At 38.8% G+C, this 513,477-nt stretch overlaps 12 protein-coding genes across 16 annotated transcripts; 7 read left to right on the top strand and 5 right to left on the bottom strand.

Annotated features, from left to right (window-relative positions):
• Positions 1-5,689: 5,689 nt before the first annotated feature.
• On the top strand, positions 5,690-29,863 carry ston2 (stonin 2). Of its 5 annotated transcripts, XM_079459453.1 has the most exons (9): positions 8,270-8,330; positions 8,421-8,467; positions 8,986-9,062; positions 11,153-11,313; positions 11,871-12,032; positions 15,252-15,434; positions 23,519-25,357; positions 26,493-26,695; positions 27,668-29,853. In XM_079459453.1, exons 4-9 carry the CDS (start codon positions 11,235-11,237, stop codon positions 27,743-27,745), a joined length of 2,544 nt encoding a protein of 847 aa, XP_079315579.1. In that variant the 5' UTR covers positions 8,270-8,330; positions 8,421-8,467; positions 8,986-9,062; positions 11,153-11,234; the 3' UTR covers positions 27,746-29,853. The 5 variants fall into 5 exon arrangements, with proteins under 5 accessions (XP_079315578.1, XP_079315580.1, XP_079315581.1 ...); XM_079459452.1 differs by lacking the exons at positions 8,270-8,330; positions 8,421-8,467; positions 8,986-9,062 and adding an exon at positions 5,690-5,788 and having other exon boundaries at positions 27,668-29,863; XM_079459455.1 differs by lacking the exons at positions 8,270-8,330; positions 8,421-8,467; positions 8,986-9,062 and adding an exon at positions 5,703-5,788 and having other exon boundaries at positions 11,871-12,025.
• Positions 29,864-48,840: 18,977 nt separating this feature from the next.
• Positions 48,841-52,242, top strand: dio2 (iodothyronine deiodinase 2). Its single transcript, XM_079458783.1, has 2 exons — positions 48,841-49,410; positions 50,490-52,242. The coding sequence occupies exons 1-2, from the start codon at positions 49,192-49,194 to the stop codon at positions 51,042-51,044; spliced, it is 774 nt and encodes a 257-aa protein (XP_079314909.1). The 5' UTR covers positions 48,841-49,191; the 3' UTR covers positions 51,045-52,242.
• A 9,064-nt stretch (positions 52,243-61,306) lies between these two features.
• On the bottom strand, positions 61,307-233,891 carry nrxn3a (neurexin 3a; the record flags this gene model as incomplete). The annotated part of the gene is made up of 16 exons (XM_079458793.1): positions 233,762-233,891; positions 227,107-227,545; positions 225,396-225,779; positions 212,110-212,313; positions 209,665-209,691; positions 206,154-206,273; positions 205,180-205,561; positions 204,154-204,344; positions 203,894-204,067; positions 198,954-199,073; positions 121,865-122,046; positions 102,450-102,621; positions 92,597-92,686; positions 91,256-91,560; positions 71,174-71,249; positions 61,307-62,226 (listed from the first exon to the last, which is right to left on the bottom strand). The coding sequence occupies exons 1-16, from the start codon at positions 233,861-233,863 to the stop codon at positions 61,307-61,309; spliced, it is 3,888 nt and encodes a 1,295-aa protein (XP_079314919.1). The 5' UTR covers positions 233,864-233,891.
• An 881-nt stretch (positions 233,892-234,772) lies between these two features.
• On the bottom strand, positions 234,773-288,078 carry LOC306895824 (neurexin-3a-like; the record flags this gene model as incomplete). The annotated part of the gene is made up of 8 exons (XM_079459364.1): positions 287,901-288,078; positions 282,435-283,613; positions 277,188-277,205; positions 277,027-277,056; positions 276,538-276,549; positions 236,007-236,308; positions 234,979-235,002; positions 234,773-234,793 (listed from the first exon to the last, which is right to left on the bottom strand). The coding sequence occupies exons 2-8, from the start codon at positions 283,129-283,131 to the stop codon at positions 234,773-234,775; spliced, it is 1,104 nt and encodes a 367-aa protein (XP_079315490.1). The 5' UTR covers positions 283,132-283,613; positions 287,901-288,078.
• A 13,539-nt stretch (positions 288,079-301,617) lies between these two features.
• On the bottom strand, positions 301,618-386,283 carry adck1 (aarF domain containing kinase 1). Its single transcript, XM_079457909.1, has 11 exons — positions 386,197-386,283; positions 385,248-385,387; positions 385,012-385,095; positions 359,418-359,621; positions 340,967-341,125; positions 340,505-340,663; positions 337,961-338,077; positions 324,055-324,204; positions 323,076-323,273; positions 308,644-308,837; positions 301,618-303,050 (listed from the first exon to the last, which is right to left on the bottom strand). The coding sequence occupies exons 2-11, from the start codon at positions 385,377-385,379 to the stop codon at positions 302,882-302,884; spliced, it is 1,566 nt and encodes a 521-aa protein (XP_079314035.1). The 5' UTR covers positions 385,380-385,387; positions 386,197-386,283; the 3' UTR covers positions 301,618-302,881.
• A 103-nt stretch (positions 386,284-386,386) lies between these two features.
• Positions 386,387-388,047, bottom strand: slirp (SRA stem-loop interacting RNA binding protein). The gene is made up of 4 exons (XM_079458560.1): positions 387,933-388,047; positions 387,629-387,687; positions 387,442-387,549; positions 386,387-387,242 (listed from the first exon to the last, which is right to left on the bottom strand). Exons 1-4 carry the CDS (start codon positions 388,009-388,011, stop codon positions 387,174-387,176), a joined length of 315 nt encoding a protein of 104 aa, XP_079314686.1. The 5' UTR covers positions 388,012-388,047; the 3' UTR covers positions 386,387-387,173.
• A 181-nt stretch (positions 388,048-388,228) lies between these two features.
• alkbh1 (alkB homolog 1, histone H2A dioxygenase) lies at positions 388,229-393,441 on the top strand. The gene is made up of 6 exons (XM_079459406.1): positions 388,229-388,373; positions 388,792-388,900; positions 389,250-389,412; positions 389,967-390,057; positions 391,251-391,444; positions 391,707-393,441. Exons 1-6 carry the CDS (start codon positions 388,233-388,235, stop codon positions 392,140-392,142), a joined length of 1,134 nt encoding a protein of 377 aa, XP_079315532.1. The 5' UTR covers positions 388,229-388,232; the 3' UTR covers positions 392,143-393,441.
• An 11,095-nt stretch (positions 393,442-404,536) lies between these two features.
• sptlc2a (serine palmitoyltransferase, long chain base subunit 2a) lies at positions 404,537-423,244 on the top strand. Its single transcript, XM_079458024.1, has 13 exons — positions 404,537-404,807; positions 404,879-405,007; positions 406,740-406,931; positions 407,359-407,513; positions 408,059-408,207; positions 408,600-408,724; positions 409,470-409,563; positions 411,112-411,217; positions 411,427-411,646; positions 411,719-411,845; positions 419,248-419,383; positions 419,895-420,024; positions 421,519-423,244. Exons 2-13 carry the CDS (start codon positions 404,885-404,887, stop codon positions 421,636-421,638), a joined length of 1,677 nt encoding a protein of 558 aa, XP_079314150.1. The 5' UTR covers positions 404,537-404,807; positions 404,879-404,884; the 3' UTR covers positions 421,639-423,244.
• An 884-nt stretch (positions 423,245-424,128) lies between these two features.
• On the top strand, positions 424,129-444,230 carry ism2a (isthmin 2a). Its single transcript, XM_079457951.1, has 6 exons — positions 424,129-424,790; positions 431,472-431,714; positions 434,684-434,969; positions 438,421-438,558; positions 440,116-440,181; positions 441,020-444,230. The coding sequence occupies exons 1-6, from the start codon at positions 424,656-424,658 to the stop codon at positions 441,535-441,537; spliced, it is 1,386 nt and encodes a 461-aa protein (XP_079314077.1). The 5' UTR covers positions 424,129-424,655; the 3' UTR covers positions 441,538-444,230.
• A 9,563-nt stretch (positions 444,231-453,793) lies between these two features.
• On the bottom strand, positions 453,794-458,716 carry hhipl1 (HHIP-like 1). The gene is made up of 9 exons (XM_079458712.1): positions 458,097-458,716; positions 456,907-457,553; positions 456,424-456,567; positions 456,004-456,332; positions 455,784-455,910; positions 455,547-455,692; positions 455,235-455,316; positions 454,783-454,865; positions 453,794-454,619 (listed from the first exon to the last, which is right to left on the bottom strand). The coding sequence occupies exons 1-9, from the start codon at positions 458,394-458,396 to the stop codon at positions 454,063-454,065; spliced, it is 2,415 nt and encodes an 804-aa protein (XP_079314838.1). The 5' UTR covers positions 458,397-458,716; the 3' UTR covers positions 453,794-454,062.
• Positions 458,717-460,190: 1,474 nt separating this feature from the next.
• ccdc85ca (coiled-coil domain containing 85C, a) lies at positions 460,191-489,082 on the top strand. The gene is made up of 6 exons (XM_079458711.1): positions 460,191-461,474; positions 479,927-480,006; positions 482,324-482,428; positions 485,419-485,514; positions 485,717-485,815; positions 486,818-489,082. The coding sequence occupies exons 1-6, from the start codon at positions 460,769-460,771 to the stop codon at positions 486,905-486,907; spliced, it is 1,176 nt and encodes a 391-aa protein (XP_079314837.1). The 5' UTR covers positions 460,191-460,768; the 3' UTR covers positions 486,908-489,082.
• A 919-nt stretch (positions 489,083-490,001) lies between these two features.
• setd3 (SET domain containing 3, actin histidine methyltransferase) lies at positions 490,002-511,988 on the top strand. The gene is made up of 13 exons (XM_079458853.1): positions 490,002-490,097; positions 491,407-491,528; positions 492,400-492,492; positions 494,531-494,679; positions 496,578-496,650; positions 497,110-497,366; positions 502,818-502,873; positions 504,484-504,598; positions 505,322-505,396; positions 506,246-506,412; positions 507,655-507,740; positions 508,638-508,798; positions 509,242-511,988. Exons 2-13 carry the CDS (start codon positions 491,432-491,434, stop codon positions 509,731-509,733), a joined length of 1,821 nt encoding a protein of 606 aa, XP_079314979.1. The 5' UTR covers positions 490,002-490,097; positions 491,407-491,431; the 3' UTR covers positions 509,734-511,988.
• Positions 511,989-513,477: the final 1,489 nt, after the last annotated feature.

Here is a 513,477-nt window from a genome sequence, read left to right as displayed (position 1 = left end):
AATACAAAAAACTAACCCTCTCTCTTTCGCTCAACAGGTATTATTCTGGCTTTTGTTGGAACTTGTAACTTGGTATTAGCAACTATTGTATTATCGCTCCTGTATGACATATCGCTTTATTGCTCCCTGAACTCTCTGTAAGTCGCTTTGGATAAAAGCGTCTTCTAAATGTCTAAATGTAAATGTAAATAATATACTGTATAGTAATTTATTTAAATTGATCTTCCATTGTAAGATACAGTACCTGTCATGTAAACAATAACAGAATGTTACTAAGCAACAAAAATCACAGGCGCCTATAGGTGCCATACAGCGATACTTATAGTAGCAAGGTGAAGAGGTCATCGCTGTTTATTTTATCTGTTGCAAATAAACCACAACAATCGACCAATCAGCATGAAGAACCATCACCATACATTTTACAATCATAATCACAGAGCGAGCATCAGGGAATCACACACAGCCGCCTCCCTGCTCCCTGTCACCACACCCATGCTCGCCTGCGTTGCTATGCAACTGCAGAAAAAGAGAGGCGGCAAATTTACAAGCATGTTGCTTCACACACGCAGGGTTCATCTGTTTTGCAAGGGTTACTTAAAGGTTACTCAGCTACGGTAACAAGTGCTTCACTTTATGCCAACCGAGGAAATTCAATTTGATTACAAAACGCTTGACAAATGTCATTATTTCATTTGGCTTCACGTAGATGTTTTTGTAGAGTTTGGCAAGCCGGCGACCCCATCATATGATCCCTATACAAACATTACACTGGCATTCACAAGACGTTTGGTTTACTATGTAAATCTGTCTTTGCGTTCCTCTGAAATCTCCCTTGAGAGCCGGCACGCAGCCCCAAAACACGCTTCCGAAAGACATATTGCATGTGTTTGTTGCCAAGGAAACAAAGCGATGGGCATTCCAGCACATCTGAAAGTCTTTTCTATCGGCACCTCATATGAAAAAAACTCCCTCGTTCATAACCCCTTATACACCTAAAAAGCTGAAGTTTGGTTTCGTGAAGGACCCACCTACCAGAAGACTTGCCACCTGCAGCTATTTCAATATTTATTCTCGTTTCCAAGGTAGCAGGAAACGGAGGGGCTTGTTGGCTACACGAATCGATAACTGAACTCCCTTTGATTTAGTACAAAAGCCATTCAAATCTGCCACACAGGGGCATCAGTCTTATGGCCTTTCTAAGTCGGACGCAAATATGGAAGCATTACAGCAAATCTGTGGCATTACGGGGGAATATTTAAATAGCATTTGCGAGTCTATACATCTCGTCCTAATCTGTCTGATTTGCATGAGGGCACAGTCTAGGGATTTGAGGAGAAATTGGAAGCTCTGATGTGACGGCTGCCGAAACGTGCCAGGACATTTTATCAGTGTGGGCATTTGTCTGAGCTCTACATGGCCCCCTGTGAAATAGTGAGGGTTCGATTTGACCGAATCAAATAGACGATTTTTCACAGTTATATCTGCCAATGCTGATAGTATGTTGGTTAAATGAACTTGCATAGACTAAACTCTGAAGATCAGACCAGATCATCCCGTTTTTACTTTGTCGGACGATGATTATTGGCTGAAATATCAGTGCATACCTAGCATAACAATCATCAGTGTTAGCTCCTTAATGTTTAGAACGTATTCATGTTTTAACAATAAAAAATATAACAGCTTTTAATGTCTGTGGTTCCAGTCAAGAACATATTTTTTAAACTCAAGAACTTTTTTATTGCTAAAAGGTCAAAATTTCATAGCTCATGAGATTTGATGAAGCTCTCAGCTGTGTTTCATTGCTGTAAGCTTGAACTCAGTTTCAGATGTTTCTCCAAAATTTCTTAGGAGAAATAACGTATCGCTGATGTCCTTCTGTAATTTTGTATTTCCAGTAAAAGTCATTTTTTTTTATTTGGCGGTCAATCATTATTATTAGTCACCCTTTATGTTTGTTACTTGCTTTTGTAAATATCCAACTGATAAAATGTATTAAAATTAGCTTGTCAACAAAACGGTATTCAATCATTTAAAGAGTATAGTTTTTCTTCATTTCCTGAAAAACAGCGAATTTGGGCATCTGAGGTTTTGGAAGGATGGCAATATTAATGTTGGTGACTTTGGTGACAAATCTGAGCTCAGTTAGTATTATTAAGATCTCTTCTGAAACTCTAATGGAGACATTTGTGAGATTTCTGAGTGTTTTTCTCCGGAGAAATGTGAGACGGGTGAGACTTAAGCAAAAATATCCATTCGTCTCCTTTCTCTCTAATTGATGTGTTTGAGAAAAAAATTTGATATTAAAGAGATCATATGTCTTCCGTGTGGGATGGAAGAGAAAGAGATAATCCGGCATGCAGAAACAGTAAGAATCATGAGGTAAAACAAGCGAAAAAGAACAAGAAAAGAAAGAGAGATCAGGTAATGAATCTGACATTTCCATGGAGGCTATGCTGACAAAGCAGGTGGAAATGCCAGCTTGCTCTCCACACCACACTTTGGATGTATTTTCAACCTTAGCTGCTGCATTTGGGCTAGAGCCTCTGCTCTCTCTCTCTCTCTCTCTCTCTCTCTCTCTCTCTGTCACACTCTTTCTTTTTATCAATTTTACACACAAACGCACACTCACTCTCTTCGTAACAAATGAGCCTGCGGTAAAATTAATGTTCTGTAACCATCCTGCTAACTGCAGGTACGCTATTTCTGCACCGAGGGCAGCTCATGCCCTTGATCTTTCATTAGGAGTCCACCTAAAGGACCTGAGGGAAAGCAGGATCCAGTGGAGCAAAAGAGGAGATAGATTGCACGTCTATGTTCAACCAAGTCTGTCCATACTGCCTGTCTTCAAAAAAGAGTCAAATAAGATGCCTTTCCCATTTCTGTATGATTTCTCTGGCGTACTGCATCACATAATAAAGCAGAAATTCAATGATTTGCCAAGGGAAAAAAATTATGTGCACGAAAATAAACTTTATTTAATCACACTTAGTACAATTCCACATATTGTGCTCTATTTTCACAAGTTTGTATTTATTATACTAAAAATGAGATCTTTATATTCATGATGTCTCAAAATAGCAATTGAGCACACTTCGATCTTTTTAAAAAGTACAAATTTTTTGTATATTAAGTGCAAAATTAGTGTGTGAAAATAGAGCACTTTAGGTACATTTGAGTGTATCTTCGTGGACTTTTTTCACTTAAGTGACTAAAGCACCAAATGGTTTTTCCTAAACAAACCAATCGCCACCCTTCCGTCTTCCATTGGTAGGTCAAACAGGTGGTCTCACACCATATCCAAACCATTTGGTTGTGCATACAAAAACAGTGTTGTTTTAAATGTGTTAACACACAATGTACAAATGTCTTTTTTACCTCTTCTCTGTACTGTACGAGGAAAAGTATTGTGCAATTTGCTCAATTAAACATTAAGAAACTGCAACTGATTCCATTTGGATTGACAGCCAAATCTCCTTTAATTCCTATGTGGTTTGTTGTGTATCCAATAACTTGCTCCGACAGTAAAATTAAACAAATCGAAAGGAGCAGTTTAAAATTTGCGAGAGGCTGAGGTGAAGTCGAAGGTACATGGTCCATTGGATAAGTACTTGGCACTATCGATTTTCCACCGAGCGACCACCTGCAGACAGAAGACGGCCCATTGATTCACTGCGAGTTCATTGAGAACTTATTTAGAGAATGAATGTGTTGGTCAATGGTTGCGTCTGCGCCGATCGGGGCTGGCATTATAAAATTAGGAATTGACTTGAATCTAGATGCAGATCTGCTCCTCCAATCTCATTTAACCAGACAGGTTCATTCGTCCGCGGAGAACTGCTGCATAAATCACATTTGAAAGACATTTGAAGTCTGGACTGCTGTGGATCGGAAACGGATGTGAGATTTATTAGATCGACGTTTTAAATTAAACTTCCCAAGAAATGTGGCGTAAAATCTTTCTGTTGTCCTCTGCCAGCTTGGGGATAGGGTTATTGACTTACGTTTGCATGCGACATCCTGGTAAGCAGATATAAATATGAAAGAAAGGCCACGGTGCATCCCAGATTCACGCAAATTGGATGTAATGTCATATGAGATTTACAGCTTGGTGCTTCCGTTAAGACTAAAATTGGATCATTGCTTTGGCAAATCTGTGATGTCCGTTTCCTCAGACAAGAGAAGCTATTGAACTTGAATGGTATTGTAAGTGTGTGTGTGTGTGTGTGAGAGAGAGAGAGAGAGAGAGAGAGAGAGAGGGGAAAAGACAATGAAGAAAATAGTACCGCACTGAAGCAGTTTAATTGTGATGAAAGTAGGTTAACCAGAGGGGATAAATTACTAGCATGTGGAATGGATGAGAGACTATAGAACCCATGTGTGTTCCTCTCTCTCACCTTGACTCCTAATGAGACACATGCCGGAGAGCAGCAAGCTTCCTCTGGGTCTCCTCTTATAAGACGTCTCATCCAGGACTTTTGAAGAAAGTTTAAACGTCCAACGTCGTTTGAAAGGTATAAAAGAGAATAACATTTATGAAGACAGTAATGAGATTAAATGGATGCTCTTGAGAACATCGTAGTGACTGTTGTACGGGAGGGCAGACGGCTGCTGTCCCTGGCAACAGCGAGAGATGGCACAGGCGTCACTGGTAGTTATGCAATGTGATAAAGCAGACAGTCGAGACAGTGAGCGGTTTCATTAAGGCCTCAGAGAGCTCAGCAGGGGTCTGTGCCATTTCACGTATCACCCGCTGCGGTCGCTAAAAATAAAGCTTTCCTTTCACTCACGGATGTGTTGGCGACTCTATCAGAGTTCCTTGGAAAGGTCCCTGGCTTTTTCGAAGCATGACGGGTTGACGTGAGCTTGCTATCTTTAACACACATCTGTCTGAAACCTCAGTGATCACTGATCTGTTATGTAGATTGAGCTGTTGGGGCAACAAAGAATCGGATAACTGGTTTTGATGTAAGAGTAAGATAAAATACAGAAGCTAAAACTTGCCGTGTTTAAAGAGAAATTAAAATACAGGGTCATGTGCAAATGTTGAGGGGCAAAATTGATGACGTTATTAATGACGTTAACCAAACTTTAGTTATGTAAACCATTACGGTCAATCCTCCTTGAAAACATTTAAAACACTTTCATGTGTGGTGTGGTCATGTTGCTCTTAAATGTGTTGATAATCAAGAGGAGGTGTTACAAGACACTTGGCGCCCCCTGCAGGACATATGGTTGTTTTACAAAAATCTGTATTGTTCTTCACACGCCGCATCAAGAGTTATCAAAGTTGGATCGTTTTTCCTTTATTTGAGACATTTTGTATTAGCAAATACATTTTTAGAAAACACCCGATCCAAAACACAAAAATACACACCAAAACCACGTTACATCCAACATATGGCGCAACATGTGTGCGATAAAAGTTAATTGCATAATGTATGTAAATTCATGATCCCCTTTTTTTAGCCCTGACTAAGTTCTGCAGTGAAAAGTATGTAAAGAAGTCTGTCAGGTTTAATGCCCTGTTATTTATATCCATTTATCAGTCGAAACGCGTTATTCTCAGGTTAAGCGATTTTTTCCTCCGATGCCCTACCTCATTCGTGTGTGATTGGACAGTTGAAGCTGCGTTGCTTTTCTGTCCAATCAGAAGCGACTTAGGTGGAGCGTCGTAAAGCGCTGCTTCGGTCGTCCAATCGAGTGCGAGCAAGGTGTGACACGGGAGCAGTTTCACCGGGAGCGAGTGAGAGCCACAACAATCTGCTTATCCTCAAACAACACGATATCGGTACGTAAATATTCCCACGCACTTGTTTTCTCTATGCTCGCGCAGGTTTTATGGAGTAATGTCGTGTTAGTTGGCTTAAGTTATATTTAGACGTATATGTATTGAGACTTTAACGTTTAAGTTACGTAAGTTGTGAAGCAACAGGTTGTTGTTGGAAGCGCGCGTGTGCTTTGTTTACGTTGATAGCAGGGTTCGCCGTATACGCGGCAAAACATTTACAAAGTTATTCACGTGTTAGATTACTGACGTGCGTTGTGTTTTTTTGGGTGATTTCTAGTCGTTTGAGTGTAAATGCTTTATTCGATATTGAGCAACAAATCAAAGTGAATATAATCATATTTAGTTTAGAGACAAGAGTCTCATTTTCATAATACTGGGTCTGAAGTATAAAATAAATCTGTACACAAACTACACTTGACTCACCTTCTCGGACACTTGCTGCAGGAAGCTCTCGTTGTTTTGTATATTCAAACTTTAACCTTTTAAACTTCGGAGGTGAAAATTGAAACCACAATTTTGACTGTGCCTATAATCTGTTTCCTTATTATTGTAGTTACTACTGTACTTTTGCAGAAACTGTGGTTAATATAGTACAAAACGAGGTTTTTAAAGGTGCCAAGCTGCTGTCAACCACAGGAACCTGAAACTATGGATGTGGTGATAGATTATTGTTGTTTTGTATTGGCTTGTGGATAACATGGATTTTCTATTGCTGAGTCGCTGCCAGAACTGGGCTGTTACAGTTTGCTCTATTTTGATACTCATGTGTGTTTGCGTATATGTATGTATATATATATATATATATATATATATATATATATGAACAAAGATTGCAAACACTTCCACCCTTCCCTGGAAACATATCTTTATTTACTTAAAGTGGTGATGTTCATAAGGTAAAGGTTTGCATTTGGCAAACCTGCCTGTGCATTTGAATTGAACTTTTTTCATACAAACATGTGTGAAGTAAAAGAGGATTCTGAGCACAATCGCTGACCTGTCAACATTTGGGTCAACACTGTTGATGTTCAGATCTAGCGGCAGATTCTCCAAACGCCACGGTACAGGCCTCCAGGAGGAATTGTCCCTCGTGTATTCAGTTACAGATACTTCTTTTACTTGCTCTACTTGTTTTGCATCTGGTGGGTCTTTCTTTAAAGATTGAGCTCAGTGGGGTTTTCTGGTGGAGCGTCTTGAGATTATGGTGTTATGCGTGTGAGCTTCGCTCCTCTGTAAACAGTGTTTCTGTGAACTGTGAAGCAGAGTATGTTTGAGAGGGAGGGGGTGTAGGCTTTTTTATTAAAACTGGAATAGTCTTTGTTGGGTGGAGGTTTTGAGACACTCCCTCAATAGCCCAGCAAGCCCCCTCCGTGAGATGAAGCCGTAGGGTGAGGTTCCTCCTGCTGGGTACATTCCAAACTCTGGACCGATGCAGATCAGAGTAAAAGACCACCTGCCAGGGTACCAGGGCAGGTGGCAGAGCTGTGTCCAGTTTGGCTTCACACTGGTTCCTTAAAGCTCCTGGTCTTTAAATAGGAAAGGCTACTTTCATTATTATAGCACCAACACCTTTCTCAGTCAGTGTTTTAAAACAGCAACAACTTGGTGTGAATAAGACTGATTCAGTATAATACTTTTTTTCAGTGCATTGATCCTTCAGGTTAACACCCAGTTTCGGTTTGCTGTTTTGCAAAGCTAGTTTAACGCCTTTATTTGATTTGATTAAATATTGTCATATGCAAGTTAATTTCTGTGATGTCATTTAAACAATGTCTTCTAATAAGACTCTTCCAGTGACATTGATATTTAAGGTTGTAACGATACACTCAACCCATGAATCAATACAGTAAATGATGTTGGTTGTTACCTCAAATTGTATATGTTTTGGAAATAAATCAGTTTTGTGAATGTAAGTTTCATCAACATTTTTGTTCTAAATATTGTTATACTATTGTATTGTGATATTGTAAACAACATAAAAATAAACAATAAAATAACTTAATTTCCAAAACATTACCTTTTATTTGTTATAGAATTGACAGCCTTCAAGGTGTAATTGAAACTTATATGCAAAATAATTCAAATTCAATAGGCCTTTCACTAAAACAAATAATCTGGTGAATTGTAATAATTCATGTTAGGAAATGAACCAAGAAAGCTTAGAAAGAACTTCTGAAATCAGTAAAAGCACAAAACAAAACATTAAAACATGCTATGTCATACATTATGACTTCTTTACACTGTTGAACGTGCCGGCTTCTCATTCTTAACAAGGTCAACTTGTTAAAAAACGAGTGGGACGTATGACGCTGTATTTCTGTGCTTGCTATTGTCCCCCAGCACTCCAACTTGTTTCGGAAAGTTTTTTATTAGTCTGGATCCCTTTTTCATATTCCTTTTATTGGGCAATTTTCCCGGAAAAGCACGCCCACGGCAAGGTGAAAGAAATAGCGCCAACGTAGGAAAACCCGCTTATCGAGAATGGCTGCGCTGTGGGGTTGCAGCTGAAGCTCTTAATCTTGCGATAGGGAGAATAGTTGAGGTGTGTTTGTTTGTTCATGGCATTTCAGTGATTGATGTTGTACAAACGGTTGATATAATGCTTGATTTGGTGATCGTTTGAAACTGATAGATGACGTGGCCCCAGTGCTAAAAGATGCCGGACATGAACTGCACGCGGTAAGTCTAACTAAGTCACATGTCTGTGTTTTGTTGGCAATCGGTGTGTACTTGCATAATGTAAACAACGCGAAGGGATAATGCGATGATGTATTGTGTGCTTGTGCTGTAGTTCCGTCCCCCCTGCTTGTCAAGCTAAATCATATTTGAAGATACGACGTATGCAAAACCACTGTATACTCTAGTCTAGATTAATATGAGATTGTCAGAAACTGTGTTGGTTATCCCGTCTTTGAATATCATCACTGACGAAATATAGTGATACAAGGTTTCAGAAGGACAGCACAGGTCATGTTGGCAGCTCAACCAATGGCCTTTAAAGAATTTAAAAAGTCACTATAACTATGTATAATTTTTTTTGTATTGCGATATATTGTGCAACGCTACATCTTTACAACTCTACAGGTCTTAATAGCTTAAATTCAAACAATTAAGAGAGCTGTTTTTCATGGTTTGTCATGCCTGTTATAAATCTTTGACTGTGTGGACCGTTACCAACACATGTTCTTGTGGTCCAGATGTGATATAGCCGAACTGCACAGGAGATGATAACCGTCTCTGCACTTCTGGACCTGGATGCACAACCCGACACATGGTGATGTGTGTTTAATTCTAGCCACCTGTTTTGGTTTGTAAAACATACACACAGGCACTGTGTAAGACTAACTGTGAGCACCGACAGCAGCAAATGATGTACTGTCTGAATGCACGGCCGTATGGCCATCTCTACTTTATCATGAGCTTGTGAGAGAGAGGTTTGAGACAGTGGGAGAGTTCCACACACCAGCTCTGCCAAAGAGTGCCTACTGATATCGTAGACATGTGTTGTGGACGCCTGCTAGCACGGCTGACAGAGTGCTGAAGCCCGAGTCTGTTGGAGTCTGAAATGGAAGAGAGCTTTTCTGAAAGAGTTTGCAGCTGAAAACATTGGTGGTGCTTTGAATTTCAAAGTTGGAGGTTTTGAATCTGAACGCAGGGCTCAAGACTCTGAGTACATGACTAAACTCTTTGGTCACATTGCATTGAAATGAGCATATTGCACTGATATCCAAACCATTGAGTTGTTAAATAAGCAATGGGTGTCCTGTGAATGCTGAATGAATTGGCCTGTTGGAGGGAGGTGATAGCTTTGTTTGGTGAGGAAAAGGGGCCCGAGGAAGGGAAACGCTAGATTGTGAATGCAAAAGAGAGATTCACCAGAACAAAAGCACGTTACGGAATTGGCCCCAATTTACCAGATCACCCAGCACGTCTGAGTGTGTTTCCTTTACACAAGTGTGTTTCCTGCAGGGTCTTGATTTAGGCCACGTTTACATGTTTTTCGCACCTTTGCGTTTTTGAAAAGTGTCACGTACACATGACAGCGTTATCAAAGCGGTACGCATTTACACGGATCCAGGAAAACGGATAAAAACGCTGTAGTATGCCCGACGGGCCAGTGGATGGCGTTGCTGTTGTGTAAAGCAACAGGACGTGCCCTGGCAACCACACATGCACAGTTAGAAGCCAAAAGTAATTTTTAATACTGTTGGTTGATATATATGTGTTTAAAGTCTGGCGAATGCAAATAGTGCGTCTACGCTGGTCTTATTGGTGCAGCAAATCAACATTTTGGTGGGGAAATGTTAATGCATAGTATGGGAAGCCGCCATATTGTTTTGGCTATACTCGCGCAACTGAGCGTTTAAAACGCAATGCGCGTGACATCATTGTTTTCAGAAAGTTCCATCTGGCAGTTTACGTGGAAACGAAAACGGCTGCGTTTTTAACCCGTTTTCAAAAGTTTGCGTTTTCAGTCCCCTAAAACGCCGTTTCCATGTAAACGGACTCCCAAAACGCATACATTTGGAAAATAGTTATCACATTGGTTTCCCAGCTTTTGTCATTGTTGTTTTCTCATCTGTGACATTTGAAGGGTGTCAGTCTATGTCAGGTATTGTTTGTCACATTGACATTTATAAAAGATTTAGAGTGCTTCCAGCTTTTAGTGTCTTTGCATTGCACTGCGTTTAGGGTTTTGTATATGTTGGAACTGTGTATGATGTTGGAAGTAGCCAAAGGCTCCTGTACTGTTATAAATGGTTTTCCATTGTCAGACATTTACCAGAGGGCCTTCCTGTGGTTTGAAGGGCTCTGTTGGGGCATGTTGTTTCTGAAAAGGCAGTCGATACTGTGTTTACTCTTGTCAGATGAATAGGTCCCATTTGTTTAAGTAATATAAGCTGTTTTCATCATTGGGCTTCTTTCTTTTGTTTTATTCATGTAGCTGTTCATTTTTTCCTGCGAAACACAAAAGAAGATATTTTAAGAATTGTGATTTTTGTGTCCATACGATGGAAGTCAATGGGGGCCAGTGTTGTTTGGTTACTAAAAATGATTTAAAATATCTTCCTTTGTGTTCTGCAGGAGAAAGTAAGACTTGAAATGACACACAGGATTAAATAGATCATACGATGTATTTGCAATATTGATTTTATCAGGTAAACAGCAATTGCTTTACCACGTTGCTTCTTGCTTTAAATATATATAAAAAATATATAAATGTCTCTTTGAAGATTTCCTTTAAGCTATTTAGACCAAATCACATATTCCAAATATATGTAATATACTGAAAGAAATCAAGATATAATTTGGTTATATATTTCAGGCTTAATAAGGATGTAATTATTTGTTTATGTTTCTTAGGATTTCTAGGTGGACATGGCGTCCAGGGTTTTGGGGGAGTGAGACCAATTCCTCAAGTTGAGGACACAGGACACATCCTCTCATGGCTGCTACAACTGGTAGCGTATCTGGAACTCCAAGACAAGGCTGGGTGGCTTTTTCAGATGAAGACTCACAGGCAGGTATGTACCAACAGGCAGATGAAAGCTGTCCTCACTCATAGGTTATCTTATTTTCAAACACATGCCAGGTTTCCTTCTATACCCAGGTCAGACAGAACATCTATTATATTCCTGTAGCTGGAAGAAAATAGTGCTAACAACATCAAGGTCATGGTTTCAGTTCCCAGGGAACAAAATCGATACATGGATAAAGTATACAGATTACATTTACTGTACGCTTTAAATAAATAACATATTAAACAAATAACCATGAATATAAAGCATTTTTTTCTGTCTGAAAAAGTTCAAGCATTTTGCTCATCATTATTAATTAATCAGATGGAAATTGAAGCTGGTTTAGTTGAATATCAGTTCATTCTGCTGTCTGGGTTTGCCGTTTGAGTGTGCGTTTAGATCTTTCTCTGAGATTCTTGGTTCCTGAGATCATAGCTCCATAGCGATCACAGCGGGAACAGTCCACACATCTCGCACCCTGCTAGATTTAACATTTAGCTGTGACCTTTTTGTACTGAGAAGAGACTGTATTTCTCAAACTTTGTGTTACTTGCGGCCCCTAGATGAGGACAGCCTCCAGCCCTCCTTTGACCAGTCTGTGATGGACTCCTCTTGGGTGGAAGGACCTTTTGTGTCAGCTCAGGAGCCAGAGAATTTGACTTCCTGGGTCCAGTTTGATGACAAACCGTGGTCACCATCTCCTCCTCCGTCGACACAGGTAAAAGGTACGAGGATTGCATAAGTATGTTTCTTTCAAGTGACATGAAACGTGGAGTTGCCATGGAGTTGAAGAAATACTGTATATCAAGTTCACACGTTTATTCGTTTACATGATGAAAAACTGAAAAAAAATATTTGGGTTTCACATAGACGCGAAAACGTTATCAAAAGGATCTACATTCACATGGATCCATTTCATGCTCGCAATGTCAGCTTTTTCAGAAAGTTGCATCTTACCGATTTCACAGAGACCATAGAAACGTTTTCAAAACCTTGCACTTTGAGACCTGTTTTTAGTCCCCCAAAATGACGTAGTTGTGTAAATGAACGGCCAAAAACGCATAAAACGTTTTAAGTTTCAGTTGAAATCGAGGTCGTGTAAACAGCCTTCTTATCTGTTTTTGTATAGTAAAAAAGATTTCAACTTCATAATTGAATTGATTAATAAAGACTCATTCTCTCTGTGATAATAAACATTATGCCGTAAATACTGATAGGAAGTAATTGAATCTGTAAAGTAAAGTAAACTGTTGACCTCTTTATATTTTTGTTGTTACTTAAATTGTTTCATAATAATAGTCATGATAATTCCACCATTTCATAATAAGATGTAGTGCAAACCTGTAATAATGATGACAGATTCTGTCTCAACCACTGAGTAAGTAGTAATTTACGTACAGTAGGGCTACACTTATTACCAGACAGTCCGCCTGGAGAAATCCAGAGCAGTGCTTTAAGAGCAAAATGGTGTTAGCTCCGTGTGGGACTCAAACATACAACCTTGTGTTTACAGACACAGCGGTTTAACCATTACAAAACACCCATTTCGACAAGGAGACAGTCGGGTTGGGCTGATTGGAACTGGGTCATTTCCTTCATGCCCTGATGCTTGGTCTCGTCTTGTCTTTCTGTCTATTTTATCTCTTTCTGTCTATTTTATCACGCACACACACGCTGAATCAACCCCCTCCACTCATGTCAAACCCGGTGGTTTTGTTAGTAACGCTTTCCCAGGAAATATCTTATGAGAGACTCAAATTCAGCGGCCAATGACCAAACCCTTCTAATCGAAGCCATAAGCCATTTTCCTTTTATCTGTTGCTGTCCTGCAGTCAGGGTGCAGTCAGTCTGTCATTCCTTCGTAAGAGATCAGCACTGGGTTTTAGTACCATTTGTTTTCTCCTATTACAGATGCTGTCTAACATATGATTACAGCTTTAGTGGGCGTGTGGTCTAGATGGAGAATAATCTGCTGTGTCAGAAAATGGGATTATGTTCAATTATTATTTTTTTTATTTTTTTTAACTTAGAATCAGCACGAAAACAGTGGTCAGTCTTTAATGGAAATGTTTCCATCATGCGTTTTATTTAAAAAATTATCAAAGCATCAAGCCATCTGAAGTTGTGTGTGGTGAGGTCACTGGTTTGGGAAGCTTTTAGGATAAGGTGGAGTAATCCAAGATGAATATTTTAGTTTTTTCTCAAAGTTTTAGAGTACTCTTTAAAAATCAGTTAGAGTTCTCTTTACTTGAAACACTGATGTATGAAAATAGGCGCATTGAATGAAAAAAAAACATTTTGGTTACAGAAGTATTTTAGGTCAAAAAATGGTAACTTCCGAAGAAACCGAATCTTAAAGGGACAGTCCACTCAAAAATGAAAATTCTGTCATCATTTACTCACCCTCAAATCTGTATACATTTATTTGTTCTGTTAAACACAGAGAAAGATTTTTGGAAGAATTGAAAAAAGTTACAAACAGTTTGAAACAATACAGTGGTTGTCAAAAGTGCCTAGAACGGTTTGCTTTCTAACATTCTTCAACATATCTGCTTTTGTGTTCAACAGAACAAAGACATTTATAAAAGCAAATTTTTCCTACTATTATGGTAGTCAATGGTGGCCAAGAACTGTCACAAGCATTTGTTCAAAGATCTTTCTCTGTATTCATCAGAACAAAGAAATGTATACAGATATGCAAAACTTGAGAGTATGTAAAGTTAGACAGAATGTTTTATTTTTGGGTGAACTGTCCCCTAAACAAAGAGTGAAAAGCATCTAAGCTTTTTTTTACATTTTACATAAATTCTTCAGGGTTAAAATAATGTTATTGTTGAGAAATCATGAATTTCTCATCTTCAATTGTGGTTAGCAGAACACAAATTTCATCATCAGTTTCCACCATTAAGTGTAATGTGCCTTTATTTTGACAGTACATCCGCTCTGTACTGTTCACAGCTGCGTCTCTTGTGTGTCTTCTTATGATGTTCAGTCACAAGTCTGTTCAGACACAGATATGAGCAACCCAAAAGTTTTAATCTATTCACTGTCTTCCTCCAGAACTGCTCCCATCCGTCTTGCGGTCTTGTGGACCCAAGTTTTACTCTACACACAAAAAATATTTTAAAAGCATTTGTTGTTCCAAGCCTGTGTTGATTTATTGTTTCAGGGCTGAACTTGTTGGGTGGCGTGTCAGTTGTGACAAGACTTTATGGTATTGTGAAAGCCGCCATTTACTTCGGCCACTGTTACTATGGTTACAGGCATTATTCATGTGCTATTTCAAGAGTAAAGAGTGGTATTACAGTAAATGCATTCCTGTACGCTGTTGTATGAGCAAGACAATGAGAACTCGGTTTGAACTCGGCCAAAGAGAACATGTATTTACTTGCAACATTTCACTCAGTTTTAGTTCCCTTATAAGATAGGTCAGACTTTCTCATAACATCTACTCTGATAAATACTTTGTTTTTTAAGCCCCTGTAAAAATATTCTGCCCATGTGTTTCTTAAGAACGTTCAATGTGTCATCTGCTTGTACGTTTTTCATGAACCTGAATCACAAAATCAGCTGTTTGGTATTACAGCATGCTCTCCACATTGGTCTTCTCAAAGTAAATCATAATCCGAGTAATCCGTCCTCTGATTGCAGTTATAACGGTGCTAATGAAAATCATGGAGTCGGTTGATTTGATTGTTAGAGGAGGCCGATACACATCAGTATGCAGAGTTATCGCTCCTCATCCTTGATGTTTAATCCTTTTACTAACGCACTTTTCCCCAGTGTGAATATTCAATGGTGTTTTGTTGTAATTCAATGATAACACCTGTTCATTAGTGACACGTGTTTATTCGTGAGCTCGCAGACACACGTTCAACGTGACTCGGGTTGGGCAGAGTGGGACAATAAATGGATGTCACTGAGGAGATTTTATTTCATTGCAGGCCCCAGACACAGCATTTGCTCTTCAGCTAGCTTCTGGAGCAACGTCCCTCCGTCAGAAAGCAGCTGGACCACCCAATCAGAGGAGCAAAGCTCCATAAGCATGGGGGCGTCTTCCTGTGACCTGCCCTCTCTTAACACAGAAGAGCCAGCCTGTCAAACACCTTCTTGTCCTCACTCTCCTGGTAAGCGCCACACATACCCTGTTTTCCCCTGGTATTAAAATTCATCAGAGGTGATTTAGTCAAAGGTGAACAGCGGTCAATACAGGTTTAAATGGAGTCCAAACGTTTTTGATTTGATCACCCACCGCATCTGATCAAAATACTCAACTGCATTGGTGCTGTAGCACCGACGCCTTGCATGTCCATCACCAAAATGTGTTCGTCACAGATGATCTAAAGCTCATCCCGGAATGGAATCAGTGCTTAAACAAGAAATTATGTCAAATAAATCTTGATGTTGGGATTAAACCTATATTCCCCTTTAATATCTTTCACACAATCTCAGAGGACTCAAGAGTTTTTAGTAACCAGGAGGACATTTATTTCTAACATGTATGACTTTTGTTCTTCTAGAGAACAACAAAGAAAATATTTGGAAGAACGTTGGTAACCAAACAACACTGATCCCCATTGACTTTCATTGTATGACACAATACCACTGAGACATTGTGTTCTGCAGAAAAAAGAGAGTTTTAGAGATTTCAGACGACACAACATAAAATACAATTTGTTGGGTGAACTATCTAGAGTTCTTCACGGGTGTACTTAGATCCGAAAACCCGAGGTCCGGCCCGAGACCCGAGCGGGTTCGGGTCTAAAAGATTCAAGGGAGCTTCGGACACGGGCCGGGTATATTATTAGTGTCTTCGGGTCTCGGGTAATATAAAGTAAAAAATTGTTTTGCTTAATTGGCCCGAGGAAGACCCGAACTATCCTGTACAATAACAGCGCGTCGCTTGTGTGTGTGCGTGTAGTTACCAACTCTCCTCCAACCCTCAGCCGATCGGTTGAAAGCCACGCAAATCTTCCGAAAATCGCGGTGATCTGAAATCACCTTAGAATTGAAATCCCGAAGTTTCCAACGCTGCAGGGGTTTGCACTCGATGTAGTTACCATCGTATTCAGGAAAAACAAACTTCCACCAGGCGACCAGAAGTAGATATTAAAAGACGCACACATTTCAGTACTACGCGGTTTGGGACACATTGTTGAGACAGAATGTGAGACAGCGAGTGGTTGCCATGTTGTCACTTATTTAGATTTGATTCAGCTAAAACTGTCACAACCTATTTAGCCTCAGTTTGCGCAATTTGCCAGAGCAAAACAAGAGGATCAACGTGTTCATTTCCATATCAATTTCATTAATACACGTCGGTTTACATTCAGGTCTAGTCGGGTTTAAAAAATATATACGATGGGTCGGACTCGGGTCTAACGTTATCGGGTCTGTCTCGGGTCGGGGCTTTAAAATAAAAACGTTATCGGGTCTGTCTCGGGTTCGGGTAAAAAGTGATTCGGGTCATTTCAGGTCGGGTAAAGATCTTTGGACCCGAGAAGACCTCTAGAACTATCCCTTTATTACCAAAGGTAAGGACCAGAAACTCATCCCGCTAGTTTATAAACCGGTTACTCTTTTAATCTGAACATCTGTAAGAGAGAGTTTATATCCATCCAATTCCTCAAACAGTAATTTAAGTCTGTCCCCTCGTGAGTAGACAGGAGGAAGTGTGAGTCGCACAGGAAATGTTTCACGCACTGAATTATCCATCAATCCTTCCGTTGCTCAACACATCCTCCGGGGGTCGCATGAAGGAACGTAGGCCGAATGAAAAGACGGCAGGTTTAGGAATAAATGATGGAGAAATCGGGAAGGATCAATTCAGGCGCCCGGTGACAGCTGCTGCACAGACGATGCTCTGCGTTGGGCGATGGTGAGACGCAGTGCTGATTTGAGGCAGAACGCTCTCTCTCACGCAGGTAATTTGCGGCGGAGCGGTTAGCGCTCCTACACGATCCATCTTGGGCCTCTCGCCTCAGCCCTTTAGCAATAGCTCACTCAGACCAGGGTTTCTATGGTGACAGGGGGGGTGAGGTGCTTAAGATGGGTTTATTTATTAAAATGCGGCATGCTTCTATTCTCCTGAGGGAAGATGAAGTCACTGCAACAGAATTTTTTACTAGAAGGAAATGCAAATAGAAATTATTAGTCACAACAGATGTTTTACCAAACAAGTCAAATGATTTGTAATCATGGCAGACTTCTCAGGTTCTCACTTGTCTGTTAAAATGTTTATAGTTTCTGACTACGGTGCGTTGGTGTGGGGTTAAAATCTAGGGTTCAAACCCATCAAGAGGACATACTATTAGAAAGACATCTATGTTACTCCAGATGGAGAGTCCCTGTTACAAAAGTACTGTGACTTTGGATAAAAGCATCAGACAATGAATAATTCGTAGTAAGCAGATTTGACATCCTCTGAACAAAATGTATGTGATGCTTGCCAGTGCAAAATGCTAGGGGTTCCTGAGCGGTTGCCATGGCATTGCTGTGTGGTTGCTAGGATATTGCTAAATGACATTTTATTGTCTAAAGTCGAACCTCCAAATCTATATTTCAGTCCTTAGATCAGCCAAGGAGCGTTCTATACTGAACGTCTATTGGATTTTTTGTTTCAACCTTTTTAATGCATGAATCATCAATCTCAGTCAGAATTTGTCTTCGATGTGTTCATACTGGTCTTAGGGCATGAATAACGCAATGTTTTTTAACACATATTTTTCACTTTTCCACTTGAGTGGACGTCTGAAAAGGTGACGATATATAGGATAATGCACTAGTGTCCCCTATGGTGGTTAATGTGAAACTTTGCCATCAAAATTTTTTTTACTGTAGTAACCTCTATAAGTGAAAGAGTTAAGGTCCAAGGTGAAAATTAAAGGCTGGTGAAAGAAACATCACATTTGTCATCGAGACACGGGATTTGAGAAATCATTCATGACCAAAACACACTGCAGGTGCAATTACATGTCAAGGTGTCGATGGTTTCATCGGACGCACACGTCTGACCCGAAGTTAACTTCCGGCCTGTGTTTGCTTTTAATATAAAAATTTATTTTAAATGTAATTTATATTAACATGAATTTGTTTTCATATTATATTGTATATTGATTTTATGTGAAATTATAATAGACTTCATGAATACAGTACATATTTACTTTATTTACCTTTATTACTTAAGTACATTAAGTATCCAGTACAAATTAATCTCTTACTTTTCTTTTTGCTCAACATTTTTTATTTAAGATTTTTAATTTACTGAAGTATTAAAAAAAAAAAATAATACTTATAAAAAGTAGTAGAGTAAAAAGCATGATATTATGGTTTAAGTAAATTTACAGAGACTGTATGTACTTAAGTAAAAATACTTCACTACTGTGCACCTCTGATAATTATAATAGTTACAAAATAAATACATTATTTTATTGATGCATTTACAGGGCCTTCACAATATTCCCATACAGAATTATGCCTTTTTAACCAAAGGAAGCAGAAAACAGTCTGGAAAAAAGGCCAGTGGGTTGGTTGCGTGTTGGTTTGTACTTTGCTTAAACTTGGCAGCAGGGTGTCGCACTGTTTGTTTTGGGCCCATCATGTGACCCGTGGATGTTGAAATGCAATTGTTTTTTATGACTGTGTGTAAATGTTTGAGCAATTACTGATAATATGTACACGTGGTCATTCTTTAGACAGCTTGTCCATATTGCACATACCACATTGTTCCCTGTGAATCTTCTTTGTTTACGGTATTTCAAATATTTTCATTATAAGCGTTTTGTGAATGGGTTTTAAGCTTATATTTATGAATGAAGCGCATGCGCTACTGTTTCACATGAATGTGTCACTGTAAGAAGAGACTTCTGTGAATACAGGGTGTTTATACAGCTGTATATTGTAAAGTGCTGGAGAATAGACTGTTTATGGAAGCTTTGTGTCAGGCTCATTTACAGGCACAGATGGTAAATGCTGTTTTTTTTATCCGGATGTGCAGTGCATTTGATATACAATGCTCATTTTCATTTCCGTCTTATAGAGCGTTCACACCAAACGCGATGCTTGAACATTTAGTGTTTACTCGCTTCATTCGCGAGTGAAATTTGCTTCATTTGCACGTGAAATTCGCTTCATGGGAGGGATATCTGCCAGACGGCTCCAGTCTCGTTGCAAAATGGCTGACATGGATTTTGTTGAGAGGGTAGCTGCGCTTTATGTGTTATGGAAGGCTGAAAAACATCATAGACTCGTTCGGTGCCGTGTGTGGGCCCATCCGAGGCACAGTCCTCCATTGTTGTTTCGGATTTCTGCCTCCGCTCGATACGTCATAATCACGCCAATACTAGTGCAAGCTCCTGATTGGCGCGAATATCCGCCAAAGTTCAAATTTTACAAGGTACATGTGTCAAATTCGTTCAATTCATGCTGCCCAATACGCGCAAAGCACATCGCATGTAACATGTAAATCACTTGCGCTTAACGCTTTATTCACGTCTGGTGTGAACGCAGTTATTCCGGTGATGTCGAAGAATGCTGCCACCCATAGAGATGCAATGTCTGTGTTTAATAAGAGGAAGAGGGAGTGCGTGTGAATGTGGTGTTGTCATATTCAGGGGAACCGGCACATTGTCGTCGGTTTGCAAATCTCTGCGGAGGACAACACGCACATACTGTAATCTCTGATCGACTGAGGTCAGAGAGCAGAGCAACCGCTTGTTTAAGAGACATCCTGGCGGGCTTCTCGTATCCTTCATTACCTCTCACGACCTCTGACCCCTACAAATGTTCTCGTGAAAACACTCACCACACCTGCAGCTGTCACTCTGTTTCAGGTTGTAGGCTCTGCCTGTGAGAGATGACACATCCGATCTGTCTTCTCACCAACATCTGTGGAATTTAATGGGAACTTATCGCTGAAAACAGGATTGTTAAATAAGAAGTCCAGCCAAACCGCTAAATCATTCAGAAATCGGAGCGGTTATCACAAGTGAATTTTATAAATGATCCATCGGCATGTTGAATCATGTCATTTCAAAGAAAAAAGCCGGCCTTTGGATAATGTTTTGTTGGATACTGAGAATGTATTGCTTTATGCAACAATTATATAATATCAAGGTAACTATTAAATAATTGACATTTCCGTACGTAGTAGAGATAATCCTGGATGAATCCCCATTTAATGCTTTAGTTTTGTTTAGAAAGACATCAGGAAAATAAAGGTCAGCTGTAGAAAAGGATTGAGAGATCTCAAAGCAGATCAGTGCAATGTAAACGCAACATGTCAACCATTTGTTTCTACTCTTGGCTTTAATTCACATAGATGAAGTCTGGTTCGAGCAAAATTGTTGCATGTGATATCTTCTCTTTTTCATGATGATTAATAATATGGATCCAAAAATATGAATCACTGGTTTTACGGTCTAGACAAAGCCCTATTTTGCATAGCATGTGGAGAGATGTGTGAGGGCAGGCAACATTCTGACCTTGTTTTCCACCAATCGTATTTCAAAGAATGTCTTTCTGTCTTTGATGGTGTTGAGGTGTGGCAGAGTTTCTGTAAGGACTGCTAGATGTCAAAGAGTTTGCTTTTGACGGGAAACAGGCAGACCAACAGGCATCTACATGTCTGTGCTTAGTTCCCACTTCACAGCCTGAAGGGGTCATGTGACCAGCTGCTTAACGTGGGGGGCTGTAATGAAGCCTTGCAATTGCCGTCCCATCTGTTTCTTAGCACCTGGACCTTGAGTCTGTAGTACTGGTGAGTCTTTCTGTCTGCTTTAGACTTTAAACCGCTTCAGATTTTATTTTTTAGTTCTTAGTTTTGTAAAGACATGGAGACTGACAGTGTGTTTTGGTTTTCATGTAGCCAGACTTGCTTCCTCTTTATTGAATACATGACCTGATTGCGCATCTTTAAATGCTGATTTAGCATGAAACGCATCTTTCAATTCTTAGTTTCAATTCAGTTTCTTTTGAAACAGGCAAGTTGTGTCTTTAGGGTCTATTGCACTGGCCTCTAGGGAGCTAAGAAAGAGAGGGAGGTGAGAACATTTTGTCGGAGTCCCACTTGGAATTTCTTATTTAGCGTGAGGATGAGTTCTAGTGCTGCGTCTATGCCATGTTTTCCTTCGGAGCTGGAAGACTGACCAAATACCTGTAAGTTGATGCTTAGCAACTGGTTCTTTCTTTTCTTTTACAGATTTGTAATAGACAAAAATGTGTGTATTTGCTTTTATTAGTATGTGGTCTTGTTTAGCAATGTTTATCTAAACATCTTTATCACATCTAAACCTAAAATGACTAAAAAGGCTAAATTGTGCAGGATAAATGAGTATTTTTTAAATTCTTTGTTTTTCATGCTTTAATCATTAACATCATTACATTTTCTCAACCGAACTTAAAAGACATACGTCAATTCTCGTATGCTGATTTATTAAAATTTTTATGTAAATTTAACTTGAACTTGGCACAATACCTTGCGACCTTGATATTTTTTGCTGAGGGTTAACTTAACATCACCCTCTGGTCGATTTGATGTAGCCCGCTTGTAAAAACACAAACAAACTTGTTTCAGAGTTACACAGAAGTTCGAAGGCATTCACGTTCAAGACGTAGCATTTTTTTTACTCCATAAGCTGCATTAAAGTGTCTCTTTATGTTTGCTTATGTGTATGCGGGTATCTTCTGGGCACTTTGCAGGCGTGTATTGTAGTCTTTAATAAGATTCTGTCATAGTAACTGTTTTGGCTTCGATTTTTAATGGGCCAAACCCTGTTAAACTAATATGAGGATTCAGTTTGCACAAAGATTACATGTAATACTAAGTTTTTTATTGCTTTATGCAAGTATTAATTATTAGCCCGTTGCGTTTCATTTGGGTTTTTGATATGGTCTTTAATTTTTAATTCTAAAAGTGGTTGTTTAGTTTTCAGCATGTGAGAAAGACCACTCGCTGCTTTGTTGCATTGGCAGAAAAAGTAGGTCTGAGGTGGGGAATGCTGGTGCCTAGCAACAGGTAAAGGCTGTCTGTCTCATTTGGCTGTCGAGAGCTGGAACGGCCAAGAGTTTCAGCTCGGTTTCAAAGTTGTTTGAAAGCAAAAAGATTCATTAGTTTAAACAGATAAACAACGTTGTTGCTTTTTTATTCTCATTCTTCTTCAGTCTGAGGTATATTCGGATAGCCACTTGCTGATGAAATGTACAAGACCAAACTGTTTTTGTCAGCAAACTGTTTGTCCTTGTTTGTTGTGATTAAAAAGGTCCCTTGAAATGAATAAAATGTGTGTCGTCTTAGAAAATATTATCTTGCCACCGCCTTCTGTTGGCACGCTGTGACGTAAAGATACAATTGGTCAGCTATCGTCTTTTTCCTGAAACTAGATCCTTTTTGCCCAAATGCAAATATTACGTAACTCTCTGACTAAACAAAACAACACTCATGTGGTCACACCTCATCTCAGTGCATTGATATACAGTATATCTGTATTGAATAAATGTACTGCCATAGTACATGTTAAGTGTTAAGGTCTCAAATCTGATTGGATGAGTCACACAGAGTATCCAAAATACTTGTGACCTCACAATAGTTATTATTCTAGTTAGTTCTGTTCCTTATATTGTCTTATATTCATTTGGCACATTGCTTGGTAACTGTAAACAGCCTTCATTTAGGGTAATGTACTACATTGCTTGATGTAGAAAATGTTTATTGTGAATAATATCATTAATAATACATGTAGCAGCTGTTTGTGTTGTACATTAGTGTGTTTTATTTTATTGCTGTTTCCACCGATTTATGAAGCAACAAGATTCACTTTGTGCGTAATATGCATGACCACGATCAAATCACAGTGCATCATGGCCTCTAGTGACTCATTTTTTTATTTTAGTGCATGGAAGGACTGTAAATGTACAATATTCATGGTTATGAAATGTGAGTGATTGGAATCTGCCTTCTTCCTGTTAATAGAAATGTCTGTCAGTTGTCAAAAGACAGTCCGACCATCGTGACTCTCATTACATTTTTGTTAAAAATAAACTCTATGGATAAAGGAGATCTATTTTCTTGTTTGAGAGGAAACACAAGACATTTACATTAGGCCTAACAAGTCTGTCTATATTCTGGTAATATCATAATACTTCTGTTAGAAAGTATCGTAATGACGTGCAGAAGACCTAAAATTTAGCAATTGTCTTGTTCTTTTATTAATAGATTCCTCTGTGGGCCAAGAAGATGAAGGAATGAACATGGAGCCTTTTAACTGGACAGTCAACAACCAACACACTAACGGCCAATCATATGTCACCACCAACCGCTTTGCCAATTGGGTCACTTTCGATGACGATCAGGATTCTGCGTTCCAGCCTTCGGAGAGAGCGTCAACAATAAAGCTAGACAACCTCAACAGTTCTTCACTACAGGATGCCAACAGCAACCTGATTCCCTCGTCCTTTTCCAGTCAGGTGACAGAAAGACACATCCTGGACTTGACCCCTGATGGCACCAGTTCTGCTTTCTCTTTTGATAACGCACTTTTGAACAACAGCGGCCCGTACGACAAGAAGAATCCTTTCCTGGATGATGACTTTTTAAACCTGCAACCCTCTTCTATTAACCCTTTCAGTGCCTTCTTTGACACAACAGAGCAGCCTGCACCCCAGGTCATTGGTCTGTCCTCGGAGTCACCTGATGTCTCCGCATTTAGTTCGCCGCTGTTTGCGTTTCAGGATTGTGATATCAAAAGAGAATCTAATTTGCTTGCGAACAAGGGAATAGATACTGAAGATGGTCTAGATCAACTAAGGAAAATATACATCTCTGACCCCGACCGGAATGGCAGTCCTACCCTACCGGACGATTCTGTGGATGCGGAGGATTCAGTTGACTCCACCTACGAACCCGACCACATGATTTCTCAGGAAGGCTGGCCCATGCTTCTGCGCATCCCTGAGAAGAAAAACATCATGTCATCACGTCACTGGGGACCCATTTTTGTCAGATTGACGAACAGCGGCCAGCTGCAACTTTTCTACGAGAAAGGCCTGGAAAAGCCCTTCAAAGAGTTCCAGCTGAAATCCCAGCATGAGATATCCGAACCCAAGCTCCAAAACTATGACGACAACGGCCGTGTTCATACGCTTAGCGTAGACCACGTGGCTTACAAGGAGAAAAGGAAGATCCAGCCCAAGGTCAGCGTGGTTCATATGCCAGTGAGAGAGCAAGTCGCAAAGCTTGGGACAACAAACTACCGTGACTTCTTGAGCTTCCGTCATGCCCTCCAGGAGACGCTTGTAAGCCTCTCTGTGGATAAAGAAGGACTGAGCTGGCCTTCAACATACACTGAGGAGGAGATCTGTATGGAGGTGAGAGATAACTTCTATGGAGTTCTGGCCAAAGGTGACAATCATATCCTGGAACAGCTTGTTTTGACCCGTGTCAACATGTTAGCCTTCCTCAACGGCTCTCCACCTTGCAGTATCGGTCTCAATGATGTCCAGGTCAAAGGTAAAGAAGTTGTTTCACGGCACGACATCATTCCTAACACAACGTCACGTTGGATTCAACTGCGGGATTGTCGACTTCATGAATGCGCGGGCCACTCCGAATTCGCAGAGTGTCGAGCCATTACGTTTAACCCCCCTACCGGCCGTCGCTTTGAGCTTCTGCGCTTCCGCACTGCGTTTGCAGAAAAAACCCTCCCGTTCACTCTCAGAACTGTTGCTAGCATCAGGGGTGCCGAGGTTGAGGTTCAGTCCTGGTTGGTGATGTCGACGGGTTTCTCATCCAATCGGGATCCTTTAACATTGATACCGTGTGAGAATGTCGCTATCCGTTACCCCATACCTGAAATTTGGGCGAAGAACTTTAGACGGGAGAGCGTGACGGGTGAGAAGTCACTGAAGGCTCGCTTCAATAAAGGAGCCAGCTTTGGTTCCACCAGTGCTTCAGGGGCGGAACCGGCTATGAGGGTCACCCTCGGCACGGCGAAATACGAGCAAGCCTTCAAGTCTGTGGTGTGGAGGATTAGTCGACTACCAGACAAGAACTCAGGTGAGACACTAGTGCTTGATGATTAATGAAGTTAATGATGACAGAATTTTCATTTTTGGGTGAACTGTATTTAATAGATTTAATATTTAAAAGTTTTAAAAATTACAGTTTTTTGTATTATTTTTAATATTTTTATATTTATTTATAGTAGTTTATTTTAAATGTTTATATTGAGCAAGACAACAACATTGAAACAACCAATTGTGTCATTTGAAGGCATGACTGCCTGTTGATCTAACAAATGGCGGACAAGTGGGGAATTGGGACAAACATTATTAGGTGTCAATATTTAAAAATGGCGTCTCTTTTTCATGTTTTTGTAAGATTTGCGCCGCTAGAAGATTTTGACTTGACATGCATGTTTTGTTGTCAATAATCTTATTCTCACATTTAAACATCCCTTCAATCACAATGCATTGAAAACAAGCTGTTTATAATGCAGTATTGAAACACAAATAAAGTGCACCGGGGTAGAAATAATCTTTTATTATGTTTGATGGTTTGCAGTTGTCATAGCATCGGCTTGTTCACGTGACCAATGCTGTTTTTTATGTGTAAATGTTCAGTGCTTTAGGGTGTCAGTTGTCAGTGTCAGTCCATCAGCAGGGTTTCTGTCTCCCTGCATAAGTCTGATTGGTTAGACAAAGCTCTGGCTGTCATGATCTGTTAATTCACAGGCTGTCCGTCTGACACACACTTTATGGCTCATTACAACGTCCCTTTCCTCAAGCGAGCACATTTTTTTTAACATTCTGATGTCACAGTTGAAGCTGCAATATCTTGTAATGTTGAAATTGCAATATTAATAAATTATTGTTGGACAATAAGCTAGTTCTGTTCCTAAATTCACACAACTGGTTGAGCCAATGGGGTTGCTCAAACACACAATGAAAAGTGAAAGTGCCAAAGAGTCACAATAAATGTTTATCTGATTCATTTAATCCACTCATAAGATTAAGTTACCTCTGCACAATAAGACGAGAAGGCTTAAAAATGATTTATGTTATCAATCATATACTGTATCATACCCTGATTCATGGTCTGTTGTCAATTTAATTGGAAAGTTGTTTGTATTTACTTTTAAATGAATAAACGAATGAACACATGACCCAACTTTTAAACGTTTTTTTTGTAGCACTTGGGAATCCTCATACTTTCTTCTGCCGGTTGGAACTGGGATCAGACTGGGAGGTTCCACCTAAATTTGAATGTCTGGTGGAGGTTGAGTTTGAAATGCCTTCTGCTTCGGCATCTAAAGCCACCGTGCGCTCTCTGTCTGTGGGAGACAAGACTGACTTGAAGAAATGGATCACTTACAAATCCAATTTTTTCTATCAGGTATATTCCTATACAGTATTTTCTATACATTGCTTTTTTCCCCTCTCACTCTCAGCTATTGAAGGCGGACGCAAACAGGGGTTTAATTAAACAGATGCGGACAAAAAAGTACTGCGACACGTGAAGACTTCTGTGGTTACTCTGCTTAAGCGCAGTTGAATGTCAATGACGTTATACATTTTCTATAAATCACCTTTAGACCAGCTGCTTTAATGTAATGAAAAATGCATACAATTTCTTCGCAGAGTATGATTAGTGCACTAACATCCAGACATTTCTAGGTGTGAATTAGATGTTCTGCAATGGCCGCTGTGTGGTATGTTTATAACACCTGTCCTAATTTACATAATTGCATAGTGTCCATAAAAACACGCAAAGAAAACCCTCAAAATTGCACTTTATAAACAAGCCAAATTTAATTCAGTTAGTATCGGGGGATTCGGTGCCCTCCAGGATGGGTCCTCGACCGCTAAATGTCACGTACCCTGTGACAAAGCCCCCGAAAGACATGTTGTAACCCTGAAGCAACCCGCTGCGTCAGCTGCCTGAATTCGTTTTCCCTACTGCATTCCAAACATGTCATTAAGGTGGCTGGAGCTGTATTCTACAAACATCTGTTCCCATTACTGTTCAGCAGCCACAGGGAATGATTCATCACCGTACAGAGGTGTACAACAAACAGCAGGGCAGCAAAGACAAGATGTAAAACTGCCTGTAGACTCTGTACGACAGAGAATCTGGCTGTAACAGCATTTTGCTGCATATGATAAATGTACTGTAGCTGTGGGGTAGGTGGCAGGCAGCAGGTGAGGTCAGTCACTCCGGCATGGGCGGGATGAGCCCCCTGAAAATGGCGACACCAGAGATTAGATTGTTTGGTGGTATGTCTGTTTTGTTAGGATTGACTGCCTCCTTTTGGGGCTTGTTTGCTACAACTTCTACTCACTTGCACTTGCTTCTCTTGTCCTGTAGGTGGCAGTGGATTATAAGAATGAGAGCGTTTCGGACAGCCATCAGGACGAGACACCCGGGGAGTGTACTCAACAGTGAGCAATAGTCTTTATTTTAAGAGGGCTTACAAGTTGCACTTTGATGACCGAGAGAAAGTTCAGTACTGCGCTGAACCGTTTACATTTCTTTCCCATTTTGACTTTTTTTTGTAAAGATGTTAAAATTGAAATTGAGACTTGAGAATGTACAATGGAAAAACAACAACACCTAAAATAGATTATTATTTCAAATACGTAACACGATTACTGAAACTACTTCAGCAAGTCCTTATCAGACATTTTATTTTAGAGACTTGGAAATATTGCTCTTCTCACAGTCATGCAGGGAAAAATGACTCTATTCATCTTTGTCTATTTTGATGCTGTTTAAATTCTTTCTGTATATTTTGGACTATGGTATGAAGAGTAATTTCTGTAGGGTTGCCAGATTCCTTGTTATTTAACTTTGTACAGAGGATAAGGAGGTACTCCTAACAAATACATTTCAGAGCTTGTTTTAGCTGAATTAGAAGACACTAACAAGTAAATCTCTTTTGGTCACTAATTTATACTCTAATTATAAATACTTGTGTGACAAAAAGGTTGTTGTCATGCAGATTGCTTGTATTTGCGTTGTTGTGTTTGATTTCTTTTTTAATTCCATATGCAGACATTTTAGAGCAACACAAACTTAAAATGTAAATTTCATTTGCATTCAGTTTTTCTAACACACACTTACTCATCAGATTTTTAGGATTGCAGATGAGAGGAGATTGAAATGGATTTGATAAAGGTTTCATTAGGAGTATATGATGAATGACAGAAAGCTTGTACTTTGCACGTTTTAACTTTAATGTTATATTTCATCCAAGGTAATTCAATGTGCTTTTCCTAAAATGAGTGATTAAGGACAAATTGAATACATTATGCATAAGACATCTTTAAAAAGCAGATGATTTAAAATAACAAATTGATTTAAAATGTGTGTATGTATAAAAAGAATAAAATCAAAAGAAATTAGAAATAAAATTGCAATCTACTGTAATCGTCTTTATGCTTTATGTGATTTGAACAGTTTTCATATAATTATCAGGTTTTGTGTACTGCTGAATTTATACAGCTGTGAATTTGTTTTGTTTTCCAGTTAAAATGTCTTACATCCTCAAATTTAATTTAAAATAAGATGCATGAATCAATGCAATGTGTTCTTGTCTTAAAATATCCGTTTAGCTTTAGTTAATCTTAATTTCAGGATGTTAAGATATTGTTACCAGAACATTACATAATGTTTTTTTTTGCAGTGTAACTGATTGATGTCAGGATTTTACTGATGTCATCAGGTTTCCCAGCTTTATGAAACAAAACCAGCCCTAATGGTTGATCAAAACTAGCCTAGCGTGCACAGTCGCCAAAACAAAACAATAAATCATGTTCTACTGTAAAAATAATGCCTAGATGTCATAGATGTCAAATATATTTTTGTATTGGTTGTACTGGTTTATTTTATCCATTAACAGTATAGATTAGGAGCAATTAAAATAATTAAATGTATTTCTTTAAGATCGCGTAGGCCTCATCAGAAGAAATACTGAAAATCTACATTAATGGCATTTGTTTGTTCCTGACACATAAATGGCATGATAAAAGAAAGTCGTGTTTCTGATGGTATGACAGTCAAAAAATAGAAACACTAAAAACAAAACGTTTTGCCTCGGTTTCATGTGTCTATTTATTATATCTGGGTTTGCTCCGGGATGTGTTTTATCCATGTTTTCTTTTGTTTGTTTAACGTGTTTCATGTTTAACATAGATGACAACAGATTTTATATTGTTAGATATGCTTACTCCTTATTTTATTTTTGTAAATTTCTTTCAATCTTTTTCACCATCCTGCTTCAATCTCCTATTCAAAGATCTGGACGGCACACATACAATGAAGTATGTTTGTTTGATGAAGTCATGTTACTTCTATTGTACGTCTATGGCTATTTATATGTGTTTGTCCTCACCTATATGTATGTTTTTGTGGTTATTTCTTTTTATATACTTTGGCGCTGTACGACTGTGCCACATGCTGTCAACCAATTCATACCTTTCTGTCTCTAAGGAAGTGCTTCGTAAGGACTAATTTTTTGGGTGTATTCCACTACATTTCATTAAAGACGCATTTTATCCATTGTTTTGAAGACATAATTGAGGTTTGCTGATATATCTTGATAGATAATAGAAAGGAGAGCCATCATCTTTTTTTGTTTCTTGGCTGCTGAGAGATTAAGCTATCGTAATAGAGCTTATTAATATCGACAATGATCATTTTAACGGAGCAGGCAGAGGCTTGACAATGATCTTAAGTCATTTTTTGTCATTTTCACGTTCATTCCATTTTGTGTGGTATTTTCTATACATTCATGTCTCTTTATAGAAGCTTTGTTGACTCTATAATTTATGGATGTGAGATTTCTTTATGATTCCTTATGTTGTTTGTGTCTGTTTCAATTCTGAGGCTCCTCGTGATGTTCAAAATGTTCAATTCTTCAGTCTTTAGAAAACAATCTCTATATAATGAATGTAAAAATGCAGAATAATGCATACAAGCTTTTGTAAATTTTTAATAATGAATCCCCTTTATGCCCCTGAAACAGGTTCACAGGTTTTTTGTTTTTATGTCTTGGCTTGAATGAGTTAATGTGCTTCAGAAAATAAAGTGGAAACATAAGAAAAATACATATGCATAATGTTGCAGACACAGGCATCAAGGATGGCCGTCGTATAATCTGCTCATCTACAGTATAGCTAGCTCCGCTATCTGCTCACCAAAGAGTAACAGTGCTCTGTGCCCAGAAAGTGAGTTAAATTAGGTTGTAGGGTGCCTTGACACCTCATGTTTGGCACCAGAATAATGCAGGGCATCTTCTAGAACTGGGGCACCTTCTTCAACTCAGTGAAAGGGAAAACAGATGTTAAAGAGCTCCGTAGAGCTGGCTGGCACATTTCCTCAGCACCTGCGGCAGTTTCCATTGCTTTCACAGAGTAGAAGTGAAAAGCTGAGGTTAAGGGCGAGTGAAGGGGCCCGTGGTACTGACTGTACACCTAGCACCTTTATAACCAAGTTGTGGACTGATCTGCTTTTATTTGAAGAAGTTGTGCAGCTCCTGACCTCTGTAAGTTTTGAGTGATCAGGTCTTTCTGTCTTTCCTAAATTCTGAGTAGTAAATAGTGTTACCCAGCAGAGGGCGCCAACTACATACTTAAAAATTGACACAAATTTAGAAACGGCTGCAGTATGCATACGGTGCAGTCCACACATGGACAGAGATGCTTTTCTTGGCCTGTGTTTTTTATTCATCTGTTCTACGCCATTAGCTTAGGATATAATATTTCGAACGTTTCAATAAGGTCCTTTTCATCTTTATTTGCCTCTGCTTTTCATAGGCCATTGCTCCTATAGAAAATGAAAAACACAGAAAAGACTCAAAAGGTTCTTTCTGGATAGTTTTCAACTCTTCAGTTTATGCCTGACTAGCGTGGCATGTGACAAATCAATGGTTTTGATGTCTTCCGGATGGTTAAGGGTGCCACTGATGTGGTTGGCAGCATGCGCTGCCAGGGTGGTTGGCAACGCCATCTGGCCCGCACATCCGAGCGCACTGTAGCGGATCTTAGCGTGTTCAGATGTCCTATCAAGCCGTCTGTGTGTTTGTTTATCCATTTTTTATTTGTCAATTTGCTTTCTGTCTCGGACCAGAAGAAGGTCATGGAAGACTGCCAAACCTTAGTCCAGAGTGAGGGTTATTGACCAATAGAGCGCCGGAAAAAAACTGTCCATGGATCAAAGGTTACATGCCCATTACGATGTCACGGTCTTCACGCAATATCTAGCATTTAGAGCAGTGACAGAAAGGCAAATATCGTTTCGAACTATATGCAAAAAGCAGTTCTGTTTACGTCAATTTACGTCAAACGCTTTGAATCAATTCCACATCAAATACAAAGGTGCTTTTAAAAGCATGAAATATCACTATAGAGACATTTTTTACCCTTATGTTTGAAATGTCTTCGGCATTTTTCCACATTCCATGTTATTTTTGCCCCGGGCCCTTGTTAATTTCAGATCTTGCTTTAAACCCACATAAATCTTCAAAGACATCCTTCACTTTCACAGGGAGTTAATCTCAAGGAGCCCCTGAAGGCATGTTAATATCACGACAGATCTCTGCTGCACACGACACGAGGAAGTGGTCTACCCTTTTGAATAAGAAACAAAGAATCAGGTATCAATCCTATCATTAGTCTTTTAATTTGGCTTCAAGCCCGTGGCCGACGCCCCTTGCCATAATCTCATACATGCCCCACCCCCCACAGTGACTTCCATCTGATTGGCCCCTGTGCTCGGCATGGAGCTCATGCTGGCCGCTATATGTATTTTCATCCTTAACACATCATTTCTTCAAGCACGTTATAGGGTTTTATTTATCTCGGGGTGCGTGGCCGGCACAGACGATCCGCCAGACACATCATTCAATTTCCGCAACCGTTCAGTGTTTGTCTCAGAGCTCGATGTGGTCGAAATCAACCGAGTGTTACCCTCAATTCTAAACCTTTACTCATCTGTGATCGTGATCGAAAAGTGCATCGCTTCTTTTGCCTCCAATGTAAATATAATGTTGGCTGGTTTTAGATGGCCTGTTGATTTTGGCCCTCCGTCTCTGCGGCCCTGTGCTTGTTGTGATAACTCTGATGCAATAGGATTGTTTCAATGGCTCCGCTGTTTGTCTTCGCCGCTCTGTCTTCTTAAAGCTGATGACCCCACATTGGCCGGATAGGCTGCTTTAATCCAGAAAACCTCATGTTTTTGACGGTCACCTGCAAAGTACTCAAGCTATCCTACAGAATGTGATTGTCTCTTCGGAACAGACCAGTCGTATTTGCTGCTGTTAAGCTCCATAGTTCACACTGTAGTGCAGTGGCTATTGTAGAAAGGTCACTGTGGCGCTCGCTCTCTCTCCAGGCGCTACGGACCGACAAAAGCTTTTTTGATTGAGTTTTGGTGCAGGGCTAGGTAATCTAACTGGCTTTAGAACCTTTCTGAAGAGGTCCGGATTTATCTTTTCCGTGAAATGTATGGAGAGAAAAATATTCTATTTAAATCTATTTTCACAGGTTAAGTTAAGGAGGCATTGAATGGAGTCATATGTGTCGCTTTCTTAGAAACGGTGATCTAAATAAGTGGTCGTTTTCTAATGAAAACGCAAAAGAATTATGCGTTTAACACAGAAACAGCGTTTTAGGGGTCTTAAAAATGCTTTTGATTTTTTTGAAAATGCAAGACGGAACTTTCTGAAAACGATGATGTCACTTACACGCTCGGCATATTACACGCTTGGTGATATAGCCAAAACAATATGGCGGCTTCCCAATTGCTGCACCAATAAGACCAGTGTAGATGCACGATTTACATTCCCCAGACTTTAAACACTCATATACGTCGACCAACAATATTAAAATGCACTTTTGGCTTATAACTGTGCATGTGTGTGTGCCAGGGCATGTTCTGTTTCTTTACACACCAACATCGCCATCCACTGACCTGGCGTGCATACTACAGTGTTTTATCCCTTTTCCTGGATCTGTGTAAATACAGAACGTTTTGATAACGCTGTCACGTGTACGTGAAACTTTTCAAAAACGCAAAGGAAAAACGTTTTCAATTTTCAATGAGGTTTACTGAGACTGGCTGGATTGAGATTATGAAGAAAATAAGATTGATATGATATAAACAATGACACTATTTGTTAAAGGGAAAGTTCATCCAAAAATTTGTCTCCATTTTATCACCCACATGTTGTTTTTTATTTCTTTGTTCCAATGAACACAGAGAAAGATATTTGGAAGAATGTTAGCCATTTTCAGTTCTGGGACATCATCCTGTACCATAGTAGAACAAAATATAACATTTCTTTGTTCTGTTGAACACGAAATTCGATATTTTGAAGAATTTAGGGCACCTTTGACTTCCATTTAATTATTCCTACTAGGGTAGTCAATAATGTTTCAGAACTGAAAATTACTAGCATTCTTCCAAATTTCAGTTCTCTGTGTTCATCGAAACAAAGTAATTTATACAGGTATGAAATTAGCGTAAGTCTTTAAACTTTTGTTGATGTTTGTCTGCAGTTTAACTATTTTCAAAGTCAACCATGCTAAGCATGAAAGATTTCATTTTATTTTAATGGTTGTTATTAAAGGTACAATGTAGCATCAATACTAAATAGACCAATTTTTTTAAAAATACAAATATATCAAATAAAAGATCAGAGCCTCTTCTTTATAACCAAAAAACTTTTAATTAGTTTTTATCATATCTCAAAAGGTTTCTTTAGAAAATACCACGGGGATAATTACATTTTTGTAAATGTTTTTTTTTCAGATCAGATTTAGAACGGTGATACAGATCAAACATACACAGAGTATTTACTGCTTTTGAATCCATTTATGCTGTATTGTTTTAGAAGGTAGATAACAGCGCACCTACTGCACAATAGCGGAATTGCCGTAAAATCTCATCTTTGGCTGGGAAATGCTGTCTCTTAATTGATGGGATAACTAACCATTGGCGCGAAAGGAGTTCATGAGCATGAGGAAATTATTAAATTATGAAGATTTCTGTATTTCCTTCTCTTTCCAAGAGTACCTTCACCTCATTCTAAGGGTGCTGCTGAACCTGTTGCACCGCGGCTGCACTTGACAGCGTTTTAGCCTCTGTGAATCTCTCAAGCCGTTTGTCTGTGAACATGGAGGTTTATGGTCATTTTAGTGTCCAATAATTTCTCGTTTTTTGGATGTACAACTTCCTTCCAGTCCTATTGGCTCTTGGCTCTTGGCTCCCTCTTCTAATTTTGTCCCCTCTGCTCTCTTGACTCGACTCGAACCGTGATCCTTTTCCTCTTCTCTGGCCCTATAAGGGTGATATTGATGTTGGCTGTTGGGTAAATGCCCATAGTGATGTGACCTTTTTTGTTCCTTTCTGAACTTTTAAAAATGTATTTTTTATGCATATTTTTACAGCCATTTATGCTCTTAATATTTTTTTCTGTGTTGTTTTTAGCTGTAATCTTTAAGTCTTCACAATATTAAATGACCCTTTTTGGGTCTGAATAGAAACTTAAAGGGGTCATTTGACACGGCTAAAATTAATATTATAATTTCTTTCAGATGTAATGCAGTGTGTATACACGCTTTAAGGTTAAAAACGTTGTATTTTCCACATACCTTGCATGATTGTATCTCCTTTTTGCCCCGCCTCTCTGAAACACACCGATCTTTTACAAAGCTCATCGCTCTGAAAAGCAAGGTGTGCTATTATTGACCAGTTAACCAGTGAGTAATGATTGGTCGAATACTGCAAGCGCATGGTGGAAATGAATCGCCTCTTACCATATTTGGAACATCAGGTTCCAAAGCAATTGTACTGATAGGTACGCCCACCTTACTTGCATATACATTTTGATCTTAGTCAAATCATACCATGAGGTGACATAGATTTGTTGGGGTGTCGTTTCATGAGGCATTTCAGGCAGGTCTGTGTGAGCATTTGCTTTTAGATAAAATGCATCTTTTGTTCAGACACATTTGCAATGGTATGTGTCTAATACATTCATGGGCAATTTATAACACACCAAAGACATAGAAAAACTCGTATTCGCGTCATATGACCCCTTTCATTTTGAATGCATTTCAGGCATTTGGTAATGTAGTCTTTCAGGATTATTGCTTTGCATTTAAATGTTCAGTCTCAGCGCTACAGATATTGACTTTTTAATAACTTGTGTCTGAACCGCAGAATTACTGTTCAGACTTCATGTTTTTAATACCTTACCTGTAATGCAACATTTTGCTGTCTTAATTCTTGCTTGGTACTAGGGAAATATTACACTGACTCGACAGAAGTGTTTAAATCTCATAGTGATAATTATATAATTGGGAAATACGATTTTTAAATGTTTAAATAACAAAGCAAAGTATATGCAATTTGAAAATCCATATGTCATATACCCATAAAACCGTTATTTCATAGCCAATCATATTCGTCATCATGCTCTAGCTCTGGACACTCCACATGATACTCTAAAGGGTACAGCAATTCATTCCTATTAGCAAAATGACTGAAAATGGGACTTATCAAATGCATTATTTTCACTATGGGCGCCGTGGTTCAATGCACGTGGCCCTTAGTTATGATAGTTACTATTCATCTCAGACTTAAACTTTCAAGCATTTATGTAATTTGACATAATCCATCCTCTGAGGCCCTCTCTTTTTTATGTCAGTTTTGAAAAGCTTTTACAAATTTTAAGTACAATTTTCTAGTAGCCACAGGTAATCGCTCGAGTACATCTAAGAAAAAAATATCATAACCTTGGAAGAGTCAAACAGGAGTGAATGCATAGAGTGCATTGTATTCAGAAAGAGAAAAACTTGGTCTAAGAAAATACATTTTCAGTTTTCAACCAGAAGAAATAGAAAAATGTGGATTATAAATAAAGTTGCAATTAAAATTCCAAAAGTGGTTTACAGTTTGATGGGATAATTTCTATACAGTTAGTGTTTTATTCACATTTTTTTTTCAAAAATAAATGATCCATGAAGAATAATGTTACTATTAAGGAACAGATTATTGGTTTGGTGTTGATAAACACTTGCGCCTTGTAGATTAGGTCTGGGAGTATTGCTAGGTATAAATGGACAAAAATGTTTTATGACACAAAGAGGGCTCTTTGAGAGCCCAAAAAGGCCATTCATTGACCTTTATTTTTTAATAATGTCCCCTTAACCCACCAATAAGACTGCATGACTGCAATCGTCACCATACAGAGACAATTCACCGTTGGTTTTTGATGTAAATCTGTGCATTCTGTTCCTGCAACAGCTGTCTGGTCGAGATCTGCATTAGATTGGCTTCGGCCCAACACTCCTAACCAGCCATTTCTCTCAAGCTGGGTGGCTGCAACTTTACAGCCAAAAGTTATTATGGATTAATCTCTTGATTCCTGCATTTGGCAAAGCAGCACACATTCTCATGTCTCATGAACAGCTGTGATAGAGAACTCGCTATTAAAAACATAAAAATTGGCTGGAATTCCCCATATAGTACTTAATTTAGTAATGCAATTTATATCGGCACGTGCATGAAAAGCTTGGTGGAAGAGTTATGAGCCTTTATTATCCACACATTTCTCATATTTTATCTAATGTACAAGGCAATGACTCTCAGCTACACGCCTAGTGATCAGTTAATTTAGTAACTTTATTTCCTTCGATATTCTCGATGCTTTAAATGGCATTTAGCTGCTGAGAAACAATAGAACTATACCCAAAACAATAGCAAATCTACTTGTTTTAAAGGTAATAATAGAAATGGAATTGGTTTTAAAGTAAACTGTAAATGTGTCTATTACGAGATGAATTCTATTGGTAGGATGTTAAATCCTATTGGAATAATGCCCAAAAAACACTACGAAAAAGGAATTTTGTAATTGTTGTATTAGAAAAAGCTTATGGTTCATAATGGTATTTTAATGGTTTCAATAGGTTTTTTCCTGAAGGGCTATAATGCTCTTTACATCTCTATAGGTATATGTTAAATTTGTTTGAAAACAGGAAGACAAAGTTTTCCAATAGTTATGACTGTCAATTAATGTTATTTATTAATAATATTACTATTACTATGCATCTCTATTTTTTAAGACGCTGAGTCAAATTATAAATAGCTGACTTTTCAAAGCATGCACGTCTGGAGACTTATACATTGAGTTCTGTTCTGTTATCTAGCTGTCTTCAAACCCAAGAACACGTTCTGTGTGCTGTCTGCTCCTAGTAAGCGTGATTCATCTCAAATACAACAACTGAGGCTGCAAAGAGCATACACAGGGTCCAGTTTAAGACCATCTACTATAAAAAGCTTTTATTTTGATTTTTTTATTTACAGATGTTTTCCTTATATTGTCAGCATAAGCGGAATGTTTTATTGGTAATCCCTTTGACAGCATATATGCAAGCTGGCATGGACTTCACAAGTCGGTGCAAAACCTGTTTGCCTCCTTGTACAAATGTACTTGATTGGTGACCTAGAAAAATGTTAGAGCCAAAACTTGAATACTCTTGAACTTTTCTTTAAATCCCAGATTTTTAATGTGGTCTTAGACCCCACTCAAAGTCCTGTATATAAACATCCAATTTATGTCTATGAAACTGCTATAGATAGTCTACATAAGGGGTGTACATAGAATTCATCATATTTAAAGATTCCCATGATATTTTTAAGGCCTGTGGTTGAACCTCTCACATTTACTCCCACAATGCACCGGTTGTTTTCTCTGTACACCAGAGCAGATCTCAGGGCCGGTGCCGTCACATAATGTGAAAAACAGAGCTCACACACTAATGCACGAGAGAAGCTTTAGCATGAGAAAACTCTGTTTAAACCATGAACAACCAAAAAAATTATAATTTTCTTGTAAATAAATCATCACAATCTCGTAAGTATTTTAGGTGTTTGATGGGAAAAGTGTTAGCTCTGTGCCATTAATGAAACTTTTTTCTAAACAGGTCTCCCAAACTCACCCCAGTCAGCAGCGGATTGGCCCAAGCAGATAGTCCGCCCCCCCAAACTCACGCCACTCGCCAAAGTTTTGCCACTGTTACCCACCTCTAAAGAGATCAGACATTAAACCGGTCAATATCAAATGAGGTCAGACATTTGGCCAGTCTTATCAGATGAAATGTTAGGAAATAGTTAAGGGCGATGCTGCAGTATCAGTTTTGTAGAGAAATAAACAAGTTTCACACCACCATCAGCATATGATCTACTTGTTTGAAGAGTCTGCTGCATTCTAGGCAAACTGAACCTCTGACCCCAGGGCGTCAGGCGTGCCAGTCAGCGAGCTACTGGCCGACCCTTCTGCTTGTTAGTCTGAGGGCCATTTGATGCCCTGGGGAGATGCGTCTACCACAACAGCCTATAGTACATTCAGTAATTGACAAACTAGTTTCACTTCATTAAACCACTTTCTTTTCTTAAAATCTGCCTCCATCCAGGCCACAGTATTATTTTGACAGGCTTTATTGTGTACCAGTAAAAATTGGGTCGACACTATATCCGAGAGAACATCAGACGTGGATGCAGTCACTGAGCAATTGACTGGATTTCCATCGATTTATCAGAAAAGACTGAAAAAGCAGATACGAGATGTTTATGTTTTATTTTATGATTCTTTAATGAGAATATATCCATGCCTTAATATGAAACTGTAAAGCAATGCTCGTGAACAAATGCTTATTTTATTTATTGTGTCGGGTGGGGCTTTTTAATCTGTCAAGAATTGCATGTGAAAAGTGAGTGTTACATGCCAGAATGATGCTGGGAGTGGTAGAAAAAAATCAAAGGGATTGTGACGTTAGCCGAAACGGAATGTTGTTTTAAAGGCGGAACAAGTTATTAGTTTGATAAAGGAAAAAAATGTTTTATTGGAAGAATGTACACAGACAAATCAAGCATTAACATGGAGACAGGGAATGAAGAATAAAAGGGACAGTTCACTCAAAAATTTAAATGACTTTATTATGTACTCACCAAATCTTGCATGACTTACTTTCTTGTGTAGAACACAAAAGGAGATATTTAAAGAAAGCTGGTATAACCAAACAACATCGACCCCCGTTGACTTCTGTTGTATGGACATTTCACAAAATATCTTTTGTGTCCCACTGAAGTAAATAATCATTAAGATTTGGTTCTAAACCTGTATACATTTCTTTGTTTTGCTAAACACAAGACGTCCATTTACTGCCATAGTAGGGACAATAAATTCTGGGCAATGGGGGTTAAGATCTGTTTGGGAATCTGAGGGTGAGTAAATGATGAGGGAATTTTTTGGGGGTAAACTATCCCTTTAAGAGCGACCATAGAACTCCATCTTTGCCATACAAAGGTTTTATAGAAAGAATATTTTTGCAGGTTGGGTAATATCTAAAGGTAAATTTACTTTAAACGGTCAAATGGGCCAGTTGAGTTACGGTATGTTGGTAAAACACTTCATGGAGCTCATTTGGTGCATGTGTGTTACGGGATCCGAATGAATAAACCTTGCAAAAATAAATGCAACGTACGTCGGACACGTTCGCCCTCAGTGACCTTCCAGAGGTTTTGTTTCCTTTGGACCAGCATGCAGGTGTAACGTATACTTGTAATCCTCGGAATAAATCATACAATCGCAGTGGGCAGAGCTGGTCGATTTAAACACGAAACTCGTTCTGCTGTGTCCTTCCCGGCACAGAAAGTTCTGTTCATTGTAATAAGGCTGTGGCCATAATCGAGAACAAAGCCTTTTGTAGAAAAGAATGAAACTGTTTTCTAAATCGTAAAGAGCGGGCATGCGTTCCATCGGCATGTGGGTCAACGGTGATGAAAGTAGAGGGTTATATTACTAAAGATAGATAATCCATAAACCTGGCATGTGTGCGGACTGTCTGGGGAAGATCTGATCTCTGGACGGAGGCAGAGGGGAGACATTGTTCTAGTTCTGGTCCCGGTGCCAGTTCATTACTATAGCACGCCAGTTCATGAGTTCATGGGTTCTGTGAGAGGTGGAGGATCATCTTGATAACTGAGAAATTAAAGCAACCAATCAATGATTTCTTGGAAGTATGGGGGGCGGGGGGCAGATCTCTGTTGCATTATGTCTGCAAGTAAAATATAAGGGAAAAGTCAAATGTTTCATTAGTGGTCTGATCGTATTTCTTTTTTCTTGAGCTGTTTCTTATTATTATGTAAGGCTTTGTCTCCCTCCGCTTTGGTGCCGTGCTCCCTGCCAAAGACTTTTGTAAGTTATGCAAAGTTATGTAAGGCCTGTGACTGTATCTGTGTCCTGTTGATTCATCTCGTAAGGTTCACAGCAGCGAACGTTGCTACGCTCATGTAATGCAACTTGGAAGCAATGCATGGCCTTTTTTTATTGAAGTTTTATTGATTCAAAGCAAATGCCAAATAAATGAACCGTCAATATTTTTTTTCTTGTGGGGTCAAAATGTTGTGTGAATCGCAATTAGGTTTTATGATTTGTTATGTATTTTTTCACAATGTTGCATCCCATTTCCGCCGCTTAATCGTCCTTTTAAGCACTATTTAATGCATACAATTCTTTTTGATCTGATATAAATAACAAGCATGAACCTGCCACGTGTCTTGCTTTGAATTACATGCCCCTCTTAACATGACAGGACACAGACAGACGTGTAATTCTGAGAACTCTTGGCAACGCTGACTTCAAATCTCCACCAGCAAACAGAGTTAGTGCCGCCCACTCGACACGTTTTCATGCCTCAGACAGGAGGCTTTTGCCAGCTCATTCAATACATTTTGTGTGTCCAGTTTCAAAACTGACTTTACCTAAAGCATCAGAGTCTGTGTTAGTGTAGTGGGCCATTTTTTGTTTGCTGAGTAAACAGCGTGAAGTGAACACTCCTGTTAAACTTAAATCTGTTCACAGAAGCCGTCGAGTTCCCTTGAAATGTTATAATATAATGAAAATAAAAGCGCAGATTCCTGGAAAGCGCAGATTATTTTGATGCATTGAGTTTTAAAAACATCCAGTGTGGCACTTTGATCTGAAAAATACTATGGGATGGAGTAGCGTCATGAAGACCGCCCACGACATTATAGCTTTGTACCGTAGCTTTTGCAAATGTGTTTTGCAAGATAAGCATCAGTTTTACTACTAACAGTTTTCGCTAGAACAATTTTGCAACCAATTATTAACGCCCTAGAAACCACTGAGAGTAACATAGCATCATTGTATGGTGAGTTTTGTCTGGGTGAGCACCACTTAACACAACGCCGACATGTAAATATAAATGATTATACATGAACTATAGTATTACATTTAGATTAGCCTGTACTTTAATCAATTTCTTTATATAATAAGGCAAAACAATAAATAGAAATGCTAAAGATGCCTAAACAAAATAAAAGTCAAATGCATGACTGTGCATAGACGCTGTATGCCAACTTTTTCTAATTTACTTTTAAATTGTTTAACACTAATTCATGCATACTGTGGTTGATAGCAAAAATGTGGTAAATAGAATTAGAAATATATAGAATTATTCTGAAGGTTGAGGGAAAGTGCTGCATATTGAATTATGCATGTTGTCTATTGGTCTCTTTTGCTGAATTGAAGTCCTGTTAATATTGAATGGAAGGTACAGGACATTTTTGGTTGAAGAGCAAGGGAATGGGATTCAAACCCGAGTCGCCCTAAAGTATGCACACTACCTCCCAGGTCATAAATCAAACAACGTTTCGCACAATGTGGTTAATTTTCAGTTGTACAGTTTTTCCAGGGAAAAATAACCAGAAATGTATAGGAAAACTATATAAACACACCCTAAATGCAATATAATATATAGATAAATAAACACATTTAACTAAATCTACCCACCATATTAGGTTGTGTATTAGTTTTGAAGCATATACCAGATCAATACTTCTAGAAAATCCATTTCCGAATTTCAGTTGATCAGTCAATACTACGTTCGGTCTTTTAATACAAAAATGCTGGGACATAAATCAGTAATTCATAAACCCCCAGTAACATTGAATGACTTTCATGCATGTCCTGTGCTGTTTGTAGATCTGTTCTAACCGATTACTACATACGTATTACCTACGACCAGTTCTTTCTAAATCTTCAGTAACATGAATCAAAATAATTTTCCCGAGCTGCCTTCATCCTTCTCTGCATTTGAGATTATATGCGTGCTACTTAATTTTAAATGGAGACAGATAACATGCATAACAGTTAAGATAACAAGGGGCGGAGGCAATAAATGCTGATGTTTGAGTATTTGTGGTCACCCTCCCTGGACAAATCGTCCAGATGCGTTATTTGGATACACACTATTCCACCCCAGCTGTCTCTCACCCCTATAAACCCCGCCCACCCCCCAAAGGCGGCCAATAGAGAATGTGTCACACCGTGTTGCATGCTGGGTTTCGCGGCCATATTTGTAGGTGGTAGCGGCTCTTTTCTGCTAGTGAGTTCAGTTCAATGTTGTTCCATTTGACTAAGAAGACATAAACACGGCGGGTGGCTTGTGCTGTGTTATAAACTGCAAGTCGCACAGTCATGTAGGACCAGAAACCAGAATAGTGTTTTTTTGTTTTCCGACTTGTAAACAACATGAAGGAAATCACATCGTGGATCATGTATCATTTGCTAGTAAACAACCTCCGAAGATGGCGGCGCCGCCCCAGCATGCAACGCGTCATGACGTCGATTGACAAGCTCTATACAGGAAACAGTCAATGATGTTTATAAATGAGACTATGTTTCCCTTACTCAGACTTACTCAATTTTTGTCTCTGTGCTTCAAGACCTGTACAAAAGCCTGTATTCCCTGCCTGCATTCGGCTCTTGTGTTTTCTTTCATGACTTCTTGTTACAGACATTTTTGAACCAAGCACAAATTAAAGTGGTATATATCCAGTGAGGGGCAGTGTCTAAAGTGTTATTGTGCTGCACAATTTGTATTCCTTTTGAAGATTTGAATGGGTTTAAGCGATGTTAACCGGGTTAAAGTTTTCTGTGATCCAATTGGTTCAATTTAAATTACGGTCGCATAAAAAACACAATGTATCCCAAGGACGGAATTATCACACAATTGGTCTTTTTCTCTGTTTCTATATTCAAAGCTTTTGGAGGATTTCGATGCCTCAAAACATCTGCAGCAACATTTCTGCACCTGCCAACCTTGCTAGAGTAATTAATCACGTCCACAAGATAGTGACTGAGACTTTAATCACGATAAATGAACATAAAATGAGAGAGGGAAGTGGTTATTGTAATTACATGTATCGTACCACAAATCTTCCAGATGCATTATTATTAGTTAAATATTCTGTTATGTGTTCTATTAGGACAAATGATAGTTCTTATCTCAATCGGTATTACTTTACATTAAGGTCTTTATTTAAAATGATATTATATAAAAATGTACATCATTTATTAACAAGAGTTAATGCAGTAGGTAAAAGGAACAAACAATAAACAAAATATTTGTAGCATTTTATATTCAATATATATTTCGTGATAACTTTATCTTTGTTTATGCTAAAACCAATAAAGTTGTTCATTGATCATATTAGTTCATTGGAAATTAACTTCTTACATTTTATGTAAGCAATTATTTATAGTTAATAACTAATGTAAAAAAATATTGTAATGCGTTAACTGTTTGACTACTAGTCAGGTCAAATTTCATGTTTCATGGTTGAATTAAAACGAAATTTTGAATAAAATATTTTGGACAAAGGATAAGAACATTTTTACTTTAATAATGTATACGTGAACACATACGTGAATAAAGTACAACAGTGATTTAAGAGGGACAAATAAACAAAATAAAACAACAACTTTTTACAAACAACAATAAGCAGGAGAGATCAACAATCATTGAGTTAGAGAGTTGACATACAAAAAGTAGTAAAGTAAGTAAAGCTATTGCCGAATTGTTTTCTCTGAATTAAACAAACGGAACAAAATCAATTTTCTTGATTCACTATGGCGTCACAAAGAGCTACAGAGATTATGGAGATTTGTGTTAGTTTCCATTATTAATCCTATTATCCTGTTTCCTGTGGTTTCTGACTTTAAATAATGATTAAATTACCTTAAGTACTAATAAAGCTAATGCGCAAGAGGTACGTAAAGCAATAGATAAGATCAGGCGAGTGTGCTTGTGTGCTGCAAAACTTGCCTTTGTTCCATTGTCTTTACGTCAATGACCTTTAATGGTAATTGATAATACATTTGTTGATGTTAAGGGTCTTGTGTACAGAAGTTGGAGGCATAGCTTCCAAAAGGGCAACCTCATCGTCAGGTCTGATACAACAGGTGAAGATATCACCTTCCACGGCAGCTACTGTATTCTTGGTATTTGTACGGAAGCAATGTGACGAATCTAGTTTTACAATACATGAGTCAGGTTTGCCAGAACTCCTGGATGTGTTTATAACTTTGCAATGACCCAATTCTTAGCCTAATCCATTATCCCGTTTTAGAACATAGTCCTCTGCCAACCATCTTTAAAGTTGTTCCCTCTGTGGAGAAAAGTTAATCAAGTTATAATCATCCTCTAATTGTAATTTCCCATCAAACATATACTCGGAAAGCCAGTTTTAGACACCAAATGAGACATTCTGCCAAGCTCATGTTCAGACCTCATGTTTACTCAGACTGTCTAGCCAATAGCACAATTGGCTCTCTCATGATAAACAAAACCAAATACCGATGAGCGTAGCAAACCTCCTTGCCAGCATTTCAAGGAAATTGGAAGAATGGAGCCACCCTGGGCTTGTGGTGTGCCAAAGTTCTTGACTTTCCACAGCTGAGAGGGTGTTTTTAGCACTCAAGGAATGGGATGAATTTTCCTTGACTAAGCGTTGAACTATCCTCACTTTTTCCTCTATTAAGGGACAGTTCACCCAAAGATGAACATTTAGTCATCATTTACTCATCCATCCCCAACGTGTTAGAATTTCTTTCTCCTGTGGAACAGAACATTGGTAACCAAACAACTTTGGAACCCATTGACTTCAGTTGTAAGTACATAAAACCACCAACACATTTCATAAAATATCTTCTTTTGTGTTCCACAGAAGAAAGAGTCATATATATGTTTGAATGACATAAAGATGAATATATGCTGACAGAGTCATTATTTTAGTTTGAACTATCCCTTCGGAAGATATAGAAAAATTGGTTAAAAAACGGTTAATACGCTCCAGTAAGGTCATAACGACACAATTTGGAAACAAAAGCGTCCTTTTCCAATGACCTTTTCACACCATATCCAACACCATTTATTCGAGTTTATGCGATCTACCAAACAGTATTACTGGTATATGGGTATAAAGGGGAAGGTTGTTTTGAAGTTTTTTGGAGAATAGTGATGAGATTCACAGCAGCATAGTGATCATGTTTCTGATTATCTTTATTTGCAGCATTGCTGACAAGCATCTGAGATGAACTGCTCATTGATTGAGAATGCCCTAAGTGCTGTCATCAAGGCAAAGGGTGGGTGTATTTTGACATCATGCTGACATTTTTCATCCCTACATAATAACAGAATGAAGGATGACCTTCCATGGTGAATAACATTCATAATCATTCATACTATGGTATATAACAAAGAACTATTACCACCTGATTTTTTGGAAATATATATTACAAAACAAAGTGTCATATAATCTAAAAAGATGTAAGCCATACAACACTTCATTTGTAATTCAGCATTTTGTTGGCTTAAACTCTGAATTGTTCAGAAATGCAACCAAGGATTGCCTTCAGATACAGCTGGGCAAGTGTGTAGAGAGCCCATAAGCTTTAGATCTAATCTATGTAAATTTAATTAACTGTTCACTCAGCGAAACCCACTGCTGACCGATTCGACACGTCTGTATTACATTTTCATTCAAAACATGTAGTCCAGGTCGCATTGTATGTGCTTATTATAAACTGAAATAAATGTTATAAACATGCGCGTGTGAGAGTGAGACGGCTTATCCTATTTTGTGTATCAGGATGAGCCGGGTGAAAGTAAGTTCAACCTTTCACAAGCAACTAAATATATAATCAGAAAGAAAATACATATGCGAGTCATTTTGAGTGGTTGCCGGTGAGAGTGCCCAAAACATCATGCTTAAAATGATTGGAAAGTTTGTGCGGTAAATGCATATTGATAGCAACCTATGCTCAGTAGTTCACAGTCTGGATGCACTTCTTGAAAATGCTCAAACCACTTTTTAGTCCAAGAAAGACCGATGTAGGCCAAAAAGAGTTCATTTAGAACGAGCCACCAGCTCCGCGTTTACACTCATCGCAGAGGTAGTAATTGCATTTTTGGCAATATTCCTGTTATACATTGTGGTGGATAAAGACGTCGCAAGCCAAGTTTGCATTCTCATTGTCCGTTGGTTTAATTCCTGCTTGTACACACTGCGCAGATGGGAATAAATATTTGCAAGGAACATATAAAACAGATGAGGCCGTTTACAATTCTGAGCCACAACAATAAAACAAGCAATCCATTCACTTTGACTCACTGAATGACTAAAACAAATGATGATGATGTCAACAAGTGTAGCGTGGAGATCATAGCATGTGCATTTTACGGTTCCTGCGGAAAGAAATACGCCAGTAGTTTATATAACATTTCTAGGCTGATTCAACGGGACAGAATGTAACATTCGACTCAAATATGTTTCTATATCTGCCAAAACAATCTGAAATCTGAGGGCATGAATATAACTTTCTGGAATTCTTCTGGATGCTACACTGATGTTGTATCAAAGGGGGCTGCTTTATTAAACGGGTGATAAACAGAGATCTGCTTTTGGATATTGTAGAGTTTGCAATGGTTTTGGCAACCGGAAAGAATGCAGCCACACCTTTGGAATATATTTAGAATATTGTCTATTACTAAAGAACCTTCAAGTCAAAGTTTGAATTGATGTGTTTGAAAGATATTAGGAAGGAAGCAACTTGTTTACACCATCGGAAAAAATATTGTTATGATGTACCTTATGATGTTCTAATGTGTAGCTTTAGGCTTAGAAAAGAGATCAAAATATTTTTCATTGTGTGTTAACTAATAGAACCTTATTGTAAAGGGTAAGGCGTGACAGTGTTTTTGGCGTGGAAGGCTTAATCGTTCCTATGTGAAATCATGTGATACATTGTAACAGTGATAAAAGCTCTACAAACAAGGCTTAAGCGGGATATAATTGATTTGCTGAATAAATAAAAACTGCTGTCTGAAAATAATCTTCAAAAGTGAATCATTATTCTGCTCTGGCAAGGATCTTTTGCCAATATACATATTTATATCACTGTAAACATAAACGGCATAGCATATTATAGACTTTATGGCTCTGCATATTTTTATAATATCCTGTTGCCTGAAGTTCAAGACTTCATTTCCAAAAACAACACTGCATCGTACCACATGAATTAGATTGAGCTGAAAAACATAATTGCAACACTTTCAGGCCCTGCGCTAGAGCTCCAGCAAGGTCAGTTTTGAGTAAGAATGATGTTGGACTGGAGAACCAAACAATATGGACTGGACACCCAAACAAGTTCAGGCTTGGTGTGCGCGTAAAGACGAACCCATCGACCCATCGCATGCAAGTCTGTATGTTGAGTGTCAAGAGAGACCCATCGAGCTGGTCATGAAACTAGGCTGAAAGGGAGAACGATATTCCCCACCCTGCTCAATCCTGCTATTGTTACGGCACTATTCATGTGGGAATGGCTGATGTATAAGATAAACAGATTTTCATAATTTCCCCATCCCCTGCTATTCTCCATGTTTTCTTTTGGACAAAGATCTAAGGTGAAAACCACTATAAGCAGCCTCTCATGTAAACACTGTGTACACAAGTAGAGATGGATATGTGTGTTTGAGATGCAAATGACCACAGGACAAAGGAATCTTTGTTTTGCTGACCTTAATTGGCTTGGATGAAGTTTCTGGGTCAGTGGGATAAGAGACGATGTTGCCGTGGCCACTCTTCCGCATATATGGAATCACGCTGGGGGGTACCACCCGGAGATTCGAGCGCTTTGATCTCCACCAGATGAACTTGGTCATTAAACATAAAAAATCGTATGCCTTATAGAACCAAACCAGTTTAGCGGGATATCAGGAAGCTCTGTGATAAACAAGAGCAAACACGGTTAAAGGCGACATCACGTTGTCAATCGTACTGGAGAAATATTTGTGGGCGAGGCTATATGGCTCTCCACGCACTTTGAATGGATGGAAGAGTATTGCGTTAAGCTTTGTGTGTTAATGCTTACCCGACCACAAAAATCTAATCAGATAAGTAGATAAATAGTCTCCTTTTTTGCTCAATTCATTTTATGCGAAATCTTTCTATCTGTCAGTTTATCTATCCCTCCCTAAAATGTATATTTAAAGAAGGCTAATCATGTCTCCAATTACGCAGGTTCACGTAATCGATAACCAGTTTCCACCGTTATATTGCGCGTCATGTCTAAGAGAAAGCCCCTTGTTGTGACGTCAGGGTCCCACCACGGGCTTTATTTTAAAAGCCCGGAATGATTTGCGGTCTAAAAACACACGGGGCGATACGGGAACCTGCCCTGCGGAAAACCTTTAGTTAACTGCAAAGAGAAAAGGAGGGGAGAAGTTTGGCACCGGCGCTACTCAGTGCGTCTTAACGCCCGATGCTTGGCGAAGCGCAGAATCGGGTTCACCGTGCGCATACGCCCACATCCTCAAGACGGCTCTTCTTTCTTTAGGTAGATGAAAGTTTGCTAGGAGGGGGGATGGCAGACAAGATGATATCTGACCAAGATGAGTCGGAAAGGTGAACTTGAATAGGAAATAGTGCGCGTCAAACCACCTGTTACAAATCTGCGAGAAATGGGCATGCTTAGCGTGGACCTCCTAGTAACTTTGCAGATCTTGCCAGGTTTCTTCTCCAACTGCCTGTTTTTCGTGCTGTATGATTCGGTAGTGCTGGTAAAGCGTGTGGTATCACTCCTGAGCTGCTCGGGCTCGACGGGTGAGTGGCAACGCATGTTGACCACAGCCGGTGTGCGCTCCATATGGAACAGCTTTCTACTAGATGCCTACAAACAGGTAAGGATGAGCGTCTCCGAGTGTGTCTGCTTACAGAGTTAAATGTTTTCGTTATAATCATTGGTCAGTGCTGTGTTAACGTAAGCACAATAATGCAAAATTTGGTGACACTTTCAATTACAGTGTTTATAATAACGAATAGTTCAAAGTTAACAAACACGTTGATCAAAGTGCAAGTATGTTAAGCACTATATTTTCCAGTATTACTAGAAGTCAACCATAACCCATGTTGAGTACATCTAGTAACCTTTAGCCTATTTTAAGTTGTAAATGATTGTAAATGAAACCAATTCCTGTTTATGTTTTTTATATATGAAATATATAATATTGAATGCATCCTGTTATATATTGTAATGGCACGCATCCTATAGAGTTTGAATATATTTGTTCATGCCACACAAATTATGCCATTCGGTGCAGTTCTATTCCTTTTGAAAGTGTGTGAACTTTGGCCTCCAGACAGTCAGTGACCTCACCAGATATTCAATAAATGTCTGCATCCCCGTTCCTGTTACTTTTTAACTGAAAATCAATCAAACATCATCCAGTGGGGTAAAATATGCCAGCTTAATGGGCATTTATTGTCCTGCTCAGTCTTATGTCATCATTTGGTTGCATAGCCTTGCCTGAGGCACTCATTTTGTGGCTTAATAAAATTTTTGATTAGCTATGGGATGAGAGTAATTTAGCAATAATTGAGTAAAAAAAACAAATGCACTCGCTGTCAAAGAATGGCATTATTGTAAAATGTATTTTGTGGCTCAAAGGGATCATGTGCTTATTATTAAGATTAGCTTAAAGATGCTTTAAATTTATTTTCCCAAAAATGTGTTACCTAAAACAAGCTCAAAACATTATATCAACTTAGAACGGTGACAAAGCTTAGAAGAATTTGTGAGTCTTATGCATCTGTAACTGTGAGATTCAAGGATCACATCACTTTTGGTTCCTTAACTGCAAATGCTGTTGTTAAACCAGTTGTTAAATAAAACAATCGAACTCCTCCACCGAAATAAGCACTTTGCGTGATGCAATCTCTGTAGTAAACTGTTATTTGAATGCGTAACTGTTTTGTTTAGGTGAAGCTGGGAGAGCCTGCTCCAAACTCCAAGGTTGTGAAGGTTCCTGGCATAAACAGATGCTGGAGCTTCGGTGGAAAGAGCCCTAGCAAGTGCCACCTCCTGGACTTTGAGTCTCCTGACCGCCCGTTAGTGGTCAACTTCGGCTCGGCCACTTGACCCCCCTTTATAAGCCAGCTGCCGTTCTTCCGGCGGATGGTTGAGGAATTTTCCGACGTGGCAGATTTCCTGCTCGTCTACATCGATGAGGCTCATCCCTCCGACGGCTGGGTAGCTCCTCCCATGGAGCCCTATTCGTTCGAAGTGAGGAAACACCGTAATCTGGAGGAGAGGATGTTGGCAGCCCATAAACTTCTGGATGTTTTCTCCTTGCCCCCTCAGTGCCAACTGGTGGCGGACTGCATGGACAATAATGCCAATGTAGCCTACGGTGTGTCCTACGAGAGGGTGTGCATCGTACAGAAAAACAAAATCGCTTACCTCGGGGGTAAGGGTCCATTTTTCTACAACCTTAAAGATGTTCGCCATTGGCTCGAAAAGAGTTACGGGAAGTGAATGTTTCTCGAAAAGTCAAATAGCCTTTTCTGTGAATGTTAGAAGAATTTATATTTGTAAAATGGAGGATAAGGTGCTTTCAGACACGGTTTAAAGGTGGCTCCAGTGGAAACACTTGGGCTGCGCTCCAAGTCATTTTTTTCTTGAATTGTTTAAAATGATCAGCAGGTGTCCTGGGTGGAGTTCAACATTACTAACCACTTTAAAATTAAATTAATATAGACACTAAATACTGACATGTGGTTTGCACTTCCATTTTGAGATTGCTGCCAGAAATACGATTCGTAGATGCACTATTAATACCTTGTTCCTTCGCGAAATAATGTAGAGTTTGAATGTGCAATATTTGTATGCGATGTAACGGATCTCGCTTATGAACGTAAACCAAATTGCTGAAAAGAAGAGGAAGCACAAGCACCCAATCTTTTATAAAAAAAGAGAATAATTTATTTTTATTGACATTCAATGTCTTATTTTTAATACGTGGCCTGTTTATGCGGTTGTAATGTTTTTCCTTCCCCTGTTGTAAAATGACAATCATTCATGTTCCATTAGGTAACGTCCACATTACATCTCTGATAGGCTGTCCAGTACGTTTCACCAACAATCACGGATAAAGCACTCATTATTGTACAAAGAAAACTATTTCATTTCACTGCTCTTGGTTAAGAACTGTAACTTTTCATTAATCCAGTAGTCCCAGCTATCTAGTTTGGACACTTTGCTTTTACTGCAGTGTACAGGAAAACTGATGTAAAGTGGCTGTTTTACTCCCGAACGTTAGAGAAGTGTTTTTGAATGTTTGACTAGAACTGACTCTGACAGATTTACAGTCATTCGCTTGGATCGATACAGTTTGGGTGTGAGCATGAAAATCACAGACGAAATGGTCGCCTGTCCTGTCTGTGGTTGGATGAGAGACCACACCTCTCTGCTCTGATCCAAACGACTATGACTGTTCAACATGCTGAAAGAATCACTCTGAATCTTTTTGAGAAAGACTGTTTCCATGTAGTACAACTGATTTCTTTCTTTTAATAAATAAAAGGCAAGAAACACTGCTGAGCTCCTGCTCGAATGATTCCTTTCCCTTTTTTGTCTTTAATTCTTGGAAATTTCAATGAGGGGTGATCGGGCAAGGAGTTCACAGGAAAACTCCAGATGGTGGAAAACCTTTTTCTTCGAGTGCATGATAATTAAAAAGAAAAAAGAAAGAAAACGCGACAGGCGTAAGGGGTCGTGGAGTACACGCGATTTAAAAATGTGTCCGTAGCAATGCATAGAGAGATGAGTCTGAACATGTGCACCACAATCAGACCATGTGACGCACAGAGGTCTCTGGCTGAACTTGTGCTTCTTTAAGGCTGCCAATAACTAAACAGCAAAAGCTTAGGGAGAACATGTCCCAGGGAAGTCCCATGAAACAGAACCCCTTGTTGTGGCCGGGCATCGCTTATCCGAGCGGAACTAGTCCATTTGGACCGCTAAAATGTTATTCACAAACTGTCCCGGTCTTGGAAAGCACCATGCTGCACGGTAGAGCGGGACAAGTTGCCAACGTTAAAGCAGGAGGCACCAGAAAAAGAAAGTTAAACAACGGGCCCGAACACAAGCCCCACTCTAGGAAATGGTCCCATGGTGTGCCTGCTAAGGATTGTGTCTGGTAAACAGGTACTGAACAGAATTCTAAGCAGCGTGTGAAGTGCTCATTTATAGGCCACGGCGAGGATGCAGAACTGAGTTTCCGTTTTTTCGCGTGGAGTCGAGGCGCGACGCCTTACGAAACCGTATCTTTGCCAAGTAGGCCTGTATAAATTAAAGTGAAATGTTTATAAAATTATTTAAATGTATGTGTCTGCAGTTCAAAGATAAGGCATTTATGCTCATCCTTCGAAAACGGACTGTTTGGTTTGGATGGGAACGGACCGGTCTCTCTAAAAAAATTTTCCTAATATCAATATATTCAGGAAATCGGCTCAGCGCCTGACCTGAGGAATGCCAGACATTTTATTTATATTTAATACAAATTTCCCCCCACAAGTATAAATGAAAGAAAGAGTATGTCTTGACATAACAATTTAAGTCATAAGTAATTCTTGGAAGCCATTAGGAAAGCCCTCTGAGAATCGAATCTCTCGGTCATCACTCTCTTCTAACAGTATGTTGATGATGAGAATACAGCTGTCTGCTACCTTCCAACATTTCATATCCTGTCATCTCTTCTGTGTTGACACAGAGCTGCAGGAGTCCAGGTTCGGAAACATGAACACTACTTGAATTGTGAATGAGGAGAGGGAAACTGGTTTAATTTTAAGCTGACATATTCACCTCCATAAAACCATAGTGTCATGTCTTGTATTTTTTATCTTTCCCCATGACCCCTGTAACACAGCTTTTAGTGATGCACACAGCAAATTATGGATATAAGGCATAACCATGCTTTTATCGAAGTCTCGTAAAAGTTCATATTGGAGGGCCAAGTATCTGCTCTTAAAATAAAACTCCAATTACCTTGATGACAAACCAAAGCACACAAACTTTTAAAATGTTAGATTGAAAACTTGGCATTCTTAATCCATTATTTGCCACCTCCTTTAAATTTGTCCATATTTATATGACCACATAACTTTATGAAACATGATATTGCGGGTTCGGAAAGTGGTAAAATATTATAATGAACACATTTAACATCTCACATTTACTAACAGAGTGTAAATGTTTTATGTTAACCAATTCATAGGCATCATTTATAGATAAAGTTGGATTTAAATTGTAAATTAAATCAAAGCTTTCTGTACTTGTTTTTCCCCTAATGTTAAAACCGTTGAATGAAAATAATAATAATAAAAACTCTCAACTTCTCCTAGAGGTATGAATTTATTTTGAATATATTTGGCAATAAGATGAACCATTAGGAATGTTGATCAGATTAGAGCAATGGTAACATCTGCTTGCATCCTGCTCGCTAGGACCAAGTTTCATTTATTTGATTAAAGACTGGTATCAAACAGAATGTTTTCTTAAAGGTCCAGTGTATCAATTTTAGCGGCATCTAGCGGTGCGACGGCGAATTGCATAAAAGTTAAGGATGACTAATCCTTTATGGGGCCACAAATATTTGGTTTTAGTTTGCACTAGGGGTTTGCAGCAGAAAATGTAAGGTGAGGTGTAGTTCCTCTTTTGGCTATAAGAGCAGTTACACTGTGAGCTGGCATTAGCCAAACATACATTATACTTTGTGAAATAACGTTAATCATTTCAGTGCAACATAAACATTTCGCTAAAAACATCTGTTGGTTGATTCATTTGTGAGTGTTGTGCCAAAGGGATGAGATGACACCAAAATTACCCATTCAGATTTACAATACGCAATGAAATTTTCCAGTCTGACATCCTATGTTTTTCATCACTCTTCTAAAGGTAACATCTAAAATGATGTCGTGAAAAAATTAACTTTTAATTACGATGTCGTCTCTGGAAAGATTTACTGCAGACAGCAGCGGCTTTTCCAGAATGACAGTATCTCAGGTGGGTTCTCCTAAAAGCCATTGGTTAAGCTGTGTTTATTGCGCCAGCGAGACCAGCTCGGCTCATTACTCCGACAAAACATTTCAATCTTCTGACAGCTGCCCCGGGATGGGGTCTATATTTCCAGACATTTATTTACAGTAGGCCTATGTCTCCACAAAAGCATCTCTTGTTTTCCAGAATAATAGCAGGGGAAACGGTTATTCACACTTTCGTGAATGTTATTTTGTTTTGCCGACACACCTCCATAGTAACAACGTCTGAACTCCTCCTCGTTCTCCACAAAGGCTGGGTTACAGAAGCCTAATATTTATGTTGGCTTGTCAACCCAATGTAAATGTGCTCATTTCTCCGATCAGATCTCATCACTCGCCATTTTCTCATGGACTTTAACTGACGTGTGAAGTATTTCTTCAGCTTCTTTCATGTCTGAAGACACTAAATTTAGTGGGATTCACCTTCGAGCTGTTCGCAGTCAGATCTTTCTCACCACACGACCCTTTGATGTCAAAAGTTTTAAGAAATTCCTCTCAAGAGTATTAAGCTGTATTAAGTATTGCGTACTAAGCTTTCAAACCTAACGTTTTTAACAACAAAAAAGTAGTTAAGTAACTTAATGCATATTATGCAGTTGGCAGCCATCCATTATTCTGTAATTATAAGCAAGAATAATGCTTAAAGTATCTTTACGGTTTTATTATTATGTTTCTCTGTACCATTGACTACTTAGCACACCACTAGTAACTCTTTAACCAAGTAAGTTAAGCCTCCATAAATTTGGTTTATTTTGTATTAACACCCTATTCCATAACCTATTAAAATGATTCAAATTGCTCTGCAAATTTGGGTTGACACAAATGAATAGTGTCAGTTCAGTTTTAATATGACGAATAACCAAAATTCCAAGTCCTCATACACTTGTGAATATGTCTCAGCAAAAATGTGGAAACTGGGCTATTGGAGCTGCGGAGGAAATCCTATTAATGTTTTCAAACTCAAAAGTTCTTTTAGAGTTGAGTTAGGAAAGGACTTTCTTTCTTTCCTTTGACAAAAGAGAGGAAGTCTTTACAAGAACCATACTGTTCAGTGACCGAGATTTTGCTCCATTTACACCAAGCAGGGGAATGTTTGGGAAAACTGTGGCATTGTCTTCAGACAATACAGCATTGGTACATCATGCTGTCTTTGTCAAGCCGGCCAGCACAGACAGCACATTTCACCACAGACTCGTTTTCTGTCCTCCGGCTGCTCAGAATCCTCCTCCCGTGTTCACAAACATGCACCTGCGCTTAACTGACAGCTCTGTAGAGGGCGCTGTGCATTCAGTAACAACGAACACACTTGCATGTTACATTATCTGTTCAGTAAATGAGGCATCTGTAAGTTTAATGCATTATGAAAACGAATGATTAATAGGTTACTCAGTGCTAGCAAACTAAATCAACAACGTCTGCTTAATATTCTTATATTATCAAATTTCTTATCTTACAAATATAGAGGGCTCCAGACTTATGAGACTTGTAAAGTGAAAATGCTAGAATGTATTATTTCTTTACATTATCAACATAAGAAATTCGAGTAAAAAGTGGAAAATACATTGTGAAATTAATTAATTAAATTATTGTTGTCAATATTTTGCTTTCCTGTAGCTCAGTGGTAAGAGCATTGCGTTACAAACGCAAGGTTTTGGGTTTGATCCCAGGGGATTTCAGTTACCTATGTAAAATGTATAGGATAATGCAATGTAAGTCGCTTTTGATAAAAGCGTCTGCCAAATGCCTAAATGTAAATTTTGCTTTAATTATATTTTTGTGTGAAATGTTTCAATGTCTCAGACATTTAGACTGTATATACAATAACATTATTTCCTGTGAGTGAATGTGCTGTATGTGAGCCTGCTGATATTATTTAAATGTAAAATGTTATTTAAAAAAAATCACTAACCCTCTTCTCTCATCAGGTAGTGGTCTGGCTTTTGTTGAAACTAGTAACTTTGTTTTAGCCCCTATTGTACTATTTCTCTTCTATGACATATAGCTTATTGCTCCCCGAACTCTTTCTAAGTCGCTTTGGATAAAAGCGTCTGCTAAATGACTAAATGTAAATGTAAAGGATCAGTCTGTTGTCACCAGTAACCATTAAACTGTATATTTCCAGAAATGTAATCCGTCATTTTATTTATAACTCTCAGCTATTGAAAGTTACACGTTTAATCATTAAACATGTACATAAAAACCACACTGAAGAGAGTAAGATAACGATTTTATTGAGTTTTACTATGTTGGAATATGGAATGTGAAAAGCGATGCATCCATCAGCAATGGAGTATGTTTCGCACAAACGAACTGTATATCCTCATCAGTCCAACACAGCAATGTCCTAGATGGGTGTGTTTGTATTCCTGTAAAGCAATGGCTGATCTCCAGTGCTCTGCAGCTTAGATTAATAATGAATCAAGGCTTTAACCACATGCTCTCTCTCTCCATCTCTCTCTCTCTTTCTCCATCTTCTCTTTATCTCTTGCCCTCTGAGGATCAGGTTCCTGCTGCATTTTTGGATTGGCATGGTTTTGATGATTCTCCATTCATTTGAGAGACAATAGGCAGATTTTGAACAGTGAAAAAACACTGCCTGTAAATGTAGAATTGGAGGGGACCACGATTTATCCAGGAATCAGGGTCATAGGAGTCTGTGCCACAATGTGCTAAAACGTGTACATCAATTGCAATTTCTTTATTTTTACTGACAACAAGATTAAAATGCAAAATAGTAAAGCGGTTAGATCTTTCCAACAGAACAAATGACTTATTCCTAGCAGAGAAAAGGTCTGTTTTGATGAATTGTCCCAATCAACAGAACTTATCTGGAACTTGTGGGGGATTATTGAATTTTAAGCCTTTGTAGGATTTTAATTAACTTTCTGCCCAGAAAAGGCTTCCCATAGTCAGTGCAGTTCAATAATCCAGCCACCCATGTAATAAGATGTTCATTACGAAATTGTACATTTCACGCTCCGCTTTTATTTTCATGCCTGTGAGAGTAAGACTCGAAGCTTAAGAGAATATCAAATCTACCTGGGCTAAGTAAAAAAAAACTATGTGAAATCCACTGCAAGACACTTGTAGTCTTACACGGATCAATACAATCTTTTCACAGATTTGGATGGAAATGCTGAAACAGCACTTAGTATTTTTAGACCATGTCTAAAAGTATATGACCATTTACATAATGCAAATATAACATCTATACTGAATGTACTTACCTCTGTATCCATTCTTCTCTCCTTCGTTTCTGGACATTTAGACATGGCCTGTGTCGTTCATTCATTCATTCGTTCATTCGTTCGTTCACATCTGTGATATTTTGAACTGACGTTAACGTTTAATTTCACCTGAATTGTTGACAATAAACCAGCATTATTCATTAAATTGATATTGAAAGCTAACTAGCTTCAAAGCTCACCTCTGACATTTAAATTGTTTTTTTATTTCTATCCCTTTAAACTTTTCTTAACGAACACAATGCATCATATTTTCAATATAACAGTCAGCCATCTGTTACATTTAAATAACACATGGAAGTACACAACGTTTAATTTTAAAACTGTTTAGTGTAAAAGTTATTTTTATTGAGGCCTAGTCTCCCTTGGCTTCTCTAATGGACTGCCGTTGGCGAGCATACGTCTTATTCTGTAGCTGGAGAAACTGCGTCTAAGGACTTATTATTGTGAACAAAGTAACTGAATAAAAACCCATAGACATCGTTTTAAACCTTGAGATAAAAGAACAACTACTGGATTTAGCTTGATTTCTCATCACAAATGACTGCATGATACGTTTTATGCATGATTATTGTAAATCAAATTCCAAACAGTCACATAAATCTTCTTAGTTTTTGCATAAATTGGTGATGTCATAGAATCAAGTCTGTCTAGCTGAAATTGTGCTTGTATTGTATATAACACAAGATGCTTTCAAAGACCACGGGGATTGTCAGTCAAACGATTAATTGTTTCTGGTCATGATGTAGGTTTTAAACTTCCCGACATAAAGAAAAACACACAATCTCTGAATTCTCTCAGTTACTTCTCGTAGACAGCAATCAGATGCAGAATCAATCGAGCCGGTCTCCTGTCTTTTTTCTCCAGAGAGAAGGGAAGTAATCTCCCATCTCCTTGTGAGTTCCAGAAGAAATATAGCGTCTCAAACTTTGCTCAGATTTACCAAGACACCAAACATTCAAACATTGTCATCAAGTACTTCAAAGACCATATTATCTGATCTGTGTCATTCACATTATTTTACAACTCTGTGAAATAACTGTTTTCTATGTCTGTCATTTTCAACAGGCATGTTATTATAAAACAAAAAATACATGTGAGACATGAAACATAACCGAGAACCTTTGAGATATTAAAGAGAAACCTATGCGAACTAAATTTTCTCGTCTGGGTTTGCATCTAGCAATACATAATAGTTATAATTTTCTCTACCGTACATCATAATTTAATCACTGTAATTAATGACGCAAATCAATTCTAAGATATTAAAATTGTACATTTGTGTTCCCTTGGTAACAATTTTTTTGCAATAGTTGTTTTGTGCTATATGTGCAAGGACTATGGTCTTCTTAAACAGTTTCTTCTGTACGGTAGGCATACGGAAACACTATTTTTACTTTCAGTTGGCAAAACTGTTGGATGTTGATTTACTGGTACTGTCTTCACCAGTTATTGAACGAAAGTACTTGCTGCAACTGCAGACTGCATCCTTTCCTATTCTAAAACAGAAAATAAGTCTTTACATCCGTTTAAAGTCCCATGTCTCCGAAACACATTTACATGATCATGACGGAAAATTTGATGATTTATGCTATTCAGAATGATAAATAACTACATATACTGAAAAAGCAGATGAGTCTAGATATAAGTGCACATTAAGACAACTGAAATATCAACCTCCACCACGGAATGTTTTATTATAGACCTTCATCAATGTTTTTTTTTTTGTTGAAGCGAAGCTACATGACTAAGATGTCATAAATGAAAATCAAAAATTGCACATGAAGTTGAATAAAAAACAATTAAACCAAAAAAAGAAACATGGCCACATTTCCACATTATATGTATGGGTACACTGGTCAACAAATATATAAAAATGGCAACAAAAAATTCAACATACATGATATGGAACTGAAATGCAAAAAGTGCTTTGATGCAACAGGGTTTACTGCAGTCCAGGCCACTTTAATTAAGACATCAAGGTAAGAGAATCACACAGCGTAAATTACGTGAGCTGCATGTGCGTATCCATGTTCATCCGTCTTTATTACATATTTCTTTGATTCTTCTTTAAATAAAACAACTGATACAATTAAGAAGTGTGTCTTGTATTTGATTGACAGCTTCAAGTAGTCAAATATCCATGCGACTTAGAAACATCTGCGAGAAAGATTAGACCTCTAATCTAACAATATTCTCTGCTTTTCCTTACAAAACGTCTGTATATTTTTCGCTCGTTCACATGAACAGACAGCGTCTGATTTTCTTCATGAAGGACACTGATAAATCAAATGATCTCTCTGTACAGTAGAATTACTCAAAAAAATACAACTTAGGTTTGTATGTACATCATCTACCTACAAAGTACAACCGCTATCATGTAATAAAATATGTAAACAAATTTGTCGTTTGACACAGTCGACTGTGACAACAGATAGTAGAATTCTTCACACTTTTCACATTAAATTTATTTTCGTATAGACATCCTTTAACAGTATTAGAGCACTGTGCCAGTCTGCACCAGACAGCATTATAAAAAAGAGACGAGAGCATAAGGACCAACATACATACGATTGAAAAAGTCCCAATCATCGACTTGCTGCAACGAAAAGAAAGAAATTCTGGAACGTTGTCCCTTGTTGGCGCCGTAAGGGATGAGAGAGGTCTATCTGATGATGGGATTGGCCCGGTGGACGTGTTCAAGCATCTTTCGTTGAACATGAAAGCAAGGGATGGCATGCACTACAATCAGTCGCTTTACTGAGACAAGGTAACTTCACTGTCTTTCTGGCAACTCACAAGTTATTACAGTTGGTTGTACAATTCAAACGATCATTTTTGATTGTAAATCATAACAGTGCTGTGCTGGCAGAGTCTTAGCGACATGTCACTTTAGCAGATATGACAGTTTCTTTTTTCTTTTTGCAGACAGCAAAAATCATAAGACACCACATGTTATGTATAAACAATACAAATCTCTCTCTCATATATATATATATATATATATATTTATATATATGTGTTTTTGTTGGCAGGAGTCCTTTTCCGCTCATGACAAACATTTTTTCGGCCCACTTGTCCGTCTCTTACATGCTCAATACGGCCGATATAGCTTTCTCTTCTTTTTACAAAATGACCAAATAAAAAAGAAAGAGAAACCAAAGAAACGATATTTACTCCAAGGATCACGTACCTCTAAAAGTCACTTAGGATTATGATGTCGCTGTGGAATTTTCTACACGGATAACGTCTCCGACCGGATAGAAGAGTAAGGTCACTAATGTCGCTATTTATCTTCTTGGTAGTAAGTGTGCTTTATGGTACAGTTCGTGTGAGAGTTTACCGCAGTCTCAGCGCCAGGCGTCTGTGGCCTCCTCTCGGCGCAGCTAGCAATAGTTCATTGTTCTCTGTGTACGTGTCTGTTGGTCTCTCTCTGCTTGCGACACGTTCGCGCTCACACGTAGTACTCCTTGTCCTTGTTTTTCTGCTTCTTGTTGCCGCCTTTTAAACTCTGCTGCTTGTCCTTCATGACTGCTCCATTGCTCTGTGCCGAGTTGGTTATGTAATTCCTTGTCTCGTCTACTTGGTAGGATCCCTCGTCCCTGTTTCTGTACTTATACATGGCGTACAGGAGAATTAGGATGCATAAAGCGGCAGCAGCCACTATCCCGACGACCATTCCGGTGGTGCTGCTAGATTCACGGACCACCTCGGAGGCCCCCGGAACCCGCCTGATGCCCGGCTCCGTGGGGATTGCTGTGGGTACATTACGGAACATGGGGGAGGTTATTAATGGGCTCTTCAGCTTTGTGTTGTCTACCTCATAGGAAGTGGGCAATGGAAGCAAGACTATGTCGGGCTGGGGCTTTAGCTCCCTGTGATTCATTTTGCCCGCAGGCGGTTTGGGTGGCGTGGAAGAGGAGCGGCTCAGCTTGGGGGAAAAAGATGTGGTAGTGGATGTCCTACCAGAATCGGAGACTTTGTTAGGTCTAAAGTCCTTGGATCCCCACTTAGGCGCGTGAGCTTTGTAGCCACCTTCAAAGGCCGACGAAGACAAGGTCTTATCTGTTACCAAGGAGAAGGTGGTGTAAAAATCTTCGTCATCGGTAGGGGGCAGGTTAGAGTTGTATGCTTCCCCAGAGCCATACCCAGATATCACCAAGCCATCATCATCATCATCACAATCATCGCTGCCTCGGTCCGACAAGCAAGGTACCCCCGCCTCAGTGGCCATGGACAGGGACTCTTTGGTGGTCTCAATAATGGTGAGGTGGGGGCGGAGGGTTGGGGGAAAGGGGATGGAGGGTGTACGAGTGGCTACGGAAGGGAGCTCTAAGGGGTCCTTTACAAGTACTGGGATAACTAATTCACCTCCTACAATTGAACACAGACACGGAGGGCATGTTAGCGAACGTAGGCGAGACCACACCACAACACATTCATAAGGCAAGACTGGAAACAAGGCAGAACAGACTTTAACAAAGGAAACCAAAGGAAACCAAAAGACAAAAGCCAAACCATATTCAATAGCAGAGAACGCAAACCAAAATAAATTTGCATCAAAAGGACTCGAGAGGGCTTTGTGGGTGAGCCAGGGCCTTTTTTTAAATAAACTGTTCGATGTTTTACGTAATTGTTTGAATTTGAATTTACATAACTAACAAATGTCAGTGTCCGAAATATGGGAGGCAGTATGCGGAGGTACAGTAGAAAACAATAAGCTATACACAAATCCAATGTTTGCATAAAAGTGCAAGTGATTTCCTATGAAGCATGATGCTTGGCATACAGTTAAAAGAATCCTCTTTTTTTTCTATATGCGATTTCATTAGTCCTAAAAATGTGTAAGTTATCTGCAGCTTATTTGAATTTGTTTTAGGTCTTTAGGTAGGATGTACCTTCTTAAACAAACAAAAAGAAACCTGCATATTGAGTCATTGACTGACATTCAGACGTTGTGTTGAGTTGCTTCAGGTTTCGGAAAAAGACATTGTGTGTGAAAAGTGTAACGGCTTACTGTACATGTGCATTTAGATGCATGGTCTAGTGTTTTAAAAATAAATAACACAGAGAAACAATCCACAAAAAGTTCCTTCATTTACATAAAATATGAGGTGACGACTCATCTCACTTAATGAAAATTGTATCTCAGTGTTTGTTCACCTGAGAAAAAACTCCTGTGCTCTCTGTGAGTGTGTGTGAATATATGCATACATGTATCTTATTATAATATATACATTATATTTAGAATGAAAGATCTGGCTCCCCAGCAGCACACTAACTCTTGCCTTTTGAATGGTTTTAGAAAGCCTTTATAATGGCAGGTACTGTTCTCTAATGTGCAACGACAGCTGAAAGATCTCTTACGCTATTGCCAAATGAATATAGTTAGTTTTTTATAGGCCTGGAACTAAAACAGATCTTAAAGTAATAGGAAATTCAGTAAAACATTCTTTGTAATCAACACAATACATTGCAATGCACTTTAGGTGTTATATTCATTATGCAATTATACTGTCAAAGTTAAGGTATTTTTATAATATCAGGCCTTATACCCACTGAGATGACAACCAAAAATATCTATTAGCTTTGCTCTACAGCTTTAGTGTTATGAGTGAACAATTTTAATTTAATATAAAATGTTTACTATTTTCTACCAGCTAGATATTCAGACTGTCATTGCAACTGATAAAACTGCCATTAGCCACAGATTAAACACAGTTCCAAAGGACTTGCAAAAAACCCAGAAAATTCAAAATTATAGTTACTTTAAAAATAAAAGTGCATACTTCAATCATAACAAAAATAAAGCCAATGCCACACTGTAAGTTACCATAGCAAACGGTACGATACTCAATGACAAACAGGCAATATAAAAATCGACATAATTTTTAAGAAAACTTCTGATCTAATAATATACACATTTCAACAAGCAATTTATATTTAGACTATCAACATTGAAGACATAAAAGCATACCAAGTTTTTGTCAACTTACATCAACAAATTGCTCGCATGATTTTGGCATGAAGAAAAAAACGTACAAAAGAAAGTTGTGTAAGAATGTTCTTGGACATGTTTTTTGTGAAAACAAAACAGTTATCGTGTTTCTGCTTAGATATATATATATAGTTATACTTTTGTTCCCACGTGAGAGAATACAGGGAGGCAACAACACATACATCCACACCACGTAACATGAAAAATAAACTTCACCATTATTCTGTTTTCTCGTTACTTTGATAAATAATCCAGTTTTCTTACAAAAACTGTACATAGTTGAGCCATTGATTTATATAGCATTTTTTCCATTAAATAAATATCTACATTCTAGTAATTAAACTTTTTGCTTAGATTGGTTTTAATCTTCAGGTTTGAGTGAATGGATGACTGTACATATTTGACCATAGCTAGAGGGGGAGGGAAGGGGGGGGGGAGTCGTGAGAGGGGTATCGGACCTATGAACATACTACATAGGAGATGATAATGATGGGGGTGATTGTGTAAGTCAGTTGCCATGTCCATGTATAGGCAGTACGAAGCGGTCGGGCAGCATTAACGTTTTTGGCTGTAAGGAAGGGATGGGGATACAAACAATGAGCATATACATGCCCATCTACGAAAAAGAACAAAACTCTAACACTGACAATCTGACAAACCCTAAACTGCAACTTCTTCGCCATGCAGTTTTAAAACATTCTTTAAACGTCAATTGTTTATCAAGATCACTGGCAGAATTTGAAAAAACAAGAACTATATCAAGATCTGGAACCTTTTCACTGACGATCATGTGCTTGTGAAATACTCTGATTCGGTTTGGATCGCTCTAGCGCGCGAGTTAACGTGAAATTGGTTTTGTTTAGATTCTAACAGTACTTTTTGTCAAGTGATTTAGAATTTGTCAGTTGAAGCACATGGAATTCTCACTGAATTTGTTCCAAATCTTAAAAAGAAGACCAAAAAATCAAAGCATGTTATCAAATTAATGATAATCGTGGTTTGATATTCACATCTAGGCAAAATTCCACCACTAATTTTGAACCCAAAAAATTCAGCTTGTCCAAAAATGGTAACCAACAAAAAATGAAATTGATTTGAGTGTATATAAAGTAAAAAGACAAAATTCCCAGAGAAGAAAGAACAAAGCAATTCTAATTTTCACACACTACAACCAGATGCACAAACTATAAAACAGACACAATCGAGAGGGACAGTTTAACAGACAACTGGATCCTCTGTCATGTGACCAAGAGACAAATATATCTGTAACTGTTAGTTTTAAACATGTAACAGGCGTGCAGTCTGGATGTATGTCAAGAGAGAGGAAAATTGGCTGAAAATGGGTTAATTTTCTTTTTTACTGCAAGATGTTGACGCATGCGTAAAGTAAGTTGCATTTAGGGAAAGTAGACGAACAATACAGCAAGCTGGGGGTCAAATAACACATCAAAAGTTAAACTGGGGTCAGAAAAGCCTTATCACCAGCGCCTGTAGGTCACAGAGGCTTGTCTGTGCGCTTTCACCACACTGCTGTTGTAAGATATATGTTTTTCTACCAGTAATCTAAAGTCATTATACCTCAGTTAACAGTTATATAATAAAAACGAAACGTCTGTAATTGTGTTTGCTACTGTACCTACAGACATTGGTTCAAAAGCAGCAGAGAATTGACTGAGGAATTCCACAAGAGGGTTGAGAATAAAAACAAACTTTTAGGACTTTTTAATGTAAACAATCCTGATTTATGAGCCATTTAAATCATCTTTAATCGAATCATTTTGTTTGTAATAGCGCTAATAAAAATATGCCTAATAGCAATATGCTCCACTCATTGGTCTATATTTGAAGACAAAAATGCAATTCAATTAATACCATTTAAAGGAATAGTTTACCCAAAAATGAAAATTGTGTCATCAATTACTCACCCTCTTGTCATTTCGAACCTGTTTGAATTTCTTTCTTCTGCAGAACACAAAATAAGATATTTTGAAAAATTTTGATAACCAACCAGCGGTGGCACCCATTGACTTCTATTGAATGGACACAAAACCAGTGCACGTGAATGGCTGCCATCACTGTTTGTTTGCTTTTGTGTACTGCCAAAGAAAGAAGGTCATACAGGTTTGGAATGACTAGAGGGTGAGTAATAATGACACAATCTTCATTTTTGGGTGAATTATCACTTGAATATGATTGTGCTTCTGAAAAAAGACACTGTAGGTTTATATAAAGTTCTCCCTTTCTGTCGCTTTACGAACCAGACTTTTCATTAAAACAAAATGTGTCAAAATACACAGTGCCTGAACTCCCCAAAGATTCAAGGATCAAACAAAACCATTCTGCAATATGTGGGTTTCTTGTTATGTTATCCAACATTATATACTAGAATATTGCATGCTGGGAAATCTCGACGTTCCCATACAGGCAGGGGACTGATTAAACAAGAGTCAATGTTCAATCATCAGTGTGAACAGCACAGTTTGTTCTAAATAAAATTGTACGGCTACGTGACCATCAAGCCTTGTTTACTTGAGCTATGACAACTCCGATAGTTTCATTTTTTTTCTTTGTGCACAATTGGACTGACTAAATTAAACCTACTTGTTCCAAGACAAATCAGCATAAACAAATGTTATTGAAGTCTAACTTCTATGCAAATAAAAACAATGTGCTGTGGTAAAGTATTTGCTTGATAAGCATTTATTAATATCTATTTTATAAGCACATTTCTGCAAGATGTTTAAACGTATAAAAGTGCACTTTCTTTCACACTACAGACTCAGTGAGATCCATATCTACGCTTTTCCTGGTTTGATTGGTGTGAGAAAATTTTTAAGGAAGCACTGGGGTCCATGTGAACTTCGGTATGGTATGAAAGCAATCATTTTCATTATTGAGCCATTGGGGCGCTGTTTGCATAGAAATGAACAACCTAACAAACTGTGAACATCTGAGTTAAAGACAAAGTTCACCCAAAAATACATTTTCTGTGTTTATCGGACGAATACTTTTTACTGATTTCGAACAACTCGAGGGTGAGTAAATGCTGACATATTTTTAATTTTGGGGTAAATTTATACCTTAAAAGTATATTTCGCTGCTATCAAAATGTCCACATGTTTTATTCACCCTCAAGGTATCCTATCTGAATATTGTATTCTTCAGGAAGAATAATCCAGTTCGAGCTACAATTCCACGTATCATTTTGCTTTCAAGCAGTAGAATGGAAGTGAATGGGTGTTGATTTTTTGAAGCTCCAAAAGGTGCATCCATCGATCAAAGAACTGCTCGACACGACTCCGTGGTCTTAACAAACGTCTTCTGAAGTCAATTGATGTGTTTGTTTAAGATAAATATCCATATTGACAGTGCTATTAACGTTGATGACTCGCTACCGTCATCTCTTGAATGAGCGTGAACCAGAGGCTTGTTCTTGCGGCAAATGGCAGTGACGAAATCTCCCGCCAGAGAAGACGCTATCCTATTGCCTGAAAACGAAAAATGCAGTGTTCGTCACCGGAATTTACGACACGCCTGCATCATCTGCCTGAAGAGCAAGCCTCTGGTTCACGCTCATTCGAGAGATGACGGAAGCTAGACATCAATGTTAATAGCGCTGTCCAAATGAATAATTCTCTTAAACAAATGCATCGAATCGCTTCAGAATACCTTGTTTAAGACCACAGAGCCGTGTCAAGCAGTTCTTTGATCCATGGATGCACTTTTCAACACCCGTTCACTCTCAATTTGAGATGTCTTTTGTGTTCTTATCTCTGGTCCCACTATAGTAATTGAAAAGTAGCTCAAATGTTGAACATCCACCTGTTGGGTCATGATAAATGCATCCCCCATCGTTGGCACCGAATAGGGCCGAGCAAAAGTAGCTCTTTAATCTAGACCATTATTCCCATTGTTCTACAATTGTTCCCCAATTTCATGCATTCTGACAGAATCTAATTGCTTTGAGTCTAAAGATTCTCACCTCTGCGGAATCATCGTGGCACAAGCTAGACTTTAGAAACCATGGGCCGGTTGCATAAACTGCTTTGACTATTATTACAAGTTAGTCATCCATTTTTATTTCTTCAAGACTGGTCACAACTTCTTTAAGTCAGTCACATAAAAAGGTAGATTGGGCTAAATAAAATCTAAAAAGTAAGACTCATTAGTTCTTACTAATTGCTAGTTAGTGGGACCAGTTGTTAAGACACAGTCTTAGCTTGGCGGCTATGTTTATGCAACAGGCCCCATGTGTCCCAATTTGGTGTGTAGTATATAATGCCATCTGCTGTTCATATAGGGAAAACTGATGCATCAGTTACAATCAGTACATTAGTATACAGGCATCGCTAAAGCACAACATCCGGTCCATTTCTATGAAAAATCTTATCTTTCTTAAGAATGAAATGAAAATTCTGTCATTATTTACACACCCTCTTGTCATTTCAAACCTGTATGATTTTCTTAATCTGCGGAACAGGGTTGCTGAGGGTTTTAATGACAGCAAAGTATCATGGGACTGAAAAGGTAAAGTTATATTAATTAGAATAATTTAATCATACGCCTCAATATGAAATGGAAGATAAGCCTGAACAAATCATACGGGTGCAGACATGTTTAACATTTAGATCTGATTAATATTACACTACACGCTGACATGGGTTTGCGAAACAACTTTTGAGTCAATACGTTGTACAAACTCTACCGTAAACTGGAAGAGTAGGAGATGCATCAGTCACCCAGATAATGAAGTCACTGGAGGCATCTTGCCCTCAATTCCAAATTCACTTCACCTTTCCTCTTGTTCAAAGAGAAATTCTTAAATACGTATTCATTTCAAACACTCTGAAACGAGAGCCATTTAGCAACAAATACAAATTTGAGGAGTTTGTTTACCGCTTTCTAAAAATATACCACTTAACCAGATAGAATCATTCTTTAGGCGGTTTTGTATGGAGACGTGAACTTTTACATAGTGAGATTTGTAAGCAAAGAAAGTTTGGAGAAAGTTAAAATAGATTTGGTATATCGTAAGCCCTCCTATGGAATTCCTGATAAAAAGGGAAAATCGAACGATCTTGCAGACAGAGAACAGAATCACATGACAACACATCAACACGCGGACAGATTGATTGACAGAAACACAGGACTACAGGAGATGCAGCGGAAATCTTTGCAACCACAAGCTTGAGCGATGATGCCTAAACATACAGCACTACAGGTTAGTCCGATGGTAAAGATATGCACAGAATAATGATGCCATGCACTGAATAATGAGGCAGAATTTGAGAAAATGGTTCTGACTAGAAGTTACCGGATTACATGCCACAAATGACTGTTTATGAAAGCATGACATTGGGAAGTGAACAGTTTGTGGCAATAAAACTCTTTCTGTCCCATCTGCATTCAAAAATGACTGGGTATGCAGAGCGGCTTTGTTAAAGAGGCTCATTCTTTTTACACAACTTTCTTAAGATTACTACTTTACAAAAGTACAAAAATACTTTTGATGGCAAGAAAAGATTTTAGTTGCCTATTATTTGCGTTGTTAGTTAAAAATGGCAGAGGTCAAGGACAGGTCAAGCCCGATGCCACAGATGCTTGAGAAAAATCAAGAATTTTTTTTTATTTCAACACCAAAATATCATGCGGAACAAGATGAGGCGAGATGACAGGAATGTTGCCGACTTTATTGAAAGACAACAAACAAGCTTGTGAAACTAAGAGGACAAGTACTCCACACATGCGCGACAGAATACTCTCCAGATATGAGGACGGACCCCTGCAGCGATAATGTTTCATGCGGCTTCACATCACCTGATGTAGAGGTTAGAATGGCATGAATTTCTGTGTAAACGTGACTGGATGATTGGGACCCTGTCAATAGCTTTCTTTATGAGTACATAAAGATTTAAGAAAGATGGATATTACTCTCAAACCACTAACCTGATGACTGTCATTCAGGAGAAATTGGGACTGACATTTGAGAGAATTGCGGAGGGTCAGAGAGGGTTTAAAAGCAGTTCTAGCCTGTCATGTCTGTGTGAAAACATAACCGTATACAATTTCAGCGCATGGGACACTATAAACATGTTGTACGTTTCTGTGTCCACCTTATAGACCAATAGATAAAACTAACAGGCCATGAAATGGCTTCGGGCTGAGAGTATGATTTGATATTCTTGTTATGTGCCGGGCCATTTTCAGAAAGGAGAAAATGCAGAATCTGACAAAACTATGAACTCTTTTGAACCGGTGGATTTGGAAAAAACAAGAACCATAGTAAGAATCATAAAATGTATATATAAATAGAATTTCTGGGTGTAAAACGTATTACAGTGTATTTAAAGAAAATGTTGGACTTTTACTAAAATTATTATTAAAATATTAACATGGACTGGAATCGAAGTTTGTAAAAGTATTACTATAACTGCAATCATACATTTTCATTTTTCACAGAGACATGACTATTTTCTAATAAAATGCTATCATTATGGTAAAAAAGCCAAAACCCAGCTTCTCCCAAATCTCGCTCTCTCTTCTTTCTCACTACGGGTATCTCTCTCTCTTTGTCTAATTACTGAATTATATTTTTCATATTTGGGTTGGAAAGAAAATTAGCAGAACGACTTGCTCACACTGAGGCAAAACGATATTGTTAAAAAGTAAGCATAACGACACAAAACAAACATTTCTACACAGAAATTCCATGATATCTGTTCTCTTTTAAAAGAAAAGTTAACTAAGATCAAGCCTCTTGAAATGAGGAAACGAAAAGGAATAGAAAGGACTGCTCCATAAGCAATTCATCTGAGAGATATCAATCTACTTGGCTGAAAGCAAAGTTCAAGAGAAATCTCAAAATGTATCATATACAAAAACACGGTCCACTATCACATGACAAACTTCGGTATGATACATTTTGAAGCATCAATGCAGAGAACATGTCACTTTGCTGTACTAATTTTGAGCATATGCTCTCACTATAGGCACTGGGAACAAAATTAGTAGTCAGTGTGACCATGTTAACCACTTCGGAAAACCCCATGGCCAAGTGTAGCTCTTAATAAAAGTTTGGGAGTGGGGATGGTTAGTTCGGATTCTGTGCTATTAAATGGACTAAGAATTAGAAATGCATACCTATTTAGATTACCTATTCCTAAAGGTATCGGAATATATCACTGTATTGGTGCACATGGGTTGGATTTGGAAGTTACACTTTTTCTATCCATGGGGGGAGGCGATGCTTTGAGGATCTGATCCTCAGTTGCAAATCAAACGTCACCACAGAAAGGCAAGCAAAATTCAACTGACCTAGCCCACCTGCATGTCCTTCGCACTCAGCAAAGTCCTCATCGTCACTGGAACATTCCGCCGATGAGACCATTTCATCTGTAGTCTGTGGGACACACAAACAAGACCACAGACAAACAACAAAAGATACTTAATGCAGATTAAGGCACTTTTGACAATCTCAGTGTTTCTCAACGTTTTACAATGGCGTACCCCATAAGTCAAGTCAAGTCAAGTCAGCTTTATTTATATAGCGCTTTTTACAATTTTCATTGTTACAAAGCAGCTGTACAAGAAAAAATGACTATAAGTAAAACATAAAAGGTTATGGAATTCAAAACACAGGTCAAATATCAGACACACAATAAATTACTATATGCAGAGTTAATTAAATAAGACTATCAAATTCTAGCAGCCCCCCCGGCCAGGCAAAACAGTGCAAAACAGGATGCAAACGGTGGCGAGGAACCCAAAACTCCATTGGAGGAGAAAAAAAACCTCGGAGGGAAACCAGGCCTAACCAGGGGATTCCAGTTCCCCTCTGGCAAAAACTGCAGCCTCTGCACAAGCTCAACAGTGCTTGCACAACAAGGCGAAAATAAAAAAAAATTTGATTTAAAATTATCATTAATAATCTAATAGTGGCTGAAGTTTTGTAGGGACGTCACTTCCTTCGTCCAGCATTTGTCAGGTCTAGGAATGGATTGCGCCCTGCCCGCTCCGCTCTTGTAACCTTGGAACAATGAGACAAGACTGGCTGAGAGTAGAGTACTGTTCTGCACTCTTTGATGCAACAAATGCATCAGTTGTTATTGGAAGTGTCCCTGGTTCCGGTTGATCTAACTAGTGCAGCCTAGATCTTTGAAATACATATATTATGATAATCTAGTCACACAAAGTGCAGTTCATTTTTTCAAATCCTGCACCACTTCGAAACAATCTCTCTATATCAAACAAAAGTAATACCATTTTTAATAAAAGGTTTACTTATAAGATGGCTGTGTAAAGAGACTTGTGCAACAGCATTCTTTGCATTCGAGAGTTTTAGTCTTATATTAGTTTGTGTCTGTGTTTGTTTGATCTACTTTTATAAAGGTATTTAGTTGCAAACGCCAATAATGTATTTCAAGTTTTACATCAGAATACTCTGTAGGCTGCCTGTAGACAAAAACAGTCATTTCCACTTGCGCATTTTCAGTATGGCTTTATGTGGTATAATAACTGAGCATAACGCTCTCAAGGTGGATCGTGGGATTGATAGCGATACAGACAACAGCCAATGCATTGGAAGCGGAATTGGCCGTTTTTTTTTAATCACAAGCACGGTGTGCCAGAAAATGTAGTTGGATGTAAATCTGCACACCCCGCAGTTGACTGCAAAAGATATACAGACTAGTTCTGGGTAATATGATTGTACCATTGATATCACTTTAACACGGCTGTGATGTTTGTACACTAGAGGGTGCACACATTAAACATCAGATCTTGATGCAAAAACATCAAAATTAATTACATTTCTGATCTCTGTTCTGCTCTGCTGTCACTTCTCATTCACATCATGACCGAATGGTCCGCGGGCGCATATTCCGCACGGAGCTGCTCATATGCAATACTTCATTATTTTATTGTCAATAATAATAATCTCTGTTTATAGATATTGGGTTTGCTGTGCTCATCTCAATTCCAAACGGAGAAAATACAACTTGTATTTTGAAAGACTGCTTAATGTGAGTCACCTCCATCTCTTGCAAGTCAGCATGGATTTCCCATCACTGTATATCACAGCCGTTGAGAGAGGAAAGGACCAAACACACAGCGGCAGTCCGAGATTATCTGTGTGTCTCCGATGTCTACTACTCTGATTTATCCACACTGCTCTCCCTTACTCATGCCAAACGCCGCAGTGAGCCCGTTTTTCACATCTTGGGCTTGGCATGTCTTTATTAGAAGCAGATTAGAATGTGGAGCAAAATACGTACTGTCGTTGACCGAGTTTATGAACTTTTTAAATAACGGAGGGAGCATAAGAAAGCGTAGGTGAAAGCACGGGGCGTAAATATGATTAGGTTTGACAGCATTATAAAATATTTGCCTCTATATTCTTGTTGGACTAAGCCAGTGAAGAGTTTATTATATTTTTTATCCAAGTTTTGGAATGAGGATATAAAACTATTGTTTGCTGAAATGCATTTGAATGCACATTGGACCAGGCAAGGCCGGCACTCCGCACGGAAGCGGTGTGGAATATCGGTTTGCGTATATAAAATTATTCATTGGATTTATATTTAGAGTGGCAAACAACTCATCTTTATGGCTAAAAGGGGTGACGGATATCAGACAGCAATGAGAAGCGTAATTGACTGATTGCAGAGAAAATGGAAAATTATCCCGGGCTTTCCCTTTTGAGTGAGGGCAAAATGCAGCATTTAAATGTTATAAGCCACTCGTATTAAATGCGACTGACACAATGGGCGTAAATATGTACTGTATGTCTTTGCATGCATGCACATCTAAAGCTTTCTGCTGATTGATACAGAAAATGTGCATTTACACCTTTAGGAATCTCTTAGCACGGAATATGTTAAAAGCATCGAATATCTCGAAGGCCATCCTCCATATCTTTTTTCACAATTGCACAAGCTCAGCACCGGTACACACCAACAATGCACTGGAGAGCTGCCGCATCGTATTTATACTCATTTATTGACGCTTTTGTGGGAAATGAGAAAATAGCCTTATCCATATAGTAACAGTGTGAAAATGTGTTTCCATGGTATATAAGCTTTCAGCATTCATCTTTGCAGATGAATCCCCCCTCAGCCTGACAGTGATGGGAATTTTTATTGTTTTATTCCTGGAAGATTATCTTATTTTTTCACTCTTCACAAATCATGATGTCCAACAGCAAATCTACCAAAATCCATTCAATTTATTTTCAGTCTTATAGAAAATAGCATATTTAAAAAACAATACTTGGCGTGATAAAAAGTGTTTATTGAATTTTAAAACATAATTCAAGAGGGCTGGATAGAAATTTCCAGTGGCTTGGAAGTTCATAACGTTAAATGATTTTCTACAGTACATTCCAAATGAATTATTTTCTGTCGTGACTAACTATGGAACGACTTCCATGATGTCAAAATGATGTTTATGTACATAAAAAGCCTTCGAAAGTCTCTCACATCTAATTTTCATGAGCCCAAAATTTGTGAAAAGACATTTTCAATGTTTCATCGACATCTGTGTAAACATGTACACACGACATATTAAATGAACCGTAACTCCATCCTTCACAGCCTCCCTATCGTTTATATCAAGTTAAAAATAATAGACTGTAACTAAAGTCTATTTCTTTCTGACAGTTTATATTGAAAAATATGACTGTGTAGCTGTACAGGTTGGGGACTACATAGCTGTAGATGACAGGGCCCTGTGGACGTGCTATCCGTCTGACCGGGTGAAAATGAGCAGCTCTGCTGTGTATTGAGTTTTAGGAAGCAGTCTACTGGCCTGCTGAGGCAAAGACAGAGTGAAACCTGATTATTCTACCTTGACGTAATAAAGATCATTATGGACAGCCTTGTATTTTTCTCCTTGTACTTCAATAATACTCTGCGAGTCACAGTGGATTCACAGCAACTAAGACCCATAAAGATTTCTTTCAAAAAAGGTTTTTTACCTTGCAGGCTTTGAAATGCAGTTTTAAAAATGTCCATGAATAATTCAATAAAATAAAATAGAATGAATAAAATATATATCCATTTCATAAAATAAAATAAAATTCATTAATTAATCAAATAAAGCAACACATCTTTTGAAATAAGTTTGAATTAGCAAAAGACGGCCTCTGTGACATATCAAGGTACACAAAGGAATTTGTTTTGCTCAAAGTTTGCTGGGAGTTCTCAGTTGAGTTTCATTTAAATATAAACTTAGTCTGAAATGTTTGAGAAATGAAAACAGAAACATTAATGTATATTGCAAAATAGTAAGACATGTTTGAGTTCATATCCACTTACGTTTCCGGTACAGTATATACAGATTTTTTCCCCATCTAGTTGCAGTGCAGCAGGGTGCCGCAAGCTCTGGGGTCATACTGAGTTAAGCTCATTCACTATCACTATCCAGGCTGTATCAAAAACTAGATAGTCTGTGGGGCAAAAATCCTTTATTGTTCATATCCTGTTCAAAAATGTGAAATAGCGGTTCACCCATTTAGCGGTTTGAAACCAAAATCATACGGAATCAACTTCAGTGTAGATAGATACGTTACATTGTGAATATGTCCAACTTGTTTTAAAATAAATGGGAGACGTGAGAATGTCCAATACAGTCTCTGGTAAAGGAAATCAAACAGATTTTCTTGTCACTATAGAGAAGTTCAAAGTCATGACTCATAGCAAATATGGCATGACTTGGTTGACAACTTCCAGGACACTTTCCACAACGCAGCCAGCACACCGAGTACCTTCTTTTCCTTCTCAAAGCAGAATATCTTTGCAGCTGCAGGGAGAGATGGTATTTTGGGCCTGTGACATTGTGGAAATTGGTTAGCATTCAGCTCTTTGCCTAGAGGCCTGCTCTGACTATGCAAATCTGCTTAATCAATGCAGGATATTTACCATGGCTCTGCTCAGAGATAACTGACAGGCCGGGCCAGCCGTGCCAGTATCCTACTGGGTAGAGAAAGCAGGAGGGAACAAGAATGACAGAGAAACAGAGGCCAGCATCTCAATTAGAGCGAATTTGGTAATTCTGGAAACCCCAAGGAAGGTTACGAAAAAGAAAGATTAAGTCTTTTGGAGAGGGCCTGCTCAAAACTTTCTGATATCAAAAAAGGTCTGCAAGAATGATTCTAAACTAACTGTAAAGTCATCTTGAACAGTTATTTTTAGTGCATGATACATTGAAGTAGACAAAGTAAGTATATTTTTTGTTTATGTCACATTATGTGAATATAAAGCATTTAATTAAATGGCTAAATTGCTTATAGACGGTTTCAGTGGCAACGAAATGTTACTCGCTTTGGATAAAAGCATCTCCCAAATGCGTAAATGTAAATTAATATTAACATAAAATAAACACAGACCAGAAGTTAACTTCCGTGTTCATATATATATTTTTAGATATTGACATGTGTATTGACAATAAGAGGTGTGTTCATGAAAAAGATAGCAGACAGATGTATCTCAATGGCTGGATTTCTAGTCAGCCATCTTTGCATGTGGGCCCGATGCTCCAAATGCAGTTTTTTAGGCTTATTACATTTTATTTTCTATGAATAAAACTTTAAAATGGCCATCAATGGACAAATTAAGCCCTAATAGTGTTTTGGCACCGTTTTCTCATCATGCAATCACTAAAATACAATTTATCATGTTGTGAAATTATTTTTACTTATGTTGAAAAATGCTCTCTTTTACCCCAACACAAGCGAGCTCTGTGGAGAAACTAATTTTCTTAAAGCTCATTGCATTGGTAAGATTTGTCATCACCTTAAATTATTCAGTTGATAGTCCTGCATAAAATCAGTGACTTAACATGAATCCGTTTCTGTTAGTATAAACATTTCTGAGGCTTAATAGTAAAGGCCTAATAGTTTCAGTGCTTGATAAAAAGCTACACAATTTTTTTGCGGCTGACCTGTATACCCTGGCATTAACTATTTCTATTGAATCATTTCCTTCCATTTGGCTTGTCTAGCAGGGTGAATTAATTGAGGTCAGAAAGGCCTTGTGAACAACAGAAAACATTTCGTTTCTAGCATGGAAATAAGCACAATATGAACACTCAGAAAGACTACATTAACACAGAAACCCTATAATGAAGTAACAGACAGCTCCGCTACACCTGCGGTTTCTAACACAGTACTTATTCACACAAAAGAGATAAACAATTATTTTCGCTCCGTGCTTAAAAGGAAGACTGGGAATGTGAAACTACTTCTGAATATGTCAAATGTAAATCTTTTTTTTCCTTGAATGTTTACAATCAGATTTTGTAAAAGCCAAGCTAAGATGAACTGCACACACTACTAGATCAGCATATCCTCTGCTGTAAGACTGCGAATGTAAATCCTGTTGATATAGGAGCAAGCGAGTGATTTATAATCCATAGAGAAACCAGAGCGTTCATTTCACAGGAGCCCCCGACTCCTAATCGATTATAGCACCAGAGAAAGTGCTGACACTAGAATAATCTCTGAGATTTAGGAAGTTCCTGTCATGTTTTTTATGCCCTTTTTGATCACATTTGAACATGAAGATGCGGTTTGTTTTGAAGATCATCATCATCATCATGGTCACATTTACCACTGAGCTAAAGGAAACGTTTGTTATAAATGTACAACTTTGTTGGAAAATAACTTTTCTTTAGGAGGAAATATAAACTTTGCAGTCTTTACAGCTCTCAAGTTTACAGCAAATGACGCATTTGTGGTTAATCGAATGCATGAGACTTAATCAGACAGGTCTAATTAAATGAACTTTTCAATGAAAAAATTGACTACAATAAAGTGCTGAAGAAGAAGACAATAATTACTCTGATAAAAACTGGATTCAAAAATAAGTTGCAATTTCAAATCTCACCTTTTCACGTTTGTGGGAGGTGTGGCATTTATCACCTATATAAACAATATTGTACATGTCTGTTATTCTACAGTAGCTTGTGACTAAAATATGTCCTGATTAGTATATAGATTAGTATCCTGATAGTATGCAAACAATCATATTTAAACATGGACAAATTGAGCTTTGAACTTGTTGCAATACAAATCTTGTGGATTTAAAATGTAAAACGTCTCGGTTATGTATGTAACCTCTGTTGCCTGATGGAGGGAATGAGACGTTGTGTCGAACCGACAGATGGGGCTCGCCCTTGAGAACCAATCATCTTCTGACTATTTTGAAAAGGCCAATGAAATTGGCCAATGAAATTTGCATGCCGGGCTCCGCCCGCGGATATCCGGGTATAAAATGTGAGCCGGCGTGCTCATTCATTCACCTTTTGTGCTGAGGAGCCTGAGAGCATCTCGTGACTGCTGCAGCGGACGGCTTTTGTTGTGGCATGAAGGCCTCAATCAGGGAACAGAGTTTACATACGTAACCGAGACGTTCCCTTTCTGTCGGTCTCTCGACGTTGTGTCGAACCGACAGATGGGGTTCCTATTGAAAACGCCACAGCACTAGCCGCGTCACAATCTATCGCGAAGCGACGTTGACCGGCCTAGGCGAGTCAGACGTAAGCACTGTCGTGAGATTGTAACCTTCCAGTAGGTAGGCAGGGGTCCCAGGGCTTTAGAAAAGATGAGTAGCCCCTGCCCTCGCCCATCTCAGACGGCTCCATTGGCGAGAGCCGTCCGGTACCGTAGGACCCCTGGGTAAGCTCTATTCCCTCAATGGGGATGTGCGCTACGGAGACCACTTCCCACCCTCGGGGGGGAATACAGTGGAAACATCAACATGGTCTTACTGGCAGGGAAGAGCTCATGGGAGGTATGTGCGGGATGCCGCAAGGTGGATGTCCACCTGGGGAAGGTCATGTGTTTCAGAAGTGGAACTAACTCATGACGGAATCTCAGACGGAACCACCCTGAGGTCGGTTAGAGCTACATGAGGGTAACTCAGCTTGGGCCCGCCAAAGGTGGCAGGCTGCTCCGCTCAGCCCATTGCCTTGAGTGCTTAGTGATGGATGGACTGCCTATTCTTCGCCCAAGGGGAAAGAAGGGAGGCAGATGATAGCGCACTGACCCACCTAAAGAGGGGGATGGCGCTCTTCGCAGGCGTACGCCCTACCGGCCGCCGGTCTCACCTGGTGTTACCCTGTAAGACTCGAGCTGACACCGGTTTAGGCAATCCGTGGACACGGAAAATGCTTGCAGATCTAGGTGCCGGAGCACCATATCCCTGTGCGTATACAACAGATCTCGCCGAGATAGTTGAGTACCCGCACACCTCTCTCCCTGAGGGGAGTGAGGGCGGCTTCCACGACCTTCGTAAAGGCTCGTGGGGACAGGGACAGACCGAATGGGAGGACCCTGTACTGATATGCCCGAGAGAATCGAGACATGAAAGTACGCGTCCTTCAGGTCGATAGCCACGAACCAATCCTGACACCTGATGGATGTCAAGATGCGCCTCTGCGAGAGCATCCTGAACGGCAGCTTTTGAAGGTGCTTGTTCAGGGTACGCAGATCCAGAATGGGGCGCAACTCTCCACCTTTCTTGGGGACGATGAAGTACGGGCTGTAAAACCCGCTGGACATCTCGGCTGAGGGGACGGGCTTGATCGCCCTTCGCCAGAAGGGTGGCCACCTCCTGCCGTAGCACGGGAGCACCTTCGCCTCTGACTGAGGTGAAGAGGATGCCCCGAAACTTGGGCGGAGGTCTGGCGAATTTGACCGCGTAGCCGAGACGGATCGTATTCTCCAGCCACCTTGACGGTCTCGTGAGTGCTAACCAGGCACTCAAGACTGCGACAGGGGCACTAGCGGAACGATCTGCTTCACCGACCCCACGGAGGGTGGTTCGCTGGCTAGCGGTGCCGGCCGCACCTCGGGGGTGGGCTGGCTCCGCTGACTTACCTGCGTGGTGGTGGCGCAGCTCAACGCACCTGTCCTTGTCTCTTGCAACACCTCCTGTCCAATCAGATTAAAGGACTAAGGGCAGTATAAAAAAGCTAACTGATGTCATACTCTCAAAGGATTCTGTGTTGCTTTAAAACAGGAGCTAGAAAAAAGTAGACATGAAAACAAAAGTTTGATGACTGATCCTCAGATAATCATCTTCATTCATTCCTCCTGTGGGTCTCTCTGGCCTTGATTTTATCACATCTATCTCCACTTTGGCAGTACAAGGAGTGAACAGCTTGTATTACAAACTGAATCAATAAGAAGGAAGAAGATCGCTTTCAGAAAGACAGCCATTCGACATCTTATCGCTTATTTTGTTTTCTCCAAGAAAAAGAATGGACCAACAGCTGTGTCTGTGTAAGATTTTCAGAAGAAATAGTGCACCAGAAAATATTGTTTTTGAGATTGAATCGCAATTTTCTAATAATTTAAAGTCAATACTGAATATATTATTTAAAAATCGTGTGGACAATGTGAAGATGACATCACGCCTTATGCTGTATGTTGCAGTGGAGATGCCATCTTGGGAGGATCATACTCCACTGCTATTATTGTTTTTATATGCAACGTTACTTGTTTTGTTTGATGTATGGAGAAATCGAAAGTGAAAGGACAAGGGGCTTTTCCTGAACGACTCTGCTATTGCAGTTTTTAACTGACTTTGAAATTACTAAAGTAATACTGAATTGAATCTGTAAATATAAAACACCACAATTATGGTAATGTTCACTGTAATCTCACAGTATAAAGTTCACTGTAAAAAAGTATGTTAAAAACATGAATTTAAGAGCTGCTTTAAAGGTCCAGTGGATGAATTTTAGGGTCTTCTAGTGGCAAGGTTGCTAATTGTAACCAACTGCTCACTTCACCTCTCCTTTTCGAAGCACTATGGTGGCTGACACAGAATGTCGTCATGTTTTCGCTTCATTGCTAGAAGAGATAAATTGTTTACTAAACGCCCTCTAAGGTTTGTACATTTAGGGCTACTGTAGAAACAACATGGTTGTTATATGTGTTATATATAGATTGAACTAGCTCAGTCTAAGGTAATTAAAACATAACTCTTCATTAATTATGGTCTTTATACAGCTCTTGAAGACATAGATATATGTTATATGGCATTTCTGTCAATAGATCCTCCAGAAATGATACACTGGACGTTTACATGTTTAAATTTAATTTAATTGAAAATATTAAATTGTATTCAAATTACTTACAGTGGGCATATCTCAGACAGTTTTTTTCACATCTCATGTTAATCTTGAGTACTTACAGAATAGTATCGTACCCTTCAAATATCAATAGAGTCTGATCACATTTATAAAAGACAGATACAGCTGTATGACTATTTCCGAAAACATATGACGCGTGCGGGGGGAGGCGGAACTAAAGCATGTGCGCACCTATTACCAACAAAACACAGGCATATGACTCAGCTTCACTTACCGCATACAGTTCATGTCTGGCATCTTTTAGCTGGGACAGCTCTATCTATCAGTTTAACACAATCTCCAAATCCAGCATTATATCCACCATTTATAGAACATTCATCACCCAAATGCAGTGAACAAACAGACCCAGCTGAACTGCTTGATCGTAATGCTCTCTCTCTCCTGCACACAGGTGAAAGTGACGCGTACGCGTACGCATGCTCCTTCTCCCACTCTCCCTGGTTGTTGCGTGGACCTATTAAAGCCACAATATGGAAGATTTTTTTTTTAAATATCCAAAAATCACCTGCAAAGTGTGAATCTATTTCATGCAGTTGTGTACTTACATTATCCCGAATGTTCCCAAGAATGTGCAAATCCAGAGAAATTACTATTTAAAATAATGGCCCGTCCCATGTCTCCCTTGTATTTGTCGCATATCAGTGACTTAATATTCGGTGCTCCGTAATACCCTCAGTTTCCGGTTGGAGAAACTAAAGTACCACGTAAATGCGGAAGTGGTTATACAGCATCTGTAAGTGCGCCACATGTCCCATAATTCCACTCTCCTACATAACGTCATTTAGCTTAGGTTTTCTTTTTGGAAAGTGCGCCATTTAGCTGTTCAAATTTACATATTGTGGCTTTAAACAAAACGTTTTAAGTAGTTTTTAAAGTGATAGCAGACAGTAGCTATGTGATGAAATGTGATTTTGACGTGAATGTTTTAGACCATTATGTTCTGTTTTGTTGACATTGACGTTACTCTATGTGGTTAGTTGGTATCTACACCAGTGTCAAAGGGTGGATGTTACATTCAGTCAATTCTTTCTTCATTTCTACTTTAGCCCTTGTAGCTCACCTTGCTATTGACGTATACATCTTAGTGAGCCCACTTTACCAGCCACCTTTCATCAATATGGCCCGCGGCTACGATTCCATCCACAACACTTCATTCTGTTATGTACTCATAACTTCTTTTGTGCTGCACGGCGAAGTGCAATTGTCATGAGGCGACGCTAGAGCTTTCAAAAAGCCGTCGTTCATCTTCCTGTTTACACAGGAACGGTCCCACGCCTTATCTTTAATCACTTTCAAGCTGAGGAGGGCAAGGTCGCCCGGGACCTTATGACAAACTAGTTTGCCGAGCACTCCGCTTTGTGTCCCGGCTAAAATTAGAAAGCAATACACAGTTTGTTTCAATTATAGATTCAAATCTAAAGTGGCGTCTTTTATTATGCCGCGCCTGTTTAATTTGAAGAGGGGATGAAAATGGCCTTGGGGGACGAGAGGTGTTTGAGGATGAGTGGAAGACGGAGATGCTCGAGACAGGAGACAGAGCATGAGACATTGAGTTCAGACAGCATCTATGAGTCTGACTTCATTACCTGGACAGATTGATATCAGAATATGAGAAATTTGTCCTCATGAGAAGATACATTTATGAAGTTTGGGACATTAATAAGAAAGTAGTGATATGTGATCTGTTTATGGAGTTGACTACAGCCACAATATGTAAATTTGAACTGCTAGATGGCGCACTTTCAAAACGACAACAAAGGGCTATGTAGTTATGTAGGAGAGTGAAATTATGTAATTTTTCACCATCCAGAGGCGTATGGAGATTGCCCATCATGTTCACGGACGAGGTAATGGATGAATTTTATTTTATGAGATCATAAAGAATTAGCTTGCAAGAAAATTGTAATGAAATGCTACGTTAGCCCTCGAATGATATCGGACTTTGTCATTTGATTTGGTAGCGTAATGCTACACAGTTTTACGTGTTTAAACAGTCACACAGACGTTTAAAAAGTAAACTATGTTTACACTTTTTTGGGGTTTCCTTTATTTGCCAAAGAGTAATCGTGATCCATAACAAAAGAACAACAGATGCTGCGTCCCAGATGCTGTCACTTCCGAATTTGCATGTTGCCATAGTTTCTCCAACCGGAAACTGAAGATATTGCAGAGCAAGGGATATTACGCCACTGATATGCGACAAATACAAATGAGACAAGGGACGGGCCATTATTTTAAATTGGATTTGCACATTCTTGGGAACATTCGGGATAATATAAGTACACAACTGCATGAAATAGATCACACTTTGCAAGTGATTTTTGGATATTTCACAACAAAAAGTGGAAGATGACATACACAGCCTCCTAAGGTTGCTCCTTATTTTGGCAACAATACATCCTTTGTGAAAGCAATCCCATAATGCATCGCAACAAGTTCAATTAAGTTTTATTTAACCCTTAAATGTATCAATAAAATGTAGTTCAGTGTACTTAAATATAGATAATGCTTTATTTTATTATAGTAATTTTATTTGTATTAATGCCATTCAAACTTCTCAATCAACATTGCACATCTAAAGCTTCTCATGAGTTTTCATGATGTTTAAGCAGCGGGCAGCAAAGATTTTAAAACCGAACGCACATGTTGGTTAGATGTCTCTATTAGTTAGTGGTTTAATTCATCAGTTATATATTTAGCCTGTGCAAGTAACATGATGCAATGTCTCATGTTCAAAACATCATCCTTTTATCATTTGGATAAAGATGAGAGTTGCTGTGATCCTGTAAATCAATGAAAGGGTTTCTAAGCATCTCTGACCAAGTGACGGATGGGATACGAGCGCAATGTGCAACTGCAGCTTAAATATTTCTGTCATTGTAATGCAAACCTGTCCTTCCTTAATAGCTCACCCCTTGTCTGTCGCTTTATAAGAAGCATTGTTCGTCAGGAGGAAAATAAACTAGAGCGAATTGTAACTCGATTCAAATTTCAATACACCAGTATTGCCTGGAGATTGGACTGGCGTCTTCTGTGAAGCACCCTGAACGTGTCTCCTATATCTCTGGCACTTTTAACTGTGATTTCAATAAATCGAAGCGGCCGTCTCATAGGGATAGCGGCCGTCTCTTGCCCACGCGTAATATCCTGCTCCCACGTGGCTTGTCAGCACCTACTGAAACGTATCAGTCCTCCGCACCGCAGCCACTGTCGGCTGCCCCCATCCTCCGTATAATTGGATTCTAAACACAACTCTGGAGAAATATTTGTCTTTATTGTGGTACCGCAGTACCACCCCTCGCTGACAATTTTTTGTCTGTCTCACTGGATTGTGCGGTTAACCCCTGAACTGTCTCGCCAGCTCTCACGCAGAAGAAAACAATATGACTTCAAACTTTTTTTGGTTGCACCTCAGCACAAACTCAGGTTTTGTCTTTTTTTAAACATGACAGGAGAAATCGTAGGGTTTAATAAAGTACCGCAGGAAAGACGTATTTTTGTAAGCAAAACCCAAAGCGGGTTAGCATTGTAGTACTTCCGGTCCAGAAGTTATTGGTTTCCTGAATATGGTTTTGGTGAAATGCCTCAAACAAAAGCTCTAAATATTTTCACGTTCTATTTTCCAAAATAAAACACACGAGTTATTACCTGCTCGCAAGTTTTTAAAGCTTTTACGTATGTTAAAAATGGTTGCCAGCAAGTTGCTAAAAGCCAATATTTTCTTTGGTGGGAATTTAAACGTCATTACGCACAAAAAGCTCACAAATATTGTCGCTAATCTCCGAAAACGTGAATTGGGATTAATTCACTGAAAAATTCATTAACAGAGAACGTGATTTTGATAAAGTTTGAGAACGTTGTCGGAGGCTTGGTCATCTATCATTTTTTGCGATCTTCCAAGTCTAGGGTAAAAATCGATAGGCTTTTGGTTGAGGTAACCAATGCGTTGCTAGCTTCCGGGTTGGCCTACAAAAATATGTCATAGACTTGGTTGGCATTTTTGGGAACGCTCACAAAAACGTCATATCCGTTTGTGTCGTGGGGGAAAACAATCCATTACCATCCATAATGCGTGTGGACCTCGTGCTTGATCTTAAGTCTTTGTAATGACTACGACAGAATTTTTTTTTTGGTACAGTGTCGAAAATTTGCTGCTATGTGGTGTTCTGAATCTCTTATAAGTTAAAAACCCTCATCAGTGTAGTCCCACGCCCCGCACAGCAAGTCAGGGACTTTCTAAAAAGTTTAACATGAAAAACACTAATTCATTCAGTGATTATGTGATTTGGTAAATTGTACCCCGAGTTTGGGATTGTTTGTGTGACTAGTTAGTTTCGTAGTTATAATCGTGAGAACACTAAATCATAAATTATTTAATGTCGCCAATGTAAAATATATATGCTTATATATGGGTTTTAATTGCTATAATGAACCTTTATTTGATTAAAATAACCCTTACACATACTTTTATTCTCCCCATAGGTTTCCATTATAAGAAAGCAGCTTCGTGGCTTAAAACCAAAACAATCACCACGTATAACCAAATAATTAAATACATTTCTTTACCACTGATATCAAACAAAAAAACAAAATAACAGAGCATTCAGTGTTCTTAGTTAATCGCTGCCTTGAGCCACGTTAAGCTGTTTCCTTATAATGGACTTCTCTGTGGGAAACCGTTGCGTGCTACAGTCAAAACTGTGCATAAATGCATTCATTTCACATGCTAAGACAAACTAGTCTTTAATGATCATGGGTTAAAAATATAGACTGATGAAAGACCCTGGGATACTGATATTACAGTCGTCTCCTAGCTGGAGACTCAATCAGGTACAAGTCCCGCCTTTCTGTTAAAGGAGGCATTGCTTATTTGCTTACTTCAGAACGTGCATGCAAATCACATTGGACCAACCTGAAAAACTAATATTAAACAAAAAACAGCTGCCAAGGTGTGCTACACTGATGGGCTTCCCGTGACTCGACACTGACAGACATTGAAAAAGCAACTCAGCAAGCATATATACTACAATTATTTATTTGCTTATTACTGATTTAAATTATTTTAACATGCCTGCTTAAGTACGGTCAGTTGTGATAATTGCTGTTTCAGACCCCGCAGTCACAAAACTGCTAAATCTACAAGTAATCCGTGAGAAAGCTATTAATAAAAGAAATCCATTTGTTTTTTCCATGCTGGACAATTGTAATGGTCCCAGAGCGGCAGCTTAATTAAATGCAACGAAAACCCGTTGTTACCTTGAGGTAGATCGCAGCGTTTAAGTAATTTGTTTGTTTCTCGACATGTCCTCCTAACCACAACACAGCCAGAGACAGATGATGCTGTGAACAGCGGATGCAAGGTGACAAACAACAATCCCTGAAATTGGCCACATACGTGCCTTACATAGGTTCAGTGTTTTACAACTTCAAAACAAGAGCATAACATGACCAAATCATCTGCATTAACGGCACGAAATAAGAGATTTTGCATCTTTCTTTAAAAAGTTGTCTAAAATAAGACCACAAGAATGTACATTTAGTTCAAGTAAACATTTAGTTCATTACATTAAGATTATATAGTGAGTGACTTTTATAGATCAGAGTCAACATTTTTCAGCTAAGCCCCTGCTTTTATTGCTTTAAACATTTACGCTATAATCTTGTAAACATCTGTTAAAGGTTGCATCAGACTAAACCCTGTCTGACTCTGTCAGGCATTGATATACAAGTTAGAACATTAACAAAATCAACTTTGCCTTCATATGCATTATCCTTTCTAATGCCCGGTACATTAAATCGGTCTGTCTGGTGTCCCATTTCAAGCAATTAAAGCGGTTATGACAACATATCTGAAAGTGGGCTAATTTGAGGAGAAACCTTGTGTGATGTCTCACTACGGGTTTGATCCCCTCTGGCACTCGGCCCTTTAATGTAATATATTTCAGCAGTTTAGCAAACGGGAAGGATTTGGTGATTTCGAGATGGCACTACCATTAAGGGCTTGAAAGTCTCGCTATTAGAAGCCTAAAGGATATATGAGACCGGGTGCAGGTCCCTCTGCTGTCTGCAATCATAATTGAAACGGTTGCCATGAAAGGCAAATCATCATCTCACACCTCTGAAATGAAAATATGTGCGGCTCAATTAACCTGCCGTACATCAATAATTCAGACGCCCAGAGGAAAACATTCCTCCATCGCACCTCTCAAATGTAAGGTTTACCTTCCTCCCAGTCTGCCCGATGATCTCAAATACATTAATGGAATAATGGAGAGACCGCAAGCTAAAGAAATAGTAAATTTTCCTAACTTCTAGCACACTAACTGTGCAGTTAATGTGTTGAATATTCTTCTGAACATATTTAAAGTTCTCTATATTCTCTGTAGAAAACATTACAATTCACTCAAAAATAATATAATTAATAAAATATTTATGGTCACCATGAAATGTGAATGTATGAATAATGCTAAATAATGCATACATTTATGTAAAATCATTACATCATTAAAATTTCCAGGTAAATGATTCCTGTTGCTCCATTAGTAGGAGATTGTGTTGGGTTCGATGCTGTCCTTCTAAAACTTTGTATCTCCACATTTCGTGATTTTTTTTTTTCAATAAACATTATTATTAGTCACCCTTTATGTTTGTCACTTGGTTTTGCAAATATCTAACCAAACAAAGTATTAAAACGTACCTGTCAACCCATTTCCTGAAAAACAGCAAATTTGAACATATGCTAAATAATAACTGCCTTCTCGTAAATTTACCTCCTGTCATTCCAAGAAAAGAAATTAAGTACATTTTTTCTCTAAGTTTCTAAAGCCCCAAAACAGAAAAAACGTTCCTCTGATCTTCCTCTCAAGACTTTTTCCACGATAATTTCTTTGAAGAAGCACTGAGTACGTAACCTCGAAAGAGTTCTGCGCTGCGATCCATACACTCCTCTCACCGCAATATCTCCTCTCTGTCTCCACAGCCCGTATCTTAATTAAGCTTAATAAAATGAGCAGGCCCTGTTCCAGTTTCGACACAAATGCAAATGGATCAAAAATAGAAGCCGCATCCTGACAGCATACATGCAAGGGGATTGCGGTTCATAAATAAATCGCTTTCCCTACTGTAACAGACTACTTGTTTACTGATCCTGTTTGCACAAATTAGGATGAGAAAGCAAACATGACAACATCAGCCTGTTGACCTACTAGACTGATTGGAATTAATGAGAATTCTCCAGCCGATTGCATTGAAGTACCCACAATCCTCTATTCTTCCTGAGAAGATGAGAAAAGAAGGAGCTTGCCGTCTCTCTAATTTCAAGCTCATTTCAATCACTAATTTCTACCCAGTCCCTGATTATATATAAAGCCTATTCGTTTCTATGCGGTTATTGGATGATATCACGCTATTTTTTAATGCAAGTGACAAAAAGGTGGATTATGAGGCAAAGAAAGGAAAATACACCGGAATGGAGAATTCAATGCATTCTTAAATGATGAATACTAACAGAAATAATAGGTGCCTGAATCTAAAGATGGGCCAGCGTGCGTGGGACAGGATTTAAAAAATGAACACACAAATATAAACATATATAAACAAATATAAACAAATCATTTTTAGTGACGCCTGCGAAATAAAAGTAAGCCTCTCAGACACAACTGTGAATGTTCTTCAATGCATCACGATCTACTATTGTGTATTCCTTAACATCTTATTTGCCACAAAAAGGCAGACAAGACCTACAGCAGAGCTGCTCGGGAGTACGTCAGAGAGAGATGTTTTATTCTCTGGTGCGCTGCAGGCGGACGCATGCTTCATCGATACCGCAATGTTTGCATGTGTTTTGCCTGTTTGTGCTCAGATTGAACGCGGTCTGATGCTTGGCTGAGCATCTACTGTTTCCAGATAAAGTCAAATATGGTCAACTTCAGCCTTCAGTGTAAATGGAAATTTCCATCTCCGCGGTTCACGGGCCCTGTGCCGTCACGCTGTGCACACTCTAGCATTGGGGGGTTCTTGCAGACCGCAGTTGGGGCAGAAGTAGGTTGTGTTTAGGCTGTGCCCTCTTTCTTAACGGAGCAATGCACTATCCATGTATCTTGACCCGAAGGCTAAGAGGAGCTGTCATCTAACATCTGCTACCTATCTGTCAGCCTAAGCAGTTCGGTAAAAGCATATCGGTCTCGCATAAAATGTTCACAAACACTGACAGCAATGACACCGTATTTGATTTGTTCCATCAATTTATATCATATTATGAACAACTGCAACAATTCCATGTATTAGAGTACCACATAATGTGTGTCTTATTTCTTTTTTTGTTTATCTATTTCTCTTTACTACAGTAACCAATACCCAATTGTATGTCACAAATGCATCTGTGAATTAAACTGCATAAAACATTAGTATTTGTAACATCTTTGAAGGGCCAATGTACAACCAATCTTTGATTTATTACAACGCTTAAAGGAATAGTTCACCTGCAAAATGAAAATTCTGTCATAATTTACTCACCCTGTCATCATTTTAAACCTGTGTGATTTTCATTCTTCTGCAAAACACAAAAGAAGATATTTTGAAAGATTTTGGTAACCAAAAACCATCGGTCCCCATTGACTTCTACTTAATGGACACAAAACCAATAGGGACCAACAGTTTTCTGTTTCAACATTTTTCTAAATGTCTTCTTTTGTGTTCTGCAGAAGAAAGTCATGTCATACAGGTTTGAAATGACAAGAGGGCGTGTAAATAATGTCAGAATTTCTTTTTTGAAGGTGAACTATTCCTTTCAATAATAATCTATGTAAAACAATTATACATTTACTAAAAGAAAGACATTCAAGGCATTAAATTAATTGTGCAGCTCTCATTAAGCTAAAGCTATAAAAAAACTAAGAATACAAAATTAAATACAAATAATGATCCAATTAGTAAACTTTAAACTACAGAAATGTGCTGAGCAGCGAAAATAAATTTGTAGCACTGATTCTTTTAGCAATAGTCTAACACAAACTTTGTTTGTGCGGTCAACTGTGGAGCTTCATGGATATAAATGTGTCTTGCCAAACTTTGTCAGAGACAAGAGAGACTGATGGCTTTAATATCACCTCCACCAGCTCAATTTGTACCAGGATGCCTATGAAATGGCCAGTCTAATCACATCTCACCAAATCACAGTGTTTTATTGGCTCCCGGTCAAACTTTATGTGGGCGGCGCTCTGCGAGGTTGTCAAGTGCGAGGGAATGGCTTTATCTAAAGGACGCGGGGAATTACAAACAAACTGAAGCCGCATAAGCAGTTTCGAAAAACATAAAAACAAAAACGTGCGAGAGAGGCGCTTGACCTTATTAAAATACAGTCGTGGCCATCTCTGAGAGAGGCTTGAACTCACTTTAAATGGAGCGAGTGGTTTGCATATTGTTTGAAAATCATTCAAACGCACCTGCATGAGTGACTTCTCGTAAAAAAGAAACAAAGCCTCTCTTTTGCATATTTATGGTTTGACACAAGCACAGAGCAGAGTATGTTGTTATATGTTAGGCTGCAGTTGACTGTTTTTTAGTTCAATACTACAATAAACAATCAGTTCTACAATCTAAAAAACAAAAAACGGAGAAAATACAAAAACAAATCATTTTGGCAATTAAGACTGTGAAGAAGGACAGCTTTGTGGTAGTCCTCCTAAAAAAGCCCAATGTTGTGTTGCAACAAAGTTTTGTCCTTATTTATGTGAATTGCAAATCTGGGCCATGAATTTTGTGGTTTAGTGCAAGCTGGCCCACATCAGAAATGATTAAAACCCTAAGGCAGCTTCACGCATTTACACCTGCTTAGAGTCACCCGCTGTTGTTTTCCAACACGTTTACAATTTTTTCAAATGCGTCATTGAACAAAATGCTAATTACAATTTTCGCTGTTGATTAACTAAATCTCATCTGTATAATGTTATATAGATTTTCTTCTTCTTTTTTTTTAATCCAAAACTATATCTGTTTACATGAATTAATACACAGCAAACTAACATGAACAATTTTCTTTTCAATAAATTTGAATTATTTTACTAACAAAGATCAACAAATGCTGAATTTTTTTATTGTTAGTTCATGTTAGCTAATGCAAATAATATAAAAAATACAGCCTTATTGTATTTCCAGTATGGCGAACTGGACATTTGGCCACATAGGTACTAAGTACAGGTACGAAAACTATATTTTTGTCTGGACATCTCTTTGTATTAAGAGCACATGTACCTGTATTGTGGGTGGAGTGCGGTGTTTTCTCGTGGTGGTCGTGGACATGGTAGTGGTGGTCTCGATAAAGGTGGTGGACATCTCTGGGGGCAGGGCGGTGGTTCGGGCCGAACCCGCCGAGGGAATCTCTCCCACCAGGCGCACGCTTCCGTTGATTCTGATGTTGGGGTTGCCCTGAGCAGCCATGTTGAGCACTTTCAGGCCGTTGTAGTAGAGACCCGAGAGCTGGCCCTGAAACGGACGCTTGCGATCCGCACCACCGATTCTTATCGTAGCCTGGGTGTTGAATATCGTTAGCTGCCGCCCTGAGGACGCAAAGAAACATTAAGAATATTCATTGGTTTGGCTTCAGAGAAAACATCTCCTTCAGTAACATAATTAATAGCAGTCTTGTACAATTAACAAACTCAACCGCAAGACAATGGCTGCGTTGGCTTACTCTAGCCTAATTTGCTATCTGAAATACTTAGAGTTATACTACCATGAGACGTGTCGTAAACATTCGCAGGGCCAGACAATAAACCAGACCCATTACATCTCGCTGAATGAGTCCATCTACAAACCCATGATGGCTGCAGTAACTTTCACTGTAATTGTTTCTATAAGAGAAACTTGATTTCTCAGGGACATGAAATTGCTAAGATATAGGTTTGATTCAGATTTAAACGGTAGTGCTTTGTTACAGTTAAGAGGCTAATAAAAAACTCTACACCATTGATTGGACTGCAATGTTATCTATGGGAGACGAAATTAAATGTGCAATTTCACTAGGTTTGGAAAACAATGCAGCAAGGCAGATATCACGGAAGCTAAGTACATAAACAATTTCATTCTTGTTAAATGAGTGCAAAAATCATTCCAACTACTGCTGTAATGATGACAATAAAAAACGTCCTAATTTGGTGGGTAATTCCAGTGATTATAATGAGCTGGACTCATGATGATATGCAATTAATGTCTGAAACAATTATCGTGCCGTCTTACTCATCTCAGATGATACTTCCAGTGCTGTCCTGTAACAGCAGCTCTTGTGTTTTGCATTTGTGTTCTATTTAAATTTATGACGCAATTAATTTGTTTTAACATTTACATTTAAAAACATTCATAAAACCTTTACTAGGCCAATACATAATCATTGAACAATAACAATTTATTGTTTTAGTCTGACTTTAATAACAAGACAAATAGTTACGAAACCCTTTCTTAGAAAAGGCAAAAGAAAGAGTTATAAAGACGATTCAAATGAATGCAAACGAATGCAAAAAAATGACATAAATGTTAATAAAAAGAAATGTAAATGATAACAAAAGAAAAAAAGAGAAAAAAACAGGGAGGTGTTACCTTTCTCCTGAAGCCACTCCTCTACGGGCCGGGCATATTTGAAAGGAATTTTCTTATTTGCCATTTGTATTCTCTCATTATCGCTGTTACCTTTGAAGTTTAAAAGACAGCAATTTGGACAATATTTAACAAGTTGTTTAAACACTTTTAGAGATATTTAGTCATGTAAATTTATGTGCTATTTCAAAAATGTTCATTTTCATAGTCAAACAGAAGTTAATTTTATTTTTCCTCTAGTAATCAAATGCTATTTAAACTGAGAAGCTACTCAATCTTCTCTTGTAATTAAATCAGCCATTACCAGAGTTGACAAAAACATATTTATAATTAACAATACGGGTTTGTCTGCAAAAGAGATGTAATGAAAGAAAGCAGATTAGCTGCCTGAGGTCAATCCATCTATCCATCAAAAGATGACAGTACGTACTCTTTCATGCTTCACATAATTACATACACATTTCTCCGCTGATTGCTAATGATGTCGGTCGAAATGTTGCATTTTTCATACAGTAAATCACATCAACAGTCATAATCATATGGAAAAACAGCCAATCATGGATAAACAAGAACTAGACAGCAGCTGCTTATGTTTCAAAAGCCACGGAAATGATACAGTCGTGAAAACATGTTTGATGAATGAGCCGGGACCGAGTTGAGAAGCATCTGTAGATGTTTGCTTCAGCGGCTGATATTCCATACCATTGGGGGTTAGCAGAGACACAACAGGAAGCATCAGGGGGGGGGGGTGTGGGTGTCATTTGAGGAAGGGAGGCTAACAATGTCGTGCTGCTTCGACAACGACATCGAGTGGCAAGGGTGTCGCAACACTGCGGGTTGTCACGAGAGCCACATTTTTGGAGGGGTATGTGGGGAGCGGGGAACCCTATAGGGGGTCCGCATAACTGGCAGGGCTGTCTTCAGACAGCGGTAGGTACAACCAATATCCTCAAAACCTACAATTTGAGTCACACAAGCCCAATGACGTGTGAGAGTTAAAGCAACACACACAGCAAAAGCAAGAAAATTGAGTGAAGAGAAAACAAGACTATTGCAAGGTGCTGCAAAAGAGAGGATGATCTCCCCCCAAAAAAAATGTTGGTCATCATTATTCACCCTCGTGATGTTAAAATCTGTATATGACTCTGTGAAACAAGTAACAACAGTAATGCAGGTTTGGATTGACATGAGGAGGAGTACATAATGAAAGAATTTCCATTTTTGGTTGAATTTATGACAAGGTCACCCCTACCCGTGGCCCAACCTGCAATCCTTATGTTACCGGCACAAACCTTAGACCATGTGCCAGTTCCTTAGACAGATGTCAGTAAGCACTACTGTTGCAGGTGGTCCATGAAGGGCCCTTGTGGGACTCCAAGAGGTGCACACAGAACAGATGGAGAGAACGACTGGGACACTTATTACCATCAAAAACAGGGAGTGAAGCAGACTGAGGCCATGACCTCTCTCAAATTCACATTCACCACACGCACATAGTTTTCCCATTCACCATCCTCTCAGTACATTTTCGAGTGCCAAATTAAATTTCACACCGATAAAAAAGTGTTTTGGGCTCTAAACATCGACTGTCATGCAGTTATTAGTAGTGCCTCCGGAGTTTAGCCTGATGATGTATTTTATTAAAGACGGTCAGTGATCCATCATCACAGATGTTCATAGCTCAGGTACGTTTATAGGAACGGTGGATACTAAAAACAAAATCTCTGACTCAAGAAAAAGAACAGCTTAAGACAGAATATTTCTTCTTTCTACACCTGCACAGCTCCTTGCTCCTTGCCAGACGATTTTCTTGTCACCTTCCTACTTTGTCACTAAATAAAACACCAAACAAAAATAAGCTACTGAGAAGTCACTTATTTTTTTCTCTTATATATGTTCACTTAATCATTACATAAACTAAATTATCATATACCGCACTGCAAGTAAAATATTTTTGGAGCTTTATTGTAGTTTTTGGGGAAGTGGGAGTAAGTATTGAGGGCTTCCTACATCACAGACATTTGTGGATTTGTGTCGCTTTGATCCAAAGGAACAGAGGCCACGACATCTTTTCTCACTCCTGAGGACATGAAAAGCTCTTTGAAAATGAAACAGCGGCACAAGGTGTTAACATGGCACAGGATCACACGCTGCGGGGGAATTTTCCTCCTACCGTGATTAACTTTCACAAACACATACAAGAATGTGTGATATCTGCACATTTTTATATCCTTTAATTCCAAATTAGCGCAGCCCTTAATGGTTTTGCAGTACCACGAGTGCACAGAAAAAAAGCGTGGTGTTACATTTAAAATGTATGAGATGTTTCATAGAAATGGTTATAATTTTGTATAATTCAATGTGATCAGCGCATCTCTCTCCATAGAAGAGACTGCTAATAACAACTCAAAATAATTCATAAGAACATCCTCGTGATTGGGAACATATTCCCGCTGTAATCCTGAAAAGCTGCGTGCACTCGTTCTCTCTGCAGAGTGATGAATTACTATGGAGCATCATCGCTGAAAACAAATATAGCTTCTTGCACAAAACACTTTCCCTTTCCAAGTATTATTAAAGCCACCAATAAATAAATAAATCACATAAAGACTATTGTGTTGTGTTGCCCAGTGACAGAACCATTGTTTCTCTCCTCTTGGCAACTATTGCCTAATTTAAAAATATATTTTTTTAAAGTTTGAGTTTAAGAGTCACAATTACATAAAAGTATTACGGTATAACCATAGTATTTGAAAACTATCAAATATGTTACAATCTTACAGTTATGTCGATTTATTAATGAAGTTAACATACTGTACATATGTCCTATGTTGTGTCATAAATCAAATTAAGCAAAAACCAACAGTATGATTTTACAACATAAAACACAACATTTACATTTATTCATTTGGCAGACGCTTTTATCCAAAGCGACTTACAAGTAGTTTTATACAGTGGCACATTACTGCATAACATAAAACACAAATAACACAAATAGCACAAGAGAGATTTATCTTCATTGTTGGTTTAAAAAAAATTGCATTCACATTATAGGACACAATTACGGCACATTTGTCAACTCCCCATATATCCAAAGAAAAGGGAAGCATCATTTCACATGGAGACCAGTATAAAGGTTGAAAGAGAATTTCTGTGGTATTCTATTCACATTAAACCTCGAGTTACTGTAAGTGAAGAACTGAATGTCTACACACTTGATACACATTAAACTCTGACAGGGAGAAATTTGGAAATTTAAAACACTCGCCTCGTGGCCCTTGAATCTCTCCAGCTAACTCTTCTTACACTTGGCTTGTGTCTCAATCGAAAGAGCCGTCTGCACATTATCTCGCTCCGAACACATTCCCAAATAAGAAATGTGACTCCAGAGGATCGTCCCTCAGTCCCGAGCAGACAATGAGAGTGGGAACGTTTATCCGGCCATCCTTGGTGGTTTCATTTAATCGTGGGATTAGAAAGACAGCTCATATTGAAAGCTTATCTCCTTCCCCCTCTGGAGAGATTTATAAGGGCAACAGATTTTGTTTTTGATACTAGTAATTGTATTTGGCTCATAGGGTGCACAAGTATCTGTTTCGCACGTAGGACACCTGTCTCAAAACTATTAAAGATTATTTTCTTTGTCAAAAACGCAATCTAGTCTTTTTGTTTTGAGAGCCTTCGTTTGGCCCGGTCAAGCATCACGAGGGTCCTTCCATCAATATTTCCACACTCAAGACTAAGGCTTCCTAATCATAATTTGCACAATTTATGATAAGGGAAGTTCTGTCCTTCTGAATGTGGACATTTTAAAGGAAGAACACGTCGATTGGATTTGATGAATTTTCGAACTTCACTGGACTGCATGAAGACACGGCGATGGGACGTTTTCTGATAAGGACTGCTAGGGGCCATGATCAAATCCTTGCAGACATTATGTTGCATCCGAGATGACTGATTAAATTTTTTCTTCTTTTAACAGAAGGTTTCTGAGGTTAAGACATGCCTACTGCCGTATGGCACAGACACTGCTGCTAAAGAAAACATTTTTGGTCATCTGCTTTGTGTCCTCAGATGAAAAAGATTGTCTCATTCATATTAAACAGCCATACAAATAAAAGCAATCTCTGTAAAACAGAAGATAATGGAGACAAGCAAAGCCATTCTGAGCAGGTGGTGCTATTTTACCGCAATTTACTGCGAGGACTTGTTTTTCACCAGAAATAAGCCATCAAAAGCTCTAAATGTTTTAACAGAACTAAGGAATCACAACCTTACAGAGGGAGGTCACAAAAACAGCCAGGACTGGGGGTCAAAATCATTATGTAAGCCCATTTAATGACATCCAAACATTAGCATTAAAGTGACGAGACGTGTAAAATGTATTTGCGGAGCATTATAAATTCTAACTGCTTTAGCGTTTCTGGAGCAGGGCCATATAGGACTCTACAGCATCATTTCTAAGGTTGCTTTAGTAACCACAGGCATGAAACAGCATGAGGTAAGCACATATGATTATACTTGTGAGCTCAAACCAATACATTTCCGCCCAACCACACGCAATAGGGGGCTGTTATTGCCTATAAAAAAACCTTAATGGCTCCGCACTTAATGCATTCAAAAAGTTACTTGTATTAAATTGCACAGAAGTTCTCTTTTAGAAAACAGGTGTTTTTTTAATTCATATAAATACACAATTGCATCAAACCATTAAAACAGAGACTAGTTGCTTTTTAGTCACACAAAGTAAGAGCATCTTAGTTAAAGAAGCAAGACGAACCTTACTCAGAAGGGTGCGCATGAAGAGACAGAAAATGAGTCTCTACCGACTGCGCTGATGGCACCAAAATGATACGCTGATTTGACTGAACTATGGCGGTCTCAACCGCTGTCAGTGCTACCGCATAACAGCAGGACCCACTGCACGTGTAATCGTCTACCATTTTCCCCACCGTCATTGGCTATTACCCAGCCTGGGTCGGAGCTGCCAAAGACGACGCAGGGACATCAAAAAGCCCCTGGACAGCCATACAGAATGAAGAACTCTCCTACTTTATGCACACGCGCACAAAGATATGTAATTATGGACACACACTGTTGAGCCATCATGTTGTGTACATGTGTGTCAGAAATGATATAACTCCCCCTGTGGTCCGTTGTATAACCCCTGTCCTATGAATACGCTGGTCTACCGAACATGGCGTCAAGTTCCCGTGTGATTGACACGCACTGAAATTTCCTGCCAAACTGAAGAGATGTGAGGGCAGTGCGGTACTGCAGACGGAGTGATACAGATTTAGTTTGATTCAATTTAGTCTGCCTTTTATAAAGATATTGATAAATATGTTTTTTTAGTTTAACAGTAAATTAAAATGTTTGTCCGTGCAAAACATGGTTGCATGTAAAGAGAATTTATATTTTTGATTTAATACTACGTGGCCACAAATATAAATCAGATTTTTCAGCTATTAAAGAGTTTTTTGAAGTTGAAAAGCAATGTAATGTTTGCAATGCCAATGATGCAGTAAACATTTTACGATAGTCTATACACCACTGTACTGTATTGTTGTTTGGACTTTTCCGGAAGTGTTAATCCTTGTAAAGGTATCCTTTTGTACAGATTAGATTTAACACAACCACTGTCGCAAATATAAATTCTCACGCGAACACAATATCCTCACGCAATTGGCATGATGGAGTGCTGAGCTCGAAATCGAGACCATTTTAGTCGCTTATGCTCCTTAAATTTATCCTGTGAGACCTCAAAATATATGAACAGCAGCAGACTGTTCCACAAGTAGTAAGTTTAGCAATTAACGTTATTTTAAATACATTCACAGGTAAACCTCTTAAAAAACTGATAATCATTCTCTTACATATGTGCAATGTTAGCATTAAACATGATGTGTTAATGTATCTTTACTGTTTTTCTGAAAACTATGAGGATTCAGTCAGTGGAGGAAGGAGGATTGACAGTGTGATATGGTCTCCACATCTGCTGACACGAACACTATACAAAAGCATAGAAAGAAATCAACCACAGCTCTTTACTAAAAGCTGCACCAGGTGAAGAAAACAAAGCATACATTTTGTGCAATTTCTGCCTGTCAGTTCAGTTTGTGACAGAACATTTAGCACTGTTAATATTTTGTTTATTATTCCAGTGAATGTAAGTGAAAATGGTTTCTTAGTTTCTATCTGCAAATCATGTTTTGTTGTAACTTGTGTAATAAAATCTAATGGTATCTCTGCTGTATTGTTTCAATGATTCATGTGAACGCTGAACCATGATCAGAGATCCCGAACAAGAGAATGGCATAAGCAGCTTTTCAAATGTCTCTATGTCTACCAACAGTGATTCTAGAGAGTTCAAAGAACAAAACTACAAATCAATCTATCCACAAAACTCACAGCTATTAGAGAAACGTGTGAGTGATGCATTTCAACAAAGGAATTAAGCCTCCATCTGTTTACTCTTTAAAATCCTCTCTAAATGCACAAACTCATTAAATCTATTATATTTTAGGGTCTTTCAATAGAGACATGGGTTCACCATACAGGAGGTTGATAAACATCTTTTATTTTCGTCTGAATTATTAACCAGGTGTATTTTTAATGCTAATTGGTAATTATAATTCTCATAACATACAAATGAAATCAGATTCAGACTAAAAACCCAATGCTAGTCACAAACATTTCCTTGCATGTAAATGTGGTTAGACTATCAGTAACAACGCAGGATAATTTGTCATAAGACTTAGCATCGGCTATGTTCTAAATATAACGTATTACGGCTTGCATTTGTTAGTTCACGCTAGAGGAAGGTACAGCTTTGAAAAGAAACTGCTTATCTGACTCTTGCAGTAAGTTAGGAAACTACATTTCCACTCTATAAGTCCATTATATGGCGAAGTGAAACGGTCGAAAGAAGATTGTGCTGATTTTCAACTCCAGATTGTAACCTAAATACAAAAATCGTCAAATTCCCCCTCAGCATTTTCTGGAAAAATCCAGGCAAAGCCAGGCACATCCGTGCCTACCACCAATAAGTCACACTAGCATGGAAGTAGCTTTTTTAATGCTTACTCATATTCATTAGCCGTTACCGGAGGGTGTGCGAATTGTATTAGCACACTTGGCTCAAGTCAGGTGAATGGACAAGCACAGCACAATATATTCTCAAAGTGACGGCTGGTGTAAAGTTCTTTGAGTATTCTGCACATGGCCTCGGGGTACGTTGTAATGACACTCATAAGCTTTAGGTGCCTGTGCTCGTGGGCCTGTAGACATCTCAGCTTGACCCCTCGGGACCCATGGGAGATAAATAGAGAGCGCGCTTGAAAGACACAATCAGCTTCCTTGGCCTCTCTATTTGTATGTGCTTAGCACAGCAAGGCTACGTTTAATTACTTGGCAAAAGCACAGCTCTGGAAACAATGCTATAAAAAACCTTCCCGTAGATCAACTGGTACAGCACGGCACTCGCAACGGCAAGGTCAGGGGTTCAAACATATGTATTGATAAAATGTAAAACCCGAATTGCTTTGAATAAAAGTGTCTGACAAATGTATAAATGTAAAACACTTCTAGTACTTCAACGGAGACCATTAAATTAATTTCAGTTATTCAGTGGTTCGAAGTTATTTCTTATTATTCTGCCAATACCATGATAACCACACCTGAAGATATTTGTCAGGTTTTTGTCCCTACAAATATGTTCTTCACATATTTGGCACATTTCAGTACAAATTTTGAAGCATGACTTTACAACTAGTATTTATGGCCTGGGCTACTTCTATGGAGTTATCCGACTAACACAGATGTGCATGTGCGACGGGAAGAGAGAGAGAGAAATAGAGAGAATGTCCTCCAAAATGTTCGGTCGGTGGCGCCAGTATATGTAAGTAAAAGAGCGTGTCTTACATAAATATTAAGCAATTAAAAAAAAAAGTAAATTAGCCACTTTCCTTGGCCAGGATCTTATTCTGGTCGTTTTGCTGTATTAGGCTGTATATCTATTAGTACTAATTTAGGTAAATTGACAAAGTGGTTATAACTATTATATGGTCAACTGCAGTATAACAAAATAAAACCCAGATGTTAGATGTGGTTCAATGCTTTACATCCCATTTACCCTTTAAATCGAATAAAAAACATTTGTGACGGTATCACAAAATATCAGTTATGAACGGAGCCTTTGTTAAACACACCCCGACAACTCAAATCTGCAGATGATATTTCTTCATCAATGTCCTGACAAGTTCAAATTGAAAAATCAAACCTTACGAAGAAGCGGGAGCCAATGCAAAGAGCAGGTTGCCATGAGGGGACATCTGTCTTCAGGCATAATCATATCCAATTCGCAGGTGGCCGTGTGCATGCATAAATATTTTATTATCATGTTGAAACTTTGGCAGAGAAAGTAAATTTTGCTGACATTTAAATAGAAGTGTTACACAACTGTGCCACCTATAAATCTCAATGATATATTTCCTCGGCTCTTATGTCTGTCTGGTGCAAATCGCCGTGCAGCCAAAAATGAAACTTTAGACCTAAAAACGCAGGCGGCCACTGACTTCTGTATAATGCATCCATGTGCATCCACAGCCACATGCTGGTTCTTCAATTTTTCATGCCTAATATCATTCATATAAATGGCATACTGATAAATAGATGAATTAGCAGAGCTGGCCTCATAAAATGGGTTTATAGAGTGCCGTGAGGAACCAAAAATCGATGCCCTGACATGCTTAACCTGAAAAAAGTTCATGTCTTTACGTAAAGACGTTAAAAAAAACATAAAGACTGGCATAATAGACAAGAAAAAATACCATGTGCCAGCTTTGCATATTTAGGCATGTTCCACAAAATGGAACAGCACTTTACAATTTTCCCTCGCATGGTGAGAAGTTTTGCAGCAATATCTCTTTAAAAAATGTAGTGCCCAAGTGCAAACTCTATAAAAACGTTATAATAGTCGGGGCGGTGATGTTAAAGGAACAGCACAGAATTGATTGGCTGATTCAATGAGTACAGTCGGGTAATGCTGTAATGTGCAGGTAATGATGTTCTCCTGCAGAAAAAGGCTGCGTTAAAGCTGCAGGTGCAGCTTTTAAAGTGTTAGTTCACCCAAAAATGAAAATTCTTTCATTATTTACTCACTCTCTTGTCATTTCAAACCCGAAAGACTTTCTGCTGCAGAACACGAATGAAGATATTTTAAAGAACCTGCATTCGCTAACCAGCATTCTTATAAATATCTTCTTTTGTGTTCTGCAGAAGAAAGAAAGTCTCACAGGTTTAAAATGACAAGATGATGAGTAGATGATGACAGAGTTTTCATTTTTGGGTAAACTATCACTTTAAGTAAATGTTTTGTGTGAGGAAGTAGTCTGCATAGTCTAATCTCTGTTTAATATTCCGGTCAATATTGTAAAAAGAGAGATAGAATGGAATAAAATAAAAAACATATTTTTTTGTGATACAAAAAGCACCAAATTGAAGAGGCTTGTAAAATAGGATGTGTTGTATCTGGTGTCCACATTGACATAACGGCCAATGGTTTCCAAAGAAACCCACATATCAGCGCTGTCATTTGGCAGCCGTGTGAGCTGACACTTTTCATTGTGAGAGTTACCCAATTAAGCGCATTGAAAAAGGGGAGGCTCTGTCCACCAGCCTACTATTTGCGACAAAGGCACACACAGGATGGTGGAAAATACACTACACGGTCACTTGGGAGACAGAACGACTTTACAAATAGCTCCCAAGCAGTTGCTGTCCAGTTCTGTGTATTGTCCATATATCTTCTTGATGTTGCAAGCCAAAGGTTGAAACGGTGGGTGAGAGGTCTTACCTGAGGGGAAGTGCTCGTTGATGGCCCAGTTGTCCACCTGAAGTGTGGCATTGCCCCCATTTCTGGTGAAGCGCACTACATGGTACTTGCCGTCATTTACTGCCATACTGCTCTCCTGCACGATGATGTCAACCGTTCCGATGTTGAATATGACTCCTATTTTGCCTTGCTCCTGGAAACACAACAAGGACGAACACAGTTTTAGTTTTGTCAACAAGATCAACATCATTTACAAAGAATTAAGTGCAGAGTATGAAGGCAGCATTGCCAAGGTCATGGGTTCTACTGCAAACATTGAGACAGATTGACATTGAGAACGTACGTTTTTATTTTATTCAGATTCGGTTTTAACATTTGCCCTTGAAATCTGCCGCCTATTGTTTTACTTTTGTTCCAGAGAGATCCTGAATAATCTATTAGCATTAGTAACCCCTGATAAACTTGTTCGCTTGATAAAAAGTATTCATCAGCCATTAGCACCCTCCCCATTTTGGGGGTGAGGAATCAGGCACATTGATTTAAATAATGCAGTGAAAGTGAACTAAATCAATAGCGTTAGCTAAAACGGAGACAGAGATAAGAATGATTAATGAACAGAAGCGTTTGCCCTCGCAGATCCGAGAGGCTACATGCAAATGTTGCGGCAAAGATTCTCACTATAAAATAATTAGCTCATCCTCCACAAGCAATGACAGAGCAGGAAACACCGGAGAAATAATATCCATAAATATAGATAAACGTGATTTATAAATGTGCAAAAATCTTGTACGTTGCACCTTAAAAATAAGTTCCACATAGACCTTTTAGAAAATGACTGGAACTTTCCAGTTCTAACAAATATACTTTTTATTGTGTGTCGTAGTAAATGCTGCATAAAAAACAAAGGTTCCAAATGATTCCTTGTCAGGCTAACCCAACAAAATAAATACACAAACAATCATTTCTGTAATCGTTTTGCGTTTCTTTTCTCCACATAAGTTTCATCCTCCACAATGCATTTTCTCTTCCCTCTCTATATCCTTCAGGGTTGTATGGATGTATGTTATGGTTAAGTTAAACCAATTCTGCCGTCGTTCTTATCTGTTGCAGCATGGAAAATGACGATAGATGATAAATTGTATCAAGGGAGATGTTTATCACCATGCAGGGCATTTATCACAACAAGATCTCTGCCATCAAAATCTGGGCCAGTCTTCTCAAGTTCATTTGGAAGACTTTTCTTAAGACTGAGATGGTCTTTCTTTATTAAAAAAGATTTCTGAGATTATTGTACATCATTCATGTGTTGAGTTCTAAACGTATAGTTAAACCCAAAAGAATGATAAATTTTAACTGGAATGAAAATAAATGTACAGATTGTAATTGCATATACATTTAACACATTTAAAAATGTATTGTGATTGTCTTTGCAACAACAATACTGACATATTTCCATTTAAAAAATACGTATAGCCATTGAAAATGAGTTTAGTTTAAACTTCATCACATCACAAACTACAGTGAAAGAAAAAAGTGACATCAGAATGTAGGATAAGATAGAGCATTCTAAGAAACACCCATTGTGTTGCTAGATTTTACATGTCTCTTTATAAATAAAGATATTGATAACCCTGACACTGTGCGGTAGGGAATTTAATGAAGTGTTTGCGTTCAATGATACTTGAAATCCTCTGAGAGTATCTTTAGAGGAAGAAGGATTGTGTGTTACTGTAACCCTGCCCGTCTTCCTGTGAGAAAAGCTGCAGAAAACATATCTCTGTCCCGTAATAAAATATGAATGAGACGAAAATGAGTCAAAACACATAAAGAACGATGTGCTAAACCTTTTCCACAGACGTGCGCAGACGCGCAGCGCTGTGAAATATCCAACCGCTCTGCCTCTTTTAGCCCGCGAAAGCTCCTGGTGTATTTCTTGTTTGATCACAGAAACACTCTTTTACATTTAGCATCAAAGACTTCGCTGTAAGTGTCTCTCTCTTCATCCATCACACCCTCTTTCCACGTTCCTTTCCAATACTGCTGTGCTTGTATCTGGGAGGGTAAAAGGACGAATAAACTCTTGCTATTTCTTGGCAAGTGATACATGAAAGGAAATAGTCTGTCGCACAGGCTATATTGAGTCGCGCCTGCACAACACACAGGGACTGTGTGCAAATAAAGCACATGCTATGTGTGATTTCTATTATAACTTTCTCAACGTGCTCATATATTTCAATAAGGTGAGATAAGCTGTGGATAGAACCATCTGGGCCAACAATGGTTTATTGGGAAAGAAACCCACCTAAATACATTTCAGTGGAGGAATCGTATAAGAAAATAGAGTAAATAAGGTACACGTTGAATGCAGTTGCTTTCTTCGGGATGGAGTTTTCATTCAAAAGTGCACATTTATGCTCTCGGCCTGTACAGCCAAATATCCAACTCAGCTGCAGGCGCAGTGTATAATGATTGGCACATCCAATTATTCATTGTGTATTTGAAATGGAATAGGGCAGAACCACTGATTGCCAGAAAGAGTTTGAAACAATGTGCCGCATAATGATTTTGTAAGCAAAAAATAAATACATACAATTAGACAGAGGTAGAGAGAAAGAGAGAGGGAGGAAAAAACTGTATAAACACTGGAGCTTGAACGAAGGCCTTATATCACAGGGTTTGTTTTTACACAATGGGGTCAATTTAATACATGTTTATTAAGTAAACCATTTTTTTAAATATACAAATGATATAAGATAAATAGTAGGCCTATATATTTAAAGGGGAAGTTACCCCAAAATGAAAATCCTGTCATCATTTGCTCACCCTCAAGTTGTTTAAAACCTGTATACATTTATTTGTTCTGCTAAACACAAAGGAACATCTTTGGAAGAATGTCATTAACCAAGCATATCTCATTCCCACATTTACTCCCAGAGTAGGGAAAAAATACCACGGCAGTCAACGGAGGATGAGATCTGTTTGGTTACTACATTGTTCCAAATATCTTGCTTTGTGTTAAGCAGATTGTAAACAGGTTGAAGACAGAATTGTTGTACTATTGAAACTATCCCTTTAAGATTCTGCAGTATTTCTAAGTTAAAAGATAAGAACATTTGTGCAAGCACTTTTACAAAAGATGTCAGACATTTGTATGATCATCATATTTTTTTGTTAAAAAGAACTAATAATTAATACAGCTTTATATTACAAATCTGTCAAAATGTATTTGACCTCATTAAACCTGCATGACTTTCTTCTGTGTCTTACAGTGGGGTCCAGGTTCTTCAAAAATCTTCCTTTGTGTTCTGCAGAAGATAGAGAGTCATACAGGTTTGGAAAGACAGGCAGGTGAGCAAATTATTTAAAAAAAATGTGGGTGAACTATCGCTTTAATATGTAAATCCTTATCTAACACATCTTTTAATGCATTGGAGCTGTATTCAGTATAATATAAATCTATAAACCTATATTAATATTATTTATGTATATAGTTATGTTTATATTGGTTGGTGTTCGTATAATATACACCACCCAATATAAATACATATATTATACTTGGCTTTGATAATAACCCACTGAAGAGCATGCCTTCAATTTATGCCGGTAATCTTCAGAACTAAACCCCAATTCATGTCTTTCATAATTGAATAACCCTGTTTTCCATTAAGCCACTTCATTTGTTTTGGTGTTAACCTCTATCAAAATATCATAATGCATCATTTCGAAATGCATTTCAGAAAAAATGAAAAACAATATCTCAAGAAATGAATGACAGCAGTGGAACACTTTCTTATTTGCATTCCTGGAGATAGTCCGACGGTTCGAGTTACTCAAGAATGCAGACTCAAATCATTACAGCCATCAATTCTGTTGCTCTTGCGTTTCTCTTGTGTGAAGGGGTATCACCTGGACAAACCGATGAGTGTTTAAAAGATGAACTCTCTCTGTCTCTCTCTGTGAGCCGTCTGTGGTGAGCTGATAAGGAGAGACGCCCCTCAATTGGTAGTAAAGAGAAAATGGAAGTGACCATTTTTTCGTGGCTGATTGGTTCATCAATATAAGAGTCGATATTTTCCGCATAGCGTGGGATGTTTTCTGTAACGACTTCATTACTTTCCATTTAATCTTCTGTTTACAGGATATGTAGGCAAAAAGATGGAAACTGGAATTATACGATAGCAGATACAATATTAACAAATAAAAGATTATCAAGTGGTAGTAAACATGACAGATAGTCACAGAATTACAATGTCAAATATATTTTAAAGGATAATACATAATGCTCATTTAGTTGTGTCATTGAAGTATTTAAGTGAGTATGCATTGTATTGAACATGAGAGAATTCAAACCTTCGGTGTAAACAATTAGAAATGAGATACAGGTGTGAAATTACTATACTGTACATAGAAGTTGTGAGTCTCTTAAAATATAAAGTGTTAACATTTTGTGAATTAAAATTACATCAGCTTATGATTTGGTGTTATGCTGATAGTTAAGTGTTCACTACTGGTTCCAAAAAAAAGACACAACATGCTTACACATACAGTAATTTTTTCCTTTCTATTTTAGCTTTGAATTTAAATATTTCAAAAATACACTGTAAACAAAACGGGTAAAACACACACATTGTCTGGTAGCTGGGGTGCCTGAAAAATATTGTAAAAATAGTTTTCATGTAAAATGACATGGTTTTATGCTCTTTTCTTATATTTGAGTGTTTTTTAATCGTATTTAAAAATGTGAAGAAAACGATCATTCTGTAAAATATTTTTTTTACAGTGTTGGTTCACTATTCCGTATTAAAATAAATACATCAAAGTATATTGTAACACACAAAACACAACTAAGCACACAGTGTATAACACGTCTTGTTTGTCACACTAGTTAGAGGATCATGAAATAACATTTCCGGAACTTGAACATAACAATTATTCAACACAGCAAAATCAAAAATCTGTCTTCAAAGAGCTAAACAATGAATATGGATTTATTCAATGGAACAGTTCAGAAACCGTTGACCCTCATCAAACAAACCTAACAAATTACTCTACAAACAGTCTTTTAATTCACTCATTGCAACTACTAACAACGAAAAGAACATTTTAGCCTTTCAATTAGGATTGCTGATGTACGCCAAATCTCAAGGGAGCCTGGTGTCCATGGGACAGCTGTGTTGAAGAGCTGCTGTGTTTCTACATGAGTTTATAGAGATATCAAACATGTTGATGAGGCAGAAAGCTCTCTTTAATTCACTGCTAGCTGCCGATTTGCCTGCCAAGGCTATCGGGCCCACAAAACACAGACAGCTGCCACACTATACTTAATCTACCCAGAACTTGCTACATCGACACTCTTACACGGCTAGCGGAGAATAACACGAGGGCAGAGCCTGTGTATAAAAGAAGTTTGCTGACGGTAAACCAAGTCAAAGTTCTTATTTGAAGCACAAATAGAGGATTGAATGGAAGAAAATGTGCGCTGCATTTGTGAGCGAGTGGCCTTCAATGGTCCTATTATTGTGTAAGTAAAGGAGGGGTTGGTTTGAAGGGCAGTACAGCAGTTTTTGTACCTTTTAAAACAAAAAGGGAAAATTGATGAAGGTCCAAAGTGTTTGAATGTAAGTCACATTCAAGTAATGATTTATGGTCTACAGGTAGCAAAGAAAAAGACTACAACGCAAAACACATCATAGCACTCCATAATACTCCAGTGCACTGCCTAATAGAATTTTTCATCTCTCCATTCATACGCACAGACCTCAGACCTTGAGTATATATATATATATATATATATATATATATATATAGGATACAAATTTCTCCCAAAATGTTGCCTATTTATGATATTGAATATAAGATCTGTCATACGAGCAGAATATGAGTAGGTACATCCGCACCGAGGTCACAAGACAAAGACATTTCTGTTTGTCTACATTTGATGCTGATCAGTCAAAACGTTATCTAAACATTCCTCTGCCACAAACTACTTCACCTTGAGCTTATGTCCATTAGACGTTATTTACGAATATAGATACATTTTGCAGAGCAAAGCAAAACTGAAAGAATGAGAGATTATGGGGAAGCAATTTTTTCTACTTTTCTAATTCGCTTTGTCAACAGAACAAAAGGGCACTTAGTGTGAAAGTGCGACATGGAATGTGCCGAAATGGCATACGGTACTACATGTTCTCTCCAGCGAGACTGAGAAAAGTGAAGGGGAAAGTCAGGCCGTCACAAAATCATCTACACTCTGATGGTTCGTTGCACTTTATTGGTAATTAGATCCCCATTACCCGGAGGGGGCAATCAGATTACGTGGGGTACGTCGCCTTAAAACACAACCCATACTTCCCAGCCGCTAATTGCAATTGAAAAAAGATGCTAATGAGATGCATGACAGACATTTAGCTTATAGTGGCTTTACTGCAAACAGACAAGAGACAAATTCGATCAGAATAAAAAAGGAATGGAAAATATTTTTCCCGAACCGAGGTGGCGAAAAAGTGTGCACCGAGCGAGGGCAATGAGACATCTTAAGAAGGTTTAAAGCGATGGAGAGCGAGGAAATTAGTCAATAGGGTTAGACGTACTGTTTTCTATCCGAGACTGTCAAGTGGCTGTGTGTATTCCATGTTCCTATGACCTGACTCTCCTCACACACAGCATCAAAGGAAAAAGGCTTGGAGACAGAGGTCTCAGCCTTTGTGAATGTTTACTGCGTAAGGTTTAGTTAGACCGTCTGGTTTTCAAACGAGATGTTGGAAAAGACAACAGCTATGCACTCTGCTCTTCTATAACCCCATCGCCCCAAAGCTGTTGTTGTCATGGTTACAGCAGCAGCCACATTCTGCAAGGAGACATCTAACACAACATCGGGTTTGATCTGATCCCTCACAGTACATCTGTCATTGTTGTGGCAACCCAACAAACATTAACACCATGAGATTTGAGCGCATAATCGAATACCGCATGACTGAACATTTAAACACGGTTTCACTTTTTGAAAGATGGCAAATGGCACCACCATAATTATGGACAGCTATACTAGTGAGTGATTTGATGGGTAAATACTTCTGAAAAGAATCGTTTCAATATCAACCTTTCGAAAATAAAACGACAACAAACGGCCTGCATAAATAGCCAAAATGAGTGAGGCTAAAAAGCAATTGGGTGATTATCTTCTTTCATGAAATGCATTAATTGTTTATTTGCATTAGACTAAAATGACAAGGAGCGGTTATGTGCATTAGATTATGTTTTAGGCTCTGAAAGAGCATGCATATTTAATAGATGCAATCACTTTTGAGTGTGTTCTGAATAAAAGTGCCCGGCTGCAGTCTATCATTTACAGAAATGACATGTTTATTGCACAGATCTGCTAAACGCTGCGGCTTGTAATTGTTTTTCAAGTGATGACAGAGGCTTATTTGTCATAAAAACGATTTCCTCTATCATTTTTCAAAATTTCAGCTTGGTATTGTGGTGTTGGTTTTGGTATGTTGTTTTTTACTTTTGATTGAATCAATTTCCTTTTATACTTGCAATGATTTCCTTATGTTTTAATGCACAGAAACAAAGATCACGCCTTGTTAAAGTCAAATTATAGACTAATCTGACTTTCACCTGTTTGTCTGTTTTAAAATAATTTAGTAGAGAGATTAAGCACCGAAGTGCAGAGTCTTTAAATCAGTGGCAAACATATGACACAGCTAACCAATCGTAAGCCAAAACCCACGATCGAATGCAATAATGCAGCAGGTAAAGCCTATAGAGCTGTCCCATAAACAGATTTGCATGCAATATTGCGAGTAGGCGTTAAAGTAATTTAAATGATTTCGAGTCCTTTACAAACAAAGATTAGTGAAGCAAATTCATTAACACTTTGATAAGACGGATGTCTCTCTCCATTCAGCAAGCCAAGAAGTTTCACACGTCCAAACAAACAAATTACACAAAGTTTTTTCTCATTAAAAGTGTAGCCGGCACGTAGTATTTTTCCGGGATTACAAAAAGCCATTTTTCTGATCTCAGAATAAATGTATAACTCGCTTGGAGTTTGACTGAGCTTCTATCAAATGCTGCAAATTTGAGAATGTAGGCACAAATTTGGGATTTGTACAAAACGAAATCTTTATAAGAGTTAGTGGCAGATGCTCACAGATGCAGCGAGCTTTAAAAGATTCTTTAAACAATGCTGCTCATTAAAAGATGTTTGTAAGCTGGAAATGCCAACTAAAATGATGGATGCTTCATGTCCAAAAGGCACTTGTTTGAAAGGTGTTCCACCGCTCCCTACTAGACTAAACAGCTTTAATCTCTCTTCGACACAGTAACTTTAAAAGATGGATTTGCAGGTCTTCAGTTGCTTCACAGAGGATGAGGAAACCTCGATCATGCATTTCGTAACGTCTGCCTGAAAAAAATCAATGATCGAGGCACTCAACACAATTTCTTGATCGCCAGCCGTTCAAGCTTCCAGCGTGAGAGAAGTCCTTGTAGAGGAATGGAAAAACTTTTCACTTCTCCACAAAGAGGTAAGTAAAACAACAAGAATCCATCAAACTGCCATGGTCAAGCCATCAAACTGTTTGGAATTCAAGGAGAAACTGGCCATCTAGTGCTTTAAAGTGAAGGTTTCTCCTTTTAGACTAATTGTTGGTCCATTTGAGTGGATAATATGAGCAAGTCATTTTTACCTGTCTGATGGCTACTAGGAACTGTTAGGTTGTTCTTGGGTTGATGACTCCCACCATGAATCCTGGGCAATTTAGTTTCCAGAACACTTAAAACTTTCTTTCCCCCACAGGTCTTAAAATCACAGCAGGGCTCAAATCACATGCATTACCTCAGAAATGAAAAGAAAAGGAACAGACGTTCAGCGGCTTCACAGCATGTTGTAAACATGACTTTTTCCTCCGAGAACACTCAGCTGTAGTTATCTCAATTTACCATTAGACAAAGCCACGCTTCAACCCTTTACAGCCCTACTTGCCAAAAGGTTTTATGAAGTTACATAGGCTTTTAGAAAATGATTTTAAGAGTGTGGAGTAGTAGCCTGGTTGATGCATGTGGGTTTGAAAATGTTTCTTTAAGAGTTTTTAAATACATTTCAATAATATTCAAATTGATTTGAAGCGTTTTTGTTTCGCATCAACTCGTCACTGACTGCACCTGTAACACATCACAGGAGAACTGGCCCTCCTGGCTGAGAGGGGTTTCTCCCAAGGATTTTTCTCCATTTATTCACCATTGGCTTATTAGGATGGTTCTCCTGTTTGTACTCTTTTGTGTTTTCTTTTTCATGTAAAGCTACTTTGAAACAAAAAAACAATTGAATGGAATCAATAAGAGAGTTATTGAATATCACATTTTACTTTAATATCATTAGATGAGTGCATTCATAATAGCACATCTTCGAGAATTACAAGATGATAACCAAATGGACAAGGAATCACTAGATATAAATATTACATTTGATTTTCAACACATACTGATGAATGAACAGGGATGAAACTTGCGGAGAAGTGTCAGGAAACACAGAAGATAATATAGATTTGATGCCTGCTGGCCACAACCGACACCAGGGAAACGGACAGGTGCACTTTACTGGAAGGCATCTATAAATCACCGCTGAATAAATCCCAGTTTAAGTGCTTTTTGTGTTTACAGCAGAAGATTCATCCATTACCCCAAAGCTCTGATTCACTTACACCACCATACAGCTTTATTAGACCTCTCTGGGATCTTGCTCGCTGAGGTAACTGTGATTAAACAAGATTATAAGAGCGAAATTCATGGTATTACTCTATATTTAGCTCATACTCTAATTTACTTGCAAAGAAAGAAACCCAAATCAACCTGATGACGAAAGTGGACACGACTATTTGCATAATTAATATAAAGAATACATACGAATCCATGGACACAAACAAAGCGGTCGCCGTGATTACTTGATCATTGTAAGCAGAGAATACCGCTTACTCGGAAAACACGGTTCCTCTCAAACCATCCGAAAGTTCGGTTTGAGGGGGAGGTCACTCTAAATGAACACATTTCCTGTCTGATTTCTGTACAGACCCCCGGTTACAGAATTGCAGGGGAGGCAGTCTGACAGTCTGCAATTTTTCCTAGAACATACAATTACCATCTCCGTGAGGGGAATGCAAAGCCACATGATGAAGCGCTTTTGAAAATAATACTTCCAGACTCGCCCTAGCCGAGTAAATGCAGAGGCTTCTTACATGGAAAGTGTAAAAATCCAATTGAAATGGCCCAAATACGCTGGACGTGTCTTTCATCCACATCTGCCTTGCTCAGATAAACATCAAAGAAATTGACCAGTTCATGGAGCATGTGCGATTCTTCATAAGTTGTGGGTGACAGCAGACGCTATGAGGAAAGTGGGTCATTGTAATGAAGGTCTGGGTTGAGTTGCAACCCTGTGACAGATTAAAACATGCAGCTGGACAAAATGAAGCTAATTTGTGCCCTAGGGCTGCCAGCTTCCTTTAATATGTGATGAGGGTTTTGGGCAGGTTTTAGAGAAAAAAGTTTTGCTACTGCTTACATTTTTCAGATCTGTTTGTTGACAATGATATTAGTTACAAGCCACTACAGGTTGCAGAACATGGGAATATTTGTATTGCTGTTAAAGTTGTTAAGCATTATTTCTAGTATTTTAAGATAATTTCAGCGTAAAAATGTGACGGCTTGTAGTATGTTAAAACAACTTTGACAATAACTTTGACATTGCACTATTTTGTTAGTGGGTGAGATAAAAGCATGCAAGAACCAATCAATCAATGTCAAGGTTAATGAGACGCCTGGAAAATGTATATACTGGGAGGTCACCGAAACTCAACCCACATGAGCAAAACCCACGAGGAAGTGTCTGTTTTCTTCTATTTATGTGTGTGAGATTTTAAAACTGAACCCAAAGGATCAATGTTCTCCGATTGGAATGACCTTCCAGGGCATCTGCATTTTTTATTCTCCATCTGCGTTCACATTATGCTCCATTTCAGACATGGCTTACATTCATCTACTTTCAACTGCTGGCCAATTTAACGCAATTTCCAGATCAAAAATACCTTGGGGGGGGATTGAGTTACATTCTCATCCGTGCCTGTAGCCACACCGGAGCCCTAGTGCACACTATCACAGTGGCAAATAGGACTTTAATTGTAAACCGATTAGCTGGAGGCTAGATTGTATGTTTGATTGTATATACATTTAATGTCCATTATAACATTTTTTGATTGTGGAAAAAGGGCTGAACCCTGAAAGACTCGCATGATGTGAAAAGGGCATCGTTTTAGTATCAACATACACTGAAATTGATTTGTATTGTATTGTATTCTGTATGGAACAAGTAAAAAAATGCATGTTTTTTATAAATAACCTTGACACCAAACTATGACAAAAATATGAGAATATTTTATGTTGTTTGACTTTAGTTTTTTTTTTTTTTTGAATAAATAATTAAATTTTTCATACAATAACGTTTGTTTTTATATTAATTGTTTATTTTGATTGTATTTAATTTTAAGGCATCAAAAACCACTTTTGTGGATAAAATGATGTCTGAAATATTAAATAATAATTGTAAATGAAATATTGTATAAATACAGCAAATTACACATGCTGCATGTCTCATTTACTGAGATTTATTTATTTTAACCAAAGCCTTAGTAATTGCAGTATACTGCTATGTGTGTATACTGTATATACAATATATTCCATGTACAGTATATGTACAGTATACATAATATATGCCTACATATTCTAATAAATATACATAGATTTTAGAATTACAGCTCATATTAAGGTTCAGTATTTTTTGAACAAGTACTCTCTCAATAATAACTGTAATATAAATATGTATATTTATGTTTGCGTCGCAGCGGCCATGTCATTTCTGATCATAAAGAATGTGATTATTTATAGAGGCGGCCAGGTGAAGGTTCAGGCTGCAGGCCTGGAGTGTTTCGATTTGCAAACAACATTAGAAGGTAATGTTAGACTCTGAAATATTGATTCATAACTCAGCAGTACGAGACATGAAAGCTAGATTCTTTTGATGAGGGTGACCATGAAAACGGAAACTCAGAACGCATTCAGAACAGCCTCTTCCCTGTCAAGTTCATTTAGCTAGCTGGACCTTCTTACCACGCTGACCGCATATACAGTGCAGAGAAGCAGCCGAAACAGCTGCGCACAAGCTCAAACCAGAACATTCTGCTAAATGTGCCAGGTAAAAAAATATATATATTTTTAAAGTACAACAAAATGAAGCAGAAATGATGTACTGCAGCTGCCTTCCTAAATTACCACTGGGATAAAGCCAGTTATGATAGTTTTGAGATTAGTTTTACAGATGGTTTACGATAATAAGGCTTTTAATGTAAGTGTTTCTGTCACAGCTTTAAATAATGAATAACTTTTCCCAGATTGTTAGTTTGTATTCGGGAAAAATCAGTTACCAAGATGTTATCAAGATGTTTAAAAGTGTAAAAGTAGTGAGACATACAATAATATGTACAAAATTACAATTATTTTAGAAGCAGTTTAACTACATTACAACATATGTTCAGCGAATGCCTGTTACGGTACACAAATTACCCAAGTTAAACACTTCTAAATCTAAATAGCATACAGAATACCTGTATAAACATATAAAACAAATTTGGAAGGAATTCAGAAGGCAATGACAATTAGCCCTTCATAAAGGGAAAGGTTCTTCATAACATTTAATAGGGGAACCAGCTACTATAAAATCAAACTATATCCATCAAAATGTTGAGCTTTTTAGCACAAAACCATCCACATAACTATTTTAAAATCTTTCTATAATTTAAAAATGAAATATGTAGAAACAACGTTTTATATAATTCTAATTTGATTATAAATAAATGTTTCATTCCTGTAGCTTAACTGGTCAATCATGCTGCTAACAAATCAAACATTTGTTCAATTGATTCAATTCCCATGAAATACGTTTTATCACAATAAAGCTTGAAGGCAACAAAAGTCACTCAAACATTAACGTCTGCCAAATGCATGAACGTAAAATGAAATTTACCAATTAGGAAGGTTTTTAGAAACACACAGGGACTACTCTTAAACAAAAGTATGAGGTGCACCAGACTTTCTTAGAACTGAATAAATTTGTTTTCCTTCGTCATTTAAAATACTCATACAGCAAAGTTGAAAAAACCCTATTCAAACATCGATCATGCAAAGAAATGTCAATCGAAAAACACTGGGTAAGAGTGATGGTTCAATATGAGAAACTAAGTTTATAAAAAAAACTATAAACGACAAAGTTTTAAACTAGACAGGAACATTCATATTTGCATGTAAAACATTCAAAAGGAGAAAATAAACCATGTGCGTACCACAAACCAAACATTGCATGTTTAGACACAGTCTTAAGATTGTCAAAATGAAGTACATGCCCTTTTTTGCTATAGAAATTGTGAACTCCAAGCGCCGAATGGAACAAGCGTTCCAAATAGTAATTGCCCTCACTTTTCTCCTGCAGACTCTTTCTGCACTTTAAGGCAGAATGGAAGTGAAGTGGGAAGCCTGTGGCAGGGGGCCATTCAGCAAAAAGAGCCTTGCAGGATTGAAAATCAACAGGCAATGTGTAGTTATGCTGCTCACTGATTAAAAGAGATCAACACCATTGATTTTCTGTACACTTAAATCATCCTCTCCTATAGGATTTCAGTCAACAGCTTTGGTGGCCAAGACTGCCGGTGTCTAAACCATTTATCCTATTGCCGCTCTGTCAATATGTGGAAAGCACCAGGCAATGTAATTCAGTTAAAATGACTGCCTCATCATTGGACCGTGTCATTTTAGGCTCCTGTCTATTCGGCCAAACAGCAAGCTTTTAAAACCAAAAGACGTAATTTAATATTATTTAAAATGGGAAATAGTATATGTGCTTTGCATCGTAGGGGGTGGAACAGACCTTTAAAGCAAATTGAAACAATCTGAGTGCTCGTGCAGCAGCGATACAACATGGGGGCACAAGCAATTTGTGCAAACGCTTCGTTTTTTATCCTAATTATACCCTTATATCCAGCTGTGCAGCTGGTGGAAGGGAAGCCATTTGCTGTTAATGAGCACCCAACATTCTTACAACTAATACGTAATACTGTGCCGACGCTACTGTTTGGGTTGGGGAAGTGAATTTAAATTGCATTTAACTTTCTTCATTTGAAACTTTCTCCATTGAGTGTTTAACTCCTGAAGACAACATAAAAGCATTCTATGACCACATATTTTGTTTCACTTTGAGGGGCTCTTTGTATTTTTTGGGATACGGTTACATCACAAGTCAAGATTTGCTACTTACTAGTTGGTTGCTTTTTGGACTGTTTAATCAGTCAAAAGAGTACAGCCAAAATAGTATATTTATGTTTGGGTACAATGTTTGGGTACACTAGAATTTAAGTGTGCGTTCATATTTCTAGTTCCGTTCTTTTGGTCGGGACCAAAAAAGAAAACAAACATTTGAGTCCCGGTTCGCTTCGCGTTCAGACTGGAATTTTAACAACGAACCTTAAGATATCGAACCTAACAGCTTGCGTGTTAAGTCGCAAGTTGGTTGGACAGCTTTTATGATTTATATTTTAAAACGGAGATCCATGCTGCATGGGTTATACATGTATTTTTAGCAAAGCCAATAAATCGCGAAGACCAAGTGAAGTGTTTGAAACAGTCAAAACGGTGCCAGGAATTCCTCTTTTTTATATTATATTGAAATCACTTGATTTTCAGGTCCTATATTTTTATCAATTCCTGTATTTTGGTTCGGTTTGATGCCTTGAGTTCATATTTCAATCGAACCGTGCCAGAGTTCGTTTGAAAGTGGGCCGAGACCCATGTTTTCACCGATCTCGGTCCACTTGTTTGGTGTGCACCAGGGTTTTAATCGAGCCAAACATGGCATATATGAACACATCCTAAGTCGCCTGAACTGCTAAGATGGACTATAGACCACTTGGATATGTTAACACTGGTCCAGCAGCACTTCTGGTTTAGTTTTTTATTTTACTTTAAGAAATCCTACATATATTATTTAATTTCAAGATATTTGTTGAATTTGGATGTAAATGTTCTGTTGGTTATATTTTGCTAGTATAACATTTGTGCCACGTTATAATTCTTCAACAGGACGTTTTTCTGGACCAGCGTTGTTTATGTCTTCCGAAGTGGTCTATAAACTCCGTGATTTTTGTCATCAAAAAACAGATACGAGATAAAAAGACATTATAATCAGCAGGAACAGCAGGAGGATTTTCATTAGTATCTCTTCTTGCCTCTTAATTCTATATCTCCCAGAAAACAAAACTAAGACATTTAGCAGATGCTCTTATCCAGTGCGACTTACAAAAGTGCATCCATGTGAGCGTACCGTGGTCAACAGATGGCAAGCATGCCGGTCTGAATGGTTTTCTGCTAGGAGTGGAGAATCAACAACTATTTAACATACACAAATAAATGCAAAAAAACATTTGTGCATGTTGCGTGTAGATAAGGATTAGTGTTGACAGAAGTCAGACTTAAAACCAGAATTGATCCTGTTTACTTTCTTTCTTTGTGCATGGATCATCAAAAAAAACTAAAAGTATTTCAAACATGTTTATAAATGTTTGCCATATTAAGGCCTGTTGGCATCAAGAATGAAAACAATAATTCAATAACTATAATTCACTTGGATTTAATTAGCTGTCAATGTTGCTCCGTTATCTCCCACAAAGCGTTCTGCTCTGTTATATTTTCTGATATCTATGCTAACTTACATGCACAAGTGGATTCCATTGAGGTACAAGTAGGGCAGTTTTCAGGGAGCGATCAGACCCGCTGTGGTACTCAAACGAGGGGGACGCGCCATGGCAGTAAGTTTTATAATTTACAAAATACATGGGGAGAAGCAGATGGCACTTCTGTATCGTCACTCCTTCAAACTGAAGAAACATCAGATGACTTCAAGAGTGAGAGATGCCAAAATGTACCCGGGACAGATGTTCCATGCTTTGAAGCACCATGTGTGGAGATGCCAAACTGCTCTATCAGAAGGAAGTTAATGTCGGCAATGTACAGTTCACATGGTGTTCAGCCCAAGAATGACTCTAGATGAAAGATGACTAATCATTCATACAGCTTTGTCATTTTTTGTCCACTGACAAAAAGTCATTTAAATTTTAGCATATTGCTGCTGTCCTTCTGAAACCTTGTATGTCCGAATTCGCTGCTTTTCAGGAAACATAGTACTTTCTAAATTAACTGTGTTGTTAAAGTTTACAAGCCCTGTTTAATATTTTTTATTGGTTAAACATTTGAAAAACCCAGTGACAAACATAAAGTGTGACTTATAATAATGATTTATGGCAAAACAAGTCACGAAATATGGAGATACAAGGTTTTAGATGGACAGAAGCTATGTATTATACAATATCGTGATTTAAATTTTTGGCCAAGAATCATTATTATCGGTCACCCTTTATGTTTTTCACTGGGTTTTACAAATATCTAACCAATTAAAAGAATAATAAAAAGGGCTTGTCAACTCAGAATTTGGTCATCCGAGGTTTTGGAAGGTCAGCAACGATTTCCAGTATTTAAAGCCATGCAACATTATATAACTTCCACCCTTATATCAAATGATACAACCTTAAAGATGTCAATCATCTTTCTGGTCTAAATATTCAGACATTTTAGTCTTCAACCCTAACCCGTCTCCTTTACATTTTATGGTTTGTCTTAAGATTACAGTGAACCTGGCAAAGTGTTTGATTTGCAGACTCCATCACCGAGGTTGCCATTCAGAGGTGGCATGTTTGAAGGGGAATGGCACTGTTAGACAGTTTCCGACAACAACTGAAATGTCAAAGTATTCTACAGTGTCACCAGCCACTTCAAGTTCTGAAGTGCGAGAGAAATTTACTGCCAAAAATTCTGTAGCTCACTCATTATCAGTGCAAAAGAACAGTGTCAGGGGAAGCATTCCAAAACCGACGTCACACTCTGCCCTCCATCACTAATATCCGAAAGGTGAACGTAAACACGTAAGAGCTTAGTTTAAGGTTACAAAGATTAAACCCTAGTGATTCAAATATAAAACTGGGCCAATCTAATAGGGGGAGTAATTCATAATTAGCACTTTATACTGTTCCCAGTGCAAAGATTAGTCCAGACCGGTGTGTGTTACTCAAAGGCAACTCCCAATCACTAGTTATGTAAGTTTTGAAAGCGATCGTAAAAAAAGGGCAGCTTAACTCCCTTTACTCTGGAGTTGTGCTCTAGATTTAGCTCATTTGGCAGAGGAGGCTCATTTCCATCAACGCTACAGTGCTATAATGGGGTGAGCGTGTATGTGTGCCATAAAGGGTAGGCGGGAGGGTGAGGGTTTAGTGAAATGCCCTTAGTTATACTGCCCATTCCTGATCCACAAGAGTCCCCGTGGACCTCCACCACAGACCAAAATAAAAGTAGTGGACAGATGCAGATAGCAAGAGATATCTTCCATATTCTGATCAAAAGGGAAACCGATCCCCATTAAACTCCAAGGTCACTTGTTTATGTGCACCCTAACAAGATTTTTTCCTGTGTTGACAGTCACTTTTATTGTACAGTTATATGCATGAGAGTTCAAATATAGGAACAGTAAAAAAGTGCATTCGAATTATTTATAAAACAGAAATGTTTTAAAAATTTTAATGGGACATTGATCTATTGGCATGAAAGACTCTGCATTGCAAGGTAAGTAGCCCATTCAAATGTATACGTTTTGTCATTTCACGCACATCCCTTACAAAAGGTACATAAAATCAACCCAAAGCCATATCAAATATCTTTATTTGAATAAAGCAAACCTTCTCAGTTTCAGCTAGACACTGCCTCTATAAGGAAACATTGTAATGAGAGAAAGAAACTAACTGGCCTTCACAAAACCCAACCTAAACCCCATCTGACATCATTGGGGTGAATTGAAATGCAGACTGTGAGCCAGGCTCATCACCCAACATCAGTGCCTGACCTCACTGATGCTCTCATGACTGAATAGGAGCGATTCTCTTCAGCCACTTCGCAACATTTAATGCAAATCCTTCCTTGAAGATCTGATGCAACTCCCTGTTAAAGTGATAGTTCACCCAAAAATGAAGTTCTGTCATCCTTTACTCACCCTCTTGTCATGACTTTCTTTTTTCTGCAGACGCAAAAGAAGATATTCAGAAGTTGGTAACCGAACAAAGGTGGTTCCCATTGACTTGAATTGGTTTTGTGTCCGTACAAAAGAAGTCAATGGGTACTGGCCTTGTTCGGTTACCAACATACTTCACAATATCTTCTTTTGTGTTCGTCAGAAGAAAGAAAGTCCTACAGGTTTGAAAGGGCATTAGATGTTCAAAAGATGCATATACATCTACACCTTATTTGGCTGGATAGTACAGATGTTTATTTATGAGCTAAAAACCTTTTAATTTGTATCATGAAAAGCAGGTTTATTTCCAAACCGCTTGTTACACGAGTGCAGATTGTTTTTACGTAATGAACACATCCAGTCAAATTGATGCTCTCGCCGTGGAAAAATGGCAAAGAACATTGTGCAGCTCTGCATAATTATCCCAATTTGAATGCAATTCACCATTGTTATGGTCAAAGAATTTTTTTTATAATGTTACAGTGAAGCGACTTATTGGAACTGACACTTTAAAATACAAAGATTAATGGAACAGTGAGGCTGACACCCAGCACGGAGCGCTGCGAGAGGCGCCATTATTCTTGAATTGATTACTTATAAAGACATGTGAAAGAAAAAGAAAGATTTGTGAAAGAAAAGCCCCTGAAGGTGTCTCCTCACAGAAGTTCTATAACACACAAAACGCAACGTATGTAAAACACGGTGTTAACATCTCTACTGCGAGCATATGTTCAGTGTGTGAGTTTGTGCTCTAATTAAACCTAAAAACTAAACTCTGCACACTTTTATCGCACTGTACAAAAGAATCAGTTCACAGAAAGTGCTGGAGGGATTTTTCCGAGAATAGACAAAAGACTGGGCCTTGATCTTTTGCATGGAATTCAGCACGTTGGAGGTTTGTTTATATACTTAAAGCTGCAGATCGTGACGTTAAAGTTGAAAACAAACAAGAATCAGTCTTCAAAATTGAAACTTACTGCAATTCGTAGCGGTGACCTTATAATAATGATTGATCATTTGAGCTGATGTCATTTAACTTGAATCCATATAAAGATAACTAAATAAGTAAACTGCAAATTTGTTTTAAACAGAGATGGGGAACGACATGCTTAAATTATCGATTGCAGCTTTTTTGTTGTTTTACAATTTCTAAACAAGAGATGTTATGCAGTCACCAGGGCCGAGCAAGAAAGTGAATGACATTTCTTAGCGGACTTACAATGTGGAGCATGAGGTAGTCTCCCAGGCCTGGGGCGCTGTCGATGCGGATGAGGACGCCATCCTTGATGGAGGTGCTGAAGCCCACAGTCAGCCTGTCCGTACGAGTGCTCGGGCGCTCGTTGGCCGGCCAGTTAAAGGTAATGAGGCCCCCTCCTTTTCCAAAGATGTACGTTGTTCCGGCTGTAAAAGAGAATAAGAAAATAAAGAATTTGTAGGACTGAATGCTTGACTCTGAACCTATTTAAAGTATGAGGAACTTTCACAAGAACCATGAAAAAGAATTATAGGGCCTCTCTATATATATAAAAGAGTCCCACAACCATGAAACTGTTAGACTTAAGAATAGAAATATATTTTAAAATTCACTTAAATGTAACTAAAAATGCCAGAGAAAAGTGTGGCGTTGCTTACAACACAACATAACACAACATTGCTGAAAGAAAAATGACAAAACCTGAATTAAAGGTCCAGTGTGCCATGACTATGTCTTCAGAGGTATATAAAGACCTTACATAATGAACACAAACTGCTCCATAGAGCGTGTTTCGTAAATACTATATCTCCTTCAGAATAAAGGCGAAAACATGATGATATCTTTGGCCTCCATATTGCTTTGAAAGGGAGGGGTGGAGTGAGCTTGTGGTTGCAATTCACAACCTCACCGCTAGATCCTGCTAAATTTAATACACTGGACCTTTAAACCAAGTTCACACATCATCACATCTACCACAGCTTCAAATACTAGTGCACGATGCAATGACATGCCATTTAAACGTCCTCTTCAAGTTTAGACAACTAGGCCAAAGACTCTGAGAAAAGTCCTGACATTTTTGAGCTGTCAGTGGCTGCTTTTACCCGCTTTCCATCCCACTAGCGATCGGATTCTAGGCATGAATAATGCCTACACCTGGGTCAGAAAAGTCATAATTCTTCAGACTCATATCCTCAGCAGAGCCTGCTGGAAATGCTGTGACCTATCCAAGTTAAATATAACTCTTTCCAGGGAATAAGAGCATGGGCCTTTGATGAATGAATTCTTCTAATATCATGTATTATACAAGGCACAAGGTAAATGCAAAATCTTCACCTGGAGAAGCGAAAGGGCGATAATTCTTCTGGATTTGACATGAGTGAATACTGAGACACGCACAACGCTGGCTTAGCAAGCAAAAGAACTGTTGGGTAAACTGCAATTTCATGGGACTATTTGTTTAGGACAACAGTTTGGACAAGAGGATCATGGGTAGACCGCTATTCGTTTGATTTTTTTCATCATGTCGAGCCCTGCTTTCAAACCTTCGCCGACAAATGGCTGCATGTGTATTCGGAAGGGGGGACAGCTGGCAGAACTGCCCTCCGCTCAAGAGGCCTGTCAAGTGGAACATCTGGCCCTGGAGCGGATCATGCACTCGCACAATATATCGCTTCCCTCCATCTCTAGCAGACGCGCTGCCACTCACTGTACCTTTACAATTCATATTTTCAATTTCAGCCTCTGACTTCTCTGAATCTTTCCATGACAGCTTGGCGAGTCATCGGTGGCGGGGTGGCGGCATTAGCATGCAATGTACAGTATATGCAAGATGTAGTTGCAAGATACGAGTTATGGAAGGATGCTGGGCGATGCATACACCATTAAGGGTGCATTTCGTCTCCAAATGAGAACTGTACATGTCATTCTCTCAAATTATGAAAAGAAATATTAAAGGTATCAATATGACTATAATATGACTAAGTTGTATTGACCAAATTGAATATGCTTGTCATTTTGTCATTTTCGAGCGTGACAGCCAGTCTTCATTCCCTTTCATTAAATGGATATGAGTGTCCAAGAAAACTCTTCAGAACGTCACCACGTGTTTAACACAGAAGAAAAAGTCACAGGGTTCCTAAATCAATTTGTCCATATGGTGACCAAAACTACTATGCTTCTTTTTCTTGTGGACATGCCAGATCCGAACCTCATTTGCACCTGCGTTTAAAGAAAATCTGAAAATGATTTCAGGGTAATGCATTTAATATCATAACCAGAGGCATGGATTCTGTTGGTATTGCATTTTACTCGGAAAGCACTTAAAGGTTATTACCCTTTATTTGGGTGACGTGGAGGTGCTCCAGACTTGCGCTGTTATGTCAGACGTAATGACTGCGAGGCTTTTAAAACAATTAAGAAGCATAAATGCGCCGTTCCTTTCAGAATTTTGATGAGCGTACCGATGTTTCCGTAATGCGTCTCAGATTAAGACGTATAAAGGAAATGAAGCAGAACATTATGGTAAAGAGGAAGTGGTGTCAACGGTTTACTCAAAAGCAGTGCCTGCCTGCAGAATGGAAGATGTTCACTTAATAAATTAGCTGCCAGCTTCAAACAACCCAGCTAATGTGAATCTTAACCTGATAAGCATTCAAATGAGGACAGCACGTTGAAAACTGAAAAAAAGAAGAAAGGGCTTATTGAGACACATACAATATATGTCTCAAAGCCTCAGGAGCCTGTATTCGGATTTAGGATCACTAATGGTTGCCTTGGTTCAAATTTTCCATTAAGAAAAAGGCGGTATATTTTTGAGAGTTTTACTGTGTCTTCAAATGAAGGGCTTTCTACCATTAATGGAAAGTCTTCCACTGGCCTAGAATACACAGGCGAATGGTGAGTCATCGATAGCAAAACCTTATCCAATCAAATTCCTTTGAGCCTTTCTCATTTACTTAAATTGCATTAAGTATCATTGCCTCTATAGCTACTGTATAAATATGTTATTTACAAACCTTTTAAGGTACCAAGGAAAGCGAAAAATGTCTGAAAAAGCAAGACATATAACAATGCTGTGCTTTACTCACAAAGTTCTGATCCTCGTTTTGATAGCATGATTGTCGTAAAACAATGCCTTTCTAAACCTATATATTTATTTTAATAGCACACATTAAAATTGAAACTGCTCTACAGTAAACACCATCGTGTTGTTCCAGATGAATACTTTGTTGAGTTGATATAAAATTCTCCCTTTAAAGACGAAAAGGACACATGTTGAAAAGTTTATCCGCTGCATGTTTCGCAGTGGAGACGGCAGCATTAAAACTGCAACAAGGCCATTACCCACATCGAGACGAGACAGACAAAAGAACTGTGCCTCAACGTGTCAGCGTGGAAGGTCGTGAGCTTAAAAAAATCCTAGAGAAAGAGAGAAGTTCAAAGACCTGTCACACGATCATCTATGTGATCATAATGTAAGTGAAAATGAAATGCCTTCACTGAATATGAGATGCGTCCGCACCTGCTCTATTGATATTCTGTAAGAGTGAAATGGAAATAACGCTGCAGTACCCGGTTCGCCCATATTTGAATGTAAGATTAAATCTTTCAGAAGCACACAATTTGATCACACACATCTCTGGTAGTTCTTTTCAGCAAGATGCTATTGCACATGTAAAAACAGCTTGGGACCACACAGACACACACACAAACACACACAAAAGGATGTGATATCTGAAATAGAGTATTTTAAGGAGTCAGACACTGTGGTAGAATGATCTCCAAAGTCAACAGCACAGAACTGCTCTTTGCAGGGAGCGTCTGGAGATTTAAAGTCTATCGGCTCAGCAATTGGTTCTGAGCTGCTTAGATAAGGGAACGATTAGAAAAGAGAGCAGGTGGGAGTCCTGTCGGCTGAAAGATTCAAATTCTGTTCCAAGAGCATTGTCAGTATCTGGTCTCTGTAAACTTCTCACTTCGTACAAAATGTCAAAAGGTATCGAGACAAACGATGTGCACTCCATCAATTCAAAAAGTTCTTTACGTTCCGATTTGTTGTTTTTATTTAACTAGCAAATGAGGAGTTATGCTTACACTATCACAGCGTGAAACCCAAAGAAGATCTCTGGGTTAAATAAACCCATTTCTGCCTGCGAGGCATCTGAGAAACCTCACGAATAAAATTCATATACCTTCGGTTTGGAGTAGGATACTGGCGTTTCTTCTACGAATATTTCCGTAAGCGCTTTAGCAATTGAGAAAGAAGACTTTTGAAGAAAGCGGGAGAAGATTTAGCGGCAACATAATATCAAAGATATCGCAGCACATTGTGGCTTCAAAAAGAGGGAATATGCTAAACTGGCATGGCTAGGATGGAAGAAAACTCAGCAATTTTACATTCACTGCACCAAAAGTTATGCAGAGCATGTTTATCTACTCAAGAGAAGTATTTTTCATTCAGTCATGAAGAGGGGTTGCTGAGGCCACATTGCTTGGCGGTCTTGTCTTTCCCAAGAGAGAGAAATTCAATAGAGGTAATCATTACTGTGAGGACCAGTACTCAAGAGTGGGACTGCCAACCAAAAACCCCATACAATAATAAAATCTGCACAACAAAAATGAATAAAAATGCAAATCATAAACACTGGGGACAATGTCAGAAATGAGAAAACCTTGCCTTCTAACATAAGCAAAATGTCATCATGTCTTAAATGGACAACAGAATTATATTTACACTCATAACTGCTAACACATATGTCCTTTCTCCCTATTAAATATTATAGTACATCAAAAAAACTGTAGCTTTCACAAAGAAAAAAATAGACTGAATGCATGAGTGTTTATGTTATTGTGTTTCCCTCATTCCTCTTCATAACTGAAAATCAGACAGATGCTTTTGGGAGATTAAGGGTCTATTTTATCAGACTAAATAAACATGGTTCAGGAACTGGGCCAATCGCTCGGTGCTTGCCACATCATAGGGCACATTGCCCTGATATATTACAGAAAATAATGAAAACAACATTTGGCATTTCAGCTTGTCATCGAGTGTTTAAACAATCATGACATCTGGAAAAAAAACCTGTATGTTTGCTTACATTTTGCTTCAGCAGAAGAATGTATACCCAAACCGTGAAGGATAACCATTATAACACATAGCATTTTGATTCTCCATCACCATCAGCAGGAGATTTGAAAACACGTTTGTATGGAGACTAAGCAGCGGCTATATGAATGACTTCCATTCTTCAAACACATGCAGCGGCAACATCTATTGTGCAAATGTCCTGTGGGCAACCGAATCAAGTTACACAATTCTAAGCTATGTAGCATTGCTAGCATGAAGTAAGACTCGCTTTTTTCTCCTGAATGATGACATCACTCAGAGCCTAGATGACTGTGAACAATTCTGCCAAAATCATGTCAGGCTGTATTTCATGGCAGGCTTTAAAGCAGAATGTGCGCGTCTCCTGCGAATAATCTCTGTGTGTTTGCAACAAGAGAGGACAATATTCCATCATCAACCGAGGATTTAGCTTTAAATGCAGTGATTTGTTGATGTTATTTTACTAAATGAAAGGATTTTCTAGTTTGAGGATGATGAGGGTGATTTTTAAGGATTTGTTTTCTAACATTCAAATCCTAAAAAGTGACATCTAAAAAAATACTGACAAAATGTTCACCTATTTCAACTTAAACACCTTAGTTCAAAAGCACCTTAAAATGTTTAAGATAAATCAAATTGGATTTACAAGCGATTTAAACTTAAATTGTATTAAATCTTGTTTAATTTCAAATTATTTCAAGTTAAAGTGATTTGATGTTGTGGCCATGGGGGAACGGCGCGAGATCTCTCACGGAGGAGCTCCGGAAGCATAAGAGAGGAGCGACAACAGGGATGGGCGAGAGAGGACCAGGCCTGGACTTTATGTATTGTGTTTGTGTTATTTTACTCTGTTTTATTGTTTGTTTATATGATTAAAAGCTGAGGAGTGGTCACTGTTCGCCGTGGGCCTGAACCTGCTGCCATCCACCATGAAGGGGAGGCGCAGGGAACTGGGGACTCTCTGCCGGCTGCCCTCAGCTGGAGCAGTCATCACTGGCCATCAGGGGGCGAAGGAGAATCGAGCCGTCCACCAAGCGCCCAGGCACCGCGAGGAAGAGCTTCTCGGCTGGCTGAGGACCGAGCGACAGTCTGTCGGGGAACCGGACCAGGATTCCCTCTCTTGCCTGAGTCGCTCCTTGTGCTTCCTTCTCCTTTTCTCTTGTTTCTGCAGTCCTACCCCCAGGCGCTGCGGCCGCCGAGAATGGCCCTGGGGGGGATGGGGATTTGAAGTAGAGCGCAGTCTCTGGAGTTTTGTTGTTTATTTTATTAAAAAACTGTTTTATGTTCGCCGGTTCCCACCTCCTTCCTTCCTTTTATTGAACCTTGTTACAGTTGTCAATTTAATGTAACTCAAAAATTTAAGTAGAATTTTTCCGACAGCGTAGTTGTGCTGGAATAAATACTTTACCAAGAGCAGATCTATGTCATATCATCAATTAATTTTATATTTAAAGCTGCAATCCATCACATATTTTGGGTTAAAAATAAACAAAGTTAGTAAGTAAGTACATTAGCAATCTGAGTTTATAACGCCCCCCTTTACCTTAAGCAGTTCAGAAATCTAATACTAGCGATTTATCACTTGTGTACAATTATTACAAGTCAGTTTGACATAATTTCGCTTCAACCCACATAAAGATAGGAGCGTAAAGTGCCTGCAATGTTAATTTTCACACAGAGTTGACAATAAAACGAGAGATGGCAGGTACCTGTCCGAGGCATGACATCACACCCACCGGCTTTGTATTTACTCACCCCACCACAATTATAAAGAAAGATTAAACGTTTCTAAATGTGTCAAAAAATCAAGCATAGCGTCTGTTCTGGCAGGTCACGTGACTCTAGCTTGCATCAGCCGATTACTTCAGGTGCAGCTCATCTACGTTAACCAATAGTCAACACATAGGCCTACTGGTGAGAGGGTGAGAGTTTGCCCAGAACAGTTTCATTCGGTACCTTAAAAATTGCTATTGTTTAAATAATTGACGACAGTGGTCCTGAGAGAAATACAAATTTGTGACCAACAGGGGATAAAACCCAAAATCTAATGAAATGAAGTTAAAGTGGGAAACTAATTGGAGAAGCAATATACGTTTGTGTGGAAAACAGCTTGGCTGGTATTCCATTGAAACTTTTTCATTTGAAAACAAAGTGGTCTCAAAGTCCACACAAAACAAAGAAAGAATGATGCTGTAAAGCCACAGCCCTGATCTCGTACCCTCACAGTTACTGCTTTCTGTGTTCCCCCAGCTGTCTGACACTGACTGCTCACTGGGATAATTGGCCATTACTTCTACTTTTGTGTTTAGAGTCACACTCTCTAAGATTTCTTAAGGTTATATTATGACAAATGATCTAATTTGCTCTACACTTTAGAAAGTGGCATTAAGCCAGCCTTGGTAATAGGTTAAAAATCGTTTATTTATTTATTTTCTCTTTGGCGTTGAAAAAGAAACTATATACATCAAGCCTACATTAAATTTTCATGCTGGTCTTGTTTATGTGAAGTATATTGGATTTGCAAAAACATAAATAACTTAATACAGCATAGGGGGTATATGTTTGGCTGTCTCATCCTCTAATGTGTCGTTTTGTACACCGTGACACATATTGCTGGCGCCTAATGGTAATATTCTCTAAAGCTTTCCTCCTTAATGTCCAATAAATTCTTATTATTCTCCCTCACTGGTCTACCGAATAAGTGTTGCCACATTGTTGTCATGACAACAACCTCTTCACTGTACACGGTGGTGGGAACATGATATAGTTATCACGGGAGAAGTTCCTGAACTTTACGATGAGCTGAAGTCTGTCTGGTCTCAGTGGAGGTGTGTGCTTCACCTCATATTCACTATTTATGACTCTTATTAAACATCTTTTCCTCTCTCTCTCTCTTGCTCTCTCTGTATCCATTTGTCCTCATTCCTTCCTTAACTCTGGTCCAAACACATAAACTTTAACTGTGCCCAGAGCTTCGTGGTTTGAGTGTGAAGTTTGGAACAGACCCCATCCACACAAAGATGTCTTTCTGCATAGTTGCTTTTAAATTGTTGTAGATGTCCAATTAAACCAAAAACATATACTCAGCAGGGCCTTTGCTTGGGGATAAACGGTCTAATGTTGGCGATAAATGCTTTGATGCCCCCTAGGAACGCACTTCCATGGCTACAGGCTTGCAGTGAAAAGCACGAAAATGAGCTTTAAATTGACAAAAACGTTTTAGACTAAACTCAGGTTTTCAAGTTAGTTGAGACATTATCACAGCCATGAAGGCCAGCGTTTCTATGGTTTTACATGCTATCTTAATCAAAATGTCAAAATGTATGCAACAGCTTTGTTCATTCCAAATGAGACTTTTTAAGTTGCATTTTTGATATTCTCTCTACAATATGTACACGAATTGGTATTTCATCTCCTAAGGAACAATTGTAATAATCTAATAAAGGGATAGCGGACCCCAAATTTTATTTTTATTGTCTGTAGTTTACTCACCTTCCTATCACTCCAAACCTGTATGACTTTCTTTATTCTGCAGAACACAGAAGATATTTTGAAAAACGTAACCATATAACACTGGCCCTCATTGACATCCATACACACAAAGGGTCATGTTCATGGACACAAAACCACTGAAACGTTTCTCAAAATATCTTTTTTTGTGTTCCAGAAGAAACAGTCACATACAGGTTTTGAATCACATGAGGTCGAAACATGCTGGCAGATTTTGTCTTTTAGGGTGAACTATCCCCTTAACGGTTATTGTTATCAATGGTTTGGTGCCGTGCTTAAAAGTGAGTAAACCCTTCCTAACTGGTTTGCTGGTCTACACTGGTCTACTGGTATCGCAACTGTTTTTTACTGGTTTATTTGGGGTAAGTGCCAAAAATCCAACAAACTAGACTAGCCTGACCAGGCTGGTAAACTAGCTATGAGTAGATGAGTAGAGAATATGAACGCATCACATTGACACTCTATCACCGCTCCACTTAAGACAAGCACACCACACTACACACAGCGTCTTTCAGGTTGTATGATCTTTATCTTGGACATCTTGTACATAAGAGAATATCTTAAATAATGATGGAGAGCCTGTTGCAGAGTCTGGCAGAACATGGCCAACATACATGATTCATGGTTCCCCAAGAGCGTTCACACTTGATAATCAAGTCAGGTCTTAGCGGCTGTATATCTGACAGAACAACACAAACATACGGAGCTGTTGTCTGAAGATATGGATCAAGAGAGACCCCATGGATTCCAGATAGCAACAGCGTGTACGAACACGCTCTGAGACTACAAGTGCAAGCAAGCAAACTTGGTGGGATTTCCAGGTGTCCTCTATCAGACGAAGTGAATAAAAGCTCAAAAAGAAACAAAGCCTCCACAGATCTCCAAAAAGCATCAAAATAAAGCTTAACGCTCCGGTTATCATCAGTGTTGCAGGTATCCGCAGTGCAGTTTATTACAGGAACTACAAAGCACCCTGGACTCCAGAGGCGCCGTCAAGCAGTTTGAGCCCAAAAAGGAATAAACACTCGGTTTTTACGGTGGCCTTTCCATCTTCCACACTTCCTTCCTTTTGTTTCTTTCTCTCTACCCGCTAGCCACACGCTTCAGCACGTGCCTCTTATCGCATTAGCTGCCTCAGAGCGAGGCAGAGAGCAGGCCAGAAAAGGCAGAACGTGGAAGCTCCTGATAGCACGTGCTTTGTTGTTCCGTCTCTCTTTCGAAGCAACAATGGCTACTGCGTTCCGATGCCAGCAGCTGCAGAAAGATGTGAGCACCTATGCGTGCACGCGCGCGCTCTTTTTCATTTCGATCAGTGCATTATTTTTTCGCACTCCTTTCTCCCTCCCTGCAAGCTGCTAAACCCGACTCCCTTTGAAGACGCACTTAGTAGAATGGGATGAAACATTACATAGCCAAAGGCTTGGCAGCTTACGACGACGGCTGCAGTCTACCCAAACACAGCACTTTCTTCAGGGCACCGATTTTTCAACCAAACACATATACACACACTTACAGAGAGCTTGACGTGGGCCCCACAAACAAACCGATACCTTGAAAGAACAGGAGACAGTCTCTTCCCGTGGGTGGACGGCTGACTCTTTGGAGACACGATTGTATTTAAATGTACACATTGCAGGATGAAAAATAAAGCTGTGCTTTTAGTTTTTACTGTCGGTACAAAGTAGTCAGGACATAAAGAACCAAGTTTTTACTGTCGGTACAAAGCAGTCAGGACATAAAGAACCCGGGGAGCAAGAATGTAGCAGTCGCAGGTGTGGCGAGGGACATGACCGCCAACTTTTACAAAGTAATAGGTCCCCAACACTTTTAATTCAACTTTTACAAATACAACACCAAAGAAGTCTGTATGACTTTTGCAGAACACAAAATATGATCATTTGAAGAATGCTGGTAACCATTTCTCAAAATATCTTTTTTTGTGTCCTACAGAATGTAGATGAATAAATAATGATAGAATTTGTATTTATTAACTATCCATTTAATGTGCTGTCCTTCTAAAACCTTGTATCTCCATATTTTGTGATTGTTATGTTTTGCCATAAATCCTTATTATTAGTCACCATTTATGCTTGTCACTGGGTTTTGCAAATATCTAACAAATAAAACAAATTAGTGCTTTTCAACTTTGACAACACAGCATTTAATCATTTAGAAAGTACATTGTTTTTCCATTTCCTTAAAAAAACTGTTAATTTGAAGGGCTTTTTAAGGAAGAAAATTTATCATTTCTCCTAGACAGCTATAAAATTAAATCAAAACATGACATGAAAAAATCTCACATGCTTCTCTAGTAGAGTTTCTATAAGATTTCAGCTAAAAACAAAATGTCCAAAATGTCCTAACACGAAAACACACTTGCATCCCCCCAAGCGCCTCTGAATGGCATCTGCAGCTCAGGCCGTGAATCTTTTGTGTAAAGTTAATAAATCAATCAATCAGGGAGGGTGACAGGGACAGCAGGACAGACTCATTAGTGTCCGCTGTGCATGTGTGACCTGCAGGATGGAGATAAATGGAAGATGCTCAGAGTTGAAGTTCGAGGGGGGTGACTGGAGAGGAATGTGCTAGGTGCGGGTCGAACGTTGGATAGAGGAAGGCTCCCAAGCATGAAGAGCTGTCACTATGCATTCAGGTGGTGGCCTTGCTGATTTTACACCTGGTTGGCCGTGTCTGCTGCACTCAGGTGCTCGAACACGGCGTCCGCGCGCTGGGATGTGGCCTGTGCTGTGATAGGTGGGCGACAGTGAGCATGTTCTCCATCGCACTGATGCAACTCACAGATTAATCACTAGGTGTGTGTTACATTACACATGAGAAAAGAAGGGCTTAGTGCAAAGAAAATAGATATAAAGGAAAGATATTTGAGGAACATTTATTCATCTTCAGTGCCCTTCATTAAAGGCCAAACTGTGAAATATATAAGGTCTCTGGAGTAGACCTGTTAATGATGATTCATGTGTAGAACCGAGCTGGGAAATGCTTTAATATGCCTTATAATATCATTTGTTTCAAATGTGATGTAAAAGGTGAAGTGTGTAAGATTCGTGCCACTTGCATCGCTAAACATAACTGCAAGATGAGTAAAAAAATCAATAAATAAACCCATATATCAACCCAGTCTTGCACCGATTTATTTTCTAAAAAATAAAACCTACAAACTTTACAGTAAAGTTCTATTTGTTAACAATGACTGCAGCTAATGCATTAGTAACAAACTAACGATATACAATAATCTACAGCATTTATTGATCTATGTTTGGGTTCATTTCAGTATACATTTCAAATCTAATGTTTTACATATAAACATTAGTTAATGCAAATGAACTAACATGAATAGTTGTATTGACATGAACTTACATTAAATAGCATTGATGCATACCGAAAAACAGGCTACTGCTCATTGTTAGTTCATGTTAGCTGATGCATTTACTATTGTTACCAAATACAACCTTATTGAAAAGTGTGACCAGTTCTTTTAAATTTTCTGTATTTTAGTACTGTGTCAGGAAACATTAACATGACCACATCAGCACTTGCAAAAGCACAGATTTAATGCTATGCGTTGAGACGATCTTTTTTTTTACATCTCTCAGTAAACCATGAACAAATCGGACGACATATGCTGCTTTTGGTAATTACAATGAATGCCTGTGAGAAAATAAGCTGAATGAATGGCTATGGCAGAAGTGCGGCAGGTAATACGTTTCCTCCTACTTCCGGCCCTGTCGAGACTTGTGAAATAGGCGAATTTTCACACTTAAGTTATGTTCACTTCACAGACTCCATTACCTGCGCTAAAATGAACGAGAACAGCAACCTTGCATGAGCTGAATCTCATGGGTCCTTTTAATAGGCCTACTCTAAAGGTTTCTCAAAACGCAGCACTGGTGTTCTCTAGAGAAGAGAAGGACCAATTTTCTAATTTCACATGTTAGTTCAGTGTTTTTGAGTGAAAATGCAGGAAAAAGTTATCAGACTGCCTACCGGGTTACATTCCCAAGAACTCATTTTTGTCAGCATATCATTCATGGTGGAAAGGTGTTTTATAGATAAAGTTGTTTTTTTTCCATTTCAAAGACTATTTTCACTTCAAGGGGTAGTTATAGAAGCCTATGGTGTGGCATGAAATCATTTAAAGACCACTTCAATGACAGTGTATGAATGGATGTAATAATATTCCACAACTCGCCAAAGTTATCGTTTCACTTAAAATTAAATTAAAGCTCTCTATAACATGAAAAGTTGGCACAGAAGTTGTCTAGTGAATTATCAAGATCAATAGCACAATACATAGAGCAGATCCCAGAGTGGTACTGGCCTTTCAGAGTTTAACATAAGTAAGTAAATATTTCAATAATACATTTTAAATTACGTACAGGAATAACGTTAGTTAAATGCCTATATATGGCTATATAAGGTTCATTTAAATATCATCATGCTAAATGAATGCTTTCTATTTACCACCACCCATCAGTAGTAGATCTATATACTAATTTGCACTATTTCAAATATGAGGATATTGTTTTATAAATATTTTTTATGCCTAGTTTACACGTACACAGGTATTTATTATAAATGAGTTTTTCCTTCTTCGTTAAAAGAAAACCACACGAAAACGCAAAAACACATAATAAAGCGCTGTCAAACGCATGCCAAACCAACAGGTGGCGATATAACTCTAACCATAGAGCAGTGTTGGCGAATCAGAAGCCTGGAATCTGACGTCAAACAAAGGAGATAGTGATACGCATTCCAACATCATTGGGAAAATCGCCGTCTACGCGATTTTTTGTTTCTAAAAATCTTCAAAGTTTTCAAAAAAGTTCAGTTTCAGTGACCGAGTACTGCGTTTGCGTGTGAAGAAACAGCCGAACCCATAGAAAAAAACGCGGTTTTAAAAACACTCATATTCGTGTGGAGAGGGCCTGATAGAACTGATAGACAGTAAAATTTTTCCAAGAAAGGGATAAATTTAACCCTGACTCTAATTTAGCTTCTGTAGACCTTATAATGAGCTAAATTGGTTTGAACTCCACATAAACCTAATTTCTCCTTTACAGTAAATAATTGCTTTTAAACTTTGCCTCATTGTGTACACGTTTCTTTTTTTTATTACTGAGCTGGTCAAGAGGTTCCAAGCCAATTAAAAGCCAAGCAGAAAATGCATAATTATAAAGCTGATGGGCCAAAAGTTTATGCATAAGAAGTAACACTTCGGCAGACATTAAAGGCAGCGCGCAGCAGACTTATGCATTTGAACCCGCATCTCTCATAATATTCTGCTCTACTTTAATGAAAGTCCCCAGCGCTTGGTTGAGCTCTCGTCTTCTTCCACTCTTAATAAGGGCTTTATTTCTTATGGAGTGCATCATTTCCCATGTGCAACTGGCTAGGATAGATGGCCAGAGATTTACCTGACAGCTACATTAATACCCGCTCTGAGTTATTAAAGCGAGGGCGATCATGTAAATGAGAAAACTGAAATTATCTGCTGCTTGTGCTCAGAATACTCAGAAAATCAATAGTGACTGATGTATCAATATGCTGATAACTCACGCTGGCTGGCAATACTGTCGCATTAGGTAAATTATGCAGCGGGTTCGGTGGTAATGTTCACAATAACGACATTGATGAACGGTCTGCAAGTTCTTTCATGTATTAATACAAACTCTATTTGTTTAGCTCGGCGTACAAATGACACAAAGATATCTGCCGGCCATCCTTTTATAATTTGTTGGTTGTTTGAGGATTCGAAGAATTTGAACTTTCAATATTAATTCAATAACCCAATTCCAATCCCATCATAACTTGTATTGTGGTTCAGCTGGATAACTGCATTTCCAAATTAAAAAGCCTATTGACAAAGTTTTATCACAAAAAAATGTATTTCTCAATGTATTCGTATAGCAGATGTATTCCGTAAAAGAGAGAAAGCAACGAGAGATATCGAGACCTGTCAGCCGTCACTCGGCATCTCTGCGCCGCCCCGTTTTCTAAGAGGACAAGCGCTGATTAAAGTAGTTCAGAAAAAAAGCCCAGGAGGCACTTTACGCTTCCATTTACAGAACTTAATTCTCTTTGATGATAAAAATCTAATGTAACCTTTATAATTTGTCAGTGTAGGAATGAGAGACGTGCCTACCCCCACCCCCTCCACAAAGCCACCCGCCCTCCAAGATTCACTCTGCATTCCCAGTGCTGCATAACTGAAGCCATGTCAAGGTGAGAAATGTGAAGCAATTCATGTCCCCCTACAGCAATGAAAGCTATTATGCAAAAACATAGCTAGAACTGTGTGTTTCGTAGTTAAAACGTGCTAGCCTGCCTATTTATTTCTTGTGCCGTATTATTTTTCCTAGGTTTGTGATGCACGTCAAAGCCCCGAGCGACCCATGCAATCTTAGACAGTTTGAGAAGCACACTAATTTCGCACTCTTTAAAAATGCAATACGCCATTTTGGGTTCGGAACCAAGTAGCATAGGAAACCTCCACTCTGACCATAAAGAAACTAATTGAGTTTCTACAAGGTTCAGTACTCTTTCTACTATAACAATTTCATAAGTTACGGAAGCAGAAAATCCTAAATTTTCAATACCTTCATACATCATACATGGAGAGTTTGCATGAAATATTTCGAGCAGCTACCAGTGTATGACATGCAGGTTGCAGAATATATTACAAAACCACACACAGTGGTGTCCAAAGTGTCCACCACTAATACAAATATTTGTATTTTGCTCATTTATAATTGAAGACATTTTCCTCATTGCAATTTTATGTGAAAAGTTGCCGTTTGCTTTAATGAAAACACTCGAGCTGGCTGGCATGGACTCAACAATGTCATCTTAGCTTGATTTGAGAACGTGCCCAAGAGCATCTTGTGTCGTTCAGTGGAAACAAAGACATCCTACCCTATAAACAGTATTTAACATAGTCACTGTCAGATTTGATAAGTGACCCAAAATTGGTTTACAATCTTAAAGCGACCATCCGCAACTTCTGCCTGTATATCCCCATCTCTGTTTGAAAATGCAGGTTACATAAAGTGATGGAAGATTCTGTAATCATTGAATCAGCCTTTTGTCATTTCAAAGTGCATGACTTTCTTTCTTCTGCAGAACACAAAATGTATTGAATGAACACATTGTGTTCAAACAATGGCGGAACCGATTTACTTCTATTGGATTGACATTAAACCATTGAAAGTCAATGATTACCTGGATGTTATTTGGTTACCAACATTCTTCAAAATATTGTCTTTTGTGTTCTGCAGAAGAGAGTGAGTAAATGATGACAGAATTTTCATTTTTGGGTGAACTATCACTTTAACTTTATGAAATCGATATATAATCACTGTTGCAAACCGTTTCGAAAACTTTAAGCACTTTAATATTTTGTTATGCTCAATAATAGATGTTTTAATGTTTAAAAAATGTTACAGACTGCAGCTTCACATTTTCTAATTAACGCAATGTGTCTTTTAAAATTAAATCATGAATCCCCCGTTTGCTGTGTTCCTAGAACTGTGCACCCGCTGTCCATGTCATTGAATACCGTATAAATCTGATAATCCCACGAGAACCTGCACATACCTTCATACTTCTGAACCAGCTCACTTCTTCTGACCTCTGTAAATGCGTAACATTTACCCAGAATGCTCTTGGACCTTTGTTCCTTCAGATTCTGAAGGACTCGCCCGCTTCTCGCTCTTTACAGAACATGCTCTTTATTTCCAGTGTCATACCCTTCTCTGATTGGCTCATGCTTAGCTGTGTGCCAAATTTCTGCCAATCCCGAACTAAACTCAGTTCAGGTGACCTTTCACAGGTTTCCCCAAAGACTCCTTTTGACTGGAGACCAGTTCGCTCTCATCCATCACTTCTCTATGGAAAATATAGAAAATAACATATTCATTGGTAGGTGTGCAATCCCAGAATGCCCACTCAGTTATGATTTCATTGAAGGCAGAATCCATATTTAGACGAAACCACATTAAAATTGAGCCTGCGTGTTATTCTGAATTGAGTTCCAAGCAAAGTGAAGTCTGCACTATCCTTGATGAAATGAAACCAGACGGTTATACATTAAGAAGTCGTTTTGCTGGGTAACAAACCGAACAAACGACAGCTTTAGCAAAAGACGACATTCAATGCTCTCCCTCAATCTGTTTCTATCATTTTATCATGGCAGCACTAGTAAATAAAATACACTGTGCATTATTAATATGTTCGTGCTTTTGTCAAGATATATTTGCATGTAATCATTTCTGTTTCGTTTGAACCCTATGTTTAAATACAACGGCAGAATCTTACCACATAAATCTAACTTAGAAGATGTGGCATTTCCGCTAGTCTTCTCAATGTAACAGAAACAAGAAAAATCAATTTCAAGTCGCTCCGCTCTTTGCGGCACCAGAGGAACTCATGAGTGGCTGTCTGTCAGGTAAAATTACAGCCATACTCAAACTTCTGCATGTAATTTATGGAAATGGAGAGACATTCCCTCATAGAAGTCGCTTCGCACTTATGCATGTGAATACATCCATTAAGCAAAATCGCAATTTCAATATGAAGAGAAAAACACAAAAAGAAATCCTGTTTAAGTGAGAGCAAAAAAATCCATTACCGTTTCATAATGAGAGGTGTTTCCATTAACATTTCACACCTTCGAAGACGGTCTGAAGGACGTACAAAGTTTGATGATGTAGTTTGTTTTAATTTTCCTCATAAGCAGCTTATCCGACTGACATACAGACGCCTGCGACAGATTTCATTCACCCCTCTGTCAGTGCTGATGCACATCTGAGAACAGTGCTGATGGCTGGGAAATAATGACCTGCACTAAAACGATCGCGATAGGAGCTCAGCTGTGCACATGTGGGAAGCCGCCCGACATTTACATGCATTTAGGTGCTTATACTGTATAGTCTATCTACTAACATTCACAATGTTTTGAAGGAAAAGGTAGAATTGAATTGAACACATCTCTGTGTCTAGTAAGGACTACCCATTTTGTGTTTTGTTTGACACACATTGACTAATAACGTGTTAAAAAACACTCTGTGTAAACATTCCATAACAAAACAAGTGTGTATTATATTTAAAGAAATATATTTAGTATCACGGTAGAGTAGGGCACAAAGAGAGCATTCGCAAAAATGCTTTTATTTTGGAGGTTTTTTGTTGCATTCAATCTATATTATAGTTATATAAAGTTATATTTTCACCCCAAAATGAAAATTCGTTCATCATTTACCCACCTTCTTTTCATTTCAAACCTGCATGACTTTCTTTCTTCTGCAGAACACAAAAGAATATAATTTGAAGAATATTTGTAACCGGACAATGACGGTACCCATTCTACAACACCAACCAATCTGTACTACACCAAATACTTATGCTCATCTAAATAAGATGTTATATTTCAATTACCTAATCTATTAAATATTGTATACGCAGTGACTAAAATAGTGAATATCAAAGCTCCAAACACTTCTTGACTTGAGAGAACAAAGAGGAGAAAGAGCGCATTCACAGTATTCTCCCGCCGTGTTCCCAGCACAAAAAGTGTGACACTGACTCCTTTTGTTGTCTTGTGAAGAGACCTGAAGGAGAAAAGGTATTTTCTGGGCTCTGAGCAGTAGCAGTCCATGTTTGGGAGGACAATGGCTTCTGGCTAAATGGAGGAAGTGATGCGGCAGACAGCAGGAGTGGGCTGAAGCATGCTGGGACTGCCAGATCGCTTCTCATCCACATGCGCCAACTGAGGAAACCACTGCCTTAGGAAAATAACATTAAGTTTCTGTTTTGCAATTGTTTCCTTTCTTAATATCTTAAAATGCGAAAAAAGCATCTGTTATTGACAGATCGAAATCAATGATGGAGAAAGTTACTCAAATTTAAGTCATAACATTACCACAAAAAAGATTATTAATTACTTAACGTTTTTACTTTTCACAGAAAATGTTTAGTTTTTGCAAAGCGATTTCACCAACATCACTCTGGTTTTAATGTGCATGGCCTACTTGACTATGTCATGAGCAAGACATTTATTTATAGTTGTGTTTCTCAGTAAAGAAGTCTCTAGAAAGCTACAGTGTTTGCACCTTTCAGGGTAAAATAAAAATAGAACAGAATATAGTTCGGTATGCATATAAAGTTGTGGAATACATATACAAATATAAACTAAAATACTGAAAGAAACTTTTTATTCTATATTCATAAAGTGACAATTTCACTGCTTTCACATTACACCCAGCATAGACCATTATTATAAACAATTCTATATGTAACCTTGCAACTCCAGGTCAATGTGAAGTACATGTTTCAGTTTCTTAAAAGAAGTATGAAATCCAATGACAAGGCATGCAATTCCTCTATATGATTCGCCTGTCTTGCAGTTGCAGAAGTACCCAAGAGGGTGAACGAGTATGAAATTAAAAGCTGTAGTCTCTCATCTGAAAATGCGTGTGTATAAAATGAGATGCCATGATTAGGTGTCTGAGCGCTCACAGGCTCCCCAGAGCAGACAGGAAGTACTACATTACGTGACGGAGACGCGCTATTGGCTGGGCGATTAATTTTCTCGGTGCACACGTGCAGGCAATCAGCAGCAGCACGTAACTCATTTAAATGCATCGCCGCATTCTCTGATGTCGGACGAATCAATGTCCGCACCTCAAACCTAAGAGCTACTCAGACTGCACTTTCCTAAATGAAGTTCAAAGCAGACAAAGGTCTTATTACCTGTCTATATAAATTGCGCAGGCTGAAAACCGCTAGAGCAATCATTTCCGAAGGCAACCTCACATTAAGCTTTTTTTTTTTTTTTTTTCAGGTGCACCCCAACGTTTCTTTAACTGTCATTTTTCGACCGGTGTGTGCAAGATGAGGTAATAAAAAGAAGGCCAATTCGGGAGCAATGGTTGGCACCTATGCCTAATAATGTTCAAAGCTGAATTAGACTAGCAGTGCCTCGTCTGCTACGGCTGTATCTGTGTGTGGCTGAACCGGCGTGATGGACGTGTGATTATGAAGCCCTGCAGTTTCTTAGATTGTAATCATAGGTCTCTATGGGATGGCTAGGAAGTGCTGCTGGTCATTACATGAGCTGTCAAGGTGAGCCCTGATAGATAAGTGCTTGTAGACTTCCAAACAAATTCATCTTGCTTAAGCATGCGTGCACTCCGATACATTTCTGATGCTACATTTCAATAGTTTAATTTACTTGTCGACTAAAATCCGCGATCAGTTATTTATATGTTCTGCCATTTAATGCAGTCTTTTGATATTTTGGCAAAAAGAAAGAGTGGAAATGAGACATCTAACCACACAGGAGTCTGGAGGGTGAGGAGGCTAACGGTACGCCGGCTACGGTGAACATTAGCAGCTCTGAAAATAGAGCAGCCATAGATTTATTGGAATTTTGTTACAAAGCCAGCAATAACCTACATAAGTGGAGCAGCTGGGGTTGTGTCTGTGACAGAGAAGAAGAGGCTATAAAGATACAAAGAAAGCCAGGGATTGGAAACTAAAGATGCTGTTTTTTGCAAGAGATGAATTTCAGACTTTGAAGCAATTTTGAACCCATTAAAAGGGTCTGTGCACCCAAAAGCCATTCAAAATTGTTATGGTTTCTTTTGTTCTTTGATACATTAAATATTACTATACAGTAAGTGTGACTTATAATGCCAAGATCCAAAAATGAATGTAATGTATCAAAAAGTAGTTTGTAGGAAACAAACTAAAATCTAAAGCTTCCGTAGTGAATTTCACAGCTTAAATGTATGGTCCCATGTTGTGTGTACTTAGGGTTTTGTTCAACGTAATTACCTGTTCAACCCTTTGTCATAATACATATGTTTTTTTGGGCTTTTATAATAGTTAATGACAAATGCCATGGTTCCTAACTATGGTTACACTGTACTTAAAAATGTAAGGCAGCAAAATACAATCAAATTGGCTTTACAAGGAATTTCAACGTACTATTTCACATGTTTCCCAGTGATGAGTTGTAATTTATAAAAATAAGTTAGTTGAAGTAATGTAATTCATTTATAGCACTGAATGTTGTCATAATGGGGGCGGTTTCCTGGACAGGGCTAAAGCCCAGTCCCAGACTGGTCTTGATTGAAAACAACTAGCACTGACATACATCATCTTAAAATAAATCGGTGTGATTGCTGATGCGCACTGTATTATTTTTATTGGTAAAGTATGTCTTAGTTCTGGATTAATCCCTTTCTGGGAAACCACCCCAATTTGTTATCATAAAGTAGCTGTACTTTGTTTAGTATACCTCCTTATAAGATAATCATTAGAATCCTCCCCACCCCCCTCCCCTCACAGGTAGGCTACAAGCATCTCATTAAAAATGTTAAAAGAATCGCGCCATAACGAAGAATCAGCACTTTCCCCCGAAACCGAGCCTGAAGTTACTCGAGGTGTCTGTCTTTGTCAAAGTACAATTGGGGGCTCGTGTGTCTTATATCGCAGCAGGAGCCCATGCTTTAGCGCTCATGCTAATAGGGAACTGCTGTGTCAGCAGGTGACTAGCCTTGGCTGCTACCAGTAGGATTAGCATTTCTCAGTGGCTCGAAGGGCTCATTAAGACAGCGAGTGTGTCAGCTTATAATTAGCACTGAATAGTTACTCATAGCGTGAGGTGTTGACACCTGCCACTTCCTGTGTGTTGAGGAAATCCTAGTACCTCAACGGGAAGCAAGGCTGGCCGATCTTGAGGTGCCTTGTGACCTTGTAAAGCAACGTGCAATTTGTTTCGTTCAACACCCTTTGGGTCTGGGAAGTGACATTCAACGCTGTGGAATGTGTTTGTTTTGTTCAACAAGGACTAATTTGATGTCATACAGCCTTGTGTTACAACAAACTGTGCATGATTGCGGCGGAGCGCCGTTAATGTTGATTGTACAGTCGTAAATATAATAAAGATGATCTTGCTCTCTCGCAAACACTGTCTGCCGCTTTCCAGGTGCATTTTTACTTTTTCAGTTGCTCACACTGCTGGAAAAAAATGGATAAAAGCAACATAAAAAATAAGACTATCCCTGACGGCCTCCAAGGTACCCAGCTCACAGATACTGACTTGGGGTATTTATCTTATTTGACAGCACTTTAAAATGGCTTCTGGGAACTCGCAGACAAACCACAGGAAAGAGGAAGCCCAAGAGTTATTTCGCCTCTCTGGGTTGTGACCACCAGGGAGTTTTCAAACTGTGCTAATATGTTATGTAGAACTTGCAAACATAAAGCCATAAAACATATCAAATCTTGACCTGGCTGAGTTTACCACCCAGGGCTCTATGTGACATTCTATAGAATAATATTCGCTTGGCATTTTTTAATCTTTCCATTTATTCCCCGACTCTGGCATTTGAATTTTCATAAAACCAACAGCTTTTATTTAATTGTTTTTTCTGTGAGATCTCGGGGAAGGAATTTGTTCATTCATAATGGGATTAATCTTCTGCAGCAAATTCCCTGGCAGTGGTTGCGGAATGAACGCTTTTGTGTGGACACAGACTAACATCCATTGTGTTGAATTTTATCTCTCTCACTGAGGGGCTTCTTCATTGCTCTGATTAAGCATTCTTCTCATTGGGGTAAACACGGTTAATTCTTTCCACCCCTGCTTATTCTCCCAAGTATTTTTGCAGGGGTCCTATGGGGCGTCTATTCTGAAAAAAGACACGATGTGAGTTGGAATGCACCAAATACCAAAAAACAACAATGACACCTCCAGAATCACAGCGTGATTTAAAAAATACTAATAGTGGATAAATCTAATTTTATTAGGCTGTTATTAAGGTTAGACAGAAATACATTGAGCTCTATAGGCATAACTTTGTTCTATGCATCTGCGTCTTACTGGATGATGGTCTTTTCATTTAAAGTGGCCCTTAGGACGAATGAACCATTTTCCTTTCAGCATTCACTGATGTTCTGGTTTACCACAGTATGTCAGATTGAATTCATCCAATCTGTGCTGAATGAACCGAGTCACTGATCCGCTGACACTGTCATACAGGTGGGAAATAAGAGCTTTAGACCGACTGCACGACCGGCTCTTAAAATCCTAAACTTTGAGGCAGACGCGCGCTGTTCCATTAGATCTCTGGTATCGTGTGACTGCCAGCATATTGTGTTTGGCTTTTTTGCTGACATACTGTATCTTAGCAGACAAATTCAAAATGCAGAAGAATATGCTAAATGCTCATACAGTTCTTCTGCAACAGAAAATACATATGGCTATTTATTTAAATGGACATTGTGCTATTGAATAATTAAAAATGTTTCAAATCTGAAACGTAATAATGACTATTATAACTGGCTTCCCATTCAATTAAAGGGAGTTCACCAAGAAAAACATTTCCTGTCATCATTTACTCACCCTCCAGTTGTTCCAAATCTGTATAGATTTCATTGTTCTGATGAACACAGAGAAAGATCTTGGAAGAATGCTTGTAACCAAACAGATCTGGGTTACCACTGAATACCATAGTAGGAAATATTACAATGGTAGTGCCCCAGAACTCTTTACTGCCCTACATTCTTCAAAATACCTTCTTTTGCATTCAACAGAACAAATAAATGTATGAAGGAATGTTTCCTACTATTGTAGTCAATGGTGGCCGAGAACTGTTTGGTGATACACCTTCTTCCAAATATATTTCCCTGTGAATGAGGAAATGTATACAGATTTGGAAAAACTTGAGGGTGAGTAAATCAAGACAACCCTTACATTTTTTGATGAACTGTTCCTTTATTTCTGACACTCCTCCAGTTTGCCATTGGTCAGTCGGGAAGATAGCCCTGCCCCAAATGTATGCCATTGGTCGAGCCAATGTTACAATCTAGGGCTGCTCTGGAAGCAAACACCAAAAAGTGTTTTCACGCTTTGTGGGGTTCTGCATATTAAAATGAGATATGAGAAGGCAAGTGCAACAAAACTACATAATTATCTCAAAAGGCTTACCCAACCAAAATGTTAAATATTTAATAATATGATAGACTGCATTAACTGAATCAGAATTTTAATAATAGCACATCAACAATATAAACCTATCTATAAAAAGCAATGCATAGACAATTTTGGCAGATACACATAGACGGTCGCATGTGAATATCGCGGCAGCTCTCATAACCCGCTTCCCAATCTCGCTCCCCTTTTCCTCCTTCCAATTCTCTCTCTCTCACACTTAAATTATCCCCCTCTCTCCAACACACTGTCTCGTCGTCACAGGCCTTGTTAAATCCTGTTATCATACACTCCTCCCCACACTTGCTGTTTCCATTAATCCCTATCCTGGGGATACAGGTCTAAACTTTCCTTTGATCCACATTTGAGTTGTTAAAGCGACACACTTGGTGTGTAGCACAGCAGCCCCCCTCCCCAGTAGACTCGGTCCCTGGGTCTTTACATAGAGCAGCTGCCTCAGTATGCACTGCCAAACCTGGCATCTCATTCCTCTGACACAACCTGCGCTGCCATAAAACGATTAACCCAATGGCAAGAGTCCTTGAATACCGGCACGACACACGAAATGGACTATTGGACGGCTATTGGATTAGCATCTTGTGCTAACCTGTTCTGTGTGTGCCGAGTTGCGTATAGAATAACGTGAAGAACAAGAACAAACCTGAGCCGTTGGTGCAGGGGTTTATGACAAATAGTTCCATTGTGAAGTGTGTTCAATCGGGCAGCTTCTGTCATTCAAGTGGAACGGCGGACATTTCATCAAAACGCACAGCGTGCAAACGACGAGAGCACTGGTTTGGAGTGATAAATGAAGACAATTTGAGGTGCCAATGGGTTTAATGCAGTCTCTTTAGATGGAAGAGCGATAAATTAATGAGAAGTCTTGGATATCGACAATAAGCGTGTTAAACATCCTCTTTTAGCAGGATTATAATGACCCGCAATTATTGCAATTACGATTCAAGGTTTCTGTCAAACATGATAAGACGAGTGAAGTAAAATTTGTCTGTGCGGGAGCAACTGGATGTTAATTAATTAAACTTCGGCAGCTAACAATGTGTTTCGAGGCATCAGAGGACATCGAGCCATACAGCCGTCATAGTAGTGTATGATTTGTTGAACCGGGGGTGGTTTTGGCATCTTTTAGAGAATGGCTCTTGGGTTAATTCATACTCATGCACACATACAAGTGAACATTCACACATTGCACATCTACACTAAATATAGTGCCACGAATATATTGGTCTGTTTTTCTTAATAACTTATCAAAGCACGCATAATAATAGAAACATGGAATCTATTTTTTTTAAAGTATGTGTAGAAAATATTTAATAGCGCCTTCACACCTGTTGGGTTAATCTGGTGTGAAAGTGGTTTTCTGAACTGCATCATAGAATAAAGTATTGCTTTTGCCAGAATAAATTGTTTTTGAAGAGCAGCACATCCTACAATGTGTAAGTGACATACAAATCGCTGCTTTTTCTGAAACCTCGTATCTCCCTATTTTTGCCACAAATCACTATTATTAGTCACCCATTATGTTTGATGCTGGGTTTTGCAAATATCTACCCAAAAAAAAGTATAAAAAAATGCTTGTCAACTTTGAGAACACAGTATTTAACCATTTCAAAAGTACAGTGTTTTCTAACCTCTTTAAAAATGTAGACTTCCGAGGTTTCGGAAGGAAAGCAACAAAATGTAAGAGGACGAATTTCAGAGCTGACATCATTACCTACCTGCCTTACGTACCCCTGCCTCACAGCCATGGTGGTAAACTGCTAAAACCCTGGCGGTACATGCTGTTGAGGTAGGGCTATGATTTAAAGTGCCTCGGTAATAACATGAATCAAAATGTAGAGATTTTCAAAAATGGTGCACTCACATAATCCACAAGTTTGAGCCGGTAATTCCTTTACACTATTAGGTAAATCCCAACTAAATCCTAGCAATGGAATTTGCTTTCATAAATATTCTTTAATGCAGGAGTAGTTTCAAGCATTCTCAAACACGTTTGATTTTAGGAACACATCACTACCACACGCACAGTCACGCTAACGGAAGAGCACACACACTATCATGATAAACAAGTGAGGGGGGGAAATCCACTCGGTTCTGCCTGTCATACTCTCATCTCATTTCGGGGCTTTGGGGGGATAGTGTGCTGGCTTAGCGGCGCTTTCTCCAAGAGTCTTCACCTAGATGCATCTTTTCCCTTCTGTCATTACAGCGCACAGCTCCTCCATACAGCATGTAACTCTCCACGTATCGAACAACAGTAAGAGTCTTCAACTCAGACCACTAGACTGCAGGCTACATGTCCAAGCAAATACAACGAATCTCTGAAGGATTCGCCAGGCCAGTGTGCAGAAAGATCTATGGATGCTTATACAATATAAATAAATAACAACAACAGCTAATGATGTAGAGACTTAATCCAGGGATTCTGCTTACACGTGTAAACAGAGGGTAGGAGAGAACGCGCAAGAGCACTTTCCATCTATATCTAACGCTGTATAGTGCCCCAGGGGCCTTCAGTGAGTGGAGGGAGAGTCTTCAAGCACAACGCTCCACCAAGATTTTCACAGACTACGAATTAAGCCAATTTTAAAAGCTCTACTGAGAGATCAGGGAAGGAAGCAGAAATGATAATGGAATAAAAAGTAAAAACAAACAATTTAAATGAGATATATATATATATATATATATATATATATATATATACACAGTATATATATATAATAAATAATACAAAAATATCATTTACAGTAATAATTATGAAAATAAGTAATATACTGTATTTAAGTATACTGAATTTATATAAAGTGTTGTATATTATAATAAGGGCTGTCAACGTTAACGCATGCAATTCTCATTTTATTATTAATCGTATTCATGTAAAGGCCTTTAAACCGTGTAAGTGCGATTTTAAAAAGCAGATTAAGACAGCTTCTAGCTGTGGGATAGGGCGCAACGCCACAGCGGTCCCGTCTGGTGAACAGCCTACAGTCACAGGCTAATGGCTGCGCCAGTGAATCTGTCAGACAGCGCACCAGTATTAAGTTCTCTTTCGTGCTTGAATAAACAAAACCACACAAGATAATGCCAGAAAGCCTGTTTTGTCTGGCATTGTCGTCAGCACAGACTTCAACGTGTTAAATAAAATCCTAAATGAATGCAAAGAGTTAAAGCATTCTTAAACCTGCTGCTGTGACTTCTGTCATTAATGTTGATCCACGACAAAATAAAAGAGGAATTCAGTGTGTTTGGTAGGTTTAATTCTGTATTTCATTTAGAATTTAGCACTAAAGACTGTAAAGTGTTTGGAAACTTCTGGATATTTCCTTCCTGTTAGACATGATAGCTCTCAATTATACAATTATACTTCAATGTTGAATGGCTATAATTAATGATAAAATAAATAAAGAATATTCATTTCAATGGAGACATCAGTTGCAGTACTAATATCAGAATGTTGGCTCTCATTCATGTATGGTATAGTATATGTATAGTATTATGCAATGTAAGTCGCTTTGGATAAAAGTGTCTGCCAAATGCATCAAATTATGTTGTAAAAGAAATGTCTTTAATTTGTAGATTAAATGTGAAATTATTAGATTGTAAAAGTATATTTAAAAACATTAATGTTTTTAATCAGATTCAAATTTATAGCCGATTTACAGCGCTAATTATAATATGTAAATTTACATTTAGTCATTTAGCAGACGCTTTTATCCAAAGCGACTTACAGAGAGTTCGGGGAGCAATAAGCGATATGTCATAAAAGAGCAATAGTACATTAGGTGCTAATATGACGTGTATAAGACAAAACAGCTGTGTTTAGCGATGTAAGCTTGAAATAATATGACTATTTTGAATAATTGTTAATATATGTTAATCTATGATTAAATAGCCTTTACATCTGGAAACACTGTCACAGATCTCCGTTATGTTTACTATTCAACATTGCCATAAGCTTGCAAGGCAAACACTCGAAAGCGAACAGCTGTGATGAAAGAACAAAATTGCATTTTGGCACATTCACCACATGATAAATACGCCTGTGATCTGTCCAACCTCATCAGCCGGAGAAAACATCATAACAACTAATTACAAAGAGGATCTGAAAATCAATACAGAATTTCCTGTTGCCCGTCATGTAAATTAACTGGAGTATAGAAACGTGTATCTATTGATTTAATTAGACCGAGGGGTTTAAAGTGCTCGTACACGCCCACACACAGCTTACAAGTGAAATCTGTCTTAAAATAAAGTGCGGAAAACACACCTCGCGAGCGGAATACCTGTCGTTTGTATGTACGAGGCTTTTGAGGGGTGAAAAAGCTTTGCTTTTAACAATAAATGAATTGCAGCAATATTTTCCCTAATGAGCAAACAGCTTCAAGGCTGAGTTAAGACTTCTATTCCCAGTTGCCATGTACCCCGGACGAGAGCAAATGTCCTCTGGAATTTGAATGGACCTGCGTGCACCTTTTGAAACTCAGCATTTCAATAATGCAAAGCAAACAATATTTGCCTCCTCATTCAGGCAAATTGACTGCAAGAGGCAAGGTAAAAAAGGGCAAGTTCTTTACATTTGGAAATGCATCACTTCAGAGACATGCATCTAGAGGCACTCTACCAAAGTTCTGCTTTAATCCAGCAACGCTTGCCATTAATCACATTAAAACACACTTGGCAACTTTTCTTTTTGTACTTGCACTTCTTTGAAAGCCTCATCTGGGCATTACTTCATTATCTTAAATACTGAAAAAGGTTTGTTGACACTGAAACACAGCAAATGAGCAATCACAGCAAAGCACAGTTTCGCTGCTAGGTTTAGCTTTTAATAGGGTGATTGCCTGTGTGCTTTGGGAGAGAGATCTCTGCTCTCTGAAACCACAAAATAGTTCAACGCTTATCAGATCCCCCCCATTCCAAAAACCCAGACTTAATATAGCCCCAGAGATGTACCATCTTTCCTGCTTTAATTAAACTTAGAGCACAGATACAAAGTCTGATAAACTCCATTGAAAGCTCTATCTGACACAAGCATCCTTCAACAAACGAAATTTTAAATACTCCCCTGTTGCACATGACTATTGGGAAAGAGAGCAAACCAAACCCCTAAAACAAAAAATCTGGACAGGACACACGAGAATGCAATCTGCAGTCCAAAGGAACAATTTAGGAGAACTGCTAAAACTCACCGTGGCCGCTTCTGAGAAACGCTGGAGAGCGGTATATGGATATAGGTGAATTGTGGCGCCGGCCACTGTGTACAGGGTGCTCGGGGTGGGTGTACGAGGAAGCCGCCCCAGGGGGTCCGGCGGCAACCACAGAATTATCCAAGTTTGACGAGCGCCCGGAAGGTGAGGAGCTCCACACGGAACCAACAATACATCCCAAGGTCAGAGACCACATCCAGGGGGTCCAACTTAACCGAGAGAGGTGCCCCTCTTGACCACCGCGAAACAACGACGCCGCTCTGCTGGGACGCATGACGCTCACCCGACTCGCTCTTAGACACTAGGCACAGAGAACCGAGAGAACAGAGTTTGCTCATGATGGAGAAAACCCCATGCTAGGAGTCACAACCTCCTTCTCCGGCACCCACAACCGGCTCCCGTGGAGAACACTCCGTGCAGAGGTGAGCCCCCTTTTGCAGCTGGTGAGCGTATGAATGAAGGAGCAACTGCAATGGGATCCTCTCGTCTCTTCTCACAGCTGCATAAGTCACACGCGGCACTGGCACTGCACGGCTCTGTCGCTCACAAGACCTGAAGAGGCGACAATTACCCAGCGGAAAAGAGGGTCATGACCCGACCCTCTGTCAATCATTCACTGTCCATCCCGCACAAAAGAGCAAGCAGAGAAAGATACTTTTTGGGGGTTTTAAAAAAATAAAAACTCGAGAATGAAACAAAATTCCTTTTTCACGCCGCAGTCCACTCCAGGGCTCCAAAGGTGTTGCAATACAAAAGCTCGAACTGAAACGCAGGTCTCTCTCGCTCACACACGCTCTCTGATTTTCTTCCTCCTGAAATTAGTGTTTCTTAGCCTGTCTGTATTTGGACAGAGGCTTGACGCACTTTCAGCTGCTCTGCAAAGCAATGAGAGTGAGTGAGTGAGTGAGGGAGAGAGAGCGCACGAGAGACACCGAGGGAAGGGAGGAGGGAGAGAGAGCAGAAGGGAGCGTGCGATAGGCAGAGAGAGCACGAGATAGAGAATGGTACAGGTGAAACAAAGCAAACAGACTGGGATGAAAGAGAATGTGTGGTTGCTGTGCGCGTGCGGTTGTGTGTGCTGGAGCGTAGTGTGGAAAAATGGGGATGCCGATACAAATCCCCACAGAAAACGGCGGAAGATGCTCTTTCAGATGGAGATGAACTTGTAGATATTATTGAGGGAAGCTGAAATGGAGAGATACAGAGAATAAAAGAAACAATGACAGACATCCACGACAAAAAAAAAAGAAGCAAAATAAGACTACATAAAACTCTGTCCAGCCAAGCTATCCGTTTCATATGTTTACAAAGCTAGATACAACAGTGTTCATGAACAGCTTCTGAAAGTGAAACATTTAAATTAATAATGTATAACATCTTCAAGACTGAGGTTAAGTTAATTCATATGCTTTTGTTGAAACCACAAATCAGTCCGATTTTAATGCGTTATATATACAGTTTTCGAAAATGCTTCATTGCTAAAATCCGTACGTTGCATTGCAACATCCTTTTTTAATCTATCATTAATATTAAGAAGCAGATAAAGTGGGTGGTTACCCTTGCGTCTTATAAAAATGTTTACATGAAGCATTATATTTTGGAATAAAATCTCCTCCCTCTCTCAAAGACAGCAAGCCAAGGTGGCATGACTGACTGGATCTGTCCCTGCCTCCTAAAATAGAGCTACGGAACTCGAATTTGCAGAGTAAAACCCGGCTTATGTAAGAGAACAGGAAAACAAAATGCGATAATTGAATGACGGAAATGTGCATATCCCTGCTTTAAAATAGACGTTAATTGGCAACACTTGCAAGTGCCCAGAATGAGATGGTGTTAATGAGATTTAGATGAAAGAAAACTGCATGTTTGCCATCACAAGATTTGCAAATGAAAAACAATTTACTATATTTTGCTACTTTTTTATTTCAAGTCTCTTTAATCTTTTTCTTCCGCGGAAAACAAAAAAAGAAGATATTTTGAAGAAAGTTGGTAACCGAACAGCGCTGGCACCCATCCACGTCTCTTAGTATAGACACAAAACCAAGTTTAGGGTGAACTATCACTTTAACATAGTATTTCCCTCTCTTTGCCACTGTACCTTTAAAGCTGTGCTTTAATATAGAAATAAACCGTTATGATTGGTTGATTAACTTGATGGTATAAATTTGACTGAACACTGAATAGCCATCAATATGCAAATGATACGTTAAATGTCTGTTAATGTACTTAGGGGTGAATTGACTTTTTGCAGTTTTACATTTGGATGAACTGGGAAGGATGTTTTTCAGGAGTATAACTACATGGTAGATTGAGCTCTTGTTTTCAAACAAAGCAAAGCCTGTTTTACATTATATGACCAAAAAATCTGAGAATGTCACTTCTAAAACAGATTAGTTTGAAACCTTGTAAAACCACTGATATTTACAGACAGCAGATATCTGCATGACTATGACACTGCAACAGCCAATCAGCTCTCCATTGATATAACCATGGCGAAAGACTCTCTTAACATTTGGGTCTTTTTAAATGAACTGTTTATTTAAATGTTCTGTGTCTATAATCGGTTCATATTCATTCCACAGATGGGAGCGTAGAAACGGCAGAAAAAAAACCTTGAAAAGGTACTCATTTATCAAAAGTACTGCTTATATGTCTGCTGTGTCTTTTTTCGTTTCATTAAACTCCAAACTCAGTCCTCAGAGCAGATTTTGCCTTGCCTGAGGCGTTTCTCGGGTGAGTGGCCTCCGCGCTTCTGATGAGAGAGGAAAATATCTGCTATTTTTACACAAGAAATTCATCATCAATAAACCTGAGCCTGTACAATTATCGTCTCTCCTCGGTTTAATCTTACTTACATCTAAGCACACATATTTCTACGTACATCTATAAACAGAACTTAATCTTTCCAACCAAAAGGACGTCGCTCAGTGTTTTGATGGGATGTGCTGTAATTTAACTCCATTTTATCCATAACTGCACGTCTCAACATCGCAATACAAGTTGCTGCCAACTCAAAGCAGGATTGTAAAAAGAGATGCGTGTTAGCACGGCAGCAGGAGATCTACTTTGGAGCCACCTGGAGGACATGCACCATCTTGGTCGACATCTTATGGATCAGCACTCAGAATCAGGCGCAGACATGTCTGTTTAGCTCGCTGTGGCATCTGCTAAGCTGCCCGGAGCTGTATTTGAGGACCTGGATCATGAGCTTGGCTGAAACATCATTATCGCACAATCTGCACACTCTACTGTATATATTTTCAGTTCCATCTATTGAATTGTCACCTCAGTCAGAGAGAAAATCTTTTGGGGTTGACAGCGTACGGCGGCGACACGATAACAATATTTTGCATATCAGACGCTATTAAATGCTGTGGCCATTTTAGCTACTTATAAAAAGTTATAGAAAAATGACACTCGGTTTTTGTGTGACAGGGTTTACATATCTTGGATTGAACACAAAGATTTTAAATATTTAAATACGCTTTGGATAAAATTGTCTGCTATAAATTACTAAATGTAATGTAAGCATTGTTCCTTAAAACAACAAAAAAAGAGCTAAACAACTCACAGAGCCCATGTGGCCTAATATCATCTAAAAATAAAGAGTATTTTGATTTTGCGCATTCTTTTTAAACATTTTCTTAAATCTGCAATCCGTACCTTTTGCCTATCTCTGTTTAAAACAAATGATTGTAAGATCCTTTACATTCTTCATCTTTTCATGTAAACTTATATTTCTATACAATCTTTTTTGTTTATATTAATCGAAAACAAAAAGGTGTAGATCAAGTCTTTAAATGTGACACAGGACGCAGCCGTGAAACCTCATAAAAGATTCTTCTTTATTTAAACAATTAAAAACCCTCTCTTATAGTAAAACACTATTCTCTTCATCATGACAAAATATTTTTACAAGTAAACATATGAAAATTTGCTCATATCTTATTTGTCATCCTGTCATTTACTATTAATTTCAAAGCCTTATACTGTATGTTTGGCCCGTTCTTAAAAGCATTTTTTCTCCGGAGCCTCTTAACCTATTTAGTACTGTAAGTGTTAAAACCTTCCAGCTCACCCCGAGGACCCTCCTTCCCCCTCACTCTGCCTCGGGTCCTTATGTACTCATGCAGCCTCTCCGCACATCACACAGATGCACACAAACATAAACATTATAGAACTGCATTAGCAAAACAAACCATCAGTAGCCACATACAAGGCCTTCTCCTCTCTCTCTCTCTCTCTCTCTCTCTCTCTCTCTCTTTTCACAGGGCTTTGAGAACATTTCTCAGTGGGTCTCATGGCAACCCTTGCAGAGCACGTAGTTAGAAACTAAATAAAGTAAACTTTGTGATGACTGTAATGACTGTTTGGTATTCCTATGCATGTTCATGCTTCAGATGGCTGGTCTTTGGTGTTTTTTAGTTGCCTCAGGGTACCGTCCTCACAGAACGCACGGTGAATTCAGTATGACCGCGTGAGGAGCCGTGTCCTTTTCTAGGGTGATTTCCCCATCCTGAAAAGGCAGACAGCCGTGGAAACACGAACACAGTGAACGCTAACCAAAAACTCACTCTGGAAAAGCTCTGAATGAAACTGATATTTGTAACTACGCAAGGAAGGTGTTTTGTTAATAAAATGTTGTTGCGTGATATTGCATCATCGGGGTCTGACACTGTCATCAAAAGCAGTGGGTCGTGATGGACAGGAAGATGCGGCTTCAGCAAACACTGGGTGACGTGACTTGGGGCTAAATTTAGTAACGCATGAAAATGTTGTAATGTGCTTATTTGTATTAATATTATTTGGAATAGTAACCCAAATGCAGCATGTAGAATATTCTTTGTAATGAAAATGTTTTAAACACAATTTTATCCTTTTTCTTAATAGAAAATTTACACAAAAAAAATGTAATCCAGAAAAGATGTTTTACAAAAGTGAAGTAATCTTGGGAATGTATGAAGTCATGACAGAACAACAAATATAAAAATATCACTTCAATAGGGGAACAGCCTTATTCGTAGTAAGGCAAATTTCGAAGAACACAACTGCAAAAAATCTGCCAATGGGGTAAGAAAAAAAATAATTTTTCTCCTCATTTTTCTTACCCCATTGGCCGATTTATTTGCTTGTTTAAGCACAAATTCACAGAAATGTCTTATTTTTTAATATTACAAGACTTATTTTCTTAGGTCGGTTTCAAGAATTCAAGAATTTTTTGACATTTTTACTGGAAAAAAAAGTATTTTTTGAGCAGAAAAGGACTAATGCACATGCCACCAGTAAATACATCCTTACTGACGTAACACGTAAAACATGGACTTAATTATTGAAGAATGACTTTGTATTGATTCTTGACATAGTTTAGAAATATAAAACTTTACTTTAATAACTTCAATGTCTTCAGAGCTGTAGAAAGACCTTAAATAATGAAGCGTCATGCTTTTTTTTAACTTAGAAGGAGCCATATCTATCTACATTCACCGCCGGTCCCCTTACATTGAATTCAGCATGTTGTTTCTACAGTAGCCTTAACGGACAAACTGCACTACAGATTGTGCATTGTAAAAACATTGTCTCATTCGGCAAAGAAGCGAAAACATGACAACATCTTAGTTCTGTGTCAGCCACCAAAGTGCTTCGAAAGGGAGGGGTTGAGTGTGCAGTTGGTTGCAATTCGCAAACTCACCACTAGATGCTGCTAAATTTCATACACAGGACCTTTAAATAGCTGAAAATTATAAAGCAAATGGCCTAAAAACATGGCTTACAAAAAAGCATTACGTGTAAGCCTATGGTGTAACAAAGGTGAGAGAGGACGTTTCCTAACAGCGCAGATCTGTTAGATTCTAATAAGTGTTTACTATCCTGGTGTGAAAGAAATGACAATCACAGTCGGTGGAAAATCTTATTATGGAGAGTGTCATTGCACTTTTAGACGGCTTCCAAGATCACCAAAACGGTTTCATTTCTATGATTCAGGCGTGTTATTCATCTCTAATAGGATGCATATAAATGAGAAAAAAAATTAGATGAAAATCTGAAAGAATTCAAAGGTGTTCATAAGTATTGTAATCCTGAAAACGGACTCCTAAAATCGACACTTTATAGGGGTTAAACTAGGGTGAATATAGCAAAAAACTCTTTTGTAATGTTCAGTTGAATAAAACAAGAAAAGCATCAATGGAATAATCAAGCCATAACCCACACCAGCACATTTGAGCTCTAATGTTGTGCCCTGAGATCTTTGTCTTTCGAAAGTTTGCACAGCGTGACTGTGTGTTACTCATCTGCTTTCCATGAATATAAACTGGAGCGATAGAGAAGAATGACAGCTCAAATGATTGTCAAACTGGAGGCAGGCCACAGTAAGGACAGATCCTGGGAGCGTTTGGCACTCAGCAGGCTAGTCCGCTAATTATGGTGCTCCCCAATATCTCACCCAGACAAAAACACGGATGGCATCACGCACAGCACCGGCCTGACAGACTGTAATTTTCTGTCATCAACCGCAACTAACTTACGCTTTTACCATCACTCACTTGCTGCATACAGACACACAAAAGATGCAAATAAATACACTGTTGCCAACCTAAGCATTAATATATAACAAACCAAGCAAGTCACTAAATTTTACAGGCATGTTATGCTATTTATACGAAAATTATATACGGGTTTGTGCGGTTTATACACTTGTTTTTTGCAACATATAGGGGTTAGTCCTGTTTTCTATGGAGGTAGCAAAATTTGACAGGGTAGCATAAATTGTGAGAACGCAGGTATGTTTAAAGATGTGTTGATGTCCGTTCCCAGAGTACCTCGTATAAATGTATTGTCTGGCTTCAGTTCAGAAGATTTGCAACGCGACTTGTTTGTAACGTGTGACAAGTGGTTAGGTCAAGGGGTTGGATTGGGGTTAGGTGCTCTTAAAATATCTTTGGATCCATAAAAATGTATTAAACCAATAATACTTTTACAACGTGTCTTTATCTGACTGCACAAATTTGCATTGGGGTCGTTTTCATAATCGCTAACCGTAGCTAGGTGCACAAATGACCTATAGAGTCGTTTTTTCTTGGAGGACAGGCTCGTTTTTTGGTACGTTATTTCTGAAACCCCAACACAAAACAAAATCAGACAGCGGCTGTATCATCTGATGAAAATAGGATGTCAAATTTCTTCTCCTTTCAACACCTCTGTAGGTGCCTAAGCCAGCAATGCTTTCTGCTTCATGCAACCATGCTTCTTTTTAATTATTTTTCCTTGCATTGTTTTGTGCCAGAAACGTCATAAACTATCTGTGGGTAAAACTTAGATTTCACTTTTAAAAGTTTCTGCCTGTTTTCAATCTATAATCTTAAAAAACTGCGGAAGAAAAAAACTTTAGGGGTTATCTAAAGTTGCACTTTCTGACTAAGTGAAATGATGTTGAGGCAAATACCAATTTTATGGTGATGTTTTGACACAAGATAGAAAATATACACGTCACGTTCAGTGGATTTGGGCAGATACATAGTCGATAAAAACTGATTTCCAGTTGGAGAGAAGCAGTTGAAAGTAATTCCATGTCATTCTTTGTCATGGAGGTTATACGGTACAATTCTAGTCACCTTGTTTTTGACAAGCTAAGATGCTAATATATCTCCACAGATGATATTCACTTGGTCTGTCAACAGAATGAAAAGTCAACGGGTGTGATCCAATTATAATTTCTAAACATGCAAAGAAGTTCCTGACTGCATGATGACTTATTAGCATTCTGTTTATGCGCTTCATCTGGCGTCTGCACAGTTTATAATTGACAAACTAAATGATCATTATTAATTTGGTTCTAATTAGAGGTTTTGCGTATTGATTTTTTCTAAATATCTCAATAACGAATGACAGCCATGCGGTTCATTTGAGAAGGTGCCAGATGCCCGGCGTACTTACGGCATCAGACATCAGTCTGTTCTGAGCAACTGTTGCGTCTAATAAGAGACACTGATGGGATGATGCAGCATGTTGTTTATAAATGTTTCAGTCTATTCGCCTAAAAACATCTTGTTGTAATGGAATTCAGCTCTATTAAATAAAAATAGACATACTGTAGACCTATGCATATGTTAAACATGAGTTACTTTAAGACACAAGACATAAATCAGATTGCCAGAGATGAAACAGCTATAGTATGATACGGTTCAGATCTTAAGATTGTTTTGATAGAGTTCACAGTTGTGTTTATTTTAAAGGGGTCGTTTACACAAAAACGAAAAATCTATCATTTAAATGTGTATACATTTCTTTGTTTTGTTGAACAAAAGAGAAGATATTTAGAATAATAAACCCAACCATTATGGGGCACCACTGACTACTATAATGGTTTCATTTCCTAATGTGGAAGTCAATTGTGCCCCAGAAATGTTCGAAACATTCTTAAATATCTTCTTTTGTGTTCAGTGGAACATAAAATGTATACAGGTTTGGAACAACTTGAGGCTGAGTAAATGACAGAACTTTCATTTTTGGGTGAACTATACCTTTATGTATCAACCAATGTTTGAGTTCATAGTTTATATTAAAATCTTTAGTCAGATTTGACTTCTTGGGAGACTTCTGATCTCAGTTTGTGACATTATTGAGATCTTCTGAAACTCTAATAGAGACATTTGTGAGATTTCCGGATCTTCTGTCTGGAGAATACCTGAGAGTTAGGAGAATGCTCTCCAATTATTCTCTTTGATGTTTTGGAAAATTGGAGACATTAATCTTGATAAATCTAATATTGGTTTATGGGTTTCAACATGAACTTTTATAAATTATGATTTATGAGTTTACCACGAAAGCTCATCTTATCATTATAATGCGGATGCAGGCTACACGAAATATTCTAAAAAATAAACCAAGGTTCGTTGAGAATTCTTGAAAGGAAACTTTTATATCTTAAAGAAATGAGTGTAAGGATCACCTAAATGAAGCATTTCTTGAAACAGCAGCTGCTGCTTTCCATATAATGGCCGCAACAGTTTGCAGACTGTAGATGATTCATGCGGCTGAGCGTGGCGAAAAACAAATCTGACAGAGCATATTAAAATACCATTTAATTTAGCCAAATCGAATTGAATGGCATGCGTTCTGAATAATGTCTAATGCTTCCTATTTCATGCAAAGTTTGTCAGAGCAGACCAGACTGAGGTCACCATAACACCCGATGTCTGCTCTCAACATGTTTCATTACCCCCTCGATGAGCTCATATCTGAGTCACTCTGCTTTACAGAGACAGGACTCGCTACCATGTCAATTGAAATCCAGCATATTGCACAAGTACAACAAAAATGAGATGCATGAGCCAAAATGAAGGACTTGAGAGTCTGAGCATGGAACGACAGCATTGCATTAGATTATATAAGTGTGGAAAATAGTCTAAAATTGGTCTAAAATCTCAGAAAGGGCAGTGGAATCGTCGGGATAAACAACAAAATTTCTGCATGCGGCAGGAGCTTTGCATTTTATTATATAAGCCGTACATTTGAGAATTAAACCCATGGCATTGCTATTGTCACAACATACCAATGCCACATTTCTGATGCATATTTCAGACATTAGATTGTTATGTTTTAAAAATATTAATATACCTGTATATGGGTCAATGATGTGTAACTGCTGCATGCTGCAGTAGTTGCAATGAAACACACAGATGCGCACCGCATGCCCTAGCAACGTCCCCGGTGGGAGCAATAATATTACGAATTATATAAAATTTTAATTTAAAAAAAATTAGACTTATGTGTAAACCACATTCTATATGTTTGAATAACTGCAATAGATATTATTAGTATTCTATCTTAGAGGCTGCCCAAAAATATATATATATATATTATAGAAATGAAGAATAGTTATAAAGACTTTATGCATCTCTATAGCCCATTGGTTTTGATTGTATTATTGCTCTTGCCTCTCAAGGAGTTAACTGGTTTATTTATATAGATCATGCTGGCTTTTCAACAATGAACTCAACAACTGTTAAGAGCAAACCGAACTGAGAGCTTAGCGGGAACACAGAACCGAACATTTTCATAACATCAACCCGCTTGCATTTCAAAATGCGAAAAACGTCAATGATATCACAGAGCATCTGTATTACACGCCGTTGTTCGGTGACTGTGCTGGAATGATATCATCCCGCTTATCGGGTTACTTTATAGCATGTTGCATTTCGCACTATGAATATATCTCTCTGCAACTTATCATGAATTATTATTATAGCTGTCAGGCAGACATTTACCACCCAGAGATTCAAATGCTGAGAGTAAAACAGAAACAACAAAATCCCAATGCGATTCTAGTTCATTTCCACTGAATACATACTAAAAATGCACTATAAATCTGCCTCTTGAAGCAAAGGGATGCAAATTATCAATGAGGCATGAGAAATTTTATTTCTCTCTTTGTTTGAAACCTTTATGCATTAGCCAAAAGGTATAAATGTTAAGGTCAGATTTAATACCTCAAAGATTAAAAATACAAGAATATATAAATTTTTTATTTCATGTCATTGATAAATTAACAATCATCTTTTATGATCTCAAATATATTTGAAACATGTTTAAACACAAAAATGAGATCTGTCCATCCATCTCGTACTGCTAAATAAAAGTGTGAAGCTTATAGTTTAAATACTTCAAGGCTTCTTAAACTTTTAGACAATGATTTAGTCAACAAGTTTGACTTGCATAGAATACAAAAAAAGTACCATGTTTTTTTTTTAACAGGCACTAAGGTAATGCTGTATCTTGAGGTACCGTGAACACACCATGGTATATGAATATGTCAATCGTTCAGCACCATCTAACATTCTCACGATCACAGACACTTCGATTTCATCTCCATTGCATCAACGTGCAACTTGAAATAACATTTATGACTTTTACACATGCACATATGAAGTATCACGACACCAATGAATCCTCATTTACACTTTGCGTCTTCACGGGACCTCTTCACAAATCACATAAATGATGTCTCGCGGAGAGCCGCGACACTCGCGATTTTCCACCTACAAATTCATTAGTATCTACACTCTGTTGAAATAAGCGAGTGCACTTTCTTCCCGGCATATTTATAGAGTCCAAGCAACCTCTGCACACCTCTGAAGCAGAGCTTAATAATTGATATTTCACAGGGATGAAAAGAGTGAAGTTTGCTAGGCAGAGAAGTGACAGCTATAACTCAAACAGGGTGATTCAAAATGCCTCTCTGTGTCTTTGACAATTCATCTGAGTGTGTTGGACAGGATCCAGCAGAATGCACCAGGAATTAAGGAAGATGGATGGTTGTGATAGCGGGCTATCAGTCGCTCGGCCCATTACGTTCCCCCTCGCATTCATCATTCGCACGGCCTGTTTGTTCAGTGCCACATTAGGCTTTCACATTTGAATCTGCTTGATCTAAATAGAAATTGATTTATAGTCGCCGAGTGACGGGCTCCCTGACTTTGGAAAAGCAGTCCGGTACCTTTCGTGCTATAGAGTATTTTTGGGGTATTTTTTGGATAATTTTCAAGCTTATTGTTACACACTTGACTCACCTCACTCGGCCGTCCAGGCGTCATTTGGTTCACAAACACAATTGCGTCATTAGAATTAACTTTTTTGAAATTGTTACTTAATTATCTCTCTGTAAATCCGAGAATCATTCAGAGTATAAAAGAAGAGCAGCAAGAGAGTTCCACAGTAATACTGACTTCATCGAGGGCCCTTTCAGCGCCCAATGAATCATTCAGAATGAGGTAAACACTTCACTTAACGTTGATGCGCTCCAATTTCAATGACACTCCTATTCACAGTCAATTCAATGGCTCTGAAATAACGTGCTTATCACCTGTGATTGCCAGTTCCAAAGGGACCGTGAGACACTGGCGTGTGGGCACCTGTGTATTGTTTTGAGGATGACATCATATTCACGTTGAGTTTTTAAAAACCGTGACTGCAAAACAATTATATTACGCCTACAGACGTGACCTCATAAGAGTTTCAAGAGAGGGTCCTGTGAATGGTGAAAGAAAGTCTTACCCATCAGATTTCTGAGCTAAGTGGCTTGTGATGTAACTTCTTGAAAAGGTAGGACAATTACTGTGGCTTTAAAATGAAAATGTTGTCATCTACGCGCTCTCGTGCCACTTTAAACCCATATTTAGAAAAATCGGAAACACGAATGCACACAATACAAATGCACGTTTGTTTTGGGTCTAATTACTTTTTTAATTGAAATAAAAAATATTATGCACAAAGCATGTCCATCACAGATCGTCATTGTACCTCAAGGTCTAGGGAGGATGGCCCAGCTCTTCAAATCTACGATCAAATAAAAACACATTCCACAACAACAAAACCTAAATCCAAAACACAACGCCCCATCGTCACCTCATTTATATGAAACAGACAATAATGCTTTTCTGTGTGACAAACTTACAAAATGGTGCATAAAAATTCAAAGTGCGTTCCACCAGCCGATTTACCTTGCTTTAGCTCCACAATGAAAGACAGGCAGACTTTTTTTCAAAAGCTTTTTCAATTAGAGTAAAATGAGTGGGGCTATTATCACAATGCGACAGGCCTCACCACTTTCCAATAGGTCCTTTGATTGCCATGGAAACCAGCTATCATTGTCATGGGCACCCCTGGTGCTACATGTAATTTTCAGTGTGTGAGGGCCACTGATAATGCACAATCAACAGCTAGGAGAGGAAGGCATCATGGCCAATCCAGGAACGTCTGGCACCAGATCCGCCAGCGAGAGAGTCTCTATGGGGGATAAATTGGACTGCCGCAGAATGAAGCGACTCTTCTCAATGCGGACTATGAACTTGCTTTCCAGCGCAATTTCACTGCGAGAACTTGGACTATCTTTCCCTTTAGACTTTAAATGATGGAAGGGATCACGGAGGGCAAGAGGGGATCTATCTGAGCTGCTCAGCAAAATTAAACGTGTCTTTCTTCCACGAGAGCCACACATGCCGGGAACAGTTTATTCTTTCTTTTTTATCTTTCTTTCTCGCTTTCTGTCAGAGATTTGCCTATTGTGTTCTTCTCTTTTAGATCCCTGAGACTACCGCATCTCCTCTGCAGCGAGGTTTCGCTTTCTAAAGCATCCTGGTTTAAGAATAAGATTTTTAAGAATAAGTCTTATTCACTCCATAAGATGCCCCATGTAATGTTCACACATATTTAATTACCTAACACTGTCGCCAGGTTTTTAACTGAAGTAAATTTGATGTATAGTGATATCACAGCTCTCTTAAACCTCTAAAAGTGAGGATGAGAGGGTGGCCCATGTAAACAGCAAAATTGTTTCCTGCACACTGGTGTTAAAGCTGTTTTTTAGCAGACCACATGAACATGTGAAATGTTGGAAATTATAAGCTTCATCTTTCGCGTAAGATCTTGCCTGCCGCATCTTTGGTGTTGAGAAAGACAAATAACCCAAAACAATAAAGAATGGGACTTGAATAAAACAGCTGCAATTCGAAATGTACTAAGCTCTAAATGTTGGCTCCATAAAAGATTGTGCTCACAGACAGCTTAAAGGTACTGTGTGTAATTTGTCTTCAGTCTAACTATGTGTTCAGAGGTGTATAAAGACCTTACATAATGCAGTGTTATGTTTTTATTACCCTAGAATTTATTTCCATCTACATAGACCGTGGGTCCATTTCCAGGAAATGTGGCATCTTGTTTCTACAATTTCTACAATGCTTTCCTGTAGCTCAGTGGTTAGAGCATGGCGCTATACACCAAGGTCATAGGTTCGATCCCAGGGATTGCACATATAAAAGATAAACGGACAAACTCTTTATCCTGTGAAAGCCACCGTAGTGCTTTGAAAGGGAGGGGTTTGGATGAGCCATTGGTTGCATCTCGCAACCTCACAGTTAGATGACGCCACATTTCACACACTGGACCTTTAACTACAGTACAAAAAATCCTTTAACCACACATTTAAACATGCTACAACGTCTTTCTAAGGAAATAACTTTCTTGATTTTAATGAATGGGATGTTTTGAACACAAAGCACCTCATTGGAGCAGTGACCCACCATAAATTAGTCTCGCCCATCTGATATTCCAGCATTCTCGTCTGAGGTAAAAACATTTCAGCCTCATTTTCCAAATGGAATATCCATTTACCTCCAGCTCATACGGAATCATCTCTAAGTGCAATTCCTCGTTTAGCTCCTCTGCACAATGAAGTCCGGAGCCCAAACAACTGCCAAGCTTTCTAAATTTCATGAGCAGTGGACAAGTTTAGGCTTTTAGGAACTGTACTCACTTATGTCCTCACACCGGCCGCTCTGATGGACTCGGGGATACTCTCCTTAAAGGACTTTACTATTATAAAAGATGACAGAAGTACTACAAATACGTCTGTTAAATAAAGCATAGAAAGAAACAGAAAAATGTCCAGTGGACAATGGCTTCTATAATAGACTCTCCTTCAAATATTTACTACATTAACAACGGGTTTTTTCTAGCACTTTTCTAGGTGACTATTTTGCTTCCAAACTGTTAATAAATCATCATGTACTTTTGCAATTCCTTCTTCGAGTCTGATCAAAAAGAAATATGTTCTGCCTTATGGCTTATTGATTTTTTTCATGTAACTAATGTCCGATGTGAATACTACACACAATAGCATATAAAGCAAATTTATATTCAGCAGCATATAAAATTACCTGGCTTTAAGACACATGGTAATATTGCATTTAGATTAAATAATAACCACCATATACCAGCAGCTGAAAAATAAATCATAATCACAGCATATACTGTATATATTCAAGGCTAGCGGGCCTATTATCACTGTATATTTCTCAGGGTAGTTTGAAGTAATTTTGTAGTCTTCGGTTTTTTTCTACAAAACACTTTTAACAGGATTTACAATTTGGTGTTTTGTACCAACATAAAAAAACACTAAAGAATACATTCAAAAACTTGCTGTAAACCCTATGAGACAACTTGCCCCGGTCTCAGTGTCTCTTCAACACAAAATCGTATTCGCATGGAAACCCGCGTACATTGCTAATACCCCAATAACAGCAAAGAAGAGGTAACATTTGTTTAAATTTGGTATCTGCTCGAACGATGCATCCCGCATTCACAGGCCACTTGGCATTCTGATAAAACTTGATAATATCTGCCTGTGTTTTGACAGAACCGAGAAGCTTCATTGCACTCTACCTGCTCCCCGAGATGAGCTTCTGGTCCGACTGCCCTATGCTTCATTTCCATCCCTATAGTAACCCTTTAGTCTAAATTAATCCCAATAGATTTTCCGTCACTATTTTCCACTTTTTTTCATATATCCCGGCTTCTTACAGTATACGGCGCTCCACTGCCCATGACCATTTCTCTTCCTGTTAGTCAACTGTAATGTGACGGGTTACGGCGGTCAAATTATCACCCAATAATTCTTAATAATTTCTATAATAACATGTAACCATTTGAATTGCCACACGGCAGTCATAAAATAACGCCCCTGGACTCAAGCAAGCTCCAATTCATTTTCTCCCTCCGTGTGGCTGACAATGATTCATTATGAGGCTTAATGCGGTACGAGAGGAAATGGAAGCCTTACGCTCTAGTTAATTGGAACCCTTGTTGGCACGATAAGGATTGCATGAAAGCATTTACGGTATATCAAAATCCTGTATCTGTAAACAACTGCTCCTCAACCGTGGCTTTAAAAGATAATGAATCATAGCAATCAAGCATTGATGGAATAAAGGGAATTTGCTTTTTGGGTTTAGAAATCTAGCGTTTGCCTTCAGATCGAGATTAAGAGGATGGCCTTTGAAGGAGTGAACTGGCACAATTTCATGCAATTCTCAGCGAGTTTTTAATAATCATGTGTAATATGTGTTTAAGCACTCACAGAGACTTAACAAGAACTTGTTTTTAGTGCTTTCATGCATATACCTACATCAACAAACATGTAGCACCCGAATGATTACGATCAGTTGTAATTGAATGTGTAATATTAATAGGAAGGATGGCAGATAGGAGAAATGGTCATATCTCCTCAAACCATGTGTGTGGTTCCAGCCACGCCTACGGGCCCAACGCATCACCAGAGCTTTCTGAGGCAATCATCAACGCTATTGTCCGGCTTCACAAACAATGAAAGCTCGGAATCTGTGAGCCCGTGTCCCTCAAGAGGAAGTGGGTAATAGACACAGAAAGAGAGAGAGGCCTTTCAGACAGGCCCGACTCTGGCACCCTCTTAGACTGAAAGAGTTGTGGACATGGTCAGAGCTGAAGCCTGGTGACCTGTAAAATCTGAGAGCACTAAAGCCCAGATTAAAACTTATCACAGCGATGACTTGCTCCTTCACTCCAAAATTCAGCATCCGAACTCGGGACTCTCAAGGACAATGGGATAGTCACGATTACCATTGCAAAACACTGTAAAAAAGGAATAACCTGCTTACACAGATACTAACAAATTACTTGGAATTTACTTTAAAAACAATAATATTCATACGAATGTTGTCTCTACCAGAATTCAACAATTGAACAATGTTGTCGATTTGATAGATCCCAGGCATGCACCGCAGCCTAAATTATGCAGCGAGGAGGAAAATCATACATATATTTTGCTGTTTGCTGACTTTTGGGATGCGGTGGTTGTTTTTGTTATCGCTGTTTGTGATTTGTCAGAAGCTTGTCATTTTACTTAACGGCGTTCATTTATTGTTACTGTTATTGTTTTTTTAATGCGCAAGGATTACACATATCTCTGCTTTTCAAGATGTTCTTTTCAGAAGCAAAGATTGTTCATTTAATACAAGATGCATATAAAAGCGATATGTCTATATATAATACAGTATGTCTAAGAATTAAATTGTATTTTTACACTAATTGTTTAACTATAAATACATTTTCTTAAAAAAGAACTGATTGGCTGTATGGGAAATCTCCCATTTAGTGGAAAAAAACATTTAAAATGATAATAAGAACAATTATTGAAATAAAAAATGAATAAAGTAGACAGTTTTATTATTATTAATATGACACTAGCCATAAAAACTGAATTTAGTTGACAGTTACCGTGGTTTTCAGATGTGATACCGTGCACCGTGCAGGAAAGTTAGACTGTTGAAAAAAACAGGTATGTTTGGAAACCTAGCATAAATATTTCATATATACGCTGTCAATAATGAATAACAAAACTGTAAATCATGAATCATGCATTTTATCCGTGTGCACTCACAACACTAAAACTGACACAATTGCTGAGCAATGTGTGTGATGAAATGAGCCATGTAGCTCACAGAAAACTGTCTGTCCCAGAGCAGCCAGGCTCACGACGCCCAGCGGGCTCCTCGTTCCTTCTGTTTTGCCCTTTGCTCACCACAAGGATCACAAAGATTAAAATGTACTGCTATATGAATATTACATTTCATGTCTATAATTCAATTCACATCGATGCCAAACAGCTGGTAGCATTGTGGGCCAATTCTAGTGAACACCCCCACAGCGATGACGCGAGGCTTTTCAGCACCCAGTGTTGGAAGTCTGTGCAGTACGCTTGCCCGAAGTGATAATCTGAAATGCTTCCAAGCAGGAGAACTTTTAAAAGCTGTGCAAACATAAACAACATGTATGTATACAATAAACATGTGCGTGTAGATTTTTTGGGGGAAAATGTAATCTCTGCATTCCTGTTGTTCTTCTTCTCGATTCTCCCCTCGGCTTTCTGGGACTGTGGGGGTAGAGGCGGCGTCTGGGCTAACCTAGCCTCTGGGCTACCCTAGAGCACTGTATAACTTTCCTCAACAGCTAAAAGCCGATCTAATGCAAAGTCAGCCTTTACTTCTGAAGGACACTTTTCACAAGATGGCTATAAAAGTTTCGACCAACAAAACGCCCGTTTTGCATATATACAGAGGAGCATATGCATGTGGAATCCCATATCGGCAAAGTTCCCTCAAAACATCTATTATATCATAAAATGATACTGTACAATCAACTCGGATCGAATAAAGCACGAAACCATTGTAAAATTTTCCAATATACACACACCTGTGACCACAAAATTGGATTCTGCATTTTGTACCATGTTGCTTAGCAACCGTAAACAGGCGGCAAAATCTAGTCTGGAAAAAATATTTATTGGGATTTTCATCAAAAAAACTTGACCACAAGTCCTTTAAGCTACCAAAACATTATTTCCCAAAGCCCTCGGCTGCTTGTGTCATTGTGCATTCGGAGTCATTTTAAGATCAAAGAAAACAGGAGTGAGAAACCACATTAAACATGTGTACGCAGCATGTGCAAAATTCCAAGTTGTTTTCTTCCTGGAGATGTTCTTAAAATATTTTTCATCTGGTTAAGGTAAAATGATCATGAGAACTTGGATCGTGAATGTGTTTTTGTTTTCTTTGTCCGAGAACTTGAACTACAGCACTTGAATGCTGAACTACATTCACATGCCACACGCTCTAAATCTGACACTTACACTAAAAATACCCAAGGACAAAAAAGTCTTATTGAATATTGCTCTCGGTAGCAGGTGGGTTGGATCCACATATTAAGCATTTCTCAGCCATCCGTAAACTGTACGTCCTACAACAGATACTTTTTTTGCAACTGGGCTGCCTCGCTAAAAGTGCCATTTTGTGCTCGGCTGAATCTGTGCCAGGACGATAAAGCCTTAGTTTGATGAAACTTCAAAGCTATTTACATTGTAGCATTATTGTTTTTCTTTATCTTCCAAAAATGTTTATTAAAATGTTGTGTAGTAGGCCTACTGCATTGTGCATTTACTACAATAATGCATTGCCTAATGGTTAATTTGCATATGAATTTGAATTTGACTGCAATAAAGGAGCAAACCCAGCATGAACGTATAATGACTTTTCCATTTATTTAAATTAAACAGATAAAATTGGTTCACTAGCTAATGAAACAGTCCCAGAGTGACTGACCTTTATCAGCCCGCTTTTCTACAAAGAAGTAGGTCAGATTATGCATGCATGTGTGTGTATTTGTGGTGTAAGAGCTTGATGAACAGATTTCAATGAAAAAACATCGATCTGTATCTTTCTGGACAAATTATTTAAAACGTGTTAAATCTTTGTGCCACAAATTGTCATTTAGAAAGAAAATAATACACATTTCCCTGAGAGTTCGTGCTATACTGTATATTGTGGTGTAAGAAAATATTGTTACCCTATAGAAAACAATAAACAAAAAATTTAATAAATAAAGAACTAGTTTCACTATTTTTATAGAAAAACAAACAAAATGTTGAGCAATTTTTTATAAAACCCTCTTTTTTGGCACTAAATGACAAATTGCATTATTTAATGACCATTTAGCAAAACGAGTGCATAACTATTAAATATGAATTATTAATCCCTAGTTCATAAACGATTCAAACAGGGTTTTACAGTATATTACAGCTATTGCATTCTTGGCAAGAGAAAATGAACACTCCATAAATCTGGCACCATGGATCTGGTACAGTACAAATAGAAAGTGACATTTCTTTTTTTGTGAATATTTTACAGAGTAGCCTATTAACACACATACATATACTGTTATTTATACTGTTTTTGAGAGTATAAGAAAAACAAAATTGTAGGATATAATAACTTCAAGTGGTTGTCTGCAGAAAAATATATGTTTCCTGTTTTACCAACAATTGGTGCAGATCTAGATTCTATATCGACCCTCTCACAAACAGCCATAAGGTTAGAAATACTGCACAAAAAGTCTTGGTCGTCTTTAGCTGTTATTTGCCAGCAGCATTCCTAACTTTTCCATTATTTACAAGGGTTGAGTTGCTTTACTTGTCTGGTAGAAACGTACAAAGCCAGAAAACAACTCACAAGCGCTAATGCCCTGAATGCACTTCACCTTTCTTTCCTTTAATCTAAGGGTCCGATCTTTAATCCACAGATCAGAAATATAGTGATACAACCTAATTTCCCAAGCATTTTCTACTTGTTTGGTTCCGCGTGTCCTTCCTGATGTCCGGAGACGCCAAATAAATCACAGGACGTCCTCTGCAATAAAGCCAGTTAATTCCAGGGGTTTAAATCTTAAGGTCTGCTGCAGATACTAACACAACAGTTCCATTAAAGCAAAATTAAGCGCCACAAAGGCACCGTCTCAGCAGAAATATACAGCGTGGGCTGCCACATTAACATAAAGCATGGCCCTCAAAAATTATTAGCCTCTCTAATCTTGAAACTCTCAGACGCAGCATTGCACTGTTCCAATGACCTGTCCATGGTGATGCATGGCTGTTTGCCTTCCTTCCTCCCTCTCTCTCTCTCTCTCTCTCTCTCTCTCTCTCTCTCTCTCTCTCTCTCTCACTCTATTTGCCCCAGCTCTAGATTTATGCTCAGTGAAATAGAAATGCACAGATTCATTGGAGTCTGAAAAAAACATTCTTGCACATTCACCCAAACCCAAAGCAAGGTGAAGGTCAACAAACACTTTATCCATTTCTTATCAACCAAACATTAGTGGTGCCGAGACATTCTTTATATCGCTCGTGATACAGATTTCAATGGCAGCTCATCTTGAGCGTTGGGTACCTACTTTAAGTTATGAGTTGCTTATTACATTCATGCATTAAGCAGACACTTATCCAAGTGCTGCTTGTTGAAAAAGAATGGTTACAGAAAAACCAACAGAATAAAACTAGTGTTGGGTAGTAACTAACTAAAAGTAGTGATGGGACTAACTTCTCTACACCCCAACTTCCCCCACAACCCGGATCTGTGCCAAAATCAAAATGGAGTTTATACTAGAATGATTCCATGCCCACCTATCACCACCAGAAATAATGGATTAAGACACTTAGCTCTGATTAAAGATTGGATGCTGTGCATAATCGCAACGCTTTATGGCAGAGGAGAAAAATCAATCACTGTGATCTCGCTCACGGCAGGGTTGAAATAAAGCCCAGTCAAGTAGAAAATAGACTCTCTGTCACCCCACCGATAGCCAGCCGGGCTCCATCATGGCACACAATAACCTGCGAGCATCCCCTTCGTATTCAAACGGCGTCCGAGCTCCCGGGAGCTCTTTGATGGACAGAGCTTCTGGGCTGCCGCTATTGTGTTCTGACATTGCTGTGTGCGACGCCATTTGATCAGGCTGAGGGGAAACTTGAGTGAGGCGAGGGAGTGTGTCATCTCCAGTTATCAGATCGTGACACGCCCGTTCACGCCTGTCTTTCGTCTCAGGGGGGTTTTAGCTCGGCACCGGGGTCATGTTGCGCGGCTTGAATTTTCCGCCGGCCAAGAAGGCCAAAGGCTGGAGATTTGTGCGTCAAAGAGGGTCTCAGAGAATGGGTTTTTACCGCTTGTCAATGTCGACAGCTCTGGAAAGCTGGATTTAGGGGTCACTGATGAGGGTAAGCGTCATTAGTGTTAAAATATTCAGCCGTGGAGGTGCATTACACCTGGAAATAGACCGGTAAAGGATTTTTGCTTATTGAAGAGTGAAGTTACAGAATCTACCAGTTGGGGCTAAATACACCAAACCTAGACCGCTTTGTGCATCCCACATCAGTCTGCTAAGAGAGGCATTGAGAGCACAATACTGTATGACGAGAGAGAGCATTATCTGTGAAAAGGACAGGAAGAATGATAGAGGGAGAGAGATCCTATAGTGGCATTGGCTGAATGTGTAATGAAGTCATGAAAAAGTTTATAGAAAAATTAAATATTCACGTGCGTACTTAAAAGAGGCAGAGGTCAAGCGTGGCATTACTTGCACTTGTACATGAGAGAGGCTAACATCTCCCCAGACTGCACTCATTCTATATTAAGAAGTCTTAAAACCCGTACTATTTATTATCCCAGATTCCAATGGGACAATAACATCCTCATGCATAATGTATTATCTTACGGACATTACAGTATATATTGCCCATTGGAGGCGCGCCCAAACATTATAAAGAGTGAAGACTGAAGAGATTGAGTGCCTTGAGTACCTCTTGAAGTCAATATATGCAACTTTATCAATATTATTTAGATTTAACAACACTTTTGAAAAAGTTACAATCAGACTTCATTTACAACCCGATTTATCTGTGTAAAGTGATTCTCAACGAGATGTGATTTTCCAGCCAAACACGGCAACGATATTTGATTTCCAAAAATGAAATATTTGGCTCTACAAAGCTAAGAGAGAACTGAAGTATGGTCAGCAGCTTTTAGAACCACTTCAATCATTAAAAGAAGATGATATATATCCATATTTGATTGATGGATCAAATAAATAGCAACGTACTAAACATGGATACAGGAATATCAGTCAGCAAACAAGTTCTAGACATTTGGAACATTGGTCACTCTTGTCTATAAAGATTCATATTTTAAGAAAAAAATATTTAGGGGGACTACTTAAAATGTCAAACAACTCGGCAAGGAATATATATTTAGTTTCTACAAGGGCTTTAAAAAGACTGTTGTATAAAGGCCATCGCGTCACAAACATTTTAACATCCAGTGGGGTCTCAAAGTCTGAGCGAAGTCAAGTTTAAAATAAAAATAAACTTTACTTGACAAAATTAATGATAAATATTTAAGAATCAGCACTATTTCTAGTTAACTCTGTACAAAAGGAAAATTTCGGCTTTAAGTGAAGCAAACCATTACATTTCTCGAATCATGGTGGGATGAAATAAATAATCAAAGTTTTTCCCATACTTTGCTCTAACTGCATGTTATTAATAAAGTCAAACTCTTAAAAAGAGTCACATCAACTTTTCACGAACCATTATGTGGACAATAATTGCTTGTAATAAAATAAAAATGCGTTTTCTCTGCTGCCGTCAGATTTTAAAACCCCACTTCAAATTGTACTAAAACCTACCAGAGCACGAGTGAAATGAGGCACGTGGCCATAGCTGTCTGCCGAAGGAAAAAGAAAAATCTCCCTACAAAAGAATAATTAATCAAGCAAAAAGTGTCTAACATGCTGAATAATTATGCAGTGCAGTAGATAAGACTGTTCAACAAGTAGCTCACACAAGGTCCTTATAATCTCACATTTTCCATTATCACAGAATCAGATAAAACTGTCAAACCGAAGAGAACCAAGAAGCGGCCAAATCCAGCCATGGCGCTTCACTCGCTTTAAATTCACCCAGCGCTTGCTGAAGTGGGAGGTGGAGAGTTTGTAAAACACATACTCTGAATTCATAACAATGCTGTAGTTTTAATGAATCCAGAGTATGTGTTTTGATTCTGACCAAGAGCAAGTTTCAGGTTAGAACGCATAAATTAAATATACCCAGGTCACTGTATTGGAAAAAAGCTAAAGATCAGGATTTCCGAATAGAGGTTGTTAGCGGCGTCACACCTTTGGCAAACAGCCCAGTTAAAAAAATACAATAAAGAGCATAAGCTTATGAATTTCATTCCAGTTTTTAACAACTTAATTGTGTTAACATTATATTCCATATATAAGCACACATAAAAAATAATAAATACATAATATTTGATATTCAGTTTATTTTTATGAACCTTTTTCTTCCCGAAACTGACCATCAACAGTCTCTGAAGGTTAAGCATCACTTTTTACCGAACATTTGTTGAGGTTCTCAGCCTCTATTTTGTATCCTCCGCGTGTAGTAGTAGCTGTGGGGTGAGAGTTTATCGGCACCTGTAGGGCTGAGGTTACGGCCTTCATTAACACCACTGTGCCCTTCAGTAAGGTTGCTCTAAACCGCTCTATGCCACGCCCTCCTATTCAACCGGTTGTCGGTTCTTTTTTCCGTGCAAAAGACACACTCTTAGGCACGATTAGCAAAAGCGTTTATGAACTAACTTCGTTCAGTGCTTTTCTTCCGGAGAGCCTGCCGCATGTACTAGAAGCTCGAGAGCACAGAACCCGATTTGATGAAGATTAATGGTCTTAATTTAATTAGCAGCTGTAAGGAGGGAGACGTCTGTTTGTTCATGGGCGAAGCAGGTGTGGAGGAGATGAGCCAGCAGAAACCGAGGTGAGATCGAGTCGACGGGCGAGCGCCTGCACGCCCTTACGCCACCCCCAGTGCCGAAGAACCGAAGAAACTCAATCCTATTTCAGAACACGGACCCACTGAGAGAATGCAGACGCAAAGTACAATGAGTGATATTGATTGGCATTTGCTGGTCATCATAAAATGGATTAAACCAGGGACAAGGCGAAACATTTGGAGGGAGAGAGGAGGCAAACATGTCGTAACACGACCTCAAATCAAATAATAGCGCCAAGGTTGAAATGAATTTAACAGCTCACTTATTCTAATGGAACATCGATCTTCTGATGCAGGCAGCATAAAGCGCTCTACTGGAATATTGTTCCTTTGAGCAAAACAGCTAGCGTACACAAACTTAGGCTTATATTGACAATATCAAAGGCGCAGGGCGTTTTTGGAAATGCCCACAGGCATGGATTTTGGGGGACATGCCCCCCAAGGTTTGAAATCCTTTCAATGTAGCAGGAGATGCCAATAAATAAAGTGTTAACCGCTACAAGGTTATAGACAACTCATGCAGGTGATGTTGAACTTCATTCAAAAGAATATATATGGAATCAAACATCTCACTTTCACATTTTGAACACTTTATCATCTACATTGTTACATGTGTTTAGGGTAGACCAAAAGGATTTTTGCTTACGAGGTACTAATCACTTAAATTGCTGCTTTTATCTGGTAGAGAGCCACATGTAACCAAGAGATCTGCACACCAGCTATAATTCTGTGAGATGGTCTCTTTGTGAGGCACTACTGTAACTTTCACCCAAAGAGCAGAAGCAGTTTAATGCAATTTATTGATCAATACCAGCAGTACATATAGCGCTATCAACTCGAGGGCTGCCATCTAATCAAACACCTGAGTGTGAAATACATCAGCGATCTGTTAATCGTATGGCTCGGCAAATCATTATAATAGCTGACTTTAAGTGTAATTGAAACAAATGCTATCGATTGGTCAAGACACATTTGTCTCTTTGGCATGAAAACCAAGAAGGATACTGTGTTGTCAGGGCTTGTTATTCTACGTAGGTGTCTTGAAGTTTTCGAAGAACACAAACAAAAATAAGCCTTTGGTGAATTTAACTTTTCAAGCTTGTTTAACTTCACAGACCAGACATGTAATGGTAATAATACAGAAAAGGAGAGTTTGGCTCATTATGTCAGAGGATTTATCCCTTGCGGCAAACTACCTCAAAACCTCATCTTTTCAAACCTCAGGGAGCCTGGCGCGAGCCGGACCAAAACTACTATAGAAGGGGAGTCACAGAACAAACTGGCGCACTTGACGAAAATAGTTTTCAGTAACTGATAGCTGATTTAAGCAAACATCTCAAAGAACTGAATAGTATTTTGTCAGGTCATGTGACATCAACATGGCAGCAGGAATGAGAAAAGATTTCTAGTCGATTGACTACAATTGATTGATAGTACGTTTAATAAAATCTGTTTTTAAATCTTCAATGGCATCACCAAGACCAACATATTTTGAAACCCTTCATCACTTGTCGTCTCCCAATGGATGAAATCAAGTCAGACTCTTTTTTTTATATAAAGGAACCCTGTTTATATAGAAATACATCACATAATGCAAATAAACCGTGCTGCAGATATTGTTTTGTGTTAAATTTATTTTACGTTTTCATAATTTTATTGATTTTAATAAAATAATACAGTAAGAAAAGAAGAAAACACAACCTCACTGAAGTTGTATTTGTGTAAATGTCCCTATTTTTCATCATGTTCTCATGGCCTCTATTCAATCTCATTCCTGACAAGGAAAAATACTTAGCATCCCGCTAAATCCATGCTCTACATTCACAGCTTGACTATGTATGCAGTAGGGATGCGATGCCAAACCGCTTCCAGCTGAAAGGGCCGACAAACGCACACTTGGGTTGCTCTTGGATTGATACTGTAATATAATTCCTTGTCAAAGATTTGTGTTTGTCCTGGTTGGGCACACAAATGTAATTGCTCCCCAAGCCAACAGTTCATTATCTCGTGCCATGTAAGACGCGATCGAGATGAACACGTCCCTTTGGGTATGTGTGATAGTAATCTATAGTTTCCTCCAATGTGTTAGATACTGAGAGGTCGCTCTCCAAGGCATTGCTTGTTGTCTGTCTTAATAGGCTTGTGTAACGATTCATCATATGATGAGTGCATTGTTTCTGAATGTTATGGCTGACTGTTCTCCCAGCTGAGCACAAGAGAATTAACACCACAGCGTTGACTTAAGTAGGAATAATGTGCACAAGCCAACCCGCATTTCCAAGCAGCAACATGGTTACACTGTATAAACTATAACTGCTAAAGCAAACATACAACACACATACTAGGAATCCTCAGACATTTACAAATACGGATGAGAGAAAATGACAGACTGCCTGAAAATGAAAAAAATGAAAAATTATTACAATAGAGAACGTGAAGCTGACGTCACTCCCTATGCTGCAGTAGCCCTGCATTCTTGGGAAGGATAATACTCTACTGCTATTATTGTTTTGATATGTACCGTTACTTGTTATGTTTGATATATGGAGAAATCGAAAGTTAAAGAACAATTGGCTTTTCCTCAATGACTGTGTAATGCTATTGCCGTTTTTAGGGGCCAATAAACCAAAAAATATCACAAAGAAATGTAACCTGGGGTAAAATGGGTGACAACTACCCACAATGCTAAATGCTCTTTAAATCATACCCTTCATTTAAGCACAACCTATGTGATTCAACAGAAAAAGGGCCGCAGGACAGAGGACACGGAAAAGTGCTCAGAGAGGACGTGTACTTTTTAATGGGGTTGTAGTAGGATATCGCCTCTCCGATGGGCCATCTGGACCGCCTCCATTTACTTTGCGGGACTGCAAACATGAATCACTAAAGTATCTGGCACTATCAGACTCCTTTATGTGAATAGCTCTCTGGATACTTGGCCAAGGGAGAACATATTCAGTAGGAGGCCATATAACAGTGTCCGCAATTGAAGCGAAATGAAGTCGGGCATCTCATTTACGCCGTCCCTTTTACCGGAGTCATCACTCAGCGGAGACATTACGCGTCGCACCTTTAACAGTGCGAAGGAGAACATATTTACAGTACGAAAACATTCTCGCCGACTTGTGACAAACGTTTGTCCTCCGCCCGTCCTCCCCTGCTGATATTGTGGGGGACGGAGGGGCGAGAATAACCAGCTGGTCTTGGCAGGGTCTGCGGCTTTGATGTGCGGAAAGCCAGGGATTCTCGCACCGTCTGACTATTGGAATCAATTATGTATGCGGCTCGCTGTGCCTGTGAATCAGCACAATTAGGCTAAAACGACGAGGCAGAGGAGGGAAGAAACGATTCCAGGGGGCTTTAGAGAACGGGTGCGTTTGATGGGTATGCCTACACATGAGAAGGGCGAGGGTCTTAAAGGCTGCTGATAACACTGACATGTCTGCTGAGTGTGCAAAGTAACATGTGAGGGTTCTTTTTTTAGCTGTACTAGAGTCTTGTCACAAATCCTACATTTCCTGAGACACATAGATTTTTTAAAGACTTTTTCTAGACATTAAAACATTTTGAACACATTTTTGTTTAAAGAGTTTTTGTCAAATGATTCACAAGACCCAAATTTCTTAATCAGAAGAAATAATCTAATAATTGGGTTGTCTTTACAACCACACAAACATCACTTACAATTTTGTGTTTTGGATCTGTACTCATTTTGTTCATTTGTTTCATTTTTTCCCCATTTTGTTCACTTAAAAAAATATATCATAAAAATATGATTTAAATAAATGATTTGATCCTTTCATTATTAAATATAAGTAAAACAGTTTAGTGTGGTATATTAAAAAATATTGTATACGCAAATTATAATTGTGGGAATAAAATTAAGAGAATTTCAAATGTTTCACAAAAAAATGTATATACATTTTTTAAAGTGTGCCACTTATAACCAAACTATAATTTAAAATGTAAAGACAATGTGCAATTCAAAGTGTAAAAATGCAATTATAGTCTCGATTTAGGATACACAGAATGCTATAGTGTTTAAAATGTCATTTCAACCACAACCACTTTCATTACAAAAGCCATTAAACACGATCCATCATTTGATGGTGTGTTGGGGATGTCGTTATAAGACATTTATGAGATGCTCATGTGATGCATGTACTTGTATGTTTGAGTATGTTAATGAACAAGTTAAACTAGTATGAATGTCAATAGACACAGAGAGAAAGATTTCTGAGAGTTTTTCTCTTTCCTCTCCAAAGTCATTCTTGCAAAGCAGCATCATCAGCTTCCTCACAGCAAGATATAAATACACCTTCAATGAGGAACATTAATAACCCATAATTTACACTCTTGGAGGTGGGACCATTTGTCTACAGGACTGGCTGGAGCTCAGTACATAAACACTGCAAGCTCTTGAAGAAGATTCACCTTGTTTCGCCAAACGAACACACACATGTAGAGGACTTTGTGTCCCCCTCTTTGGCAGAAGCCATATTTCTCAATTACACCCAGTCTCTCTACTACAGGAAGGAGGCCAGTGGCACTTCTCGAGATGCATGCATTTATCTTTTAGATGCAGCCTCTGATAGCCGCATCTGTGGTCAGCTGTCAGCCACACCTCCTTCCCTTTGATCTGTTCTACCAAGGGAACTTGCAGCCGTAACGAATGCATGTCAGCCTCAGTGACCGGGGGACGGCATTCGGTTCCTCACCGAGCGCCAGTAACCAAACTCGACTTCAAGTTCCTGCAGGTCAGAGGTTGACATCTGAAGCTGCTGCCAATGATAAGTCAATATAAACTGTGAAATACAGGAATCCTTGCTTATAGCTAAGGAGCGGAACATATCGTCATTTATTACAAGGCCATGTGGAATACTCGATTCTGATTGGTGGATCGCATCATTCTGATATTTTCTCAATAACCGCTGCACATCCGCGGGATTAAGTGGCTCCTTTCCTGGCGCTGCTCAAATGTTTCACGTAATCAAAAAACAACCAATAAACTATTTCTTCTTAAATCAATATTTTGTGTCAGGTAGCAATGAAATAAGCAGGATCACGTACAGTCAGACAGTCGTAATAAAAAAATAAACCTAACCCAACAGAATCCTTTTAGCGTGGCTCAAGCTAGAGATGGGCTGTCATCGCCGTAAATCCGGCGATTAATTCTAATGTTTGCAGAAGAGCATATGCCCACTTATCTCACATCTGCATTACAAACACCTGCCAGCATCCTGTTTTTTTTTTACATGAGGAAAGATGCTTCACAACATATAGATGTATATAGACCATACTATAGTATCTGCTTGAGTGGTTTGATGCCTAATTGTCGAAATTTGAGGGTGCACAGATGGGAGGATGAAGCTTAAGCAATGTTCATGAGCAAACTATTTCCCTACAGACTCACAAACTTCATATTCATCATATAATCTGGACTTCTATTGAGGGATCTATGAGTTTTAATGAAGTATTTCACATGCTCCATTAAATATCGCACACATGAATTTTGAATGCTGCATTAAGGCTTTTCGACCCCTTAATACAAGTCCATATGGCCATGCAAATATGTGATAAATGTGTCAGATATGACCTACTGTCAGAGCCGGCTCAAATATGAAACCAGTACAGTGCAATGATAATATATTACAGCTCTTCGGTTATTTACAGTTTTGTGCTTGAAGGCACATTGGGGACCCAAGGAAAAAAGCTTCGCTAAGGTGCGCATCCATCATAACATCACACCTGGAAATCTGAGGATCATGACACCTTAAGAAAGACTCGAATAAAATTTTATAGCTTTTTAGGCAGACGTGAAAATTGCACAGCTGCTCGCAAAATAGAACAGCAGCCAAAAAGCTGATTTTAACCTCCAGGAAACTGCTGAATGCTGCTTATGCACGGCGTGGCCGCAAAGTCCCTGCGACCGATTAAGATAATCAAAATCTAAAGGTCGCTCAGACGATCCCCTCCCACTTGAAATGCTCTTGTTTATAGTGCAGACAAATCACACGTAAGGTCAATTATAAACTATTGGGTCATTATTGAACGCCAGGGGAAATTGTTTCCATTGGTTAAACCTGTGTAGGCCTTCACGTGAAATACGGCAAACGACAATGAGCTTTCTTAACGGGGTCACGGTTGACTACGACACCAAAGCGAAGGTGCAATAAATGTACGACAATGAGCGCGGTGAAGAGCTGAGTCATGCGAAGGGGTTAATGTTGTTTTGATGAAATATTGAGAAGCTGAGAGGTAGCGCGTGTCTCGAAGACGTGTTTTGCTGACGATCGATGAACGAATTCCTTGGTAAGCATTTTGAATACAGCTCGCGGTGCATCCCATGCACAGGTGGTGAGGTAGATGCGCTTCAAAGCTGTCAAGTATGGGTAAGAAAGAAATCCCTCACAGTCTTGTGATGCATACATTATAGCGCATTTTTTTGTGTGTATATGGATAATCTGTAGGGTTTAACAGGTTCAAGAAAAAAAACAAATTTCCACTGTTAAAAAATAAATGTTTATAGGAAAAGGAATTAAATACAAGTTTGCCTCCACAAAGTACATGCACGGAAATGTAGACTGTTATTAGACTAATTTAAGGCTGTCCAACAATTTCTTGCATGCATTATAAATGTTTGTGTTTACATAATATATGTCGGTTTACTGTACGGTTTATTCATTTCGTTTTTATAAACACATCCACATACATGCATGCATGCATATATATGTAAGAAAGAAAGAAAAAAATCAAATATAAACATTTATAAATTATTTAAATTATTAGTAAATATAAATAAATCCATCTTAATATTTCCTACATTTATATACATGTATGTGTTAGTTTATTAGTTTAAATATGCAAAATTTGTATATGCACAGTAGATAGACATATATTATGTAAATACACACTTTTATTCACGATGCGATTAATTGTGATGAATTTGACAGACTAATTATAATATAACTTAATATTATTATATAACATAATAATTCAGTTATTTCTATTCGTTCCATTTACATTTTTACATACATTTTTACCAATTCCTCAATTCTAAAAATGTATTGTTAAATTGGTTTAGGATATTTTTCATTCAGTTAAATGGCACAAGCCTAGTTTTGAAAAAACAAACAAACAAAACAAGAAAACTCAACACAATTCCGATCTGCAGTAAGGTTGAACTTCACAAGCTACTGCACAAAAGCATTTGGTTTGTTCGCTTTTTAATGCAACACACAGATCAAACAAATATGAGAATGACAATGTTGAAATAGAAAGAAACTTGTCATTGCATGAAGACATTTCTCCAGAGACATTTAAAGGCACACGTTTTTAGTGGAAAACTGTCACGTAAGGAAGCCTCAACAGAATTTGCGCAACAAGATCCAGTTGCCAACAATAATCAAAATCACCCTCGCAAGAACTTTTCAGAGGAAAGAGATGAAAGCGCAGAGAAAGAAAAAAGGGTCGAGAGCATTTTGTTGAAGAAAATGACAGAGCACACACAACTGTGATTCAGGTCATGTTGACTGACCTTCCCTCAACCTTCTATGTTCTCGTCTGTTTGCTGTAATTGCCAGCAATTGTTAACATGTCTGTTGAATGTGAATCTGTGTATCTATACGACTCCGATGGGAGGTGTCGCCCATGCCAGTAATGACGACGTAAGGGCATGGGGTTATAATCTGCTCTGAAAAGCAACAGAATGAAAAATTTGCCGTCATTTCTTGCCTGAAGTCTTTTGTCTCTTCTGCTCATCTTATTCTCTGATATGTTTGGGAACCAGGAGGAATAAAACCTCAACTCAAATCAGCTCATCATTAACAAATGTCTCGTACCATACTGAAAAAATCTCGTCGTCTGAATGACGGTCGATCCGGGGTGGCCAAGATTTATAATCGGCACGATGGCATGAGTGCACACGTCGGTTACATAAATGTGTCACAGACAACATGTCACGATTCATCTGACGGGCTTGACAGGAGTTCAGATGATATTGGGATAGGAAACGATAGCCGTGCATGTGATACAGCAGCTCTTTTTGTTTGGTTCTCAGGCTTGTTCAACCCGAGTCGTCCCGTGTTGGTTTTATTGATCTGACAGGGCTGCCATATTCTATAAACACATTACACCGGGGGAAAAAACATCACATGTGCTCAGATTACACTCCACATGATAACTAATGTGTTTCAGAAAGACAAGGTCTGGAGTTCACAAACAAATGCTGCAAAGCCTCTTAGAAGGGAAGGGAAAATGGTGGCGTATGCCAGTGGAGGTAAACAGGTCTTATTACCGAACAGAGGGGGGCGGAGGTGGATCTTAGAGAGACATTAGAGGTAAATTTAGCATGGCTCACTCCACGGTCACATTGAACCCATGGAAGGGGAGAAAAGCTTTGGCCTGCGTCCATACAGAATCCTTTTCAAAGCCCACCACTTCTGCCTCTCATTACACCTGCGGGAAAAACAGACCCACCGCCCCAAACCAAACACGGCGACGTCATGAATTATTCACAAGCGAAGGAAGAAATGCAATGCAGGTGAAGTGAGGCGAAAGTCCTAGGAACTGTCCAGGTAAAACAAAACCCTAAAGGAGCCATAGGAGCAGCCAAGTGCTATATAGGCAACTCTCTCTGGGAGATACACGACTTGCCATTTGCTCTGAGGAAGGAAAACACCAGAAACAATGAGAGAATTAGTGAGGGCTTCAGAATTTACCTCCAGTCTTTCAGAACCCTAGTGATGCTGTGCCAAAAGTAGCTCTGTGGGCTTCAAAGGCACAGGGCCGCCGCATAAAGGCAGTGTGATTTATCAAATGACCACGGGAGGACGTGGAAAGGACATTTGGAAACTGGGGTCTTTTGAGAAGCTAGACTTTGTGTAAACAGCCGAACATCTGCCACTCTGATGTGTTTTTTAAAATAATCTTAAGACCTTTACACGGCTTAAAGGGACAGTTCACCCAAAGATAAAAATTTTGTCGTCATTGACTCACCCTTCGAGTTGTTCCAAATCTGTATAATTTTTTTGTTCTTGCATTCCAACATTATTCAAAATATCATCAGTTCTCTTCAATAGAAAAATATATTCATAAAGCAATTTTTCAAACTATGGTAGACAAGGGTGGCCAAGAACTGTTTGGTTACAAGCATTCTTCCAAATATCTTTCTCTGTGTTCATCTGACCAGAGAAATTCATAAAGATTTGGAACAACTTGAGGGCAAGTAAATTATCTTTGGGCGAACTGTTCCTTTAAGAAATAAAAGAAAGGTGTTTAATGCAAAACTGATTCAAGATGTCACGTCCACACGGTCACTTTTCTAAAGTCGTGAATTGTTTGTAAATGAACTGCACTGCAGTTGTGATGTTGACGTACGTGTCAATTCGCACTCCCAAGCTGACCTTGAGCGAATGCTTAAGAAAATTGAAAATATAAAATAAAGAACAAGTCAGCTAAACCTCGTCCTTTCCCGGGAGGAAAGCCAAAGCATGAAAATTGGTCCCGGTTGACCTTTGATGTCCGTACAAATCACCCTCCAATTTCTCCATCTTTTTTCTCTCGACTCACTCTTGTTTTCATCAGTATTATCTTTTCCTCCTTATCAACCAGTGTTTGCGAAATGCTCCCCCTGGCCCAGAAATATAGTGTTTTAGTACCCAGACATTTTCCTCATGCATCTGCACCTGGAGCAGCTTGCACCTTCAAACCATAAAAATGCTGGCCTGTGTCTCACCTTTTATTTCACAATCTATTTATCACGGCACTCTGTAAAAGAAGCCATCTGTCAGGGAAGTGCTTTGGAAATTCATCTAAAACGACTGCGAAGGAACTTTATGATCCTGGGAGGGGTAAAAACGAGGATGGGCTCAGAGTGATCACCTTCAACAGTTTACAATATGGATTATGATTTGGAAATGTTCTTCTTCAAAAAATGTATCTGTGATCTAGGCTTGAAAGACAAATATGAAACAATATGAAAATGTAAGCAAAATCTGTAAATTTTTTGTCTAATGTAGGTCTATTGTGCTTCATTTCCCATCTTTTAAAGGGAATGCGATTTGCCTGTCAACCCTATTGAAAGTAGTGTACAACAGTGGTTCTCAAACACTTTCGTGGAAAGCCCCCCTTTGTGTAGGGGCATCACTTTGCGGCCCCCAAATAAAGACTTATAATCTTAAACTTCAAATGTTAATTAAATAAAAAAAAATCAGTTATACAATGCTGGAACATCAATTATTAGGCTTATTTAAGGTTTGATTGGATAAAATACATGATAAATGTCTATATTTCATAAAATACCACAAAATCTGTCGCCCCCTGTTTAAGAACCACTGCTCTACAAGACTACATTTCTTTTTTGTTACTTGTTTAAAGGGACAGTTCACCCAAAAATAGAAAATAAATTCTGTCATCATTTACTTACGCTCAATTTGTTCCAAATGTATTTGTTTTGAAGAATACGGAGAAGGATTTTGATCACCATTGACAACCATCATATAAAAACTACAATGGTAGTCAAAAATACCCTAGAAGGGTTTGCTTTCCTACATTTTTCAAAATATCTTCTTTTGTGTTCAACAGCAAGAAATTACAAATGTGTTTCCTACTATGGTAGTCAAAGGTGGTTAAGAAGTGTTTACAAGCACACATCCCAATATATTTCTCTGTGTTCATCAGAACATAAACATGTATACAGATTTAGGACAACTTCAGGGTAAGTAAATTATAAAACTTTCGAATTTTCATTTTTGGGTGAACTGTCCCTTTAAGTGTGACAGCCCAGTCCACATTCATGTTGTTTATATGAAAAGGTTTAGAGGAACCTATAGAAATGATGACAGGATTTTCATTTTAATATCAACTATAAATCATTCCAGACTCGGTTTTCAGTTCATGAGGATTCTTCAACTGCAACATCTATAGTTTTTCCCAGGTAAAGCAAAAGAAGCATAAATGTATTCAAAGCTCCTCTGCGCTTCCTCCCAACCAGAAAAATTCCAGCCTTGTTGGAGTTATCCGTCAGAATGTGCATGCACGCTGAAGACGGCGTTTCAAAAACGACTCTGCCGAATTTCCATTTTCAGTTGCGACTGACGGGGGAGGATATTAGCAAACATGACAGCCATCTAAAAACAATAAATAACTTACAAGGTTAACAGAATTGAGCTTTCTTCCTCCTCTTTAAATTATTCAGTGTACATAATCTTGCGAGGGAACTTCCTCTTTCATCTTAAGCTGTGCCTCCCTCTAAAAAAAAGCACCTGAGAGACATCAAATAAATACCTGAGCGAGGGATCTTACAGGTAACCAAAGCCAAACTGACAGCCTGGATGTGAGAACTCAAAATATGCAGCAGTATATTTAGAATCTGTTCTAGGCGTAAATATAGGAAATGCAATATGTGCCAATATCATGTCAACAGACTATTTTTTATTTTCTTACAAAGGTTGCAGTGTCTTTGGAACGCAACAGAGTAGACTTTATGCTAATTTCTAAAGCTGACTGTCTAAAACTTGATTAAATTACAGAAGAATAAATGTTAACTGGAGACATAATGTAAGGATTTTTGACTCAGAATTAGCTGTTTTAGACTCAAGAGTTGAGCACGGGCAAAGGGTCTCTCCTCTCTTGTTCTTGTGTAAGGGCTTGAGCACCTTTGTAATTTGTCACACCACCTGGACTTTTACTGGCGCTGCTCAGCGTACCTCAACTAATTATTGTGGACTCATTAGCCGGTGTTGGCTGCAAAGTTAACGGCCATTAAAACGTGCTAGTGGTAAATCAGTTCTCTGCAGGAGATCATCAACAGGCAGAAGACAGAATTTGGATTGTCAAACGTACACGGCTGCTTTTAAGATGGACTGGTCATGGACTTCTGGGGGGAGAATGACATCACATCACCTCCGACAATGACGTCCAACACAATCTCACAGCTATTATTAATGGTCCAATGTGTTGGATATATAGACACAAATGCAATATAATATACATAACTATGTCTTCAAAGGTGAATAAAGACCTTACGTAGTGAAGCGTTATGTCTTTATTACCTTAAAATTAGATATTTCTAGCACCGCAGGTCCCCTTGCGTGGAATTTGCCATGTTGTTTCTACAGTAGGCATAAACGGAACCCTCTACAGAGCAAGAAGATAAATACGTTATCTCATTCGGCAAAGAAGCGAAAACGCAAGGACATATGTGTCCTGTGAGTGCCGCTGTAGTGCTTCGAAAGGGAGGGGTGGAGTGAGCCGTTGGTTGCATTTCGCAACCTCACCGCTAGATGTCACTAAAATCTCCACATTGCTCCGTTAACTGTTTTACGAGATGGCTAATTCGTAGAACCTCATTCTTAAGTACGATTTGCTTTCGCACCACTGATGTTAGGTTTAGGGGTGGTGCTTCAATGTGGCGTTTTAAATAAAATATGTTTTTGTATGATTCACATTGCACAAATTGAAACGAAATAAAGTAGATATGAATTTCCATGAGATCAGGATGTGACGACTGAAACTGATAAAACAGTAATGACATTTTTCATATTATACATACATTTCACACAGCCATGGCAAAGCTCAAACTCTAGTTGTGCGTTCACACTGCCGCCGTCGAGAGCGTCAAAGTGGCCGGAAGTCAATCATTTTTAATGTGAGCCAGCAGCGGCGCGGCGCGGCCGTTGAGGGCATCGAGGAGAGTTGAAATCAGGTCAACATTATGGTAATGAGCTACGACGCGGTTCGTCAACAACCAATCGGAACGTGGAAGTCCACCGCTTGAGAGGTTTCCAGAGAACGAAGGCCTGTACACATTGGGTTCAGACCATTCAAGAGCATCCACAAATCTTTCTACAGTGTTTTTGGCAGGGTGGCCAAAGCGATTTTTGATGCACTCGAGGGCAGCGGTATAAAAGCACAGTAAGTAAAGCCCTGAAAAAGTTCAAAACATTTGCCATGTTATCCAAGGCAGGGATGTGATGCAACATTAAACAGAGTATTCAGAGTGGTTGGTGAGAGAGATCAATGAGATTTGTCAAATTCCTTTTGAATGTGTGCTGCAAAATACCAAAACGACACAAAGTATCTGCTTCATTGGCTTCAAAAACATTACACCAAGCAATATATATGTAATCTGAAAGGGAAGAAGCTTTACTAAGATCATTGCTACAAAGATGGACAAATTCAAAAGTATTCCATCACAAAAATTAGATCTTGAGACTAGTGATGACTTAAAACAGTCTTAAAATGCCCAGTGGTTTTACTTACAGTAGCACATTCACTTTTTAAAAAGACATGCGCAAATGAAAGAAGACAGATGAAACAACGTTACTTAGGACTCACTCAAAAGACATTGTCTCTCTGTGAACTGTCTTCCAAACCTACATGGATTTCTAGCAAAGTTTGTCTTATTGTTTGCCCACAGGCTTCAGCTAGCAGCGCTGTTTAAATTGATTTTACTATTGAATCAGATGTGTTTAGCTCATTAAAAGTCTATTAGTATTTGCACACTATTGACAAAATTAGCATCCTCTAGGGCACAGCTATTGAACTGAAGTCCTGGAGGGTCAATGTCCTGGAGGGTTTGGTGTCAACCTTAATCAAACCTGTCTGAACAAGCAAATTAAAGTATTTGGGATCGCTTGAAAATTACATGTACTTTTAATCAGAGCTGGAGAATACAGGACATTAGCCCTCCAGGTATTGAGCTGAATAGCCTTGCTCTATATGGGTATGAAACCCCCTCATACTTAACCGGATGAGGGCAAACAGTGTCAATTGCATAACACAATGCATTTCAATAAAACGTGGTGTCCAGAGTTCCACATTCCATATTTTCAGTTGAATAAGTGCTTCATCTGTATGTTTATGTGAATACACTACTCACACTATTCATCTTCTTCGCAGTCGTGGCCTTATGGTTAGAGAGTCGGACTCGTGACCAGAAAGTTGCCAGTTCGATCCTCAGGGCCGGCAGGTAACGACTGAGGTGCCCTTGAGCAAGGCACCTTACCCCTACTTGCTCCCTGGACGCTGCAGTGATAGCTGCCCACTGCTCCGGGTGTATGTGTGTTCACGACTTGCTGTGCGTGTGTTCATTACTATCTGGGTGGGTTAAATGCAGAGGTCACATTTCAGGTATGGTTCACCTTAACTGACAAATAGGTCACTTTAATGTGTGATTGTCAATGATTGTGCATGCGTGCGTGTTTGAGTGTCCGCGTGTGTGAGCATTTGTGTGTGTGTGTCTATGTGTGTTAGTACGTGTGCCTGTTGTGTGTGTGGAGTGTTTTGTATGCGAGTGTGTTTGAATCGGTTTTCACCTTTTTTGTTTTTACTTGCATAACTTTAAATGTTTTTCTTATTGTCAGTATTTTTCATGTACAGCTGCTTTGTAACAATGAAAATTGTAAAAAAGCGCTATATTAATAAAATTGACTTGACTTGACAAGATAGATTTAAGTACAGAATGAGAAAGATTTTGTTTTGGCTTTAAACAAAATATGCCAATGGGGTCTGAAAAAAACAAAACTTTCACTAAGGAATTAAGTTTATTTTTTTAACCTATAGATCAAGAAGACACAACATCTCATTCCAATAATGACTAATACAATCTTCTAAAAGAACCACAGATTAGGATTTAAAACATGCTTTTCTTTTATTAAATCCGCAAATACCAGTACAATGACAAGCGACATAAAGTTCAAGTCTGAAGAGGAAACTCCTACAAATGCATATGCAATAAGGTCAGTCACAAAAACAGCCGTGTCCACGCCTTTTCATCTCTAATTTTCACAGCGTTTCTATAGTAAATACTGAGATTCTTTTTTTAATGCAAAAATAGGCATTTGCGTTGGCGCAAGCTGTTAGTAAATTTTGCCCGTTAAAGCTGCAATCCATAACATTTGCATCTATTTTGTCATCTCTGACTGTAACATAAAATTGCAGGTAACCTTATGTGGGTTGAAGTAAAATGATGTCCAACTGAAATTATAAATTTATAGAAATATTTTAAGGCTAAAACTATTTTCAAACGAAGCGAGCTTACATTTAACATTTCTCCATCTGCCGTTATCGCAGAACATCAAGAGTGCATAAAGGTTATTTAAGTTCAATTCGAGCACGCCTTTTAGGACCTCCTTGTCCCTTGTTGTGAGGACATATAAATATGTTAAGGTCCCCAGAGCAGATCTGTCTTCATTATGTCAGTGTCCTAGTTTGGCTGCAGCTCTCATGTGCACTGGTGCGCTATGCAGAAGAACACCTCCAGTCATTCAGTGTGCAGGCAGAGAGGAGTCCTCCTCAGTTGCCTTCTGCTTTGTCTGGCATAGACAGCTCTGATTAATGGTCCCATTCTGCGGTAATTAATGCTTTCCAGAAGTCCTGCCTGTCTAACCGAGAAGAATCTTCTATGGCGTGACAGTCCCGGCGGCCAAAGATACTGAGCTAAAGAAATGACATCACACAGCAGCCTCGTATCTGTGCTGACTAATGAAGGCAGGAACCAACCTAAACATAATTTACATGATTCAAAAAATAAACCTGATTATTGGACAGCAGCGGAAAATCCATCCAATTCTTCAATAAACATATGCTGCTAAAAAAAAAAAGACAAGATTAAATAAGGATGAATGCAACGGATTGCACGGGTAAGAAAGAGCTTTTTTTAGAGACTTCTAATTGTGTTTTTGATAAGGGCCGAAGCCGATCTGGATTTCAGCGGCTGAAAAAGATGAGACTCCATTCAGGGGAGTTGTAAGTGACACATGAAGTGATCAAAGACAGTCGAGAGTTAGCGCTTCAATCAGAGCAGGATTGCGCAGATAAGAGAGGAGGAGAGAGGAGCTTTGACCACGTTCCATGTAACGATTTCTCTGGCAACATGAAAGGTTCACTTCGTGAAAAAACCCAATCCGGGTTGATTTTTTCAAATCCTGAAGAAAAATCCTGAACACACTGAGAGTTATCTAAAAATGGATGTCACGTTTTTATACCCTTTTTCAATATCTCCTTATACCTTTGACACTTATTTTTGTTATGTTAAGGTTTTTTTTGTAAATCCACGGGGTGGTATCGAGCATCTAATTTAGATGCTGCACACGTGTGAATCCCGACCAGGGGTATGTGAACTGTACCTCAGGGGGTGAGGAAGCAGAATCCAGGGGGAAAGATCTTGTTTTGTTAAACATATAAAACAGAATTAAGGTGAGGGTTTCTAAGACAAGAAAGGAAACACTGCATAAAGGCTGTTTACTGCTGTTATGCCAATTTATTCTGAACTCTTGCTTCAAGTCTGGGTTGCTTCATTCTGTCCATTCAATCAGTTGATGATAGTAAAGAAATAGAGTACTAACATACTCGCCAGTATACGGTGGGATAAGGGCTTAAAACCTTAATAATCCACCTAGTACATCACTTACAATTTGCAATGGTTTTCAGAAATATGTGATTCTCTTCAACTTATAAAACTTACATCTAATAAAAATTTAGAAAATGCTGACTCAAAATCGTCTTTCGTTATTCTTTCATCTGTAGTATATGCACACACCGCTGAACCAGAAAGTATAAAAACATTAAATTAGCTCGGAAGACAAAGTCACACTTTAAAGGAATAGTTCACCACATAAATTAATCGAAATGCAGTTATAATTGTTTCGCTCTTAACTCATGCAAAACCTGTATGTAACTCTTTCTTCTGTGACACGCAAAAGAAGATTTTGTCTCTGTGGTATAAGTCTCTGTAGATTTATGTTTATATAATTCAAGTCAATGGGGGCTAATGTGGTTTGGCTCTTCAGATTTATTTTGCGTTCTGCAAAAGGTACATAGGTTTGGAATGACAAGAGATTAAAATTTTTGGGTGAACTATTGCTTTAGCAACCATATGCAAGTAAAAAATAATGATATAACAGAAAGAAAAGTAAATGCATACGACACACACCATTGAGTTGTGCAGAGGGGGAAAGACGAGATGATTAGAAATGTGTGTGTAAAATGTGTGGCATTTGAGGCCGGGCAGAGATATTGATTGTCCACATTTATGTGCTGGTACAGGGCATAATTTGTTTTTCCTGGAAATGCGCAGTGATGGATAGCTCCACTTGAGTGACTAAGCCTTACAGCAAAGATCACTTCCCCACCCACAAGGTCACCTTGCCAGACCAAAAATTGATTTTTGCCCACTACTATTTCTTTACGAGCCATAATGAATGAAGTCACTCGCTGGAAACCACGTTTGATGGTCGTGTCGGGAGCTTCTGTTGGTGGAGCGCGGTAGCCGGCACAGATCGTCAAATAATGGTATCAGAGGACAGTATTGATTTGAGATAGATTTCAAACGTTAAACAAGGACTTCAGAGAATAAAGTGTTATTCAAGATTATTAGATTATGCAGAGATTGTGTTTTTCGTTTTCTTAGCAGAGGTGCGAGAGAGATCAAAATAATTTCGTTTTAAAAGAAACGATTCTAAATACTGAGCATACTGTATTGAGGCCTTGTGGTAAACACATAAAACAGTATCACCAACAGAACATGACTGGCCAATCGGATTAAATCAAAATATTTCTACGGAAAGAAAACGATTTACCATTACATACGCAAACAAACTGATAGTCATTACAGACCAAAGCCACCAGAAAGACAGCAAAAGCAAACAAGCAAGACTCACAGATGCATACAGTATATAACACCGGGACCGAAAGAGGACCACTAGGTCGATCGAAAGAAATGAAGGATATTAAACCTTCGCAGATCGATCCGGTTGTATTTTTTAGACAGCTCCTTCATCGTCTCGCTTCACCGTAAACTAAACTAAAATAATAAAACGCTTCCAATTCAATTGCCGGCCCGGAGCACATCACACCACACATCATGAATAAGGCGTGCCGTAATATTTCCTGCAAACGCTCCAATTTATTTCCATTGTACCGCTGGTTCTCTTTGAGGCTGTCAGATGAGGTCATTTCCCCTGTCTCACGGCTCTTTATCATGTGTCAGGGGCCATCGGAAGTGCGGGACACCTGGGTGATGAATATGGACTCACATGAGCGATTCATCTTGGCGGCACTTTGGGTTTTTCATCAACGACAGCATTTTTAACGGAGAGTCACGGAAACAGCCCCACCCAGATAGCCCTGCATGACTTATGGCATTCTACAAACCCGTCCAGAAAGGGTCTGATGACTGATGCTTATGAACTGCACAAACAAATAAGATTTTCTGCTTTCGAGTCTGACGGACTGAAAGGCAAATTTTTCTTTACCGGACAGTCATAAACCTACTGTTTACATTACTCATGGCATGAAGGCTTCTGTGTGCGTGTGTGCACATAATCAAATAGATTTATGAATATTAATAGGATGACAACATTAACCCAAAGTTCTTGCTAAAACCATCCATATTTCATCCAAACATACTTTTTCACTGCATTATTCTGTTTGAGTTATTATGATACACTATGCATTTTGTCTTGCCGTGTTTCCAAGCAACCTTTTCTGTAGGATTCTTGCATTAGAGCAGAGAAATCTATATCCAAAAGGGTTGTTGCTTTGTTAAAAATGTGAAAAAAGCTTCGGTAAACAATGAAGAATATTAGCATGAATGCTCCAGGAATAACCAGTAATTTATCGGAATACTGCAAAAAAGAAAAGATCAGTTAAGGCACCAATTGGGATTCTTAAACTGCAGAAGGGAGGATATACACATTACACATACATTTGGAGTCCCTCTCAGTTTTTATAGTATAATATGATTACTCGGATAACTGTAAACAGTCTTTAAAGTTCTCAGAAAGGGAAGGTTTCTTTTAAAAGACCTGATATATACATATTTTATAAAGTGATGTTCCTCAAAGGTTCTGCCAAACCCCAAACAGTGCCTTGAGTCTTTAGCCCTTTTACAAAAATGCACTACAGATTTAGATTTTTTAACAAAAGGTTTTTTTTCACCCGAAAATGAAAATTCTTTCATCATTTACTTAACCTCGTGTCATTTCAAACCAGTATGACTTTCTTTCTTCTGCAGAACACAGAAGATGGTATTCTGGAGAATGTTGGTAACCGAACAACCGTGTAACCTATTGACTTGGTCTTGTGTCTATAAGAAAATGGGTTCTGCCATTGTTTGAATATTCTTTTGCTCTGCATGTTTGAAATTACAAAGGGGGAAATAAGTGATGACAAAATGTTCATTTTTGGGTGAACTATCACTTTAAGCTTAAAGCTAAGCTCAAACCCATAAACCAGGGGTCTTCAACTACTTTTCATTTCCTTCTGTTATTTCCTATTTTTGTGTTACTTTTATATTGTTTTTGTTGCTGTTACTTATATTAAACCATGCACACAAATATTGCATCCATGCCTTTTCATGATATGTAATTAAAAGGGATATTGTCTTTTTAGTATTTTATATTTCTTATTGCATTAGTTTACCCAAAAATGAAATTGCTGTTAATTTACTCACCCCCAGTACATCCAAGATGTGTGTGGCATTGTTTTCAAGAAGTTATTTATGAAGATATGTAATTGAATTAATTAAAGTTAAATCAATGAAAGTAAAAATGCTAATACATTCAGCACAAAAGTGATCCCTGCCCCTTGTGACTGGCGTCTTATATAAAGCGAATCCATTGATCTGTGCAAGAAACTGAATGCTATCATCGCATCTTCGGGTGAAATCAATCGCATTTATGGGCCTCATGCACTTAGAAGCACAGATCCTTTGTAGTACGAGTTCTGGAGGGAGACAAACAGCAGTTTTTCGTGAATATAGCCATTTAAATGATACATAATGAACACAGTTTTTCCGTTATCTGAGACAACCGTTCACGTAGTGTACCCTTCTTGCAGGTACTTTCATGGCACAAGACATGTTTTGATATGCGACCCATCGTGTGCGCAAAGCGGATTGCCTGTGGTTGTGGATTGCAGGTTATAACGTTGTGAATAACCTTAAGTTTCTTGGACAGACTGATCAAATGGCATTATTGGAACGTAAGTGTATCTTTGTGAGGCGCGGGAATTACTTTTTTTTTTATTGAATGTAGCAGCGTTTTGGACTTTCAAAGATGTGGATTTTTAAAGCACACCGTTCTTTAAGTCTCTTAAATGTTAAAGTCCCCGTGAACCTGAAGTTGCGATTGCTTATTCTGACACATTTCTGAGTGAAAAGGAATTTCAAAGGAGAAAATTTGTAGGCATGGCTTGCGTTTTTCACTGCATATTGATTGGATGTGTAAAAACAGCTGTTGAATTGATTTTGCTATGAAACTGGCAGCAGACTGACAGTTGAAGGGGAGGAGCTAAAGGATGTCCGCCAAAGCAGTCTAAATTACGTCATTTGAGATGGATAGTCATTTCAGGGGGGAAGTGCGTTTTCAAATTTTAACAGAAGATTATGAGGGTACATGAATTTTAAAAAGAAAATGATCCACATTGATAAACTATTTACTATAAATGATGCAATATTTCATGAAAAAATAAGAATTGTCATTTTTTATTTCACTGGGACTTTAGGGCGCGCCAGGTAATGATGACTGCCGGGCCGCATTTGGCCCCACGGGCAACCAGTTGACTAGCCCTGCCATAAATATTCATATAACCAATATAAACAGTAAAGCACCATTCATATTGAAATAAAAAAACATTTCTGTCAAAGCCATTTGCAACACAGGAAGTCACTTTGTAATCACAGTCACATTTACACGTCTGACTATTACATTACAGAACATTTGTTCCCTAAGACAAATTACATAAGACTACACTTGGTCTTATGTTCATCTCTAATGTGTTTCCCGATCCCTGCAGAGACGTATTGTCTGGGTAACACTACATTGGACACAAGATAGCGGAAGGTGCGCCTTTGCTTTTGTTGCCATCTTAATTGATGGTGTGGCTCGGATGGGTTCTCCAGTTTCTAATGGAGTGAAGAGAACACAGATTTGATGAAGTCTCACTACCAGCAGGGGCGTGAAGTTCCTCCTCCCATTTCCCTTCCAACACTCCAGCAAAGACAAAGTACAGAGATGCTCCTTAATTACAAAGACTGTTCATGTCAGATACACATGGGTGAATACGAATGCATCCCCCGGCATGTTACTTTTGTATCCGTCTGTTCATTCATGTATTTATAAATGAATGTCGGACCTGGGGGGAATGCCTGTGGGTATCGTTTCGTATGATGCAAAGCAATATTTTACCCAGTTAATTATCGTTGAGTGGAAATACAGTTTAAAAAGCAAAGACAAGGTATGCATTCTTTACATTGTATGAAACGGCACCACAAGGAACTTTAATCTCCCCTAGGACATAAATCTCTTCAAATAAGGAGATACGAAGTCCATATCTGAAACCTTAAGTATGACGCCATGGAGACATGGCATGAGTTGGCCATCAAGGGACCTCCGCCAAGAAAATGGCAGGCACCTTCCCCGAAGCCTCAGGGAATTCATTAGCAATGGCATAGAAAAGTTCCTTCAAAAGCCATCTGTGAACGGCTCGTGGAATCTGAGTGCTTTGCCTTTCAGAACTATATGAATGCCATATGAAACAAGGCCCTTTAAATTCCAGAATAAACAGCTCAGTGTGTCTAGTAGATGCTGGTTAATTCCTTTAAGCAATATTCATTGCATCGAGGTCATTTAACAGGCAATGGAGCTGCTAACGAGTCATTTATTACGGCGACTCAATCAACGCGACTGCAGAGTGTGTCCAAATTAATAAGCAAAGCCTTCGGACGTGAGGGGCAACTGCGGTCGCAATTTGGTGTTTGTTTAGCTATAGCTGTTGACAGAGGCAACTAATGCATCTCATTCATAAACATGCTCTCGATGGAGCCCCTGCCTAATGCAATAGCACTGCACACACATTTCAACCTAATTTGGGACAGGAGGGTAAATACATCCAATACAAATACATAAGTTCAGAATGAATACAGCACAAAAACCTTTGGATAATCACAGAATAAGAGAGATACTCGGCCTGAGTAAATCATAATCTATTGGTTGTGCTTGTCATGACTTCTAGCATAATGTTTCTTCACGTATTGACTTTGACAAACATTTTACAAGGTGAGGAAATTTGTACAAAAAATACTATTAAAACCAGGGCAGAGAATTGAATCTAGAAAAGATCAACTTTGGTTCTATTTAGAAACGTCCGATTGCGATCAAAGAGATGTGCATGAATAAATGAGCTTCTGGCTGAATTGAAAAGCTATCTGTTACAGAGCTCAATTGTAACACGCAGCATGACTAATAAATAAATGATTATAGTTTTTAATATATAACAATATGATTTGACCTTTTAAAGGTTAAATGATTTCAAGGACCTAATTAGAGCACAGACTTGACATTAAATCTCAGCTGTCCTTAATATTAACTTAATGCATTTTTGCAAATAGACAACAACACAACACAAAACTAAAATCTTCAATTTATTTTAATCCATTCAGGGGTCTGTATTTCTAAAACATTATTATTATTTTATTTTTTACATTAAAAAAACAATTTCTACAGAATACTTAAAGTAATGAAATTCATGTTAATATTCCAAATTAATAGTGCTGTATAACTAATTAAAAAATATATGGAATGAATTTAGCTAAACAAATATATTTTTACTAGAGGTCTCAGGCGTTTTTATCCCATTATAGGTCAATTTAACAAGAAACTAAACACTATCTCAAAGTTCCATATTATATGGCTTAACATATAAAATGATGTCATAATTTACCAGGCATCATTTACGTTCTTCTGCAGAACACAGAAGACGATATTTCAAAGCATGTTGTTAACCGGCCCCCATTCACTTGCATTGTTTTTTTGTCCATAGAACAGAAGTGAATGGAGCCAGTGCTGTCCAGTTAGCAACTTTCTTCAAAATATCTTCTTTTCAGTACTGTAGAAGAAAGTTAGCAATAAAGATTTGCTATGACAAGACAAGAGAGTGAGTAAACGAAGACTGAATTTTGAAAGAATCTTCTCTGTATAATGCATTACTGCCACCTAGTGTTAAACATCTCACACACAACCCAAAAAGGCAGCACTCACAGTTGTTAAATAAAATTTTAATGAATATGTAAAAAAATGTCTATATATAAAACATTTCAGTTTTTATCTACCGGACCCACCAGCTTTCAAATCCCTATAAAAGAAATCCACCGTGAAAAAAAATCCACCTCTTGTACAGCAGCAAGTCAGATTTTCTCTCAGACTGACAAAGCCGACACACACACATCAATCTCCCTGCATTATTCAATTATGCCTGTCCCTATCTTCACTAACACGCTTTTGATTCACTGCTATCCTCTCACAAAATACGATGTGTCAAAGCGGCAGAGTAGCACACTATCCCGCACATCACTCGTCTATCTCTGGAAGGTCAACGGTGTTGTGCGTGCAGCAGAGGGGAGGAAGGCAATCAAAGTCATATCAGAGACTCAATGAAATGCTTTTTGCCTCTGCCGGGATTGCGTTTATCTTCACCAGCTTACAGATAACACCTTTTATTGTGGCGGTGATGTCAAACAATGACATCATTATGACTGTTCTTTTCATGGCGCAAGTACATTTGTTGTTGATCGATCGTTGTTTGCTGTTCTATTTTCCGTTTCTCTGTTGACAGACACGATGCAAAAGATAACCCGTAAAGTAGTCTATGGAACAAAAATACAAAGGGTCACCCAAACAGATAAACTGCGTGAGTCCCGAAAGGGCTACATAACCGATGCGAGACAATCCTTTTTGTGATTGTGTCTTGTTAAATCAATGTGCTGTGATCACATTTTTACTTTCAACAACCACGTTTTATAATAACAGATCTGATTAAATCCACAAAGAGTTCAGTGAAGTGATTTGAACTTGAAAGACTACGATGCTGTGCCTCTCATAAAATCTCATTTTCATCTCACGGCTTAATGACACTTCAATCAGCTTTCAACTTAAAAAAAAAAATGACTAAGATCATAAGCGATAGACTCGATGAAGATAATATCGCACACAAATGGTACCAAGGAATATTTGGATAGTTATGCCCCACTTAGAGTCAAATAAATGCCTATTGGATTGTTATATTTACCAATGAAAGAAAAGTTTTAAGTGTGGCTTAAGTGTTCAAATCCTATGTGGGACCACTGTATGATTCTTACCATACTTACTATAAGTACAGACTTAATTACAATACAAACAATGAATAGTATTTAGTGAAAATACAACAAGTTCCACCCGTATCTGACAATGTTAAAAATCACGTACCTTTGACGTCTTGCATGAAGTCTTCAGTACACAAATGCATAATGTTCGTATACGCACTTAAGTATATTTATAGGCTTTGGTCAAGCAAACATCTACTGCGTAGTTAAGTGCACGTTCAATAACTTATTTAGAACATAAATACACCTAAATACTCTAGATAAACAATGTGGGAAAACATCCAGAAGTCGCAGAGGACAAAGGGTCACTTACGGTCATTACACTGCAATCCTGTGAAGGAGGTCATGGAGCAGTCGCAGGTGTAGTTCTCCCACTGCTGGATGCAGATCCCCATGTTGCCACAGGAATCTTCTTGACATGTAGTGCTAGGACCTATGGTAGCAAAGCAGAGCAATGTAAAACTAGGGGTGAACATTCCCATCATGCCTTTAGGTGCCATGCAGGTGTGTGTATCAGTATGCATGCAGTTTGGGTTAGTAGAGGTACTCAAAACTCGAAGGCTGTCTTAGACGTCGATTTTAGTAATATACAGGGTTGAACAAAACGTCAAACTGTAGACATATTCAACACGGCTCGTTACAATAGTAAATCCATACATGTGGCCAAGCATGAACTTTCTCACATCTGCACAGAGGAAAGGTCAATGACAACGTTTAATGGCAAGATGTGTACATAGGCAAGTATGTACTGTTGTTAGACATGTTAAGCACAATAGTGTGCACACCAGCCACGTGCAAAACAGAGTTCAGTGTGTCCTAAACATCTTGTGTTTTGGCACACTTGGGTTTGTTTTATAGGGAATGCAGGGTGGACCAAAGCTCACTCAGTAGTCAGTAGCCAATTCAGAGCAAGGGAGCGAGTACGTTCCCCCTGAATTAACCATGTAAATAATACAACGGCACATAAACTGGGTTCGGGTGCAGTTTAAATGTGAAATACAACTGTTAAACCACAAACATACACTTTAGTTTAACAAAAGGAAAAAACAAAGACTGTAAGTGCATTTATTGCGCATCCCAGTGCAACTTCAGCACCATGTCATCATTTAACATAAAATGATTCACCCCTAGTATTTTCTATTAAAATCTTGAGAAGAATCAGAGAGAACCATCCCATTTAACGACTTTATGACAGTTTTCTCTCGTTTTCCATTTGCGCAACAAAATATTTTCATTGCAAAAGTCAAACATCACACTATCTAAACTGAGCCGTTTAAATTCCGTCCATCTGTCAATTCGTGTTGGCGGTACGCTTCTTACTTTTCACGTGCTTCAATATTTCGAGAGTATCGCGATTTAAAACGGGCTCTACAAAATCTTTACATCAGCGAATTAGAGTGGGCAGGGCTACCAGAGGGGGCAAGATGCAATCCATGCCCAGACCTGACAAATGCTGTGATGATAGAGCTGGACAAAGGACGTGGCGACTCTACAAAATTTCAGCCGCTACTAGATTATTAATGATATCTTAAATCAATATTTTTTATTTTGCCTTGTTGTGCAAGCTTGTGCAGAGGCTTGTGCAGAGGGGAACTGGAATCCCCTGGTTAGGCCTTAGGTTTTATTTCTCGCCCAATGGAGTTTTGGGTTCCTCGCCACCGTTTGCATACTGTATTGCACTGTTTGCCTGGCCGAGGGGGCTGCTATAATTTTATGGTTTTATTTAATTAACACTGTATATAGGACTTTTTAGTCTGTCTGATATTTGACCTTTGTTTTGACTTGCATAACCTTACAAAATTGTAAAAAGCGCTATATACATAAAGCTGACTTGAATATATAAATAAAGCACTATAAGGGGTCTGAAATGTGAGCTATGGCCTAACTTGGGAATACCTGAAGTACCCCCCTACGTGACGGCACTAATCCCATCACAGACATCTCGTACAACAGCTGACCCCCTGTATTTATTGATGTGTTTAAAAGTGTATCCTTAGCACTTTGAGACTGTGGGGGGTTTTACTTTGAGAAAGCGAATTATAGGCTAAATTAAATGCTCACAGAAACCATGGTTACGTCTCTAATAAAACTATGGTTTCTTTTTATTTTATATATTATTTTAAAGCCTGCATTAGTGCACTAACATTTCTGGTTTTATTCAAATCCTATATATATTTTTTGCCATCCATAAACCATGGTGAGATTTTAACGGATTCCTATGGACCAGCTTCAACCTCTCTCAGCTGAATGTCCTTAGCATAAAAAAGAAACAGGACAAGATACCGCAAAACAAGATGTGGGGACTTAAATATTCAGGAGGACATGTTTTATTCATGTAATTCTCAGTTGCAATCATCACTTTTCTCAGTTTGCCAATTTCAACTCTAAAAGTACATTCTTTAAGAGGAAGTGAACCATTTTATACCAAGACATTGTTACAGTGAACCAGATACTGTCCGCTTTATGTCTGGGTATTGGAAAAAGTAAGAAACAAACCGACACAAGACAAACAGCAGCTTTCAGCCCAGCTCAAAATGGAATTGAACCTTATATACCTTGTAGATCTGCTTTGGTGAAACCAACTTTGTTAAGCAAGAAACAGAAAAGCGAAAATAATCAAACAGGTAAGAATGTGGTCGATGGCTTCTGTTAATAAAGCAATCGCTTTACTAACTGGACATGCTTTACCATTCTTAGGAAGGGTTTACACTCTTGGGTTATTGCTGGAAAAACAACAAAACTGATGAGTTAATGCTGCATGGCTGGGTACTGTAAACACAGTGTTTAACGAAAGTTACAAATGCTGAGCAAATCAAAGTAAACAGAATGTTGATGGTTGCTCGTAGCACATTATCCGACTGGCCTGGAGATAGTGATGAGAGAAAAGATACTTTTAAAGACTATTTAACACAAAGTTTACTATTCTCTATAACTTTTTTATTTTACCAGCAATGTTGAAATGCTCAAACCTACTATCTCAAAAGCGCATGCGTTGTGTAAGACGCTACCTGTTGCGCGTGCGCACAAAATGCTTAATCACCAATTGCGTAACGTCATCAGTCTACAAAACATTAGCATAGCATTACAAAATGACAATATCTTTATCATAACTTATTTCATGAATTGTAGTGATAGGTCATGTTTAATAAACGTGCGATCTGGAACAATTGCCAAATCATTAAACATCTTCGCTGAAATTACTTGTAATATGTTGTTTTTTGTAGCTTGGAAAATTGAATAATTTCAAAATTAAAGACTCGTACAGGGTTCAACAGTGTTGCAGTAATTCAAATAAAAAGGCGTTCGAAATATTTTGAAACTAAAGATTCATAATGGGTCTGAATAGCTTTTTTAGGGCCTCTGTGAATGCGTCATCACCTCCCCAGGCTAACTTTACCATGAAAATAATTGTTACTTACAGTCAAGAAACATGCAGAAGCTGTTCATTTGCATATAGCATACACTAGTCAATTCCTTCATACTGTAATGGCAAAATAATGTTAAAATGACTTCCAGATGCACACATATGGAAATGATAATAAATGGTAAATGGTTTGCGTAAATCAACACGGATTGCAGTGTAACGTAAGCTTTAGTGTGGCACATAATATGGGGACATTAAATGATCTTGCATTATGAAAAGACAAATGTTCCCCTGAATGACTGCAGCATGTAATCATCGCCTTCCTAAGCAAAGGTGCATTATTGCCATCTGGTGGATGAAAAGCGTCTTTACAACAGAACGGCGCATTCGCCCAGCAACGATTCTAGCAACAATTCTGTTGCCATCATGTAGCCATTCCAAACACGCCTTACAGTTTAACTGTGCAAAGATAGTCATATTTTTCATGCTGGTCTGCGAACATAAAAACCTACTCACGTTCACTTTTGGATGCTGTGCAGGAGAGATAAATGTAAAACACACACACAAAGTTGTTCTATTCATGTATGAAATGAGAAACTGAATTTAGATGATGCTGGATATGTCTCTATCTGTGTCTGAAATAGGACAGATACATCTTAAAGCTCACTTGTGTTGAAAAACCCAAAACTGCATCATTTTGTATCAAGTCAGATCGCAATAATCAAGACAAAGTCATGAGATAATATAACAGCAGCGTTTATAGAATTATATTATAAATATTTAGCTTTTATCAAACGTGATTGTTTCGTTTATTGCCAGATTTTGAACACCGCAGTTTGTGTGTGTGCGTGGGATTTTCCAACACAGACAAATTGACACAATGACTTTCAGGCAACGCAATGTGAAAAATGATACATCAAAAGACCAAACAAATTTAGTTGATACAATTTTATTTTTAAACTTGTTCAAGAACATGTAAACATAACAGGATATTCAACATAAAAGTTAAAGAGACAACGTTGAGATGTGATGAATGAAGGAGCATTCACATGGTGATGAATAAACAAATCATACGAATGTTCATACACAAAGTTGAACTAAAACAAGACATTTCTATAATAAAATAATAAGAGAACAAAAAGTTAAACAGACAAAATAAAACTAAACATACACAACATAATGACGCATGCGTTGATCTAGCGAACATGTTTGGCATTGATCATGCAATATAAGCTTTTCTATAAGTTTTATGTTTATGACTTTTGAAATCTATTTCGCCACTCAACTTCCATTAAATAGTTACATTCATATTTAGTTCTCTGTTCAGAATAGTCAGTCACTTTTTGCAAATTTGGAAAATCCCTTGTACTGATTCACAGTCGGATTATTAAAGGAATTGAAGCATGATATGAAATCAGATGCACAGAGACTTAAATTAAGTACAAAATGCAATTTCACTCTCATTAAATTCTACATTCAAATATTATGTCTTTTCTTTTATAGTAAACTTAAATTTAAACGAAAGCTGTATTCATTTACCACCTTGTTGTTGTAGTTGTTGTATTTTATGGTTTAAGTCAAAAACACATGCACAAAACATTATGCATATTTTTGCAAGACAATACTGCAATGTAAATATTCCTCTAGGGAGGTTTGTACTAAAGCCACCAATTGATACAAACAAGGACTTGGCTGATTCTAAGCATGGCCAATGTGGCCCATAAAAATATTAAGCAGCCAGTGGCCTCAACATAGAGCTGGTTGGGTGAAAGATGTGACAAGCAAGGTGAGAAAGATGGAGTGATGGTTCAGTGAGATGGAGGTGGAGCTACTGTTTGCATTCATGAGAAAGAACGGACTCCTCGAGCTAGAGTTGTAAGACGGTGTACCTTCACATCCTCGCTCGATCTGACCGCTGCGGAATATGGCGTCGTTTATGAGGTCGGGCAGGCGACCGTTCAGATCCACGGATGCCAGACAACCCTTGAAGCCGTCCCGGGAGGCTACGAGTTTTGGCAGGTTGTTGTACATGTTGGGCCCCAGTCCAGCAATGAAGAGGTCACCTTGTCCAAGGCAAGTCAAATATGTTAAAATCACAGCGCGTCCAAATTTATCTGATTGAATGCTTAGGGATTTGTTGTTTATGTACCTTTAAGGTCCAGGTTTTTAGCTCCGTTGACGACCTGGCTCACTGCCTTGGCATCAACTTTCAGTGTGTGGACATTACTGTTGTCTCTAGTGATGACGACATTGTGCCACTGGTTGTCATGAAGAGCCCTATCACTGTTGCCCTTGATGACATTGGGACCGTTTCCGAGGTCAAACACGTAATGTATGTACCTAAAAAAACAAAAAAAGTAAAGGTCAACTCACGGCCAAGGTGCGATAAAAACATGTAAACCCATTAAGCTTGTTTTACATGGCCTTAAGTCGCAATACAATAAACCAATAAGTAATAAAGGAAAACAGCAATTCATTTTTGATATTTATTTGAAGTCTCCATAAAGTTTTCTATAAAAAGTAGTGGAAAATGTTTGTAGACCTCAGAACCAAATTTCTGTATCCAAATGAAATATGTGCAGATTATTTCAGTATGTTAAGTCATGTTACAGACCATCAAGTGTATTTTACAATTTATCCACACATTTCAAAATGTTAGATCTTTCTTTTAAAGGGATAGTTGAAAATAAAAATTATGTCATCATTTACTCATCCTCTTGTCATTTCAAACCAGTATTACGTTCTTGTACGCTTTACTAAGATACTTTTAGGTATATTGGTAGTACAAAACCCTGTTGACTTGCATTGGCTCTGTGTCCATACAATAGAAGTCAATGGGGACCAACGGTTTTTGGTTACCAACATTCTTCAAAATATCTTCTTTTCTTTTTTGCAAAATAAAGCAAAGTCATACACATTTAAAATGTCAAGAGGGCGAGTAAATGATGACAGCATTTTTATTTTTGAGGGAACTAATGCTTTAAGAAATTTTTACTCCAGCTTCACCTAGAAAACTAACAAGTTCCAGCTGTTTTGTGCACATCGCAGTCGGTAAACTCTTTGTTTGTGTTGTCTGATGGCAATATGTGAAATGTCACCTTTGTCCTAAACATACAAAAACTCAACAAAACCAATTTAGCAACAAAGTGACCATTTCCTTGCTTAACATGCTTACCCTTTGACCAGCTCTACAGCGATGAAATCGCTCCCATCCCCGCTGTTAAACAGAATGAATCCGTCCGGAGAGGTGGTCTTGAACTGAAAGAACAGGTGCATGGACGTGTAGGCCTGCAGGGTCGCCAGGCTCAGGTAACTGCCCTTGGTCTTGAACGTCACGGGGTCCGCGATGATGGAACGCATGCCGAAGCGTGCGTTGAGCTCGCAGTAATCGATGTCCCCGTTCTTGCACAGGTCGATGTAGAGCATGCCGTTAAACTTGAGGCTCTGTAGGTGACCGATGAAGCTGGAGGGGATCATGGAGACGAAACGGCGCTCCGTCATCACGCCCGTCTCGATGTTGTGGAACTCTAATCGGGTGTGGTCGCCCACCATCTGACCTACAAACCACAGCGGGTGGGTGGGGGAAAAGAAAAAGAAATGCTGCTATACTAGGCCCTCGAAGAAAAGAACACTGCACTGAACAGGCATAAGAATGCTGTGTGTCAAGACCCTTATTCGGAGATCAAGTCAAGGACTTTTCACAGAGATACTCAATACAGAAACCCCATAGTCCTGCAGTACATTATGTTCTGGTAACAATGAACAATGTTGTTAGATTATAAACTATGTGGCATTTTCATTCGATTTCTGAAAGACCTTGTACCAGCAGAACATCTCTATTTCCACAAATGTGTATTGTGTGCCAAAACTATTTTGATTCTGAATACAGTACTCAAAAGTCATGTATTCAGTCATCATTTACTCATTCTCGTGTTATTTCAAACCTCTCTTTCTATTACTGCAAACCAAAAAGAAGCAATCTAACAAAATGCCAAATTTCAGAAACTGTAAAAGTAATTGAAGCTGTAGAAAATGGATTGTCTGTATGTATCCTGTATGTATTATCGCATTACTCATCTACAGATGCTGACACTGAAGCAAGAAAGAAAAGTCTGTTTTGTCTTTCAGATTAAAGACCAAGGATAATACCTTCTGCTACGTCATCGTCAACCGTTAGCTTGTAGCTTTTGCCCCTCCGGATGACGCGCACAGTATGCCACTCATTATCATTGAGTTTTTGTCCGGCATACAGTGTCTCTGGTCCTTTGCCTGAGAACGACGGTCATGAAACGTTAATGCCAACCTGGTGCCTCTCTGACCAAACCTTTGCTTTGAATGCATAAATGTGAAAAAATATGATAAAATGTGATTCCGACTCTGTCATCGTGGGGAAATAATGTCCCCGGCCCTGTGGAACAAACTGCATCTCTGAACCACTGGGCCCTATGCTTTACAATTTGTGCAGGTCCTATTGATTCCGGCGGTCCTGTTTGCAAAATATGTGTGAATTATTTCAATAAGAGTATTTTCTTACCGACTTTATTTTGTTTGTTATTTGTAGACATTGTCTGTTCGCCTATATATCAACAAAGGCAAGATAATTCATGCAAAATAAAAAGCAGAGGTTTGGTTCAGATGATATTGAATTGTTACACGATAAAACATACAGTGAGTCTCAACAAATATCAATGGTGTTAAACTAGTACTGTGTAAACTAGAACTGTAGTACTGTGTTAAACTTAATAATAAGCTTTTACTCATAAAAGGTCCTAAATTCACTCAAGTACAGAAGCGTATTTGTGTACATTGTTAACTCTAGAAAAAAAACGTATTTTCCTTTTTTGTTTTGAATTAGATGGCTAAATCACACACATTTAAACTCATTTGCATCAGAATTCATTTGCAAGAAAGCTATACTTTTTATGATGTAATACTCACAAAGAACTGAGCAAATGTTGAGGCGAGTTACCACCATTGTGCGGTTTTAGATGCAAACTTCTCTGGAAATTGTGTCACCAACCTAACAGCATGCAGTGAGTTCAATGCCTAAAAACGTCAACTCGCACTGTATATTATTACATCTTGGTGCTATCAAATTTATATTTAGACCGACTGGCACAGCTCAGATTACCTCATTCGCACTAACAATAATTTCGCCTGCATTTATAATATCCAATACTCTCTGCCAAAATGCATTTGTAAAAAGAACAAGCTTAAAGGCCTCTGATAAGCAGATTGTTCAAATGAATGGCATTTTATTGAAACGGCATTGGCTGAAACTGCGTTTTATGGAAACGGCATTGGCGGTCCCGCTTCGATTGCGTCATGCGCTTACCTTGAGCGTACACTTTAATAAAACACGACTAAGTGCATTCGCACGACCATCAGCAAATGGGGTCGTGGGTTCCATCCCAGGGGATTGCACATACTTAGAAAACAAACTGTCTGCTTAGTCAGAAGAACTGATGAAGCAATGACATACTTGTGGATTACGTGCATATTTAGCAGAAAAAGGTTCAATCCAAAGTATCTATCAGCAAACCATTACAATAAAAGGGGATATATAATTTAGGAACAAACATCTATCAAAGAGATATACATGTTCGATAAGTTAGACAGGCATACACTTTAAATGATAATGCATTTGAAGACCCTTCAACATGACTGCTGGTTTAAAGGCTGAGCAATGCATGTTTTAAAACCAACCTGGTCTCATAGGAAATACGTACCTCTGTACACTTTTTGCAGCGCCGAAAAATACATACCATCAGGTATATATTGTATATATATATATATATATATATATATAGAAGATTCGGCTACATATGCTGTTTATCCACAAAGTGAAATTATTCTGAGCGTTCCGAGGCCAAAGAACAGACCTGAAGCGATTCGCTTTCTCAATCCGCCGGAAAACTAAGATCCGTTCCGATTGCGCCATGCGCTTACCTTTAGCGTACACTTTAATAAAACACGATTAAGTTCATTCACACGATAGTCAGCAAATAATACCTGCTGTGGTCACACAACAATAATGTACAGAAGACTCAAAATGTAATGTACAGCTTGAGAAGATTTGGTAAACATTTGAAACTTATAGTTTCACTGTGTCACTGACATGCATTCTTTAGCACAGTGGTTTTCAAACTTTTTCATTGTAAGGCCCCTTTTGTGTAGAGAGCTTCGCTTTGCGGCCCCCAAATAAAGACTTAAAATCGTAAACTTAGTATTTTCATTAAACTAAAAACATATATAGTTATACATTGCTGGAACATCAATTATTTTGCTTAATGATCAATTTCTATATTTTATAAAATACTACAAAATCTGTAGCCCACCTGGATCCATCTTGGGGCCCCCAGTTTGAGAAGCATTGCTCTGGCGGACCAATACAGTTCTGCTCTCTAGCACCCCCAGTGTACTTTAGTGTCTCAAAACTATAGCAATATATACATGTTGGTTTTGTGGCGATGCAAAAAGTGTTTTCCTATAAAACATATTTCCTATAAAAGGCATAAACATGTCTGCTAAAATAAGCAAACTTATTTTTTTACTGAGTAAGATTGCTGACATTGAGAGACACCAAGACCTATTTATGAGTAAAAGCAAAACATAGACTTGCCATAAAAATCACAGCTAAAGAACATTGTACTAGTATTGAAAAGGATATTTTATATTTCTGTTCTAGGAGTCATATACCTGAAATAAACAACTTCTGTTCTGTTCTGTTCTGTTCGGTTATGTTCTGTTCTATATTCTTTATTCTTTTTACACATAAACAATTGCTGGTTTGTTTAATCCTTTGCTTGGGTCAAATCTAGAATGGTTAATATAAATCAAACGTTGGATTTGTCCATATTTGACCAAACCATAGGTTAAAACAACCTAGAATTATAAATGTATTATGCCATACCAATCCAAAATGTACATAAAGTGTTCCTGTGCACATTTTGAAATACACATATAACAGTGCATTACTGGGATAATTCTTTAAATAACTGGTAGTGGTTTGACCTAAAAAAACAGGTAACCCAGTAAACATACAGCATATATAAACAAACAAACATAAACAAGACGAAAACATTATCATTATGTATTTTACATGCTATATATGACGGACTATATATTTGTTATTATCAAAAAGTGTTTCATATGTGGTGACTTTATAATGTGACTTAAAACCTAACTCATCAAATGTAATTATTGCACACAGAAAAAAATATTTAAATAAAATATTACACACAAATATGTATTTTAGCATGCACAAGATGTTTCAAATTTACGCACCGCACAGCATGCAGAAGATTTCTCATATTTATGCACCTGTGTTACTCCCAAATATTGCATTCCTTATAAAAATAAAGTAAATAACCAGACTAAATGTTCAGAATGTATCTCGAAGAACAAATTAAGAGCTTCGATGCTTATAGAGCAGGAAATAAATTCGCACGACAGATAAATTACAGGCTGTCAAAAGCAAGCCATGATTATTAAGTCACCACCACTTCAGAATTGGTAATCGTGAGATTAGGAGAGGTCCATCAACTGACCCTAGATGCACACTCTCCTCAACTTAACAGAGGAAGAAGTACAAGACTTAAGACATTTCTTTCAACATGAGAATCATTAAGAGCAAAATGAAACTTGAGTTTTAACTTACTGGAGTTACAGTTTATCCTGATACAGTCTAGATGGGGGAAAATAAGTGACAGATGAAATTGCATCCTTCAAGGTTACAGCTGCAGACATCCAAAAACAATAATTCCACCCTTCCGGGGACGTCCACATGCAAAGAGGCGGCCATTTTGTAATAATACAAAAGCATTACAGACTGATTTTGCTGCAGTTGTCCGTCATCTGATTTTAAAGAATATTTGACAGACATACGGTAAATAATAATAATCAATTTAATGTATTACTGATTCTGTTAAAAGTAAGCATTTTTACACATTTACAACAAATGTAAAATAACTAATATTCAAGTAAGAAACGAGATCTTAAAATGGCCGCTTGGAGCTCACCAACCACAAAGATTATGCAACCCAGAGCTTTTTTATTTTATGAATGATTTATCGGATCTATCTGCCCCATAGAAACCACACCACCTTATTAGCTAAATATGCTTTAAGCTTTTTACATTTAGCAAGAAGTTGGTGATGGGGCAATTTGAATTTACAATATACTTTATGCTGACTTTATGGTTATTGATTGACATGATACAATGTTTAAAAACTTTAAAATCGTGGTATCATGCTCTGGGTTGGGCTCTGTGTGGCTGGGTTTACCATGTGTCGTCAACCGCAACAGAAAAGTGGGAGCAAACAGCCTCGATCCAATAAGCACCAGCACCGTGCAGTGGCCGCCGTACCTCTACAACTACATCTTCCTGAGTGTGTGTGCTGTACCACTCCAATGAGAACTTAACATACTACGATATGACACACGGGCTGTCCTGGTTGTAAAAGCATAGCCATATAGAGGAACTGTGTCGTAAAATAACTTTAACAGCAAAAAAATGTGTATTTTGGAAAGTTGGACAGTCCTGTGTATTCTAATAATAAACACACACCTGTATACCATAAAGTACAGTTTAAAGATGTTAAGCTGTCAGATTTCTGTGTGTACAGTATGCAGACATTCACGTTGTCTTTTTCAGAGCTGTACTGTATGCATACAGTGTAAGAAGTATGTTGGTCTCTACGTGCAGTGAGGTGTGAGTTGTCACTTTCTTTAAGGTGTCTTTTCTAACAGTAACAGTGTTGGGTCGAGGACTGAGAGGTTCTACCAGCTGCAGGTGAAGCTGAGAGCTCTGTTCTCGGGCTGTTTGCCGACCGGGCCGCAGGCTAAAGGGCCTTTGAAGGGGTGAATACCATCTTTTGACATATCATGGAGAATGTGTGTCAGAAAATCAGGGGGAGGGAGGAATGATGGTGGTGACGTAAGAGAAGGAAAATACCAACCGATGCACAAATGGAACCAACTGAGACAGACAATTAGGTTTGTCAGAAAAGAGTTAATGAAGACATCATCGAGTTGAAAAGATGATAAGAATTAGTGTTGAGTTTGACAGAAAGTCACAACACTTGGGAAGTGTCTGTAATCATAAAAGTTAAGATCAAACAGAAAGATCTTTTAGGCAGTGACTGTCTCAAAGGACGTTTTGCCTTCACTGTGGCAATGATCATGGTTAATATATTTAAAAGATGTAACAAACGTTGAGTCAGTTAGGACTGGGCGGTATGGCGCTGCTATGTACTTTAAGATAATAGAAATGTGTAAACTTAGGCTATAGACTTCTCGACGTTTTTTCCGTAGTATATATTTGCATGGGTATTATTTTTGTCTATTTATATTGCGTACGCGCGAGAAGAATATGGAGGATATGGAGGATGTGACAGGTCAAATGAACTCTCACAGTGTATATACAATCCAAACTTTGAGAGTGTAAAAAAGGACGTCCTTAAAAGTGGCTGATCGATTCTGTATTCAGAGACGCATCTATTACGCGATATGTTTTAGTTTTACTGTCTTTTGTTGTTAACTTAATAATGTAAAGCAGCTTTCACATTTAACGGCAGACTTATTTACTAGTTGTGAAAAATCAAATTTTTTTGTGGCCACTAAATTCAATGTAAAATAATAAAATCAGATTACTTAGTAATTTATTATTTACATACTTAATTTGTCAGATTAATTTAAAACTGCATTACCATGTGGTTATTAAAACAAAACATTAGAATTTAAAGAGCCAAAAAATAACATTGTGATATATATATATATATATATATAATGTATGTATATATATGTTCCGTTATCATGTTTTAAAAATAATCACAGGGTTACTTCGGTCATACCGCCCATCCCTAATATCAATTAGTACCTGACATTTAAGTTAAATTGTATATGTTTAACATCAATATCTTTATAAAAAAAAATCTATTTGAACAAATGTCTGGTGAAGCATGCAAATAAAACAAACGATAAAACACCATCTTATTAATGAGGGCAATGTGGATGGAGTCAAGAGTGGCTGGAATGATGAACATAGAGAAAGAGAAATAGAAAGGCACTGCATCCTGAAGGAGGAGGGGGTTATATACAATACCTAAGTTGACCGTGAGTTTGACGCGACTTCCGTCCAGCTCCAGCCGAAGAGTATCGGCGGAGTCGCGGGAGGTGGTGGCCATGAGCAGGCCGTATGCCCGCTGAGACATGAAGCGCAGGGACACGTCCTCCGCTTCAGTGTGCATCACGGTTGGCATCACCACCTTCATGTACATGCTACCGTCATAGCTCAGGATGGACGCCTCTGTGTACAAAAAACATAAGAGCATCTTTAGAGGACTGAGAAAAGCAAGCTTTCGGATTCGGTCGAGAAAAAAACAAGACAAAGAAAAAGCAAATCACTTTTTTTCTATGAAACACAGTTGTGCATACGAATCACGAGCAAGACCATTTCAAGTTGACCTTAAAGGGAAGTTGACCTTAAAGGGTTAGCTCATCCTAGTATAAAAATTCTGTCATCATTTACTCACCCTCTTGTCCTTTTAGACCTATATTTTTTGAAGATATTTTGAAGTCAATATATACTGCAGTAGACAAAACATTAAAACATATCTTCATTTGTGTTCTGCACAAGAAAGTCATACAGGTTTGAAATGACAAGATGGTGAGTAAATGATGACAGGATTTACATCTTTGGGTGAACAGTCCCTTTAACACTTTTAAGGGCTCAATGGGACTATTTACTGTATTTTTAAAAAGGGTGCATATGTATTTATTTTGGTGGAATGTGACTAAAACATAGCAAATTGAGTTCACATGGCATGTTTCAGCCTCCCACAGGTTTCAGGGCACTAGCTCAACAGGTAAATTAACAGTTTTGTCCTGTCATGGAAAAAGTTGCACACTTCAGCAAGCTGCCACACACCCGCCCAGCCAGGCACATTTCTACGGGACTGACAGACGCAGCGATGCTGTCTCTCTCCATCCTGAGCCTGTAACTGTCATTCACTTTATTGAAAAGTATCACAAAAGCCAGCCAGGCATTACATGTCGGCTTTGGCTCCATGGGTTTTAGCAGGTCCGGGCGTGTTGAATGAAAACGAAAGACAATAAAGATGGAATTTGAAGCGACACGGCATTGTCTAGGGTAAGGTTTTATTGTGTAAAGCAATTCTTCACCTCTACTTTTTGCACCATATCAAACAAGGATAGTAAGATTATTACCCTAGGGTGACCATACATCCCGGATTTCAGATGTGTCCTCCGAGGTTGCGTGTGTCGACTGCATAACTCATCGAGGTTCTCACATTTCAGTTAAACCTTTTTATAAAATTAACAATTCTCTAAAGACATATAATCATTGTTTCACCTTGAAATCTAACTTGCTTTTCTGAAATAAAACCTGAAATAATAAACCTCGATGACGTATGCGGTGGACAAATGCGACCTCAGCAGGACGCGCGTCCCATGGCGTGTCCGGGAACAACGGCACGTTTGGTCACCCAGCCAAGATTATATGTTGAAAGAGAAAAAATGAGAGACCTGGATCTTAAACAGACACATTACAACAATTTTGTCACAAATAAATGTTTCAAAAATACCCTGCTGAAAAAAACAATACAAATCCAACGGGAATCATTACAGAAATTATAATGATTTCCAATAACAAAATCATTTTGAACCATGAGCATTTTCCATTAAAACCAATAAAAAAAATGTGTAGTGTGTTTTGGGCATCATCATTCCAGTAGACACCATTATAGTTTCGATTAAAACCACTACAACTCCCATTATAACCATTTAATCCAAATTTTCTATTGTGTTTTGGGCAAGGTTATATTGCTTTTTTTAAACAAACACAGCTAAAAAGGGAAAGGGAATGCATATATTCCTTTACTGTGAATGACTTACTATCGTTGCATATGAGCCGCTGACAAACTCTACAATTACACATGCACAGATCAATATGTCATTATGTGCGATTAGCTGCTTTTCAATCCCGCCTGCCTGTGGCCGTGCCAATTTAAATTTCACACGGCACCTCGAGTGGAGAACGAGAGAAAAAAATTGAGGCCACACTTGCCATTAGTATAGACAGAGAGAAAGATGATGGGACTAACCTCAAGACAGTATCTGACGATTAACTCTGAGTGAAAGCATATCAAAATGATTTTGCATCAATGTTATTGAGCAGCGTGTTGATGCGGGCGGACAGAAACATGGCACAGAGGACATGGCAGAAGTGACAGTCCACTAAAGGGAAGGAGATCTTCAGAGGGTGGCACTGTGTCACAATGGAGGGCCGATGTTACACAACATCACGCGGTCTGACATTTTGAGAGAGTGTGTGAGATTGGATACACTGCCGTTTAATCTGCCGTAAATGCGTTTCGGAACACGTGAGGGCACCCGTTGGCCGTGCCTCGCCCCGTTTCCCCCCATAAGAATGAAAGCGGTTCACAGAGCTGTATTAAAATGCCATCCGACATTTCAGCACATTAATTAAGGCCTGCTTTTGTTTTCCCATATAAATAATAAACACAGAACTTATTCAATCACATGCCCGAATAAAACAGTTCATGAAAGTCAAATGAGCTGCAAAAAAGCATTACTCAAGGAAGAGGCTAATTCAATAAATAAAGAGCTTTAACTGACGTCCCATCTTACTAATTGATGACTGAATAGATTTTTGTTCTCTTCGCAGATCTGCACTATACGTTTTTGTCGGCTGCTATAAGTGCTATTAGTAAGCATTAAGGTCTTGCATTAATACATTTGAGTATTTGTGCATGTTCAAGAGGATGAAAATGGCTTTTATTTTATTATTATGCAGACAGTTTTAAGACCTCATGCCAATTTGGAGACTGCGTGGACTACAATGTATGTACTTTTATAAAATTATATGTCATCCAGCAGGAGCAGGACTGTACTGTATAAGTTAACAAAAACTATCAAATATGACATATATAACATAAATATACGATTTATACCAGAATCGACCCACAATTTAAAAAATCTTTTATTTATATATTTGTGCATGCACAGCCTTAAATATTAACACTCACCAAGCAGCGGATGCATGTAAAATGAAGCTTTGTTTACTATCGAGTAAATAACACTCAACTTAAACCACTTTAGAAAGAAAATAAGTACTTCAAATTTAATAAATCATATTTATAGCTCATAAATGTTCTTAGTTTATCAGTCATTGGCAGATGTGGCACCAAGTTTATGAAGCCTGCATGCATCTGCAAGCACATACAGTATTATGTTTAAAGTCCCTTGCTTGAGGCATATAGGCACACGTCTGTGTCATAATGTTTCGATTAACCCGGACGGCTACGGCTCTGGAATACAAATGTATTGATTTTGTTTGTAATATTGAGCGAGCACAGGCGGCTTAATTAAGGTGTGTCTGCGATATGATCTATCATCATCATCATCTACACAGCGCAGAGGGACCGGGATGACCCGTACCCGGATCTGTCTCAATGACATAATGAGAGAAGCATCAGATATCAAAAGCCAATCAATGTTCATTAAACTGTCAGTCTTCCTGTTGTTCACCAGCAAACCAGAAGCCCAAACTGAGGATGACAAGAGCAATAATGCTGGCAGCAATCGGACCTTTTCCCCGTGAGCCCATCTGATGGGCAATTCTTCAAAACAGATGAGGCACTGCCTCTGTCTTTTGCTTTTTGATTCAGTCTCTTAGCTCCTATCATCTCCCGTGGCGCACCATGCCGCAAATTAAGATGTAAAGAGAGGTATTTTTTCCATGTCTGCCATCTAGCCAATTCAGATTTCAGGTCATTCCTGATGACACCCTGCAGCCTTGTATACTAAAACAGACTCAATACAACTCAGTTTTTAGTATTTCATCCTATCAAACACGACCCTTCCTGTTATAAGCAGACCAGTGTCTCACAATCTTTGACATAATGAGCATCAACTTTTGATAACAACCATTAATGGTTTCAATTTTATGTGAATAAATCAATGTCGTATTTTTACAAAATGTTCTTTGTATGATGCAGTCTGATTTTATAAAGAAAACAGTAAATCACAACAAAAATGACTTTACATGGGTTTTCACAGATGGGTCACAAATGTTTCTTTCAATCAAACCAAATGCAATTATATACTGTAACAACTGGTTCTATATTTCCCAAAGTGCATCAGCATGACACTGTATTTTACCCTTAAAGGGACCGTTTACCCCAAAATAACAATTCTGTCATTCACTTAACCTCGAATCGTTTCAAATCTGTGTCATTATTTTTGTTCTGAGGAACACAGAAAGATATTTGCAAGAATCCTTTTTAACAGTTCTTGGCCACCATTGACTACACTAGTAGGAAAAATTACAATGGAAGTCAAACGTGCCCCAGAACTGACAAAATCTCCCTTTTCGGGTAAATTGTGCCTTTAATATGGAATATTTTCAATTTATAAGAGAAATGTTCAAATAAGAACCATTTTAACCGACCTATATTTTACATACAAGAAAAGGATCAATTGTATCCACTGTAGTATACTGTAAGTCAAAAGAAGAGTTTACTGTCAACAACACTGTACTTAAGGCAAAAAGACGGGTAAACAATTTCTATTTCTTTCTACAGTGGAAATGTAACTGCCCTTGGGATTGAATGGGACTGTGGAAGTGACACTCCTCACCTATCACATCTATCACAGGCATCTAAATGGACAAATGAACACCGAAGAGCTCTTCACTATTATATAGAGAACGCTAGTGTATTACACTCTCTGCCTTTGTGGATTGAACAACGATGTCTTAACCGCACGCAATCATGTGTGTCCCCAACGGAAAATAAATGATTTACAATAGATATACATTGGTTAAAAACAGAGAATGCGTTGTTGTATCTCAATGACATTTTCATCTCAATAATTTGAACAATTAAATCTGATCCTTTAACTCAAAACTTCTCTTATGAATACTATGAAACTGAATAAATATGCAGGCAATTGCATCTGTCCTTAAAATGTCCTCTATCTTTCAAGCGGAGAAAAGAATCACTCAAGTGCCACTAGATGGAGGCAGATGCCGCATTATATCAATGTCCGTCATAACACTGCAGTGACGTTTGCACAATTAACTTTTAAGCAATATTAAACACTTTAAGTCAAACTTAAATAATCCTGACACCGTAAACAATCAACAATCTTAAAGAACCTCTGCAATCCATGTATAGCACCCAGGGTTAGATAATGTTCAGGTTGTGATGCAAAACCATTTCAAAGTGCAAATCAGTTCCCACGCTCCAGAACAGACTGGTGCGGGGCAAGATCGGTTTATAGTGAAACCCTGAGGGGGGTTTCGGACACCCGCGGTTGCAATAAATACAAAGTGGAATGTAGCTATACTGCAGCAACAATTTGAATAATTTAAAGCGACGCTTAAAACGAGAGTAGGCACATCCTCCTCTGCTCCTCCCTACACCGCAACAAAAGGATTTACTCCGTTCTTTTTCCGCTGCGATTGTGGAAGCTGCTTGCGGACCACTCTCCTCTGCGCTCATTTTGCTTCAGCGGCGGATTAGAAACAGTTCAACAACTCTCCTGCCACTGAAAATATCAGTCAGTTTTCACCCGTGGAGCTGCCACGCTTAAAGCAAACCCTCAAGGCCCTTCATAAACTCATCTGGCTACTTTCCTCCTTTTCTTCCAGTTCGCTTTTCTTTGGGTCTATTTTTGTTTCCTTATTGGCAGGACGTTCCTAGGGGCAAATAGGCCTACAAAGGAAGAATCACGATATATATATTATATTGCTTCTCCTAAATAGCAATGACATCAGAGACAAATGAAGATTTTCGCTTTTGTCTCTTGGGAAAAGCCCCAACCTGTTCCACTGTTTCCAACAAAGACAAACTGTGCAAAACTAATTTCTCATGAAATTCTGAAAAAAGATCAAATAACCTGATGCTTTCATCTTATACGTCACACTGTAAATAAATTCCATAATATCAACAGTGACTTACTGGCAACAAAAAGCCAGCAAACGTCGGTATTGTAACCACAGTAAAATTACAACTTACAAGGTAAAACTAATTACGATAGTTGTTTATAAATAACACTAGAGCATTAAATAAGTTCTCGTGAGAAATAGAAACAAATTAGAACATTTTTGATGTACAATAAAAGCTGATAGCAAACCTTTTCAAACTATTTTTTGGTGTGGGAAAATGAAAACCTAAAACGAATTGCGCTATAGCACAAAAATGGTTCTTGGCTGGTAAATATAGGGGAACCACTTTTATAGGAACCATATTTTGGTGCTTCAGGGGTTCTTCAGCAGTTCTTTGGGATGACTGAGGCGCTATATAGAACCGCTGAAGAACCATTCAAGGGCTTAACATGTTCTTTATGTGGAAACGGTGCTAGATAGCACCTCGGTCACCCCAAAGAACCACCGAAGAACCTCTGAAGAACCACCGTAGAACCACAGAAGAACCACTGAAGAACCTCTGAAGAACCACAGAAGAACCACAGAAGAACCACTGAAGCACAAAGAGATGGTGCTATATAGCAATAAAAGTGGTTCCCCTATGATTTCAAGCAAAGAACCACTTTTTGTGCTATATAGCACCATTTCTTTAGCCTCAAAGTGTTTTAGGCACATTTTTCCTCTATTGCACTTTTGCTTTCCACAGTTTAATGTCTTATTTTGAATTCTTAGGGGAAAATAGCAAATGATAGTGCCTGGCACATATTACTATAGAAACTGTGAGACAGGCCCGGTTTCACCTCACGAAAGCCCTTGAACAACAATAATACATGAAGGTTTTGGAGGTTGCCAACACCTACAATCTGAAAAATTCAGTCTTCTAAAAGGATGTTAGCTGGATTATCATTGGGCACTCTTGCTCCTCTAACCAGCAGTGATGGGGAGAGAGAGACCTGGCCTCCTGCACCTCCATGCATGGAAATAATAAAGAAAAAGTATTGATGTAAAAGGAGATTCTGTGGAGTGCTCTATGATGACTACTTACCATGACATATAGCCAGCCTAAATTTGTGATGTCATAATACTCTTTTGAAATGCTGATTACTATTCAGTGAATTGAAAGTATGCAGTCTCGATTGGCCAGACTTTGAGCATCAGCAGAAGTTCGGTTGACACGGCAGCAAATCCTACTACATGTGACCAACATGTGAAGTGACAAACCAAAGCATATTTCTAAAAGGTGTGGTAAACGATGTGGTTTAATTATATTTGCAACTTCTGATGGTCTCTCAAAACTCGGAATTTCTTTAAAGATTGATCTTGCAAACTAACACATGAATACACATCGATGGGATCAAGTAAATATGTTTTAATATAAAGTACCAGCATCATCAATTACACACGTGTAAAATGTGTATTTTAAAAGTCCATTCCTACATTTGTAAACCTAAGAAAACAATAAAATATAGTATGACAAATAATAATATTTTAATTCTAATAATAATTTCGTATAATAAAAAAAGAAAGATAAAATCTCAAATAAAATACAGCCGCTGAAAAACTATGAGACCATTTAAAAAAATTTTAGTTTTTGAGAATTTACTACGTGCGTTTAGGAACAATTGTCATTTTTGTTTCATTCTGTGACCAAATAACAATATTTCTCCCAAATATTAATTATTAGTTCTATTCACTTTCAGAAATGAAAATGGGAGAAACAGGTCAAAATAACAGAAAAGATCCTCTGTATGTTTTAGACCTCAAATGCTGCAAAGAAAACAAGTTCATGTATGCAATATGCATTATATGCATTAAGCAATACAACATGTATGTTTATGTGATATCCTTTTTTATTACTGTTTTCATGTGTAATGCTGTAAGTCTTTCACATTGCTGTTAGATGACTGTATGTCACTCCTGTTGAAATTCAACGGACATGGACAGGAATGACCACAGTACATATAGAAATGCTTCTTAAATGAAACTTTGGAATGGTCTCTTAACTTTCTCAAGGCTGTATATCTGAAAATCATCCTCACATTTGTGTGGCAGATGAATTGATATAACCAAGAAAAGCTTCAGCTCTTATCACCGTGGCCTGTCTGTGCTAACTCAACAAACCAATATTCTTCAGTCTGCTTGTTTCAACAATTATTCAAGTCTGCATGATAGATATGAGCACAGAGACAAACAGGAGGAAAAAACAACTGTAGCTTATTTTGCATAGAAATGTGGCTTCTCTATTTCTTCGAAAACTGAAACAAAGTCATTTGCCACAACAGAAAAATCATTATTGTCGTTTCCGTTCGTGTTTGTGCTAAATCACAGACCCGGAAATATTTCTTGTACAGTAAACAAAACACTATTATCTGTCTATAAAAGGAATGTAGAAGCTACAGGAATTCATATTACATGCCAGATGACCGATTAGAAAAATAATTTTTAGAGGAAAGAGTTTTGTTGTTCTGCCCTGTTGTTTTTAGGTTTCAAACCTAATAAGAAAAATGGTGTGTCTTCAACCAGATTACACAAGAAATATGTTTGGAATATATTTTTTGCATATTTAGAACTCTCTCTGCTGAATAATGAATCACAATGCTTTTAATCGTGATACAAAGTCATCGTAAATGTAGGATAAATATGCAAAAAATATAAAAATGTTACATTTACACGTAATTTAGTTCATTCAAATGTTCATCAATCAATAATGTTCAATGAATAAATAATATATATTCTTCAATATTCTGATCAGAATGACCTCTTCTTCCTAGACCCAAGAGGTTAAACCGTAGTGACTCTGGGTGAATAAAATCTACATTTATATTTATACATTTGGCAGACGCTTTAATCCAAAGCGACTTACATCACATTATACTATACAGTACATTATTTGAGTATGTGCAATCCCCTGGGATCGAACCCATGACCTTGACGTTGCTATCGCCATGCTCTAAGAAATTCCCTCCCTGTGTAAAAACATAACTTGAGGACAAGAAAGCCACTGAGTAGCATGCTCCCTGTGGATGACCAACACAATTTAAAATATCAAAAACTGTAGTCTAAATACATAAAAGGTGCAGTACATCCCTCAGGCGGCAGGTGAGACCGACTCTACCCTCTCCTGACGGAATGACATGTTTTGTACTCTCATGTTGAATATGTTCAATTGATGGAGTTTGATATGTCAACACACTGATGCATCTCACAAAGAAAGGAATCATTTTTACCGGGTCACCAAATGAAGAGCTACAGAAAATGCAGACACACGATTCTCTTTCACCTCCGACTGGATGTGCTTGTGTACCGGGGCCAAATGAATGCTGTTGTTAGAGGATCACTGATTGGCCATTCAGCTTGATTAGAGACTTTTCAGAGAGAGATGTGAATGATAGGGAGGGACAATCTGCAGAATATGAGCTGATTTCTTGAAGCTGTGAAATCAGGAAGATTGCTGGGGAAAGAGCGAGGGGAGGGGCATAAAACAGGGTTTCGAGACAACTATGAAATCTTATCCTGCCGTGTTTCCTCTTAACATCTGACTGAATGTGTCGATCCTCATCCTCACAAAAACAATATTTCTATCTCAACTATATGGGCATGTTTGAGCGTCTACTGTATGTGTGCGAGCGATTTGAGGGTGCGTATGTTAGTCCATACAGTGGCACTATAATAAAAAATGTTTTTAAAGAGTTTTAAGATGATGAAACCGTTCACAAGTTGTTTAAAATAAGACAAAAAGTACTGGGGCACTTTTACGAAACACATTTACGAAAATATAACAGTTCTCTCACAAATTGCCTGCATGCAAGATGTCCAGTATATGTCTTCCTTTTGTCAGTTACACATAAACAAATAATTGTATTAATATTATTATAAAATGATTAAGAAAAGTAAAGCTATTTCTTAAAAACGTGGTTCTGATATTATGCTATCAAATAATGCGAAGACCTAAGATATCATCACGTTTTCACTTCTTTGTCGAATGAGATAGTGTATTTACAAAACGCGCTCTGTAGAGCAGTTTGTCCCTTTAGGGCTACTGTAGAAACAAAATGGAGAATTCCATACAAGGGGACCCTACGGTGTATATGGATAGAAATAGCTCAATCTAAGGTATCAAAAACATAACGCTTCATTGTGTAAGGTCTTTATACACCTCTGAACACATAGTTGAATGTGGCGGGGTGAAAATGGGACAGGTTCTGAACACATAGTTACATGTATGTATATTGCATTTCTGTCAATAGATGCTCCAAAAATTACACATTGGACCTTTAAAACATAAAGCCATGATTCACACTGACAAAATAAAGAAGTATTATGTACTTTTTTATTTGACATATTCAAGAGGAAAAAGACAAATGTTTTAGCTGTTTGTTTTCTATCCTCCTAGTGGAATATTTTAAATAAAACTTTTGTGAGTGCAAATCATTGCTTTATGTATTAAGTAAATGAACAGATTTATGTACAAAAAAAGCTTTTTTGTTTAGTTTGTGTGTGTATAAGCTGTACAAATCTAAAGTTTTTTAAATTGCATGTACTGTATGTTCGTGAGTTTGGAGTCATACCCCAATCATTGGGCCTTTTACAAAGTTCCTCCTCCTCATCATGTCAAAAAAAGAGAAATGGAAGCAATCAAAAGAAAAGACAACCTGAGGAAATAGAAAAATCACTGACATAATTACCTAGATTAGGCTTGAAAGAGTAATTGCAAGATAAACCCTCACGGATGTCAACTCTACGTGCTTTTTGTGGCTTAATCAGAGACGCTACAGTATCAAATCAATGTATGCTAAAAGCCTTTGGCGCTAAAACGGGGAAGTAAAACTGGAACGTAAAAGAAAACCGTAGTGCCCTACTGAGGGACACTGTAGTCTGTGTTATCAAGTTTTACACTAATCGCTAAGGCCTCTGTGTCACATGGGCTTCATTGCGAAAAAGTTTGGAAGAAATGCAATATTGACAAAGATGGAAAAAACCAACCCTTGGAGAATGGAAGATGTGTGTAAGTAGTTATTTGTAAGTGTCGTTAAGGGAACCATAGCTGTAGGGTTCAGGGAACTCTCTGGAAAATTTAGGGTCCTGGCTGTGGGGCTCACTGAGGCCAGCCCAGCATAGATGATCTTCACACTGCCTGAATCAATAGCAATTAACTCAAACGCTACACCCAGCGGTGCTTACAAAAGAACCAACGTTCCCAGTATACCCGGCCTGCAACGTATGAACGCACCGCGTGTGGACATGTACAAGTGATATTAGCAATCCGCATGGCAAGCCATGCATTTGAGCAAAATATCTGAGCCAATTATAAACGTATCAGCTCATAGCGCTATCGTCCGATCTGGTTATTTAATTTAGCATTACTGAGGCATGACCCGCTGAGGAACTTTTGTAATGATCAGGGCCGTTCGCACGGAAATGAGGTTATGCATTTATTAACCAAACAAACTCATTTTCTACATTAATGACTGACAGGATTAATCTGCCAAATGAAATCTCAGCACTAAATTGGCAAGGCACATCAGACGATGCGGTAAAATGAATTCAATTACCATATGAAAACACATTTTACCTCTGTACACAGTATTACTATATTCTGCCGTGAGTTACATGAAGCATTGCCGGGTTGTGAAAACCACCCATATACAAACCACAATTCTGAAAAAATGGGAAAACTAAAACTAGTTTTGACCTTTCTTTTTGTCTATTTTTTGTGTTGCATTCAAATTGTGATATTCTTAAGAACGGCTTTACTATTCTCTACCCTCTAACTCTCTATCTCTATCTATTCTCTATCTAGGATATACAGTATGATGACCTTGACAAATCGTAGCTGAAAGAATTTGGACGAATTCAGTGTTCTTTAAAATATAATTGATTCCAATCAAAAACACAAAATGGACATTAGAACATATACATTTTTTTAATGTTTCAAGTATGTTCACTTCTGTATGATAAAAACGGCCTGAATAAACAGAACTAACCAATCCACGGTTAAATTCACAAACTCATTTTCTAACAGATGTGACACAAATTGAATCAAATAAGAGCTTAAACAATATCCGCATGACAAATGAATAGCTAAATCAGGTGCTATTTCCATTCTCGCGATTGACACAAATAACATCTGTAACCGCAGTGACTGACTAAAGTATCACATGCTATATGGCAACTTCTAAAACTGCCATCATGCAGTTACATTTCCACAATATGAAAAACAAGGTGTTTGTTAGTATTGAAATGCTGAGTGTGCATTAGAGAAAATCTGAGGTGTGTGTACTGACAGGACTGGAACGGGTGTGTGACAGCAGCAGGTTGTCTGGGCCGAGCAGCAGCTACAGGCTTCTATGGAGCAAATAATAGATTCGGACAAGCCGGGTGTGCACTCTTGGCATAGTGTGGGTTTAGTGTCACGAAGGTATAAAAGCAGAACTGAACTGCGGGTACGTAGTCTTGCAGGGCTATTTGACCATCGGCATAAACTCTGGGCAACATAAACATATAAACATTAGGATATTAGTGGAAATGAGCAGACCAGGTGCATGCAGTTTCACATAATGAACGACACGCACACAATAGACACACAATATCTAGAAGATCGTGTGTGTGTGTGATTGCATGTGAGTCACTGACAAGCTGAATGTTTTGCAGAAAGACAAAACTCCGGTCCGCATGTCAGTGGCGCATCTCTCTTCTCACGCTCTGTATAATACGAGGTGACACACACAGTTTGATGCCCTTGTTGATCATCATGACTGACATTCATGGTGAATGAACGTGCAGGAAGGTTGATTTAGTGGCCACCTCTCTGTCAATGGAGTGTTACATTGCAGTCTATGAGGATAGTACTTTTTTGCATTCTAATAAACACCAAACAGAGCTATACATCAGATGCACTGTAAACATTTCGATACACTTCGAAAAACTCGAACAGGCAATCCTCACAGAAACAAGCAACGCTATCCATCATTTACCAACGTTACCCTAAACCCTCGACCATTTGCAACCACAACTGCAAGCAAAAAATCCATGAGCATTCAAAACTCTCATAACAATCACCAGGAAATAATTTAACATTGAACTTGTGATTGGACGTTTTCCAACCTATGACATCATTAAAGCCAATACTCCCAAACCCCTAAGTACGTCTCCATACGGCAACGTGCCGAGATATTAATGAGCTTATAGTTGAACTGATTTTGCGAGAGCTAATCCGCTGTTTACAAACACCAGCAGATGGGATTTTACAGGTGAGAAGCTAAACATACCGGCGTGACGGTGATTGTGAAAAGACTTTTTAGTCAATGTTCCAATTGAAATTAAGACCGCCTTCCTATTCTGAGACAAAAGAAATGTGTCATGGAAATCCTGCTTTGTTAGATTACAGGGACTGGTGAAGGTTAGCACAATTCACTCACCCCTCTCGCAGGTACGTGACCAGTAGCCGGTGCCCGTACAGTCACAGATGAACCGGTTCCATCCCTCCTTGCACATGCCTTTGTTTTTGCACGGATAGCTGTCGCACTGCTTTCCTGACATCTTGTTGCAAGAAGGCTTGATTCCCGCACCGTTCTGGGCCTCGGCGATCTGCCTGATGTCCTTACTGCGGCCGTCGATGAACAGGTCCCGGATGCAGCCCACATAGCCGTAGTTCAGCATGGCGGTCCACAGCTCAGTGGGGAGAATCAGCCCGGCTCGACTGTCGGGGAGACCGCCGAGGTACATGTCCCCCTCCAGGTCCAAGATCTCGTTCTCGCCGCTGGCAGTGAACGGGCTACGACGGCTGTTGACAGAGATAGTACCTGTAGAAAAGTTTGACAAGTGAGAAAAATAAAAATAAGAGGATTTATCCTTGAAAATAGTATAACAGGTTTAATAACCGTTCAGCTGTTTGAGGTCAAGGCACTGGTGGCTTAAGCTTTATAATAATTATGAGGTTGATGATCATCATAATAATAATAAATGATGCTGAAGGTTACTCAACTGTTAATAATAAATAAATAAAGTGTTCGGTTGTTTGCAGTCATGGCACAAGTTGGCTTAAGTTATAAAAGTTATTAACAATATTAATAATAATAATACATAAAATAATATAATACATGTATAAATAAAACTGTTGAAGGTTACTCAACTGTTAAAATATACGCAATCATAAATTAAAAAAATATAACAAAAATAATACTAAATAATCAGCAATTAGAAGTCAATGGAAGGATTTTAACTTTGATTTGAGATGCACAGAGATGTCGAAAAGTCCTGAAAGGATAGGAGTAAATTGTACATCTCTCAGATCATCTGAGAGCTCAAGCATCCGAATTCTGTATGTGTTGTAATTTGAAAATTATTTAATTTGTAGGGTTGAGGCACTGTGCCATGTGTCTAAATGCAAAAGACCAGAGTATGTAAATGAGGGCAGGAAAAAGAGAAGAAAGGGGGTGTGAAGGGGGCCCGCCTGGGAATTGTTTTCTATTTATGACCTCATCAGGTGTGTGTGAATCTTCAGACGGACACACTGGTGTAAACAATGCATCGTATGTGGGAAACAGAGGATCAATGAGCATAATCTCTTTTGAAGTGACACTGGGCCAGTCACCCCCATGGTTCTGTCTAAAAGCCTGCATTATTGATATCCTACAAGACCTCCCAAGGGTCTCGTGCTATGAAGTGATATGGAGTAGTCGTCGATCGATTAAGCAACACTACCGGCGATTCAAGGGAGGAAAAGAGGAAGGAAAGCGAATGAGAAATAACAGAAAAAGAAGAACGATTAAACATTAAAGACTTTCGTTGCATTATACGAGGATGGAAATGTCAGCTTGCATTGGACTAAATCTATCTGTAGATGATGAATAACCACTGTGCTTTTTATTTAAAGCTGTTATCTTAAGGCTGCAGAGCTTAACGCTCCTGGAAAACACACAAGCTATTACAGATTCTGACTGTTTTAATAATGAAACCAAGTGGAAGTGTTTTTGTACCTAAAATTGCAATGTCTACATAATTGACCCTTTTGTACTCTCGTATAAAAAATGGATTTAAATGTTATTAAAATATTAACATTGTTTATCTAAATATTTAAATATTGTTTATCTAAAATTTTTATATGCTTTGAGGCGTTGGCACACTGACCTGATCTTCCATCTCGCTGGATGTCCACATGGTACCAGGCCCCGTCGTTCACTTTGTTCTGTGTGGCTTTTACTTTGATGGTCCCCGAGCCCATGTCCAGCAGCAGGTACAAACTTCCATCCAGAAGCTCCACCGCAAAAAAGTCCACTTTTGTATTCTTTTGGCTGCGAGCGTCCTTCCTCTCCTGCGGTTTCCCATGGGTGAAAAGAATAAGGCCGTTTGGTTCGGTAGTGCGGAAGTCGAAGGAGATGGAGCCCATGCGCTTAGTGTTCCACTTGGGTAGGCTGATGTAGGCCTCGGGGGTCTCGAAGGAAATGGGGTCCAGGGTGGCCACGTTTTCGCACTTGAACACCACATCTCCCTGGATCTTCATTTTGGGGTCCACGATTCCTGCGAGGCGGGATAATTCCAGCCTGATGTCATTGTTTTTGTAAATAACCTGCGTGGATGTAAAGGCAGAATCAGCGACTGATGATGATATATGAGATTTGTTTATCTGGCTTTAGACATAATGAATGTGAATATGCAAATGAGGCTTTTAGGCAGGATTCTAAATGGAGAGAGCAGGAAAGGTGACTTTATTCAAATATGACTCGTGATAATACCAATAGGCCAAGCCACTGCCAGAAAATGACTGTCTCTTAATGGTAATTGACTCTGGCTGCGTTGGCACGGGCATGTGGGTCTGGTTTTCTTGATAACTATGGTAATGGGTCGACAAAGCTAGTACAGCGCTCTCTAACACAAAAGCTCTGAGAAGCAAGGCCTACCCCTGCCTGCCTCCAAAATCATCCGCAGGGTCCTAATGACAGTCAAATGTTTACAGAAAAAAAATGTTTTTTACATAATAAAGATGAAAGAGTCAGAGACATTCTCTCAGGTGTGTCTGCTTTACCTAATTGAGAGAGATCTATTTATGTAAACGTTTTTTCTAGATTCTGTTTAGGAATATATGTAATTGACAAAAAAAAACGCTTTCTATCCCTTACAGCTAATCCTGAAGGTGGCGGCCATAAATCAGACCTCCTCTCAGGTGGCAAAATGGCAGAGAGGAATAGGTGTTGTGTTCCTGCAAAAAAGCCACCGAGATATCCAGGCTTTTCTCCTCTGTGGTGTTGCTTATCAGATAGATCATAAATATCATCCTCCCGGAGGGGCATCCATTTCTCAGACGGAGCCTACGTTGGTTCAGATCTCACACAAGCACCATTACTTTTCTCTAGAAGACTAAAACTTGCTGCAGTCTCCTATTGCTCTTTCAGAAAATATTTTTTTTCATGCTTTCTGTAAAACCTCATAGTCCTGTCAGGTGGATTGACACCCTGCCTGTGTTCAAGTCTGAGATCTTGAAGGTAAGATTTCTTTGCCTGCTTTGAAACTAAGGCATAACCGTGAGCCACCATGTCAAATTCTGTACTGTATATAGGCTGTTAAAGGGATAGTTCCAACACAGTCTCGTCTCACAAACAAATAATTGACATTGCAACAAACTGTAATCTATTCATTCCTGTTTACTGACACGATTTCCCCCATTTTTCGTGTCACACAGCACAACTTTTAATCTAACGTATTTTAAAACGCGGTTTCATATGTTTAAATATATATTGCCGGCAAGTGTCAGAGAAAGACGGGGCGCCTGTACCGATCGGTAACTTTGGTGTACTTTAAAGCTGCGGTGTGACAGTATTTAGCTAATTTGTAAGTTTAAAAAATTGTTTTAATCGTTGTTCATTTTTGGTATAATGGAATGTTAAATGTTCGTTGTTGTGTCTTGAAAAGTAAGACATAATAGAAAAACACATACATTCAGTTTATGCAGTTGTGAAAAAAAATGGAAAAACTGCCTTTGGCCAAGGGTTTCAATCAGTGCTTCCCTAAAAGAGTCATATAGACTTTAAATGACACAAAGGTAAGTTAAAATGTTTTGTTAACTATACCCTTAACTTGTATAGTTCATCATCGATCAGCTTTAATATTGTTAGTTAAGTTAAAGATCAAGCAACATTACAAAATATTGCACATTTCTCATAACACAAAGAGCTTTGCTGTTGTGTGCACTAAGCGAAGCCTACACTTTTTCGTTTTTCATAAACAAACGAAAGCACTTAAAGACCCAATGAAATTATTTGACAGATGCAGTTTATTTAAGATCATGAAACGCTGTTTGGTATTTTTATTCTATTTCTATATCCATATTTATTCTACCAGAGAAAGACAGGGATATTTTATTTTGTGCACAAAATCCTTACACTCCTTCACAGGTACAAATTTGACCTTGAGGACTTAAACATGACTGAAAACTGGCAGATATTGATTAGGCGGTGATTGCTGTTATGTGTAACATTATCAGCTCTATTTATCCTGCGAATGCCTGTCTGGTGCATTTCTCATTATCTAAATCAAGTTTCATCTTGCAAATTGTCCACAACACCAGGGGCAGCTATTGTCTCTGACACACAAATTGATACTCTGCAATCCGGGCTGCTCTATGGCATTGTCATTTTGATGCGCTCAGACGGCCCATGAAATGTCAGCCGGTTAATTTGGCTGATGAGATGCCCGGCACTGTGAAATATCCCGAACGGTGATTCTGTAACCAAGCATCAGAAATCACATTCTAGTTGTCCAAACTGTTCAACCTCAAAAAGTCTTTATGCCATTAATTGACTTTTGTTGTGTGATGCAAACCAGACCAAAAAAGCAACAAATGTCACACCTGCAAAATAAACATTTCAGGTGAAGACGGTTATTTGTTCTCCTGGGAGAAAAAGGCTGGCAAGATGCGACTGCTTCAATGGAAGGCCTGTAGAAATGTGACATTTGAATATAATGCCAAGGCTTTATCTAACAACACCTGGTATGAGATGCGATGCAGAGAGGCAGGCAGGTGTAACTGAGTCTTAATCTACAGATAGACATGAGGGGACTTACACCGTGAATCTGTCTACATAGAGCTATCTCGGCTTTATGGGTTCGGCCAAGGGAACTAAAGGATTGACTGGTTGCAGACTCAGAAAGAAATTAGTTTGAACGGACTAAAATTTCATCAGGTTGTTATCTTGACTTGCAGACATTTTCTGAAATCAACTAGAAAAAGTAGAAACTTAAAAAAGAGAGTGTCTTAAAGGGATAGTTCACCCCAAAATGAAGATCCTTTTATCATTTATTAACCTTCATGTCATTCCAAACCTGTGTGACTTTTTTTTAAAGATATTCTGAAGATTGTTGGTTTCTTAATACTGGAACCCCATTGACTTCCATTGTATGGACACAAAACCATTTATGAAATTATCTTCTTTTGCGTTATGCAGAGGAAAGAGTGATATGCATATACATATACAAATACAGGTTTAGGATGACATGAAGGTGAAAAATGATCCAAACCCAGCATTTGATAAATTTCCATTCCATAATAGACTTGATTAAGAATAGACGCCATAGCTCTGCTATAAAAGCCAGACAGCACGTTGGGGTATCAGGGTTCTACACATCTAGCTTTGGCCAAATTCGAAAACAGTGTTGCATTGTATATAATTCAATCCCAGAGTGCATTGCAACAAATTTCATGACAAATTATATCCAAGCATCTAGTTAGAATGGCCGAAACTTTAAATGCTGAAATGCATTGGTAGGTTTCAATATAATGAAACTTTTACTAAATGTATATGTGCTTTGTATTTGTATCCTGCCTATCTAGGTAGTAGACATCAAAACAGCTCGTTGGGTTCTGTAACACAGCCCATGTGAAATATAAAGTACAGTCTATTCAATATATTCTACTGTGATTAAATACAATTTCACAAATATATTTGTTTACTATATGACGTTCATGCTGTTGATTCGAGAACTGGAGTAGTGGCACATTGTCAGATTCCCCCAATGCCTGCGGACTTCTCTCTGTCTGTGGTGGGCCTGCAGTGGCACCCGCATTTATCATCCACAGCCGTCTGCTTCTACTATAAATCTCTGCCTACAGTGCCTACCCACCCCTTTCAAGGAATTAATAGCCCCCAGGTCGGACTGAAGCAAACTTGGAAATCGGTATAGATTATTCCCAAGTCAAGCGTACCGGGTGGCCCTTTGTGGATGTTTTGCATGGGGGCTTAGGGCAATGGGGTGCAGAAAGGTCCTTGATGACCTAGTATTATTATAGGTGAGGGGCAGCTATACAGTGGGCATCACAGTTGAGAAACGGGTCTAACCTCAACTAAAGTCAAACTTTACTATAACTTTACTAGAAAATGACAAGACAAGGCTAAATGCGAATGTGCCTTTCAATTCAAATCCAGGTGTTTTCAACGGCTGGCCAGTGTCTCCTCTAAAGAGCACGGACGGTTTCATCCAGCCAGCCCAGCACAGTACCAAATGACAGTCTCCATGCACGCATCCGTGAAGCTGATTGCGTAAACAGAGAGATCGCTTGAGTCCAGCTCAGCAGCGTCGACACAGTCATTAGTGCTGGCAGACCCCCGGTGCCACCATACGCCCCACCATACCCTGATTACTGCCCTTCACACTGAACTTGAGAGACGGATGCAAGGCTGGTCTTTGCAGGCCTGTGATTTTCAGTTACATCCAAACAACAGCCTGGCTCATTAAAAGAAACAGATTCCTTTGGTATTATTATGTGCTTCTAAAATCGAAGATTGCATAGACATTAAACAATAAAAGTAAAGCATTACTATAACAATTTTCATAGAGCATAGTTTTAATATAATGGAATGATGAAACATCACTCTCTTCATTCTCTTTTCAACAGTGCAGTAAGGATCCTATGCCACAAGGTGGTACACTCTACTTTACTACACTACAGTACAGCTCCAATAGAAATTTACTATCAAGAAAGAGTCCAATTACAATACCCAGGAGAACAGAAAATGTGTTGGGGGGAATAATAATAATAATAAAATAAAACAAGCATTTTTAGCACGGCTAAAGGTTCGTCAATGTAAATCTATCTCCTGCCATGACAATAATAGCATCAAAATGCTCTAAAATATAATATAATTAACAAGAAAGAAGGACAAAGTAATCGGGGAAATTATTGTTGGGAATGGCATACAGCATGTTAAAATATTGCTTATTGAAAAAATAAAAAATATATATATTGTATGCTATTTTAAAATAGAAAATATAGAAAATACACAATTTGGCAGACTCCACCCAGCGAAGAGCCCATAGGGTGGATAAGAAACCGGCACGCTCAAGCCATCAAGAAAAAATGGGCACATTTCCATGCCATATTACGGACTTGCATGATCTATAATGACTGCCATTTTCAACTTGTGAATCAAATGTGAGGATTTAATAGATGAGAAGTGTATATCATTTCTATTCATCCCTAAAGTCAGATTTTGAGCAATGAGAATTCGGCTTCTTTTATTATGGCCGCTTGTGATGGTTGAAGGAAATGTGAGTTCTGACTGATATCGTCTCAAGCAGATTCTATTTGCTCAGCATAATGTCAGTGAGTGTTACATAACCATATTCTCTATATCACAGTTCATAATTCATTGTAATCTGTAACACGGGTGGGACTTTTAAAAAAACTCAGCACAATAAAGTACAACTTCAATTTTAACTTCTTACGCATACGCAGATGTTTTTAGCCGTGTGATAGGCGAAATGCTCGGAGATCAAAATGGCAGCGATAGCTTGACGGAGGCAGGGTCATTAAAAGACAGCAGACGGTTGTAGCGCTTGCTGAGAAAAAGGAGGTTGTGTTGTCTGCTGTTTGTTCAGAATGAATTAATGAAGGACCTCACAACAAAGTAATTGCCTATTTCTTGCTAAATTAAAGATCAATCCAGTTACTGATAATGTTATCCAGACTTGAGGTATGAGAAGTGTGATAATGAACAGCCTATCTAAGGGAATGACATTTAACTTCTGCAAGAGGGTACATTAAAAAAAGCTTAGCTAATCTCCCAAGTGAATAAATGTATATAGTTTCTAAAATAAACATACAAAGATATAATAACCTCCATAAAAAATTATAGATATAACAACAATCAAATAACAATATATAAACTTTTATTTGAATTATTATTTTTGGCACATGCCTCAAAACGTCACTCTAGATAAAACCATCTCCAAGGTGAATGAACGTAAATTTTCAACAAAGTGATTGCACGAAAATGTTTATAAAATTGTAAAGTATTTTATATCATAGCAGTATTTTTGTCCAGCTTCTAATTTAATAGCCCTAATGACAGGCTTTATTTAATTTTATTTTTTCAGATTTTTGTGTGAAACCCATAACACCTCCAGGCTCACGCATTAGCATCTTTGTTCGCTTTTTGAGCACGATGCATGTCATTATGCAAAGTCCTATCTCATCCAATCACATTGCCTTCTCTAGAACCCTAATCAAATGATTTACCACAATTGAAAAGTCAAATTAAATATGCCTGAAACAATTTCACATAGCGGCAAAAACGTATAACTCCAGCGCATTTCATTTCAGAAACACATCACGGGTTTTGATGTCTGCCCTGTCCTTTTTGCAAGATAAGCTGTACTGAATCTATTATCCTTCTCGGATGGTCTACTCTAACTTGTTTTCACTCTCTCAACACAGACAAAAACATGGTAAGATGATGAATGTATTTAGCAGCAGGAAGAGTTCTAGTCAGTCTAGACCACAGGACCATACCTCCTTCAGGCAACCCATGAAGTTGTTGCTAACAGGGGACCCAGGCAAATCCGCTGTGCTTGGACTTCCTCCGACGTAGAAAAAATCATCCGAGCCGAGCATGGTGTAGTCCTCCTGGGTGTAGCCTGTTGTGGTTAAGATGCCGTCCACAGATATGGTTACCTGTTTGGAATGAACAACAAAAAGGGGAGGAAGAGATCCATTCATAAACGTCTTAGTAATAATAGGAATAAACTGGCAAAGTTTCGCTTCGGTTTTGTTGGATGAGGGCTGTGTCAAGCACCCGGACTTGGGGATTTTAAGCAGAGCGTGCTTGTCTTGTATTGGATCGTGGACAGGTAAAGAAAATATTCGTCGGCATATTTTCTTTATCTTTGATGGTGAAAGAAATGAGCTCTGGGACGTTTGTTGAGATTTGGTGTTATGTAACAAACTATGGACAATTTGCTTGTGCTTGTTTTAGGTCGAATTTAGTGCACATTGGGTAAGTTCACACACAGATATGCATGCATCCAAAATGAGATAGTTGTCTTATTAAAAACACCACAAATGAGCATGCAACAAATAACAACTTTTACTAATAATAGTGAGAGATGTATGTGCGAATGTGTAAAAGCGCAACTTCATCAACCCGGAGCATGCAATGTTAAGCACGACCAAACCAAAAGCCATGAGGGTAGGAGGATACATAAAGTCGTGACCTTCACCACAACACAGAGAGGACAAGACATACGAGGCAGGTGGTTGCTCGGACAAGATGTTAGGTATTAGTAACAGAGGGCAAAACAGACCGATTCAGATGTTTTAATGCATGAATGGGTCAGTGTGTCATGCGCAAACAACTGGAATCAACTGTCAGAGCTCCCATGCTGATGTTGCTTTTATTATTCATCCTTATTTCTTTTATGTTGCTGTTTGTCCACCTCTTTGTGAGTTTTTGGAGAGCTTCTGGCAGTTTTTGAAAAATAAAATAATTCTAATTATTTTGAAAACTTGGGGCGAAGAGGAAGTTTAAAGGAAAAAGATGGATAGCTGTTGAGAAAAAATGTGATGTTAGAAATAAAGGAAGAATCCCAGAAATACAAACCCCAGCTTGTCTATTTTTTATGATGCCATGTAACCCCCAAAAAAGATAAAGAAAGAGGGCTGGGAAACACACGGAAAACCCAAAAAAGGACAATAAAAATGATATCTACCAGACAATGGAGTTTGTTTACCATAGCGTATCCAATACCTGAATGCTTTGAGAAAAGGGGGAAGAAAGGAAATTAAACAATGAACAAAAGGGTTGTTAATAAAATGGAAACTCAAAAGAAGTCATGATGAGTAGTCAAGCCACTAGCATATTAGTTTAGGTTTTGGTTAGTAAAATGAAAGACTCTAGTCAATGGTACGTGAGTGGTTTGTCCAGGTTTGAACAAAATGTATCAAGAGACAAGTAAAAAATATGAGTGAGAATAAGAGAAGTTGGGGTAGCACAAAGAATAAAGCGGACTTGAGGTTTATCCAAAGCCTGTAAAATGTTTGATAGGTTGAGGATTTGTGATAAAAACTAAAATGTGAGCACATACTCACATGACAAGCCCTCCCGAATAGAGCATATTCTTTAGCAATAATTTCCTATTTGTATTATTTATTTTGTCAAAACATGTCTACCTTCTATTATCATCTCTCATTTAATGTAACATCAAATTTTTCTACCTCTTCCCTGTGATGCACATCATTTTTTACTTTCCCCGGGCGATTGTGTAAGGTGTTTGTAATGCATTGTTCAAAACAGCTATTAAACAAAGTGAAGAAAAAAATGAAGCAGTCCTAGTGGATCAGAGCTAAAATAGCTCACGTGGGCACTTGCGCCTCCCCTCACGCCCGCACAAAAGCGACATTCAATCCTGAGGGGCATAACCACCCTTAATATTTACATATTTTAAAATGCAGCGGTGGAGTGATTTAACAGTTCAACAAGGATTGGCTGTCGGTAAATAGAACGGTTGTGGTTGGTTGAAGCCTCTCCCCACTGCCCTGATAAGAGCGACTATTTGGAGAAGAGAGGTGCATATCTAGAGGAGAAAGAGAGACAGCCTCTTGAAGCCATCACACTGCTGATAGCTTCAGACAGAGGTCACTGCCTGAGGAAGCAAAACATAAAGGTAGAAGAACTCATAGGAGAAATGTTGTGTTGGCATGGAAGGCTCATTCAAATATAACACTGCCGAACACCAGCTTCCTGCCTCTTTAGCGTTACCTGTCTGAGGTTGCGTGTGACTTTCACGTCGTGCCAGGTGTTGTCGTTGAATTTTCCATTGACAGGTTCCACGATTGCTTCGAAAGCACCAGAACCCAGGTTGATGACTAACGAAACAGCCCCGTCTTTCAGAGCCAGGTTGACGTAGTCTGCGGACTTGCCGGTGTGGAGGATGAGACCATTTCTTTGCCAGGTCTTGAAGGACAATGTGATCTCATCGCTGCTGCTTTGGATGGGGTTCTGAGATAAGTCATAGCAGAAGTATTCAGATCCTCGGAACGTAGCCACATTCTCTTCTCGTGCTGTAAGAGAAAACATTTAGAGTGGAGGTGAACGTTTTGATACAAAGCTAACCTGAATATACTTGTCTTTAAGAAAAATCTGGCGTTGCAGGGATTGTCCATTAAAGAATTAATGTATAAATAACAACAGGCCACATGACACGAAATTGCAAGATGAGATAAGCCAATGTATTGTAAGCATGATGTCCTCATAGACATAGATGGAAGTACAGATAATGTGGATGTAAAGCTATACATTTGGTGAGACCATCAGAGAGAGCATTCATCTTCAATGGCATTTCTCTCTTTACACCTTTATATGTTTGGTGAGCACATCTGACTCATAAGTTGCACAGCCCCCTCCAATTTTTTAATTGTTTGGAGATGATTGATACGAGTTTTTAATGGCAATATCTGGGGAGCTTAATACAAAGTAATTATAACTAATGAGATACAAAAGGGCATAACAATTCAGAAATGAAACAATTATTTTAACAAATAATTACTCAAATCTCACTATGAAATTAAAAACACTTTACGTCAGTGCTTCCAAAACTGAAGTAACACACATGGTGATGATGGAGCTTTTAATTCATTCATTCTTTAGTTTAAAAAATAAATACAGTTTCAAATGTGGTATTTGGTACAGTACAAAGTCAAACATGCGTTACGTGTATGGAAATTACACTTGTGTCTAATTTAAAGACTTAAATACAAAAATACACAATGTTACAGAGGGTACTTTAACGTTGCTTATTTGTCAGGCTGAATACAAAAATGCCCTGTGGCCCAGGGGTTATTGGAATTCAGAGAAGATCTACATGCACACTTATGGAAATAAGTTCACTGTTGGTCCCTCTGGTCATCTAGTCCATTAATCACTAAGCTACGGACAAAAATACACATCTAACAGACAGTTCTCCAAGCCAACATTGTACATTTACATTAGGAGAAGGACTAATAGCAGGATTGATTTATCAGCACCTCACATGGGCCACTGGAAGGTCAATATATTCTCCTGCTAAATCTCACACCCAAGTCTACGCTCCACCTAAGCAGTCAGCATTAGTGAATGCTGGATTTGTTTTAAAAGACCTGCCTTAAGACATTTCTGCATTGAAACATCAGACTGGTGCTGGTGCCCAGCTGTAATATACTTCACATCGTAATATCTTCATGGGTTAAAAATGGTGGACATTGAATGATAGTGGAACATATTGGAAGCACACGGGGGCTCAAGCTGGTAGCATTGTATGTAGCCCTCCATTAGAAAGGATTTGGTCTCAAGAACATGTAACCAAATACGACAATCCAGTTCTACAGTCCAATGGAGTCCCAACAACAGAAGAGTTAAAGGGATAGTTCACCCAAAAATGTAAGTTCTGTCATCATTTACTACTCATGTTGTTTGAAACCTGTATATGACTGGAGGATATTTTGAGAAATGTCTCAGTGGTTTTGTGTCCATACAGTGGAAGTCAATGGGTTCCAATGTTGTTTGCTTACCAACATTCCTAAAAATATCTTCTTTTGCGTAAGATGCCAATGAATAACAAGAAGTGCTGTGGGAGTATGGGACATACATCTATGTGTTAAATTGTGGCAGGTAGATATACTTGGCACATCGAAGTGCAAATCCTACATTGCTGAACAGATTCCCAAGTCCATTAATATTTGGCTAAGTTGTACAGAACAAAAACAGACAGGGCTTAATGTTTAGCCAGTAAAGATTACTAGACAGGGCCATGTGGGCTTATGAAAAACGTAGTATTTTCTAAATGAATTAGGACTGCCATCTAGTCAGTTGACCTGATGATCAACCAGGCATAGATATTGCGTTGGCATTCTGTTCAAATCCGTTTATTTCAGGAAAAAAATGACACCTGCATGGAGTATAAAACAAAGAGGATATTTCACCAACGTCACCTTCTAGCACCTGCTGTATAAAACAGAACAGATAACCTTGACTATACGTAGAAAAACAAACTTGATTTCTCCCTGCTGAACAGGCTCTTACCCTACTTACACACGTTTAACTGCATGTTACATGGCAACACTGATGGCTTCTGCTGACACCTCAACAGATGCATTAGATCTCCCTCGAGTATGTCTACCGTTAGCGAGGTGTTTCTGAGAGCCAGCCCCTGAATAGCTCCTCGACACCTTATCTCCCACCTCCTGACTGTGACAACAAGGTAACCGCATAGCTGAGATCTTGCCAGACCGCTAAAGTGCCTAGAGAGAGTACGGATCAATTATGAATTAAACAGATTGTAGGTTTATTAAGACACGGCTCTGCTACCATATGTTGACCATTCATCTTGAGCTTTGAAGAGTTTATATGAATCATCCAACACTGGTCCGGTGAGCAGAATGGATGATGTGGATACACAAATGTAGGTGGGTAAATTGGTGAAAAAGGAATACAGCGATAAACAGCTGCAGAAAAAAATATATATTTTCAGTTTTTCTGAACTTTTTATGGGTATGTGTTTAGGTAAAATTATTATTTTTGTTTCATTCAGAGAAACAAATTTTTCTCCCAAATTCCAAATAAAAATATTGTTTCTATTTGCATTTATATTTTATTTATCGATTTCAAATCCTGCAAAAATAAAATGTTCTTATTCAAAAAATAATTGTTATGTGATAACCTTGAATTTCAAAAAATTTTCATGTGTCTTGTCATGGTGTGATGAAAACAAAAACAGATAATAAGCAAAGGACTCTTAAGAGACTATAACCAAAAAGACATTCTCACGCACACACACAAGAATCACAAGTCCGAATCAACACAAGGTTCATTGAATGACTCATTGAATAAATCATCTGATTCATTTGTGTTGAACTGTCCCGTTTTCACATCAGTAACGTACAATTCACTACAGAATTCAGGCACCTCACAACAAAACGTTCTGCATACGCCAAAAACGGCCGATCGTCAGCAAAAAACGATCAAAGGGCACAACCAGCATCCCAGGAAAAGCATAATTTTTAGCTGCATATCGATTCGCAAAATGCAAAAGGCCACACGGCATTGGAGAGGAGCTTGTGCAGGAAAGATAGCTAAAATCATGCTTTCTTTCAGTGGGAAAGTGTGTGGATATATTTCATTCATATTAAAAATAAAATAAAAACTGCTCTCTGTTGTAAACCAGTTTTTCATTACGTTAAGTTCAAAAAAAAAATTTATTAAACAAAGTATGATTTCTAGTTATTATTAGAACCTCCAATTTATGTTTCAAACACAGAAGAGGACAGAGACAAAAAGTGAAGCAATCCAGCTTTTAAATACAGATTTCATTTCTTTTCATTTTCCAGACTGTAATCTGAACTATCACACAGTCCAGCGATCAAACAAAAACCCCATGCACTGTAGCACATTTCCCCCAGCTCTGTCTCCCCACCACACTCCTTTCAAAACAAACCTTATCTGTATAGATTTTTAATGAAAATCCTCAGGGGGGGCAAAGGTACTTAATCTCCTCTATAATAGGGGAGCCAACAGAAAGGAGGGGTGAGGTTACGGGCTGTGCGTGAGATAGCAATTGTGCTGAATTATGAAATCTTAATGAAAACATCATTATTAGTCAAATTGGCACTGGGGACAGAGATTGTTATCAGGTCATAATTGTAATGGTTCACTAATGCCTTTTTCTTTCCGATACAGAGAGGAGGATTGCGGTGGCACAGTGGTCGAAGACGTGCTCGTGCGTAAAGGTGTCAGTGGAGAAAAGTAGTGTCGTTAGGGAAGCCATTAAATCCAGCTTGCTTTGGGGAGGACACCATTACAGAGTGAGAGCTTTCAAGCTGTCAATCACATGTGTGGATGCAGGCAACATTCTGCCCAATTGGCCTCTCAACTTCAAAAAACCAAAACTGCAGTTTGTCACTTGCTGTAGTGCCCTTCACAGATTTCTAGCCCACTGTGACAGACACATATGGACCCCTGCATAGAAGTGCATGTAAAAATGACTGCCATTATATCAATATATATATACACAGTACTTATTATTCTTATTCTTTACTAGTTATAACCAACATCTGGGTTTAAAATCAAGCCATCTTTAAAATGATCAAACAATGATCTAATTGAAATAGAGTTAATAATGAGAGCAAATCAGGCTTTCTCTCTCTTCTCATCTGTCAACTATGGGTAGTGTTAGGGCTAATCTATCCCTGCAGATCCAGAGGGAGCTTCCAGACGGGGCGGACTGAGCATCCATCATGCAGCAGAGATGGAGAGAATCAATACAGAGAGAAGCAGGGCCGGGGACCGTCTCCCTCATGCTGAACTGGAGAGGCCCTGGTGTCCATGCTGCACTCTTGTCACGGACAGCTGCTGACTCACCGGACTCTAACAATCATATAATAACCTTCAATTGTTAACTTCAACTGAACCCGCCCACTGCAATTATATGTCTATTGTACTCTGCAAGCCCAGAGTACTGATTTTGAAAAAAGTGACGCCACGGGGAGAATAGCAGTGTCACGGCTGATGTTATTGATGTGCTTGTTAACTTTATTTCCAGACATAGATTTTAGGTTGCTGTCAATTGAACCGCTAATTGCAGGTGTGTATTCGCTGATCTGAGGGCCAGAAGTGCATTAACTAATGGGTGCGTGTACACTGCATGCTAGAGTGATACACAAAAGAAAAGCATAACTACTTAAAGATCAAGTTTGTGATTCTTTGGAAATGTAGAATTTTTTTGAAATATGTAGAATAAAGACCTTACATAATGAAGCGTAATGTTTTTAGTACCATATAGCGCTATTCGGAAGGAAATTGTTTCTCATAAGGACGTGGGTAAACATAAATCTGCATGGCTCCTTGGTGATGCAACTCATGCATTGGGACAAACATAAATTCACTGTGAAGGTGATCATTCGAAGCTGTTAAGGGTTTACATTTATTGGCGAAGATCCACGATAACCACAAAACATTGTGCTTTTATCAAATAAAGCCAAAAGAATGCACTTTCCATTTTCAGAAGCGCTTCAGGTGCGCGTGTGATGCAACATTAGGCTAGTCGTGTTGTGCTTTGTATGCTGCAATTTACGGTATTTTGTGAAATGCATCAAACATAATCCCTGAACCTCCTAAAGAGCAACACTATGCGGTGCTTTTAAGTGGTCAGAACGGACATACAACACGTATTTTGGATTTAACACCTGCTATAAAATCAGAGATGTGGATTCGGATATCAGAAAACAGTAGGTAGTTCGGCGGGGGATTTTTCCGCAGGTGGTGGGAGAAAAACATAGAAATTCTAGATTCAGACGGCAAAATCACCATCTACCCCCGTGAAATATCTTACGTCCCTATGAGAAACAATTACAGTCTGAATAGGTCATTTAGAATGAGCTATTTCTATCTACATACATACACCACGGCCTCCCTTGCATGGAATTCACCATGTTGTTTCTACAGTAGCCATAAATGGACAAACTGCTACAGAGCGTGTTTCGTAAATACGTTATCTCATTCAGCAAAAATGTGACGACCTCTTAGTTCTGTGTCAGCCACCATATTGCTTCGAAGGGGAGGGGTGGAGTGATCCATTGGTTGCAATTCGTAACCTCACCGCTATATGCCGCTAAATTTCTTTAAAATAAACCATTTTTACGTTTATAACATTTCTTATCAGATAGAATTCATTAATCAGTATTTTTCTAGATCAAAAACAAGGATCTCACTTAAAGAGACAATTCACCCAAAAATGAAAACTGTTTCATCTAATAGAGATGGTAAGTGCAACATGTGGAACAAAGACGTGCTTTTCTAAACCTGAGCCGTTGTCACTACTAAATGATGTAGTTACATTAGTAGAATAGCTGTGTTTAGTTTCTGTTGATGTGTGTTTAAATCTCCCTCTCTGAGAACATTCTGGGTAAGAGTGGCCTGCCGCAGTCCATGTTCCGCTTCAATGCCTCGCTCCTCCCTATACTGCAGCTTTGGCTGCTACTATTAGCTTTCTCTCTCATTTTTCTGTCTCTCTCTCTCTCTCTCTCTCTCTCTCTCTCTCTCTCTCTCAGACTGTCTGCCTTCCGCAGCTGTCTGGGTGCCTGTCGGCTTGTTTTACACACTTGGTAGAAAAATTAAAACCTGTGTACTGAATAACACAGAAAGAGATGAAGTGATAGTATTTGATGTTCCTTGAGATGATTACAGTAGATCTGAAGATCACTTTAATGCCCTTGACCCAAGGTTGATGCACTATGGACAGAACAGTAGGTCACAACAGAGTTCTGAGAGACTATTCATACCTGATAGTCACAAAGGAGGATGTGCAGATGGTGGTGGTAGGGACGACGTAATGTTATGATTGTGGTATGAGGAGTAAGTGTGCGTGATCTTGTGTGCGTGTGTGTGACGTGACTAGCTAGAACAGGAGTGGGAGTGAAATCTGCGGGAAGTTTTGGATTCAGATCAGGTGTGAGAAGACAGGAATTCCAAATTGGACCATCTGCTGGTCTTTTTCAGGGCAAGCAAACATGACAGTCAAATAATTCAAAGTGCATTTACACTTTTTTTCTGATACAAATATAAAATATAGGTTGTATATAATGCACTGTATAGGAATGAAGAGCGCAGAAGAACTCAATTAAAATTGACTTTATAATTTGTTATATGTTCTTGTGAATAATTGGAACTACATATAATGAAATATAATAATAATTTATTCATAGACATATCTTTTCAGATTTTAACATTTTAAATACAATATTCTTTTTGAGGGTATAACCATGAAAAAGTAATTAAGATATATATAATTTCTCATCATGGTTTATATAAAATGAATACAAGATTAGAATTTTGCATATAACACATTTTTATCTATAATGTTACAAAACATGTACTAAGCAACATTCCCTGTTGTTTAAAGTCTAGTTGGATGAGTTCAAACACAGAGGGATAAGATTATCCAGATCATTTCCCAGCAAAGCCTTTTCTCACAGAACTGAGGAACGAGAAATGAAAAGATAAAAGCGTTCTCCTCCCAGTTAAAGGGTTCATCAGCCCAGCTGTCAGAGAAGAGAATAATATCTCCTCTCCTGACTCCTTTATTTACTACAGCAAACGTGAAACTACAGGCATCATACAGATCAGCATCACGGTCCCATTCCATTGAAATTGTTATTCCTTTTTTGAAAAGCTTTAGGATACTGTTGAAGCTTTTGCTTTCACAATCCAGCGAAAGCAATTTCATACCCAGCTAATTTAAATTTGCCAGCTCTTTTTGATCTCCGGCATTAAATGTATTTCATTAATTTTTCTCATATTTTCAATTACAGGTATGACGCTCTGGGATGGGGAGACCACCCGAGTAGAAGAAAACAAAACTATTAAAGCACTGTCAGTTCAACAGCAGAAAAGCTATTTTTAAGAATGAATGCAATCATTTTTCATAATGACATAAACAAAAAACACTTTTGACTGGTTATCAGCTCAGAAAAATAAAAACAGGTACGCTATTAAGGGAATGTGATTTCTAAAAACAAACTTTCTTTAATAATACAGAGTACATTTGATTTTACTAAGAGAGATCAAAAGGTGATAATATTGCAGTCATACAAGATCAGCATATAAACAAATATTTGTACAATGGACCGTTTGACAGGACACACTCCACACAGTGTTTTTTGTTTACTACACTATATTTTTTTATATAAATCAGTATTTAATGTCTTATAAACTATGTATTTGGTAAACAGATGTGAAACAAGTGTATTAACAGAGTCATCGGGTCATTATGACAAATGGATTATGCGCCTTAATACCGCATGGTTTATGGATGACTCAAAACATGAAGGTAAGCACAAGACTTCAAAATTATAATTTCACTTTACAAAATTAAAACAATGATATATTCAAGGACACCCTATAAATAACCAAATCTTTTGAGGATGCGGTACTGAAGCTGCATTTCCTGCACCATTGGAGATTGTGTTAGCTTTAGGAGTAATGATGCCGCTAATGATGTGTCACATGCATTTATTAAGTGTGGGGATTCAATAAGCACAAGAGGAAAAGCAGATTCTTCCACATGAGTTCTACACCAGCATCTACATTCCTTGAAAATGTCCCTGTATCTCTAATCCAGAGTTATTGTGACATTTCCCTCTGAAGGGCTGCCTTACTGCTGCTGTAATTTGGTGTAATGGCACTGAGCGGTGGATGTAATTCTGAAAAAGGCAAAAGAAAGGCGCGGAAAAACTAGAACAAGCACGGCATCAAAGGAAAGTGATGCTGTCATCTCGGGGGCAAGGCAGGGACGGGAAGCTAAACTACACCTCAAAATGAGACGCGACGAGCCAGAGAGGAGAAGAGAGATTCCACCAATGGAAGAGAGCCAGATAATCATCAGCAATTTCGGCACACACAGGAGAAGTCGTTTGTTAGTCCCTGTTACCAGCGGAAAGCCCGGATGTCAATGAATTTAACGTCACAAAGAAGAAACAACAGATCTTGCTCGAACAAAAGCCAGAAGCAGGCTGCCTGTCATTTTCATTACAATGAACAGCTCGTGATGTTTCCTGTTCTTTTTAATCTAATAAGAAAATGTACATAGTGACCAAATATGCTCAAAAAAATGCAGAGGCAACAACATTGACATAGCCGTGTGTTTTTGAAGCATAAATTGAGCACTAACCCACCGTTTGTGAGTCGTCCAGACAGGCTGCATTATTCACAGGACTGCTTATATACGCCCGTTCTTTGGGTCAGTTTGTATTCCAGCCCGAGGCGTGACTGCCAGTCCCACGAGCATTTCATTTACTCTCAACATAATACAGTGTTATTGGCCATTATCTCTGCTGTCAGCCGCTGTGTTGATATTTAATGAAGGGGCATCTATGTCTGGATGCCATTTTTCAGCTGCCTTGGCGTTGCCGTGGAGACGTGCCGGTGTAGGGCAGTGGAGCTTGGCCCATCATTTTCCACTTGAACCAGATAAGACAGGCATTTAGTGCCACAGCCCAAATTCAATATTTATTTTCCAACCCCCTTAATTTGCATCTCACATGTTGTTACACCCTGAGAGCAAGAGAGAAAGAGTGAGAGATAGCTGGTTTTATAACGTACAGCGGGAGGTTTCAGGAAAGATGCATTGTCCTAGACGTGGCGAGATGATACATTTCCACTGCGATGCAAAATGGCAGGGCATTAGAATCGTACATATTACATCATGTAAATGCATATCTGTCATGATTCCGCTATCATGTCATGTTTATTTTTGGTCTTGCAGCGGAGTCATGGCATAGCCTTAGGTTTTGTGTGAGAAAGACATGGCTTTGTTTTGATTCTGACATGCCATGTGCTTTCTCGTGTCTCGTCAGTGTTTCCCGCCCTTTTGTCTCGTTAGCCTTCCCATTAGTGTCTCATTACCTACACCTGCCCCTTGTTCAATTATCCTGTGTTTGTTTCCCTTTAAAGCCTCCTCTTGTCTATAGTCCTGTGCTCGTTCATTGTATTCTGTAAGTTGTTTGCCTTTCCCATGCGCTACCTGTTTGTTGGATTATTTGTATCTTGAATTATTGTTACCTTGTAAGTTAGTCTAGTCTAGTCTTGTCTTAGTATTTTATTTTGTTCAGTCTAGTTAGTCCGTGTCCTGTAGTTGTTATTATTTATCTAGTCTTGTTTTACCCCCTCGTGGGTTTTTGTTTTGTGTTTATTTAAATATTAAAATCTTTGTTAACCCCGTCATCCCTGTTTTGGCTGCCTGCATTTGGGTTCTCCATCTTTGTGATTCATGACAGAATGAACGAGCCAGAACTGAACCCAGTAGGCAGCATGATGAACAATGCAGTGTCCCGACGGTCTCTCCAAGCTCACCTGCTGTTTGGGTTCCGTCAGGGAGGGCATGGGACCCAGGAGTTCGCCAAGGCATTCTCTTCGGTGGCGCGGGAGACAGAGTTTGGTGACGCAGAATTAAAGGTCATCTTTGATGGCTGCCTCACCAACCGCCTCCGGCCATCGGAGAGGAGGTTGCTTGAGCCCCTGGGGTTTGAGGACATGGTCAGGTATGTGATCAACCGGGACGATGTCAGAGTTCCGGTCGTGGCATCTGTTCCGTTGGCTAGCGTCCCGGAGGATTGCATTCTGACTGAGTCCGCCCTGGGGGGCTCGGCGCCTTCCTGCTCGAGCTCCGGGGTTCCTGCTTTTCCTGGCGGCATCCGCGGCGGGTGGGGGAGGAGAGATTCAGGGACGGCGTCTGCAAGCCCCTCCGACGCCGATCTTACCCCTTGTTCTGCTGCGCTGGGGAATACGTCCCCCTGTGCAGGGGGTTGTGTTCGGGTCGGGGTTGTGCGCCTCTCCTCACCCTCTGCACCCTTCGAGTCCAGCCCGAAGCTCCAGCCGGAGAATAACACCGGGACTCAGCCCAAATATTTTTTGGGGGGGCGCCGTACGAGCAGGAGGGCCCGATCGTCTAGCGGGCCTCCTGAGGTCCCAAGTCCGGTGGTCCCAAGTCCGGTGGTCCCAAGTCCGGTGGTCCCAAGTCCGGTGGTCCCAAGTCCGGTGGTCCCAAGTCCGGTGGTCCCAAGTCCGGTGGTCCCAAGTCCGGTGGTCCCAAGTCCGGTGGTCCCAAGTCCGGTGGTCCCAAGTCCGGTGGTCCCAAGTCCGGTGGTCCCAAGTCCGGTGGTCCCAAGTCCGGTGGTCCCAAGTCCGGTGGTCCCAAGTCCGGTGGTCCCAAGTCCGGTGGTCCCAAGTCCGGTGGTCCCAAGTCCGGTGGTCCCAAGTCCGGTGGTCCCAAGTCCGGTGGTCCCACCTGCACTCAGTCAAGTGCCAAGTCCTGCCCAGGCGTCCACGCAAGTGCCAAGTCCTGCCCAGGCGTCCACGCAAGTGCCAAGTCCTGCCCAGGCGTCCACGCAAGTGCCAAGTCCTGCCCAGGCGTCCACGCAAGTGCCAAGTCCTGCCCAGGCGTCCACGCAAGTGCCAAGTCCTGCCCAGGCGTCCACGCAAGTGCCAAGTCCTGCCCAGGCGTCCACGCAAGTGCCAAGTCCTGCCCAGGCGTCCACGCAAGTGCCAAGTCCTGCCCAGGCGTCCACGCAAGTGCCAAGTCCTGCACCCAGTCCTGCCCTGCCGGCCTTCCAGCCGGCGTCAAGTCCTGCACCCAGTCCTGCCCTGCCGGCCTTCCAGCCGGCGTCAAGTCCTGCACCCAGTCCTGCCCTGCCGGCCTTCCAGCCGGCGTCAAGTCCTGCACCCAGTCCTGCCCTGCCGGCCTTCCAGCCGGCGTCAAGTCCTGCACCCAGTCCTGCCCTGCCGGCCTTCCAGCCGGCGTCAAGTCCTGCTCCCAGTCCTATCCAGCCGGCCTTCCAGCCGGTGGCTCAGACGGCCTTCCAGCCGGTGGCTCAGCCGGCCTTCCAGACGGCCTTCCAGCCGGTGGCTCAGCCGGCCTTCCAGCCGGTGGCTCAGCCGGCCTTCCAGCCGGTGGCTCAGCCGGCCTTCCAGCCGGTGGCTCAGCCGGCCTTCCAGCCGGTGGCTCAGCCGGCCTTCCAGCCGGTGGCTCAGCCGGCCTTCCAGCCGGTGGCTCAGCCGGCCTTCCAGCCGGTGGCTCAGCCGGCCTTCCAGCCGGTGGCTCAGCCGGCCTTCAAGCCTGTGGCTCAGCCGGCCTTCAAGCCGGGAACAAGAACAGTTCCCCCGAGGACTTCTCCCATCAAGTCCCCTGGGATTCCACGCTCGCGAGCGCCCCCGGGAACTAGGACTGTCCCACCCTATCCCTACCCTCTTGGACACCCTCCCGTGAACTTTGTTGTTCCCCCACCCCCCCTCCCATGTTTATTATTTTTATTGTCTCACCCCAACCCTGTGATTTTGCTTGCTTGTTTGCCCCTGATATTGTTTTCTTTGTTTTGCCTTGTATTGTCGTGTTCCCAGTCTGTCTTGTCTTGTTAGTCTACCCCTTGATGAACACCTGGAGGTGTTCATTTAAGGGGGGGCTTATGTCATGATTCCGCTATCATGTCATGTTTATTTTTGGTCTTGCAGCGGAGTCATGGCATAGCCTTAGGTTTTGTGTGAGAAAGACATGGCTTTGTTTTGATTCTGACATGCCATGTGCTTTCTCGTGTCTCGTCAGTGTTTCCCGCCCTTTTGTCTCGTTAGCCTTCCCATTAGTGTCTCATTACCTACACCTGCCCCTTGTTCAATTATCCTGTGTTTGTTTCCCTTTAAAGCCTCCTCTTGTCTATAGTCCTGTGCTCGTTCATTGTATTCTGTAAGTTGTTTGCCTTTCCCATGCGCTACCTGTTTGTTGGATTATTTGTATCTTGAATTATTGTTACCTTGTAAGTTAGTCTAGTCTAGTCTTGTCTTAGTATTTTATTTTGTTCAGTCTAGTTAGTCCGTGTCCTGTAGTTGTTATTATTTATCTAGTCTTGTTTTACCCCCTCGTGGGTTTTTGTTTTGTGTTTATTTAAATATTAAAATCTTTGTTAACCCCGTCATCCCTGTTTTGGCTGCCTGCATTTGGGTTCTCCATCTTTGTGATTCATGACACATATCATACAAGTACACAATATAAAGTCTTGATTTCTAGGGTAATTTTACGTTTATATTATTATAGCGGAAGATGCAATGATTTGCATTAGAATGGATCACTTATGGGATTTTATTATAATAAGATATTTAGAAGAATGCTTGTAACCAAACAAATCTTGGCCACCATCGACTACCATAGTAGAAAGAAACTATTTGCAAATGTATTTGTTTTGTTGAACGCAGAAGAACATATTTTGAAGAATGTAGGAAAGCAAACAGTTCTTGGGCAATTTTGACTGTTATTGTCATTTTTCCTACAAATGTAGTCAATGGTGGCCAAGAACTGTTTGGTTACAAACATTCTTCCAAATATCTTTATCTGTGTTCATCAGAACAAAAAATATTACTTTAAGGTGAGTAAATGATGAACGATTTTTTTGGGGGGGTGAACTGTCCCTACAAAACAGTATCTGCAGTGTTTACATCCACCGACGCAAAAGGACAAAGAGGGCACATGATGTCCCCTACAAACATATGCCAAAAAACACATTAACCCTGCTCGACATACATAAACAGTATGACCTTTACTTTCCACCGGGATATATCCATGACTTGCATCTGTCAATAGCCTCACGACCCAACAAACACCATTAAACACAAAGTAATAGGCTGTTCACTTCCAAAGAGAAAGAGCAGGGGACAGTGATAAAGGATATTGATCACCAAGGGCATCTATTCCCTTTGATATCGCTGCATTCATCCATACACCCATTCATCTGTGTGAGAAAAAGGAAAAGCCGAATCCAAACACTCCGTGTCTTTCCTCCCTGCAAATCAATGAAAGGTCGCAAAACGCTATATGAAGATGCTAGTGAATCAACTTTGACATATTATTATCCATGAATGATTAGTGATTACCGAGACTTAAAGGCTGCGGATGTGTGCGCACAGGATTCAGAAGTATTGAAGACAGCTGTCGTGTCAGATTTTCATAATTCTTCATAAGGCCCGTACTGTCTTCCAACCGTTAAAGGAAGTAATTGCGCTTTGACATGAGAAATAGCACAAGCAGAGATAAATCAAAATGTTAAACTAATTTACGTAAGCATGCAGAGTGTTTGTGATGAATTACACATATTAAAGTCAATGCTTTTTCTTGTTATGTCAGTGAATGGGAATGGGCAGAAGAAAAATGTTATGCAAGAAAAACTACCACGGCTAAGAAAAGCTCATTGCAGATTAAACTGATAGCTGACTTAATTTTACATGTCAAATGCACAATGTATAGTATTTTTGGGAGGACGGTGCAAGCCAAGAAACACATTAATACACACAAATACATTCAAATAAAATGCGAACAAAACCAGCTTTCTCTAAACTAATCCACTGTGCCCCGTGGCAGAAACAATAAACTTTTCTCCATAAAAACAACGGAAGGATTTTCTTTTTTTATCCAAGAGCTTAAAACAGGCTCCAAAAAGGGCCTCTATTTGTTCTTCCTAAATTAAACTGTTGACCTGAGTCAAAAAACAAGCCCAATTTTTTTATCTTACAGATGCAGGAAACATATGCAGATATGCAAAAACACAAAGAAACATTTTGCTGCGCCACAGGCATGTGTTCACACGCTAGCCTCTAGGAAGACATCAGGAAAAGGAAAATATAGCTTTAATCTGTATGCTTGTATGAAAAAACTGGACTGTTTTCCCCAGGGCCACATTTATGCCCTTTGGCATTGGGAAATGAGCTTCATCATTTTGGGAACATTAATTGTAATGACAATGATGGGTAATTTATACGCCTGTCTACATCAATCTTGATATTGGTCTAGCACACACACGCATGCACACACAAAACTGCCAAATGCGCATACAACATTATAAATTTGCAATGTATAAATTGCAATGCATAAATATTCCCAAACTAATGATCTATACATTGTATTTGACTTATATTAATAAAAATAATGATAAAATGAAACTGTTTGTTGCTCAAAAAACTGTACTTGAATAATTGTTTGGTTTCTTTTCAATTCAAATGCGCTATACTTTTTATTTACGTCCTGCTTTAAAATGATTATTCTTCAAGAAGCTACAGGAAACCGGCTTCTTGTCGCATTAACGACACTTTAATGAATCTGCAGATTAAACGCAGATAGTAGACACGGCTGTGAACACGTTCAATAAACTGTAAGAGACAGAAAGACAGATGCATCCGACAGCTCCACTGCTGGGGTCTTCCTCAGAGGAACCAGGCGCTAGGCCAGCAGCGACGGATGAGCCCTACGGCAAGCCAGTGTCAAACACAATGACCCTGCAAAGACTCTCAGAAGTCCATATTATCCATAGGGGGCCTGATGAAGGCCTGTTCTCTTTCCCTCCTCTCTCATATACCCCCTATCTCAGTCTATCCATACAGTCCCCCTTCCCCCAACAGGCCCCCCTGGGCTAAGTGTTTTTAACCCGTTCTCTCATGGGTACCAGACAGAAGGAGTCCCCAGGCGACCAGTAATCATCTCCTTTCAGAACACCCCCCCTCTCCACCGCCCTACCAACGTCTCTTGATGCAGTACAGTCTGACATTCCTCAGACCGCATTGCCTAAATCTGTCCCTAATTCTGTCTGACATCTCGCTTTTTGGGAATGAAGCAGCCTAAGATGTGAAGAGGTATAAATGTGGCAAAATAAAAAGGTACCTCGTTTGATAATTTTATATGTACAGTATGAGCTTCTGTTTGTATAATAATCATAATAGTTTAGTGAAACAACAGTATGCTGGCTTTGTCAAGCAAACAATAATAATAATGATAATCATCATCATCATCATCATAAAAAACTAACTGTTGTTAATCATCAAATATATAATAATAATAATAATTACATTATTATTATCATTATGACTTTTATTAATTATTATCAATAATATTAACTGATTTTGCTATTATGATTAACTGTTGGGGCTTTGGGCTACATATTTTACCCAACCATGGGTAAAGCTATCATTAATGTTTTATATAATTTAATTTCAATAAATGCGTAGTATGTTAAATCATGATATTTTACAAACATTGGCATACAAAAGGTGTAACAATCCGGATAACACAAGAAAACACAGGGCATATACAGTATAGTGTTCTGGGATGAGGTACAGGTGTGAGTGCAATCATAGGGTAATCAGGTGCAAGGGATTATGGGGAGTGTAGTCCTTGATGTTAAATGTGAACGGGAATGGTCGGGAGAAGGGGCTGATGTGGGGGGCGTGGAGTTGTTTAAACAATGTACCAGAATAACATTCTTAGTGTAAAATGTTTATATGTGTTGAATTTAAGAGGGTGTTGGGTGGTTGTGGAGTTTGAGACCTCTGCTCAGCGAAGAGGAATGATAGAAGAACCCAGGCATAAAGCGAATGATATTATTCCATGACCGGAGTCTAAATCATTCTTCTCCTTCAGTCTGGGCCAACGGCCACCAAACAAAGGATGGCTTCCACCGCAGGCTCGCTCCCGGCCAGATTTAAGCTGATGGATAAACACAGAGAGTTGGGTGAGGTAGGGCTAGTGGTGTGTGTGGGTTGTCATGTGGGCCGTTCTGGATTGGCTTGGCTCTGTCTGGAGATGGGCAGGGCGGGTAAGTGGAAGCCAGTCGTGTGTGAAGCTCCACACACCGGCTTGATTGCCTGCTTTTGCACATGTTGTTTTCAAAGAGAAGATTGACAGTGTCATTTCTGGCCGTCCCTCTTTCTTTACCGCTCTGTGCACCTGAATGGAAAACTTGTTATTTATTCTGTAGAGTTTACAATGCAAGACGATGTTTAGAGGTTTGTTTATTCTGCTAAAATCTTCCTTATGTGTTGACGTCACACACTACGGTTGGAGCAATCAAGACGGGTCTTGGTCTCAAGAATTCTTGAAGGTCATTGGTTCGTCTAGAAAAAAGAATACTCAGCATTTTATTCCAAGATCACTCAAGACCAAATCTGCAGAGATGTCGATCATTAAATTGCTGGTGCATTGAATTTAATTGTTCAACAAGAAAGGACATTCCATAACATATTGTATACTGTCACAAATGATTTCAGACTCAAAGAGCTCTGATATCTTACAGTCTAATGCAATCCCATGTTTTATAATGCAAGTTAATTAACTAGCATTTACAGCATTAAACTAAATCTCTGACTCCATGACACCAATCTAAAGTGGTACCATCAGCTTGTACGTGGCAGACAGCAGTCAAAACTAGACCTGACTAGATTCTGCAGGTCTGGTCAAATGTGGTCTGAGACTTAATTACTTGAAACAAATTTTGCATAACAATCACTTCAGAGCATAAAAAGTAGAGACAGGAACGGCGGCCATGTTTGTTCAGTGCTTTGGCGAACCAGACTGTAACAGCCTCGGTGAGATGAGATGAAAGGACGGTTTATCTACTCAGAGTATCTGCAGAGTGCTTGTAGGGCTTCTGTCCTGACCTTTTCTAGTCAAAGGCTGCACAAGCTATGCATCAGATAGTAGAAATCACGGCTCGCTCAGTATTGGTATCTGTACATTTACACTAATCTACATTTAAGGACAGTCTGTGGAAAGCCTAGTTTCATATCTCTTTATTTAGTGGATATATTCACTTCAATGTGACATAACATGGCCTATGTTAAAAAAAAGGCCAAGATTTTATATTAAATTTTGTCATTGTTTATTCACCATGAGGTCATTCCAAAAAAACATTTCCTCTGAGGAAGAAGGTTAAGATGTCATCCAATCCAGTCTCAAGGCAGTTCATGGCATAGTCACGATATTTCTTTTGATTCGTGTTCATCGACATGCATTTTCCCATTTTATCGTGTCTATTAGCATGACTTTTAATACACAGACCGCGGTGTATGTACATTTATATATTTCTAAGCTGATATTAAAATAAGTTGTTTATATTTGAGGTGGAGGCTAAGCAACTCCGTACCTCACCCCAAACCCTAAAATCACAGCCGCAAAGGGAAATTTTGCTAAAAACGTGAGTTTCACAAGGTGGCAAAGTAATGATAAATGGCTACTCTAACCCCGCCCCTAAACCTCACGTCACAGGGCAAATCAAATCACAAAAAAACATACTTATGAGATTGTAGGAAATAGGAATTCACAGAAATGAGCCACCGAATTCCCCATCAGAGTGCGTCTATATATATATAAATTTATATATTTATAAATCCTAAAATCCAAAAATCGGACTTTCATGTGTAATCTCCATTATCAAAAGTGTGTGATGTCTAAATTCTTCAGCCGTTAGATGTAGAAAATCCTGAGGCCGCACCGTTTGCCAGAACCCTCAAAAGGAAAGAAAAAATCAGTTGGGATTGGAATCTCCCTGCGGAGCTCCAGTCAAAGTCGCAATGAAGTGCATACGCAGCCCTTTTGTTTATCTGAATCCGCTGGGCTGTCAAAGATATAAAGGGACAGTTTCAGCACAAAGTGACAAGCACAAATAGAGGAAAACAAAAGAAAAGTTATCCTCTTTCTTCCCCTTTCCTTTCCTCACCTCCCATTACAAAGCGACCCAAAATGAAACAAAACTGGAAAATCTACGCTTTGTTGTTTGTTTACTTGTATTGGGTTATAAGGATGAGGTTATAGAAATTAAAATCGATACTTTAATCATTTTTATTTACACGTATTAATATCACACTAAACGGTCATAAATATTGTAAGTATATCGTCCTTCTCCAGTTGTAATGAAGAAAAAGATACTTCAAACTCTGTGTCATCCCTAAGAAGAAAAACAGCAAGAAACTGTCTGTCAGCCATTTGTTTGAATGCGGTTAAAAAAGGCAGGGTCACTTTGATTTCAAAGTTACAGTAATCTTTCTTTCAAAAGTCATCGCTGTTTTTCCTGATCAAACTCGATGAGCTAAATTCCTGCAAGGCACGGGCATCGAAGAAATCTAATATTAGCTAATCAACAAAACTTGCAGTGACTCCACTCATTAGCCCCACGAGGCATCACTCTCTCCTCCTTCCTGTTTCAGGCTTCAAAGACAATCTCCTGGAGAACGCAGTCAACAGAAGAAAGAACACAAGACATTTAGTGTAATGTGTTTTTGAAATTTTCTGTTAATATGTTAATCTCTAAACGAGAGTGTGTGCGTGTTTTGCGTGTTGCAGTGGTAGGAAAAATAACTGAAAATATCACCGAATACATTAAGGGCAAAAACAGAAGCTATGAACCATAACTACACAGATACAGACAGACACATTTCTGACACAGCTAATATAGAACAAGCAGACAGCATCTTTTCCAAAGTACATAAACACGTAGTAATACTCTACTAGTAGTGAATTCTATATTGTTTTCTATTTCCGTCTTTTATCTATAATTTGTTGTGAACATGACAAAATTTACATGAAATATTTATTAAAATGAACTATAATATATAAAAAGACCTAAACCTTATGTATAAAACCTAAACCTAATGCATAAAAAATGTCTAAACAAGATAAACTGCTGATGCCATAAATAATGAATATAATAAAACAAAAATTATATTTATTTATTGTTGTTTATTTGTTTACTTATTTATTTATATATTTATTTGTAATGCCATTCCAGCATTCACGGCTATATTCGTGGTCCACTGAATAGTAAACGAAAAACTGATGTTTTACTAATAGATTTTGAAAAAGTATACAACACGGCAGACATACATCTCACAATGTTAGGGCATATTAGGAAATATTGATGTAATATTTATATATACATGCATTTATTATTATTTACATTTATTCAAATTATTTGATAAAATAGATCTATTCACAGATGTAATGTTTTAGTAGACAACATTGTTATCCCAATATAAGACCAAAAACAGACCAAACAGACAAGATACAGACTGTTTCCTTTGTCATTTTTGTTCATGACTGGAGGGAGCACATTGTGCTGTCTGGACCTGATTACAGTAATTGACTGTAGCTTTATATGACGTCTTAGACCCCAAAAAATGGCAGGGGCCTCTTCCGCCCTCAATTTCAAAGTACTGAACACGGCCCTACAATTACTCTCGTCTGAATGGTAGCAGGGTACTGATTAGGGCGCATAATTGGGTTAATTTTGTCTCAGTACATGTGCTTGAATTGACATGCTTTATATAAACAGCCTGAGTCGGATTGTACAGCTGACTGGACTCATGTGTGGAGCAACATCTGAACATCTACATGCTAACAATGTATGCATACGGTATGTATGTGTTTATATATAAAATGAATATTAAAATTTGCACCCATGCATCATCAACATGAATTGAATTGAGAGGACACCATTTTGTGTGAGTGGGCATACGGTAGGGGGTCAGACAAAAGAAGATTACCCCAAACCAATTCAATGAAATCATCGAAATCATCCCCCGTGAAATCACATGAGACTCGGCCTGTGCAATCAGTGGAAGCCCCATCATTTCAGGAAAATTAAGAGAAAGAATAAAGAGGGCCAGCTAATCTGTCCTTGGGGCACCAGCCACTCTACTACAGCACCATTGTTCTTGACTTCAGCACAGCGGAGAGCTCCCTCGACCAATCAGGAGACAGACAGAATGCCACATCACTTGCCAACCAGGGAGAGCTCCCTCAACCAATCAGGAGACAGACAGAATGCCACATCACTTGCTCACCGATCACAACCAGTGTATCATTAATTCAAATAATTATTATTGTGCGTTTTTGCTTTGTAAAGGTAAACCTGCATTTCCTTTGTGAGATTATTTGTTTACGTTGTTATTTCAGATATTACCTGGATAGTGGCAGGACGCTGGGAATGTAATGATATGTAATATGATGGAGAATATATGCACTGTATACTATACATTTTTTATTTGACAATCAAATGATGCATTTGACCTCAAATAAAATAATTTTGGGTTCCGTTGAAATCAACCGTTATGTAAAAGTTCTGTAATTAGCTATACATAATTTGATGGTGGCTTAGAAAGGAGCATTCTGTTCTGGCAGGAACTCAGATGGAACGCTGTGCATTTGGACCATCTCCCAGCCTCCCAATCATTCCAAAATCACTTGCTCAGATCGGAGCAATAATCGTCACCCCAAACAAATCTTACGGTCAGTCAAAAACAGACCAGTTTGGAACAATCTGAAAACTGTGGTACATGGTAAAAGCAAAATAGGGTAACATCATGCAAACTAATATTGGATTTAATGATACAGCTTGTATCCCATTTGCCCACTCACTGGACACACAGATGTATCTCCCTGTGTGTGTGTGTGTGTGTGCGTGCGTGCGTGTGTGCCAATAAAATCGACTATTTTCTATGGCAAATATCTTTGAGACAGTTATAGGACTGATATAATGTATATTCATATTTGTGGACAACAAGCTCACATAATAAATAGATTGATATTGCCAAATATCTTTAGGTGGACATTAAAGACGCATCATAGAAATAGAACTTGGATGCACAGAACAGTTTTATTTCAGTGCTGGGATATTGCTTCTTTTTGTTAAAGCAGAGCTGGAAAGAAATGTTTTCCCCTGGGGAAGCTCTTCCACTGTGGAGAATCGGGCAAAAAAAGATGTTTCTCCAATCAGTGTGACTGAAGGAAATGGAGGTGGCCTAAGATGAGCCATTTTGTTTGGCAAACCTGATTGAAAGCCAGCGGCAGAGCTGAAGCTGCTGGTACACTTCTCCAAAAAAATAAAAACATTTCACCAGAATACCCCCTTGTTGATACAAGACATGAATATTAATGATAACAGTATCAAATTCGAACACCTTTACCCTTTTCAAGAACATGAGGGCAAAAGGCGTCAGAGGATCAAGATCAGTGCACAAACAATGGTGCAGGGCAAACTACCATCAGTGTGGTGTATTCCAGAGAAAAAAACAAGTTTGCTTTGCTTTTAGCAAAATATAACTTTCTCTACTTTAAATTAATGTCAATAAAATAATATTAAGTAATCTTAACAACAGATCCCATAACACTATAATGGCATAAATACTTCAAGCATGAAAAGCACATTATTTCAAATAATAATAATGTTCATGTATTTAAATAAATATAGACAACGTTTTATAGGTTTTCTTCAGGCGTGCATTTGACATCAAGTTTGCCTCTGTATCAGATTATCAATGGATCTTGCCAGTTCCCTGAAGGGGTGATAATTTTCCCAGAATGCACTGCAACCCAATCTCAGACTCAATCTGATTGCGCTTCCAGGAGAAGGGACAGATGAAGGACACACTTTGTGACAGAAGTCAACACACATACACCTGCTCACACATATCTACCAGCCATGTATAGTAAAGAAAGTAATGTTGCCATGCTGGACAAGATCTACAACCCATTATGCAACGCATGAACTGTGTATACCAGTAAGCACAGATAACCTTCAGTATGAGCCAGTCAGGGATACCACATATCAAAGTCTCACCATTTGATAACTTTAAACATGATAAAATAAGAAGGCAAAACTGCTAGAAACCCAAACTAGTACCATCCTTAAAAAAAATTTACACGTAAAAGAAATTGATAAACTACAAAAGACAGATGCAAAGCTACAGTAGACTATGGAGGCACGTTCAGCTGCAGGAGGGCGCGGGTGCTTGTGGCCCAGACCCAGGCGCAAGAAAGATGAATGATGGGCCCTAAATGAAATGTCACTCCTAGTAATGGGAAAAGTTGAAGCCGGAAAGCAGGTCACTTAAATTGCAAAAGATACACTTAAGTGCTTTTGCCACAGGCGCAGCAGAGTTGACAAAACTGTTAATATTAGCCCGCTGCCAAAAATAGAAATGAGGAGAAATAAACACACTGGCACTGTTAGTGCCTTGAACCAATGGAACATCAGAGCTGGTGTCAGCTCAATGCCTATGAAGATACACAATCTGTCTCGGACTAAACGATAGTTTGAGATTATATAATATAATGCCAGAGAGAAATTTCATTAATTCAGCATTTCTAGATGTATTGTTCCAGTCCAGTGTGTTAAATTTCTATAAAAAATCAAACCTCAGGAGGGACATAAAGTCATCCAACAGCAATGTGAAAGACTGACAGCATGACAGTCAAACCAAAAATGATCCAGACACCAGATATAATTTTTGATTTTATAAATAGTGGGTGCAGGACACTGTAGTTTATTTATGTAGGTGAGGATAGCAAAATAAAGAAAACAGTGACATTGTTATTCCCCAGAAATCTTACAGTGGACTACCAGTAAAATGTATTAAAAATTATTCAGCCACTTTGATCAGACCATGTTTTGTTCTTATATTGCTAATGTGACCTTTTTACACCACATACTGAGCAAAAGCAATGCTTGGTAATTGTTTGCATTAAATTGCTATTTTCAAATTGTGAATTTAAAACGATTCAACCTAATCCTGATCTACTAAACTAATCAAGATAAATTTGTTCTGACACAGTTTGACTCTGAGTTATTGTATTACCATTTTCTAAACAATAGCCAATAAACTGTGATAATGTGAGAAATGTTAAAGGTGTCTAAATAATTTTTGTTTTGACTGTATGTGAGGGAGCACCTCTTCGCCATCTTTGAGTTAATTTCTCATAGAATTTAAGCAACATCTGGAAAGACGCTTGTGACACAAGGGTGGGTTATTTGTCATGGTTTCTGTCCAATGCTCATTGACAGAGATGAGGGCTGACACCTTCAATTCTCCAAATGTTAGAAGAATGTGGAAATAACACCTCTGCAGGATTCATTATTTTAAGCTTCAAAACAGGCTGTCATTATTCACTAACACTAGCGTAACAAACCAATGTTTTTATGATGTGTCGCATCTGCTGTAAGTGCCACATCAGAATGTCAGCTAGTGCTAATGTGCCAGAAACAAAACTTAAAAACGTCTTTCTTTAGAAGGAAAACTCTAGGCACAATTAACCACCAAATGCTGAAAATCTAACCGCAGAGGATTTTAAATCATGCCAAAATATAAGCAGGGTTCTGAGTTTTGGAATTTATGACTTGAACCCGGAACTCCGTGAGGGCATCAAGTCTCATTCATGCCGCAAGCGATAAGTGCAGTTCAACAATTTACAAATAATTTATGAATATTAAGTATTTAACTGGTAGGAAAACGATTCCTAAGTAAAGTGGATTGTCATGTGTTTACCCTAATAAACACTGGTTTATTTTCAATGCAGAATTTGGGTCAAAAAAGGACAAACCCAACCGTTGGGTTGTAAATGACCATCTGCTGGATTGTTTCAACACAAAATGTTGGGCTGTTTAACCAATTGTTGGGTCAAATAAAAATATTTAACTGATTGGTTGGATTTGTACTTTTTTGACCCCAGGTTGACTAGTACACGACTTCTAGTACACAGTGCTAGACTTTCTTCAAGACAATAAACTCTCAAGATCTATTTATAGTTTCTGGTACTATCTGTTAACAACAAACTAAGGATACTTTAAGAGACTTGGCTAAAAGATCTCAATCTAAACACAAAAGATACATTAAATGTGGTTGAAAATTCCTAAAAGCCATTTAAAATAAAATAAACAAAACTTATTTTCTTAAACCAACATGATAAACTCATACACCTCATCTGCCATCAGAACAGATTTCAAGACAGTTTCTTTCATAGCAGATCCAGAGCCAAACTGAAATATCTGAACATTTTATCCAAAACAGTCCAGCTCCTTAAAATAGCAAACAGTCTCATACCAATGTTAAATTCATAAGCCATGTCGGATGCATGTGGGTGTAAACAGAGGAAGTCCTCGTTCAGCGTAACGCTCCTGGCACAGACGAGCAAGACTTGCAAAACGCTGGCAGCAATCTTGACACATGAACACATGATGACATCCAAACAACAGCTTGTGATTAGCCCAGAAGCAAGAATGTCTGGTGGTCTCCCTCTCAGCCACGTTACACATCACTCCCAGAGCTCATCCGCGAGAGAAAGTGACGGGGGAAATGGTAACCAAAGCAGTGACCCCTTGACAGCGAGTCCACACCTTCAGCATGAATCTGGCAGCTTTTCTCCACAAGCCGCATCAAGGACAAAGTTTCTGTGTCATATGATGTATTTCCGACTAGAGCTGGTCCCTATATTTAATTGTTATATTCGTGCATATACATACAAAATATTAAATATGATTTATATTCATGTAATACAAACAAGCCCGGAAAACAATAAATCCTTAGGTGTAGAATGTAGACTTTTTATCAAATAAACATATCAAATTAATCAATGTCCTTTGAGGTACTACAAGAAAAGATCACAATAGACAGAAAGACACACCATAGCATCAAACAGGGGCAGTTCTAGGGTCAGTGGATACACATATGTATAACATCATAACAACCGCTATACATTTGTATAATTGATATCTTATCATCGAAGAGTTTTCGATTCAAATGAACGACATTTTTCCAATGTTGCTTGTTAAAACGAAAACAAGTCGCACTGACCTGGGTATAAACTAATCTGAATGCTTTTCGAATCAAGTTCCTGCTTTATTCCACCACAATATGCATCATCTGCAAACATCTAGTCAAATAATACAAGACATTGAAGATATTAAACCGATCCTGTACAAGTGCACATCTATGGGTGTACCCAACTGAAAGTCTTCTTGCATTCTTAGACCAGTCCTTTTCAAGCTTCTATGCTATATTTCGGCAGTACAGCAAAAGCACGTGAGCCCCACAATGAAACCTTTGTGTGCAAAGAATTATGGATAATTAGTAGGGATGCACCGATACCATTTTTTAAAGACAGAGTAAGAGTACCGATATTGTTTTTCTGGTCCTTGCCGATAACTATAACCGATGCCTGAATAATGTACAATTATGTTAATAAACCAGTATCTGACTGGTACATTTTCTCATTTACTTAAATTTAAGTACTATTTTTTTACACATTTACTTCTGTTTACTACAGTAAACAATATACTCTGTGGTCGAATTATAAAAAACTTCAAGGGGGGCGGTGTGGTGTATTATAACTTGTTCAAGTAATCCCCGGACTTTTATTTTGACGGGATGCCGCAAAGAGCGTTAGGAATTTGTTAGGAAATACTACATTTGCAAGATTCCGTGCCATTCCGTGTTGTACAGCTAATTAGGGTTTCGAGCCCGAAGGGCTGAAAACCTATTGTATTTGTAAGGATTTTTAGGGTTTCGAGCCCGAAGGGCTGAAAACCTATTGTTTTTGTAAGGATTTTTATTCTTCTTCTTCTTCTTCTTCTTATTATTATTATTCCGCCATAAAACGCATCGCCCAGCCCAAACCGTAAGTCGTAGAAACTCGACACTTGGTCAGATGGTAGTAGTCTTGCACGCTACTCGGATACTCGGAGCCAGCCATGTCGGCCCATAGGTGGCGCTATAGCGATAGCCAATGCGTTTGAGCTCAATGCTCGTAAGCCGGATGTCGCACAACAAAATGTTTGGTGTCATTGGAATCCTTGGCTCCAAACTTAAAAAATGGCTATCTCCGATTTCATTTCCGGTATGCAAATTTTTCCGCTAATTAGCATTTTATAAAAAAAAAAAAAAATGAACTAGTCCCTGGATTTTTGCCCGATCGGAACCAAACCAACGCGGATGAATTCTGTGGAGTGTGAATATGAATAATCATAAAAAGAAGTTGAAATTTCGATTCAGGGTCGCTAGGGGGCATCAAAACGTATGAACCGGAAGTAGCCTGTTTCACTAAAATGACCATAACTTATGAACCGTTTGAGCAATCTTCACGGGGCTTAGACCGTATGTGTAGACCCTCAGTCCGGGGTCACAGTAAAAAAGACTCGGTGTTTGGCCACTTGGTGGCGCTATAATAGCAAAGAACTCGAAAAGGGCTATAACTACCCAACCGTTTGCCCGATTGACTGATTATTTGGTATGGTGTGTCTTTGTGTCATGCTCCGTGACTGTATAAAAGGACTTTTGCGTTTCTCAAAAAACATGGCCGCTATCGGCCAATGAATTTTGAGCACTCATTAAACATGGTTAACAGGGGCCGATCGAAACGACACTCGCTGGGCTTGTTCGACTCGTGGTCCTGAAGGTCTGTAAGAAATATGAACTCATTCGGCCACCGGGGGGCGAAGTAACAGTTTAAGAGTGCATAAACAATTGTGTATCACGTGACATTTGACACATACTCAAACTATTTACATCATATGATAGCTCTTCTCATTCTGAACAACTTTGCCTCTGGACACGCTTCTGTCGATCAAACGGATCGTGAGTAATCGCTGATAATGTCACAAACCTACTTTCGCGAACTAGTCCTTGGTTTTTCAACCGATCGGAACCAAACCAATGCAGATGACTTCTGTGGAGTGTGAATGTAAATAATCATTGAAAAAAAGTTGAAATTTGTATTCATACACGGTAGGGGGGGCCAAAAACTGAACTGGGCGGAGCCTATCACATTAAAATGGCCATAAATTCAGAACGGATTAACACATCATCATGGGGCTTGGAACATATGTGTAGACCATCACTCCGAGGTCACCTACAAAAGAAGGTGGCGTTTGGACACTAGGTGGCGCTAGACCAGTAGAAATGGCTAAATTGACGCGTATTTCATTACTTAAACAATTGTGTATCATGTGACATTTGACAAACACACAAACTATTGATATCATATGATAGCTCTTCTCATTCTGAACAAATTTGCCTCTTGATCCATTGATGTCAATCAAACGGTTCAGGAGTTATTGCTGATGATGTTAAAAACTTACTTTTGCAAACTAGTTCTTTGATTTTACAAGCAATTTCAAAATTTCCACCATAGTACAATTCTCTGGACTCTCTAGGTCAATAATGATCAAAAACATGTTGATTTTTTTTGTTGTGTGACCATTACAGGGTCCTTTATTATATTAACGTGAAAAATGTACGTTAAAGGTTGCTACTCCTTAATAAATAATACAACTGACTTGCAATTAAGTAGTATTATACATATTATGACTCAAAACAAGCATGCTCATCAGAAGAGGCAAGCCTTCATAAAAGTCCAAAAGGTGAAATATTCATTCAAATGGGCTTTTCATACATGTCTTTGTAAGCATGTGTAGTCTGCATAGACCGTTACTGATCACCTAAGTCAAAATTCTGGGTCTAAAGGCCTATCATTCATTGAGGATGTGTGTTAGGGCAATTTCTGAAATGGATTTGACTAATTTATCCTGATAACGTGAGTCTCGCTACTGAATTGTCCGAATGACTTGATATGAGAAAATGTAATCTATGTCCTATATGTGCATGTGTGTGTGAGCATGCCTGGGTCTGTATGAGCTAATGCTGACCCTTTGACTCATTTTTCTGGGTGTGGGATTGTATTGTCGATTGTGGACATGTTAGTTTGCCATCCCTGAGACTGGTCGACGTTTACTTACCTAAACTTCTCGAAACCCGATAATTGCTGCTTGCAGCTATATTTATTCTTCTTCTTCTTATTATTATTCTTCCGCCATAAAACGCGTCGCCCAGCCCAAACCGTAAGTCGTAGAAACTCGAGACTTTGTCGGATGGTAGTAGTCTTGCTCGCTACTCAGATACTTGGAGCCAGCCATGTCGGTCCATAGGTGGCGCTATAGCGATGGCCAATGCGTTTGGGCTCAATGCTCGTAAACCGGATGTCGCACAACAAAGTGATTGGTGTCATTGGAATCCTTGGCTCCAAACTTAAAAAATGGCTATCTCCGATTTCATTTCCGGTATGCAAATTTCTCCGCTAATTTGCATTTTATGAAAAAAAAAAAAAATGAACTAGTCCCTGGATTTTTGCCCGATCGGAACCAAACCAACGCTGATGAATTCTGTGGAGTGTGAATGTAAATATTCATTGAAAAAAAGTTGAAATTTCGATTCACCGTTGCTAGGGGGCGCCAAAACGTCTGAACCGGAAGTAGCCTATTTCACTAAAATGACCATAACTCGTGAACCGTTTGAGCTATCTTCACGGGGCTTAGACCGTACATGTAGACCCTCAGTCCAGGGTCACAATAAAAAATACTCGGTGTTTGGCCACTAGGAGGCGCTATAATAGCAAAGAACTCGAAAAGGGCTATAACTACGCAACCGTTTGCCCGATCGACTTATTATTTAGTATGGTGTGTCTTTGTGTCATGCACCGTGACTGTATAAAAGGACTTTGGTGTTTCTCAAAAAACATGGCCGCCATCGGCCAATGAATTTTGAGCACTCATTAGACAGGGTTAACGGGAGCCGATCGAATCGACACTCGCTGAGCTTGTTCGACTCGTGGTCCTGAAGGTCTGTAAGAAATATGAACTTATTCGGCCACTGGGGGCGAAAAAACGTTTTTGCAGTGCTTAAACAATTGTGTATGACGTGACATTTGACACATACTCAAACTATTTACATCATATGATAGCTCTTCTCATTCTGAACAACTTTGCCTCTGGACACGCTTCTGTCGATCGACGGTTCGTGAGTTATCGCTGATGATGTCAAAAACCTACTTTTGCGAACTAGTCCCTGGTTTTTCGACCGATCGGAACCAAACCAATGCAGATGACTTTTGTGGAGTGTGAATGTAAATAATCATTGAAAAAAAGTTGAAATTTGTATTCATACACGGTAGGGGGGGGCCAAAAACTGAACTGGGCGGAGCCTATCACATTAAAATGGCCATAAATCCAGAACGGATTAACACAACATCATGGGGCTTGGAACATATGTGTAGACCATCACTCCGAGGTCACCTACAAAAGAAGGTGGCGTTTGGACACTAGGTGGCGCTAGACGAGTAGAAATGGCAAAATTGACGCGTATTTCAATACTTAAACAATTGTGTGTCACGTGACATTTGACAAACACACAAACTATTTACATCATATGATATCTCTTCTCATTCTGAACAACTTTGCCTCTGGACACGCTTCTGTCGATCGAGCGGTTCGTGAGTTATCGCTGATGATGTCAAAAACCTACTTTCGCGAACTAGTACTTGCTTTTTCAACCGATCGGAACTAAACCAATGCAGATGACTTCTCTGGAGTGTGAATGTAAATAATCATTGAAAAAAGTTGAAATTTATATTCATACACGGTAGGGGGGGCAAAAACGGAACTAAGCGGAGCCTATGACACTTAAACGGACGTTGTTAGAGAAGGGTTTGAGATAGCTTCACGGGGCTTTACACATATGTGTAGACCATCGCTCTGAGCTCACTGTAAAAATAACACGGTGATTGGACACTAGGTGGCGCTATAACATGAACAATGGCACTAAATACTGTAAATATGCAACGGTTATCGTCTCGGCCCAGGAACTTCAGACTTCTTGAGTTTGAAAGCACCTTCTCTTCAATTTAAAAGCCAACAACAATGAAAATCGGATACTCATTAACGAATTGTCCAAATGATTTGACAGTCAGAAAATAACATTCTTGTAGTATACGTGCATGTTTCTGTAAGAATGCATAGTTTCTATGAGTTCATACCTGTCATTTTTCTGTGTGTGTGTGTGTGTGTTGGACTTTGATCCTTCACGCGTGTGTTGAGGTGTGACCCCCTAACCTGTTCATGAATGCACGACTGCTTTTGACTGCCTTAAACCTCGAAACCCGCTAAATGCTGCTTGCAGCTTTAATTCTTCTTTATGTTGGATTCCTCGATTCCGTCCGTGTTTTCCGCAATGCTGAAATCATAGGCCTCTATGTATGTCACGTGAGGTATCTGTCTTTCGTATCGGCGTGTCAGTAGGAGTACGAGTACATGAGCTTGGTACAGGGCCGATACTGGTATTGGTACCGGTGCATCCCTACATTTAGGCCACAGTAGGCTGTGTAATTTGAATTCATGTAGCTGGGTATACCCAGCTGTGTCAAGACCTCACACACCCCAATATGGCCCTGCACATCATCATGGATATCCCCGTCTGTAGTAAACCCACTCCTGCAGTCATTGCATGTTTAACTGGGCGACATGAAAGGGTAAAATGCTGCCTTTGAAGTCTTTCATTTCATTAATCGAGCTTTCCGGAAGAGACGAGCACTCACAATGTTTATTAAAAAGGAATAGGTTCTCGCTATGCTTTTAAACCTGTGGATCTGAAGACCTTAAAACATAACCGCTCCCTCAAAGGAATGGCGGTCCTTTGGATTCCTGTTAAACACTGCAAAGAGTGGCCTTACATTTCCGATTAGAGTAAAACATTCAATGATTGTTTTTGTATCTGTAAGTGTTTCTCAACAGGAAGGAAATCCCATTTACTTACTCAAGAAGGAAGCAACAATATTCGCCTTCAAACTCTTTGAGTTGAATATTTATTAAATCATTTTTATATTTTCTCAGCTCTACTAGAGAAAGTAACGCTGTATTTGTCCGATTCTGCATTGATACAGACACTTATTTGATCGACTTATTTCACATTAGCATTGAAAATTATTACCATATTTTTTATAATCACAAACTAAAATGTGTATTAATAGTGAATGCTTATACAGACAATTAAGAATTGTAAGTGGATCTCGTGGTGTCTGCTTTCACAGTATGTTTTCTAAACACAACAGATGTGTGCACCAGATAAATTATTGTCTGGCCTCTGCTGACTTTGCCTGAGGTAAAACTGTCCTTTGGGCCAACGGGATTTCTCAACTGATTTACGGAAACTACTGATAATATCACAACACTATTAAAAGAACAGAACCTGATTTCTGTTGGCATACGCATCTGCTGACATACTTCAGGCAACTAGAATAGTTGGGTAAAATCTGTGATAAATATGAAACTAACACCGACATAGTGTTGAAAATGTGTTTTCCAATTTAAATTAGCGTTAGACACGGTAAAGAATACAGAGGACAGATGACATGTTAAATGAAAACACTACAGGTCAAAAGTTTAGGATTACTTGGGAAAAAATGTCTCATGATCTTCAAAATCTTTGAACCTAAAGGTGTATGTTTCAATGTTTGAAATTACTTTTGTAGATGAAAATATAATTCCGCAAACCTATTCATTTCTTTCATTAGAAAACAAAATTATTTAAAAACATATTTTTTTAAATGGTTGACTTGGACCAAGTAATGAATAAAAAGCAGCCAATAGGAGTCCATTATTGATGGAAAATCCTTCAATACTGTTAAAAAGCTTTGTAGGTTTAGACCTTAAGAAGCTGGACTTATTCCGTATACTTTTATCACAGTATATAATTAATGTAGTTATAATGGGGTATAATTGGGTATAATGGACTTTTTATTATTCTAAAATGTGGAAAAAATATAAATAAATAAGGAGTCATTGATCCTAAATTTTTGACCATAGCGCATATGTTTTTTTCAACCTACACTACCTAAAAAATAGAAAAAATAACCATCCTGCAGAAATAAGTAAACACACAATGTCTCGCAAAAAATCATCCTAGGGCCCAATTTAAAAGTGAGTTAAAACATATCTTTGCACTTAGTAACACAGCCCTCTAGTGACATACTGTTTGCCTTTAAGAACTGAGTCCATCATCCATCATTATTGTTGTTTTGCCTGGCTCTTGTTGGAAAGGCACGTCACCTGACTTGAGATGCTCTCACAGTGAGTCCAGATCAGGTGACTATATCAGGCTTCCAAAAACACTGAGGGTGTGTTACTGAAACCTTAAAGTAGCACAACACTTATACCAGTTACTTTCAGTGTGTGTGTGTGTGTGTGTGTTTCAGGTAAGAGAAGATGTGTAGCATTTAACCAAAAGCACAGGTCAGAGTGTGCACAATGTCCCGGGGATCCTGTCTCACAAGAGTACAATTAAAGTGTTATCCATTAAAATTAGAAAGGGAACATTTACAGGTGGTTGCCAAGCCAAAGGATATGCCAGATAAAATGTTACAAAATGTATGGAATGGTGACTCTTGCATGCATACATGTTTTATGAAAGCATGAGGTGGAACATGGATAAGTCATTAGTAATAATTTGACAAATATAAGTGATGCACTGCGATAGAGTACCTGAACCATATAAGGAAAACTAAGAGAACATGAAAAAAATCACCTCTTTTCTATTCAGGCCTGACATAAGCTGTATCTGTTACTGTGAGTACTAAAAATGCCTGCTGCTCAACATGTGCTAGGTGAAATCCAGGGTGTATGTTTGTGTGTGTATGTGTGTAAACCTAACAGGTTCTCAAGTCCAGGCCAGGACTGACCTGCTTCCACATGGCTATTTGCCCAGGCAAGACTCATGCATTTTTCACAAGGCACACAATTGAAACGCCGCACAGAGCACACACACAAACACGGCTGGTTAGCCAGACAATAGGAAAATGTGGGTCAGAATCTACCATCCACCCAAAGATTACTACATTAGTCATCAGAATCAAGCGTTGTGTAAAATATGAGTCATTTTATTTTCTGGTCTGTATTTTGAAAGTGAAAAATATACATCTGTATATTTTGTAGCCATTGCGTGTAACATTTAAAAAAAAAATATCACATAATTTTTCCAGTTTTTGACAGGTGTAAGTATTCAACCAAAAAGCTTATGACTCAAGCATCAGTACGTCTCTCTATCTGGATTGTTTGTATTTGTGTCATACATATACTTGTATAGAATTGTTCATGCTGATCTGATTGGCTTACATTGCTCATTCAGTACAAAGTAGCTATTTGTATTCTGTAAATGCATCCACGCAGTGGGAGATGCCCACATGACAAATGCTAAAGTCTTTATGATATTTATGAAAGTTTGAGTCAGAAATCTGTCACACTTTTATCTTACATTTGGATCAGATTGAAAAATGGAGCTGCATGAGCTGGTCCATTGTTTCATGACTAATTCAAAGCACATTTTATTGATGCACACAATCGTCCACTTAGATACGATGATCTTTCCAAAAGCAAAGCAAACCAGGCCAAACAATATGCTTACACATCACATCGCCTCAAACCGTTTGGTAAAGGTGACCATGGCAGCCATGTTCCGCTTAGGTGTCAATTACTGGCAGGTGTATTGTTTGTCTCTCATATTACAGTACAGTACATCCAAATAAAGACTTTCCACAGACTTGCATCATTATCCTATAAATAACCATAAACCATACCCAAATCCTTAAAGAAAACCTTCTCTTTTAATTATCTGTTTTTGTAGATGTCCCATAATGTTTCCAACGTCAGAGGTTGTCCTGTTCAGGTTATTTCAACCTTAAAGTGACAATAAGAATCATAAGAACAAAATCTTTAAAGAAAACGTAAAAAAATGTATCACTATTGGCATAGCATATATATAAAATAATGGAGAAATACATTGGGGGCTCTCAATTTGTAACGTTTTCTGTCATGCCTTTTGTCGGTTTTACCTGAACCGGGCATCCCTGAATTAAGCTGAAAACCAAATTACTACATTAGTGGCAATATATAAATATTTAATAATATATCCTATAATGATTTAGATCATTTAAATGAACAGTACATAAAGATGCCCTGTATGTACACAAGGCTCAATATGCAAACAAGTCTGATTCAACAACCGTTAACAGTGCCTAAATATGTTCAATTTTACATGGCACACTGAAAGAGCGGTTGTGGGAAATAAAGTCCTCTGTTGTCTCCAGGTACGCAGAGTAATGAGGATCAATAGGTGTGTCTCTGGACACCAGATGCTCAACTCTGCCCACGTTTAGCAACCCAATTACAGCTCGGCCACAAGTGCTGTGTGACCTCAGAACCAGACGGACACAGACATACACAATACTCTGCTCAGACATAAAACTGCCAACAAACATAATATTTGGAAAATTTCTGGAAACATATTTAAGTGAAATTAAATAATTTAAATGCAATTAAAATGGATCATTATAGAGGTTGGACAGAGGCGAAGTAAAATACGATTATTTTTACATATTCAAAGTGTTGTATAAACAGCCGGGAGTTCCACTGCCGCGGTCTTATTTTTTTCAAATGTCACCGAGACAGGCTGTGTCATTTCTGAATCAATTTCCATTACTGAAACATGACATTTCGGAACGACAAATATAAGAGCGATACCATTCATCATATGAAGAAAATATTTCTATTATTGTTTGAAGTAAAACATTTTCAGAAAGATGTAACTGATTGAGATGTTTCAAACAACACTGAGACAGAACCAAGTGCATGGTTTACTTTTAAAAAAAGAGAAAGAAAAAGCAGAAAAAGGAAAGGAGATGGCAACTATTCGAGGTCATTTGTCAAAATAAATTAAAACAGTTGATCCGTACACATCTCTCTCAGCAGAATGCAGTAGAGTTAAAGCTTGCTAATTGAAGTGGTTTAAAATAAGCAGTCCTTTTCGAAAATGCACCTCCTACTTGAGCATGTCTAATGAGACGGCCAAAAATATCCTCCGTATAGCTCTGAAAACATACAGACAGGCAAATGAATTAAAGCAATTAACCACTCGAGGACATTTGTTACAGATATTTGACCATGGGTCAGGGGGGTTCATGTGCACAAATTGCATTCTAAAATTATATAAATTTGACATAAGGACACATTCAATCAGATCCAGAGTTAGAATTGTGTTTTATTTTTCCATTCATTTCTGCACTCTTGGTTGTTTCAACCTATCAATGGATAAATATGGAAAATGGGTCAAATATAGACATTTTATTAGTTCATTTAAAAAACAATTCACCCAACCATGGTTTTCCCATTCCCGATTAACAAATTTTTCCCCTCTCCCTATTTATTTTTAAGTAAAGAGCTAACAACAAACGCCGTGTGCTGAAACACATTTCATATGAAAAAGAAATGTTTTTTACCCATACATTTCTGTGTATCTGATTTCTTCCTCGCTGCTCATTTCTGTCACGATTGCCTATTCCAACGGATAATTAACATCTTTTTGTTCACACGGCAGCATCCGGGCCGGTCCGTCAGAATCAAAGTGATCGCCCCGTTCTCTTGTTTTGTCAGGGACAAAAGACCGCCACAAGCCAGTTGGAGGAGAGGACAATAATCACATTCAGCCATAATCAAATGGCACTTGTTTCCTCTGGGGACCAGAAGGAAAATCGTTGTGTACAGTAGCTTAATGTGTCAGGTGTGACTCAGAAAAATTGGAGGCAATTATGGGCATAACTGCATTCTGATGAGTGGAAGGGGGGAGTAAGGCCGCATGTTTGTTTGTGTGTGTGTATGGGTTGTGATTGATGTTCTTTTCAGTGTTATGCTCAAAGGGCCTCTGGGAGTTGGGAATAGAGGGCCGTGAGGAGGGGTTCTGTTGTCTCGGTTACAGTGTGTGGAGAGGGGGGAGATCACATGGGGGAGGTGATGAGGCCATTCTGTTGGACGCCCTGTGTGGCTGCTCCTGATTACACAAGAGAGGTCGAAGCTCTCTGATCAGTACACAGCATGCAAGGTGTTTCAATCAGGCTTTTCTAAGAGCTCTTCCTGCACTGATGGGGTCTGAGTAGTCTTCAATGTATGACATTTGGGGGGAAAATGGAAACTATGAAACAACAATATGGAGTATCATGACTGGACAATTTTAGTAAATCTTTTTTACTTGCTTAAAGCAACACTACATATCATTCAATATGTTTTTTAATGTTGCATTTCAGAATAAAACACAATATTCAATGGGAAGTTATAGTTATACTTGTCTCTAATTGAAACCATCAGAATTGTATTTGAGTAGTGGGCTGTGATTTTTAATCAGATAATAATAAAAATAATAATTGCGTTCTGGAGAGGAAAGAACGTTTGGAATGTTATGGAATATTCTGGCGTCTTTGTATGAATAACAAATTATCTTTACTAAATATGTAACTGTGTATTTTAATTTTATGTTGTCTTCAAAAGTTGTGTTACATTAAATTAGTTTAAATCGTGGATCAACAGAATTCTGGTTAGGCAGGTTTGTTAAGTAAATGAATAGCGGAGGGATTAGTTGAGCAAATGGAATTACAGGCTTCCCAAACATGTGATAAAGATTTCATTATCTGCCTGTTACACGCGCCATGTGTCACGCCTCACTGTCAGGGAGACCTGCTTTCAGATGTGTGGTAACACTGTTCTAAATCTGTTCTATGAAAACGACCCACTCTGAGAAACCCTAATCCCAGACTTCCCATGAGCTTCTTATACTTACAGAAAGTAAGTGGAAACAAACAAACAACGCTTTATTTTAAATAAAAAACATTTACACAGTGCTGTGACCTATCAGATAGCAAATGTTTCCTAAAACGTTGAGCTGTGTGGCACAAATTGCGAATTCGAATTGATCTTGCGTCATTTCCTGTTTTCTCTCTCTTTCTGTTCATTGATAAAAGTAGCATGCAAATGCAAAGGGAACAAAGAGAGCTTGCATAAAATCCTCCACTTTTTGTAACCCATTGTGTTTCAGAAAGAAAAAAAAGAAAAAAGAGAAGAAAGAAGGATAAGGAGTGAGCTGATCAGACTCTGATCATCAGTGCCTCCTCAAGGTTAGGAAGCTGGGTACATCCTTAATGGAATCAAATCTGATTAGATAATTAGCATACTATTTGCATAATAGCACCGCAATTCATTACCTTGCATGTGAGTTCATCAGCACAGCGCGAGCTACAGTGTTTCCATTCCCCTCTGTCCTGTAACAAAGCTCTGCCCCTCTCTTGCCATCCGGAAAGGTCAACTCATTTACTGGCTCCTGTACCAACTAATATCAATCAAAGTCCGGCACACTTGCTGAATTCCATCGGAAATCTCTGGACAAGAGGTCTGGACTGGTGCCACATGCACTAAAGTCTCAGCACTGGTTAATGCATACAATTCGCAGTCTTGTTTTGATTAAACTTTATTAAAATGGACCTCGAACATCTCTACAAAGGCTCAGAAAAAGCAAAGAGAGGTAAATTTTCGATATCTTTAGGCATTTGTTTCTTGGCCCCCATTGACTTACTTTGTATGGACACAAAACCCCCAAGACATTACTCAAAAATCTTCTTTGGTGTTCCACAGAAGTCGTAAGAAACACTGTCCCTTTAAGAATGACACATTTCAGATTTCATCATTGCTTCTGTTTGTACTAAGAAATAATTACATTCACGCATTGGCAGGTGCTTTTATCCAAAGCAACTTCCCATTGAAAGTACATTTGTATGTGTATTCCGTGGGAATCAAACCCATAAATTTCGGCTCTTAACCCAATCCTCATCCAACAGAGCTACAAAATCCTGAAGAAATATAAAAAACAAACACGACTACCTGAGGTAACGGACTCGACTCCATTGAGTCTCATGACATTTTTCCTTCAACGTAAATTAAAAAATGGTTACATCACACTATTAAAGGGATAGTCCACCCAATGAATGAAAATTCTGTCTGCAAATGTTCTCACCCACTTGTCATTTCTAACCTGTCTGACTTTCTTTCTTCCACAGAACACAAAAGAAGATATTTTGAAGAAAGCTGATCGACCAAACGGCTCCGGCACACAATAACTTCTATTGTATGCATGTACACAAAACTAATGCATGCGAATGGGTGCCGATCATTCTTCAAAATATCAAAAATCATTTTTGGGTTTAAAGAAAGACTGAAGAGAGAGGACTGAACCGTAACCATGGAAAGAACGAAAGTCCCCGGAGACCCGTTTTTGTCATCGTCATCTTTGTCCTGTGACCTGCCACTGTTAGCTGACATATGCCTGTGCCATTGTGAAGAGCGACGTGCTGACTGATATGATTGACTTCAGAGGGGCTCGGAGGAACAGCGTCTGAGAGCACTGAGGCACGTAGATACCAGCGTCGAGCCCTGGGCAACCCGAACCAGCTGCTGCCTCTCATATCCTTCGTCTTTAGTCCCACGGACACATCACTGTCTAACATTACAAAGCACTACAATTAAACCCTTACAGAGGTTTTACTTGATGTGACTGAATTTAAGAGAGTAGGATTGCAAGATCTATATGCTGTACAAACTTGTGCAGTGATGACAGGTCGGGATGAGATGCGGCGACAGAAACAAAAGCAGATAAACATTCGTAGTATCGTTCCACACAGCGGAAATGCAAATAGGCTACTAAATGTTAACGTCTTAACTTGGGCGTACAGCCAGGCTGATTTGTAATAATGTCCTCCCGTCTTGCAGTAGGATTAAACACAGGGCGATAGAGAGAGAGACAGACGGTGGAGGAAACTGCGTTACAATGTGACAGAGCTTCTGATGCAACGCAAGCAAATATGTGCTAATGCATCTGACTGGATATACTTTATTGTCGGCCTGCCAGGCTCTTGCTGACTGGGCTCTGACTTAGCACTTAAAATGGGCTGAGGGAAGAAACCAGGCTGACTAGAGGAATTGAAACATATGCCTGTATTCAGTTCAGTCTGATTCAGAATTCTTGCAGGCTATATTGAATATTTCAAAACCACACCATTTATACTGTACTATGCATATATTTTCACAAATAAATATACTGTATGTGCATCTTGTCTCTTTTTATTGGCCTCTTTTAGGCAAACACTGTTAAGGCATGTTAACACCAAGGACAATGACCGTGAAAATAAAGTTTAAAATGTTTTCAAAATTTGAGATCCATTTGAGTCCACACCAAAACTATAATGATAACTATACAGAAGCACTCACAAACAAACAGATTCCATTTGAATTCAAAGGTCTTGTGCATTTCATTTGTAGAACTGTTCCGCAAACTCAGAAAAAAGACAACATACTGTCCTTTGTTATAGTTAACATTCTTGGTGTAAAGAGGCCTTTAGTGTTATCACCTGGATGACATTTCTGAGTGTGTACTAGGGATGTCACAACACACCAGTATTGACAATAACTGTGATATTAAAATCCACGATTATCGATATTTTGTTAATTCTACACATATCGTAATATTAAAAACTATTCAGCACCCATTTAAAATGTTGCCTTAATAATTACAATCTTGCTCTGCATCCCTGCACTTCTATTCTAAGTGTAATTAATTCACCAAATAACAGACAGAGCACGATATTAAAGATGAATTTGACTGATAGCATCATTTATTTCGCTTTAAAAAACATATTGATAAATACCAGGATAGATATCTTTATTGTAAATTTGTTTGGCCACTACAACCGTGTCGTGAAAATCTGATTTGTAAATCTCAATCTAATTATAAGTAAATGATTAACCCTTAATTTCACTATGATTTCAATAACTGACATGGCATTACTATATACATACATATATACTATATTTAAGATATTTAGGTTATGTTCTTTACATTGTGTAGGATGATTTTAATGCTGAAAATAGTAAATCACAAAATAATGACTCAGGGTCAGATATCATGACAGGTTTGACTTATTCGCAGATTTTCTTCAACAACACAAACCAGACTTCAATGCTAAATTATGTTAATTCTGCACACACAGTTGTAGCATCACTTTTCAGACGTATGCATCCCAACAGAAGCCAGGAATAAATCAGGCCTATTTTACTTTATTTCTCTCTCAAAACAGATATATTTCGACAAAGAGCAAGGCTTCAAAAAACACTCCGATAAACAGCACATGCAAGACCCAAAACTTCAACAAATACATGAAAAATAAAGCGTTAATCACTAAGCTAATCTATCAAGGGACACAATGGCACTGTGGGATTATGGTATTTTTATAAATTGACACAAATGTCCATTGGGTATATGACCACCAGGGTGGCCGACACCATTCAGAATAGCCATTGTGTGTGTACGCCCTCATTTAGCTCTCATTTTTAATACTCTTGATCCAGGCACCCACAGCGAGCAGCTATTGTCGAAAAGTGTGCTAAAAACAAGTATGTCAACACACAGCACAATAAGCAATCAAAAGGTTCTGTACCTTTTCCCTTGGCTTTAGGAAAGAGACGAAAGTTGACAGAGAAATGAGCATCCGCAGAAGGCAAGCATGAGGAAATATAAAGAAGCTGTTAAAGCACATCTATGCATTCAAAGTTCAGAATGTCAGATGCTGTAGAGTTTACAGTTTATTTCATTCACGGCACACCAATTCGGTAAATTCAGGTAGGGATGCACCGATACCTATCGGTATCGGGTCTGATACTAAGCTCATGTACTAATACTCGTAAAATTGCCCCGATACCAATGACCGCTACCTAATGTGACATTACTGACAGAACTGAGTTTATTGTAAATATGAAGTTATTCTATTTCTATTAGCTTCACTTTGTTGTGAAAAGGTATAGGCATCGGTATAGGCGAGTACCAGAAAAAAATATCGGTCTATAAAAAATGGTATCGGTGCATCCCTTAATTCAGGCATGCGGTATATAATCAATAAGAGCAGAGTGACACAAGGGGCATGGCATACCTTGATCTGCCATCATCATGTGTGCGAAACCTTTGATTTATACGGAAAGGAACAGCGCGAGAAAAGCTTTATTAGAACATACTGTACATATGGGCACCCATATATTGTACTATATACAAAAGGCAAGAATTATAAAAAGGTAAAGAATATCATCAACTCACCTGGGATGCTGTTGGCCTCTGGTTGTGTTGCAGCAAAGGACACAGAGGGGGGAAAGGAGAGAGACATTGCAGCCATTAGAGCCCACTCACATGACCTTTGCATGAATGCTACCATGCAAACTTTGACACACGTGATAGCATGCACCAAGCAGACATCTGCCCTGTGCATGTACAAAGAAACACTTTAATACCCCTCTCAAACCATCCATCTACCCCCTCTTCTCACAGGGAAGCAGAGCGGGTTGATCGGATCTGTGGTGTTTGACCCACCACGCCACACCAGCATCTACCATAAGAGGTCTAGTTCATCTTCCATGTCTTACACACTTTCCCAAAGCCCATATCCACGCCTGGATCATAAATTCAAACAGGCAACAGAACCTGTTCCCTTTAGAGAGGGTTGTGGATTTATGAGACGCTGATGTTTGTCTAGAGCACCGTTCCATACTCGGAGCCGGGTATAGTGTTCCCTCTCATTGTAGACACACTCCCTCTCTCATTTTGTTTGTCACCAGGTCGCCTTTGGCCCTGTCGCATTGGGTTTAACTTGCAAACTAACCTATTTCATTAATGCACTCCTGTCCTGAGCCAAAGGGTGAAAAACGGCATTGCAGAACAGCCTATCTTCCCTTTTTCTAATCTATTCTGGCACACATTCAATCTGAGATCATCCAGATATAGTTATTTTATCGGGTAAACCTAAAAGATTACAGTTTTTAGTAGAGGCGCTGACAGGCAAAAGAACCGATTTATCTGTTGCCAATGCACAACTGCGTCTAATACAGGAAATTAAGGGGGACCTGATGGGGTCTGATCCATGAAACGCTTTTAGTGCAAAGTAATTACGGCTGCATTTAGACATTAATTTAGTGCTGTATGTGCTGCTGTCCAGACCGGCTGAAAACGCAATATGTTGTCCCTCATGGTCACTCATTTTCAGGACACGTTCCAGTGTGTAAGTGTGTGTCTGTCTAAGTGTTAAAGTCTGGTACAGAACATTAAGGTCCTCTGATGAGATGCATTAACCTGCTGGGGAAAATATTAGGACATGATTGGAGAGAGAAGAACGCTGAGTTACTCTCGGGATGTGAGTGCTATGGTGAATTGATTGATGTGCTGAGCTCTTGAGATGACCCGTACTGGAGTTCTGATGTCTGACTAGAAAATTATGATCTGTATGTACTACCACGTCCTCCACAATGACCCATCAGATAGGGTGGTGAAAATGAAATTAATTTCTACTTCTCTGCAATGATTTAGAAAAGTTCAGGCACTTCTCTCCTAAGAATATAACTCACATTTTTAAAAGCAACTGTACAGGCTTCTGATGCTCTTGAGGTGCTTTTCAATTTCATTTTGCTCACATTTAAAACATGCGAGGAGATTTGTAAACAGTGGCAGGCTTAACCATAAATCTCAGCACACCAATTCAAACAGCATCCACATGGGAAAACAGATTGAGTATTTGTTTAGCTGCCAAATGTTTATTATACTAATCCGCCAAAAGATTACGCGCTTTCACAAATGATGTAGCGTCATGGCTAGCGCGCTGGCCACGGAGCGAGGAACATACGCCACAGCGACGAAAAACTCTTCTGAGGCTATTTTAGCCATCTGGCCGTCGAGAGAAGTGTCAAATTGTTGCCGCCGCTACTATAGCAATTGGATTCAGTCAAACGTAGGTAGAAGGCTAATGCTTTACACTTCAAATCAGCTTGCCATATGGCTCTGACCCGATATTTATTATCTATGTACAGATGTTTAAAAACCTTGCAGACAGTCAAGATTAAAGGGATACTTCACCCAAAAATGTATAATAATTTACTTACCTTCGAGTTATACATTTCTTTGTTCTGATGAACACAGCGAAAGATATTTGAAGAAGGCTTATAACTAGACAGATTTTGTCCCCCGTTGACTACCATAGTAGGGAAACATAATTCATGGTTGTCAAAAGTGCCCCAGAACAGTTTGCTATCCTATATTCTTCAAAATGTCTTCTTTTGTGTTCAACAGAACAATAAAAATGATCAAGTCATTTTTCCTACTATGGGAGTCAATGGGGGGCAAAATCTGTCTGGTTATAAGCATTCTTCCAAATATCTTTCTCTGTGTTCATCAGAACAAAGACATTTAAACAGATCTAGAACAACTCGAAGGTGGGTAAATGATGACAGAATCTAAATTTTTGGGTGAAATATCCCTTTAAGATGACATTTTCTGTATATTGTTGACAGACATTAAAAGGATAGTTCACCCAATATTTTCTTTTTTTGTGATTACAAATTTGTGAGACTTTCTTTCTTCCTTCACAAAAGTAGATATTTTGAACAATTTTGGTAACCGAACTACGGCGGTCTACCCATTGATTTGCAGATATTTGGAAGCATCAGTGTAACCAAACAGTTCTTGGCCACCATTGACTACCATAGTAGGAAACATTACAATTGTAGTGAAAAGTGCCACGTTTGCTTTCCCACATTCTTCAAAATATCTTCTTTTGTGTTCAACAGAACAATGAAATGTATGAAGCAATTTTCCTACTATGATGGTCAATGGTGGCCAAGAACTGTTTGGTTACAAGCATTCTTCCAAATATCTTTCTCTTTGTTCATCAGAACAAATACATTTATACAGATTTGGAACAACTTGAGTGTGATTAAATAAAGACAGAATATTCATTTTTTGGGTGAACTGTTCCTTTAAAGCACTGCGTTTTGATTTCATAATATCAGTTTTGATCGACTTTTGGCTTGCTTAAGCCTTTGGGTTAGAAGCCACACATACTGCACGGCATGCCAAAATACCCCCTGAAAAGGTTTATTTATTCTTTCATGATTGGCTGAACCGATTCCCAGCATTCAAAGCCATCAAAGCTGCTTTTACTGTACGTCTGGCTTTAGCTCCTATCAGTTGACTGCAGGACCTAGTCAGCCAAACAAGATGGAGAGGAACAACAGCCATAAATCAAGCCCAAAACTCTGTGCTCTTTACAGCCTATAAATCTAAACCTAGTGCCTGGTCTTCTGCTGATGGCCGGCTATACAGTACATTCCACATTTCCTCATTCTCTCCCTATCTCAAAGAATCTTTGTCAATTAAAGTACGAAGAGTGTATATATGATTAGATTTTCTCAGGATGTTTCTGTTGTTTAGATAATGGAGAAGTCTGTTGTTAAGAATGATACAGAACTGTTTAAATAGGTTTCTGTTTACACATATTCCACGGTAATTATTAGGGATGAATGTCTCTCCGCTTTTATGGTTTGGGGTGATGAGACCTTGGTTCTAGATCTAAGGAAATATTTAATTTTTAATTCTTCTTGTTTGGTTTTGCGTTTGTGGATTTTAGGTTAGATAATGTTGCAAATATTGTAAATATTTGGTTAATCCTGTCTACTGCTAAATTTACACCTTCGTTATTGCGTGGGAATGTTTTATCTAGGAATTTATTTAGCAGGTCTTTAATTTTTGGTTCACCAATTACGCTTTGGTATTTATCTTCACTATTTTGTTTCCATCTGTATGTCTGTTTTAGGGTATGGTGGTGAGTTTGTTTGGATGCCTCTGTTTTCGATTTGGATCTAACAGGTAAAGTAGAGAGTACTAATTTTCCTATCGTCTGATGATGGGGTTGATGGGCTGACCGTGAATGCTCTGAGAGAGTTTGGATTTAGATAGGTGATGAAATAGTCTACTGTGCTGTTACCCAGCTTTGAACTATAACTGTACCTACCGTATGAATCTCCTTGCAGTCTGCCATTGATCATGTACAAACCCAGTGTACGACAAAGATGGATAAGTTGTAATCCATTTTGGTTTGTTGGGTTATCATAGTTTAGTCTTTGTGTGTGGAGGGGGAGTACATCTCCTCCTGGAATGTGTTTGTCTCCCTGGGAGTGACGTGTGCCATTCTTCACCTGTCCTGGCATTTAGGTCTCTCCCTCTCTCTCTCTCTCTCTCTCTCTCTCTCTCTCTCTCTCACACGCACACACATACTGCTGTACATACTTTTAAAGTAAATGCATACAGACTTTATTTCAGTGCACCCTGGTATTGTGTACACAGACGTTTTAATCACATTGTATAAATAAGGAGAGGATCAAGGGAGCGGTTGTGTCTTCAATGAGGGTAACAACTCATGGGCTCAGAGCACTGATCGCCGATCAATCACCCAGCTTAAGCACTCCAATCACAAGGGAAGAAAAGTTTAGACCTAATCAAGACAGGATATACAGCCGTTCTCTTGTCTGGATCCTTTCTCAATAAAATGTAATATTCATTTAATCAGATAAAGATAGTTCAGACTCGTCTTTCCACAATGTAAAGCATTGTTCGGTAAGGATATTAAAAACTTAAAAATAAAGAATTGAATCATAGAGCACTGGTAATGCAACAGAAGAGTATGAAAAAACAAACATGTACATCATGTACCTTTCATTACCAGGACCATCAACCAGGATGTAAAATATCTTTCATGGGGAAGAACTCAAAGATGTAAATTCCTTCTGTACAACAATGCAAAATTTGTCAATTAAATAACATGCATAAACCGAAGCATTTAAGTAGATGCATTTAGAAAGGTCATGAAATCCTCACCAGGAACAACACTACAAAGAATTTTAATTGACAGTGTTGTGCTGAATTTTCATTCAGTGTTGAAGAGGTGCAACAAGAAACACCAGAGCTGTGAAATGGCCTCCTCAAATCCCCAGAGAAAATAAAATGGCCACTTCAGAAAAAAAAACATCCAAAGGATCTGAAAAGGCACCTTAACATTGTAGTATCACCCCACCCCTCAGCCTGGCTCGATTAACACAAAAAGTTCACACGAGACAAACGGTTCAAAATAATTCAGACTTTGCTGGTAGTGCATTTCAATGACATTCATTTTCAATGGACCGTGAGAAGCGATGGGGGATAGAGGAAGGTCTTATCGAGGCTGAACGAGGAATTCCTAGCACGAAATACCTGCCATTGCACAGAACAGAGACAAGGGGCAGCGTTCTGTAGACAGGCTAAGAGATGCCATTAACCTCGACCCCAGAGTCACACCCAGACTCCTAAGACTTCCAAGAAACAGTCGAAGAAAAAAAAAATCTAGGAAACATTGTTTACATTTCACCAACTAAGACTTAATGAAAGTGGGGGCAATATGTTTTGCACAAATGAGCATTAAACCATTTAATATGTATGCTTCGATCATTTTTGCTTATGCATAATCAATGCTAAATGAAATATTTTTACCTTCGTTGCAGAATCGGCCAACATATTCCGTCTTAGAACAATCACAAATCGGTTCCACGTCGACAATGGAGCACGTCCCTCCGTTCTCGCACGGGTTCTCCATGCAGATTCCCTCTATGTCCATGCGGACTGATTGGCTGCTTAGCAGATTAGGTTCCTTGTTACTGTACCTCAGTTCCCTGATAATTCCCTTAAATGGCGGAAGATCCTTCACTGTTGGGAGAGTGAGAGCAGAAATGCGAATATCTTGAGGGACTCCGCCCAGGAAGAGGTCGCTTACGATCTTCATGTACTGCCTCTGTGGCCGCACCTCGACCGATTTGCTCGCTCCGTCCAGCCCCAGAACAGTTCTCAGGTTGTACCTGCTCAAAGTGGCGGAATGCCAGCTGCTGTCATTGACTCGCTTGTCCGATACGACAGTTGCCTCAGCGCAGTCGATGCTAAACTGCAACTGGAGCTTCCCTTCAACCACCATGAGTTGCAGGAAGTCGCAGTAGCCGCCATCGTCAAAGTACAGGATTAAGGCAGTGGACACGTCTGTTTTGAACTGGAAGCTGAGGTCACTTCTGGTGCTGGCGTCCCAGCGGAGATAGCGCGCCCACTGGCCCTGCGACCCTGTAAACTCCAAGCCCGAGCAGAACCCGAGCACAGTACTCATCAGCAGCTGCAACTGGACTGGGAATCTGTAGAAATTCATTTTCAAAGTGCTTGAGATAGGGGTTATAATCCTGAACAGGAGGAAATCATTGAATTTGCTTTGGTTGAAAGGTCCGTATATCCAAAGTACATCCCACAGTATGCCCAGAGATAGAAGTAGAAGAGGTGAGATCGTCAACGCAGAGACAAAAAAAATATCCTAAAAGGGGAGAGGGTATTAAGAGGGAGAACAGTCTTAAGTAACAGTCGTAAAGCCAATTACATTGCACAAGAATTCAAATCTCTCAAAGGTTCTCTTTCTTTGTTTCCTGGAATGAATTAGCTTGAGAAGACCAGTGGATGAGGTGCTGCGTGTCTGAGAGGTGCTGTTTTCCTTCAGGTATCTCCTCAGATTTAACACACTTTGTTGACCATCCAAACAAGTCCTCCAGGTTGGACTCTTTTGATATTTTGGGAAACCAGCACAGTCTTCATGATGCCTTGTGGGTAATGTAGTACTCACGGTTTATCTGCCCTGTTTATCTGTCAAAACAGAAAATAATCAAATTACAAATTAATTTATGGACGTGTCAGTCTACTTAGTTTGCATTTTTTAATATAAGAATAAAAAAGAATTAAAAACAAAATAATTCTTCTGTTCAACATCCCAAATAATATTTCTTAATATACATCACTCAGTGATAAATTGTAAGATAACACTTGATAAAGCCTAATTAAAAGTTTCATTATTTCAAGCTATTTACCCATGAGATTCTTCAAGTGTTATCGGTCATCTAATGTGTAAATTACCAGCATAATTCACATGGCAGCTCCAGCTATTGGTCACTTGCACAGGGCTTGCGTTTATCTGATGATGTTGAAAATTAAAAGTCATTCTGCGGGATGCACAATGCATAAAAAGATTGATATGCATGTCTACATATTTCCATGACATATACTCCACATTACCAGCATTTTAGCAGCCAAAGATGACATCCCTAACAAATCCTGCATCTTAGAAAATATAACATAATTATTAAAGGCGTGGCTATACACTTTGAAAAAAAATAAAAATAGAACCAATACATAAAGACAGTCTTTAAAATAAAATGCAAAATATGTCTGTATTTAATGTTTATATAATAGCTTTTGCTGGATTCCTCCATCAGTAGAGCATAAAAGAAAAAAAGGCGATGCAGTTTTTTGTGAAATAAAATGCTATCCTTAAAAAAGACGATTATTTTAGAAACACAAACTGCTAAATGCCCAACCAAAATATCCCTCTATAAATATGACAGAATACTTGCATGCTGAGCTCATGATTGGCCCACAACCAACACAGATTAGTAAGACTTCTGTGAAAGCAAAACGCTGCATCGGCTCCTCTTAACATGTGTCATCTATGTGCATAAATGAATAGGCTCCAATTACATGGCAACATGCACGCTGTAACCCAATAGACATCTAATATTGCCTGTGTCTTTGCCAGAAGCGTAGGCAGCAGGTACAGCAGGACAATAGTGCTACCATCCTACGCAATTCAGCCAAGCCGAAACACAATGCATGCCGTCAAAGGCAGATGCCTGCTCTACCTTCCGCAGCTGAAGAGGGAAAAGAGCCAGAGACTGTGCGCTTGTAACAGATACTCCACGTTGGCTCGCGCCCACACCTCAAAATATGCATGTGTGCTTTTTCTTTTTTTGTCAAGCAAGGGCTGGCGAAAAGGAGGAGAGGTAAAAAGGCTAAACTCAGCACATCATTGTCCTCATTGATGCATGATTGACACACCCCACTGGGAACAACACACAACACCACAAAATAAAGTGCTTGCATTTGAATCCCATTTTAAAAGGCAGCAAATAGGAGAGGGAGGTGTAGTGGTGGAAGGGGGCGGGGAGGGACGGTAATGATAGCAGGCCCCACCATTCATCAGACACACAAAGCTGGGTTTTACCACAGGTGCCTCAATTATGGTCTGCCATTACACCAGAAAAGCTGCGACAAAATGTCCTCCAGTGCGCCCCGATGATATCATGGAGAAGATGGCTTTGAGAGGCGTAACGCAGAGCTCGGCTGTGCGCGTGACACGGTTGCCGTCGAGCTTCTGCGTGGTGAAGGTGTGGGGGCGAGGAAAGCTGGGCCAAAATGGATGACATCAGCGTCCGCTCTCCACTCTCCTTCTGGGCTGCCAGCCGGTGAGTGGGGGCACAAGGCTTCTACCTGGCCTCAGCCAGCTACCCCTCTGTTACCCAGGGTGGGCACGGGTACCACGAGCCACTCTGGGGCAAACCAGATATCAGTTATTTACAACATTTCCCTATGCCATATAACACAATATACTTCTTGTGGTATTCACTATACTCCATCATAATCATTACCACACGATTAGTTTGATTATTTCTCAGCATGTATCACTGTAACATGGGTGTGGACTGGCTGTGTTATGTAGGGTTCTGATCAAGATGGAAAAATCACGTCACACTGCGGCGTACTGGGAAAGCAGCACACATTCGAGGAGTGTTTTGGAGACCGAAGATTATACAACGCCAACAGGAAAAAAACGAATTTCTGCGACACACAAAAAAGGGATTTTTGGCATAATTTTAAAACACGACCAAAACGATATTCGTTATTAAATGCAATAAAACAGCATATTCAGACTACTTTTTTTCTAAAGAGACAATATTTTTTATACAAAAAAATACCAATGTATATGTTTCGAGAATAAGTCAAATAAATAAGCATTTTGATTTATTTTTCATTTTAAGAAAAAATGCCTCAGCCTATGTTGTGATATTTTGGTTGTCTTGGCTTGATATGTAAAATAAGATTATAGGAACCGTGAGAAAAAAACGACACAAACACCCAGATGTAAGCAAACGATATCGTTATGTGTTTCAAAACGACACAATATACATTTCAAATCTCGTATTTTTATATAAACCAATTGTATGTGTTAGATCGTATAATATAGATAATGAAAAAGACCCTTATTATAATAATGACCATGTATACTGTAAGTAAAAATTCGTTAATACGGGTTAAAAATGACTGGGCCTTTTTGTCACAGAACATCTGGCTATATTGCAGCAGTTTCAAATATCAGATTTTGACGATATATAAATGCCTTAAAATGTCAAATAAAATAATATAATGAAACTCTAAATAAAAAGGCAACATCTGAATTTGTCTGATAGACAAATTAATATATTCTAGCGCAAATAAATGACCTAACACATGCAATTTCTGTCGTGCATATATAATACACATGTATCCACACACACTATAGTATAAGAGTTTTAGTTTTGGTTATAGCACATAGCATAATATTTTAACCGAGGTCACACATAACACAGGACAAAATATATCGTATATAATTTAGGGCTAAATAAACGGCGCTCGAAAATTTTGTTTTTCATTATTTTAATACATAATAATGCGTTCTTTTTTTTCTGTAAGCATTTGTGAAATAATTCGTCGAAGGAAAAATTAAAGACAGGCCGCGGTATAAAATATGATTTTCTTGATTTAACATCAATGTCTATGTGGTTCTTTAAAATGTGCAAAACAAAATTCACATGCAAATACAGTGTGTATAATTTCCACGAAGACGTGAAATTTATTAAAAAGGTCGAAGCCTTGAATAGCATGTATTTAAAAGGAATGTGTAAGGGTGTGCTGAATAAACGCCTTTGTGTGATTGCGGATTATTACCAAATCCATTTAATTCCGGAAGATCTAAAATTACCCACTACAAATTGATGAGAGTGTATTAAGATATTCTATAATGTGCTGCACACTTGACCGCTTCAACAAAAGGAAGACACACGAGCTGAATATCCCTATGAAGTGAGGAAATCCGTTTTAAAATTTCCCTCAGATTTGGATAAGCAAACGTCACAATTATTTATATCTAATAATTTAGAAGATTTAAAAAATATTCGGCTTTGGATAACGATTTTTTAAAACATAAAATATTTTGTTTTATTGTATTCATGGTAACTACACTAGATGTGGCAAGGGAATACAATTTATGCAACCAAGTAAAATAAGGTTATTTATAAGATATTTTGATCTAAAAAGTGATATAAATGAATAGAATACTGGACCTGCAGATTTATTCGTTTTACCAGCCTATAGGTGCAGTCAAAAAGGATAAACCGAGGATGGGGCTGCAGTGGGCATGCGTGGTGTTTTTCTAGAGTGGCATTTGAACATGATGCTGCCTGGACTCTACAGACACCTGAGAACTCGTATTTATAATTCACAGCTACTTTTACAGATTAAGAAAAGCACAGCTCTCCTGGGGCCAAATTTTTTGTTTTATGTTCAATGGTTTTTTCCTCTCCGTGAATACAACCAAAACACGGGCGTGTGTTGTCTAATTCACATATAAAAGAAACGAAATATACCGTACTAATATTTAAAGGCAGCGAATACATAGCATCATAATTTTCCTTCAAGACTCGCTCTTAGTGTTGTGCACACCGGTCAACTATGACTGGAATTTCCCACTTTATCCACATAGAGGTGTATCCTGGTTTGTATGTTGAATGTAGAAAAGCCTTAAAGAAAAATATATAGGCTAAACGTATTTTATAGCCTGACAGCGTGTGTAACACATGCATACAGTGTTTTTAATATTAATACCACGCTTCTCCGCGAAACAATGTCAACGTCACATCAATAAAGTAAAACGATCTACAACGCCACCAAAAACAGTCAACTTAGCAACTTAACAAGCAAGTCATTGATAAGTTCGTGCGATGAACTTATAATATCCCAGCGACGTGTCATTGATTCCGTCCCCAAAAAAATAAACATACTAACCTCAGTTTTCGTTAAAAAATATCCCAACGCGTAATAATCCACATTACATTCCAAACAGGGTTTTATTTGGTCCACGTTACTTAAAATAACGTTTGTCGGCGGTCTTTTGGTACCCGCGTACACTTTCCTCGTTCTGTGCTCGAGTGCAGTTACGGAGAGCGGCGCGCTCAGTGAGTCTGATGGGCGATCACGAGATTTTCACACGCGCGCCCCGCCTTCCTCCTACCGCGAGCCTCGCGCCATTTAAAGGTGTAGTAAAATCTGAGAGGGAAAACTTCAACATAAACAAACGAGTTCCTGTTTGATACCATATTTCCGACATTTACAGATATACCAAAAACGTAATACGCAAGGTTCGCAAACGCCGATTTAAAGCGTTCCCTTATAGAACCGCGTCATGTTTTCTTTAAATTGTTGACATTATCAATTCTAAAGACAGATCACCAAAATAAATACAGTGTGAATGGAACGCAATGCATGTGGCTCGACTACAAAAAAAAGAAAAGCTTTTCATGTGGGCTTTACGCGGCCGCTGTCCTTGGTGCTGAACTTTTGCGTGCCCATCAACTCTTGCGCAATACACTGTAATCGACCGAGGGTTGTGCATTTCAAAACATCTTTGAAAGAGTATAAAGCTATTTTCCAGATAGTTTGCTACTTTTAAGTGACCTGAGTGAAATCTACACGCTTGAAAAACTAACACTGCGATCGATAGGCGTTGACCATGTCATTGATTTGTAGCCCAAATGATCCATCATAGATCCTACAGAATATTGAGCCCCTCTCGGTGCTGAATGGATCGAACCGCTCCATGTTGCATCTAAAACTGGATGATAAGTGTTTTGACGCCGAGCTAGATCTCAAAGCCAGAGTTATGTTGCAATAAAGGGATTCCTTCAATAGATCTTTATAACTTGTAGCAATTGTGTCTGAGAAGATTATATTCTAGGCTCATTCTCGCAAGGAGTATGTGATTTTTTCAAGGGCTTACTATTTCTTGAGATTAAGCTAATTTCAGGATGACAATTTATCCACTATACTATTTGAAGACCTGAGCAAATACAGACTACTGGAACATCTGCCACAGGCTGTTACTCTGTATATGCAAAAATACTGACATTGTTTAAAATAAAAAAGGAGATGAATGATGAAGAAGCACTCAAATCTCCTATAAGATAACATTTCAACAAATGCAGTCTAATTTTGTGCCATTAAAGAGATAACTTGTAAAGCGTTATATATAATGAGAATCTTGCCTCAAGGGAATCTATGCTAAAACATTAAAGCCTGACATCAGCCACCTGTTGTCATACCATATGGCTGTCAGATTGCATCTGATAATGCACACATTAAAGGATTCCCTGAAAACAAACAAAAAAAGGAACATAGGTCTGAATTTGCAATTACTAACAATGATGAGTACATACTGTAAAAAAATACAGTACACATGTACATCGCAAAAAAGAAACCTCTTTGCCCTCACTAGAGCTACATACACCCTGCCCGCTGTCTGAATTAACTGTACCACCATCATGTACAGAAAGAGTTTACAGGATGGCATTCTACAGATATTGATTTCTTCAGTTAATTCATAAAGGTCTCAGCCGTGCTTTTTCAATTAAACCTGGAAGCTGCCTGGGTCAAGTGGATCAATGCAGAGCCTGCAGGTATGAGTTCAGAGCAGATTTACTTAGATTGACTAAGTAAACAACATATTGACTGACACACTCTCACTCCCGAGCTTCCTGTGTCCCAACTGGTGACACAAGCTGAAAAGAGAGCGTGCAGTGAAAGACTGACAGCTCTGTTCTCATATTCTGTTTAACTTTGCTCTGATGGAGTCGTCACATCCAGGGTTTACTTTTAACTCGGTCTTTTCCTGCCGCTGTTTAATTGCAATTTTGTCTTTAATGCTGTGTGCTTGAATTTCTTTGAGCTGAGACAAAATTCTCTCTCTCGCTCACTCATACACACACACTTAAGTCAAATCCAAAGGAAATCTAGGACTAGCAACATAATGTTTTTAGTAATAGAAGTACAATGTTAAAATAGCATAAGTTTATCAAACGCATAACAGCTGGCCTTGGTGTGAAAAGACGTATGCAGAAGTTGAGCTGTTAAAAGCGAAGACTTAAGGGACAGTTCGCTCCCCCAAAAAAATCTATCTTAATTTACTCAATCTTGAGTTGTTCTAAATATGTAAAAATGTATTTGTTTTGATGAACACAGAGAAAGATATTTAGAAGAATGCTTGCAACCAGTTCTTGGCCACCATTAACTACAATAGTAGTTTTGGTTTTAGCAAGAAAAAGTGGGCAGAGGTCAAAACATCACTGTTGTGTAATATTTGTTTCAAGAGGAAGGTCTGAAAGAGTGTGTATGCGAATCTGTGATTCTGTGTATAACATTGTGCATGGGCCTGTTGTGTGTGTAAGACAGAAAAAGCAAAATGGCATGAAGAAAAAAGAGAAATGGGGTGGGAAAAGACAATTTGACAGATCGAAACAAAGCTCGAGATAGAAAAACAGAGCGAAAAGAAAGAGAGATAACATACTGAGTCACTGGAGCATCCACTGACATTTCCTCTGGGATTTCGACATTCATCATGCAAGATCTCTATATCACACATCTCTTTCTTGCTTTCTCTCACTGTGATCAACTTTCTGTGAGCATCTGCTCAAACTCTTAGTATTGATGTTTTGGCGGAGTAACATGTGCAGGATATATGCGTCTAATTTTACAGCATGCTGATTGACTTGACTCTGTTTGATTCTTTGAACTTGTTAGAAAAACCTCCAACAATACATCATCAAGCTGAAATACATAAATAATTCTTACAAATTGTCAATTATTGTCTTTTTTGTTGTTTCACCACCTATACAGACAGACTTTTATACATCTGGTAGATGCTTACAAAGCGAATAACATTGCATTATACAATACATTAGATTTTTTTAAGCATGTACAATCCCTGGGAATGAACCCATGACCTTGGCGTTGCTAGCGCCATGCTTCAACCACTGAGACACAGGAAAACTCACACACAAATGTGAGTGTGTTGAATTGAGGGATTTTGAGGACACACTTCCCTTCCACACTCACAAAACCAGCTGTTACTCATCACCATAGGAAACATTAGTCCTCCACAAACATTCCGCTCCTATCTTACCCTGAGTCAGTCCTCCTCTCATAAAGATTCCAACATGTGGTTTGCAGAATGCCATTCTCTCCCTCGTTCTGCCCTTTTCCTTCAAAAGAAGTGTGTGCATTGCCCATTTTCTGGGAATGCAGACATTATCAGAGCTTCATTTCCTCATGTCTGGGTGGCTCATTACTCGCCCTGACATCATGAGTGCATTACACTAGACACGTTCTGTCCCCGGACCGCTCCAACTTCCATTAAATTTCCCAGAGCTGATTCTATAGAGATACTCTCACTCTGGTTACTCTCGTCTCTCCGAATCTGCTATCTGACTTCCTCCTCAACGACTGCGAGAGAAAACTTCGCCATCTCATCTAAAATTTGGACGTCTTGCTACGACCTTCAGTCTGAACCATTTCTGAGAAACAGAATGAGGTAATAGATGAGAAAATGTCAAAATTAAAGGAACATAGTGCACACCTCTCCATTTGGTGCCGTTGTGCGTCTTTCATCTCGACTTCTGAGTGCGTTTGCCTCCCACATCCACTCTAATTACTGTGATTACACTGCCATCTTTTAAAGTCTTCATTGGCTTGTTCCTTAAAAACACCATTTATTTTCGAGCCAAGAAGAACTTATCTATGTCAAGCTAGCTTTAAATAGAAGAGCAGAGTCAAGCCAGCAGAATTGCGGTACAGAAAATACATTATTGCCTGCAATAACACGGCCATTTCAGCTGCGTGCCTCTTATTGCAAAAATTATTTGGATATGATGTTCTGACTGATTGAGGTGACTTGAATGTCTTTCAATAGTCTGTCCTAAACTATTTCACACTCCATTTAATTGTAAGTCGATTCCACATTGTCATTTTTATAATTGAGGGCCATCTTTTATAATTGACATCGATTTAATCTGGTTTGTGCGGGCACAGGCATGTGCTTACTGTTCTGTTGTATTACTGTATATGGGGAAGCATTCTCAATGACATGAATATCTTTCATAACACGATTCCCACTTGTAAATCTTTTATCCCTTGAAGTTTGAGAGCAGCTTGGAATATGCCACCGAACATAATGTTACTCTGACATTTGGCCCAGTAAACCTAATTCTATACAAAGAGCTTTAAAAGCACATCCCATACTCACGACCTACAGTACGTAATAAATGAAGCTGAGTGGATCAACAGAGAAAGAGCTGCCCACACAAATGCAGGTCGGGCCTTTTATTCCCGTCCACTGCGTCACGATGTTGACTTAAGAGTGGTGCGCGCCTCGACCCTGCCAGCAGCTAACAGCACAATCATGTTATAATCACATGAGCATTTAGCACAGAAATACTCCATGAAATGGAAATACACGCAGAGAATGCATTCATAGTAACTGTGAGCGTTCCTAATTGCTCACAGGAAACAGAAAATCGTTGTGTTTTTATTCAAAAGGGATCGCTTGACGTGATATCCAAATAAAATCCTTGGCTTTCGAAAAAGAAAAAGTATATCCTGCAAGACAAGAATCAGGATTCAGTCCGAAGTTAAATAAAAATAAAAAAGCAATTTAATGAATGAAAATGAGTTCAAAGCTTATGATGTTTTTAGCAAAGAGAAACAGTTAAAGCTCATTAATTGCCCTGTAGGAAATGACATACAGACGTTGAGTAAACAGCGCTTTCTATTGACTCAAGTTAAGCAGCTGCAGTACCAACAATGGGGCGGTATTATATTATTTGTAAATGTTATTTGAACAGTCAAGGTGGTGTGTGCGAGGGTAACTCCATACAGTCAAAGGTTATGACAGTTAGAAATTAAACTAAATGCTTAGTATTTTTGAGATTCCACCCAGAATGCAAGGTCTGTTCATAAGCATGCGTTTACTCTTGATTGGTTATTTTAACGCTTACAGTGATGATGGCAAAGCATGTGTTTCACTGAGGCCACGGGTCCATGTGCGTATGGAGCTGTCAGAAAGGCAGTGCTACAGGCCAGCTCTCCCCTGAGACCCCTTATCTCCCCCGTAAACTGATGATAAACGGTAACCGAGGTCACACACATAGGCTAGAAATATAGTATACACATCCACCTGCCAGTTCACCAACAAAGCCATGACCTTAGTCAGTCAATAAACAGAGAGAAAGCGAGAGAGACAGGGAAAAGGATTAAAAGAAATAGGAAAAGAACCAAAAAGAGCAAAAGCAAAGAGCAAAAGAAAGGGCAAAAGAAAGAAAGATCAATAGGAAAGGAGCGAAAGAAACAGATAAAGCAAAAAGAGCAAGAGAATGAGTGAAAGAAAGAAAAAAGGTTAAGATCCAATATTAAACAATATACAAGAACTTAAATAAAATAAATGAGTTCATCGTTTGAAAACTCACACAGAGCCTTTTTAAGGCACCAAAACAGTTCAAAATTCATTTTATAATAGTTAAAATCTATCAATATTCTAGATTTTAAAAAGTTAATAAACACCACCTTTACGTCATAACAGACCCCATGATCTTTGTTTTCATTTCTTGTAATGTAAATTACCATTTTCACATGTCCCAAAAAAACGAATCCAGCAATTGACACTGATATTTATGAATATTTAAACCCAAAGAAAGGAAGAGCGAAATAAAGAAAGGAGCGGAAAAAAAGAGTGAAAGAAAGAGCAAAAAAAGAGCAAAAGAAAGAAAGAGCGAAAGAAATGAAGAAAGAATGAGAGCAAAAGAAAGAAACATGAATAAGCTATAGATAGAAAGAAAGAGATAGAGAGAGAGAAAAAGAAAAAGCACGAAAGTAAAAAAGCTAAAGAATTAGGGAAAGAAAGAAAATGCAAAAACAAAAAACGTGAACGAAAGTCAAATACACGTACAGTTTATAGTGAGACAATGAAAGCCTTCTGTGACTTTTCTTCTTTGTCCATTGATATGAATTAGTATCCTAGGAATTCTCATGTTTTAATGGCATACGTATATTATTAAGTAAAGTCCTACATAAAGAAATCTATCTACTGGCAACAGAAGAACAGCACTATATAGACTTCTCTTCTACAATTGCACAGGTATAATGTGTCACTGTATCTTGGCCTGTGTGTTTAAGGGCAGGAATATCCACATCAATAATACATGACAATGCTTTGCAACAAGAATACCCGATGACAGCTGCTCTGTGCCAGAAATGATGAGTGAGATGTGTTGCACAACAACTGCTTTCATCATTTTAAATTCTATACTAAAGACATAATTTTTCAAAACAACAACAACTGAGATGACAAATTAAAAGCATCACACATGAATGGTAACTAGAATGGTAACTAGAATTCAAGTGAATCCTAGAAGATTCCACATTCATTGTTCTAGTTTTATCTATATAATGGCAGGTCATCTGAAAATGAAACAGTTTTAGAACATATCAGCTTGTCCGATATCATATTTTGTTATAGAATCAAAATAAACACAGATATACAGCATGCAAAAAAAATCTGAAGCTTGATGGGGGTGTATAAACGGTTCAATCACATGTCAGGTATGATGAATAAATCTGAATTGAATCTAGTTTCTAATGGGTTTCTGATAGAAAATGACGGCCATTAGTTAATCAATGTCCAACAGAAAAGCAGTCAGACACTTTGAGTTACAAAGTAAATAAAACTCTATGTCTTTTCCTTCTCCTTCGACTCTCCAAAGCAATAAAGCCCAGTGAGACAGAGATCAATGAGGAATCATTTTCCACACTTCATCATCACTGCCATTTAGTTTTCCAAGATAACCTCGAATGGCTTAGAAAAACAAACGTTTTTAATGCACTTTTGGGAATGCTTTAATGGAATAATAAACAATCCACACTTTCCCAGTAATACCGCGAATACTCAAATGGCAAAGAAAAAACACAAAAGTTCTAAAGTGTGTTTGAACTCTCTATGCCTATTTGTGAATTTTAGCACTTTCGATTCCATCGCCCAAAAGTCAATGGGTTTTTCGAATGGGTTTTTGGATAAATGCCAAAAATTAGGTCTGTGGTTAACAAAACGTTTAAATAATATTTACGTTTAATCCATGCCATTAAACAAACCAGTTTTAAACCGCTCATGATTTTTTAAAGCTTTATCATGTCTCAAAAACAGCAGTTGCTAACAAGTTGCTAAAAGCGACGCATCTTTTGGTGGGCGCATTAAATGTCATCACTCATAGAAATCTCACAAATAAAGCGACAAGAACACAAATCTCTAAAAACGTGGATGGAGATTCATTCACGGAGTAATTCTTGCCACGGAACACTTTTTTAAGTTTGAAAAAGTTATCAGAGGCCTGTTGGTGGTGACGTCGATGTTGAGCTAATCTGTAAAGATTATATTGATATGCAAAACATGCAAGTGTGAAGTTTTGTTAATCACAGAGATTATTTTTTTTCCCTCCTTCGAAAATCCCTTTGCGACTTCTCACAGTGACCTTAAGGAATGTAGAATCAGGTTGTTTTCCTCATTCAGTAACACCACTAACAACATCTGAGAGTCTCAATGTGTCATGACACCCAAGAGACAGACTTACAAACATACGCTTCACTAAACGTGTTTACTTCAATAGGCAAATTCATAGTGCTGGAATGAAGCTCTTATATTGGAGCTTTCAGAAAGGTGTGAATCATCATTCAGCTCAAACCGTCCCAGATGGATATTGGCGTGACTCGAAACACTACAGACTTCCCAGCGGACTAACACGTATCTGTGCTTTGGAGCAGTTGTATTGACAAAACAGTAATAACAGAGCCACTCTCACACTGAAGTAAGTCTTAAATGTGCTGAGCGTGACAGAATTCCCAGAGAAAAATTGATCAACAGTGAGACAGTAATATGCATCATCTGAGATATTCGATGACTTTTTAATCTGTCGAAGGACAATTCTGAAATAATTAGCTTAAAGTCAGCATGAAACTGAGTTTGGGTTGTTTTCCAAATTGTGAAGAATACCCAAATAAAACAACTTCTGAAATGAGGACTTGATTTTACGCACGACTGATTGGATTGTTAAAAGAACTAGAACGCCAGTTTGCAATTTGTCAGTCATTGCAGCCCCGGCCTCGTGCCATTCTTCGTGACCAGTAGTAAAGAGAGGTCATTTCGAGAGGGAGAATTTATACGATTAAAGATTACAAGAGCAAACAAAAAAATATTTATTGATGTGCACAGATAACTAATTTATTATAAACACTTCACCACGGTGTAAAAAAATTAGAATGATCATTTTTCATTTCAAGCCGACTTTAATCTCATGTCCGAACAATCCCAAATGTTGTATTTTGTTTTTCCATCGCTTCATTTACATAAACGGCTTCTTTTATTTTCTGTTCTTCTATATATGTTTTCATTGGATGCAAGTGCCTTGCCCGAAGTTAACTTCCAGACTGTGTTTGGTTACAATATAATTTATTTAGATTTAATTAAGTGTTTTTTGTTTACTTTTATGGAATATTTAATATATTCAATTAAATTCTACCCTACGTTAAGTTTGGGCCACATAATGCTTGTTGCCACTGAAACCGTCCATAGAAGAAAACAAAGAAAGGGTTTGAAATAACAAGGTACATAACACCAATTTCTTTGATAAGCTGACCCTTTATTGAAAATAAAATGACTTTATATTTGGATTTTCAAGTAAAAAGTCTTTAAATGATTTAGTTTGAGCACAGATTCTTTAACTTCTCTTTTTGAAGCTTTAGATCTCCAGTTTTCCTTACACAAAACACAACACAAACCGCAATCTCTATATTTGTATATGTCACCGCTCAAAGCTTTCTCATAAAAACAGTGTATCCGGAGGTTAATTCGAACAATATTTGCAATTGCTAAACCGCTGGAAAAGGGCTTTACCCTCCAGAGACCACAAATACTCTTACGTAAGACACCGTTGGCATGTTTTTGAAGCAGGGCACAATTCTTTGCTGTCTGTTTATTGAAACGGCCTGGGCTTAGTCTGAATCAGTAAGATTAGTATTGATCCTTGCGAGGCAGAGTGGCAGTTAACTAAGAGTGCTTTGACTCGCCTCAAGACTAACTGCACTTTTGTTATCGCTGGACAAATCTCAGGAGCAACACGCAGACAATGTGTTTCATCTGAGCCTAATTAATGATCGTGTGCTGCATTTACAAGCTTTGCATAAGCAAGCTCTTCTTTAACTACACCACACAATCAATGAAGGGATGCAACCTGACTGTCATGTTGTTTTCTATGTTTTGACCATCACTATTATGCATTATGTGAATACGATACAGTGGTTATTATTAGGACAGGATATTAGGACAGGATCTGAACAGTTTCAAGGACCCCCCACTCGCAGTTTATGCTCAAAATAACTTGGGATAAGATATTTGTATATAGCTACAGAAAAAAAATTCAAGACTACTGAAGTTTTAACTTTTATAAGCATATAAATTCCTGTCCAGTCTCGGTTGAATTTCAACAGAAACAAACCTCGGGAACGACAAAGTTACCCAACAGCAATGTGAAAGACTGAGAGAATGCAAACTCGCATGAAAGTTGTGAAAACAATCTGGCTCATGCCATTATATATTAATTTTCGAACACATCCCACATGTAAAAACACAAGTATTGTGTTATTTAATCAAGAATATAAACTTGTTTTCTTCACAGTATTAAAGAGATATACAAACATTGCATCTTGTTTTATATTTTGACCAGTTTGTCCCGTTTCAGTTTGCTGCAAATACTGTTAAACTTTTTTTTACCTGGAATTTGGGAGAAATGTTGTCCCTAGCTATATAATACATTTATAGATATGTAACTGGGGGGCAGTTACATATTCTGGTTGGGCAGATAAATAATCAAAGTGCAAAATCTTTACATTTTCTGTGATTAAATTGACAGATCATTCTTTTATAGATAATAGAGTATAATAAAGTATTTAATTTTTTATTATTTTCATTGTCAGCTGGATATTTTTGGAGGGGCCCAAGAAAAATCAAGTGGCTCTCTGTCAAATAAATTGCACTAGGTCTGATATTGGATTGTCATCTTATCCAATGTTACACGTATGTATATACTATAATATTTATAGATTTATGGAGTGGATTAACTTGGAAATTCTTGTGAGGCCATTGTATATAATTTGGAACTGATACTTTAGCCCATTAAAGTCCCTCATAGTTGCCAAAACAAAGCAATAAATAGATAACAAAAGAACAAAACACCCCAACACAGTATCCTATTTAACAGTCAAAAAGGTGTTGAACTGCTCACACTGTTTTCACTACCCTTCTATTTGTTTTCCTGCCAAATGAGTTTGAACTTTACACTTCAACAGGAGGTGAACACACACATGCCCACAACACACACAATAAGGTCACTCACTCTTGGTGCGTTTCCAAAGCAACTGTTAAGCCAGTTTTAGAGATAACAGAAATGAAATCTCTGAATAAATATGGTTTGGCTGTTTCATCAGAATTCGTCTTCCGGGGGAATTATGATCATCTAAGAGGACCTGCGAACGGCGTACTTTCTGTACAAAATCGTCATGTTTTCCTCTAATGGAATTTCACAGTATTAAATGAACTCATTTCCCAATGCAGCTAGAGAACGCTACGGAACTGCACACTGGATTTATTGTTCTTTGGCCGTGCACGCTTCTTTACGCTCTTTGCTAGACTTCTTTATATTCCCATTTCTTTATCCCTTCTTTTTTATTTAGTTTTCATCTATTTACCCTGTTTTCCACGAATGGTACCATTGCTCGAACAAACCCGCCAGAGAAGGTTTTGTGGTCACAGCATCTATCATCACGTTCTATATGATCATACAAGACAAAAGATGGATAGAGGAAAGGAAGTGATATTGAATACCGGAAATTTCAGATATAACATGTTGTGCTTGTTATTAAAACTTTATTATTTAAATAATAAATAAAGCCAAACTACAAAATTGGGGTAGTGAAAAGTGTGTAAAAGATATGACTGAGGGTGAGGTAGGCAGTGCTTTATTCACCAGGAGAATTGTGAAAGGATGGATTACACAAATGTCTTCCACGTTCACCCCATAAAAAGTCATCTGAAATCTTTAACAACATTTGGAGCAACACTGGATTTCCCTCTGGTGAATACACGCCCAACTGACCTGATGGAATAATAGGTTCCAGTGTAAAAAGGCTACACAAGGACAAGTGAAGATAATCCCTGCAAAAAAAAAATTCATAGGTAATCTTCAATTCAATGGTGGCTTTTACCATCCGGACAGTCAGAAGAATAGTGGCTCCATCCCAGACTGTGCTGCAACCCAGGATATTTAATATTGAACTACAGAAGTGGCAAATTGGAGAGGAAAAAATATAATGTGATTTGCCATTAGCAGATTAAAATGTCCTCCGTGACTGCCTTTCCTACTAAATCTATCTGCTTAGACCACAACATCTCAGCACAACCTCAAAATGTCAGGAAACAGCATCTGTTCCATTTTCTTTCTGCCTGAGGAAAAAGAGTTCTTATAACGTTAATGTACGTGAAACCGGAGCAGAGGACCTTTGGAGAACAGATACATGGATATCCCACTCCAATTAAAGGAATTTTCCAGGTTAACAAAAATTCAGTAATAGTTAATAATCATAAAATTATTTTACAATGACATAATGATGAGACTGGAACAATAGGAGCAGGCAACAAACAGTACAGTTAAAACATTGCTATCCATGAAAAGAAAAACAGCATAAAATAGGCCTACATAATGCTAAGAATTAAACAATAGGAGAAGGTGACAGACGATACAGTTAAAACATTGCTATCCATGAAAATTGTTAACAAAACCATCGTCTACTGTCTATAACATCTGTAAAAGTAAATATAGTTTTGAATTAAATCTAATAAAATTGTGCACTCTGTATTTTAAGCTGTTTTTCATTTAATGGACCCACTGTTTTACAGTTGCTTACATTTGCAAACCTCGCTGTCGGTAAACCGAAAGGACACGCCTGCAGCTAACTTGTACTTCCAAATCAATGCCGTGCACCTTTTGTAACCACTGGAGGCTCCAGACCCATTACCAGGGTGATTACATTTGGCAGTGCCGGCTTCAGCTTTTTGATCAAGATGGATGGATTTTTTTATTCTGGACAGACGCAGGCTTAACGCTGGCTCTGGGTTTGCCTACAGAGGTCGAGTCTAATTAAGGATGGAAAGAAAGTGATAAGGAAAAAGTGAGCATTGTCCATTTCTGACTCAGCAGAGAGAAATGGAGGGTGGAGCAGAAAAGTTTAGAAGAGAGAGACAGAGGATTACATCATCATAGTGCTCTGCATTAAAACAAAAGATAAAACTCAAATCATTCATTGGAAAGGTTATTAGTGTCACATTTCTTTCTTAAAGAAAAACCGCAACAGTTAACTAGTACAGCAACATCATATCCAACAAATAGACTTTTGGGAGGAATGTGGAGATTTTAGAGGCATCTAGCGATGAGGTTAAGAATTGCAACAAACGGCTCACTCCACCCCTCCCTTTCGAAGCACTACGGCGGCTCTCACAGGACAAAGATGTTGTCACCTTTTTTTTAACTTCTTTGCCGAAGGAGATAAGGTATTTACGAAATGTGCTCTAGAGCAGTTTGTCCGTTTAGGGCTACTGTAGAAACAACATGGCGAATCCCATGCAAGGGGCCCCACGGTGTATGTAGATAGAAATAGCTCATTCTAATGTAATAAGAACATAACGCTTCACTATGTAAGGTGTTTATACACCTCTTAAGACATAGTTATGTGTATTCTATTGTATTTCTATCCATAGATCCTCTTAAATATTACACACAGCACCTTTAACAGAAAAAAAGACAACACTTAGACGGACAGACAGTCATTGTCACTTAGCTATTGACAAACACTTACAATTTCTGAAGAAAAATGGCATATAACAGGATAACTCCACAGGTCATACAAATATCAAGACAACTGAAAAATGTAATCGTGCACTTATGCAATCGAGCACTCCACAGCCACAAGATTTCTTAATTACAAGCTTGCACGGTTTCTAGAAACACACTCGCCGTGATTCCCGCCTGACAGGATTAACTATAAACACAGTAAATGACACATTATTGTAGATGGTGAAACTGGCAGTCAGCGGTTTGGATTTTGCAGCTGAGCAGAATGTGCTGTGGAAGACACATGTTGAGCGATAACCACGTACATCATTCGGGACCTGGCAGCCAGAACCAGTTCTCCAGCCTGGAGGCGTTGGTAAGGGGGTTTTGATTCCCTAGCTGCTGGCCTGAAGGCTGGGATAAGGCGACACAACAGCCGATTTACTTTGAAGCTCCATTCCTGTGGCCTCTTTATCAGTCATACATAAAGGGGCTAACTTAAGTTGGCTCGGATATTCACTTCACCACCTGAAACAAGTCTCTGTGACAAGCTTTGATTTTGGTTGCAATGCACTCTGTATGTTAAAGTAATATACAGTAAGTACAGAGAAAATTATTTTGATTTTGCAAAACAAACTGAACCAAGCTACAATGGAATATTTAAAACAGAAAGGAACAAATGAGTTTGTTTCTTTTAACTGATTCAAAGCATATCCCACAGATTTGCTGAAATAGCTTAATTTGTATTTAACTAAAGATATTTATTCAGTTTTGTTGTTTAATATGAGGTTTTTCATTCATTTTCCCAAAATGTGATTTGATTGATTTAGACACTCTGAAATACATGGGACTGAAATCATGTTACCCATTTGTTAACAGTTACACTACTTTTACATTCATTGATCCAGCATGATAAATAAAGTAAGTTCTATTCAGAAAACCAAAAGTAAATATCATCATAATTGAATTATAACTTTAATGTTAGGCTACACCTTTTATTTATAAACTTTAATGAATACTTGATAACCTTTAAAAGTATGGAAGAGGGAAATCCAAAGCAATGCGAAAACAAGGACTAGCTGTTCACCCAAAAATGAAAATTCATTCATCATTTGTGCGCCATCATGTCTTTCTTTCATCAGCAGAAGACAAAAGATATTTTGAAAAACGTTGGTAACCAAACAACATTGGGGATCGGGATACTAAACCACATTTCTTAAAATATCATCTTTGTGTTTCACAGAAAGAAAGCCATACAGGTTTTGAACCATATGAGGGTGAACAGATTTCCAAGTAATTTCAATCAAACTTCAGTTGGGTTGTTTTGATTTACACCGTGTCTACACCGGACGCAGCACGGCACAGCACGACACGGCTTGTTCTAATGGGATTTTGGTGTCGCATCGCGCCGCACCCAGTGTGAACAAAATGTTAAATTATAATGGGTTCCAATGGGTTTTATTGCCTTTTGTCACACCACATTGCACTGTGTCCGGTGTAGACACAGTGTAAGTTATAATAACTGTATAAAAATACAGCTAACACAGAAAAGAACCACAATCAAAAACATGAATTTTTCAATTATTTTTTAAATAGACTTATTTGTTTTTGCAAATAAACTTAAAATTTGGTTGAACTATCGCTTTAAATCTGTGGAGATCCAGAGATATACACAAAGCAGCCCAATGCTGTTTCCAAAAAGGACTTCACAAGTTTGTGACTCTGTAAAACTGCATTTTCACTGTACATACAGTAACTGAGAAACAAAATAAATAACCGGAAGGTAAACATGGAGTGACCATTGGCTTTAATACATACTGATCACATGACCATTCTGTCACTTGTTCATTTACGATGAAATCTGTGCAATAATAAAACCATTTTGTTCATTTGACACTATGATCATTAAAAAGATCCACGAATAAACATGATGCGCTGTGACGTGTGCGGAGTTCAACCCTTGTGTGGCTCAGAAGAGGACTGGCTAGGGTGACATGGCATGACACCAGCATCTCAATTTGGGCACGGAAGGCAGCCGATGAGATAGTAGACCCATCTGGCCAGCACAGAGCTGCGGAGCCACAACATAAGTTCATAGAGGCCTATCTGGCACAGAGCCCAACGCTCAGACAGCGAGATCTGCAGTCGCATGCTCCTGGACTTGGTTTTACCCCTCTGGTGTCTAAGAGACAGGCACAGACAAACACAGGAAATAAGTGAAGAACATAGACATATAGCAGAGGTCAGATTACACTAGTTAACGAAAGATGGCTGTAAATTATTCACATTGTTTTGGCTTGGACCTCATAGTTTAAGTTCAACAGGGCACACTGGGTCATGTAATATTAACACAGATACAGAAACAGAGATAGAGGAGAAAGGGCTGTAGTATCTGGGATGTCCTTAGGGAAAAACAAAGACTCCAGAATGCATCTCACATTGTGTCAGAGTGAACAGCTTTGAACTGACAAACAGCAAGTGCAATGGCATTTATTTTCCTGCATGGCTCTTTAAAACAAAAGGAATTAGGCTGGGAGAAATGAGGAGAGTACGAGTGAATCGGCTTCTAATCTTGAGAGTATCTTAATTGTACAGAGATTTCTGTTCAAGCTGGAGAAGTTTGACATGTTAGACCGTATCTGCTGTTTCAGACAGGAGGTGTCAGACTGCGGACTCATTTCTACGATCCGACAGGAACAACTGACACCATGAACAGAATATTGGCTGCAAACGGAGAGAAGGGATTTATGGGAATCCAGGAATCAGTCTCGATTCGTCACCTGTCTAATGTTGCCAAAAACCTCGTGAACATATCAACGTTTACATGCTCGCCGGTGTAGACAGAGCCCAAATGAACCTTTTTCTACATTTGCCACATCCAGAAGAAATTAGAACATTTACCAGCCAAATATATTTCTTACCGCAATATTTGGAAATGTTTAACTACACGTAATTATTTGGCTGTTTTCGCTTGCAGTTTTGAGGGAAACAGTACAGGTCACAATGTCAGCATCATATCAAAGATGAGACAGTCATGTCCCATCGTAAGATGTCCTAGTCAAAGAGAGATTGTATTTGTAAGTGCTTACGTCAGACTATCACGGGTCAGACTATCATGCCCACAACCTGAACATGCAAGTATTAATTTTGGATGGTGTGTAAATATTTTATTTTTTCTTATTTTTTTTTCTTAGTAGTTGTAGCGTTGCATAACTGGCAGTCTCTTAAATTATCTATGCTGAATATTTTATTGTGAGATATAGAGGATGTCACAGAGCTGAAGGTCATGAATTATTAACCCTGCTCAGCCAGAGACCTTACAGCCTGCTGGTCCATGAGAGCTGAGGACAGACAATGACAGGTGAAGCCAGCATGCACTCGCAGACTTTCTCATTAGTCATTACACCTCGCAAACAGGCATTTAAATGTAATGTTTGTATAAGCTCTGATACTTTGCAAAGCAACAAGAGAAGATCTGCAATCCCAGAATGCACTATGATGAGCTCATGGTGCATTCAAGTCACGTCTGAAAAATTGTACAATGCCCCATAAAGTCGTAAATACGAGCATATTTCAAAACTCATTTTCCACCGTTGATTCAATTTTATTTAATATATAAAAGATGAGAGAAACACTGATAAACATATTTATGTTGTAAATACCATTATGACAAGATGCAATATGTACTAGATTATCCTAGAACACATTTTTTTATATATTATACCGATTTGATCACAAATGGTATTGATGCATGAAACGGACTGTGAATGTATGTGCACCGGGCCGAAACCTTCGTATCGCAACGTCGTTCTTAAGATCGCTACCACTCTTAAGGTATAACTTAAGAATGACATGTCGTTATGAAGGTATTGGGAAACCCAGCCCAGATCATATTTGATACTGTATATTAATAAAGTTATGGTGTAGTCTTTTAATGCCAGACTCCTGTGATCTGATAAAGTAGTCTGATGTTCTGATTAAGTTACTCAGTAAGAGAGAGAGAACTTCATACTCCAGTAATAGCTAACAAATCTTCTTTAATAGAGTTAATCACTTAATAAACTATCTAGGCTATGCATTAATATGATAGATGTTAGCGATTATGAGCATCCATGTGATCTTGTTTTGGTAAACAAATTATTCAAGACTGGATGTTGTGGTTTCTTTCGGTGCTCTGAAAAATCACTCTCAAAACTGTTCAATTGCCAAAGGAAGACTTAATATCAAAGATGCAATCAAAGACATAAAGCCGAGTTGCCTGCTGAACATCTGAACTCCGTCTGGGTGGGGAGACCTTTATAGGGGTCTTCCCATTCACACGTCAAACTGAGTTATGGAGGGTTACTATATAAATTGAAATGGATCTTTCTTTAACATGTCTCATCAATAAGGCCCTCGTGATAACAGGTGTCTTTACTATCTGGTGGGACCCCCAAATGATAACAAAGACTCTACTATGTACAACTAGAGATACACTAAGAAAAGACCTCACTATGTGAGATGAACTTATAATTGTAACATAATGGTTACATGATTCCTTTACATTTTGCTCAATAAAATCTTCAACATGGACCAGAGCAAAGCCAGTAAAAAGTCCACCACATTCGCCTTAAAGGGACACTTCACCCAAAAATGAAAATTCCGTCGACATTGACTCACCCTCAGATTGTCCCAAATCTGTATAAATGTCTTTGTTTTGCTGAACACAAAGGAAGGGATTTAGTCAGATTGACTCCCATAGTATTTGTATTCCCCCCTTAGGGAGTAAATGGGGGCGAGATCTGTGTGATTAGCAAAACGAAGAAATGTTTACAGGTTTGGAACAATCTGATGTTAAGTGAACAATGACAATTTTTGCGGTGAATTATCTCTAACGTGAGTAAAAAGAAAACCATTCAAGTCTAGCATAAAAAATATAAATTATTACACTTTTACAATAACATAGTATAATAATAAATAGTTCATCACACTGTACTGTGCTATATTCATGTTACAAGAGTTTGACATAAAAGTGTGCATGACATTAAAGACAGTTCTTGCAACTTCAAACTGTTGTCCTAACTAATAAGCTCTCCCTATTTTTCATAAACATGTACACAGTAAGTTTTAATAAAAAGTCACTTAGTGCAGCTGTGACAAGTCAGAGGAGACCTGGCCCTCCCGACTGAGGCTGGTTTCTCCCGAGGTTTTTATTTCCATTTATCTATCATTGGAGTTTGGGTTCCTCGCCAAAGAGCCGTGTTGGTTTGCTTACCGGGAGACTTCTTTTATTAGATATTAGAATGATCTTGCTTGTACTATAAACACCATGCACAGTGCTTTGTGTTACCTTTTTTATTTTTTTTTCGTCTCCTGTAAAGCTGCTTTGGAACAATGCACGATGTGAAAAGCGCTATATAAATAAAATTGTCTGCACAATGTTTGACCTCAATGTGACTTCCCAGACTGAGGACAGAAATCCAACCACTTATATCCCCCATTACAAGAAAAGATTGTCGACAGTGCACGGATTGGCTCAACGCGTGCTCCCCATCAACTTGAGCGCTTAAATGAAGGATAATTACAGAAGAGGAAAATCTAACCTCAGCTGTTTAAAAGACTGAGCTTGTGAAAGAAAATAATTTTCCCCACCATCATTAAGTGTATCTAAAAGCACACTCCAGAACTGGGATCACATGGAGTGGATTAGTCACTTGTACAGTGAGGCTGGAAAGAATACTTTGCAGTGAGAAACTACTGAAAGAATGCTAATGACACTTTCTTTTCATTGGGCATTTTACATTTACACATTTTATTTCAGACAACTATAATGATAATATTGTTTTATTTCCTGTTTGCTGAACATACGAATTTTTACTTTTGTTCCACTGAATAAAAACAACAGTCTTTTAAGAGCGAGTCAATAATGACAGAATATTCGTTTTCAGGCACAATTTCCAAAGTTCAGCTTGTGAACCGGCAACTCGCATTAATTGATGACACTGCAAACATTTCTGCTCACATCAAACTAAATCAGTGTGACGGTCCAGTTAATTCTCTCTAGGTCCATCTTACTCTTTCTGCTGCGTCTCTGAGCACGCCAATGGGTAATGGATTTTAGATTCTGCATTCCGCACTTTGCTGCCATTTGGTTTTAATAAAGATGCGTTGAGGCAGACGACATCGAGTTTCATGTATGGGTGATTCTTTCTTTCTGTACCGCTCGGAAAATCCTTTACCAGCTGATCTCAACGTCTTTCCTCTGCCAACTGTCAGTTGGCCTCCTTCAAATCCCAACGATTTTCTCCCACAATCATCATGTTCTTCATTAGAATGGTGCAAATAAATCAATAGGATCACCGCTCGCTCCTGTGGAAAGTACAATACGGTACGATACAGCGGCCTACGCTCACACATTAGCATGGAAGTCAAATGTTTGTGTGTGTGTGTGGCTGTCTCTAGAAGCATTTAAGTGTTTTGTGAGGACTCCCTGTGTCCTCTCATATGAACTGGATTTCCTGCGGTGTGTTTATGGGTTACTGGTGTGAGAGAAATGACACTGTCTATGAGCGCTGAGATGACATCAGGGAGTTAAGCTTCTAAGTAGACATGCAGAGATGAACAGACAGATGCTTTGAGAACAGGTCAGGTGCTAAAACCATGCAACATGTTTTGCATGTTTTTTACATATTTGACATCAAAATGAGTATGCCGAGTTACAAAACCGGGTTAAAGGATGGGGTGGTGAGGTGGACAAACAACATCAGCTAGATTCTATGTGTATTCATTATAGGTTTAGTTAACTGTACTACCCAAGGCCATGCTATTCTGTAATATACTGCACAGGCTATAGTATATCATACTATACCCCCTGGCTTTTCTATTCTTTAATATACTGCAATAGGCTATTCCGTGCCATACCGCACTGAACTAAACTATAGGCTACTAGACTATGCTATGCTATGCTATGCTATGCTGTACTGTACAAGACTATACTATTCCATATTATACTCCACTAAGGTATACTATTAAAACCTTACGAGTATATAATATTTTGTACTTTACTACACCAGGCTACACAATAGTGTACGATACTGCACTAGGCTACACTACGCTGTACTGTGCGTACTACAAGACACTAGGCCATACTGTACCATACCCAGCTGGAATATGTACTATACTATGAGTTGCGTAATATACTATACCTTTCCATACTGCACATACTAGAGAATTATATTATTATATATCTAGGGTTACTGTTTATTTTTATAAATATTTAAACATTTTAAAAACTGATTTTACTACAGTTAAAAAAAATGGTTACTAGTTTTTGTAAAATCATCAATATTTGGTTGTTAAGTGGTGACGTAAGGAAAACCTTTTTGGGTAAAAGCATCTTTTCATTTCAAGCTGGGCTACAGCTTAAACAGATGTTTATGAGCACAGTTTACTCGTATTGCATATTTAAGCGAAACATCTATTAATGCAAAAAAGTATTCACTACAGTCACCAGGCTCACGTAATCTCCGACATCAATATTTGAGTAAATGATGAAAAATAAATCGCTTACTGGACATTTGGGATTTCATTATGAAGATAAGGGTGAGGATCACGGTTTTCTGATAATTTTATAGCTCGCCATGAGCCTACGGTATATAAGCACTATCTGTTGTTTGCCAATAGTATCTAACTGAGTGTTAGGACCCGGAAACGGTATATGACCTTCCATATATGGTGGTGCGTGACATCAGGCTTAACCCTCCGACAGTTACTATAGTAAAACCATAGTTTTGTACCTGGCAATGGCACGTGTGCAGCAGCGGGACATGTTGATGAAGGAGCTGGAACTGGCTCGGGTCTGCAGGATGGTCTCGATGCCTCTCAGCAGGTCGTTGGTCTTCAGAAGCAGGAGCATCTGCCGGGGAACCCTGTTCAGAAGCTCACTGATTTGAGGGAGGTAAAGCGCGGCGTTCGTACGGATCTCCACATCCTGTCGAGCAAAACAAAGCCACAAGGTGAGGATTTCATTTCGGTAACAGGGCAACCAGAAGCGACAGAGTTTTAATATTAAACTGATAAAAGCACTTATTTAAACACACTTCTGTTCATGTAGTGTATGTAAACTTTATTGGATTACATTAGAGACGATGCTCAGCCTGACCCTACTAAGTGCACACCCATCAAAACAAGCCGCTAAAATATTCAGTCTTAGGGGTCAGAGTAAAGGGAAGAGCATGCAAGTGCACAAGGAGGAGGGAGAGGGGTGTGTGCAAATGGAAAACGGAGTAGCTTATTTCACAGACAACTGAGAAACTAAGTGCTTGAAACTGCGACTGTGAAGATTAGCTGTTTTGGCTCTGTCACTTCAGCAACATCAGCCCCCTGAGTTGATCCTCCCGGCAAATTTTTATTAGAAATCAGGCACGAAGACCTCCCCTTCTCCCCCCGCCCGACGGGAAAAAGATGGATTTTGTTGACGTCTCTGTGACACATGCCAAACAGAAACAATGAGAGAATCTGACCAAAAAAACGAACAGAGAGAATACTGTTAGCTCAGCTGTAGAAATCTGTTCACATTAGTTCATCAGAGGTTTGATAATCTGACCAGCAGTGACTAAAATCACAATTCACACTTAATAAATCACAAACTTTTGAAGCAAATAAATCTCCCTGAAACAGACAATGTTGTAAGAAATAATGCAGTTAAGATAGACAATGTGCGTTTCGATTAAAAACAACAATGCAAGCGTTGAAGAGGCCTTCATAACAAAATGTTACTTCGGTCAAGGAGCATTTGCAAAAATGTTGTGACTAACACAGAATTCAGATAAAATATATGTAGCATATATAAAATATTTACAGTCTAGAAAGGAAGCGTAGGCAGTTTCGCAGCGGCTAGCAATAGTAAGCCAGATTTAAAAGCATGAAAGGGACAAAGATCCCACCCTGCCCTCACAGCTTTTACCAAAGTCAACTACCTCATCATGTCTCATTCACCAGTGCATCAATATTACAAAACATAGCACATTAAATGACAATAATAATGGATGTAAACAACAGTTTTTCAATTACCTTTGAACTTTTTGAGGTTTGGTTACCCTATGGGCATGTTTTCTTTTTTCCAAACCATTTAAGTGCAAACCACGCTCCACTGCCATGACTCACGTATCTAGCGTTTTCATTGGTCAACTCCGTTAGTACTGTAATGTGTTGGATGAATGAAAACAATAGAAAGGCTTTAAGGGCTTCGAATATTCTCTGCAAATTTAAAATAGACATGTAATTTGTGTTTCTTGTTGTGTTTTCTTTATTTCGTCTGGCGGTTTTTGGTTGCCCTTCCTTAAATGTTTTATTTCCATTATTAATTCTGTGTACTGATGTCACATATGTCCAATGTTATATTTCTCCAATTTTTATGTATGTTCATTTGCAAAGAATATATAAAAAAAAAACTAAAGGCTGTTTGGTGGATACACCACTAAATCACTAACGCCGTCTACCGGTATCTGATTAGATTACAGAAAATGACGTAAAATGATCTACTCCAGTGGATTAGAGAGCGCTTTTCCACCATCGCGCCGAACCGTTCTAAGCACAGTCTGAAACGGTTACAGTTATGTTTTCACGTGAGCCTGGTTCGACGGGGCACGATGTCGAACCAGGCTGAATCGTGCAAATGAATGCGCGCAGAGACGTTGTAGGTCAGTCTCTTGTATCACCTTGTGTCTACATTCTAAAAATTTCCGTTATCAGCCCTGCGGTGGAAAATGAAACCATTGCCTATTCTCGATCTGGGTTGCTAAGTTAAAATGCCTCAAGCACAAGAAACTTGTCTGTGAAACTTGTAAATGGTTTTATGGTGAGAAACTTGTTTGTGTGGCTATAAATAAATATCTATTAAAATGTTTTATCAAATGCATCTATTTTGTTCCAAACCGTTAGAAATCTTTATCACCTTTATCAATCTTTGAAACGCCATCGACATAAAACAATGGGGTTACAGCACATATGGTCTGAGATGACACTCTTTGAACTATTTTCCGCTCTGAGCTCTCCTGGGTAGGAATTGATAAGAGCAGGTGAGGTGGATGTGATGGCAGATGGGTTTAACTTTCCATTTTAGACACGCTGTGATTCTCTCACTGTTTGAATTGAGCTGTGTTGTCTACCGCTGTAACTTGCTTAGTTTTAACATCACATTTTATAACAAAATTACGTCAAAATCCATTGGTATACTGCTGCCTGTAACTACACCGCAATATGGAAAACCAACTCTATACTTCTGAGAACTGAAGTGGGGCAGAAAGCAATCACATTTTCTCTTTAACTTATATAACCCCATTGCGCCATATGTCCACATAGCCATAATGAGTCATAAAGGATACTGAACGTCTAAATGAAATCTTCTTATGTTCACAGTCCCCCTGTATGATTCAATTATAGTGCTAAGCTAAAATAATACACCACCATAATAAGGGCCCAATTGTTTCTGTGACCTCTGGATTTGCCGTCTGGTGGCAATCGTGTGTGGTTCCTGATGCTCTCAAATGGGCACGGCTGCCATGGTCGGCATCGACCTGGTTGTGTGTGGCTCTGCTCTACCCCAGGGCTAATCTCTCCTGAGAAGGCCTAGAGCCAAGAGACATGTCTGGGGCCTGCAGAGACCCATGAAGACCCCCAGCAGCCAGGACAGGTGTAGGGCAGACTCCATGCCAAACACATGTCTCTGGTCTTTCGTTATACAGCAGCAAGATGGGACAAGAGCACCAACCAATCTTCAACACATGTTATATACGTTAGTCATTTGTAAAAGGTACAGCAGGAGAATGTTAAGTTCTAATGGTCAGAGAAAGGAAACGGATCACTTTAAGCTAAAACAATATTGTTTTTATAACTTACTTTATCAGAGGAAAATCAGAGATAAGAATGTTATAAGATGCCTTAAATGGATAGTGGAGCCAAAAATGTAAAGTTCTTCCATCATTTATTCACCCTCATGTCATTCCAAATCCAAATGACTTTCTGCAGAATGCAAAAGAAGATATTTTGAAGAACATTGGTAACCAAACAACCTTTGGTCCCCATTTGCTTGCATTGTATGGACACAAAACCACCAAGACATTTCTCAAAATATATTGTTTGTGTTATGCAGAGGAAAGAGTCCAATACAGGTTTAAAATGACATGAGGGTGAATTATGATATACCGAATATAGATGAACTATCCCTTTAAATATACTGAATAAATATTTTTAGATGAATGCCTGACATGACGGTTAAAACCTTAACAAATCCGAGTGACAAAACTGTACGACCAGCCATTTGATATAAACACCTGACAGGATTGTCGTCACTCTCTGCCAATCAACTAAGCAGCAAAGCAGGTCACGGTATCAAAATCCCTAACATTCCCTCACTCCCTAAGCCACCGGAACTCCAAGTTGGATGCTAGACCAGTTGCAAAGAGAGTTTCCTCAAAGACAATTCCCAGAGATGATCCTGGTTTCTTGGTAAGATTAAAAAAATCGGGTCATTTGGTGTACTTCAGCAGCAATACTGTGTTAATAAACTGATTGCCAGGCTGTGACTTGGACTTGAAAAACATGTGCAAGCTCCATTTTCCTGTCCATTTATCCACTAATCCTTAAATCTCCATCTCAAAAAATTTCGAGAGGGGTGGGGGGATTAGGTGCTAAATTAAGTGGATTTAAGTTTGCTATCGCTTGGGTGGGATTTACAGGCGCCGACAGCAGCAAGCGGGAACGAGGGGTTCGGATTAAAAACGGAACACTTGGTCTGTGACCTAAAGCGCTTCTGCAACATCCAGCCCGTATGCCCCCACAACTCTCTGCATATATAACCGAGCACTTGTGCCAACAATAGTACAGAGGAACGTGTGCTACATCCACGTGCAGAGCCGACCCTCCCTATGCAGGTTGTGTAGGGCCTCTGCACCACCTGGGGGCCCCCTTGAGTACCGAATCAAAAACACTATAATGTAAACAAGACGCTATTTTATAACTTGCGGATGAATACTTGATAATAATACTTCATTTCTTAATTACTTTAAACATAATAGGTCTCGGACATTCTGTAGTGCGCGGAAGGTGATGACATGCGCCGCATGTGAAGATGCATGTTTCCATATGATCATGGCTATAAAAGATCTGTCTATAGTGGACAATGCGAAGCAAAACAACAAGGCGGCATTTGTTTTTGTACTTTTTCAAGTACTTCAGTATTTATCCACTGGCATAAAGTTAGTTTGAGGTTGGACGTTCGATAGTGAGGCACATAAACGCAATTCTTTTACTCTAAAAGTAAGGCTGTGTCATCAAGCACATTATTATTATCCATTATATGCTTTTTTATTACGTCCCTTGCGTTTCAACATCCCTGCGCTTTCTCCGCATACTTTTGAAGTTAGTCGGCACTTCAAAGTTCAAGTAGGAGGCATGTCTCCGCTTTAAACACAAGAGGTAATCATGAGATGAGTCACCCACTCCGTTCATGCGGCATTTTCTCCGGATGACTTCTGGGTAAAAGGGTCGACCGCTCTGCGTGGACGTGATCGGGACAACATTGAACACAGTCTGAGTGTCATTCTACCACGCTCAGACAGCTGGAGAGAGTGGGACGGACCGATAGATAAAGCTCTGACCAGACAAGACTCTCTCACTCCGTCTCTCTCTTCAGTCCAGCAGAAGTTGAGAATGTGGTCATGTCCTCGCGGCTCCTCCTCTGGGGCTTTCGGTTAGCAGGCCTGCGAATGCACATAACAAATTGGCCAACAGACTCGCTAACCATCAAATCAGTCGGCGTGCAGGAGCATTGAGATTGATAGTCCGCTCCCTCGGCCGAATACCAAATGAAGAGAAATTCAGCTTGCCTTAGGAGGAAAAAGGAAGAGGACGTTACACTAACAATGCAACGGTCCTTCTGCATATTCAAGAGCTCTTCAAATACACATTCCATCTCCGTAAGGAGTCAAGATCACTACATAAAAGGATTAACCGCTTAGTGCTCTCTGCTCCGCAGCTTACTATATCAAAGCACTGAAGAAATGGGTCAATCTGATCAAGCTGACTAGTCTGCGGCCCATTGGGTATTTAGAAAAATGCCGGGAATGATCAGAGGTCTGTTTGAGATTATTTTAATATAAAAAAACACAAAATGCACAGGATGGAGTAGGTGAATTCCACCACAGTCCTGATAATACTGATAATACTACAGACCTTGTAATGCTACAAAATACAAACAATTGTTTTGGTTTGAAGGTAAAAAATCCCCAAAAGTTTGAAGAAAGGACAGGTGGAGGTAGTTTTCCATTTTGGAAAACGCCCTGAGGTACAACACAGCAAGCTAACTTAGCAAACGTGACACGTCTTTCTTGTGGCCAAACGCTGGTAAGTGCAAACAGACACTCTTCACTTTTAGTTTTGTGGCATTAATCAAAACAACAACTAACCTCAGGCTAAACAAACAAACCTTGAAGTGATTAGTTACGCATTAAGACGATATGCCTGACACGTTAAGCATAAATATTGAAAAGCACTCTGGGTTACAAGCTTTCACAGGCTGCCCAGACTAAAACAATGCATCTACCGGACAGAAAAAAGTCATGTCTTTTCCCCGGTGTTAATAACTTCAACATGTTCACGTCGCTCTTCAGGATTTAAGATGACCATGTTTATGATAAAAGGCTAGGACAGTATCTATTCAATTCTTTACACATCAGAAATGTCTTTAACTGCTTACTGAAAGCTTGCACGAGCTCACACAGACTATTTACAGTTCGGCTTTCTGACGGGAAGCCAAAAGATAGCTGAAGTTCTGCTGAAGTGTGTGACCCTGTCAGAAATCCTGAGGCTCAACATTGGGCACTGAAGAGCACTTCAGAAATAGAGACTCGGACTAGAGAACGCACACTTCATTTGATTTTCTCTCTCGGTTTTTCTTGACGAAGAAGGAAGGGATACAGGCCTCAGATAACAAAACTGACACAAGTTGTTTTATAAAAACACACACCTGAGTAAACAAGTGCAATAAGCCATCACATGATGACAATAAGAAAAACAAAGTACTTTTTCAGCAAAATCTAATAATTCACCAGACCGGATGGGAAAACAATTGTTTTCAAAAAATGCCAAACAAACAGAAATCGACAATGTCTACAGTATTGATAAAACAATCTATGATTTACTTACATCAGATTTACTTACTGATGTGTGTACATACGGACATACACATCTGAAAAAAATAAAAAAATGACTCGCTTCACATATTTCCCTGATGTTTTTTCCTTCCGTTTCACAAGAAAAGCTAAAGCAACTGACCACAGGCGGCTGGTCATGCTATTCTATATGGGTTTAAATGGCAGACAGTCTAAGCAGTTCCATCTCTCCGTACCCACCCCCCTATATACAGCTTCAGGGCAGTCATTATGAGACATGGTGCTGATCGGCGTGGACAGCGGTATGAACAGCCCAAAGAAAGCTCTCCCCTGAGACAAACACAAAGGCACACAGGAGGAATGCTGTTCTACAGGCCTGCCGCCACAATTCATTATTCCCATTTAGTTCTTTCCTGGCTCAGAGTTAACCGGATGGGCTAAGCAGGGGGTAGTGAGGGGTCGGTTCTTGCCAACCGGCCTTAAACATCACAGCTGCGTGTAGTTAGATTGTTAATCGAAATTTGTGTATTCTAAAAAATGAATGAAAAAGGTTAAGTTGCCAGGCAAGTAAACATTTATGCATTAATAAACATTACTTCCATAAATCAAAATTGTCCAGATGAACAGAAGCCCCGAGCTTCAGTCAGATGCTGAAGACCACAGACTTCAAAGAAACCGCATTTCTTTGTATTTTAAGATGACACTTTCTCTGCTTTTGATAACCACAAACCCGGCTTAGTCAGACAAAGACAAAACCATCCATTTGAAGAAAGTAAGAGTGTCTGAAGAAAGACAAAGCACATGTACCCTATGAGCAGTGCTGAGTGCTCAAGGAACACAATTTAAGCAGTCACATCATTTCTGAGAGGTGTGAAGAGCAGATTACATTACACTTGATGTTCTCCTTTAACATCTGAGCAGGTCAGCTTTGTCAGACACGTTTCTTTGTGCCTTATCCATCCCACCCTCATAAATAAACACAGGTAAAAACAACAACAATAAATGTTATTATTATTTTTATTATTATTCAAATTTTTATTTTAATCATCATGAGTTTAATTTAATAATTGAATTGCAAAGATTATTATTATTATTATTAAGAGTGATAATTATTAGTACAATACTACAATAGAACAATATTAGTACAATAATACAATATGATTGACGTTGTTGTTATTAATAATAATAATTATTAGTAGAAGTAGTTTATTTGTAGTATTTGACAGTTGAAATTGTAAACTGGAAGTAGATTCCCATTCAGGGCTCCAGACCCCCTCTGGGGTTTTAGTTTTCATCTAGCATTCTTTGGTTCAAAGCTCGGTTGTTGCTTTTCCATTTTAGCATAAACCCAATTTCAGATAACAGACCCAGAGCCAACAAAACCACTTTGATTAGAACTAAGGAGAAACCTCTGGAGAACAAAGATGTTTACTGAGGAGGCTTCTCCTCATCTGCTGAAGGACGTCGATTGAAAAGAGTTTCACCTCACCAAGTAAAACTGAAGGGAGTGCGAGTGCTTTCACAAGATAAACTTTGTGTTTACGTAAAGACAAACGCTTCGCTCATCACAAAGTGTATGTGTGACATGACCTTCCATGTTCTTTATGTTTGGGGGTGTCAATATATCAACCTTGAGAGATCTTTTGTTCGAGTAATAGCATCATGCTCCCAAAACTTGTGGGTTTCCTAGAGTCAGTCTTAAAGGTGCATAGGCTTCGATCGCTTCTATCGTGGATCTGCAGCATCTTGGCTCTGACGTGACACTTTCTCTCCTGTAGCTTCTCTCGTATTTGTCAAGCACGCTTTCTTCCTGACATTACTGTCATTTGGGATTGCCATAAATCTCTAATCATTGCTATTATCCGCCCCTGTGTATGATCACAGATGTATGTATTTAGGAACATTTAAGGGATCTATACACATCTCTTGTGTCTATTCAGGACGCTCCGTATAGACTTTGGAGTTGCAGCTCGATTAACAGTATTTTTCTAGTTTGTTGTCTGGTAAGAAGATGGGGTATCTGCTACATCTTCCGCTCTCACTATCTCACTCTCTTAGTTTTTTCCACCCCCTCCCCTCCAAAAGTGATTGCAGCTCTCAATTCAGTCACAAAGCGAGCGTTTCTCCGGCACAATGAATGTAAATTGCATTCATTTCAATTTCAGCACTAATGTTCTTGATGTTTGTTCCTGTTTCACGGAAAAACAAACAAAACGAAACGCTGTTCCGTTCGGTGGCTTGCAAGATTGGGATTTAGAGCATATTTTGTAGGCAAGTCGCACTGCCATCCCTGTGAGAAACTCCAGTACATTTGGCTGCTCTCCCACGGATGATTATGTTCTGCCTATTCAGGCATGTAATTAGACTAAAACATGTACAAAAAATAAATAAATAAATACAAGAAGTACCTTATAGTTTTAAACGTTGAGAACAAAAATGCACCTGAATTCCAGGAGTGTCTAGGTGAAATATAAACATTTCGAGATGGGTCTCAAAAACACAGCCGCATGGCAAATGGAGCCTCTGAAGAAAATAATCACGAATAAAATATGAATAAAAACATTGCGGTGCGTGTATTATATTAGCCTATGTTGTATACTGTGCACAGTTCCAGTTTTATTCGGGATAGATACATCCGTGTTGCTACTTGTTACGGTAAAGTTAAAGCATGTTTGCTTATGTTTGTAGAGACACTGATGCATACAAAATCAATGTGTGGATTGCAAAAAGGTTCCAACATTTCCAACCAGTCTGTGAACGTTACACAGACTAACTAACACAAACTGTAAATTCAGCAATATTATTTACAGTGATTCAGCAATAACTGCATTAAAACAGTTTTAACAAATATATTTTATCTCATTTGTCATGAATAGAAAAACATCTATGAAAAACTTCAATATTCTGTGTATATTCACTTGTCACTTGTACAGACTATTTAAACAAAGGGGTCTTTTAACTGCAATACGCAATGTTGTCTCCTAAATATAGGACTATAAGACCACTACAGCAGCGTTCAAAAGAAAGTAGGGCTACTTAATCTCTTACTCGTGACTATTTTTCCACAATTTAAAATAATAGCAAAACTACGAAATAATAAACTTCTCTTGTCATTTATTAAATAACTATCACCTTAAATCTCACCTTGAGAGATGCTCTGTAAACAATAATGCAGGAAGTCCCATTCACCCCATTCCTTATTACCTTCATTCCCTATTCCTGGCCAATAATGCAAAGCAAATACACTTTTAAATAACATATAACACCTGTAAGTTTGCAAAATTGTACTTTTGTGTGCAAACTAGTGTTATGTACGCATACGAATCCCCTTTAAAACACCTAATACCACTGAAGTGACCCACATTAGTGTACATGAAGATATACAGTGTATCAAGTATACATGCAAAAATAGAGGAAAGTTAAAGACCCAACCAAACAGAACGATCGAAAACATCAACATATTCTTTAGCATGCTGATATCAAAATGTTCAGTACACAGTCACATTTGCGCAGAAAACTAATAGTGCTGTATTTTATGGGCTCTGATAGTGCTGGCTGCAGGTAATTGCTGAGGCAGACCTGCGTCTGATGGAGAGAGAGACAGAGAGAGAAAGAGAGGCCTTTCATCTGCGGAGGTCTGGCAGACGAGGGCTGTGCTCTCTCTAATGAGGGGGCAGACCTATATTGACCAGCACTCCACTTCACTTGCAACACTAATGGTGTGTGTTTATCAAAATGTTTGAGTGCTTTTGCCTTTTCTGCACTTCAAATGCAGATACCTGCAACTACAGTTGATTGTATGTGTGTGTTTTATGTGGACTACTGGAATGAATGCTTCCGTCAAGAGGAAACCACAAGCCGAGGCTTGATAATGATCTAATTTGCTGGTCATATACACTACCAGACAAAAGTTTGAACATACTTGAACACATTTGTTTCTCACTAAAAACTTTTGATCAAAAAATCTCATTTTTACATGGTCTACAAGAAACACATTTTATTTTTAAAATCCATATCTGACCTACAAACCCTGGACAACAAAACCAGTCTTAAGGGTGACTTTTTAAAATTGAGATTTGTACATTGATGTATGGTTTGTTAGGATAGGACGATATTTGGCCAAGATACAGCTGTTTAAAATTCTGGAATCTGAGGGTGCAAAAAATCATAATACTGAGAAAATCACTTATGAAGTTGTCCATCAGAGTCGCTAAGAAGAAACAGCTTTGTTGTAAAGCTCTCTTTTGGCGTACTGCTGTAATGCGTTATTTGTAATAGATCCTACTTATGACTGGTTTATGGGTCCAATGTCACATAGAGTATCAAAATACACTAATGAAATGTGAACCTTCATTGCACTGTGAGTTGCGTTGGAAAAAAGCATCTATCAAACGCACACAGTAAATAAAATGTTTGAGGACATGCATAAAGGTAAGTGCTGAATGGAGATTTATTGCATCTCTATTCAATGGCAGAATGGATCTTCTCTGACTCTCCAGCTTGTGTCTGTAGAGACGGGTGCATTAATATTGATAGTCGTGAACAAAGCAGTCTGACTGTGAATAGGTAACATACTACACTGGACACAGTGTTTGGATACTGAGAGCCCTTCATACGGTCAAGAGGACACCTGTGATCTCAATCACACAATGAGAGTGTGTTACTAAAGCACACACGTGCCTACAAACACACCTGCTCATAGATCTCATTGACTTTTATTGCAGATAAATTAATTTTATTGCAATTACTACACGGCTTTGAATTTGGAAATTCTGATTTTGACTTTGATGAAAAATCTTTTCATAAAATAATGTGTGTTTCTAAAACCAGTCCAACACAATCCAACATAAATGTATAAAACTCTAGCATTAGGTACATAATGGTGAATCTTTACCTTAAACATCAATCCTCAGAAAATACTTTTTGTGAACAGGTATTTTTGGAGCTTTAATGGCAAAGTTTTAATAGCAATGACCCTTAAAAGCACTCCAGTCGAGTCTTAATGAAGATTGAGGTCCAGATATTTACAAATTTTCTCAGTATATTTCAGAACGCAAGTGCAGCATTGTCTATCCGGCTAAAAGCAGTGACATCGTTTCCCTTGCAACAATAGGAAAATACAAGCAATGCCTCAATCAAAAATAATAACTGTTTACCACATCGTGCCTGGATCAGAAACACTCAAAGATCATCCGAGTCACGCATTCGATTATGACTGTTTGTGCATAACGTGAACAAACGTCGATAGACAAAAGCATGCGTCTCCTAAAAAACCCTTTCGTAAGTCAGCAGAACTGAATATTTTCTACATATAGACATACAAGTAAACAAGCCTAATAATTCTGAACTTAAGCACCATAATATTGACACACTGTCCAGTCAGTGTAAGACAGAGAATCTCAGTTTATAAGCATTAGAAATAACATTTGTCTGGACGTACAACCAGTGCAAAGAGCGTGCAGTAAAACAGACTGTGAAAAACGGCTCTGTCTCTATGGCTGAAACCCTGTCCAGTAGCTGCGTAACAATGCAACTTTTCATCCTAAATAGCCTTCTGGCTGAAGAAGGACCTATACGGTTTTGAAGCCACAAATCATGAGAAAAGTGCAAGACAATAACTACATAAAAGCTTAAAAAAGAAACAAAGACATCAGAGACAAAGAAAATCTTGCATTCTGAAATAACTGGGTGCGTAAGTGGCGTCATTAGACAAGTATCGTGTATGACTCTAGTAAAACAATCCACCATCACAAACTTCTGAAACCTTTTGCGCTGAATTAGCAAATTCGGGGGAAGAAAACCATCACTCCAAAAAGTCACAATGGATGTAAATTCGGAAACAACGAGACGATATTCAATTGCGTGGATTTGCTCAAAATTCTGTAGTTAGAATCAAATAATTTATTTTCAAATACTACAAAACATACATTATAACCACTTGTTTAGTCAAAGCAAACCTATATACATGCGCCATTGCTCTATGATGTTAAGTCAATGCCATATAAACAACAGAATATAAACCTTACTATAGCTGATGTTGTGTAGGATCATACTAAAAATGAAAAAAGTGCAGTGATATGAATGATCGCGAATAAAGAATAAAAGTTTGTGTTTACATAATATATGTCTGTGCGTTTATAAATAAAAAGTTAATATGCACAGTACAAAGACATGCATGTATATACTTAAGTATAAAATATAAAAATCAATACATGCTTATATATAATTTAAACTATTTATAAATATATAAATGTAAATATTTCCTAAATTCATACAAGTATATTAAAATAAATATGCGCTTTACACAGACATTTATTATGTAAATAAAAACATTTATTCTTTATTTGCGTCATTTAACAGCCTAAATCAAAATGCATACCTTTCAAGAACTGTCACTTCGACTAAGTGTCGAAATTTATTCAAGTATTTTATGCAGATCTTTCCAATGAATTATAAATAACGCTTACTTCCGGTCCGAATTCACTACACAAATTATCACCCCGAACAAAACTCTGGATGTACAAGGTATATTCTTACACATCACAACACAAAATGAATTCTTTGTCTTCCTTTCCGGAACGTCAAAAGCATTGAACTGTTGTTGCCGTTTTTCCCGCCCATTATTCTGTGCTGGCGATACAATATGTTCTTGTCTCTCCATTCTTATGCAAATGAGGCAGCATCTCTTTCTGCAAATGTCACAGCTGTACATGTAAAATCAGCCTTTATAACCGACTGAAATTATGGAAGACCAGACTACTTCAAAACAACCTCGTAATTTGATGATGCCGGTAAGAGAAACTGCCGCTTAGATGTTTGGAGAATCAGACTCTTTTACAGTAGTACAGAGAAGGAAAGAGCAACTATGCCCTGGCAAAAAGCACATCCAACATAAGTGGTCATGGACCGGGCCATAATTATCCCTGCAAAGGCTTGTGGGTAATGAATCTATAAAGAAAAGCCACCTGCAGGAAAGAGCACTCAAATGCCACACGCTGACACGACTGACTAAATAGGCTTAAGTGGAACGGCTCCTGAAACCGATGTGAATCTGAAAACAAGCAAGCAGCGACTCAGACAACAGTCAAGTGTTTTTGACAGTGTCAAATGCTGCTGCTCCATCCTGTTTAGTTTTGTGAAATTAGTAGCAAAATAAAAGTTTGCCAGCTTCGATACAAACAACGAATGGCATCACTACACATTAAAGCATACATGTTATGTCCTGAGGAATACACTTGTACAGGCCAAACTGTTTTACGTCCTGTAAAGTGTTATGTAATACAAATATAAATAAATGTCCCTGACACCGTCCAGATGGCCAAACCACCCCACAGAGGCCAGCTCCGGCCACGGCACGACTAGCCAGACTAAGAGACCTTTGACCACCCCCGCACTGACCCAACAGCAGTTCTCTGACCACAGGGTCACCACGCCCGCCACCTGGACTGTTAGTCATGTGTAGTTTCAATGAACGCGTAGGGAAACCTTGTCTTGATATGGTTAACAGGTGCTATTTGCGACTGCTAAACAGTGAGACGCTAAAAACCATTAATTGGATAGGATAAATATGTTGCTATCTTGTTTTGCTAGGTCATTGCCGCTTTCTGTTTACTTTATATTACATAAAGAGAAAAGTTTGCATCTACAATCTAACAATCTGTAACACTAAACAAAACCATAATACACGACCAGTCAAACATTTGCAAAGACTTGACTGAATTTGTTAAACCTTTAACTTATTTATTTTATTTAATTAAAGAATTGCTTGATAAATGATTTTTGTAAAGCATTAAGGTAAAAGTACATATAATAATTTAGCGAACACAAGTTTTTTTAAACAAGAAGTTGTCAACATCATTTGACTTCAACCCACATGAAGATAAGCTTTTGAAGTAACCGGCAATTTTTTTTAACAGAGAAGGCGAGAGTCCAAAATTGTTGTGTTATTTAATTATAAAAAATACATTATTTTAGGTCAAGTTGTGTCCAAACTTTTGCTGGTAGTGTAAAAATATCCACATCTACAAGCCTCATAATGGAACACTAGAGATCATTACCTCAGATTGAGTGACAGGGGTCTGACTGATGCCATCGTTCACTGACTTCCATGAGCGTCCGGTGAGGACACACGCAAAGAGAGGGTAGAGATCCCCTGCACTTAATCGCCTGCTGTAACGCTCGATGCCCTTCATATCTCCCCTTATCAAACTCTGCCATAACTTGCAGTAGTTTAGCCTGAAGTCCTGCTTCAGCACCTTGGACAGGGACACAAATGTTTCAGCGTTAGTATTGGGCTCTTAAATAAATAAAAAGCAATTGATGTTTGAAACAAAAATGTTGTTTATTTTTCTCTTGCTTTAGCTTTAATTTCACTTGTAAACTTGGCTCGGTAAACTACAATTAATGTTCAGCTCTTTGCGAAAATGTTCTCTCGTGCTCTCTCATTTGTCGCTTTGGATAAAAGCATCTGCAAAATGAATAAATGTAAAAGTCAAGTATGTAAGTGTCTCTACAATACATAAGCTAGAACAGTAGATAACACTTTAATAATGAAAAATCTTTAATAATCCAACAATGTTAGCTGTTAAGAGTCAGATGTCTTGAACTGAATGTTTGTTTGTGTTTTTTCATTTATGTTCATTTAGCGTTTGTTGTTGTTGTTGTTGGCGTCACAGAAAGATGGGATTACTTGATAGTTGCTGAAATGATGTTTTGGGAAACACATTAATGAATTCTGCAAATGTGACAGACAGCAAATCCCTCACTGAGATAAAGAGAACTCATTGAAACATTGCTAGGACTGCACCAATTCAATCAATGACTGGCACAGAGTTTGTGTGTGTCTGCATATCTGTTTGTGGTAGGAATACTGGAAAAGTGCATTGTCTAAAACAAACCACGGCTTTAGGGACACTCAAATAAAACACTTTCAGTTTGCAATAGCGCATACAGGCTCGGCCCAGGAGCCGGCGGGTGAATAATGAGGTGTAATAAGTGATGAATCTGAGTCTGCGCCGGCCTCAGCTGATGTCTTACCTGATACAGACCGTGATCGAGTAACACAATTTCCGTCTTATTGCTCTCAGGACCTTTTCGAACCAGCACGTTACCAGGGTGAGGATCACAGTGCACAAAACCGTGGACGAATATCATCTCACTGTATATCTTGCCCAAGTTCTGGGAGATCTGATAAAAAAGGAAAACATTTAAAAGATAAAAATAATTTGAATTCAATATGAGAATGATATTATTTCAATAGAATACTACTAAACAGTAAGCAATTGAGATATACAATATAAATATAAAACCTCATGCCGGCAAAAAAGACAGTTTCTTTCCCTTTTTTATCAAAAAAGATACTTGAAATATTACCGTAGGTCAGCTCAATTCTCCACTTGTACGAGCTGACAGGTCTTGACCTCCCCAATATGGGGGACAGTTCACCCATTAATGAAAATTCTGTCATCATTTACTCACCCTCTTATCATATCACACCTGTATGACTTTCGTTCTTCTGCAGAAGATATTTTGAAGATTTTTTGTCACTGAACAACGGCGGTACCCATCCACTTCTTGTATAACCACTAAACCAATGCAAGTCAATGGGTTCTGCCGCTGCTCGGTTATTTTCTTTTTTGGGTGAACTATCCCTTTAATGTGGCATCTATGCATGTAACAGTACACTAATAAACCAAATAAATGTAGAAGCAGAAACTAAAACACAAGGCAACAAACCCTTCAAAAGCCATGAAGAATATACAACGTACATAATGACAACATGGCTGCATAGGCATTTAATTCAAGAAAATGAGGAGTCTGTTTATCATCACATACAGCGTTTGGCTGAACACTCCGAGATGAGAAAGTATTTATTATAAAATAACCCCAACGGAATAATTCCACCCACACTGGGTCTTTGAAGATAAGTTGTGATAATCATCTCCCCTCGGTGTGTTATAATGCAGACAGTCAGTGTGAAGTAGAATGAGAAATATCATTGTGTAGCAATGGAGAACAAGTGTTTATTCAAACTCATCTGTCTGGAGCTTACAGTTCAGCCCAATGAACAGAATTATGTTATTTCATTTCATTTCAATAATGCATGTATACCAGGGGCAACTAAAGCTCTTAATGGACTAGTCTATTTAAAATTGTATACACAAAAAGGGAAAGTTTTTCTTGAATCCTAAAATAGTTCAATTTCTTAAAACTGATTTGAATCAATATGGCAATTAAACGAGTAGTTCACTTAAAATAAGACCCCCTTTCCATAGTTGGAATAGAAATTACTATGGTAAGTCAATGGGGCCTTATTTTGAAGTGAACTATTGCTTTAAATAGATAATTTCTAGGTCTTCTTTTCTAGGTCCTTTGCCGTCTCATGTCTACAGCTCCGCTTACTCATATTACTATAGTACTATGGTAGTAATGCGATAAGGTGGCTCAAACCAGCAGGTTAAAATGGGAGCTGATGTGTGGAAAGCATGCATGAGCAACTGTGATTCATTATTATAATTTTTTTTTAGGTTGTCATCCTGGCGGGAGAGGTGATCTACAACTATGATGTCATCCAAAATGTGAAACAATGAAATGCTGTGTGACTCAGACACAAGACTGGCTGATCCGAGCTATCTGAAGGACCAAAGCTATGTGAATGACAAAGCACTGTAGAAAATTAAAAAGGCAAAACAAACGTTTACTTGACCAGAAGACCAGTCCAATGAAGACCATACTGATCATATCAGAGACAGACAGACTTATTTGGAGGAGTGACTTGCTTTGTTTTTGCAAAGCAACTTTTTTATGATAAAATGTGTGTGAATGTATATACATATTTACACAGCCTAAGCAAAGTATGCAGAAAGGTCATGTACTCAATAACTTACCCAAAGCTCACAATAATAATCACTACACTAAGAGCAATGCATCCTGGGATGGCAGAGGAATCCCTGAAGGCCTGATTGGGCATGCATAGACGGCGAGAGTAGGTTTAGTATGCTAATAAACACTTCGGGATGCTGCGGTTGAGAAGCTCATCAACCGTGCCCTTGGAGGGAAGACGCAGATGAATATCCCCAGGCAGTGCGCCACGCGAACGGTGTGCAAAAGGCAGATTAAAATAAGTTTATGTGGACCAAAGTGAACTTGACGCGGTGGTTAAGGGTACTTAAAAGTGATGTGAAGAGATTTTAAAGGTCAATGTTTCGTGATGTTGGACAATGATTATATACATTGTCATGAAGAATAAAAGCAAAAAGAAGAAAATTGTAACGTATATCATCTTTCGAGGAAAAAGGCAGAAAATTGTGATCCAGAAAAGGTCATCAGGATCTGTGAACCCTAACTGGTGGCAAGAGGCCATCACAACAACAAATATTTGTCATTGATTGAAGAGCGCGCCAATGAAGTGCAAAATTAGCCCGCAGTGTGGCGAATAAAGGTTCTGTCTATCTCCCAATCCCTCCTCTCTCCGTGCCGACTTTCCAGGATCTATCTCTAATCTCTTCTTCCACTGGTGGAGGAATGCATGCATGAAGAGGATAAATCATATTTTCTGTCCCATTTCACCAAACTGATGATTCGGTTTCCCTGACAACTTCACCAGTGCTGAATCCCAAAGAAGCAGGGGGAAAAGAGGAGGAGGCATTCCTGACATCAGCCGACACGCACATGCACCTCAGACGTGTGCTATTGTATTGCGGAGAGAGAGGGATGGTGCAGCCGTCACACGTACGGTGACTCAGCGCTGGACTCGTCAAATGCTGGGGTCTTTCTTTAAGAAGAACCCTGCTCTCACACGTCCGTCACATGCTAAGCAAGGGGGTGACAGGTAATAGCAAGCTAAAAACATTTTCAGATATGGTCTCGGTCTAGGTCTAAAACTAAGAATGGATTTATTATTAATATTAAATTTAAAAATACAGAAACTTTACTTGCAACTGGTTATTGGCTTCCATTGACCAACTGGGCTATTTTGATTCGGATTTATTGATGGTTACAGTTATAACCAGTGGAAAATATTTTTATTTAAAAGTCATACAATTTGTGTCATTGGGCTATCCAAAATAATGTTCCACTCGCATAGGATTTAAAGTGATAGTTCACCCAAAAATGAAAATTCTGTCATCACATACTCCCCCCACTTGTTGTTTCAGACCTTCCACAGAATACAAAAGAAGATATTTTGAAGAATGTTGTTAACCGGCACCCTTTCACTTACATTTACATTTAGTCATTTAGCAGACGTCTTTTCCAAAGCGACTTACAAAGAATTCAGGGAGCAATAAGCGATACGTCATAAAAGACAAACCTCCCAGTTTTCACACCTGGAGTTACCAAGTTTGAAATTTTTTCTCGATGTGTGTGTGTAGAATTTTACTATAGTACTATAGTACAACGCTGGAACACGAGGGGCGCTCATCCAGCCTGTGGATCAGGAACAGGACAGCTCCTTTCAAAAGCATGCTAAAAATAGACAGCGCAGACGGGAGACGAGTCAGGTACAGGCATTCATCCCTGTGCTTGCTCGGTCTTCCTTCAGAAGTCACCTTCGCATTCGTTTGAGGATGCGGCTTGTGTCACAGGACGCAGAGAAATCACATGACAGAGCGCCTTGATTTGGGCAGAGAATAAAAAATGATGAGAGCTGTGCCCGCGGGTAAGCTGGGTGAGTCAAGCCCATATTCTAGCAAACGCAACAGAAATGTGTCACATGGCCATATATTTAGAAAAAAACATTGTTTACAAATGCATGTGATTAAGACACTCACGAGAAAAGTTATGTTTTTATGCAAAATATGAATACATAGGAGAATAAATATATATATATATATATATATATATATATATATATATATATATATATATATATATATATATATATATATATGTATAATACAATACATTACCAATAAAGAAGTATTTATAGCAATAAAATTTATGTAATTTTTCAGGTATGTTTAAATGGCTACACATTTTTATAACAAGCAAGTGTTCTAAAACGTTCCAAAACGTAGCTGGGGTAAGATGTGTCATATCAGGTGTGTGTTTTTTATTCAAATATAGTAACTCGCTATTATATGCTGTTACAAAAATGTTTAATGTAGTTAAGTTGTAACGCATACTGTCTACTAGGGTGGACATCTGAAAACCTCTTTCAAAAAAGTTTAAATCTTCTTTAACATTTCATAAAACCAATAAAAACACACAAAAACAAAAGGTTGACATTAATTCATGCATGATAGGGTTAGAATATTCTCAATTATAAACCTCCTGGCTGGTTTAATGAAATACGACATTCTAGACGAAAAATAAAGTGGCACATCTTACCCCACTCTTTTCCAACGCGTCCACGTGTTACCATCATTTAAGAGGACGACGGCATGGAGGATGTCTACCTGAGCATTAGCTGAACACAGCTGGCCTGTCGCATCGCGCTAGATTGATTTTTTTCAGAAGGGACGATGCAATTACTCCTACTGGAGCTCTCCAGAATAAAAGCTCTCCATATGGCCCTCTTCTGCCAGCCGAGTGAATATCATGGCATTGTGGCACGGCACAACGACACGGGCCAAGCAGAAGAATAAAAAAACACCTCAAAATCACTCTCCTTTTCACTATCTGGAATAACCAGATGGATGTGCAGAAAAGCGGAAGCGTCACAGACGATTCACAAAAGGAAGGCTATTTTTGTCCTATGACATGTCTTAAAAACATGTAAAGCCTGCAGAGAGAATAAAAATCAGTGGGAGGAGACAACGACAACAAAAAGCTCTGGGCTGCGTTTCCCAAAAGCATCTTAACCTTAAGTTGAACCGTTTAACTTCAAACCATTGTAAGCAATTGAGCTACAATCGATGTAGGCTTACAATGCTTTTGGGAAACGCAGCCCAGATTAGGTGTGATAAAACTGTTTCCAGATCATTGGTCTATGATGCATATGATCTCAAAGACTCAAAAAACTACTCCCAAATATCTCATCCTTTCTGGATGACCAACCAACAATTCACTCTTGTGCAAAGCAACCTGACAAATACTCAATCATAGAGACGTTTCACAAAACGTTAATACAATTCAACAATCTGCGCAAAAGCATCGATCGCCTCTGCTTATCAACACTGGCGGTATAAAGTGAATGCCACTGGGTTTGCATCTAAAGCAAATGTATTTAAATCTTTCTTTTGTAATCTTGATCCTGCGTTGATCAATACCAGGCAGGACACAGAAAGAGGCTTTTAACAAAGTGAAGCACTAAATCTAATGAGCTGCTCGCAGAGGTTGGCACATGGGCGGCTGAACTGGCAGATCTCAGAAGGAGATAAGAACGTCCGCCCCAGTGGCATCTTCAATCTCTCCCTCCACAACCCTCCGACACACATTCACAATGTCTCTGACAAATGCTTTTTATAACCCGTGAGTCTAACTTCATCTCTGGTCCGAAGAAAGGAGAAAGGAGTTTTGAGAATCAAAAAAAAAGAAAAAGGTTTTGAGTTGACCGTCCAATCTTATATCACAGTAAAAAGTTTTTTACGAAGTAGTTGTATAAATTTGTATTCGTATTATTACTACAAAAAATAAATAATACATCATCACCTCTAAACTACTGTAAATCGTCACTGGTGTGAAAGAAATTGCTGTTTATGAGATTATGTTTGAAGTTATTGTTGTTTGGTTACCAATCCTCTTCAAAATTTATTCTATTGTGTTCTGCAGAAGAAAGTCATACAGATTTGGAATGACATGAGGGTGAATAAATAATGAAATAACCCTTATAGCCTATAGGGTAACTAATAGTGATATTGCCCGATCAAGACTCACCCTTCTTTACAAAACATGCCAGCCATGACGGTTCCTCTATTGAAGCCCCCTATACAATACATACTGTACCTGTTGACATCATATATGACATCATGTCTGACTGACTGAGCGTTACATGCAATGTGTGACTTTACTTCCAAGGTGGCTCTCAGTATTCAGTTAACAGCCCGGGCTGAGCGTCAGGTACTGAGAGGAGTGTTTGTTTCAATCTACAGCCATGTCATCCAGTCTAAGACAAGCTGTCTTCTTTAATATCTCACCTCCGCCGCGCTTGTCAGCAGGGATTTCCTGTTAGGACGCCTCTGTTTGACCTAAATACTGACAACCGCAACACGCGCACATGCACCGAGACGGGAAACGGCTCGTTTCCGGCACCTTGACACCTGCTGGAAAACTGGCGGAAAAAAAGGCCTGCATCCATAATATCAATTATACACTGTATCATTACCCGCAATTCCTATTCAACAGCGGGATAAGCCGGCGGAGGCTTTATTTACTGTCAGCGTCGAGCGCTGTCGACGTGTAGAAACAAGACTCGCAGTCACCTTAAACAGGGCGAGCGGTCTGACAGGCAGAGAGCCGGGAAGAAGCCCTCCATTACAAGCTGCTAATGCATAACAACACGGAGCATTACCGAGAGGCCATTTATAGTCTCACATCCCATTAATCAATGACCAATGGGAAAAAGAGCCACCAGCAATGCAAACAATTGATCTTGAAGAGACGGCGTATTTCAATTATGGTAATTAATTATGTCTTTTCTATTTGTTATCTGGTGGGTTGGACAGGGGTGATGGTAAGGAGTGTTTGCGTGAGTGTGCGCGTTTTAGAGAAGGAAGCTTTTCCTCACCGTCACACTGAAGCGTCATAGTCGAGATGTTTGATTGGATAAGGTGAAAGGACAAGAGAAAGATGGTCGTTTCTTTAGGTTGTTGATCATTCAGTGAGTAGGAAGTGATACTGTTTAATAAAGTTAAGTTTAAAAATTAAGTTTACTACACCCAAAAATGAAAATCAGTTTATCATGCCCTTGTGTCATTCCAAACCTGTATGACTTTCTTAGATATTTTGAAGAATGATGCTAACCAAACAATTTTGACCTCCATTGCATGGGCACAAAACCAGTGAGACATTTCTCAAAATGTCTTATTTTGTGTTCCACAGAAGAGCCGTGAACAGATTTTGAATGATATAAGGGTGAATAAATGATAAGTTTTTATTTTTGCCTTTAAATTAATAACAATAAAATGCTTAAATGCTTTTTTAGCCCAAACTAAAATAAAACAAGTTGCTTCTGTTAATGAGATACAGGTCAATCTATAATGTGGTAAAATACAATATTATAGAAATTACTTGCTTGCACTACTTTCTAAAAAATACTAATGTTTTTTCAAATCCAAATCAAGTTGCAGTGAATTCATGTAAGAGGCAATCTGGGAATGTGTCATTGAGGCAGTAATGATCGAGATTTCATTGGCCTGCAGGTCCTCCTGCCCAAACAACGGACAGTCATCAGTCAGTGTCAAAAAAGATTGAATCGTGTGAGAACGGCCAAAACAGAGAGAACTTAAAGAGTAAGAGAGAAACTTGAGCCCAGTCACAGATCATCTCTCTCTAAACGCCTCTCTAAACGCCTTGGCGTTAATGTTTATTGGCAGTATGTACTATGTACTTTGGTATAGTGGATAGAATCGGATTGCAATACGGTACCATAGTACAAACCATTCCATATGTCTAACATGCCTAAAAATCTGTGGTAGTACCAATTTCTTACACAGTACAGCTTAAACACTGAGGAGATCATCAAGTGATTCAAAACAAATCGGGGGTTTGTTTGGGTTGTGTGGATTATGGTATTTCACACCTTATTATTGCGTTAATGACTCTTGGAGACCCACCACATAATTTTAACAAGCCTCACAACAGAGTTTCTCAGAGGGGACTCAACTTCCCGAGGAATATAATCGAGTTTGAGCCTTTTAAAAGGCGCAACACTTGACAGCCGGCTTGACTCCAGCTCCGGCTCTGCTCTGTTTGACAGCTGTGTGTCTTCACCTCCTAATTACATACTTCATAATAATCACAAATAATATCAACACACACGCACCCTCTGCCAGACCCAGCAAGACCACAGAGAGGAGAGAACTTGTGTGAATGCACTTAATGTGACTCAGTGAAACACATTTTTATAAAATTTTAAGTCACATCCCATGCCTATATCTTTCCCTATAAATTCAAGTTATATTTTATCTACCTCTGTCAAAGGAATAGTTTACCCTAAAATACCTAAAATATAACATCTTGGATGGCATAAGGGTGAATAAATGATGACAGAAATTTCATGTGTGAACTATCACGCTAATAAATAGTACCATATAAAAAATATCAGGTAGCTTTGGGGACAACTGTTTGTCCAAACAATGGAAGACTAAGGTGTGTGGGAAATCTTTTAAAATTCCATATGGGGTGGGGGGTTTCATTCCAGAAAGGGAGGAGGTTACAAAAATATCTAAAATGGTTCTGAAGTATTCACGGAAAACAACAGAATCAGAACTGAGTATCGCTCTCAGAGCAGCATGGATGCTGTAACAGATCTAGGAGCGCCCAGAGACCTCTTAGAGTAGTGAGGGCTTCTCTCAGCAGCCTAAAGGCTCATGTGGCTATTTAAAGAGCTCTCAATTCACTGTGAAGTAGAAATCACAGCTAATAGAGTTAATTTTCTCGCACTGCCTGACCCACAAGAATTGGACCTATGGGATTTGACATAGAGGAAAGATATTCGGAAAGGGGAGGGGTGGGACAGAGTCGCGCAGCTAGAGTCGCGACCCAGTGGTGAGAGAAGAGTTGAAAATGCTCTCACCAATGGGTAGTGACTCTACCCGCACCGACTCCACCAACTCGGATAGGTCATTCAGAGCATCCTGGAGAGGTGAAGTCTCTGAATCCCAGCATCTAAGTACATGGGTACCCCAGGGCTCAGTTCTTGGACCGCTGCTCTTCTGCATATAAACAACATCCCTAGGTTCTGTTATTCTCTTATCTAATTCAAATCTCTTCTCTTGGCCTACAAAACCACAACTGGTTCGGCTGCCCCATATCTTCACTCACTAGTTGTCTTTAAGAATTGGCTAAAAACACGACTCTTCCATCAACATCTGACCCATTAGTACCATATTCTACTTCTCTACTTTCCTATACACCCCCCCCCAAAAAAAAAACGTAGCTTGTATACGGTGTTAGGCTAAATGAGACCATTTTTACTTGTTCTTTTGTTGCACAAATTGCTTCTATTAATTTCCCCTACTTTGTAAGTCGCTTTGGATAAAAACTTCTGCTAAATGGCTAAATGTAAATTGAGGGATTTAAAGGAGGGCTGCACATAAGTAACCCGCTCCCACTTATTTACATATTGTTCTACAAACAGAATATAAGAATCTATATTCATATTGTCCAACCCTGGAACTATATATACTAAGAATTCTCAAACATGAAGCCATTGTTAATGCTATTAAAAAAAATCATCAGACCTTATGAACAAATGTGCAAAACGCCTTAAAGGACCCTGATAGTAAAGAAAATAAAATGCTCGGCCATTCCAAGCACGTTAGCAGAACACAGGGAGAAAAGTCCATTCCGGCCATCATCAATCTTGTGATTACTTACACGCCAGCTCCCACACAGAAGCTCGCCGATGCCAGAGCCAGTTAATAATTCTATCCATTTCAGACGTAGACTCCATCATTTATTATGTTCTGTATCTATCTCATCAGCTGTCTAATAACTCTCATCATCATTGGCTAATGCCAACGGCAGTCTTAAGCCCTGATAAAACGCTTGGCTACACAGTTCGCGTTATTTACTTTTGTGCGCGTTGTAAAAGCTGGCCAATGTCTAAAGAGAACTGCAGGGTGGGAGCAGCCAAAATGATGCATGTGATGCTGGGTAATATTACCTCAAGTTGAATCATTTCAGATGTTTTTATAATGCACTTTTAAGAGCAAGAGCGAGAGAAATAGAGAGAGAGAGAGAGAGAGAGTGAGTGAGTGAGTGAGTGAGTGAGTGAGTGAGTGAGTGAGTGAGCGAGCGAGAGAGTGAGTGAGTGAGTGAGTGAGTGAGCGAGCGAGTGAGTGAGCGAGTGAGTGAGTGAGAGCGAAAGCAATGTGCCATATTAGTCATGATTGACAGATTAAGAAGAAGTGACAGACCTTTTTACTGTAAACTGGACATGCTAGGACATAAAAGCAAATACAATTTTTAACCATGTCATTTACTTTGATGTCACTACAAACGATGAGAGACTATGGTACACACTACAACAAAATAATTTCATTGGTTAAAGTGACATCATATTGAGGAAACAATAATGGTTCATAATCATAATTTAGAAAATAACAGGATTTTGCGTCAGCCGCTAAAATCCGCTACATATATATATATATATATATATATATATATATATATATATATATTCATTCATCATAAAAAAACCACAAAAACAAATCACTGGTCAATAAGAGAATTTCTCATTCTAACAACAGTGATCAGCATATGCTTTGGGAGTCACAAAATCCAATGACAGTATGAAATCTAACACTGATTGGAATTTCACAGAGCTAATTTCCCAAAGGCTCTTTTCCTATTTGCCAGGATTTCCTACCAACAAGCTGAAATTTAATAGAGCTTATAAAATGAGTATGAGTGCAGTTTGTTGTTTAAATGGGTTGATAAACACACATTTGGAAAACATATAGCATCCCTTTAAAAAACGATGACGTTAGCTTAATAATAATCTGCAATTTAGTTTACAAATACATTTAAAGATCAAGTAACCAATGAACTTTATGTACTGTTTGAAGAAACATCTGTAACATGGCATTTAATGTATTTTTCCACTTCTTTTAGCATAAAGTGCCACGCTTGCTTTCCATGCATAACAGTGACTGTTTGTACGCTTTAAGGCAGAAAAATATGCGCTCTCTATAGTCTTTTGGTCCCGCAGCTCAAAGGCCCTTCCAGAGAGCAGACTCATTTCCTCCCAGCAGCCCCCAGCACTTCCCCACAGGCTTTGCTAACCACCCACAGCTCTGCTATTTCAAAATAAGCAAGCGGGCTTCGCTGCCTTTTCAACCTGTTCCAATGAAGAGCGTCTCTTCAGCAAAACCCCATTGAGTGGCCACGTGGCACGCTCGCTAATACCACGATCACTTGCGTTCCCCGAACCTCTAAAACCCTCTTAAAAGTGCTCGGTCGCGCACGCAAACAGCCTCGCGCTCTGCGGCATTAAAACGAGAGGCGGAAAATATAAGAGGAAGCGTTCGCTAAATTGCTACACTCCAAATGAGTCTGATGAACCGAGCCCTTTGATTGCATTTCCAGGCCTATGCATAAAATTTCTCTTTTAAAAGCCGTCCTCATTTGCCAGGCCGCACCAGAAAACATCAGTTAATCAGCACCGCCCATAACCCAGCCTGCTATCTCCAGAAAAGACGGTTTAAAGAAAAACGCTCTGGCAGAAGAAATCCGAGCGTTGGCTGTGTGCGACACGGCGTAAAGGGAAATAAATGCCATGTGCACTCGTGTGTACCTGCGTGTGCGTGGGAGAGTGAGAGGGTGTGATAAATGCTTGATGTGCCCATCCACTCTGCGACCGATCGCTCCTCCGACTTTCAAAGGTGCGCGGTGCCCTTTAAGCACGGCTCGCTGGCTTATGAGACCAGTTTCAGGCCATGTTTACCCGTCTGCCAGGCTCACTGATGCCTGGGCGTACCACGATAAGGAAAGGTTGCCGTTTAAAGCTTTGGCAAGCGTTGGAAAACAAACACACATATTAATTCCGTCAAACAAAACAGGTTGGAGGAAATCGAATGACAGAGAGGAACAAACAATGCAGGCGCTAAAATGATCCCATTTAGTCATTTAACAAAAGACAGCGGCCCGAGGAGTCTCCCTTTCGCTTTTTAACGCTCTCGCTGTGTCTTCATATCATCACCCTGCAGTGATGCAAGTGAAAACAATATACGGTATGTGCAATATCATATGTACAGTTTAGTTAAACAGGATATTACTTTTCTTATTTAATTAATACTCACGTATTTTTGGGAAAAACTAGACTCAAAATGAAAATTCTGTCAACATTGACTCACCCTCAAGTTGTTCCAAACTTATATAAATTATTTGTTCTGTTGAACACAAAAGAAGATTTTGGAAGAATGTTAGAAATTTTTAGTTCTTGGACATCATGCAATACCATAGTAGAACCAAATATTGTATGTTTTTTTGTTCCGTTGAACACAAAATTCAATATTTGGAAGAATTAAGGAAAGCAGACAGCACCTTTGACAACCATTTACTCAAAATTGCTAATATTTTCCCAAATATCATTATTCGTGTTCAACGGAAAACAAAGTAATGTATACAGGTTTGGAACAACTTGAGTGGGAGTAAATTATGAATGAATTTTCATTTTTGTTTGAACCATCCCTGTAATGTCTTTTTTTCAATGTCTTATTTTTATGTGGAGTATTTGTATCTTGATATAGAAATGTTGATACATTCGTACGGGAAGACAAGCAAGAATTTCAGGTAACACATTACAATAAGGTTGCATTTGTTAACATTAGTATATGCATTAACTAACTAACTAACTAACTAACATGAACTAACAATAATCAGTTTTCAGCATTTATTAATCTTTGTTTATGCTAGTTAATGTCTATACAATTATTCATGTTAGTTCATGGTGCATTAACTAATGTTAACAATTACACTGTTGGATTTCAATCATTTTTTTGTAAATGCTGAAATTAATGTTAACTAAGCTTAATAAATACTGTAAAAGTATTGTTCATTGTTAGATCATGTTCAGAGTTAGTTTATTGTTAGCTTTCATGTAGCTCAGTGGTTAGAACATGGAGCTAGAAACACCAAGGTCATGGGTTCGATTCAAGGGGATTGTACATAGTCAGACAAAAATGTATAGTACAATGCAATGTACGTCGCTTTGGATAAAAGCGTCTGCCAAATGCATAAATGTAAATGTTAACTAATCCATTTACTAACTGTAATAAATAAAATCTTAGTGTAAAGTGTTACCGAATTTCATTTTTTGCAAAAAAAAAAGAATCGCTAGCTATATTATTACATCCACAATTACTGTGAATTTCGTACTTCTTTTCCAGCCGCCCAACAAAAGATAACTATCCTATCATAAAACAGAAAATGATATTGCAGTCAAAACGTTGACGTAAAATATCCTTATCGATCAAGAGACTATTAGCATCTGTTTCTCTGTGACTCTCAGGGCCCCACGAGAGCCGTCTCACCTCGCATCTCCTCGGCGCTGTCTACCTCGCTTTATCTGTCACTATCCCCTCCCCTGGCCCCGCATAACTACAGATTAGCTAACTCGGCAGAGCCTTCCCTTTATTGTGCTGGATTTTCACCAACACCTCTTACTGAAGACATTGTGTAAAAACCCAGATTCACCTTAACGAAAGTGGGAAATTAAAAAGAACCTCGATCCGCCGGCGAGTCCTCGTGATGACAAAAGCGGCGGAGTACAATAAATTGCAGCTGCGACGGAAAAACAGTCAACGACATAAATATGAAAAAGAGTCGGATTTAATTTAGTGCTCATCTGCTAAGGGCTAGAAAAATGAAATGAAATTTGAGAGGCATAATTCATCAAACCAAGCAGCCTCCATTTCGCTGGTGTCAGAGCCTTTTGGAGCAGGGCAAAGAGAAACGTCTTCAAATGCTTGCAGAACCCCCGGCATTAAACGGCGTGTTGAACGTGACTGCTTCATTAACATTCTCGAACACTTTTCCACGGTGAAATTAACATCAGCAAAGTGAAATTACTCATTAAGCGAACTCGAGCGGCGGAGTGGTGACGTGTGTGGTCTACTATCCTTTAAGTAGCACTTCTGAGTGGTTATCTCCTGAAAATGTTTACTTTAGGCTGGTCAAGCTGGCCTCCTTAACCATCCAGCTCATATATTCCCTAAACTCCACTGAATCCTGGTTAAACCAGGCTGGAGGCCAGTTCAAGATCGCCAAATCAGCTTCTGAAGAATTGAGAGGATTTTTGAGGTAGGCTATATAGAGATAAGGGGCGTTATCTTACCTCATTGACATTGATGCTATGTGTTCTCATGTATTCTCGATCGTTGACCTGACCGCCCTCAGCAAAGTCCATGGTAAGAATGCGCTTGGTGGAAAGTTCCCAGTGAATCTTTGGGATCTGCAGAAAAAAAAAATATATTAAAATCATGAGCACTCGATAGTCCATTTTATTTAAACAAATCATTGATTTATAGTTTTTACTTCAGCAACATTCGATCAACCCTGTTATCAATCTGATTTAAACACATAAAACACTATTATAAATAATAGTGAAAAAGCATTTAAAAACTATTTAAAGTTGGCATGAAACAATGTAGTTTTCGTGCAAACTGTGACGTATTTTATTAGATATCCTGTAAACACCATGCACTGTGCGGTGTTTGACCTTTTCCGTGTTTTTAATTTTTTCTTCTGTAAAGCTGCTTTGGAACAATGCACATTGTGAAAAGCACTATATAAATAAAATGTAATTGAATTGACGTATCTCACTGCGAAACGTCAGGAATAACATATAGGGCAGGGCTAAAGTTTTTGTTCTGAAACTGAAAGGATTGTTAAAAATTGGAAAACTGGCCATGGGATGGTTTTTTATTCAGCAGCACTTTTACCAAGCACCATTGCTTAAAGGAACAGTTCACTCATTTTTATTTTTGGGTGAACTGCCCCTTTAACAAAGAACAGGCCCAGAATGCTAAAACCGATTATAGACTGTGCACCGTGAGCGAGCAGCATTACTGTACCAGCCATATCGGGATTGATCGTTCTGCCCTGATGAGAGTCACTATCTGCACTTCCTGTGAGTGACATAGAGAAGATGGGTTACAGCAATAGGATTGTATATAAGGGATAATGCTCAGAATTAGCTCTAATCCGCTCATAAAGCTGTGGGACCTGGGCAGCGGTCTGTGACAGTGGAAAGCATCTTTTTGAGGAATCAGATGACCTTCCTCCTCCGCCGCACAGATTCCTGTTCCTCAACATCCCTGCTTATCAAGTGCAGCAACTTATCTAACTAATTTCAACTTTTTCACATCATGGGTTGGATTCACGGATTCTCAACTCGAAACCCAGAACCGGCTGTTGCCGCAACCTCCAGCTACACCCTTTCAGCCTACTAAATTTCCGCTGTTTATCACACGAACGTCAATGATAAAAAATCTCTGTTTCACCATGTAAACAGAGCCATTTTTCAGCAGCGCGTCTGCCTCACGGAACAGTCACGCGCTCTGAACCGCCTGTGACTCTGTCACGGCGCCCCTGTATAATCACGCTTGTTTTACAGGGCGAGAAGCTGGCGTGGAAAGCGGGGATTTATTCCTGACATGGCGGCTTGCGCTCCACTGTCAAATGTTTTGACAGAGCTAATAGTTTGCAATAGAAGCACAAATCTGTGGGTGTAAACCCAGGCAATTCTCATTACCCTGCAGGGCCAGCCGGGTCTCTTTGTTATTCATTAAAAATGAAAAGAGGACTTGTCGGGCAGCGTTTGGCAGTTGTTATGACAGATTATTTACCTAGAAAAGTCTTCTTGCGGGAAGAAATATGTGGGTATGCTGTGGCGTTGAGTCTGGATCGTGTATACAAGTGCTTTACAGACGAAAACTAGTTTTCTATGCGGGTAAAATCAGACTTTAATGGAATTTGTAGTAACTCTGTACACTTCCCAATACTTGAAAACAGACATCATCCTCAAATTACAATAAAGTGCTAACTGAAATATAATGTTTATTTTAACAGTTTGTTATCGTTCTTGGTGAGCCTTAAAGATAAAGTTCACTGAACAATAAAAATTCTGTCAATTATTTTTTACAATTTATTTTCCCTCATATCTTTCAAAACCTATTTTTTGTTGAACACAAAGAAGATATTTTTAGGAATATCTCAGTGGTTTTGTGTCCGTAAAATAGAAGTCGGTTACCACTTTTCAGATACCAAAATATCTTCTTTTGTGTTATGCAGTAGAAAGTCATACCGGTTTGGGATGACATCACTTAAAGGAGTAGTTCACCTTCGAAATGAAATGTCATCTTTTATTCACCCACTTGTCATTTCAAACCTGTATGTCTTACTAAGGACACAAAAGAAGATATTTTTGAAGAAGGTTGTTAACAGCCCCCCGTTCACTGGCATTGGTTACAATAGAAGTGAATAGGAGCTGCGCGAATTGTTACCAACATCATATTTTGTGTTCTGCAGAAGAAAGGAAGGTTTCATACAGGTTTGAAATGACAAGAAGGCGTGTAAATGATAACAGAGTTTTCATTTTGAAGGTGAACTACTCCAGTAAGCTTTTAAATGGTTCTAAAAGCATAAGACAAAGGTTGTCCTTTCGTATTCAACAAAGGTCAAGTGGCTTCGGGTCAACATAAAGTAAAATATGAAAGAAGTGGGTCAACCAGCCCCTTAACATGAATTTGACAGAATCTCAGTGCTGACTAAAACACACAGTATTTCCTACTGTATGATACATTGCTCTAAAGAATCTTGTCCTGAAGATCATTCACATCCTTTCTCACAGCAACGTATCCACATCTCTTCCACAAACCTTCAAAAAGTCGAACTGCTTCAACATATCTGCTAGTTTCTCAGCATTTCGGCCCTCCTTGAGGAAGTCCAGCTCCAGAGGCATGTTCTTCTTCGCCTCCTCCACCAGCCACATAAAAGCAAAGTCTGGAAACAACCAATGGACGATCTGCACGAGGAACTAAAATATACAGATGTGCAAGACATTAAAGCTCAGACCTCTAAACCATCAACTCCTCCTGGTGTAATAAAGCAATTATTTTTGATACAGTTGAACTCGTAGCCGAGCAGACAAACAGATATTTACAATAAAACAAAATGAATAAAACTGTAGGTTGAATGATGGATTCTATTTTTAAGCTCTAATGGGGGGTGAATAGGCCCTCAGATGTATGGAGTTACACATGGGCGCGTGACATTGATAAAGCGTGTGAATTAGCCATCAGAAGCCGGGCATCGGCAACTCCGCTCCCCCAGTAATTACCTCCATCACGATGATGTCCTTGGAGCTTTGCTGCTGGACCTTGGGATGCTGCACCTTCACTGCAACTGTTCTGCCGTCCGGAAGTACCGCTCTGTGGACCTGAGCGAGGGAGGCGGCCCCCTGGGGCTTCTCTTCAAACCGGATGAAAAGCTCACCGAGCTGTGGAGGAAGTTTTGTTTAAAGGTTAGGAAATCCCTGAATAAATGGTGAAATGCAGCATCAGGTGCTTCTTGAAAGGGACAGTTCACCCAAAATAAAAATGATGTCATCAAATAACTCTTGTTATTTTAAAACTGCATGAATTTATTGTGCAGAACACAAAAGTTGATTTGGAAGTATACAAATAGTCAAATAACTTGCTGTAGTGGTTCTCGCAGACTTCTCCAGTCCTTGGGATGATGAATATTGGATAAATATTTCTCAACGTCATTTTATAGATATTGCACCCACAGAGGGAAATTAACAGCTGAAATATCTTATTGATGTGTATGTACAGTATATTGTATTGAATTTAAAGATGTGGTAGCAAACCATCTATGCTGGTAACAAATCCGCAAGCAACAATCTATAAACACAAGTTGAGCACTTGAAAGTTGACACAATGTTCAAATCCAAACTAAAATTGTTTTTTATTTGATGGATATGCCTTTCACTAAAAACTAAAATTTTCACAAAAAAATAAAATGTTCTGTTCTGTTTGGTTAATATAAGAACAGACGACAGAGGCATTAAAAGACAGTCTAAATATATCTCTTTACAACAATTTCTGCCAAAAAACAGTGACAGTCATTTATTACGCAGGAGCATATTCTCTACACAGAAAGACGACACTCAACAAGAAAGAAATCATTTATTGCCAGTTCAGTTCTAACAGCAGGAGAGATGATGTTGAGCATGGTGTAAGCAGGGCATGTTGTAAACGCTGCTGGTGAAAAATAGCATGACTGATCCGTATGCCACTTTTTGCCTGCCATGCCAACTGCAATGAATATTCAAGACTGAAACAACAGGGGCAGTGAAAGGGATGCCAAAAAGTAAGTGACAAATCTTCCGTTTTGTGTGTGCACAAGTGGAGTAAACCATAAATAAATAACTCGAAACGAATATCAAGCTGTTCTGCTCCACAATGGCATATTGCCAATGTGTTTCAATGCTCCTGAAGAGACTAACAGGAAAAATGGTGCGATTAAAGAAAAGCAAGAGTGGACAATTCAACCTTGAGTGCTGACAAATCAAAGCTTCTTACAACATTAACGTCACCTGGTAACCAAACTCAATGAAAGTAGTGAAAGTGGTGGGTGAAGGTCAGCTGAATTTAACCCATCGTTCTCAACAATGACACCAAAATAGTATGTATACTTTTAGTATATCTAGGTGTGGTAGTTACTTACCTAAACAACTTTTTAGGCACGCACCCCACACAAACCTATATGCTATATATAAAAAATGTTGTCAAAACTAAGGCAACAAGCATGTTCCAGTTACAGTACATAACTGTGTGGAGTTCAACAAAGAATGTCATTCTTTATTGAAGTATTGACAGAATGGTCTTAAATGTAATGCACATTGATTCAATATTTGTATGACTTCTAAACACTAATGTTATAATTTACTGTATGTATGAGTTTAGACTCAAACGGAGATGGGAAATACATTTTAAAATATCTGTATTTTATCAGTGTTTTTACTTTTAAAAAATTTAACTGAAACTTCCTTCAATACATTTGATAAATACATGCCAAATTTGTACATTTTATACTCAAGTATACATTAAAATGTTACTAAAAATTTCAACCCGAGTTAAAAAAAACAAAGTATATTTGTAATGTAATGTAAAACACACAAACTAAATTGTTTATGAATAGTTAAAATTTATTGATATTTTTTTCATAAAGTACAGATACTAGAAATTTTTTTTTTGACACAGCCAAATACAGAAAATAAAAACAAATACGAATAATTGCTTAAAAGCCTTAAAGTTCATCTATAGCTATGATAAATAAATAAACACAGCCTTAAAAAAACAGCCTTGTGCATTCAAAACCTGTAGGTTCCAACAGCGTTCCATTCTTATCATCACGGTGCAAAGCGGTCACCATCTGTGCGGGGAAAGTTTGTCTTCAATATTAATTAAGAGAATGATCTTTAACTGCTTGACTGCTCATCCCCCGTTTCGTCTATGAAACGCCAGACCATTCATCTCATCTGGGGCAAGCTGAAATCTAGCTTGCTAACAATGACAAGCAAGTATTGTCAGAAACATGAGGTGTCGTGTGTGTATATATGAAAGTATGTTCAAATGAAATCTGGAATCTATAGAGACAATGTGAAGGTTCTTGAGGGACACAAATAACATATTTCTGTTGAAAAATGGCACTTCACCCTTTAGAGATACTATTTTGACCAGCAGAGTTTTAAAAGCTAATTTACACCTGGAAATAAAGATTTGACTCAGACAAAAACAGAGTTACCAGCTCTGAAGTGTCCAATGAGTCATTTGTTGGATTTTATAGGTAAGAAGGCTGGACTTCTGCCATCTGAGTCAGCTGAGTGGCACGGGGTCGGCCAGCGGAACCACCTACGACAGCGGCTTGATGCCAGCTTTTGCCATCTCAGGTGAACTCCCATTGAGAAACAGACATTTCTCACCTTATGCATCCACCCAGAAAATTCACCTGTAACCGGTGGGCCGTGGTCCAGCTTGCTGATGTCTGGAACACGCTGAGGGAAACAGGTATGTCACAGACCGCGAGCAGGGATGGGGTTCTGTAAACATCGCATACAAAGATCTGCTTCGCTGAATGTCAAACTGTTTTAGTCTGACAACAGGATAAAAATAGAGCTGCTCTGGGATATGATTCAGGTATAAAGGTCTGGCCAGAGTTTCTCAAGAAGACTATAAATACTATATATATATATATATACTGTATATCTCACCACATGCATGTCAATGCCTTTAGGAATTCCCCTGTAGGACAATATCATTCTTAAAATGCAGCTTATTGTAATTAATCAAATATAGATGGTCTTATAGTATTTTGGCAGTCTGACGCAGCAGTCTTGGGCGGCAAACAAATACACAGCTGAAATAAATAGAGTAAGAGCTGCGACTAAACTGTATGTCCATTAGATTATACACTACAGGGTTTCGTACAGTTATCAACTGACTATTAGTCAGTAGGTGGACAGGGCTGCTGTCGTCTGTCCACACTCAACACGGTGGTTTTACATCAGAGATGGACTCAGTCTCTGACATACACGGGCATCCTGTCCGATTAGGCTAATGTATAGCTTGCTGCTCACAGGGACCTTCTAGCACACCTGAGGCAACTTCCCACAAGACCAACACTTACCACCATGCAGGTTACGCAACCGTGTTACTGCGAAACCTGTCATTACACTGTTGACGTGCAGATATTTACAATATTTAGACTTTTAGAAAGATATGAAAACATTTTTAAGTGTTCTTAATATATGCACAAATGTCTCGATTGTGTTGAGCCATCTCTTATTACATGGCTGGAATACTGGAAGATTTTGATAGGTCAGAAGTAATATTTTGAGGTTATTTCCTGGCAACAACCGACAGAAATGATTTAACAGAATTATCTTGGCCGGTGTGGTTTCACACAACACTTTAAATATAAATGCACAAATGAATAAACCAAACTGCATGTTATTCTTGTATGAATTTCAGGTCTCACCTTATTTCACCCGATGTCAAACCTGTATGACTTTCTTTATCTGCAGAACACAAACAAGGTACTTCGAAGAATGTTGGTAACCGAACAACATTCGCCCCTATTGACTTTGATTGTATAGACAAAAAACGAGACATTTCTCAAAATAGACTTGAAGACTTGAACAGAAGCTGTACCACAAGCTCCATGCCGAGTCATATTTCTCTCATCTGTCAATCAAGCCAAAAAGGGACCGGGCTTAGCTAAGCCCCTCCCACCCCAAGCTCCATTCTTAACTCAGTGGGACAAGAATAATGGAAGCAATTAGCAACAGCAGAGGTCAAGGAGGAATCCCTAGAGAGGTGTAGTCATTAGACTAGCCTGTCTCTTGTCACACGCAATATGTTCACCCCACCGCGATGCCATACTACAACAATGTTCCCTACTGCATCGCAGGGAAATAATTCCCTCCACGGTTGCGTTTCAATACCGTTGTCGAACAGTGAGAACACTTTCGCACGGGTCTGGCATTTGCTCTTTTGTCCCGTTCTGCTTTGTTGCCCCTTCTCGTTTTTTGTCATTTCGTTTTTCGCTGGAACGTTCAACGCAGCTGACCCGGTTTGTCCTTTCAGAAATGATCAGATAATCAGAGTTTGGTCATCTTTTTTTTCCGTCTAGGCTTATCTAAAGCCACAGATGACTGGGAGCGCAGATCAGCCGGCGCCTGCGATGGCCTGATAGCTCAGCGCGACCTCTGACCTCCTGCTGAGCAGCTGGAGCCATTATTGTGTCTCACTGTAATCACAGTCAGCCGGGACCACCACATAGGGGCACGCAGAAAGCAAACTGATGCCCGTGTGAGCGGCCCTTAAGAACAAATAAAGCATCATGCTGATTACAGAATGAGGAAAAGCCGCACAATTTTGCTATCACTGCATGGTTTTAACAACATTGACGGAGGACAACATTTAACAAACAGGTTTATGTATATTATTGTATATTTATATACAGTATAAACATTCCTATTTAATGTTCATATAATATTTAATTGATAATTCATATCCATATCATTGTATTTGTATATTTAGATATGGGTAGTTGACAAATTAATGTATATGTGTGTTCTATGATTTGACCCGCAAAAATGGCGACAAAAACTGGCATAAGAAATTTATCTTCATTGTTATTTTATATTATAAAATAAATATTAATAATTTAAATGTATATGTTATTATCAGTTCGTTTTCAAAATGTTTGCTATGACACACCATAGGACAACGCGTACGGTTTATTTGTCAACTACCCATATTGCTATACATTACAAAAAGTGCTAGATATAATGTTGCTTTAATGCGTCATTTATTCATATATACACAACTTGTATATTATATATTTGTATACAGTATAATCAGAACGTTATATATACAAACATACATACATACACATATACATATATAATACGTAAATGATTAAAAGTATTACAAAATTATTGATAATTATTAATAATATTTGGGATTGGCGTAAATCCCTAACTTGTTAAATCCCAAATTTATGATCGTTTTAGCCAACAGTATCAGTACCGGAACAAGTTTCTAGTTTTTTTATTTAAAGTTTAGCTTTGATAAACTACTCACCGATCCCGCTTAAACTAATAGCACAACCAAAGAGATCAGTCAGCTACACATGTGAGAAAAACTTTAGGAAATCCTTTGAATTAATTGGATTTCTGCATGAATACTTGCTAAAGCATCAGCCACTCCTCCTCTAAATCATAATAATAAATAAACGTGTGTTTTCGGAACTGTAAACGCTTCATCTTATTTGACTCTTATTGCAAATCTTATCAAGCGACAGACACATACTGACAACGTGCACTGCATCAAGTAAAGAGTGTTATCTGCACAAAGAACTGTCTTATAATATACTGCTGATACATCCAGTTTGCCACCAAAGCCTATTAACATTTTATAGACATGTCTTCCTAATATTCCTCAAAGAAATCTTTTCATTGTGACGTATATTTCAGTCCCGACAATGGCGATCTAATCTTAATAACACAAAAATTTCAGCATCTCAAATATAAAAAGAACAGAAGTTGCTGTTTGAATGAAAACCAAATTAGTTTCCAAACTTTTTAATTTAACGATGAAAAGGATACGAAACCCAACATATTATTGATGGAAGTGAAAAAACTTTGTTAGGAAAACGGACAGAGAGCCACACTTCAGAAGTGCATTTCTAAAATTTGCTAAAATTATTATTGCATCCCTTTTTCTTGGAATCAACAAACTCTTTTAAGGGTCACTTTCCCCGGTGACCTAAAGAATACATTTCAGATCGTCACTGTGCACCATCCCATGTGCCCTTTTAAGTAAAAGATTCATTCCTCGCCCTTCAAGCATCTTGCATTTCGTACTCAAGTGACCGACACTTCAGCTTAAACCGTCCGGGAATGAATTAACCTATTAACCTCACCACTTTATCTTTAAAGTAACAGGGAGAAGTGTTAAACAAGATGCACTCGAAATCAAAGTCAACTCGATTTGTGCACACGGTGGGGTGTTTTTTCCTCCCAAAAAATCTTGTGTCACCTTCTTTTCCTCCCCTGCAAACTGCAAATAAAGACCGACACACCTCTTAAAATCTCTGCCCGCTATCGCCCTCACTTTAGTGAAATTATAGGGAAAGCAACAAAGGCAAAGAAGCTCTCACCCATGCTGAGCGCTGCTGGAGACAGGACAGCTGGAAACGTGTGTGTCATTCACTGTCGTGAAATCAGAGAATGTTCCCAGGATGGCAGACCTGCAGATTCAGCCTTTTACCCAAGATCTGCAAAGCTTGTCTTTGGGTTTAGCCATGCCACTCTGCTAGCCAGAGAAATGCTAATTTTTGTCTTTTTTCTAGCATCTACAGGTATATCTAAACATTGTCAAATCAAGATTTAACTGACAAGGAACGTCGCCTTCCTTGTCTAAGATGATCATGTTTTATGAAAGAAAGAATCAACTTGAATTAAGTTTTACCTGAAGTTTATTTTTCTTAAGTATTTAACAAAAAACATTCACCTGCTGTGACTCAACCACCAAAACCTGGAATCTCCTAGGAAATGAGTCTCCATGCAGGGTCTTGCTGGCTTTGTCAATATCTCCATCTCATTTATTCTATTCTATTCTTCGTCTTAATCTTTTTCTCATAGTGGGTCTAAGGGTTTGGTGAAGAACATCTTCAAGTGCCACTTTCAAGAGGTTTCCGTAGGAGGGGTCAAATTAAACCATATATGCAGTTGAACAAAAAGACAACAACTGATCATGACTGGAACCGCCTCTACTTCTCTTAAATCCCATTCAGTTAGTTGTGCGGCAGCGGCTCACAAAGAAAAAACATCTTGAAATTAAGGTCGAGCCAAAAGTCTTATTATTCTTCAAAGAGGAACTCGTTTCAATTTCTGTGACTAAAACGCAGCACATTGTGACTGATCGCTCCGTGCTAATTTGCCAACCCCAACACGAAAACTTCCTAAGGAAAGGTGTAACTCATTTTTTTGCCATATCGTGCATGCCGTCGTGCAAGCATGTGAATCACTCTGTGGGCTCCGACACCGCTCCTAATGTCTGACAGGTCTCTCAATCACACGCCCGTGCCACAGGCCCTCGGGAGCTCGCGTAACCCGCTCTGGGGCCAGTGACGCTCCCCAGGGGTCCGTTCAGTTTGTACATATATTAACTTATCACAACAATATCTACACTGGAAACGTCTTGAGAAAGAATGGCGATGGGACGATTAGGTTGCAAACGATTAAAACATTCAAGCATGTCTTAGAAATTCAAACCAAAGAAAAGGCTGTATAGGCAGCGAGAATCAGTCTTAGGATTCATAAAACAATTGGGAGGGCAGTGCATTTCAGCAGCCTGAGGGGCCCTTGTGATGAACGCTGACATTTTTACAAGCAGCGTTTAGGAAGCAAATGTTTCATCTGGGATGTTTAAACGGCAAATTAACTCCGATCTCTCGGCCTGGGGCAATGGGCTAATTTGATTCGGTGTAGAATCGGGATTGTTTGGGCCACTATTTATTTTGCAACTGTGTAGGAACAGCACTAGGAGGCTGTTGTTGGGGTTTACTGATACTTTTTATTGACAGCATGATGCCAAAATGTACAATTCCTCATTAAGACCATTTTAAGTTTTATATGTTGGTCAAGCACAGCTGGATCTGATGCACTGTTCACAAAGGAGTTCAACAGAAGGAAAACAGGTGCAGAAGTCTTAAAGGAACAGTTCACAATTTTGTCTAGATTTACTTACCCCCGGTGAGGAATTCTTGTAACCAAACATTTCTTGGCCACCATTGACAAACTAAGTGGGAAAAATATGTTCTTAAATGTCTTAGTTCTGTTGAACACAAAAGAAGATATTTTAAAGAATGTAGGAAAACAGTTCTGGGGCACTTGACTACCATTGTAATTTTTCCTACTACGGTTTTTTAAACAAAAATTATGTTTTTTAATGTGCCTTCCAAGTATCAATCAAACTGCACTTGGGTTGTTTGAGTACTCCCTGATGAAAACAAAAATAAACGTGTTTATGTTTAAAATGGGGGTTATCCATTTGTGTACAGTGGATGAGGGTACCACTGAGCCCCTGTTGGTCATGCTCATCTCTGGGAGGACATAAGGTTTTAATAGAAACAGATCTGAGTAGCTTGGACTTGGTCTTCAAAGCACGCCGTTCAGAATAACAGATAATTAGAGCAACTATTACCTAAAAGCAATACAGCAAAAGTGAGAACACGAGACCGTCAAACACATTTTTTCATCTGAAAACTAAATGTGTTTTCTCACATACTCAAAGAGAAAAAGAATCATCACATACCAGTACACACCATTATAGTTTCCATTAAATCCTATGCAATTCCCATTAAATCTATTTTAAAGACCCTGTTCAAAATAAACTGTAGCTCAAAGGTCAAAATCGATGACAGATGCGTTTTGGGGGAACTCTTCCTTTAAAAGCACAGATATGCAAAGCATATAACAGTATGGCATGGCATGGCGGCCTCATTTACAATTCAAAAAGTTTCAATATAGCCGTTTGTTCGTTTGTTTCTCATCTGTAAAGCTGCCTGGTCTGGTGTTGCTTGCTGTCACTTTGAAGACGGCTGGCAGGAGTAATGAAAAGGTTTCTTACACAATTGCATATGAGGAAATGTATAATCAGGGGCAACAATATCTTTGTGATGATGTGCTCCATGCTGCCGCCGTCGCTGACATTATAATGACTATGGCGAGCTCACATTTCCTCTGCGTCTCTGAAGTGTAATTAAAACATGTTGTCATCATTTTTGCATCCTTAAGAGTCGAATGCTGATACGCACCGGTGGATGCTGGTTTGTAACTAGTCTAATCTGTTTAAGCGCAGCACGGTTGCTTTTGTGAGAAACGTGGTTAGAAATGAGTAAAGCTGTAAATTGTGGTACAGTAATGAAGCATGATGGGACAACCTCTCATCTTCCAAAAAAAAATTATGTCTTTCCAAACCTGTATAAGTATTTATTCTTCAGCAAAAGATGATATTTTGAAGAACCTTGGTAATGAAACAACATTGGCACAGACTTCTATTGTATCAATAGAAACCTTTCTAAACATGTCTTCTTTTGTGTTAAAAAACAAAAAGTGTACCGAATAGATGCAGAACTTAAGATGAAAGGCCAAGTTCAACTTTATAGCATCCCTTTCAATTCTGTGGGACATTAAAACTTCCCTCACAGGGCACCACAAATCTCCATCAATGGAGTCGGTGGTGAGAAATAATGGGGCTGTGAAAAGGAAATATGGTTCACTTATCTTTTCTGTTTCTATATGGAAATATAATAAAAATAGCATGCGGGGGACCTTAGCATTGCAGTAACACGGCAAACAACTACGACAACGGAAAGACGGTTAACAACCTATAAGAGCTTCTTTACTCTCATCTTGAACGCCCATACAATGAAGTACTGGTGCACTTTCTTAAAATAGGTTTTAAATGTCATATAGGGAACATGCAAAGATCGCATATCAGCATGCAACAAGTGAAATAGCCATCGACAGAACATGATAAAGTGCCGTAATTAACAGTCACTTGTGCAGTTAAGTGCGCAACATCTTTTCAATCTACTTCAGATATGAATGCAGTGCCAGTAAATCCGCCTCCCCAGAGCGAAAAATTCAGAGTATTTCAGGAGGCAGAGCCCTTTAGCGGGGAAATGAGACGATGCCTTCGACCCGAACACAAGAAGCAGGGAAATGACAGGCGAGCTATAGAATGCTGTTATTGTTTAGGGAGTTAATTACAGTGAGAGATGCTGTAAAACAAGACCGGGCTCTGTGAATAGAGAAGCAGGCACAGCTGGGACACTTCTAATCAGAGGCAGTCGAGCTAAAAAAGAGATTAGTGCTTTACAGATTAAATATTATCTTTTCACAGCACTAAATAAATCAAGTTCTCTTGGAGCCCCTTTTCACTCCGAGAAGCGAGTCGCACATCGCTGACCGTTTTTCACATCACCTGCCTTCCGCTTTGCCTTCGTTGATGTCAACTTAAAATCATTTGGGGAAAAGTTTCGGATTGACATAACTTTGACACAATTATAACAAACTTATTCAACTAACACTCATCATGCGAGCAAATTAATGGGTTAAATTCTGAAGAAAAACACAATATGGAAACAAAACAAGTATTTACCTTGAATGTCGCTTTGTATAAAAGCGTTGCCCAAATGCATTACAGGAAAGGTTTAACTAAATTTGTGATCTGTCGGTGCAGCCTTGCATATCAGCATATCATAAAAAATATTACTTGACATATCTGCAATAAAAAATAAGCAAAATGAATAAAATTTTTGAAAACTGCTTTGAAATGGTGCAACATTGTAAAAATAAGAATTTACATAAACTAAATCGAATGCCCTTTTAGGCATTTTCTGTTTCATTCTGTTTTACAAAATGTATGGCGACACTCAAAAAATGCAATTACGATAACAAACATCAACATTTTACTTAACCGTGGTTTATATCAACGAATGCTTTAAATCGCCTTTGTGCGGGAACTATTACGGCCATTGAGGCTAATGCAAAGGAAACAGTAATGGGAAGCAACTTTCAACAGCCGACTGGTTTGGCATCAGACCAGTGTTACAAGAAAGACATGCAATCACTTTTAGCAGTGTTATGGTCCTATTCAGAGCAGAGCCAGTGCGCTGGGTGGATGAATGGCTTGCTAATGGAGCAGATATTCATGCTGAGGAGATGGAGAGATACCGTTCTGCTGCAGGGCGTATGGAAGAAAAACTCTGTGGAGTGAGATAATGCAGTGTTTATGGTAATATTTTAATCTCTTATCATGCTAGAGGAGAAACCCAGAGGGTATTTATCAGCTTTTGAACTAACGCACCACTGCTTTATTCATTTTTATCACCCTGAAAAAAAAACGATTTTCCCATCTTTGTTGTGTGCTACGAAACCAACAAGAGTTTCTTTTTTCCATATCTTTCATGTGATGGATACCGTATTTTATCATTTACGTTTTTAAAATGACAGCCAACAAAAAGTTTGGTAAATGCAAAGTTAGATTGTAAAATATAACTTCAAAAAATGTTCGACTTCAGCCAATAAAGGCAATCTTACGTAACTACAAGTCGGACTGTGTTGTTTTTGTGTTTTTACAGAGACTGAAGAAACATCTCGGAGAGGCATGTTTGAGAGCGTGGTGTAGCGCACCGCAGAGCAGTTCACTGGACCTTCACTTCAGAGATCAGTGGACAGATTGTCGAGTCATTTCTACGGCACGCTCCATATTCACACCGTAGGACCACATATGCCATCACAAATGCTACACTTCCGTTCCTTTTCCCATTTTTAAGTGGCTGCTCACTTTATGTAAGGGATAATGTACAAGCAGCCGCTTATTACACGGCTACTTGCCACATGAGAAAAAAAAAAAGTAAACGGCTTTTATTTTAAGTGAATAAACGACATTCAAACGTCACAAACAAGCAATTTGGTTTAAAAAAAATGTAATATAATGTCTACACAAACAGAAAAAGCAAATGCATACAAAGTGCATTTAAAAAACTATAATGTATGTTTATTTCCCTGTTCGGTTATAATATGAATTTCATGATTTTTCACCATTTCAGATCTCCTTGTCAGGCTCTACAGATGAGATCGAAGTGTGAGGTTCTAGATAAAAATAGCTTATCATTTGGTGCTTTGCTTCATTTTGGGAGAAAGCTTGAGAGCAAAGTTCTGGTGTTGGAGCAAAGGGTTGGCATACATGATAGTAGGTAACATGTGATTGTGGGGAACAGCCCATATGGTTACAGGAAGCTCTGGGACAGCCTGCACTCTGCGAGGGTGGTAACCACTGAAGCAGAGAGGGCTGAGTCTGTATATCTACAAGATCCAAAGCATCGCCAACGCCAAAGATCTCCAACCTCCCACATGCTCCTTTACTACCATACTTCAATGCCAAAAAAGCCCACATGCTCTTATTTCAGGTCCTCATGCTAAGTATAACTGATTTTCCAATTTGGTTCCGCATCCTGTGTGCCTTCATGGGGTGTTCTAAAGCATCCGTGCTTGTGGATGAAACATTAGCAAAATAAGCTGGTTCTAAAAGGAAACCAGGAGCAAAGATCAAAGTTATTTAAATGCCTAATGTAATTGTTATCAAGTTCAAAAAGTCTAATAACTCCAGATGAATCCATAAATCCACAGCTGATTGATCTGTGTAAAGATGTAAATAATAAACAAAAAATGAAATAAATGAATGAACTCATGAAAGTAATGTTGTACTGTATAGATGGACAGGAAGGATGTTAAGGAAGGATGGAAGGAATGGAAGAAAGGAAATAAGAAAGGGAAGGAAGGAAGGAAAAAAGAAAGAAAGAGTGAAAGAAAGATAAAAAAGGGAAAGAGAACAAAAGAAAGGAAGAGCAAAAGAGTGAAAGAAACAAAGAAAGAGAGAGAGAACGAACGAACGGAAAAAGCGAAAGAGGGCGAAAGAACGAAAAAAAGATAAAAAAAGAAAGCGCAAAAAACAAGGAAAGAGCAAAAAAGACAGAAAGAGCGAAAGAAGCAAACAAAGAGAGAGAACGAAGGAAAGAGCGAAAGAAAGTGCACAAAAAGAGACAGAGAACGAAAGAGCGAAAGAGTGAAAGAGCAAAAAAGCAAAAGAGCTAAAGAAACAACCAAAAGAAAGACAGGCAGGGTGTTTAAGTCCCAGCTGCAGACCCAGCAGGTATTTTACGTCGTCGTCGTCCTCCTGCAGCCCGTGCTTCTGTGCTGGCAAGAAGTTAACTGTGGGCTGCTGAAACACCGCACATATGAGGCCGCACATCCAGCACATCATTAGAGGAAATGATGCACATTAACATGCTCGACTGGCCGTTGTGTCATTATGAACGAGGCAGCGGCGGTGGCTCCTTCCAAAGGATCCGCCTCCTTTCCACTGCACTGATTCCCCTGCATGATCGAGCACACACGCTCACGGACTGCTGCTAGCCTGGGACTTGCCTGCCATCTGTTGTTTAATGGTCTCCTGTAATGGATCCGTGCCCCATGAGCTCAGTCTTTTCTCTAAGGGACGTCGGTACACCTACGAGCCAAAGAGCTCACGTTGCGGTTAGATGATCCAAATGAGTAAAAGGAGAGACCACATCAGACTAAACTGAGAGGATTCCCTGTGCGTCAGAATTACATCTCGTGCTCTACACGACTGATACAACACAACACAGAATATGAAATGTAAACTAGTTTTCACAATTTACACTTTTCACTGTTTACAGAACTCATCATTTTATAAATGGCCAAAATGTGAAATAAAATGAAATAAAAACTCACATCCCTTCACAACTGTCAGAAAATGACTTCTAAAAGCCAAAAACGCAAAACTCGTCCTTCTGAAGGGCATCGCTGAGCTCATACTACAAAAAGTTTGCAAAGAACATTAGGCAAGAAGGACATGAAATGGGAAAGCAATGCTGGGATCTATTTATACTGGGTTGACAGAGAGGTTGAGAACTTCTTCTCTTACCTCAGATGGCACGTTTGCTCAGCTGAGACGGGATTTGACAAGGGGCTAGGTGTCGATTAGAGATAATATTGCATGCTACAGAAAAGTGATGATGATAGCGAACAGTGACACAAAATACAATATTGTAGAATGATCTTATCACTGGACTCGACATGAACCAGTGAAAGCGACAGGTGAGGCTAATTCGTATCAATGACAGCCCAGATTAAGTAAGTAAATGACTGAAAACGATGGCTGGGTGGAGGATGTTACTGTGGATGAGTGGGTTTGGATGATAACAAATTTACCTGGCCTACTTTGTGAAGCCCACTGTCTAACTAAAGGTTAATTGAGTCTCTTTTTGTTATCGGGAAGGAAGGGCCATTCTCGGGTTAACCTCCGTATGGCAGCTCTCACCATCCCCTACTGCGATTCTGACCCCATCCTTAGCCCGGCCACGCAAGTCTTTCTATTTAAATGTGCATAGGTGTGGCCGTGCAAGTAAATCCCTCTGCGGATGTGGAGGAAAGCTTATTTTTTAAGCATGAATGCATGTACTGTATAAAGCGAGCGTTAAGACTTTGTTGATTGACCGAAAACTAAAAAGTGAACAAGTCAAAGCCATTAAGACAAACTGTAAGATTTTAGTTTAGGAACATTACAGGAATTCCGTGTGAATTTTCCCTAAGAGTAAAATGACAAGCTCCGTCAATGATTATTACAATATTATATGTATGTAACAACACCATAATATTGCAACCCTCTCCGTTTTGAGTCGTTTCGTATAAAAAGCACTCCGTTTTTAACAATAATAGCTAAAGTATAGAAGCAAGACCATCATTATATCAACATAAAAATTCCTCAGTGGCAAGTTGATGTCAAAATTAGGATTTTGGCTCAATACAATACACATCACATGTGAAACAACCATATACATGTACAAAACATCTTACCTTTTGAGATTCAAGACATCTCTTGAGGCATCTCTTCTTAACTTTAAGATGATATTTGCGACGAGAATTTGGATTCCCATTTTTCTAAATCCCTTTAAGATTTTCCGATCAATCTTGAGAAAAACATTTTTTTCGGGATTATAAACATGCCTAACTTTTTTCTTGAATTAGAATAATATTATATATTAATATTATTGAATTCTATAATATCAGAACTCTCTTAAATATAGCAGTTATAGAATTACCTTCTTACTATTTTGTAAATCCGGCCCCTAAATATGCGCGTAAAACAACAATTAGTAACCACCAAGAACACCTTCGCTACCGCTGACCAACGGCTCTCGAAGCGACCCAGAAAAATGCAGGAACGGCTTTGAAAATCTAGTTATATTATTAATGTTATACAACAACCGTAGTAAATACAACTATTTATTAAGTAAAGTCCCCTTGGGCTCATGATTAAGAGTTCTCGCTCAAATGCTCCCGTGTGCACTTTTCCCCTCACAGTGGCCTTGGGAGAAGGTGATGACTACCAATTAGCCAAATTTTTTCAACACTACGCGATAATGACTTTTGACGAAAAAAATACTTGTGTAACTGAAATGCTAAGTACCTTGCCCTTTTTCAGTCCTACTAGCACAACTCTCTGTGGGCAGGTAGTTCACAACATTTCTCAAGGTTTTAGAAAGCAGGTCTTGGTTATGTGCAGAGAGCAGCCATATAATTTATTTAAAAGGGCTTTGAAGTCGACATGAAACAACATTTACAAATCGTTTTTCTCCCATAAAGTGACATATTTCCAAGCGAAACAGGGTATACTGAGAAATATCGAATTGTAAAAAGAGGGCACTACAAACCATAACCAGGGTAACTGGTTGGAGGAACAGGAAAAAAAGGGATTGGTGACATCAGCTGGAAATAAATTTTCCGATCAAATCATTCAAAGAATGAAAACGTCCTTCCTCAAAATTTCTCTTTGTAAAATATGAAAATTCATGGTTAGAAGAATACGAAATAAAAAAAATACATTTAAAATAAAAAAGGGATTTAAGTGTATTTTTAAAATAATATAAAATTACAAAATATCAATCACATTTTATTTCACAAGACGAAAAGCTGAGCATCATGAAATTCTCATTTCCAGGAGTTTTTTGTATTTTTATATTATATGTATAATTTGTTTGTTATATATAAATGAATACTAAAGTAAGGAATATAATGAAAAATATAAACATACAAAATCAATTTGGGGTCAAACAAGCTCAGCTCCTGCCTACTAAAGTCTGTTGCATAAATCAGAGGTCTGACTCTATTAACTGGAAAGAATCTCATGAAAAAACATTTCAGCCTCTCGCAGGCGTACGAAAGAGTGAATTAAAGAGAAAGAGCAAAAGCAAGCTGAGAGCAAACCAAGACCAGTGTCTTTCTTCCTCCACACCTTTGTGATATCAATAAATCCTTATCTAAATGGATCCAGAGCCGCCTGTAACAGCTTTTTGATTTTGTGTGAGACCATGCCAAGACTCATAAATAATAATGAAAAGCGGGGCGGTATGCTGGAGTTTACCCCACAGAGAAGACGACTCTTACTAAAAGCCCTGGCAAGCGACTCTACCCCCCGTGCCGCGCCTGTTGGGCACTGCCAACCAGTCGCTACACGGCACATCGCATGCCGCAACCCAACGAACCAACGTTCATTAAAATCAATTGCGCGAACCTGACACGAGCATGCTGAGACGCATTCTTCATACACTACATTAGGAGCGTGTGCATCACCTAATCTACAATCCCGAACGCGGTAATGCAGTGAATGAAAGACAAAAGCGGAGAGCTCGATGATCGGGGGACTTTTATTGTGACATAGAGACAGACGGATTATTCACCTGCCGCACTGAGCCCATCGAACCGTGACGGGTCCATCTCCGGCTCCGACACACAGCGGTGGTGTCTCAAATGCTTCTTTGCAGCACACACACAAACACACACTTGAGGATGAAATAAAGAACCTCTGTAAACCAGACCTGGCTGGAATTACGTAACGTTGCAGCCAGAGCGGATGTCACAGGAGAGGCAGGGACAGTGTGTGTGTGTTAGAAACAGGAGGAGAGGCAGTCAGAGAAGCAGACAGTCAGACTGATCTATTATAGCTAATAATTACAATAATAAAATGGTGAAGATGCAGTCATTGCCACGGAGCTGCCGGGTACGAGACACGAGAGCAACCCTCTCAAGGTCAGACTGGACAGGGCCGCTCTAAAGAGTCACACTCCGGCTGAGTGATTACAGCTTACCATTGTCCAGTCTGCTCAAGGTCATTTCATCACCAGAACTGGGGAGTTACTGTATGTGACCTTGACTGTACTCAAAATAGAAAAAAGACAAGAATATGTGTTTGGTGCAGTGCAACACTGCATTAAACCTACAATCTGCAACTTGTTCTTGGTAAAAATTGCTCCAAAATCTGGTAGTGAGCAAGTTATTCTATTTTTATTATATGAAAATTGTGTTTTTACCTAAACTGATTCACAACAGTTGAGCTTTATGCTTTGGCTGAAAAAGTCAGTTTGACAACATTTGACTCACGTAAATCGATTAATCGCGATTACATTATGAATATATGTAAATATATACTACTCATATTTCATACACATACATGCCAAAAACACAAATGGATTTGACCGCACTAAAAGTAACCTTTTTTTCCAATTTGTTCATTTTCTAAAAAAATATATGATATTCCGGATCCTAGTTACACTTTAAATCCACTGCTATGTAAATGTACGGTCTATATTTTCCATCCATGACAAGATAGTAAAAAAACAGCCCTCACAACAAGTCACATCATTTAAAGGGATAGTTCACCCAAAAATACAAAATTGTGTCACCATTCACTCACCCTTAAGTTATCCCAAACCTGTATAAATTGTGATGCTATGCTGAGCACAAAGATATTTGGAAGAATGTTAGTAACCAACAGTTCTGGGGTACTATTGACTACAACAGTGGGGAAAAAAACTACAAAATATCTTCTTTTGTGTTTAACAGAACAAAGAAATTTACAAAGGTTTGAAACAACTTACGTGTGAGTAACTGACAGAATTTTTTAGTGTGCGAACTATGTATCACTTCAGGGTATCACGCACATTGCATGGCAAATATAAAGATTATTCAAAGCACTAATTCTACGTATCACAAACAGTAACAGTAATGTTTGCACTACTAAACAAGCAACAAACATATCCAAGTCAATGATGTTTATTTAGGGAGTGACTTGTCCCTTAGCATCGTGTGTTAATGCGTCACTAGAACATCTACTGAACACGAAAATAACGGAACGGATAGACAATCTGGACATGCTTTACCTCCTCTAAAAACTGGGAACAACTTTGAAACCTGTTAAAATATTCTTGAAATGGCACACTTCGCAAGAATCAACTCAACAAGCAAAAATGGTAACAGGAGAGGTCACAGGCTCAAAGCTCAGCCTTCATCTGCTTCTTTTTTCCTCTCATCTCACCCATAATGCATTAACCTCACTGACCCGGACAACAACTGACCCATGGGCTCCTATTTCTGACAAAGGGAGGTCTGCAATAATGACTAAGACAACATGAAATTGATCCAACAATAAACATGCCTGGACTTATTTTGCATCACATTTCTGAGTTCTGGGTAACCTTTTCATTTAAATGCATTTCGAATGTTGTTTCACATTGTCTTTAATACAGATGCTCTCCATCAGTCACATAATACCAAAGAAACAAACCTCTTTCCCCAGGTCTTCCTGAATGACCTGTTTGATCTCCTCCATAGAGCTCTGAGGTGCTTTGCTGTGAAGGACCTTCAACGTGCTGGTGTACTCCTCAGGTAACAGATAGTCCAGGGCCCCCAGGTGCTGGCCCACTTTAATGAAGGTGCCTCTGTTAGCACAACACAAGTCCCTGAGTCTCTCTGCCGAGCGCAGGTGAAGCTGGAGAAACAGAGCGCATTGACACAGGAATAATGAATTCATTGAGAGCTACAAAGAAACAACAAGATCATGCAAAGAAACAACAAACACATTAGAACAGCTTTTATAACTCTCTTCATAAAGTCATTAACTAATGAACTGTTAAGAATAAAATCAAACGATGGTGTTTGTTAGTGTACATTTATTCAGTTTACTCCAGTGTTTTTATAGACATGTTTAAATGTATTTCAGAAGCTGATCTGTTTAGTTTTATCAATGTTACTATTGTTCTTTGTTAAAAAGTATATAAAGTATTATGTAAAAAAACATAGTACATAGCAAAACATTGTATTCATTAGTATTTAACTATTTTATAAATACCACAGTTTAACTTGGTAAAAAAAGCCTTTAAAAAAACCACAGTACTTTTTATTAATTTTAATAAATATTTTTTAGAATATTCATAGTAATACTCATATATATATATATATATAATATTACTTAATAATGATTATACATATTCATGTTTTTATTACAGCTGTTCAAATGAATCATAATTGTTTAATATTAATAATAATTGTTGAAATATATGTATAGTGATACACAATGTATATTTAACATTCATAATTATGCTGTAATAATGAAAGCAAGTTATTCATGGTTATATTTATAATATTCTTTTGATACTCGTGGTCACTTATGTTATAATATTGATATTATTGTGTTACTTAAGCCACTGCAAAAGAATACCAGGATAAAAATAAACAATATTATGTTATGCCAAATTTTAAGAAAATGAAACCTACTCTTCGTACACTCAGAGGACAACACAAAAAACTCAAATGCCTGCTTATAATATATCAGTTGAATCAAGCATCATTGCTAGTAAAATGCTTTTTATTCCCTCGCAGTCATCTGATTTGTCATAAACGCTGTTTAAATGGGACGTCAGGTTTCTAGGGGGTCTTTGTGTTGTCCCACCCCAGAGCCAGCTGGTGGAGTTGATAGTACTTTTGGAGGGACGTCCCTTTGGGACCCGAGCAAATAAACTGCCGTGAAATGAGCTCTCTTAACCCTCTCACCCCGACAAAAGACAGTCTTTTGTGCTCCAAATGGGGCCGCATATGAGGCCGGTCGGCCAATTCAAATCACTCAAAAGACAGAATCCACGTTCACCTAATTACGCTGGGTGGGGAGTCCATGTGTGCCATGTGCGTGGGGGTTAAATTAAGATGGAATGCTCAGTAACGGTGTCCTGGGACCATCGAGTCAAAAAAGAAATCAGTAGCAGTTTGCTAGGGAATCCCGTTTCCTGGAGCTTTATGCAGAATTTCCATCAAGTCGTGGCATACACAGATGCAAAATATGTGCGTAGTTTGATCATAAAAGGGTTTCAACATATCATGAACACAATCACTACTGGATTTGAAAGACCACACTATGTGGGTGGAATTTGTGGTGAGCTCACCTCAGGTGCCGCACCCTCAGGTCCAAAACAATCCATTGGACTGAGGTGATTTCTAACAGAACGTCGAGGAGAAAGTAAACACATTTCTGTCAGGCCAGATTTACTGTTAATTCTCTGGTGCGGAGGGTGTGAGATCTTAAAGGTTGGCCTGTGGGCATTTTCTGTCGCACCGTTCGAGCTCACTATTGCCACCACCGGGCTGGACGGTTTGACCACAAGCACACACAAAACCCCATTATTTTCTCTGGCTAGAGAAGCCAATAGGATGTGACAGCTAGGAGGTAATTATAAGAGTGATGAGAAGACACTTTATTTCAGCGGATAGAAAACATGTGGTTCTCTCTTTTCCAGGCCAGAGCCCAAACAGGGTTTTGATGTTATGGACGTGTCGAGCACAAACACGGACCTAAAAAGAAACAAAGGAGGCGCCGACAATGTTGATGAGCTCAGTTCGCTCATGCAGCCCATTCTCAAAACCGTCTAAACTGTATCTATAGATACAATAAGGCATAGCGAAGAGAAAATCAGAACAAAAGAATATAAAGATATATGCTGTTCTATACTGTACTCATTGATACTTTTTTAGTCCTGGCACTTGAACGTGCACTACAAAAATGACGTCTCTCCTGCAGTTTCTGTAATTGCGTGGTTTGTCCAACAGGGGCAGTGTCGCAGCTTGGAGAAACGTGTCATCACACGACATGACGGCTGTTATAGGGCGTGGAGGGGAAGTTGTTGTGGGATTGGCTCATTTGCAGCTGCACGTGCGACGACCGGCCCTCTCCAATATGCAGATGGCCGACCTACAGCTTGCAAACTGAAAATCCCTTAGTACAGTATGTCCCCTAACATCCCCTTTCATGTTCTCTCATGTTATCTCAACCTGGGCTTCTTTTTCCACGCTAAATTTCAACAAAGTACAAAAAGATGAAAAGGCACGTATTACTTCAGAATAATGCGTAGAAAAGAACGGCATCACCGCAGCTTTTACTGTGAGCCAGTGAAGAGCGAAATAACACAAGAGCATTTCTCGTATCTGATGAGCCGTCAATCAGGTCCCGAGCGAGCGCGATGCTCGAGAGTCTTTTGTCACAGGGGTTGTTCTGCAAACGCGAGTGTGACAGCCAATCACGTCTTCAGAGCGGCATGAGGAGGCGCAGGAGGAGCTCTCCGCATGTTCGCAGTGTAATAAGACAAGCAAGATCAGCGGAAACAGGGGCCGTACGTGGGCAGAGGAGAGAGAGAGACGGCTCTGCATGCAGAACAGAGGTGGTTAAACAGATCACACACACAAGAAAAAAGGACTCACAGCGATTTGGCTACAAGTTAGGGCTGAACATAAAACGAAAACATTTAATTTAGCCAAGAACAACGTACCTTGATAAATCATAAGCAATAAGACCGAAGACATTTACTGAAATAAATTAAATCTTTGATTTCACGTTGCCTTTTATACATAAAATTGATGTGTGCTTGATAGGGATGTAACAATATCGGAATCTCACTGATCGATAACACCTCGGTATAAAGCCCACAGTACGGTATTTATTGCAATGTTTAAAATGACAAATGATGACTTGGAAGCACACCATAAGCATCCTTACTTTATCCTCTAATCATAACTGTTGAGGTATGAGATCTAGTCTGAGACGGGTCAAATGACCTAAAACTCCCTTTTATGAAATAAAATAATTGCACCAGACGGACCTTGACAAAGGTAACATCTATCATTCTCTATGTTAGGCCCGGACGACCCATCGTTTCATACAGTCATGTGCCCACAATAATATTGAGATAATTTTGCTATTGCGATAACCCGGTATCGATAATATGGTTACATCCCAAGTGCTTGACAGTAGCTCGACTCTTATTTGACTTCACATCAACCTCCAAATAACATCAACCTGCTCCTTCCTATCTGCTCCTCAAAAGCACCCTCTCCGCTCCAGTTCTCCCTCTCCTCTCGCTACCCTTTCATCCGCAGACAGAGCGGCACAAAGCCGGGGCTCTGACAACTCGTAATTGCCACAAACATTAATGACATAAAAATGACACAAAAATGCTTGGTAGGACCATCATCTGAACATGCTATCGCCACAGGACTAATGGGGGACAGCAAAGGTTCTTCGTATGCCACCCGTGATCCTGCACAAAACAACGAAGAATAACATCAAAAAAACAAATATGAAGTGGCAATGCGATCACAAATGCGACATGCTAATACTAAATGTTACGTGCCATGCATACACAATCATCTTTACACATACTACAAACAATCTAAAGGTTATCAGTGGAAAAAAGATGTGTATAAATATTCCAGACACTCGAGTTATGTAAAGAACAATATTTTTTGGGTCGGACCACAAAACCTTTCTTGTGTACATTTTGTAAATAAAATAAAATACATTATTTCTTTATCTTTTCATGTAAAATAGTTTTACATAAAGTAAAAGTATAACGCCATTTCTTTATTTTGTTGGCAAATAAAAATGGTACGTATTACAAAGGTTTGAACTCAAATGAGCTTCCAATTCCCACTTTTATTAAGTGTTTCATAACACGAGTACATTATTTAGTATTTCATTTCTATAAATCAATATTACAGGCTATATTGTAACTTTTTAATATTATGTTTTATCGTCTTGTATTTGGTTAATTTTAGCAACTCGAATATTTTCACACATAGTTGCAGTGTTCATGTATTGATCATTTCAAAATGGCGAAAACCTATAATTTTGAAAAAACACTTGGTATAGACCAGGACGTTACCAACACATCCAGTTTTTTTATAATAACATTTTTTTAGTTAATTTAGTTTTAGAAAGGTAAACAAATTACGTTACACATTAAATACAACAATACTAGAATGTAAATGATTATATGTGTTAAAATGTTTAAATGGATGCCAAATAATTGGGAGAAAATCCCTCATGACGAGCTATAAAACTTATCGGAAAACCGTTATCCTAACCTTTATCTTCCTTACGAAATCCCACATGGCAGTCAGCTATTACTTTTTCTTAATTTATTCAAATATTGATGCCGGAGATTCCGTGAGCCTGGTGACTGGAGTGAATACTTTGAGTTAATAGATGTTTCGCTTAAATATGCGATATGAGTAAACAGTGGTCATAAACAGCTATTTTCAAATGTTTTGTTGGTTGCATTTGTGTAGTAGGACATGCTTCTGGACCACCATTGTTTAGGCCTTGCAAATTGGTCCATAAAACAAGAGATTAAAATAGGACAAAACTGTACGGCTTGTAAAAGGGAGCAAAATGTATTCTTTGAACTATTCCTTTAAAAGCAATAAACATTTCCTTGTCATAGTAATGTCACCAGAGACAGAGAGAGTGGGACCATTTCATTGGCTTTCTTCCAACATATCGTACATGTTTTGAGGTAAAAGCGTAAATCAATGACTTCGAAAATCACACCTCCAATAGACTAGTTAACACCTTATAACACCTTTGAGCCTTACGGCCACAAACAAAAATCTTTTTTTCGTGAATACAACCAGCAGTGATTGTAATAACAGTGCAATGTATTATCCATCCATATCCCTCATTCGTTGTATTAAAGAGGCCCCATTTACAGCGCAGACGCATGTACTAGCGGTCTATACATAAAAAGCAATGTCCGGTCTGCCGTCTATTTCAAATGTAGTGAAAAGTCGCTGTGTGCATTTCCATCATTTCGCTGTGTGGCTTAGCCAGTCACTCCTTTTGTAAGCAGCGCTCATAGAAATTGCATCTACTATTGCCAGGCAATTATTGCTTTGCATTGTTACTCCATGAATAACTCCAAGGGAGCGGGCAATTTAGTAGCTGCCCAATCCGAGAAAAATTCTCAGCAGTCAATAAATGCACACTAGACCATTAAAAGCCCCTTTTATTCATCTCCTCCCCCCAGATCCAGCACCTACCACCTCCCATCACGGCTTGAAATTGTGTGGCCAGATGGAGAGATGCAGGATCTGTTTGGTTTGCTCCTGGCTCTAGTCACAAATTAACATAAAGTAATGATTCGCCCAGGCAGAACAGGGAAGCACTTAGCCATTTAACGCCAATTCCATTGAACCGACGTAAGAGTATCTCACTCATGACAAAGCTAAACACACAGAGGTACTTTGTGGAACGATTTACTCATCTGGTTCTTAAAGGATGCCGTAAAACACAATCGTGCAAGTGTAAAATGTAAAAGCTCGCCCTTAAAGGAACAGTTCACACAAAAAGGAATATTCTATTACAATACTATTATCAACATCATTAGAATTGGTGTTTGATCAACTTTGGCTACACAAAATAAAGAACTGTATAAAGATTCTTCAGAATATCTGGGTGCCATATGATCACACAAACAGGCAAAAGTCCATGGTCATGAAATTAAACCAGTCGAGAACGCCAACACATCTACAAAAAAACAGCTAGCCAGTCATTTTCATGACAACATGAGTTTCAACGGAGTTTCACGGCTAGAGCTGTAAAACTTCATTTCAAACAGTGTCTATTTATGACCAGCTTTGCTGTGATAAAACGCCAATTTGCATTTTAGAATATGAAAGAGACGATTATCACAAGCAAGAACTCAATAGCAGAATATGAAACGGAGGCTAATGCGCTGGCCACAAATTCATTACAGCGGCCATTTCATGCACTGATGGAGACCAAGCGGAGTCTAATGTGTCCTCTGTTCTAATGTGTTCTAATGTGTCCTCTCTTCTCCTCTCTGTATGGCACAGCTCTGTATATCTCAAAGCCGGGACGCCATCTTTATTCCTCATGCTCAACGTCAATATGCACTTCACTTTTAGAAACGCATGGGAACCATATAATCTGTCAATATGGATGGCTTTTCTCACCTTCAAAATGCTAGGTGGGTGCTTTTGATCAACGAATGTACTACGAATACTAAACTGTATCTGTTTAACAACAGCTGCACATAAATCGAAGTATTCACTTGTGTAAAGAAGTTATCGTAAATCCTTGTGGAAAATAAAACGTATGCATTTAGTGTATATTCAACGTTATCTCATGAGAGAGCAGAAGGTGGCAACTGCGTATGAATTTAAAGTTCCGGTGTGGAATTTTTGGGAGGATCTATTGACGGAAATACAATATGATATACATCACTGTGTCTTGAGAGGTGAATAAAAACCTTACATAATGAAGCATTACGTTTTTATTACCTTAGAATAAGCTATTTCTAGGAATACACCCAGTTGTTTCTACAGTAGCCTTAATCTGACAAACTGCTCTAAAGAGAGCGTTTTGTAAATGCATTATCTCCTTCGGCAAAGAAGCGAAACGTGACGACATCTTCGTTCTGTGTCAGCCACCATAGTGCTTCGAAAGGGAGGGGAGGAGTGAGTCGCTAGTTGCAATTCGCAACCTCACTGCTAGGGGCCACTAAATTTCAAACACTGGACCTTTAAACGATGTGAAGCAAACAACGGTATGAATATTAGAAAAAAAGCAAGCAGGAAAACAAACAAACATGAAACTGCACGCCCAGTCACTGGGGCAAAGGCTGATTATACAAAAGTGTATTAATGAGATATTATTTTTTCCTAAGTAGACACCAATTTCATAAAACATAAAATATTTACGGATCGAGATGAGATTGGTTTGAAATATGTTATCTTAGTATTATTAAATTGTATCATATAGCAATACTAGCCTATATATCTACGCACACTGTCTTGCTGCACATTACAAGTGAAAATCACATCAGAATAATTAAACAGTACAAATAGTTAAAAAATCTAAAGGCCACAACTTGATACAGCAAGAGTTGAAACAGATAGCCAAGTCAACCACATTAGATGAAAAAAAGCACATTTTGTCAAACAAAACCACATTTAATTAAAAAATATATATAAAGGACATCTGTATCTACTGCTAAATAAACATCAGTAAACAGCATTCTATTTCAGCTGACAGCCTCGGGGAATAATCTGTCAGCTTGCGTTTCATTTTTAGTAACCTTGCTGTGTCTGATAAACGTGTGAAAAACAATTTCTTCCTATTTTTGTTTGTGAATAATATCAGTCGATGCTAATAATGCACTAAAATATATATATGTCATAAGTACATAGAGCAATCCAACTGTAAATGTATGTTGGTCAAATACCCGTCCGCCTCCAGGTACATCTGAAAGCTAGATCTGGGAGAGTGGTCTGTCTCCCCCGTCATTTAGCCTAGAAATGTGCTCGGTTGATATTCTGGGCTGGTAACTAATCTGTTGTAGGTTTAAATCCCACAAGGGTTGGCCGATTGAGCAAGACAACTAAACCACGATCAATCCAGGGATGACATTAAAACAAAAGGAATTCAAGCTTCTTCGAGCTAAAACTTTTTTAAAGCGTTTCAAGTCTTCTACAGTTTCAAGCGTCGCCTTGACAGAGAATCCGAGGGTGAGAATCTGTTAATAACTATTAACAGACTTCCCAATTAAAGCTCTTCACCAACTACGCAGATGGGATTTCACTGTACATGTGCAGGAAGCAATAACACCGCACAGTAAGAAAGACAAACAACATCTTGAGCTCTAAAACCATGACTACACAATGCACTTAAAGGGAGAGCTTTATTAAGAATTATAGACGCTAAATAACCGATGTGCAGTAATGTGCAACACGGTCACTAACAGACGCATGCGGCCCTGTAAAATGTTCTTGCATATGGGCCCGGACCTGACTTGTTACGCCATTGGGTCTACCAAAAGTTAAAGGAACAGGTCCGTGTTGTTTTCCTAAATTCTTCGAAATAAACTAATGTTGTGTTCAACAGAAAAAAATATATATACCCCAAAAAATCTCTACTATGGTACATGCTAGAAAATCTGGTGTCTGCCTAAAAACATGTCAGTAAAAAAACATTTAGTGTTCCAAGTCTTTTGCCGGTCAGCACTGCACGCCTGCCGTCTGGAAACCGTAATGGACTTTTAAAAGACTTGCGTATTTTTCCGTCATGAGAAACATCCAATAATTAATGTAGAGTGAAGCTAAAAGCCAGTAACTACAAGGAGTGCTTTCTTTCTTCATTCCAGCTCATTATTTACCTCCTTTCGAAAGCTCTGAGATAATAAATTCTAAAATGGATGTGCCGACTTCTATCGCTCAGGGACTGGTAGCGTACACAAATGTTTCCACTAAAAACTCCTAGTTTTGTGTTTTGGTAAAGTAGTAACTTGGAAAAAGTCTCCAAGTAAGCAAGATACGTAATAGTACATGCTATTTACTGTGGGTCGCAAATTATAGCTGATTGCCTACTATAAGAAGCAGAAAAATAACAGAGAGAGAGAGAGAGAGAGAGAGAGAGAGAGAGAGAGAGAGAGAGAGAGAGAACAAAAGCAATTTAGTTTCAGCTACAGATAATTTTCATGTACGGTCATTTCAAGCTTCAGTAGTCCAGAGTCGTTTTGAGCCCATGCTGAGATTCCATGCTTCAAATGACCCCAGCCCTGTCCAGAAGAGCCAGATCGCCTGACAAACCCATTAAGATTGCTAAAAAAGTTAGGTAGAACTGAAGCAAGGCATCTAAAGTGCAATACAAATCTAAACCACCACAGTATCACTATCCGCCTTGAACACCAAATTGCCATGCAGGCTTATCATTAGTCCTCAAATTTGTTTTTGTCAGTCCAGGCATATGCAAGCACCGAAACAAAAAAAAACATTCCTCTAGGGCCATGCAATTACAGAAAGGACATTTTATACATAAGATAAAGAATATTAAAAAAATAATAATAATTCTTTACATACAACTTGATGGTTTTAAATCTCGGCAGTGCTTTTTAATGGCGATTTCGTTTCAGCTCGGATGCCTTTCACAGAACCAATCGGTGATAAAAGGATGTTATTTTGCTTTTTTGCTGTACACCTTTTGAATATATTTGACAGTTATTGCCAATTTGCGTTTTCTCTTTGCAATTTGCGACTAACAATGTCAGGCAAAACAGCAGTGCTGCCAAATAACACGCATACTGTAAACAAAATCAAATGCTGGCTCATTTTCAAACAAATCAGGAAGTGTTACACACAGCAAAACTCAAAACTGATAATTTACGAGCCACCCAAAGTCCATAAAACCAGAGATCATGTTGCACACCAAATAATAATGAATTTGAACATGATCAGCTGTCGTAGTAAACAGCAAAAAACAAGATCATGTGCGGAAAACAGGATTTGATTTTTTGTCCTTTTGGTTTGATTTCCTGGAAAATCGCAGAACGACTAAACAATCAATCTGGATTTTTGTTTTGACTGTTCGTTTAAGCAACAAAAGGATTTATTTTACTGCATTTATTATCGCTCGCGGACAGTGTTTTATTGTATCCCTCCTGGCTGATTTTTATTAATAGCAAGTCTGAAAAACATATTGGTTGAGCGGCCGTAAATGCCATCTGAGTGCAGTTTGCTGCTGATGAAGTACAAACCGTGTTTACAAACTGCAGTTTTGAATGCGTCAGCATAACATATACAAAATACATATATACAGAGATTGTCCAATTAGACTATTATGAGTCTCATTTAGAAGTATATTAAATGCACGATGTCTACATCTAATAGAGGGCAAAAAGCAATGTTTTGCATCATGAACTTTATATTCAAAGGAATTAAATGTATTTGCACAATAATTACACGAAGACAGGACAGGACAGAGCGGGATGTGCCCCTAAAGAAACATGTTCAAGACCCCAGGAGTGCAAGACTGATGTTAATAATGACAAACAGCAACAAAGCCCATTATTAAAATGGCCTTACCCTCTGAGCTGTGGGGACGCCCTACCAGGAGCCCATATAGAGCAGGCCTCGGGCAATGTCTTTACCTGCTTTATCTGACGTGCTTTGAGAGAACAGCTTCACAGAGTTCACAGTCAGGGCTAGTGGCCTACATTACATCATCATTACATCCATTAAACATTTAACATTGATGCTCAACTAAAAGACGAGTCACAAGAAGGCTGTGAGGGATGGAAGCATATCTATTATGTCAGAAGTGAAATTGTATTATATTGTAATGTTAAAGTTTCAATCACTGATGTTCATGTCTGGAAACACATCTTCACATAAAAATAGCATATGCTCTGCGTTCTGAATTCTTTCTTGTATGGGTGAATGTCACACGTGCCATAGCACAACCCCAAATAAAAATGAAGTAATCTGCACGTATTTAAAGCAAAAAGTGCATTAAAATTGCAAAAGAAATCTGTAAATTCCACAAATTATCACAGAACTAGAAAAAAACTAAGCATATTTATTACATGTTTTCTAAATTAAATCGTTTGTGTAAAAGAATGATAATTATTTTAAATGTGTGAATTAGGCCGGAATGTCCAATTGTTTTAAACATTGTTACATGTTATGAACCAGGGAACAAATTCCCTGTGACCTGGACATGTTTTCTCAAGACTCATACACATGTTCTATGCTTTTACCAAAACTTCACATTCTATAGTACTAAAGTTAATGACCTTAAACTGCAGGACAGCATGAGGTAATAAGAGTGAAAGGGGTCTGGGTATCATGAGGACGTCACGTTCGAGTTTGATCTGTGTGTTTCCATCCTGTCACCTCTATGAATGAACCCACCAGACCTTGAAATTTAACAGCCCTCTTCTCCACACCCAGCACTCACAAACCCTCCATCTTCTGCATCTGCCACGTCACGCTAATCGTTTACACGGTTTACTCGTATATTAACAGAGAGATTCACATGAATCACAAAAGACCTGATTATAAAGTAACATGCATGTACAAAAAGCTGTAGCATCTGCATGTGACGTCTCAGAGTGCATGTAGCTTTAGACTTTTACACGACAAAGAGAAAACAGTCTATTATAAACTCAAAAAAAAAAAACTTTCTAAGTAGACGTCATATTTAATGTAACACAAAAACCACCCTGTGAAGGACTCTGAGGGTCCATGTGATAAATAGGTTGTGCACGTTTTAAAGTCCAAAAGATATTTTTGATATAACTATATATACATATATATATATCCTGCCAACCAAATCATAACAAGTAGTCACTTGATTTTCTTTTAGAGTAAAATGCATTTTTTCCGTTATTTTATAATGTGTTTAGGGTAAATAATTGACACAAGACACACTATTCCATCATAAAGTCTTGTGATTTTTATATGGCCGTATATACAGTTATTCAAAACAAGTAAATAAATCACTTCAACACATCAGTTTTATATCACAAAAAACACTCATCATAAGACGCGGCAGAGGTATTAGATGAAATGAAGAGAGAACATGAATTTGCTAACTCTTAGTAAAACACTTCAATGTTGATCATGAGGTCCATTTATTCTCTGAAGGTAGCGGTTATGCTCTTCTGTAGCAGCGGTTTCAACATCATGCCTGCAATCCCCGAGTTCAGACGAAAAGTGTAACAAGCACGACAGAAAAGTAAGTATTTATGTGGGCTGCGTGAATTGGGGCTGTCAGCGTTCCTTCAAACTCTGGCTGAATGAATGAAAATGTTAAATGCTTCAATTTCTCCCATTACATTCCCAGAGGGATTCCGACATTTCTATTTTACCCACAATGCCACTGTCAGAAACCCTTGAAGGACTTAAGTTATGTATACCCATATTTACATATGCCCCTCAGAAGTGTTTGTTCTCTCCATACACACTTTCATCATACTGGCACAGCAAAGGAAAACTCCAGAATCCAATAAGACATGCACAGGGGGACTTGAGCTGCCATCTAGTGCCTGCCTTGTGAATTACAGCCCTTCTCATCATTACAACCACATTCTGTTCCTATAAAATATAATGCTTCTACATTCTTCGAGAATCAGATCAACAAAATGAGTATGTACGAAACATGCTAATCGATCATTCGAATCAGCTCTAATGTTACAGGGACAGTTCACCCAAAAATGAAAATTCAAGTTCTTCGAAGTTCAATTTCGTTGTTCTGATGAACATGGAGAAAGATATATGGAAGCAATGCTTGTAACCACATAGTTCTGGGGCACTTTTGACTACCATCGTAATCTTTCCTACTACGGTAGTCAATGGTGGTCAAGAATTGTTAACAAGTATTCTAAGTATTGACAGAATTGTAATTTATGGGTGAACTGTCCCTTTGACATATCAGTCTTTTATATCCAACATTTATAGCCTCAAGATACACTGTGTATTTCAAATGCATTAAGAGCTCAAATTCAATTAACGCAATGCACTTATGTTCAGTTATGCAACATCGTATTATACACTAGAATGCTCAGCACACGTACCAAGCAAAATTCTACACAGCCTTTTTAAGGCAGTAGAAATAACATTACATACATTTCTCATATTATACATTAATATCAAAACCGAAATCTACGATTTCTTAGTGTGATTTATTTATGTTCTTCGCAGAAATAGAAATGATGAAAATCTCTCAAAGTACTCCTACGTTAACAACACGTGCCATTTCAACACGCAGCCGTTTGGAAAAAAAGTCACGCCCAAGGACACAAATACTGCCCTACCCATAATGCAACAATCCAGATCTGACCAAAGAATCTTCTTCAAAGATCTCAATTACAAATATAATGGGTTACTGAAACATTTAAAAGCACTTCATTCCCAGTATTCTCAATGCACGCGCTCGCACGTCATGTTCCGGATGGAAGGTGAATTCAGGCGATCAGAATACAGCTTTAAATGTGTTTACAATCCCTCCTCCCTTAACGGCACAGCTGAGAAACTCCTAAAATCAACACAGTTTGTCTCGACCCATGGACACGTTCTACCATCGCCTGCTCATTGGCTTCGTTTTGAAAAGATGAGCACAATGCAACATCTGTGTGACTTTTGGCACGCTCTCCACCATTTCCTGACAGTGAATCACCGTCTGATGGCGGCGTTATGAAACGTGCGGCTCTCCCCCCGGCTGCACCCATCAGCTCCCACATTAACTGATACCCGGCTACATCATTTGTAGCGCCATTGAACACATCATCTGGCTGAATCTCATGCTTGTCATAGAGTACAAGGACTCCAATTTGTTACCACGTGCCCATAATGGTAATCTAGGCAGATCATTCCAAGCAGTTACTCTGTGGCTAAAGGGAAAGTTAGTGGTTGACAGGGTCCATCCGAAGTCTATCTGCTGTAAATATGGGGTTAAGAGCAAAAAAGTTATATTACTGAGGTCAAAGCAGAGTTAACGCACCCATGCTACTAAAACCGCAACCTTGAGTGATTTCTTAAAGTAGATAATGTTGTTTACAGGTAAGAGGCAAAGTGAAAGCTAACTGGCTGTCGAACACGGTCAACCCGAGACTAAATGACCGAATGAGCGATCGACCTACGTCTGAAAGAAGGTGAAATATATTTATTTATTCCGATTGCACTAAAATTATGTTGTTTTGAAAGGAAGCATTAAAATGTAATTTTGCAAGTGTTAAATTGTTTGAGTCACTGCTTGGTCACAACATCCCCTGGGGGACATGAAGACACACACAAAACAGCCCGTGTTGCTCTACGACGCAGTGAGAATATAAAAATAAATAAAACTCAAAGCACTTTGACAGAGTCTTACTTAATGGTGCAGCCATTTTAACACGAGTGTCCATCTGGTGTGCACTCGCGTTTATTGACGGCACATTTGGAGCTCCATTACAACTGATTCTGTATTTCACAGCCTACATCTGGCGCTCTGGCTGTTGTTTTCTATTTTTCCCACTTTGTCTACCTTTGATGAAGCTATTTCAGCTCGCCGTGTGATTTGCTCCACTTAGGGCTGAGTGACATTGGGAAAAACAGAGAAATGGCTTGATTTTTTTCTTGTGTCAGACATAAAGAACGCAGTGCCTTTCACAAAACTCCTAGTATATTGACTGTTGTTTAAAAGATGACAAAGCAATTTACAGAGCACTTAGTGCAGAGATAATCCAATAGTGAACTGTTCAAGGACAAACGGACATGTAGAAGCTACACGGTTTTGAAGTAAACCCTTTAAATGCGTGTAGTCACTCCTGAAATACCTTGCAATGGTTACAACGGTAAAAACAGCTACAGTTGTGCGTCTTGTGGCAGTAAAAAACAAACGCAATAAACAGCATCCACACTTTTGAACTCTGTTCTTGTTCTTAAATTTGTTTCACAACATCTATACATGACAAATAGAGCTTTAACCATTATGAAAATGGATGTTTCTATAAATTCTATGCATTATATAATAAATATTATTTATTTATTTGTGATTTAGTATAATTAAATAAGACAAAATTATACAATTGAATTATGTTAAATGATGTCATTTTCAATTATATTATTAAATCACATTATATAATAATTAAAATGAATTAAATAATAAAATATAATGATTACACAGTTTATGAATAAAACAGAAAATTGCTAATATTAACATGTTAAGTCACATATCACAGGCAGTCTGATATAAATCTTGAGTGCCTATTCAGAAGTACTGCATACGTCATATCTTCGAAGAGTATTTAGTTTGGTCATATTTATTAAAGGGAGATACAGCTGTACGATTATCTCTGGAAAAACAAGCGACTAGAGGTGAGAATAGTGGGGAGAGTGGGATGGAACTACAGCGTGAGCAAGCAACACATCATCACATTAATCCCATTGTGTTTTATACATTATGCACGTACATGCCGATTGTCAACAAAGCACAGACGTATGTCATAAAAGTTACGAGCTGCAGCGCAGCCCATCTTGACGCAGCGCAGACATCTTGATGGTTATCAGGCCTCGCTGGTCGGTGGGCACGTGGGCAGGCTATTTCTTTCTCCTTGCTGTGCTTTTCCTGGAGAATGGCCAATAAAAGGAATAGGATACCTTTGACGGGATCCAGAATTATAAAAGACATTCTTAAACAAGTTGGAGTGCTGGGGTAGTGTATCAAGTAAAGAAATACTACATCATACGTCCAACTCGTTGACCATGTTAAGCACGAGAAGCCAGCATGTTGAACAGTGTAGTCAGAATGCATGACATAGCCTGATACATTTTACATTTACATTTAGTCATTTAGCAGACGCTTTTATCCAAAGCGACTTACAGAGAGTTCGGGGAGCAATAAGCAGAGTTGCTTACCATCAAGATTGTCTGCGCTGCGTCAAGATAGGCTGCGCTGCAGCTCGTAACTTTTGCGATAGTGAAGTTTAGGTGTGTCTGTTTGTTCACGCCATTTCAGTGGAGGATGATACCCGATCTTTAAAATTTTATAAAATTAAATATTTGATTATTAAAATTCTAAACACAAAGAGTAACAACTGCATTCAACTGTGAGTTGCATACATGACCAATAATGCCATTCACACATCGTACCATGTAGGGTTTAAACCTGCAATGTTTCGATTACTAGCCACTACATCAAACCACCCTCCCAAGCTCAACATCCCAGGTCATAAACCAACTGAAACAATACTCTTTATTTCTTTTCCGCAGGCAACGAGACGCAGTCATAAAATTGCAATCGAACAGTTAACCGAGCCTGTCATCCGCTTCCTGTGGTCCGTCCTCTCTGACATTGCAACCTTCCCCTTGTCTCCTCTGGTAACTCCCGCTCTTGTCAACTTGTCCATGACGATCTGATATGCATTATTCATTAGGCCTAAGTAAGCTACATTTAATTTCCAAATCAGCTGCTCATATTCCCTTTAATGATATGCTAATAGCTAAGGAGACTCAATTCCCTCAGCTGCGGTCGCTCAGACTGGGAAAGTGTTTGGGGTTGCATAATCGCGCCACGATAAGCGTCGCATTAGCCTTTATGTTTTCCTGTCTGCTGTGTCCTGTTCCGTCTCAGTCAGCAGAGTTAGCAGAACAATTATCTCTGGGAAACATGAGGTGCGCAAGCAAACATGCGTATAGGTGCAGAGCTAAGTGCTTTTTATTAGCTTACAGGTTTAAAGCTCCAGGAAAACATTCTTTTTACAAAGTACACACTGACTATATCTTGGTTTAAAGCAAACTGAAACTTATAACACCCAGGCTATTTTACATTTCAAATAGTGGGGCTATTATTTTTCTTATACAACTTTAAAACGTTTGATCTTTTAAACTAGCCTGCTGAGAGGCCAGAATACCAATGCACAATTTTTCTTTAGTTCTTTCGTTGGTATTTGCTTCCAGCCAACTCATTATTTCTTAAACAAAAATAGCTATAAATCCGTTGAAAGATTTCACGCAAACTCAAGCAAAGAGTCGTAGAAATGACAACACGAAGTTAAAATCATCAATTCGATCTACTGTACAAATACCTGCCGTACATCTGTTCCAATAAGCAGTTTCAAAACTTACAAGTTCCTTAACTTTCTAAAGGTTGGTGGACATGACGTTCGTAAAAAAGGAGACAGGAGCCGTGGGGTTTTCATTCTGAGCTGGGGAAATTATTATATGGCTCATCCATATGTTCAGTTTTCCAGACTGCGGCAAACCTGTGAACTGATGAGCGAAGCGTTGTTCTCTCATGTGTGCAATACGCTTCTGTGCCCTTCGCTTTCTCTTTCCATTTCCCAAAAGTCATTTTATCATTTTAAATCTGGAGAATTATAAATACGACCTGTGGCACTCGCACGAAGCTTGCTGCAAATAAGCTCGAAACAAAGGCTGTCAGTCCAGTAGTATGCCATTTTGGTATTAGTGAATCCTAAATAGAATTATGTTTAAAACAGTCCACTAGGGGTGCACTGACGACATCCATCTCGAAACTATTTACGAATCTACATCCTTCATAAAGTGACATAAAAAACCTGTCCGCAATCGATACTTTTTGCATTCACATCGATCGCCATCTATGTTTACGACATAAAATTGCAGGTTACGTTACGTACTTCTTTACGTTGGCATGAGTCAAATAACGTCAAATTGTCTTCGTAAATATGACCTTTTCAGAAGAACTTGGGACAGTTTTAATTACTGGTTACCTAAAAATCTGTTACGTAAAGAGTTACAGATTACAGCTTTAACGCAAAGTCAGACTCATTCTAAAAGAGAATGAGAAAGTTAACTATTCAGTAAACCAGCAAAACACTTTGTAATTATTAAAGCACCTCTGTACTATCTCTACAGCATTTAGAATGTGCATGTTTTGGGGCTAATATTACCCACAATGGCTTGCTCTACCTCCTTTGGTGTGAATGCATGTCACAATGTGATGAAAATGTCATTTTATTTAACCTACTACTTTAGCCCAGGAAGGGTCCTTATGTCCTCGATTGAACAAGTGGACTACACCGTATACAACAATTTCAATCTAAATCATAGAGAAATTGAAAACATAATAAATGTTATGCCATCTTCGAAACCCCGGCTCATTTGCATGTGTGCAGCACCTCGCCACCCCACCTGTGATGAAAATACAGTATCGCGCAACCTAAAAAACTATGATGAATTAGACGTCTAAGAGCACGCCTTAGCTAATGATAATCCTGAAGCAAAAATCCAAGATGACCTTCAGCGAGAACCCGCACATTAATCATCAAGCGATACGGCCAGCATTTCATTACTGGCCCACGTGTGATAGGTGCTTTCCTATATGCCTGTTAAAGTGAGGTGATCCATTACATCATCGCAATTAACACGGCCGTGCATGGTGGGGGCGGAGAACTGAGGTTTAGAAGGCGGAGAAACAGGTGGTCTGAAACACGAGTCTAAAGCGCTTTTAAATGTTTAGTTAATAACGTTTGTGCTCGACATCTTGCAACTTTAAAAGAAAGAATTACTATAGGAACTCCTCGGCCGTTTTCTGTTAAAGTGCCTTTTTTCAGATTTTGTTAAAGGTCTCTGAGAGAAAAACATGCCTGGAGTGTTTGTTGGCAGAGTCTTAAGGCAAGATGCTGACTTACTTGGAACAACAACCTGTGTGAGAAGCAGATAAATCATTTAGACAAGGAAGAAGGGAACGCTTCTAGAGCGCAAGTAAAAAAACGGAAGAGGAAAAAGTGGAAAAAACACTTTCCCACATCAACAATGTTTGCCAACCCAAACTCAATCTAAATTCCATTTTTCCCACAATCAGATTACTGTCAATCCACAAGAATCAGGAACTACTTTTGTGTTCCCTGGAAGAAGTTTTTTTGGGGGTGAACCATCCCTTTAATTCAAGGAGACGCCATTTTTTATAACCCGGCAGCCCAGCCTACGACATCAACCGGATCCCCAGTGCTAGCTGGAGATCAGGTTTGATGACCAAAAGGGCCCAAACTATTGTTGTACCTTGTAAATGCAGTTTTGACAGAGCTGAATAAAACATAAGGACAACGAGGGGAAATCTCCTCGGATGTTCTTTTCTGCCTCTCTGAGCTATACTCAGAATATAACCCTGTAATCAGACTCTCAGACCCGAGTAGCACTCCGATTCAGCAGGAGGGTCATGAGGAGGACGTTTTAGCTTCTCTGGAGGAAGTCGTGTGGAATAAGCCCTCGCTGAAGTCTAATCTGCTGTGCAAATGCTACGTGAGGGCTGGTCAAGGACTCAGAGACCTCTGCAAACTATCACACTTGTAAACAAATGTCGAAATCGCAAAAACATGAGTAAGCACAAACAACAACAGATGTGTAGCATCTATCTGGAGTATAGTGTATATATCCCTTACTTTCTATAACTATATCAAAATTAGGGCTGTCAAGCGATTAATCGCATCCAGAAAAAACATGCGTTTACGAAATATGCACAATACATGGACATTTGTATTTATAAACACAAAAACATGTGTATTCATATAATATATATATATATATATATATATATATATTTAAAAGGAAATATTTTGATGTATTTCTTATATTTAACAATATTTTAAATGAAATATAAACGTTTATTAATTTTGATTAAGACTTTTAAGACAAGAAGGGTAACGTAACAAGTGAAGCACTAGGTCTACCAAAGAAAATCTGTAATTCAGCATGCCGCCTGATTCCAGATGTCTTCCTGCAGCCTATTGAATATAAATCATCCACGTTAAACGCAGTAAACAAATCTAAAATATTTCCATTCTGACCCGACATCTCTCGATAGTCTAGCAATGAATTTTGATATCATGATACACATTCCGTCTTCGGCTGTTGTGATTTTTCGCAGGGTAATCGGTCAACCACGATAAAACACAGATACCCTCCTCACCGAAAACCTCACACAAGGGAAGAGCTCATACAGCCAGACTATTTTCTGAGCAGTGGGTAGAAAAGTGCATTTCGAGTCTCTCAGCACCAGGGAAAACAGATTACACCCATTTGTGCTCCAATGCCTGGCTGACAGAGGCAAAGCCTGGTACAACTGAGAGCGCATGCATTATTCAGGAAAGCTACAGCTCAGTGTGCCACCGGTGTTGTCGTCTAAAACTGCGGGCGTCCATGTGCGGTAATCAAAGCAGGCCAGAGAGCAGCTTGTCTCACTGAGATATCCTGCAGTTTCTACATGATCGTTTCTGAGGATCTCAGAACTGAGGAGGCTCTAGTTTCCAAGATTCACTCTCGTGGTTTAGATATGCAACCTCTTCTGGTAGATCTTAACTTATAACTAAGCTGCAAAATATAGAGAAATTATGAAAATACCAATCACAATTGTCCTTAAAAAATGAATGATTTTAATACTTGGTTTCACAGACAAGGCTTAGCTTAAGTCTTTGTTAAATGAGGATATTTAAGATTTGATTTTATAAAAATGCCTCAGAAACATTACTGATGCGCATCTTGAAACAAAACAATGGCACTGAGATATTTGAAGATTCATGTCAGTTACAACAACTCAAACATTCATATTATTCTTGGACTAGCCCCAAGTCTTGTCTGTGAAACCAAGCAAAAGATAAGTGGAGTCAAAGTTTTGCATCTGGTGGATCCACAGAGACAAGCTCACAAACTTTAGTGCCTGTTTTTGCATGACAATGTTGAAGATGACAACAATAAAAAAGAAAACACGTAAACATGTATGTTGGTTATGAAAATGTCACTTTTATAAACATTCATAAACTTTTTGTAATGTCTATTAATTGATTCAAACTTCTGCATTTGTCTACATTTTTATAAATATATGTTATGGACAAATTTAACTGTAATGCATATAATAAAAATATGACAGTTCTAATAATCTGTCATATAATATACAATATTAGGCAAAACTGTGATGATATTTAGATATTCAGGAACTCCGTTTGTTTACAGAGATGTAATACATTTTTAAAACATAAAAAAAGTCCTTTGCAATATTGTCAGCATGTATTTCAACAGTACAAAAAATAATTTACTATTTGTCCATCATAAAAATATTTGTCAACTGCAACTAAATAAACAAATGTCATTTTAATGAACCATTTACAAGTATGAACTCTTCAAACTGTTCCTCTTCTAACAAGAAGTTAATTCAGAAAAAGAAAAAAATGAAGCATCTGCAACAAAAAATGATTTCCGGGTCGAAAACGGTTATGATTCAGAGACGCGGCAGGCTGGAGTTTAGGCATCACAGTTGTTCTCAGGTGGTCTTTTCAGAGGTAGATAACACATTATCTCTCATCTGGCTCTCACTGCAGCACTCCTTCTGGATTCTCTGGGGCCACAGTGACATTGCTTGAAAAAAACAATCCTCACTATTCAAAAAGCACACTATCTGGAGGCATTCAGCTACGGGTTAAAAGAAGCAAAAGCATCTATTTAGGAAACACCAACTGTGGACCTCACGCAGCAGGAATACTTTCCAAGCGGTCCATTTCGCCACCTTTGACTGTCAATTATGTACAAACTTTGAGGCAGAAGCATGAGAAATGCACAAAAACCTAACATGTAATATAAAACAGCATGTATCATAGAACTAAAAAGACAAATGCGAGGTCTTGGATTGCACATCATTCCAAACTGTGTTTCAGACATTGTGACTAAAGTCATCCTTCCTAAAGATCTCAAATTCACAAGTCACAAAAGAGTATTTAATCTATGATTTTGCGCAATACCAACGACAAAAATATGAAGCCCTCTTCTCTCTCCATGGCTTGCGTTCATTTACAAACCACTTCTTACAACCTGATCCATCCTTAACAGATAAAATCAAGTCCTGCCTTGATAAATAGCCTGTTTCACTCACAAATAATTGAGTATATTAAACATTGTATAGAGCTGTCATTTTTAAGCATTCATTAAATACAGTTTATTATTTAATATGAATTAAACCAAAAATAACAACTTGAATTCAGTGCGACAAAACTAAAAATTATATTGGGTTCTAATGTGTTCTATTGTCTTTTGTTGCCGCGACCGGGGTAGACACAATGTCAACTTATGGAGATCAGCAGACATCTTAAGCAAAATGCGTGGTGACGCCAGTGTGCACCTGAGATCTTAAACCGCTGCCCATTTAAAGGTTCCCAAACTGTTTTCGGAATCCCTGCGATCATTATATCATACAGAAGTCATGGTGATTTAACGGCTGGGAGGGAAGGCACAAAGAGCAGGTGGCCTGGCCTGCAGAGAGCGGAGGCATGCTTAACTGTGTGGAACGCCCCTCATTACACCAGTCACACGCAGTGGCCATTACAGAGCCGCAACACCTGGGAGCGTTCCCATGATCCCCTGCACTGTTCTCCGTGAGCAATCAGACATGCTTGTCCTCCTCCAAAACATGGTACATCTCTCGAAACCTCCCTTACGAAACTTTGGCGACCCAAATATGAAAAACGCTTGTACCTCAAGAATCGCTGGGGTTTGTCTGAAACCCCTTTCCAGTGCCCAATGACGTAAATTTGTATTGTATTGACCTGATTATGAAAATGATCTCGTGTAGCCTACTCTCGCTCATGCATATGACCTCAAAAAACAACCATAAAAGTCAAAACACTCCAGTGGGTTAAAAAAAAGTATTCTAAAGCTAAAACGATGGTTTATAAACAAATGGTTTGTCAGAGAAAAACATTAATATTTTGAGAAAACTGTCTGTGTTGCCAAATAACCAATTACTGCCAATTATTGTTTAATTGCAAACTAATTTCTGGTAAGAAATTTAATTACGCTTCCAACAAAAACACAATATTAAAAGGCACTAAATGTTTTGTCGCACATTTAAATGCATAACGTCACATCTTGATGTACATTAATTATGATAATCAAGGGCAATGCAATCATCATAAAGTACGGTATGTAAACACATTAACATGCTACTACATGCCAAGTTAAAAACGCAACAGTTTTATGAAGTGGGTCTCTACCGTCTCTCTATCTGACGTCAAAGGCCCTTGCAGCAAGTAAATCAAGTGAGCAGTCTATTTGAGAAAAACACTACTTGCAGTTAACCTGTGCTTGTGTCCAGCACAATGCAAAAAAAACGTAGAAGCAACGTTCAAAAAACAAACCAAGAACGGTCCGAAACAACCTATGAGCGGTGAACTAAATCGCCTAGTGAGAGAATAATTAGAAGCCGAACCTCTCCTCTATATTAAATCAGAGGCCTGCATTAATTCTAATCAGCGTGTGTAGCCAGGCTTGACTGCCGGCCCCCAGGGGCAAGGAGAGCGGCACCCTATCCTTCTCACCCGAGCTTGGCAGAGAGTGCAGCTGGCTCGGCCTCTGATCTTCAGGGTTCAGCGCTTTTCTCCGGCGACTGCCACACAACTTCACACACACAGGTGACAGACTCTAACATTTGTCCCAGCACCAGCTGCTTAACTGTACCTGACAGAGCTGTTTAAATGGCCTTTATACACAGGGGTAGAGATGGCATTATCGCCCTGGCATTTGCAGTTATGATCCTGCGAACAACGAGCCAAATGGTGTTTCAAACCACTTTTAATTTCGTGTTTGGTTTTTTGAAAGCTTGATCAATACATCAATTATGAGATGACATGTTGATGACTGATGTGTACGGTGGCCGGAAAGTGCACAGCAAAACAACATATCGCAAAACTAAAAGCAAATCTAAAAGCAAAATAAAAACCCCAAAATCAAAATGACAAATCTGAAAACACAATAGCAAATCAAAAAACTAGGGCTGTCAAATGATTAATCGTCATTAATCGCATCCAAAATAAAAGTTTGTGTTGACATAATATATGTCTGTGTACATTTTTGTATTTATAAACACAGAAACATTTTTAGGAAATATTTACTGTAGATGTATTTATCCAAATTTCCCAATCATTAAAATTTTATTTAAATGTTTATGTTTGATATTTCTCTTAAATATATGCTTGTATGTGTATGTTTTTATAAATACAAATATAATATTCACATTACACAGACAAATATTATGTAAACACAAACTTTTATTCTGGATGCGATTAATCACGATTAATCATTTGACAGCCCTACAAAAAACACAACAACAATTCGGGAAACAAAATAAAAAGTCAGAAAGCACATCGACAAGTCAGAAAACAAAACGGCAAATCAGTCAAACCGGAAAAGGTGGGTATTTTGTTGAAATGGGATAGCTACTGCTGATTGGACGAAACTCCTGTCAATCAAGATATCAGGACGCAATATGTGACTGAGAAAGGACATGCGATGTGTATGTAATAAAGTGCATATTCATTGATTAAGGTTCAAAAGCCACATTTTGTTAATAAAGTTGAAACGGGCTCATCTTGCATTAGTAGTAGATGCGTGTCTGTTTCACACTGCATGCATGCGCGGCGTGAGCCCTGAGTAGCACGCATAGTGCAGCTGAAAGGCGACGGCCTCTGTACCATCCGTGACCGTCTTCCCCTCAGAATATACATACAATATAAGCATATAACATGATATGTACTTTAATCTGTGTCCCTGTTGGTTATGGTGAGAGGTTTTCCCGCTTATAAATATTAACATAAGCCTGGAAATCTTGATTGAAAGGAGTTTCATCCAATCAGCAGTAGCTATCTCATTCCAACAAAGTACCTACCTTCCTCGTTTTGACTGATTTGTTGTTGTGTTTTCTGACGTGTTAGTTTGTTTACCAAATTGTTGTTGTGTTTTAAGATTTGCGATCGCGTTTTCAGACGTGTCATTTTGATTGACTTGTTGTTTTGTTTTGCACTTCTCGGCCATGCGCTTATATGCTGTCATGTTGGTTTAAGTAATGTGCTGACCTGGATGACATTTAATAAAATCTGATTACTTATTGGACTACATAAAATTTAAGGTTACGTGAACACCTAAAACATGGCATACTGTAAGAGTGTCAGCAAATTAATGGCACATTTTATTTTTAATGGTTAAATATTTCACAATTCACAAAAAGGACAGTTCACCAAAAAATGACAATTGTGTCATCATCTATTCACCCTCTTAACATTTTAAACCTGTATGACTTTCTTCTGTAGAGCGCAAAAGAAGATATTTTGAAGAATGTTGGTAACCGAACAATGGAGGGGACCATTCACTTCAATGTATGGACACAGCTAGTCTCAGCCTCAGACGGACAGACTGTCGGCTAAACGTCTGATGCATAAGGCACATTTTCCTGGAAACAATACAGTCATCAAATTGGTTGAATTTTACCGGATTTCCGGTAGACCGTCCGCCTGGAAACAACACGAAGCCATCTGATCGAAGATGTAAGCTGTTGTGTTTACAACAGTCGCAATAAGAATTCATCGCGATCGACTAAACGCCTAATTCTTAAAAGTATGCAAGGTTCATTGCAAAAACGTATAATCATTGTTGTCGCTGTTAACTTTTGACATGTTCGTGAATGTACACCGGTCTGTTACTGCAGGGACCTTTCCAAGCATGTAAATATGACGCGGCACAAAACGGCACGTGATTGGTTGCTTTACCTTTCATTCATAGGGCCTCTTGGGCGGCCCTTGCCCAAAGAAAGTAGCGAAAGATTCTAGACCTTCAGTAAACGCGAGACGAAACCAATGACAAGAGAGTGAGTAAATACAAGAAAAGAGAACTTAATTCAATCCAAAGCACCCGAGTGTTTCAGGAAAAAAAGATGTCCACATAGCAGATTTCCAAAAAAATAATAACTCAAAATGTTTTACCTTTGATTTGAAAACCCAGTAGTCTTCGGTGCCATACTGCACATCTCTGAGAGCCGTGAGGTAGTCATAACTGATAACAGCTGTCTGAAAATAATTATTAAAAGAAGAAATAATGACGGAATATGCACAGACAAGCTGAACTGAACATCTCAACACTGCAGGCAGAAATATGCATATATCTTGATAATATGAAGAAAGACCATTTTTAGGATGTAATAGAAAATATTGATATTTACTGTCACAGCTGCCCTCCCAAATCGGACGATGCTGAGGTCATTGAGGTCAAGATTTTTGCTGTACAGGTAGAACCCAGAGGATGCGAATACTGCAGTGGCAACAGATGATACTTTCAGTAGTCGACTAGCCATGTGAGATCCTGCAAAAAGACATTATATACTGCACTCTTAGGTTTATGCAACAAATTCAGTATTATGATTATTATATGTTTATCCAGGTCAATCCATGAGAAGCTGAGACACTAACCCCAGGCTAAGCTGTCCCTGTAATAGTTGTAGTTTTAGCACCATTTAAAGTAGTATTTCATTTTTTTTAAATCACATTTTAATAGATATTGGATTTAATTATTGTGTGTGTTTAACTATATGAGCAGTTTGCATTAAACAATTAATTTCTAGGCTAAAAACAGCCAAATCGGTTTGTATGGTTATATCTGGTCTCCACCTTTGTTTAGCTGGTCAAATTGGTCTAAGTTGGTTTTAGCTTAACAGGTTGTAAGACCAGTAAAGACCCGACAGGTAAACCATCATCAATTTTAAAGAAAAGATAAACAGCAACATCTGAGGGGCGTGATTTAAAGGCATTACGTCACCGAGCTTTGACATGTGACAGTGTTATGAAAACGAATCCGCTAACGTGAATTCTGGTTTTAACCTAAACTACATCGCGTCGAACACGATATTTGACAATGAAAAAAGTGAAACAGTACTGCACACAATTTACACAACGCACATTTTAAAACATTCTCCTATAATATCTTTATAACAGTTGTCTGTGCATTAAAGGACGCGGCCAGGTGGTCACAAACGCCATAGTATATATATATATATTAGTATTATGCAAGCGGTTGCGTAACATAAACCGAGACAAAAAAACGTTTTGATGCTTGAGATATGAGCTAACAACAGTGATTATTTCAGATCATCTTAAAAGAGCAGATTGATTTACCTTCATTGACTGTGATCCCACGCCGACATCCACCAACCGGTTTCGCTGTGACCTTTCAACTTGCGCGCAAGGCATTATGGTTGTCGTAGTTGTTTCGCTCATTTGCCAATGGCAATAAAGTGTAGTTATTTAATATCATGCTTATGTTTAGGATGAACGTTTCTCATTATTAATTTACATATATATATATGATATTTTAACTATTTGACAATAGATCTTTTAATAACGACTAAATTCCATTTTTCAGATCATTTAACACATCATTAAAGTATGATGACAACATAGAAAATGGAAAGACAATAACATATCTTCTATTTCATGATTTGCATGAGATGTCATCATTCAGTGTAACTAATGCACATCTTTCTCTTTGGGAATCGCATAATGAGTAGTTTATTTAATTGAAAGCTGTAAACCTACTGAATCAGAACGTTATAAAATACTAAAATGAATGAAGTGTCCATGAAGGATATCTAAAGTCTCAGAATCCACTTTGGAATGTGTTGAATAGTTTGACCATTTATCTCTAGGAAGGAAATTATAGAGGATTCTGATAATAGCCTTTTTTAGAGATAATGTGACCATATCGTTGGAAGAGTCATCGTGGATATTGCCTTGATGAGCTTCAATTAAATGCTGAATTTCTATATAAATTAACAATGCTGATAAATAAAGCAACACTCAAATTGTTACATACTGTTACACTTTATGCAGTGATCAATTTTGCCTAAGTTTCTGTAATGACACCATTTTTAATTTTGTAAATTGCAGATATAAACTGAAAACTGTCGGACTCAAAGGTCATAAATGAAAATTCTACATCCCATAGTCAAAAATGCTGACATTTTAATGGAAAGGTTTTACTATGATACAAATCAATGTCAAATTAAGAGACGTGAACAATAAATAGAAGTTCCACATTTTAAAGGACACAACATTTGACACTGGATCACACTCCACACAAAAATCTGTCATTTTTAGCTGTCTTCTGCTTCTTTGTTTGATCTTCTTCCAATGAATGCCTTTCTGTTCCTTTGTACCTGAAGCTGCAATAACACAAAGATTAATATTATTATTAATTTTATTATGATACAGATAGCTCCTTCACACTGTAAATCAGCTTACATGTACTACTAACAGGCATTATTTCACAAACATTAGATTCAAAACATATCAAGAGCTTTTAAGAAGAAAATTAATTCATTTTAGTGGTCTCCTTATTTGAAAAAGTATTTCCTGACTCACCTTTGCTCCTTCAATAATGTGAGGATCCTTTTGAAGTGCATTCTGCAATCCCTCTTCTGTATTGAACCCTACCCAACAAAAGCCCCTATGAAAGCCTGTCTCTTTTTCCTGTAAGACAGTCACAACTGCAACTCAGTGAGTTTATTCAGAAAAGATTCCGAAACACTACTGAACTGAACGTACTTACAAAGGGCAGGAGGCATTTCTTCACCTGACCGAACTGTCCAAAGTACTCTCTAATTTCCTCTAAAACAGAAAACATTGCAGTGCATTGCATCGCATCAGGCAATTGCACACAAATAAAACAATATTCTACTAGAGCTATTTAGGATTCGGGAATAAAACAACATTGTCAAACAGCATTTTATGATTAGCATGGATGGTAACACTTCAGCGAAAACGTACATCGCTAGGGGCTGTTAATACATTTACGCAAATACTATTCGGTTATTCAACTGTTATTTAATTAACACAAGACAATTATAACTTACTGGTTGCGATCGTCCATGGCACTTTAGACACAAAAACCTCATAGACCTTCTTGCCTGCTCCTGCTGCTGCCGCCGCCATGTTTCGTCCTTGGCGAATGGAGCTGGCGCTGACCCTGATCACGTGACAAGAAAATCGTATTCCTTAAAGAATATAAATAATAACATTACTATAAATACTTCAAAGCAACTCTAATCAAAGTGTTTACGTTTTTTATTCTTGCTTTATTCGGTATTCGTAGAAATAATTGTTTATCGCGTTGTAGATCGTTATGTTGACGTCACGAGTTGAAAGTTCACACGATGACGGCAAAGATGGCGGCCTCCATAGTGGAGCGTGGAGAGGATGCGTTTAGGAAATTGTTTAAATTTTATAAGCGGAGAAATCCCCCTCCAGACTTCAGTGAGGTTATTAATTTCTCTAAACCCCTTAATAATGACAAGGTGAGTCATTCGGACTTTTTAGTTATTTGACACCCGTTGTATGTAAAGACTTACATACAAATATATGTTATTCTTAAGATTATTTGTTATTAGTGATTAGAATATAATTTCGCAATAGCCTTTGTAGTTCATGTACATCGTTCCTTGAAAAAGAAACACTGGTAGATTTTGGATAATATTTTGATCAGCTGGAAAGTGAGAACTTAATAAACTATGTAGAATCGAGTCATTTGAATACAGTATCAGATGTGCAGAACTAACCTTGTGATAATACAGTTCTGACATCATATACATCAAATGAGTATGAGTGCTTGTTTAGTTGTAAATAAGACATGCTACTGTATGACAGAATTTTCAGGTTTGATTCACAGGTTTGCACCCTTACTTTAATATCCACCTTTGCTATCTTTGCAAATAGGTTTTTCATTGGGAACTTAACTCCAGCCATTTAAATGAGGAAGAAGTTTCCAAAGTGGGTCTTCAATCAGTAAAAGACTGGAGAGCCTTTGGTCTGCATGGATATCCAGGTGTGGTTTTGACTGGCCTGTAGCAGATTCTGTCTTTCTCAATATTAATGTTCTGACACAAGACTTTCAGTCAATATCTTTAATGTAGAATACAATTAGCTGTCATATTGCATAATCACAATAGTTTTTGTGTCAGTTCAGCTTCATAACTACTGCACTGTTGACAGTTGAATGTTTTGGATTCGTATGCATGTTATAGCGAAACAGATCGCTATTTAATGCCCTTAAGTCCTTTTCCATGAAATTTTGTTTATGGAAACCCCATATTTTTCTGTTTAATTGTTTACTCTGTTTATCAATTTACATGAACCGTTTTATAACCAACATTGTTATCAATTTTGGATCACAGGATTTATTTTTATATCCAACCCGTTCCTGCCAGGGACTCAGCAATACTGGGTAAAGCAGTGCCTAAAAAGCTATCCACAGAAACCAAACGTGTGCAACCTGGATATGCATATGTCACCTTCAGAGACAGAGAACATCTGGGAGAAAAGTATAGATGCCACTCAGTAAGGCATTTTAATTGGCTTTGTTTATCAGGGTTAAGCTTTATAATTTTATAATGATAAATGCATTTTTGTATTTGGTGGAACAAACACGCTGTGGTAAGCTCCAAATATATTATTACACATAAAAGGAACATTTATATTTTATTTTGAACAAATGGTATTCTGTTGAAAATGTAGTCAAATGTCTTGAGATGACGGTCAAAATATTGTTCCACTAAATTTATCCTACTTTACTTATATTTTAAATTTGGCTGATATTCCCCAAACTACAAAAAATAATTTTCACACTGCTGTTTATTCTGAGTCTGAGTTAAATTTACTATTATCTACTATTATCTACTATTATCTTACTATTAATTTAAATAAATTATGTACTATTAAATGTGTACTCCATACTCACTGCTGAGGTTACCTTTCCCAAAGACACTTTTTTTGTGCTGGTAATTTCACATAGATTGTAGGGCTGTGGAGGTGTGTTTATGTTAAATGTGTGTGCATCTGCACTGTTGGTGTTCCACTGTTTCTTATCTGAATGGATCTGTGAATTATTGCAGGAGGAAAGGCTCTGGGAATAGAGAGCCCAAGACTCTTCTAGAAAAGCTGCGCTGGGTGACTCTCGGTTATCACTATGATTGGAACTCCAAGGTACCTACAGTCACTTTCGATCATTGTGTTAAAATTTCACCTGCTCAACACGTTGCCAAATCTCACGTTTAATATATAACGTTCATGTACTTTGGTTTTCAGATGATTCTAAGAAGTACTACAAAACCAAGGTGCTTGTCCAAAAAGGAAACTATAAAGATTCTAATTTCATGATATGTTTTGGGACTTTTTGCTGGAAATGTTGCAGTGAGAGAAATCCCAACAATTATTTTTTGGAACCAAATATTAACGTTCTAGGAATGTTTTGGGAACCAAAAACTGTAGTTTGATAACACAATCCCCCCAATGAATGCTTAGTTATAGATTGTTTCATCTGATGCATAGCTGGTCGAAGTTAACTTCCGGTCTGTGTTTGCTTATAATATAACTATTTATTTGATATTAATATGAATTCATTGAATTTCCGGAGGTCTAACCTGAGGTCCAGAGAGCTATATAATATGATCGACATAAACTGCATCAGTTGCTTTTTGTTTGTTTTTCTTTCAACGTTGCATAGCAATAAATCTTTTTCTTCGGCTTTTGCCGTGGACCTATTGTTTTTCCCAGAGGCAGGGAGATCTCTCACTGGCCGTGATCTTATTAGCATTATTTGCTCCTTTCAGGACATTTAATCGCTAATTGTACAGGCCTCATGTCTGCCTGTCTCGTTTATATGCTAATTACATAAAAGTGTTTAGTCTTCTGTCCTATTAAATCAGTCAGGAGGTGCATACCGGATTCATTAGCTCTGATCTTAGTTTGACACCGACGAACGCCTCACGACGGCAATCAGGGAATTTTAAGCATAGACTCTTTCCTCATCTCTTTAAGTAGATCTGAAGGCTTAGGCATTTACTCCGATCAGATGGAGTACTTCAGTTCAGCTCTTTGGAGAGGCTGCGCTCATATGATTGTCTAGTTATTACAAGATACTGTGAAACCAAGGGAAATTGAACAGTTCTGTTAACACTTCAACTTCAATATAACTTTGTGTGATGCCACAGATTTTATTGATTTTTACATTTTTGTTTTTATGATGAAAGAGCATCTAGATGTTGTATAGTGATCATCATATCAATTGATATTCGTAAGGTTGTAGGTCCGAATCCCACAGGGGGATACTGTACTGTACACTATTACCATTATAGTGGAGCGGTTTATTGTTTTAACATATTTACATTCTTTTGCAGAAGTACTCTCCAGATCACTTCTCTCCCTTCCCCACTGAACTTCACTCGCTGTCCCACAATGTAGCAGCAGCCTGTGGCTTTCCTGGCTTTAATGCAGAGGCGGGCATTCTCAACTATTACCGATCAGATTCATCTCTCGGAATCCATGTTGATGAATCAGAGCTCGACCACACCCGACCTTTGCTTTCCTTCAGGTGAGGGATATTTGTTAACCAAATTAACTAAATGGATTAGCTTTCCACTATCGGTCTAATAAACACAGTACTTACTGAACCAAAACCTAAGTTTACCTAAATATGTTACATGGCCTTTATCTTTCCTTCTTGAATTTGCAAGACTCGTTTTATTCATGCCAATGGAGATTTTGTTATAGATTAATAATAAATGTATCCTGCATGTTATACTAGCAATAATATACGCAATTTTAAGTCTATTAAAGTTTGACTGTATTACCAGTTTTGGGCAGACTGCAGTTTTCCTGCTGGGCGGGGCTAATAGGGAGGACCGTCCCACGGCCATGTTCATGCACAGTGGCGACATAATGGTGATGTCAGGACCCAGCCGTCTGCTCTATCACGCAGTGCCCTGCATTGTTCCTGCCCCTGCTGGAAACCCGCTGCCAGCCTGCCTGAGCCAGACACTAAAGAGTGAGCCGCAGAATGATGACATCATTCAGAATGTGAATAGGGAGGATTGGAAGGTTTGCTCCTGGTACTTGCAGACATCACGAGTGAATGTGACAGTTAGACAAGTACTGGGATCCGGTCAGACCTTCCCCAGTACAGAGACACTGAGCAGGGCAGCATACACACCTTCGGACAGCTCTCAAAAAGATGAAGAGGGTGAAACTGGAACACATAAGAAGAGAAAAACAGAATCAGGCTATGAGTGAGACTCATAATGTCTGTTTTGTGCTTTGAGGACGATCGTACATTATTTAATTTGTTTTATTTATGCAAAAGGAACCCGATATTAAACATATGCAAATTTGATCAGTATCTGTGTTCCTTTGGAAGGCTCAGCAACAGTTCCTTGTTATGTTGCTTGTACATGTAAATGCAATATTTTGATCACTTCACGGGTAATGACTCTTCACAAGGAGCTTTCAGAGCAGGTGTAAGAATTTTGCGGTCTGTTTCGTCCTACGTCAAGTCAGTTCAACTTGAAGCTCAGTTCTTCATTTTACTCTGCCGTGACAAACTACACACAATGCTCAGTCTGGAGAACAGTGCTGACATTCAGCACAGTCTGTTGTGAGTCGTGACAATTTCCCGAGCACACGTCTGTTGATTTAAGGCCGGATGCCATGTTTGCTCACCCAGGGCTGTAACACTAAACAGACCTGACCTTCAGAGGAAAACCAGGGAGACGGCGTATAATCTTTTTAATCTGGTCAAGCGGTGTCACGACGTGTCAAAGCTGGTGTGACATTGCCTATGACAAGTTCCCTGAGGGACCCACGTTGACACGGCCATTGTGGCAGTAAGCGCTGCAGTGTGCGTTTCCATGGCAACAAAATACAGCCGTCACTACGCTTGCCTCTCTCGAAGCGCTATCTGTGGATGTCTGCATTTCAGATTTGTAATGATGATTAATGTTTCCGGTCTTTTACATACTGTTAAATCATACATGCTCTGTAGTCCTGCCCAGAGTCATTCGGGGATGTCAACCAGCTGTCACATCCAAAAGCTTTGAAAACCTGGTGGGTTATATGCTGGAATGGTTCGCCCAAAAATAATTTACTTGAGTTGTTCCAAATCTGTGTACATTTCTTTGTTCTGGTGAACAAAGAGAAAGACATTTGGAAGAATGCTTGTAATTAAACAAGTTCTTGGCCACCATTGACTACCATAGTAGGAAAAATGGCATTGTTTGTCAAAAGGGCCCCAGAACTGTTTGCTTTGGGCAAATGTATCTGGTTTTCAGATGGTTCTAAGAAGTACTACAAAACCAAGGTGCTTGTCCAAAAAGGAAAACTATAAAGATGCTAATATCACGAAATATTTTGGGACTTTTTGTTGGTAAAGATGTTGCAGTGAGAAGAAATCCAACAAACATGTTTTTCCGGAAAACCAAATATTAACGTTCTAGGATTGTTTTGGGAACCAAAAACAGTAGCTTGGTAACAGTTTTGTACACCAGTGTAATAAAAGTACATCAGTGTTTACAATTAAAACACATTGTATTCAGGATGAGCATTGCAGGTCTTTATAAAGCAAGAAACAAATATTCCTTTATTTAAAATCCTGCTGTCCTTCCAAAATCCCAGAATCTTCAGAGTATAAACACTGGATTAATTACCTCCTGTTTTTGCTTATTGTATGACCACAGGAGTCTGCATAGAGGAAAGTAATTAGTTTTGCGAAAGGTCGTTCTGCGGCCCTCTAAGTAAGCCACACAAACACCTCTCCATTAACCAAAGCAATTGTCACTTACGCACGAATATACCACTGAGACCGTTCCACCAATTGCACAATGGTGATTATCCTATTTTTGGATTGACTCGAGTTCCTCTATAATTACATCAAAAGTGAATGCATTTCAATTCTATTGTCAGGAACTCAATTATTCCCCATCTTCCCTAAAGAACTAAGCAGTACCCAAAAAGTAACATTCTCAAGTTTCCTGCAGAAGTCAAAAGGTAAATGTTATTAAACGCCCACATGCCCAGAGAAACATCAAGTATGTGGTAAGAGCTGAAGATGAGATGGCTTGCACCTACACGCACGCCAGTCGGGTTCTAGGTACCACATCCATTTCAAAGCAGGCAGAAAGGCTCTGACCTCTCAGATAAAATTATACGCTGTCAGGATGATGTATGTAGTCATATAATTTTTATTGCTGCCACTTTATCTGCTCTTCCTGCTGGCGCCGTGTTTTTGCCCTGTTGCCCTCCCGTTTTCCAGCATCCCTCACATTACCTGACGCTGGCAGGTGACGGCGACGAAGTGCGAGACCCGGCCGGCCCTTCACGTCTCTGTCTTAAATCAGCAGTAAGAACGAGCCACTGTTGCCTGATCATAACGCAAAATTTACAGCGAAGACGGTCACATCCATCAGCGAGGGGAGTCAGAGCGTCACGTTCGATTATAATGCATTCAATTTGCATGAAACCTTTTGTCCGCTGCATGAGATTTACCTGTAATATTTGTCTTACAACACGAAATATGACAGGAAAATCAATGCAGTTTTTACAGTGGTGCTTTATTCATATGCAAACTGTAGAAATATATGTTATTGTGCTGTTTAGTAATATTATTGCAGACTATTTTCAATTCACTTTGTAGCGAATTTGTATTGTTTCTATAAGCTGCACATCATTTTCTCTTATCCATCTATAGGATAAGAGCAGTGTCAATAAAGTCAAGACGACTTAAAAATGATACAAATAAGCTAAAACATTAGTAATACTGGTGTTTAGTTATTTTAAGAACTATAAATCTAGTTTTATTGTGTCGAAATTGTTAGTGGATGGCCTAATATTGTAGTGGGCAATATAGGGGGCCATAAAGGTATAAATCACCCAAAAATTAAGATTCTTTCATAATTCTCTAACACTCACGTCATTACAAACATGAAAGACTTTATTTTTCTCTTTCTTTCTGCAGATGAATGTTTTTGAAGAACGTTAGTAACCAAACAAAATTGTCCCCCATTGAGTTCCATACTATGGACTCCAAACCATATACATTTTTCAAAATATCATCTTTTGTGTTCCACAGATGAAAGTAATTTACAAAGTTTTCAACGACATGAGGGTGAATAAACAATTACGTTTTATTTTTAGTTGAACTTATGCAGTATAAATTTAAGCAGCAACTCTATAGTTACCATATTTTAAATATATATATATATATATCAGCTACACCAACGTAAGTGACTACAATGGTTTATCATCGCCACAAAGAACCAAGATGATTTTACCTTCAAAAGCCCTCATTTGGGGAGTTAATTAAAGAACATTAGCTTTGCAAACCGGGCCAAAATTGCGTTTGCTGTGTCATTTTTATAATCACTGCCATTACCAATAATTACTGCAGCAGTCACATTGAGATACAGGACAGTGGCAACACATCCGTATCCTCATTCTGTAAGCACAACGCTCCCCCTAGTGCCACCAAACATGATCACTTAACTAAAATCAACACTGTTCCTCAACATTTAGCACAGCAGTCATGCCAGTATTCCTCTGTCTATTGATTTCATAGCATTATTTCATCTGAATTATGTGTCTGTGCTTCTTATTGGCAGTGGGTATTGAAAGTGTGTATGTGTGTTTCGGGAGTATCTTACCTTTATTGTTGTCTGCTGGAACGGTTTCCACAGCATTAGGGGGCTTAGGTTGTGCCCTTGCTTTGTGGTTTAAGAGCAGACAGAGCGTTCTCTGAACAGCTTTTTGGAGTCCTGAGGTGAGCTGGTCAGAGGGAACATATTTCGTCATTGTGGTTTGTCAGGAATGACCGGAATATAGAGCGCCTGAAATGGAAGAGAGGTTTTAGATGTTTTATTTTACAGTACAAAATGCTTTGCACGTTGTTTATTCATTATCTTCATTTGAATGCTAAAGCACATATCTTTCTAACTTAAAGGCATAGTTCACCCCAAAATAGAAAATTCTTAGTCATTTACTCACCCTCGTATCATTTTAAACCTGTGTGACTTTATTCTGCCGAACACAAAAGAAGATATTTTGAAGAAAGCTGGCAACCGAACAGCGCCGGCCATTGGCCATTCGCATCAATTGTATCGACACGAAACCAATGCACGTGAAAGACTGCCAGTTAATAACAATCTTGAAATTAACTCCTTTTGTGTTCTGTGGAAGAAAGAAAGTATAACAGGTTGGAAATGACGTGAGGATGAGTGCATGATGACAATATTTTTGGGTGAACTATCACTTTGAGAGCTATAACATGTCTGTTTTTTTATTCTTTTGGTCCATAGTTTTAGGAGTGCATATGTGTGTATTTTCATTTTTCCTTTCATTTATCTAAAAATGGTCTATAGTGAAAATCTTGTTATGTGATTATGTATGTTACTAGTTATGTATTGCAGAATTTGAATCCTATAAAATTACTGTATAGGATCTGTTAGTAAAAGTATTTGACCTTAGATACAGTAAGAAAGTGATCCATTACTTCTCTGTTTTACGTTTGTCTTTAAAATGCCTCTATCTCTTTTCTATTATTTTATTCAGCTCCTAGCCTCGTGTATATCTAAGCTTTCAGACACTTCATACTCCGCAGAGTGTTTGAAATGTCACCGAGTGCTACCTTCGAACACAATTTTAAGCTTCTCAAAGGTCAGACTATTCCATGGTCCGTGCTTTTCATTTATTAGTTTTTTGTTTGGTTTGGTTGTGAGACATATGACACATCAGCCTTAGCTCGGTTTTGTGTCGTCGCACAAACTCTTTTCCTGCCACAGTGACTCTGCGATCTCTGCGGTCGTATCTGCTCAAGAGCGGATCTGATGTCTGTGGGTGGGAGACATGTTTCTCTATTTTATTTTTTGCCTTTCCAAGCAGCACTATAATGTCAAAGTAAGGACCAAAACTTAAAGTGACAGTTCACCCCAAATAATTGTGTCATCATTTACTCACCCTCGTGTCGTTTCGAACTTGTATGATTTTCTTCCGCAGAACACAGAAGAAGATATTTTGAAGAAAATTGGTAACCGAACAGCATTAGACCCCATTTACAAAACAATGCAAGTGAATGGGTTACCAGTTAACAAAATTTTTCAAAATACCTTCTTTTGTGTTTTGCAGAAGAATAAAAGGTTTGAAATGACAGGAGGGTGAGTAAATTATGCAGAATGTTCATTTTTGGGTGAACTAAGTGGCTGAGGCTGTCAATCCCATAAATACATTTTTCAAATCACAGCTTGCCACCAGTGTATTATATTTATATATCAAACCTAATATTTCTGATAAAAGACAACATGAAATTCTTCAGTCTTCAATAGAGCAGAAATGTTGCCTTTTTATCAACAATGGTTGTGATTGCAGTAGATATTGGTTTCAGGTCTCTCCCCCTCTCTCTCTCTCTCTCTCTCTCTCTCTCTCTCTCTCTCTCTCTCCGTCTCTCTCCCTCTCCCTCTCTCTCTCTCTCTCTCTCTCTCTCTCTCTCTCTCTCTCTCTCTCCGTCTCTCTCCCTCTCCCTCTCTCTCTCTCTCTCTCCCCCTCTCTCTCTCCCCCTCTCTCTCTCTCTCTCTCTCTCTCTCTCTTTTCTTCATTCTGTCATAAAATCACAGATTAGGTGAGCAAATGTTCAGACACACAGAGGAACACCAGCTGCCGTTGTTATGGTGATGTGCGCTTTCAGAAGGCAGAGCCCCTGGCCTCCCGGTGTGTTGATTATGGCCCATTATGTTATTTGCGCAGACATTGTTTTTAATCGGCCTGTGCCCGTTGCTATGGCAACGTGGATGGGGCAATGCTTTTGAGGGGCTGGGGTATTGTAGCCTGCTGCTTTTTTTTAAACACCATTTGTTTATTGATGACATATTTCAAGTTGGTCAGTAGTAAGCTGTGACTTCTTCAGGGATGCTCGGCTTGTACTTTGAAATGTGTGTGTTTATGCGGTGTGTTGTTTTCAGTCCTAAAATTGACTTAATTGAGGTATTAATCAACATCAAAGAATCCCCTGGACGCTCCCCTTTCATTTACATTTATGCAAGTGGCAAACGTTTATATCCAAAGCAACAAACTGTGAATGAGATGTACACACACACAGTCCATGCATCCCGTGAAACTCATGACTGACATCTTAACATTCAAATTGTATTTATATAAGGCTTTTCACGTGCATTGTTCCACAGCAGCTTTACATGAGAAAATAAGAAAAACACAGAAAAGGTAAAACACCGTACAGTGCATGGTGTTTGTAGAACAAGCTTAATCATTCTAATAAAGCGATGTTAACAAAATGTACCGAGCCTGTAAGCTAATCTAATATCAGCAACTCCAATGATAAATAAATTGAGAAAAACCTTATGAAAAGCCAGTCTCAGTCAGGAGGGCCAGGTCCCCTCTGACTTGTCACAGCTGCACTCAGTGACATTGATTAAAAGTTACTAAGTAAATGTTTGTGAATAACAGGGAGAGCTGATTGGTTGTAATTTGGGAATTTTCATTTGTTGAAGCTGTTTAGGTCTAATTTTGTCTCATTGTGTGACCGATATCAGACAACAGAGGAATGTTATAAGCAGGGAAAATTGTAATGTAACTGAGCGCCATAACTCCAAACTGCTGTCATATGATGTAAGTTTAGCACTATATAAGCATTGTAAATACAGTTAAGCATTAATGTGACAAGTCTTGGCTGGTGATGGACAATGTCTATGAAAAATGTCCATAACTATTATTTTGATCTCACTCAAAACAGACTTTTCACTTGTAACCATCATTTTACAATGTTTTTATGGAAACATAAACATATACTGTTGTATTTTCTGAGTATCTTGGAGTACCATGGTATATGCACATTGCAGTCATAGTACCAAGCTGTCCTTGGTAATGAAGTCATCACCATAGCGCAACCACAGTATGTTTGTAGGAGTTAGAGAAACAATTTAGAGAACCATTTTGTTTTTTTATTGAGAATTTCTCTATATAAATAAATTATTTTGAACACATATTTTACATGTAGGTTACTTCAATAAAACATTACATTTTTATGTAACATTTACATTATTATTTAAATTTTTCAAATGAATAAATAAATGGTGATATAATCATATAAATATATATATATATATATATATATATATATATATATATATATTTATATATCAAATAATCTAATAATTTCATTAGACTTCATTTCTTGTTCAGGGTGTGAAAAACGTATGATGAGGTGGATGGTTTGGGCATGTGCTACGTGTTGAAGCTAAAAAATACAATTGTTTACACTTTATATCATTGCATGTTGGGAAAGGGAAATCTTCTTTCCTTTTTTGTCTGTCTCTCTCTCCCTCGCTCTTCCTTTTGGCAGCCTATAATTTTTCTTTTTCAATCACGCTGGCTCCCATGGCAACTCTATCTGCTGAGTAGCCAGACAAGCTCTGTGAAATTGTTCCAGGGCCCCTGTAATTGGGTCCAAGTTAGATGCATAGAGTAATGTAGTGCGGCGGGAACATTATAGATGCTCGCTGTATGCAACGGACGGCAACGTTAGCTTTGATGTGAATATGTTACCTTTCACATTATTTCGCTCATAACGCACAACGGCTCTTTTGATAAAAGGCTCAGCAAAATGAAGAACAAAGGGCGTGTATTTGCACACCAACCCGTGATTGGAACCACATATTATTTATGAAATGAGAGGGTGTTTGGGATTGTCTTTTATACAAATATTTGAAGGAGAAAGTTTTGTTAGGGTGGCTTAAATGTGATAGTGTATTGACATTGATGTAAAGGAATGAGAGAATGATTGAGGCATTTATAGGATATATTGGATAAAAATGATATGATGTTAAGATGGCAAACTATTTTGGCAATTTTCTTAATTTGTTGATACAAAGGTGTGAGCTAATCACTAAATGTAAACCGCAGGAAAAACTGTAGACGTTACAAAATGTTATTGCTTTTTAAATATTTGACCTATAATCAGATTATCAGTTTTTTCAAATTGCTATAGGCCTGTCAAATAAATTGTTTTGTACAAGACAAGTAAATATTTTTTTTTATTAAAGAACTCCTTTATCAAGCAAACAGAAAGCTTTGTGGTAATAAACGATCACCAATGCCATCTGCTTTATCACTCCACTGATTTCAGAACAGTTTAGTCAGGTCTCTCATGTGCATGCTGTGGTCCATCAGCGTCACCTAAAGGACACTGAGTAAATGAAGCAGGAGATCTTATTTGACACCTCTGCTTGATTGTGCCCTGAGGACATCAAGATTAAGTCAAACATGTTTACACATGTTTAGGAATCTGATAGTGTGAGAATGCTGTGAAAGAATCAGATACGATATACTCTAAAGACATTTTAAAAGATGGTGATTTACACTATACACTGGAACTTGTTTTCTTTTAAAACTGCTCGGAGATTTTTTTGGGGGTATTTTTATTGCTCAGAGGTTGCTCTTTTATAGCTCATGAGATTTTATAAAGTTCTATATAAATTGTGTTTCATTTTTAAGGATCACCTTATATGTAGTCAATGCATATGGAGCTGAGAAATCGTAGCATGGTTGATGTCCTTCTAAAACCTCAGATGTCTATAAATGGTGTAATGGGTTTTATTATTAAAGACTGTGTATTAAAGCACTTTTTTAAACGTTTTATTGGTTTAGATATTTGCAAAACCTAGTGACAAACATAAAGGGTGAGTATGATTTATGACATAAAATTATAATCATGACATATGGAAATACAAGGTTTTAGAGGAACAGCAGCAATTGCATAATCTGGATTTGGGTAAATTTGATCAAAATAATGTTTGTGTTCAAATTGAACTTTTTATTGGAGACTTGGCAGAACGTAGCTCAGTTTCTAACATTGTTGAGATCATTTCTTATAGAGACATTTGTGAAATATGATATATACTGTACATGTGATATATATCAGGAGAAAGTTTCCATTTTCCTCCCATTTCATTGATGGGAGCAATAACTGGGATGTTAAATAGATCTCATCTGTAATTTTCTTTCGTTTGGGTAGTCCCATAATATTCCACAGCATATTATTAGTAATAGTTAACTGTTTTCTATCAAGGTACTTTGTGTTGCAATTATGAATCAAATAGCAAGAAAACAATAATCTCATTCTAAAACTGTTATGCAACTTCCCTTCAGATGAATTTCAAACCAGGCTTCATTTCTCCATTCGGAATAAATAAATCTGGATGGACATCTGCATTTGTTTTCACAAGGCCTCTTGTGTCATAATCTGATAAATGGAGCCAGGAAGAAAGAAGTTTCCTTCCAAATGTTCTAAAGCAAACAGGAAAGCCAAAGGATGCCAGGAACTTTATGTAAGAGGATCCAAAACACTTCCAGCAGTTCAGCACCAGGTCCAATGTTATGCCGGCTAAGGATATCTCAGCCTTTTCTTCCTGTAACATGAAAGAAGCATCCAATAGGATGAACTAGACCGTTGACAATCTTTATTTTCTGGCTGTTTGGTTAAGTTCATTCTCCTGGTGTAATAGTTTTTCTGTAATGTAGCCCTTTTTTCTGGTGCCACGTGGGTTGTTAATAAGAGGGACAGCGAGGAGACTGATAACAGCCTGTGTTACACGTGTACCGAATGATACATGTGACGTGTTTCTGGCTGTATCATCATGTGTAAGATTCTCTCAATGTTTACGTGACATGATTGGGTAGATAAACACTAAAATAAACCAACAGCCATCATGTTCAGGGGTCTGTATGTGGGTGTTTGCTGTTAATATACTGTTAATCAAATATTTGAGAAAATATTGCTTTCCGACTTATCTTTTTTGTGTATAGACTAGACTCCTTAAATCTCTAGGACCTGAATATTAACAAAAATAGATAAGGGTGGACACCAAGCATTACCTAGCTACTACCTAGCAACATGCCAAATGCGTCTTAGCAACCGTGTAGCAAAGCCCTTTCAACCACCCACATAACCTCAGTATCATGAGCTTTAAATACTTTTTTCATAAAATGTACATATCCAATATGAATATCCTTGTCAATGTTAAAAACAACATTAAAGTTCCATTAGCTTTCTAAAAGAGCTATTTATTTCATATTTCATACATATCAATGCAGTTAGTGCCCTGAAACATAAACCGCGCATGACACGCATCTTTTGGCGTTTATGATGTGAACGACTTTGAGAAATTACAGCGTTGGAGGGATGACCTCCAGAAATGGCACACAGCTGAATTGATGATGTCTTACCGGCACTGACAGCTGATAAAAGTGAAGTTGTTTGTAAAAATACACAAAGAAGGATATAGTCACATCACGTTTTCATCTATTCATCTGCGCCGCCACGTACGCCACTTAAAAAACGGCTACCTTTAGGCCTACTTGGTTTCCATCTCCCTCCTTTCTCTCACCCACTCACTTTCCAATTTCAATGAATTTGGAGCGTGTAGCAAACATAAATCTAAGCAGTTGGAGAGAGATATAGAGGGACTGCGAGACACTGTGGTACCCCTGCAACCCCCCTGCCCAGAAACGCTTTATTCCCATCAGCTGCGTTTTTCTTATCACTCCTTTCCAGATGCACGTCGTGCAAGAGGCTCCATAATTAGGTGGCGAGATCTCGGTCTCCGATCACTTTGGTACGTTATCAGCTCTGACACCAATCTCCTTGAGTGACATTCTACCCATAGGTTATATAAACCACAGTCCAGGTTCGGTGTGTGAGAAGTCAATACAGCGAGATGAAGTGAGGGGGAATGAGCATTAAGAGCCCCTCAAGACCCGGGGCCACGTCTTTCCTACAGTTCTCTCCTTTATAGTTTTTTAATTAAACACACAGAGCTGTTCTGTGTAAAGAGGGAGAGAAAAGATTAAGACTTGATGTGCGGAAAAGAAACAAGAAGAGAGATAAAGTGTTTGTGTGCGATGTTTTTTGGCAATGATTCTTCGGCGATGGTGTTAAAATCCTGTTTTTGCCTGGGAGGAGTAAAGTTAAGATAGCTTAGAGCATATGCAATATAAATGGATTCAGGAAACTACGAGGGTCAGCCAATAACATTTGTTAAACATCTCATGATACATAAAGGATATCTGGCCCTAAACTTTAACAAAGCTAAGATAAAAGTTACAAAATAAACGTCAAAACTGTGGCTGCATCAGGCCTTTTGAGAGGGTTTGATCGGGCTTTTGTCCTTTGCAGGATACACAGGGTGTAGTCTGCATCGTGCAATGCGCTGATTCGGGCAAAATCCCCCATAGTTCCCCACAGGGATTGCACAACCGGTGATGTAAGAGAGACACCAACTGGCCCAAATTGTTCACTCCACCCTTGCAGTTTTGTTCCATCTCCAGTTTATTTCCATAGTGTTTCTTTCCAGCACAAAACACACTAGTGTTAATCTCTAGAATTGGCTTCAGGGGCTAAATCTCACAAATATTTGTAATGGTCAAAGTAAGACTGAAGTAAAAAAGAATAAATAACTAAAACGAATTATTATTATTGTAATGTGATATATATTTACATATAGTATGTATTTTTGTATAATAATTATGTTTATAATTATTATTATTAGGTTCTGCTGTAGGCTTATAGCAGTAATAGTTCAACTGTTGTTTTTTAGATCCTCAAGATCGAACTGGAGAGTCGAATATGAGTAAAAAATGAGTATTACAAACAAAACCTAAGGTAAAACATCTGGCCACATTTCGGTAATATAAATTTGTTGGTGAAAATGCCATAAAGTTGATAAAAAAACAATTCAGCAAGATATTCCAACTTTTATTACGTTTTATATTCCTCATGTATTTTTATGTATTTAACTTCAACATTCAAATGCCAGTGATTTAAAGGGATAGTCCACCCTAAAATAAAAATTCTGTCATCATTTACTCCCCCTCAAGTTGTTCCAAACCTGTAAACATATTTTTTTGTTCTGATGAACATTATTTTTGATAAAAGGGTAACAACTGACATTCCTGAGACATCCTTGACTACCATAGTAGGAAAATGTATGTATAATTTTATCTTGAACAAAATAAATATTTTGAAGAATTTAGGAAAGCAAACTGTTCTAGGGCTCTTAATTAACATTTTCATTTTTCCTGCGTGGTAGTCAATGATGTCCCAGAAGTGTCAGTTGTTAACATTTAAAAACTAAATCTTTCTCTGTGTTCAGTAGGACATTTATATTTGGAACAACTTGAGGAGGTGGGGAGGGAGTAAATGACAGAATTTTCATTTTGGGGTGGACTATCCCTTTAAGTGATATGTATCAGCATGTTTATTATATGATTTGATAGCGGTATTGTACGTTTATGTATTATCTAATAGCATAGTGGTAATGCATTTATGTATGAATCTAATAGCCAAAGTACTTTTCCGGTTTTAAATCAAGTTTATTTAACTCCTTTGACTTCCACGCACGAGGATTCATCTTGATAAGACTTATTTATATAACGGAAAGGGTTCAATCAGGAAATGGATGCGATCTTTGATATGCCTTTATCTTAGATATAGCGGTACTTTCTCCTCCAGCCAAATCAAACAGTCGTGTTTACATAATTGACCAGCTTCGTCTAAACATGTTATATAAGCGTGTTTGCCTATCAAAGTCGAACTGATAACAGCACCAGGCTGTAAATTCGATCCGATATCAACGCAAACTAACTTCAGCATCGCACAACTACTAAAGTCGTCTCGAGAGAAACAGGTAAAGCGCACAAAGGTTACTCGAGTTCATTCGTCCTCACGCCAGCGCGCGACAGGGCCACACCCTTTTTTAGGTCGTATTGCCGCTAAGCCACGTCCAGCCAAGCTCACCCGCGATCTCATTGGTCGGCGCCGCTTGCCAGAGGCGTCGACTTCCGGTTTGCGGAGGTTGGAATTTCAGGTTTCTCTCTTGTGGGTAGCGGGGAAGCGCGTCACCCTGGTACGCCGATCACCGACTCATTTTCATCGTTTTTCGTCTTCATGCATTTGATCGCATGTGTTTTGTCTTAGATAAGCATGACTGAAAGCGCGGGGAATAAGAACGAAGATCGTCATGCGGCGAACGGGGTGAAACCGGGAAAAAATGGCTTGATGAGGAATCATCAAATCCATCATCGATATCAACAGCAGGAGAAGAAGGTGAGGCCAACATCACGCATTGAGATTTTTGAGACGAGCACGTGTGCGTGATATTTCTTATTTACATTTTGCGCACGTGATACGTGGTAACGCAACATATGTTTAAGATGTGGCTGCCTGCCTGCTTGGTACGTGACGTGCAATTTCACTGTTTATGGCTTGGTCACATGTGCAAAAGTACTCAAGGAAATGTAGACTTGATCCAGATTTTATTTTGGAGATGTGGCCATCGCAACATCAGAAATACAAGATGATGGGATGAAAAGTTGATGCGTAAAACTAGTTCAATCAAAGTCGAACTTTGACAAGTTAGGTCACCATATGGTTAACTTGTGCAGGAAGTGAATTGAAGCAACCCATGACTCTGGTTAGCACTTCATTCTGTCATGTGTCTTCTAGTGGGAGGCTGGTTTAATGAATCCAAGGATCCGTCCGTATTGTCGCCACACCTTTCTTTGTATATCTCAACACACTGGAATATTTATAAACAACATTCATCATACAGAATTGTATATTCCTAATATCAGGGTTCAGTTGTGCATTCGGTTCCCAGGGACGCACACACACGCAAACAAGTCTGCCTTAAAAACACACAAAGTAAACGTTTGTTTAACCAATGTAAATCAGCTGCTCATTTTTCCAAAAGTCTTTCCTAGAAGGAATTGTCAACACAGCAGATTAATGCAAAGTTGTCTTGCAGCTGGTCAGGGCTCACGTGCATGTCACTGTTGCTAGACCCCGGGTATTTGTTAGTGGGGCATGACTAGTCACATGTTTCTGCAAATCACAGGGTTTTGAATGCACCACTTAATCTTTGTAGTTCAATTCTTGGTGAAGCGATAATGTTACCGTTTCTAGCCTCTTGGGTTTTGCATAAGATTGGCAATGAATGGCCTAGTTTAGGTATCTGGGGGAACATACAGTGTGGTGGTGTCAAAAAGAAGTTGAACATGAATTGCTTTGCATACCAAGTTTGATTCCTTTTGAGAAAAGAGTGCACAAGCACATTTATAAAACCGTAGAAATTTTGGACAAAGTATAAGGTACAGTGTGTAATTTTTGGGAAGATCTATTGATAGAAATGCAATCTAATACACATAGTTATGTTTCAGATGTGTATAAAAGAGCTTACACAATGAAGCGTTATGTTTTTATTACCTTAGAATGAGCTATTTCTATCTACACACGTTGCATTGTCGTGTTTACATTTAGTCATTTAGCAGACGCTTTTATCCAAAGCGACTCACAAAGAGTTCGGGGAGCAATAAGCGATATGTCATACAAAGAGCAATAGTACAACAGGTGCTAATACAAAGTTACTAGTTTCAACAAAAGCTAGACCACTACCTGTTGAGAGAAGAGGGTTAGTGTTTTTTTTGTCGGTGAAGTATTCGCAGAAGAGGTGTGTTTTGAGTCATAACACAGTGATACACTTTCTATATCTAAATATGTCTCGGGCCACTTTATACAAGTCAACTTCAGCCTAACATTTGTTTTGCTTTCCAAACTTTGTAACTTTTTGAGTAAAGCTCTATTTCGCAATACACAAAGTATCTTAGGAATGCCTGTCACGGTTCCTCTGCTGAACCGTTAAGCTAACTGTAACATAGATTCTGATGTTCTGGTTGCTCAACTTAAACAATGCAGAGCAGACACTTTAAACATCTCGCAATCATTAACCACAATGTGATGCTGCCATGACTACAATGTTTTGACAATTTGTGGTTTACAGGCGTACCAAGTGTGCAATGTAGAGCTGTGCAACAGGCCATTCGGTGAATCCTTCGAGGAAACTCCCATGCTGGTTGCAGTGCTCACATACATGGGCTACGGCATCCTTACGATCTTTGGATATCTGCGGGATTTCATGAGGGAGTGGAATATAGAAAAATGCCACAATGCCAAAGAAAGGGAGGAGCAGAAGGTAAACATTGCAATGTGGATGATAAAAAAAGGGAAAAAAACGCTTTGATTGAAGAAGGAAGTTTGTTTATAATAAAATTCCCTGGCGTAGCTTGAGAAACATTCTTGTAGGTAAAAGTGCATGTCAGACAAGATGGTGTTATTTCCAGCAGTGTTCATTAACTGTAACTGACCGTAGGGCCAAAGGGAGCATTGTTGCAAAATGCTTGTTAATTTATTAGCCGAACGTGGAGAGGAAGAGAAAACTTTGTCACAGGAAGGATATCGTGCACTTTTCCATAACTCTAAAGTACACAAGGGCACTGAAAGGTTGCGTTTTGGTAAACGTTGTGCTTCCTAAAAATACTTTTCCCGGACAGACATTAAAATATGAGGAGCAGTGACACAAAAATGTCAAGCATGTAACTCCTTTTTTTCTTCTGTTCAAGGACTTTGTCCCACTATATCAAGATTTTGAGAATTTCTACACAAGGAATATATACATTAGGATTCGGGATAGCTGGAACAGACCCCTTTGCAGTGCTCCCGGTGCAAGGTTTGACTTTTTGGACCGAAATACCAACGATTACAACTGGACCTTTCAGTAAGTAGGCTATCCTAAACCAGAGCTGGAAAGTATTGGCTGTTTGACTTGTTGAGATAAGAGCCACATAATTAAAATGTGCAAATAGCTCTTATATCAACTCCACTTTTAGGGTCATGTGCAGTACATTTTGTTACGTCAAAATTAAAAGCGTTCCCTTAAAGATTTAGTTCACACAAAATTAAAATTAATTCATTATTTTCACTCTCTTAACATTGCAGAGAGCGATATATATGACTTTCTTTCCTCTGCAGAACACTGAAGAATTATTTTAAAAAGAATGTTGGTAACAGGGAACCATTGGTCCCCATTGACTTGCATTGGTTTTGAGTCCATCGATAGAATCAATGGGGACCAATGGTTTTTGGTTACCAACATTCTTCAAAATATCTTCTTTTGTGTTTTGCATAAGAAAGAAAGTCAAATGATGACATAATTTTAATTTTGAGGTGAACTACTCTTAAGTCTTTTTTGTTCACCGTGGAGGCCTAAAACCAGTTTTTTGTCTAAAATAAATCTTTCAAACACTGTACTTGCTCTTACAGATACAATGGCCGGGTGGTGAGGGATGTTATAAATCTGGGCTCGTACAATTACCTGGGCTTTGGTGAGAACACTGGTTCTTGTGCCGATGCTGCTGGAGAAGTGACGATGAAATATGGGGTGGGCGTGGCCAGCACCAGACAGGAAATTGGTGAGTTCCCATTGGTTACTCTTATTGTTTGGAAAATATTACTCATAGACAAGCAAATAGTTATCATTGCTGTTTAACTTATCCTGCACCATTACCAAAACGCATCATCAACCATGTCGGAACCACTTTGCAATGCCCTAGCAACCACCCAGAGCACCTTAGGATTCCGTTAGCAGGTTTTGCATGGTCAAGCATCGCTTGCATCTTCCTTAAGATTTCTTCTTTTGTTTGAATGTTCAACCACATGCACCACACAGTTCTTATAAGAGCCTTTTAAGGAACGAAGCCATTATCTTCCTAAGAAACATACACACGTAGAGCTTCTCCAGTTACTGTTTACAGTAAATGAGCGTTTGCTTGTAGTAGCAGATTGATTCTTATGATTTGTTTAGGTAACCTCGACATGCATGCAGAGTTGGAGGAACAGGTGGCCTCTTTCCTGGGCTCGGAGTCAGCCATGGTGTTCGGGATGGGGTTTGCTACAAACTCCATGAATATTCCTGCATTAGCTGGCAAGGTTTGAAAATGCATTCTGAGCTCCAAAAGTCTCTGTTTCGCCTCCCGTATCACATGCTGTGTTGATCCACCCAGGCAACTCCTAAAAATTGTAGCAGTTTTAGTTCAGGCGTTTCTCCTCTTGGCCTGTCAGTGCATGCTTAATAACATGCAGTAAGCCGTAGTGTGCATTTCTCATGTCTGTGTCATTCTCATGAGACATCTCGTACTGTATTTGTCATGCTCTATCAACAGTGCAGATAGAGCTGATCGCTATGGAAAGACTCCCGGATCCAACTCAAACAGTTTTAAAGCCCAGACATATAGAGGATAGTTTTGATAAGGCACAAAAAAAACCCACAGGAAACATGTGCTTAACAGCAAGAGGACCAGAGAGATTTCACAATTCCTTTAACTGTTACCGGGCAGTTAGCAACAGAAACTTCCTCTGGTAGATGGGAAAACCAAAGATTATGAAACGTGAGACAGCAGAAGCAAAAACATGGCGTGTTTTTAAAGGAACGGTCTGCTTTTTAAAAAGCGTATATTTTGCTGTTAGTTTGAGGTTAACATTTTATTTCGTTAATCGTAAAGCTGTAGGTTTTAATTTTAGGTAGCACATATATACTGATAAAATATGTTTACACAAAATGCGCTGTTTTGTTTGTTGTTATAGAATAAACCTATCCGCCAAGTGTGTTAATGTAAAATAAAACTGTTCTGGTGCAGATATCACAGAGACCTGTTTTTCCTTTCTTCACATGTAGGGATGTTTGATTCTAAGTGATGAGCTGAACCATGCCTCTTTGGTGCTGGGAGCACGGCTGTCTGGCTCCACCATCCGGGTCTTTAAGCACAATAGTGAGTTTGCACAGACACGTATCTTGTTATCAAACACCTGTTGTCATCACAAGGTGAAGGCTGAACTCTTGGTGGGGCTCCAAAACACACAACATGCTGCAAACACAAAGCATAAACCATCACTGTGAAACTGTTGGAGTGGAAGATTAACCGACTTGTTTAAAATCTTGCGTTCCTCAAAAGAATGACCATGCATGGGGTTTGCTTATTTGTAGTCTGGATGTTGCAAAGTTTGGACCGCTTTCTCCATGGCAGTTTTGGTTAATGTCCAGTTAAACACAATGAATATAGATTTTATCACCGGAAAGGTCAACTCTCCATTGCTCTTTAGCCGAGGTATTCTAAATGAATCATTTTAAATTGGCAATATCGACAGATGGCTTCCAGCAATTATTTAATGGTTTGCTAAATTGCTAAGGTCTCTCCCGAGGTGAATGCATAATGTCAGTTGAAGCCCTCGAGTCAAAACACAGAGGACTTGTGTCCGTCCTGGGAAAGTTTGCAAGGACTTTATTAATTAAATTATTGAAGTGCCCAAACCTCACCGGCGGTTTGTTATGAATTAATATGTTGTCGTTCAACACTATGGCCAAGGACTAGGGCAGAATTTTGCTATACTATATAAAAATCCATAGAAAACCACAGATGTGATTTATGAATGTGAGCCACTTTACCAGTAGCTTAAGTAAACAATAATGCAGTTATTTGTTATGAAGACAACTTGGGGAAATAACAATCACTCGTGCCCCAGGGGAAATACACATATGTGCCACACATTGTTATTGTACTCGTGGGACCTTATGGCGCATAAAAATACTTTTTTGTTTGGCTGCACGATATTGAAGAAGAGCGTGATATGCGATAACTTGCAATAATGCAATATTCTATATGATGAAAATTTGATAAAATGAAAAGGAAGGCTGTCAAATAATTAATCGCATCCAGAATAAAAGTTTGTTTTTACATTATATATGTTTGTGTACTGTGCATATAAAATTTTTATTTACATATAATTTAAAAGATAAATATGTACAAGTAACTGTTCCTAAATATGCACACATGTACGTGTTTATAAATGCAAAATGAACATGCACAGTACATATACATATTATGTTAACGCAAACTTTTATTCTAAATGCGATTAAACGTGATTATTCATTTGACAGCCCTAATTAAACTAGTTTAAGAATGGAAAATATAGTAACCAACATACAGTTTTGTACACTTTTTTTTTTTAGTTAGAAGAACGCATCACTACAACCTCTGAAAAGTTAATAGCCATGTTTTAATGTTGCAGTATAATTTTTTTGGACAATGCCGTTTAAACAGCTTGCTGTATATATTAGTTTGCTATGAGAACGTCACCGGTTGTTAATCGTCTTGCATACGTCAAAGTGCCACACTGATGAAATACATACTCCTGACTTTGGATTTAATAACAATGTGGATCATGTATCCAACTATTGCATTACCTTTTGATTGACGTGATTATACAGTTGTATTTAAAAAAACATTTTAAATCCTATCCATGCATTTTCCTCCAACTAGATATGCAGAGTTTGGAAAAGTTGCTTAGAGATGCTATAGTTCACGGCCAACCCAGGACACATCGACCCTGGAAGAAAATCCTCATTCTGGTGGAAGGCATCTACAGGTGTTTCATCTCTCTGACTTTCTAGAAATTCATCTCATTCATATAAATGTGCATACTGTATTACCATCGTGTTTTTTCAGCAATAGCATGTTTTCACTTGCATTCCCTTACACACCCATTAGAATTGGTCCTGTTGAACCATCTTAGAAGTTGCAACATTGCTCACATGATATAATGTTTTGTTTGTGTGTCCTGTATCCTGTCCACAGTATGGAGGGCTCCATCGTACGGCTACCAGATATTATAGCCCTGAAAAAGAAATACAAGGCCTACGTTTACCTGGACGAGGCTCATAGTATCGGGGCATTAGGACCCACTGGCAGAGGGGTGGTGGAGTATTTTGGACTGGACCCTAACGATGTAGACATCATGATGGGCACATTCACAAAGAGCTTTGGTGCTGCAGGTGGTTACATAGGAGGTCGAAAGGTAGTAAGCAATTTACAGTATGTTTAACCGATGTACAAAGCATTGTGAAAACATCTTGGCTTCGTTCTGCAGGATTTGATAGAGTACCTGCGGAATCACTCGCACAGCTCAATTTACGCCACCTCCATGTCGCCTCCTGTCATGGAGCAAGTCATCACTTCTATGAAGTGCATTATGGGAGCCGATGGAACGTCAATAGGTGAGTTTTGCTGACAAGTTTGTTTTTTTGGCAACCTTAATACTTCATGCTTGACAGAATCGGAGGCATTCAAATAATAATTTTCTCTGACAAGTTTTCCCAACACTTAGATTATCTCCATTGGTCAGACAGGTACATAGAAAGGCTCTGCCCGGAAACCATTCGAATGATTTTATTGGTGGAGCCAAAATTGCTACGTAGATCTGGTCAGGACCCAAACAGAAAAAGTTATTTTAGCGCAGTAAGTTGTCATGCTCTCAGAAATTCAATAATTCCCTCTTCAACCCAGAAATGATTAATGGAACGGCGCTCTGTTAATGTACATTTACATTTATGCATTTGGCAGACGCTTTTATCCAAAGCGACTTACATTGCATTGTACTATACATTTCTTTTGTATCTTGAGTAAGTGCAATCCCTGGGATCGAGAACCCATGAACTTGGCGTTACTTGCGTCACTGAGCTACAGAAAAGTTTTGTTAGTAGATACTTGTAATGTTTTAATGCTACTAAATCTTTCGTATTATTGTTTTAATGTTACCTAATACTTTTAATATTACTAAATCCAGACGTTACTTCTGGTTTGAAGTAGAAAATATCGAATTTCCGAGAGCATGTGAATGCAGCATCACAATTGAAAAATGGCGCAATGTTGAGTTTGCCACAAGGTGGCAGAATTGGACTAAAAAGAAACGATCATTGACTTTCAAGGATGCACCATGGAGGGTCTTCAGCATTTAAAAACTCATTTACATCAGATGTCTTACAGAGTTTCAAATAAGAACCGGTCGTATTACGTAAGAAACGATACCATGGCGGCAAAGATTTTTTTTAAATAAAGCACCATGTCATTTTTCTGTGCAGGTATATATCACAAAAAACATCAGTCCAGCTGTCAATCAACAGTTGTTTTGTAAACGGTCTGTGTGCTTCTCCGTACGTAATACATCGGCGTCTTTATTATGAGAAACACGTCCCTTTACTTCATCAACTTCACTGTTCTTGTCTTTGCTTATTGACTGTTCTTTCACTGCAAAAATACAATCCCGGGGTTTGTTTGCTCTTTGCGTTCTGGATAAACTTGGCCCAGGAATTGAAATAAGCATTTCTCAAGGATCGCTTTGAAGTAAGCCGTGAAAAAAAAAAAAGATCTGTCAGTTGTGAGATTTTTCTTCGTACAATTTCCCAAGCGCTCATGAAATGAGACTGATTAGTTCCACAGCTGTACACCGACTCTGTCCAGGTAAAATATTTAGCTCAAAGTTTAAACTTCAGAAATGTGTTAACAATTACCAATGTAGCTAGTGTGATTTAGACCCAACAAACTGCCTCTTTTCTCCCCCCCACTCAATCAATGTTGGCAGCTACAACAAACAGGCTCCCCCGGTCGGTCGGGTCCAGGTGAGATGCTCAATATGACTAATATGAGGATTAGTTTGCTTTGCTAAGGGCTATGTTAATCCCTGCATACGCAGGCCCCACAAAGACCGTGATTGTTCTCATTATCCTTTGAAGAGTCACCTAACAATGTCTTGCTGTCAGTCTTGTCCTTCACCCGCTGATGGATTGACTTCTTGTCTCTCACCAACATTAGATGTTTACTGACTGCTTGTTGAAACGGCAATCCATACTTTATGTACTTTTTTAACGCGGTGATGTCAAATGGACATTTCCAGCAAAGTCGTATCCGACAGCTCAAATGATAAGTGATAGTTATAAGCTTGCACTGCGACACTGGTGTTTTATGGATTAGCTTTTTTGGTTTATTTTCAACTGTACAAAACTCAGATTTCAGCTATAAAGCATTGCAGCTTCTATGTAGATGAGCTAGCTTTCTGCACTGTCCTCAGATTTGAAGTAATACGGTGTTTTTTGACAGACCTCAAGTGTTTCAAAGGGATAGTTCACCCAAAATGAAGTTATTTTATTTACTAACCTTGTCATTTCAAACCTGTTAGACTTACTTTTCCGTCAGAACACAAAAGTAGATATTTTGAAGAATGTTGGTAACCGAGCAACGGCGGTACCCATTCATTTCAATTGGATGGACACAAAACCAATACACGTCAATGGGTACCGTCGTTTGGTTACCAACATTCTTCAAAATATCTTCTTTTTCTTGAACTACACTTTGATGTTTAAGTCAACACTATTTATCGTTCCTCTTATAAACATTTTGTTTCTTTGGTTTACATTTGGTTATATAATGATCCAGCGGTGAGAAAATATGAGGCCCTTTATTTGATTTAGTTGGTGCTGGTGGAAATTTGCAGTCTAACTCTCATTATTTAGCTTGGAACTAAAAACCAGTGATTCATATTCTGTCTCATCCCAACTACAAAGAATGGATGTCACAATGGTATGAATGGAAGAGGAGCTATTAGGTGCATTCAGTAATAACAGGTTACAGATTAACCGATGACATTTATTGTAGATTAACTGATATAAGAGCATCCGAGAACAATCACTGTGTGTGTGTGTTTGTGTGTTTGATGGGGGTTGATGCACAAAGAAAACTAATCAAGCAAAGGTCAGCTGGGAGACATCCTGAGAATCCTCGTGGGAACTTAACCCTCTTCTACCCTTCGTTCTGCGGCCCACACTTGTTCGGCTTTTCGTTACCCGTAAGTCTGTCATGTTTAATTTAAAGCCGGCGTAACAGCATTGATCTGACAAGTGACTTCACTGTGAACAAATTGCCTCCAGCTCTCATTTGCTGCCAATGATTCAGTCTGTTCCATTTTATATTTCTTCACAGCTTGTCGTTTCATTTTGATTGTGTTAAATCAAACATTCCAATTCCCGTCTGATCACGGGTCACGTCTTAATATAATGTAGCGGATCTTTGTCAGCTAGAAAGCTTTAGTTTCCAGTTTCAATAATGTTGAACTGTTTTAATGGCTCTTGAAGACAATTTGACACTCACCGCAAATGAGCGTCGACATCGCCAAGTGTGCTGTAGAGCACAAAGTGCCAGCTGCAATCGGGTGCCAAGTTTGTTTTGGATGCCAGACTGGGAGGTTCAGTGTACTTCGGTCATTTTTTAAGTCGGTTTGGCCATTTTGTTATTACATCATCAACGAAGCAGTTTTAGAAAGTGGATGTTCGTTGTGCAGATATTTGTTGTGCATGAGCTCAGATCTTAGCCAGCTAAAGGGCAGCCAGCCAGATCATTTTATAATACAATGCATATATGTTATCTAATATGATATACTCGTGCATCATTTAAGTGACCTAATGACTCCTGAAGTGAAGAACAATGTATACAATTTTGAGCTCTGCGCTATTGTATCGTGACTAGTCATATGCTTGTTTCTTGAGACACGCAAGAACCAATGACGTTTGAATCTTGCGCTCTGATCTGTTCGTTTACATAGTTTAACCTTTGTAACTATATTAAATAATGTATAATAAAATAAAGTATATAAAAATATTTTCTTGCACAATGTATTGTTTTGCTACGGAGGACATTTATTAACACCATTTGGTTGCATTGTGGAGCGTCATCATTTTGAGGCTTTATATATATATATATAAATATATTTTTATTTAAGTCATTTCAATAAGAATTGAATATCTAATATACAAAAAAAATGTAAAATAATTAATATATTCAATTATTAAAATTTAGTTTTGGGATGGCATGAGGGTGAGTAAATTATGAGTTTTTAATTATGGGTAAATTATGGAAGAGTTTTTATATTTGTGTAAACTATACGTTTAAATGTTGCATCCTTGGGCTGAGGGGAAATACGGTTCTTTTTAATTGGATCTGGTTTGCCAACCATCCAAAAAACTGAGATCCAAAATATTAAACCATCCTGCTCTTGTTCGTTCACGGGTCAAATGGACTTTTAGTGATGGCATCCAAAAGTTAAGGTTTCCCTCATAAATCATGGTAGTTGACCATGTTGCCATTTTCATCTTGCCGTGGTGTGTGGTTGTGGCTTGGTTAAGTGAGAAGGGAGTGTGCAGAATCTCATTGTTTAGCCCGACTTCTACTCTGTACACACAGGCGGCTTCGACAAATATCGGGCATTCATCTTTGTCTTGAGGTGTTGACGTGCTCCGTGAGAAAGGGCAGATACATGTGTTTTGAGTGTAAGAATGTGTTTACCCACAGCCCCCTTAGAGAAGGTTAATGGATTGTTATTCCAGATGTTGTAATGAGCTTCTGTTTCATTGACACTTCTTCTGGAAAGATGCATTGTTGCGGGAGTACCTCAGACGTCTGTCAACAGCCCTTCCTATCTAGCCTTCATTGACGACTTCATTAAAGGTTATCCGAGTAGTTTGTGTTTCACCTTTGGAAACGTATCCACCAATGCTCTGACCTTTTTGACCCAACTCGTGTGGAATATCTGGCCGTCTTTCTTCTATAAACACCGCTGCCCTGGAGACGACGTCAGCATCTGCATCTGTGACGACCGCTTGTGAGAAGTCATAAAGGTGAAAGTACGGACCGCAGATGTCTGTTCTCCGGATAGGTCCTCGCGAGGGAGTGCTTTCGGCCCCCTCGACTCCACACTGGTGCTTTTACTTATCTTCTCCCTTCAGATGAAAAGGAAGTGAGGAGGAACTGGCGTTTCAAAAAAGGGAAACGGTCCCCACATCTGGAAGCTCTTTCGGTCCCTTTCTTTGCCTCTCCAGATCCTCCAGCTCTGGAAGTCTGGAAGGAGTTAGCGGGGGTGTGCTTTGGGAAACTAGCTGTTGAAAAGGTACCCCAGAAAGATTTACTTTGGAGAGCTGGATGTCCCTCCCCCAACACCCTTCGGCCCTCGCTCGCTATCGGAGCAGCCCGACGTTGGCCGGCTTGAACTTCCTTGAACGGCTATTGCTTTCAGATGTTCTTGTATGGGGGGTTGTTTACCTGAGATGTTTGTCCAGCTGATCAAGACTTTTGAGAAAAGTGCCGTCATTAATTAAGAGCACCGCAGGATGCCCAATTGTCCTCTGTCAGGGCTGTCAACCATAATAGCCATGCTTTAACAATGTCTTCCTGGAGGCAATGAGAACACGTCTCCAAATTTGGATGATTCATTCTCATCAAGCTCCTGTGATTCAGGTTTTCTGTGTGGTTATATAGAGATGGAGGAACACATGTGGGCCGGTGGCATCTGTAGTTCACTTAAGTTTACAGCTGTAGGTTAGCTGGGCGAGGAAACGTATTAAGAAACCACCATGATCGTAAAGCGAGTGAGATAGGCTGCCAGCGTTTAACGTTACTCATTGGCCAGGCTTAATTTCCTTAGGGCTGAGCTGGTGACCCGGTCATGACTCGTGGAACCTGCTTTATCTGTCAGTGACCAATTTTCATTGGGGGATTGTGGAAGGACTCCAGTTTCACAGCGAGTCAAGTCTCTTTTCACGAGGGCTCATGGGATACAAGCACACATTGTCAGTCAAAAGTTTGGAGACCCTTGACTGAAATGTTTCTATTGATATTAAAAATCTCTGCTTTAATGTTCGAAATTACTTTTGTAGACAACAATATAATTGTCTTAACATATCAGTTCCTTTCATTACACTTTCAGAGAAAAGGTTTAAAACTGTGCCTCTTCCTGTTGTCTTTTTTTGTACCTTATTGGTACATTTTTGTACCCGATTGACCTATTGTGCACCTCTGAAGGTACAGTTAAATCTTTTGTGCTCCTGATATTTAATAGGTCCTCGTTGTACACAATAGGTCCTGAGGCTAATGTACCCGAAAAGGTACAACGCTTTAGGTGTTGTATACCTGTAACGGTACAAAAAGGAACCGTCAAAGGTACAACCCATAGTGACAGGATAATGTACAGTTTTAAACCTTTCTTTTGACACTGTTGAAAACTAAAATGTTATACAAATATATTGGATGACATACCAAATAATGAAGAAAAAACAGCCAAGAAGAGACCTCAATATGAACCTTTAAAAAAGCTTCCCAGGGTTACATCTTGAGAAGCTGAATGATAAAATTGCATGAGAACGATTTAGCAAATTCTAGGTAAAGGGTAACTACTTTGAAGATGCCAAAATGCAACATAGTTTTGATTTATTTTAGATGCTATTAGTCACAGCGTAACCCACAGTTACGATTGTCATTTCCACAGTTTGATGTGTTACTGTTGTTCTAAAAGGTGGAAAAAAATAAAGAAGTTTTGTGACATATGTAATTAACATACTGTTGAAGGTCCAAAAATCCATCATAAACGTAATCCACATGACTCCAAGTAAAACATGTTTGTGAAAAAATCATATAAACGTATTGAGCAAAGACAGGTTGGAGACTTTGAACATGCATAGATGAGAAATCCACATGCGTGTCGCTGCGTTGAATCTCATTGGTTCTGAGACACGCTTATTGGTTCTTGCTAAAATGTTCAAAATTGTAATTGTTTTTACACACCAAGATACGTATATCAAGTAACTTGCAATTTTACATTTTAGAGATGGCGATAGTGAGCCAAAAGTTGTGTATTGCAGTTTAAATTGAGATTGAAATTGGCAAAACCAGACCCAAGGATAGTTTGCGTGGATAAGCGGTTCATAGACATTTCAGTGTTGGTGTCAGGCTAAAGGCACGGCAAGTATGGCCACTGTTTAGATTTTTCATCTGGATGACACTGAAGTGAGACATTGTCAAAGATCAGGAATTTCCTCTGTTTGAGCCTTTAGCATGAATGGAATGTTTGACAATACACAGCCAAGGCTCTCAGAAACCTAAAACCTTTACCGTGAATCACTGTTGGACTAAATGTTTTAGGAGTTCTGGTGATGGAACACAATCCCAACACACTGGGAGAAGCGGAACTATTAAAAACTAATTAAGTTAATAATTTTTCTGTCTTTGTCAGGATTATTGCAACCATACTGTTAGGCTGTTTGCATTACTGTTCTTCTCCCCCGGCAGCTGCGCAGACGATCATCGCAGACTCCCCGCACGCCGCTGTAACCTGTAGCGCCAGTGTTTTATTTAGCCAGCTGATCAAAATCTTTCTGGCATAGACATCAGGGCTTGTGGAACTTAAGTGTGATAAAAAGCACTTTGGAAACAGAAAGTAAACATCTGATACATCTTTCTCTGTGTAGAGGGCATGTGCGTCTATGATGTCACAGGGGGGAAATGTTAAATGCCTTGTAAAATCAGCAGGTATTAAATATTTCTCCTTTAACAGTTTCTGATCTACTGATCGCAGAGGCCACAGTTCAAGGCGCTTTTTTATTCAAAGTATAACGTTTATAGCTCAGGTGGTCGACTTTTCTTGTATCTGAAGTAATGAGATCTGTGGGTTGGTAAATTTTAATTGTCCGATCGCATGAAAGCCTGTGGAAAAAGACGCAGAGTGCCAAATGACAGAATCTCTCTTGCTTTCTCAGAAACCTTCAGCTTTTTCAGTGTTTTGTGGTTTCTTGGTTGCAGGTCTTTCGCGAATCCAGCGGTTGGCTGAAAACACTGTATATTTCCGCAGGAGAATGCTGGAGATGGGATTCATTATCTACGGCAACAATGACTCACCTGTGGTTCCCATGATGCTCTACATGCCTGCCAAAATCGGGTTAGTCTTTTGCCCTGCATTCAGTTTAAAGGGATTGTTCACACAACAAATCTAAATTCTATTATTCGTAATTGTGTATGGACACAGTTTGAGACATGTCTCTGTGGTTTTGTGTCTTTACAATGGAAATCAATGATAGGAAATGTTGTTTGGTTACCAATGTTCCTGGAATGACATGAGGTTGAATAAATGATGAAATATGTGTAATATTTTTGTCTTGTTTCTAGAGACAAAGGTTACTTATCTAATTGACCCAACTAAACCCGAATGCATACGGAAATTTCTTTATTTTGTCATTATACAATGTCTGCAGGAGCATTAAATCCAAATGTCTACAATAGGATAGGCCTAGAATTGGAAAGTGTGAATGTTAGATAACAGTTTGACCTTGGGTTAGACTCGTAACAGAGTATCATAATAGGAAATAAACAAGCTTGAGTTTACAAGCTTAGTTTGGAAATAAATACTTCAATGTTTTCTTTAAGATTGATGAAGCTTTGTGTGCTTCCAGGGCGTTTGGTCGGGAGATGTTGAAGAGAAACATTGGGGTGGTGGTGGTGGGCTTCCCAGCCACGCCCATCATCGAATCCAGAGCCCGCTTTTGCATCTCTGCGGCCCACTCCAAAGAATTGCTGGACCATGTGAGCCGTTCATTCCCTCTACACAGCAAACACATCCACTTATTTAGATGACTTCAAAGCAACATTGCACCCATTTTTACTTATGCCCTGAATTTTAATGTTTACAATGGAATATGTTGAGTTAATGGAAGCTTGTTGACATACTGATCTGTAAGTCAAAGTTGTTTAAATGCAGAACCCTATAGGGAAGACTTGTTGAAATGTGCTGGCCGCTCCTAGAGTTTAAAGAAGAAAGGACAGTAGGGGTTTCAACAGGAACGAGACCAGAAATATCTGTCACCAAGTTAAAACGGCTGTCCATCAATCTTCTGAAATGTAGCATCTCAAACTCGATACACCCACCTTGTTTGAAAATAAGCAGCGAGTAGAGAATTCCAGGCTCCTCCTGGAACTGTCCTACGCTATAAATTAACATGGGGCTCGTCTGCGGCCGCCATTGAAGGGTTTACATAAGCAGCGCCTGCCACAGGGGTCTGCGCTGGCAGTAGATCAAAGAGCATCTTAATCTGCCTCCCTAAGGACGCTTTGATTTAACCATGGTGAAAAGCACACCGGCGGTCAGCCCCCCTCCTCCCCGCGCTTAAGAAAACACTGTGCGCTTTGATGTGACCAGTTATCGCTTCAACACATTTTTCAATGTCCCTTTGACATGTTTTTTATTTAAATTGTATGGAGTTTATAAAGTAGGTTGTTTTCTGATATGGTCTCTGTTTTTGAGTAGATGAACTTCTTTTCTTTCTCCCACTGTGTGCAAGTTAGTAGTGATGTTGCTAACTTACATTTAGACATTTTATCAGTAGTGTATTTCCTGGGTATGGAACCCACAACCTTTGCGTAGTAATTGCAATGCGATACCATCTGAGCAACATGAACACGGTGTGAAAAATCATAATCATAAGTAAAAAAAATTCCTGTAAAAGCTACATTAAATCGTCTGAAAATGATTTATTTAAAAAAATGTTGTCCTCTTAAAGGGATAGTTCAGTCATTTTTTCACCTTCATGTTGTTTAAAACATGTATATGACTCTTTCTCATGTGAAAAACCAAAGAAGATATTTTGAGAAATGTCTCTAAGGCGTTGTATCCATACGATGGAAATCAATGGCGTCCAGTGTTGTGTGATAACCAACGCTCTTCAGAAGGTCTCCTTTTGAGCTCTTCAGAAGAAAAAAGTCATACAGGCTTGGAATGACACGAGGGTAACTAAATGATGCAAGAATTTTTATTTTTGGGTGAGCTATCCCTTTAAATAACGTATGTAGTCGGCAAATTATGTGTTTCATAGTGGTTTTCCAAAATGTCATTGTAACTTAATCCCAGAAAGTTATTTGAAAGAGTCACATCGGGATGTAGTCACATCATTTTTTACTTCACTAAGTATAAACTGGCAGAATTCTAAGCGTCGCATTGTAGGTGGCAGCCGGCTCCTGGCACCGACGTTATGAATTACATGTGTAACCATGAAAGTAATGGAGCGTGTTGATTGTTTTCAGGCGCTGGGTGTGATCAGTGAAGTCGGCGACCTGCTGCAGCTGAAGTACTCGCGCCGCAAAATTCTTCCTTCGTTGGATCGGCCCTTTGACGAGACCACATACGAGGAGAACGAGGAATGACACGCTTCCTGTCTGAAGTCACCAAACGTGCACTGCTCATCTTCTGTCCTCTTAAAGAATGCTGCGAACCACTTAATAAATACAACTCTTTTAAACCTAGGCATATCATCTTTATTTTAACACATAAAGCTCTGATCAGCACCACACTGACGCTTTTACAAAGAAAAACTTTGTCGCTCTCCGCTTTCCTGTTCATTTGTCATTTCAGTTCGGCTTTGACGTGCTGTTTGGAGTCTGTTCGTAACACACTGTGGCATTCGTTTCGGGAAATAAATACTTCCATGCCTGCCACAAGAGGCTGACTCTTGTGTACTTGCTAAAGCCATATGTCAGTGTAAACCTCAAAAAAAGCATCAATGCATTTTTTTCCCCTGTAAGTGAGAACAGACACAATGCATATCCCATAATTCCAAGGATCCTGGCCTATGTGAGGAGTTACTGTTTCTTTTGATTGCATTGTCAGTACATTCACTGTAATCTAAATCAAACACCAAATATCCACAACTTGGCTGTTCGGTTTATTGTTGTTTCCACATATTTTGAGTTGCTGCCAGGTCTGGTGTCTTTCTTTAATCTGGCTATCGTTTTTCTTATGTTACTGTTGTATTTATTTTTTCAACGTAATATAAATCGCAGAAGGCAACGTTGGTTATGTCCGAGTGAAATCTGTGAAGGAACGTGCATATTTATCACATTTACACCTCCTGAGAAAACTTGGCGACCGATTGCTTGCTTGAGCGGTGCAGACATTAGTTGCGTGGTAAGAAACTACAGAGGAAATATGACTGAACACTGCTTAATGCAAACTTTAATACACATTTTAAATATGGACCGTGATTGTCATGTTATAATTTCAAGTCTTAAACAAGCTTTTTAACCTCGTTCAAGAGTTAAGCTTTGTGTTCACGTTTCTGTATTCCTGTATGTTTCTTTAATGTACATATTTATTTATTATTCATGTTTCTTATCTTTGACTGTTTGGAGAAGTGTACTTTAATCATCGACGGCAGCTCTGGATTTCTTAAGCACATGCATGATGTGCATGCTCTCAGTGCTTATACTACTGATGAGTATTTTTATATCATGTTGTTATTCGTGCATGTGCGATGTAATCACTAAATCTGCTGGTTTATTATGCTTTAAAGGTGTTGTACCTGCACACCCTGTTTCGTGGCCTCTGTTGCTTTAACAAATTTGTATTGTATGGTCATACATTCACCTGTGATTTTTGTTTTTACAACCCCTTTACAATATCAAAATCCAGGGATGTTTATGCATTTCATTTAACTTCGGTTTCATTGTGTTTTTCTTTTATCCCGTGATCCTTGAAAATCCAAAAAGGTCATACAAAGTCAAATGGACAGATATTAATATAAAAACAAACACACGTTGTGTTTAATAATGAAAAAATACCATTGGTTGCAATGATTGATGGGAAAACATCCCGTTTAGATACCTGCTCATGCACTATATGTGTCCAAAAAAGATTTTGCTGCCTGTAGTCCATACTGTTTTTGTAGACCTACTTTTGAATCAACCTGGGCTTTGTAACAGTTCAGAAACTTTTTCACTCCTCTACGAAATTAAAATACAACGACTAAATATGTTTCATGTCTTCTGTTTCTATATATTAGATTTTAGTTTTGCATATTTGCTTGAATTAATGTGTATTTAAAATTGTATATTTTTAATCCAGTTTATAGTCTAGGAACTGAAATATTGTTGTGGATGGAGTGGTGTGATGTCCTCGAGACCACATCTGTCTTAAAGCTGACAGACATCGTTGTCGGTCAAGATGAAATGACACACTTTTCCCAAATCTGTGTGAAAATTGTGATGTAACGCTCAGTGATGGGAAGCAAGCGTACAGAATCGTGGAAAAACTCCAATCCATCTGTTTAAAAAGTATGATGCCAGTGCCCATTTCACAATAGTTGTTTTTGTGGATGTGTTCAAACATGTGACTGTAATGTTCCTTTAAAGGTTATTTAAAAAAAGGTTAATATGACTGTATATGTCACCCAGTCAGATGTAGGGAAAGGGGTTAACTGAACAATATTGCTAAAAACATCTAATATATTATAACGGATACATTGTTTAATGGAATTATAATGGTCTCTGGGACTCCTTGGTTAATGTGTTTGGTTCTAGGGGTAGGATGTTATCTGGCGATGGGAACCAATAGCATACCTTTAAATCCTGGAGTTTGGCCCAAAACAACAAAATAAATTACACTGTTTTAATGGTAAACAGATGACGGTTCATAATAGTAATGGAAACCACTCAAATTTGTATTCTAGTTTTTTTCAACAGGGAATGGGCATTGCATATTATACGCGGATGCAATTATCAACATTATTCATACCCCACACAGCTCTAGTTTTCACGGCTCATTCATTCATTCGGTCAGTCATGGTGTGGCCATGTGAACCCCGCCTCCCTTGACGTCACACAAGCCTAGGGAGAAGATGAATGTCCCATCCATCCAGTGGCTCACGAGATTGCCTTACTACACTACCTGTCCGATCTCAAGCACATCATTTATTTACGCGTCCATCCCGTCCAGTGCGTTTATAAGCTGCGTCCTGCGCGCTTAGCTCTCCAGTGCGCGCTGCTCTCTGCGTTGCGCGGAGGTTGAGGAGATATCCACGGCAAGAACACGTTTCAAGGCTTTTTATTCACATTTCTACGGGAGAGAGAATCTGTCACTGTGCGAGTCGCAGCACGTGGAAAATCATTTTTCGGGTGAGTATCCAGGTTTGGTGAAATGCGTTTGGAGACGTCTTGGAGGATCTGGTGGACGCGAGAACATGACGTTTGAGTTGTCCAGTTGCCCAGTGAGTTCTTGGAGAATGTCTTCTTGACTTTTGGACTATATGGATTCGTTTTTTATAAGGGACCGTATTGACAAGCGGACCGTGGAGGCGACCACGCCGCAGCGCACTTTATAGAAACTGGTAAAGAAGTTTTTAACGTCATCAGGTTAAAGCAGTCTTTATTGACAAGTTTACGAAGTCATGCTGATTCGTAGCCAAGTTGTACGGTGGGTCGTTTTCTTGACACTTCTTGACCTGACGTTGGTCAAGGGTTTCCCCACGAAAAAGCAGCGCCGAGCAAATCACATCAAAAGCAAGAGCAGCTCTTCTCCAGAGGTAAGAGACTCGCACAGAACTTCTGTCATCCTAATGATTTAAAACCCTAACGGTTTATTGACTTTCTCTATTTTAAATGAATCTCTTTTTATCATGCAAGCAACCTCTAAGAATGACACAAGTTGGTAAACATCTACTGGGAATATTTCATGATGCATTGATTGAATATGATCTTTTCCAGTATTGCATTGCTGTAAGTCTAAAACTGAGATGGGACAGCTCATGGCATCCTGTAACACTGACCCAGACTTCATGACCGCGTTGGGCAAAGTTATTTTGAGAAGTAACTTTCTTGACCTGAATTGGTTCCTCTAACAATTAGGCCAGAACTTCGTGGATATAAAGTACATCCCATGTTCTCATAAAGCAGCAGGTGTAAGGATTTATCTTTAAATGTTACGTAATGGCCTTTACAGTTCAACCGGTTAATATTTTTTTGTGGCTGGAATGGATATAGTGATTTGCCAAAGTTAAATGCTCATTGGTTACTTGCGATGTTTACTGAATTCATTCTCTTCTCATTTGATCAGTAAATGCTTGAGATGTTGTGAAAGGGTGTACGTCTGACTCTTTTGGAGGATCAGCTTTATGGAGTGTTAACATGGGTAGGAAATGCAAACCCACCCCGGTCTGGAGTTTAACAGTCGTTTCCGCTCTGAAAAGAATTCCTTTATCCCAGATATAAAACTGAAGCCCCTGTGTTGCGTGGGGACCTCATACTGTGCTTGTGTATCGATCAGTACAGCAGATACCGCGCAGTATAGTAGATCACTATACACAAACTGAGCGGGGGGTTAAGAACATATCTTTCAGAACTTGACGTGAAGTAGATGGGCACGCAGTGATACAAGAGTGTCTTTGTGCAAGGAGTGAAAACATCATGTTTTTCTCCACACCTTTTGAGCCAAGTTGGAAAGATGTTTTGATTAAAGTAGCCACTGGGATTTATACGTAGACATTGGAAGACCATTGTTTCTCGTACGCCACAGGAAGTCATCGCTTTACACAAAAACTGACACTTACTAATCAAAACAGCCAGCCGGAATCTGAGAGCTCATGCATAGAGGAACCGCTTAAGGTCTGGTATGGGTTCAACAGCCTTGGTGTTATAATTGATAAGCTCAATAATCATAGGCTTATTCCTCTGGTGGAATCAGATACCGATGCCACAAATGCCGCCAGATTCTTGAGCCCTCTCCGAAGATTACGTTGCTGTTTCTAAAGCATTGTGCTACTGGGGGATCGCAGCGTGGAAAGATCTCAAATGTCCAGCTCTTTAATTGAGGTTAAGCTGAAACTGTAAACCGTAATCTATGTTTGAAAATATATAGCGGTACACACTGCGAAACCTATATTCAGATTTTAATGAAGAAACACCAGATATTTCACCTAAACCACCAGAACACACGCGTCGAAGCTTAAATGTGGACATGGATTTAATAACTCGCCTGCATGTTGCTGAGTACAACCGTTTTTTTTAGATATCTTGGCCCCACAAAACATGTTGTGCAGTACAGAGATCTGATTATAAACATCTGAAGCTCGTAAAAGAGCAGATATGTATCCAATGCACAGTTTTTGGGTTTCAAACGTTAATGCAGTTGGTATGAACGTATGGTAATGGTGGTAAACGTTGGACGTACAGGGAATTTCTTTAACAAGAATTCTTCTTAAAGGATTAAAGGAAACTTCTTGAATTGCATTGTTTCTACCTGACAGATGCTTTCTGATGTCTCCATTTAGGCGGTCTTCCTCTGGTTTCACTTTTTGCACACAAAGATGTTTAACTGCGTAACGTACCAGCAATAAATAAAATCTTCTGAAACGGTGATTAACTCGTGGATCAATTAAAATCGTGTTTTTCTCATTTTTGGCAGGGAACAATCAAATCTATTCATTTCTCTGTTCAATTCACGTCTGTTGCTTTCTGGGTGATATAATAAGATGGCTAAGAACATTTTACTTGACCGGTTGTGTTGTGTGTCTCCAGATCTGATGGTGACACCTTGGCATTCTCCGTTCATGTGTGTGGTATCTGTTTTGGCAAGAGCATATTTGATTATTCCCAGACACTTCTTTTATTGTTTAAATGGTGCTCAGAGATTGCTCTACATACCAGTTTGACCTTTAAATGCTCATTTGTTTCATGACTATATTTCGTAAAGACATATAGAAAGAGGGACAGAGGTATTAGAAAGGGCCAAAAATTGTGTGTCTTTCTGCTGTAAAACAACCAAACAATCACCCTCTCAGAATGAAATAAGTTGATAAACAAAGTGGGACTTTTTATGATGCATTGATTGTAAAGAATCGTTTTCAATATTAAATTACTGTAGGTCCAAAACTGAGATGGAACAGCTCATGGCATCCTGTAACGGTTTCTGACCCAGACTGTATGACTGTGTTGGTCAATGTTATTCTGAGAAATCACTTTTCGTCACCAAACAACATTGGCACCCATTGACTTCCATTGTAGTATATGGACTAAGAGACATTTCTCACAATATCCGCACAGAAGAAAGATACACAGGTTTTAAATGACTCGAGTGTGAATAAATGATGACAGAATTGTTATTTTTAGGGGAACTGTCCCTTTAAAGAGATTTGCTTTCTATGGTTTCTCTTACAGAAGTGCGCCCTTCCAGATGGCGCGTCTTCTGAAACACAATAACTGTTTGTGAGGGGAGATAACACATGGCACTGATGCTGTTGAGGCATGCCAAAAGAATCAGATTGTAACATAATGGTATGCTGGAAAAAACTAAGGTAGAGAAGGAAAAACATGGAGGACAGTGATCGTGCAACCAAATCTGTCCAACCGATGTCACTGTGCTCACGTGTGGCCTTTCTGTTTTGGCTCTCTAGTTCTGTTGGCACTTTTCTAGATCTCCAGAGATTTCTGTTTAGTGTCTAAGCCTCAGGAAAGTATTCGATTAACCTGTTGCGCTCTTGCAAAATCAAAGCCGTCCTTTCCGACTCAGCTGGTGGGTAAGAAGTTTTACTGGACTGAGGCCGTTGCAAACTGCTGCGTTGAGTGAGGAGCTTATCTTGGCTCGATGTTTTCTCTGAGGTTTGATTATAAAATGATTGAGGATAAAGGTATAAAAGATCTCTGGAAAGAGCATAAAGAGAAGAAACGTTTGAAATCCCCAGTCGCATTTATTACGGACGGGCAGGAAAGACTTTGAGGATGGTAACAATTCATTAGTTTTCACACGACTGTGAAAAATGTCCGGTAGTTCCCAGCTGTTCTCCGAGTGTACAATTGCTAGAGAGTAATTTAATTTATTTTCAAAACTCTTGCTATCTGCTTCCTACATTAGCTCCTACCATAAAGCTCCACAAATAATTGACATTTGCTCTACATACTAGACAGATTCTGTGTGCTTCATTAAGTGGTCTTCAGGAGAAGTGTGGGGGAGATAAAAGCTAATATTTTAAAGGTCCAATTTGTCATCAAAATGTAGGGTCTTTGTACACCCTGTAGAAGCACAATGTTTTTATAACTTTAGAAAGACCTATTGCTATTTGTAGTTTCGTTAATACATTATCTCCTGCGCCAAAGAAGCAAAAATGTGATGACATCTTGGTTCTGTATCAGCCACCACTTCGAAAGCGAGAGGTGGAGTGAGCCGTTGGTTGCAATTCGCAACCTCAACACTAGATGCCGGTGGGAATTAAAAACATTTTAATCAGTACTTTCTAGCGTCTATTGAATTTATTATACATTTTCTTTTGTTTCTTTGAATTATAGGACGAATTATAGGTCAAGGGCTTGCACTTGCAAAGAATACTATCTAGGTAGGCTGCTCACTAGGGAGTGGAAAATAGAGAACGGTTTTCGTAGAACAAACTGACTCGTTAACATTAGCAACATCAGCATTTTTTTCAATCCAGGAGAATATTCTAAACGGGATCTTAATGAAAAAACAAACATTTGTGCCAAACTTGTACTTCTCCATCACTTAGAGTTCAGTCATGATGTTGAAATCATTAAAAGATCCCCCCCTCGCCTCCACTCCCTGTGATGATGAACTTCAGTAGAGCACCAGAGTGAAGTTTATCGTCTGGAGCAGAGGACATCTGTTTTGTGTGTGGGAGAGACACAAGCGGTGAAGTGAGACAAGGCAGGCCACGCATGATCAGTAGAGAGAGGCTTTGATCAGACACCTCCCTGCAGTTTCCCCCTTTTTCCTTCGCTGCGTCAGCTGGGAACATGGGGACCATCAAACCGGGCCTCTAGATGAGGAAGTGCAGGATCACCGCATGGTGAAATGCACCGTGGTGATCTGAATGTGTGAGGAGGTTTTGATGCAGGAAGATATGACAGTAGGGCAGAAGTTTGGTTATGTACCACACATTGGGATGAGGTGGGTCTTACAAAGTTACTTGGCTATTGCGTTGAATGACACAAGTTTATTTCGATTAGCCTAATCCCTTGGAAAGACATTTTTTTTGATATCTTTACATAAGGTATTTTGGTATTTTATTCATACAATGTCAAGAAAAGGTCTGCTAGAAAAGAACATGTGTATTTTCTTACCCAAATTTCCATTTCAATATATTTTTTTAGATTATACCTGTCTAGGTGAGACTTGGAAAGTTCTCTGGAGTTTTGATGGGAAGTGACAAGGCTGGATGTATGTAGGCATGATGAAGACGCTTGGTTTTGGACCAGATTTATGCCTGTGTATGTTGTCGTGCTTTGAAGTATATATGGCTTATGTGCCTCCGCAAGAGTCCTTTGAAGCACAGCGTGTACTAGGATGTAAAGTATCATCTGGTGTTTATTGCCGGTTTGAGAATGCTAGTTTTATTGTTTGCATTTTGTCAGTGGACATTTATTTTGTAAGTGGATGTGCGAGGACAAACTAGTTATGAAGGAAAAAATGCAGTTATAATATATATTGATTATAGACGGCTTTAATGTGACAACATAGACAGATGTTACTACGCATGCGCGCTTTCGAGGATTGCCCTTAACTTCCGGTACACATTCACAAACAATAGAGTGCCTGTAGATTATTTTTGATAACAAGCAAAAGAAACTGAGAAGAACCGTTACTTGGCTAAACTTGTCTCTCCAATATTCAGAATTTAGACTGAGATACCAAGCTCAACCGCTAGATGTCAATGTATTGCGATCAAACTACAGGACCCATTCAACAAATTGTTTACTTATACAATGAACTAAACATACAACAAAATTCAACAAATTTTGTATTTAATACAATTATTTTACAATAAATAATATAAATTCATAATAACATAAAATTTTAATAAAATATAAATATTGTTAGACACTAGCCAAACACAGACCGGAAGTGAACTTCAGTCCTGGCGTGCATGTCTGATGAAACTGTTTATTTATATGTATATATATATCTTCTGGTAATATTCTGCAAGTTTATGTTAAAACACAACGCAATGCAGTGCAAAATTTTAAATACAGGTAAAACAACTTAAACTTAATTTATAGAGTATACAATTCCCTGTTTTCAAATTTTTTGAGTATATATGTATATGTATATGTGTATGTGTATATATATATATACTCAAAAAAATTGAAAACAGGGAATTGTATACTCTATAAATATGAAGAAATGTTCCTTATAAATATATATATATAAATATTATTTTATTAGTTATTTAATAATATTGAATTAATTATTAAATAATATTATTCAATTTGTTTAAATTATTAAATAATAATATATTTAAGTAATTATACAAAATTGAAATAGCCAAAACATTTAATGGTTTTAAGTGCTGTGAAAAGGCACTTAAAAATTTGGAGAACATGATTGAACCCCCCTCACGTGTCTCATTCTTCAAGCTTAACGTCAGCAGTAAAGTGCCCTGCAATACTGTCATGCAGTCAGGACAACGGGACGCCTTTTTTTTGTTCCGCCACAGACTCTGCGTCTCCGTATTAAAGTAAACCAGATGAAAGAGATACATATCCCTTAATGTGTAATCATTTACCTGCATGCACTGTCCCGACGCCTGAGTCTTCCTCCAGGAATTCACCATCCCTCTCCATCCGCAGCATTACCCGTAATGTCAAACAGCTGTCAAGAGAGTGAGCCACGACTGTCTCACATCGAGTGAGAAAGAATGAGACGCCAGTGCCGAGCGTGCGATTCCTCTTCCTTGTTGATGTTTTGTTCCGTTGCTAACAGTAACCCAACGGAGCATCGATTGACAGATATGCGGCGTGGAAATCAAAGAAGTCGAGGAGCACTTTTCGTATAAGCAACTTTATTCTGAGTCTACAGAAAAGATCCAGAGGTCTGGGAAACAGGCTGTTAAAGCAAAAGTCTGGTCTAAAATTATTGCCGTGATTTCTCTTAATCCCGTTCCAAAATCCACCTGATACGCTGTCGTGTGTTAGTCATTTCACTCCAGATGGGTTCATTTGAAACTCGCACGTCTTTTTTTCACGTGGGCCATAAGGTCACAGCTGTATAGATTTGATATGGTGTTGAACTAAGACAGAACCTCTAACCGTCTTTATCTGCATGACGAAACTTCTTCGACGTATTTATCTTTTGGCTTTTCCAGGGGCTTTCTACTGAAAGAAACCTTGTGCTTTCATGTAAATAACTCTCGTTAGATCTCCAGATGTTGCGCTGAGGATTGTGGGATGCTAAGAGAGGTTATTGTGTTGTGCTTCAACAGGTCAGAGGTCACGGTGGTTCCAAAGATGTAAGACAGACTCTGCTGGACATTGAGCAGCAGAACCAGCTTAGGAGCGCTGAAGCTTCGCCGCGGCGTCAGAGGAGGAGATGGTCCCAGATTCGCTCGGAAGGAGTTCTTCCCAAACCCGCTCCACAGGAAGAAGAGGAACCGTTCGTTTTAGACTTGAAAAACTTCCCTGACCTTGCCAATGCACACTTGGGCTCCCAGAACCCTAATATTCAAGTAAGAGCAAGCCTGAATTCAAGTTGTTTTTATATTCACTGCCTCAAAATCACATATACCTGTTTTTAAAGAGACAGTACACTGTTTACAGATTCTACGACCTTTGCCATAAGTCTATAGAGCTTGGCATTAGTTATCTTCTAAAGTCCACTGGTAATGTTATAGGGTAGTTTGCTATTTCAAATAACGTCTCCGTATTCCCAAGATCTTGTCGTTTCTTTCCTAAGGGTGCAGTAAATCATTGTATAAGGAGTCGGGGTAATGGATTGATTTTACTTGGCAACAGTTTGTGGTGAATGTAATTAACCTATGCTCTCATTGTTTCAATGTTATTGCAAAGTGCGCTGCTGCGATTGCAACGGGGACTCAGAGTTTCCGCGCTCTCGCCGGGCACATGACAGCTGCTCCTAACCGGAGAGGCCTCTTATATTACCCCAAGCGAGACCTTTTACACCGGCTGCGCCCCTCAGACTCCTGCACAGTGTAGCAAGTGAAAATACAATCCTAAGAGAATGCGAAAGGTGAAAGGTGGCTGTATTATTTTAACAGGCACGTTTAATGCTCCCTCCAAGAGCAGATCCCAATCTTGAAATGTTTTACGGCATGGGTAAAGAAGGGATTTTTATATTTTTAGTACCGTTATGAAGTTTATGTGTGTAAGTGGATTTCAGAGGAAACAAATTTCGACTTGAGGGAAAAAATAGACAGGAGAAGTCGGTAAGAAAATTGACTTTTATAATGGGGAAAATTCCAATATCGTCCAAGTGGGAATGGTCCATCTTTTCGGAAAAAGCTATTTTGTTTTTATGCGATTCTGTTATGACTGCAGCCAAATGGGAATGTATGTCTTACTGACATGTAGCAAGTAGTGTGAGGAATATTTCAATTTTCGGGAAGTCAGTTTTAAGTCATCCAGTGCGTTTATGTTTATGGGTTTGGCGGACAGTTTTATCCAGAAGTGACGCACAGGTCATTTAAGGTACAGTATACATTTTTGTTTTCAATGTGTGTACGTGATTGAAGGCACAGGCTTTGCAATGCTTTTAGCACCTTCTTATATTTTGAGCCGAAACATGTCAGTGCTGTCCCTCTGAAACCTTGTATCTCCATATTTCAAGATTTTTGGCCATAAATCATTATTATTAGTCACCTTTTATGTTTGTCACTGGGTTTATAACAAGTTTTCAAAGTGCTTGTCAACTTTGACAACAGTATTAAATCACTTAAAAAAATACAGTGTTTTTACCATTTACTGAAAAACTGTGAATTTGGACATCCAAGGTTTTAGATGGACAGCGACGATATACAAAAATACATAATGTTTTGAATTTGTTATATAATGTATGTAATAATTGGCCGAAGGGTCAATCTGATTGAAACAAGTTTGGTTCAGCATGAATAAAAATGAGAAGGAATCGAGTGGGAGCGGGTGGAGGCCGATGGTTGTAAACAACACGGTTACAGTAGCGTAATCACCAACTCTAAACTGCCCGCGTCTTTATAAACAGCTGCCTCAGCTATCAGATTGTTACGCTGTGGAGAAAATAAACAGCCATTCCTTTGTCTAGGCCTGCTGATATGCTATCGTTTTTCTAGTCAGTGTGACTCGGGGACTACGAGCCCTAGCATGCATAGACCCAAACCTGTCACATCCAAACATCCTTCCTGAAAACCGTTGAGAAAGCCTCTTGAGATGTGCCTTTTATTTATGTTTTAACAACCGGTGGAAGTTACTTTCAGAACTTAAAGGTCCAGTGTACGAAATAAAGCGGCATCTTGCGGTGTGGTTGCAATTTGCTACCAACTGCTCACTCGACCCCTCCCACTTCCATTCGAAGCACTACGGTGGCTGACACGGACAAATATGTTGTCACGTTTTTGCTTCCTTGCCAAAGGTGATGACGTATTAATGAAATGCGCTGTGTAGAGCAGTTTATCCGACTAGGGCTGCTGTAGAACCAACATAATAAACACGTAATAAAAGCACAAAGGCCTGATCAGACAGAAAGCATCTTTTAAATTGTTTTCAGTTGGCAGGGTGCTGCATAAAAGTGCTTGGCCTCGTGCTCCTTTTTTCCCATTGTCCAATCGAATGAAAGGAGAGGTGAGCCTTCAGAAGTGGTGACAGAACTTTACAATTGCTTGAAATGTCCGGTAACTGCAATGATGACTTGTGTTGGCTTACGTGGGTAAACGCTTCATTATGTAAGGTCTATACACCTCTGAAGATGTAGCTATGTACATTATATTGCATTTCTGTCAATAAATCCTCCAAAACAATTAGACACTGGATCTTCTTGGTAGAAGGTCATTAATGGTCACCCTTGTTACGTTCCTCCCAGTCTAGGTTAGGAGAAAACGTCATTAAGAACTAAAGAAAAAGAAAAATGGCTCCTAAAATTACACCAGAGACAACAGAAATGTGTTACACAAATGTATTCATGTAACACCATTTAGGGAAGTTATAAGCCTTCAGGAGTGGGAGAACAAGCCCAAATAAAATACATTAAACAAAGAGCCTCTAACTATAGGGCCAAATTCTAATCTTACCTTATTGAAAATAAAAGGAAATAAACAACAAAGAAAATCTTCCTGACTCCCTCTCTACTTTAAACAGGAGAAAATAATTCAGGCTTTAAACCTTTTCTTGAGAAGGCGACCAACGCCAGTGGAGCTGTTTTCAATCAAGGAGATCACCTTCAGCTGACTTTACCTGCACACCAAAAAAACATGGAAAGCAAAACCCACCACTACTGCCTCCTAGTGGTCGGAAACACAGCATAGAAAAAAAGAAAATAATAATATAAAAATAAAATTACACCGTAGGACGTAACACCCTATCTAGTCATTTAAGGTGTAGTTGGACCGAAACCTGCAGAAACTGTTTTGTTATTTTCCAGCAGGGAAGGCATGTCCACAACAAGTTTCCAGAATTCTTGGTTTGAATTATCTGTGTGTGTCTCTTCTAGGTCACTATTGAGGTTGTGGACAGCCCTCAGATGGAGATCGAGATGGACCTGGTCAAGGAGGGCAGAAACGACTGGTCTTTGAGCTCTGAAGAATGGCTGGGCCATAAAAAGCTTTTCTGGCCTCTGTTTTGGGAATACCATGACTCCAGTGAGGAAGGTCCGGGACAAGGAAGTTTGGAGGAGAACGGAGAAGATCCTGGTCACGAGGGAGAGGATTTGTTTTTGAGCGGGTTGGGTGCAGATTGGAACAGGAGATGGAAGGGCTGGGACTCCATGGACAATTACGGTAAGCTGAGGAAGTCATTTCTCAGTGATCTCCAAAATAAACGTAAACTAAAATGTCAGGACCCCCGAGTTCTGTACTTTTTGTTTATCTACAGTCAAGGTTATCGTAAATATCAGCACTTGCATTAGGGTTTCTTGGAAAGCACTACATCAGGCCAATTTCCTCCCTTAAAAAAATCAGTGGGCCCCAGCCTCCTCTTTAAGTCTTGACAGTATGATTTATGATCTGAGGTTGTACATGTCATGCCCGCAGCCACTTCCATCAGCATTAAACAGTGAAAGGCGACCCAATGCTTTGTGCCCAATTGCGTGATCAAAATAATAGCTGTGGTGCACATACTATCTTACCAGACTGCTTTTTGCAGGTCATTAGCTCAAAACGTTAACAAACGAGATCAACCAACATACAATTTTTATTATGATTTTTATCTTTAAAAAGCAGAAAACACCACCATCATAGTTGTGGATTTCAGGAGGAAACTCGAGGCCAATTCAGGTTCACGTTAATGACAGCGAGCTCTCGAGCATCACATTTTTGTTTGTCCTCTTTGAAGTTGACACCAATGCTCGGAAAGTGTGGCTCTTTGAGAGTCCGGCCCCATCGCTTGCAAAAAGCAGCATGGGGCCCCTTTACTGGCTAAACAACTAATATTTGTGTTCAATTAGACAGCAGATTGAAAGAAGAGCCAGCAGGCCGGGCTTGACAAAGAAAGCGTCTGCTGTGTTTTCATCCGACGACTGGCGCTTTGCTGTGATTCACACGGCCCGGCACTTTGCGTTCGCTCTGGTATTTTAGGCAGTTCTCAGGCTTTGGAATAGAGTGGTGTGGGTTTTTTTGCATGCTTTTTATATACCGCAAACACATTCACGAACTGAGTTAATTGTGACACTTATGCATATAAGGCTAAATGAGAGGTCGCTGCACATTAAAGAGAGAAATGTTCTGTCATTTATTTACACTCATGTCATTTAAAAATGTGACTCTTTCGTCTGTGTAACTCCAAAAACATAAATGTTTGGTTAGCAACGTTCTTCAAAATATCTTTTTGATGTTTTGCAAAAGAACAAAAAGTCATTCCGGTTTGGAATGACATGAAGGTGAGTAAATGATGAAAGCATTTTTATTTCTGTTACGGTAATGATACTGTGAGGAAATGTTTTCGCTGACATTTTCACTTTTATCAACATTTTACACTTCCCCTTTAAAATGTTATTTATAATTTTAGCTCCAGATCTTACAGCAGTTTGAAACTATTTTTATAAGGTGGCTTAATCATATACATTTGTTGAAGTATGATCCGCTTTTGCGGTGACTATTAAATATAATCTTCATGAATAATTATCATATTCATATTGTTGGACTTCATACAAAATCAAACTGTTATGTTTTCAGGTTAAAAACAACACATTCTAAGTTGACCCGAAGCTTAACTTTAACTTCAAAAATAGGTTTACGCGAGTGTTTATATGTTATAGTCTTCTTGATTTTATAATCTTTTCCTCAAGTGCATTTGTTCCTCCTCAGCCTAACGTTGACTTTCACAGCGATCTTGCACCATGTCAACATCATTAGAGAGAAAGCGTGTTGACTGTGTGTGGTCAAATCCAACAAAAAAATTGCAATTGCGGCGCGCTCGCTGCGGATGTCGGTACTGGAGCTTTTGCGGATGTGGGTATGAAATCGAATCGGCGTCTTTCTGTTGCCTCAGTGAATCTGTTGCTCTCAAAAAGACCTAATGAGTGTACTTAGGGTCGGGAGTGTGTTGTGTACAAATAAGTCCGAGAGAGGGCAAATGAGGCGCATTATTAATGATGTGGTCTGCACTAGAGGCAGTGGACAGAAATGAAGAGCTTTTCTGCAATTATGGTGAGCCGCAGAATAACAGGCAGGTCGTGTACTGTACAGAGCAACGGCTTTGTTAAATGTTATAGTTCTGGGCCTTTTTTCCTTTCTTTCTCCCTTAGGAGAAATTGCTGGGGTTTTAAAAGTAACATATTAAAGTGTCTGTGGTGTTATTGATGAAACTAACAGCTGGACTTGAAGTTAAAAAAGGCATAAAAATGAACAGGTAATGTTTTTTATGTGACCCAGTTTGTGTAAACCAGGCTAAAGTCCCAAAATCTATGAGATAATGGTTGAAATCTCATTATGTTCAGTCAATTTGTCCATATTAAAGGTTCAATGTGTAATTTTTTGGAGGCTCAGTTTGACCGAAATGCAATATAATATACATAACAATGTCTTGAGAGGTGTATAAATACCTTCCATAATGGAGCGTTATGTTTTTATTACCTTATATTTATACCGTATACATTTCTATCTACATACACCGCGGGTCCCCTTACATGGAACTTACCATGTTGTTTCTATTGTATCCCTAAACAAATAAACAGATCTACAGAACGCGGTTCATAAATGCAGTACAGTATTTTCACTTCGACAATGAAGTGAAAACTTGATGACATTTTAGTCCTGTGTCAGCCCCCGTAGTGCTTCGCAATCTCACTGCTAGATGCCGCAAAATGTCATACACTGGTCCTTGCATATAGATGTTTGTCGCATCTGAGGTTGGTTAAAACTAAACAAAGATCAAGGAAGTGGATCATTGCATTTATTTGCTGCGACAGGTTGCCATTTGCATCATCAGTGAGAGCACACCTGGCCGAATGCATCAAAACAGCCAAAATGCATTAGTGAGGAAACCACAGACTTATTTCTCTTTCTTTCTTCCCATCATTACCACCATGGAGTGCTCTGTAAACTCTGCAACTTTAATCTTTTTAGCATGGAGAGCATTGTTGGAAGGAGTCTAAGCTATTAGGCCTTGCCTTCCTGCTGAAGTGTTTGTGTTGGCTGGGAACTGCAAGTGACTGACTTTGCCCCTGACATATTTATTACTCCAAAAAAATCAAGCTTGGCCTGCCAGAAGAGTCCACATTTTCTTCATTACACACATTTTATTTTACACAGGAATACACAATATTAATTTGGCTATGCATCATTAGATTCTTTGTGCAAACGCCGGAGGGATGCACTTTGCTTTTGGATGGTTTGACCTTTTTATATACTGTATGTCATTTTAAGTCATTGTTGGATGTTACAGTGAGAGTTAAAATACTAGCAGGTACTTAAAGAGTGAAACGAAAGGTGAATCACTTTAAGGGTATCCTCAGTAGGCCTACAAACACTGAAATAAAGTATTTTGTTGAATAGTTTCCTTCCATCACCTCATCATATAGAGAGTTAAATTCCCCTACTGTGGTCTGAACTCTATCGCATAACGTTACCACACGCTGTGTGAGGAATTTCTAAGCACTCACATAAATTATAGAAAAAAATCATTCTTTTTAGGAATGCTGTCACAGATTTCCCGTATTCATTCATGCATGCATGCATTCATTTATTTGGTCAGTCGCATCAGTCTCTCATGCTTTCATCAATTCATTTACAGAATATGAGGAAGAGGAGTGGAGCGACTGGTCTCCATGCAGTGTCACCTGTGGCCATGGAAACCAGAAGAGGATTCGTTCATGCGGCTACGCCTGTACTGCAACAGAGTCACGGACATGTGACCTAGAGCGTTGCTCCGGTGAATCTCCTTTCCTCAATATTACTTTTTCTAAAAAATCTACAGGTTGATCATTTTAAATCCCACAATATATTCCAGTTGTGCATAGATACCATTTCCTGAAATGCACTCGATACTGATTTTGATCTTAATATCATCCGACTTCTAATTATGATGGAAAAGTCCGCAAATACATCATTCATCTCTGTCTGACATGCGAAAGACAAACAAACACAGAAGCCATCAGACTCATGTTGGGAAAAGGGCAGTTTGGTTATGTGTGCGTACTGTATACAGTATAAAACAGCTCTTTGAGAGCAGCAGGCGTTTACTTGGCTTCAGTATAGCATCTCAATGAAAGCTTTCAGTCTTATGCCCCTGATACAGGGCGGCCCACAACCTGCCGGCACACGCGGGCACACGAGACCATACGCCTACACGAGTGCTCGAGTCAAATGGACAAGTTCACTTACAAACTAAATGCACAGGTTTCAGTTATTCAAGTTTGGATAAATGTACACGTTTTTTATTATTTGACTGTCGACGGTGGAAAATGGAAGATGGTATTTACCCAAAGTCTTTGAGATGGACCCGAAAAAGCTTCCTCTGAACATACTGAGCAACAAAGAGATCTTGAAACTGTTTGAAGCATTTTAATCAAGACTGGTTAGCTGCTAACCATCATTGGTGGTACGTGTTAACCGGTAGAGCATGGCGCTACCAATGCCAAGACTCTAGGTTTGATTCCTAGTAAAACAATTATAAGCTAAAATAAGGGTAGCGATTTACGATAAGGTTGTATTTGTTTACAGTTAGTTGATGCATTAGGTAACATGAACTAACAATGAACAATACAGCTTTTATTCATCTTAGATCATGTTCGTTTCAGCATTTACCGATACGTTTTTAAAATCAAACATTGTCACAGTTAACATCAGTTAATGCGCCATGAACTACCATGAATGAATGAATTGACATTAACTTACATTATCAAAGATGAATGAATGCTGAAAAACTTGCTCATTGTTAATTGATGTTAGTAAATGCATTTACTATTGGTAACAAATGCCCTAAGTGTTACTAAAAAAGTGTTTAATAAAACAATGTTACAACAGAAACTTAACAAAAAAACACTTAGATTAATGGAAAGAGAAAAAATAAAGATTGCTCGAAACAGACAAGACAAAACAAAGACAGGAGAGGGAGTTACACAAATAATTAAAAAGGAATTACAAATTAAATAGGTTGAAAAGCTTATAAGCAGAGCAAATTTTACAAAAGTTCTTTGTGCTTTCATGTTGGAAGAAAACATAATTGTTTAATCTCTTTTAGAAATTCTATAAAAATAAGTCTGCTGTTAGAACATTTACATTTATGTATATCAAATTTACATAGAGAAAGAATTAAGTTGATTATAAAACAAGCATTTTGGTCACCTTCAAAAAGTCTTACTAATAAAGTACTTCATGCAACGTAATTTGCTTTGGATAGATTTATTTTGCCAAATTCATGAATGTAAATGTTAATCTTGTTTTGCCTGTGTTTTTAACATGTCTTCTGTATCTCTTACATCCACAGATGACATTTATGCTGTGACCGAACCGACTCTTGTAACGGCAAACAGCACTGAGCTTTTCGGCACAGGTTGGTTGATTTTTATTTGTGTAGGTGTCGGATGTGTAGGAAATTCGTGTTCCTTCAACACAGTTTAAAATATATATATTTACATACTCTTACCTAACAAATCCATGCCATGGCAGAACTATATTACAACATGGATGACATTCTGGTATAATGCGGTACTTTTATATATAGTATAGTATTCCTATACTATATGTAAGGATATTTAAGTGCTCTTTTTATTAGTTGAAATATTTATTGATTTGTCTTAGCTTTTATTTAGCTTTATGTCTCTTTCCTAAGCATCGTTATGGAAACGGCTCCTGTGAGACTGCCATGAGAGGAACAATATTGGAGTTCTCTTAAACTGTAAAGGGTCTCTGACATTTAAAATTTTCACAAATGCTCCACAGAGAGCACCACAAAGTAACGACGGCTCTTCCAAAACCGCCACTATTTGCTTTGGAGTTTTTGTTGGTCTCTAACGTTTGGCACGGAACATTTAAAATAATAGCTCTCTTCATTTAACCGTAATAATAATGCATGTAAAAATCAACCGTATAAAGTCAACCGTTGCTCGCAGCATACATTTATTTAAAAGTTTTGGCATTAAGTGGTGATTTGTAGAGCATGTCTAACACATTGGCGGTGGAAGTAAGCGGTATAATTTGTATTAGTCTGCACATTCCACTATTCAGAAAGTTGACACGTGGGAATACGGAGTTGACATATGAGTCACTTTCGTCGATGAGGTTTTGTGGTCGTCTTAGGGCCGTAGACCTCGATGTGCTCGTGAATTCTTTAACATAGCACAGTGACCCTAGATGTCCTTTTGCATCTAAATGTATCTGTTTTTCAATAGATGTCGACAGCTGTGAGAAGTGGCTGAACTGTAAGAACGACTTCCTCCAGAAGTACCTGCACCAGGTCCTGACCGAATTACCCAACTGTCCCTGCGTCTACCCGTCTGAGGTCGTCTACAACGCCATTAACATTTTTGACAGGAAGCTGCAAAAGACCTATCGGTGGCGAGACGCCAGCGGCCCCAAAGAGAGGCTGGACATCTACAAGCCGTCGGCGAAGTTCTGCGTCCGTTCGATGCTCTCATTTGACAGCACCACGTTGGCGGCTCAGCACTGTTGCTATGACGACCATATGAAGCTCATCACACGGGGCAAAGGGGCCGGGGCTCCCAACCTCATCAGTACGGAGTTCTCCCCGGAGCTTCACTACAAAGTAGACGTGCTTCCGTGGATCCTGTGTAAAGGAGATTGGAGTCGGTTTCATTCGGTGCGACCGCCCAATAATGGTTTGCAGTGTGTTGAGAATCCACAGGAAGAAGTCTATATGAATGAACTGCAAGAGGCCAGAGAGTACTGATGTAATTCTAGGATTGTTTCAAATGGAATCAAGCGATGTTTTATATGGTATGTTACTGAACAGTATTCTTCAGTATGTTGATACCAATATTGTAGATTGCATTATTTCACATACTGTGGAAAAAAATCATCAATTATAAAAGCAACAAAAGCCTTCTGCTCCAACAGGTCTGCTCTTTAACAGATCTGAGCTATCATTGGTCGAGAAACTATTTAGCCGAGACTCAATATTGAGTTGGAGAGAAGTTCATCTGGAGATTTACTTAAAGTAACATCTGGATTGGGACTAAGCCTACGATACTGTCACAAGCGGTTACGTACAGCTGAACTGCAATAACACTGGTTAAACACGTTGGTCCAGAGCCCGGATCGGAAGACCCTGATGCAATCTTCCGCATTTTTTTCTTCTCTGTGACGATACGCACTGCACAGCCTGACAAGGTTCAGTGAAGGTTCCAAAATGGCACATTGGCTGTATTTTCATTGGATTTCCATTTGTTTGTCTTCAGTTTCCTCAAAGACTCCGATGTGCCATTAAAGGAATTCCAGTAAAGCTGCTAAAATTGCGACATATTCAAAGATGCAACAGAATGCCGATTTTGTTGACTTAAGACCCGAAGCTCCATCTTGGACCCGCTCCAGTCCTGGCGAGATCAGTCCAAACTAATCAAACACAATCCTCGCACACAGTTCTAAATATTTCTGAGAATAGTTCATCTTGTGTATTGTTGTTTCTAATATACACAGACTTTGTGTCATGAGATGGTATATTTATGCGGAGCAATGTGACCTTTTGGCAGAGAACCGTACTAGACCGCAATTAGGGAACATGAGAAGCAATAGGGAACCTTTTCTTGAACTTAGCAACGGGGGGCATGTTTTCTAAAATCATAGGTATAATTGGATCCCATTTTCTTTTCTTTTTACCTTTCAACACAAGTCGGCTTTGTACCGAATGCAATACGAGACACTCACTTGACGCCGACGCAGGGGTTAGTCCAAGCTTGGTTGACGGATTGAAGGTTTCCTCTGGAGGCGAAGGTAAACGTACATCACGCTAAATACAAAGGCTCTTTCAACATTTTAGATCATCCTTGAGCCTCAGTCAGAGCTCGGAGGCATACATGAGATGGCATACGTGTGCTGCCCTTTTAGCACACCTGTTTGTCACAATGTGTCTTGGTGAAATGTTATAACATCTTGCAGGCGTTTACACAAAAGTGAAAATGTTGTCAGCATTTTCTCATCATCTTGTCATTTCAAACCTGAATGACTTAAATTCTTCTGCAAAACAAAAAAGATGTTTTGAAAAAATGTTCTTAACTGGCACCGCACCCATTCACTTGCATTGGATTTGTGTCCATACAATAGAAGTGAATGGGTGGCGACTTTCTTCAGAATATCTTCTTTTGTGTTCTGCAGAAGAACTCATACAGGTTTGATTTTTGAGTATTCATGATCGTAACAGCATTAAAACTTAGTTCAAGTGGTTTTAGTTCTGGCTTGGACTGCCTCTGGTCCTCCTTTTGTAGCTCTAGACATATTTATTTGATGTCAAACTCCGATTATCAACGCATTTGCCCAAAAGCTTGGAAAATTGCCTTTCACTTTGAACCTTTTGCCTTTCATGCTTTTAGATCATTATTTTATAAGGTCTTTCATCTCCTAAACTGTGTTTAGTCCTACTTCTTGAGCTGCAAAATCTCTAAATAAACAGTAAAACCGGAAACCGTGGGGTCCTTGAGTTCACTAAAAAGGTCTGCGGGACGAATGAGCACCCCTGCCTCGTACACATTAGCATCGCTCATGATCACTGTCAAACCTGAGCGAAACCATGAAGATATTTTCATTGAGTTAACAACATGTGCCAGCCATGAAAACATCACGCTTTTCGTGCTATGAGATGCCTTAGTTATGTTAGGCAAATACACCATAACCCTTATTTATGGTGTATTTGTCTGACATGCGTTTCATGAGCTTTGTGATGTGTGCATAGTTGTCTAATGTCCATATTCTGCAGCAGGTCAGTAAATCTGGATGTTAAATTGGGTTTGTGATTGTAATATCTTTTTAGGTAACATCTGTATTGGCCATTTTTTAGGAAAAGATCAAGAAGGTGACACCTTTTTGGCAATTTTAGTTTTTTTGATGAATTCAGTAATTTAATGTAGAGGGATCTGTTAATGACTTAATTGGGAAATTGTTGAAGTTTACATGTAATATGCATTGTACATTTGATTATATGACACTTCACCTTTCAGAACTTTAAAAAGAAAGGCACTTTATTTAATACAGATAACAGAATATATATACTGTATTTGTGTACATATAATCGTATATATTATTATACATGTAATATACAATGCCTTACTGTTTAAAATGTTTGTGTAAAGTGGTCAAAGAAATGCTGCATTCTTAAAGGATATTATATGCAATGTCAAAAGTTTGGCATGTCATTTTTAACTTCAGATATATCGTTGTACAGTATTTATTGCTTTTGTTCGTAACCATTGCAATGAAGTGGATATTCAAATAAGACTATGCACTATGTGAATCTGAGTGTCCTATCGGCGATCTTTGGTCCGTGCCACACCACACACCGTTCTACTTCAATAAGGTTTCTCCTGTCCATCATCAACTATTTTTGTCAAACACTCTGTGACCAGATATAATAAATGTAATATTGGTAATATCACATGTTTTCACTTGTTTTAATTTCGATGGCTTAACTCGGCGTGATTCTTTTGTTTTGTGTGTTCTGAAGAGCCAAGTTATTCATTTCTAGCTGAAATGTCTAAAATAGTTTTCATTGAACATAATGCTATTAAACTCCGGAACGTCCTAATTTTGGCACTTCGAGTATAGATATTAACTAGCTTTTAACAGTTTAAAGCTGTGTTGCTTTATTAATAACCACAAAAAAAAGAAAATGGTTGCAAAAGTTTTAAATATCACAAATGAAACCGCTGCCACAGCTGAAGGACACAATAGATTTGTTTTCTCATTTTCTTCGGAAGATTAGTTTGACTTAAACACATGTGCACCCTCCTCAATTACCAATTAACAAAAAGAACATTTTGTTTTTGGACAAATTGAAATGTTGGCTTTAAGTCCGGCTAATGCAGAATGAATTTGACAACTGGCTTTGTATCACATCTTTATTGGACCTGCGCTTAACGTACCCGACATATGTATTGGGTAACAAAGTTGAAAGCTGAGACAAGAGGAAAGATCGAAGCCCCCGAGGGTCCCGCAGTGCTTATCATGGAATTGCAATCTTGCTATGTAACTGCCATCTGCTGCGCTAATAATCTAATTGCCTCCACATTAAGAATTGCTCGAATGCCTCAGCCCGGACACAACCTGAACCGAGTCCAAGTCAGGTGCTGCTGTGGAGGTCAGTAACCCCTTTAAAGAGCCCACTGTGGCACTTAGTGGATTTCCTCAGTGGTTTTGTCAGATCTGCTCAATACCTCAAAGCTGCACATATGCTTCCTGACATCTGTTCCTTTTCCTCTTCCCTCATAAACTGGTGTCAATAAAATGCTGAGGTGATGACGTTCAGGTCACTGCAAGGTCTTTCAAAGGCGACATCCGCTGTGCTGTGTCTATTTGAGTAGTTTGTAGCTTAATACAATAAATCTCTAAATATAACTTTGTGGCGCATAACTCATTCAGCAAAATGCATGAATGAAACTAAAAAATGATGTGGATTGCTGAGAGGCGGTTTCAAAGGTCATCTGACTTACGAGTGTCAACGGGCGATAAAATGGTGGAAAATATTTGAGACTTACATTGGATGTTCTGGTGAACCTTTATTGTGACATATTTCAGGCCGAACTTGAATACTAGGTGAGAAATGTTTTAATAGTTTTTCCGCATCAATTGATTGTTTATTTTTTATGTTATGCTGTCTGTTTTTATAATTTTGTATTTGGATTTTTTGTATTTTATTTTGTCAGCTTTCATGGATGAGTTGTTTACCACAAAACTATAAACTAACAAACAGGGAAAGCTTTGATTTCATTTGGACAGACTCAAGCTAGTAGGCGTACATAGCATTGCCCTAGCAACTGCTTCATAAGGTCAATATTTTTTTTTCTTTACAGTTGCAAAGCAGATGTACAAAAAGCATGCATACGTAACAATAAAGATATACTACTAATAATAATAATAAATAATGCAATGTGCTGAGGGCGTGTAAGCAACCACCCATGCACAAGACCCCCAGAATTGAGGTTTTGTATGAGAAGGCATCATTAGTTTGTTTCTCGGTTACTGAAATAATATTTTGTGAAAAATGGGTCAAAAGTGCTTTCAAACATTTACAAAAGCAGTAAACCATCAGGTGCTATTAATGCAGACAGTCAGTGTTTTATTGAAACATTTTTTATTTAAAATCTAAAAAGGCCTTTGAAGCCCTTTGAAGTGAACAAGCCGCCTCTGGATCCCTCACAGCGTTCGTCGTAATGTTTCTTTTCTATCGGTGGTAAAAACAAGTAGAATTACACTCGCTGGAGAGTTTAAACCGAATATTTATTGGAGGGCAGCCCTCCATGGCTCCCACAGCGGATTCAAAGCTTGGCGGCTTGGATCGGGGGTGCACAGAGTCATGCAAAGATAACTGTACCTGTGTTTCGGCTGTTTGCACAGAAAACACCCCCTTTCTGGAGACCCACGGGAGGCCAGAGGGATGCCTGCTCTTTGTCCCTCACAACGAGAGGAAACAAAAATAAATCGAGTAGTGAATGGTCACAGGACGTTGCTCAAACATAAAGACTCGGCTCCAAAGACAGACAACCAAATTGGGTTATTTCGTGTAGGACTATGGCCTTTGCTCCCCCCGTACATTATAGATGATTAGGAGGTCTATTCTGAAGCATACGTCTTCTTGTTGTACTGCAAGCCATTAATGCATTAGGAGCTATAATTACCATTGAGCACACAATTGGATATGGTTTGGGGGCTCACGAAACAGATCCGTTAGAGTGAGTTTCAACCTCTCTTGTAAATTACAGGCTTTTCTATTCCCCCGTAACGCCATGTTTGGTCAATTTTGTTGAAATCTATCGTTCGATTATTTTAACAAACTCCGAGAAGGCATTCCTCAAACTTCCTTAAGTTTACAGATCTGTGGATTGTATGGCGTATTTGTGATGAATGTGGGACAATTAGGGCGACACTTCCGTTTTACCGTGACATTCATGGCTAAAAACTGCAGTAAATCCTGCTGAATGGCAGGGCAAAAGTAAGCATCGCTCCATCACTGTGAGCACTGGCGAATGAGAGCAACATTCGAGAGGGACTTGTTTTACAACCACATGCACTTGGGGCTATAAATAAGAGAGAAGGAGATCCAAAACAGACCTGAGAAAAGTGACTCCATATGGGCGCTGGTGGAAGGGCCCATGATGAGCCATGATCAAAGCCTGCAGCTCTCAAACGCTATACTGCGCTGTTCTACTTTTATAATGCGTCCTTATAACACGACATTCAAGACAACAGTGAATTCTGTGTTCTGCTATCATCTCTCACTTCATTTTAAAGGAGTTACTTCATGTGTGTTTACTTCAGACTGTCACAGGTGAAGAGAAAGTGTGTGTTTTAAAATTGCATGAGCAGAAGTTACATAAATGTTAAGTGGTGTTTTAAACAAACATCACAGTATCTATTATTGCTCAAGCGTGGGATTTGAACAAACCCTCAACCCTTCGTATTTGGTTTTGACTCTTTTGTAATCCTTAAAGGGACAGTTCACCCAAAATATTCTGTCTTCATTTACTCACCCTCAGAATGTTCCAAACCTGTATACGTTGCTTTGTTCTGCCAAACACAAAGCAAGATATTTGTTTGAATTTCAGTAACCCAACCATTCTCATTCCCCGTTGACTCCCTAAGTGTTTATTTTCCCCTTCTATGGCAGTAAATGGGGGGTGAGATCTGTTTGGTTACTGACATTCTTACAAATATCTTCATTTGTGCTCATCAGAACAAATACCTTTACAGATCTTGAAACAACATGGTTACTATAGTAAAAACAGGCTTTCAACCAAATAAATATAGTTTTGCCAATAGACACGGTTCATTTTCATAAAGGTAGGACACACGTGGCAGAGTGTTGGCATAGGTAAGCACCTCACCATTTTTTCAGGGAACGTAGAAATTATTTGACACAACAAAATGCTTTCTAACCCAACTCTTATCTGCAGATGAAATGATTGACATGTGCCTAAAAGACAGGAAGCCACATTTACACATTGTCAGTCTATTGAGTCATTGCTTCATAACCAGTTAGCTTTGAGGAGGGTTGATCTGAATACAATTCGAGAGGAATATCTGTTGGTGGACATCTGTATGGTGGCATGAAGACATTACATATTTAGGACCATACTAATTCGAAAAAAGCAAATGTGCTGAAAGAAAAGAGAGCCAAACATATGCAAGCCACATTTAGATGATGAATCATCTGCTGATGAGTATACGCCACCCAAGAGAGCGAGTAAAGACAAATCTTCTTGTGAGCGATGGGGTTAATGACATCATCGTCGCACACTAATGATGCTGATGTGATGCAAGCGGCAAACCGCTAATGTTTATCAATCTGAGAAGAACCAATGTGAGATCGGTGCTTCTTTAAACAAAATTGGTGGAAAACATCCAACACAGGACCAAAATTGTTCAATGTAGGAAAATGAAATGTCCTTTCAATCAAACTAGCGTTTTTATTAATTTGACCATACATTGCATAGTCCCATCAATAAGCAAAATAATCTTAAAACAGGCTGAATTGAAAAACAAAATTAAATGCAAAATAGCAGTTTTTGACAAACAACTGATGAATTTGCATCAACAACAAAAGATATGCAACCATTCATCCATCCTGGCTGTCTACGTCTGTATCCAAACCTTTTTGGGTACAACCCATCGATTGAATCCTACTGCACAGTAAAAAAGGTCTCGATTGTAGTCAACTAAATTGAACTTGTGTTCCTTTGATTTGACAAAGTTTTGAAAGTTATCTTATGGGAAATCCTGCGAAATGGTTTTGAAAACATAACTGAACATCTTACAGATGATCTGCATGATTGATACAGTTTCAGAATATTATTTTTAAAAAACTCCTTTCATAATTTGGACTCAAAGTTTGGCCTCCCATCTTGTTAAACACTCCTTCTCCTCTTTGAAGCGGTTATGCTAAACACTTCATTTTTCATAAACTGGTAGTCAGCTTATAAAAGTGCAGCTACTGTATAGACCGCACATGCACAGGTTCTCTGCCAGTGTTTGGTGTTACACCATGTTTGCTCTTTCAGATCAACAGGAATACCATATTCCCCAATACTTCCTGTAGGAGTGCCATAAATGGCTGTCAGTGTAATCTAAGAGCGGTCTATACTGCACACCATGTCCTTACAAAAGAGCAGTGTCTGTGTGTTTGCATGTCCAGAATCCTCACACAACCAGGCTGATATAGTCTACATTCATACGTAAAGCCCACTGGTTCCCAAAGGGAATTTGTTTGATTGAAACAAGACCCTGGATGATTTACGGAGAAGTTTAAGCAGAGAAAGTGCTGGATTTTTTACTCTGTGTGTGTGTGAGTGTTTGATACAGTATGTGTAGAATGAGATGTTGAGTTTTAGCCGTGACCCTGCTGGTCTATTCACAGGTGGGACTGATTTGGGGTTTATCTGCTGGAGATTCCAGTTCATATGTGTATGTGTTCTTTCTTCTAGGCACAGATGAAACAAATAACTGATGTCAGACTTAATCTGCCATTGTTTCTTTTTCAAGTTTTGAGACAGAATTGTAATGATGTTAAACTGAAACAGATTATGTCATTTTAATATATGCCGCAATAGCCCAGAGTCAACATGACATCAAAATGGTCATGTTAATAAAAAATTTGATTTGATTTCTGAATAATGCAATGTTTGTTACAATAATTTATTTATGTGGGTCGTTGTTAGAAATTTACTGTGCGTGTCCATATTATTTTATCAAAAACATTAACCTTAATGCAGGAACTTCGGAACGTAACTATTTTTGCATATTAAAGGCAAAGATCTAAAGTTTGTATTTTTGTTAAAACACATTTTGGTTTATTCACCATTTCACTTATTTAAGCTGCTAAACTCACTAAATTTACTTTGACGTGTTTATACTTCTGTTCTCGCTGGACACACTTTATAAGTTATTCCCTTGGGTGTAATAAATATGCTCAAATATCTAACGGATTAAAAGTATTAACTTGGACAATACACAGTATGCAATGATTGAGAAAGTTTAGTGTTTTTTCCATTTCCTGAAAAACTGAGAATTTGGACATATGAGAAGAACAGCGACGGTACACATAAGAGGTAAAAAACAGAGACTACTTTGTTTTTACATGGACATGTTGAAGTTTTATCTTTGGTAATGTGCAGAGCCACATGTTGCATTGAACCTGAAACATTCTTTTAAAATATCCGCCTCACCTGTTACGTACACTTGCCAGAGTTTCTTCTTCCTCAGGACGTTTTTCGGCCATACATTTCAGCACTCACAACTAACCAAAATCACATTTCTACATTCCCATAACGACACTAAATTACAGGGCTTTCTCTTCTTTAAACCTCAATACCCATTAAGCACAAACACTTTGGTAAAAGCTTCTTGTTTGCGAGGTTTTACAGAGAGCAGAAAAATCCAAGAGTGACCCATCAGGGTAGTTCTTGGGGTCAGTCCATTGTCTCCTGAGTATAGGTTTTATGACAAAACGTGCAGGAGATGTTATCACTGACTTGGGGAGGGTATCTTGGCTATTTCCATTCAAGTGTGCACAATAGCTGAAGATAACTCACCTGACCACGCAGACAATGGACGGCACCATTGCTACATGACGCCGTAAAGACTGATCATTCATTGTTCGAAGGGAGAGTTGACCAAATGTTTGCTGCTGGCTCTCTATGCACGGCGCCACATCTGCTGAGCTCAAAGGTCCCCAGGAATGTTTATTTTCTTTATGATGCTGTCTGTCCCTGTGTTTAGTGAGATTTTTTAAGGCCACTGAAGGGCAACCCAGCACTACAGAATAAAATGATGTAGGTTACAAGAATGTGTGTAAACCACAGGAGGACGTTATATGCCTTACAAACTAGGGATGGATTTTGCCGAGGTGGTTGTCAGGGCATTACTCTGCAGTCGCTGAGGCTTCTGGGTGTATTGGGTGGTTTGTAAAGTTTAAAACCAAGGCTTAAAGATATGTCAGACATGCCTATTTATTAGACATTGGTTGTTTTGCGGCCAGCCTTTTTTTTGGCTGTTAACTTTAAAGTGTGGGTGGGTTTGGGGCCAAAGTTGCATTGCGCTCTGGGCCTCTGGAGGGGGCAGGACCGCAGGAAGACCCCAAGCTGTGAGTAAACAGCTGTATGGAGGATCGCCTGGCCGTCTGGAGCCAGGCACAGACCCCTACTCCCATTCACTGACCCGTTCATGTCTGTCACCTCACTCCTATTAATAGACAGGACCTGCGGACATGCGCATACTTCTGAATGGAAAAACATTGGACCTTCAGTAGGTTTGTTTCACGGTCGGATTAACCACAGATTGCATCTAGATAAAGAGAACAGCAAGAAACAAATGCAAGAAACAAAATATAGGCTTAAGTAAGAACACACGGTAGCCTTAAGTTCGAAAAATATTTTTCCAGAATTATAACTTGACTTTTTAAATGTTTAACCTAAAATTCACTTAAGTGCAGAAGTGTAGCTCATCGCTCACTGTTGCATTTGTTGATGTGACAGATGAGGGTACTGTAAGAAACCAATGTCTCTTCAGAGCAGAGAAGGAAACATGACAGGAAATGAGCTTTATTCTGCTTCAGCGCTCCACTTAAACCTCGCTCACTAGTGTGTCATTAATGGGCTGTAATTACCAGGAGAAGATATGAAATGGGTTCATGTTAAGGTGACGTGGCTGTTTCTACCATCACTATGTTCCATCCATTCTATGGGAAGTAGTTTTGCATCATATGTAATAATCACTGTGTTCGGATGCTCATCCTCTGGGAAATACCTGCACAGACAACAGCTCATATTTCATTTATATCAAATAAACGTGGTTTGGTCTGCCTAATTCATAAGGAAAATAACCCAACCTATTTTTAACATGGTGTCATGCTTTTTGCTTTCTCGACGGAGGCGGAGCACCATCTGCATTGCAGACCTTTGTTGATATTTTATGCGCGTGACTTTGGGGACGAAATGTCTCTTTTGGAAGAATGATAAAAAAGATGAACCATCAATGTTTTCTTAAATCGTTAAAAATATTGTCAAGAGTTAATCTAAAATATATGTATTAGCTTTATGTAAAAAAGCACACGGCTATGTGTGAATATCTCTGAGTAATACAATCACATAGGCAAGAACGTAATGAGTTCATGGCAACATGTATTTGATGTATTTCCCAAAGTTTACAGACTATTAAACATGATAACTGCAGTGAGACACTGCCCCCTCTAGGTAAAATATGGTAAAACATCCAATAAAAAAACTATTTTCCTAAATCAGTCCACATATAATGTCAGTAGGTGTCTCCCTCTCTACGCACATTTACTTATATTACAGCTTTTCATAATCACGGCTGTATTTATGGCTACTGAAATTCGACATGAATATTTATACAAATGATACCAGAATGATATGTCTGCGTTAAATAAGGTCTTTATATTCTGGTGTGAAAACTCTTTGACACACAATAGCTGTCACACTTAAGCCAAACTTTGTCAAATGAAAACAAACTGTGAACTATTAGTGGTTGCTGGAAGCTGCAGTGCAATGAATATTAAATAAAAGAAGAATTATGATGATCACAAATTTGAGCTACGGGGTGAGACGTGCAGAGCAAGCTGCTTAAACTGATATTCATCAATCCATTGCTTCCTCGTTAACAGCGAGACATCCGTTGCTTTGTAAATTATGAGTCGCTGGAGGCGCAGAGCTAAATTACTTTTCAGGGGGATGCCAACTTTTGAAGGGAAGCTGGCAGACATAGTTTGGCACTACCTACGTGATTGAATGCTCAGAATATCAATGACCCCGTTCGGCACACAAAGACACCATTATTGAAATGAGAACAATATCCCACTTTGGGATAACAGACAGACTTAATGATTGCAGATATGGACGAATCGACGCATTGCAAAACTGTCCTCTAAAAAGCTTTTTTAAAGCATATAAGCATATGACATAAAAACGATATATAATAATAATAAGCCCATATTTAATGGCTCTGTTAAATGCATTGACGCGTGACGAGCAAACATTGTTTTTAATGCACATTTAAGCACTGTAAACATGCGCTTTAAATTCTTTAATGTGTATAACGACCTAAAAGATAAAAAAAGTTGAGGCCCCAGCGAGGATCGAACTCGCGACCCCTGGTTTACAAGACCAGTGCTCTAACCACTGAGCTATGGAGCCTAGCTGTAGCCCCGACTTCGGCTAAATGCTAATAATGCTAACGACATTACAACACCGTATTACGTCATACCACCGCAAGTTACGTACAACAGCGACTCGACGATAAACGTTCATATTTTATTTCGTATTTAGACACGAATAAACGCACACTTAACCTATCAACAATCTAGTTACCCATTTCCACAAACATTAATGCTTGATGCTAACGAAAAATATTGTTGCACGCTAGTGGTTACAGAGCATGTGGTTAAGTTTATGTTTAACGTTAGTGGTTTCTAAAAGTAATGTCTACTACCTCCGTACTCGTCACGTCCTGATTATTTGCACATAACATTTAGTGCACATACATACGTGTTTACATCCATGCGCATCTGTTGTGTTGTTGTTGTTGTTACGTAGGCTAATGTGTATATTGTGTATTACCAATGGTTATTGTGTACTATTTGACTTGCATATTATATGTGTAATAGTATGTTCTGCTATGTATATGGATAAAGATAGCATCTGGAGGTTAATGCTCCACCAAAGTTTAATTGTAGCCCATGTAGCTACTGAAACTTACATGCACAGTGACAATAAAGTTCTTACTAATACTTGCCTCAGTTTCATTCAAAGATGAGGCGACTCAGGCAACACAAACATTTATATATATATATATATATATATATATATATATATATATATATATGCCTAAGCAATAAACGTACTGTGGTATCAAGTCAGGTCTTTGCGCTAAACACTTTGTTACAGTGCATCAACATATAATCTTGGTGAAAAAAGACCACAAATTCGTCATATTTTTTAAATGTATTGGTGACTTAACTGTAAATAAGATACAAAGTTTGTATTATTTGCAAAATAATGGGCATCATTTTCATTCAAACAGGTAAACATACACATAGGTCTATGAATTGAGCAGCAAATCACGATAAACATGAATGTTTAGTCACTGTTAAAACTGAAATATCACATATCATTTTAATTCGTGTCCTCTGTATCTAAGTTGCAGAAATAGATGAGGTAGACCTATGTGCTACAACAAATAACAAGATTTATGTTCCGGATTATTTCAGACCCGGAGCTGAATTTCCACATATAACTCCCGCATCTTCGTAGTGAGCACAGTTATGTTTGCCCACCCCGGCGTGTTGACAATCCAGGAGAGTTTCTTCCGTCCCCTCACACTGCACATCATCTAAAATAATCTTCAGGTTCTTGCCCTCCCCAAACTCAGCCTGCTTGGCAGCCTTAAGTGCGTGTTGGAACCCCAGCTGACGACAGACCACCACAGCGTTCTTGGTGTTCCAGAGATCATCGCAAACGGTCCCCCATTCCCCGTTGACATACACCTCCAGTCTTCCCTGATCCTGTCGACCTTCCTCGTCTCCAACCAACCTCACGTCTCCATTCTTGTGCTTGACCTTCCTGCGTCTACCCTTCCGCTGTCGGGATGTCCTGAGAGGCTTGGGTGTGGTCGGGGTGAACGGACTGGGGTTCTGTACATCCTGCTCTCTAAAGATGTCCAGCAGATCTTGAAGCCAGTCTTTTGAGTCGGGTTCAAGGGGTTTCTCCTGATCTGGGAGTCTTGGATGCTTTGTTGGAACAGTGACTCCAATGAGTGCTGTGAAAAGAACATTCACATCAACCTTTTATTAAATCATGTATGATGTTAGCTCATTTATATAAAAATTCAGTCGTTTGAGCACACGAAAACATTTGATTTAGAACTAACGCAGTATGTCAAACAAAACCATAATTTTGCGTAAGGGATGCCACAAACTTACATTCCTTAGCCTTGAATGGTATTAGGTTGCTCTTAACACGAACTGGAAGTGTGTCATGATGACATTTTCTTGGCGGCGCACGTCTGTAACAAAGCAGGCAATGCGTTTATTAAATGATTGATATTTTTAATGTGATACTGAATACACATACGGCAAATAAGAACATTTTGGTTGACTAATCTTCGAATAAAAACAGAACATAAATGTATGGTTTGCAAAAGGGTGCATGCCATTAGAGTGAGAACAGAGAGTCAGTGCCACGATCACATTAAAGCTAATAATGGAGAATTTGGCCACTGTTGATCTGATCTACGTCACAGAGAAAGAGATAAATTACAGGAACACGTACTGCTGCCAACACAAATATTTCGTCCTCTGAGTGTAAAGACAACATAAACTGAACTTTGCACACCATTCGTGAAGCTGTCTTATGAGTGATAAAAAATGAATACCTTGAGGGGTCAACAATCTTGTACACCACACCTGTAGGGGATGTTGCACTCGGTACTTCGGTGGACATGAAATAGAGTTCACCTGGTTACAAAGAACAAGTTAGTTGACATTCAATATTTTTCTGATCAAATATACAGTTTAACACCATACAAAAGTTATGCCCACAGTGAGGCGGTAGTGAGCAATTCATGTAGCATATTTAGGAAGAGCAACGCAGAAAATGTGGATCTATTAACCACCACGAGGAATAGAAAACTAGATCTTATTTAAAAATAATTTCTGACATGCAAAAATAACATAAAGGTACATACCGGCTTCATCTTCCGCAAATGAAATGATGTACGTATAGTAATTGTTGATGAGACCTGGAAATGAACAGGTCAGACCAGTGCCCATGCAAATCTCATTGTAATCCCACCTGCCTGTGTTTGTGTTTTCTTTCAAACTCATCAGCCGTCTGTAAAAATTCATACAGTCCACATTAAAAAGTTTAATTATTTATTGCTACTACTGACTGACCATAAGCATCACCATATGTTTTCACATACCCACTCATGAAGTCTCCAAATATATACATGCCGTTTAAGTTTGGATATTCACAGCCTCTGTACACATATCCCCCTGTGACAGATTTGCCAATTTTGTGTGGATATGCGTAAATCGGAAGGACGTCATCTAAAAATATAAAACATTTTATGGATTGAGAACAGAAACAACTGTATTTGCCCGATCTAATTATTTACAGCATACGCAAAGCCCAGCACGCACCCAAAGAGCTATTAGCACAGAGTTTCTTGTCATAACAAGAAAAGCCCTCTTTTGCTCTCCAGCCATAATTCCGGCCCTTCTCCACAATGTCTATTTCTTCGTATTTATTTTGGCCAACATCCCCACAGAAGATTCGTCCTTTTCCATCTTTGTTCATGGGATCCCCTCTGTCTACCGAGCATCTCCACATGTTACGCACACCGTAGGCATACACCTCTGGTCTAGCGTTGGGGTCATGTACAAATGGATTGTCTGGTGGAATTCTATACAGCGGTCCCCTTTCGTTGTCATCCACATCAATGCGAAGAACCTTTCCCAACAGGGCAGATCTAGTAGCACATTAGCATATGCAATCCAGAATAGCAAATATTGGAAAAACACATCTAATATATAAAAAAATGACATTACATCTAAACTTACTTGTTTTGAGCGTTTCCATATTTCCCAAATGGATCACCTGCCATTCCACCATCACCAGTGAAGATGTACAAGTACCCATCATCGGCGAAAAGAACCTGGCCACCGTTATGATTAGAAGCAGGTTCATCAATCTCCAAAATTATTCTGAGATGACAAAAAATACACACGGAGAAGTGTTGCACCTATTAAAGATTAAGTGCAGTCCAAATGTTTTAAACAGTCGAAGAAAACCATTCTCTCTTTAAAAAAAACGTAATGTCATTCCAAACTTTTTCTTCTGCAAACCACAAAAGATTTTGAAGAACGTCAGTAACCAAGCAATGACCCACATTGACTTCAATTATATGGCCACAAAACCACTGAGACATTTCTAAAATATTTTCATTTGCGTTCCACAGAAGAAAAAGTCTTGTACAGATATTGAATGACATGTGGGTGAATAAATGATGACAGAATGTTTATTTTTGGGTGAACTATGCTCACCTTTCAGAGCTGTGGTCCACCACGTTCATATCCGTTGAGGAAATTCGGAACTCGCTGATGCGGATCCTTTCATCCAAACCAACCTCCACCGAATAGTACACATACAGCTTTCCATTGTATTTAAATCTGGGGTGAAAGGTAAGTCCCAGAAAACCTCTTTCATCACCTTCCCATGGGGATGTCAACACAGCTTTTGTGATGTTTAGAAACGGCTGTTCGAGCCTAGATCGATCTGGAAGGTAGACCCAGACCACGCCGACTTGCTCGCCGACAAAAAACCTGTATGTGCCATCGTTGGCGTGAACCATGGCAAGAGGGTTTTTGAGTCCATTGGCTACCTCCTCTAAACACAGCTGCAGACAGCCCTCCGAATCAGCTATGGTGCGGCCCAGGTTTTTGGTTAACAGTTCATTGCTAAGGAGATGAGGATAACAGTAATCTGGGTCATCCAGTTCCAGGTACTGACAGAGCTCACGCTGGTCATGCTGAAGCTCTTGAACACGTGGATCGTCGGACAGCAGTGGAAGGAAGGAACTGCACTTGGAATGGAGCAGAGAGCAGTAGTCTGGGCAGAGCCCAGGGATGGTCCTTAAAGGGGTGCTGGGGTCTTCAGCATCAAACAGGTGAGCAGCATATGGAGAGCACTCCTGAAAATGAGATTTGGGAAACGTTAAGAGGAAACTGGAACTTGCCAGCCTCAAACACAGTATTTGTGTTGTTATTTCAGCTTGGCCACATTGAGCACTCTGTGAAACCCCACTGCAGGGTTGCAGGTCACTGGGTGTGAAGCAATCCCAGAAGCCCCCATGCGACCCCTTGCATATGCTAACTTCTTAGTTCTTTTATATGTCTTATTATTATTTGCGGAGTGCTGCTGACTTATGAAGTTATGATCATTGGATGTTACTATGTTTATGCAAGTAGATTTGTTTGCTTACAGGTTCAGTTTGTTAAGATCAGAAACATGTTATATATTTCCTCTACTTCTGTTTGATGTTACATGCTCAATATCTTTGTACGTTTTGCTTTTAGTTTTAAAAAGATAGTAAATCAATAAAATGTCTAAAATATCACATCATTTAACCCACCCTGTCACATTGTTTATATTTTATTTTGCAGTAAATGTTGAGATGTATAATTCGAGTGCATTTAAAATACATGCATCGTCCAGAAGAGGTCTTCAAACCTACCTGGCACAGTAGATCCTGCACGTACGCGGCACAGTTCGAGTACCCGTAATAATCGAAGTTATCCATTACTCGGTAATATTTTGCCATCAGATCTTGGTCCCTGGCATAGTCACAGCAGCCGAAGTATTTATACATCTGACAGAACTGCAGCTCCTGTTGAGGCCGAAAAGGGGGTTTAAAATCCAAGCATTGCGGATGCAGTAACGCAGGTGCTATCCAAAACCCCAACAGATAATACAGAACAAACGGCGATTGCCATATGCGCCCGAGAACGTCGCAAAAGTAGCACATAGCGCTCATATCCCGGTGCCTAACTCCTGTTACATTAAAGCTAAGTTGTGCAATGGCGAATAAACTCGTCGTATGTCCTCGCTGGCTTGTGCAGCTATGCACTTTGCCCTGATTTTAATCATCAACCTTTTCCAAACAGATTCCCGTCCGATTTGCCGTGGGACGACTGAGTTATCCCAACAGGGTTGCTGGACTGGTATCAAAAAAAGTTACATCATATCCACCATGTCTGAGTTACAAAACGTGTCTCACATCCTGAGCAGATGCGAGACAGAGGTCCACACCACAACTCTCGGACTGTAACTCATGTATTCCAGCAAAGTCTCTCTGAAGAAAAAAAGATTATTTCCTACTACTTTAACCCTTATGTCCTGTTTTTACCCAAGCTCCTTTTCTATCAGGAAGATTCATAACAGTTGGGTAAAATATGTATTATTATTTGATATAGCATACTTCTTGTTAATTTAATAGAAACAGTGTTTTCCTGCATAACATGTTCTTTATCAAATATCTTATTTTGAGTCTCAGAGATCACAGTTAAAGTGAACCTTTACCACAAATATGAATGGTGCTGCACTAGATTACAATCCCTTTCTTAAAATGATACCTAGGCTATTTTATGATTTAACACGCCCGGTCACATAAAATCAAAAAGTTCATTTCAGCACAACATGAAACAATGATATTGCTTCATACAACGACAAATAGTAAGTTGGTTCCATCTGTTTTCATGACGTTTTGCAATCACAGTTTACACATCACTCACACTTTTGTGATTCTTTTTTTATTCTCCCCCCATTACCCAATCCCAGTAACGTATCGTAAAAACTAATATTATAGAAGCTCTTATGAGTTATTGGAGAACTTCTGAGGTGTTTTTTGTCAGAATTTTTGTATTGTTTGTTTTGTTTTTGGCACCTTTGGTAGTGTAACACAGGAAATTATTTCTAAACAAATCCATAGAACAGTGTATGTGTGTATCAAACATTCATACAGCGTTTACTAATATTTTCCTATGTTGTATCTTTGACACACGTGTCTGTAGATCTTGTCAGATGTTTGACATTCACAAACAGATCAAGTTTAGTGCAGAAACTGTTGAACAAGGTCAAATCTTGTTTACATTTAGTACTATAATGTGAGTATAGTCAACAGTACATTCTATTCTTTTCTGAAGGTCTGAGTCATTGTGAAGGTCTAATTTACTGTCTATTTATGAATCGACGAGTCATTGCAGGTTTTATGTGATTCTTGTTTTAATGCTAATTCCATCCAACAATTGCAAATGTCAGCGACACCACATTTTAACCACAAGGTGTTGCTGTAGTCACACCACAAACCCCCAACTACCCGATTTAAACCATTCGTCTCGAATCTTCTGAGGTGTAGTAACATATGTTAAAAAAAACCACCGGGAGACTGCATTTATCAGATATTATATAGAATAATTTAACTTGTTATATAAACACCATGTACTGTGCTGCTGCGTTATTTGGGTTTTCCTATTTTCCCATGGAAAGCTGCTTTGGAACTATGCACATTGTGAAAAAGGCTATATAAATAAAATGTAATCGAAATTTTAAGAACCAAGAATTTTGTAGCCTTGTTGCACGATTCTTTGAAGAAGATGTCGAATAGTTTTGTTCATTTTTTATTGGCCCTGGGCAATTCATTGTTTATTCCAGAGATGAGATAGAAAATAGGAGTGTGACGGGTGGACGGGCTAATAGGTTATTATTACTTATACCAGAATGGGCGGGCATTACGCACCCTAATATCAAAATCATTAATAAACATGTACTTACTCTTCATATACTCTCTCAAAATGTTTCATGCGTCATAAATCATTGGGGACGCCAACATCAGTTTAATGTGCTATTTTTCTCAGCGTTGTTTTGGATAGCTCCTTCAGAATCGTTGTGCTTAATGTCATTGTTGAAACAATTCTTTGATCCACCGCGCGCCACCTGGAGAAACAATTTAAACAAAGCCGCCGGTGCGGCATAGTGCAGTGCGCGCTGACGTCACTGAACGCCGAAGCGCAACTTCAGACTTCTGCGCGCATTCCCAGTCCATTCATCCGCCGCTGCGTTTGGATGCGCGTCCAGAGAAAGCCCTATAACCGCGCACTGGTACGATTCAAGGAAACATAAACTAACGAATTTATTTCACGAGCTGCCATACACGCTTTCCTTTGTTCGTTTTATCTGGGTCTGGGATTTGTAAAACCACAATTCTTGTTACACTTTTCGACGAAACGTTTCTGGATTAATTTTACACGATGAGTTCGATATTTCTCCTGACGTTTTCTCCGACAAATGATTAGAACGTCGCCACCGTAGGCTATTGCTCCCTTTTGGTTAACTTTTGACGACGGGAATATGGCCAAACACATCACAGACGTCCCGAGAGATGATTTCAGTAAAGTGTCCGACGAAGAACTCCTCAAATGCAGCAAAGAAGAGCTACTTAGGAGACTCCGCAAAGCGGATAACGACACGATGGGCTTGATGTTGGAGCACGGGAACATGATGAAAGACGTCAACCGGAGATTGCAAGTGCATCTCCACGAGATTCGGAGTTTGAAGGAGGTCAACCAGAAACTCCAGGAGGACAACCAGGAGCTCAGAGAACTGTGCTGCTTTTTGGATGATGATCGACAGAAAGGGAAAAAGCTTTCTAGGGAATGGCAGAGATTTGGGAGATACACGGCCAGCGTTATGTGGAAGGAGGTTGGCATATTCCAGCAAAAACTGAACGATCTAGAGGTGGGACAGGAGAGTCTGTTGAGAGAGAATGCGGAGTTGAAGGAGATCATCGTTATGTTAGACGAGGAGAGGAATGGGGCTGGATCCAGGAGCTCTATAGACAGCCAGTCCAGTCTGACCAATTTGAACGGCGGTTCTGGTACCCTGAGAGATGTTGGAGATGGGAGCAGTACATCCAGCACGGGGAGTGCTGGGAGTCCAGATCACCATCACAGTCATATGCTTAAGCCTTCAGAGGGCAAGATGGTGTCTATAAGAAGGTCTATGGATGATCTGTCCACTAACCACCTGCATAGAACCATACCCAATGGACTTAATGGTAAGTCTTAAGAAATCTCAATTGCATTTTTTGTTAATCACAGGGGAGGATAAAAGTGTGTTTGAAATAGTCGTATAAATATATTCTGGGGAAAAAAGCATACATGTTTAATTTTGAACATGCACTACAGTTATTGAGACGAGGTTTCCATTAAAACACAGTTTATGCATGAAGTTCAGGTTTTCTTCATATATCACATGGCTGACAACTTATCCAAACAGCCCGACTCCACGGAAGCTATTGCATCAATTGTCTTAGCCTGTCAACTCAGATGTAATAGGGATTTAATGCTCTTGCCTTGCAGCTTTGGTACACACTGTAACTTCTGTCAATAGACAGTAAAACACTTCATTCAGAGAACACTAGTATATAGGCACATAGAAGTGGCTGAGGAACCAAAGCACAGAAAACAGATATGTAATTAACTTAAATATGATTTATTAAATTATTATTGCAAGTTATTAATAAATAGCTTAGAACTGAAGTATTGCACACTAGACGTATTGCAGGGAGTAAGTAGTTGCTGGTTCTTTTGTTACTTACATTTCTTTGGATTTTACTAGTTGTTGTGATTTGTTGGCAGTTTTTATGTTCTTATAATGGTGCTATTTTAACCTGGGATCTTAGAGATGGTATGTTTACTCGGATACAACATCACGTGTCATTTGAATGACATTTTATCAGTTTTAGATTTGTGTTCCATTGAAGTTTAATCCAGTCTTTGAATCCAGGTTTATAGAATTGTATGAATTTTAATTATTTTTTATATAGCTCGCTGGTATATTCTGTTCAACATTGTGGTCTAAGTCTCATGAGTGCACTGTCGGAATTCATGTTTCTGAAAGATAAATCTCACAAGAAAACAAGTTTCGCGATAGAGGCAAATGTTATTCATATATTGTCATTCACGTAGCTTTGCGTATAGAATGAGATTATCTGTATGCTCTTCCTACCGCGATGGTTCCAGCTTCATCAGCCTTCACATGACTTTAATGCTCATTGATGTGTCAGGCGTTCTTAGAAGTGGTGATTGTGAAAAAGTACTTTAATGTGATGTGTTATGGACACTTTCGCCAGATAGTTCAGTGTTCTGAATGTGATTTAAATATGTTAACTTGTTATTAATTATAAAGCGATGCTTTGTGAGCAGTCTTGTGGTGTTTGTCCATCGCCCGCAAGGCCTCTTTTATCTTGTCGTTCAAAGTTTGTCTGCCAAACCTCAACTCCACCCCTTACCTTTCTCCAGTCATGACCCATCAAAATATCTCTCTCTGTCTCGTGTAGAGAGCGCAGGCTGTTTAGAAAGAGGACAGTCGTTGCATTGTCTTGTGTTCTTAAAATAAAGAGGTCTTTTCTGCCTGTTCAGCTAAACTTCATGGGATATGTTTAATATCCTATGCTTTTCTATATTTTCTGAATTTTAATGTTGCCCAAATTATAATTACACAAGCCCAACATCTGCATGCTTGAAAATCTGTTAACCTACAAAAAAACCTCTCATCCTAAAAATGACGTCTTGTTCCACACAGTTTGTGTTATGGAGATAAAGGCTCAACTCGTGCAATATGATGAGAGATGTAAGTTTGCTGCTTTCATTTTTGCACAGGGCAGGTTCATCATGTTCTTTTTACTTTCCAAGCGATCAGACTTATGATTTTTAATTGGCAGATTATAAAATGACCAAAACAGTGCCATATGTTGAAAGACGTGGGAATTGGCTCTTTTGAGACAGGGCCTAAAATGCTGGCATCATGCAAGCTGGTTTTTCGTGGCACAGTATTCCATAGTTATGTTTGGCGAATGGAAAACTGTGATGACTCATGAAGTTTCTTTTAATTGTGATATGATCTCTGAACAACAAAAACAAAAAGGTATAATTTGTATGCCGCTTTTTGAATGAAAAGTTTATTCATTCTTTGGAACAGAGTGTGTTTCATTAAAAACATTTTAACAATCGACCTTTTTCCACACCACTGCAATATCTTCTTGAGTTTATTTCACCTTATAGCTTTTCTGTTCTTTAGTTTAGCATCCTCATATTGTTCACCTAAATGAACTCCTGACTTCTAGACCGCATATCTGTCCCCTTGAGGGGCAAAAGTGCTTCTGCTTTGAAGAGGCCCCCCATCAAGCAACCAGCGGACCGAAGGTTTAGTGGCTGGGGTCAAGATTCTGTTACAGAGTTCAGATAACGCTCCACCCCGCTTCTTCCCACGGCCGGAGTGAAAAGAGCTTCAGTTACCCCTATTCAAAACCCTCCATCAGGTCTTTAGAGCCCCTCTGCGTCTGTCAATGCTACAGATGTCTTGCTTGTCATGAAGTGGATCCCAATTTACGAGCGAAGCTTTTAGCCTGGATGTCACATCTCTGACAAAGATCCGTTTCTAAAGCAACTCAATTATGAATTGATATTTAATGAATACATTTCAGTTGGTTAAATATACAGTATATTGTTCAAAGTTTCATATCGACGGTGAGAATATGTATGAAGTCCCTCCCTGTGAGTTGTTAAAGGGAGCAGTCTAGAAGAGAATAATAATGGAATTGTTCTCCTGGGTATTTCCTTAGTGTGCCAAATTTAGGATAATGTCGGTGCTCCTTTTAATTCCCCGCGTCAATTCTTGTTCGTCACGCTTTCCCATGGTAACCAAGTAGCAAAGATCAAAGCATTACACTTAAGGCGGCATTTTTCGCAACAGCCAGCCGCAGGTTTAGGCGTCTGTGTCGTGGTCTGCGTCGTCTTGAGCTGTTGGAGCAAGGCATTGTTCTTTTTAAAAACAAACAGCAGTGGAGAGCGCCTCCCAGACAGCTCAGACCTGTAGGAGGGGGTCTTTGGTTCTGCTGAATTTGATGTTTACCATGTTATTGCTTGTTCCCCGCTGCTTGTCGTTGCCTCATAAAGAAAATAATAATCTCACGCATGCAAGTCCCTGAGAGGCGGTTGTGTTAGATGAAGTTTTAAATGGGCCTGTAATTGGGATGTCCCACTTTAATCCTCTGGCATTACTGAATGGGTTCCTGGGACATGGTGTTTTAACGAAAAGTTATGGGTTCTTTATGGTTGTCTAAATCCTCTGAATAGCACCCTGGTGATAAAAACAACACGAGCTGGTTTGCTGGTCTTACTTAAAGGTATAGTTCATCCAAAAATCCTCAAGTTGTTCCAAACCTGTATTAATTCGGAAGAATGTTTGTAACCAAAGACTTCTGGGGCACTATTGACGACCATAGTAGTCTTCTCCATACTATGATAGTCAATAGTGGGCCAGAACTGTTAGGTTACAAACATTCGATATCTTTCTTTGTGTTCAGGAGAACAACACACTTTATACAAGTTTGGAACAACTTGAGAGTGAGCAATTGATTACAGGATTTTTCTTTTTGGGTGAACTATCCCTTTAATGTGACAGGTCTAGGTGTTGGCTGGTCTAGGGTACCTTGCTTAAACCAGCTGTTTATATCAACGTGACGTGTGTATATTTTTCTTCTAGGCTGAAAAGGTCATTTATAGTGAAACGTAAATGTGGTGAGATTTATTTATGAATTGATTATATTTGAAGTAAGACTGGTTTGGTGGTCTTTCAGGAGACGAGTAGTTTTGTATGCAGTACGGTTGTTTTGTGGTTGTTGCTGTGATTTGATGCAGTGCTGTTTTGTTTTGAATGTACTGAGAACGGTCTATCAGTGATGATGTGCTTTCAATAAAGTACTTTCAATAAACTCCCATATCAGATTCTCAGGTTAATGAATGCAATTAGACATCATTTCCTGTGCCACTCCAGTCATTGCGCAATGTAAGCCATTGGATAAAGTCAAACAAGACATTCCTGGAAATATCATATGTCTGCTCTGAATTAAACTGAGAGATCACAGAGATTACAGGGCAAAACTTTGTTCAAACAAGAAACCAAAAAAAATGTCTTTAAAACATGAGGAAGATCCTTTGATTTATACAGAATGTTGCCTCAATAAAGAAATGTAGACTGCATTGTGTTTGATTGAATAGTTTTTGTATATACGCAGAAATATGGAGACATGCAACAATGGTCTTTGATGTCGTTGACGTCAAACTTTGCTCTTAGCATCTAGAGAAACAATACGTATGTGCATGACATTTAATACTGTAATGTATATCTTCAGAGGACACAGTTAAAGATGTTTTGCAAAATATCACCCTTTGTGTTTCACGGCTTCAATGTAAACGGTGAATATTTCTTGTTGGTTTTTTATAGTCATTTTGAACGTTTATAATTCTGACAGGGCATTTGCATTCGTTCTCGTAGGCCTAGTCCACACATACATGGGTATTTTTATATACAGAGTTGTTCCTTCCTCGTTTAACAAAACCCCCGCATCAACACGAAAATGCAAAAACACGCTATAAAGCGCAGTCCAAAGCATGCCAAACCTACAGGTGGCGATAAAACCCTAACCATAAAGCCGTGCTGGCCAATCAGTAGCCTGGAATCTGACATCAAACAAAGGAAGGCACGCATTCCAGCGTCATACGCCAAATCTCAGAGTTTGTAAAAATCTTCACACTGGTTTTCAAAAAAGTTCGGTTTCGGTGACCGATTACTGCGTTTGGACGAAAGGGCAAACCACATTGAAAATACCTGAGTTGGTGTGGAAAACAAATGAACCCCCCGTGTATTTTAAAACAGTCGGCTGTCAGGAGTTTCAACATTCCTTGAAAACAATAGTGGAAGTTTCACATTGTCAATGCGTGAATACTGCTGAAGGGCCTGCTATTGATGAACTGGTTAACCCCGTCAAACGATTGAACATATGTAACCAAGGTACATAAATTGCCTACATGAGTCTGTCATTTCTGCCCACTGAAGCCTGTCTGTCCAGAATAAAATAACTTGAAGTGTGGTATTGTTTTTTATCGGTTCTGTGCTTCCCAAATTTGCCTTTCTCATTGTACACAACACCCTGCTGTCCCAAATGGAAAATATGAAGGGAGTGGATGGAAAGGGGGTCACGGGGCGGGTGGCAGCACTGGTCTTGCTTAAAGCTTGGGGGTGGGTGTGAAACGCCATAGCAACAGTAATTATTAGCTGGTTGATTGATCCTGCAGAGATGGAGGGGGGCAGCACTGTTTTTCTTCAGAGATAGTGGGTCATGACAATCGAGGGCACCCGGGGTGAGATGGGTTTCCAGAGAACAGACGGGGGATTGCAGCCAGCCTGTTGCATTTAAAGAGATTGACTTATATTTAAAAGATTGAAAGGGATTGCTCAGAATTATGTTTGCATGACATTATTTACTTATTCAGCAGAAGCTTTTATCCAAAAGGATTCACAAATGTGGAACATCATGAGCAATTTGGCATAAGAGCAATGTGTTCAAAATAGGGATGCACGATACATTTTCGGCAATATCCGTAGCGGCCGAGAAATGGACATTTTTATGTTATCGGTATCGGCAGATAATAAAAATTTTAGGCCGATATATTATAGCCGATAAATCATAGTTCATTTCCTATTGTTAAACTTCTGCAGCTGCACTCTGCTCAAGGTTAAAATACGGTTCAGTATTGTCTTTCTGTCATGATCATTCACCAATATATCGGTTATCGGCTTCCAATGTTAAAGAATCATCGGTTATCGGACACAATTTACATATCGGTGCATCCCTAGATCAAAATAATGTTATGTTGTTCAAAATAAACTAAATGTAACTACTGCGCCTCTTGTCCATGCAAAGTAAGTATGTAGTTTTTGTAGTTTGCTCCAAAACTGACTAAAAATGCTTTTTTCTTACAATATATATAGAAATGTAACTGCACATTATGTTAATTGGGGGTGGATCACATTTTGTGCGCCATGAAACTAAACATTTGTATGTGTTTAAAGCTACCTGAGGATGAGTTAACAATAACAGAACTTTTGGGTGAACGGTCTCTTTAAGATATCAAATATTTCCATTGGTAATAGCTCGGAATGCTTATGTTTCTCTAAAGGTGCCACTTTCCATGCCAACTATGAAATAAGTCAGTGTTGTCCTGAGAGCAGCCTGCGTTCTAAAGCACTCATTGATTTCAATGGTAAGCTCAGCTTTCAGCCCTGTTGAACTTATCTTGTTGACTCAGTTTCCTTGTCTTGGCTTGTTACCGCTGGAGGAAACGAGCCGAGAGTTGATGATTCCGGTCGGATGAGTCCTATGAGTTTTTAGATAATGGTTTTCCAAACAGTGTATTTATTCCTATTTGTTATAATACACATATCGTGCAACTACGATTACATTTATACGTTGTCTGATACCTTACAGCTTATACTACATTTATTTTTTGACATAAGCACCATAGTTTGTGAAAAAAAGGTTTTCTTGTAGCTTCTTGTCTTCGTGGAGCACTCATCTTTCTTTGCTTAAATGTCTCATCCTGTTTTCACAGATTACTGAAATTCACACCATAACACAAATGTTGACAGAGCAGATCATCTCACCAGGTTTAAACTTTTCTGGGGAAGTCTGGAGCTTTTTCATTCTTATCTTTCTGTGTTGTGACTCTATTTTAGACGTTAGGGGGGAATACGACTGTTGGACCCCTGCCACTGTCTGGGGGGTGTGAGGTTGTGCGCCCTGTGTCCGGCTGGGCCATCTGTCCAACGGTATTGTTCAAAGCACAATGGGACAAGAGTCCTTCAAAGTCCAGTGACTGAATAGAGTCGTAACGTCACCCTGTTAGGGTCTAAGAGCTCCTAACTGTGGCATGGAGCATCTTCGATCTTGTTCTTTACTTCCTGTTGCATTTCTTTTTGACTTTTGATTCCAATTGCATGTCTCTATTCCACCATCACATTTGTTTCTCCACTGTGTCTGATGGAAGATTTGATGAGAAGTTTATCTGCACTCTTTGGCTTTAAGATATTTCTCCCATGGAAACCCAGGAATGGATTTGAGGTTTGGAGATTTTTAGAAATAATAAGTGTGCTTGAATACCTTATTTGAGACCACTTGTTTGTGAGACTATAAGCGTTGCTTATGAGCACTATTTATTTATATCACACATTGAAGCTGAGCTTTTATAAACTCATAGTGTAGAGACTATAGAGTCTCTAGACCCATGGCATCCCAGACTCCAATATTGTATTGATTCATGGCCATCTGAGAATAAGTAGTTTTATACACCACGCAATTCTATATATCTATAACAATTCTAGTATTGTTTGTTCAGATGCTTTAGGTCTGATAGGGCGTTTGGACCAGGAAGTGGTGGTGTGTGATGTCAGACTGAATAAGCAGATGAAGTAATTGGAAATGACAGTCATCAGCCCACCTGTCATTGAGGAATTTTAATAAACATTGATTTCCAACACTGAACACAGTCCAGATGAATGTGTTGTAAAGTAGTGTTAAGAAGCATTTGTCCGAGGGTGGGGCGACTGAGATTTCTCACATGCCAGTTTGAATTACAGATCGTAACCTTGAGGGGGATATTTCATACTTTGTGGGAGGAAAAATAGCACATGTACATTGTTTATGTTGCCTCTATGTCATTCTTGTCTTTGTTACTTCTATTTTCTATTGTAAAGGAAGGTTCTTTGTTTACATAAACATTGTTGAGATGGTCTCTGTTGAACAGTGTTTTTATGGTTTCATCGTCGTAGTAAAGTTGACATATAAAGTTTAACTTGTGGAAAGTTAAATCTTTAAATTGTGATTTTCCTGCCATTAGGGGGCGGCGTGGCTCAGTCGCATGACGTCATCAAATTTAGTTAGTTTTGCAACGTGTTAATCGCGAAAGTACTAGCAAATGCCAAGGCGGGAAGATTTTAAACTGCAGTTTTTGTAGTTGCAATTCAAATCTGTATCTAGGAAAACATGTAAATATGTGCTATGCATTTGTATCTTTTTGCCAGTTTACACATTTGTGACTATTTTTCTGCAACTTCAAATTCAAAAGACAGATTTGTCAGTTTTGTCCACGAGTGCAAATCTCAACATTCAACTTTCAACTTGGGCTGTGAGTGTACATTTTAGTGTACAGGTACAAATGCTTACTTTACAAGTTCACAAAACGACATGCTCTCAAGTTTTGCTACTGATTTAACTTCATAATGATCTGTCATAGCCATTCAGGTGAAAGCTTGTCTTTGATCAAGATTGGTTTGTAACGGTTTTGCTTGTCATCAGCAATTCAACCTAATGCCATTCAAAACCTGTATGACTTTTTTACTTCCGTGGAACACAAAATAAGATATTTTGAGAAAGTTCTTAATGGTTTTGTGTCCATACAAGTCAATTGTGACCGATATTGTTTCTTCACAAGCTTTAAAAAGAAAGTCACACAGGATTGGAATGACATTTGTGAGTACTACCCCCTAAGTATTTCTTTTTAAAAACTAATACCCTACTTATCCTTCAGCAAACACTTTGTCACACAGGAAGAATGAATACTTCCCATATCAGCTGTTGTTTACAGTGTGCTCTGTAATATTGCTTCATAAGATGAATATAGGTGTGACCCGTTTGTCCATCATGTGATTATGCAGGATAAGACAGAGCTCAGGCAAACAGTGAGTCACGTAGACATATAAATCATGCGTAAAGCTAAGATTAAAATTCTATACTGTCATTTAGCCTATATATTGAAATTCTTTTATGTTTTTTCTCGTAGCGCAAGTAGAACTGCAGTCCGTACATGCTAAATGCATATGCGAGCGAGTGTGTGTTTTCTAAGTATGTGTGTGAAAGACCTCTAGTGAAAAGACGAGAGCTATTGAAAGAAGGAAAGAGAATGGGAACACTCATTTGGCAGAGGCTGGAGGTGTAATAACTAAAGCAGCGTCAGGCCCTTTAGTCAAACAGCGGGGCTTGTTGCTAGGATACATTCTTATCAATACCTTGGTATGCAGTTTATCTTCCCCACGCGTTTCTCGGATCCGCGCTCCGTCACCCGCTTATTCAGTGCTCTATTTTTGAATCAAGCAAAGTCTCGACTGCATCAGGCTGGGGACCCCAAAAGCCCTCTTCTGACTCTAATGCTGACAATACAGCCCTGGAAAAATGAAGAGACAATTTATAGACAACTATTTTCAGTACTATTTATAGGTGTGTGTTTAGGTAAAATGATCATTTGTGATTTATACAATATTCTTTCATGTTTCAAATAAAAGTAATTTGTCATGTGATAACCTCGATTTTTATCACTGTTTTTATGTGTCTTGTCATGCTGTCAGTCATTGCTGCTGGATGACCTATTTGGTTTTATTGAAATTCGACAGACACTGGATTGTAATGGCCACAATACATCTAGATATGCTGATCAAATTTGATTACTAGCCTCGCCTTGATCTTTATCAAGATTATTTCACCGTGGAGATTCTTTAAAGCACTGTTGGTTTCACACACATCTAACTGGACTTGAACTATGCCTCCATATTTTCATAAGGCGTGTTCGACAGTTTATCATGTGTAGTACAGTATGTCCAGATGTAAAACACGAATGAGGGTTATAAACAATTATGTCACTGAAAGTAGGACATATGGAAACGCAAACAAAACTACTGCAACAAAACAAATAGTTCCTTAAAGTCTATCTGGAAGAAAACAACACGACGGAATTGATTTATGGCACGTTCCTTCAGAGTTATATTGTTCTTTGTGATCATGATGAAGAAGACAAAAGAGAGCAATGAATTAGTTAATGTAAGCAGCCAGGTAACATACTAACATGCTATTCCTACAGGACTGCAGCATTCGGTACGTATAAAGTGCATAGTATGCATATTTTCGGGATGCATGGAAGCCCTAGACGACATGCATTTGCTCACAATCGCTAAAATATTTTTGCACCTAGCATGCAATCTGTTCATTCTCCGTCCTGAGCATCTTATCCAGTATCTTATCATGGGAAACGAGGTGTCAGCAGGTCTTGTGATGGCCGGAGTGCCGTCTGAAGACTTGCTCTGCTTTTCTTCACCACCATCAAGAGCTTTCTTTCCCTGTGGGGTTTTAAAAGCCTTTAAATAAATGACTGGAATAGATAAGCCAATATTATGGCACATTCAGAGGCACATTTACTCTTGTGTATCTTTGTGGTCGATCGCAAAACTCGTGATGCAGATTGGCAGGAGGTAAACAGACGTTGCAATCGGCACACAGCATGATTCACTGTTATGAGTTCGGTTTACACCTCTTTAAAAAGACAAACATTGAGTTTGAGATGGAGGGATGGAGAGAGGGCGCAACATCGAGACGTGAGCAGCGGAGAGATAGAGAGAGACATTCAGTGGGACAGTGAGCATATGCTCCTCTACTAATCTACAGATTTTAAGCTATAAGATGATTATGGTATTCAGAGCCTGCTGGAAAAACGCAGTGGGGAAATTGGCTGTAGTCCATCTGAAACGACTTGGAAAATGTGCATTTAAAGTGACTTCTGCCCTCTTACAATGTAAAACACATCAATTTGAAGCTCAGCACAGCGGCTAGGGTCTTTAAAAAGCTGTTTAATGGTTATTTATTGTTTTTTGCATTACTTTTGGTGGCCGCTGTTTACTAATGGATTTTTGCTTTTTCTACCAGTGGGACATAGAAAGTGATATTTTTTAGTCTAGAAAAGAGTGATTTATCATTGAATGATTTATTCATTATGATACTAAAAATAGTAAAAATTGTGGGTGGATGTGATATTTTTTCTCTATTGTTTCATTCATCAAAAAGGAAGGATGCAAGAAAATACAAATTAATGTTTGAAGGCAGTGTATCTCTAACTGGGGGAAGTGGTCCAGTGGGGGCCACAGTTTTTGTGGCATGTTATGAAATATAGAAATCTATCATACATTTTGTGCATTTAAACATCAGAACAATAAGAAGATCAACCAAAAGAAGTGTATAATTGAATATGTTTTTGGTTTAATGAAAATGAGTCTTTATTTGGGGGGGCACAAAGAGATGCACCCTACACAAAGGGGTGAACCAATTTGAGAACCACTGTTTTAAGGTCTGCTCACATCAAGAACGATAACTATGACTATAAAGTTTTAAAAATACAGATGTGGCTCAGTTAGTTATTGTTATCATTATTTGTGTGAAAGGGGCTTAAAGGTATAGTTTTACAAAAAAAACCCTTTATGTTTGAAAACACATACTGTATTTGACTCTTCCTTCTAATATATTTTATATTTAAAGATATTTTGAGGATATTAAGACATTTTTTAGAGGGTGTGCGTCCATACAATAGAAGTCAATAGGTGGTTCGGTTACTAATGTTCTTAAAAAGTCATAGAGGTTTGAAATGGCATGCGTCAGAATTTGATGATGACAGAATTGTAATTTTTAAATACTTTTAATGCTTGGTTTTGGGTTTGTTTTACGTATGAGCAACAGTAAATAGAAGCAAAGATAATAAAAATACTTATTCCATGCGAAAAATATAACTTTTATCATAGCTTACATCAGTTCTTTTCTATAAAGTTTTTGTATCTCTTTCCCTCTGTGGTTATTAAGAATGGACGGGCCGTCGTGACTCGTGTATTCTGGATTCGCTCAACCGAGCGTCCAAGGATGTGTGTTGTTCACAAGGGCCACGGTGTGGTTTCCAAGGCAGCATGCATGATGTTTGTGTAAGGGGCGGGGGGCACTGACTCACGTCCTTGTTGCTGTGTGATGCCCCCTGCTCTCAGCACAGCGAGCACAGATTACATGTGACGGTAACATTTCCCCACGAAGCCACGTGCGGATGGACACATGAACGCTTTTCCGCTCTTTCCCTCCTTGCGCTTCAGTATCGTCATTTCTCTCTCTTTTTTATTTTCTGCCCCTCGTGCCCCCCTCTTCTCTCTGCCTCTGGCAGTTTACACTGCAGATCCCATTTAGGGTACGGGAAAAGCATTTGTTGACATTCAAATGCACCCGTGGTGCACTTCATGCATGCGCGCACTCTGTCACTGACACATGCTGCGTCCGCAACACATGTACAGAAAACATTGTGTGTTTCCTCAGATATGAGACGGTATGTCCTAGCTGGAATTTATCATATTTGATTACATGTTTGTGTGAATAAAGACATGACTTGAATGCACGATGGCATTAAAATAATAACTTTTACCTTTCATTTCCTTATTCCTGGAATTGTCCCAATAATAAGATGTGACTTTTCATATTGCCATTCAAAATCATATTTACATAAAGGTCACCATGACTGTTTGAAAACCTCAAACATTAACTAACATTTTATGAACCTAAGTCACACAGGCATCGAACTCAAATGTAACACTGTTTTTGTTTGTTATGCAATGTGCCTTGACAGTATTAGTCTGGACATGGCATTACTGTGTTTTAAATGCCCTGTATTTTCATTCCTGTCATTGCGTCTCACGTCAGGAGCTTTCAGTGACAGCAATGCTGCAGACTTGTCCTCGGGACAGGAGCCTGTTTCATAACACAGTTAATGAGTGAACTCAGCACATCTCGTGTTAATGTGTGATCTCCGCTACCCGCTGAGCTTGCGCAATCTGAACCGCGTACCTGCTTCAGAGCTTCCTGACACTGTCTCCTGGTGCCAAGGTTGTTTTACAGGAAGCAGACCGGTTAAATGATTGCCCTATAGAGGAAAACGCTTTGTACGTTGCTGTAGTTTGGTCGACCTCAGATGGCTATTTTATTCTATTCGTTCTTTTCAAAACAGCGATAGGAAGTGTTTTCTCAGAATGCTATTTAATTTATGGCCGGGGTGTTATGAGTTATGTCGATTATTAGGCCGACAGAACACAGTATCTGTAGTTAATACTTATCTGGTCAGAAAGACACGTTTCTGAGATATTGTGATGTCACCGATTTTAAGATTTACACACAGTAGCCCTAAAGCCTGTAACGTAGTGGCCTTGAAAGAGTTTGTTTCTTTTTCTTTAGTTTATGTTGGGCGCCAGACAGTTTTCATTAACTGTCGCAAACTCTCTTCGACCCGTTCAGCAATTGAATAACCTCCCAAATCAAAAATTTTTAAATAACAAGATTATTATTAAATCAGTTCAAATCTTGTGTAAACAACAAAACATTTGGAAACGTACATGAGCATGACATCCATATAGGAACATGTAACAAGTAAAAAATTTTGAATGACATTTCAGAATAAAAAATACCACACCTATAGACATAAACAAACGTTAGGTGGCCCAAACTTAACTTCTGGCAGACATCAATAAAAGAATCAGTAGTTTTAATTTAGTTCCAAAAATCATCAAAATTAAACACAGACTAGTTCACTTTAGGCCATGCGCATCTGTATTTGTCTCCTGATAACTCGTGCTGCAAGGAATCAATGTTCTCATTGCGGGGTGAACTGTATACAGGCCCCCGAATATATACCCTCATCAGGTTTCATGGGGAAATGCTTAACACCAGCAAGATAGTCCCGAGTGGTGCGGAACAATGCTGTACTGTTTGGCCAGCTCCACTTTCACATCTTGTAGTAATTGAAATCATTCCTGGGCCTTCGTCCTACCAAAGCTTATTTCTCTATGCTGCTCGGGGACTGCGCACCCATGGAGGGTGGAGGGATCGGAGTTGTTATTGTAGAGTTACTTTATGTATGATTTGAACGTGGGGTCAACTGGAAAGGCTAATGAGCTTTTTATGAATTCCAGAAGTCAACCTGCCTGGGTGGCATGTCAAAATCAAGGATTAGAACAGGATAAATGCCTCGTCCACAACCGGTAGAGTTACCGTAATAGTTTTATTGTTAACAGACAAACACAAGTCTATGAGTTACACGACTTATGTAACCAATGTGTGTTTGAGATCAAAGTCCTTGCAGAGTGATCTGTCTTTGAGGTCCGCTTGGTCATTGCACGCTAATGTTTTTCCAACCTTTGAAAGTTTCTACGCAGCTACAATTTTCATTGATAGTTACTCTGTTTTCTATGAAAGAAAATTTGAAATGTAGCTTTTTTATATTGGTCGTATCTAAATCTTTAAATAGAGATGGAGAATGAGAAAATTGTTTGAAAATACAGAACTGACGATGTTGCAAGCCAAATTCAAACCCGCATTGACCACGAAAACCCATCAGTTTATGGATTAACCACTAAGCCACTGAACCGTGTTGTTTATTGCAAAAAGGGTAAAAGCGACACGTGCAACTGGGTCACTATCATGACAGGATCAGACAAGACAGACGGGACACTTTCTCTAAGGCTATACATCACAGTGTCTTTCCAATTTAGTTGAGCGCACCCTGAGACGTGAACGGCAATGCCAGCACGATAGGCACAGATCTTGCGTCAGCATTGGACGGTACTCCGTTTCTAAAATGACACAGTAAGACAGATTGTTGGATTGTTACATTTCCGTCATATCACCTGGAGTGTACTTTTATTCTTTCTGTACATGTCTTTATGTCTATAAGCAGGTACGCGTGCGTAAAAGATGCAAGTTCCTTTTATAATCCTCATGGTTTCCTGCGATAAACAATGGCCAGACATTTGTACAGTTCGTGGCTAACTCTCGACATTGATAATGGTTGTATTCGTATCGGGGCGTATACCTCATTCCTGTGGGTTAGCTAACAAAACCCCAGTGAGAGGGGTGTAGAAAAGCATTTCTCTCACACGTACAAAGAGTTCCTGCTGTATTGCAGACCTGCGGAGATGAAAGACTGTGTCCGGCTGTGAATGGAGCTGGAGGGAGTGTAATGATCCGCTCGTGCTCCCGTCAGCGGTTGGAAACGCTGGGGATGGTTCGAAGGAGGGTGGCACGGGAGGGGGGATACATGGCGGAACCGGCCAGGCTTCGCAGACCGCTTCTCTAATCAGCTTGGCTGTGTGTCAGGTGATTTACTGTAGTTGGATTTAGAGCTGCAACTAACGATTATTTTAATAATCGATTAATCTGTCGATTATTTGTTCGATTAATCGATGAATCGGATACAAATTTTTAAAAGCATTCATTTTCAACCCTTTATTGAAAAATAGAACTGACATTGCAAAACATATTTCAAAAGCTTTATTATTACTTATTATATTATTATTACAGCTTGCTGTGGTTTACATGATGCATTTCCCATCAAGAAGCCTCTCATGGTTTGCTGTTTTTTTCGGGTCTCTCTGATGGTCTTTCCTCTACCTCCGCTCTGCTTTTTTAATTTATTTTTTCTCCGCTATGCTGCGCGGCGCGATCAACTTTTTTTAGTCCTGTGACACACTAGATGCGTGGCGTGAGCGTCTCAGAAGCCTGGCGTGACCGTTTTTAAATCGGCTCCCATGTTAACAGGTTAGAGCTTGCACACTGCCTGCGTGAGACGAGCCGCACGGAAAACGCGTGCATGCTAGGAATTGAATCGACGCCTATTTTTCACGAGACACGCAAGCGTGTTGGAAGCGTTTCCAGGCAAAATAGAATAGGAAAAGATGTTTATATGTAATTTTGTACACGAATACATATTAATGAATGCCATTTTGATGTTTGAAAGCTAATCATCATTTATTTGATCGTATTTTCAAATTGAATTTCATTAAACCAACATCTACACGTTACGGGGTTTACATGTCCACTGTAGAAAACATCAGGACTTAAATCATGTTTATAATGCATTTTTGGAGAAACAACAAGTGAATATTGAAATAAATTATACATTAATATTCCTATTAAGTATGAGATATTATTACTAAAATGTTGCAAATGAATACTCCAATTAACTACTTTTTTCCATAAAATCTTCCTCCAAGAAAATGCTTAGGCTATATCCAATGAAAAGATACATTGCATTGAATGGGAATATTAATTTATGTCCATCTTAAACACATATTGCATAAAGTAAACACGTGCATCAATTGATTACGTTACATCTTTAATAACATATCTGAGAATCATCTTAATACGAATTGTGGTTCGTATTAAACCCCAAAATGTATTGGTGACTGAATTATTTTTGTTTTTTATGCTCTTAACAATGTGATTAAAAATGGAAAAAAATATGACACACTACAATAACAACGTAGTCTAGTGTGTCATCTGAGTGACGGTCCAACATCAGGTAATAAAGCTACAAAACATTTGGAAATGTTATTTAAATAAACAGACAGCCTACTTACTAATTTTTCGGATTTTGGAAGGTGTAGGTTATGTGAAAAAAGTTTAAACTTGTCGTGAATACAAGACCCTTGTCTGTCGGCGGCCTCCCTCTATGTCACCTATAGCAGCAGCAGCGCGCCAGCGCCGCGTCAGGCACGGTGCTGGTGTGCAAAGATACAGAAAACACGACGCAGCCGCCACAGAGCTGACACGCAACAGAAACGCTACGCTCACGCCACTCAAACATGCGGCGCGCGTTATAGTCGCGCGATACAACGAATCGATAATGAAATTCGTTGCCAACATTTTTAATAATCGATTTTTATCGATTTTATCGATTCGTTGTTGCAGCCCTAGTTGGATTAAAGGGTCACAGGGAAGGGAAAGAGGATTAGATAGGCAGGACCTCTGTTTACTGCTCCGGCCCATTACGGATAGGCCGAGTCCTCATTCACGTATCCATCCCAGATTTATTTTAGAGTTGCTTTTATGTTACTGTCTGCATGCTTTGTTTGTGAAATAAGAGATGAATGAGAAACAAAAATGCCATTTGTTTGTCATTAGGGGCATCAGATTTATTGTAAGAGGCTGCAGTGACACCTGGTGGTGAAAAAGGTTTTAGATCATTAATCTCACTGGATTGGAAAATATAACATGTTGTGGGAAAGCATGATCTGGTTTATCCAGTGGACAATGAGGTCTGGTGACCCTATGTGGTTTATCGGTTTGGGGGTCAAAGTGCATAGACGAGAAAGCGTTAAATCTTGCTTCAAAGCATCAGGGTCCATCCTTGACTGATGCTCTTAGTTGGATGCCCGTTATTCGCTTCTTCTGAGGGTATGAGAGTGAAACAGGTGTGGTAATGTGATGTTAAGTTAAACTGAGAAGAAAGATGGTGAAAGGAAAACAAATCAAGGGATTTTTATGATTATTTGAGCTGATGTAATCAAAGGCCCTTTTGACATTATCCGTCAGCATATACCCAACCGTCCTCATGCCATTCTTATGCCACACTTTTTTGTACATGAGGGCACGCATGCCTCCAAAGAGCTTTTTTTAAGTGTTTCCACATTGATATTGACATGTCTTTCTTGGAATTTCTACTACGTTGTTCTTGTTTAGCAACGTGTTCTGCATTATATAATATGCAAGGATTTCTTATGCTTTATTCGCCGGTTTCTTTTGGTATAATGACTTATAAACCGTATACAGATGTCTGTAGGTTTCCCATGCAACTCATTTCCTATAAACAGAACTAATTTTGTATCTCTTATTAGAGATGCTCCGATAACATTTTTACGAGTACGTATATTTATTTTCTGGTTCTCGCTGATACCACTACCGATGTCTGTACCTGTATCTTTAAGTGAGGTGGCCATTTTACAAGCACACTGAAACGAATTACTCTGCCTCAAAACAAAGAAATTTTTTGTGCTTGTCACAAACTGTTAAAGCACAAATTTCAGTCAGTTTTGTCACGTGAGGGATCGGTCTTTGGTATCGGTGGATCGAGTATGAGTACATGAGCTTGGTATCAGTATCGGCACATCCACATCTCTTATAAAGCTGCCTGGTCTCTTTCATCTCACAAAAAACATAATTTCCTATTTTTTTTAATGTTTTTTTATTTGATTGTTTGCCATGTAGCATTCAGATCCCTTGTGTATTTTTATGTGCCTCTTATTTGTAAGAGATATTTAGTGTTTGGCCATGTAAAAGTCAGAGATAGATACCCACTAGAATGTCTTCAGGAAAGCACTCTCCGACACCAAAAGGTTTTGAAAGGAATGCTGGGAATGCATCCTATCACACAAATGGGGGTTACTCTAGTAATGTCTTCGGAGCCTGATTCATTGGCTTTTACCACACAGACATCAGAAATCAGTTTGTTTAGTCGTGCTGTCCACTAGTTTCTATGACGTCCAGTGCTGTTTAGACAAAGATGGGATGGTTTAAATACAAGCAGCTTTACTAAATTCTTTGTTGTCTTAATGAGCTCTTTAAAAGTATAATACTTTTCCTTTACAAAGGAAATCTTTTGCTTTGACAGATGTCTTTTATTTAACTCAATGCAGTTTCAGTGCATTCTGGGATGTGGTATTATATGTCAGAGCCTAATAGAAAACAGCACGATTTTGAAATGACTCAGATTCCAGGACCACCAAAGAACATCTCAGAAACTGCACCGTGAAATGCTTTTGAATGCTTTTGGACGCATGTGTTTGGAGAGATTTATACAGTACTGGACCTCAAAATCATATAGAGGAAAAATCGGAGACCACTACACATGTAGTTCATTTTAACGGTTTACATGATCATTTTCAGATTGTTTGAGTCATAAATAAAAGGAATGCGAGAATACAGTATATCTAATATAGATTTAATGCAAATTTTGAATTACATTTCTCTCTTTTTTTTCATTTGCACAGATTCGTCTTCAAACTACATTCGCCAGCTTGAGACTAAAGTCCGGATTTTGGAGGATGACAACAAACAGCTATTATCCCAGGTTAGAGTTGAGGGGGGTTACTCTGTAAGCCTCTGGTTATTTGACGGTTTAAAGAGTACATCTAATGAAAAACATGCATATTCTTGCTTGAAAATGCTTGAAAAACAAAGTAAATCTGCTTCACGTTCAACATGTAAAAGATTTATTTTGCAACCATCTACAGAAGTTTTCCTGGATGTACAAGTAGACATTAGTTGCAATGCGGCAATTTATTAAATGTGCTTTTAAATGGATTTTAATAAAGTGCTGAACTTTTAAAGCATGATCCCCATTGCACCTTACGCAGCACACCAGCAGCGGTAGATTAGGAATTAAAAATGAACGTGTATTTGTGGGAGCAGAGCTCATATTGGCGCCAGATGGAGGCCGTATTCTCTTGAACCATTTGTGTGTGTCAAACATAAGTACAAGGTTCTGATGGTGCACACAATATTCATCAATCAAATAACAGAAGTTCAGAAAATCATAGAAAGTCAATATATACAGCAGATATATATAATATAACTTGGAATGAATCCAAAAGCTTAATGCTAATATTAGACTCAGCTTTTTGTATAATGAAGAAAAGGCCCTGGAGCTCAGACTGTTTTATGAGACAAAAATAAAATGAATAATGTTCTGTCTTTCAGGACGAGTCCAGCTCAACAGACAGAGATATAAATCTTGCAAAGCTGTCAGTTATTGCTGTCTTTGATATGCTTATGTTATTTCTTCAGATTATATTGTTCTTTCTCTGATGATGGATTCATTCTCTCTCTCCTTTTATTACCTCAAAAGATGAGCGTGAGAGAATTCTTTATACAAATATCTCAGAACATGCACGCGTATTGTATTCCACGACTGTCTGGAGATAAAGGGTATTATATTGTGTCTAATAACCTTCAAGAATAGCTGATCAAAGGCAATTTGACTGTTACTGAAGGCAATATCTTATTTTAGTTTGTCGGCTGAAGGATGTCTGATGGGAGGAGATGACAATGGATTACGGTGATTTTGCAATAACGCTGTCACTTGTTTCTCAAGCGAGTTGTAAATGGCATAGTGAAAGCTTGCAGATGTGTTTCGCTGTATAACATTTCCTTTGGTCTTAAAAGGAAAAGAATGTTCTTACCTACAAGGGACGTAAACGCATGCCAAAGTTCTCATTCACGGGGTCAAACCTGTGTTCAATTTTGCATGCTCAGTAAAACATTGTCAGCCGAAGGGAATGCATTTCATTGAAACCTTTCGTGTGTCTTTGGATTTAGTTGTTTTGCGCCAAAGTAAAGACTGAGATATTTTTCTGCTGCCCTTGCATTAGCTATCGTCTATGATGAAACCGGCAAAAGAAACCACATAGACGTTCAGGGAGGGACTTTAGCCATATCTAGAGATCAAAATATCAAGATGTGCTCTTTTGATGTGGGCTATTAAAAACATCTAGCAACTGCTTGAAAACACCATATCAAGCACCTTTCAACAAACTATAGTATCATAACAGGAAGCTGCGGGTGGAAATTTAGGTGTGGCTGTAGGCATTTTTCCGTTCACTACATGAACGTTATGTAACACGAACACAGGAGCAACACTTTTGTGATGGTCCATTTTCCTTGAAAGAGGGTCAGAACCTCACTTGGCAAATAAAACAACAGACTGTTTGCACATCAATGAACACTGAAGAAAGGATGAATGTTCTGGAAATCCACACAGATTAATTTAACACTTCATATCTGTGTTAGAATGAAATGAAATAGGGAAGACCTTCATGCGTTCTTTTGTTTAGAAGGTATGGGCATCCGACAATGAAATATTCAGAAGTTAGAGTTTTGAGGACAGGTGTCTTTTGGCTAAATTTCCTCGTCATTATTTATGAAGCGTGTCCAGAATGTTCCGCTTTGCTGTCTTTACCTTTGCCCCTCTCATATCACAAATCAGGAAATGATCTATCCATTTTGTGTCGTCCCCTACCCTTTTTTATTAGTTTGGCCTTCTAAGGGAAGCATCAATATTGCTTTTGCCTAAGATAAGGGCTTGATACCACAAGCTGTGTTAAAAGGAACTGTGGTAATACTTTTATAATGGGCAATATAAAAACAACCTGGCAACCACATAGTAACCATTTATATTGTCTTAATAAAATAATATACAGTCTTGTTTTTACTACTATAAGAGGATTCTTGTTTAGATACCTTATTTGACCAGATAAGAAAAGCTAATGAGTCGGGTCAATATCACTATGGTTAGGCCAGCATGTATTTTAGTTTTTTGCAGTAGGCCTATGTTTTAGCTCAATTAAAAATATTTTTTTTTAATTAAAAATGATGTTTTTCATTCACAGCAGGGGAACATCGGAGATCTGAAGACGCTTCGGAAAGGGCTTTCCCTGTACCACTCAGAGTCCCAGCTCACCTCGCTTTCCCAGTATCAGGACACGTTACAGAACGTACGTATTCCTGAAGGAAATATAATGTCTTTCATTGCTGGTCTGACCTGACCTCATTATTTTGTATCGAAGCTCAAAGCCTAAACCTAAACCAGGATTTTTCAAATTAAGCAGATTACATTTAAACAACAATTAGCTATTGAAATTCCAGCTCTTTCCAAAAAACACGGAACAGCTGCCAAATGAGAATTGACCACAAGAGCAAACCAGAGCCAAAGAGCTTAATAACCGGGTTTATGAAAGTGCCTGATGTTTAGAGGATCTGTAGCCGAGGCACGTGACGCTAGCTACCTTTACCAATTTTTTTAGAATGTAAACTAGTCTTTATTAGCAAATGTAATGTAATGTAATTTAATTTGTTTTGTTTAGTGTAGTGTAGTGTAGTTTAGTTTAGTTACAAATTATAGGATAAAATATTAAAACATATATTAAATCATTAATTTCTAGAAATATAATTATTTTAATGATTATTTATTCAATTAATAAAAATTGTGCATCACTACCGGTGGATATCTCTTTTCCTCTTCCCTTTCCTTTTTTTCTCATTGGCTTTTATGACATCCTCAGCATCATCATCTCCTCAGAAAAGGTCATCTGCAGTCTGTTGGTTGGCAGCGTTCTGCTGTTGCTAATCAGCCATGACAGGCAGAAGCAGCACAACTGTTCCAGTTGAGCATGAGGGGCAGTCTCCACAGGAAGGAGAAATCAATTAAAGAGAGGCACGGGTGTCTTCCTCAGAGGCTACAGGCCTCATTTTAACTTGCAGACAGCCTTGTAACAGAGAGCCTACACGCTCATTGCTTAATTAGCATGGCTTTGAACCTTCACTGCGGCGCTGAATAATGCAGCAGCGAGTGACTGAAACAAGAATGGGGTGCGATAGAATAGATAGAACATATCGGTTGGTGGTTGTTGGGTTACCTGAGCAGGGATGTCTTCAGAATGGCTTTGCATAGTTGCGAAAGCAGCCACTCACAACTTTTTTAATTTAGTGCATTTCAGACATTAAAATTTAGAACACATTTTGTGGTGTGTCGACTGATTATAGGATTTGTTTGGTTTTAGGCTACATATCTGATTCTACAACAGATTTATTAGGTGATCAGTGTGCTTTTTGGATTAAAATAGATGATGAATTCACAATATAAAATTAGAGAGGCATTATTAAGTCTCATAAGAATACCCGGTATTGATTTGGGATTTTTTCAGGTCATTGAAAAGTCTTATTACATTTTGCTATATTTTTTGCTGATCTCTTCACCTGTTTTTTGACAGCAACGGTTTATTTATCCCCACAATCAGCATCAAAGGATTTGCTGGATTTGTGCTGAGGGGCTTTTTACACTGAGGAAGTAAAAAATCACTTTTTCCTGTAACTTAATAAATGAAATGCTTATCATTTTGTACAATTCATTTTTTTTCATACACACATGCACTTACACATGAAATTATATCTAGCGACTTTTCAAACCCTTTTAGGGACTTATTTTTCAAAAAGCAACTAGCGACAAATCTACTAACTATCTATCTAAAGCTACTTTTTGAATAACACAGATGGAAAGTGACTGCTTTTTAAGTGGTCGAGTTCACTAACTATTACATAGTTTTTGTTGTCTGCAAACAGAAAAAGAAGTAATTAAGATCCCATTTATTGTCCATTTGGGTGTATTTCTTTAATATTAAACTGTATACGACAGCTCAGGGAGTAGAGATATGAAGCAGAGCTTGTCAGATATTACGTGATGATGTCACTGATATGCAAATTAGCGCGTGACGTCATCTGCGGAAATTTAGCAACTTTTCGGGCAGGCTTTAGCTACTCTCCATTGAAAATAGTTGGCAACACCGCGTACTCGGGTCAGCCCCGGCCAGGGTTAAGTCCCCACGGCTCTGGCCATCAACAAGCATGCCGGCAACTGAAAGTGGACATCATAGTCATGTTCTCCCAGGCCAAAAAACGAGTCGCAGCATCTAACCATTAGTCTGCTCCCAACCCCAGTGTTGAAATGCAAGCTCAATTGTTGTGGATTTAACGGTTGAGCGGGACTCAAAAGGCTGTTTCTAAACAGGGGGCTCGAGAGACCCACGCTGAAAGGGCTCTTTGTTAATGTGTACCCATGAAGGGGTACCAGCAGAGATGAGTTATAATGAGATGCTTTAACCCGTTTCGAGCCTGGGTTGATTCAGAGAAATAGCTGATGTTTTTTCCCAGCATTCAGTGCTGTTCGGGTAATCTGAGATAGCGGCATGAGCAATGGTGATGGTTGACAGTGATGAATGCCTGCTTGTGTGTGTGTGTGTGTTTTGTGTGCGTTGAGGGTCAAGTCAGATGTGTGTGACTTGGAATGATAATTTTGTCAGCAAAATTTCCAATAGGAGTGTTTTGAATTGTACATATACCTGTACGCCTATACACCCCTTCAACAGGAGCCCAAAAAAGACAAACTTCTCTACAGAGCGCGTTTCGTAACCACATTATCTCCTTTGGCAAAGAAGCGAAAACGTGACGACATGCATGCCTTTGTCAGTTGCTGTAGTGCTTCAAAAGGGTGGAGTGAGCCGTTGGTTGCAATTCACAACTTTACCACTAGATGCACAATGCTCTTTTAACAATTGGGTATTGCATTAGCTAACATGAACAATGAACCATACCTCCACAGCATTTCCTTAAGTTTAGTTCATGTTAATTTGATAATTTAGTGATACATTTGTAAAATCAAACGTTGTGACTGTTAACATTATTTAATGCACAGTGAGCTAACATGCAACAAATACCTATAGAAATAAATAGAACTAAAACATCTAAACTTTTATATTATAGCATCTGTGATGTAGTCAACTGTTTTGTTAAAATGCTCAGAAGTGTACACTATAAATTTTATTGATCTTTTTTAGACATTCAAAATGATATACAAAAACTGCGATTTAAACTGCGTCAGATTAACCCTGACGCTCAAGACCCTGATTGTTTTGTGTGTTTCTGTCTGCAGGGCTCTACACGGATGCCCGGAGGTGATCTGCCATCCCCTGTCACAGGATATCTGCCTGCAGCACAGAAACCTGAGGCTGTTGTACATGCCATGAAAGTAAGATTCTGATACATGTCTGTTTTTTTGCATTTTAAGACAAGCCTTTCACAGCAACTAAAGTACTTTAGTAACCGCTGCAGTGTTTGCATGTATATGTTGATGATAGTAAGACTGCCACCTAGAGGATTCTTTGTGATGTGCAAATGGTTGAACTGCGCCACAAGTATATTACTTAGCTCTCTGTTTATTTGTTTTGCAGGTATTGGAGGTCCATGAGAACCTGGATAGGAAAATCCCAGAGGAATATGAGGAGGATCTCAGTGAGAAAGAGAAAGCAATTGTTAGAGAGATGTGTAATGTGAGTCAACCTAGTAACATCTTCAATCTGCCTCTTTTCGTTACCAATTCCTTTCCCCCGAATAATACATGCATTTGAAGCATACACAAACAAGACTAACATGTATAGTGATGAATCATACTATAGTTAAGTTTGGGATAAGATTTTTGGCAATATACAGTTTTAATAGACTTAAAAGGGTAAATTGCAGAAAGTGTAGAACTTCTCTGACTACGAAAGTATTTTATATTCACAAGCCCCATTTATAGAGCCCTGATAAACAGTAGGGGGCTGTAAGTTTATATACTCACCCCCGGTTTGTTTGCTTGTCAATTTGTATAAGTACCATGGCTTTGATGGAGGACAATGTTTCAGTGTTTCACAACAGAGACCCACTTTCAGGCAATTTTAATGAGAGGCCTTGGCGAACGACCCCGAAGTGTTTACCTCACAGTTGTCTATGCAATTAAAATAACTATCACTGAAAACAGTTCAGCCCCTCTATAGGCAAGAAGGTCCCTGTGAACCCCCGATCTGTTCTCTGTTCCCGCACGTACTTCCTTTTTCAACAAAATAGTGGTGGCTTGATTGGGTGATCTGCAAAGCTCTCACAACCGGCTTGTGTTTCCATCAGCTTGAAACTTGAATGTCGTAAACGAACAAACATGTTGCTTTACAGACTTGTGTTTTGTTCAAATTGAATTCAGCTTCTTGATATCACTTGGACAAATAATACTGTAAAAATCATTGCAATCACTTCACACCTGTATATTTGTAAGTGATGGACTATAATTCTGTTATAGACAGACAATGAAAATCTAAAGTGGCTGGAGTTTGTGAGAAACGAGATATTTGATTAAGTCTCATCACAAGCAGGTTTTGATGCATCTGCGAATGGTTCCAGATTGGTCTGGTGCAAGTGCTTTCTTTTTATGTCATAAATTGCCTGTTATCCCACCCTTACCCCCATCAGAGGGTCTATGTTATGAGTTGTTGTGTAACTTTGTGCCTCCGTGTGTTCAGGTGGTCTGGCGTAAGCTCGGTGACGCTGCAGGAACGAAACCCTCCATCCGTCAACATCTCTCTGGGAACCAGTTCAAAGGCCCTTTGTAGCTCAGTGTCAATGACCAGCAGGGCGGTGAACAAACAAACAAATCTGTGAATACGACGAGAGTAACAGACAGTCTCAAAACTGGGCAACTTTTGGATTACACAGAAGAACTTTGCATCTACTGCCAGCTCCTCTCAGCCCACGGCATTCTGTTGAGACATTTCCTTCCAACCAGGACTGGTAGAATATGATAAAAGTCTCACAATTAGCACGAGTTAATCGATTTATTTATCTGCATACCATCTAAGTATTCAGAGAAGGCAGCTTAATGGATTTGTTTATTCCCGCTGTAGAAGGAAAGCACACAGCGCTTAGATGAATTGCCTCATGGAATCACTTCTACATAATTGAACCATTTCACTCCTTAAAAGGCCACTTAATATTATTCATGTTAATATCAGAGGATTTATCTACGTAAGTACAAACACAGCTGCAAAATAAGTTTTTAAGTAGTTCATTTATGCAAATAACATTTGCTCAGGTTCCTAGATATGTACTCCGGCAAACACTTTTTATACAAATAAATTCTGTATCCTGAAGACAGCCAGAGGATATGTACGCTGTACATGGCAGCTCATATTAATAAGCTTAAAATTCAGTCATTTTGTTCAGACTGTTCAAGATAAAGCTGAAAATTCCAGTTCACAAAGTTGCAAGTCATATTACTAAATGTACTTTAAGATTCTGATTGACAATCATGTGTAGTACTTTCTATGCCCTCCTTTATGTTTTTGCAGTCTGTCAAATATAAGCGAAAGAAGTCAAAATTTGAAATGTTCGAGCCATTTGAACATGTTATAAGGTGTCACAATACAATGCTTTTGAGCGTATATGAGATACTGAATAGGTGCAATAGACAAACTGAGCAAAAAAAGTACAATCTTTCATATTGAGTATATGGAAGTACTGTTAGTTCAGTCTGGAATATCACAACAATATTTCTAAATGTATCAAGTATATGACTTTAGCATATGCAGTTTTAATGAAGTACAGTAGTTGGTGATTGGAGGATGTTCAATAATTGCATAGTCTCTTCAAACAATTCATTTAGAGGTTTAATTATTAATAATAAAGTTCTGCTTGTAGTTAAATGTGAAATGTCTAATGCTCTTCCATAGACATCACGAGACCACCAGGCAGCATCTTTTTGTGTACATTTATGTATATGAGACATCGTTTTCTTTGTATAAGTTTTACGAATGGAAGGCTTCTAGTTCAACCCGTACGCAGTATATGATGCTTCTTTGAGTTTTCTGTCTTATTCCGATTTATTATCTGTTTAAATGAGAACTGCCTCAAAAGATACTTGCTGCATTCACACAAATGCTCTTTCTTTGAAAATAAGTGACCCAATAAGCCATACTTTTTATTGTCTGTTAAAATAAAAGCTTTTTGGAGCTTTGCAGAAATAAACAATCAAGTTATTTTTGTGTTAATGTGGAGTTTTCGTTCAATTGCATATGTATAAGAGCACTGTTACAAAGCTAGATTGAAATCACATTCGTTTTGGATGGTTTTGTTCACCCCGGATGCTGCAGGTGGCTTTTGGCAGTGTGTTAACTTGTCCTTCATTCAATTGAACAAAATTAGCAGCAAACATTTGAAAAAGGAAATAATTACACAATTACGTATAGACATTTTATAATTGTGTATTGGATATTGAAAAGGATACCTTATGAATTTAGGACAGTAAAAATGTGTACCCTGTTAGTTAGACGATATCGTCTCAATTATGCTGTAAAGTGTTTCATGTACACAATACATAAATATAAATATCGTGGTAGACTCGTTCATGAAAACTATTTTTGAAAAATTAAGTGTCCTTTATAAACAGATCTAACCTACACAACTACTGACTTTTTGTATTTGCTCATTTTAAAGCACAAACGAATCTGAAATGCTGAAACGTTCCTCTTTATTTTCAAATGCACTGCTTCTTTTGTGAATGAGGATTTGATGTTTAAATTGTTTATAAAATTCAATATTCTGTTTAGCTTGTCTGTATGTGAAACGCATTCAATTGTATTCTAGGACATACAATTCAGTGCTATGTAAATAACTTACTGTAGAATACCTGTAACTAGCATGGTTATATATTTTAATAAGCTGTATGTAGCCGAGAATTGACCTGTATTTTAGCAGATAAATAAATTGCAAATAACCCTCTTGTAGATTTGAAAAAGGTTTTGTCCTCTGCTGTTTGTAGTGTCTGAATGCATAGTAGAAAAAAGAGACAAGTCTGCCATCTATTGGAGCTTTGCATCAATAGACAGAGAGGTCACATCGTCTCATGTGCATCATAACAGATCTAACACAAGCACCTGCATGGTACATGCCCAACATCATTCTTCAACATCATCTTTGTGTCTGTACACATTGTTTTCTCTCAAGCTTAACAGCAAAGTTAGTCTGTTGTGCAAGAATATAACTACTACCATCTTTGTACGCAGTTTGTAGAAGTTGAGGTTTCTAATAAGAAACAATCACAACCATTACGTCATTATTTTTGAAAAGTGTCCTTTATCAAGGGTGCAACAACACAACATACAATACATCAGTTGTTGACAATTAAATGACATGCTCGCAGCCGAAAATAAAATGTATTTTTTTAGTTATATTTTTTTATTTTCAAGTGTATGCAATACGGTTGCGGATCATTTCTCGATTAGAAATTGCTTGGATTTACTTTATTATTATAAATGGTAATACATTCTATACATTACACACGTTATTGCGTAACGTACGTTATAGTTGTGAATGTGATTGACGTTTCCCTCTGCGAATCACGTTGGCCACGCATTATCCATTTATGGTCAATTTATGCATCTAAAGTAAACATCCAATCACAAGACACGCGAGCCATCGACTCTTGTCGCCACCAATAAAATGGCTGCAAAAAGCACCACCTTAGATTCAACCAATCATTGCTCGCAATTTGGAGAGACAAAATATAGCAAAGATTTCAGCCAATTATATAACAATTCTCGTAGTGCGCATGTTGTTTTATCCTATCAAAACAAGGCATTGTATACGCTTGGGCGGGACAAATACATTCTTGACCCAATCAGTCTTTCGGAAATGATACATGGGCGTGGCTCTCTCCGTTGATGCGGGTTTGGTTGAGCTAGCAGACCGATCTGAAGAGGATTGAGTTCCAGGTTGACAGAAGAAACACTTGCAGTCAATTGGAAGGTAGTTTTGTGTAATTATGTTTTAAATGATGTTTGCATCCGTACGTTGGCGATATAGTCATTTAAAACACATAATAAGCTTTCATGTTTGAAATTGCTTCGCAAATGTACGCTGAAGAGGGTGCCTAATGCAAAAAGTGTTGCGAAAGAGAAGCATGCTAGTTATTAACACACTGGTTGTGTCTTAACATGTAGCCAGCTAACGTTATCTAACTAAAGCACAGTTTTGAATTTCACAGGCGCAAAGCTTGAAGCACAGAAATGCCTTTGAACGTTTAAAACGCGGTATTGACACCCACAAATGTCGCTTAGGTAGTCAACAGTAGCTTTTGTAAGACAGCCATTGAATGGTAAATTGTATTTAGACATGTTACAGTCCCTCGCCGTTTTGTCAACATTCATTTGATCACTTGACATTTTAGCATTTAAAACTTCAGACTGAAATGCTGTATGGTGGTGTATAATCATGCCAAGCAAATGATCATCTGCTTGTAGGTTTGAATGGATGCATTGGGCCAGACTGAGTTATTTTAAGGCATCAGGCTGTTGCACATTATCTAATGTCTTTCTTCTGAGCATTATGTAATTTCTTGACTTTTTAGTTTATTAATAAGATACTTATTTATGGGGTATGGATGTGTCATGTCACTACTGTAAGCAAGTAGCTGTTAGGTCCCTGAAGGTTTCGGTCTTAAGTAGCTTACTTTTAAGTGTTTTATAAGTAGGCCTGCCATTATTTTGTTAGCAGTGGACATTATAAATGGTGTTATTTATAGTGGCGAATTGGACAAAGGTTTAGTAACATTTGGTGGCTTTATATATAGTGGCGAATTTACCTGGTCAGTGTGGCATCTCTAAAGATTCATGTTAAAAAGTGATGTATTGAATGTAACTAGCCTTCGTGGATGTTATATGGTATGCTTTTGTTTTATGTAAGCTATATGCTTAATGTTTACATAGTGGTTCCTAAGCAGGTATATAGATGCGATTGGTGTCATTGAGCTGGATATAGCAGTGTTGTGTGTGTGTAATCCCTCTTGGGGACCATGAACTCTTTTTGGCAGGTCCAGAGATAGATTTTGAATGTAAACATTTACATGTTTCTGCTATTTACCACTTTTGGCTATAGTGTACCTAGTCCACTGGATATAAATATTTATAAGACCAACATTGAGACAAGTACTTTTTCTTGCTTATTGCTTTTAAGGCCTTTTAAGGTGCACAGAGAAGATCTGAACCATTTAAGTTGTATTTTTACTTTTAAATCAATACTTCTTTTATGGAAGCCCCTGTTTTTCAATCTTTGCCAGCTATCCTCTCTCCTTGAACAGCAAGATGGGCAAAAAGAGTCGAGTGAAGACCCAGAAATCGGGGACCACAGCTGCGGTCTCTCCGAAAGAGATGATGAATTTAATCTCTGAACTGCTACAGAGTGAGTATAAACTGAAATGCTGTTAAAATGAATAACTCTCTTGAGTACCATGCTGTAATGTGCATCACTTGATTTGATTGTTAGAAAGGTTTTTTAATGGCAAAATTGTCCAAATTAACCCTTAAAAGTGAGGTTTTGGATACAGAATAGTTTCCTTCATGTAAATCTGTCTAGTATGCAATCATTTAACTTTAGCTTTGCTAAATATTTGACACACGTTACAGGAACAATGCCAATAGAGAAAACATTTGGTAAATTGATAGCTCAAAAATCAAAGTGTCATTCTGTTTCCAAGTGTTGTTCCAAGCCATGTGACTTTGTTCTTCCGTAAAACATTATATGTATATGTTAGGCAGAATGTTCAGTAGTTTTTAGAGGGATTTGTTGAACCTACAACCCACACTAGCAAATCTCGTCATAGTGTAGTCACTTATTAATGTTATTATTTGACTTAGACGATGAGCTCTTTTTTTTTATAGTGCTTTAATAATTTGGTTGTTTGATTAAAGTCCCAGTGAAATTAAAAATGACAATTCTTATTTTTCCATGAAATTTTGCAGTTTCTATATTAAATAGCTTAGCATTTTAAAATTAATTTACCCTAATCATTGTCAGTTAAAATCTGAAGTTAAAATCTGAAAATATCGCAACTTCTGGTTTACGGGGACTTTAAAGTACATAGAGTTCGTGGAGTAACCCAGAGATAGCGGATTTATTTTATACCAGAGTGCTCATTCAAATAATTTATTTATAAATAAATCTGCTCACTGTATAAAACTAAGCAGATTACAGAATCTGTTTTCTGTTGACCCATGCTGAGATGTTACCTAAAAACCTATTGAAATTTTTTTTTCTCTTTTCTGCTCTTTAGAGTGTAGCGGCACAGCTCCCTCTCCTGGGAAGGAGTGGGAGGAATACATTCAGATCCGAGCTCTGGTAGAAAAGATCCGTAAGAAACAGAAAGGTACTGAAGGAAGTTCACTTTACATCTATATTATGATTTTGTAATAATAAAAAAGTACATAGATCATATGAATATGATTAAGTAATTCTGGAGCTTTCCATTGGGCTGTGATCTTGAACTTCCTTCAAACAGGTCAAATCATGTTAAAATTGTCATAGTTAAGCTACATTAAAGAGTCTGTGAATTACTCACATTTACTCATGCTATTTGTTCAATTTGATATCTTCATCTTTACTGAAATGTGCCATGATATATGTCACACATGTAATATGTAGTTTAAGCCAAAGCCGCGCAATATTGTTCTTTATTTCCCCTGCGAGTTTGTATACTGTATGCAGAGATGGGTAAAGTAGCCAAAATCTTTACTCAAGTAAAAGTACAAGTAACGAGAAATTGTTACTCAAGTAAAAGTAAAAGTTACTATTTTAAAAATAACTTGAGTAAAAGTAAAAAAGTATGTAAAGAAAAAACTACTCAAGTAGCTAGTTACTTTGTATCTGATTATACTGTATAGGCCTACTATTCTAGAGATTAATATTTTAATATGATATTTTAATCAATGTTTTAATTATTACTATTATCATAAGCAGATATCTTTGCAATATACACACAGAGACTAAAGAATAGACAAACACAGAAGAGACAAGCATTTCTGTAAATTCAATCTAGTCCCAATGTCAAGGTAGTCTACGCAACTATCACTTATTTAGTATGATAGACCATATGAAACAAAAGTGAACCTGCAGAGTTCTGCTTTTACAATGCACTTAACTAAACTCAGAGCATTTGCTAAGATGATCTAAAACATCTGCAGCGCTCTCTTATATGAAATACAAAATGATTATAGACTAAATTTTCGTTTTCACATGTTGTGTCACATGTGTGTGTTGTGAAAAGGTCTTACCTGTAAACATAAAGTAAACCGTGTGGTATTTTCTGTTCTTTAAATGTTTATTTCTGCAGGCCCACGTCTCTGTGTCTAACAGGTCGCGCGCATGTTGCAGTGTCTGACGAACAGGTCGCGCATATGGCGGGCATTTATCATTGCTGGCAAACAATATGACACATTCGCAGTTTTGATCTCATAGATATAGATTCATATCTACTTCATATCTGCTCTTTGTGTTCTGCGTATTTTAAAACGAAGAACCGTCACGCAATGTTACGAAGTAAAAGTACAGATTTTCTATTAGAAATATACGCAAGTAAGCGTAAAAGTAGCCACTTTTAATTTGACTTTAAATGTACATATTTTCCAAAATGTTACTCAAGTAAATGTAACGAAGTAAATGAAGCGCGTTACTTAGTACTACCGACCTCTGACTGTATGTCTACCAGTGTTTATACAAGTTGTTTCCATTACTAATTACTCACTTAAAAAGTTCAATTACAAAGAAATATTACAGGTTTAATAATATAATTTTTATGTTAAATACTTCTGATAAAAACTTTAAAATAGATAAAATACATGTTTTTAAAGTTAAATTTGCTATTAATTGGTTGAAATCTATTAAGCTTACAAGTCTCAGGAGGTATTTCATGTAAATAACTTGCGTCAAAGGGGTTCAGCTGACAAAAAGAAGTTTGAAAACCCCTGCTTTAAAGACGAGAATCTGAATTGCTTAAATCATTGTGCTCATGCTCTGAATGCAAAGCCATCGAATAGTAATTTGCTGACAGTTTTGGAGCTTTGTTTTTCACACTCTACATGTTTGTCATAAACTAATGTAAATAACCCAGATCTACTGTAATAGCTTTGATTATAGTAGCCATAGTAATAGGTCTGATGAGAAGTATGAGGAAAATCAAGAGTGGTCTCCACAATGGAGTATCAGCTATGAACACATAAGTATCAATAACATAACCATTTGATCGAACATCAGTAAAAGGAAGAACCACTTAGTTCCACTATTGTGAGTTAGAGCAACATAATGCAGTAGAATAATGGAATTGATTACAGAGGGAACTTCTCACGGTGTGGTTCAATATACATACAAAAGCTAAATCGGCTTCTAATGGTATTTTGTTATTTCCTCAGGGATGTCGGTAGTGTTCGAGGGATCCAGGGAAGACTATTTCTCTGAGCTGATGGGGTGGGCCACCGAGTGTGGAGCTTCGTGCGAGGGTTTTGAGATCTCCAGCTTTGCTGATGAAGGATATGGTCTGAAGGCCACTAGAGATATTAAGGTTAGTGTATATCTTTACAGACTATCTGATGCCAAGATGAGCTGGTCAACTCCTTGGCTGACTGCAATTCAGCTTCCTCTCTGATTTATAAGTGTTCAGTGATAAAGGAAATCGTTGGTCAGTATGTTGGTCAAACAACTTTTCTTTTAATGTTTAAACTGTTTAAGCCAGTGTAAGCAACAATGTGGCTCGAATTCAAAGGACTGGCATGAGAGACTAATATAGTATCGCTCTGACATCACATGTTGGCTTGTGAACACACACAGTAATGAGATTCATTCCATTGCAAATGTAAATTACAAGTGTGGTATGTTGGCAGCGTTCTCCGCCGCCTACAGATCATGCTGTTGTAATGTATATTGGCGGTAGATGAAATCTATGTAATCCTTTTGTTGTAATGGTCAGCAGATGAGTGTTTATTACAGGGCTGGATGTAGTTATCATGTGTTTGTTAGTGCTTTGGCACAGCGGGTGGGTGGAAGTACTTAAAGCGTCACATGATTATAGAGGTTATTGATCACGTCAGGTAGGGATGCTCTCATCGACCATTTTTGCTTCCAAATCCGATACCTAAGATTCAGTATTGGCCGTTACATAGTACCGATCCGATACTAAGGTAAAATTGCGGAATTACTTAACAAACTGTATGCAACTGTTAACTAAACTTTAACACTTTAACAACTGTTAACTTGAACAATAATTTCCTAACTTTGTAAAACAAAATTACAAACATATTTTTCACAAGTTTAGTGGATTATTTGCTAAAACAGGGCATAGGCCTATGTGTTTCACTTTCCTTACGTTATGATCAGTAATATTTCTGCATTTGCTGATGCAAGAAGTGACGTGATGAGCATGTTTTTGCTTTGGCTGGTCTGTGCCAGCAGGCTTAAAATATGTAACCTATACCAGCTTTTAAAATCGATTTTATATTCTCCTTACTCTGACTTTTTTTTCTTTAATTAAGTTTTTTAGGACTCTAAAAGTTCAATTTAATTTTAGTAATTAACAAATTTTTTTGGTGAAAGTGTGTCTATTACACTGAAATCGTCAATCAATTAAAATCTTAAAAACAATTGTTTCATTATCGACACCGATACAAATATCAGAAAGGAGCATCCTTGACGACAGGTGACATTTACAGTCAGCGATCAATTGACTTAAACGGCTGTTACGGTTGTTCTGATTGAAGTTGTGGGTATATTGGTAAATGGGATGCGAAATTTATTTTTACACAATATTTCAAGTCTTAAGGGGTCAGGAAAGAAAGTGTGAAATGTTTTGTTGTTCTTGGTATTAAACTGATTGTTCACCCAAAAATTTTATTTCTTTTATAATTTACTCACCCTCTTGTCATTTCAAACCTGTTAGACTTACTATTTTCTTTTGATTTTATTATTTATATATACAGTATATATTTAAGTTTTATTGTCTTTTAAATTCTAAAGCTGTATTTGTAATTTTAAATCATCTGCTTTTTAAAGATGTCTTATTTATGTATTTTATCTTTCCTCTGTCAATCATTTTATGAAAATCACTTTGAATTACCTTGTCCATGAAATGTGGTATTTAAATATAGCGTTGCCTTGCCTTGCCTTATTTTCTTTCGCAGAACACAAAAGAAAATATTTTGAAGAAAGTTCATAAACGACTTTTCTTGTATGGACACAAAACCAATGAACTAAAGTGAATGGGTGCTAGATAACTACATTCTTCAAAATATCTTCTTTGTGTTCTGCGGAAGAAAGTAAGTCTACAGGTTTCAAATGACTAGAGGGTAAGTCAATGATGACAGAACTAGAACTTTAAGCTTTATTGTACGGCTGTACATTGGGGAATTTGAGTGGTTTTGTGTTGAAAACACCTTGTTTTTTTCTGTGGGTTTCTGTTTGTTACAGGCAGAAGAACTGTTCCTGTGGATCCCCAGAAAAATGCTTATGACTGTGGAATCTGCAAAGAACTCTGTCCTCGGTGAGTTTACTCATATCACTTTTCCATTGCCACTGAATACCACAGAAAGCTGAGCTCTAGCGTCTATTTTGCATTACTTGTCATAATATTATTTGTGAGGAGAGCATACTTTTGTGCCTGTATTGCATTCACAAATTTGGGAAAGCCTGATGATTCATGTTTTCAGCATAAAAATGTATTCACATAATGTTGGTTTTGTTTTAGATTTTTTCATTCTTAAATGTGTTTATGTTCTAGTTTAAATTTTTGGAATCACATATAATTATTGTGGTTAGCTGATTTAGCTGATATATATAGCGATTTTTGTTCAAACCAAACTTTTATTCATGTCAGTAAAAATCTAGTGTGAAAACAACACTAAAGAGATCGTTAGTTAGTACCAATAGAAAAAACTTTGTGATTTTAAAATCTAGAAAACCGATGTTTTCATTCAGTCCCTAACTTTACCATCATTCACAGGACCTCTGTACAGTCAAGACCGGATCCTCCAGGCCATGGGCAATGTGACTCTGGCTTTACACTTGCTGTGTGAACGGGCCAATCCCAGCTCCTCCTGGCTGCCCTATATCAAGACCCTGCCTGCTGACTATGACACACCCCTCTATTTTGAAGAGGAGGAGGTGCGCCACCTGTTGGCCACACAAGCCATACAGGATGTGCTCAGTCAATACAAAAACACAGCACGGCAGTACGCCTACTTCTACAAAGTAATCCACGTAAGTTTCACTCATACACATATTTCCTTTGAGGTGTGTACATATATGAAAGTAAATCACAATATTTGCCAACTCTGGCGTTTTTCACTTTATGTTGGAATTTAATTAGAGTTAAAGAATGATTGTAAGTATCAGAAGCCACTTGCTTATGTGGTGTGGTCATGTAACAACATTTGTACAGCCAAAAACAGTTATCATTGCACATTACAAATAGTTTTATTTTCTATTTTTACATGCTTTGTCCTGCATGTAATAACGTTACACCCAATGAAAGATGGCCTCATACCTTTCCAGAGATGATAAAACCTTGCAGATAATAATACAGGCGAAGCTGAAAGAACTGTCACAAATTGTAGTTATTGATGTCACTGAATTCCCTATAAATAAACCACTTCTCACTTTCTTCAGCAAGTCCATAGAGTTGTCCTCTAGGTATGGCATTTGTGCAGAGCGAGTTGACTGATAGCCCTATCTGTGTCTCATACATGGACTGCCAGCCATCTGAGTGCAGGGCTTTTTAAGCAATCACGCCTGAAGTTATTCAGACTCTGTAGCCACATGAATAGCTGTCCTTTACTCTGCTGTCTGCTAAGGTGAGGAAATCCAGTTTTAAAAGGATCCCTGCTGTTGGAGGCACATTGGAGATGGGTAAAGGAGCTTTATAATGCCCTCTTGCACCCAATTTCAGGGCCCCTGATAAGCTGCCATTGACATGGTTTACAGATGGGGCTGCACTGAGGTGCTTTGGCCAACAGGGGGAGATGTTTACCTCTAAAAATGCTCTTCAAAAACATAAAGAGCAGACGGATGTGCTTTTCGTTTCGAGACCCCTATTAAAGTGTTTTGAAGATGCCTTTAATTTATTCTGTCTGATACAAACACAACACAGTGGTTATGCAAATGTAATTGCATGTCAGTTAGGGTTTTGATACATGTTAGAAGTTTCACATTTTGATTTTAAATTGTGATTTATTAAAGAGACAGTTCACCCAAAAAATCAGTTCTTGGCCGCCATAGTAGTCAAAAGTGCCACACAATTGTTTACTTTCCTATGTTCTTCAAAATATCATCTTGTATGTTCAACAGAACGAAGATATTTACAAAGAATTGTTTCTACTATGGTAGTCAACGGTGGCCAAGAACTGTTTGGTTACAAGCATTCTTCCATATATCTGTCTCGGTGATCATCAAAACAAAGAAATGTATACAAAACATCTCAAGGGTGAATAAATGTTGACCGAATTTTTTTTTTTGGGTGAACTTTCCCTTTAAGTTATACATCAATATGTCAATTAATTCATCCTGGACCTTGTCTTGACTATTAAGGAAGCAATAATATGCTGAGTTTCTGCCAATTTCATTCAGAATATCCGCTGGTACATTTTTGTTTCTTTCATTAGATGACTGTCAATTAGAGAATAGAAAGTAATATTTCACATTGTCAAGATAAGGCATCAAATATTCATGCAGATTGTTAATGTATTTGTCACTTTGTCTGAAAATCTGTAGACGTTTTTCGTTATTAAATGTTTTCTGGTAAAAGGGGTGGGCGTATAATTAGAAACAGTGTTATTGTTTTTCGTTCTCTGTTAATAACTTTAATCAAGTGTATTTATGCTGTTTTCCTTACAACGATTGTGACAAATAACAGGAAACAAAAATAATAAAATGTATGCGTCTGCTTCCTCGGGCCTTTGGCATCACGCATCAAAAAGTTAATCAAGTCGTATATAGAAATTTTGTCAACATTTCTTTGTCCATTAGGTGGCAGAAGTGAAGCTTTCAAGGATCGTGGTGCAAATGAATTGGTACTTCCACTTAAAGGACTTTTTCTGCAACTTATTATATTCAGCATGTACAGTAAAACAAAGCATCGGAAACCTCTCAACATAAAACAATTCCATACCGATTGTGTAAACTTTTCCATTAACAGAAGGATTTACTCTTTGTGCGTTCGAGCAGGAGTCTGGAGTGAAGTGAACATCTCATTCTTGCGCTGTGTCTTTTTTTTGAGGTTGACTTAAGGGGGAGGGTTGTCTTGCCGGCCCTTCGGTGAGCGACCTGTCCCTTTTTGCAGCTCCTTTCCGCTCGGCTCTTTAGGTTGGGAGCCGGTGTCACTGTAATGACTACTGTCAATGTCAGCCTCTCTTCTGAAGCGGCCGCAGATGACCGCGCTGGAAAATTAGCTTGTCGCATTGGCTTTGAATTGAATTGACCTGATTGTACCTTCCACACATGACTGACAACCCCAGCCCCCTTCTTCTGCCTTCTACCTCCCCCCGCTTTATCTGGCCACCCCCTCCCGGCATCTCTTCGAGAAGAACCGGCCCTTCACCTGCTGGAATTGAGGAGCTTTTTCATATATATTTGCCTACGTGAAGAGGGATAGGCTGTCGTCAACGCCGGGCGCCCTCCGAGGAGTATCCGAGCGCCTCCCGTGTCCGCGGGGGACGAATGATAGCTGCGCCTTCCTCGCCGGGGCTGGATGCGCAAGCGTGTGTGGGGGAGGTGAACCTCATAAGGTGACCCCAGTATGCAGGGAATGCAAAGTAACCTTGGTGTGCCGCATCTGCCGCTGTTGATGAGAAATGAACCGGGTCCCAACGGTACCGTCGCAGCCCCCTCCCTCGCCGCACCTGGGAAGATATCTGTCTGACCTTCCTGATGTAGAGAGTTTCGCGGCGGAGTGCATGCGTGGTATTCGCCAAAGATCAGCTGAAATCCAAAACATGTAAAGAATAAAATCAATTCCGTTTGAAACTCAGCATGCACCGGGATGACGAGCTCGCTAATGCCGGCCGGTGTGGCGGAAGAGACTCGGGGTGCTCGGGGATCTCGGCTCCAGAAAGACCTCCTGGAGGCCACCGGCCAATTAGCCGCGTTTCCCGTCGTCCTCGTTAAGCGGAGTAGGCGCTCGTGGTGGGAGCTTTTGTTTTCTAATTGATTTACAGGGCTGTCCCCCCCTCACGTCTCTCTGAGCCACCGTGCCATTGTGCCACATGATGAATTACCTCTCTCTGGTGATGCTAATGTATCACAAGCTGAACCTGCAGCAGTGCAGCTGCCCTTTATCTCTGAAAACTACCCCTCATCAAACGTGCCGTCTAAAACTAGCTCTGTTCCGTCCTACCTCGGAGTTTTAAACTAGCTATGTGCTTTTTTTTGCCGGACTGGTGGCCGTATCGTCACCCCTTGTGCAGGACAGACCTCTCTGTGGTCTTCCTCGAGCCAGGTTCTCTCCCTCCTGAGGTTTATCATTCGGTTCAACTAATTATTGCCTTAATTGAATCTATTACGCTACTCAGGCAATCTGAGTATTCCGATCTCAGAGGGCTAAAAATATCATTAACGGCACTTTAACTCTTTTCAGGTGGCCTATAATGGATACAGATGCTCTCCTAAATGTTTTTTTTTTTCATTTTATTTAGCTGTATTCAGCACATCTTCGCTTAAAAAAATCACCGCTCTACACTCTCTGGAGATTTGCGCTATTACTTCCGTCAAATCCGTAATGTGTTTTTTTTATCCTTACGTGAACCAGCAAACCCACAACTCAAACTCGGGATGCTGAATTCTGACTCGCTGGCTTTACAGGGGGCTTATCTTTTAATGGTTGTCCGTCATCGTACGCGAGCGCTGCTTCTGAGTCCGAACGTTCACCAAATTCAGTCTTCAGTGGACAGCTTGAGCACTGTTGTTATAACGCATCCTCTTTGACCTTCATCTACCTGAGCGTGCTACATCTCGTCTGAGTTTACGGAGTGGGTTAGGTCAGGTTCTTTGCTGTAGAGCTAGAAGTAAAAAATACAGTACACTTCCCTTTAACAAACCTGCAAATACATGATGTGACCACGCACGTGCCTTTTGGTATCACCGTCTCCTCTAAGCGTGTGTGGGTTTCCTGAGCAAGGGGGAATACAGGGCTCAATTAGTGTCAGGGAAATTGATTAATGGGAAGAGACATGGAAGGTAAAAGTTAGCTACTACTTCTGTGTGCTTCTATTTCATGCTTCTATTCTTCAGTTTTAGTGCCTAATGATGCAGTTTGATTCACAGGAGTTTGCGTCTCCCTTCTAATAAGCACACGTATGTCTGTGGATTACGAGTCTGCAAAATCTGAAGTGCTCTTAAAGGGACAGCTCACCCTATCTGTCACAAGACAGAAAACACAAAAAATGTATGCGTTTTGGCTGTCCTTTTATACAGAAACTGCATTTTAAGGGTCTGTAAACGCAAACTTTTGAAAACGGGTCTCAAACGCTACCGCAACGATGACATCACGCGCATGCATATTGCGTGTTCAGTCACGCGAGTATAGCCAAAACAATATGGCGACTTCCCGTATTCTGAGCTCTCGCTGCTTACGTATTAACGTTTCCCCAGCAAATTGTGGATTTGCTGCAGACCAGCGTAGACACACAATTTACATTTGCCAGATTTTAAACACATATATATGTCGACAAACTGTATTAAAATGCACTTTATGTGTAAATGCAGACCGTTTTGGTAACGCTGTCATGTGTACGTGGAACTTTTCTAAAACGCAAAGGAAAAACTTTTCAGTTTTTCATCGTGTAAACAGGGCCAAAGACAAACTCGCACACCGAACTGACATCTGAGTTGTTTTGTGTACAAGTCTGTAAACAATTCGTCATTCTAAAAGTTTTCTTATGTTTCACTCTCTTCATTCCGTTTTGTTGTCTGCAGGGCAGTTTTATCACCCGTTCTCCGTGATGGACCGATCACCCGAGCCGTGATTACGATTTTGGCGAGCAAGCTCTTTGATGTATTGCGTTATATACATATCAACGTCATTATGGTATGCGCAGTACCTCATTGTGGAGCCGCGTGCTTCATTTCACAGGACAAGCGCCACACACGCAGCCACTAGAGCACCTGTGGGGGGAAAAGAAGAATATCCTTCACTCTCAGCTTCATACCTACGTCTATTTTTATGGCTCATTTTGCATGTTCAGGAGGGTGCTACGGGCCGGCTGAATTAGACCCTGGCATTCTTTTCTCCCTCCATTCTCCCCCCCCCCCCTTTTCTGCGGGATCGTAGCTTTGCTTTTTTTCGCTCTCCATGACACCCGCTGCAAATGAGCCCTTGGAGGGAGCGAGTCTGTGGCTTTAAATGTAGATTTCTGTGGCACCAGTGGCTCTCTGTCACCCAAATTGATGAAGCAGATTTATGACGGCTGCTGGGCACAACAAATTAAGTTGACAGTGATGTATGGCGGGCTAATGCCACCATGATCCTTGCATAGCACCACTGGACGCTCTCTGCCTGGCTAGACTCTTGTTAGGATCTGTTAGGCAGCCACATAATGAAATTCAACTGACTGATTTGCGTTTTTCTTTTTTCTTCCTCTCTTTCTATCCTCCTCTCCCTCTATACCTCCCGATCTTCTCTCTTCTCCTTTTTCCTTCCCTTCAATCTTCAATTCCCAGACTCCGAACGCCAGCAAGCTGCCCTTGAAAGACGCCTTTAGCTTTGATGACTACAGGTTGGTTGAAATGTCCTATCCTGTTAAAAAAAAGTAGAACTTCTCTTCACTGCCGAGGTTAAAGAACAAGAGGAACCCTTGGCCTCAGAAAACGAGGCGTTAGTTCTCATTGTTCTTTCATTAGCACCAAATTATCTGTGAAGGAATAATTTATCATTGGTCCCCTTTCATCTTTAGATTGTTGAATATGATGCAAGTCTGTGCTCCCGTTGGGCGATGTGTGAAGGGAATGAAATAGCATCTTGTCACAGCTAATGTTGTCTTCGGTGGACTCGTGATTTCACCGCATTCCTTTTAATAAATGATGTCCAGATTAGTTATAGGACTATGGGAGGCATATTCTGTATTTTTGAAGGATTTAGTATTTATACGTGAAAGACACTTTTAATGTTGTTTAATGTTTCCCATGTGAATAATACTACATGCTAAATTTAGTATTATGTGGCCGCCCTCTTTCTGACCCTTAGATGTAAATGCTCTGTTTTTGGTGCTGTAGGACATTTGTATATTAATTATTTTTGTATGTGAAATTAGTGTCAGGGATGTTACTGCAGTAGGTTTTGGAATATTTAAGGGAGATTGTAAACGTGGGAGGTCATTTGTTACAAGTTATAAACTGTTCCAAAGCAACAAAATTAACAAACGTTACTATGCATCCATGCTTTCTTGACCCGCACTTAACTTCCATTACAAAATATAGAGTCTCTGTAGATTATTTCTGAAAACAAGCTAAATGACATAAGTTAGCAAGTTAAAAGTATGTCTTGCCAGTTGATTTTGGGTTGCCAGTAGAAGAACCATTACTTAAACAATTGGGTCGTGCATTAAAGTTTAGTTATTTAATAAAAATGAATCTACAATAAAATTCAACAAATTGTTTATTTTATACTATTATACATAAAATAGGTATAAAAATCAATAGAAATACAGTAAAATAGAAATAGTTATATTATAAGCCACTAGCCAGACCCATGAACAAACACATACCGGAAGTTAACTTTGGCCCAGGTGTGTGCATCCGCTGAAACTGTCCATACCACTTTTAATACATTTGTCTGATTTGTCAATACATTAACTTTTATAGTATATATTGGTATATCAGTATATATATTATATACATATTAGTATATTGGTAACACTTTAGTATAGGGGCAATTCTCACTATTTGCTAGTTGTTAGTAGCATATCCTTTATTGGCATATTTGCTGTTTATTAATACATATTCTGCATGACCATATTCTACATCCATAATCTAACCCAATACCTTATCGACTACCTTACTAACTATTAATAAGCAACAAATTAAGAATTTATTGGGGAAAAAGTCGTATTTAATGGTTTGTTAAAAGCAAGAATTGCCCCCTATACTGAAGTGTGACCGAAATATTTAATAAAATCTATATTTGAAACATTTAGAAAACCCAAAATGGGCTAATTATGTGTATCAAATTATGACTGTATAGTTGGTCATGAAACTGCCTTGCCGTCTTTAACTGAAAAAATCAATTTGATATTGTGGAACAAACCCATGGTCAAAACAAAAACATTATTTTAGAGTCATGTAAGAACTGATTTGTATCCATAAATATTTTTTGTCATTTGCTTCTCAGGTGGGCAGTGGCCTCTGTGATGACCCGACAGAACCAGATTCCCACAGCAGATGGTAGTCGGGTCACACTGGCTCTCATTCCGCTGTGGGACATGTGCAACCACACAAACGGTCTGGTAAGTCCTCAACATGAATTCCACATCCAAAATAATACATGGTCAACAGAAGGGTGAAAGTTTTAAAAGAGAGGTTTAGGCATTCAAATACTTTATTGCATGTCACATGTTTACAGTGCTTTCAGTAGAATAGCACGCCTGAAGTACACAAAAATATTCACTTTAAAGGATGCAGAAGCAAAATGTAATGCAATTGTTCAGCAGATTATGCCTTGATCTCGAGGGATCTTTTATATTTATTTAGATAATTTGTCTTTGATTGCACTCCGTGGCTTTTGCCACAGAGCAATATATCGCTTGTGTTTATATGACTGTGTAATGCGCTTATGTCCTAAAATGAAGTTTTGCTTCAAATGATAATTTGCATTGAAAATCAGTCAATATAATGTGTAATGAAATGTTTTTTCTCTGGTTAAGGCTTATTAAAAAGATATTGTAGGTTTTAGTAGCAGCTTGTTTTTCTTACAGTTTATGGTTAATGAGATTTAGTTGATTTCCCAGTCATTTTCACAGATTTAATAGTAAAATATTGTGTGTGTGTGTGTGTGTATAAGTAAGTCAGCATATGTATAGCTGGCCAAAGCTAACGTGATCGACATCATGTGTGGAATGTTTAGATTTGAAGGAAATGTGTAAGCAACAAAGAAAAATCTTGTGGAATTTTCCTTAACTGTCTGTGATATTTCTCTAGTGTGAATAAGCCATTTCTGTTTTCTGTTTTAGATTACGACAGGTTACAATCTAGAGGACGACCGCTGTGAATGTGTAGCTCTAAAAGATTACAAGGAGGCCGAACAGGTAAGTGCCGTGACCCGTGCAACATCTCCGCCATTGTAAGATGAGGATGACCATTCATCCTTATAGCAAAAATCCAGTATCTTTCCAGGTGAGGGGTAAAAAAGGAGGCAGGGGAATTTCATGCCATGCGTTGTCCCCCTAATACGCTTGTACATTTTCGAATTTCCATTCTCACCTCTCGCAACTGCTCTGCCCATGATGCATTTATCAGCCAGCGGTCATTACGCAGGCCTAGGGGGAATATCAGATCAGAGGCATTCAAATCCAGCCACGAGGACAGCGGATGTGCAAGGTCCGCAGTGACAGGGCAGGTACCCCCCCCCCCCACTTACAAGAATGTGAATTATTTGATAAGATTCGGTGAGACAGCCAGTGAAAGAAGGCGAGTGCAGGGCGGGCGCGCGGGACATGGCGAGGGTTGGGGGCGAGTAGAATGGGCCGTTCTGTGAGCGTCGCTCTGTACAGAACCGTTTGATCCCTGATTCCTGCTGCTGATTTCGCACCATGCTGGAACTCGATGTGGAGAGGCCGAGAGCAAGATTGAACTGCTTTTCTCACCCCCTCTTACTCTTTCTATTTCACTGGGCTTTATCTCTCTCTTTCACACTTTCTCTGCACAGTGCTATCTGTAAATGTTGCGGATGTACGGTAGGGGTAACGTTCGAGGTGTTTGAAAGCATGTTGGTGTGGGGAGAGTAGAAATATGTTCTGGGGACTAAATTATCAGTGGGTGAAAATACAGGTTGCATGTGACACTACAGTATAATTGACCTGTGCATCATGTATCATAGCAGCCTGTGATGCTTTGGTTGTCACAAATATGCCTCTTTCTTTTCTCTGCCTTTCTAGATCTATATATTCTACGGGACAAGATCCAATGCAGAGTTTGTGATCCACAACGGTTTCTTCTTTGATGATAACGCACACGACCGTGTAAAGATTAAGTTGGGTGTGAGCAAGAGCGAGCGTTTGTATGCGATGAAGGCCGAGGTTCTGGCACGTGCAGGCATACCCGCGTAAGTAAAGCAATTATAAATTATTATAATTATTTTACATTTCTATTGATCACATGTCAGTGTCACACAAAATGACTTCCAGTGCCCTTTCAAATTAATAGGACTTTAGGCAACAGCTGCGGATGAAACGGCTATGGTGACTGGAAGTAGGCGGTTTAACCGACGTTGCCACGATCGCGCATATCAAATCGAAAGTCTAGGTCAGCTCTCCTGTGAAGTGTTGTTTTCAACAGTAGACACAACCAACGGAAAAATCGTTAGCATTAGCTTGCGTTAACATATCAACACAGATTACATTAAAAGACTAATGATAGAATGATATACTGTTACAAATACAGCGTATAACCTTAATTTGCCTAATTGTCACGTAGTAACCACAACGGCAAACCCTCTATTCCCCTGTTGTAGACCGTTACAGTACAACGCCACGAGTAGCGCTGTCATGCATGTGCAATACAATGACAGAACACTATTGCCGTTCCGCTGTTGCTTAAAGTCCCTATTAGCATTGGTTAAGAGAAGCCATGGGAAAGTTTAAAGCGCCAAAAAAACAACTTCCCGTTTCAGTTTTTTGACATTATACAAACGTCCGAACAAGAAACAACTAACAGAATAAATGTTATATGTTATATCAATGTTAAATGACAAATAAAATAAAGAATGAATCCGGAAGTGTTTCTGAACCAGTGTTTACAGATTACCAAGTAGTCTATTGTAATATAATTTAAATTGTTTTTACAAGCTTAAAGCATTATCTTGTTGCATATCACACATTGCATTGATCGCACAATTGCATTTTTCTGGAGTATCGTGGAGCTCTAATTGTTAAATACTGTCTCTCTCGCTGAACAATATCATGTAAAAATGTCCTCATCGATATATAAATACTGTATAATCCATCCAGGCTCATGTAGAGTTGCCTTTTGATTCAGGTCAGAGTCTAGATGCTCCTTTTCATCCCAGTGTTAAGGCAGACAGTAAAAGGCCATAGATTTGCTTCAGTAATTAAACGCTAAATTATAAATGATTGAGCGTGTTTTTAAAAATGCATCAAGTTCAGTGGCCTCTCAGCGCTTCAGATCAATCAGTTGTCATGCGACGGGGAGCAGTGCCATAGTCTCGTGCAGGCGGGAGGCTTCCATTAGCACCTGCCCGTTCCGCTGGAGTTAATTGGGGTTTAATTTGAGGAGGGGGAGCCGAAGCACCATGCTTTGAACCTTCTTTGGTTCTCTGCCTCCACAGGTCCAGCATTTTTGCCCTCCACTGCAGCGAGCCGCCCATCTCTGCTCAGCTTCTGGCCTTCTTGCGTGTCTTCTGTATGACTGAAGGTAAGAGCATTCAATTGTCTGGGAACTTGAGGCATGGGAAACAGGAAGTGAGATGTTTCGTTTCATAGCACGTCCCTGAACAAAACTAGACAAGAGGAACGAGATGTGTCCGGATTAGCTCTTTGAGCATGTGGTGTGATTAAAAATTTAAGGAAGAACTTTGCGTGTAGGATGAATGTATTTCCATACTATAGCCACTGTGTTTGAATTGTCCCGTGACCTGTTTTGGGGCCTGTGATCAAACAGTGAAAATAATTTGATCAAATGCTGTTAAAATGGGACTAATGGTAAAAACGGTAGCCATAAGAAACTTTTTGGTGCCAGGAGAAGAGCCTCAAATGGCCTGGCATTGCAAAATGACTGGTGAATTTTAGCAGATTGATAATTGGTCATTTCCAGCTTTTGCATTATGAACACTTCATATTCAGGCTCATTTGATATATTGCATAATATAAAGGGAAGTTTGCATATTCGGACATGAACAAGTGTCCCTCAGGTGTTTAATAGATTAAGACAGACCAGCAGATGTATGCAAGGACTGATTCACAGTCAGAGATAACCAGTAAAATATTTATAAGCACAAGAGGTTTTTGTCATAAATCCCATAAAGCCAGGCCAAGTCCTCTGGCAAGACCTCTTAAAGTCTAAGCCTATACATTATTCAGATTTTTTATGTTAATTTTTAAACGAAGCACAGCTCCTGCGCTGGGGGCTTCCGTTTTACTGGTGTGACAAGGTTTGGTGACGCGACGACAACGAAACACTCGCTCACGAAGCCCCTTCATCTCATTAGCAGCCGTGTAATCGTACCTTACGTAATCACGGCAAATCAGACCTGCTGGCGCAGTAGCGCGGGATATTACTCGCTTAACCAGAGAGTTGTGTTTCTGATTGCAGAGGAACTCAGGGACTACCTGGTGGGCGATCACGCCATCAACAAGATTTTCACCCTGGGCAACGCTGAGTTCCCCGTCAGCTGGGAAAATGAGATCAAACTGTGGACGTTCCTGGAAACGCGAGCCACACTGTTACTCAAGACGTACAAGACAACCTCAGAGGTGCTGGAGGGCAACCTTTTTAAATCATCTCTCCCAATCTTTTGTTATAATGAAGATCAAGACGTAGTTTAAGGAGTTATACAGTAATTCAGTAAATGTCATGCATGTTTTGGTGCATGGTACACACTAGAATGTATGGGGCTGGGTTCCCGAAACCTTCTTAACACTAAGTCATTCTTGGGTTATCGCCTAAGAGTAATAGCGACATAGTCTTAAGAACGACGTAGTGATATGAAGGTTTCGGGAAACCCAGCCCAGATAAAGAAATTTTTAGCCATTGAAAGCGAGATGGTACGTCTAAACTTCCATGAGTGAGTCACCGTTGACCCTTAATTCTCATTTATGTCATTCTGTTTTTAATTTGTATTCTGCTGATGCTCTTATCCAAAGTTTCTTACAGCTAACAAAAAGATATGAAATGTTTATTATTGTGTTTTGTCCAGGATGACCGTTCCATGCTAGAAAAGCCTGACCTATCCCTGCACTCCCGCATAGCTATAAAACTTCGCCTGGCCGAGAAAGAGATTCTCGAGCGTGCCGTGTCCAGCGGTCGCACCAAGCGCCTGCATTTCCAGAAGCAGCTGGATGAAGGGGCCCCGCTGCCGCTATACGAAGAAAGCGACATCGCCCTTCTGGAAAACGCTGATGCCAAGCTTCCCATCATCCTGCGGAAGCTGGAGGAGGAGGATGAACGTCTTGAGGAGGAGATGAACCTGGTGGAAATGAAGCCGGATGAGGCCAGCCTGGCCTCCTACAGGAAAACGGTTCTTAACGGCGGGTCTAAAGATGTCAACGGCACTCAAGAAGATCCTCCAGGAAGTGATGCCATGCCAGAGGGGAAGAAGACAGGAGATGGGGTTGAGAAGACACCTGAAAGCCAAGATGAGCCAAGTACCAAACGAACTGAAGATGAAGCAAAAGAAGGCAGCGAATAGTCTTGAGCATGGTGGCAATCGTAGTTCCTGCTATTTATTTATTTTCGTTCGAGAGACTCGCACAAATAGGAGCAGAAGCTTTCTAAACAAAGGCAGTGGATTTCAGTTTAGTTTTTTTTTATTAAATGAAGCTTATGTATGGAGTATGAGCTAGCTTAAACTAAGAAGCCTGACGTTTTTTGTTTCGTTTGAGTTTTATATCAGTGCCACATTGGTTTCTTTTGTAGTAGCTTTGCTCGTGCTGCCAGAAATGACTGGACTCCTGTCTGAATGAAAGCTTGCGTGCAACTCACAAAATTAAAGAAAATATATACTATATTGAAGGACTTCCATGGTAACGGTGCCAAGGATGTTTCTGTTAATCTAAAATACTGATGTAGAGAGTTAACCTCTCTCTAACAGCCGTTACTGTAGATCATTCCAGAAACATTGTTGTGTTACTAGACAATCATTATTCTTTTATTTTCTGACATCAATCTGCAAGATCATCGATGCCTGATGCTTGCTAACTGTTACCCTGGTAAAAAGTCTAGGTTTTCTAAACAAATTTAGTCCGCAAAAACACATTTATATACATATTTGTCATCTACTTCAGAGAACAGTCAACACATTCTCAAAGTGATTTTTTTTTCGTTTGGTATTTGAGCATTTGTTGTAACCCGTAACCGGAGAATAAGAGGCTGTTTGTGACCGTGTGGTTACTACACCCTGTGAATGTAGTTCAGTTTGTGTTAAAATCACTCTTGAGTGTGTTGCTTATACACTAGTTTTAATACTTAATATAAGGCTTCTGAGACAACTTAGCAGTAAGAAGAGTTTAAACATTGTACCATCTTTGCAAATTCAGTTTTATTTTTATGACTATTCACCGTAACCCCAACATAATTTGTCGCTATTTTATGTAACTGTTGCATCCGTCTTTTAAGCCTTAAAGAAGTAATGTAGTCGGTCTTAAGATGTGAAACACTGCTCCAGGATGGAATCGAGTTTATGTTTCAGTGCTGTGTAGCTTTTTCATCAGTAGACATGTCATCAAAATTCATGACACTTATTTCCTAACAAGTTTTTTTTCCAAGTTGACGCCTGCTTTTTTTATGTTATAGTATTAAAACTGTTTAATACACTGTTCAAAGTGGACTCGAGAAGGATGTTCGAGAGATTATGATGTTCTTGCTGCTTCTTTATATAGATTTATAGCTTTGGAAAGCTTACAGCTTTAATACATATTCTGAAATCTTGTGATCTAGCCATTAAGAAGATCCACAGTGGATTGCACTGAAACAGTATGCCAGATGACTGTTTAGACTCATCCGGATCCATGATTAAAGTTCTGGTCATTGTTTCACCTGAATCAAATAAGGTGGAGTGCTTTTCTTCAAAACGTTAACCTGTCATGTAGAGAAACCTTTACTCCCATTAGGAGACATAAGGGCACGCGTTCATTGTCCTTTTATTCTTGGTTTCTTGTGGATGGCAAAAAAAGGAGGTTTGATTTAATGTATTTTTTCATTCTCTGCCCCCCAAGCCCCATTACAAATTTATAAAAGAAACATTATCTTGAATCATTTAATTCGGGGCAATTAAATTTTGAAATTCCGCATTCATTATTCATGGGCTCCATGATAAAACCCCTTTAATCCGTGAATAGATTATTATAATGGGCGATAGTGTGGGCAGTGGTAATCTCGGGCAGCTCTGCACATGTCCGGTATTGTTAGTATTCTTCTTGTCAGGGCTGAGAGCAGGAGTGCATGGAGGTCCCATTGGCCTGGGACCATGGCACCAAAGTAATTCTTCCTATGAATAATACACTCAGCTTCTATTAATATACAATGCTGTCGAGCTTTGGGCGGAGGACCCATTGTCATGCACGTATTTACCAATACATGTCACTTGTGCCATACTGGGGGATGAAGGTTTGGAGGTCACGTTTGCATGAATGTTGAGTGGTGAAGGCCCAAGCAGCACTGTGTTAGACGTGTAGAGTTGACGTTTTAAGTTGGACAATGCACTCTTGAAAATAAATGTTTCAAAATGTAATTTTAGGGGGCTTTTTTCATTCCTAATTATCAAAATACAATGTGAGAACAATTTCCATGTGTATTTTCAGATTTTATTACTCAAAATAAAGGCTTTTTGGCTAAACAAAAAGGTCTTAAAAATAAATTAACAATTTCTGTTTCCCCAAAGAACAATTCATTCAAAAGTTCTTTTAAAAATGTTTACCTTTTATAATCTAAATAAAAATTTGACACAAAAATACAATGAACCTTGTGCAACGAAGATTCTTCAGATGTTTAAGGGTCTGTAATGGAACCATTCTGCCAAGAAATGTTTTTATTTATTTTGAAAAAATGCACCTTTATTTTTAAGACTAGAACTTGTTTATTAATCTTCAAGAAAAGTGATCCAAACTGCTACTTTATCAACCTATAAAGATCTTAAGTAATAGTTCACCCAAAAAATGGGTAACGCCGTTGTTCTGTTACCAATAATCTATAAAATGTTATTTAGTACTTTGCAGTATAATAAAGCCATTCAGGTTTGAAATGACAAGAGGGTGAGAAAATGATGGCAGAGTTTTCATCTTTGGGTGAACTATCACTTTAATATGAGTGTAGATGTGTAGAAATATTCCCAGCGATTAGACGAAGTGTAATTTTCATCTCGGATCTCTGTCTTCAAAACTATATTCACATTCACCAATGCTGATTTAATGTCTGAGGTCTCCGTTTAGTCAACTACTGTTTCTCACGAACAGCATCTCTACATCAAATTGAGATTATGGGCTCAGATTATAACCATAATAATCTATTATGGTATCTTCTACCTATATCTAACCGTGGGAAGAGTTGTTGAATCTAAATCTGTGAACAGTTTGGTACAGAGGTGGTTGGAAACACTGCGCAGGTGAGAGAGAAAGTATGGTGATTCTTGTGAGAATAATTCCGTCTGCGTGTCTATGTGGTTTTTAGCCCCGGTTAAGTTTACGTGGCCATCTGACATGACACACGGCTGGAAATGTTAACGGTCATATTTAGAAAGAGCCATTAAACAATCACAGATAAACTGCCTTGTCTTCTCCAGCCCTTTGAAGTGGTTAGTGCTGCGTTTTACTTAGTCCGTCATGTGAGATGAAGTGTGACTTTATTATTTAAAAGCTGTGGCTTTTTTCTGACCACTAAAGCCTTGCATGTTAAAACGAGACGTTTTTATGAGTGAAGTGTTTGCATTTAGTAGTCATTGTAGTAGGAACAGCTAAATTAAAATGGCTAATGTCTGTAACCTCGCAAAAAGTCATTTACTTGTAGACGTACGTGAACTGGAGTTCAGACATTGAAGTCTTCATCCCTGTGTAGGTCACTGACTCCAATCCAAAACTATTACAGTATTTGTAAGGGGAAAGCAGAAGAAATGTAACTAGACTTATCACATCCTACTATGTAAAAAAAACATTTGTCCATTTAGAAAAGCGGAAGCACCTCTTCGATTTCCATGTATGCATTTGGAAGACGCTTTAGAGACATTTAAACTAGTATTTTTATCATGTGTATTCACTGTTGTATTAGCGTAGCAATAACTTTAGTTATGGTTTTGCGAGCGTGCACCACAAAAGAAAAGCAGTTGAGGGTTTCATAATGGAAGTACATATTTATAATTAATGAAAAAGTACCAAAGGTTTGGAGATGAGCAGGCCTGGCCTAGCGTGACCGGCCCACACCACTCTTGCGTTGATGGAACCAG

Source organism: Barbatula barbatula (genome assembly GCF_947034865.1).
Source record: "Barbatula barbatula genome assembly, chromosome: 6".
Taxonomy (NCBI): Eukaryota; Metazoa; Chordata; class Actinopteri; order Cypriniformes; family Nemacheilidae; genus Barbatula; species Barbatula barbatula.
The sequence above is the reverse complement of the archived record's forward strand: the minus strand, read 5'-3'. Positions and strand labels throughout refer to the sequence as shown.

Coding starts and splice junctions, on each gene's coding strand:
- ston2 (XM_079459452.1), top strand. CDS start 11,235: ATGGCTGCTACAACTGGTAGCGTATCTGGAACTCCAAGACAAGGCTGG. Junction 12,033..15,251: donor TCCGTCGACACAGGTAAAAG/GTACGAGGATTG, acceptor ATTTCATTGCAG/GCCCCAGACACAGCATTTGC. Junction 25,358..26,492: donor ACTACCAGACAAGAACTCAG/GTGAGACACTAG, acceptor TTTTTTTTGTAG/CACTTGGGAATCCTCATACT.
- adck1 (XM_079457909.1), bottom strand. CDS start 385,379: ATGGCTAGTCGACTACTGAAAGTATCATCTGTTGCCACTGCAGTATTC. Junction 385,096..385,247: donor TTGGGAGGGCAGCTGTGACA/GTAAATATCAAT, acceptor AATTATTTTCAG/ACAGCTGTTATCAGTTATGA. Junction 303,051..308,643: donor TGCACACGTGCCATTGCCAG/GTACAAAACTAT, acceptor CCTGTCTCTTAG/ACACCAGAGGGGTAAAACCA.
- slirp (XM_079458560.1), bottom strand. CDS start 388,011: ATGGCGGCGGCAGCAGCAGGAGCAGGCAAGAAGGTCTATGAGGTTTTT. Junction 387,550..387,628: donor AGAAATGCCTCCTGCCCTTT/GTAAGTACGTTC, acceptor ACTGTCTTACAG/GAAAAAGAGACAGGCTTTCA. Junction 387,243..387,441: donor ACATTATTGAAGGAGCAAAG/GTGAGTCAGGAA, acceptor GTGTTATTGCAG/CTTCAGGTACAAAGGAACAG.
- alkbh1 (XM_079459406.1), top strand. CDS start 388,233: ATGACGGCAAAGATGGCGGCCTCCATAGTGGAGCGTGGAGAGGATGCG. Junction 388,374..388,791: donor AACCCCTTAATAATGACAAG/GTGAGTCATTCG, acceptor CTTTGCAAATAG/GTTTTTCATTGGGAACTTAA. Junction 390,058..391,250: donor ACTATGATTGGAACTCCAAG/GTACCTACAGTC, acceptor ATTCTTTTGCAG/AAGTACTCTCCAGATCACTT.
- sptlc2a (XM_079458024.1), top strand. CDS start 404,885: ATGACTGAAAGCGCGGGGAATAAGAACGAAGATCGTCATGCGGCGAAC. Junction 408,725..409,469: donor TTCCTGCATTAGCTGGCAAG/GTTTGAAAATGC, acceptor CTTCACATGTAG/GGATGTTTGATTCTAAGTGA. Junction 411,218..411,426: donor CTGGTGGAAGGCATCTACAG/GTGTTTCATCTC, acceptor TCCTGTCCACAG/TATGGAGGGCTCCATCGTAC.
- ism2a (XM_079457951.1), top strand. CDS start 424,656: ATGCTGATTCGTAGCCAAGTTGTACGGTGGGTCGTTTTCTTGACACTT. Junction 434,970..438,420: donor GGACTCCATGGACAATTACG/GTAAGCTGAGGA, acceptor ATTCATTTACAG/AATATGAGGAAGAGGAGTGG. Junction 438,559..440,115: donor TGACCTAGAGCGTTGCTCCG/GTGAATCTCCTT, acceptor TTACATCCACAG/ATGACATTTATGCTGTGACC.
- hhipl1 (XM_079458712.1), bottom strand. CDS start 458,396: ATGAGCGCTATGTGCTACTTTTGCGACGTTCTCGGGCGCATATGGCAA. Junction 456,333..456,423: donor TATGGAAACGCTCAAAACAA/GTAAGTTTAGAT, acceptor ATGTGCTACTAG/ATCTGCCCTGTTGGGAAAGG. Junction 455,693..455,783: donor TTTGGAGACTTCATGAGTGG/GTATGTGAAAAC, acceptor GAATTTTTACAG/ACGGCTGATGAGTTTGAAAG.
- ccdc85ca (XM_079458711.1), top strand. CDS start 460,769: ATGGCCAAACACATCACAGACGTCCCGAGAGATGATTTCAGTAAAGTG. Junction 480,007..482,323: donor ACAAACAGCTATTATCCCAG/GTTAGAGTTGAG, acceptor TTTCATTCACAG/CAGGGGAACATCGGAGATCT. Junction 485,816..486,817: donor TTGTTAGAGAGATGTGTAAT/GTGAGTCAACCT, acceptor CCGTGTGTTCAG/GTGGTCTGGCGTAAGCTCGG.
- setd3 (XM_079458853.1), top strand. CDS start 491,432: ATGGGCAAAAAGAGTCGAGTGAAGACCCAGAAATCGGGGACCACAGCT. Junction 491,529..492,399: donor AATCTCTGAACTGCTACAGA/GTGAGTATAAAC, acceptor TCTGCTCTTTAG/AGTGTAGCGGCACAGCTCCC. Junction 492,493..494,530: donor GATCCGTAAGAAACAGAAAG/GTACTGAAGGAA, acceptor TTATTTCCTCAG/GGATGTCGGTAGTGTTCGAG.